At 44.5% G+C, this 425,314-nt stretch overlaps 2 protein-coding genes across 8 annotated transcripts; both read right to left on the reverse strand.

Annotated features, from left to right (window-relative positions):
- Nucleotides 1-14,273: 14,273 nt before the first annotated feature.
- On the reverse strand, nt 14,274-105,190 carry TWSG1 (twisted gastrulation BMP signaling modulator 1). Of its 3 annotated transcripts, XM_029590999.1 has the most exons (6): nt 105,030-105,190; nt 104,376-104,456; nt 85,724-85,883; nt 49,289-49,388; nt 40,879-41,151; nt 14,274-21,723 (listed from the first exon to the last, which is right to left on the reverse strand). In XM_029590999.1, exons 3-6 carry the CDS (start codon nt 85,841-85,843, stop codon nt 21,542-21,544), a joined length of 675 nt encoding a protein of 224 aa, XP_029446859.1. In that variant the 5' UTR covers nt 85,844-85,883; nt 104,376-104,456; nt 105,030-105,190; the 3' UTR covers nt 14,274-21,541. The 3 variants fall into 3 exon arrangements, with proteins under 3 accessions (XP_029446859.1, XP_029446858.1, XP_029446860.1); XM_029590998.1 differs by lacking the exon at nt 104,376-104,456 and having other exon boundaries at nt 105,030-105,189; XM_029591000.1 differs by lacking the exons at nt 104,376-104,456; nt 105,030-105,190 and adding an exon at nt 66,645-66,708 and having other exon boundaries at nt 85,724-85,880.
- A 17,954-nt stretch (nt 105,191-123,144) lies between these two features.
- On the reverse strand, nt 123,145-395,295 carry ANKRD12 (ankyrin repeat domain 12). Of its 5 annotated transcripts, none has more exons than XM_029591003.1 (13): nt 394,990-395,295; nt 362,884-363,021; nt 330,389-330,536; nt 288,377-288,445; nt 285,173-285,313; nt 237,901-238,101; nt 219,989-220,131; nt 211,399-211,546; nt 201,381-206,023; nt 164,663-164,761; nt 161,920-162,063; nt 140,793-140,888; nt 123,145-124,541 (listed from the first exon to the last, which is right to left on the reverse strand). In XM_029591003.1, the coding sequence occupies exons 2-13, from the start codon at nt 362,968-362,970 to the stop codon at nt 124,356-124,358; spliced, it is 6,105 nt and encodes a 2,034-aa protein (XP_029446863.1). In that variant the 5' UTR covers nt 362,971-363,021; nt 394,990-395,295; the 3' UTR covers nt 123,145-124,355. The 5 variants fall into 5 exon arrangements, with proteins under 5 accessions (XP_029446863.1, XP_029446862.1, XP_029446864.1 ...); XM_029591002.1 differs by having other exon boundaries at nt 123,147-124,541; nt 285,167-285,313; nt 394,990-395,293; XM_029591004.1 differs by lacking the exon at nt 288,377-288,445 and having other exon boundaries at nt 123,147-124,541; nt 285,167-285,313; nt 394,990-395,293.
- Between the last annotated feature and the right edge of the window lie 30,019 nt (nt 395,296-425,314).

Below are 425,314 nucleotides of genomic sequence, written 5' to 3' on the forward strand. Positions count from 1 at the left end.
AGCTTTCCAAATGGCGACATGTGTCTTACACACTGCTGCAGTCTGCTATGAGATTTTTTGGGCAGGAGAACATTGGAGGCTGGACGCACAGATGGAGGCAGAGAACTGTCCCATCCATAAATGGATATTGGGACACCTTGGTGGATGTCCCTGGTGCAGGGGTTCCCAAAATATGGCCCAAGGGCCAGATGTAGCCCTTGACTGAATTTCATGTGACCGCCAGCAGCAATGGCAATAGGAGCTTGATCCAGCCTATAGCAGCAACAATAGGAGCTTGTGTGGCCTGCAGTGATGGCAAGAGCACATTCTGCACCACTGCCAGCAGCTCAGATACTTTAAGTCAGGAGTACAAGTAGTAGTACGTCAGAGCGGCATGGGTGGGATATGCCATTGCAAGGCTACCAGTGATTAGCTGTGCTATGTATTGTTGGCATTCATGCTGCTTAGGCAGGTGAAGCCAAAAACAGGAGAGAGGCTGCAGCACAGCCATAAGGAGCTTTCAGCCACTGTGGAGGGTGGTGTAGGCCACAGGCAGAAAGGCAATGGCTGTCCTAAGCTGTGGGTTTTGCAGGGCAGTGAAGGCAAACCAGATAAGAATGATGGTTCCTGGAGCTCCCAACTAGACTGCCATCTTTTCGTAGCTGTGAGGGACAGGCAAGGCTGGTGGTTGTGAGGACTAGGGATGTGAATCGTTTTTTGACGATTTAAAACAATCGTCAGATATATTTTAAATCGTCAAAAATCATTAGAGCTGCGATACCATAACAATTCCCCCGATTTATCATCAAAAAATCATAAGTCGGGGGAGGGCGGGAAAACAACCCTAAAACCCACCCCGAACCTTTAAAACAAATCCCCCCCAAAATGTTTTAAATTACCTGGGGTCCAGTGGGGGAGGGGGGGTCCCGGCGCGATCTCCCGCTCTCTGGCCACGGCTGCGTTAAGAGAAATGGCGCCGGTGGCCCTTTGCCCTTATGTGACAGGGCAAAGGTAGCACCGGCACATTTTGGTTCCTGGCTCCCGACGTCACGCGTGCAGATCGCCCCCGGACCCCCAGGGACTTTTGGCCAGCTTGGGGGGGCCTCCTGACCCCCACAAGACTGGGGTGGCCAGAGAGCGGGAGATCACGCCGGGACCCCCCCCCCCACTGGTCCCCAGGTAATTTAAAACATTTTGGGGGGGTTCGGGAGGGTGGGGGATTTGTTTTAAAGGTTCAGGGTGGGTTTTAGGGTTTTTTTGGTGTGCCGGTTTTCCCACCCTCCCCCGATTTTTAACGATTTAAAAAACAAAACACGACAATCAGATTTCCCTCCCCCCCCAGCCAAAATCGATCGTTAAGACGATCGATCACACAATTCACACCCCTAGAGAGGATTGCCTGGTAACTTGCCTGCCTTGGTCAAAGGTGGCAGAGCTCTCGTGGCACCTAGATAGGATTAAAGACAGTGCTGGGGAGGAGCCGGCTGTCATGGTACATATGGGCACCAATGACTGGAAAATGTGGGAGAGAGGTTCTGGAAGCCAAATTTAGGATTTTAGGTACAAAGCTGAAATCCAGAATCTCCAGGATGGCATTCTCTGAAATCTTCCCTGTTCCACACACAGGACCCCAGAGGCAGGTAGAGCTCTGAAGACTGAATGGGTGGACGAGACAATGGTGCAGGGAAGAGGGATTCAGTTTTGTAAGGAACTGGGGAATCTTTTGGAGAAGGGTGAAACTTTTCCCCAAAAGGACAGGCTCCACCTTAACCAGAGTGGAATCAGGCTGCTAGCGCTAACTTTTAAAAAGGAAACAGAGCAGCTTTTAAACTAGAACAAAGGGGAGAGGCAACAGTCACTCAGCAGTGCATGGTTCGGAGGAATGTATCTTTAAAGGATACTAATGAAACAGGAGAGTTAGGGCATCCAAACAGAGAGGTTCCAATAAAAGCAAACACTGTGTAAATTGTATATAATTCCTACCATGTAGGCAATTACTCTCTGCTTACATGCACTGCTCTCCAGTTAGAATTTGTTAATCTATCCCTTTTTTTCTAACAGCCTTGTTCCACATTCCCTGTTGTAATGTAACTTTCGCTTTCAGTGTTAACTGGTTTACCCCCTAGTTTATTGTAAACCGGTACGATAAGACCTGGTCTTGAGCATCGGAATATTAAAAGAATTTAAATAAATAAATAGTCCATGTACCTCTAAGAAAAGAATCACCTGAGCTAAAGAATTCCAAATTATCCCTATCAACTGAAAAACAAGTTGTTAATACAAACAAAAAATGCACTTTGAAATTTCTGTATGCCAATGTTGATGTCTAAGAAGTAAGATGGGAGCGTTAGAATGTATAGCAGTAAATGAGATATGCATAATTGGCATCTCAGAGACCTGGTGAAAGGAGGATAACCAATGGGACAGTGCTATATCAGAGTACAAATTATATCGCAATGATAGGAGGTTCAACTTGGTGGGTGTGTGGCACTTTATGTCCAGGAGGGTATAGAGTCCAACAGGATAAAGATTATACAAGAGACTAAATGCTCAATAGAATCCATATGGGTAGAAATCCCACGTATGTTGGGTAAGAGTATAGTAATAGGAGTATACTATCGTCCACCTGGCCAAAATGGTCAGACAGATGAGGAAATGCTGGAGAGATCAGGGAAGCTAACCAATTTGGCAGTGCAGTAATGGGAGATTTCAATTGCCAAATAGAGAAGAAGCAAACCCTTGCACATCCGCAAGTAACAAATAAGCACTGGTGCAAGCTAAAACTTATCACCACCAAGAGTTTCAAGTAATGTCCTTTTATTATTCCAAACACGTTAGAAGTAACAGGAAACTTAAAATGGCAACTCCGTATGTCATAACAACAATTCTCAGTAGTCCCCCGACACGGTCCCGTGTTACGCTAGGCTGCATCGGGAGGGACCAAAAATGGAGTTTTTCTGAAATTACAAAGCATGTATACATAAATAAATAGATGGAGAAATTAGGCTACATACCCTCTAAGCATATTTTAACATATCATTCACATACCTGTAACAACGTTACCCGGAGCGCGAGCGCCCTCACAGGTGACAGATATTTAAAGGAGGAAAAAAGGCGCGAACATGGGTAGTCTCGCGAGATCTGTCAAAGATCCGATCAGCTGGCAATCAACAAATACAGTCACTCAGTCAAACAAGAACCATTCAATGTCCTTATTCAAACCTTTAGGGGAAACAGTATTCAAAGTAAAAATCCATCTCTGTTCCCTCCTCCCGAGTATCTCGGGGAAATCACCACCCCGAGATGGGCAATGAACCACCTCTATTACCGTGAAGGAAAGATCAGAGATGGCATGGCCGTGGTGGGACCAGTGAGCCACCAGGGGCTCGTCCATCCTCGAGGAACGAATATTAGAACAATGTTCTATTATTCTCCCTCCCGATGCAGCCTAGCGAAACACGGGACCGTGTCGGGGGACTACTGAGAATTGTTGTATGACATACGGAGTTGCCATTTTAAGTTTCCTGTTACTTCTAACGTGTTTGGAATAATAAAAGGACATTACTTGAAACTCTTGGTGGTGATACGTTTTAGCTTGCACCAGATTTCAATTGCCCCAATATTGACTAGGTAAGTGTAACATCAGGCCATGTTAGAAACAAAGTTCCTGGATGGAATAAATGACTGCTTCATGGAGCAATTGGTTCAGGAACCAATGAAAGAGGGAGCTATTTTAGATTTAATTCTTAGTGGAACGCAGGATCTGGTGAGAGAGGTAACAGTGGTGGCGCCACTTGACAATAGTGATCATAACATGATCAAACTGGAACTAATGACTGGGAGGGGAACAAGATGCAAATCTACAGCTCTAGCACTAAATTTTCAAAAGGGAAACTTTGATAAAATGAGGAAAATAGAAAAAAAAACCTGAAAGGTGCAGCTGTTAAGGTTAAAAGTGTACAACAGGCATGGATACAGCTTAAAAATACAAAATTTAGTTGTACAGTCCATCAGTTCAATATACTGTTAATAAACATTCACACAAAAAAAATACAAAATTAGAAGCGCAATCCAGATGTATTCCATGCATTAAGAAAGGTGGACGGAAGGCAAAATGATTACCAGCATGGTTAAAAGGTGAGGTGAAAGAGGCTATTTTAGCCAAAAAAAAACATCCTTCAAAAATTTGAAGGATCCATCGGAAGAAAATAGGAAAAAGCATAAGCATTGTCAATTTAAGTGTAAAACATTGATAAGAGAGGCTAGGAGAGAATTTGAAATGAAGATGGCCACAGAGGCAAAGACTCATAATAAAAACTTTAAAAAATATATCCGAAGCAAGAAATCTGTGAGGGAGTCATCTGGACCTTTAGATGACTGAGGGGTTAAAGAGACTGTTAGGGAAGATAAGGCCATTGCAGAAAGACTAAATTAATTCTTTGCTTCTATGTTACTAATGAGGATGTTGGAGAGATATTGGTTCTGGAGATGTTTTCAAGGGTAATAAGTCAGATGAACTGAACCAAATGACTGTAAACCTGGAAGATGAAGTAGGCCAGACTGACTAACTAAAAAGTAGCAAAGCACCCGGACCGATGGTATGCAACCCAGGATTCTGAAGAAACTAAAAAATGAAATTTTAGATGAATTAGTTTAAATTTGTAACCTATCATTAAAATCATCCATTGTACCTGAAGACTGGAGGGTGGCCAATGTAACACCAATATTTAGAAAGGGTTCTAGTGAACCTGGCTTCAGTGGTGGGAAAAATAGTGGAACTATTCTAAAGATCAAAATCACAGAGCATATAGAAAGACATGGTTTAATGGAACACTGCATGGATTTATTTATTTATTTATGAACTTTTATACACTGACATTCGTAGGAAACATCAAGCCGGTTTATTTATTTATTTATTTGTGGTTTTTTATATACCGAAGTATAGCGTTTTGCCTTCACTCCGGTTTACAGGATAACAACGTAATACATACAAATAACTTAACTGTATTTAACATTCATATAGTATAACTTTATTTAACATATTAGAAGAGAAATTTATATGAAAGAGGTAATCGACACGAGGAGTAAATATATGATATTCATTAATTATTATGTGGAACGAATAGCAATCTTTTACAATTAATTATAAATTACAATTTATTATTTACAATTACAATTTACAATTAATTATAAATTAATTTATAATTTATAAATTATATTATAAATTATAATTTATAGTTTATAAGGTTTACAATTAATTATAAAGAATGGAAAATTACAATGAACGGGGGTAGGAGAAGGGGAGCAGGCTAGAAAGGAGGAGGAAGGAAGGGCAGAAAGAAAGGAAAGACTAAGGGAGAAAAAAGGAGCAAAATTATGGAGAAAGACGGAGAACCCATATTAAGTAACTAAAATCACATCACCGGGTGTGTACATACTATAACTTGAGAAACCATATACAAATATGCAAAGATACAATGCAGAATTCTAAAAGGAATAGAGGGGGAGGCAGGGCTGCACTGAGGGGTATGGGAAAGGCATGGAGGCATGGCTAGGGGGCAGGCGTGGATGTTCAAACTTGAGAAATCTGGCTAAGTTTGGTTTAATTCAGGGTAGGCCTGCATGAAAAGCCACATCTTGAATCCTTTTTTGAAATTGTATAGGGATTGCTCTAGACGGAGATAGGTAGGTAGGGAATTCCAGAGGGAGGGGCCAGCAATAGAGAAGGCTCTTTCTCTAGTAAGGGCATGGTGTGCGGTTTTGAGGGACGGGGTGTGGATGGTGCCCGCAAGGGAGGTTCTAGTGGGGCGGTTAGAGGATCGGAAACGTGGCATTTCCTCAAGCCAGGAGAGGTTTTGTTTGTAAAGCGTGTTGTGTAGGATGGTAAGGGTTTTGTATTGAATGCGGAAGGGGATGGGCAGCCAGTGCAGATCCTTTAGAACAGGGGTAATGAGGTCCCTTTTATGGGTATTGGTTATGATCCTAGCCATGGCGTTCTGCAGAATTTGGAGGGGTTTAATGGTGGAGAATGGGAGGCCCAGAAGAAGGGAGTTGCAGTAGTCCAGTTTAGATAGAATGGTCTGCAGTACTATACGGAGATCCTGAGCGTGGAGGAGGGGTTTGAGTTTTTTGAGAATGTGGAGTTTGAAGAAACCCCCCTTTAGAAAAGACTTGATGTGGGGTTTGAAATTTAGGTGTTGATCTAGGGAGACATCTAGGTCTCTTACAGAGTACAGTGGAGTGTAGGCTTGAGGTGTGTTATGAGAAGTGGGATGGGATATACGGTCCGGTTGATTAGAGATAATGAGGATTTCCGTTTTTGATGCAATTAGCACAAGGTGGAGGTTAGATAGTAGGGAGTTGATAGAAGCAAGACATGATTCCCAGAAATGCATGGATTCGTGGAGGGATTTTTGAATGGGGATGAGGATTTGCACATCATCTGCATATAAGAAAAACTTTAGGCCTAAGTCAGAGAGGAGGCGGCAGAGTGGCAAAAGATAAATATTGAAGAGGGTGGAGGATAGGGAGGATCCTTGGGGGAAACCTTGAGTGAGGGGAATGGGTGAGGATTCAGACTTATCAATTTTTACTAAGTACTCTCTATGGTTGAGATAGGAGGAGAACCATGAAAGGGCCGTGTCAGAGATACCTATCTCTGCTAAAATGGGAAATTAGGATTTGGTGGTTGACAGTATCAAAGGCTGCCGAGATGTCTAGGAAGGCAAGTAAATATGATTTTCCATGGTCCATGCCTTTGAGGATGGTGTCAGTGATTGCTAGTAAGAGGTTTTCGGTGTTACGAGCTTTACGGAAACAGAATTGTGATGGGTGTAGGATACTGTGGTCCTCTAAGAAGTCAGTAAGTTGTTTGTTAACTACCTTTTCAAGGATTTTGGAAATGAAGAGCAGGTTGGAGATGGGCCAGTAGTTTGCTGGGTCGATGGGGTCGAGGGTGGTTTTTTTTAAGAAGGGGTTTGACAACAGCAAGTTTGAGTAGATCTGGGACTTTTCCGAAAGTAAGGGAGCAATTAATTAAGTCAGCTAGTAGTTTTGCAATGGCGGAGGGGATAGAGAGGAGTGCTTTTGAGGGGATTGTGTCTGAAATGTGTGTAGCTGGTTTCATCTTTTTTAGAATGAATTCAATCTCCATGGTTGTCGTGAGTTCGAGGGATCCAAGGTTGACCCTGTTGTCATTAGGGAATGGAGAGGTGGGGGAAGGCTTGGTGGGGAAGCAAAGGAGAATATTGGCGATTTTATTTTTGAAGTACATCACTAGTTCTTCACATTTACCACTGGCATTTTCTTCATTGGAGGCGGGGGGGGGGGGGGGGGGGGGGGGGGGGGGGGGGGGGGGGGGGGGAGGAGGTGGAGTTTGTAAGCTCTGTAACATATGAGAATAAGGCATTTGCATTAAATTGATAGTCATGAATTTTTGAGGAGTAGAAATCACGTTAAGCTTGGAGTGGTTTGTCGGTAAGTGTGCAGTGTGTTTTTGTAAGCTGCTTTGTGTGTGGGGGATGGTTGTTTACGCCATGTACATTCTTTGGATCTAAGATCCTGTTTTATCTTTTTTAATTCAGCAGTGTACCAAGGTTTTCTAACTATCTCTGTAAGGGGTATTACTTTGTGGACAATGGGGCAGGTTTCATTGGCTACTATGGTGGTAAGATTATTCCAAGAAAGTAGGGCAGAGTCTGGGTTGGTGAGGTTGAGGTTCTTGGCTACTTTATCAAACGCAAGAGTAAGGTCCTCTGAGGAACAAGGTTTGCGGAAAGAGATTGTCTTACTATGTGTATGTGAAGCAGGAAGGGGGGGGGTGTTGGTAGTGAGGTGGACGTTAATGAAGAAGTGGTCAGACCATGGGACTGGGGTAGCTACAGGTGTGTTTGGTGATATTATGTGGGAGTTAACGAAGAGGAGGTCAAGGGTATGACCTGCTTTATGTGTTGGGGCAGAGATAAGCTGTCTAAAACCCAGGGCTTTGAAGGTGTCAAGTAAGATCTCGCAGGCAGGTGTGGCAGGGCGGATATCCACATGGAGATTGAAGTCTCCTAGTATAACTGCAGGGATGTCTGACAATGTTGTCACAATGTATTCAATGATGGGGGAAGGGTCATGTTCGAGTAGGCCTGGGGGGGCATAAATGAGGCAGACCTGCAGCGTTCTGGATTTAAACAGCCCAATTTCTAGTCTAGAAAGGGGGTGGGTGGTATGGAGTTTGAGGTTAAGATGTTTTTTGGCAGCCAGGAGTAGTCCACCACCTCTTTTTTTAGGTCTTGGGATGGAAAATCATAGGTCTGTAGAGGGAGCTGGTTAATAAAGACCTGATCTGTGTTCTTTAGCCAGGACTCAGTGATGGCACAAATATCTGGATTGGAGTCCGCGAGCAGATCATGGAGGTTGGGGGCTTTTTTTTTTTTTAGGATGGAGTGTGCATTGAATAGGGAGATGGCTAGCATGCTTAGGCCCAAAAATTGTGTGAGGGGTGATATCATAATGGGCACTAAAGATTTGCGATGGTTGGAGGGGTATGGGTGAACTGGGAGAGTCTTATGCAGGGAGGGACGGTGTAAACTAGGTATGGCAAAGAGACACATATTGGTTGAAAAGGAGCTGATTGGGGGGGGGGGGGGGGGGGGGGAGGCGAGAAATATACTGGATATGCGAGGCTAAGGTTAGATAAGCAGCTAACAGAGGGGCGCACAGAAGGTGCTGTGGATAGAACTCTCAGTCAATGATGTATGCAGTGTCTTGCTTGCTGTAATATAGCTGTAGTGTCAAATGTAGGCCGAGGCAGGTAGACAGGGCATTGTGTGGAGAGAGTTCGAAGGCAGTAGGTTGACTGCCTGGATGGCAAGGTGGCTAGCGAGTTATGAGGCAGAAGTTCTGGTCACAGAAAGGGCGCACTAAGGGGCCTGGCCCCTTAGTTGCACTCCTTCGGTGTGCGGCGCCGGAGGAGAGGGTTGGGACTTTAAAGGAGCCTACCCAGCTCTGCAGATGATGTCGTGGTTGGAGGTGGGCCTCAGGGCGTCCTGGATTTGGCAGTCCTGAGTTTCTCGGGGTGACCCAGCGGAGGGCGGTCTGGTCCAGCAATGAGGGCAGGCGCAGACAGCCGCATGAAGCAGGAAATTCACTCCAGCCCCAGCCCACCAAACATGCAGACTGTCCAACCACCTCCTCTTTTTTGGGACAGCCACCAGGAAGTCTTGCCTCACAAATCTGCTTCATTTTTTGAAGGGGTTAATAAACGTGGGTAAAGGTGTACTGGTAGATACCTTCTGAAAATCCAAATCCAAATTCATTGCATTTGACAAAGTCCCTCATGAGAGTCTTCTAAGAAAACTAAAATGTCATGGGATAGGAGGCAATGTCCTTTTGTGGATTACAAATTGGTTAAAAGACAGGAAACAGAGAGTAGGATTAAATGGTCAATTTTCTCAGTGGAAAATGGTAAACAGTGGAGTGCCTCAGCGATCTGTACTTGGGCTGGTGCTTTTCAATATATTTATAAATGATCTGGAAAGGAAGACAGAGTGAGGTAATCAAATTTGCAGTTGATACAAAGTTATTCAGAGTAGTTAAATCACACTCAAAAATGAAAATGCAGATCTGTTACTGGTAATTTGTAACATATCGTTGGGATCATCCACGTGCCTGAAGGCTGGCCAATGTAATCCCAATCTTTAAAAAAGGCTCAAGTGGTGATCTGGGAAACTATAGACTGGGGAGTCTGACCTTAGTACCAGGCAAAATCATGGAAGTTATTCTAAAGGAGCAAAATTTCAAAAATTTAAAGACCTCGCTTAATGGGACATATCCAGGAAAGAAATCTCACTGGATCAAACTGAATCCTTCATCTGACAGACTGACAATTTGTAGAAAGAGACTTCTGTGCAAATGATGGATTGAAGTCCATACCTACAAAAGAGGCAACTTATCAACTTGTTAAAGAGAACACAGTCAATACTAGCCGAAGCCAATTCTTTGCCCGAATTTTGGTACCACAACAGCTAAGTATTATTGTAGTTTGGATCCCCTGCAGCAGTCCCAGTAGGAAACATCAGCTGGTGCTGGCAATTTCACATTTATTTTCTGAACTATGTTGTGTGCTTTCTTGTTTAACAATTGACACATTTATAAAATTATTGAGCCTGTGAAAACAACTGCCATTTTGAACTTGGCCTCTGAGAATGCTATGGTTCCAGACAGCCGTTGAATTAATACATAGTGTCATGGATTTTATGTGCAATTTGGAAAACTGAAAAATATTTTACAAGTAATGTATAATTGGGTGAATGATTGAGAAGACAGATGTTCTAGAATGCTTTTGCACTGTGGCTGGCTTGCTGACACCCTTAATAAAAGACTAACAGACTTGTTGGTGCACGCCAATGTGTGTTATCTTTGTGCTTTACTTTTGTGAGTTTTATTTCTCGTTTATTTTTTCTTGGTTATGAGACAGCTTTTTCGCTCTTTATAATTTGACTTGTCAATGAAACAAGAGAACATTGTGGATATCAGCCATGATGGCAATGGGCTCTTTTCTGAAACAAATTAACTCCCAAAAGATTGTTGGCAAGTCAAGCCCAGTGAGGAACACATTGTCCAGAGAGCACACGAGACAAATGTAGCTCTGATGGAACTTGGTTGCTGAGGATGGTATACACCAAAAGTACAGAGATACCACCATTCTTTACCTTTCTTCAGATGCGGGACTGTCTCTACAGGACTATTATTGAATATTTCTCTCATAAAGGTCACAAAGTGGTCCCTTGTCTCTAGCTTCCTTTCTAGGCTCCAACATAGTGAGGGCCTATTCTTTGTTGTTGAGAAGTGGAGGTTGGGTGTTCAGCATTGGAGGGTACCCATCCAATTGACTGACTCATCATCTTCAGAAACTCCTGGTCTTCCATAGAGCGGGCAAGTTTCCATTCACTGATTAATTGAACAAGCTCTCCTCCAGCTCCATCTCCCCATTTTCTAATTTTATAAAGTAATAAAACAACATCACTGAACTCCAGTGACCAGTAAAGGAAAAAAGTGGGTGGGTACTGGAAGAAACAGAGGGGCTTTTGTACCTTTGTCTACCATAGATGAAATACCAAGGAAGATGACAACAAAAACAAAAACTAACCTGCATGAGGATTTATTTATTCAATTTAATATAACACCTGATATTAGAAATTTCCAAGCAGTTTACAATAATAAAATCAATATAATACAATCCTAATAATATCTTGCAGGCGTTTGCACACCGTGGCTAGCAGTTGGGGTGTACCCTTAGTAGTATGGACAGAATAGCTGGGCAAACTGGATGGGCCAATTTGTTGGTCTTTTGTCTGCCATTATCTACCATGATATTGTGTTCTTGCTTTTTCATCCTGTTTTCCATGTCTGCCATGTTTTTACAGGCCTTCAACCTTACTAGTGAAAACTTGCTCAGATTACTTGCAAATCTTTGCTGGCTGCAAATATTCCAGACAAGAGTTCAATCAGAATCTCATCTCATCCCACTGCCATTGGACCCAGGCATATCAGACTGCTATCTCAGTTAACATAGTAAATGATGGCACAATGACCAAAATGGCCCATTTAGTCTGCTCAGTTTAGATCCTGCCCTTTGACTAAAAAGACACACAAGTTCCTACATGCAACCCAACATACTCTCTCACCACATTTTACCTGACCTGCCAATCCTTTTCTTACCACTCCATATCCTCCCCAAAAACTCCCAAAATCTTTTACAGTGAAGGCCTCTGTTAGTAGGCCATTTTGGATCTTGCCATCTTCAACTTAAATATTGATTTTGTAGAAGCCAAGTTTGCATCCAGCTGCCCCATGCTCACTGAAGTTGAGTTTAACCATGGTCCTTTCACGCAGGTTTCTCAGCTTTCTTGGAAGCCCACTGCAATTATACAACTGTTTAGGATTATAATCACTGCTTTATGCAAGTTACTCCACTACCTTCTAAGAAGCACAATGCAATGCCAATGCTGTTTTTGCACAGTTGTGTATTTGATATAAGAATTTCAACATAGGCCTAGGTTACAAGGGTGAAGCCTTCAGATGGGAAGGCTCTCATCTTGCCATTTCTTTCTCCCAACAAAAAAATTGGTCAGATTAGCAAATCCAGAAGTTTAAAAACAGTACAGTTTGGAGAAACATTTCAGTATCCAAATGTGAGACCATCTTATTTAATAAATCCTAATAACTACCTTTTTGAAAGTAAACTTTCATAATGGAATTAAGCACAGGGTTATAACCTGTTAGTACATCTATCATTCTTGGTGTACAAAGTGTTAGAACAAGCATAGACACAGGGGCACATCTAGTATCACGGCTGGCCAGCACAATTTTGAATAGAGAGAATATCAGGCCTGGAGCCTAGGAGGCACTCTAGGCCCCACTAGCCCACTACGTGTGGCAGGAGGGGGGGGGGGGCATTTGGATCGGGGGGAGTGATTTATTGGAAATGAGGGATGTGGATGGGGTATTCACAGCATGACACATTTTTTCTTTTGCTCCCGAGAGCCACCTCTGGAGACTGGGCCTTTCAGGCCATGGTGGCCTTTTAAGAACATGGTGGTCCTGAGCAAAGGGACTACTGTTGTTCATCTTTTGGGGACTACACCACAATATTTTTCCCTGTGGCATTTTATCACTGGGGAAAATAGCATATGGTTTCTAAAGCTGTGGTACAGAGTACTACAGCTTTGAAAGACCCCCTCCCACAAGTATTTTTTTGCTCTGGGTAAGATTACCCCAGGTAGGTAAATGGCCCCCTACGTTTGTACCTGAGGCAATGAAGGGTGAAATGACTTGCCCAAGTCACAAGTAGCAGCAGTGGGATTTGAACCCTGGCTCTTAGCCTGCTGCTCAACCCTATCCTCAGGGCACACCTAGCTAGTCAGATTTTCAGGATATCCACAATGAAGATGCATGAGATAGATTTGTATACAATAGAGGCATGCATCTTCATTGTGGATATCAAGAAAACAAGGTCTGTTTGTGGCTTTCGAGGACAGAGTTTGCCATCCTGGGTTGAGAACTATTGCACTAGGCTATTCATCCATCTAGTACAGAAGTGGGCAAAACGTTTAAACCATGGCTTCCCTCAAATTCATGCAATTGATTAGTACCCCCCCCTAAGTTGGGTCACTAGTCATATATATGTATGTGTGGTGGCTAATAGCTGTGATCTCTCACCTGTGTAGGGACCCAGCAGCAACAGGGCCTCCTCCTGGCCTGAGGGTGGCAGCTCTTCCTGGGTTTTGGAACATTGCAGTGGATGTTCCCATGTTGTCCAGTTCTTCTGCAGAGTAAGCAGCTCCTCTTCTTGGCTCACCAAAAGAAACACATGGCTAAGCCGTGACATGCTCACAATAATGTTGCTATGTTCTAGCAGCAGCCTCCTTCCTGAGTTGGCACAGAGACTCGACAGTGTAGCCATTTTTTTTCTTCCCTAATTGGGCAGCCAGTGTGCCCCCCTTTCAGGACTGTTCATGCTCCCCAGTTTATTCACCCCCGATCTAGTAAATGATAACATTGGTGCAGATGAATTTACAGATAATATACAACATAGCTTAGATATAGTCAGTTATAATGTAGGCATTGCTATTAACATTCAATTTATAGGCTAGGCCAGGGTTTCCCAAATTTGTGCTGGGGATCCCACAGCCAGTCATGTTTTCAGGATATTCACAACAAATATGGCTGTGGGGTCCCCAGGACAGGTTTAGGAAGTCCTAGGCTAGGCACATAATAAGATAGGCAGTGGTAGGTGGATGCGAGGTATAATTAGTTGCATTTACCATTAAATACTCGGCTGAAACCTAGGTTTTCACTTGCTTCCTGAAAGAGGTAGTTTTCATTTTGGTGTAGCATTTCAGATAGTGAATTCCATAGGGAGGAGGTTATTCATGAGAAGGCCAATGTGAATTGTTTGAACCCTTTATTTTCTTTGGTGAGAATGTAAGTATGGAAGTTCCTTGCAATAACCTTAGAGGTCTCGGAGTATAGATAAGTCTTTTGTTATTCGGGAATTTTGGGACTTTTCCCTTTCAAGCTTTGAAAGGTAGGCATAGATTTTTATAACTTTTTACTTTAACCGGGCACATACATATAATATCAACGTGTATCTACAGATCTAGGTGATTTACAACAATGGTAAAATAAAAACAAAATTTAAAATAAAAGCACATAAGAATGTATCTAATAGATCCAATTAATCATGAGTGGTATTTAAATGTTATAATTGCTAAGCCTGTGTAAATAAATAGGCGTGTAGCATCTTCTTAAAATCAATTAAGACTTTTTTTTTTTTTTTTTTTAAAGTATTTAGTTAATGCATTCCACAATTTTAGTCCCTGAATACAAAAAAAAGAATCCCTAGACTCTTCTAGACGAACATTTAAAAGAAGGAACATCTAGGATCAATTGGGATCCTGGCAGGAGTGTTCTTCTGTTTGGGCATTTTAAGAGCAGTATTCATACGATGAGGTGCAATGCCTTTCACTCCTTTCTATACTATCGTTAAAACTCTACATTTAATCCTCCAGGCCACAGGAAGTCAAGGATGTTTAGATATGGAGTAATGTGAATATATAATGGAATTTGCTCTATTATTCTCATAGCAAAATTTTGTGCACATTGTAAAGCTCAAATGGCATTTTTTGGAATACCCAAATAATCAATGGTGGTTAAGGCTATTGAGTAAATCCCCATTTTAAGTCAGAAACATCCAAAAACGGTCAAATTCTTCTAAGTATCCATAGTTTACAGTATGAGGTTTGTACTACCTTTTTTTTTTTTAAATATTGGATGACGAAGTGATAGCTTGCTATCCATTATAAAACCCTGATTTTTTACTTTACCTCTAATAGTAATTGCAAGGTACCAAATTTCTGTTTTTGATATATTCAAGACAAGTTTGTTATTTGTCAACCACTGATTCAAATACTTAAGCAAACAGAAATTTTCTGCAGCGTTTCGTCTTTAGTCCCACTCATGGGTACAAAGAACCTTATGTCGTCAGCGAAAATTCAATACCCAACCTCCAGCTCAACAAGGGCATGACCAATAGGGGTTAGAATTGCTGACAAAGAGGATCCTTGAGGAACACCTGTTTTCAATTTGAAAGAACTAGAGATTTCACCTGAAGATACCACCCTATTGCTGCAATCTTCAAGAAAAGACAAACCATTTTAAAACTATATCACCTACTCCAATTTCTCAAACATTGTAACAATTTTATGATCAATTGTCTCAAATGCTGCTGATAAATCAAGGAGGACCAGAAAAAAATTCAGTGCCTGAATTTAAATCCACATCTGAAGACAAATGACGACAATGAAAGGTTTCTGTGCTATAGCCTACTCTGAAACCAAATTGTTGAGAATCTAAACATGTGTAAATCTAAAAACAGTTGTTTTAAGACAATTTTTTTTCGAGAATCTTAGTTATAAAAAGGTGGATTTGAGATGGGTCAATAGTTAAAATTATCAGGGGGAGCTTTGGTTTCTTTAGAACTGGCTTAACATATGCCATTCTTAGGTTGGCAGGGATGTTTCCTTCATGTAGAGAAAAATTCACTAGTTCTAATAAAACGGTGGCAATTCTTTCTTCAGACATTTAAATGATAAGTTAGAGCTTCCACTTAAGGGGCAATAACTGGAATTTAGTTTCCCCAATAACAGAACAAATTTCATTAGAATTAGTTTCCTCAAATGATACCCATAACCCTGGTAAAGATTTAGTATTTTCAATTATTTCATCATTAACCGCTGGTAGTTGTGCAATTGCCCTATTTAGTAGAGGTATATAAAGGAGGCACTCACTACTTTAGCAATGTGAGGTTCCATCATGAGATTAGATTAGGATCAAGTTGAACCCCTAGACTTTGTACAGGGTCTTTGGGCTGGAGAGTAGGTCCTGATTGGGATGGTATGGACCTCGGAGGCTTTTGCCAGAGTTCAGATTTGGTGGGGTTAAGTTTGAGTTTATAGTTGCTGAGCCATTCGGCTACTGCCATCAGAGTTATTGGAATGATGATGGGAGAGGCTTGGTCGGATCAAGGTTTAATACAAAGTTGGACGTCATCTGCAAACGGGTGACATTCAATGTTCACAGCTAGAATCAAATTACAGATAGGACATATGGAGATGTTGAAGAGAATTGGGGAAAGATCACAGCCGACAAATGAGATTTTTTTGGCCTGAATTATTAATTGGTTTAAATCTTTTCTGTCATATGGGCCATCTAGGAGCAATACCTTCAATGCATTTAGGCACTGAATCAAGAGACCACTCAACTGTATCAAAGGCTTCAAAAAGATCTAATAAGATTAAGATAGAGTCATCCCTTTGATCTGCATGTAAATGAATACCATTACTAATGTCCAACAGATCAGATTCAGTGCCATGGCTTTTCCTGAAGCCAGATTTGGTGGGGTGCAAGATGTTTCTCTTTTGGAAGAAGTAGAGGAGCTAGAAGTAGACTACCTTTTCCATTAGTATGGATAAAAAGAGGATGCTACAGCCTGGGCAGTAGTTAATTATTTTGGAGGTCAGAGCAAGTTTCTTCAGGATAGGTTTGATTATCACTTTAAGTGTGTCAAAGAAAGCCTTGAGATAAGATGGCATTGACTATATTGGAAAGCTATGGGGCTAGATCTTGCTTGCTTTGTGGATGAACTTCGGAGGAATTTGGTCTAGGGGGCTAAGGGATTAGCTAATTCTTTGGAGGATATTTTCCACTTTTTGATGGTGTCTGGGAAGAGTTGGGATGTTCCTGCAAATAAGGGTAAAGCTATTAAGAGGTGCAAAGGAGGGAGAATTGTCAAAGGAAGAATGCAGTGCTAGGACGTTATTCATTAAGAATTTAGTGATATCTGCAGGTGTGTGGGCTCCTGTGGAAGTAGAGATGATTTGAGAAAGATTTGAAGAGCTTCTGTACTACTTTGAACAGTTTATTCTGATGGTTCATAAAGCATTGAAGTTAGAGACATAGTTTTGTTTTGTTTTTTTATGTACCAAACAGCTGCTTTATATTTCTTTGCATATTCCTTGCAGTTATGGAGGTTTGTACCCATTTTATGTTTCTGCCAAACTTGTTCAAGTTGATGGGATTGCTGCTTCAGGAGGAGAAGATCCTCTTGGAACCATGGAGAGTTCCTAGGCCTTCTAGTTGGCCTGGGTTTTAATAGAGCTAGAGAGTGTTAATTACTGAAGTGAATTACTTGTTCTACTGCTGATTAGGGCTTCTGATGGGTCAGAGGGGATTAAAGTTTCCAATATGTTGAGAAGTTGTTTTATACTTTCACTTGTGATGGAGGAAATGTGCCTAGATGGGGGTTTCAGTAGGGAGGGCAAAATGGGTTTGTTTTGGGATAGGAATGGTGGCTCAGACCAGGTCGTAGTCTGACCATGAGATTGGGTCCAAATTAAAGTTTGCAGTATAAAAGAATGAAGGGCGTGACATACTTGTGAGTGGGGGGCCTTGTTTAACTGAGTAAGACCAATATTTTCCATGTTGCTTCGGCTGGAAAGTAGCAGTGATGGCACTGGGGGGGATTCTCTGTGCGATAGTTAAAGTCTCCTAGAATGATCATGTTGCAGAGAAATTCTGAGGGTTTAAGAAAGGAGTCAAGGTGAGCATCTGGTGGGTTGTATATCAGGACAAGTTTGGATCCTTTGTTGCCTTGAAATTTTATGACTAGGCAGTCAGATTTGCCTATTTGTTGGGAAGCAATTAGATAGAGAGCCGAGGAGTGCCTAAAGATGGTAGCCACACCCATAAGACAAGATGTGTGATGTATAAGATAGGTGGGCACAGCTGAGCTAGTGTGTTATTTTCACCCTCTCCAATCCAGGTCTCTGACAGACAGAGGATGAGAAGATTGTTGATGCTGCCTGTCCAAGTGTTACCCTTGTGTTGCGCTGACCTGTGCAACATCGAGCCTTAACTGATGGAAAGCAGGTCAGAGTTTGACTTTATTTAATTATGCACTAGCAACGTTCCCACCACTGCCCTTAGAATCCCACCAACACATCACTACAACTCCCCTGTCAGCACGGAGAGGCCCCAAGTGATGGCGCATTCGCAAGGTAAGGCCCTGCACTGCCATGGATCTGGTAGGGACCTGCCCACAGTCTTCCATCATCCAGACCACAGGTGCATGACAACTTCCTGGGGAAGAGAGGTGAGTTATATGGGTTCTTAGTAAAAGGGAAGAGGTCTGAGTAAGGGAATGAAAGGGGGGGGGGTTGTGAGTAAGGCCTGAGAAGGGGGAGTGAAGGAAGAGAAGGGGTTGAGGATTGTGAGTGACTGACGGAAGGGAATGAGTGGGAAGGAGAGAAAGGAGTGGAATAAATTAGGTGGGAGTGAGGGAGGGAGTAAGAATGAGGAAACAAGAGGGTGACAGAGGAAAGGGAAGGGGATTGAGTAGGAGGATGAGTGGTAGAAGGGAAGGAAGGAAGTGATGTAAGAGTGACAGAAGGAAGGGATTGAATGGAAGAGGGTGTGAATGATACAGAGGGAAGGGAATAGGGTAAGTGGGAATGAGTAACAAAGGGAAGGAAAGAGTTGGGGGCTTAGTGACAGAGGGAAGAGGGTGTCTAGTGACAAGGAGGAGATGAGGGAGAGGGAAGGGGATGAATGATTGAAAGGAGAGTGAGAAGGAAGGAAATAAGTAGAAGAGTGAAAAAGAGAAGACAGAATGGTGCAAGTGTGGGTGTGTGTGTACGCGCGAGTGTGAGAAAGAAAGGAGGAAGTTTGTGTTCCCTCCTCTCTTGCCTTCCCCCGCTAATCCATTACAATCTCAGGGTGACTGTAAATCAAAAGTTTCCAGATATGGAAAGGGGGGATTGCTTTTTATTTTTATGTATTGGGTGGTGTTTGATATGTCTGCTGTTTTGAAATATTTAATTGAATTTTAGGAAATGTTTAGAAGGTTCTCTTTTAGCCTTATTCTTAATTTTTAGATGTTTTATTCGTGATTTGTTTTGAAATTTTGTTTTTATTAATATGGTTTACTATTATGATTGATTTGTATTTATTTTGTTTTATGAGCAAATTGCCTTGTTGTACTACATATGAATTTGGCTTGTAGGGGTTTCCAGTTCAGTTTTTTGTCTGCACTTTTCTATTTATACTTTATGGTCTTTTTATTCTTATTTGGTGACGGATTATCTTTGTCAGCATTTGTGCTCAGGTGAGGCAGTCTGCTAGCCACGAAAATGCTTTCTACTTTTGCCTTAAAATGTATCCCTGTCGGATTTTGGTAGAGATTGGGATGCATGATTGCAGGGCTCATGTGCTAAAACTGGCGGTGCTTAATTAAGCCTGTTGGATATTGAAATGTCTGCAGCAAGTGCCGGGGGTTTGATCATCATGCAGAGGAGCTTCAAGGGGGCCCCCATGTTGCAGTCGATACCTTGTAATGTGGCCTCTGCACAAAAATGTTTGCCCACCCCTGCTTTAGCTGGAGTGGGAGGTGGTCCAACAGAGGAGCTAGCCAGGTTGTAGAGTTTTAGATGCTATGTTATATGAATCAGACTGAGCTGGTCATATGTTTTAATGCATTTTGCAATTGCATCCAAAACAGAAGCAATTGGGTTTTTATCTAGATGTTCTATATCATAAGACTCTTATCTTATCATTTTTAGGGTGTTAGACAAGTATTGCACTATTTGAAACTGATGAGCTGTAATTCTTGATTGCAACCTTGGCAATTGAAACTTTTTTTTTTAAACTAGTAATATTTAACAGACTCTTAGGTGAAACATTAGAAAAACATTTTTTTTTGCTTTTTGCACAGCTAATTATACTATTAAAGAGTCATGCGGAAGCTGGACCCTGTATTTCAAGTAAATAGTCTTTGCCACTAAAGGAATAGAAAAAGGAGTTTTCCATAGCTTTGATTGTGGTCCTCCAATTGTTTCTGCACTGGAACTAAACTTTGGTTGTTTTCGTGGTTGAATAAACTGCAGCACACTTTGATGCTTCTCCGGCTTTTGATAGTCTTCATCCAACTTAAGAGACTGATACAAATGATTTTCAGATGAATGTGGGCTATGCCATGTCTTCAAGCAGAGTGGAGCTTCTAGATGGTTGTGGAGACAGATCAGTAATTCTGGAGATTTGTCAATGGAGTATGGGAATAAGAATAAAATAAATAAAATAAAAAAAAAAATAGAATCTGCCTGAGTCAGTATTTCTGAATGGAGAATCCTACCAAAAAGACTTCTTTAGGAGATAAAGTAACAGGTTGTAATCAAACTTTCTGATACAGTGAAACAGAAGCTTGAGAATGAAGTTGCTTAGAGTACTTTTCCAAAGCAGGTTCTGTGATGGGACCTGGCGCAGAAGTAGTAGTTGGTTTAGACATAGGACTTAAAATCTGTTCATAGCTTCTGCACAATGAATGGCACACAGGAATAAGTGGAAAAGGAAGCAGAGGTTGAGCCTTCATGGAGGATGAACCTGACTATGGAACTAGCACTGCACAAGAACTTCTATGCTTAGATGAAGTACTGAAGCATCAGTGCCAAGTCAGCGTATCAGCATCAATAGGCTTTGGTACCACATTAGTCTAATCTGGCACCATGACAACCACGCTGAGGTTGACAGCATCATTTCTTCTGCACCAATCAATGGCACTGTATCTCCTTTTTGTGCCAAAAGTTTTTTGGTATGATGTTTGCCAGCCTTCAGTGCCGAAGGGGAAATTCCCCTCTCCCTTTTACACATGGAGGGGTACAAAGGGGGGGGGGGGTGTGGAATCTGTGTCAACCCCTTCAAGATTCTGTCCCCTTGGGCACTGGGCCTCTGAGGACGAATCCACTTTTGCTGAAGAGGACAACAAATACTTTTCACGTCCCATTAAATTATTGCTTGCATCACAAGAGGTAACCGTACCACCTGCCTCACAGCAGGGAGGAAGTAGGAATAGACTTAAGGAAAGTGAAGAGATGAAGCTGTTAATGCAGTAACTTCTACGGTTCTCAGTATTGAGCACCCTGCTCTGATAAATACCAATTGCAAACCAAGGGCCTGATTCATCAAGGTATTTTCCCATAGACAAAAAGAGAAGAACACCTTAATGAATCAAACAAATGGTGCAGTGGCAGATTCTGGTTAAGACTGAAAAAGTACAATGGAGACTTTCAAAAAAATTACTAGAAGAAATAAGAAATTACATTTACTGGCAATATAAAAGCAGAGTAACAGAGTGATTGTGAGGCCATTGTAGTAACTGGCTTTCTAAAAGAAAAGGATTCACTATATTTAAAATCTGTATCTACATTTGCTCATGTACATGTTCTTAAAAAAAAAAAAAAGCAATTACAAATCCAATGGACAATATGCAATTGCAAACAGTAAAAATCATAAAAATACACTTCTCTCAAACTTTATACATTTTTTTCCAGACAGATGGCATCAAATTTGCAACAATACCAGGTATTCACCAAAGACGTCTAATCCCCTTTTTTTTAATTTAAAAAAGAAATAAGACTTTTGGCACGGTCCATCATCATCAACAAAGACCTTTTGGATTGTTTCAAAACATACAGTTCTTGCATTTTACAGTCTTGCTGCCATAGTCGATGCACTCTGGTCCAATACACTCACAGCATGCATTGTGAAACCATCGATACTTAGACGCTCCCATGGATTCGCAAGAAACCTTGCACTGATGGATCGACATGCAGTCTTTAAAATAGGCCACAGTGCACATGTGTTCTAAAGAGAAAAAAAACACACAGTCAGCATTAGCAGATAATTTGAACAAGTGTGTTTTTTTTTGTTTTTTTGTTTTTTTTTTTAATATAAATGAACATGGTAACGTGTTTTCATCATTCAAATTTGCCAGAGTTGTACAAAGACAGCTACAATACATAAAATGCCAAATGCCTTGTCAAAAGATCCCATAAACACAAAAATCTTTCTGCTGGGGGGACTCCTTTCAAAAGGCATTGACTTGAGGCGTATTCCAAGGGAAACTAAATAAGTCAAATGCCACACAGGATCCCTGGTTAGTAAGAATACAAACCAGAAGAAAGAATGAATTCTGAAACTGATGTCATGGCCCATTTGAAGACTAATGATCTGGTTAGAACCAGTCAGTGTGATGCAGGAAAAGTAAAAAAAAAAAAAAAAAAAAAAAAAAAAGGGCGAGAGAGAGATAGGACAGGGTCTTGGGAACTTTGAGGCATTGCCTGATCATGGCAAGGGAAAGAAATTGGTAATAGAACATACGAGGGAAGGGACAGATACTGGACCTAGTATTTCTGAATGGCGAAAGCATTTGATTTCCAGGTAGGCACTCACCTGAGCATCAGTGATCCTCAGGTGGTCTGCTTTAATATAAGAACCAAAGCAAAGAAGGGTCACAGAAAGGACAAAGTCTGTGGTTTTAAAAATACCAATATTAACAAAAAGGGGAAGTATCTTAAGGAAGCACTGACAGGACAAGTGAAGTGGAAGAAGAGTGGGCCAAACTAAAATTAATTATAGAAAAGAATCATCCACTTTGAAGTGCCTGAAAAGCAGAATATAAATAAAGTAAATAAAAGTAAACAAACATTGGCTATAAAAAAAAGCAAGAAAGAGAAAGATATGGTTATCAGAAACAGGTGGGTTAAGAAAGGGCATGCAAATTAGCATTCAAAACATAACAGATCTAAAAAAAAAAAAAGCAAGGGAGAAGAATATCTGCTAAAGCTGAAAGAGGTAAAGTGAAGTGACAAGACTTTCAGTCAAGTCAGTAAAAGAATGAAGGGCAGAGGCGGAATTGTAAAACAGAGAAGGAGGAGAAGAAATTGTGGCAGGGGACAAGTTAAAAGTAGAGATGCTAAACACCTTTGCTGGTGCGGATTAGAAGAATGTCTGTATTATGGCGTATGAACAGGATAGTTAGAGATAAGGAGGAAAACTTAATTACTGAATAGATATCTGGTTCTGATTTTGTTTTTAGGTTAGCAGGTAGCCGATAGTGGTAAGGGGGAATTAACTGATCCTAAATTTATATGGAAGTGGGGGTCATGCAATGTTGTCTTGCAAGCAGAAGCTGAAGCGCTTGAGTTCCTGTGAGCTATTACTTCATTTTTCCTTACATCGGTGCGCACCTTTTATGCTCACAATGTCCAAAACCCTCTGCAAGGACAACGGCAACACTTCCCTGCCAGCTTTATCGTCAGAGTAAGTCAAGAAAAGGTTGGAAAAAAATAAAGCAGCAAGTTAGACTGAGGCAAAGGCTCTGAACCTAACATGGCAGCTGACGAGACAGATTTCTTCAAGTACACTTCCCAATGAGATGACCTCAGAAATGAAAGAGGTTCCCCCCCCCCCCCAACAGCTTTCCGCCCAAATACACACTAGCCTGGACTCCTGACTTGGCATTGTGGTAGACAAGGTGGCTCAGTTAGTGTCTACAGTTAACAAGGCCACCACCTGTACAGACGAGGTGGGGGAAGAGGTGGATGAAATGGAATCACCACTCATATTGGCTTCCAAAAAAAAAAAACAAACCAAAACTGGAGAGGTTCTACGAATTTTTGGTGGAAGACAGGATGGTTTTGAGAATAAGAGCTGATGCAATAATATCAGGGTCATTGGTTTACCCAATCCAGAGAAGTTCTTTTCTCTGACTGGTTGCTAAGTTGCTGCACTTTACTCCTGCTACAGGGTGCCTCAAGGTCGACTGCATGCACAAGGCCTTGGGTCCTGCATCCAAAGAAGGCAACAGGCCTAGGTAGTGGCGTACTAAGGGGGGGTGTGGGTGTGGCAGTGCAGTCCACCCCCGGTGACACAGCCAGGAGGAGGGTGCCATCGAGAGGAAGGTGGGCGGGGCCCATCCCGCTCACAGCAAAGGAGGAAGGCCACCGGGCCACAAGTGGAGCCCATTCTGCTCGCAGGAGCAGAAGAGGGAAGCCATAGGGCCACGAGTGATGAAAGACAGTGAAGAGAATGGCTGGATAGCCACAGGCCACTGAAGAGTGAGAGGGCCAGAATGACCACACATGAACCTGTGTGTTTCAGAGAGGAAGGGGTGCGTGAGCGTGTGTATGTATGTGAGTAAGAGATTGGGAGCTTGCATGTGTATGTGGGAGTGCATGTATGTTTATGTAAGTAAGAGATTAGGAGCATGTGTATATATGTATGTATGGGAGTGAGGGTGCGTGTTTGTGTGTGAGAGAGGGAGCCTGTGTGAAGGGGTGTATGTGTGTGAGGGAGAGCCTGGGTGTAGGCATGTGACAGGGTGACAGAGAAGTGAACCTTTTATTTATAGCTTTTCTATACCGGCATTCATGATACAATCATATCATGCTGGTTTACAGGTAACAGGGGGTGCGATAACCTTGAACATTTAACAAGTGTAGAGGAAACAAAAGTTACAATAAAACAGGGTTGCAAGAACTGGGGGAGGAAGGAGACAAGAGTAAGAGTAGCTTTAAAGTAGAAGTTATTTATATTGTGCTGAAAGGTCTCTTAATAGTTGTTTTGGTGCATCAATTAGACTCGGGGAAGGCTTGTTTGAATAACCAAGTCTTAAGCCTTTTTCTGAATGTTAATAAACATGGTTCCTGTCTGAGATCAGGGGGTAGGGTGTTCCATAGAGAAGGTCCCGCTGTAGAAAAGGGCCGACCTCTAAAAGCTAGATGGTGCATAGATTTGGTTGGTGGAACAAGCAGGGAGCCTCTGTAGGCTTCTCTGATGGGTCTGAATGAAGTGTGTAGTCTGAGGGGGATTTGGAGGTTAAGAGGGGCTTGGGAATGGATGGTTTTATGGATGATGGTGATGGATTTGTGTAGAATTCTGAAGTGTATTGGTAGCCAGTGTAAATTTTTGAGAATGGGTGAGATGTGGTCTCTTCTTCTGGAGTTTGTCAGGATTCTGGCTGCCGCATTCTGAAGCACCTGAAGAGGTTTGATGGATGAGGAAGGGAGACCTAGCAAGATAGAGTTACAATAATCTATCTTGGAGAATATTACGGGAACCTTGGGGAGGGGGTGCCAAATACTTTAGATACATCTGTCTAAATTGAAGGTCAAAGTAGGAGGTAAAAACAGAATCTGTGCCTCTGACTGGGAGGTGGAGATGTTTCTGCATTCTACTAATACTTTGGAAGACATCTATGCTAATGACAGACAGTGTGAAGGAAGTATTTATCTAGCGTAATGGCATCGCACAAGTCAGAGGCCCGCGGGAGTGAGGTGCAGCCGGCGAAGCTGCAGAAATGGTTTAGTTTTGCTGTTGACCCTTGATATGATCTTTAATGCATAGTGCCAGCAACACTTGACTTTGTCTATCTTTAAGTTGCTGGCCTTTCATGGCCAGAGGTGTAACAGTATCCCTTTCATTTACCTTTAGTCTCACATTCAGGCCAATGCAATACCATGCACGCAGACTAGTGGTTGGACACACGTTTTGGATGCATGTCTATAACCCCTTGTGCAGTAAGGGGATTAACGCATCCAAACTAGCGTGTAAATTCAAGTTGATGAGACTATTAGCTATTACAATTTATGTAAATAATAAATGTGCGCCCAATGCCCACATTTTCACTCTCAAAAATTAACGCCTGCCCCAAAGCAGGTGTTAACTTTAGGGGCTCCTCAAGACTCAGCAGAAAAGCAGAAAATATGTATTTTCTATAGTTCCTCCAACTTAATATCGTGGTGATATTAAATCAGAGGAACCGAAAAAAGGAGTAAGGTTAAAAAAAAAAAAAAAAGTCTTGCTGGCGGTCAGGTTAGGAAAATGGACGCTCGTTAATTAAGCATCTGTTTTCCTAACCCATGCACAGCCTCTTCTCCTGGGCGCCCACTGCCAAGGAGGTGCTAGGGACGTAAATTTCCCCTAGTACCTCCTTTTTAATGCAGCAGCTCATTTGCCTACTGTATCACACGCCCGGGAGAGGTGGATGGGAGCATGTTAGGAAAGCGGGCGCCAGTTTTTCGTGTGCTGATATTGCATTGGCCTGATTATTGGAGGACCTTCCCTTGGGAAATTTCACTAAAAAACAGAGGGCTGCCGGGCAAGATCTCTGACTTTTTTTTCTCTCAATTCGTGCAGGGAAGCTCTGTCATTGTTTCTGGATCGAGGGCTCTGTTTTTAGCTCAAGCTGTTTGGGCCTTGATAAATCAGGAGTGGGTCCAGCCCTATTTACAGGATGATTTTTATATCCTGCAGAACACCTTGGAACAATGCAGCTATTTGCTATTAATTCTTTCCTCATCTTATGCATTTGTAAGCGAGGGTTACTGCAATGTTTAATAGGTTTAATCCATCATACTCCACTATGTGTTGGCGATCCTGTGGACAAAGTGGTTCACATTTACACGTGGTGGACATGCCCTAGAGTACAGAAATTCTGACTGAAGTCATTGAGGTGATCTTAATTGGAGGTATACTGGTGTTTAGGGCCTGGTTTAAATATTTGTAGTGTTGCCTTTTTATAAGATAGGGTTGTTCCATTTGAGTGCATGCCATAATGTAGGTGTAAATTCGTGCGGATTTGTTTGTGTATTATTGCAGATCCTGGTACTATGTTAGGTGCTATATTTCTGTTTCCATTTCTCCAGTTTTGTACTGCATGCAGAGTGGCTTTTTTGTGGTTCCATTCCAGTTTCTGTCTCCATATTTGTAATTTGTGGTCTTTCTGTATTTGGTGAAGATAGATTTTGTGTGTGTGACCGAGGTGTGAGGTATTTAACTAGCATGTAGGTAGTAAAATACCTCATTTTATTTGTTGTTTTTTCTCAATTGGACATGTATTGGTGGTGAACTGATGTCTTTTTATAAGTAGGGCTATTGAGTCTGGTAGTAGAGGATGTTTGTGTTGCTGTTATTGAGATAACACCAGAATATCATTTTTGTATGGTGAGTTGTACGGGTAATGTTCTAGTTCTGCTTTATACCCATTGCTGAGGGGTAGGGGTGGGGTTTCTGCATATGCAGTGTACCTTTATATTTAGCCTTAATAGTCATATATGTGAGAACATTTCTATCAGGTGTGTCCCAACAGAAGAAAGGTTGAGAACCACTGATCTATTATATTACTGTATACCCACTATTGATGTACATCTGTTTTAATAAATGCAAAAGTCACACAACCAATTAGCTCTAGAAAAATGCTCTGTCACATGTGTAGTGCTTTGATTGTTAGAAGACACTAATACTGTGTCATCTATACAGTGATTATAGCACATTTATGTAGCAATTAAAGATAAGAGAGAAAGATAAAATACAAAGGCAGATAAGGACCATACTAGTCTGCCCAATTTCATTCCTGGTGCCCTGCCATAAATCTCAGTTCATCTTAACATCTGGTGCTCGTACTCTCTAACTTGAAGAATAAAGCTAGGATGATCATGTCAGGCTCTGAAACATGTTTAGACAGCTGTGGCAGACTTTGGAAAGCAAAGCTATCATTCCTACTCAAACCATCACTCCCGCTACCCCAGATTTTTCTTTTCATGAGAATGTTCCCTTAGAATACTGACAGATTCATTTACTATACATACAACAATAATCATCTGAAATAAGAATTTAATATTTCAGACATGTACCTGCAGTCACTCTTGGGTTGGATGGCCTGGCAGAACATTTTTGGTATGAGAAAAACCACCTGGATAAACTGGTTAATCAAATGACTGCTATGTGTACCGAGTATTCAATAAAGACTAGTAGCCTCAGTCTTAAAAAATAACTTGAAACTGGACTTGAACCAGACTCCAAAACTTTTGTTGAAAAAAATCTTTAAAAAACTGATTTTAATTTGATATGATACTCTATTAATCCCATGGAATACACCCCCCGCCCCCTACACACAATGAATGAAACAATTCTTCAAGAAATAACACCAAATATGCATATCACATTTCAAAATAAAAATAAATTGGCCAACACAGCCCTATTTTAAACATTGTCTTTATCAAGGGCAAAAGTTTTAAAATACATATATTACAAAAGACTACTCCTTATGGCCCGACCGGCTCTAAATCAGTGTGTTGCAGTGCTCAACAGCATCTCATTTATCTTATGCAGAAAAGCTTCCCAGTGAAATTTTACCAACAAAAGGTTTTGTGAATATTTATCAAGTCCACTTTCAAATTCTTTTCTAAGACTGACACCACTGATCTTTATTGGATATGAAGTACATTTCTGCTACCTAGACTCACTGAAATCTTCCAAATGAAAGAGAGAGAGAGAGGAGGCGGCGTTAAAACCACCACCCAAGATGGCAGGGTAAGCCTTCAAAGGACTGTGCAGCACATGACAACTGCACACATTACTAACAGATCTCTATGCAACTCCAGCTGTGAGCTAAAACCATACTAGCTCAAGCTCCTGGATGTTGGCTTACTTAACTAATGTCCAGTAGACAGATAATGGAGGGAGCTGTCAACACTTTCAAATTTACAGATAAAGACTCTGATTCAAGGATGATACTCTCCTGCCCAGGAAGGCAGCTGGAGATGAATGCAGTCTAATACACCAGCTGAGTCCAAATATAGAAACAAAAGTCCCTTTCAAGTACAATTAGACAATCCTTGTTTTAAGGCCAAAGAACTCCTTTAATTTGATCTTATAGTTGCCAAAGTAGAGGCTGCTGGCATGAACTTGGCAGATGGACTTCCAATTAAAAAAACCCCCAAAAAAACAAAAATCACACACACACACACACACCCCAATGCAAAAAATTGGAAAATTTCATATGAAAAATACTTGAGAAAATGCAGCAAATCTAGAGTCTATAAAATCTGCAGATTTGTCCCTTTCTCTCTTTGAATATATTAGCAAACAGCACAAGAACTATTTCCCTCGGGTCATTTAGGATGGCAATAGTCAAAAGTAAAACTCAGTTTGAATTCTTCCCCCTCCTTCTTACTGTGGGCAAAAAGCTGTTTCAAAAAGTGGGCAAGATTAGGTCCGGGGAAAAGCAGGATGCCCGCCAGCCCAGATTTTCAATAGGAAACTCTGGAGAGTTTCCCTTTAAAACTGAGCTTCAGTTCTGTTTGCAGTTTGCTTGGTGCCCTCCGTTTAATTCATGTTTTCATTTCCAAGATTTTATTTGCGAGCCATTTACTTCAGTTTTGTACGTTTTCATAAGCACAGTATTCCTTATAACGGGTACAAGGTTTTCAACAGGAACAAGTTCAGGGCAGTTGGTGTTTGAACAATTCAGGTTACATTAGAAAATTAGCACAACTGCCTGCTAAAAAACAAAAACAAAACACAAAACAGTCCATTAAATTTCCATATGGGTTGGCCTTAGCAAGGTGGTGCAGAAAGCCTAATTTCTTGTTAGACGGGGCCAACAGGTTCTGACACTCAAGCACCAGGGGACGGAAGGTAGGAGGCTGCCTATAGCACAGGGATCACTATCAGTGCAGGAACAGCACCCAGGAAAAATCTCTCAACTGCTCAGCCACTGCTGTCTGGGGCATGCTGTTTAGTGAGGGGGAAGCAGCCTTCTTACACAGCCAACATATGTTGGTTGGGTATCTGTTTTGTTGAAATGCTAGTGTGAAAAATGGATCTGTTAATACCAATCACCCTTGTAATGAACTGCAGAATAATTCTCACAGTTTAACTGCAATAGTTTCAAGTTAATTCCTTGATGTTAATAAAGTCAAATATAAAAACAATGTATACTGGAGGGGGGGGGGGGGTTTCTTGTGTTCTATACAAGATCATAATTAATAAACATACATTTGGTAAATGTGAATTTCTAGGACCAAGACTCCATTAAAATTAACACAGAAGCCTACTGGAAGCCAGAAAAAAAAAAAAAGATTAAAAATGAATATTGTGCTCAATTTCACTACGAGTAAACATGTCCCACTGTCAATATTTATTTTGAAATCAAAGAGATTAAAGTATTAAAATTTAAATTAAAAAAGCAGGATAATGAATTTTGTAAAAACAAAGACTGGCACTGATAGGGACCAACGCATCAGCAAATGTGTGGTACGTTAGAAACATTTTTCATGTGCCAGACTCTTAACCTTGGCCCAGGCAGCTGGGCAAACTGGTTTTTACACTTACAAAAATCAAACAAAAACAAAAAGCCACATTGCCATTTGTCATATGTTTTGACCGTTGTATCATCTAAGGGAGGCCAACAGACATTCTGTTTCTGTACTTTCACTTTTCAAATCTATAGTTTAAAGGATTATTTTGACAAGAATGCAAAAGAGAAGAAAATTGTACAAGGAATCATATAACAAAAACCAAAAACAGATTAACCACAAACTCAAAAGCATAGTAAAATCAGGCCCTTATCCAGAAGAAAAATTTCCAGAGGCAAGGGAGGATCAACTGAACTTCTGTCACACTGATTAATTAAGTTCAGTTTCTTCGCTTTCTTTAAAATATATATATATTTTGTTCATTTTTTGTCTTTTTTTTTGCATGTGTTTCAATTTTTGATTGTCCCTCGAGTTTGTGTTTTATCCAATACAGTATCTGTCTTTTTATTTGGTATCTCTCCTGCCTCCTGTCTCTCTTCCATGGGGGCAGACAGCAGCCGCAGAGTACAGCAGCTCTCCCTGGACCCATCCCAGTGGCAGTAGTTCCTCTTGGGCCCAGGCCAGCAACAAGTAATGATTCTTTTTTTTTTTTAATGTCTGGGAATTTTGCAGTAAAACCTGAAAATGCTGATATTAAAGGAAAGCTTGGTTTCTCAGTCCAATAATAGTTAAAAAAAAAAAAAAAAAAAAAAGGCCATCCAACTAATTTTAGAAAAAAGTCATCTAAAAGGTTGCGCATGCTACCAACCAAATATTCTGGGATAATTACAGGTTAGACTGATGCAGTGAGAATCCACTCAGCACTGTTTTTAAAGAAGTCTCAACTCTAGTATCCAAGTTGGACCACAGCGATAGCATAATAAAGGGAAACGTTTTCAACTACATCACATTAAAAATAAACTGTTTTCATCATGTGTAACTATGCAAAAATACTCTTATATAATCTAGTTTTTAATAATTTGGCTCAAAAGATATCAGCATGAAGTAGTAATACTGGGAAACTTTCTATGGACTAACCAATGTACTCTGGGATGCTCATTACAGCCTTCAGTTACAGAAAGCAACATGCTTTAACAGTTGGCCAAGCTGTAAATGTAAAACACGTGAAAATGACTGAGGTTTAAGTAGGGCAACTTAGCTAGTCATGTGTACATTTGTTTTCTTCACTTTTGAAATTAAGTCATAGATCATCACTGGGCTCTAAGTGATGTGAATCATAGGGGTGTGCATTCGTTTTGAACTTAAATGTAAAACACAACTTTTTTTTTTTTTAACTTAAAAAAGTGATGAGGCGAAAATGATCGGATTTCCAACGTATTCAACATAGCTATGTTGAATACGTTGGAAATCGCGATTGTTGATCCTAAATAAAAATTTAAACCCCTCACCCTCCTTAATCCCCCCACCCAAGACTTACCACAACTCCCTGGTGATCCAGCGGGGAGTCAGGGCGCCATTTCTGAACTCCTTTGCGAGGAGCACGTGACGTCGGCGCCACGTCGGAGTGACGCGGCATCACGTGATTCCCCGCGAGTTCGCTCCGGGACCCTCGTTGGGCCCAAAAGGAACTTTTGGCCAGCTTGGGGGGGTCAGGAGGCCCCCCAAGCTGGCCAAAAGTTCCTTTTGGGCCCAACGAGGGTCCCGGAGAGAACCCGCGGGGAATCACGTGACGCCGCGTCACTCCGACGTGGCGCCGACGTCACGTGCTCCTCGCAAAGGAGTTCAGAAATGGCGTCCTGACTCCCCGCTGGATCACCAGGGAGTTTAAATTTTTATTTGCACGTATGGACATAGACTCAACTTATGGAATTCTCCATATGTCCATATTGACCGCAAATGGGACCCCCTTTCGACTTATGGACTTATGAACATAAACGTGTGCTCTGCACATCCCTAGTGAATCATGCCTCGCTGAAATACAGGAGACAAATACAAACTGACATTTTTAGACAAGCCATCTTTAACTGAAACCCGTTCCAGTCCCACATAACACCACACATTAACAGGGAAGTAAAAGCTGAGTGAGCCATCACATGTTTGAGCCTGGCTTGAGCTAACTATCTGTGCAACATCAGAATGCTTTCTGGTTGCGCTTGTCGCCCCATCACTATAAACCCTGATGCAATCTGTTCTGCTGACTCCCGCTGATGTCACAAAATGACCTCACACTTTGAAAACACCACTTAACCGCTGTCGTCTTGAGCTTTTTGTAAAATAAAGAGCCTTTATTTCCTTATCCAAACACAGGATAGTAAGTAGGTCATTTTTGAGATGTCTGTTTATTCACCAAAATTGCACAAGAGCCAACTTTTCATGATGACTGGGGGTACTAAACTCAATAGAAATTACCACTCCCCGCTCAATATTGGGTGTGCTCAAGCACTCACTGCACCCACAGACCTGGCAACTGTGCCAAAATTATATACATTACAGGAAAATCAGGATCACACATCTATGCACTTCCTTGCCAGTGTCATTAGATATTGGAATATTTTCCAGCTTTCTGCTCTCCAAATATTTCCCTTACAATTTGAATGACACATGGCATTTTGTCTACTCAACTACAGGCAAAATATTTGTCTCAGTAATTTTCTGTACCAACCACCAAGTAGGATGAACATGCTTGCTTCTCCCCCCCCCCACCCCCCTCATCAGCAGCAGTTGTGCATTTCATTATTGCTTTAGTACTGAGCAGTTGCTTAGACTCTCACTCAAAAAGTGAATACTGCTTGCACTTATACATTTCATGCTTGGTAATTTCATCTCTCTGTAATTTGAAGGGTTTCAGAAATTCATAGCATCATACTTTTGCACAAATTACACACTGCAGTTGAGGTATAACACTACTTTCAGTACAAATAAAACCGGAATTCAAGTAGCGGTCTTCATATTTCTTCAGTTTGGCAGGATAAACAGTGGGCTTTTTTTTTTTTTTTAAACTCACATCCTCCACCCATCTGTCTTCAGCCCTTTTGGTTCAACTAAATTAAGGAAATTCTTTATCATCACTCTGTGGGATTTGCCTTGAAGCTGATCTTTAAAGTAAAAATGTATCCATCTCTGGTTTGCATATTGCTGTGCATTTCCAACAATATTTCCTGCCCTTTATATTTTTTTTTTAGCTTGTTACTGATGAAATAGCTGTACTAGAATGCAGATTATGTAACACACACACACACTCTCCAACCCAAGAATATTTTCACCTCTGCCAGTAGCGGTTGATGTTGAGATGGGCCAATATATCCCACCATTCTAAAGAACTGGCTCAGAATCACAGTTTATGTTGAGTTCTGACATGCACAGAAACTCAAAGAGCAACTAGCATTCAACTTTAGCTGATCAATTCACACCATGTGTATCCAAGTGTTTTTCACCATGAATTTTTTTTTTTTTTTACTTTTTGTGCGTTTTATGACTTTGAACTGAAGAGTTCTACACTGTTTTCAGCTTAGTAACATCTAATTTTCCTCTGGAAAAGGAGAGCATAGCTCTAGGCATAGAAAAGTTATAGCTGCTATTTCAGGATCTGCTTTTTAATTCTGTTTCTTTGCCAGCTAGAATTACTGAATGAAGAGTGTTTCTAAAACTATAGCATGACTCCTTTATTTTATTTAACTCGATACCATATTATACAGCAGACAATAGAAGATACGTCTAACCAAGATACAACTAACCAAGCATACAAAAGTTGATGTGTGAAAATACAATAAAGCCCAGATCTTTTATGGACTCCCAATATCTATAAACAGACCTAGTCACTATAGTAAAAGTCGAGGCAGACAACCATTCACCCCCATTCATGCCTATAATTTTACTCACAGGTAGTCTTGCTTGTTTATCAAAACTACCCAATAAACAGAGTATCCCCTTCTTGCAATCTAATTGTCACTGGCAATAAAACTTAAAAAAAAACAATTTCCAAGCTTGCATGCACTTGTTACTCTCCTTGTAGTACAGATTATATCAAGGCGCTCAGCCTGCATCCAAGTCACTATATGCTGATGCTTTAACACAGCTGAAGGCATTCTTTAATTCATATTGCAATTTGTGCAAACTTTTGTAACCTGTAGCTAAACCAGTCACCAAGATAGATCCCAACAACAGCCACTTGCCACAAAGGAAGCTTGACTGAAATGATTTGTTCTAATACTTTAAATATTGCTTCCCAAAAATAAAATTTTAGGACATAATATAAACTTAGCAAAGATCCATTAACCATATTACATTTAAGAAAAACAGATGACGCAATACTCATTTTGCATGCTTTGATTTTAGATAAGAATGGTAACATATTAAATTGCATTTCTCTGAGGACAAGCAGGATGATAAGTCCTCACACATGGGTGACATCAGATTGAGCCCCGACAGAAACCCATGTCAAAGTTTCTAGAACTTTGACTTGGTCACGCTGAGCATGCCCAGCACCACATGGGGGTCCCTCTTTACTCTCTTCCACAGAGCTGCAGCATTACAGTTGGTGAGCCTCATATTTTTGGGCCATCTGGCCTATTTTTGGAAAAATGTTCGACACTCCCACCCCCGCTGTCTTCAGTTGTTGCTGTGTCAGCAATGCCAGGTCACTCTAGGGCCTCCCTCTAGCATCTTAGGGTTTTGATATTTTTGGTAAGCTTCCTTTTGTGTTGTTACCCCCGGGGCAGCGGTGCGGTTGGTCCCCGTCAGTCAGCGATTGCCATCGAGTTTGATCTAGTGTACGTCTTCTTTCGTCCTCTCATGGCTGCATCCAGGTTTAAGCAATGCCCTTAGTGCTCAAGGACTATGTCCATCAAAGACCCCCCCCCCCCCCCCGCCATGATAACTGTGTCCTCTGCATGGGGGCACCATATGATGTCTAGGGTTGCCATAAATGTGCCTAGATGTCCCCAAAAGGACGTCTGCTTTGACTCGGTAAGAAGGAGCGCATCTTCGGGTCGACATCTGAGCCATCATCATCTGCATCAGAGGCACTGGCAAAGGAGGATCTTGGAGCCACAACGATCAGCACCAAGTCATCGACATTGGCAGGCCATCTGTTCTGTCGGTGCCGTCAGCTCAAAGCAGTGCAGGAGGCTGACCATCATCGAGCTCCAGGCAGAGGACATCACCAGGGAAGGACAGTGTCTAGCATTAAGGGAAGCCAAAGAATCATTGGCATAAGTCCCCATCTATGCTTGGTATCAGATGCGAGGGATGCACCAGCTCATGGTGTGATGCCTCTGCAGCGACCCCGCAGTGAGGATAGTCAGTCCTCCACCGATGCCAGTGGTGTGTCATGGACTCCAGCAGTCCCAGTGCCAGCCACCAATCCTCCTCTTGGTTCTGAAGAGGATCTGGGTCGTGCCTCCTCCCTCCCAGTCAGTTTTGGCATCTGCAGTGTTCGAGGAGGAACTTGAGATGCACGTGCAGCTAAGCTGTCGACCTTGGAGCTGCTGCTGGAATCTCTACACTTGCTCTTCAGCACGTTACCAATCCAGCCAGTGTCCATTCTCAGGATGGTGCCAATATCCATTGGGGCACCACAGCCTCCCCCTGCCAATACAGTGGTCGAGCAGGTTCCTTGGAGGAGGAAGCTTCCCCAGGCTGGCCGAGCCTCTGAGGCCTGAAGCCCCTCCATCCAATGCTGTCAGTGCCTGCACCGCTGAACGAAGGCAGAAGCACCCAGGGCCCAATTTCCAGTTGATGAAGAGGCTTATGATCCCTGGGGGGGATGACTCTGAGGTCTCAGATGATCTCCCTTCAGGCCCATCTCCTCCGGAGCAGCAAAGGTGGTCCATGCCCAGGGACCTTACCTTCACAGGGTTTGGCTGGTTGATTGTGGAGGCCATCCCCTTTCACAGTGTTAACTGAAGAGGATGCCAGGCCCAAAATGCTTGAGATCCTCCAGTTTGTAAAGCCTCCTAAGGGAGTCAGGGTGGTGCCGGTACACAACATCCTTAAGGAGTTGCTGTTGAGGATCTGAGAACTCCCCCTCACAGTGCCTCCTGTAAACAAGGCAGCAAACGCTGTTTATCACGTCCAGAAGGTTGCTGGATTAGACTAGTATCAGCTGCCCCACCAAATCAGCTCTCAAGAGAGCCAAGCGTTCTAGGATCGATTCCTCAGCACTCCTGGGGAAGGATCAGAGCGATGGATGCTCTTTTGAAAAAGGTCTTTCAGGGAACTATGCTCATTGCCTGCATAGCTTCCTACCAGCTCTATGTGAGCCAGGGCTTGCGGGACATCTGGAAGCAGGTACAGGAGGTGGCCAAGCAGCTGCCTCAATAGCAGCAGGACACCTTTATGTCACTGGTGCATAAGAGCTTGAAGTGGAATCAGTGCCCGCAGAATGGCATGGCTACAGGCTTTGGATCTCCAACTGGAAGTACAGAAAAAAAACAACTCACTGACGTGCCATGTGCTGGAGAGATAAGGTGAGAGTCCTAATGCTCTGGCTCCAGCTCTGGGTCCTGAGTCAAGCATCCTCCCAGGAGTTTATCTGGTTTAGTGCAGATCCTAAACACATTCAGTTTAAAAGGCACATACAAATATTGTGCTTTAAAATGAAATGTTTTTTCTAGGTTCTAAGAACATGAGTACCATGCTGAGTCAGACCAAAGGTCCTTAAGCTCAGCATCTCATCTATAACAGCGGCCAATCCAGGTTATAAGCAACCGGCTGCTGACTTCCGAGGGAAAAGCTGTGGTTTTCCCCCAAAGTCTACCTGGCTAATAATGGTTTATGGACTTATCCAAACCCCTTTTAAACTCCAGTACTAGATGCCTAGAACATGTCCTCTAACAGATTCCACAGCCTGATTGTTATTTTTTTTCACTCGCAGCACAAACACAGCTTTCCCCCCCCAATATGCTTTAAATCTGCTACATGTTAGTTTCTCGGTACCATTTGAAAGGTAAATAAGTGAACAAGTTATCCGGGTAAAGTCAGCCAGATAACTTATCCTGTATATTCAGCAAGATAAACGTCCTGCAAAATATACTTGCTTAAAGTTATCAGCTACATGTAACTGGATACTTAAATGGATATCTTTAAAAGATATCCAGTTAATTATAGAGTAACTGGCCACACTAGGCTAGATAACTTTAGACCTGCTCCGAAGCAGGTCTAAAAGTTATCTGGCTTACCTAGGCAGATATACCCAAAATTTGGCTAGGTTAGCAGGATCTCTCAGCCCCTCCCTGGAACTCCTCTTTTGTATACAGCTAAATTATAGCCGGAGAAGTAGTTATCCGGCTATAATTTTGCCAGAAAAGTGACTGAATATGCCATATTAGCTATTTACATGGATAACTTGTGAATTCGCCAAAATGGCTTTTGAATTTTTACTCCTACCTGTCCCCTATTTACCCTTTTATAAGCTAATATCATAACCTCTCAAGTCTTCCCCTTGTGTCCCTCACATGTGTCTGATATAGCTTAAAATACAAAAACTGGAGGGAACAAGGAAGAGAGATCGTTTAAACAATCTAGGATGTTATCGCACCAAACACTTTTCACAAATCCATGTGGTTGGCTTCTCAACTAGGATCATCTGTTTTCCCACGTGTGAGCTGAAACAAGTACACAAAGAAAGGAATAGCTTTAAAAAAAAAAAACCATAGAAGCTATTTGCTTTGTTATAAATTAAATTTTTCACAAAGGCATGACTCATCCTTTTTGTGACTGAACATGAAACAGCTGCAGCAGTTCTCTCTCTCTCTCTCTCTGCATCGACAAGTCTAGTTGCAAATTAAAGTCTCATCCAGTACATCAAGCTCTGCAAGCCTGGTCACATTTACATGTGTTCTACATAAGATAAAATACAGATGAAATAAGCTTGTGGAGCAGCATTCCTCTTATGACCGCTGCTTTAATGGTGTGCATCCCTGAAAGCAATGGTAACTTAACTGTGCAATCAAATTAAAATAGTTTCCCATCTTTCAACTCTGTTAAATCCAGGTAACAGAACCAGTTTAAGTCCTGTCATCTATAACACACTATGAATCTTATGTAAACAGAACCCCCCACCCCCTTCCCTCATTCTATGTGTAAAAAAAAATCTGTACTGAAAGGTGGCTGCGTTCCTGGTTGAACCCCAAGAGGAATAAAAACTAGGAAGGTAGTGTCAGGAGTCACAGGCCCTGCCGCTGATTATTCTTCCAAGCGTTGCTTGGATTTTCTGCCCATTATGCCACATTAGCCAAACATGGGTAGACTTCTGCAGAGACGTTCTGTCCTTTGGATGTCAGAGGACCACAGTTTCTTTCTGGGGAGTTCGAGCCCCAGTTGGTTTTTCAGTTGATATGTAACAGAGAAAACTGTGCAGTCTTCATCCAAGAGTCCTTTCCTTGTTTATATCTCTAGACATTTTCCTGTATCCAGGAGGTTCTAGACCTATTGTTGTCAGGGTTTCCTGATCCAAAACCCTGCCTGTAATGTTTTCCGTGATGCAGAGTGTTTCTTGCTGGCATTCGCATCCCTCCCCTGCCATGCATCGGGATCTTGTATCTCAGTCTTTATGGTTTTCTTTTTGTAGAACCCAACACTTTCCCACATAGACCCATTTGTGGGTCAGCTGCCTCACAGGCAAAAGGGAGAGAGAGATGAAGCAGGACAAAGCTGTTTCCCGCTTTGTCCTGCTGTGTGAGGACTACCTTCCTGTTTGTCCTCTGAGAAAGCAGAGTTGCTTACCTGTAACAGGTATTCTCTGAGGAGAGCAGGATGTTAGTCCTCATGAAACCCACCCACCTCCCCTGGGAGTTGGTTTCTCCATGTATTAGCTATATCATGGACTGAGGGACTCTGCCTAGGGGGGGCAGGGTGATGACTACAGCTGCACATGCTCAGTAGGACATGTTTGAAAGTTGTAGATTCTTCCAGAACCATAGATTGAGTCGGAGCATCTGGCAGTTCTCCATTAAATGATCAGTTCAGGAAATTAGCTTGTCCTGTAATTCCTGATCGACAACCTCCAGCCAGAGACGTGACAAACTTCTGCAAACTTTCATAGGAAGGATTTCAGCGACACCATCTACAGCTAAATACACCACAGCGGGAACCTGAGAACTTCACAAGCAAGCACCTAGCCATGTGAGATTTTTTTTTTTATATTTAGCACTCTTAAGTTGCATGAAAATCTTGGTTTTCTTGACACAGCATCTAAGAAAATTATTCACTTTCATAGGTTCCTTTTCTTTCACTTGAGACATTGACTAAAATTGGATAAACAAGTAAATTCAGCAAAAGTGCTTTAAGTTAGTCAAGAAAGTATCATCTACATCTTGTTTGATAACCTTTATTTCTATGTATATATGTGAACTAGCATGGCAACCACACTATTTTATTAAAACAGAACAAAGCCAAAACTAGCTTAACATTATTTTGGTGCACTACAAAACCTGAGGTTAATTACAGCAGAATGTCAGAGAAATAGCTCAGGGCCTCTTGCTTCTTGGTTTCTATCATTTCATAGTGGCTTATAGATTGCTAAGATTTTGTTTTTTCAAAAACTTCAGTTTTCAGCAACTGAAACTTCAAAAAGCCTGCAATTTCAACAAGATGTCTGCGTAGGGCAGGAGAAGGAAGAATTGGAAGGACAAGTTAGAAAGACTTTTTTTTTTGGTTCCTTTGGAAGCCTTAACAGTTTGCTGGTTTTCATTCATTGTCAGGACTGCATTTAGGCATAGGTAACATTGGCAACTGCCTAGGGCGACACATTTTAAGGCTCCAAATACCTGCGCTAAAGAGGATCCTGCTCTCACTTTCTTTAGGGGGTATGGTACTCCCTCTCTCACTCTCCAGTCTAGGTGCCAAAAATCTTAAATCCGGCCCGGTGCATCATTTTTATTTTATTTTTTTTTTACATAAAGTTGAACATGCTACTGATTAAGCAAGCTATTCTAACAGAGCAAATATTTCCTAAGAGAGCGTTATGATCTACATATGTTTTGACCATCTGCTAGCTCAAATCTGGAATTGGTTTTCTGAAGTGGTTTAACAAAGGAAATGATTAAAAAAAAAAAACAAAAACCCAAGAACCTTCATTCTTAGCACATGATCCATCTACTGAACGGTTAAGGGCAGGTCCCATAAAAAGGCAGTAGACGCTGTGGGGGCAGCCAGTTTCACACAGATTTATTCACATTTTCTCCCTTTCCAATTTAGAGATGGGCATGAAATGGGCCAAAAAGCCTGTGAACAGTTACTGCCGAGGGAATTCTGTGCAATGCTGACATTTTTCCTCTGGTGCCAAGTCTTTAAAAAACTTCCACACCATTCTGCAGGCTGCTGCACCCTGTTGCAGTGCCCAAGAAGAAACAGAGTGTGTGTGTGTGTGTGTGGCAATGGTAGCAGCTTCAGCTGGTATGTGGCTGCGAGATGCGAGGAGACAGCACTTGCAGACGGGGGATAAGGCGGAACAGCCTGCAAGGAAGCAGCAGCGGCATCTTTAGAGATGGAAATGAGCTAGGGAAGAGATGTTAGTGGAGTCACTGGAGGGATGGTGAAGGAGGGACTGAATGTGATGGGATCAAGTTGAAGGGGCATGAGGTAATGCGGTAGCGGGTTGTTTTTTTTTTTGGGGGGGGGGGGGGGGGGCGGTCTTACTGCCTTTGGTAAATAAGCAGAATTTTGACAAATTTTAAATATTTTGACACAAACTTCCTCCAGGATTAAATGGTCCTAGGTTTTGGCATATCAGCAATGACCATTTATGAGATATCTGCATACCTTCAGCCTCAGAAAAGGTTTATTTGCATATACTGGTCACCCTAAAAACTAGACAGGTTCATGTGCCTGGAGGACCAGTCATCCCTGAATGTATAACTCAATCATGTATTCCACCCTCTTCCCACCATCCCGTTCCCCCCCCCCCCCCCCCCATTACCTTTTTCGGTGCTGTGGGACGAATGGATGCTGTTGTTCGGAACAGAGATATTCTGATGCTGCGGCTGGTTTATGGTTTCTAAAAACGAGACCAGATTTTCGTGATGGGACAGTTCTTCAACAATGGGAAAAGTAGAGATAATCCAGTTCTGTTGGGTACTAATTTCATCTTCCGTGAGAGCTCTGAAGAGAGAAGGGATGGGCTCATGCAGCTCTTCCACGGTGCTCTTTGAAGTTGGGGGTGTATCACTATAATTCCTTGGATTGCACATTCCTGCAGAGTCAGTGACAGAGAAACAGTGTATTACTTTCACAGGTAGATCAGCATCCCCTCCAACATTCAGCTAGAACCTTCAGGCATACATTTATGTAGCTGGAAGCTCCAGCAGTTCCCACCACCTCCCTGTAGTCCTGGAGTCGCCTTTATTTTTAGCAGCAGAGAATCCAGGTAAATATATCCGAAATGCCAGCAAAAAAAAAAAAAAAAAAAAGATTCTGCAGATTGCCAGCTGAGAAGCCTGAAAAGACTCCGTTATAGGTCTGGCTCCCACGACATATTCAGGAACTGCAATGCTGCTTTGGTTAAGGACTAAATATCTTTGCATCAGAAGCTGGATGCCTTGGATAAATCAGTGAAGATATTTGAGCCTACGGTTCCTTAACTAGGTTATCTGGTTAACTTTGGAGGTATATTCAATAGCGCAGCCTCTCTACGGGGCCGATGCGATAAAGTTGCGTAGAAAGCGGGCGCTGAACAGTCAGCGCCCGCTCTCTTAATGCACCCCAGGCGCCCCCAAGGGGGGCTCCATGCAATATTTAAATTAGGGGGTCACGTTAGCAAAAGGAGGCGCGACCCTAGCGCATCCTTGCTAATGCGAACCCAATCTATTTTGGTGAATCGGCGGACAACTGTCACGAAAACAGATGCCAAGTTTTATCGGCGTCTATTTTCTTTACCAGCAGACAGCAGTCAGGAACATTGATGCTGGGTTTATCGGCGTCTGTTTTCATGGCTGTCCGCGGTAAAGAAAACAGACATCGAGGGTTCAGGAAGCGAATACTTGTCAGTCAAGCGCCATTTCCTGAACCAGACTGTCTTTTTTTTTTTTTTTTCCATCCTACTTATTTTTTTTTTTTATGTGCTCAGCTATTAGCGCCTGCTCCAGGCAAGCGGTAAAAGATGACAGTTAAATGTGTGTCCAAGACGCACATTTTTTTTTTGCATCAGGAGTGAATGCCTAATAGCCTCATTCACATGCACTTGCACGTGAATGAGGCTATTAAGCATTCACTCCGAGTTGGATGCGCGTTGAATATGCGCTAATCCCTTATTGCATTAGGGGATTGATTAGCGCCTATTCTACCCGTGTCCGACTGCAGCGGCTGAATGCACCATACTGCATTGGCCCCTATAAATTTAGTCAACTAACTTTAGGACAACTCTTTGGCCCAACCAGACATCCAGGTCTATCCTGTAAAGTGCGGCCGCGTTTACCCTGTTCCTAAGCCGCGTTCTACTCACTTTCCGGCCGCGTTATCCCTTCCTGCGATCACGAATCCCTTTAACCTACTCCTACCGCGTCCTAAAATCCCCGGCCAACCCCTTCCGCACGCGGCATGTATATTGCATGTAAACGATCAAATTAGCTATTCCCTAGCATCCCGTAACCCGCGCCCTGACTATCGCTATCTTTCCCTGCCGTTTTGTCGCGCGTTTAACCTGCTAACTTACTGCCTACCCCTACCCCTGCGGTAGAGGCAGGGGTAAGGGTAGGCGGCAAGCTTTCCCCCAGCCCCCGCTCACCTGCCCCCGCCGCGATCGTGGGTGCCGGGTCTCCGGGGCAGCCCCAGTCCTCTCCCCTCCTCCCGAAGCAAAAAAAAAAAAAAAAAGCGAAAAAAACGTTGCTGCAAAAAGTAAGTCACTTCGCCGCTTCGTACTGCCAGCCCCTTCTTCCCTCCTCCCGGAGCAAGGCTGCTTTTCGCGCCCTGCTTCGGGAGGAGGGAAGAAGAGACACTGACAGTATGAAGCGGCGAAGCAACTTACTTTTTGCAGCCCCCATCGGACCTCTCCTGCCTCCCGCTGCGCGACTTACTTTTTTTTGCAGCCCTCCGGCAATCAGCAGGAACGGATCGTGGCTCCCCTGCCTCCCGGCGAAGATGGACGCCTGCACGGGGGAAAGCGGCCCCTGTGCGTGCAATTGGCCGCTCAAGATGTGACGTCACATGCCGCGACGCCAAACGTCTCTTCGGGAGGAAGCAGGGCGCGAAAAGCAGCCTTGCTCCGGGAGGAGGGAAGAAGAGACACTGACAGTGTGAAGCGGCGAAGCGACTTACTTTTTGTAGGCGTCCATCTTCGCGAGCAGCTGGAGGCAGGAGAGGTCGTCCGATGTCCGGAGGGGGGTGCAAAAAGTAAGTCGCTTCGCCGCTTCGTACTGCCAGTCCCTTCTCCCCTCCTCCTGGAGCAAGGCTGCTTTTCGCGCTCAGCTTCGGGAGGAGGGGAGGGGGGACTGGCAGTCCCGACTTCCTGGTATCTGTCATTTCAAATGACATTTGAAATGACAGATACCAGCGTGGCGTGAAGCGTTAGACCCGCGCACCCAGGATACTGTATAGACGCTCTATCCAGTAAAATGGGTTGCGCGGGCCTAACGCTTCACGGATCCTTCTTAGACGCGGTTTACATTTGCATGAAATTATAGTTCAGGATCGAGCGGTAGGTGTGCTGCACTGTGCGTGCGGCAACCACGGGTGCGCCGGGCACTAACGCAGCTCTTCCTACCGCTCAGTACTGGATAGACCTGTTAGCCAGCTAACACTGAATATCAGAGTTAGCCAGATAACTTAAGACAGCTAATGTAACTCCTCCCTGAAATGTCCCCAAATACCATTAAGTTAATCCAGCTAAATTCTAGTCAGTTAATAAGATAGCCGGCTAAAATATAGCTGGCGAAATACACAAATATTAATTTAGTCTGACTTCTGAGATATATGTCTAAATGCTTCTGAATATGGACCTTATGGATTTTATTTATCATCCTGATTTAATAATCTATTATGTATTTCTACTGTATTTTTGTTGTTGTAATCCACTTTGAGCTGTATGGAAAAGTAGAACAGAAATGTAAAATACATTTTAAAAGTAGTATTTAAAAAAATGCTATAGGGATGGGTGGGGGAAAGGCTGCTCTCAGGAAATGCAATACCAATTTAACAATGGGGAAAGACATTCATTTTGAAATTAGTACAATGATCAAGAGCTAAAAACTCAAACAAATCCTTCTATGAGGAGTATGCTGATAGCCAATAAAGCTACCACACTTCTTCAAAACCAAAATATCAGTATAGAACACCTAGCACAATATGCAATAAAAAACACACACACACACCCCCACACACTTTTTGTGATAAAGTCTTCCACAGGAGGCCTTCTCTCAAAAAGGGTAGGCTAAAGTGATCCAGGGAATATGGGGACTGCACCAAAAGACATACGAGACTAAAAATGTGTGCCCTAGAGTAGATGACAGATACCTGAAAAACATAACACAACTGGGAAGGAAGCTGTAGAAGTAGGGGGTCTCAGTTTAAAGCTACAAGGAGAGGCTCCGGAACATCATAAATTATGCTTTCACAGAAAGGGTGGTGGATGCATAAAATGACCCTCTTTCCCCCGCCACCCAAAGGAGCAGCCCAGAGAAAGACACTAGCAGAATTCAGTAAAGTGTGGGATAAACATAGAGGATCCCTTATTGGCACTAAGATAGAAACAAAACACTGGGATAATATATAAAGGAGAACTGAGTGGTTCAATTCAAAAACTATATTGAAATGACTGTACTACACTTCCAAGAAAGGTACAAGGTAACCTGCATGAAGTGGCAGTGACAACCCTAAAGACCTTGCAGGATAGAATGGATAGGCTATTTTGGTCTTTTTCTGCTGTCATTTACTATGTTCAGTACACTACGCTATCATCATAAGGAGGGTAATTTTTAACATCACAGGTAACGTGGTAGCTATGCACATAACCTATACCAACTTCCAAAGTTTGCTTTGAAAATGTATGCTAAAGTATGCACAGAAACCCATCTGCACAAAATTCATACCTACTCTTTGTAACAACTTTTGAAAAAAAATAATGCATATAAATCCAAACTCTACCCCACCTCTGCCCCCCAAACATCTTTTTTTGTGTGCATAAAAGTGCACAAAATCAGATATCACACATACTTTTACATGCACAAACCCTGGTCAATTTTATAACATACCATTTACATGCATAAATGCCTTTGAAAATTCATCCCAAAATGACATCAGCATATGATAGCTTTCTGAAAAACTGGACATATATTTATTTATAGTGGTTAGAGCAGTGGGCTGTCGCTTCCTTGTGACCTTGGGCAAGTCACTTTACCCTCCATTGCCTCAGGTACAAAAACAGATTGTAAGGCCCTCTGGGGATAGAGAAATACCTACAGTACCTGAATGTAAACCTGTGTGATATCTCAATTGAGATCGAATGTCGGTATATAAAAATAATAAATAAATAAATCTTCAGGCTGACCTCAAAGAGATCTGACATTTATTCTATAATATCCTTAAATATGTGGACATACAGCAGACAATATTGCATTACATTTATGTTCATGACAAACAAGAAATGTAAAACTCAAAAGATATTCCTGATCAGATAAGAAATATGGCGATGGAAAATCTTTAAAAAAAAATTGCAGCTATTAGATGTGGGTGGTAGGAATGTGCATTCGTGAGCCTATTCATTTCCCTGGATCTTCACTATTTGTTGGAGAATATTGCCAATATGAGCACCCTTCGTACCATGAACTTCTAGGAACTCATCCAGATTGATTCTAGCCACTAGGGATGTACATTTGTGCGCCTATTCATTTCATTCATTTCGCTGCTAAGCACGTATCTTAACAAATGAATGTACAAAACAAATGGTACGCACATACCATTAGTTTTAGGCATCCATTCATTTGCATAAAAAATAAGGGAGACAAATCAAGGAAAAAAAAACAAAACACAGTTTGAGATAACTGTTTGCAATAAATTTGTGATAGACTTAAAACCCCTTCATGAAAATCCATTAAACCAAGACAAACAGGAAGAGTTTCATTCTGAAAGACTATGATATAAAACATAAGCTTAAACAGTTTATGATTTATGTAGTTCTGCCTACACCATTTCCTCCTTAGGTTTCATGAATTAGAAAATGTCCAACATTTTATCCCTGGTTTCATCCTCTGTCAAAGGAAGAAGAATACCCTCCTCCATAAAAGGAAGATCCTCTGGAAGGGACTTTTTTCTCTCTGGTGGAGGGGAGGGGTCAGAGGGGAGACCTGTTGATCCTTCTTCAGAGACATCGCCAGATCTGTAGTCGTACGTTCAGGAGTACTCTGGGTCAGATCCTCACTGACACTCCAGTAGTGAAGACCCAGAAAACAGATAAGGCCTTAGAGGGAAGCACTTGTCTGTTTGGAGTCTGGCACCCAAGGAGCTCTTGTGTCTCAGGAAAGCCTCCTCCTCTGATGGCTGGAGATCATCAGGGCAGCTGCAATTGACAACAATTCCCCTTCATGAACCAGCACTGGCACTGGGACTGAGCTGCTGGATGGACTTGAGACTTCAGTTTGCATCTATCTCAATGCCGGGGCACCAAAACTTGGCATCGCCTTCTCCAAGCCCTGATGGATCTTACTATCTAGTTCCTCATTGAAAATTGCTGATGCTAGCATCAACTGCAAGGCAGGGGTGGCCATGTCTTCATGAGAAAACAGAGGAGTATTGATGGCTGATAACTGAATCCTCAAAGACTGGTGCAGTTCATGGGACTACTTCAAGGATGAGCTTTGCTCTCCATGGGACCACTTTGAACGGTCCACAGCTGCAGCCAGAATATCCCCATTCCTGGTACATTGCACAGATGGAGACAGATTCCTGACATCAGAACTCCCCAATGCCAGAATCAAAGATGCAGAATAAGTCGCCTTCTTCAAAGGAAACGGGCGATAGTCTGTTTCCCTAGTCCTTATGATGCCCCTTCAGTTTCAAAGGATCACCAGCATTCAGTGCAGCTTACAGTTCCATCGAGGTCTATGGTTCTGATGAAATGGGCTTCTCTATCAGCTCCAGATGTTACTGTTGTCCTTTTGGTGTCAGTCTCGCACAGGCGACACCCCCTGATGTCAGGTGATACCCCTAGGAACAGGATCCATCTATCATGGGAATCCATGATACACATAACCCTGGAACACTAGGGGCATTACTGGAAGCCACCGGTTTGCTTATCCATGACTAGATGAAAAATAAGGAAAGTGAAGTTGAATTCATTTGACCATGAGTGGTTAGTGCTTATCATTGCACCTATCAGCTGGTGTACCACCACATGCAACAGAAAAAACTTAGAAAAATGACCACAAAATCTATGACACTAAGAGGGAAAGAAACAAGATCATAGGGCCTTGTGATTAATAAACCTGCCAACTTTGCTGAAAAATAAAAACAGCTGAAGCAGGAAGAGTGAGAAACTGTGACAGGTGGGTTCTGCGGAAAAGAAGAGAAAAGGCCCTGTATGGACATGTGGCATAATGGCATGCCCATTGAATGATCTCACCCATTACTGGGGTTCCATTCTGCTCGTCCTCTGAGGCAAGCAGAATGGACAAAAATCACAGGATTTAAAAATCCCACTACACTGATGGCAACTGGAAAAACTTACTAGAATAAATCTGAGGCATTCCAAGACAGAGCTAACTTATCTGGATAGCTTAGTCAGCGTTACCTGGGTAAACCTGGTCATGACAGACTAGTCCTAAAAACTTATATAGATAACTTGGTTTTAAAATCAGGTATATTCATTAATGCAATTTTGTTACTGAATATCCAGTTTTCGTTATGTGGATAATATAGCCAGATAGCCTTGGCTGAATATTGACCCCTAGAAGTTTTGGGGTTTTTTCTGTTTGTTTGTTTTTTTAAAGACTGATCCTAACAAATAACATGGGCCTTATTCCATCATCAACTCCAACCCTTGAAAGTCACAAATGGGCTGGGTTTCAGAATATCTACAATGAACATTCATCAGGTATATCTGCATTTGCTTGTTCCAACAATTGAGATAGTTTGCATATTCTGATTACTCTTATAAACTGGCTTGCAGCCTTCAAGAACCAGAGTTTAGAACCACTGAACTTGCTGATTCTATGAACATGTTAAATGTCAATTCAAAATTCTAAAATCATATTTCATAGATAGCTGTACTTTGTCCGATTTGGACTCTTTTGCTGCTACCCACCCACATTGCCCCTATCATGTGATAGGGACAAAGGCCAGCCGCCACCATTCTGGAAGAGGGCATCGACCAGCCTAGAGCTAGGGGGTGCTCCGGGCTGCCACTAGACCACCAGGCTACCTTTTACAGGTATGGAGAGGTCCAGGAGTGGGTTAGGGTATGTGTGGGAGGCCACTAGACACCAGGAACTTTCTAATGGTGGAGGTGGGTAGGTGGAAGGATGCCAGGAGGGCAGGATGCCCTGTGGAGGGGTGGGGTTGAAGTATTTCTTTAAAGGGGGTAAGATTTTAGAAAGGGGTCACAGCATAGAATGTTTTTCTTTTTACACTGCAGGGCTGACAGGCAGCAGGGGTCTAAACAGACTCTCAGGGTGGATTTTTGCACTTTGAGAGGGGCCTTTTTCAGGCCACATGGCCCTTTAAATTTGAGCACAGGAGCATTAGGACATAGATTAGTGTATCGAAGGTCACACAGGAAAATATCTAGAACTTTTGAGTTTTAGATAAAATAATGCAGCTGTTTTTCAATTATTAGACTTATCGTGGCTTAGTAAATCTCCCTAGATGTTTGTAACTGAGGCAATGGAGCGTGAAGTGACTTGCCCACGGTCACAAGGAGTGACAAGTTCACAACCTGCTGCTCTAAATCACTAGACTACTCCTCCACTCCACTTTTTGATGTTCATTTTTCACAGCCCTTAAGGGGGCCATTTTAATATAAAGTATTAAAAAAAAAAAGTCAGCAAATATGCATAAATGTTACACCAATTTGAAAAGTGGTTTTACACGCCCAAGTCTGCTTTGAAAATGATCCCAACAAATCTACCCACATATGTTGCATGTACTAAAATGTCAGCACAATTGTTTTGTGAAAATTTACATTCATACTTTAAAATTCAAGAAGTATGCACATAATCTCCTCAAATCTGACCCAAGGAATGCTTCTCCTCAGGCTGGGTAAGTATGCATATGATCACCACACATGCATGCAAATTTACCCATAGAAGTCCCTTTGAAAATTATCCTCTAAATAAACTTACAACACTCTAAATGTAGAGTATTAAATGAAATGAAAAGAAAAGGTAGTAACAATATTAACTTACCAACACAGTCACAGCATTCATCCCACAGTGTGCCCAGGCAGAGCATGCACTCCTTACAACATGAACAGTTTCCATCAGATGGTCGACACTGACACAGCTCCTAGTGAAACAACAGATTATTTGAGAAAACAGTTTGCTTACAGTAAATGAGGTTCTTTGTAGACAGCAAGATGAATAAGCAAGGTGATATTATCCAACGGCATTGAATTGACCCTTCTCTCCTATCTCAAAGAGCTTTTGCTCTGAGCATATGTTGACTCCCTCATGAGCCCCTCAGTTGATTGCAGAGCTTAGCTTTAGCTAGGTAGTCAGTCAATTCTCCAGGGAGACAGGCGGATATTAAGCATGGCTATTTCATTCTGTCTGTGGAGAACCCCATTTGCAGTAAGCAAATTTGCTTTCTCTGTCAACATGCAGAGCTGAAGTAGCCATGACACATGAAAAGTCCCATGCAGAGGGTTACAGCGGGGTACCTCTTGAAAAACACTACCCGGACCCCTGTTAAGAGTGGACTACAGGGTGAATAGGCTACACAGATCTACTTGCCTAAAGTTCCTGTGACTTCTTGATAGGTTGTCTAAGACTGTAATAGGATGAGGTATTGTGAACCAACGCCCAAGTTGCAACTTTGCAATTGTTTTCAATAGGCATGGCTTGATAAGCCACCAAGATAGCCAGGGCTCTTACTTAATGAGCCTTGATAGAGTGATCTGGAAGCCAACCAGAGCATAGCAATGCACAATATAGTCTGCCAGCCACTCGGACAATGTGCGCTTGGCAACTGCTATTCCCAGTCTGATAGGATTCTAAGAAACAAAAAGTTGAGAAGTCTGACTAAGGGATTGAGTTCTCTTTAAATAAATATGCCAAGACTCTTTTGCAATCTAGTGAATGGAGGGGCCTTCTCCCCTTCATATGCATGAGGTCTTGAAAAGAATGTGGGCAACACAATGGTTTGATTCAGATGAAAAGCCAAAACTATTTTGGGCAGAAATTTGGAATGAGCGCAAAGCACCACTCTGTTTTGGAAAAACTGTATGCATGACAAGTAATGAACCAATGCCTAAAGCTCACTGGACCTAATGGGGACTAGAAACACTTCTTTCCAGGTGAGGAATTTTAAAGAAGTCAACTAATAGCTCATAAAGTTTCATAAGTTGTATCAATATAACATTGAGATCCCATGGTCTCCTACACCACAAGTCTTTCATGAAATTCTGCACTAAAAAAATGCATGGACATTGGTTTGTCATTTACTTGAACATAAGCCACAATAGCACAGATATGCACCTTGACCAATAATGTAATGACACCAGAGAAGGAGAGGGAAAATAAGTACCATAGCAACTCCTTTAGCTTGCAGACAAACGGATCCAGGGAGCTTGACACCAAGATGAAAATCTTTTCCATTTAAAAAACTGTAAGCTCTTCTAGTAGAAAGCTTTCTGATAAGAGATTACAATGCCCTCAACTTCCTTGGACAATGAAAGTGATGAGACTAGCGAGCACTCAACATCAATGTCAAGTTGGAAGAAGGAAGGTTCAAATGACAGACACTCCTCTTGCAAAGTCATATCAGATCCCAGAGGGATCGTAGGACTGATAGACAAACTGATGAAGTAAGAGAACTACATTTGTCTTAGCCACAATGGAGCAATGAGGATCAAGTGCACACTGTCTAAGTGCCTTCTGTACTGTTTTCACCACCAATGGAATTGGTGGAAAAGTAAACAGAAGATCTGCATCCCACTTGAGCAGAAAAGCATCTGGAGCAGATCTGAAATTGCTTTAAAGAATGGAGTAGAATGTTTCTACTTTCCTGTTGTACTTTGATGTGAGCAAAATCAATCAACGGGTGACTGCAGAGACTGAACAATCTGTCTGCTACTGTTTGATCTACAGACCACTCATGTGAACAAGACACTCTGCTGAGGCAATCTGCCAACATGTCTGAGAACCCGAGAAGGAAAGATGCTTGTAGAAAGGCTTTGTGTCTACAAGCCCATTCCCAAATTCTTAGAAATTCCTGCCAGAAGATCCACAACCCTGTGCTGCCTTGCTTGTTGATTTGGATCAGAATTCTCTTTCTCCAAAGATGAAACACCCCCCCCCCCCCCCCACACACACACTTTCAATGTCAGATTGCTCATAGTTCAAGGAGATTCATCTGAAACAGACAGACATTCTGCTGATGACCAGACTTCTTGGTTTTGGAAAGAGCTCTTGTGCACGTCCCATATCCTGGTGAATGCATCCATTGCCGGTTTTGCTTGATGAAACAGAAGCTTAACAGGAGCTCCTATCTCCAGAATGTTTGGGCCTAACTACTACTGGAGAGAGTCTTTCATATCTGTAGTGACCCTTACTAGGAATGACAAGAGACAAAAGCAACTGATTCAACTGAGTGTGGAAGCCACACTGGAGAATCCACATGTTAAGGTGGATCATGAGAACCACATGCACTGCTGCTGCTGTGTGTCCCAGGACAACCAAAACTTCAGGCCAGGATTTGATTCCACTGTACTAGGCTCTGGAGCAAAGCTTAAAGGCAGAATGCTTACTCTCTCCTCCAGGAAACCGATCCATGCTTTGATGAATTTGATTCTTTGGTCAGAACAAGGTTCAACTTAGTGAAGTTGATAATGAAAGCCCAGCGACTGAAGGAACTGGATCATTTTCTGCAGGAAATCCAATACCCCTGCTTAGGAAGGCCCCACTTACTAGTTGCACCACTGCTACTGCTCTGTGGCTCCAAAAGGTCATGAAGACCTTTGGAGCTGCAGAGAGCCCAAAAGGGAGGCCCTGTATTGGTAGCGAGAGGAGAGGAATCTATGAAAACAGAGGTATTCCATTCCTAATGGCTGCAATGGAGGATATATGAGCATACACATCTTTCAGATTCAAGGCGCACATCCAGTCTCCTGCTTGAATGAAGGGCAGGAGGGTGTGGGAAGAGTTTATTTTGAACTTCTCCCTTAACAGGCTCTTGATCAGTCTTCATAAATCCAGAATGGGTCTCAGCCCCCTGACTTCTTGCAATAAAGGAAACAGTGGGAATAGAATCCCTTTCATGGTATCTATCGCCCACTCATTGAACAGAGGATGATGCTCCCCCCTCCTCCGCATACAGAAAAGCCTGCTGATAATCTACCTATTTTCTGTCCAGAGACTACAGAGGGCTTCAGCTTGCCAGTACAATCATATAAGTATTGCACCATGCAGAATTGGTGGACGGTGTTGTCAGCATCAAGCTCTGAAAGACTTTCTTTCCAAAATTATGCAATAGTCTAGAGTCCTTCTCCAGTAGGTGCTGAAGACAATCCTGGTCTTAGCCTGCTTTAGCGCAGACTCCACTATCTCTGACTGCTGTGGTAGCTGGCCACCCCAAACCTAGGGGGTTAGATGAACTCTATATTTGAGATCCAGTTTCCTGGCTACTGGGGCACAAGTATGCTGGATTCTCCCATATTCTTGTTGTAAATCCAGAAGACTGAGTGAATTGGGATTGATGCACATGCAGTTTCCAGAATCTGGAGAAGCCCCAACACTTCAGTGCGCAAGTCCTTCTCCTTGCAGACTGACTCCCAATGCCTTACCCAGTCTGTCCAAGAATTTGAGTACAAAAGGTGTTCCTGTGGTGAAGAATACTCCGTCTGATCAGGTAGTAGGTCAGAGAGAATTCCCACAGACCCATCCTCAGAACAAAGAGGTGAAGGGATGCTACCATATAATCCAAACAGTAGCATCGCCACAGGTGGCCCTGCCCACCCACTTAGTGTTGCCCTGTAGCCTGAGAAAAGGTTCTGTGGCAGGGCCCCCATGAACAGGCCCGGCACTGCAAGTGTGCACACCCAGCACAGCAGCAGCCGAAGAAGGGAGGCAATGCATAAGATCAGCATAGAGAAAGGGTAGCTGCAAAAATGTTTTGAATAGCACAGGAGCAACAGCAGAATGGGCTTCCTCTTCAGCTCCCAATGGGGAGACTGCCTGGATTTTGCATTTGTGGGAGTAAATGGCAGCTTACCTGGGGGGGTGGGGGGAGTGTTGGCGTGAATGGGAGCCTGCCTAGTGGGGTGTTATGAGAAAAACATGGATTGGAGAAGGTGTGTGTGTAAGAAAGCATGTGGAAGTAAGACCATGTGTGTGTGTGCAAGGGGGCATAAGTGTGAAGAAATGGAAACCTACGTGTGAGAGAGCATGAGAGTGGGAGCAGAAGCCTGCTTGTGAGAGGGAGAGTCTGATGTGTGTGTGAGCGAGAATGTAGCATGAGCGCTTGTATGTCAGAGGGAATGGGAACCTTGTGAGACACAGCATGTGAGAGTGAGATCCCTCTCTGCCATCTACTCTCAAACCTTAAGCTCACCTAATACCTATATGCAGACGACATACAAATCCTCCTTCCGATTACAGAATCCCTTCAAAAAACCATCACTTACTGGAACGAATGCCTACAGCCCATCAAAAACCTACTCTCAAGCCTCATCTTAGTAGTGAATGCTAATAAAACCGAAATGCTCATTGTCTCCCAGGATCCACGCACAATCTCTTCCAGCCTTTCTCTACCAAACACAAACAACTCATTCTCATCTGACATCAGAGACCTTGGAGCATGGCTTGATAATCATCTAAACCTAAAAAAGTTCGTAAACAATACCACAAAGGACTGCTTTTACAAACTGCAAGTCCTCAAAAAACTTAAACCCCTCCTTCACTTCTCCGACTTCAGGCTAGTACTACAATCCATCATTCTTTCTAAGCTAGACTATTGCAATTCCCTGCTACTTGGTATACCCGCCAACACCATCAAACCATTACAGATGGTTCAGAATTCAGCGGCTAGAATTCTAACTAGCACTAACAAAAAAGATCATATCACCCCAATCCTCCGGAACTTACATTGGCTACCCATTAAACAAAGGATACTCTATAAGGTACTCACTATCATCCATAAAGCGACAAACAAACTAGCTCCCATCACATTAAGCTCGCAACTACAACTACACACTTCCTCCAGACCAATCAGAAGCGCATACAGAGGAACACTGCTTGCTCCACAAATAAAATCATCATTGAGCAAACGAGCGCTATCTTCAGCAGGCCCACACCTATGGAACACGCTTCCCCCAGATCTTAGACTAGAACCCAGTCATCAAGAATTCAAAAAAAGACTGAAGACTTTTCTCTTCCAACAAGCTTTCCCAGACGCTTAAGTGACAGAGACTCCCTAATTACTAAGTATCCTAATTACCCTAATTATGGTCACTGTATCCAGTACTAATTCTAAAATATCTACAACTGGACAATTATCTTTGAGATCAAAAATTTACTTTATTTCATATATATATTTGGCATTGCTTATATTTATATTTATTGCTACGTTAAATAGTTATACTGCTTATATAATATATTATATTTCTTTACTTATTACTATTTATTACCAGTTAAACTATTATTTCTTTATTTAGCTCTATGTTAAATTGTCAACCAGTTATACTGTTCCATATGTTCTACTGTTCCATGTAAAGCTCAGCTCTCTGTTGAGCAGTTCTTCGTTTTATGTAAACCGGAGTGATTTGTAGTCCCTACAAGAACTTCGGTATATAAAAATTAAAAATAAATAAATAAATAAATAAATAAATGTGTGTGTGCAAGGGGGCATAAGTGTGAAGAAATGGAAACCTACGTGTGAGAGAGCATGAGAGTGGGAGCAGAAGCCTGCTTGTGAGAGGGAGAGTCTGATGTGTGTGTGAGCGAGAATGTAGCATGAGCGCTTGTATGTCTGAGAGGGAATGGGAACCTTGTGAAACACAGCATGTGAGAGTGAGAGCCTGTGTATGTGTGTGTGTGTGTGTGTGGGGGGGGGGGGGGAAGAGTGGGAACCTGCATGTCAATGAGCATGTGAGAGCCTGAATGAGAGAAAGCATGTGTGTGAGAACGTGCATGTGAGCAAGAGTGTGTATTTTTTATGAAGGAGGAAGGAAAGAAGACAAGAGGAGAGAGAAGAAAAAGAATAAAAACGAATTAGGAAAAGAGACAAGGGGAACAAAGACTGGGACCGATTAGAAAAATAAGATCAGATAAAGATTTAAAAAAAAGAGCCTTATTTTGACTTTCAGTGATTGAAATATGCCATCTTTGGGAATGTGCATTTCTTATATATTTGATTTTACTGTTTCTTCAGTAATCCAGTGTTCACAGAGTCTGGTTTCTCAGGTTTTCCATTTCGGTTTTGTTTGCATGTGTGTTTCTAATTTGTAGTCCCTTATTCTATATTGGGTAAGGGTCTGTCTGTGTTGCACACGTGTGACAGAAGTGCAGTATTTTGGCTAGTAAGTGGTTTCTCTGTAGGGATTTAGAAACATAGAAACAATGATGGCAGAAAAGGACCGATCGGTCCATCCAGTCTGCCCGGCAAGCTTATGTTAGCATCTGCCACGTCATACAGGTCACCCCCATATTTAGTTTCCCAAACTGTCAAAGTCAGGGCCCTTATTGGTTGCTGTCTGAGTCCAATATTTCCCATTCCCCCTTGCTGTTGAAGCAGAGAGCAATGTTGGAGTTGCATCAGAAATATCAGGCTTATTGGTTAAGGGTAGTAACCACCACACCAGCAAGTTACCCCCATGCACTCTTTTCTTCAATTTCCATCCTCAAATCTTTAGGGATCCACAGCATTTATCCTATGCACCTTTGAAATTGTTCACTGATTTAGTCTTCACCACCTCCTCAGGAAGGGCATTCCAAGCATCCACCACCCTCTCCGTGAAGAAATATTTCCTGACATTGGTTCTAAGTCGTCCTCCCTGGAGTTTCGTTACGTGACCCCTAGCTCTACTGATTTCTTTCCAAATGGAAAAGGTTTGTCAATTGTGCATCATTAAAACCTTTCAGGTATCTGAAGGTCTGTATTGCATCCCACCCTACACCTCCTCTCCTCCAGGGTATACATATTTAAGATCTTCAATCTCTCTTCAGAATTCAATTGATGGAGACCCCCCCCACCACCATTTTTTCACCCTTCTCTGGAAAGCCTTCATCCTGTTTCTGTCCCTTTTGAGATACAGCTTTTTTGGATTACCACACCTCAGATTCATGACTCTGTACTTCTTGGCACTGAATCCCAGCTGCCATATCTTCGACCAAGTTTCCTTAAATCGCATCTCTTTGTCTCTACTCCTTCCGGAGCATCCACTCTGTTGCAGATCTTAGTATCATCCGCAAATAGACAAAAAACTTTACCTTCTATCCCTTGCTTGAAAAGATATTGAACAGGGCCGGTCCCAACACTGATCCTTGTGGCACTCCACTTAACACCATTTTCTCTTCACAGTAGGTTCCATTTATCATCACGCTGTCTTCTATCCGTCAGTTTGTAATCCATGTCACTACCTTGGCGCTCACTTCCAAGCTTCTCATTTTATTCATAAGCCTCCTATGCGGGATCGTATCATAAGCTTTGCTGAAATCCAAGTAGATCACACAGCGCTCTTCCTCAATCCAATTCTTTAGTCACCCAATCAAAAAAAAATAAAAAAATATCAGGTTTGACAGTTCCTTCCCCTGGTGAATCCATGCTGCTTTGGGTCCATCAATCCTCCTGACTGTAGATAGTTTACTATCCTTTCCTTCAGCAGAATTTCCATTAATTATCCCACCACCGAGGTGAGGCTAACTGGCCTGTAGTTTCCAGCCTCCTCTCTGCTCCCACTCTTGTAAGCGGGACTACTACCCCTCTTCTCCAATCACTCAGCACCACTCCCATTTCCAGGGATCTATTGAACAGGTCATGCAGCATACCCTGCCAGCACATTTCTAAGTTCCCTCAGTATCCTGGGATGAACCTCATCAGGCCCCATGGCTTTGTCTACTTTCTCCAACAATCAACACTTCTTCCTTCTTTTCCACCTTTTGGATGTCTTCGACCAGATCTCCGTCTAGTTCCTCCATTTGAGTCGGAGGCCTGTAAACCTCACCAGTAAAAATGGATGCCCCTTTTTTTTTTTTTAGGTCAGCCCATAATGCTTTTTCTCTACCCCACATTCCTTGCAGTTCAGTTGCTTGGATATTGTTTTTGACATAAAAGTGCTATTCCTCCCCCTTTTCTGTCCTCTCTGTCCTTCCTTAACAAGTTATAGCCCGATATGGCTGTATCCCAATCATGAGAATCCGTGAACCATGTCTCCGTGACAGCAACAATGTCCAAGTCCACCTCCATTAGGATCTGCAGGTCTGGGATTTTATTGCCCAAACTATGAGCATTTGTAGTTCTAGCTTTCCAATTTTTCTCCCTTGATTTGTTGCACTTCCTAGGCACCTTTTCTCATTTGTAGCAATTCAGCTTGTTTTGGTTTGCCCACTAGGTGGTGTATTAGTGTTTTGGGGCTTGGTGTAATGTTCACCTTTGCTGCCTTTTGTAGATAAGGTTGCTGCTGTTTGAGACCAGAGAGTTACTGCTATTATGGTATGGCAAGTTTCTAGGTGTATTTTTTATTTTTAGGGATCTATCTTATTTCACAAACTGTTATTGGAGGGAGTTTGTTTTGCCATCACTGAAGTGACACCGGAATTTGATCTTTTTTTTTTTTTTTTTGCACGTCCTAATTCTGTTCTGCACCTGTTGCAAATCTTATATTCTTATGATTATTGCTATTTTTGTAGTTATGATATTCTCTGCATTTTGGAAAGAAGATTCATAAAAGAATACAATAATATTTGTTTTATTACATGATCGGATCTGATGTTTCTGTTAAGTGTACTTTGTTTAGTTTATACATGCGTATTTAGAAACTGCAATAAATATAAAATAAATTAATACAGATTAATAAGGTATTTTTAATGCTGGTAAGTGCTTGAAATAATAATTAAAATATTGTAAAGGGCACTCATGATTAAACTACTTAGAGTGCACCTGACTATGGATTTCTAAGGCATTATTTATTGATAAGAAAACTAGTAGGGCCTAGACCTATTATGTCAACTGCCCACCCATGTTAACCTTGGGGCCCCCCAAAAATTCATTTCTGGCTATGCCACTGGACTCCAATAATGACGAAGTGATTGGGCCAGGATATTTGGTCATCTCGGAAGGAAACATTCCTGAGGCATGCTCCAGATGGAGGTGTCCCATGCTCCCTCAGACTAGCTAGAATTCTCCTTAGAAAGAGATGGTTGGGGGCTAGATCGCATCACTGGGACTTCTGATGTGAGTTCCTGAGTCATGGCAGCAAGAGAGATTTCTCCTTGAGGGAACAGATCCATCACTCTGGACAGCAGAGATTAAAAGGGTACCCTCCTTGTCACTAGCTGCCAGTGGGCAAAGAAAGTGTTCACCATTTCTGTTACCTGGTCTATGGGCTACTGTGTTCTCTGACTAGGAGTTGGGGAAGAAATAACCTGTTGAGAAGATCTTAATAGACTCTAGGAGGGAGCCCCTTCCTGGGACAAAAGAATTGGTGGATGCATAGAGACCAGAGACACCACGGAGCATAATGGATCTAGCGTCTCCAGAAGGAACTCCTTGCTTGAGGAGACAGGACAGAAATAAGGACATTGAGATGAAGGGAGATAAATGTGTATCATTTTCAGGGCCTCTTGATGGTTGTTTCCACCACCAACTGAACCAGGGACTACTGCTCCAATTGCGCCAGGGCACGGAATGTTGATGGATCCTATGCTGAATGTGTCGATGGAGCGAACAGCTGCATCAGTTAAGGAGGCCAAATGCACTAAAATGGGGACGTAGGGTCCGAAGTCCAATGCTGATAGTGCCAGGACTTGGTGCATTGATGGCAGCAGGTACATCAATGGGACAGATCCTGACCTCATCTTCAGTGGCTTTCTTTTTTCTTATGCATCAATGAGGCCTGCACATGACTCACAGTCCCTTGTTCATGACATTTATGCACTTCACTCGACCCCAGTGGAGCAACAGATCGAGACACCGGCACCGCAGAAGGAAAGCTTTGCTCAAGGAGCTCTTGCTCAACTTGGCACACAGGGAGCTCAAGGAGGCCTCTACTGAGCAGGAACTGTCTTTTATGTTTTTGTACAGTGCTGCGTATGTGGAGCAGCACTACAGAAGTGATAAATATTAGTAATAGTACTTTTCACCAACCTGTGAAGTTCTTCCATTTTTCACACACTGGTCCTATGGGACTTCAGTAATATCCGGCCACAGTCATAGCAATTAGTTGCACTGTGGTCTGCCCCAGACTTTTATAACAAATATCATGTGATAAAAATCTTCCAGCAACACACATAGTCCCTTGAAGCTGGATATGTTAATTAAAAAAAAAAAAAAAAAATTAAGTAGCACTGAAAAATGCTGTTGAGGGGCTGCTAAGACAGCAAGGTATCTCAACATGAGTCAACTTATAAAAATGAAACCACAAAAGTACCAAACAATTTAGAGAGAGGGTACCTGTCCATGCAGAAGCTCAAACAAATAAAAAGCTTGAGGGACTCGCGAGGCAGCATATGCACAGAACTCCTGCATATGCTCAGTAGAGCAAAAGCTCTAAGCTAGGAGAGAAGGGTCAGTTTGGTGCCATCAGATGACATCAATCTCAAGTCATAGATAATTCAGCCCTGCTTGACAGAGAACTCACAAAGTAAAACAAAACCAATATCAATTTATGGTGATGAGAAGTCAGGAATTGCTCAATACTTTACATTTCTGTAGTGCTCGTTTTGCCAAAGTAAAATAGCAAAAACATGTCTAAAATCTGACCAACTGCAACTTGTTAGTACCAAATAAAAAAATTACACCATTCTGTATGAGAGATGTAGCAGAGTTGCTTACCTGTAACAGATGTTCTCCGAGGACAGTAGAATCAGTGACATCAGATGGAGCTCAGCAAGGAAAAAAAAAAACTTATGTCAGTTTCTAGAGGTGTGCATTCGTTTTTCCCATATTAGGCAATTTCAACGAAATTGTCCAATTTGGCATGGCTCAGGGGAACCAAAAAACGAATGGAATTTTTCTGAAATTTCGGAAAAATTCATTTTTCTGGTTAGCACTCACTAACAGGACCCATTTGGCCAGTTAGTGTGCGCTAACCCGAAAATCAGGGGCCCCTGAAAAAAAAACACAAAACAAAACTGAACCGCGGGAAAACCAAAATTTCCCGCAGGGGCCCCGAAAATGAAGCCCAAAACGATTTAAAAAAACGATGCACATCTCTATCAGTTTCTAGAACTTTGAGCCTCACTGAGCAAGCTCAGCATGATTTATACCAGCGATTTTCAACTGGGGTGTCGCGTGCTACCCGCTGCCGGCGGTGCCAAAGACCCAAAGATAGGTGTCGCTGGCTGCTGCCATCCAAGACCGGGCTGGCGAGGCTGAAGATGAGCTGTTCAGCTGGGGGCCGGTGTGTGTGTGAGAGACAGGGAGGGTGCTTGAGAGTGTGTGCTGAAGAAGTCAGGAATCGACCACAAAGAAGTAAACGAAAGTAGCAACTTTATCTACTATGTCGAGGAGGCACAGACTACGAAGGGGGACCAGACAATGGAAAATGGGAATCAACACTTTTTGCCAAAAAGAACAGAGAAAAAAAAGTGGAGCTCCACGAACCACGAGGCAACTGCACCACGGGGGGGGGGGGGGGGGGGGGGGGGGGGGGTGGGAAGAGACTGAAGGGGACCTCGTGTGGAAGGGTGGATAGCGGCATGCTCAGTGTTCTGGTCAAAGCTTCTAGAAACTGAAATGTTTTGTGTGCTGGGCTCCATCGGATATCATCACCCATATGTGAGGAGTACCATCCTGCTTGTACTAGGAGAAAAATATAAATTTTTTCACTCAATGCATAATTAAGCTCTGGAATTCATTGCCAGAGGATGTGATGAAAGATGGGTTTCAAAAATATTTGGACAAGTTCCTGGAGGAAAAGTCCAAAAACCATTAAAGTGGACTTGGGGAAGTCTATTTACCTTTTGGGATCCAACCAGGTACTTATGACCTGGATTGGCCCCTGCTGGAAACAGGATACTCTGCCTGATGGACCTTTGGTCTGACTCAGTATGGTAATCTTATGTTCTAAATACTCGTTGTCCTCCCTATACAAAATATCTTCATTCTATACCTGCATATACGATACTTCCTGCACTGGTGTCAAACTGGAACTGTCTACAGATATCACAGAGGATGATATTTTGTTGAGTATTACATTGCTTAATAAACGTACTGAAAGGGTTTTGCTAAAAGAATTACAGATTAAAATCATATATAGAGTTTTCTCCCTGTATCTAGCATTTAGAGCTGGATTAATGAACACAGCTTGTTGTCTAAACTGTCATGGGAGCAATGCAACTGTAGTACGTTGTTTTTGGGAGTGTGGGTTAATTCAAATGTTTTGAGGCTTGATCTGGAAGATTCTTATTGGGAAATTCTGTGTTACAGTCATCCTACCGATTAATACTCAAGTGTTGCCTGGTGGCTAAGAGATGTCTTTTGTCCAGATTATTAGATACATTGCCACCTGACTCTGCTCAGTGGAAATCTGAAATGTTGGAATATAATGTTTGGAGTTTAAGTCTTATTGTAGTAAACCACCCAAGATACATAGAAAGTTTATACAGATATGGGGTACATAATGTGGACTTTTCGTTGAGAATTTTGTTAATTGTAAATGAGGTGGCAGGGAGAGGGTTTCAGATTGATATGGAGTCTCAAATGTTTTATATGGACAATATGGCATGAAAAAATGAATAAAGATATTTAAAAAAAACAAAAACAAAACATTGAGGAATAAAGAAAGGTGCAACAATGCAGCACAGATTACCGAGAGAAAAGATAAGCAAAAAAAACCAAAACACACTATAGGAGACTGAAATGGACAGTGAAAAGTGCTTTAAAAGTATGGATAAGATACAAGCCATAATCAACTTGCAATCTCCAAACAGTTTTGGAATCTTTGACGGGTTCCTATAAAGATCATGAAAAACTGAAAGCAAGAACAAGAAAAACTCCTGAATGCTTATCAGGCAATCTATTAGAACCAGTATGCTGAGATTGTACATCCAGAGAACTGAAGGGGGTAATGGGTCTTATAGATATAGATTAGACATACAGACCTACCATCAGAGGTGTTCAGTCATACTTAACAGCATCAACAGACCCAAATACTCATAAACTGCCAAGGTATGAAAGCAAACAACCACAAATCTGTCTCCATCCTTTAATTCAGACAAAAGTTCTTTCACAGAGAGGAAAAAAGTGATAATCCACTAGCACACATGGAGAAAGTAGCGATAGAATTTGCAAAACGGGAGGAGGCCACTATAAAGAGCTGGACCACGAAACAAGGAAAAAATTGGCATAAGCTCAAATACAGCAGGAAATAAAGTTATTTCAGCAATCACGTACAGATCAAAACCTGACATAGGAATGGCTAAGGAGAGGTGAATTTAAAGATGTGAGATTGATAATTTCAGCACAGGGCAGTGAGCTAGACAAGATAATTCACAGCCAGTTTAGAAAAAAAATTACATCTCATCACTAGCTGATGGCACAAAACCAGTGAACAGGGAGGCACAATAATGTGGCATAGTTCATCTACTGGAAATGGTGTAAATATTATATCACTACGATACTAGAAAAACACAGAGACTGACCCTAACAGTTACCAAGAACAAAGAAGTTATGATCACCTGGGACAGAAAAAGTCTGATGCAAGAAAACTGGACGTAGTGGTAAGAAAGAAAAACACACAACAGCATTGATTATTGTGCATTGCATATGGAAAGAGACCAAGAAAACATGGCAGAAAGATTCAGAAATAAATCACAATTGTATTGGATGACACCAGCCTAAGTAAAAAAAAACAACTTCCAAGCACACCTTGATATGTTGCTTATACATATTACATCTTATGAACGCCAGGAGGAGGATCTCTTTGGAACAATGCAAAAAGTATGAAAAATAGTATTAGCAGTAAATCTGAGCGCTCAAGATTATTTATTTATTTTGGTTTTTTGTATACCGGTCTTCTTACATTAGATGCAAATCAAATCGGTTTACATTGAACAATTAAAACTTGCTTGAAAAAGCATTACATGTAACAAAGAACATCAAAAAACATGAAAACCTGTTGGAACAATAATAAAACAGAGTTTAAATTGTTCATCTTTACCAGATGCCTTACAGGAAAACAAAAAATGGATTAAAAATTAAACATATGGAAGTATCGAGAGAAAATAGAGCATGGGAGCACTGAGTGAAAATTATGAGAGAGGAAGAGGAGAGGAGAGGTAAGGGGAAAAAGAACAGAGGGACCAGAAAGGTGGTTAAAAAAGGAAGGATTAGAGGGAGGAAATTGTAAAAAGAAGCAAACAAATCGAATTTGCCATGGTAAATCTACAGTAAGAAATCAGGGAAATGCTAGATTAAATAGATAAATTTTCAGTTTTTTCTTGAAGGATTGATGGCAGGGATCCTGTCTAAGGTCTGGTGGAAGTGAGTTCCAATGAGAGGGACCTGCCGTGGAAAAAGCTCTGTTACTTAGTGGAGATTTGGCTTGAGGGATAAAAAGGGAGCCTTGATAAGCTTTTCTTATTGGTCTCTTTGATTTGTTGGTGCGAAACTGAAAAGTAAGATCAATTGGGGCTAAGTTGTTTAAGGATTTATGTATGATGGTCATGGCTTTGTAGAGTACTCTGTATTTAATCGGAAGCCAGTGAAGCTTGAAGAGTATGGGTGTAATGTGGTCTCTCTTATTTGCGTTGGTCAGGATCCTGGCTGCTGAGTTCAGTAACAACTGTAGAGGCTTGATGGAGTTGGCTGGAAGACCAAGTAGCAAAGCGTTACAATAATCCACTTTGGAGAGTATGATTGATTGAATGACAAGGCGGAAATCGTGTGAATGCAAAAGGGGTTTTAGCCTTTTCAGAACTTGTAATTTGAAAAAGCATTCTTTAGTTGTGTTATTTACAAAACTTTTGAGGTTCAGGTGAGTATCCAAAAGCACGCCTAGATCTCTTACGTGGGAAGTGTTTTTGATGTTGTCCAGGATAGTTGCAGGAGGATTAGGATTAGAGGTCATGTCTTTTTGTGTTTGATCAATTATAAAGTTAGATATCTCTCTAGGAATGAAGTTGTCATCCTGGGAGATGAGGTATTCCGTTTTTTGCTTGTTGATGACCAGGTTAAGTTTGGTAAGGAGCGAGCTGATTTCCTGAAAGCAATATTCCCAGAAAATTAAAGTGTTTTGAAGGGACTTCTTTATAGGGATGAGAATTTGTATGTCGTCTGCATATACAAAATGTTTGATTTTCAGTTTAGATAGCAGGAAGCAGAGGGGTAGAAGATAAATGTTGAAAAGGGTTGGGGAGAGGGAGGAACCTTGTGGAATTCCCAGATTTGAACTAATTGGCTTAGATTCTTTGTTATTAATTTTTACCTTGAATGATCTGTTGCTGAGAAATGAGTGAAACCAATCTAGGGCAGTGCCTGAAATACCAATGTCGGCTAGTCGGTCTAGAAGGATTAAATGATTAACCGTATCGAAGGCCGCCGAGAGGTCGAGGAGAATGAGTAGGTGAGGTTGTCTTTTTTCTGAACTAAGGAAGACTGAATCCAAGAGAGATCAGAAGGGATTCTGTGTTAAGAGATTTCCGAAAACCATATTGAGATGGAGCCAGGATCTTAAAATCTTCCAAGTAGTCTGTAAGTTGTTTATTAACTACTTTCTCCATGATCTTAGCAATGAAGGGTAGGTTAGCAATGGGGCGAAAATTAGCAGGTTCATCTGTTGAAAGATTAGGTTTTTTTAGGAGAGGTTTCAAGATGGCTTGCTTGAGAGAATCTGGAACTTTACCTTGAGTTAATGAACAGTTAATGATTTTTGCGATCGGTTTCGCAATGATGTTTGGTATTGACATGAGAAGGTTTGAAGGGATGGTATCTAAAGGATGTGAAGAGGGTTTGAGTTTTTTTAGAATATTCATAATTTCAAGTGATGAGGTGGTTTCGAAAGATTCGAATGATGAGGTGGTCACGAAGGATTCTAACCTGGCGTTTTGATGCTGTGGTCTGTGAGAGTTGGGTGATAGGAGTAGAGGTGTGAAAAAGATTAGTGAGCTTGATAATTTTATTCAACAACATGCCTCGACTTACTCAGCAGGTTCATTCTTTTCATGTTATACGCAAATGGAGTCACTAAACTAATTTTCTCCAACCTCCTTTTATTTTCTGAAAATAACGGAAGACAATAAGGTATTTTGTCTATCACCCCTGTTATCATGAAGCTACCTTCATGCCCTTGGCTATAAATCCCCCCCTCTCTCCACAACCTCAAATGCAGCAGAACAACCAGACCAGAGGTACTCTCGCACAGTACACTGCACTGTTACCAGAGAAGCTGAAAGAGCATTGCTTTCAGTTGTGTCCTGGGACAGTAGTAGGACACATGGAATATAATCAAAATGAAATTCCAGTATTATAAATGTTTGGATTTGCTATCTATAAAATATGCTTGGTTAACTGCTAGTGATGTAGGAGAAGAAGAGAAAGGTCTAAGGGTTGAATTTGGACAGGTTAAGTGGAAGTCCATTCCCAAAAACACCAGACATCCGTTTCTGTCCTGACATCTTCTGAAATTTCACTAAAATTTGTGCCAGCGTATACTTTAGCATGAGAATCAAAAGGATAAAGCTAGTGTACATGCTCCATGCATAACGTATGCTGTGTTTCTTTTAGAACATTTGGATCTATCCAGCTTCCTTGTAAAAGGGAGTTATAAAAAGGACATTTTGGTTTCAAAATCCAAATCCACCCCCCCCCTCCTCCCTCCTCCCAAAATACACACTTATTCTACTTTTCATCAATGAAGCACTTATTACCCCAACAAGTTAGGACTGGGCACAAGGCAGTCCTTGAGCAAACCACCAATTATGACAAGCAACAGACAGGTAATTGCAAACGAGAACATCAGCATTTCACTTTACAAAGAACCTCTCATCTGCAACTCACACCATAAATACGTTAGACCTGGCCTTCAAAATAAAGAATTTGGCAGATGCCAAAAAAAAAAAAAAAAAAGTGAAATGTTAATGGACCAGTGAAAGTCGATCTAAAAGTGCAAGTCATAACAGACATGAAAAAAGTAAAAGCCAAGAGACACCTACTGCTACAGAAAAAATACTTTTAAGTGTCTCACAAGGTTTCTGTGAAATCTCTATACATAGTAAATGTTACAAATGTTTTACTGAATTTACTACAGAGATGAAATCACTTAATAAAATTGTTTGCAAGTGTATATATTTTCCAAAATGAGTACTGAGAGAATTCGAACACAGAGTATGAAGGTACGGTAACTTAGCTGAAGAGAGAGAAAATGTGCTAAGAAGCAACAGTTGTTACCCAAATGGCCTGTTTGAGCAATCTGGGACAAGTAAAGTAGTACCACACCTCAGTAATTGGTAACCTAAAAGCAAAAGAAATGCAGAAGAAGTTACAATGAAGGAAAAAAATCCCAAGCCCTTGGACAGCATTATGTAAAGGGACTCTAAATCTTAGTGAAAATATATAAATTTTAAAAAGCCATCATAAATACACAAACATGATCCTCTGCTGTTCATAAATGCTGTGAGATTAAACAGATTTATAGTTTCAACACTTGAAATAAGTTTCATTTCTATTACTGTTAACACTAATCAAAAATGTCTCGTTAGAATACAGAACAGGAGTCTGCTTGAGGTCTAATATGAAGATACTTAGCCATGGAAACACAGAATATATACTGGATAAAGACCAGCAGACCCATCTAGTCTGCCCAGTTTCCCAGTTGCAGAGTAATGATTAATCATAAGGTTATCATCTCAGGAGTTTTCTGGTCCTCTAGACCAGTGCTTCTCAACCCAGCCCTCGCTCCTTGGGGTGCACCTAGCCAGTCAGGTTTTCAGGATATCCACAATGAATATACACTAAATAGATTTGCATACAATGCAAACCATGCATGTAAATTTCTCTTATGCATATTCACTGTGCCCTGAGGACTGGGTTGAGAAGCACTGCCCTAGACCAGGAGTGGCCATCTCCGATTTCAGGGTATCCACAATGAACATACATGAGCTATTAGAAAACAATGGAGGCAGTAAACCAAATGCTTTTATGTAGGAACAAAGATGGATTTTTGAGTTAGGGACACTTTGCCCTAATAGGCTAAATAGTAAAACTGGATTGAGTGTGTTCTTGTGAAGCAGGAGAGTCCTTTTCAGTGACAAGCTATATAAAAGGGATACGATTAGGAAGCAGTGCTCATGTGACTGGTTAATACAGCAGGTTGAGTCCTTTAAACTTATATGCAGAATAAAAGGAGAACTATTGAGGGATGATCATAGTGAAGACATAGGAAAATGCAGGAGAGAAGTTCTGGAAACCAAATTTAGGATTTTAGGTAGAAAGTTGAAAACCAGAACCTCCGGGGTAGCATTCTCAGAAATGCTGACCTTAGAGGCAGGCAGAGCTCTAGAGTCTCAAAGCGTGGATGAGAGAATTGTGCAGGGAAGAGAGGGTTTTAGGTTTGCTAGGAACTAGGCATCATTTTGGGGACAGGAGGGGCCTTGTCCAGAAGGTTAAGCTCCATCTTAATCAGAGTGGAACCAGGTTACTGGCACTAACCTTTAAAAAAAAAAAAAAAAAAGATAGGTAATAGGAGGTGTTTTAGTGTTTAGGGCCTGGTTTAATATTTGTAGTGTTGCCTTTTCATAGATAGGGTTGTTACTGTTGAGTGCGTTCCATAATACAGGTGTAACTTTGTGTGGATTAGTTTTGTGTGCATTATTGCAGATCCTGGGACTATGTTAATTGCTATAATTCTCTTTCCATTTCTCCAGGTTTTTGCTGCATGCAGAGTGGCTTTTTTGGTTTTCCATTCCTCTGTATTTGGAGGTGGTCAGTTCTGGGTGTGTGACTGAGGTGATGTATTTTACTAGCATGAAGGCATTTGTACCAGTCATTTGTTGTGTTTTCTCAATAGGACATGCATTAGTGGTAAATTACTGTCTTTTCATAAGGAGGGTATTGTGCCTGCAGTAAAAGGAGGTTTTTTTTTTGTTTTTTTTTACTTTTACTGAGATGTCATTAGAACCAGAATATCTTTTTTGTATAGTGAGTTGTATGTGTAATACCCTAGTTCTGCTCTGCAGCCATTGTTGGGGGTCGAGAGGGTGCCTGAGGATGCAGAATGTATGTTTACATTTAGCCCCATGATTGTCACATATTCAGTGTGTCACGCATGTGAGAACCATCTGTCAGGTGTGTTACATGATCAAATCTGATTTAATAACTGGAGAGAGGACACTAAAGAAATCTACCATGACAGCATTTAATTTAAAAAAAGGTAACTACGATAAAATGAGGAAAATGGTTTGCAACAGCTCCTTTCAGTTTTTCCTAAGATTAAGAGTTTACATCAGGCATGGAGGTTGTTTAAAAATACCATCTTGGAAGCCCAGACCAGATGTATTCTATACCTTAGAAAAGGTGGAAGGAAGGCTAAACAACTACCAGCAAGTTAAAAGGTGAGGTGAGAGGTTTATAATAGCTAAAAACATCTTTCAAGAAATGGAAAAAGGATCCAAATGAAAAAAAAACTGGAAACAGCATAAGCACCGGAAAGTTAGAAGCAAAACATTGATAAGGAAGGCAAAGAGAGAATTTGAAGAGAAGCTTGCCGTGGAAGCAAAACTCATAAAACCTTTTTCAGGTACATTTGAAGTAAAAAGCCTGCGAGGGAGTCAGTTGGACCATTTGACGATCAAGGGGTAAGAGAGGCACTTAGGGATGACAAAGACATAGCAGAGAGACTAAATTAATTCTTTGCTTCAGTCTTCACTGAGGAAAATGTAGTAGGAGAGATACCCATTCCTGAAATACTGAACATATAGATAGGCATAGTTTGAGGAAGTGATGTCACCTGAGCAAGATGGCCGCCTGAAGCATGTGCTCAGCAGTTTTCAAACTTGCTGGTCTTTAGTTTCCTGGATCATCCCTGGATCCCTTTTTAAAAATTGATGTTATACTGGGAACCCTCAAGTCTGCAGGTACCCTAGACTATTTTAAATATAGTTTACAAATTACTAATAGCAGGTGTGCAATTTCATTTTTCAGTTCTTTCAGCACGCTGAGATATATATCATCTGGTCCAGGTGATTTGCTACTCTTTGTCAATTTGCTCTGTTAAAATCTCAATGTATCTGGAGGATGTATTTAATTCTTCTGAATCATCACCTTTGAATATAATTTCAGGAATGGGTATCTCTTTTAGGTGATAAATACTGGATACAAGGGGGTTTTGAGTTGGAGATTGGGCAAATAACTTGGTCTGACCACGCCCCAGTGCATGGCCGATTCCAAATTTTATCAAAGGAGGGGGGCTTGAAATATTGGAGACTGAATGACTCCTTACTTATGGACAAAAGGATTTTGTGAAACGTTTTACTTTAATATGAAAGACTACTTTCAGATTAATGATAATGGGGAGGTCTCCGTTTTTGGTCGACTGTGTTCATATTGTCAGGCACAAGATAGAAATTGTTGCTAAAGTAGAGGTAGGATCAGATATCTTAATTGCCACAAAGGATATTTCTGTAAATTCGGTCTTAAAAAAAGCACAGTAGGTGCGCCTTGCAAAAGACAGTTGTTCCACCATATGCTGCTACTTTGAGCACAGTTTCTCAGAGCTTTTCACTGAATAGGTTATCACCTAGGCAGATAACATCTATCAACTTGTCATGGACATCATCTCGTAGGCTACTAGCTCTTAACAAAGGCATGTGGTATGCTCCAATGGAAGCTGATGAGAAGCAAACCATGGCATCAAAATGCCTCACAGACAAATCAAATAAGATGATGTGACTTAAGAGTGTGCAGCTCTGCCTTCATGGCCAGAAGAAAAAGGCTTTCAGCTTTTATATACAATCGTTTAAGTACTGAACCATGTAGAAATCGGTGAGTTAAGCATGGAGCTTTGGAACACCTTTTTACTAAAACTGTCCAGTAGCCTACGATCCTTCCCAGCAGAGTATGTGAATATCTCCTTGTTTTCCTTGGACTTAAGAGCAAATTCTACCACAACTGATTGGTGGGGAAACTGCACTATTTCCAAAGCCTGAGGTCCAGTTTTCTTGAGACTGGGGCACATAAAATAGGATTTTTCCACATTCTTGTTTGTATTTGTTACAAGATATTGTGATAACTGCTGGTTCTGACAATCTTTCCAAAATTTGGAGGAGACTGAAATCATTGCGCAAGGATCTTTGCCCTTAACACATTAACTCCACGTACTTTTCCTAACTTGTCTAAAAATCTTGAATAAGAAAGAGAGTCCTCTTGTGGAGATAAGTATTCTGGAAGCTCCATAAAACGAGCAGAAGGTATCCCCATCAATCCTGCTTAAGAGCCTAAAGGGAACATTAATCCAGGACCCTAATGGAGAAGGTACAGAGAAGGGTGACCAAAATAATAAATGGAATGGAACAGCTCCCCTATGAGGAAAGACTAAAGAGGTTAGGACTTTTCAGCTTGGAGAAGAGACGGCTGAGGGGGGATAGAAATTATTCAGGAATAAGCAGACACACAGTACTTAGGGTCTGCAGGACTGTGTGGAAGTCTGTGTGAATCAGCAATGGTTTCAGTCTATGTGGTAAGCACAGTTTGGCATATCCTGATTTGATTAAATTTATTTACATGCTTTTCCACTGTTAAGTTCTCACCAATCTGTATACCTAAGTCCCATACTTGGTCTGAGAGTGTAAAGTTGAAGTTGCCCATGTCAAGTGTTTGAGGAGTCACAATAGGTAGATTTCTTCCCAATAGAATGATTTCAGTATTAGTGTTTAGAGTTAGTTTAAATTTGGATAGTTCATGTTGTACAGCTTTCATATGTGTCGCTAGAGTTAATTTGCATGGTAAAAAGAATTGAATGTTGTTGGCATATAGGTAGAAGGCAATTCCTAGATCAGTTAGAAGTTTACAAAGAGGAAGCATGTAGATGATGAATAGAGTTGCCGAGACCGCTGAGCCCTGGGGGGGGGGGGGGACGGACGACACCTGCATCAAATTAGGAAAGTGTCGGACATGTGGTCGCCCAGTTTGACCTTTTTGATAAGAATGAGGAGAACCACTTCATTACATTGCTATCAATTATGATTTTTCTCAACTGCTGGCATAGTAGGGTATGGTCAATGCTGTCAAAAGGAAAGCAACAAAGAAAATATTATAACAATATATACTGCCATAATTAGACCCCAATAAAAAAAAAAGGTGGGGGGAGGAACAGGAAAGAAAACCAAGAGGAATGGCTGTGACACAAATCAAATTACAATAGTACATAGGCTACATAGCAGAACTCAACCTCATCAAGAAATATCCACATTGGCAGAGGAAGGAACCACAACTCCTTGGCTGGCATCCAAAAAGTTCTTCAACTGGCTAGGATCAAAGAAAAGCTTGAAAAATTTAAAATTTAATGTGGACAAGTGCAAGGTGTTGCATATAGGGAAAAATAACCTTTGCTGTAGTTACATGATGTTAGGTTCCATGTTAGGAGCTACCACCCAGGAAAAAGATCTAGGCATCATAGTGGATAATACTTTAAAATCGTTGGCTCAGTGTGCTGCAGCAGTCAAAAAAGCAAACAATGTTAGGAATTATTAGGAAGGGAATGGTTAATAGAACAGAAAATGTCATAATGCCTCTATAATCGCTCCATGGTGAGACCGCACCTTGAATACTGTGTACAATTCTGGTCGCCGCATCTCAAAAAAGATATACCGTATTTTTCGCTCCATAAGACGCACCTGACCATAAGACGCACCTAGGATTCAGAGGGGGAAAATTAAAAAAAAAAAAAATTGTGCTAAACCGGCTCTGCGTCTGGGCGTCTTATGGAGCAAATTAGGGGAGTGCATAGCTTTTTTTTTTTCTCCCCATTTTGTTTTCGGGTCTGGGGAGGGCCATTTCGGTCCACTCCCCAGATCAGAAAACTTTTCTTTCTCTGGGAACCCCCCAAACCCCCCCCCCCCATCCCAACCCTTTAAATTAACAACCTCCACCCCCCTGACCCGCCGAATTAATTTCCTGCAACCACCCACCCTCCTGACCCCCCAAGACCTGCCGAATTAATTTCCTGCAACCCCCCACCCTCCTGACCCCCCCAAGACCTGCCAAACGTCCCTGGTGGTCCAGCGGGGGTCCAGGAGCGGTCCGGGAACGATCTCCTGGGCGTGAGCCGTCGGCTGCCAGTAAACAAAATGGCGCCGACGGCCCTATGCCCTCACTATGTCACTGAGACCGACCAATAGCAGCGGTCGGTCTCAGTGACATAGTGAGGGCATAGGGCCGTCGGCGCCATTTTGTTTACTGGCAGCCGACGGCCCACACCCAGGAGATCGTTCCCGGACCCCCGCTGGACCACCAGGGACGTTTGGCAGGTCTTGGGGGGGTCAGGAGGGTGGGGGGTTGCAGGAAATTAATTTGTCAGGTCTTGCGGGGGGGGGGGGGGTCAGGAGGGTGGGGGGTTGTAGGAAATTAAGTCGGCAGGTCTTGGGGGAGTCGGGGGGGTTTGTTAGATTTTTGTTTGGGTTTTTTTTTATATTCGCTCCATAAGACGCACATACATTTTCCCCCCACCTTTGGGGGGAAAAAAGTGCGTCTTATGGAGCGAAAAATACGGTAGTTGCGATGGAGAAGGTACAGAGAAGGGCAACCAAAATGATAAAGGGGATGGAACAGCTCCCCTATGAGGAAAGCCTGAAGAGGTTAGGGCTGTTCAGCTTGGAGAAGAGATGGCTGAGGGGGGGATATGATAGAGGTCTTTAAGATCATGAGAGGTCTTGAACAAGTAGCTGTGACTCGGTTATTTACACTTTCAAATAATAGGACGACTAGGGGGCATTCCAGGAAGTTAGCAAGTAGCACATTTAAGACTAATCGGAGAAAATTATTTTTCACTCAACGCACAATAAAGCTCTGGAATTTGTTGCCAGAGGATGTGGTTAGTACAGTTAGTGTAGCTGGATTCAAAAAAAGGTTTGAATAAGTTCTTGGAGGAGAAGTCCATTTACAGCTATTAATCGAGTTTACTTAGGGAATAGCCACTGCTATTAATTGCATCAGTAGCATGGGATCTTCTTAGTGTTTGGGTAATTGCCAGGTTCTTGTGGCCTGGTTTGGCCTCTGTTCGAAACAGGATGCTGGGCTTGATGGACCCTTGGTCTGACCCAGCATGGCAGTTTCTTATGTTATGTTCTTAAGAGTTATCACACATTTACAGGGATAACGTATAATACGTATGGCTCCTAAAGAAGAACTGCAGCTTTTATGGCTAAGAATTTCTCTTCGTTCTTGCGTTGCTCTGGATATATCAGGAAACATCTACATTTTTTACCTCTAAACAAAGCATCCTTATTACAAAAATATAAATGAAAGATATTACGGTCTTGCATAAAAACAAAAGTTACGAACAAGGTGGCATGACCTACATTTCCTTCATCAGAATTTTCCAGGAAATCAGTTAAGTTAGTAGGAACTTCCATCAAAGCATTATCTGCTGATCTTCTAGGAGCACGGAGGAAAAAGATCTTCTCTTCAGGGGGGAGAGCATTCTCTGGGATTAACAAAACTTCTTTCAAATAAGAAGCTAAAAGATCAGAAGGTATACTGAGAGGAATCCAGGGAAATTTGAGTATTCTCAGATTCAGAGAACAGAGAGAGTTCTTGATATTCTCAATTCTATGAGAAGTAGAAGACAAGGCTTTGATAGTAATGACCTGAACATCTTGAATCTTCACTAGATAGTTCTTTGGAGAAGAAGGTATCTGATGGAGACAAGTCAGAACTCATGAGATTGAAATTTGTTATGCAAGCCAGTAATCAAGAGAGACTAAAGAGGTAACAGATTTAACTACCATAACAGTCCAAAGACTATCTAGGGTAATAACTGCAGATTTGATAAAAGTAGCAGAATCATGAATAGCCAAAGAAGGAGCCTCAGTAGATGAAACAGGATCCTTCCCAGTCACAGAGGCAAGTTGTGGGACTAATCCCTCTGCACCAACCTGCACATCCAGAGGCTCTCGAGACTCTCCCTCTAAGTTCCGGCACTGAATCTGAATCGGTAAAACAGGAGTAGTAGAGTCAATAGATGAAATGGAGCCATTCAGAGGCCCGATCACGTCAGCAGAAGCGTCAGCAAGAGTGCGACACTAATGGGAAGACGCGGCTTGGAATAGCTGTCAGGGCTAAGGGAAACTTCCGCTGCTGAAAAGCTAGCATCCCCAAGTCCAGCCAAGTCAGCATCGACTGCCAAAACACGGGTAGGTACATATTCCAGCATAGTTGTCTGGCAAAGGGCAACCGACGATTCAGCCATCTTGCCCTGCCTAATAGCTCCTTTCTGCTTCTCCATCTCAGAAAGATTTCAGGTAAAATTTCAAAGAATAAAAAGGAGAATTCTTCCGGAGCTACTCAGGAACACATCTGCTATGCAGCTCCTACCTTAGTTTCCCCTGAAATAAAATCTTGGAGAACACCTGTGACAAGAACGTGACAAGTTAGAGTGCGGGGGGAGGAGAGGGATTCGTTTCAGAAGCTCTCAGCAAACCGATGCCATCTCCTACAGAGAGCTAGCAGCCATCTGCCATACGCTGAACAGGAAGCACCAGAGCCTCTCTGAGGCAGCAAGAATGAGCACTCTATAGCTCATGTTACCACCCACCTCTCCAGGCCTTTGCTGGAAACTTTTCAGCACTTGAGTAAACATCTAAAATGTCCCTGATGTTTCAAGGAAATTCCAAAAATGGTTCTCAGCACAGCTCTGAAGGATCCCGGGAAGGAAAAAAAAAAAAGTCACAGCCCTTCTTTATTAGTATGAATTAACCACTACTGCAAAATCCTTAAATCCTCCTCTAATCCATTATAAATGATGTACAAAAAAAAAACCAACACCACAGCTTCTGGAGTACATTGTATCGTAAATAAAAACTTGACTCCCTCCGATTTGTCCATGCAGTGCTTCATCTCTAAAAACAAAACAAAAAAAAAAACGACACTCACTTAGGGCCAGATGATAGCACCCAAGGCTTCAACTCCAGTACTAATTGCTACAAACTGTATAAAACAAGGCATTTAATGGATTAGCACCTTAGTGATAAACATTATGGTATACCAACCGCTAAATAGCAACAGCTTGCCCTGCGACTTCCCTGTAGCATGCAAAGGAAGACAGGTGAATTCTAATATAAAATTACCAGAAAACAAAGTTTACATTTTAAAAGAGAAAGGAAGGTATTAATTCTCCCATTCACAGCTAAAGGCTAATTTTAAAACTAGCACACATACGCCAATATACACACATCAGCACACAAGCAGAAATATGCTGCTTGTGTGCGCAGGCACTTGAAGGCGTATGTTTTAAAATATACCTCCTACACACAAGTATGCGACTAATCTTAAGAAACTGCTCGAGAAAACTTTTTTCATGTATCTTTTCTAGGACTTTGCCAGCTTTAATGTGCTTGTTTAGGCAGATTTTAAAACATGCTTATTTGAGGGACAACCCAATTTTTCCCAATTAGTCCACCATGTTGCCCAGTTAATATTGAGGTCTTCAAAATGTCTCTGGTTCTTTATCCTACATGCCCCCCCAGTTGACCCAGACCCCTCACCCTATCCTGTAAGCCCAAGAACTCAAGATCTACTGACTTGCTCCTCATCTGGAGCAGCAGTAAAGTTATATAGATAACAAGCCAATGCAAACCGCAGTATCCGGTTTTAAAATACAGAGTTACGCATATAACTGTTGGCTCTGCCTCGGAACGCCCATGCTCTACCCTCGTTTTTGATGCACGCATGGGTCTAAGCACGTACACTTCAGGTTTGTTTTTTTTTTAATACGTGTTGCTTGCGTGCAGCCCACCTAAGCACGTGGGAATTGTTGCATGAGCAACGCTTTTAAAATTGACCTCAACTAAGTCTATTTCTTAGAAAATATTTCTGAAAAAAGTTTTGAAAAGTTGCAATAGCTGTAACAGCAAGTTTGCTTACTGTAAATGATGTTTTCCATACATAGGATGAACTAGACATACTGTCTGGGATGTACACTAGGGGCAGCCTTGACAGAGCTTCTATGTGCCCATGAGTTCGGCTGTTCTAGTTCCATAGTGTGGATAGCCTTAAAGTTTCGAAAAGGAGTGGCGTACTGCCTTGCCCAGGGCGGCACCTGAAGAAGCCTGTTGATCTAGGAAATAATGTGATGTGAAGGTATGCAACCAAGGCCAAGTGGCTGCTCTGCAAATGTGCAGTAGTGAAACCATCCTGAAGATGGGCCACCGAAGCAGCTAATGCCCTCACTTGATGGGCCTTTGAATCCCCCGCGAGGGCCTCTGACTGCAGGGAGTAGCAGAAAACTATACACTGCGATATCCAGTTAGATAAGGTCCATTTGGCTATGGGACAGCCCGGAGTATTCGGGATGAAAGATAGGAATAACTGTGAAACTCTCGTCTGATTGTGTACAATGCTTGTAGTAAGCCAATGTACGTTTGCAGCCTAGAGTGCGGAGCGACTTCTCTCTTTCATTGGCATGTGGCTTTGGGAAAAATGTCGGCAGGGTTATAGTCTGGTTGTGATGGAACAAGAAACCACATCTGGCAAGAACGCGGGATGCATCCTTAGCATCAATTTGTCATGGTGAAACTGCAAGCAGGGGGGAATAGTGAACTAAGGCCTGTAGTTCACTAAGCTGTCTGGCAGAGGTTACTGCCACCAGAAAAAGCACTTTCCATGTAAGGTACTTTAAATGGCAACTTTACAGAGGTTCAAACGGGAGTAGCATAAGTTGTTCCAAGATTAGATTGAGGTCCTACGACGCCGGGGGCTTAGCCATCGGAGGATGCAACCTGAGGAGTCTTCTCATGAAACGTGTGACTAAAGAATGGTGAGAGACTGGTAGGCCGTTGTGCAGGTGATGATAGGCTGCAATTGTGCTTAGATGGACTCACAGGGACGTCATCGCTAGTTCAAATTGAAAAAGCGAGTGCAGATATTGCAATAGCAACTAAAGTGAGTAGCAAACGGGTCAATGTCCTGCCGCCTGCACCAGTCCTGTACCTAGTCCATTTGTTCCGATAGTTTTTCCTGGTAGACTGCTTTCGAGATGACACAAGGACCTCCTGTATTTTCCTTGGGATTTGCCAGTGGCTTAATATCACCCTTTCAATCTCCAGGCAGTGAGGTGCAGGGAGGTCTGCATGGGATGGAGAAGTGATTCATCATTCTGAGTCAGAAGGTCCTCCCTCTCCGGAAGAAGGAGGGGAGGCGTCACGGAGTGTTACACTAGGTATGTGTACCAGGGTTGCCTGGGCCACGCCGCAGTGATGAGAATGAGGTCCGCAATTTCCTCCATGCACTTCTGAATCATTCTTGTCAGTAGAGGAATCGGGGGATAACAGTAAAATAGATCCTCTTTCCACGGAATGAGAAATGCATCTGGAGCAAATCTTTCCCTGCTGGGGAAGACTGAGCAGAAATTGTTCACCCTTCTGTTGACCGTCGCAAAGAGGTCCATGCAGGGCAATCCCCACTCCTGGAATAGACTGTCTGCTACCTCTTGGGAAAGAGCCCATTCGTGGGGGTGGAAAATTCTGCTGAGTTTGTCTGCCCTGGTGTTGGCCACACCAGGTAGGTACATGGCTTGCAGGGAGATTGATTGCTTCTCCACCCATTCCAGGATTGCTTCTCCACCGATTCCAGGATTGCCTGGAGGGTCCTTGTCCTCAAGGAACAGGACCCTCCTTTGTTGATGTAGAACATGGCCACTTGATTGTCCGGGTGGATCATGACTACCTTGCCACAAACTAGGTGATGAAAGGTGTGGCGAGTGTTATCACCTGCAGTTTCAGAAAGTTGATCTGCTGAGACTGCTTCTATGGAAACCAGAGGCCTTGCATCTGTAGGAGGTCCCAGGAATGCTCCCCAACCCTTGGTGAAGGCATCCATGGTTAGAATGAGCTGATGAGACGGAGCGCAGAATGACATCCCTCCCACCAGGGAAGCTAGGGCCAACCACCAGCATAGCTCCTTCTGCATGGATGGGGTGCAGTGCACTGTTCGGGAGAGCGGACGGATGAACTTATCCACTGTTGCTTGAGGCCCCTTTGCAGGCGCCGCATGTGAAGGTGAGTGTGAGGAACCATGTATATGGCCGCTGCCATGTAGCCCAGGAGCGTTATGATTCCACGTGCAGAAGGGATCCTGCATCACATGAGCTGCGCCACTAAGGATTAAGGCATTTCAGCTCAATTGGACGGTAGGAATTCTTTCCCCACTGTCATGTTTATTGATGCCCCAATGAATTGGAGCAGCTGAGAGGGTTTGAGGCTGGACTTTTTAATAGTTTATTACGATCCCCAGGCTCTCCAAGCATTGGATTGTCTAGATCAGGTGACTTTGCAATTGGGTGGCACTCAACATGACTATTAGCCAGTCATCCAAGTATTGGAACAGCTGGATGCCCTGTTTCCTCAAGTGGGCCACCGCTACCACCAGACATTTTATAAACACTCTGGGCACAGACGAAAGTCCAAAGGGAAGGACTTTGTATTGGTAATGACAGGCATTCACCTGGAAACATAGGACCTCGGGTGCATTGGAATGTGGGAGTAAGCATCCATGAGGTCCAGCGAGCACATCCACTCGTTAGGCTGAAGGAAAGGCAGAACAGACTTCAGAGACATAATCTTGAATTTCTCTCTTCGTAAAAATTTGTTGAGGGACCGTAGGTCCAGGATAGGGCGGAGCCCCCCTTTCTTCTTGGGGATGAGGAAGTATTGGGAGTAAAACCCTTTGTTCCACTTGTAAAATGGGCACCTGCTGAATGGAGCGGTGTTGGAGGAGGCACCGAACTTCGTCCTGAAGTAAGGTAGTCTGTGTCTGAACCCCGGCATCAGACCAGGTGTGGAAGGGTGGGTTACCCTTGAAGTTGAGAGAGTAGCTTTCTTTTACAATGTGGAATACCCACTGTCAGAGGTGATCGCCGCCCAAAAGCAGTAGAAAAAGGATATTCTTCCTCCCACTGGTGGCTGTGGCAGCAGCCCCGCTATACTCAAAAACCCTGCTAACTCATGGGTTTGGTGGGCTGAGGCCTGCCCCAGCTAGTAGCCTGCTGGGGCTGTTGTCTACTGAGCTGGTAGATGGGTGGGCGGTAGGTCAGGTACATTCTGAACTGGCACCTGTGTTGATACGGATGTCAGAAACCTGAGGGGTACCGTCTGCTTGCGCTTCGCTAATCTCCCGGAAATGAGAGCGAGAGGACCGCTACATTCTGTTTCTTCAACAGGGAGACCATCTCTGTAGCTTGTCTCCAAACAAGTTGTCCACCTTGCATGGAAGGTCCATGAGCTTGTCGTGGACATCTTCGCATATAGCGCTAGCTCTCAGCCAACCCAGCCATCATGCCGTGATTCCACCTGCTGACATCCGGAGAAACATGTCAAAAGCTTCAAATTGTTCATAGTAGATGTCTCGGGCATTCCTCCAGGTCAGTGAATGGCTGTGGGGATGAGGTGGGGCTTCAAGGACTGCAGGAAATCGTACAGGTACTGGGTGTTATAAAATTGGTGCTGCTGTATATCTTTGTATTCAGCATGCTCACCTGGTATGTCCTCTTCCCAAAGTCGTCCAGATATTTAAAATCTCTACCCGGTGGGGTGTTGGAGTGGAGGAGAGTCTTTTTGGACCGCTTCATTGTGGATTCCACAACCACCAAGGCATGGGGAAGCTGCACCGCTCTGTAAGGTGGCAACTGCTGCATCCTGAACTTCAGGTCGGTTTTCTCGAGGTGGGCCGAGTCGAGAATGGGGAATCTCAAGCCTTTGCCATTACTGCATCCAAAAGCATGGGACAGCAAGGCAGTGGGCTCCACTGAACTTCGAGGATTTTGAGAATACCCATGGCCTCTGCGCAGGGGTCTGGGATCTTTTTCATCTCAACACCCAGCTGAGACCCCACCTTCTCCATGAATTTTGAATAAGAAAGGTCTTCTGGGGAAGAGAAGGATTCCAGCTGCTCCTCAGGTGGGTCCAAAGGGATCCCCATGGAGGAACCTGGAGAGGAAGGGGGGGGATTCCTCTGGTGCAGCATCAGGTTGAGGCGACGTAGGGGGATGTTCGCCATGGTATTCTACTGGAGAGCGTTCCCCAGGAGATGGTGATGGAGAATTACTTGGTTGTGAAGGATGGTCCGATGAAGGACGCGACGGACCCTCAACTGCCTTCTCCCAGGTATGAAACAATTGAGAAAGGATCTGGGAGATCCGAGTCATGGCCTGTGATGCTAATATAGCCTTATTAGACTTCATCTGTTGCCCCCCTGGCTTGGAGGAGACTGTCGCCTGAAGGATGTCCGAAGGCGGCCCACGGACATGGAGTCCTGTGTGTTCTGTCACGGAGACTTGTGCCATTTTTGCAGAGGCTCTTGCAATTGAGGGGAAGCACTCTTGTGTTTGGAGACTGAGGAAAGGTCAGAGAATACGTGCTCAGATGAGCTGGAAGATAAGTGCTCTGAAAGGGGCTCAACATCCGATAGCTCTAACTAGAGGCGCTCTCCTGGTGGGAAGTCCCGGTCTTCCGCTGGACGCCTCTTGTGTTGGTGCTGCTCTGTAGGCTGGGGTGCCAAGTGCTTCAGAGATTGTGTATCGGGCGCCGCCAGCTGTGTAAATTTTTTTTCCCATGTCAAGTGCATCACGGTTTCCCGCGTTCGGCTGGAAGAATGGCGCTAATGCACCACTGCATCAGTAGCGCCTGACTCATCCCTGCGATCGTCCACGGGTTTTGCTACTGATGGATACGCCAGGGACTGCGTCAAACGGCGCTGATCTGGTCATCGTGCTTGGAGCATACGCTCACTTTGAAGTCACAGTCGATGCACTCATGCGTCCATGTGGCGCATCTCCCCACTCATGCCACTTTTCCAGGTGTGGGATCTGTCTCGCGCCTCTGATGGTTTGCCCGCTGTGCCCTTGGGCCTAGGGGGCTGTAGGGAGGACGCTCTTTATCTTGGCTGGATTCTTGCGTAGGTAGGTATAATTTAAGGAAGAGAGAGGTATAATTTGAGGAAGAGAACCTAAAAAGAACTGCAAATTCAAATAAGAGATCTGTGTAGTTCTGGTTTTCAAATTTTGAGTCGTAATAGGTGAACCGAATGCTATCATGTCTAGTAAAGCAAGGTAAACTAAGATTTTACAAGAATGATAAAAGCAGCTAAACTTCTTGCCCATCAATTGAAAATGGTTAATTAGAGGCTCCATACATAAAAAAGCTTCGGATGATCAGGGAAAAAGAATGGAGTCACCTGAAATATGCACTGCTTAGGGACTAATGTCATTTATGTACTTTAAGTTTATGTAGATCCGAGGAAGGATATTAAACTCTAACCTTTATCGTTTATTCAAACTTGGTAAGAACAAAGTCTAGACTGCAGCAGAAATGATGGTAGCCGTTAACGCAATGAAAGTGAGGTCCAGGACAAGATGGATTTCAGTTAGGCTTTTATAAAAACTTTTGATAAATCTTAGTTGCCTTCTAAATTATAAGATATTTTTAATTCTGTTTTTAGAAAACACATTTACAGCAACCTTGCTGAATGCATCAACATCAGTTATTGTAGGTTTATTTCCTTCTTCAACTGGGACTAAACTATTAGCCAAAGTTCTAGCCATGAAACTGGAAATAAATCCTCCATCCATGGTAAACTGAGACAAGGTGAGCTTTGCTAAAGGTAGACAAGGGATGAATAAGTTTAGGCTTCTTCTGATTTGATTCACAGGACAGAGCAGAAAGGGGAGGACACTATCCATTTATCAAATGATGCAGAAAAGCATTTGATAGCGTGAAGTGGAAATTTATGTTGAAGTCCTTCAGAAAGTGGGAATAGGCTTCAGTTTTATGCAATGAATAAAGGACCATGTGTACCAGACCAAGGGTGGTTGTGCAAATGAAACCATTTTAGATTATATCACTCTGGCAAGAGGTATGCAACAAAGATTGCTCCTTGTTACTGTTATTTGTAATAGGGCTGGAGGATTTTTTGCAAAACATTTGGCAGACTAAGGGGCCGATACAGTAAAAGTTGCGGGAGAGCGTGCACAGGCCACTCTTCTGTGCGCACGATTCTGTATTCAAATGAGGGCCCATGGCAAAAAGAGGCGCTAGGGACACTAGCGCGTCCCTAGCGCCTCTTTTAGGACAGGAGCGGCAGCTGTCAGCAGGTTTGAGAACCGATACAGTACAGTGAGCTCCAGTGGAGCGCACTATACTGTATCGGCCTGCTAGGAAATTAAAAAGGTATATGGTGGGAATGTGGGAGGGTCAAATATTAAAATGCTCATGGGCATTTTTGTATATGATGTTTTGTTGTGTTATGGATTCATTAGAATCCATTCCAAAATTGGAAGAGATTAGAAAGCCTGCCAAACTTTCATAGACACAGAGAAATGTTAAAAGCCATTTTTGTGAGTAAAACAATGGTCTAACCTATTTATGGGTAAACATATGTGCAGAAATTCACTTAGGGGTGAAAAATTTCTCAAAATTTTGAAGTGATTAGAGAACATTTCCCCCCCCCCAGAATAAGTGAACAAAGAACATGGAATAAAGTATCACACATGAAAAAGTCAGTAACAGGAGCAGGATGTGCGATGATAAAGTAGCGCTGTTCCATCTCAAAAAGCCTTATCGCATACAAAAGAGGAGAGTTTTCAATATGCTGACTGAACTGATTTATTCATGAATATTCGAAGTCAGTCCAGTTCCCCCATTGTGAAAGCATGCACACACTTAACTGCTATGAGGAGAAAACTTTTCATCTAAAAAGAATCTAGATGGGTAACTAGTAGACTGCCTTTGAATATTTGTGAATAAATCAGCTCAGTCGGTATATGGAAAAAAACAAACCTCTCCTCCTTGTACGAGACAGTTCTTTTTGAGATAGAACAGCATTACTTTATCGTCGCACATCTCACTCCTGCTTTTCCAGAATAAAACAAATTTGGGTAAAAACAAATATATACAATGCTTATTTTAGCATAAAAAAAACTGTTTTCAAGATTAAAAAAAAAAAAAAAAAAAAAAAAAAAAAAGGAGTAGCAGCTATAGTCCGAGAACCAGGGAAGCCAGGGTTCAAATCTCACCGACACTCCTTGTGACCTTGGACAAATCACTTCATCCTCCACTGCCTCGTGTACAAATTCAGGGCCTGATTTACTAAGGCTTTTCTCCCATTCTGTGTCTTTGGAAAAAAATGCTTAGTAAATGAAGGCCTTAGGTTGTAAGTCCTCTGGGAACAGGGAAATACCTATGGGACCTGTAACTTGCCTTGATCTACCAAAGAAGAGGTGTAAACTAAATAAATAAAAACACAAATATGCTTGCAGATATATATTTAAAATGCTTATATTACACCTACAGCAGACCAGCTATGCTAAGTAGATTACATAAATACAAAACAATTAAAACACAAACCACACAACAAATAGCAACCCAAAATGTCTATTGTAACAATGTACATTTATTGACAACTGAACTACAGCCATTATAGCTTAGAGCAGTGGGTCTCAACCTTGTTCCCATCATGACACACCTGACGGACCACGCTCACGTGCGACACACTGCTCATTACAATTCATGGTGGAAATAAAAAATAATATTGGACCTCTATTTTGTTTTGTTAAGAATGACACAAGGGAAAGACAAATATTCTGTCCGAACAGAAACTGCATAAATAATAAACATCCCATACCAAAACACCAAGTTCCAGTACTCAAACAGTAACCACCTTACCTAAGAAAAGGCAACACTGAAAATATTACACCAGGTCTTAAGACACCAATACACCTATTAGGAAAACAGAGCAAGCCAGGCTGCTATATAGAGCCCTACACAGAAACTACACGTCAGCAGAATACCTCACATGTGCAGACCCTCACCTAACAAAGAATAGAGGGACTATAAAGCATAATTAGAAACTTGCAGATAAAAACTGAATTGGAAACCGCAACAAGCCAGAGAGGCTGTATGCACAGTGTAACAAAGGAAAAAGAGAAACGTCACCCATCCTCAAAACATATCAAGAAATATAAAATCAATAGTAGTAAAACCATACTAATAAAAATAAGATTTCCAAATAGCTGATGAATGGAATGTCCAATAATTAAAAAGTCATAAAAAAAATTCTAGATAACAATAAAACATTTCAAAATAGCAGACACAAAGTCCCAATAATGAAAAATAAGGATACAATTTTGCTTTGCTCTGCATGCTTGGGAACATTTCATATCCAGGTGCCCTGAGATTTGTTTTGAATTCGCAGGAGGGGGGATGGTTTGCTTGCAACTTTCTCCTCTCTGTCACACACACATGCTCTCTCTCTCACTTACATAGGCTCTCAATCACACACATAGGTTTTCAATCACTTACTTACATACATGCTGTCACACACACACGATCTCAAACATATGCTTTCTCACTCACTCTCTCCCCCCCCCCCACCAACTAGCAGCAGCAGCCGCCTCCTCCACTTCCAGCTCTCACGGACTCGAAAAAAAAGACTCCCTTCTACCGCAGGGGCTGTCACGCCTCTTTTGGTCCACACCGTGCTGCTCTTCTTCAGGCCGATGCTGCACGCACTAGCATGGTCTCTTCTCCCCGAGAAGAGACCACTGTAGATCACTTCGTCTTCTGGGCTGGGGGGGGGGGGGGGGCCGGGAAGCAGAGATCATACTGGTGCTGCTGACTCCATATCTCCTGATATTGTCAAAGGACTCAAGGAAATGGTCAGCTTTGGCACTTCTAGAAGTCTGGAGTGTGAAAAGATCTGATCACTCACGGATCTGCTCATTTATGTTTGAGCTTACCGTACATTGTATTCCATCTATGGTTTAGCTTCAGGAGGGGTTCCTACTCTCGAAACTAAGTTTAGTATGATGCAAAGTCAGGAGTGAGCCTCAAGCCTCCAGCAGGCTGAATGCACCTTGAGTACTTCTTTCTCAGGCCTGTGTGTTCCTCTATCTTTTGTGCAAGGAAGCAAAAATTCTTCTTGTAAACAGGGGGTCAATGAGAGTTTATCCTGAGGCCCACAAAACTAGTCACTATCAGTTATCCTGAGTGTGGCCAAAGCTCAGGTAACCCCGATTACACCCAGTATGGTATTTCTTATGGTGGCATAAGTCAAGCTGTTTTATTTTTTTTAATTTTTTGCCAGGGGACAATGGGTGGGAGCCAATTTTAATTTTCACAGAGCACCAGTTAACCTAGAGCCAATTGGTCTTTTTCGGCCATTGTTTATTTTTAACTGTGATACTATGTTCAGGTGTTTGAAAACAAACTTTTTGTATACGCTTAAAAGTCATAAAGGGAAGCCAAAATGCAAGCGTTTTATCTTACCTGTATAAGGCACTTGCTGACATCACTGGCACAGAGTGCCTTGTTGCAGCCCCATGTTGGCTGGACCCAGGAAAGGGATAGCAAGGAAGTAAGTGTAAGGATAATGTACTGTGACCTCATGTTCTGTCACCAAGAACAATGGCTTGAATCTCCAGAAGCCCTAAAACAGAGGTAATAAACACAAGGCAGCAAAGAAACATGGAATTATGAAAGCAGATAAGGACTGCAAGCTCATCTAGTTTGCCCAGTTTGCTTCCTGGTGCAATACTATCAATCCTAAGAATGTAAAAACATAACTTTTTAAAACTATTGAACTGTACATGATTGACTGATTAAAATTGTATATATCTAGAAGACATTTCATGTATACACAGTGTATTACAACCCCCACCAAGAGTCACAACTCAAAACTATATATATATATATGGCTTAACGCAATATTACCAAACAATATAAGTGCAAGGATAGAGTAAGTTCCTGGATAAATTTTCAAATCAATTATTTATTAATGTTTCATCACGGCAACTCCTTATTCAAAATGCATTCCTTAGATAAAATCCCCCAACACGGTCCCGTGTTTCGCCTCCCGGCTGCCTTGGGGGGGGAATACATTCAACAATATCTGAAAGCGCAAACATATTGTTGGATATATTAACGCAATATTACACAGCACTCATTACATTACATAATATCGTAGTAATAAATTTATATACATTGTGATTTAGCAAGTTTGCTTACCGTAAACGGTGTTTCCGTAGATAGCAGGATGAATTAGCCATGCTGTCATGGGATCTGTCCGTCAGGTCCAGAAGGCGGAGCTTGATAAAGCAGAGGTTAGACTTTTAGTCCCTCTGCGGCTGCGCGTGGTTTCCCGCGCAGGAATAACAGAATCACCTCAGTCTGTAATTAAGCTGTAATAGTCAAAGACGTAGTGACTGCCAGGGAGGAGGGTGGGTCAGCATGGCTAATTCATCCTGCTATCTACGGAAACACCGTTTACGGTAAGCAAACTTGCTTTTCCCGTCGATAGCAGGGCTGAATTAGCCATGCTGTCATGGGAGTCCAAAGCATGAATCACGTTGGTCATCTGCAGCTGCAGTACGTGATTAGGACGATGTGGCAGTCACTGTAAATTAGGTGACAAAGAGTTCAATACTGCTCGTCCAACCTTAGCATCTTGTGAGGTTTGTTGATCGAGGCAATAGTGCGAAGTAAAGGTATGCAGTGATGTCCATGTGGCCGCTTTGCAAATGTCTGCAGGCTGGACACTACTGAGATGTGCCCAAGAAGTAGACCAAGCTCGTACTTGGTGGGCGGTAGGTGTAGAAGACAAAGGGAATTCATGAGTCTTATAACAATATTGAATACATTGGACAATCCAACTAGAAATGGTTCGCTTGGAAACTGGTAGACCCAGTGCCTTAGGATCGTAGGAAAGGAATAACTGTGAAGGTCTGGAAATGGCCTGAGTCCTAGACAGGTAACACTGCAGCACTCGTCTACAGTCCAAGGTGTGAAGTCGCTTTTCCCTATCACATGAATGGGGTGAGGGAAAAAATGTAGGAAGTTCAATGGTTTGGTTGATATGAAAAGAGGAAACCACCTTCGGTAAAAAAGATGGGTGTGTTCGGAGAACTACCTTTTGAGGAAAAAACTGCAAGTAGGGAAAATAGTGTACTAGTGCTTGCAATTCACTTACTCATCGTGCTGAAGTAACAGCCACTAGAAAAACCACCTTCCAGGTTAAGTATTTGGGGTGGGCCTCGTCCAGCGGTTCGAAGGGAGGTAGCATGAGACGCTCCAAAATGGTGTTGATGTCCCACGGCACTGTCGGTTTAGCGACAGGTGGTCGGATGCGATACAGTCCTTTAATGAAACGAGAAAGGAGTGGATGTGTAGAAATAGTGGCATTGTTATATAGTCCATGGTAAGCTGAGATTGCACTTAGGTGCACGCGAATGGAGGATGCTGCTAATCCAGCGTCAAAAAGTGTACATAAGTAATCAAGTAACTTCTCTGGAGGACAAGTGATTGGTTGCAAACTGTGTTTAGTACACCAAAGAGAATAGCGATGCCATTTATATTGATAGTTTCGTCTGGTGGATAACTTTCTGGATTCTAACAAAATCAATTGAGCACGGTTGGAGATACTATAATCGGTTAAAGTGCTCCGTTCAAGAGCCATGCTGTCAAATGAAGAGATGCATGCATGGGGTGCAGTAATGTCCCTTGATCTTGAATTAAGAGATCTGGACGTCGTGGAAGTGGAATCGGAGGTTCCTGCGACAGGCGGAGGAGAAAACTGTACCATGGTTGACGAGGCCATGCGGGGGCAATGAGGATTAAGGAGGCTTTGTCCTCCATGCATTTCTGTATTGTTCTTGATATGAGAGGAATTGGAGGAAAAGCATATAGTAGATTCCGCGACCAAGACAGTAGGAAAGCATCCTGGGCTTCTCTGTGGAGACTGGGTCGTATGGAGCAGAAATGAGGAAGTTGTGTATTGTTCTCCGTCGCGAAGAGGTCGATTATTGGGGTTCCCCACTGATTGAATACATGTTGGGCGACTTCCCCCTGGAGCGCCCATTCGTGAGGATGGAAAATGCGGCTTAATCTGTCCGCTCTCACATTGTCCACTCCGGGAAGGTAGGTGGCTTGCAGATGAATGCAGTGGAGATGTGCATGCTGGTATATTAACAGGGTTTCCTTGCATAGGGCCCAGGACCCTGTTCCTCCCTGCTTGTTGACATAAAACATGGCCACTTGGTTGTCCGTATAAATCATTACTCTGCGACCTTTTAGATAAGGTTGAAAGGTGAGAAGCGCCTTCCTGATCGCTCTGAGTTCCAATAAATTGATCTGTAGAATTTGTTCGGCAGGACTCCAGAGACCTTGTGTCTCGTAGATGTCCAAATGGGCTCCCCAGCCCTTTCTTGAGGCGTCCGTCGTCAGGACTAAGTCGTGATTCGGACTGCGAAATAGAGCTCCCTTGGAAAGAACAGTGGGGTTCAGCCACCACGAGATGTCTTGCTGCATGGCTGCAGTAATTGTGATCATGTGAGTCAATGGTTGAATATGTTGTTTCCATTGACGTTTTAATCCCCACTGAAGTCGTCTCATATGGAGCCTGGTGTTGGATACTGTAAAATTGGCTGCTGCCATGTGTCCCAAGACTACTAGCAAGTGTCTCGCAGTCGTGGTATGACTTCTGTGAAGATGTTGAAGAAGAGGTTGTAAGAGGAGCTGTCTTTCCGTTGGAAGGTAAGCTCTGCACCGTGTGGTGTCGAGACGGGCTCCTATGAATATCAACTGTTGTGTGGGTTGAAGATGGGATTTCGCGAAATTGATGATCAACCCCAATTCCTGCAGACAGTTGATTATCAGGTGAAGATGGTCTAGCAACATTTCTCTTGATTGAGCTACTATCAACCAGTCGTCGAGATACGGAAAAATTGTCATGCCTTGTTTCCGCAGATGAGCCACCACTACTACCATGCACTTGGTAAAGACTCTGGGGGCCGCAGATAGGCCGAAGGGAAGAACCCGGTACTGGTAATGAATGTTCTGGTATGTGAAGCATAGGTATTTCCAGGAGTTGGAGTGGATTGGTATATGGGTATAGGCATCTTTGAGATCGATGGAGCACATCCAATCGTTGGGTTGTAGTAGAGGGAGAATTGTCTTCAAAGACACCATCTTGAATTTTTCCTTTATTAGGAATTTGTTGAGCTCTCTCAAGTCTAGTATGGGGCGTTGTCCCCCCGTTTTCTTTGGCACAAGGAAGTAAGGGGAATAAAACCCCTTGTTGACTTGGGCTTGCGATAATTTCTGAATGGCTCGTACTTGAAGAAGGGAGGAGATTTCCGATTGTAGCTGATTCTGTGAATTTGTGTACTGGTTTGGGGGAAAAAATGGCAGGTTCGGTTTGTGAAGAAACTGCAACTGATAACCGGTTCGGACTATCTGTAACACCCAGTGGTCGGATGTAATGCATTGCCATTTTGGGAAGCATGCCTGAATCTTTCCTGGTGGAGCATGGAGAGAAAGTGGTGGCTGTGGACTCAAAAAGACTGAGCGGGTTTAGCAGCAGTCGTGGAGAGTTGTTGTTGCGGGCGTTGGGCACGGGCTCTACCTCGACGTGATGATTGAGACTGTTGGGGCTGCTGCTGCGGTCTCTGATAATTAGAATAAGTTGGAGGTCGATATGGTTGATAGGACCGATAAGGTCTTCGACCATAACTCGAACGGCGATTAGCAGGATAACTACGTCTAGGAAACTGAGACGATGTCGATGATTGCAGTGACTGAACTGCCATGGCCTCGTCTTTGAGTTTCCCCACGGTTTCCTGGAGTTTCGTTCCAAAAAGATTGTCTCCAATACAAGGGAGATTAGCCAGCTTATGATGGACATCCTCTCGAATTGAACTCGAACGAAGCCACGCCGTACGTCGGGCTGCGATGGAGACTGCGGATGCTCTTGAGGAATTTTCCATTCCTTCATAAATGGATCGGAGGAGATGTCTTGTGCACTCTTCCATATCATGTAACGTTTGTGGGGGATTTGTAGCCGACGTTGATAAAAGGCCTTTAGTTGCCTGAATGCAATCATAGAGGTATTGAACCATATAGAATTGATGGTTCAAGATTCGGGTTGTTAACATAGAATTTTGAAAAATTTTTCGTCCCACTTCATCCAAATATCGGTTATCCTTATTTGGGGGATATGAAGAATGGGACCTCATTTTCTTAAAGCGCTGCATAGCGGACTCCACCACAATGGATTCATGTGGAAGCTGTGGCAGGGAATAAGGTGCTTCCTTCTTCATCCGAAATTTTAAGTCAGATTTTCGTGAAACAGCCGTGATAGATTGAGGCGTCTCCCACGACTTTAGAAGTACTTGGTGAAGTAGTTCATGCGGTGGAATAGACAGTGGTTCACCTGGCATATCGAAAATACGAAGAAGACCTAGGGTTTCAGCACGTGGGTCCGCTTCTTTTTGTAGTGGTAATTTTAAGATCTGTCCCATTTTCTCTAAGAACCGGGGATATGTAAGATCTTCCGGTGGTGAATATGGTTCCACCGGTTGTTCCATAGGATCCGAAGGAAACCCCGTTGAAGAGGACGGGGAGAGGGATGGCGACGGTGAGTGAGAATCCCGAAAAGTATGCACGCTTAGTGCGGGCGAAACATGATGCGCTGAAGCAGGAGATAGTGGTTGTGTTTGCTGCATAGACCGTAGCTTTGGTAATCTACTACCTGTATCCTGTAGACTATCTTGAGGAGGCATGCTGAAAGTGGACTCCATAGTCTCGAAGAAACCAGACAAGGATTGAGAAAGCTGGAAAAAAGCTTCCTTCGCAGTTTCCGGCATTTGTGGTCGCTGACCAGTCTGGATTGCAAGTTGCGGTGAAGGAGATTGAGGCGCAGGAGTATGGGATCTACTTTTTGAGTATGACCGATGAGAAGGTGATCTGGAACTTGATGTCTTCGTAATCGATTTAGACTGGGAAGACGAGATTGATGATGCGGGTTGCACCCGTCTAGATATTTTAGACGTCGGCGGGCTACCGGAAGAACGATGAGTATGCAAATGTTCTCGTTGGCTATGAGCTCGGGTATGTGAACCATGTCGTCTCTTACGTTTGTGAGATGAGGATTCACAAGTAGGATGGGAGCTAGATGAAGCTGTAGAATGGGAGGAATGATGTTTCCTTTTTCGGTGGACCAACACTGACTGGACACCTTGCACCAACTCCCCCCGATTTGATTTTCCCGAAAGGGAATACCATTCTTTTGGTCGCTGTGTGCTCTCTTGAACTCTCTGTTTAGTAGAAAGAGATTTTGACTGGGACCCCGCAGGCTTTACAATATCCGTGGGTACCGTAGATGTGTCTATATTCACTGGCTCGTGGATAGAAGAGCTCTGAAGAAGTGTCTGCGCAGAAGTAGGGTGCTGCGTCTGCTGCGCAGAAAAAGTATGTTGCGCCGGTTGCGCTAGCTGCGCAGTAGAAAGCACATGTAGGTGCGCCGTCGCTTGTTGAGGCGCCGACTGCGCGGCGGTCTGCGCCGAAGACGATCTTTGCGGCGCCACTGGCGCAGATGAAGTCGGCTGCGCAGAAGGTAGTGCTGTCGACTGCGCGAAGGAATGATGTGTTGCGCCGGTAAGATCCACCATCGGCGCCGGTTGCGCAGAGAAGGGGTGCGCCGTTGAGCGCGCAGCAGAATGCTTGCGCGGTTTTGCCACCTTTTTACGGTGCTGCGCCGACGAAGAGGGCGGAGTGCGTTCCTGCGCCTTAGTATGGCGCGTATAATCATGCACAGACTTACTTGAATGTAAAGTACGCCCTGCGCCGTGCTTGGCATGTTTAGTAGAAGAATGCGGTTCCCGAAGAGGGAACCTACCCCTTTGAAAGTCAGAGCCCTGACTTTTTTCTGAAAGATTTCCACAGGAAGTTGGTCTCTTTTTCTGATGATGTCCCGGTGAAGACTGCACTTCAGAAGGATCCGAAGTGGTTAAAAGTTCCTGAATGCGGTAGGCTCTCTGTTTTTGTGCTCTTGGGGACATCTTGGCACAGAACTCGCATTCTTTTATGTTGTGATGAATTCCGAGGCAGCGATAACAGCGGTCATGACCATCTGTTTTCGCCATAACTCTGCCGCATCGGCAACGTTTAAATCCTGATTTGGACATTTTTTGACGAGAAAAAAGCTCCGCGTGCGTTCTGGCGCGCGGAAAAACAGACTGAGGTGATTCTGTTATTCCTGCGCGGGAAACCACGCGCAGCCGCAGAGGGACTAAAAGTCTAACCTCTGCTTTATCAAGCTCCGCCTTCTGGACCTGACGGACAGATCCCATGACAGCATGGCTAATTCAGCCCTGCTATCGACGGGAAAATCAATGTATCATGCTTTTATTATAACATATCACAGAATGGACCAGACTAGCGGGAAAGATTAACAACTTCCAGAATAAAACATCCACAAATATATATGGCTTTATATATCAAAAATGGTGCTACAGCGTCTGAGACGCTGTAGCGCCATTTTTGAATCCCTAGAGAGACTTTAAATTTCGGTCCGGGGTAATACGGAATATATTGGCCTGATTTGAGAGTTATAATTCCCCTGAAGAAGACTGACACCTCAGTTGAAACATGATTCATGTTGGGATGTTTAAAATTCAACAGCAATGCACTGTAGCTGCTTGATTGAAAATATTTACGGCTAAGTATTCTATTTTCTGAATTTGACATTTAAAGAATGTCTGAATTTGACATTTCTGAATTTGACATTTAAAGAACGTTAGTTTTAAGAAAGGTTGAAAATTGATATGTTGATATAATTAGTTTGAATAAAGGTAACCGGTGGGTGGACAAATGACAATAAATGATTACAAAATAAGAAGCTCTTTAAGCTGATAACAGCCTGCGGCCCATTGCGTGGTGAGAGGCTGCAGATTACACTATTTGAGCAAAAATCTTTATGATATTGTCATTTGTTGGGTAACTAATTTGTTGCACAAAAATTTTTTTGAAAAGTGTATGTTGGAAATATTGAGTGGGTTTAGTCTCCTCTCTCCTTTGTTTTGTGATTAACTTGGAGAGGTAGTTGCTTCGTAAGTGTTTGATTATTTATATATCACCCTACAGAACAACATATGTATTCCCAACATTCACACACATTCATTCAACATACCACATTTAAATCACATAAATAGATCCCACAACAAAATACCCAATGAATATTCAAACCCTCATTAACCCCAACAAGGTCCCTTGTTTCACCCTCCACAGGCTTCTTCAGGGGGTTATAGTGGCTAATTCTTCCTCTCAGCGGATAACATTGGCTAGTTCTTCATCTAACACTTCAATAGCTGTGATTATTTCCATCAGCACCAGCTTGTTCCTCAATGTGTATCACACACTCATCCTCCTAGAAAGTCTGTAGCAAAAATACCAAATAAAATTAAAAAACACTAACACGCCCCGCTCATATATTCAAACATTCATCTGTTACCAAACACACTCACCACCTCAGTACCGATAACACGACCATATTTTGTTCTCCCCGTAACTCATAACCTCCATATCACACCATACTTTTCCACAACGGTTTTTATCTAGAGCCACAAAAAGTACAAAAAACCTTTTAAAACCACATAACAATCATAGGTCACCAATATCATTCACAAATACTTCCCCTTACCTCAAATAGTAACAATCATTGAAACACTCACAGGATATTAATCATCTCCAATCCCACAAACACAAGATAATACCTCTCCCCTACTAAAACACAGACCAATATTTAGTATAAGTACAAAAATTCTATTAACAACGCTTAACCACAAAATGTTTTAAACCACAATTCAAATTCAACACCAACCTTACAAACCAGAAAGATTGAATCCTTTCAATGAAGACACCACACACCGGAGCCACACACAATGTGGGCGATGCCGCCCATGTAAACTGATGCACAGAACATCTTTAAATACCCACTATAGCCAATCAAAGCACACCCCTCAATTTTTGCTGACCAATCTAGTCATAGCTCTCCCATGTCATCCCAATCACCTATCCACATCTAATAAAATGCTTCCCATTCCACATTCCCATTCAAAACCCGAGTGGACGATGTTCTCCACCAATAAATAAACCTTTGTACTTCTTGCCACAGTATCCGGGAAACATCACCTCTATAGTCTTCATTACTCTGTTGAATAACAAAGTACCTAAAGTCATCAACCCGATGATCACATAAATCCCAATGGGCCACTAATGGAGCCACCTCCTTTTTAATACGTATATTGCTCTTATGTTCCACAAATTTTCCGCCAAGCCTTCCCGCAACCTTCTGAAGCACACTAACGGCCCTTAGCCACAATTCACGAACTCTGGAATTAAAAACCCCTAAGCAGCCAAAATATACATATTCTAACCTGTATTGTTATTATGTTCTCAGCTATTTGCCTCCTCCTAGTCTTTTTTCCAGCTACCTATGTTTCCAAGTTTATCCTCTTTGTTGATTGTAACTTTGCTCCTTCTGTTAAATGATTATTTATTATTAAAGTTCCTCCCTGTTCTATGTAAACCGACTTGATATGGTTATTACCATGAAGGTCGGTATAGAAAAATGTTAAATAAATAAATTCTTTAACGTACCATCTGCTTCGTATGGCCGATGTAGATCAAATTACAAATGCATACAATACTTTTTGTGGCTCTAGATAAAAACCACTGTAGAAGAGTATGGTGCGATACGGAGAATATGAGTTACGGGGAGAACACCATATGGTCGCATCATCGGTAATGAGGTGATGTGTTTGGTAACGGATGAACGTTTGAATATATGAGCGGGGCGTGTTAGTGTTTTTTTTTATTTGGTATTTTTGCTACAGACTCTCTCGGAGGATGAGTGTATGATACACATTGAGGAACAAACTGGTGCCGATGGAAATAATCACAGCTATTGAAGAGTGTTGGATGAAGAACTAGCCAATATATCCCCCCCGAGAGGAAGAATTTGCCAATATAACCCTCTGAGGAAGCCCGTGGAGGGTGAAACAAGGGACCTTGTTGGGGGATCTATTTATGTGATTTTAATGTGGTATGTTGGGAATACATAGGTTATTATACTGTAGGGTGATATATAAAGCCATATGTATTTGTGGATGTTTTATTCTGGAAGTTGTTAATCTTTCCCACTTGTCTGGCCCATTCTGTGATATGTTATAACAGCGCTTCTCAACCGGTGTGTCGCCAAACACCGGCAGGTGTGTCGCGTCTCCAGGTGTCCCACTGCCCCATTGTACTTTCTTTCTCCCTTTTTCCAGCTCCCACGGGCCATTTGAAAGCCTCCTTTCTTCCAACCCCCACTGCCCAATGGGAAGCCTCCTTCATTCTGCCTTCCCCCGAGCAGGCCAATTGGAAGCCTCCTCCCTTCTACCTGCCAGTGGGAGTAGGAAGAAGGGAGGAAGCCTTTGATTGGCTGGTGAGGCAGGCATGGCATAGCCCAGGAGTGGGGTGGGAGGAATGGCAATGTAGAACCCCGACGAAGCAAGGCCGCTACGGGAGCCCATCCCCGTAGCGGTGAAGAGGAAAACCCGACCCCTAGCGGCGAAGAGGAAACCTGACCCCTGACCGAGGCGCCTATTCCTGTGGCGCCGAAAAAAGAAGGTCCGCCGAATTAAAGCCGCAGCAGAACTGGAGCCCATCCCTGCAGTGAAGGAAGAAGTTGTTTTTGGTGACAGCTTGTGTCTGTGGGTGTGAATGGAAGCCTGGGTGAGAGCTTGTGTGTGTGGGGGTGTGAATGGGTGCGAGCTTGTGTGTGATTGAGAGCGCCAGACTGGTCAGGAAGGTGACGTGTTTCTGGGTGAGAGCGCCAGACTGGTCAGGAAGATGACTGGTGTGAAAGTGACCGAGATTGGTCGTGGGGCCTAATTGGGGGTGTGTGTGTTGTGAGTGACTGGTTGTGGGTGCTAAGGAAGAAGATTGAGGACAGAGCTTCAGCAGCCCTTGCTGCTTCTGGCAAGTGCCCTGGAAGGGAAAGGAGTAGGAGAGTTGCTCGAGAGGGTAAGTAAAGGGGGCTTTTTAAATTTATTTTTCTTGATTGACTGCCATTTTAATTATTGGGTATTATGCGATGTCTGCTGTTTTGAAATATTTTGATATTTGGACATGTTTTAATAATTTTTATGAGTGTTTAATTGAATATTATTCTGTTCAGCAGCTGTTTTGTTACATTTTTGGTATAACTTTACAATTATTTCTGTGTGGGGCTCTGTAGCAGCTTGGCTTATTCTGTTTTCCCAATAGGAAATGTATTAGTGTTTAGGGCCTGGCTTAATAGTTGTGTTTCTTAGATAGGGTTGTTACTGTTTGCGTGTGTTCCATAATACAGGTGTAACTTTGTGCGGGTTAGTTTGTGTGCATTATTGCAGATCCTGAGATTATGTTAGGTGCTGTATTTCTCTTTCCATTTCTCCAGGTTCGCACTGCATGCAGAGTGGCTTTTTTGGTTTTCCATTCCAATTTCTGTCTCCATATTTATAATTTGTGTTTGTTTTTTTTGTACTTGGTGAAGGTCAGTTCTGGGTGTGTGACCGAGGTGAGGTATTTTACTAGCATGTAGGCATTTGTATCAATCTTATTTGTTGTTTTCTCAATAGGATATGCATTAGTGGTAAATTACTGTCTTTTCATAAGGAAGGCTATTGTGCCTGGTAGTAAAGGGAGTTTGTTTTGCTTTTACTGAGATGTCATCAGAACCAGAATATCTTTTTTGTATGGTGAGTTGTACGGGTAATGCCCTAGATCTGCTCTGCACTCATTGCTGGGGGTTGAGGGGATTCCTGTGGATGCAGAGTGAATGTTTACATTTAGCCCCGTGATGGTCACATGTTCAGTGTGTCACTCATGTGAGAACCATTTGTCAGGTGTGTCCCGACCAAAAAAAAGGTTGAGAACCACTGTGTTATAATATAAATTTATCATGCTTTTATATTTATTTATGTAATTTATCAATGTATTACTACGATATTATGTAATGCAATGAGTGCTGTGTAATATTAGTGACTGGGTAATTGCCAGGTTCATGTGGCCTGGTTTGGCCTGTGTTGGAAACAGGATGCTGGGCTTGATGGACCCTTGGTCTGACCCAGCATGGCAATTTCTTATGTTTTTATTGAGTTAACCCCCACATATATATTTTTGAGATATATCTGGAAGAGCCACCCCAAATATTCCCACATGTTCCTTGAGACTGGCCAACAGCAGTTCTGTCTGCTCCAAAAAAGGAAGCTACAGGATGGGTTAAGCAGATCCCCTAGTTCATGCCAGCTATATTAAATGTTTAAATGACTGAATAGTAAGACTTTACTTGCTGTTTAATCATTTAAATGGTTAAAAGTTCACATCCCTAAATTGACCATTATTGATTGCTGGCTCTCTCTTCATGGACTACAGATCCTCAGTGCTTATGCCAGGTTTTCATGAATTCCATTAGTGTTTTTGCTTCCACAGCCTCCACTGGAAAGCCGCTCTATCCACCACCCTTCCAATGAAGAAATATTTTACCAAAGTTACTCCTAAATCTGCCCCCTTGGGATTATCATCCCGTGAGCTCTAGATTTAGAGCTTCCTTTCCACTGAAAAAGATTTGCTTCTTGTGCCTTATTTACACCTTTGAGGTATTTGAATGCCTGCCATGTTCCTTTTTCCCCCCTCTCCTCCGTGTATGCACATTTAGATCTTTAATTCTCATTTCATAGCAGCTTCCAATTCAATAAATATTAATGTCCTTTATTCTACTTTTGCCATGCTCTTATAACAGGATCAAAGTGAAATCACAAGGAAATTGTATAATGCTCGTTATATAATTAAGACTGGCTGTATCATATGACAGATCATTACTTGGGCTCACATTAGCCAGTGGCAATCAAGGTGGTTTTACAGTGGCAGACATCACAAAATAGTTGTCTTGCTGCACTATAGTGAAACCAAATAGAAACCAAAAAAAATCTTTCCACATTTTAAAAGAGTCTTTTTTTATTTTTACTAAGCATTTTTCTCATAGATGCAAAATGGGAGATATGAATTATTTTAACAATTTTACTTTTAAAAAGCTTCCGCAGGCAAGCCAAGAAATGGGGTTAAAAGTAATATATCTTAAAGATACCATTCAAGCAGAATAAGATTTGTTTGTATGCATATCCAGTAGCTTCACTGACACCAGGCCCGATTTTACTATGCTTTTTTCCCCAAGAGATACACAAAACATGAAAACACCTATAAGCTATGAAAGGGGTTTGTTTTTTTTTAACAAAGTTTTATGTATGATTAGGCAACTCAAAAAAAGATATAGTTGCACTGGAGAAAATACAGAAAAGGGTGAACAAAATGGTAAAAGGCATGGAACAGCTCCTCTATGAGGAAACGCTAAGGCAGTTAGGGCTGTTCAGCTTGGGGAAGAAACAGCTGAGGGGAGATATGATAAAAGGTCTACAAAATCATGAAAGGACTTGAACGAGTAAATGTGAATCAGTTATTTACTCTTTTGGATTATACAAGGACTAGAGGGCACTCCATAAAGTTAGCAAGTAGCACATTTAAAACAAAATCAGAGAAAATTCTCCCATTTAATGCACAATTAAGCTCTGGAATTCATTGCCAGAGAATGTGGTTAAGGCAGTTAGTGTAGCTGGGTTTAAAAAAGGTTTGGATAAGTTCCTCGAAGCCCATAAACTACTATTAACAGTAAATAGCCACTGCTTGTTGCCAGCAAAGGTAGCAGGGGATATGAACATAAGATATGCCATATTGGGCCAATCCAAGGGCTTATCAACCCAGCATTCTGTGTCCAACACTGATCAATTCAAGTCACAAGTACCCAAACATTAAATAGATCCCAAGATACTCTTCCTTACTGAATAATAGTTTATGGAGTTTTCCTCTATGAACTTATCCAAACCCAATTACACTAAATGCCATAACCACATCCTCTGGCAATGAATTCAGGAGCTTAACTACACGTAAAGTTAAATAATTTTCTCTGATTTGTTTTAAATGAGCTAAGTTGCTAATTCATGGATTGTCCCCTAGCCCTTCTATTATCTAAGATAATAAATAACTGATTTATATTAATCTGTTCAAGTCCTTTCATGATTTTATAGACTATCACAATCCCCCTCAACCTTCTCTTCACGCTGAACAGCCCTAACCTCTTTAGCCTTCCTCACAGGGAAGCTGTTCCATGCCCCTTATTTTGGTCACCCTTCTCTGCACTTTCTCCGGTGCACCTATATCTTTTTTGTGATGCAGCAACCAGAATTGGGCACATTATTCAAGGTGATGTCTCAACATGGAGTGATACAGAGGTATGACATCCACCGTTTCGCCATTCCCTTCCTAATAATTCATATTTGCTTTTTTTGACCACCACAGCACACTGCACCGACGATTTCAATGTATTATTCACTATGACACCTAGGTCTCTTTCCTGGTAATAACTTCTTAAAATGGAATCTAACATTGTATAATTACAGCAAAGGTTATTTTTCCCTATATGATCACCTTGCACTTGTTCACATTCAAATTTCAGCTACCATTTGGAAGCTCAATTTTCTAGTCTCACAAGGTCCTCCTGCAATTTATCACAATCCAATTGAGATTTAACTACTCTGCATAATTTTTTGTCATCTGCAAATTTGATCATCTCACTCGTAATACCCCTTTTCCAGATAATTTATAAATATATTAAAAAGCACCGGTCCAAGTACAGATCCCCGAGGCACTCACTATTTACTACGTTTTTCCACTGTGAAAACAGACCATCTGTTTCCTGTCTTTTAACCAACTTGCAATCCACAAAAGGACAGACTCCTATCCTATGACTTAATTTTCTTAGAAGCCTCTCATGCAGGACTGCTGAACACCTTCTGAAAATCCAAATACACCACATCTACCAGTTCACCTTTGTCCACATGTTTATTCACCCCTTCAAAAATAAAAAAAAAAGTAGATTTGTGAGGCAAGACTTCCCTTGGATAAATCCATGCTGACTGAGTCCCATTAAACCATGTTCATCTAAATGTTTTGTGATTTTATTCTTTAACAATTTCTATGATTTTTCCTGGCACTGCAGTCAGGCTCACTGGTCTATAGGTTTCCCGGATCACCCCTGGAGCTGTTTTTAAATATTGAAGTTACACTGGCTACCTTCCAGTCTTCAGGTACAACTGATGATTTTAAATGAGTTATAAATTAATTGTAATATGTCTGAAATTTCATTTTTTAGTTTTTTCAGAATCCTGGGGTATATACCATCCTTTCCAGGTGATTTACTACTCTTCAGTTTGTCAATCTGGCCTACTACATCTTCCAGTTTCACCATTATTTGGTTCAGTTCATCTGAATAGTCACCCTTGAAAACTGTCTCCGGTAGGGGTGTCGCCCCAACATCCTCTTCAGAAAACACCAAAGCAAAGAATGTGTTTAATCTTCCCTTACTGCCCCCTTTAACCCCTCGATCATCTAATGGCCTAACCAACTCCCTCTCAGGCTTTCTGCTTCAGATATATTTTAAAAAAGGTTTTTATTATGAGTTTTTGCCTCAATGGCCAACTTATTTTCAAATTCTCTCTTAGCCTGTCTTACATTTAACTTGCCAATGCTTAATCCTATTTTCTTCTGATGGATCCTTCTTCTAATTTTTGAATGAAGATCTTTTGGCTAAAATACCCTCTTTCACCTCACCTTTTAACCATGCCGGTAATCATTTGGCCTTCCTATTTAATGTTTGGGTACTTGCCAGGTACTTGTGACTTGGATTGGCCACTGTTGGAGACAGGATACTGGGCTTGATGGACCCTTGTTCTGACCCAGTATGGCACATCTCATGTTCTTACTTTCCCCAATATGACACACTTTGAATGAGAGTCTTTAAGAACTGTTTCAACCTAGGTATAACAAATATTTTCTGATTTGAATTATTATAACTTTCTACATACAGATTTAAAAGGAAACAATATCCTCAAAAAAAAAAAAAAAAAAAAGTGGGGTTAATTTTCAGCTACTGATCAGCCTGCAAAGTTAGCCAGAAAACTAACTTTGGCAGGATGTTCAATGGTGCAGTCAGGAATTAATTTGTAGGGGAAACGGCCAGAAGGGCACTTCTTTTCAGGATTAAGAGGCAGAGCAGCAGGGGTGTTCTTCTCAGGCCCTTCCCCTGAAGACAGCTTGGAGGGAAGAGAATGAGAAGGTGTGAGCCTGGAGCACACAGAGAAGAGAAGAGTCACTCTGCTCCCTAATCTAGCCTCCCCCCATCTCTCCTCCTGTACTGCATGGAAGAGGAGGAGGAGAAGGAGGGGTACTGAAGCAGACAGTGCAAAACAAAGAACAGACACAAAGTTTGAATTAGCACAAGCCAAACTTGTGAGCAGTAGTACCAATTGTCAGGACTTCAATCCTGGCCTTGATAGAGGGCACTACTGCTCACAACTTTCAAAACTTGTGCTAATTCTACTCCTTTTTATCACCATTACCGAGGGCTTAATTTCGGGGGGGGGGGGGGGGGGGGGCATTCTGTCAACTTTTTTTTAGGACCCAAGAAAGCAGAGCAGAGCCAGCAGTGTATATCGATTTTGCCTCACCTGAGGAAACAGAACAGAGCCAGTAGTGGCACGAATTATTTATGGCTCCCCAGCCCTTGGAGGAAGCAGAGAAGAACACAGTGCTGGAGCTACTTACCCTGAGACAAGGGCAGCCACATAGCTTTGATTTTTGTGCAGTTTCCCAGTACTATTTGAGGCTGAGAGGGACAATAGCCAAGGTTAAAAAAAAAAAAACGACATGGAGTGAATGCCTGCCAGCCCCACTGCATCCACCACTCCTGAGTGTGCTGGCTTCCTTCTTCTCTTGCCATGATCCCAGGCCCTGCCACCTCTGCTGCTGGTGACCGGAGTGGCGAGGGCGTAAAGGGCCAAGACAATGAATGAGAGGAGGCAGGGGAGTGAGTGAAGGGATTGGAGGGAGGGGGAAGGAGAATGGGTGATGGGATGTGGGATGTCAAGAACACAAGAACAGGGTGTCAGGAAAACCAAGATGCTGTGAGGTGCACGTGAGGGGATCGGAGGGTCTATGAGATGCGACTGAAATGATCAGAGGAGTGGACAAAGGATTAGGTGTGGAAGGGAGGAGGGGAGGGGATGGAGAGAAAAAAAAAAAAGAGACACCATCTAGCGTGGCTTCCTTTTTTCATCCCCAAGGAGGCAAAGATAGGTCTTGCTTTTGAATTCTAAGCCTCACACCCCTCTCCAAGCAGACTGAGAAACCGACTGCTCCCACTCCCCAAGGCAGGGAGGAGTCCGATGATTCTGGCCTGAAGAGGAGGCCTGTACTTTACTGAGCAAGGTCAGAGAGGACGACAGTTGCTGGAGAGGAGGAGCTCAAGGATCACCAAGAACAGTGCATAGACTTAGAGGCTTTAGGACCCCTAGGGCAGGGCTTCCCAAACTTGTCCTGGGGACCCCACAGCCAATCAGCTTTTTAGGATATCCACAACGAATATGCATGAGATAAAGTTACATTCCATGGAGACTGAAAATATGCACATTTATCTCATGCACATTCATTGTGGATATCCTGAAACTCAACCGGCAGGGGAGCCCCCCAGGACAGGCTTGGGAAACCCTGCACTAGGAGGACAGAGGAAACAAGGACCACCGGGGAATTTATGGGGAAGCTGGGGATAGAGGATTAGGATCACAAGAGCAGAGAGGAGGAGAGAGTTAGAGAGAGTCTCATTCTTCCATGTTTTAAAACAAAGCTTGCCAGACCCCAAATTCTCCCCTCAGCAGTGAGCGAAGGAGTGAAAAAAAATTAACATAACATGTTGGGCACTTAATTTATTTACTCCACTTACTGCAGCTTGAACCATTCATTGTCACATGTCAGGGAAAGGACCAATCCCCAGGGATTTGGGGTCTGGCAAGCTTTGTTTTAAGACATGGACCTTCTGAATGCACCATTTCAGGTGGAGGACCCCCAGGTCTGACCTGGACTGCTTGGTCCATCAGGTCAGATCTTGTGGGAGGGCAGCTTTGGTCAAGCCAGTCACATGAAATTTAACAGCTGCCTCTGAACAGGTGTTAAATTTCTCACAGTAGTAGGAGATGCTCTAGGCCAGTAGTCCCCCAACCCCGTCCTGGGGGCCCACCAGCCAGTCAGGTTCATGCAAATTTTCTCTCATGTGTATTCATTGTGGATATCCTGAAAACCCGATTGGCTGGTGGGCCCCCAGGACGGGGTTGGGGACCACTGCTCTAAGCAGTCTCTTGCTTAGTGCGCCTCTGCATTGCAAGGTAATAGCTAATTAGGCTATTGTCCTGCAATTTGCATGTACCCACACTAAGCCTGCCACAGGTTTTTTAGTGCAGGTTTTTCTGGCACTAAAGCCCTTTTTACTTAACAGAGCTACATTAGCACTGAAAAGCCCATGCTAAAACACGAGTAAAAACACACAATAGCTTTTGCACCCCTTATTGCATCGAGCAGTAAGAATGTGAAGAGCATGTTCAGGTATGAGTGTAGGAGAGTGAGAGGGTTCACACACAGTCCTGGTCCCACCCCTGGCCATACCCATCTCACCCCCTTCCACTTCCTTTTTGTCTACAAATTAAGCTCTGGGTGCATCCATATCACTAAATATATCCAACTATCTTAAGAAAGCTGGATAAGTTTATCTAACTTTAGGCCTACTCTATGGCATGTCCAGAATATTGGACTTAGCTGGATAACTGATCAGGTTAAATTAACTCAACCCAGAAACTCCTAAATTTTCTGACAATTTTAGTTCGATAACGAGATACCTAGCTAAAATTTATCCTAACTCACAAGTTATCCAGCTATACAAGCACTGAACATAGACCCCAATATTGACTAACTAGCTATGATAATTTGCTGGTTTCAACCCTTCAATTCCCAACACTTATTTATACATTTAAGAGAGAATTGTCAAAACGGGAGCTACCCACATTAATCGGCACTAACACTGTCCTTCCTCAATACAGCTAGAAGGCTGCACATTCTTCCAAAACACACGGACTGTTAGGAACGAAGAGACATGGGGGGGGGTATTTTCAGCTCCGCATACCTACGCGTCCAACCAGATTCTACCCGCAGAAAAAGCATAAGCCCGGGCACTTTAACAAACCGGACTGCTGTAAACTTCTTTCTGTAAAATACAAGTAGAAGTTACAAATAGCGTGAACGTTCAAGCCGGGAAGTGCTGCTTCCTGCAGACGAAGCACCTTCAAAGGAAACCAGTCAGCGCAGTAAAAACAGCGCGGTTACACCTTGCGGTTACAGGGGCTCTGCTCGGAAGGGGGGGGGGGGGGAGTTGTTTCGCTTTCGAGTCCTCTTCTGAAGGATAAAAGAACAGGAGCAAGTTCTGGCTAAGCAGAGCTAGCCCCGGACTTCCACCGCCAAGCCCGAGGCGGTCCCTCGCTCTCGCGAAGACAAGAAAAAGTTCTAGCGGAAGCGCCAAAGCCCTGCTCAGAAGCAGCACTCCAGGTCCCCCCCCGACCCCGACATTTTAACGCGCCCGAAATACACAAATCCCGGAAGGGGTCGGACCCGCTCGGGTGCGGTATCAAGTGCCCGGCTACTGCTTTTCTTTTTTAAGATATCTGAAACGCTACACGAAGGAGGTAAAAAAAATCCTAACCCCAGGCAGCACTACAATTAAAAGCATCTCAGCAGCTTAGGCCTTCTGGCTGAAAGATTTCCTCCACCGATAAGCACCTACCCGCCAGCAGAAAGCTTCGTTTCAGCGCCGAACCCTGCCGTCTCCCTTTATCCAGGCGCTTAAAGGCCAGGACAATTGCAGAGCTCTGAACGGCGCCGTACTGTCCTCCCCGTCGCAGAGGGGTAACTAACGAGCACTCTCTTCTGAAAGCAAAGGCATAGGTAATGAAACGCGAGATTGCGCCCTCTGCTGGTAAAAACATTAGGTGATAACTTCAGACCGGTCGGGGGGTGGGGGAGACCCACCACTGTTATTACTTCCATAATAGCAGTAGCCTGCTACATATTAGGCAATGAACTTATGAGATTTTATAGATTATAGCTAGAAAACTGCCAGTCAGCTTTCCTGTTGAATATTAGGTGAAGCCAGCAGATATTAACCAACTGTTATTATGCACACCAGCAGCCATCTAAGCTGTGCACAGCCAGAATAGATGAACGCCAGAAACAAGAAGCAGGAGGGGGGTCTAGCACAGAACCTGAACATTCCATACAACTAGAGCCCTCCTGCTGCATATATAACAATTCCCCATGACTTAAAATGCCACGCAGATTCACATGCAGGAAACTTGATTGGTATGACAATGTGTACTTATCCAGTGCTTTTTTCCTAGAAAGAAAGGTGCCAGTATTAACTTGAAGGTCTGTCCTGTTGGAAGGAGGACCATAGGAAATTGGGCAACTGCCCCATGCCCCATTTCCGGCAACTGGCTGCAGGGTTCAGTCACCACATGATCCTTCCTCCTCCTTCCACACAGGCCGACGGAGCGCACTGTTAACCTGCCATTGGACGCACGTTTTCCCTTACCCCTTATTCAGTAAGGGGCGGAAAACGCACGTCCAACCCGCCGAACCTAATAGCGCCCTCAACATGCAAATGCATGTTGATGGCCCTATTAGGTATTCGCACGCGATTCAGAAAGTAAAATGTGCAGCCAAGCCGCACATTTTACTTTCAGAAATTAGTGCCTACGCAAAGGTAGGCGCTAATTTCTTCCGGCACCAGGAAAGTGCACAGAAAAGCAGTAAAAACTGCTTTTCTGTGCACCCTCCGACTTAATATCATGGCGATATTAAGTCGGAGGTCCCGAAGAGTAAAAGAAAGTTTAAAGAAAAAGAAATTGGAAGTTGGCCAGCGGCTGTCGGGTCGAAAACCGGAAGCTCAATTTTGCCGGCATCCAGTTGCCGAGCCCGTGGCTGTCAGCGGGCTCGAGACCCGACGCCGGCAAAATTGAGCATTGGCTGTCAAACCCGCTGACAGCCACCGCTCCTGTCAAAAAGGAGGCGCTAGGGACGCGCTAGTGTCCCTAGCGCCTCCTTTTGCCCGTTTCTACCGCCGGGCCTCATTTAAATACTGTATCGCGCACACAGGCGAGTGGTCTGTGCGCGCGCCAGGAGAGCAGGCATTCACCGGCTCTCCCGTGGACTTTACTGAATCGGCCTGACAGACAGAAGGCATAAGAGAAGGCTGCTGCTTCCTCTGCCACCATTATGGCTTAGGAAAAACAATGCAGTCAGGGGTGGAGGTTGAAAGAGAGAAGGACACACTGCTGCATTTTTCAGATTTAGATTCAGGAAATTTTATTGTCATGACAAAATTTGTATATGCATTGCCAGAATTAACAAAAAGAGAATAAAGAAGACAAAATACATAATAGTGCTAATAACAGTCATTAAAATTACAGGGTACAGAGTGTTTGATAGGATGGACAATTACCAGATTCTGTGCTATTCTGTATTGTCCCTGGTCAGCTATATAGGGACCAGCTTTTTCTGCACCCAGGGCAGATATTCAGAATTACAACCCTCCCCTTTGAATCAGCAGTGGCTACTCCCGCACAGGGCTCTCTCCTTTGTCTTTACTGCCCTGGTGGTGAAAGTTCCAGCAAAGCATCACCCCCAATCCTGCCAGCATCCTCTATTCCTCTTTCTTTTTCCCCACCCCTTGCCCAGCATCCCCCTTTCTCTTCTCAGCCACTCCTTCCCCAGAATCCCTCTCTCCCTAGTCCAGTCAGCGCACTGCAGCCTCCTTTCTCTATCCCCACTCCTTCCCCAGCATCCCCCTGTAACACTTTTATTTGAAGGGACATTATCCTTCAGGGCACACAAACATAATTTATCTCTGTAGGGGCTGTCTTCAATGCCACCGGTCCCCTCCTGCTGATTGTAACCCCCAGGGGTGAGTCCTTTCTGCCATGGGGGGGAAGAGGGGAGAAGCTATAGCTTGTTGTTGAACTCTGGTGGTTTAGTGTGCCCTTGGGCCTCAGCCCGCGCCCAGACCTTCAGGGCCGAGCCGAGGGTTGACGGTGGCTCCACATGGCTGATGGGCTGACCCTCTGCCAGGCCTGCAAGCTCCCAAGGCCAACATCCAAGGATGTTGGAAGTTGAATGGTCCTCCGACCATTCCGAGCCCTTTCGGACCTGCTGCGAGCAGCATGGAGCAGCAGGCCTGGCCTGAGGTTGAGGGCAGAAGGAGGCCTTGACACGTAGACAGGACTATGGTCGATGCGACGGCATCGCTGACAAAACACTTGGTTGATGCGATGGCATCCTTGACGGAGACACTGGGTTGATGCGACGGCATCCATGATGAAGACACTTGGCTGATGCAACGGCATCACTGACAAAACACTTAGTTGATGTGACGGCATCCTTGACGAAGACACTGGGTTGATGCGACGGCATCCATGACGAAGACACTTGGCTGATGCGACGGCATCACGGGCATGACGAGGAACTTGACATCCAAATAGGCAAAACGCAAGGCATGGACATTGGCACTGTCTCTCAGGGCGCCCTACTCAGGCCACCCGCGGGACTGAGTCGCGGACCACCTTGTCCCACTGCGCGCCCTACACAGCCCTAGCAGGCTGGTCACGGACCACGAGGAGAACGGGACAGCGCAGCGAAGATCCAGGCAAAGAGGGACTCAAATGACGAAGCCGGTATCACCCGAAGCTCCCTCTAAGGCTGGCAGGAATGAAGGCTCCGGAGCGCAGGGACACTTCCCACCTGCAAACCACCTCATTCTCGGGCATACACCATCTGAGAGCATCGGCTTATAGGAACAGAAGGCTCAGGAGCACCAGACGAAGACACAGGGAAGAACATCCTGGCAGGAAGACACATCAGGACGTGGAGGAAGACGATCATGACAAGACATCAAACATGGACTGGGACCTCAGGCAGAACACCAAGACATGAAGACGTGGTAGAAGGCAGACGAGACGAGGAGCTCCACGAAGAACAGAAGACCTTACAAGGCTCTGGCAGGCAGGAGCCTCCAGAGGGAAGTCACGACGATGCAAGACGAGGAACAGTCTGACGAAGCAGCCCTTTATAGGGCTAAAGCAGGAAGTCCCATTAAAGGTGGGACCAGCACACTTCCTGTGCCTGGCCCTTTAAATCCAGCAGAGAGGCGCGGGCCGGCACCTAAGAAGCAGCAGGAGCAGGGCTGTGCAGGACCAATCCAAGACACAAGAACTTGGCAAGTACCCAAACATTAATAGATCACAAGCTACTATTGCTTATTAATTACCATCATAGAAGTTTATGAATTTATCCTCTAGGAACTTATACAAACCTTTTTTTAAACCCAGTTCCACTAACTGCTATAACCACATCCTCTGGAAATGAATTCCAGAGCTTAACTATGCACTGAGTGAAAAAGAATTTTCTTTGATTTGTTTTAAATTAGCTACTTGATAACTTCATGGAGTGCCCCCTGGTCCTTCTTATCTGAGAGAGTAAATAACTGATTTACATTAACTTGTTCAAGTCCTTTCATGATTTTGTAGACTTCTACCATATCTCCCCTCAGTTGTTTCTTCTCCAAACTGAACAGCCCTATCTTCTTTAGCCTTTCCTCATAGGGCAGCCTTTCCATACCCCTTATCATTTTGGTCACCCTTCTCTGCACTTTCTCCAGTGCAGTTATATCCTTTTTGAGATGTGGTGATCAGAACTGCACACAGTATTCAAGGTGCGGTCTCACCATGGAATGATACAGAGGCATTATGACATCCTCCGTTTTATTTTCCAGTCTGCCCCTCTCTGGGGGATTGGGTGGCAGGGGTACGATATGCTGACTCATGCTCCCTCACCTCCAGTCAAAACCCCATAGCTGGGGCCTGCTGGGGTCTGGGAGTTCTCTATTAATGCCCCTGGAAACAGTATGGGGCATGCAAGTCCGGGAGGCAGGGGGATAATATTTCTGTTGCCTATACAAAGACCTCCTAGAACTGGGTCGAGAAGATTTCCATATGGAGGACGGCAGGTCCGAAGCACTGGCAGATAGCTGTTGAAGGTTTTCATGGTGATCCTTCAACTGGGCTACCGCATTGCTGACCTTGTCTGAAAAAAGATTCTCTCCTGTATAGAGGAGGTCAGCCAACTTCTCCTGGACCTCTGGCTATAGGTCGGAAGCACGAAGCCAGGCCATCCAATGGGCATCAATGCCCACGGTGACCACCCTGGCAGCAGTCTCGAAGATATCATAGGTGGATCTCACCTCGTGTTTTCCCACTTGGAGACCTTATTGCATGATAGCGGACGACGACGACTCCTGCTGCTGTGCGGGAGATGTTCCGCAAGTTCTTGGACCTGCTTCCATATGTTCTGATTGTACTGGGTCATGTACAATTGATAAGAGGCTATCCGGGCGATAAGCATGGCGCACTGAAAAACCTTCCTACCCAGGGCATCGAGCGCTCTATGCTCGCACCCTGGAGGATGCATGGCATAAAATGTTGGAGGTTCTCCAATTTATTGATGCCTCGAAGGAGATAGTGGCTATTCCCATCCACGATATTTTTAAGGACCTCCTTTTCCAGATGTGGGGACACCCGATATCCATCGCCCAAGTAAATAGGAAGGCGGATGCCACCTATTTGGTGCAACAGGCCTTGGGCTTCGAGAGGTGCCATCTCCCCCACCAGTCTATGGTAGTGGAGTCCGCTCTCAAACAGGCCAAACGCTCCCGCACCCATGCCTCAGCCCCTCCAGGGTGCGAGCATAGAGCGCTCGATGGTTTTTCAGTGCGCCATGCTTATCGCCTGGATAGCCTCTTATCAATTGTACATGACCCAGTACAATTGGAACATATGGAAGCAGGTCCAAGAACTTGCGGAACATCTCCTGCACAGCAGCAGTAGTCGTCGTCCGCTTTCTTTCAGGTGCCTATCTGGGATCAGGTACTCGGTCCTCGAGAGCCTGCTCTCCCTGGCTCGGTGCCTGTATTTAACTACTACTGCCTGCTGGGATCTCCACCTTTACAGCTACCAATTTAGTAAGTAATCTAACATTCTCAGTCTGTCTCATCTATAGCTCTGCTGCACTGGGAACCTGCATCCGGATCTCCCTATACTATCTCTGTGAGACGGGTCCCCTCTGCCGAGGGTCCCTGGACTGCTACCTCTGGATCACCTCACTACTGCCACCTCTGGGGGTATACCTCAGCTGTATAATATAAGTCGAATCTCTGTGTATATTTATTTATTTTTGGTTTTTTTATATACCGGTCTTCTTACATTGTATGCAAATCAAATCGGTTTACAGATAACAAAGTAAACTCTTAAGTAACAGATAAACTTGCTTAGTAGCATTACATATAACTTGCTTAGTAGCATTACATATAACGAAGAAACTCTTAAGTAACAGATAAACAGATAACAATGTGAGAAAAACATATAATAACAATAAATAAAGGTATTAGAAGATATTCCTGATGATACAGCTGCCTTGTAAGAGGCTGATGAAGAAACCTTGAAAAATAATTAACTTACATGTGGATGAATCGAACGAAATTGAGCTGGTTGAAGGGAAGATGGGAGAGGGGGGAGGAGAGGAAAAACAGATGGTCAGGAAGATGGTGAGATTATTGGGGAGGGAGGATATTGGAACTCTGGGGGGTAGAGAATGAGGGGGGAGAGAGGGGGGTGGAGTTATACTAATTAGAGCGTGTTTGCGTGTCTCGGGTCTAGCCTGGTACTGTGGTTCCTCACGGGGCTCCTCCCTGTGGGTGTGGTCATCTCCACAGTACCCAAGAATCCACTCAAACACCTCAAAACCATAACAGATTGCTAACTCCATGGATTCAGCTCAGCTCAACACATTGCAGGCCATTCCAGGCCTGGCCCAGCGAATCTCTGAACAACAGAACTCGCTGGATAACTTGACTGCTGCATTTAACCAGTTGCACGCACAGATGAATACACCGACCACCACAGGTAAAGAAGTTACACTGCCAGAAGTGACGGTCAAGAAAATTGTACCTCTATCTGCTCCAACATGCTTCTCAGGGGAAGTTTGGAAATGTAGAGGATTTATCAATCAATGTTGCATGCACTTTTCCCTCCAACCTAATCATTTTCCTATAGCCTATGCCAAGACCACCTACATCTTGTCTTATCTGGACGGAAGAGCATTGGCTTGGGCCTCTCCGCTGTGGGAGCACGATGATCATATCCTGCATGATTTTGCTGGGTTTCTTGAACTGTTCAGATCAGTATTCGTTGAACCTACCTAGTACACGACTGCAGGATCTACGTTGGTTCACCTGAAGCAAGGTAATAAACCTTTACCAGACTTTGCCATAGAGTTCAAGACGTTGGCATCAGAATTACATTGGGACCCTAAATGCCTGAAGACCCTCTTTTTTGAAGGACTGAACTCCCGGTTGAAAGATGAGCTGGCGGCTCATGAGATGCCTGAGACCTTGGCTGAACTAATGAATTTGGCAACAAGGATAGATCGCCGACTTCGTGACAAGGTTCAAGAGACCAAGACTCCCAGAAGACCCCTTCAGGGAGAAACTTGAGTTAAGTCTACACCCAGGCCTGTTTCCTCAGGTCCATAAGAACATAAGAAAATGCCATACTGGGGGGGTATCGGTGGCCACTGGGGAACCGAGGGTCCCTCGGGTACTGGTTGCGTTGGGAGGGCTCCAAGCAGGACATCCAGATGCTCGAGCAAGGGCGCAAAGATGGATGGTGTGGGCTCCGACATCAGTATGGGGGCGGTTCAATGCTTCATAAGGCTCGGAGTACCACACACTGCACCCTGTGGTCCAACTCTTCCTGGAAGTCCTCTGAGGACAGGACTGATGGAGGGGGACGAGGCGTCACTGGCACTTCCTCAGAGCTCTGAGGAAGCATGGTTCCCGGCACCGGTATCTGTGGAGAATGCCTGGGACTCCTGGGCCTGTCAGAGGGTGGGGCTCCTTGCCATGGGGTTGCTTTGGTGGTGGGACGGCATCTGCAAGTGCCGCACTGGGACTGGTGCCATGTGTTGATGGCGACTGGTGTCAGTGTTTCTGGGATCTCCCATGATGCTCGGCCCAGTCTTTCCCCGGCATCGAGGAAGTTGAGGATCCCAATGATCTGGAAAGTGGAGAGACCATGGGAGGGCAATCACTGTCTCCACAGTCCTTTGACGATGTAGTCAGGGTGTAGAGAGGGGAAGCATATTGAGTGGTTCCCCTTGACTCTGGGGCATCGATGATTTTGCTGCAGGCGTGTATGGAGCAGACATTTTATCCAGATGCGCATGACGGACCTTGGGGTCATCTAGTCGCACAGCTGAGACCCTCAGATGTCATGTGATGCCCCCAGTAGAGGATACAAAACTCATGCAGATCTGTGATGGACATGGTCTGCCAGCACTGGGGGTACTGGCAAAAACCGGTTGCCATGAAAAGAACAACTGGTGGGCCACCGAGAAGCAACGCACTGGAATCGACCACAGAGAAGGTATACAAATTAAACTTACTGCGTTTAGAAGGAGGAGAACTGTGGAAAACGAGACAATTACTCTTAAGAGCTGAGCTCCAAAAACTGCAAGGCGAAAGCACCATAGAAAAAAGGAGACTGAAGGGGCACCTCGCGTGTACGTACAGATAGTGGCATGCTCAGTGTGCCAGATAAAGCTTCTAGAAACTTTGACAAAGGTTTTCTGTGCTGGACTCCATCTGATGATGTCACCCATCTGTGAGGACTACCATCCTGCTTATTGTAGGAGACATATAAATCAATCAGAATAGTAAAACCATTCTAAAAACTATACATTTCAAAACAGCTGAAATAATTAGAAGCACCTGTACAAATTAGAAGCTCCTGTACAAATTTTAAAAAATGTCCTAAACATTGATAAAATATTTCAAAACAGCAGACATCAAATAACACCCAGTAATTAAAACTAATAAGGATTTAAAAAATCCCCAACTCTCCATTCCTGTCACACTGAGATTGTCGTGAACTGGGGGTACACACACACACACACACACACACCCACCCACCCCCAGAGACACAAACAAAATATGCTCCTTCTGTCTCTCACACATATACACGCTTGGTGAGAGACAGAGGGAGCTTGAGTGTGTGTGTATGTGTGAGAGACAGACACACATTTCCTCCATCTCTCACACATACACGCTTCCTCTGTATCTCTCACACACGTTTCCTCGCTCACCCCCACTTCCACCTCTGCACAACAGGCACCCTCTCAAACATTTGCACCCACAGGCACACACACACTCACTCTTCTATACACTCACCGTTTCATACACACACACCCCTTCATACACACACCCCCCCTCACACACACACACCCACATCCTCTCATACACTGGCACTTACTCTCACAGGGCCAGTCTCTCCCTTCAGCCGGCGGCGGCAGTGCATGGCCTCTTTTGCCTCCGGCTTCTGGAGCACAGGTGGCAACACTGGGTCTGTTTTTCTGCTGCTGGCCCCCAGAGCACCGGCAGCAACATTGGGCCTGTATTTTGTCACCACGCCAGCTCCAGGAAATGCTGGTGGCACCGCTGGCCTCTGCCACTGCAGCTCCTTGCTTTTCCTGGTGGGGTTTCACCTGTCAGGTCACAGTTGTGTGCCGCCGCAGGACCTTCCTGTTGCCACCCGGGGTGGATCACCCCTCTTGCCCCGCCTTAGTACGCCTCTGCAGAAAGGTATTCATGATCATGCCTGCCTGATCCTCAAAGCACTAGCGGTGCCCAGACAAATTTGGTATGCATATCTTGTCAAACTTTCCAGCAATCTTCCCGTACCTTTGGGGTCAGACCCTGCTCTTATAACTTAAGACAGGATGCTCTTTCATCCTAGTTTTTCAGCCCTCAACCTCATACCTTGGATGATGCTCAGTGATTGCAGATGTCTATTTACCATTGGATATTGAAGACATATTGGTTTCATCTATAAAGCCTTCAACAAGAAAAAACTATGCCTTCAAATGGAAAAGATTCTCCATTGGGTGCCTGCAGCATGACTCTGATCCCTTTTCATGTGACCTTCCAGAACTTTTACAATACTTGCTTTACCTCTCTTATTCAGGCCTCACCTCAGCCTCAATGAGAGTGTATCTGAGCACCACTGCAGCATTCCACACCTTGGACAACAAACCAATCTCCATGCATCCACTCATGTCTCATTAATGAAAGGACTCTGGCATGTCAAACCTCCAATACAGAAGCCTTCTGTTCCATGGGATCTTATGGTTTCTCAATTGATGAAGCCTCCTTTCAAACCATTGGAATCTGATCCTTTAAAGTTCTTAACTTGGAAAGTGATATGTCTCTTTGCAGCCACTTCAGTAAGAAGAATTAGTGAACTCCAAGCTCTCATCCATTACCCACCTTATCTGTAGTTATATCACAACAGGGTCGTTCTTTGAACCCTCCCAAACTTTCTATTGAAAATAGTCTCAGCTTTCATATGAATCAATCTGTTGTACTACCTACGTTTTTCCCTTCGCATGAAGAGAAACTCTCAATACTCTGGACTGCAAACGGGCCTTGGCATATTACAAAAAAGTACTCAGCCTCTTCATCAAACTAACCAGCTTTTCTTCTTGATTGATCCTAACCGCCTTGGAATAGCGGTCGCCAAACAAATTTTATCTAATTGGAAAGCTGACTGCATTCATTTCTGCCACGCTTTAGGAGGACTTTAACTTATAGACTTAGTCAAGGCTCATCAACTATGGTTTCCTCTGTTGCTCATCTCCGAGAATTACCCATTGAAGATTATCTGCAAAGCTGCAATGTGGTCTTTAGTTCACACATTCATGTCCCATTAGTGTTTTAATAACATTTCAAAGGAGGCCCAGCCGATTTGAGGCAGGGGGCCTCATAACTGGGCAGGCGTGCTGAAGCCAGCTTGAAGGCGGGGAACTTGCGGCCAACGGGGCTCCCTGGCTGATTTAAATCCAAACCAGGAGCCAATGAGAAAGGGAGGGGTAGCAGGGCTCAGGAACAATATAGGGTGGGAGAGGGAGAGGTTGCATATTAGCCGACAGGGGACCAGAGAGCATGCAACTCACCTCCTCATACAGCTTCCAGCAGCGAACAACTCACCTTCCACGTGAGGCTTCCAGCACTCTTGGGTAGAAGAAGCAAGCCAGAAGACACAGCCACTGGGTTTGCTGTGCTTCCTCTCTGGAGTTGCGGGCACGTATGGATCTGAAGTTTACTCCGTTTTCCCCTTTTAATTGACTATCCCCGGAGCCTCTCCTTTGCCTCCCAGGTAAGCCTCCATCCCCCTTACCTTTTCTTTCAGTTGATTCTCCCCCTGCCTTAATAAAAACTTTTTGTTGTTTCGTGCTGTTTTTCCTTCAGCTAGTTCTTTTCTAGCTTAGCTATTTCCTTTTATTTTATTTATTTATCAGGTTTTATATACTGTCATTCGGCTTCATTATAAAGCCATCATAAGGTTTACAAACATAGGCAGGTTACAAACATGTTAATATGAATGTTAGCACTACGGATTGCATGAAGGGGTGCACAAAGGGGAGTGCCCCTTTGGTGCGCCCCTTTGGCGTGCGACACACGGTGCGCAACACCTGGTGGTCTGGCGCTGTTTAATGGTCCTGAGCTGTCATCAGTGATGTCGGGGGGGGGGGGGGTCTTCCGATCAGGGATCTCATGTCGCCCTTCCCTTCCCAGTTCCAGATGAAGTCTTTTCATTCTTTCTTTTCTTTTCTCATGGCTGTGAGGTGTTGCAGGGTGCCCGGTGGTGGTGGTGGGTGGCCTCCCTGTGCACGGGCGCCCATTGGTCTGGCGCCGTTTTACTAGGCCAGCTTTTTTTATTTCTCTGGGGTTGTCCCTCCCCCTCCACGTGCTCCTTTGTTGTATTTTATCTGGCGCATGCTTTCTCTTGCAACTCCCCCTACCCCCCTTTCTGTTCCCCCCCCCAGTTTTGCTATTTCTTGCTACATCACAGCATAAGAATTGTTAATTGTTAGTTGCTCCACATCCTTTCTGCTCTGTCTGGTTCTTGTTGCAATTACCAGTTTTTTCCCCTCCCCCCTCTCCTGTTCATTGTATTTTCCATCTGTCAGTTCTAATGTAAACCGGTATGATATTGCACACTAATGTCGGTATATAAAAGTCTCAAATAAAATTAAAATAAAATATCACCTTTCTCAAATTATTCCCCATTGTGGCAGCCATACACATGTGGATGCCCCAATTCTGGAATAAGAGAATGGTCTTCTGGACCGATAATATGGCAGTTGTGCAGGCCATCAATTCACTCACAACTCGCTCTCCCAGGGCAGAGGCTTTTGCGGGAGCTCGTATTGCTCTGCCTGCGCATTAACCTGGTCTTCAAGGCTAAACATGTACCTGGGGCTGAGAACAGCATTGCTGATGCACTTTCGCGTTTTCAGTGGTCTCGTTTCAGCTTCCTGGCCCCGGAGGCAGAGGCGCAGCCATTGCGGATCCCACCTTGGATCTGGGAATTGGGGTGCCCGGAGTTGCCTCCATGTTGAGACTAGCACTGGCAGAGAGTACATGGAGAGTCTATTCGAAGGGATGGACTTTATTCCAAAGTTTTAGTCGATCAGAGGGCATCTCCTATCCGAAGCAAATTACGGAAAGAACAGTGACTGGGTTCTTAATTCACCTCAGGTACTCTGCCGTCTCCAGATCACAGGCGTGGTAGCACCTGCAGTTATTGGATTTGTGGCTAAATTGTGGGGCATCAACTGCATCAGCAGCTCCTTTCTGATTAAAAAGTTGATGGAGGGTTGGCGGAGGCAAAAGCCTGCTAAGGCTGAAAACAGAAGGCCTATTTCACCTCCGGTTTTACAGGCTTTAGTGGCTGAGCTCTCCTGGCTGGTTTGGGATGCTTTTGAGGTCAAGCTGTGGTCACTTGCCTTTTCGTTGATGTTTTTTGGGGCCTTTAGGTTAAGTGAGCTGATCGCCCGTGCAAAAGTGACCACCAGGGCTTCCGAAGGGAGCCTTGCAATAGAGAATACACAGGTTTGTCCAGATACAGTATACATTTTCATCAGAAGATCAAAAACAACCAGGGAGTGGCAGGTAGATGGGTTACATTGTATCCTGTTTTGCGAGCGTAGCAGTGGACTCTTGGGCCGGCCTGATGGAGCGATGGGAAGAAGAAGGTGAATGCTCCGCTGAGAAGAGACAGGCCAGGAGGCGGATGCAAGCTGGACGTAGCGCCGAAGTCTTCGCCCTGGAAGCCTGAGATCCCCCCAGTAGAAGCCTGTGAGGATCCGAGCCGCTGGGACTTACGTGACCAGAAGCGATGACGAGAAGAAGATGACTTCACTCTGGAAGTCCGAGATCCCCCCGGGAGGAGCCCGTGAGGACCTGGACCGCTGGGACTTAGGCGGAGGCTGAAGTGAAGACAGACTGTGGTCAAGGCAAGCGACAGGCACGAGGAGTCGGAAGCAGGCGAGAATCAAAACCCTGGGAGGCAATTGAGAGACCTCCGGAACGGAAGCGCAGGATCCGGAGCTGGAGCGAGACCAGGAGCTGAAGCAAGGGTCCGGAGCTGGAGCTGGAGCTGAAGCGAGACCAGGAGCTGAAACAAGGGTCCAGAGTTGGAGCTGGAGCAAGACGGAACCTGGAACAGGAATCAAGAAGAGAATACAAACACAGAGACAGCCAGAGCAACTAATACCCAGCAGGGAACCTCGTTGCAAGGCGATTTGGATTAATCAGACGCCGGCTTAAGAACCTGCTGGCGTCTGACGTCAGAGATGTGGGCGGCCCGTGGTTTGGCAGGAAAAGCCCTTTAAATTGGGTCTCTTCGCACGCGCGCCTAGGAGGGGAGAAGCCTGGTATCGGAGTTCGGCGGCGTCTCCCTCCCTCGTGGAGACGCCGCCGCGAGAAGGCCTGAACAGGCCCAACAAGCTGCGCATCCCTGTGCCGACCGACCGGGGGGAGAGAGCAGTCCCCGGCGCACAGAAAGCTCAGATGCTGAGGCCCTGAAGCTGGAGGTAAGGACTTGCGACCGGGACCGCAACATCCTGCTCACAGGGAGACTATATGCCCAGTTAGGACTGCGCAGGAGTATTTAGGGGTGCGCCCGCCTGGGAAAGGCCCTTTGTTAAAACATCGGGATGGATCTGCATTGTTACATTACCAGTTCATTACTATCTTCCACAGAAGGTTAGCAATGAGAGGGGAGGAGCCACACAAACTGGCGTGGCATCTTTTGCAAGCAGCAGTAGGCTAAGCGAGGCACAGATCAAAACCGTAGGGTGCTGGCAGCCTGGTAGATACAAATCATACATCCAGCCCATAAAACAGTCCTCCTTAGAATTGGCGTAGGCATAATGGAAGGTTTGCTTATCCTGCTCACCCTAACCTCACTGTTTTTATCTGTCATAGACTCTTCACCTGTGGTCACTAAAGTGCTATGAATACTGGATCACTCATACATATTGGACACACTTTAGAGCCAAGGCAAAGAGTGCCGGTGAACAGATGGGCTTACCATGGAGCAAAGCCAACATTTTTTGGCTAGGCAACCGAGGGATGAGGTGGATCCAAGTAATACCATCCATCCTCTAATATGCTATGGAGCTTCCGTGGCAGGACATTATCATCTTGCATTTAGGTGGTAATGATTTGGTCTCAGTCAAAAACATTGACCTCATCATTGGCATCAAAATGGATTTGACATTCATCAAGGCACTCTGGCCAGCTGTGGTGTTGGTTTGGTCCCACATTAGCCCTCGCTTGGTGTGGAGAGCAGCAAAATCCTACAAAAGCATCGAAAAGTGCAGGCACAAATGAAATAAAGAAGTGGGATCTTGGGTACGGGCCACAGGGGACATATCATTATACATGACGATATCTCAGATAGTTGAGTGGGCTTGTATAGGCCAGATGGGTTTCACCTGAGGTGGGCATAGATCTCTTTATCCTCTCCTTTCAAATGGCCACAGAAATGCTAGTGGGTTTAGGTGGGGGGGGGTAGGGACCAAGTAAGGGGTTACTGTTCCCTACCCTGGCAGAGCCCTCACCAGTGCACAGGGGGGGATGCTTTGATGTTTTGGGAAGGGGGAGGGTCTGGGCATCAAAGACTACACATAGGGGGAAGCATGTTGGGGGCACATGAAGCGGGGTGCTATTAGCCTATTAATTGGCAAAGGGTGATGGATATATGCAATACATGGCGCAGACTGAGATGGTGGCTGGTCTGGGGGTGGCCAAATGGAGGCCTGGCATAAATAAATGTGGCCTGCAAGGACGGCCAGGGGAGAGGTAAGGTGGCAGCACACTGCACGGAGCAGCAATGGCTACAGCAGCATTCATGGAGCAAGAGGCCAATGGGTACCACCTTCACGGAGTGGAAGGTTGGAGGACTGCCACCTCACTGGGACAGCAGCTGCAAGCGGTGGGGGCATAGGCCATTTTCATAGAAGGTGAATGTTAAGCTTGCTTAAAGTATTTCTGGATGTTGATGTTTAAGTTCATGCTTGTAGGCTGTGGCCGTTTCATCCACTCAATAAAAGAGCATTATGGTCTTTGTAGTGCATCATTGTTGGCAAGGGGGCAGGGTCGTGGCGGGGGTGGGATGTCCGGAAGCTACAGCATGCCCAAGTTAAGATGACAGTAGATATGGACAGGCAGTTTTGCAAAATCTGTTCCTGCTATATTCCACTCTCCATGGTGGAGTCCAGGTTGCTTACTAAGTAATCACTCTGCTGCAACCTTCATTTTGGGACTCCCACATGTAATGGCTAATTCAGCCTACTTATTGATGGAAAAAGCATGTTTGCTTACCGTAACCAGAGTTTTCCATAGATAGCAGGATGAATTAGCCAAGCAATACCCACCTATCTCCCTGGAGAGTTGACTACAGAGCTAAAATAAACTCTATTACTGACTGAGGAGGTTCAGGAGTTCCTGAGTGGGAACTCCTGCATATGCTTAGTACAGCTCACAATTCTAAGGCTTGGAGAGAACTCCACTCAGTGCCACCAGATAACATTACCCACATGTAATGAGTAATTCATCCTGCCGTCTACAGAAAACACCATTTACAGTAAGTAAACATGGTTTCCCCGGCCTAGACATGTCTCTGGGAATGCCTCCTCAAAGTCCAGTTAAAAGCAGGTGTTATAGAAGATCATGCATACTTTCAGACAGCATGAAGGAAGGCAATTTTCAGACAGTTTACCATGGTAAATTGCTATTTCACTGTGTAAATGGTTTGAAAATTGCCCATCTATCAACCAATATCACTGTTTTAGTGTGCTTAAAGGTTCTGATCTTCCATTACATATCCCCATTGGTGGACAGTATCCTTAGCATGGTTCAAGCAGGATTCTGTAAGGGCTGCAGCACATGTGACCAAGTACTGGTGCTTACCAACAACACATAAAATGAATGTTTCCCTGCCTCTCCATGCCCAGAGAGGAGGGGAAAAGGTAAGCATAACCAAAGTGATTCATCCTTTGTATTCCTTTCACCCACCTATTGGGGCAGATTTTAAAACCTGCGCACACAAATGTAAGCCCAATTTTATAACATGCACGTGTAGCCGCATGCATGTTACAAAATCCGGGGTCAGCGTGCGCAAGGGGTGCACACTATCGCACCTTGCGCGCGCCGAGCCCAAGGGGAGCCCCGATGGCTTTCTCCATTCCCTCTGAGGCTGCTCCAAAATCGGAGAGGCCTCGGAGGGAAATTTCCTTCAGCCTCCCACACCATTTTCCCTCCCTTCCCCTATCTAACCCATCCCCCCCCACCTTACCTTTATTTTGGAAGTTACGCCTGCCTCTGGCAGGCATAACTTGCACATACCAGCCAGCTGCCAGTGCGCGATCCCCCGGCACAGCAGCAAATGGCCGCTGTGCCGGAGGCCTCTGTCTCGCCCCCGCCCCTTTCACAAAGCCTTGGGACATGCGTGCCGCCGGGCCTTTTGAAAATAGGCCCGGCGCGCAGAAATCCTCCTGGATTTACGTGCATATGGCTTTGAAAATCTGTCCCATTGTATAGCTTCCAGAACAGCATGGGTTTCTGCATCGAAATTCTAACATTTTTCTTTAAGGTGAGCAAAGTAGATTTAAATCTAACTTGCCTGTGTAGCATTTGTCACCTTACAAATATCTTAGCTGTTACTGTCTCCCACTGCATACTAAAAACAATGGCTTAGTCTTCTACCGTTGGTATTTTACTCCAGAAAAATTGCATAAGCTGAATCCTGTGGTCTCGGATAGGTGTTGGAAGGGTTGTAACAGCTTGGGTTCTTTCTTTCACTTCTGGTGGTCATGCCCTCTTGTACAGGCATTCTGGCAAGAGATTAGGGGTGAATTCAGATCATTTTCCAATGTACCTTTACGTTATCACCAGCTCAAGTGTTATTGAATGCCCCAATTGCCTATGGAGACAAATACCAGAGGAAATTGGCAAAGTTTATACTTATCCTTCCTCGCTGTGAGATTGCCTGTTTAGGGGGTGACCCTGTTTTACCAAACATGCAGACCTTCCAGTTTAGGGTATCCAAACTCCATCGTCTATGTAAAACACCAGCACATAGACAACAAAACCTTACTCATTTATTAAGGTTTGGTCATCATTTATTTCTCAGAGGGATACCTTGTGGACTGCCAAATAGGCGATTTACCTAAATAGCCAGTGTTGATAACAGCTGACTGTAAAGGGTTTCTATCTGTGCGACTGCTAGCAGCTCATTTCATTTCTTGTTCTTTATTATTTAGTACTCTCTGTTTGATCTGAGTGAGAAGCTGGGCTTAATGGTATCAGTACCTCAGGGAATGGGGGGAGGTTAGGGTTGAGGGGAGGATATTGGGAGAAAGAGGCTAAATCCTAAGAAAGAACCAAAAGAATTACTGAGAGATGCTAATGCATCAATTTTAAGGATATTTCTTGCTGATACACTATAAATACATATGGAGGCAAAGCTTAGATTTTCATGATGCTGTTCTGCAGTATTAGTTTCATGCCCTATTTGCATATGTTGCATTGTTAAATGTAGCGGAGATTTCTTCAAAAATATTGTATTTTTATTTATGTGTTGCTAGTCTATATGTTCACTATATTGGTTCTCAATAAAAACTTAATTATAAAAAACAAAACAAAACAATGGCTTAAGGGGAAGTAATCAAGGTAATATTGAACGTGGCAGTATTTTTCCTACAGCGTATACTTTGTTCATTCTATCAATTCTTTATGAAGGCTACTGTGCTCTGATCATTCTGACAGGCACACTTTATCTGCACTGACCCAAAATCTAACAAGGTGGCCATGTGGTGACAGTAGAATGTTAAAATCAAAGAACTATTACAACCCAGGAAAGAAATTCAAAGACAGTTCTCTGAAAATTATTGCAAACGTAACAGAATAACTATTATACAAAGGACACTTTAAAAATACTACTTGAATCATGCTAAGGATACTGTCCAATTAAAACTGTTTACAGCAATTAAGGGAAAGCATTAGTGGCTGATCACTTTCACAAATAAGGGTGCTTATACAGTGCAGCAGGCTATGGATCTTTGGAGCATGAAGGCCCACTAGTGATCTCATTCCGATGCCTTTGACAGTTTTCCTTTTTCTTGAGTTTCCCTCTCTCAAACAAAAATAAAAATCATTCTTTTGACTAGTTTTTCTTCAGGACGTGCAAAATTTCAATATTTCTTCTTGGGAATGTGTGTTTGTGGCAAGGAGGGAAATTTAAGCAGATTTGAAACCTAGAAAACCTTTAAGACAATCAGTTTTTATCATTTGGCCCCATATTTTGAAAATGTGTCTTTCACAAGTCAGTCACATTATACAATGCTTATTTTCAAACTTTAGAACTCTTTATTTAGTAGCACGAAAGCACATTTACTTCAAAAAAAATATATATTAATTTTACTGCTGAAAAAGTCCTCTGTTAACATGGCCAATAAAATTTATTAAACATATTTACAGGTATGTACAAATTTTTATAGGTAAATATTAAAATAGATAATTTAAATTTTAGAATTTTCATTCAAAGCTATTTTTGTTAAAAAGAAAAAATAGGCTTTACAACAAGTTCAACATCTAAGATCAAATTTTTTTTCTTTTTTAAAGTTTAAAAAAAAAAATCTCAAGCAATAGTAAATCATAGGATAGCATGTGCACGACTATGAAACTTGGTTCTTGTAACTGGTAAAATGGTTTGAGTACGATGTTCCGAGTAACAGAGCGGAGCTGAATGGAGCATGCAGAACAATTCTGTTACAAACCTTTACAGTCATGGTGATGAAACAGACAGATAAAAAACACATGCCTTAATAAAATTTAACTTTGCTAACCAGAACACACACCACTGAAAAACGACAACTTTGGTCCATTAAAACATCAGACAAAACAGTTTTACAGTTAAAATAGTCATTTCTTTTGTACAAGCTTTGAACAATAATTACAAGACTATGTACATACAATATGTAGAAAATAAATTATTTAAAAAATGAAGACAATATTGCATCTGTTCCAAAAAAAAGCTGTACAATCCATTTACACATTACAATGAGTTGATGTGAAGCATTTTTAAAAAATGTGAGTTCTCATCCATGGAGCTCTTTAGAGCTTTTCTGTGGAGTTTCCACAATGAAAGTACGACAGTTATAGCCCTAGGTGAATATATTTAATTCAGTGGCTGCCTTACATTTTGCTACCAGCTTCCAGCGCTGTTAGCTGCAGATCAGCACCTTTTGCTGAATGCCCAAAATATGCTGAGACTACACGCAAGTTGCAAATAATCTTTAATTAACATAAATAATGATCTTTAAGCAAGAAAGGGGTGTTCAGAGCTGGTATCCCAAGCCTGGTCACTACATGATAAATAACATATAGAGTTCTGTTTACCATCCTACACAAGACAAACTCCAAGTCTTCCTTCTCTCGCACCACCTCCTCCTGCCAAAGAAAAGATGACCAATGTCTTGGAGAAGGCAGTATTCAGCTGTATTCTGCAGCATTAAGTGCTTTAGTAAGAGATGTACCTCTGCTCATTATGCTCAAACTCTCTCTCTAGAAATCCCAGAAAAGTGCAGGTGGCAGCTGTCATATAGGTGTCAATTCAAAGTCATCATTGACATCAACCAGGGGAACAGAAAATTCTTGAATTTCATAAATACTAATAGATTTGTATGCAGCAGGATCAAGTTCCTGTAGTTTAAGCTGCCATTCTAGTCTCTGAACAGCATTTAAAGCTGCTGCTTCATGCTGCTGCCGCATCAAAAGGCATGTCTGTGAAAAGAACAAGAGGAGATTAACATTCATAAAGACAAAATAAATACTTATATCAAAGGACAGTGGAACACAAATACACTACTCTGCCATGATTATTTCTTTAAAGTTTGAGGCAAAAACTATAAGGGTAGATTTTAAAAGAAGCGCGCGTGGTACCCGGCGCGCGCACATATACGCCCAATTTTATAACATGCGTGTGCAGGCTTCCTCCCTTCCCCATAGCCTGACCTTCCCATCCCTTCTTCTAACCTTCCCCCCCCCCAGATCTTTATTTTACCTTTTGCGCCTGCCTCCAGGCACACGATCTCAGACACAGCGGCAAATGGCTGCTGTGCCAGGAGCCGCTGACCCCACCCCCGCCCAGCCCCGGGACTTACACATGTCCTGGGGCTTTATGCCGGCGCGCGTAGGTCTTTGAAAATCTGCCCCATATAGTATAAATTATATATATATTTTTTTCACATTTTACTTATAGGTTTTCCAGTTAGACATATGTGACAATTTGCTCACTAAAAACACTTGTGTGAATTACACAAGTTAAAGGAAAAAAAAATATATATATAATCCATGGTATATCCTAGATTCCAGTTTCAGGCAAGTCTACTCAATTTACATTATTGTATTCTAACAATATGCATAATTCAGGGTAAGGGCCATTTCACAAACTCACTCAACTTCGTGTCCTTAACACAGGTGAGACAGAGATTACAACAGAAATGAGACCAGCCATGTGGTTTCTAGTGTCCTGGAATCCATCTTTTGGCATATGTATTCAAGAGAAAAAATCAATACATTTCTATTGAAATAACTTAAGGCTTGTCGAATGCTATAAACTTTTACTATGTAAAACAAACTGACCGATGCACCAATATTCTAAGTTACACAGTGTGTAGCTGTGCACAACTTCAATCCTTTTCACACATAACTTTTGTATCTCCATGCAGGTTGGAGCTTGGCTACATTTCAATTCCACTTTCTTGTTGCCTGCAGCCAATCTTCTGACATGTGAGAGTCATCCTGCTTCCTCCTGCAGTTCGGGGGAGGGAGCAGTGTCAGAACTTTCTCCTCTTCCTGGCCGCTTTCTACTTCTTGCTCCTTGCCTGTGGCCAATCACCTCAATTCTCACTCCTGTGGCCTGCCTCAAGGTGGGGATAGGGAGCTTGATGCTCAAATGTGATCTCAGTATCTCGTCTACAAATAAGGGAGGCAGGAGGTTGGGAACTGCATCAGTCCAAGTACTAAGAGGAAAGGGGAATATATAATGGAGAAAGGAGAGAGAAGAAGCATGAGGGGACAGATAGTGGGAAAGGGGAAGAAAAAGCAGGGAAGGGCAGATGCTGAGGAAGGAAAAGAAAGGCAGAGGTAGCGAAATACTGGGGAAAAGGAAGGAATGAGGCTGAAGCAGAGGAACAAGGCAAGGGAGCAGATGCGGAGGAAGAGGTAAAAAGAGGCAGGGGACCAAATGCTGGGGAAAAGAGAAAAAAGGTAGAGGGTAGTGATGGCAAAAAGAAGAAAAATGGAGGATTAGTGTAAGAAATGCAGAGGGCTAGGAAAGGAGGCATTATAAGAATGAGGAATAATGTGAAGATGGAAGAATAGAAGAATATTGTGGTTTGGAGATAAATGCAATGAAAATGTGGGAGAGGGAAATGGAGTTGGAGGGGTAGGTGAGGAAGCTAAAAGATGAGAAAAAAAACTAAGGAGCAATGAAAAGAAATTGTTGTGTATCGGTGGTTTAGTGTGCCCTTGGGCCTCAGCCCGACCCAGACCTTCCAGGTCGAGCCAAGGGTTGACGGTAGCACCGCATGCCTGACAGTCTACCCTACGCCAGGCCGGCAAGCTCCCATGGCCAAACATCCGAAGATGTTGGAAGGTGAATGGTCCTCCGACCATTCCGGGCCCTTTCGGACCTGCTGCGAGCAGCATGGAGCAGCAGGCCAGGCCTGAGGTTGAGGGCAGACGGGCCTTGACACGAAGACACTGAGGTTGATGCAACGGCATCACATGGCACGAAGACACTTGGCTGAAGACATGACACCAGGGCTATGAATACGTGACACCAGGATCGATGCAGACGGCATCGCAGACGAGGCACTTGGGATCCACATAGGCAACACAAGGCATGGACATTGGCACTGTCTCTCAGGGCGCCCTACTCAGGCCACCCGCGGGACTGGGTCGCGGACCACCCTGTCCGTTAAGCGCCCTACACAGCCCTTGCAGACTGGTCACAGACCACGACGGGAGCGGGACAGCACGGGAACACACATCAAGACTTGACGGCTCAGGAGCACAGGACAACCGTCCACCGGCAGGCTAGTTCACTCAGGAGTACTGCATCTGAGGGACCACCGGCCAACCAGACCAGAAGGCTCGAGAGCGAAGGCGAGGCATGGCGTAGGGAAGAACATCCAGGAAGGCAGGAACACCAGGACGAAGAGGAACGAAGACACCTGGACATGGATCTCAGGCATGAAGACTTGGACATGGCATGGCAAGCATGACGAGACAAGACGACATCACGGTGAGGAGCTCCACAAGATGAGAAGACCTTACAACGGGCTCTGGCAGGCCGGAGCCTCCAGAGCGAAGACTCGACAACGATGCAAGGCCCTGAAGAACTGACGGAGCAGCCCTTTTTAGGGCTCACGGTGGGGCCCAGACACTTCCTGTGTCTGGCCCTTTAAATATAGAGAGAAGACGCGGCCACGCGCCTAGTAGGCAGGAAGCAGAGGCTGTGCAGGACCATGGCCAGCGGCCTGCACAGCGTCTGTGCGAAGGAGCGTCAGACGAGGCAGGGCTGGCCTGGAACGCAGGCCGAGTGTGAGCAGCAGCTCCAGCCGCTGCCAGAGGCCCTGGGGGCGGCTCCTGCTGCTACTCGAGCCCGGAGCTGCGGCCTGGATGCCGCGAAGAGGCGGATGACGTCGGTGGAGATCCCGGGCCCCAAGGGAGAAGCAGAAAGTCCGCGGCTCTGGCCGCGGTGAAGAGGATGATGCAGGGTGGCCTCCGGGCCGCAAGAGCAGGCAAGACCGCGGCTCCAGCCGCTCGCGAGGCCCGATGGCGGCGTCCTGCCACGTCGGGAGAAAAACAGCAACATGGGTGAGTGGCCTGCTCGCGGGAGAACCCGCGGGCAACTCTGTTCACAACAGAAATGGCAAAGAAAGGAAGAGATGGAAACTGAGAAGGGAAAGATGAAGAGGACAAGGAAGAAAAAGTGAAAGACAGAGTTTGGAATTCTGGTGGTGGTAGCAATAGGGAACAGCACTATGACAAAAAAAGCACACAGTGGAAGCTTGGTGTAGATTAATATAATAACTATCAGTGTTGATGGGATCCACTTGCCAGTGAAGTGCAAAAAGTGCTGACCATGTTTAAGCGATTAAATTTACAAATCGTGTTCTTACAAGAGACACACTCGAATGATATAGAGCATGCCAAAGTAAAGAGAGATTGGGTAGAACAGTATTTATACTCTTTTTGTCTAGTCGACAGAGAGAAGTGGCCATCCTTATCCATACTCAGCTGCTGTTCTAGGTGGAGTGCTAACTACAAGACAACGAAGGTAAGGATATTATCGTTCTTGGTATCTTATACCAACAAAAGCTGGCCCTTTGTAATTTGTATGCCTCAAATACTTTTTTTCAGACATTTTTTTTTAGAGAAATTGTAGCTAAATTATTAACTTTTCCAGATTACAAGTTGATCACAGATGGGGATTTCAACATAGTTGCAGATTGCAGAAAGGATTGTAAACCTGCAACAATTCTTAAACCAGGAGCTGCGGAGGTAGGTGTGAATTTTGTCAGTAAGGAATTGGTTTTTTTGGACATCTGGAGGACTCTTCACCCTGGGGAGCTAGACTTCACATTTTTCTCGAATCCTCACACAGTATACTCATGGTTGGAATACTTCTTAATATCTGAGGGTTTGTTTCTCAAGGTCCGAGGCTCCTCCATTAGTCTGATATCTATCTCAGACTAAGCGCCTGTTTCCTTTGCTCTGGAGTTGGTGGATGAGCCTGGGGTTATCTTTTGATGAATCTTTTTAGGCTTTCTTAAAAGAAAAATGGGCAGAATATTTGGTAACTAATTCTAATAATGAGGTTTCTGTGCCAGTGTTTTGGGAAGCCGAGAAAGCGGTGATGCGAGGACCCATTATAGCATGTGTAGCAAAAGTTAACAGAGCCAGAAATGTGGATATATTGTTAACGACAAGAACACAAAGACGCCCACGCTAGACATCTTACTGACATTTCATAGCAGAATAAGAGAGGTAGATATTACCTGGGAGGATCTGAATCATTTGCTATTTCAGAGAGCACTGCAGTCTCTCTGTTTTTTCCAATACCAACTTTATAGATATGGTATTAAACCTAGTAAACTTTTGGCAAATTTAATACGCATGAAGGATGCTAGATCTTATATTTCAGAAATAAAGGACAGAATGACAACACACATGCAGGCAGCTGAAGACATCAATAGGATTTTAGAATACTACCAAGAACTTTATGCTCATAAAGAGATGAAGTGGGTCAAAATGAGTTTTTTTATTTTAATTGGCCTAAACTATCCCAGAACTAAGTGGATAAATTGAACAGGCCTATAAGTGAGGGGAAATCTTTTGGTTAATCCAAAATCTGCATTTTTTTAATAGCATAGTATTTCAAGGCTCCATATCACCGTAAATGAATCAGTCTATAATTACAGTTTTGCCTAAGAAAGGCAAAGATCCCTTGGAAGTAAGGTCTTATATGTCCATTTCGCTTATAAATGTCAATATGAAAATTTTAGCTATTATTTTAGCAGGCAGAATCAACATGGTACTTCCAGATTTGATATATGAAGACCAAAAAGGGTTTGTAAAAAATCATCATGGTTTTAAAAATGTACATCGACTTATAGTGACTTAAATGATCAGTTACAATCTGATGCTATGATTCTCTGCTTGGACGTGGAGAAAGCACTTGATTCTCTGACATGGGGATTTATGTTTCCGGCTTTATCTCAATATGGTGTTGCAGGTAATATTTTACAGTGGCATCTGGTAATGTATAGCTATCCCAGCACAAGTATTCTCTTAAATGGACAATTGTCCTCTCTGTTTGGTCTCCAGTGTGAGGTGCAGCAGGGGTGTCCGCTCTCTCCTTTTTTATTTATATTAACAGTTGAGCCCTTAGCTATACGAGTGAGGAAAGAGAAAGATTTCCATGGTCTATCGAAGGGTGGGCATAGACTTAAGTTGACCATGTTCGCTGATGACATTTTGTTGTTGAGAGTGTATCTGTGAAAGTGAACTTATTCTCTCAATTTCCTTTGGTTGCTAGGTTAAAAATAAATTTTAGTAAATCAGAGGTGCTTGCACTAAGTCCTAACATCGCTGGGTGTTGGGACAGTTTCTTCCCTTTTCCATGGGTTAGTCAAAAAATGAAATATTTGGGAACACAGAGTCCATGAAATCTAACCTCTCTATATGCTGAAAAATTTAAGGATGTTTTTATAAAAGTCTGGGCACAGTTGCTTTTGTGGAGCTCCCTGCCATTATCCTTTCTGGGGAGATGTGCTCTGGTAAAGATGGTGATCCTCCCAAAAATTCTGTATAAAATGGAGATGCTTCCCAGTTGGCTTCCTGTGCAAGACTTGAAGAGACTATGGTCTTCACTTGTCTCTTTATTTGGAATGAGTGGGGAGCCAGGATTAATTGCTCCAAATTAATGTGCTGTAGAGGTTGGGGGGATTGATTAACCAGATCTCAGATATTACAATGTGAGGCGCCAATTGCGCTTCCTGGGCGAGTGGATCACAGGAAAATATGCATATTGTGCAAAAGGTCTAATTGATAATATGGTTTCTCCTTTGGAATCCTTTGTACCTAATTCATGCCACTGATAAACAGGTACTGAAGTTAGTGAATGCCAATATCTTACTAAAACCCTGTATAATAGCATGGCGTTGGCTTCACAAGACTTGGAGTATGGAAGTGCAACAATCGCTGTTATTACCCCTTCTAGGAAAGAAATACTTTACGCCCGATGTTGAATAAAGCTCTATTTTTCACCAATGGCACACTTGGGGTTTATCCTGAATCTCTGACTTATAAGTGGAAGGAAGATTTACTTGCCTATTTTTTGAAGAAGTGCAGAGAATTTATCAAATTCCCTCTTCTCAATTCTTTACCTTTTTGCAAACCAGTCATTACCTGTCTTTGTTATGTTGACCTGAGGGGTCTTTTGAGTCAGAAACCTCCTTTCTACAGGATGTACAGAACATATTAGCAAAAGGAAATTCTTTATCGGGCTGGCATAACCTTTCTAAGTGTCGTCTCCAGGTGCATCACCTAGAGTCACTAAGCACATGTTGGTCTTCTTTGCTGGGAGTGGAAATTATTTCTGAAATTATTAAATCATGCTTTAAAGTGGTATAACAATATATAAAAGACTCAAACATGAAAGAGATGAAATTTAAACTGTTCTACCATGCATTTGTCGATGATGTTAAGCGTCACAAGGTGAGACTTGCTATATCCCTCATGTGTATTAAATGTCAAGAAGAACAGGGCACTTTGCTACATTGCTTTTTGATGTGTCCCAAGCTGATTACCTTCTGGGATAGAGTGCTCCAAGTGGTTCAGGATGGTATTGGACTTACATTACTATCGGGCCGATACAGTAAAGTCCGCGGGAGAGCAGACGAACGCCCGCTCTCCCAGCGCACGCACCGGCCCTTTGCCGGTGCTCGCGATTCTCTATTTAAATTAGGTGACGCGGTAGATCCGGGTAAAAGGAGGCACTAGGGACACTAGCGCGTCCCTAGCGCCTCCTTTTTGACAGGAGTGGCGGCTGTCAGCGGGATTGACAGCCGATGCTCAATTTTGCTGGCATCAGTTCTCGAGCCCGCCGACAGCCATGGGCTCGGAAACCGGACGCCGGCAAAATTGAGCGTCCGGTTTTCGGCCCTACAGCTGCGGGCCAAATTCAAATTATTTATTTTTTTTTTACTTTTTGGGACCTCCGACTTAATATCGCTATGATATTAAGTCGGAGGGTGCACAGAAAAGCAGTTTTTACTGCTTTTCTGTTCACTTTCCCGGCGCCGGAAGAAATTAGCGCCGACCTTTGGGTCGGTGCTAATTTCTGAAAGTAAAATGTGCGGCTTGGCTGCACATTTTACTTTCTATATCCCGCGCGCATACCTAATAGGGCCCTCAACATGCATTTGCATGTTGAGGGCGCTATTAGGTGCCGCGGGTTGGACGCGCGTTTTCCTCCCCTTACTGAATAAAGGGTAACTGAAAACGCGCGTCCAAGAGCAGGCTAACAGTGCACTCCATCGGAGAGCACTGTACTGTATCGGCCTGTGTGTAACTTAGAATAGTGGTGCATCGGTCAGTTTGTTTTACATAGTAAAAGTTTATAGCATTTGACAAGCCTTAAGTTATTTCGCCTTTACTCATCCCTGGAGTGGAAGGCCTGCTTTCTCATAGCAGAAGTCTATACAATCTGCTAGCCAGTTGGAGAGTTTGTTTGCTCACTGCCATACCTGGTTTGTTTTTGTCAAAAGAAACAAAGAGCTGGGTGGATTTCCTATGGACTCTAGTGCTGTCTAGATAATACACTAGCGCACATTTACAGTCCAATGTGTGTAAAACTCTTTCGCCTTGGTGAGAGTGAGGTCTTGAAAAGAATGTGGGCAAATTTATAGACTGATTCAAGTGGAAATCTGTAACCACCTTGGGAAGGAATTTAGGGTGAGTACGGAGGACCACTCGGTCATGTAGGAACCTGGTATAGGGTGAGTATGTTACAAGTGCTTGTAACTCACTAACTCTTCTGGCAGATGTAATAGCTACTAGGAAGAGAACTTTCCATGTAAGAAATTTAACATCGCATGAATCTATGGGCTCAAAGGGAGAACACATGAGCCTTGCTAGTACTACATTAAGGTCCCATTCTGTGACTGGTGGCCGTAAAGGGGGTTTAAATTGAATTAAACCTCTCATAAATCTACTGACAAGGGGTTGCGCTGATATCAGTGCATCCCCTACTTCTTTGTGGTAAGCTGAGATAGCACTCAGGTGTACCCTTACCGACGAAGTCTGAAGACGAGAGTCGGAAAGGTGCCAGAGATAGTCTAATAAAGATGACGTGGTGCAGGAAAAGAGGTCAATACTTTTCTGTGTGCACCATGTGGTGAATCTTGTCCACTTTCAACGATAGGATTTTTGTGTGGAAGGTTTTCGTGAAGCTACAAGCACTTGAGAGACATTAGTTGAAAGATTGAGTGGTTGCATGATCAAGCTTTCAACATCCAGGCAGTCAGGGATAGGGTTTGAAAATTGGGGTGGCGCAACCTGCCCTGATTCTGAGTTATGAGAGTGCGTGCTGTGCCCAGGGGAATTGATTCCCTGATTGAGAGGTCGAGGAGTATGGGAAACCATACTTGCCGAGGCCAATACCGGGATATGAGTATCACTGATCCCTTTGTCCTGTTGTAGCTTCATTAGAGTTTTGGTTATTAGCGGTATTGGGGGATACGCGTATAGAAGACCTGAGTTCCAGGGGCGAGCAAAGGCATCCTTGGCTAACTGGTTTCTTTGTTTGTGCAGGGAGCAGAATATTTCCACTTTGTGATTCAGCTTGGATGCAAAGAGGTCCATTGTTGGCTGACCCCAACGTTGGAATATCCTGGTCGCCACTAAAGGATGCAGGGACCACTCATGGGGTTGGAACTGACGACTGAGGTGGTCTGCAACTATGTTGTGTATACCTGCTAGATAAGTGGCCCGGAGAAATATGGAAAGTGTCAGGGCCCAGTCCCAAATTTGTGCGGCTTCTTGGCAAAGGAGATAGGAACCCGTACCTCCTTGTTTGTTCAGGTACCACATGGCAACTGTGTTGTCTGTTTGTATTAGCACAATCTTGTGTGAAAGGCAGTCCTTGAATGCATAGACAGCATAACGTATAGCTCGAAGCTCCAGGAAGTTGATTTGAAATGTTGCTTCGAGGCTCGTCCAAGTACCTTGAGTTTGAAGATTGTTGATATGTGCTCCCCAACCTAAAATGGATGCATCTGTAGTCAAGGTTACTTAAGGAACTGGTTGCTGGAAAAGTAGGCCAGTGAGCAAATTGTTTGTGTTTGTCCACCAGAGGAGAGATGAACGCAACTGGTGAGTTATTTGAATCGGAGATGATAGTGCTTGGATCCACTGTGATCTCAATGTCCATTGCATTATTCTCATGGCTAATCTGGCCATAGGAGTGACGTGGACTGTGGAAGCCATGTGGCCTAACAGAGTAAGGAACTGATGAGCTGTAGGTGTTTGCTTTGCGCGCAGAGATTTCGCTAACTTGGAGAGCGTGTCTGCGCGATCTTTTGGTAGGAAAGCTTTTGACACGGTGGTGTTCAATTCTGCTCCGATGAATTGTAGAAGATGAGATGGTAGGAAGTGGGATTTTTGGTAGTTGGGAAGAAATCCCAGCGAGTGAAGCAGCTTGATTGTGAGCTTGAGAGAAGTGAGAGCTCCTTGTCTTGATTGGCTTTTGATGAGCCAGTCATCCAGATAAGGAAAAACATGTATACTTTCCTTGTGTAAATGGGCCGCTGCCACCGCCAGGCACTTTGTGAATACTCGGGGTGCCGAGACAAGTCCTAACGGCAGGACTCTGTATTAAAAGTGTTGACGACCCACCAGGAAGCGCAGGAACTTGCGATGAGGAGGAAATATTGGGATGTGAGCATAAGTTTCTTGAAGATCCAGAGTACAGAGCCAATCTCCTGCTTGAAGAAGGGGAAGCATGGTGCCTAAGGATGCCATCCTGAATTTTTCTTTCTGTAGAAAGTTGTTGAGATTTCAGAGGTCTAAGATGGGATGTAGGCCTCCTGTTTTCTTTGGAATGAGAAAATAGCGGGAGTAGAATCCTCTGCCCTGCTGAGGTCGGGGAACTGGTTCCACGGCCCTGGCTCTCAGTAGGGTGGATAATTCTGTTTGTAGAAGAGTGGTATGATCTCTGTGTACCCAAAGAGACTTTGGTGGAGAGTCTTTTGGCTGTGTGAGAAAATCAAGATGGTAACCGTGTGCTATAATGGACAGAACACATTGATCTGTGGTTATGGCTGACCAGTTGGGTAGAAAATAGGAAACCTGGCTTCCGACTGGCAAGTCTGGATTCGGGTTCTTGGAGAGGCTGCTGTTCCCTGGGATCACTTCAAAAACCAGATGCTTGGCCTGTCTAAGGAGGTCTGGATTGACCTCTTTGTGATGGTCTTGATGTTCTACCACGAGAAGGTTGTGGATAATATCTGCGTGGTCTGTAGAAAGGTTTCCTTGTATCCTTTCTGGAGGGTCACCTTGCAGAAGATGAAGTTTCCACCGGTATCATGGAGAGTTGGCGTAAAGTTTCGCAATTGCCGCTTGCACCCTATCACCAAACAGGTTTTCACCTGTGCAGGGTAGATCTGCCAATTTTTCCTGAACATGAGGCCTGAGGTCACAAGCTTTGAGCCATGCCCATCTACAAGCACTGATACCAGTTGCTGCCATTCTAGATGAAGTTTCAAACGAGTCATAGGCTACACGGACTTCATGTTTTCCAGCTTCTAGACCCTTATGAATGTTGGAGTTAAGAGTCCTGATGCTGTTGTGGAAGAGTTTCTGAAAAGTCCAGCATTTGTTTCCATAAATTCCACTGGTATTGTGTCATATATAATTGATATGAGGCAATACGGGATAATAAAAGAGAACCTTGGAATATTTTACGACCTAAGGTATCTAAGAATTTTTGTTCCTTTCCAGGAGGTGTGGAAGAGTGTCCTCTTCTGTAGCCAGTTGGAAAGGAATCATATCAGACATCTCCTTCACAAAGTTAGAGAAGGAGAGATCTTCAGGAGGTGATTTTCTCCTTTCTTTCGGTGGTGACGGGTCCAACAAGATGTCCTCAGTGGAGGAATCGGAGTCCACATCCTCCCAGGTGTCTGAGAACGTGTGTGGACGTGGACTAGCAGGAGGAATAGAGAATGGCATCGATGATGACTTGATTTTTGTGGTTCCATCGTTGATTTTTGTTTCTTTTTACCTGGCATCGATGGTAATGGAATTGGCATAAATGGAATTGGTGCTAGAATCGGGCGGCTCGATCCCGGTATTGGCTGATCAGAATTGGTGGAGTCAGCATCCGAAGAGTCCAGAATTGGCACTGGTGGATCTGGATGCTTAATCGGTGTCTTCGGCCTTGATGACATCGGTTGAGTTGGCAAGGCACCGATCAAGGAATCGAGCCGGGACAGTAACGGCTGAAGCATTGATGCCTCTAGAGTCGGTGGAGGTATGGGAACCGACACCGGTGGATGGAGGTCACGGAGGGCATCGACTACTGCCTGGTGGATAAATCCATCCAGTTCCTCCCTGATAGCTGATGCGGACAGAGCAGCTATAGGGGTTGACAGAAGAGTCAAAACTGGCTGCACCACAGGTCCCTGTGGGGGCTCAGTAACCGGCACCGATGTCAGTGGGGATTGCCTTGGTTCTGGAATCGCTTTTTAGCGGGTGGGTTGATAGGAATTGAACTCACCCCCAGATCGGAATCGGCACCGGGTGGTTCCGGTCGATGCTGATGACTGTGTTTTTCATGGTGCTCTCTTTTTTCAAGCACCAATGCTGACTTCGTCGATGCCTTCGATGGAGTTGGGGATAGTGGGTCCCTATTACCCCCATGCACCCGGCGGGTTTTTAGGATTACCTTTTTTGTAACTCCTGCCAGTGACGACTGCGTCGATGACAATGGAATGAGCTGGATATTGAAAAGATGCTCCATTTTATCTAGATGGGCCCGTCAAACCTTTGAAGTCACATTGGGGACATGAGGAAACATTATGTCCGGAGCCGAGGCACAAAACATGCTCGATGTGTGGATCAGTAATAGACATGGTACGGGGGCAATTAGGGAATTTTTTGAAGCCGGTTGCCATTGTGAAAAGCCGGACAGCCGGCTTTTCACAATGGCAACCGGAATTGACCGCAAATATTAGATTAGTCACCGATCGAGAAAAAAATTGATCAGAGACTGGGAGACCCCAATGAGGGGATTTTTTTCTGAGGATAATAGTAATTTTTCCGTGAGGAAAAGTTGTGTGAAAACACACAGGGCTCCTTAACTGCGAGGCTAACTGCAGCGTGGAAAAAAGAAGACTGAAGGGAGACCCCTGTGGCTCGAGGGATAATGGCATGCTCAGTGGGCTCAGTGTGCCAGTCAAAAGTTTCTAGAAACTTTGACAAAGTTTTCCGTGATAGGTCTCCGTCCAGTGACGTCACCCATATGTGAGGACTATCATCCTGCTTGTCCTGGGATAATAGGGTGGACTACACCCTACACCACTTGTTACTTTAACAATGTTATAAAGTAACAAGTGGTGTATTCCTTTGTATAGACCAAATTTAACATCAATGAAGTTAGGGTTTATTTAGTCCAATCAGGGTCAGATTGAGGATAGGTATAGGAGAGGACAGAGGGTCATAACTGATAGGTCTAAAAGTGGATTTTAGCACATTTAAAATATTTAATGTTTTGCAATTCAATTTTTCACTTAAATTATTAATATATTTGTTAAAGCAGTCAATAAAAGATTTATATTTCTAAGAAATATCACATATTTGAATTGATTTATTCAATATAACAAATAGTGCTTATGGTCTCCGACGGTTGCACGTTGGAGGTTTTTTGTATATAAGTCTTGGCACTAATAGAAGTAGAATTGCCAAAAAATTTTTTGCTAGCTATATATATATATATATATATATATATATTTCTAATGTACTTGAAGTGTCATGGTGCTGATTTTTCAAGTATGGAATGACATACTGGGCTTACTGTGTAGTTAAAGGCAGCTTATTGAAGGATGGATATTCCAACGCCCAGATGCTCCTTTTTGTTTATACCTTCTGCTTTTACCTTATACAATTTTAGTTTTTAGCAGATGTTGTGGTTGCATTTTTATGCATACCCATTACAGTTTTCTGTGTTCATTTTAATGAGGTACTATGTTCTTCATATCAACTGTATACATGCTACTTTAATAAAAAATATTTTGCTAAAAACAAAAAAGAAAAAGAACCTCCTCTGCCCCATCGTTGGATAATTCCTGGAGGAGGGCAGGTCAGGAGTGGCAGTGGCGAGTTGCTGCAGTGTTGCACAGTGTTTACGAATCTGTGCCACCACTGCCTTTACTTTATCCCCAAAGAGATTCTTTCCAGAACACGGCACATCTGAAAGTCATTCCTGGATCTTTGGTTGGAAGTTTGAAGTCCATAGCCAGGCAAGTCTGCGAGACCAAACCCCATGGCAGACACTCTCAATGCTGTTTTAAAAATATCAAAGGTCGCGTAGATCGTGTCTTTTTTGCACTCCATTCCCCTGGCCACCAATACTGGAGGGCATCTTGCTTTTGAGGAAGCTGCTCAGCTACCTGCATCTACTTCAGCAAGTCTCACTTATAGGAGGCTATGTGGGCATTTGGCATAGCTCCCTGACAAACTTCCCCCTAAGATTTTCCAGGGTTCCAGACTCCTTCCCTGGGGGTACCAATGAATGAGACCTTTGCCTTCTGGCCCTATTGAGAACAAATTCAGTCTACCACTTAACGCTGTGGTAACAGCCTCTCTTCGAATCCAGGGTCCTTCTGGATGAGATAGATTATGCTCACCTTCTTTTTCACAGGAGCCACAGAGGGGGTTCTCTTCCACATCCTCATTTGTACCTCATGAAGTATCTCATGAACTGGGACTGCCTCAACATTCTCAGGGGGCTCCAACATTCTCAGGGGCTCCACAAACTGGAAGATGTCCAACATCTTGGTACTGGTCTAATCCTCTGTTAACAAAGTAAATGGAATGGCCATCACCATTCTTCTAATAAACCCAGTGAAGGGTACATCTTTGGAAGGGGACGTCCTTTTCTCTGAGGGAGGAGAGGGGTTGGAGGGGAGATCCACTGATACCACCTTTTTAGAGACATCATCTGATCTATTCACATATCTCCAGGAGAGTTCAGACTCAGGCCCAACTGGTAGGCCAGTGGTGAAGACACTGACTGTGCCCAACCCACAGACAAGATCTCAGAGTAGGTCACTTGAAAGATGTGGCCTGGATTCCAAGGAAATCTGCCACCTTGGGGAAGCTTCCTCTTATGATGGTTGGAGATCATCATGGGGGTGGCTGACATCAATCTGGATTCCCCATCTGGAACTGGCAACAGTGTACATGCTTGTGTCCGTGTAAAGCTGCTGGACAGCTGGAGGGATGTGAGCAACTACTCAACCGTGGCCTACATCAGTCCCGATACCCTTGATGTTGGAGCACTGAGGTCTTGCAGTGTGTTGTCCATGGCCTACTGAATATTTTTGTCCAACTTCTCCTCGAAGATAGCCAATGCCAACACCAAATGGGAAGGAGTGGTGGCCATATCTTCCTGGGAACCAAGAGATATATTGGTGGTGAACACTTGAACCCTTGGAGACTAGTGTAGTTCATAGGCCACTGTAAGAATGAGCTCTCCTTGCCATAAGATCACTTTGTGGGAGTTCTCAGCTGCTGCTGGACCATCTCTGCTCCTGGCACTGCGCACCGATGCCTGGCATCAGAACTCTGTGATGCCGTGTCAAAGAGGCAGAACTCCTAGCCTTCTTCAATCAGAATCAGGTGAGGGGCTGTACCTCGGAGCTCTATTGAGGTTTGACGCTGAGGGAGCAGATAGCTCCCCCAATGCACCCTTCTCAACCAGTGCAGCTCCAGGGTCCTTCAATGTCTCCGATGCAAATGCCAATGGATCAGACTGCCAGTACCCGAGGTGCTTCTCCATCAATTCCAGTCGAGATCATCATCTCTTTGAGGTCATGATCGCACAAAGGTGACACCTCCGGATGCCATGGAATTTCCCCAGGCACAGGATACATCTAGCAAGAGAATCAGTGATACACATAACCATGGTGCACTGTGAGGACATCACTGGAACCTGCTAGACATGGTTGACCGGAAAACAAGTGAGGCAAGTCGAACTCAATGGTGGCAAGTGAATCAACACCTGTTGGGCACTGAAAGTGCACTAATCTTGCACAGAGATGCAACAAAAACTTATGAAAATGACTAAAATCTAGCTAAATAAACTACCGGAAGATGGAATAAGACTGCAAGGCCCTGTGATGAATAATCCTGTGGTCAAAAAAGCCGAAAAACACAGGCCTAGGAGCAGGAGAATGAGGAACTGTGATCAGTGGGTTCCACAAAAAAGAAGAGACTGTGCCTCACTGGCCACGCTCAGTGAGGCACAGTCAAAGTTATAGAAAATGTACATAAACATTCCATGTCGGGTTCTATCATATGATGTCGCTCACTTGTGAGGACTGACATCCTGCTGGTCCTTGGAGAAAAGTTGAAACCATGAAATGGATAAGACTATCTGCTCAGAAAGGAATAGTCCACAAAAAAAAGAAATATTGTCATATTTGCACAACATTCTCTACAACTGCTGTCAACAAAACTCCATTTCATCATACAGAGTTAGTCCAGTACTGCTTTACAAGCTCTTATCTCACTATAGTCTGGTACTAACTGTCCTGCAGGATGCACTGTGATGAATGTTAGAAAAATAGGACTGGATCATAATAATAAAGATGACATGAGGTTTGGTTGGCAATACTGCAAATTCCTCATTCACTATGATCTCATTAAAAAGAGTCCATTACCAACAATGCTCTTGGGAAATGAGTTTTTCCTGAGATATAGTGAAACCGTTCTGATCAAAATAAAGAAAAAAATTCCAACAAAAATTGATTAATTTTACAGAAGATATATAAAACAGAAGAAAAAATTACCGGTAATTGAGATACTCCCCCTTTAATAAAGATTTGTTCTAATAGATATATAGATACACATGTAGTGTTCTGCTAGGACCAATCCACAGAGGCATGATTTAGGAGACAAGAATATGAGTAATTTTTTGTTGCATTATGTAAACAGTGCTTAAATATATGTGCATTTATCTGAGCTATACAGGAAATCTTATAACAAAATCCAATGTTTACAATTAGGTAATCTAATGATCAGAAAAGCAATCTACTTATCTTGGCAGTTCTATCTATAATGCCTGCTACTTTGCTGCTTAAATGGCACGATGTGGTGACAATTCATAACCATGTCCACCTTTTAATTTGCAAGGAAAGTACACTTCCTTATTGGGTTCAGAAGGCAAATTTAGATACATACCTTTAATTTGTCAAATTTATCATCTACATCTTGTAACCAAGACATGAACTGCCTTGCATTGAATCGATCCCTAACTGATGTTTTACCATCATCCACCTACAAAAGACATGAAAAAAATCATTATGCATATTTACTGGTTGTATCAATTAGTACTTTATTGCAATCTAAAACGAGGTACAGGTTTGTACCTATATATCTGAGTCTTTAGCAGACAGAGCTTACAATTTTGTGGGCTAGCAGAGTTGCTTACCTGTAACAAGTGTTCTCTGAGGACAGCAGGATGTTAGTCCTCACACATGGGTGACATCATCAGATGGAGCCCCGGTCTGGAACATTGATCTTAAAGATTCTAGAATTTCAAACATGCCCTACTAAGCATGGGCAGCTGTAGTTATCACCCTGCCCCCTAGGCAGAGTCCATCAGTCCATCATATAGCTCATACAAAGAGAAACCAACTCCCAGGGGAGGCGGGTGGGTTTCATGAGGACTAAAATCCTGCTTCCTCAGAGAACACATGTTACAGGTAAGCAACTCTGTTTTCTCCAAGGACAAGCAGGATGTAGCCCTTCATACATGGGTGATTCCCAAGCTATAGGCTGTCTGAGCAGGACAAAGTGGGAAACTACACAGTGCTGAAAGCACATCTCTCCCGTTTGCCTGCGACGCAGCCGACCCATAAAGGGGTTTAGGCAGGAAAAGAGTTGGGTTCTACAAAGAGAAAACCATAGAAAAGACCGAGACACAAAACCCCAATGCTTAGCAGAGGGGAATGATGCGAGTGCAGCAAGAAACATACTCTGCATCATGGAAAACATTACAAGCAGGGTTTTGAATCAGTAAACCCTGACATAACAGTAGGTCTAGAACCTCCTGGATACAGGAAAATGTCTAGAGATGTAAACAAGAAGAGAAGGACTCTTAGATGAAGACCACAGTTTTCTTCGGTGTTACAAGATAACCGAAAACCCAACCGGGGTCTGAGAGCTCCCCAGAAAGAAACTGTGGTTCACCGGCATTTGAAGGACAGAATGCATCTGCAGAAGTGCGCATATGTTTGGCTGATAAGCACAACGGGCAGAAAAACCCAAGCAAAGCTTAGAAGAATAATCAGCAAGAACAGCAGGGTCTGTGACAGAACTTATATGCTAAAGTACCAGACATAGCTGACAATGCAGGGCAGCATCAAGAGTTTCAGGAGATAAAAGGCAATCCCTGAATGGGATCGCTAGCTCAAACCCCAGCAGAGAGATAAGTTAGGCCTGAAGCTCACCCACACTGCACCTTGTCAAAGGCAGGGCTATCCATCCTGTCTACAGGATAGTTCAGGTGAGCAGGAAGGCACTTTGGACAACTTAGTGAAGTGAGAAAAGCTAAAGGACGTACTGGCTAGAACTTGGTGAAAATATAGGGAAAAATTGGTGTATCTTTCCCTGCAGGCATTCACTAAGATATACCACGAATGCCCTAGCTTTTCTTCCCCTTCCCTCAACATTCCAACTAGAAGTCGGAAGAAGCAAAGAACACAAGGAGGCAGACCAAATAGCTGAAACTGAGGGTGAATCCCCCAGGGAAGAAATCCAGAAATACTCCACCAAGAGACAGGAAGCTGGGGTGTCGCAAGTGCAAACCCCTGTCAAACAGGATTTCTTCACCGGCCTGGAAACCCTAAGGGTACCAGGGCAGCGTCAGTGTGGTATTAATACCTAAGCCAGCGTCATGGACAGTTGATGGCATCAATGGCATTGAAGGCTCCAAGTCATCGATGGTAGCTCTGATGGCAATCCTGGTTCCCGACACTAGAGGTCAGTGCTGCTACTCCGCCACATCGAGGTCCAAGTTGCTCAATGATTTTTGTGCATGGATGCCATAGATGCCTATGGCACAGAAGGCTCTTATGGCATCAAAGATGGTCACCCACCTTGTCGACGTCAAGGGTGATTATGGTGCTCCTGGTTCTCGACGTGGTCCTGATATCAATGTGTCAGTTCATCAGTGCACTGGTCACTTCTGCTGGGCATGGCACCAAAGGTGCAGCAGCAAGCTATTTGCCCAGGCTTCTGCTCACCTCTCTCACAAGGATGATATTGTGTTTGCAGGTGAAACAACTCTTTCCTTGAGAATGCACTGCTATCACAAGCAAGAGGGGAGGCTATGTTGTCCAGGGCTCCTGCCTGTGGAGATGAGTTCCTTTGAATGTGGGGAGGATGTGTCCTCCCCATCACAGGAACGGTGTAGCCCTCAATCTCTTCCCTGATGAACCTCCGTCGATGCCCGTGTAGGCCACTGAGGCAAGTCCCTAGGTTCAGTGGCCTACACGGATCATCCATAGACTGCATTCTGTCAGTCCTGCCAGCACTTGACAAAGGTATAAAAAAACAGATAGAGCAAGGAGAGGACACAGATATCAAACTGCAGGTGCAGTATTTATTTAATAAGGGATAGTATTAGACTGCCAGGCTGCACAGCGACTAAGGCCCGCCATGTGGCTGGAAGACAGTGGAAAGAAGAGGAAAAAGAAAAAAAAAAAAAAAAGGAAAACTACCGTAAGGTAAGGAGAAGAAAAACAGCTACAGCTCTAGAAATAAAATTGCTAACAAAAACTGTGAGGAGAAAGCAAAGCTGAATACCATGACACACAGCTCCTCCAAAAAAAATAAAAGAAACTGAGGGACTGTCTAGGGGGCAGGGTGATAATTGCAGCTGCACATGCCAGAGCATGTGCAGCTGCAATTATCTATATGGGTAGAAATCCCATGTGTGTTGGGTAAGAGTATAGTGATAGGAGTATACTACCGTCCACCTGAACAAAATGGTCAGACAGATGATGAAATGCTAAGAGAAATCAGGGAAGCAAACCAATTTGGCAGTGCAATAATAATGGGAGATTTCAATTACCAAATACAAAACTCTCTTAATAGAAAATCCCACGATTTGAAATGAACTATATGAAAACACGTGGTATTTAGAAATTTTTGAAAAATAACAACGCTGTAGAATTTTTTCATATAAGTTTAAGGACCATCATACCACCCCCAGTGCTCACAAGTTAGACTTGCATTTCATGCACTTTCTCAGGGTCACATTTAATCAATTGGTCCAAGTAGCTAGCATCAAAGTTCAATTTTTTGTATTTTTTTACTGTATATTTAAAAAGAGTCGACTTCCCTTATTTCTAGGTTGTCGGGGTTGCTCATCCCGTAGCTGTCGGAGTCACTTGTCCGACGCGCGCGTTTCGCCACACAAGCTGCTTCAGAGACATCCGTTTCAAGCTCTCCTGATCCAGCACTTCCCCTTGTTTTAGCGGGGATATAAAGCAGATCTTTAAACAATGTTAATTCATGCAAGATGCTGCGGGTCCGTCAATTTTTCGAATGCCGACGCCGTCTCCCTGCTTAGAGATTTCAGCCACTTGGCAACAGTGATCATAACATGATCAAATTTAAGCTAATAACTGGAAAGGGGACAATAACTAAATCTGCAGCTCTAACACTAAACTTTCAAAAGGGAAACTTTGATAAAATGAGGAAAATAGTTAGAAAAAAACTGAAAGGTGCAGCTGCAAAGGTTAAAAGTGTTCAACAGGCTTGGACATTGTTTAAAAATACAATCCTAGAGGCGCAGTCCATATGTATTCCACGCATTAAGAAAGGTGAAAGGAAGGCTAAATGATTACCGTCATGGTTAAAAGGTGAAGTGAAAGAGGATATTTTTATTTTTAAAAAAAATATCTTTTTTTTCCATACCGTCGTTAAGCTAGTAGCCAAAAAAAATCCTTCAAAAATTGGAAGAAGGATACATCTGAAGAAAATAGGATAAAAAATAAGCATTGTCAAGGTAAGTGTAAAACATTGATAAGACAGGTGAAGAGAGAATTTGAAATGAAGTTGGCCATAGAGGCAAAAACTCATAATAAAAACTTTTTAAAATATATCCAAAGCAAGAAACCTGTGAGGGAGTCAATTGGACCATTAGATGACCAAGGGGTTAAAGGGGCTCTTAGGGAAGATAAGGCCATTGCAGAAAGACTAAATGAATTCTTTGCTTCCGTGTTTATTAATGGGGATGTTGGGGAGATACCAGTTCCGGAGATGGTTTTCAGGGGTGATGAGTCATACGAACTGAATGAAATCACTGGGGCGGATTTTAAGAGCCCTGCTCGCGTAAATCCGCCCGGATTTACGCGAGCAGGGCTTGCGCGCCGGTGCGCCTATTTTACATAGGCCTGCCGGCTCGCGCAGAGCCCCGGGACTCGCGTAAGTCCCGGGGTTTTCCGAGGGGGGCGTGTCGGGGGCGGGGCCGAGCGGCGCGCCATTTTCGGGGTGGGACGCGGCGTTTCGGGGGCGGGCCCGGGGGCGTGGTTTCGGCCTGGGGTGGTCCGGGGGCGTGGCCGCGCCCTCCGGAACCGCCCCTGGATTGCGTCTAGGCGCGCCAGCGGGCTGCTGGCGCGCGGGGATTTACTTCTCCCTCTGGGAGGCGTAAATCCCCCAACAAAGGTAGGGGGGGTTTAGACAGGGCCGGGGGGGTGGGTTAGGTAGAGGAAGGGAGGGGAAGGTGAGGGGAGGGCGTTAGCGAATTCCCTCCGAGGCCGCTCCGATTTCAGAGCGGCCTCGGAGGGAACGGAGGTAGGCTGCGCGGCTTGGTGCGCGCCGGCTACACGAAATCGGTAGCCTTGCGCGCGCCGATCCAGGATTTTAGCGGCTACGCGCGTATCTATTAAAATCCAGCGTACTTTTGTTTGCGCCTGATGCGCCTACAAAAGTACGCGAGGGCGCCCTTTTTGAAAATCTACCCCACTGTGAACCTGGAAGATATAGTAGGCCAGATTGACAAACTAAAGAGTAGCAAATCACCTGGACCGGACACCATCCTAGGGTACTGAAGGAACTCAGTCCTAGGGTACTGAAGGAACACCATCCTAGGGTACTGAAGGAACTCAGAAATGAAATTTCTGATCTATTAGTTAAAATTTATAACCTATCATTAAAATCATCCATTGTACCTGAAGACTGGAGGGTGGCCAATTTAACCCCAATATTTAAAAAAGGCTCCAGGGGCGATCTGGGTAACTATAGACCAGTGAGCCTAACTTCAGTGCCGGGAAAAATAGTGGAAACTATTCTCAAGATCAAAATCGTAGAGCATATAGAAAGACATGATTTAATGGAACACAGTCAACACGGATTTACCCAAGGGAAGTCTTGCCTAACAAATCTGCTTCATTTTTTTGAAGGGGTTAATAAAAATGTGGATAAAGGTGAACCGGTAGATGTAGTGTATTTGGATTTTCAGAAGGCATTTGACAAAGTCCCTCATGAGAGGCTTCTACGAAAACTAAAAAGTCATGGGATAGGAGGCGATGTCCTTTCGTGGATTACAAACTGGTTAAAAGATAGGAAACAGAGAGTAGGATTAAATGGCCAATTTTCTCAGTGGAAAAGGTAAACAGTGGAGTGCCTCAGGGATCTGTACTTGGACCGCTGCTTTTCAATATATATATAAATGATCTGGAAAGGAATACGACAAGTGAGGTTATCAAATTTGCGGATGATACAAAATTATTCAGAGTAGTTAAATCACAAGCAGACTGTGATACATTACAGGAGGACCTTGCAAGACTGGAAGATTGGGCATCCAAATGGCAGATGAAATTTAATGTGGACAAGTGCAAGGTTTTGTATATAGGGAAAAATAACCCTTGCTGTAGTTACATGATGTTAGGTTCCATATTAGGAGCTACCACACAGGAAAAAGATCTAGGCATCATAGTGGATAATACTTTAAAATCGTCAGCTCAGTGTGCTGCGGCAGTCAAAAAAGCAAACAGAATGTTGGGAATTATTAGGAAGCGAATGGTTAATAGAACGAAAAATGTCATAATGCCTCTATATCGCTCCATGGTGAGACCGCACCTTGAATACTATGTACAATTCTGGTCGCCGCATCTCAAAAAAGATATAGTTGCGATGGAGAAGGTACAGAGAAGGGCAACCAAAATGATAAAGGGGATGGAACAGCTCCCCTATGAGGAAAGGCTGAAGAGGTTAGGGCTGTTCAGCCTGGAGAAGAGACGGCTGAGGGGGGATATGATGGAGGTCTTTAACGAGTAGATGTGACTCGGTTATTTACACTTTTGAATAATAGAAGGACTAGGGGAATTCCATGAAGTTAACAAGTAGCACATTTAAGACTAATCAGAGAAAATTCTTTTTCACTCAACGCATAATACAGCTCTGGAATTTGTTGCCAGAGGATGTGGTTAGTGCAGTTAGTGTAGCTGGGTTCAAAAAAGGTTTGGATAAGTTCTTGGAGGAGAAGTCCATTAATGGCTATTAATCAAGTTTACTTAGTGAATAGCCACTGCTATTAACTGCATCAGTAGCATGGGATCTTCTTAGTGTTTGGGTAATTGCCAGGTTCTTGTGGCCTGGTTTGGCCTCTGTTGGAAACAGGATGCTGGGCTTGATGGACCCTTGGTCTGACCCAGCATGGCAATTTCTTATGTTCTTATGTTCTTAAAAGGCAAGAGATCAGACCACATCACACCCATCCTTAAAGACCTACACTGGCTTGTAATCCCTCAGAGAATACAGTACAAAACCCTAACCATCATTCACAAAATCCTCCACAACAACAAAACCAACTGGCTGCCCTCCCCCCTTCTCCTCCATACCCCCACATGGAATCTTCGCTCCTCAAACTCTGGACTCCTACAAACACCGCCCCCCAAAGCCACTCAATGGTAATCTACAAGGGATCGAACATTTACAATTGCCAGCCCCATCCTTTGGAACAAACTCCCCATGGAACTAAGAACAGATCCATCCACCCAATCGTTCAAGAAAAATCTTAAGACATGGCTATTCCGCAAAGCTTACCCAACTACACACGTGAACCAACCCAAAAACAGGCCCCAACCCTACAGTCAGGGTTACACCGCCCTCCACCACCTCACCAACAAATGTATCCATCCACACAATAGACACCAAGCTTCCTTCAACACATTTTCCTCTCCATCACGATCCATCCAACATAAGTCCCTCTTCACCGTCTTTGATACTATAAATATCTAAGGTCTCATTACTATCTCTGATACAACATATATCTAATGTTATTTATTGTTATTCTAATGTGAATTATTGTTATTCTATTTTTACTCATGCTGTCTTCTCCTCATCCAATATTAATTACTGTTATTCTAATGGTACTCTTTTGTTAATTATTGTTAATCTATTTTAATTATGCTGTCCATCCATTCCCCTATCAATACTGATTACTGCCAATACTAGCACTTTTGTTACTCATGTTACCACTATGACCTCATATTACTTCTCTTTTCTGTTTTTTTATACCTGGCAAAAGGAAATACCTTTCCTCTTGCACCTTCAAGCTACATGTAAACCAATGTGATGTGTAAATCAAACACCGGTATATAAAAACAAACATACAAACAAATACATACATAAAATGTTTGAACGTTCTAGAATCTTTGAGATCAAAGTTCCAAACCGGGGCACCATTTGATGATGTCACCGATGTGTGAGCACTACCATCCTGCTTGTCATCGGACAAATTTATTTTGCAAGGCTCAGAGCCCAATAAGGAGTTTCAGCTGTCAGCAGGGACTTACCTTCTACTGCTGGTAGTTTGAGCAACATTGTGGTTTCCACAGTTTTCAGATCAGTTTTTCAAAATAAAAATCTCTGAAAATCATAAATTCTTTCAGAGTGCTGATATATTTGCACATTTATTTCTTTTCTTTGCTAGAGTTTCTATAGTACAGTTAATACAAACTATGAGGGAAAATTTTCTTTTTTGTGAAATATAAATCATGATTGAAATAACAAAAAATGTATTTGCACATCACAATATTCATGCACAGTTTAGAGAAATGCCAAAAATGTTCAATCAAAGTTAGTTTCTGGTTTTTAGTTTGTCTCTGTTGCTTCAGTTTATAATTTCCTTCAGTTACAAATGACCAAATCACAAAAGTCAGTGTTAATGGTGCTTTACAGGTAAAGTATGAGATGACATTGCTGCTTCATTTTATTCATAGAAGTATTACACATACATAACATAATTCCATAGTCTAAGGAGGTCATTAATAATTAGTACTGGTGCCATAACACCTAAAAATGATGGATATCTGAGAGTTGAATACAAGTGAACTTTCTGAAGGGTGTTTGTTGCGTCCGTCGGTCCTAGACTGCTTCGCCCCGTTTGCCTCACCTTATTCACGGCTCCTCCTGCTTACCTGGGAAAGATGGCTATTGCTGTGTCTACAAGCCGACTTCTCTGGCGTCCCCGGAACGGCTATGGTGCAGCCTCCCGCCATTGCTCCTCCCAGGTATCTACTAGGGTGCGCGCGTGTGCGCAACCCACGTCTTTGTACCACCCTTGGCGCGAACCTCGAGGGCGTTCCCCCATGCTGACGTCACACCATCAGGATATATTACCTTCACTAATTTGCTAGCTCGAGAGTTAGCAAGGACTCAAATCCGTTCGTGTCTACGCTACTCTGCCGCTTCCGTGCTGCCGCAGGAAGCTCTCTCTCTGCCCTTCGGGGTAACTGCTAACCTGGGTACCCGCTCCTCGGGGGCCCTCTGCTTATTTCAGGTGCCTTACAGGGAACAGGTTCTCGCTCCTTGAGGGCCTGCTCTCCCTGTCTCGGTGCCTGTACCTTCTACAACATACCTGGTGGAATCGCATACCAACAGCAAACACCTAGTGAGTACTCTTAACTCTCAGTCTCTCACATCCACAGTATCTCCTTGTGGAGACCTGCTGCGGAACCTCCTAGGATCATCAAGGAGAGAAGGGCTCCCTCTGCCGAGGTCCCTGAGACTGCAACTACAGACTGCCTCACTACTGCCACCTCTGGTGGCTCACTTCAAGCTGTCTAATAAAGAACTATCTTGTGTTTTGAGTAGTACGAGTCTAGCCCAGTGCTGTGGCTCTTCATGGGGCTCCTCCCCGTGGGCATGGTCATCTCCACAGCACCTAAGGATCCACCAAAACATACGTAACCACAACAGTTTGCTAACTCCATGGATCCGGCTCAGCTTACTGCGTTGCAGGCCATTCCAGGCCTGGCCCAGCGGATCTCCGAACAGCAGACTGCACTGGAGGGACTGACCGCTGCATTTAATCTACTGCACACACAGATGAACTGGCCTTCCACCTCAGGTAAAGAAGCTAAACCGTCTGAGGTGACGGTCAAGACTACTGTGCCTCTAGCAGTTCCCACCCGCTTCTCGGGAGAAGTTTGGAGATGCAAAGACTTCATTAACCAGTGCTGCATACACTTTGCACTACAACCTGGCCACTTTCCCACAGCCTATGCAAGACTACCTATATCCTGTCATATCTAGACGGACGAGCATTGTCTTGGGCCTCTTCGCTGTGGGAGTGCGAGGATCCAATTCTTCATGACTTTGAAGGATTTCTCGAACTGTTTAAGTCAGTTTTCGATGATCCTGCCCGGTATACCACTGCATTCACCATTGGTTCACCTGAAGCAAGGGAACAAACCACTAGCTGACTTCGCTATCGAATTCAAGACACTGGCATCTGAATTATCCTGGGACTCGAGATGCCTGAAGACCCTCTTCTTTGAAGAACTGAACTCCTGTCTGAAAGACGAACTCGCCGCTCATGAGATGCCTGAGACCTTGGCTGAACTAGTGAAATTGGCAACAAGGATCGATCGCCGACTTCGCGACAAGGTTCAAGAGACCAAGACTCCCAGGAGACCCTTTCTGAGTGAAGTTCGAGTCCAGGCCTGTTCCTTCGGTCCCAGCAGCCAGCGAAGAAGAACCTATGCAATTAGGCCGCAGCCATCTGACTTCAAAAGAGAGAAGAACGCGGAAGAAATTGAGGCTGTGTATGTACTGTGGACAAGCTGGTCATGCTGTCCAGACTTGCCCTATATGTCCGGGAAAACTGGGAGACCTAAGTCCTGCGGGAGGACTCTTCTTAGGTCTCACCACTCCTTCTCCTCCGCTCTCTCTTCCTGTATCCTTGATCTGCGGACCCTTAGAGTACCAGACTCTTGCCCTAGTGGACTCCAGGGCAGGAGGCAATTTCATTCTACAATTATTAGTGGAGCACCTATGGATCCCCACTTCCATTATGAAGTCTCCACTACTTCTTTCGTCCATCCATGGAGAGCCCTTACCGGGTGAAGTAACACTACGCACCGAGCCAGTGTCTATGGACAGGTGCCCTCCATTCTGAGACCATCTCCTTCTTTGTTTTAGAGAAGGCCATGCACCCTATAGTACTGGGATTATCTTGGCTGCAGCAGCATATGCCTCAATTCAATTGGGCTACACTGGAACTGTCAAGATGGGGTCCAGACTGCCATGATAAATGCCTGATGGAGGTAGCTCCATTACCCTGTATGCCTACTACCCCAGTGATGCCAGGGTTGCTGCCTCAATATGCATCTTTCCAAGATGTCTTTTCAAAAGAAGTTGCAGATGTACTTCCGCCTCACAGATCTTATGACTGCGCTATTAATCTGAAGCCTAATACGGAGCCACCCAAGGGTAGGGTGTACCCCCTATCCGTGGAAGAAAATAAAGCCATGTCCAAATATATTCAGGAAAATCTCCAAAAAAGGCTTCATAAGACCATCCAAGTCCCCTGCTGGCGCAGGCTTTTTCTTTGTGGGCAAAAACGATGGCACATTACGTCCATGTATAGATTACAGGGGCCTCAACAAAATAACAAAAAAGGATAGTTACCCCCTGCCTCTGATTTCAGAGTTATTCGACAGACTACAAGGAGCTCAAATCTTTTCCAAACTGGATCTGAAAGGAGTCTACAATTTACTTCGCATTTGAGCTGGCGATGAGTGGAAGACAGCCTTCAACACTCGGGATGGTCACTTTGAATATCTAGTGATGCCCTTCGGCCTGTGCAATGCCCCGGCTGTCTTTAAAAATTTAATGAACGACATTTTCCGGGATCTCCTCTATAAGTGTGTTGTTATTTACTTGGACGACATATTGATATTCTCGCAAGACATGACCACTCATCTGGAGGATGTTAAGAGAGTACTACAGAGACTCAGAGAGAACCATCTCTACGCCAAGCTATCTAAATGTGAATTTCACAAGGAGTCAGTGCCTTTCTTAGGCTACTTAGTTTTCAATCAAGGCTTCCAAATGTACCCACAGAAGCTGGAGAGTATCAAGAAATGGGCGCAACCCACCGGGTTAAAAGCTCTCAGACGCTTCTTAGGTTTCACCAATTATTACAGGATCTTCATCAAGAATTACTCTTCATTTACAGTGCCGCTTACAGCTATGACGAAGAAAGGTGCCAATGTTGCTAATTGGTCTCCAGAGGCTATAGCTGCATTCCAGAAACTAAAAGATGCCTTTTCCAGCAAGCCGTGTCTTTGACACCCAGATCCCTCCAGGCCTTTCATCGTGGAGTTAATGCCTCAGATGTTGGCGTAGGGGCCGTATTAAGCCAGGCTGGTGATTCAAAGGTTCCACAACCATGCTCATTCTTCTCCCGTCGCTTCTCTCCTGCAGAGAAAAATTACAGAATAGGAGATAAGGAGCTTCTGGCTATAAAGATGGCATTTGAAGAATGGTGCCCTTGGCTTGAAGGAGCGCAACATCAAGTAACGGTCTTTACCGACCATAAGAATCTGGAGTACCTCTGCTACGCACAGTGCCTGAATCATAGACAAGCGAGATGGTCTCTGTTTTTCAACAGATTCAACTTTGTGCTCAAGTACTGCCCTGGAGATAAGAATATCAGAGCTGATGCTCTATCTCGCTCATTCCTCTCAGAGGACATTCCTGAAGAACCGCAACACATCATTGACCCAGAGAAGGTCATATTGGCAGCTACCCACTCAGTACCTGCAGGGAAGACCATCGTACCCAAGAACCTCAGAAAAAAGTTATTGGCTTGGGCCCACGACTCTAAACTTTCAGGACATCCTGGTCAACGTAGAACCCTGTCTAAGCTTCAAACCTATTATTGGTGGCCCACCATGAAGGAAGACACATTCTCCTATGTCGCTTCCTGCGCAAACTGCCCTAAACAGAAGACACCGTTGGGTCGTCCATGGGGTCTACTCCAACCCTTGCCAGTGCCAGAAGAACCATCTCACCTACAGTCTGAAGCTACCACCTACTTTAAAGATCCACAATGCATTCCACGTCTCACTATTGAAGCCATTGATCCTTTGAGTTCTCCAACAAAATACCTGAAGCTACACCTATAGATGCAGAAGACATCGAATACAAAGTAGACGCAGTTCTCGATGTGAGAAGACGAGGCAGAGTATGGGAATACCTCCTGTCATGGCAAGGATATGGCCCTGAAGAAAACTCTTGGACACCAATGTCTAATATCCTGGATAAAGAGATGCTACAGGACTTCCATCAATTGCATCCGCAAAAACCAAGACCTGGTAGGAAACAGCGTGGACGCCCTTTGAAGGGGGGTACTGTTGCGCCCGTCGGTCCTAGACGGCTTCGCCCCGTTTGCCTCACCATATTCATGGCTCCTCCCGCTTACCTGGGAAAGATGGCTACCGCCGCGTCTACAAGCTGACCTCTCTGGCGTCCCTGGAATAAGTATGGTGCAGCCTCCTGCCATTGCTCCTCCCAGGTACCTACTAGGGTGCGTGCGCGCGCGCGCGCAACCCACGTCTTTGTACCACCCTTGGCGCGAACCTCGAGGGTGTTCCCTCATGCTGATGTCACGCCATCCGGGTATATTACCTTCACTAATTTGCTAGCTCGAGAGTTAGCAAGGACTCGAATCCGTTCATGTCTACGCTACTCTGTCGCTTCCGTGCTGTCGCAGGAAGCTCTCTCTCTGCCCTTTGGGGTAACTGCTAACCTGGGTATCCACTCCTCGGGGGCCCTCTGCTTATTTCAGGTGCCTTACAGGGAACAGGTACTCGCTCCTCGAGGGCCTACTCTCCCTGCCTGTACCTTCTACAAAGCAAAATTGCTTACCTTGTAATAGGTGTTATCCCAGGACAGCAGGATGTAGTCCTCACATATGGGTGACGTCAGTAACGAAGCCCTAGTGCGGGAAAACTTCTGTCAAAGTTTCTAGAAACTTTTGACTAGCCCTGTGAGGCCACTGAGCATGCCCAGCATGCTATGATATTCTCTGCCACAGGTGTCTCACTTCAGTCTCGTAGGTAGCAATAAGCTTTAGCAAAAATAAAATAATAAAAGAAATGTGACCCAACTCCGCGGGGTGGCGGGTGGGTTTCGTGAGGACTACATCCTGCTGTCCTGGGATAACACCTATTACAAGGTAAGCAATTTTGCTTTATCCCAGGACAAGCAGGATGCTAGTCCTCACATATGGGTGATTAGCAAGCTAGAGGCTGAGTCATTTTGTATTGAGGCAATAGTTATGTATTGTAGTTGAAATGAATCAGCCGAAGATCACAGTAGGTTGGTTGTAGAAGGAGTTGGGTTTAAACTGGAAACAAGTTCTTTAAGACAGATTGTCCATAGGTTGAATCTTGTCGTCCTTCTTTGTCCAAACAGTAATGAGCTGCAAAGGTGTGGAGAGAACTCCATGTTGCTGCTTTACAGATGTCCAGAATTGGCACTGAACGATAGTGTGCAACTGAGGTTGACATTGCTCTTACTGAATGAGCCTTTACTCGCCGTTGGAGAGGAAGGCCTGCTTTTTCATAGCAAAACTGTATGCAATCTGCTAGCCAATTGGATAGAGTCTGCCCACTGCTTTACCTGGTTTGTTTGTATCATAAGAAACAAATAGCTGATTGGACTTCCTGTGGACTGCAGTGCGGTTTAGATAGAAGGATAGAGCACGTTTACAGTCTAAGGTATGTAGAGCTGCTTCTCCTGGATGGGAGTGAGGCCTTGGAAAGAATGTGGGTAAAACTATGGATTGGTTCAAGTGGAATTCCGTAACTACCTTAGGAAGGAATTTTGGATGAGTACGGAGAACTGCTTTGTCATGAAGAAGCTTTGTATAAGGTGGATACGTGACTAGCGCTTGCAATTCACTCACTCTTCTAGCGGAAGTAATGGCTATGAGGAAAATGGTTTTCCATGTGAGGAATTTTAGATCACAGGAGTCTATGGGTTCGAAAGGAGAACGCATAAGTCTTGTTAATACCAGATTCAAGTCCCATTCTGTAGCTGGAGGACGAATGGGTGGTTTGAGTTGAGTTAAACCTCTCATAAACCTGCTGACGAGAGGTTGTGTGGAAATTGGTGCATCTCCCATTTTGTTATGGTAAGCGGATATTGCACTTAAATGTACTCTTACGGACAAAGTCTGGAGACCAGAGTCTGAAAGATGGTATAAGTAGTCTAGGAGAGAAGTAGTAGTGCAAGTAAAAGGATCTAGTTTGTTTTGTTTGCACCAGAAGACGAATATCTTCCATTTAGACGCGTAGTTCTTTCTTGTGGAAGGTTTACGTGAAGCTATGAGTACTTGAGATATATGGGTGGAAAGATTGAGTGGTTGTAAGATCAAGCTTTCAACATCCATGCTGTCAGGGAGAGGGATTGAAGGTTGGGATGGCGCAACCGACCCAGATCCTGAGTTATGAGAGTAGGAGCTACTCCCAGATGAATTGGATCCCTGACTGATAGGTCTAGAAGTGTGGGAAACCATACTTGTCGAGGCCAATATGGGGCTATGAGTATCATGGACCCCTTGTCTTGTTGAAGCTTCATTAGAGTTTTGGTTATGAGCGGTATTGGAGGATACTCATATAGGAGTCCTGAGTTCCAAGGTTGAGCAAAGGCGTCCTTGGCTGGTTTGTTGTTCTGTTTGTGCAGGGAGCAGAACTTGTCCACTTTGAGATTCAGATAGGATGCAAAGAGGTCTATTGTTGGTTGACCCCAACGTTGAAATATCCTGGTTGCTACTGCAGGATCCAGGGACTATTCGTGTGGTTGGAATTGACGACTGAGTCGATCCGCCACTACATTGTGTATGCCTGCTAGATAAGTGGCTCGTAGGAACATTGAGTGTTTCAGGGCTCAGTCCCAAATTTGTGCTGCTTCTTGGCACAGGAGGTATGAGCCCATGCCTCCTTGTTTGTTGATGTACCACATGGCTACTGTGTTGTCCGTCTGGATAAGGATAGTCTTGTGTGAAAGGCAGTCCTTGAACGCATGCAGTGCATAACGTATAGCTCGAAGTTCCAGAAAATTGATTTGATATGTTGCTTCGAGTGGTGTCCAAGTACCTTGGGTTTGGAGAGTGTCTATATGAGCTCCCCAGCCCAAGGTGGATGCATCTGTAGTTAATGTTATCTGTGGAACTGATTGTTGGAATGGTAGGCCCTTGCGTAAATTGTCTTTGTTCATCCACCATAGTAGGGATGAACGTAGTTGGTGAGTCACTTGAATTGAAGAATGGAGTGGCTGAATGGCTTGGATCCATTGTGAGCGAAATGTCCATTGTGTTACTCTCATGGCAAGCCTTGCCATTGGAGTGACATGTACTGTGGAGGCTATGTGGCCTAGTAAGGTGAGAAACTGATGAGCTGTTGCTTGTGTCTTTGAGTGGATCGAGTATGCTATCAAGTATAGTGTTTCTGCTCGATCTTCGGGTAGAAAGGCTTTTGCAAGTGTGATGTCCAGATCTGCTCCTATGAATTGGAGCAGAGGAGATGGTGTGAGATGGGATTTTTGATACTTGATGAGAAATCCCGTGGAGTGAAGTAGAGCAATTGTTTGGTTGAGAGAAATTATTGCTCCATGTTGAGTTTGGCTTCTGATGAGCCAGTCGTCTAGATATGGGAAGACATGGACACCTTGCTTGTGTAAGTGTGCTGATATTACTGCTAGACATTTTGTGAATACTCTGGGAGCAGAGGCGAGTCTGAATGGCAGCACTCTGTATTGGAAGTGTTGATGACCCACCGTGAAGCGCAGATATTTTCGGTGAGGAGGAAATATTGGGATGTGATCATAAGCGTCTTGAAGATCCAGAGAACAGAGCCAATCTTGTTTTTGGAGAAGTGGAAGCATGGTGCCTAGAGAGACCATCCTGAACTTTTCTTTTTTGAGAAATTTGTTGAGATTTCTGAAGTCTAAGATGGGACGTAAGCCTCCTGTTTTCTTTGGAATGAGGAAATAACGGGAGTAGAATCCTCTGCCCTTCTGAGGCCTGGGCACAGGTTCTATGGCCCTGGATTTCAGAAGGGTGGATAATTCTATTTGAAGTTGAGAAATGTGATTTTTGTTGGGATGAATTTGACTTGGTAGAAAATCTGCTGGAATTGAAAGGAAGTTGAGTTGATATCCTCGAGATATTATGGACAGAACCCACTGATCCGTTGTTAATGTTATCCAAGTGTTGTAAAATTTGGATAATCTGCCTCCTACAGGGAGTTCTGGTCGAGGATTTTGTGATTGGCTGAGTTCCCTGGAAATACCTTCAAAAGCCCGCCGCAGGACCTGTTTGAGTGGCTGGTTGGGGCCTGGGCGGTCTTTGCTGTCGAGGTTGAGATCTGTGCTGAGGCCTTGTTTGTCGAGGCCTACTCGCAGGAGGATAGAATCGCTTTTGGCGGTAATAGGGTTTCCTTATATCTCTTCGCTGGGTTCTACGAACAGCATGGGAAGTAGATTCATGAGGTAGGGAGGAGAGCTGTCTTAAGGTCTCATTATGTTCTTTCAGTTGGGAGACTGCTTCTTGGACCTTTGTGCCAAATAAATTGTCTCCCGCGCATGGAAGGTCCACCAATTTCTCTTGGACCTCTGGTCTTAGGTCTGATGCCTTAAGCCAGGCCATCGTCTAGCACTTATCCCTGAAGCTGCAATTCTGGATGATGTCTCAAAAGAATCGTATGCAGCTCGTACCTCATGTTTCCCAGCTTCAAAAGCCTTGTGGATGAGGTTTTGTGCTGATTCTCTGTATTCTTGGGGGAGAGATGGGATGAAATCCTCCATCTGCTTCCAAAGGTTTCATTGGTATTGGGTGATATATAACTGATAAGCTGCTATTCTCGAATTCAGCATAGCACCCTGAAAAACCTTACGGCCTAAACTGTCCAGAAACTTATTGTCCTTTCCAGGAGGATTAGAGGAATGTACCCTTGTTCTCTTTGCTTTCTTCTGAGCGGATTCAACCACTACTGAGGTATGTGGTAATTGAGATTTTTGATATCCTGGTGCAGATTGGACTAAGTATGTTGAGTCCATTCTTTTATTGATGGGAGGAATTGTACATGGATGTTCCCACATTCGATGTTGAAGTTAAAGAGAACATCATGTATAGGTATTGCCATGATTTGTTTAGGAGGATCCACAAATTGTAACACCTCAAGTGTCTGATGACGTAGATCCTGTTCAGACTCTAATTTAAAAGGGATAGAGTCAGCCATATCCTGGACAAAGGCAGAAAAAGTAAGGTCCTCTGGTGGGGACTGTTTTCTTGGGTGTGGTGGAGAGGGGTCAGACATAAAAGTTTCAGATGTATCTAAGAACATAAGAACATAAGAAAATGCCACACTGGGTCAGACCAAGGGTCCATCAAGCCCAGCATCCTGTTTCCAACAGTGGCCAATCCAGGCCATAAGAACCTGGCAAGTACCCAAAAACTAAGTCTATTCCATGTAACCATTGCTAATGGCAGTGGCTATTCTCTAAGTGAACTTAATAGCAGGTAATGGACTTCTCCTCCAAGAACTTATCCAATCCTTTTTTAAACACAGCTATACTAACTGCACGAACCACATTCTCTGGCAACAAATTCCAGAGTTTAATTGTGCGTTGAGTAAAAAAGAACTTTCTCCGATTAGTTTTAAATGTGCCCCATGCTAACTTCATGGAGTATCCCCTAGTCTTTCTACTATCTGAAAGAGTAAATAACCGATTCACATCTACCCGTTCTAGACCTCTCATGATTTTAAACACCTCTATCATATCCCCCCTCAGTCGTCTCTTCTCCAAGCTGAAAAGTCCTAACCTCTTTAGTCTTTCCTCATAGGGGAGTTGTTCCATTCCCCTTATCATTTTGGTAGCCCTTCTCTGTACCTTCTCCATCGCAATTATATCTTTTTTGAGATGCGGCGACCAGAATTGTACACAGTATTCAAGGTGCGGTCTCACCATGGAGCGATACAGAGGCATTATGACATTTTCCGTTTTATTCATCATTCCTTTTCTAATAATTCCCAACATTCTGTTTGCTTTTTTGACTGCCGCAGCACACTGAACCGACGATTTCAATGTGTTATCCACTATGACACCTAGATCTCTTTCTTGGGTTGTAGCACCTAATATGGAACCCAACATCGTGTAATTATAGCATGGGTTATTTTTCCCTATATGCATCACCTTGCACTTATCCACATTAAATTTCATCTGCCATTTGGATGCCCAATTTTCTAGTCTCACAAGGTCTTCCTGCAATTTATCACAATCTGCTTGTGATTTAACTACTCTGAACAATTTTGTGTCATCTGCAAATTTGATTATCTCACTCGTCGTATTTCTTTCCAGATCACTCCATGTATCGTAATCTGGAGTGTGAGGTCGTGTTTTCTGAGGAGCAGAAGGAGGAACTGCACCAGATGGTCCTGGAATAGGTTCTGGAGGAGAAGAGTCTTCTTCTACTGGATTCATCGGTAAAGAATCTAGTAGATCCTGATACCTCTTATGGATTGCTGAATATAAGGCTGATTCAGCCGATACTGCATCTCCAGAAGGACCTGGCATCGACAATGCTGCATGTGGCACCGATGACATCGTTGAAGTTGGTTGAGGAATCGATGGCATCGAAGAAATTCCGATACGCATCATCGAGGTTGTAGTCTGAATTGAGGGTACAAAAGAAGCCATACTTGAAAAATTGGGAGGCTTCGATGTAGACATCGATGAGAAAGCTGTTGTTCTACTCTGCATCGATATATCCCTCGGTATCAGAGAGGATCCAGGCTTCAGAAAAGAATCCGTCGAGGTGAAGTGGACGGTGGATGGCATCGGAAAGGAGATCGGCATCGAGACCGTGGGCGGCACCGAGACTGTGACCGGCATCGAGACGGTGGTCGGCCTCAGAACGGTATCTGTCGTTGATACCGTGACCGGCATTGGGACGGTGCCCGGCATCGGGAGTGTTCCCGGCATCGGGACGGTGCCTGGCATCGGGAGATTTCCCGGAATCGATGTCGATGGTATCTCAGTCATCGGCACTAGTTGTGCTGGCATCGGTGACATCTTAGACAGGGCAGATGTCACCGGCATCGGCGGAGTTGCCAGCATCGGTGAATGCACTGGTAAACTGTCTTTTATAGCCTGTAGGACTGCTTCCTTTATGAACGAGGTTAAGTCCTGCGGTATCGGTGCAGACAACGGTGTTGACGGAGACGATGCTGTTTGTGTCGTATCTGTCTTAGCAGGCCTCTCGGGCATCGAAGTGTCGGTACGTTTAGGCTGCTTTTCGATCGGTTCCTCCCGGATAGGTGTCGAAGGTGAGGCCGAGGCATGTCGATGGCGATGTTTGTGTTTAGGCCTTACCTCTACCGCTGAGTGGATCGATGATGTCTATGGCGTCAGCGAGGATTTTCCTTCCGAAGTCTGTAATCGGCGCTTTTTTAACAACACTTTTTGAGGAGCACCTGCCGGTGAAGACTTTTTGGAAGTCGATGGCGAGGGGATTAACTGCAAACTGAAGAGTTGCTGGATCTTCTCTTGGCGTAGTTTTCGTCCCTTTGGCGTCATTTCTTGGCATTTTTCACACGATGAAATATCGTGTTGATCGCCTAAACATCGAACGCACTCTAAGTGCGGATCGGTAACCGACATTGTTCGGTTGCACGTCGGGCATTTTTTAAACCCAGACGCCATGTTGTCATCGACGGCCGTCGATGACTGGAAAAATAGATAGCATATATCTAAAAAAATTTTCCCTAAGTTACTTCACCAGCCGGTGAAGTGATACAAAGTGAGATCCCGTGAGGGAGAATTTATGAAAAATTATTATGTTCTTAAGAAAAACTGAGAGAACTCTCAGGGGGCTCCGGTCCGTGCTGCTAGCCAGCGGCGCGGAAAAACGAAGACTGAAGTGAGACACCTGTGGCAGAGAATATCATAGCATGCTGGGCATGCTCAGTGGCCTCACAGGGCCAGTCAAAAGTTTCTAGAAACTTTGACAGAAGTTTTTCCGCACTAGGGCTCCGTTACTGACGTCACCCATATGTGAGGACTAGCATCCTGCTTGTCCTGGGATAACATACCTGGTTGAATCGCATACCAAGAGCAAACACCTAGTGAGTACTCTAACTCTCAGTCTATCTCATCCACAGTATCTCCTCGCTGGGAGACGTGCTGCGGAACCTCCTGATGTCATCAAGGAGAGAAGGGCTCCCTCTGCTGAGGTCCCTGAGACTGCAACTACAGACTGCCTCACTACTGCCACCTCTGGTGGCACTCTTTAAGCTATCTAATAAAGAACTATCTTGTGTAGTACGAGTCTAGCCCAGTGCTGTGGCTCCTCATGGGGCTCCTCCCCGTGAGCGTGGTCATCTCCACAGCACCCAAGAATCCACCAAAACACACGTAACCACAACACTCACCTAAGCTTAATGTTCCAAACACCAACCCCCTACTTCCATACTCCATTTCATGCTACTCATCTAACCTTTCCACACTTAGAACCTAGGCAGCAGTCCTGTATCTTTCCTACTTTCTCTACATTTCTGGTCCTTTCTGGAGTCTGATATCCTCCTCCTCACACCTCACCTTCGCTACACTCCCTGCCACTGCTACACTCTCTATCCCCCCCTGCATACTTTCATTTATCCATACCCACCTTGGCATGCTACGACCTGTACTTCCTCCTACCTCTACCATACTCACCCCCTTCTTTTCCATCCACATAGATCTCAGCTCAGCTACAACTTTTACTAGCTCTCAGTCCTACACATTCATTTAAACTGCCTTTATCCACACACACTCCCAAGAATCTGGGCTTCTCTACATCCTCTTCTTAGTAACATATTTTACATTTCCCCAAAGGGCAGTACATTTGATTATGTTCTTGAACTTTATGTCAAACAAAAAACAATATTTTACACAACCTTTTTTATCTGAACTGAAACTATGCAAAACTCAAATGTGTCATGCCTACTTTCTACTTGTTTACCTGAGACTCTTGTGGCACATTATATACTTCTGCATCGAGCAATACAGTGCAGGCACTGAATGGTAGGGCCTGATTAGCTAACGTTCTTGCTGCTCGGTAATGGACACGCAGGACTTCTTGTTCATTAGACACAATGAGCTTTTCCTAATTAAACAAAACAATAATAGTTATTCTTTATAAATTACAATTATCTGAATTTACCACAGAACAAAGGGAATATGTGTTAACGTACCAAAACTTTATTTACAGAAAAATTAGAGTATGCACTTTTAGTTTGCTCAAAACATACAAATGCTGATTTACCAAACTTCATGTCATGCTCTCTCACAAGTAGCTTATTTCTGTGCTCTTATTTCCTCCTCAGCATAACAGTTAATTTAGCCTAGTAATATCACTATACCACTAAATTACCTTGTCATTAAATTTGTTTCTTTCTGCTCCTTTGGGCTTTCAGCTTAATCAGAAATGGCCTCTCCTACCGTAGAACTATAGCGCCAAGAACCTTTAATCTCAACTGCCTGGGATTTTTTTTTCCCTTCCCTCCTCCCATCCAACCCAGTCCATGCAATAACAGTCCATGGCAAAGGACTATAGACATTGGCTCCTTCAGAACCTGGCACATGTGCATCCCAAGCCTGTCTACTAGGTATTACCACTGTGTGCTGACAGACTCCTTCCTCCAAGTGGATGTGAACGCTGCTTATGCAGCATCTTTAGTCCTGGCTGTCTTAAGCAGAAGTTGAGGCTCAGGAAACAAACCCATATCTATAGATTTGTAACTCACAGCACTGCCACTGAGCAATTGGGAAAGCCCATCACTAAATCTTAATGTGAAAAGGTTCAGTATATAGTTCCCTGCTCTATATGCACTTCTTATGGATCTGCTTCTCTTTGCAGAAAGTTCAAAGAATAAAATGGGTGAAAAGAGAACCTGTTTAAATTAAGTAAAGTAGTTTCCCCTTATGTTGGGCAAAATGCACTTTATTTTCTTTGACAGCACTATTCACATCTATTGTATACCCGAAAATGGAAATCTCCTGTTTTTGTATTTTGAGTTTCATTAAAAAAGAAAAAGCCCACTTTCCTTTCATGTACAAATATGTCAGCACAAGGGTCTCTGCAAGAGGTACCCATTTGCTGGATGAATTTAAAATATTTTAGTTAGCTTTCCAGAGTTAAAAGTTGCATTTCCTCTATCATCCCAAAACTTGCCGACTTTAGTCCTGTTAAAAATACTGTATATGTAGAAGTCAGTTTGCATGAGTTAGAGGTAATACTGTTTTTGCCAAATCTTAAATCTTTACATTGCCACAGCAAAATAATTTCTGTTTTAACAAATACCATTCTTTGATCATATATTAAGGGGCACTCTTTCACACTGCAGCCATGGCCAATAGTTAAGTCAGAGCCAATTTAATTCTAGCTGAACAATAAATGGCAAATTCAAATCTTTCAACAAGGATTGCCATCTGTACATCATGACACTATTGTTTTCTAAGTAGTTAAGCCAGGAGGTCAGTAATAGACAATTTAGATATATGGTAAGAATATTTACAAACCATGGTATTATTTTTTTCTGATGCTGGGAGTAACGTGCTTAGACTTCAGAGCCAAAAACCTCAGTGATGAATTTCAGAGTAGTTGTTAGGTAATGCTTTTACTTTTAAATTAAAATATAATTGGCATCTGCTACTATTCTAATGAAACCTTACTAAAAAATTAATCAGTTGCCTCTACTGGCCTATAAATGACATCTATTTAGTAAAGTGTGGAAAATGGAGTTGGGGGAGAAAGAGGATGGGGGATCGAGACTGATAGCAGTAACAGTTTACATTTTCTTTTTTTTTTTTTTAAGCACAGTAGCAGCAACGACACCATATTATACTAAACATAAAAGGCACTGGAAAGGCCAGCACAGATGTGGGGGAAGTGTAATTTATAATTTTGTTGGACTTGGACTAAATTCTTATTATTGACTACAATATCCAGATTATTTCAAAAGCAAACAAAGCATTAACGATGTACTATTTCATAATATAACTACACATAAAATATACTTAGAGGCCAATATTCAATCACTATCTGTCTGAACAAGTTAGCTGGACAAACTTATCTGGCTAACTTGCCACGCCGCTGAATGTATTCAGCTATCTTATAATTAGCCGAATAAGTTTACCTGGCTAACTGCAGGATAGTCAAACAGCTGTCCTAGATTTATATGACTAATTAAGCTCAATAAGGCTGAATCTCAGCACTTACTTGGCTAAGTTAGCCAGGTAAGTAGCTCCACCATGGAATGTTTCCACCCCGGCGCTCACTTATCCGGCTAACTGTTTAGCCAGATAAACAGTTGATTAAGTGGCAGTTGCTAAGTACAGCTGAATATTCAGACAGCGCCACTTATCTGGCTAAGCTGAAATATAACCAGTTAAGTGGTGCTGAATATAAACCTTATAGTAACCTACATTTTCTTCATAAAATCTCTAGAAATCAATTCTCCTAGTGATATTACACAATACATGGACAAATCATACAAATGTTAGACCAGCAATTAAATGACCTATACTTGTTAATGTAACTCTGGGAGTAGACAGCATAAATCCTTGATGCTGAAATTTCTGTAAGTAATCTCAGATTACAGGTTACAAGAAATGTTTAATTGAAAAGTAAATAACTACTTATGAGAGACAGTCAATGAAAAGTGCTGTCTGGAAAACCAAGAGAGTGTAAAAATAATTCTTACCCTTTCAATGCTGTGTTGCAAACGTAGTTTCATTCTTACAATCTCTTGCTGTCTAAAAAGTTCTTTTAGTGGCTCAGACAGGGAAGGAGGTGGTGTAATCTGGGAGAGAGTACATAAGTATATTATTTGTCAAACTTGTAAAAACATACAGATATATAAATACATAAAAGTTATCCTGCAAAGTGGACATAAAAGAACAGCATAGCACAGCTAACTGGCTGACAAGAAAATTCCTCTCCTTTACAGAAAACGAAACATCTCTGCCAGTTTATGAAGCACATTATTTGTCCCATCTACTTCGCAAAAAAACCTCACTATATTCATTTTCTATGCTGTATCACAAAGTTTTCCAAGCGGGCAAGTAGTTGAACTGAAATATTTGATTTGGAGGGGAAAGAAGGGAAGAGAGAAATCAATAAAGACACTTAATGTGGTTTAAATGTTATACTAAAATGAAATTCAAAGCTTTATGTTTAAAATATAAATACAATACACAACAGCATGTTCTTCTTACATTGTTTAAATTTAAGAAAAAACTGAAGGCACTAAAAATGGGCATTAAGTTTTAGTACATCCAAAGAAGTGTACAGATATGCTTGAACTAGCCACTTATTTACTTCAGTGGCATTTCTTTCTTCTACTGAAGACATTGCATCACTATCATCAACAGTTCCTATCTGCGGAATCATTGACACTATTTATTCAAAACCAGACTGAGGCAAATCTAAACTATTTGAATGATATTCTCTTTCACTACATAAAGGTTTACTAGTGAGTCTATGAGAAAAGGCAATATTATACTGCAGTTTCTTCACTTATTGCACTTCTGACCAATTCTCCAGAAGCAAGAGATTCTGAGAAACAGAAACTTCGCAATGCGTTCATTTCTTAATATACTCGTTTTTTGTCTTGAATGAGCCAAAAGCTTTCTGGTGGGATGCTTAGGATCTTTTGAGCAATCCTGGACAACAGTCACAAGAACATAAGAAATGCTATGTTGTATCAAATCGAGGTCCATAAAGCCCAGCATCCTGTCTCCAACAGTGGCCAGTCTGAGTTGCAAGTACCTGACAGATACCATAAAGCAGATTTATTTCCTGTTACTCACTCTCAAGGAAAGCAATAGCTTTCTTTAGTTTCCCTGGCTAATAATGTTTAATGGACTTCTCCTTCAGGAACTTGTCCAAACCTCTTTTAAACCCCACTATACTAATCGCCTTTATCACATCCTTGGAAAACATTCCACAACTTGATTGTGCACTGAATGAAAAAGTACTTCTTATGATTTGTTTTAAATATTCTGGCTGTTAGTTTCATGGAATGTTCCTTTGTTTTAGTATTAATTGAAAGGGTAAATTGTCCTTTATTTACTCGTTCCACCTCACTCATGATTTTAAGGTTAAACATTTTTTACTGGCATAATTCAACCAAATGATAAAGGAACCACCACCACAAAGCAATTGATTTTACAATTTTCCCCACACACAATCTCTAGCCAATCAAAATCAAAATCCCAAACAAGAGATCAAGCCAGTACACTTTCACAACTAGATATATGTCCTGTTTTCCCATAAGTCTCAAAATACCCATCTAACCCTCTATGCAAAATCTCTAAGATTTAAACAGGCTCTTCAAATCTTCTGGAAGCTTGTCAATGAATGGTGACCATATCTGTCAGGAAATGGCATAGTCCTTTGATGATCTAAGAAAGGCCATCTGCTGTTCTAAGCTGACTGCGTCTACCATACGATTATATCACTCAGTAAAGGAAAGTGGTGTATCCATTAACCAGTTATGCAGATACATTTCTTGGCCAACAAAAAGGCCTTGGCAGTAAGCAACTTATATCGACCCAAAAATACATGCTGATCTACAAAATTCAATATACAGAAAGCGGGAGAGAAGCTTACAATTTTACCAGTATACTTGGACAGATAGTGTTCAATACTGTTCCAAAAACTCTATATGGGAGCATTCCCATAAGCAATGAAATAGGGTATCTAGCATTAAACATTAACAGCCAAACTTTAAATTGACCACATGCGTAATAGACGGGGGTTATGTGTGTGGCTGGGCCTTGTGCATGCTGTGCGCATTTTCAAAGGGGCCCAGCCACACGCGTAAACCCTGTTACGTGCAGAAGTGCCAGGCCCAGAGAAAGGGGTGGTCTGGGGGGGGCGGGGAATGGGTGGGGCTGGAGGTGGCCGGTACAGCAGCCATTTGCCGCTGTGCCAGGAAAGCTTGTGCCAGCAGACTGCCGGGCACATGCAACTTGCTACTGCTCCTGAAGGGAGCAAAAGGTAAAATAAAAAATTGGAGGTTAGCTAGGATAGGGGGCGGGGATGAGAGGAGAAGAGGAAGGGTGGTCAGTTAGGTAGGTTGTAAAGTTCCTTCCAAGTCTGCTCCTTAACTGGCATGGACTGGGAGGGAACTGGGAGAGGCCCAATTTCGTCGCCACGTGTACTTTTATAAAATTAGGCCCCCTTGCAAATGCCGCCCACACATGCACGCATGGATTATAAAATCCGGCGCGCACGGCCCATGGATTTTATAACATGCGCAAGCTGGCACTCATATGTTATAAAATTGGTGCGTTCATGTGTGCGCGCCAGGAAGCATGCACCGTTTAAAATCTACCCCTTTAGCATACATCAGAATCAATAAGTTTCATTTGCTTAGTCCTGATAGGTGCAACTATAAGCCTATGAAGAATGCGATACTATAGGTTAGAAGCCAGTCACTTGAATCAAGGATGTGCATATTTGAACATGAGCCTGCAGCCATGCATGCAGCTTCGAGGTCTCACTGACTTTTCTGAAGTCTGTGCAGAAACAGATGCTGCTTGCTGGTTTAGGGACCAGCAACTATTGGACTCTTATTATGCAGAATTGGAGCATCTCTTCCATCTCAACCTCTACCATATGATATTTGGCTTTTGGAATCCAGTATGGCCACTGTCAAACTACTATTCCCAAAGGTGTAATAATATGTCAAGCGAGGTGAGTTTGCCCTGGAACATTGGAAAATATATCTTTATTCTAGCTTACCAACTGGTCTCAACCTGCTTTTTGTGGGATGGAGAATTGATCCTGAAAAGGGACTTTTAGAGGTCCAGGGTTTGCCAAGATGTCTGGGCCAAAGTCCTCTCCCTGGATAAGGCCACAAGTTGGTGCAACCCACATCTTTAGGAGGTTCAAATGGAAGATCTGGACCTTCTTCCTTTTGTGTGATTGGGCCATTATATAGCCCATGGAACCTGCCTTCTCTGTTATCTCATAAGGGCCTTGTCACCAAGACAGTTTATTTTCTGAAGATGGTAACAATATGAGGACACGATCTCCGGGTTGAAAGACCCGTTGAATAGTGGACCAAATATACTCAGAGGTTTAAATAGCTTTGGCCTTCTCCAGACATAAGCGTGCAGCTTTTCCCACCTTTCTTAATTGTTCCTGCATCTGGATTATGTTGTTGACCTGGTTCTCCTCCCAAGTCTCCTGGATTACATTTAGGATCCCCCTTGGTCTTCTCCCATAAAGTAATTCAAACGGAGAAAAAACTGTTGAGCTTTGGGGAAATTCTTGGATTGCACTGGACTCTGGCCAGCTGAGTCGTTCTTTCAAACTTCCTCAAGAAAGAGACTGGGTCTTCTCCTGAAGTCATTTTCAATATTACATGAAACAAGAGAAGACAGCTGGGCTGTAGCACTTTGCTCAGCTTGTGCTACATGAGTCAGTGACTGTTGTTAAGAACATAAGAAGTTTCCATACTTGGTGAGACCGAGGATCCATTAAGTAATAAGCAGTGGCTATTCCCTAAGTCAATTTGATTAGTTTATAGACGTCTCCAGGAACTGGTCTAAAACCTTTTTTTTTAAACCCAGTTATACTAACTGCCTTAACATCCTCCTCCAGCAATGAATTCCAGAGCTTAATTGTGCAGTGAGTGAAAAAGAACTTTCTCTGGTTTGTTTTAAATGTGCTACTTGCTAACTTCATGGTGTTTCCCCTATACCTTGTATTATCTGAAAGAGTAAATAAAGCAGAATTGCTTACCTGTAACAGATGTTCTCTTAGGACAGCAAGATGTTAGTTCTCACAGATGGGTGACATCATCAGATGGAGCTTTTTGTCAAAGTTTCTAGAACTTTGACTGACACACTGAACATGCCCGGCATGCCACTATCTGCGCATCCACGTGGGGTCCCTCTTAGTCTTGAAACATAGAATTCACAAGCAAAAAATAAATAAATAATAAAACGTAGGCGAACCCAACTCTGCAGGGTGGCAGGTGGGTTTCCTGAGGACTAACATCCTGCTGTTCTAGGAGAACACCTGTTACAGGTAAGTAACTCTGCTTTCTCCTAGGACAAGCAGGATGGTAGTCCTCATAGATGGGTGAATACCAAGCTACAGGCTGCTCCCAGCAACAACCATGACCAGACACCAAGCCGGGTGCCAATAAGCACAAAACTAACTGCGGTGTTGTTGGTAATATAGGGAGACAACCTGAGCCCGAACCATGGGTCCTAGATAGAGAGAGCTGGGTTTAAGCATGGAAGAGGTTGCAAAGGACAGATTGGCCGAAGCTACTGTCATGTTGACTATCCATGTCCAAGCAGTAGTGGGCAGTGAACGTGTGTAGGGAACTCCACATTGCAGCCTTGCAGATTTCGGCAATGAGAATTGCCCGCAAATGGGCAACTGATGTCACCATGGCTCTCACAGAGTGAGCATTCATGCATCCTCCAAGCTGAAGGCCCGCCTGCGCATAGCAGGAGATACAATCCACTAACCAGTTGGACAGAGTTTGCTTGCCCACCACATTGCTCAGCCTGTTCCTTTCAAAGGATATAAATAATTTTGAGGACTGCCTGTTGCCTGTGCGTTTGAGATACAAAGCTAGTGCCCTCTTGCAGTCCAAACTTTGCAGAGCCCGTTCGCCCTGGAGAAAATGAGGTCTCAGAAAAAAGGTAGGCAGAATGATGGACTGATTAAGATGAAAATCAGTCACCACCTTAGGCAGGAACTTAGGGTGCGTATGCAGGACCACCTTATGAAGGAAATTCGTGTAGGGTGGATACGTAACCAATGCCTGAAGCTCACTAACCCTCCACGCTGAAGTGACTGCCACCAGGAACAACGTTCCAAGTGAGGAACTTAAGATCGCAGGAGCGCAAAGGCTCAAAAGGGTCATGCATGAGCCGCACCAAAACTATGTTGAGGTCCAAGGAAACAAAAGGAGGCCGTAGGGGAGGCTTCAGCTGAAGCAAGCCCTACAGAAACCGCCCCACAATGGTTTGCGCAGAGATGGGCGTACCACCCACACCCTGTTGGTAAGTGCTGACGGCACTCAGGTGTACTCTGACCAAGTTGGTCTTCAACTCAGCCTCTGAGAGGTGCCACAGATAGTCAAGCAACTTCAGAGTGGGGCAGGCGAAGGGATCCAAGCCATGACCCTCGCACCAGACAGAGAGCCTCCTCCACTTCAGCTGATAAGACTTCTTGGTGGAAGGCTTTCTGGAAGCTACCAACACCTGAGGCACGATGTCAGAGAGGTCAGGGGCTGCAGGACTAGGTGTTCAATATCCAGACCATCAAAGCTAATGTTCGGAGGTTTGGATGGCACAGTCTGCCCCCGATCCTGTATGTTAGGATTGGGAGAGGTCCCCAGAGGAATGGGTTCTCTGACTGATAGGTCCTGAAGGAGCGGAAACCAGACCTATCTGGGCCAATAAGGGGCCACAAGAATCATGGTCCCCTGGTCCTGCTGGAGCTTTAAGAATCTTCATGACGAGCGGAAGAGGAGGATATGCATACCGGAGACCTGTGTCACAATGTCAGGCAAAGATGTCCGAGTCTGGGAGTCTGTCCATCCTGAACAGGGAGCAGAATTTGCTCACCTTGCAGTTGTAGGGGGAGGCAAAGAGATCCACATCTAGAGTTCCTCACTGGTGGAAGATCGGGGTCGCCACTGCTGGATCCAGTGACCACTCGGTGGCCGGAACACACGACTCAGACAGTCCTCCACCATGTTTTCTGTTCTGGCTAGGTACATTGCTCTCAGGAGCATGTGCTGCGATAGAGCCCAGGACCAAATCTGTACTGCCTCGTGACAGAGGAGGAATAACTCTGTGCCTCCCTGCTTGTTGATGTACCACATTGCTTCCTGATTGTCTGTCAGGATCAGGACTGCCTTGTGGGACAAACGGTCTCGAAACATAATTGCAAGAAGCTCCAGGCAGTCGATCTGACAGATTCCTGAACCATCCACCGACCTTGCTTATGGAGGTCATCCATATGCACCCCCCGACCCAGGGGGGAGGCATTGGTGGTAAGCACCACCTGAGGTGGGGAAACCTGAAAAGGGACTACCTGCTCCAGGTTGGATAGATCCTCCCACCAGGACTGGGAGACCTGGAGAAGCGGCGTGACAGACACACCCCCAAGATCCAGGAATGTATGCTGCCACTGTGCCCGCAAGGTCCACTGAGCCCTGCGCATGCACAGGCAGGCCAAGGGGGTGACATGGATAGACGCAGCCATGTGACCCAAAAGACAAAGCTGCAGACTAGCAGAAACCTGTTGAAGGTTGTGGATTAAGCTCGCCAGTGCCGACAGGGCAAGTGCCCGATTGCGGGGCAGAAATGCTTTGGCTTGAACAGTGTCCAGCCTGGCCCAATGAAGCCCTGGTGTGGCAATGGGCTGAGGTGGGACCTGAGGTAATTGATGTCAAACCCCAGAGATTGCAGCACCTGGATGGTCAGACGCAAGGAGTGACGCGCCCTCTGCTGAGTGGTGCTTTTGACCAGCCAGTCGTCCAGGTAGGGGAACACATGCACCCCCTGACGCCAGAGGTGTGTCCCCACCACCGCCAGACACTTGGTGAAGACCCTGTGGGCTGACGCAAGGCCGAATGACAACACCTGATACTGGAAGTGATCCTTTCCCACCACAAAGCAAAGATACTTCCAGTGACCAGGAAGGTTGCAATGTGGGCGCAGGCATCTTTCATGTCAAGGGATAAGATCCAGTCTCCTTTTCTTAGGTGCAGGAGTAATGTGCCCAAAAAGACTATCTAGAACCTTTCTCTGAAGGAATTTGTTCAAGGCTCCCAGGTAGAGAATAGGGCATAGGCCCCCAGTTCTCTTTGGTATCAGGAAATACAGAGAGTAGGACCTTCTGCCCCACTGCTGGAGGGGGATGGGTTCCACCACTCTGGCCATTAGAAGGGAGGAGAGCTCTGTCAGAAGTATTTCCTGAGGAGCTGATGAAGCCCATGATGGACAAGGGGGAGAGTCTGCAGGGACATTCCTGAAGTTCAGCCAGTACCCTCGGCGAACGATTGTGAGAATCCACTGGTCCGACGTAACAAGGGGCCAGTGGTACACAAAATGATACAACCTGCCTCCAACCTGTAATCTGACTCATGCTCCCTCGCTCCCAGTCAAAACCCCGTAGCTGGGCTCTGCTGGGGGGCTGGCTGAGGCCTTGGGGTCCGCTGCTGACAGGAACGACTTCTGAACCAGTGTGGGATGTGCGGGCCTGCGAGGCAGGAGGATAGTATTTCCTCTTGCGAGAGAAGGATGTTCTTGAGCTTTGCCTTGAGGACCTTCTGACAGAGGATGGTGGCTCGGAAGCACTAGCTGACAGGTGTTGAAGGGTCTCATGGTGGTCCTTCAATTGAGCCACCGCATTCCTGACTTTATCTCTGAAGAGATTTTCACCTCTACAGAGTAGATCTGCCAGCTTTTCCTGGACCTCCAGCCAAAGGTATGAGGCGTGGTGCCAGGCCATCCTGCGGGTGCCGATACCCACTGCAGCCACTATCGCAGCTGTTTCTAAAACATCATACGTGAATCTCACCTCATGTTTTCCTGCCTCCAGACCCTGCTGTACTACTGCTGAGAATGCATCTTGTTGCTGTTGAGGCAAGCATTCTAACAGCTCCTGGACCTGCTTCCACAGGTTCCGGCTGGGTCACATATAGTTGGGTAGGAGTGATACAGGGGATGAGCATAGTGCCCTGATACACCTTCCTACCCAGGGAATCCAATGCCTTGTGCTCTCTCCCTGGAGGGGCAGAGGCGTGGGTGTGAGAGCGCTTGGCCTTTTTAAGGGCAGACTCCACCACAACTGATTAGTGTGGGAGATGGCGCCTCTCAAAATCCAATGCTTGTTGGATCAGGTGGCATCGGCGGCTCTGTTCTCTAGCACATCGGTGAAACAGGACGTAAGAACGTCCGTGGAGGATTTATTTATTTATTTAAAATTTTTTCTATACCGTCGTTTAGTAATATACCAACACAACGGTTTACATTTCGGCACGAAATAGGTTGGTTAGGTTTCTAGGTTATCCATGGTGTGCCAGTATTTTACGGTTACATAGTTCAGTAATATACTCTAAATGAGAGATGGGTTGGGGTTACCATTTATATGATTTTGGGATAATCATATATGTGTATACTGTTTCAATTTAATATTTAATAATGGGTAACAAATAATAAAATTGTCAAATTTTCCGTTTGTTGGTGGCTCAGCTGTATGTATTGTTAGTCATCGCTCTCATTGTGAAATGCTTTTTTGAAAAGCCAAGTTTTTGTAGTTTTTGAATCAGAGAGCCCTTTAAATTATTAGGAGTGTTAGTTTTCAATTACGTCAGTGGAGGAGGACGCAAGAACGTTCGCGGTTAGATGGGGGTTTTTGATTGGTCATGGCCGGAATTAAAATGGGTGTTTGAGAGCCCTTTAAATTGCTACGCTTTTAGAAAACAGCTGTGCGAGAACGTTGAGTGCTCGGAAAAGTTGAGTTTTGAGCGTCATTGATGGTGAGTTATTTCGGGTGATTTTCCCTTCTCAAAACATTTTGTAGCTATTTTTGAGATATGATGGTTGTGGTTTTTTTTTTTTTATTGTGGCTACATTTCTTTGATTTTTAGTAAGGAAGCCAACAGTTAAGGTATTTTGAAGATGTGGACTCTCTGGAAAATGGGAGTGTCGTTGTGAGCGCTTTGATGGTGAGTTTTTTGTATAAGGAAGTTTTTTTGAAGAGTTTTTTGTAAAAATTGGTGTGATCTATTTTTGAAAAGCTATGGGTATTTTTAAGGGGTCTGTGGGTTTTAGATGGTTTTTCTGTGTTTTTTTCAGATTATAAAAGAGATAAAGGTGAAACTGTGGAGACAATATATTTGGTTTGTCTGTATGCGGTAAGAGTAAGATACTGTGAAAATTGAGGTTAGTAAATTGGTGCCGATTGAATATTGAGTGCACCTTTGTAATTAAAAGAAATTTTGTCTTTCAAGAATTTGTGAAAATTATGATAAATTGTTATTGGAATATATTTTGTAGTGTGGATACATTTGGGTGATTTCGTGGAGGAAAATTTTGAAGATCTGTGTATTATGCTCCCCTGAAGAAGCCGATTGCACGGCGAAACATGTTGGGAGTATGAATTTGTGAAATTGAACTATGGAAGAAATACAATGTTGTAAAGAAGGAGTGGAACAACTGTATTATATAGATTTTCTAAAAGAACATTTTTTTTAATAGTATGATTGAGTGTATGAATGTGTTTTTATGGTGAACATTTGTTATTTACTCTATGTATCCAACGATGAATAGAAATTAAATGTTTTTTGAAGATTTTTGATAGAATGTTTTGTATACAACAATAAAAAATTTTTTTCAAATGAACTTATATGTCACTATATATGATATGTTGTGCTAGAGTGTGTGATATACCTTTTATATAATTGCCATTTTTGTAATCAGTGGTGGCACAGCAGCCGCCGATGCCACATTGGTTCTGGGGCCATGCATAGACGGTGACCGGTGATGGTGTTTGCGGTGGTGCTCGGCCCAGTCTTTCCCCGGCACCAAGGAAGCTGAAGATCCTGACGTCTTGGAAAACAAATGATTGATCAAGAATTCTGAGTTAATTCTGAGTTCTAACAATATTCAAATAAATACGTCTGTCATTGAAGCTCTAATGCCTTCAAATTTATACCACCTGTAGAGAGTATGACCTTTTTTAATGTAATATTTATTACACAAACAACCAAATACAGAAAATAGCTTTGATAACAAATTAATTATAATAATAATATAATCCAGATCAGTACAACATTTTCAAGTCCCCCAATCCTTTTGTTGTCATATATAAGTTTCCAAAACATCCGTCAAACCTCAAGGTGTTCTAACTTCACTTTAGATATACCTACTCTGCTCTGTGTACCCATCAAACTTTACCTATAAGCCAATTTTTGTATGGTTCCCAAAGAGACAAATATTTTAAGTGTATTATGTCTCAACACTGTTAACTGGGACACATAAAATACATTCCCCAATTGTTTTTCCAGAGAATGGAGTGTGGGAATGCTCACTTTTCTCCCATATGCTTCTATCTCACATCTGGCTGCTTAAAAGACTCACACCACCAATTTCATTTCTTAACGGGCACATTGACTGAAAAAATGGAGAGTAGAAATACTTTAGGATCATGCAGTAAAGTAAATCCCACAAAAATCGATAGTATAGTGCTATGAAAGTTCATGGAACCTTTTCTTAGATAACTCAATAACTGAAACTTGAAAAAAAAGATTAAATCAACATATCCTTCATTTATTAACAGTTGTATGTAGAAATATGTCTCGGTCCCCCGACACGGACTGTGTTTTGCCACATGGGCTGCGTTGGGAGGGACGGAAGCCCAAAAATTAAACTATGGAAAGAAAAGAGTCAAAACATTGCTATAGTAAGGAAACACAAAAACAAGGACACCAACAACACAAAAAACATTCATAATACATATAAATGTGACATAAAAAATGGGATAACTAACAATTATAAATAAATAATAGTAAAAATTATAATTGAAAGGGGGGGAAGGGGAAGAGGATGTTCATCACATCCAGACCACAGGTCTCACTGGTACCGTGTCTTGTTCCCTGTTATATACGCTTTCATCAGGTCTAACTTTGAAGTTGATTTAGGTTTCCCTCTCTTTCTTTTTCTTCCCCTTCTTTTCCCTCCCGTCCCCACCCTTCCCCTCCTTTCCCTCCCCTTTCCCCTTCCCGTTTCATCCCTTCCTTATTTCTCCTTTATTTTCTGAATATCCGGCATTATATCAAATCATTCTTCTGTTTGTGATTACATTTGTTTAATTATTATCATTTACAATTAAGTTAGTAATTTCATTTATATGGTTTATGAATGTTTTATGTTCATCTTATGTTTTCAATTATAATTTTTACTATTATTTATTTATAATTATGTTAGTTATCCCATTTTTTATGTCACATTTATATGTATTATGAATGTTTTTTGTGTTGTTGGTGTCCTTGTTGTTTTTGTGGTTCCTTACTATAGCAATGATTTCACTCTTTTCTTATCATAGTTTAATTTTTGGGCATCCATCCCTCCCGATGCAATCCCATGTGGCGAAACACGGTCCGTGTCGGGGGACCGAGACATATTTCTACAAGCAACTGTTAATAAATGATGGATATGTTGATTTAATCTTTTTTTTTCAAATTTCAATTATTGAGTTATCTAAGAAAAGGTTCCATGAACTTTCATAGCACTATACTATCGATTTTTGTGGCTTATACTAATTTGTATACTGCTCATTGTCTCCACTTCTTATTAGGTAAAGTAAATCCCAACATGTTTGCTATAACCCCATTTCCCAAAAGGATTGTATCTGATCACAACTCCAACAAACATGCCAGTAAGTGTCTACATTTCCACAATTATGCCAGCACAAATCAGAAATCACTGAATATATTTTACGTAGTTTATAAGGAGTCAGATACCAACGATAAAGGGTTTTATATCCATTTTCCATGATTAGAGCTGAAATGGAACTTTTTGCCACCCAATCAAAACGCAAGTCCCACTGCAAATCCTCCAATTCTTCCCCCAAATCTGTTTCCCATGCACTGACATGCTTGGGTTTAACTCTTAGAACCAGATGTTAATTTATAGATATTATAAATAAGTCCCCTTTCTATCTTTCGTGTAGAGCAGAGTGATTCAAATGAGGTTAAGAGCCTCATTACACCCTGCAAAATCAATTTATTTGAAAGAAAGTGCTTAACCTGCAATCTGTCTGTCTGTCTCACAGGCCATATTGCCTTACAAGCTCTTCAAAGGGAATAACATTATTTTGACATAGCTGCCCCATTTGCTTTAATTCCTTTTGTGCCCATATCGTCCCTTGAGGAAATGAAGCCTCTCCTAGTCTAACACATTTGCTCACCCCAATGGGTGTAAATGATGAGAGCACCATTTTTCCAATCAACCCTGCTTGATACCTTTCCTACATCTGACAAATATTGGATATATTTATTTTATTTATTTAATGATTTTATATACTGTCATTCACGAAACATCACTACGGTTTACATAATTTGTAAGCACAGAATAAAGAGGAAATAATCAACCTAATAATTGAAGGTTGACCGACGTGCCGCAAATGCGCAGTAGAGACCAGCTCTACCGCGCATGTGCGGGCGAGCACGTCGGTCTCAGCCAGCGTCAGAAAAAAAAAACATGGTGGCGTCGAGTGGCAGCGGCGTTGGGTGGCAGCGGCGTCGTCGTTGGGTGGCAGTGGCGGCGGCGGCGTCGGGTGGCAGCGGCGGCGGCAGCCAGTATCGAGGGAGGGAGGAGAGAGAGAGAGGGAGGGACGGAGTGACTGAGTGAGAGGGAGGGACTGAGTGAGAGGGAGGGAGGGATTGAGTGAGGGGGAGGACTGAGTGGGAGGGAGGGACTGAGTAAGGGACTGAGGGAGGGACTGAGTGAGAGGGAGGGAGGAGTAGGTGAGTGTGTGGGAGGGAGGTAGGGGGTGGGGAAGAGTGAGGGGAGAGGGAGAATGAGGGAGAGGTGAGAGACAGGGATGTGAGTAAGTGGAAGGGGGAGAGGGAGAATGAGGGAGAGGTGAGAGACAGGGATGTGAGTAAGTGGAAGGGTAAGAAGTTGTGGAGCAGAGAAAAAGGGAGTGGAGGAGGGCTGAGGGGGAGGGGATGGGATTGAGAGGGTGGGGAGTGACTTAGGGAAGGGGAGAGAGGTGGGAGTGACTGAGGGAAGGGGAGGGAGGTGAGAGTGAGGGGAAGGAGGCAGTGGGAGACAGGGTGAGTAAGACTGAGTGGAGGAAAGGGAAGGAGTGAACGAGGGGAAGGGGGAGAGAGGGAGAAAAAGTGTAGAAGGGTGCTGTGTTAGAAAATGGACTGAAAAAAAAATGTAATGTAGCCCGTTTTAACGGGCTTAACGGCTTGTACAATATAATCTACTAGATAAATGAGGCTTCACCGACGTGCCGCAAATGCGCAGTAGAGAGCAGCTCTACTGCGCATGTGCGGGCAAGCACGTTGGTCAGAGCAGAGCGTCAGCTCTTTGAAAATATGGCGGCGTCAGCGAGGAGCAGTAGCGGTGTCGGCGAAGAGCAGTAGTGGCCGCGAGCAATAGCGGCGTCGGCGAGGAGCAGTGAACCTGGTGGTGAGGGAGGGAGGGAGGAAGAGTGAGGGAGGTAGGAGGTGAGAGTGAGGGGGGAGGGAGGGGAGGTGAGGGTGAGAGGGAGGGGAGAGGGGAGGGAGGGGAGGTAGCAGGGGAGAGTGAGGGTGAGCGTGAGGGGGAGGGAGGGTGAGAGTGTGGGGAGGTGAGAGGGGGAGAATGAGAGACAGAGGGATGTGAGTAAGTGGAAGGGTAATAAGTTGTAAAGCAGAGAAAAAGAGGGAGTGGGGGAGGGCTGAGGGAGAGGGAAGGGGTTGTGGATGAGCTGAGAGGGGATTGGCGGGGATGAGAGTGAGGGTGGGGAGAGTAAGGGGAGGGAGGCAGTGGGAGACAGAGCGTGAGTAAGACTGAGGGGAGGGAAGGGGGTGAGTGACCGAGGGGAAGGGGGAATGAGGGAGAAAAAGCATAGAAGGGTGCTGTGTTCGAAAATGGACTGAAAAAAAAATTAATGTAGCCCATTGTTATAGGCTTAACGGCTAGTAAATATATAAAAGAATAAAAGACGAAACTAAAACACAGCAAAAGCCTAAAATTGAAACTAACAATAAAAGTAACAATATAAGTAAATCTAAATAAAATCTAGAATGTGAATAAAACTGACATAGCTAGAAAGTCATCGATTCTGAATTATAATTAAAAGAAAGATTAAATCAAAGGAATGAAAAGTTATGTTGCATCCTGATAGGCCTTCAGAAATAACCATGTTTTTATCTCCTTTCTAAAATTTTTAGATCTGGTTGGAGATGTAACTCTGTGGGTAAGGAATTCCAAATTTTGGGGCCTGCCAAAGATAGTGCACGTTCTCTTACTTGACATAGGTGAGCTGATTGTACAGAAGGAATATACAGAAGACCTTTATTGGCTGAGCGAAGATTGCGTTGTGGAGTGTGAAGTCGGATTGTTGCATTGAGCTAGTCAGTTCGTTCGCCATATATAATTTTGTGTAGGATGCATAAAAGTTTATATTGTATTTGACACTTAACCGGTAACCAATGCAGAGATATTTATTTATTTATTTATAGTTTTTTATATACCGCCGCTCATCAGAGATATCACGTCGGTGTACAGTGAACAGGAACTTATGCCGGAGCGTTATACATTTAACAAGGGTTAATATATAGGTATTTGAACATAAAACAAGTAGAAGCAATTAAAAACAAAACAATCATTTAGGTGTAACTTAACTGAACTGAGTTAAACTGAGATATAAAGATTGGAGTGATATGGTCATGCTTTTTGGTGCCTGTCAGGATTCTAGCTGCAGTGATTTATAGGATTTGTAATGGACGAATAGCTGAGGTAGGTAAACCAAGTAAGAGTGAGTTACAGTACTACTGGCAAAGATGAGAAGTTGCAAAACCATTCTGAAATCGGATTGGCTTAGGATCAGTTTTAATTTTTTTAAGGTTTGGATTTTATGATAGCCTGGGTATCTGTCTTCTCCAGTTGTTTGGATGTTCTGCCCAGGATACATTTTGAAAAGAGCATTTATCTAAAATCGTTTATTCTAGGATATTCCACAACTTCACTTCCCCCAACTGTTGCCATACCCATAATGTTTTTAATTAGGCCGCATCATAAAGCTAACCCCCCTTGTTTCTTACTTTGATACAACACATTCTGATTCACTCTGGGTGGATGTCTCTTCCAAATGAAACCAAATATTCACTGCTGCAGCAATTTTAAAAATTTATCACAGAGAGCAATCGGCAGTGTTTGAAAAAGATAACTCCATCCCGGCAAAAGTGTCATTTTAATTGCTGCTATTCTCCCCATCCACGACAAAGTATGTTGGGACCACAATTCTACATATCTCATTTTGTCCACCAATGGTACACAGTTATCCTTAAACAAGTTTCTCCAGCCTGGCCTATATGGACCCCTAGGTATCGAATAGTTTCCTTTCCCACTGAAATGAAAAAGCCAGCTTTAGGCATTCAACTTGATCCACTAGGAGATTTACATTCAGAACCTCCTACTTTGCCATATTTACTCTTATGCCAGAGACTTTACTAAATGTTTCCAGCTCCCTCATCAATACTGGCAATGTAATAAATTGGTTTGTAACAGGAGGTGAGGAGAGAGAGAGGCTCAAGTGTGGGAAGCTGCCCGAGTCCAGTTTTTGCCTGTTTGAGGCAATTTGAGAAAGAAAAGAGCTTTTCCTGGGCTCGGAGTGGGAAGGCCCGGATTGAGTGGGCGGACCCGGAGTGACATCATCAGCAGGAGCCCCGGGACAGCATAAAATCAGGGCCCTGCCGCGTTTGAACCGAGGTGAGGAGAAAGAGAGGCTCAAGTGTGGGAAGCTGCCCGAGTCCAGTTTTTGCCTGTTTGAGGCAATTTGAGAAAGAAAAGAGCTTTTCCTGGGCTCGGAGTGGGGAGGCCCGGATCGAGTGGGCGGACCCGGAGTGACATCATCAGCAGGAGCCCCGGAACAGCATAAAATCAGGGCCCTGCCGCGTTTGAACCGAGGTGAGGAGAGAGAGAGGCTCAAGTGTGGGAAGCTGCCCGAGTCCAGTTTTTGCCTGTTTGAGGCAATTTGAGAAAGAAAAGAGCTTTTCCTGGGCTCGGAGTGGGGAGGCCCGGATCGAGTGGGCGGACCCGGAGTGACATCATCAGCAGGAGCCCCGGGACAGCATAAAATCAGGGCCCTGCCGCGTTTGAACCGAGCTGAGGAGAGAGAGAGGCTCAATTGTGGGAAGCTGCCAGAGTCCAGTTTTTGCCTGTTTGAGGCAATTTGAGAAAGAAAAGAGCTTTTCCTGGGCTCGGAGTGGGGAGGCCCGGATCGAGTGGGCGGACCCGGAGTGACATCATCAGCAGGAGCCCCGGGACAGCATAAAATCAGGGCCCTGCGGCGCGCAGCCAAAGGGGCGCGCCCCTAGGTAAGAAACTTATGGGCAAGAAAAGAAAAAGTAAAAACTATACCTCCTCTCCAATAGCTCCTTTGTCTAGAAAAATTGGACCGAAGGACTCACACATAGTTCATATGTTAGAGTCCACCGATAGGGGGAACACTGAGGGAAATTCCAATTTGGAAGTAACCCTCAGCCCTAGGTCCAGACAACCACCTTTACAGCCAGTATTGGAATGTATACAAATGGTTGATGTAGTGAGAGAACCTTCTGGGAGTAATATCCCCAAGTCTAAACAGAATGGGGATACTCCAGAAGAGAATACACGTTTCGATTTAATATCATCGGGTAGCGAGGCTGCTGCTAGTAGAATTAATGTCCAGTTACCATCATTAATTCCTGATGTTGGAAATGGAGAAGAGGAGTATAATGAAGAGCCTGAAAATGTAACATTATTAGATGTTTGGAAACTGTCTGTAAAAATAGACAAGAAAATGTCTAGATCCATATCTAATATACATGCCTTCTCTGTAGAAACAAGAGCAAAATTAGAGGACTTAGATAATAGGACTGATAGATTAGAACAAGCAGTAGCAAATTTGAGCCCTTTAGTAAATAATCTTCAGGCCATCAATATATCATCCATTAAAGATAAGTTGATACTGCATAATAGAATTGAGTTAATGGAGAATGAATTTAGATCCCTTAATCTTAGGTTATTGAATTTTCCTCTTAATGTCAGCTGAGGAATTATATAAAAAATATGCAGTTGAAATATTGAGTTTTGAAATGGAGAAAATCCCTATAATTTCTAAAATGTATTATTTACCTAGGAGTAAAACGATCCAAGTACAAGAAGGGGGAGTGGATATTTTGCAAAGTCCAGGAGTCTCCACTTTTTTGGAAGACTCCTTGGATAGAATTGAGTCTAGAGCAACTTTATTAATTACTTTTTCCTTAAAAAGAGAGAAAGACTTGTTCTTTATAAAATATTTTCAAAATAAGGATTACAGTTTTTGTGGACAAAAGATACAAGTTTTCCAGATGTTTCCCGAGCTACACAAGCTCGAAGGAAACAATTTTTGTCTTTGAAGAAACAGGCCCTGGATACAGGGGCCAGTTTCTTCTTAAAATTTCCCTGTAAATGTCAAATAATGTTTCAAAATAATAAATTTGTTTTTCTGGACCCAGCACACTTGGAACGTTTTCTCAGGGATAAATCTTAATCTTAATTTGGCTGTAAGGGAAAAGGTTGTAAAAGAAAGAAAGACACACTGTGAGCAATATTTCTCTTCATCTCCTAGACGTGGACTGTAATTATTGAAAAATTATGTAAAGGAATAATTCTTGATATATTACTTGTATTCTTGTTTTATATCATTTTCTTCTGTTAATGTTATAACTCAATAAATATTAAATTTAAAAAAAAAAATTGGTTTGTAACCGTAAAAATGATATCATCAACAAAAAGGGATATTTTAAGGGAATGTTGACCTCCTGTTATTCCCCTTATATCCTCAACCTTCCTTATTGTTGCTACTAAAAGCTTCATCACTATCGCAAATAAAAGGGGAGAAAGGATACATCCTTGACGCATGCCACGTCCCAGTCTAAATACTTTCAAATATCTCCCCTTCACTCTAATACTAGCCAGAGGGTTAGTATACATTCCTCTCAACCAGTTAAAAAAATGAATCCCTAACCCATTGTCTCTAGCATTTTAAACATGAAGTCCCAGTGCATGCTGTTGAAGGCTTTTTCAGCATCTATGGACAATAGCATTATAGGCTTCTGATTTTTCTGGGCACACCAAATTTATGATTTTACATATATTATCCGCAGCCTACCTCCCATGTATAAACTCAGCTTGTTCCTTGGCCACCAAAGATGGGATCACCCACCCCAAATGGGTTGCTAAAATTTTTGCCATGACCTTGAGATCAATATTCAATAGAGAGATGGGTCTATAAGAGCTACATAATGTAGTATCCTTGTCTGGCTTAGGTAGTACTGTAATTCCAGCAAGGCTTATGGACTCCGGTAGTTGGGGAGAATGCAGTAAAGCATTATATAATTTCAACAATATGGGTACCAAAATATCTTTGAAAGTTTTATAAAACTTTGCTGAGTATCCATCTAAGTCTGGAGCTTTATTTAGTTTAAGAGATGAAATGGCCACCAAAATCTATTGCCCTGTAATCTCATGATTTCATTTAACAGCTAATTCAGAAGGTAACTTAGGTAGTTCAACATTGTTTAAGTACAGCTCCATATCAGCCTCTTGAATATCATCTTCTGAATTATACAAGTCGGTATAAAACCTTGCAAACTGCTCTCGAATGGATGTACTCGAATAAATCCCTTTTCATCTTTCACCTTCACATCAGAGATCATATCTGTTCAATCTCCCAACCCACTACCACTGATCAAAAAATAATCCAATTGAAAATATGAACCATGCAGTTTGGAAAAAAAAGTGTAATCCTGTTTAGAGAGGTTATGTACTCTCCAAACATCAGAAAGCCATGATGAAAGAAGAAATGTTGGTTTCCTCTAGTGTGCTTCTTGGCTCTGACTCATCCTTCCAAGATGAATCTAGAAATGGGAACATAGTCAAATTAAAATCTTTCCCCACTATGACACTTCCCTCAAGAAAATCAACTCAGGCATTTCCCAAATTTTATAAAGAACCTTCCCCTCCCCCCCCCAGTTCAGTGTTTGGGGCATAAACACTTATAAATGTCAGAATTTGGAGACAAAATTTCACTTTGACTGCTAAAAATCTTATCTCTTCTGACATCTAGAATGCCTACACACCAATTTTTAGTAATCAAAATAGCCACATTTCCATATGTCAGGTGGATAGTATTAGATGCAAAAAAAAAATACATACTGAACTATCTTATTTTGCAGCAACTGCTCATTCTTTTCAAGTGAGTTTCCTGCACCTTGAAAAGAGATACATTTGAGGACTTCATTTCTTTAAACAAAAGTTGCCGTTTCATAGGCAAATTAAGCCCGTTAATGATTAAGAATATCACTTTTATGCTAGTCATGATTTATTATCAAAAAGAAAAACAAGCAAAAACCAGATATCTCAATAGGATTACTCCAAGTATATGAAACACCTTTCAATAACCCCATGACATCCCTTATCTCATTCCCCCTCCCCTTCCCCTCAAAATGCCCTTCAATGTAGTATGCATCCCTCCAGCTCACCTCTCTCCAGAGGAATGATACCCCCCCCCTCCCATTAGCCTTTTCATCAAGTTGTTTCAAATACCCAATATTAGGAAATTATATCAATGTGAAAGAACTCAAAAGTGAATTATGTTTGATAACTCAATTTACTATGCCCATGGCCCTGAAACCCTGTAAATACCCAATTTAGGAGCATCTATCTTTATCTGTCCTAATCACAGCTGTTGCCAATAGTAGAATCCATCCTCTCTGGAATTTAAGCTCAGCGGAACCCTCCGGTAGATGCCTCTCGAGGTGGGATATCGCCGGAATTCCTCCTTAACCTTCTGCCCCTTCTTTCTTCCCTCTGCCACCTTGAAGTTTCCTGACATGGTTGTGGTCTGGGTGCTGGAGCTAGTTGTCAAATGGTGATATCTGCCACTTTCAAGATGGAGATTGCTTTATCTGTTGTGTGAACTTGTGAGGTCTTCCCGAATGTGTAAAGCCAACGAAATCTATTTCCAACCTGCAGAGCTTCAGTAACTGGTTTCACTTCCTTTCTCTTCTGCAATGTCATCAGGGAGAGATCACTGAAGATGGCAATTTCTTTGCCTCTCCATATGATAGAGCCCATAATTCTTACTTTTTTCATTACCACATCTTTAACTGAGAAATAGCATAGGCACACTATTACATCTCTCAGTCTGTTAGGTTGTGCTGGGCCCAGCGAACAATGAGCTTGACCCACCATTACAGTATGTTCCCCACCTCCCAGATCGCCAGTAGCTAAAATAGTTTCGCACAAATTTCATCACTTCATTACAATCAGTATATTTTTCAGTATCAGGGATTCCTCTAATCCTGATATTGCATGTCTAGAACAATTTCAATGTCCTCTATTTTGTTAGCCAAGTCACTTTTTTCTGGAATCTAAGTTTTTATATCCATTTGCATCTGTGCCAAATCATAGGCCTGCTCTTAATTCTGTTGTTCTGCATCATTCATTTGTTGTCCTATTTCAGTGATTTCCCACTTTTAGCTCACTCACTGGACAATATCAGTTTTGACCGCCGCAATATCCACCTTCAGTTCTTTAAACCTGATCACAAATTCGGCCCGTGTCAATCCACCTGCTCCAGCATTCTCTGCATCAGACCCTTCAACTGCCCCAGTTTTCTCCCTAGTTGCCACCATGTTATTGTTGTGGCCATCCTTACAACTAGCAGTGCTCCCAGTATAGGAAACTCTTGGAAATCCATCACTTTCTTTCGACGCGCCATGTTTCACGAGTCTTGAGGTAAACGCTTATCTTTATACCACTGTTGTGCGTTTATAGCTTTAGCCGGCTAACTTTACTAGCCGCTCCAAAGCTGAATATAGACCTCAATAGTTCCACGATATTGTTTATAGAACTTAGTATTTATTGAGCACCTTTTTATTGCCAAGCTGAAATGTTTAATTGCTGTTACTTTAAATTATTTAGACTATCTATTGTAAAGCTGAAAATGGTCTTTTTCTAATTGTTACGGTACTGGCCGTACCCCGGTCCCTCCATTCACCTCGGGGCCGGCCCCGCCCGCTGTTGCTCCGTTCCGGCCGGCAGAGCCCGTTGGGGTCTCTCCTGCGGTGCTCCCTCCTCAAGGGAGACACCGTCGATCCATTGCGGCTGGCCCCACCCCCTAGGTGCACGGGAACAGGCAGGACGGCCCCAGATGACGTCAGACGCTGCAGGGGTATTTAAGCCTTGCAACAAAGTTCACTCTCTTTGAGAGCTACTAGTTGCTACCTTCGTCTTCTGGCTATCGACCCCAGCTTCTGACCTCGGCTTGGAGTACTGGCTTCTGTCTTCGGCTTCTGACTACTGGCTTCTGATTCCAGCTTCCGACTTCTGTCTTCAGCTTCTGACTACTGGCTTCTGACCTTGGCTTGAACTACTGGCTTCTGATTCCGGCTTCTGACCTCGGCTTGTCCACGGCTTCTGATTCCGGCTTCACTCCACTGGTTCCTGACCGGCTCTCATCCAGGAGGCCCCTCCTAAGTCCAAGCGGCTCGGGTCCTCACAGGCTCCTCGGGCTTCGACATCCACAGTGGGCCTCCCCATGGTGAGTCTTCATCTGTCTCAGCCGGCTCAAGGGTCCACGAATCCAACACTAATGCACTGTAAACCATTTTGGGTGAAGTTTGTATTCAAAAAGGCAAGTAATAAATCAAATTAAATAGTTTATTTACATTGTAAAGATAATTAAAGACTTTCAAAAGGGTTTATTCTGTCCAGATAAGATCAGCAGAGCTCTTCTGCAGTCTAGAGCAGTGGTTCTCAACAGGTATGTTGGGACACACTGATGTGTCGCGAGGTCCTTGGAGGTGTGTCGCAGGGCTAGCAGATGGCTGCCTCCTTAGCCCAGGTGGGAGTTGGTTGACTTCTTCCATTGGGCCTGATGGGAGGTTACTCTCACTTCCTTCTCTTCTTTCTGGCCCACTGGGAGGCTGTTTTCTCCTCCACCCAGATCAGAGCGAGACATTGCCAGCTCCTGCTGTTTTGGGCCTGATCGGACACAAACTATCTTCCCCTGCTGAGTCTGGGAGTGATGCTATTGATGATCTCTTCACCCTGTGGAGGGTGTGAGAAAAGAAGCTGGGAATGCTGGGAAAATCAAGGTGGAACGGAGTGAGAGTGTGGGGGCTGCTGAGCAGGTGGGGCTGGGAAACAGGGGGTTGGGGTGGCTGGGCAGGCAAGGAGATGGGATTAAGGGGGGCAGAGTCAAGCAGGGAAGAGGGAGCATAGGGAAGAGAATATGGGTGGGTCAGGAATGCTGGGGGAGGGATATGAGTGTGAGTGGATGATTAAAAGGGAGTAATAAGGAAAAGTAATGGATGATGGAGGCATGGAAGAGGAATGACAGGGTGCAAAAGCCATATGATGTCAGTTTTGGGAATGGGCATTTCTTTTATCTTTGTACTTTGCTTAGTATAGGGCAGTGATTCTCAACCAGTGTGTCGCCAAGAACGCACAGGTGTGTCACCATACTTCCCGGTCCCCCGCTGACCCAGCTGCTCCGCCTCCCGAGCAACATAGGTCCTCCGCCCGGGCTTAAAATGCTGATAGCCTGGGCGGAATGCAGCAGGACAGCTGGAGTCAGCGGCACTGGCATGATCTCTTCTTCCCGCCGCCCCCCCCCCCCCCCGCAGCCCGGAAGAGGAAGTGATGAGCAGTGGTGCGTGCGCGGGAAGAAGAGTCCATTCTAGTGCAGGTAGCGTAGGTCCGAAGAAAAGAAGAGAGGCGCAGCCTGAGGAATGAGCAGCGCGGCATGGAGAAAAACAAAGAACGTTGTCAACCCCTGCGGCCAATGGGACTCCTTTCTCCGCGAGGGCTGAAAATGAAGTAGGTTGCTGCTGCCTTTAGAGTTAGACGTGGAGGAGGCTGCTGCTGCCACTAGTTCGGGGGAGTGGGGGGGGAGAGTGAGTGAATGAGCAAGCATATGTGTTTGAGATCCTGTGTGTGTGTGAGTGAGAGAGCATGTATGTGAATGATTGAGAGCTTGCACATGTGAAAGAGAGTATGTGTGTGATTGAGAGCTGGTTTAGGTGAGGGAGCATGTGAGTATGTGATTGAGAGCCAGTGTGTAAATGAGAGAAAGAGAGAGAGCATGTTTGTAAGCATGAGAATGAGAGTCTGTGTGAGAGAAAAAGACAGCATGTATGTGTGTGATTGAAAGCCTGTGTGTGTAAGCCTGAAAAGATAGATAGCATGTGTGTAAATGTGTAATTAAGAGCCTATGCAAGTGAGAGAGAAAAAGCACGTGTATATGTGAGCGATTGAGAGTCAGTGTGAGAGAGAGAGGAGAAAGTTGCAAGTAAACCATCCCTCCTCCTACTAAATCAAAACAATCTCAGGGCACCTGGATATCAAACGTTCCCAGGTATGCAGAGCAAAAAATTGTTTGTATCCTTATTATTTTTCATTACTGGGTCTTTGTATCTGTTATTTTGAAATATTTTATTGGTATCTAGAAATTTTTTATATGAGTTTTTAATTATTGGATATTCCATTCATCCGCTGTTTTGAAATAATTTGTTCTTTTTGTTAGTATGGTTTTACTGCTACTGTACTGATTTTATATTTCTTGATTTGTTTTATAAGGATGGGTGATGTTTCTTTTTTTCCTTTGTTGCACTGCATACAGAGACTCTGGCTTGTTGTTGTTTTCAACTCAGTTTTTGTCTGCATTTATCTAGTTATGCGTTTTGGTCTCTTTATTCTTTGTTAGGTGAGGGTCAGCACATGTGATTCAGGTGAGGTTTTCTGCTGGTGTGTAGTTTCTGTGTAGAGCTCTATAGCAGCCTGACTTGGTCCGTTTTCCTAATAGGAGATGTATTGGTGTCTTAAGGCCTGGTATAATATTTTCAGTGTTGCCTTTTCTTAGGTAAGGTGGTTACTGTTAAGTGCTGGAAATTGGTGCTGTTTTGGTGTGGGATGTTTACTGTTTATGCAATTTCTGTTCAGACAGAATATGTATCTTTTTCTTGTATCATTCTTAACAATAAAAATAATATTGGATCTTTATTTTTTATTTCCGTCGTAAATTGTAATGAGCAGTGTATCACACATGTGAGCATGGTCTGTCAGGTGTGTCATGATGGGAAAAAGGTTGAGAACCACTGGTATAGGGGGACATGCATTTCTGTTTCTAGCTCTCCAGTTTTGCACTACATGCAGAGTGGCTTTCTGAGTCATTACTGGACGGAGTGGCAGTAGCCACAGAGGCATTCACGGAGTGGGATGCCAGTGGCCAGTGGTTGGTGTTCCACCTTCACGGAGTGGAAGGATGGAGGGCTGCCATCTCCTAATTAAAAAAAGAAAAACAAACAAACAAAAAAAAACAAAACAGGGATGGGTTCATGGGCTATAGGTATATCCAATTATTAGGCTTATTCAATTACCAATTATTAGGCTTTTCAATATTTGATGATAGTTAATGTGACTTTCAAGGCATATCCAGCATAGCTCCCTGCTTCAACGGCAGGGGAGAAGAAAAACTAATACTTCACGCATATCCAGCATTGCTCTCTGCTTCAACGGCAGAGAGCTATGCTGCTGCTTATCCAACTAATCAAACTTAATATTTCACTTGGAAGCAGCTCCATCACTGCTCTCTACATTAATAGTGGGGGTGAAAGGGAAATAGAACCTAAGGTTACTAAGAGCCAAGAGAAACAGATAAGTATGAGAAAAAAGAAGTGTGAAGCTTGCTGGGCAGACTGGATGGACTGATTGGTCTTCTTCTGCCGTCATTTCATTTCTATGTTTCTGAGGTTTCCATTCCAGTTTTTGCCTTCACATTTGTAATTTGTGGTCTTTTATTCTGTACTTGGTAAAGATCGGATCTATATGTGTGACTGAAGTGAGGTATTTTACTAGTAGGTAGGGATTTATATCAATCTTCTTTGTTGCGTTTTCTCATTCTCAATAGGACATGCATTGGTGCTGCACTGCTGCCTTTTCATAGGAAGGGCTATTGCTGTTATAAGTTCTTGAAATTAGTGTTGCAATGGTATGGAAGATTTCCTACATATGTGCTGAGTGTTGTTTTTTCAAGTTTTGTATTTTAGAATGTACCTGGGAGTAAGACAGCCAAATAGACATAAGCACTGATTTATCGATATTAAGACCTGGCCGTAAGACTTCAAGTCCTTCAACAACGTTTGCAATGAATTCATAGGATTACTTAGGGTGAAGAGAATGTCTGTTGCGTCCGGTCTTAGACAGCTTCGACCTCTGAGCCTCACCTTTCTTTCTGCTCTCCCCGCTAGCCTTGGGAAGATGGCTACCGCCACGTCTGCATGCTGCTCTCTCCGGCAATGGCAAGGCTATCTGCCATGTTTCTCCTGAGGGCCTCCTAGGGTGCGCGCGCACACGCTACCCAGGTCTTTATCCATGTCATGGCGGGAACCTCGGGGCCGTCCTCCTCGAGTGACGTCACGCCGTCTGGGTATTTAGCCTGCCCTTCATTTGCTAACAAATCAAGTTAGCAAGGATTGGATATGCCTCCGGTCTGAGCTACTCTGCCACTTTCGTGCTGCTGCTGGAAGCTCTCTCTGCCCTTTGGGGTATTTCATCTAACCTGGGTACCCACTCCTCGGGGGCCCTTTGCTTTCAGGTGCCTATCTGGGATACCAGGTACTCGCTCCTCGAGGGCCTGCTCTCCCTGCCTTGGTGCCTGTAATCCAACTACTTCTGCCTGCTGGGATCTACATCTATACCGCTACCAATTTAATGAGTAATCTAACCTTTATCAGTCTGTCTCATCTACAACTCAGCACTGGGAACCTGCAACCGGAACTCCCTATACCACTGTGTGCTAACATCTACCATTGTGAGATGGGTCTCCTCTGCCAAGGGTTCCTGGACTGCTACTACTGGATCACCTCACTACTGCCACCTCTGCTGGTATCATCCAGCTGTATAATAAAAGACAAATCTCTGTGTTTACGTATCTCGAGTCTAGCCTAGTACTGCAGTTCCTCACGGAGCTCTTCCCCTTGGGAGTGGCCATCACCTCAGTACCCAAGAATCCACTCCAACACCTCAAAACCTTAATAGATTGCTAACTCACTCCATGGATTCGGCTCAGCTCACCGCATTGCAGGCCATTCCAGGCCTGGCCCAGCAAATCTCTGAACAACAGAACTCGCTGCATAACTTGACTACTGCCTTTAAACAGTTGCACGCACAGATGAATACACCAACTACCGTAGGTAAAGAAGTTACACTGCCAGAAGTAACGGTCAAGACTACTGTACCTCTATCTGCTCCAACACGCTTCTCAGGTGAAGTTTGGAAATGTAGAGGATTTATCAATCAATGTTGCAGGCACTTTTCTCTGCAACCTAGCCTAGTGGTTAGAGCAGTGGACTATGAACCAGGAGACCAAGGTACAAGCCCTGCTGTCGCTCCTTGTGACCTTGGGCAAGTCACTTTACCCTACATTGCCTCAGGTTCAAAAACTTAGATTGTAAGCCCTCTGGGGATAGAGAAATACCTACAGTACCCTGCATGTAAACCGGTGTGATATCTCAATTGAGATCGAATGTCGGTATATAAAAATAAATAAATAAATAAATAACATTTCCTACAGCTTATGCCAAGACCACTTATATCCTGTCTTATCTGGCGGAAGAGCGTTGGCCTGGGCCTCTCCGCTGTGGGAGCGCAATGACCCTCTCCTGAATGATCTTGCTGGGTTCCTTGAACTGTTCAGATCAGTATTCGATGACATGACAGCAGGATCTATGTTGGTTCATCTAAAACAAGGTAATAAACCTTTACCAGACTTTGCCATAGAATTCAAGACGTTGGCGTCAGAATTACATTGGGACCCTAGATGCCTGAAGACCCTCTTCTTTGAAGGCCTGAACTCCTGGCTAAAAGATGAGCTGGCGGCTCGAAAGATGCCTGAGACCTTAGCTGAACTAATGAAGTTGGCAATAAGGATTGATCACTAACTTCGTGACAAGGTTCAAGAGGCTAAGAGTTCCAGAAGACCACCTCAGGAAGAGACTCGAGTCAAGTCTATACCAAGCCTAAACCCTCAGGTCCTGTTGCTGGTGAAGAAGAACCAATGCAATTAGGCCGAAGTCATTTAACTTCTAAAGAGAGAAGAACGCAAAAGAGGTTGGGACTATGCATGTATTGTGGACAAGCTGGTCATGCTGTACAAACATGCCCTATATGTCCGGGAAACTGGCAGGCCTAAGTTCTGTGGGAGGACTCTTCTTAGGTCTAACTGCACCCTCTCCTTCACTCTCACTTCCTGTATCCTTAATCTGCGGACCTCTAGAATATCAGACCCTTGCCTTAGTGGATTCTGGGGCAGGGGGAAATTTCATTTTGAAACATCTAGTGGAACATTTGCGGATCCCCACCACTACCATGACGTCTCCGCTACTTTTGTCTTCTATCCATGGGGAGCCCTTACCGGGTAAAGTAACCCTGCTCACAGAACTAGTGAGTTTACGTACCGGTGCTCTTCATACAGAGACTATTTTCTTCTTTGTGCTAGAGAAGGCCATACACCCCTTAGTACTTGGGCTACCGTGGCTGCAGAAACATATGCCACAATTCAACTGGACCACTTTGGAGCTTTCACGTTGGGGTCCAGATTGCCATGGCAAGTGCCTGATGGAAGTTTCTCCAATACCCTGCATGCCAACTACCCCGTTGCTGCCTGGGTTGCCGCCTCAATATGCATCTTTTCAAGATGTATTTTCCAAAGAAGCTGCTGATGTATTGCCTCCACACAGATCAAACGACTGCGCCATCAATTTGAAGCCTAACACAGAACCACCCAAAGGAAGGGTTTACCCTCTCTCCGTAGTAGAAAATAAAGCGATGTCAGAGTACATCCAGGAGAATCTTCAAAAAGGCGTCATAAGACCCTCCAAGTCTCCTGCCGGCGCAGGCTTCTTCTTTGGGGAAGAAGGATGGAACATTACGTCCATGTATTGACTATAGAGGTCTAAACGAGATCACTGTAAAGGATCACTATCCCTTACCACTCATTTCGGAGCTATTCGATAGACTACAGGGAGCCAAGATAGTCTCCAAGCTTGATCTCAAAAGTTATGTAGCATACAGCAAGCTAGAAAAATCTCACACACTTTAGGGGGACTGTAAAGAAGGCACCTCCAGATCTTTCTAGACAGCGGAAGTGTGACTTCAGTAAGCCAAATGTTCTATGACAGCCCTGGTCCTACGGTGTGCCCTGTTGTAGCAAGCTTCAGCGGCAGTTGCGGAGGAGGCAAAGGGGATCATGAGCTATGTTTTTAGTGGATAGCCTCTGTTACCTGTAGGAGAAGACACAGAACATCAGGGTTACATATTCCTTCTGTTTCATTCTGGCACAGCTCACAGGCCAAGTAAACAGGAGCCCTGCTGTGGAGCATACATGTAAGGCTGACAAAAAGATAGCTGGGAACTATGTATGTTAGAAGTTTTGGTTAGCTTACTACCTAGGAGCCATCCCCCAGTGATGTGTCCTTGCTGGAAGTGGTCATGAATTCTGGATTGTGATACATTGTAGGCGTCGTGAGTGAATCCAGGAAAGCGGGGCACCACATTTGTGATGATGCCCTTGGCGTTGCAGACCATTTGTATGTTTAGGGAGTGGAATCCCTTGCGGTTGCAGTAGGTGGCCTTATCTCCTCCTGGTGCACTTAGGGCCACATGGTTGCAATCAATAGCTCCCAAGACTGAGGGGATGCATGCAATTTGATAAAACTCTGTCATTATTTCTTGTTGATCCTGTCTTCTGAAGGGGAAGGAGATAAAGTGTTGTGTTTTCCGGAGAAAAGCAGTCAGGACCTCCTCTAGACACCTTGAGGTGGTAGACTGAGTGATTCCAGATGTCACTCCTAGCGGTGTTTGGAAGGTGCTGGTAACAAAAAAGGCCAGGGCCATAGTCACCTTGAGGTGTACTGGCAAAGCATGGCCTCTTTGGGTGATAGGTTGCAGGTCAGACTCTAACATTTGGCAGAGGTACAGTATGGTTTCCTTATTAAATCTGAACCTGCGCATTACTTCCTCCTCAGACAGATCCAGAAATTGTGAGCGAATCCTGTAAACTCTATGTAAAGGGTACCTCCTCAGTCTCAGCATTCTTCTTCTCCTCTCTCTTTCTCTTCTGAGCCATATAGAGCGTAGACCCATGCAGCTATTATAAACATATGTAGAAACAGGAATGCCCAAGGAGAATTGATGTTCCTTCTGTTTATCATCTCCTGAGGCAGTCCCTTATCATTACACACAAACGAACAGTGCCTAGGAAAAGAGGTGTTTCCCAGTTACCATCAGTAAGCCCCACAAGCTCTTCCTTCCACCTTTCTTAGTAATGGAGGGTCCCTGAGCAATGAAGTCAAGAAATCGCGGACACTTTAGAAGTCCCTTGTGCCCACAGGCAGGCAGTAGTAAATATACGCGTGTGAGATACACTGAATGCGCCGGGGGATTTGTGCGCGTCCCTTATAAAATACGTCATACGCGTGTAAGTCATGTGTACGCCCCTGACATGCCTCCAAAACGCCCCTTTTTTATTCACACACTGGGCCATTTACGCGCACAAAGACCGCTATGCAAAATTCGGGTTGTGCACGCCCTGGGCATTTACGCATGTAAGTACCCTTTTTTGCGCGCATAGGGCTTTGAAAATCTGGCCCTTAGAGAATAGCCACTGCTTATTACTGGCATTAGTAGATTGGGATTTATTTATTGTTCGAGTATTTGCCAAGTACTTGTATCCTGGATTGGCCATTGCTGGAAACAAGATTCTAGGCTTGATGGACCCTCGATCTGACCCAGTCTGGCAACTTATGTTCTTGTGTACTTTGTCCTGCAACAATATTCAAAGTAAATTTACATCCATAGCTTTGCTTTATTGGCACAAACCCTGCAGGTTTCACACATCCCTTAAACTATTCCAACTCAGGTCCAGCCCTTATAGGCCCAGCACTTTTCCCCAGCCCTTACAGTCCCATTCCCAGAAATCTTCCCACCTATACCTGTAGCTCTTATAGTCCGAGTCCTCTTTCCCTCACAGCCCCTACTCTAACACCCACTTACAATTAAAAACTGCAGTCCCCCCCCCCCCTTTCCCTTCTCAAGGTAAGATCTGTGGTTCCCTCAGCTTCAGGAAAGATCTGCTATCTCATCAACCTCACTCTGGCCCCAGATGACACAGCCATTCTTACTGATATGATCAACAGTTCTTCACGGTGACAGCAGAAACAAGTTTCTTTTCGCAGCAGGCTAGGAGCTACACCTCCAATTGCTGCACTCTGTAAAATACTTGTTGGGTTAACAGGAGCTGTAAATGGCTGCCCCATTGAGCCTCATTAAACTGTGGGTAATTTTGTGAGACTTTGAACTTCAGGTAACATATATTTTATAGGAGAGCAGCATCATAGTTCCAGCTGCTAGTATAAGATAATGGTCTCTTCTTTTGCCAGGGTTGGGAGGGAAGGACTTACAAAGAGCTGGAGCCTCAAGTTGTAGATATCTGAACTATACATAATGTTCATCCTTATTAAATACAGAACAACCCAACAGGTGTTTTTGTTAATTTAGTCACTACTTAGAAAAGTTATTTCTTTTCATTTATAAACATTTTATTGATTGCAGCAGAGAAGAAATAAAAAGTTTTTGAAATTTTCCTCTTACTTACTGCCACCTCTATAGATTTACATAAAACAGGAAGCTGCAGCACTTTCTATCATCATAGAGAAACTTGTACTAGCTTCAACCAAATACATGTTTACTATGAAGATAAACAGAGATGTCATAAGCAGAGGTTTGTAAAAGCAGGCATGTGCTTTATTTAAAAAAATAGAAAAACAATCTCTCAAAGGAAACTGAACTCTCTCTGTCATTATCACCAAGAAAGAGAATGCAACCTTGAAACAAGCAAATTATATTCTCAAGACCACATATTTCTGCTTACATGTTTATTTTAGGCCATTTTGCTGGAAATTTTGGAATTAATCCATAATATTAAACAGAATAATCTGAAAAAAATAAAAGAAAACCTGCAAAAACTGTCCTGGATCTGAAATCAACCTTAGAGAAAGGCACAGTATCAAACAAATCTCAAAGAAGCAATGAATGTAAACCCCAATACACTAACAAGTAAATTTTTAAAATCCAGTGCGCAAAAATCCCGGGACATATGCACGTGGCCAGGCCGAGCACATTTTCAAAACGGCCTGGCCATATGCACATCATCCAGTACACGTGGAGGAGCCAGTATTTTGAAAAGGGGCGGGGTTTGGGCAGGGGCCAGCTGGCCGGCGCACGGAACTTCAGATGAAGTAAAGTCCAAAACAAAAAAAAAAAAAAAAAAGGTTAGTTAGGGTGGGTTTAGGGGTCGGGGTGGAGAGGGGAAAAGGGAGGAAGGTTAGATAGGGGGATAGGAAACTGGGCAAAGGCCCATCGTGTCGCTGCACATGTTTTAACTCCCCTACCCCGCAAGCCCGTGCAGCATCGGATTTTATAACATGCACGAGGTGATGTGCGCATGTTATAAAATCGGCGCGTCCATGTGCGTGCGCCAGGAACCGTGCGAACATGGATGCCTGCGCAGCCCTTTAAAAATTTATTCCAGAGGTCACGTGATGCAGTGAGCGCAGGCAGATATTTTCTGGCTTGCTCTGGGGCCCCACTCTCTGCATTGCAGCCCATCATCCTCTTTCCAGATCTGGACTTAGTTGGCTAACACCAGTTTTGCTTGCCTATTCCTCCCCTCCTTATTGTGCTCTGTGGCGCCCAGGAAAATTCAGCTAATGGCAACAAAACCACCACGGAAGGACAGGCTGAAGACAGCTGCGGGCTCCAACATGGCAGCCCCGCCCAGCCCTCAAGCGCTAGCATCTGAGCCTCTGAGGGAACACGCTCACTCGCAGCAACAATACTCACTGCGATGGACGAAAAATTGAGCAAACTGCATTCGCGTTTTGATGACCTGCAATCCTTGGCTGACGGACCACACGAGATGGCTGGCTGAGGCGAAGACGAGAATCGGTGCCATGGAGGATTGCTGCAGGCCTTGGAGACTGAGTTACACATGGAGCAATCCATTTTAGCCAAGTATGAAAGTAAGTTGGAGAACTTGGAGAATCGCTCCCATCGGAGCTATCTCCGAATCATTGGCTTCCCCGAGTTGCTCTCGGAAAGAGATTTGCGCTCCTTCTTTGAAACCTGGCTGCTGCAGGTCTTTGACTCCCCGCCCACTCTTGCAGACCTTTGCATGGAGCGGGTGCATCGGGTGGGAAATCGGCCCACAGATCCCAACAGGCCGCGCCCAATATTGGCCAAAATCATGGACTACCAACATAAAGAGGAGATTTTACGTCTGTTTAAGCAGCATCGTGCTATAGACTATGAAGGCTGGAAGATTCTGTTTTTCTCAGACTATTTTCCAGTGATTTCCATTAAAAGACGGGCTTTTACAACACTATGCTCTGCCTTAGTGCGCCATCAGATCCTCTTCACCCTGCAATACCTGGCATGACTTTGGGTAGTCTATGATAATCAAGCTCACTTTTTTGAGTCTGCATCTGAAGCCCAGATCGTCTTTCAATCTAAACTGCAGAACTTAGAGGCCCAGCCTTTACCTGCTGTTATGGTTATTGATATCTGGGTGGATCCTTGGACACTGTGGCAGCTGACCACGCCCACAGGGGACAGATCCGTGAGGGACCACGGTGTCAGGCTAGATTCTGGACACACAAACACAGATTAAATCTTTATTTAAACAGTTTTGAAAACCACCAGAGTTGGCAGTAGTGAGTAGTAGGTGTTGAGCCCGGCTGGGCGAGTATCCCAAAGGACACTGGAACAGTGAATCCTCTGCTTGGCTGTACTGTAGTGGAAAGAGACAGAGTAATGAGTACATAGTGAGAAACATACAGAGTCACAGGTAGAATAGGAGAAGCTCCGAGATAGGGAGGGCAGGCCCTTGAGGAGCGAGTACCTGATCCCTTAGAGCAGGGAGACTCAGTGATATTGTACTCACACAGCGATTCCACTAGACGAAGAGGTCTGGCACTGGAACAGAGGGCAGGCCCTCGAGGAGCGAGTACCTGGTTCCAGGGAAGCAGTACTGTGGAATAGATGGTAGTTGTACTCACAAATGGAAACCGTTAGTGAAGTCTTCCAAGTAGAAAGGGTAGTAGATGCAGGCAGCGACTCAGGGAACATGGGCCCTTGAGGATCGAGTACCGGTTTCCTAATAGCACCTGAAAGAAGCAGAAGAGGCCCCCGAGGAGCGGGTACCCCATTAGCAGTAAGAGTTCCAGATAATGCTGGAGTGGCAGAGTAGCTTCGGTACGGAGAGCGAATCCCATCCGTAATAATCCGCGAGAGTTGCTAACTCGATTAGCTAGCAAAAGTGGTAGGCTTAAATATCCGAGCAGCGTGACGTCATCTCAGGAGGGATGCCCCTGAGGTTCGCGCCGAGGAAATAAAGATGAGGGCAGCGTGCGCGCATGCCCCCTATGGTACCTTGGAGGAGTATGGCGGGAAGCAGCACCAAAGCCGGTTTGGGGATGCCGGAGAGGTCAGCAGACAGATGCTGCGGCAGCTAGTAGTCCGAGGTGAGCAGGAGGAGCCGCAAGAAGAGTAAGGTAGGCGGGGCGAAGCCGTCGCAGACTGATGGTCGCAACACCTGCCTCTTAACTGTTCACTACGAACTAGGTCAGTGGTTAAGTGACTGCCTAAGAGCACAGTCATGGACTTTCACCGAACTGCCTTTGGTGAAGGCATATTATTATTATTTTCTGATTGATGTATGGGGAGTGGGGACCCAGTGCATCTTTTTGGTGACCTCCTGGGCGCACTCTGTTGCGTTCCCTAGTTGTTTATAAGTTGTACTCGGGATGTGGGTTATAGGGGATAGGAGGGGGGTAGGGTAGGGAGGATATAGGCCTATCGAAGGAACAAAATTTAAATCGGAGAGTTTTATCCTTAAGGTTCTGGCTGGGCAGTGTCATTTTTGTTGGGTGGGGGACCGGGCCTAGGCTGGGGGGTCCTGTCCCAAAGCATGTCTGGTACTATTGTCTTTTATCAGTTACTACCCTCAGGCCTGTTTCTCGATGACCCCTCCCATATGTTGTGTTACTTGGAATGTATGTGGTCTTGGGTGTGTCACTAAATGCTTTAAAGTGTTACAAGCTCTACAATGCTGGCAAGCACACATCATGATGCTTCAAGAGAAGCACGTCTCAACCTGAACATCAGAAGTTGTGTCGTCAATGGGTAGGTAAGGTTTTTGCTGCCCATGCCATGTCTGGGAAAGTGGGGGTGGCAATCTTAATAGGGAAATCTGTTCCCTTTCAGGATACGCACATGATTGCTAATTCAGAAGGCCGCTATGTGTTAGTAGAGGGAATCTTGGGAGGAAAACCGCTGTTGCTTTGTAATATCTATGCTCCGAATCAGTACTCATATGTGCTTTTTCACCAGCTTACCAAACTGCTAGCGCCACATCTTCAAACCCCTCTAATTCTGGGAGGTGATTTTAATTGTATTGAGGTGCCAGTTTGGATAGATCACGACCCCCTTTGCTGCCCTAGCCGAATTCTCATAAAAGGGTTGCCCTATATATGCGCCACTTTGGATTTGATAGATAGCTGGGGGGCACTGCACCCTCTTGATAAGGAATACACCCATATTTTGCGTGCACATGCCACACAGTCCCATCTTGATTATTTATTAGTGGATAGGGGAACATTCACTAAGGTGCAAGGCTCCCAGATCGGTCCCATTCTCATTTCTGACCATGTACCAGTCTGGATCGACTTGGAAGGTCTCCACCCTGTTCCTTCTCAGCACCTATGGCACTTCCCAAGATTCCTTTATAAGGATCAGCAGTTTTGCGCCTATCTAAAAAAGAAGTGGCAGGACTATGCTTCCTTCAATGCTGCACACGTAGACTCCCCAGTTCTTTTCTGAGAGGCGGCGAAAGCAGTGTTAAGGGGGGACATCATCTCATATGTGGCCAAAAGAAACAAAGCGCTAAAGTCAGACATCCTTACTTTAGAAAAACAGCTCTACATGGCTAAGCGGCGGTATGACTCTAACCCCACAGCAGCCAAGCAAAAAGCTTTCTTTGATATTCAAACTACCCTAAATACCCTACTGCACCAACAAGCAAAGAAGGGACTGAGGTACTATAAAGGGCGTTGTTTCTTATAAGGCAACAAAATGGGCAGAACAATGGCCAATTTAACACGCCGAGAGAAAGGCACACCTTTGTTGACCACCCTGTGCTCGGCTCTGGGCCAACTGGTCAATTCAGGCCCGGATATATGTCAGATTTTTCGAGAGTTCTATCAACAATTATATACAACTGTCCCCAGCCCTGCAGGTGATATTCAATCTTATTTAGACACAGTGGACCTGTCTTGTTTGTCTGAAACCCAGCTGCAACAACTCAATCGTCCCATTCAATACCAAGAAATACTAAATGAAATTAAGTCGGCTAAACTTCTGAAAGCTCTGAGGCCGGATGGCCTGCCCACTGAATTTTACAAACTCTTGGCCCAAGACTTAGTAGGCCCAGTCGGCGAAATGCTTCACTCTTTAAAAGATTAGGGGACATTCCCACTCTCTCCCAACTCTGCTATGATCATTGTCCTTCCTAAGGGGAGTCAGGACCCTACTATTCCAGCTTCCTATCGGCCCATTTCTCTCCTTAATTTTGATACTAAACTTCTTGCAAAGATTATGGCCATTCCTATCAGCTATGGTGAAGAGAGAAATTATATACAGGGAGGCAGTAAAAAGCGATCAAAATATTCACACAATGGCATGTAAAGGGGATGAAATATGAAAAGTTAAAATAACATTTCATGAAATATCTCTCTACTGATTTTAAGCTCGCTATGTAAACGTTATGATTCAGTGAGCTACAATGAAATGTGCTGTCATACATGTATAATTTTAGTCAACCAGACAACTGTTTTCAACAACTGACATTTTCCTTTTTTTTTCTTTGAGGCATTGTATGATGTCAATAAAGGCTTGAGGATCCTCAAGGAATATCAACTCTAAAATGAAAACTTCAAGACTGAGAAAACTCTACAAAAGTTTAGAATACACCATGCAAGTTTTCAACTTTTTAATAAGCGTTTCTACTAATTCTGTAATCCAGAGATAAAGCCAGAATTTATACCACAAGATATGTAAACTGTCATTACAGACATCAAATTTCCACAAAGCAAAAAATTTAAGCAATTTAAAGGGAGGTGCTCTGCATATATCCAGTATTTGTGATTATAACAAAGGTACTGAAATATTTTTGGACTTTTCTAGGGAAAGAAAACAGGTTTAGAACATGAGGAAAGATCTAACCAGAAATGTGTAGGACTTGCATAGAAATAGAATTAAAACCACCCTTCCGCAATGGGCTTTTAAATTTGATTATTTTTGCTTGTTTGTGCCAAGTCCCTGCTCACACCAAAACACTGAATGCTAAGGTACATAACTGGAGTAGATACAAATGATACTTCTAATAAAAAGAAACATACTGCATTAATCATGCATAAAGCAAATGGAGAGATTCAATGTATTAACATATTTTGCTATATTGCATCAATAACTGAATCATACTGCATAAAGTAGAACATTGTTACTTACAGTTGGAATGCAAAGCTTGCTTAGAGGGTTTCCATCCAGAAGATAGGATCCATTGAAAGTCACATATTCATCATAATACTGAGGTGCTTGGGGAATGACACTGCATAATAATTTTCGTCTCTCTTCTATTTTTTTCCTTATGTGTAAGTACTCAAAATATGGATTTGCTCTTTCAGACTGATAAGGCTGAATGTCTTCCAGTTTGAGAGAATCTACAACGGCAGCAAGAGACTGCTGTGTCTTTTCCTTAGCTTGCAGTAATGAAGGGCTTACAAGTACGGGCTGAGGCACACGAGTTATCTTTCTTTTCCGTGGGTGGTGTACTTGACCATCTTCTTCCTCTGTTAACCTTATCCTTCCTCTGAGAGATGCTGCTAATTCAATAGCATCTCTGTCAGAGACTTGTGAACAGCCTGTGAGGATCTGCTTATTTTGGCTGGCCAAAATACTTGCTCTGTTCCTTGTAATTCTTTGAGGAATTTCTTGTTGCCCTGTTTTATCTTCAGCATTGTCTTCTATGTCTAGTTTAACTGGCTGACTGAATTTTTGAAAGTGTTCTTGAACAGGCTGTTGTGAATGATTTTCCAAATGAGATGGAATGTACATTGGGTTTTCAACTTCTCTTGATACATCTGTGTCATAATTTTGCTGGGTTGATTTGTTTCTATTTGCTTTCGGTCCCCCTCCTGTTTCATTTATGTCTGATGAATCAGAATCAAATTTATTAAGAAGGCAGACTGAAACTGAACATTCATGCTTGTGTCCTTTTCCATTTGGGATGCCCTGAGTGTCAGCTGGCTCTCCATCAACTTGAGATGTCCGAAGTTCAAATTTGTTAAATGCACCAGAATTTCCATATAGTTGCAAAGAATCATCACTTGCAGTAATGTTCTTTTCGGATAGCAATGTGGATGATAATGCAGTAATTCTCTCAGAATCCTGTAGATTACTCTGATTGGGGCTTTCAGTATGCACAACAGGACCTATGTCTGTCATTTGTTTATCTGCTGGCAATACAAGAGTTTCAGTTTCTTTTATACAAGAACTGGTAATCAAAACAGAACTGGTAGTCTGGACAAGATTTTGTTCCTGTAACATGACTGGTTCCTGATTAACAGTACCTGTTACATGTATGTTTTTTGACATACTCCGTGTATCTGTAACTGACTGTGTACATACTAGTAGAGAGAGGGGTGAATGAGAAGACAAAACTGTAGGAGATTCTGGTGGTTTAGTTGTTATTCCCAAGTCAATGAGTTCTTGAGGTGGAAATCCAGACATATTCTGTTCCTTCAATTTTTTGATTTCCGAGTCTTGTTCACTGGTGTTTATTGAATCAGTTGGCATAACCAAAGCTTTATTTTGCTGATTAAGACCAATCTGGTTATATAACTCTGGGTGCAAAGAGTTCATTTCTATTGGGCTGATTTGAAAAGCATTGCTAACTTTTGCATCAGACAAAACATACTTGCTGCTGAGAGATCTAATTGGAGAAGATGAAAATGTGGAATGTAAGTTAGAAATGTTATGAAAGTCCCTTTCAGTCGTTTCACATGAAGATAATTCTGGCTTTGACATTGCTAGCAAAACACTCTGACCATTTTCGTGCATACTACTTTCTGATACTGCTTGAGTTTGCTTAGTTTGTTCCAAAGTAAGAGTTGGCATACTGCACCGTCTCATTTCTACCACTGGTTGGCACTCATTTAGAACCAATTTAACATCTTCATTAGAAGCTGATCGGAGATAGGGTAGTGGGAGTTTGCTACCGATAGGTGACTTAATTCGGTCAGGCAATTCAGCTATGCAATCAGATTCTTTTTCAAGAATAGCAGGAGATTTGGCACTTGATAAAAATGGTGATTGTGAAAAGGACATTTGGGAATCAGAACCTTCTAAAGCAAAATCAGAATCATACTCAATTAAAGGTCTGGGAGTTGTCATGGTTGTATGACAAGAGTCCTCTGAACTAGCAACCGAAACCATAGACACTGACCTAGAGCTTAAACCTGTTTTTTCATTTTCAGACCTAGGAGATCTAGTCAGACTATTATCCAAAACTATCAAAGACTTTGTCAAAGAATTTGTCAAATTCTTCATGTCCATAGACTGTGATCTGCTACTTGTAGCATCTTTCAACTGCTTCTCCTTTGTGTAAGTGTCTGACAACTCAGAGCTTTTAGAACGAATCAGCTCTTTGTTTTTTGATTCAGTTAGCAACTGTTTTGGTTTATCTTTATCTTTTACTTTATTTAACTCTAAACAAGATCGATGCCTTAATCTCTCTTTTTCTTTTTGTTTTATTTTTTCCTTATGTTTCCTATGCCACTGTTCTATTTCCAAATCTTTAAGACTTAACATTCTTTCAAAGCTTGTTTGCATCAAATCATCATTCACTAGTCTTTTCTCTTTAGGTCGAGCATCTTTTGGAGTTGGTGACAATTTAGATTTAAGTTTGTCAGTTTCAGAAGTTTTTAATTTCAGTACAGTTAGCTGTATTTTATCTTTGTGTTTGTCTCTTTCTTTATATCTATCTATATCTTTATCCTTTCTATCTCTCTCTTTCCCTTCTGGTGTTTTTAATATTTCATCTCTTGGCTTCTCTTTTATAGACAATTTTTCATGGCTTACCCTACTACTTTCTGGCATACTAAGTCGTCTTTCTTCTTGTAAATGCTTTACATTTACTATCATTAAACTGTCTCTCTCTCTGGATTTTTCCTTTTTCTTATGCTCCTTTTCTTTCAATTTACTTTTATCAATTCTACTATAATCATAATCTTTTTCTAATAATTTAACTTTTTTCTCTATACAGTGCTTCTCCTTATTTTCCCCTGTGTGTCGTTCCCTATCACCCTTTTCTTTATCATGTTTTTTATCAAGCTTGTCTTTGCTTCTCTCTTTGTCATCATTTTTTTTAGTACCAGAAACATTCTTTATCTTATCAATTTCTTTATGGGATTTTTCTGTTGACTGCAAACTTGTTTTTTCTCTTAATTTTTCTGTACATTCATATGCTTCAGGTTTTTCTTTATCTAGTTTATGATCATGTTTTATCTTCTTTTCTTTCTCCATAATTTTTCTGTCAAGTTTTTCAGTTTCCCTTTCTTTATCTGGTGATTTCTTTTCAGTCTTTTCTTTATTTTCCTTTATGCTTGTTTCTTCCATTCCATTATCCATTTCTTTCTCTAAATGCCTGTCAATAGGCTCCTCCTTAAGTTCTACATTCAAAGAAAAGAGTTCTGACTCTCTGTCTGTAAACATGTTCTCTTTCATATCTTTCCCCTTTTCATCCTTAAACTTCTCATGCTCCTTCTTTGTTTTTTCTCGTTCATCTTTTATAATTTTTTCTTTTTGGATGTGGCTTTCTTTTGTTGATTTTTCTTCTTTTATTAGCGGTTTATCTAAATTATTCTTTTTTTCTGATGGCAAAGTCGCTGATTCTGCATTTAACAACTCATCTTCAATTTCATCACTTTTAAAGAAATTTTCTTTCCAAAATTCTCTGTCAAACTCTATGCTCCTTTCCACATCTTTCATAGTATTCCTATGCTTTGGCTTTTCTTTTTCCATATCTTGATCTTTTTTATGTTTGTCTTTTTCCTTTTCTTTATGTTTCAGTTTATGTTTTTTAAATATTTTACCCTCTTTATCCATTTTCTTCAATACACATTCTGAATTTTCAAATATAGGGCTAATCTCATCATCTTTACATTTGGGACTAGACTTCTCGCCAAATTCTAAAAGCATTTCTTTCTGATGTTTACTTTTTTCTTTGTGCTTGCAAGATTTGCTGCTACAACTTTCCAGTGTATATTCAGAATCTAAATTGTGCTCATACCGCTCTAGTTCAGACTGCAATGAAACATCAGTACCTCCTGTTAGCAAACATGTCTTAATGTTTTCTTGCTTTAGTGATGTTGATAACTTTTCACTTAATCCATAAGGATGCTTTGAAGATTTGCCAGCTGTGATATGAAACAAATGCAATGAGGGTTCATCTTTTGAACATAAAGACTTCCTAAAATTCTCCTCTTCTCTGATTTTATCTAAACAATCTAATCCTGAGTTGAGTGTTAAGTTTGATACCCTATTTTCTTTTCTGTCTCTTTCTTGTTTTAGCTCTTGATTCTCTTTATTTTTGCTCTGATTCTTCAGTTTCTTTTTAACCTTTCCTTTTTCTTTCTGTTCATTTGAAAGGCCATGTTCCTTTTTAGTTCTTAAATCAGAATTGCAACCTTCAGTGACAGAACAGGGAGGAGAGAGGACCGTTTTGTCTTGAATAATTTCTTCATCTGAACTTTCTGAACTTGAAAACAAAACTCTAGAAGGTTTCTGTTTTCTAGTTTTGTACACCTTTGGGAAATCTACTCTTTCTTGTTTCATGAAAAGGGCATCGTTTTCCATTTCAGAATCACTTTCCTTTCTGATATCTCTTCGGAGAACATGTTTATCATCAATCAGTTGACTAATGTCACTTTCATCTTCATCATCATCTTTAAACTCATATTCATCAAGAGCAGATGATCGGGAGGCTTTTCCAGGAATGTGTTTACATTCATTGTTCAAAGATTCTTTTTCACCTTCAGAATCTAAATTTTCATCTACACTGGAAGGATTTACAGATGGAGGTTCTTCTGAATCTGAATTAAGAAAAGAAGAAAACTAAGCAAGAAAATGTAGAAGTTCACAATAAAGCAATGAACATTGTATAGCCTTGTATAACAGTCCCACATAGATTAAAAATTGCTCATCCGCATATCAAACTATCATAAGCAAAGTCATAAGATGCAGACATGCAAGTGTCATCTTTTTATTCTAAATTATTTCACTAATAATTAGTGAAACTAATTATTGGTGAAACTAGCTCAACAGGTTTGCCACAAAGTTACTACTTCATAGGCTCAATGCAATTTAGGTACCATAGCAGTCGAGAGCTGTACATGCTGCTTTTTGAATAAAATGTAGTTGCTTACCTGCATCAGGTGATCTCCATAGACAGCAGGACAAAATCAGCCATGCAAATGGGCAATATCATCTGACTGCACAGAGACAGAAACTGCTCTCTCAGAGAAGGTCTTTCTGAGTATGCACAAGGGTTCCTGCGTAGCCCCCACGCGAGTCTCTTCAGTCTTTATCGCAAGTGAACTCTATATGGAGGAGGGAGGCTGATTTGTCTAGCTGTCAAAGGAGAATACTTGTTGCAGGTAAGCAATTTCGTTTTCTGTGTGGACAAGCAGGACATAACCAGCTAAACAAGTGAGAACTCCTAAGCTGCGGCTGCATGAATTTGTTAGATTTTTATATTAGCCATTGGATATACGTACTCCAAAAGAAGACAGTTGAAGGAATTCATTAAATAAACTTTTGAGAACTGCTTGGCCAAAGCTGCTATCTTGAAATGAACTTTCCTAGAAATAATGAGCAGTGAAAGTATGGACAGAAGACTAGGTGGCAGCTTTGCAGATTTTCTTTTTAATGGAAGCAGAGCAAAGATGGGCTAAGGAAACTGCAGTAGCTTTAACAAGATGTGCTTTTACTTTATTTTGAAGTTGCTAACCAGACTGAGCATAGCAGTAAGACACGCAACTAGATATCCATATGGAAACAATTGGTTTTGCAATGGAAGTCCTTATTTTAGTGGGTTGAAAGAGATGAATAGTTGAGATGATCTTCTATAAATCTTTGTTCTTTCCAAATGCAACAAGAACACTCTTCTGCAGTAGAAGGTATGAAGGGCCTGCTTGTCTTTACTGGCATGAAGCCTAGTCGAAAATGTTGGTAAAAAAATGGACTGATTCAAACAAAAACTGACAAGCTACTTTAGATAGACATTTTGGATGAGTTTTTAACTACCCTTTTTCATAAATTTGTGTATACAGAGAATATTAGGCTAGACTATTAACTAATTCCATGTACAGAGGTAACTGCTATCAAAAATAAAATTTAAGAAAGAAATTTCAGTTCTGCTTTGGGCCTAGAGGCTCAAATGGTATTTCATGAGCTGAACATAGACTATGTTCAGATCCCATGGAGCATGAGGATCCCTAATTGGAGGACAAAGATGATTTAGGATTTTCATGAATCTAGCAATTGTAAGTTGTTAAAAAATAGAATTCCTTCTGAATGCTGATTATATGCTGCTACAGAACTCAGGGGAACTCTGACCAAATTAGTCTTTAATCCTCATTCAGAAAGACTTAATAGGGATCAAAGGAGAAATGAGATAGGACTCCTTTGTGTGTCCTGATTTTGATAATTTAAAATTGTAACATTTTCCAGTGGAATATTATCTTTATGCAAAGATGGTCTTGCTTATTTCTGAATGCAATTGCACTGAAGCCACTAGTTGACTTAATGTCCAGGCAGGCTGAGCTAAAGATTGAAGTTTGGAATGGAGAAGACTTCCTGTAAAGGAGTGTATATCAGGATCCCCTTAAAAGACAAGGACCTGGGTCTTCCTTAAGACAGCCCAGAAGGGAATTCTAGTCCAAGGGCATTTCCCTAAGCTAGAGAATAGGCCCAGTAAGGAACAGGAGACCCTGAGGATAAGGAAAAGGCAGCCTCTTCTACAAAACTGGCCTATTGCTGTAACCTTTTGATTTAGCACTGCTGAATAAGCAGACCTTTTCTGCCTATTTTTCTGTTATATTGTAAATAAAGTTAATTCTATTGAGATAACGCCCGAGTCCAGACTACTCTGTCCTCCAACAAGCCAAAGACTGCTTGTATGTTATCATGTGTGATAGCAGCAGTGGGATGTCTGTTCTAAGCACCAGCACAGTGCAGAGGTGTGTGCTAAAGAATTTTTTTTTTTCTTTCCAGGGGCCTAGCGGCAGCCCTAAACATATGTACAAGTGGGCCAAGGGGGCAAAATCTGTCCAGATAGTGAGAGAGTGAGTGAGTCAGAGCAGACAGGCTAGGTTGTTTTTTTTCCTTTTTCCATGAAAAAAGAAAAGAAAAAGCAGAGCTTTTTGTGTTATGTTCTTGAGTAGAGCAATGGTCCTCTGGAAGCTGAAAAGCCTTGACTACAGCAGAGCACCTACTACACAAATAATGGAAGTTTTACTATGGGCCTTCGTAGAGGGACAGCAGCAGCTACAGCCTATGATACAGAACCAGTACACCCAGCAGTGAGCACTGTAAGAATAATTTAACCAGCAACAGCTGTCGCTGACTCAGATAGCACAAGCAGTGCAAGCTGGTATAGTCTGGCATATCCCTCTTACTCCTATGATACCTAAGATGGGTGTAGGAAATCTAGAGGAAGAGGTTAAGGGAATGATACAAGACACTGCAAGTCAGACCAAGAGAGGTGTATTGTAAATGATAAACAAGATAGAAAAATCTGTACATAGAGGAGTCAGAAGATCCAGAGAAAAAGAACTACAGGACTTAGACTCACAGGCATGACTCTATTGTGGAGAGAGAAGCCACTTTACCAAAGAAGTCCCAGGACTGAAGAAGAAACCATGAGTGCTATCCTAACAATAGCCCACAGCCATAGCTTTGTAGATACTTCTCACCTTGACCTTGATGTTTTTGTGGTCCCAGTTGAGCCAGACGGGGGTCCCTGCACTCTGGCAATGGAAAACCTCTCATTGAGAGAGAGCAATCTAAGCGAGTCTACAGTGATTATAAACCTCCAGTGACTTTAGCCTATGCTGAAGGAGAAAGGAAGGATGCACATAGGGCACCACTTGAGATGAGTGTTCAGATGATGGATCGATATGAGCACTGTGTGTTTATTAACCAATGTTCTAAATTCAGTGGAACCTCCTCATAGATGTGGGCAAAGGCACCCTGCACAGCAAAAGCAGAGGGTCCTGCTTGACCAGAATCCCGGTGGCAGAATGTTCAGTACAAGTGATTATTTTTATCAGCAAGATGGGTATAATGTACGATGTTTGCCTTGCTTGGAGATGTACATGAATGGAGCTAGAGTGGTGCAAAGAAAGCAACTGATGAAAATCTCTCCAATTATAGTAAGCAACACAAATACCAAGCCCTGGGAAATGAAGCTGTATGTAGAAATGGCCAAAGAAAAAGACTACAGGGTGCAATTCCATGAGCTAGACACAAAGGTGAAGCTTGATGCTGGGGAACTGGAAAAGGAAGAATTGACCCTTGAGATTATTATTTATTTATTTATTTAAACATTTTTATATACCTATGGACATCACATCGGTTTACATAAAACGAAAGTGAAGAGGAGGAAATGAAACTGGAGTAAGGAAGTTACATTATAACGAATAACTGAAAAATAAAGGAGGAGTAGAGAAAAGGATAGAGTGCAAAGAAGGGGGAGAGAGGTTATGTTATCAAACATTTCTACAAAAATGTGAAGAAAGGACTGGAACTTGGATATTTTTTGTGGCTTGTAGGAGACATTGATCCTTATATAGGTGGCTATTATGTTTTATATTTCTTGATTATGTTGTTTTTCATAAGGAATAATGTTTGTTTTTCCATTGTTGCACTTTATACAGTATATGGCTTCTTACAATTTCCATTTCAGCTTTTATCCAGATGTTTCTGTTTATACATTGTAGTCTCTTTATTCAATACTGGTGAGAGTCTGTCTTTGTTCTGCATGAGTGACTGAAGTGAGAGATTCTGCTAATGTACAGTTTCTGTGTACAAGCATTCTGGCTTGTTCTGTTTTCCTAATAGGAAGTTTATTGGTATTTTAGGGCCTGGTGTAATATTTGCAGTGTTGCCTTTTCAAAGGAAAGGTTATTATTGTTTGCATGCCAGCAGTTAGTGTTGTTTTGGTATGGTAAGTTTACAACACTGTAACTGTAATTCAGTTGACTCATGGCTATCTGAGGGCCAACATGTTAAAATAGTCCTAACACACTTTTGCTGCATTTTCTGGTTGGCGCCAGTCATGCATTTAAATATAATATACATGCTGTAAGTAATATTTTTACCTCAGAAGACTGTACTTTGAATCTCCTTTTCCATATAAAATCTTTTATAAATGTATAATTTGTAATTGTGTGCTTGGCAGGGAGCACAAGCCTGTAAGGTATGTCTAGGGCACCTAATACTATTGCACTAGTGCTGTTAGAGCATGTTGGGATCCTGTTTGATTTAAAGGTACAAATGCTAATTACAATAAAATTTTAGTTATATAAGAAATATTCAATGGTTCCAAATGTTGAAGCCAATTAAAAAATAATTTACCACAAAACAAAATAATGTATAGTAAATCAGAGAGAACAAAAAAGAAAAGATCTCAGAATCCACATGACACTCTCCAGCCAAGTGGAAGCGCCCCCTTATACAGACAATACATTTTTAACTTAAAAGGATTAGACATCATCCCACAGTGAAAAGGGTACCATACTGCTGGTATCCAAACATGAGAAACAGAGGACTTTCTGATGTCATGGACGGATGTATCACAGTACAAAATAGAAGTTCTTATTCTTAGATGTTTTGGTCCACAATGAATTAGCCCTCCTTCTGGCCATTTAATAAGTGGATGTTAATTTTCAGTAAGAAATATTCTTCATAGAATACCAGTTTTCTCCTGCTCCTTTGGGCTTCCAGCTCAATCAGAACCAAGTTTGGGATCCTGGCACCATGAGCCTTCCCCTTCACAAGTACCCAGAGTTTTTTTTTCTTCTATTTTATATTCAACCCTCCCCCAACATTCTAGTCTGGTCATTGCAGCGATGCACCTGAGCCAGGGTCCATATACCAGGGCTCCTTCCAGAACCCTGCAATCATGAGCCCTGAATCTAGTTATTAGGTACTGCTCAGGAGAAATACCACAACTCCCTTCCCCTTGGAGGCTATGAATGCTGCATCTAAAGCATCCACAGTCCCAGCTGCCCTAGGAAGAGGAAGATTTGACTCAGAGACTGAATTGGGAACCTTCTGCCTGGCAGTGTACAACATTATTTCTGAATCACTGGGCCGGCCCCAGTTAAAATGTTTGGGAAATAAAATCAGGCAGATATTTGTAATGCAATTTGCTGCAACAGTACAATAAAATTTCTTCTTTAACCTGTATAGCTATCTTCATCATCAGAGATTGGCACCTCCTTTTTTAGTAGCTGTTCCAATTCTTCTGTCTCAGCTACGTCAACTGGTCGCTCCCCATGTTTGTTAGCTTGAAATGCATTCCCACCATGTCGAAGAAGTAGTTTGACAATCTGCAAAGTTAGGCAAAATACAAGCAAGTTGTTTTGGCTCAGCAATTTCCTTCTGCTTATTTGGGATTCCAACTCAATATGAACTGGGCTCCTGTGCCATGTTGCTTTATTCACAACTACCTGGAAATTTTCCAGTTTTCATATTCCCCTCACAATACAGCCCAGCCATGACAGTGATAGTCCTCAGGCAAGAGCTACAAATCATGGTTCCCTCTGGAATCTGGCTCGAGTGGACCTTATATATGGCCACTAGGTATTACCATTGACCAACAGCAGAGACTTCCTCCTTCCAATAAGATGTGAATGCTGCCTTCACAACATTCCCACTCCCAACTGGCCCAGAGAGCAGAAGCTTGGCTTGGGAACTTAAATTTGGTCTTCCAAATGGCAGTGCACAATAGCTTCCACTAAGCTATTAGGTCAATCCACACACTTTTGTGTCATAATGGTTTTCCTAAAAGTTTAACATTTTTCCAGTTTATGCACACAAACACTATATTTTAAATTCACAAATTAGGATAACAGGCGAATGCTTCCAGCGATACTTCAGTGTATAGAAGTCATACTAAATTCACATCAATTACTAACAAGCCATACATCAACAAACATGGCCACATTTACAGCAGTTAAACATGTCAATAGTAACATAGTAAATGATGCCAGAAAGAAACTGAAATGGCCCTTCAGTCTGCCCAGCAAGGTGTTATAATCATTATCCTCCATGCCTTCTGTTTAGGATTGATCTGTGGCTCCATACAGGTCACCCCATGCTTTTCCTGGAAGAACAATACAATAATTTCAATGTGGTTTTGGGATGAATCACTGCTCCATGCATATAGCCCCAGTATCTTCTTGGCAATAAAGAATCCTCTGTGTTTATCCCACGTTTTCTGAATTCTGCTAGTCTTTGCCTTCACTATCTCCTCCAGAAAGGCATTCCATGCATCCACTATCCTTTCAGCAGTCTCTGATGTTGTTCTGGAATCTGCCTCCTTGCAGCTTCAGAATTTGACCCCTAGTTTTACAGTTTCCTTTCCACTGGAAAAGGCTTAATTGTACATTAATATCTATATCACATACCCGTTTCTCCTTTCCTCTAGGGTATATATGTTCAGGTCTTGAAATCTCATCTCACATGCTTTTTTGTGCAGTTCCTACACCATTTGGTTGCCATTCTCTATACATTTTGAGATACAGCCTCCAGAACTGAACACAGTACTCCAAGATGAGACCTCACCAATGACTGTACAGAAGCATCATCACTAATTTTTCTACTGGTCATTCCTCTCTCTATGCAGACTAGCAGCCCTCTGGCTCTATCCACTGCCTTATCACACTGTTTTGCCATCTTGAGATCAGACATCATCATCATGAGGTCTCTCCTGATCAGTGAATATCAGCAACTCCACCCTACCCCCACATACAGCTCCTTTGGATTTTTGCATCCCAAATGCATGATCCTGCACTTTCTTTGCACTGAATTTTAGCTGCCAAGTATTTGACCATTCTTCAAGCATTTTTAGGTCACTTCACATTCTATATAGTCCCTCAGTTGCATCCACTGTACTGCATATTTTTGTGTCATCTGTGAAAAGATAAACTTTGCCTTCTAAGCCTTCTGCAATATCGCTCACAAAGATTTTGAAAAGAATCAGCCCTAGGACTAATCCTTGAGGCACTCTACTAATCACCTCTCTCTCCCCTGAACAAATTCCGTTTAACACCACCCTCTGCCATTGATCACTCAGTCAATTTCTAATCCAGTAGTACCCCCTTGGAATTCATCCCCAAGATGCACAGTTTATTCATGAGCCTCCAATGTGGGAGATATCAAAACAACCTCTCTCCAGTTAGATTAAATTCTGTAGCTCGCCTAAACATTATCAGCCACAAATCCCACATCTTCAGCCAACTACCTTTGACCTTATCTCCTAGGAAAAATCCAAGGTTTTACCTTTTTCCTAAAGGTTAGGTAATTAGCTCTAAACTGATATCAACTGGTAGATTATTCCACAGTAGGGTAGAGAAATGCAAAAAGCCCTCTCTCTAAAATAGGCTTTTTTCTTTCCGCGCTGATGAAATGCACAAATGAACTCCCTGGCTAAATTTAAGCTCTTACATAGAAATGATGACAGAAAAGGACTAGATGGTACATCCAGCCTGTCCAGAAAGCTTCTTAAGATAGTAAATGCCATTCTGCATGTTATACCCATGTTTCTTTTAAGGGTAGTAAATGCCGCTCTGTGCAGTTATCCTCAAGCCTTATGATAACCCATAAAAATTGCAGCTAGCAACATGTTTTTACTGGGTGATGAACTTTCTTGAAAATTCAAACAGAGCTGCTTGACATGTTTTGCTTATGGACTTGGCCATAGAAGCAGTGCTGTGCTTTTTTCCTTATGTCTGCATATCAGTACTCCAGTCTATAGAAGCTGGTGCCCTCTTGGTTGTTTTCTGAATCCAATTCCCCTTTTCCCCCTGCTGTCAAAGTGGGGAGCAATGTTGCAGTTGCATTAAAAGCATCAAGGCTTATTGATTAAGCTTAGTACTCTCCATGCCTTCTGCTAAAGGTAGTAACTGCTGTAGCAGCAAGTTACCGCCATGCACACTTTCTTCATTTCCTTTACGACTTGGCTGTAGAAGCAGTCCTGTGCTTTTTCTCTTATGTCTGTGTATCAATATCCCAGCTGTAGAAGTTGGGCCCTCGGTTGTCATCTGAATTCAATTCCTCTTTTCACCCCTGCCATCTAAGTAGGGAGCAATGTAGCATCAAGGCTTATTGGTTAAAGGTAGTAATCTCCACGTCTTCTGCTACAGGTAGTAGCCATCATACCAGAAAGTTACCTTGCCCACATACTTTTCTTCATTTCCGTCCTTTAGCTGTCTAAGCAGAGAGCAATGTTGCAGTTGCACGAAAAGCATCAAGGCTTATTGGTAAACATCATGCCTTCTGCTAAGGGTAGTAACCGCTACACCAGCACGATACTCCCTTGCATGCTTTTCTCATTTCTGTCCTCTAGCCTTTAGAGATCCACAGGGGTAGATTTTCAAACCGCGCGAATTGGCGTACTTTTGCTGGCGCATCAGGCGCAAGCAAAAGTACGCGGGATTTTAGTAGATACGCGCGTAGCCGTATTCCACAGTAGGGTATTTTAGCGGATACGCGCGTAGCCGCGCGTATCCGCTAAAATCCTGGATTGGCGCGCGCAAGGCTATCGATTCCGTATAGCCGGCGCGCGCCGAGCCGCGCAGCCTACCCCCATTCCCTCCAAGGCCGCTCCGAAATCGGAGCGGCCTCGGAGGGAACTTTCTTTTGCCCTCCCCTCCCCTTCCCCTACCTAACCCACCCGCCCGGCCCTGTCTAAACCCCCCCCTTACCTTTGTCGGGGGATTTATGCCTCCCGGAGGGAGACGTAAATCCCCGCGCGCCAGCGGGCCGCTTGCGCGCTGGGACGCGACCTGGGGGCGGGTACGGATGGCGCGGCCAAGCCCCCGGGCCGTAACCACGCCCCCGGGCCCACCCCCAAAACGCTGCAGACACGCCCCCAAAACGCCGCGCCGATCGGGCCCGCCCCCGACACGCCCCCCCTCGCCAAACCCCGGGACATACGCGAGTCCCGGGGCTCTGCGCGCGCCAGTAGGCTTATGTAAAATAGGCGCACCGGTGCGCAGGGCCCTGCTCGCCTAAATCCGCCTGGATTTAGGCGAGCAGGGCTCTTAAAATCCGCCCCACAGTGTATTTGTTTTCACCACCTTCTCTAGAAGAGAAGGTGGTGAAATATTTCCTGACATTGGTTCTGAGTCATCCCCCTGGAATTTCATTTCCTGACCCCTAGGTTGTATTGTTTTCTTTCCAACAGAAAAGGTTTGAAGTTCACGTATCATTAAAATCTTTTAGGAATCTGAAGGTCTGTATCATATCTATCCTGCACCTCCTCTCTTCCAGGGTATACATATTCAGATCCTTCAGTCTCTCCCTCATAGGTCTTCCAATGCAGACCCCACTTCACTTTGGTTGTCCTTCTCTGGACAGCCTCTTTCCTGTCTCTATCCTTTTTGAGATTCGGGCTCCAGAACTGAACACTGTACTACAGAGGTGAGGCCTATCCAAGGACCTGTGCAAGGGAATTAACACCTTATTCCTCTCTCTATGCATCCCAGCATTTTTCTGGCTTTAGTTACTGCTTTGTCACATCGCTTCGCCATCTTCAGACCACCAGACACTATTACCCCAAGATACCTCTCTTGGTCTGTGCATATCAATCTTTCACCCCCATCACATACAGCTCTTATGGATCACCGCATCCCAGATGCATGACTCTGCATTTCTTGGCACTGAATCCCAGCTGCCAAATCTTCGACCACTCTTAAAGTTTTCATAAATCGCTTTTCATGCTTTTCTCTTTCAAGCATATCCACTCTGTTGTAGATCTTAGTATCATCCACAAATAGACAAATTTTACCTTCTATCACTTCCGCAATATCACTCACAAAAATATTGAACAGAACTGGTCCCAACACCAATCCCTGTGGCACTCCACTTAACACCAATCTCTTTTCAGAGTAGGTTCCATTTACCATTACATGTTGTCTGCTATCAGTCAACTAATTTGTAATCCATGCCTTCAACTTTGGTCTCATTCCCAAGTTTCTCATTTTACTCATATGCCTCCTGTGTGGGACTGTATCAAAAGCTTTGCTGAAATCTAAGTAGATCACATTGAGAGCTCTTCATTGATCCAATTCTCTAGTCACCCAATAAAAAAAAAAAAAAAAAAATCAATTTGTCTGACAGGACCTTCCCCTGGTGAATCCATGATGCCTCGGGTCCAGGAACCCTCAGATTTGTATAGTTCACTATCTTTTCCTTTAGCAGAGACTCCATTCATTTTTTCACCACAGGGGTGAAGCTAACTAGCCAGTAATTTCTAGCCTCCTCTCTGTTACCACTTATATGAAGCAGAACCACCATCGCTCTTCTCCAATCCCATAAACATCACTCCCATTTATAGGGATTTATTGAACAAGTCCTTCAGCGGACCTGCCAGCACATCTCTGAGCTCCCTCAGTATCCTGGGATGTATCTCATCCAGCCACAGGGCTTGTCCACTTTCAGTTTGCCTAGTTCCTCCCAAAAGTTCTCTTTTGTAAAGGGAGTTTAGTCTATCCCATTCCTATCTATGGTCTTGTCAACTAGCAACAGTCCTTCTACAGGGTCTTCTTTAGTGAACACCCAACTGACATATTTGTTTAATATTTCTTCCATTTCTTTGTTTCTCTCCATACATTGCTCATCACCTTTCACTTTCACTATACTATATAACCATGACGTACACTGGCTCAACGACTCCCTACAATTCCATACCTCCAATAGACCCACCAGATCCACATACAATGGTTCTTTACACATACCCCTCACTAACCCCCCCCCCCGCCTTACTGCCACAAAAGAAAGAGCACTATCCATAGCAGGTCCCTCAAACTGGAATGATATGCCACCTGACCTACAACTGGAACCCTGCTCCCACAAATTAAAAAAACAAACTAAAAACCTGGCTCTTCAAACAAGCCTTCTCATAATCCTCCTCCCCTGCTCTTTGCCCCTGCCAATCACCAAGCTGTATTTATTGACACTGTAAATTCCAAGTTTATAATGTTATAATGTTTTATATCTTTTTGCTCCTTATCCAGTTCTACCTTGTTATTTTGCCTTATGTTTACCATTTTTTATGTAATGTTTCTCCTCCTGTTACATGTAAACCTATGTGATGTCCTTCGAACATCGGTATAAACAAGCCATAAATAAATAAATAAAAATAAATATACCACATCTGGCCTCCCTTCTTTCTCTGAATTATCTGAAAAATGTTTTGCCACCTCACTTAGCAGAACCTCTTACCTGTAAAAGGTGTTCTCCAAGGATAACTGTTGCGGGAGCACTAGGGAGTGCTCCTGATTCCGGAGAGATGTATGCCCTTGGACCATGGCACGACTGCAGAGAGGGGCTCCGGTGGAAGCGCCGCAGCAGGCAAGACGTGTCCCAAGGGAAAAGCAGACTGACCACCGCCCTAACCTCCGCCGAACCTGCACGCACCGGTAGAGACCCAGCAACGCAATGCTGGTCTCTGGGGTAGCCTTCCAGCCAGTAGATAATCCTTTCGGACCTGCCACTAGGAAGTGGCAGATGCGGCAGGATGGACAGAGGTCGAAGACAGAAGATGGTACTGGTGCTTGGAACTTGAAACTTAGACGAACTCGGACAAAGGCTTGGAACTTGGGAGAGTTCAAATGAGGACTTGGAAACTTGGAAAGGCTCAGACGAGGACTTGGAACTTGGAAAGGCTCAGACGAAGACTTGGAACTTGGAAAGGCTCAGACGAAGACTTGGAACTTGGAAAGGCTCAGACGAAGACTTGGAACTTGGAAAGGCTCAGATGAGGACTTGGGGTAGCTTGGAACTCAGATGAGATGAGGACATGAGGTAACTTGGAACTCAGATGTAAGACGCTCAGACATAGATGAAAATCAGAGGTGGATTCTAGAGAGTCAGGTGAGGATCCGGGTACTCCGATGAGGACTTGGAACTTGGGAAGACTCAGGCAAGGATAAGGACTCAGGATACTTGGAGGAAGACAGAGGTTCAGGATTGGGGAAGAATCCGGGCAGTGCTCTAAGACAAATCCTGCCGGAAGAGGGCTCCAGCCACCAGAAAACGGACATTGGATAGGACGGATTTACTCCCAGGAAAGGTCAGCTGAAGACTAGGTCCGGGCAAGCAGGCTGAATTCGGAGCTAGGGACTGACAACACTTCAGGAACAGAACTGGACAAAGGACATCAGGATCGGGACTCAGAACCTGGAACTTGTAACATGAAGAGCTTGGAACTCGGAACTTGGGACATCAGGACTGGAATGTAGGACATCGGATACGAAGGAACACCGGTACCTCGGGACATCAGGGACCTCAAGAGATGGGGGCACTGGCTCTCCTCACCACAGGGGCATCACAACAGATGCTGGTGCATTCCCATACCCAGCATTGTGCATCAACAGGGACCGATGCAGATGCTTTCTCGACTTCCCCGGTGCTGAGGACCTCTTCGACCTGGAAGAGCCTGACGATGGCCAGTCTTCAGCATCCCTCTTAGCTGGCAACCTCAATGGAACAGATGGCCCCACTAATGTCGATGGATCTAAGTCCATCAGTGCAGTTCCGAGGTCCCTCAATGCCAATGGATTGGTCTTCTCCGGCCCGAAGAGGCACTCCATATTATCGAGCCAGATCTTACGTCCCTTCGGGGTCATCCTGGCACACTTGCTGCAACCCTGGATGTTATGCGATACTACAACGCAGAGGACACATCTATCATGGGGGTCCATGATAGAAATGCTCCTCTTACACCTGGAGCACTGCTTAAAACCCAAAGTAGAAATGTCTTCACAAAATAAGAGATGAGAGATTGATATCGATAGTGATGGCCATTAATGGCTGGCAGGAAACGAGCGCACCACCACCCCAGGGGTATCGACAAAAATAAGCTTACAGATACACACTGAAAAACCTGTCTGGGATGCTAACAGGAGAACCGACGGGGTGCCCCCACGTCAACCACAGAAGGCAGTGAAAAAGAAATAGTGAAAAAAAAGTAAAGTAGGCCAAAAATTTGGCAAAAGTTAGGCTCTCACCCGACCACAAGACAACAGGCTCCGCATAAAAAGAAGAGACTGAAGAGGTCCCCGCGTGACATGATAAAATGAATGCCTCAACATGCTCAATGAGGCTCAGTCAAAGGTCTAGAAGCTCTGACATGTTTTCCATGCCAGGCTCCATCTGATGATGTCACCCACGTTTAAGGACTGCCATCCTGCTTGTCCTTGGAGAATACCTTGCTCCGGCACATACCATTTCAACCTGTGTAATATGTAGGTGTGTCCATTGCTCCTCATGGCCCAAAGTATCAGGATAAGAAGATTAAATCTTGCTTGTTCTACAATGGGGAGTCAGTGCAAGCTATCAAGTAGAGGTGACGTACTTGTCCTACAGGGACACCCCAATACCAATCTGGCTGAAATATATATGATTACCTGCAGTCCGTGTATGAGTTTTGCAGGGAGCCCTACATTTAGATTGTTACAGCAATCCAATTGGGAAATAACTATTGTTTGCATCATGGTTTTAAAAGTGTTAACATCCAGGAAAGGATGTATCTCTCTCACTAGCATCAGTTTTTAAAAGGCATTCTGGACTATAAGGCCCTCATGAAGAAATGTCTTTTTTGAAGTCTGTTATTGTTAGCTTCTCTCACCTGCTTCAGGAGGGCATTTCACAAGTCTAAGACAATTGAAAAAACAACACAATTTCAAAATAAAGTTTTTATTAAAAATATGAGATATAATTGTCTTTTAGAGATAAAGTTTTTTACCATGTAAGGCCACACTTACATCTCTATGCCCACTGCTTGCCGCATCATGCAGTGGAGTATCATCATCTAATCCTTGGGTATTCACATCTGCTCCTGCCGCTATTAAAACCTTGGCAACATCATAGTAACCCATGTTACAAGCTTCATGAAGTGGTGTCCAACCTAAAAGAATAAATTATGGAATAAAAAAGTATATCTTCTCTTATACAATTTTTTGTTGACAATGCAATAAAGAAATGTTCAAAAAAATACACAGTTTATAGGTTACTTCAAGTCATTAAAAAAAATAAAAAGGCTTTTTTCCTACAAATAATGTTGTTACACCAAGACCAATGTTATTATTTTTCAAAACTAAATGAATAGTACATAAAATGTTCTCCAATTTATAAATATAACTGAACAGACAACTCTGTTATATGGTAAACGGCTTGACTTTAAGCTTACCACCTTTATGTCTATTAGTTTAAACACGTCAAACATGAATGGTGCATATAATTCTGGAGACCATACATTTTAAAGGATATAAACCTATCACAAGATGGCAACTACTAAAATGGTCAACAGTCTTCATCAATAAAACATATGGGGTCAAAGAATTCAAAGGGGCATGGGATAAGCACTGTGATCTCTAAAGGCTAGATAGAGGATGAAAATGAGATAAACGTGCAGGGGATTAACTTGCTGGTACAGCAGTTACCCTTAGCAGAAGGCATGGAATTGCTTTGATGATTTTAATGCAACTGCAACATTGCTCCTCGCTTAGATGGCAGGGGGATAAGAGGAACTGGATTCAGATGACAACCGAGTGCCCCAACTTCCATGGACTGGGATACTCTTACGTGGTCAAAACGGAAAAAGCACAGGACTGCTTCAATGGCCAAGTCCTAAAGGAAACAAAGAAAGTATGCATGGGGGTTTACTTGCTGGTGTGGTGGTTACTACCCTTAACCAATAAGCCTTGATACTTTTGATGCAACTCAAACACTGCTCTCTGCTTCAACAGCAGGAGAAAAGGGGAACTGGATTTAGACAGCAACCAATGAGGGGCCCCGACATTTACGGTCTGCGGAACTGATGAGCATGGGGGTAACCAGCACAGAGCAGCAGTTACTACCCTTAACCAACAAGTCTTGATGCTTTTGATGCGACTGCAACATTGCTCTCTGCTTTGAAAGAGGGGTGTAGGGGCTGAAAGGAAAGAGACATTTGGATTCAGAGACAATTAACACGAGCCATGACTTTTTATTTTTTTTTACAGTCTGGGAAACTGATGCTCAGACATTAATAAAAAAACACAGGACTGCTTCTTCAGCCAAGTCCATAAGCAAAGCACGTCAAGTAAAACTGATACATGGGGTTAACCTGCACGGTGTGGCAGATAGTACCATGTGAAACTTGCTGGACAGATTGGATGGACCATTGGTCCTTTTCTGCCATCATTTCTATGTTTCTAAGCCTTGATACTTTGATGCAACTCCAACAATGTTCTCTGCTTTCATGGCAATGGTTAAGGGAAATTGAATTAAAACAGTATCCGAGGGCCCTGACTTTTACGGTCTGGTAAACTGATAAACATGGGGGTAACCTACACAGTACAGCAGATAGTGGCATAAGCTTGCTGGGCAGACTGTCACTGGGTGAATCATTTGGTCCTTTTCTGCTGTCATTTCTATGTTTCTATGTCAGCATTCAAGATTTAAATACATATACCCTGGAGAAAAGGGGAAATATGATAGAGACTTAAATACCTCCAAGGAATAAAGGCACATGAGGCAGGCTGCTTTCGACAGAAAGGAAGTACTAGAATGATGGGGTCATGGGATGAGAGTGAAAGGGGGTAGACTCAGGAGTAGGCTCAGGTCTAATCTAAGGAAATATATGTTTTTCTGTTTATTCACTGTTGTCCTGCTTTCACAGCAGCCTGTTTCGGTTTGAGAATGCTGTTTTTCATGTTTTACTCTGCATAGTTTCTTGTTTACTATTATACTGCCAATTGATTGTCAGCCTGCAGATTTACTGCTATACTTGGTGCACTTAGCTCTAAATAACCTCTGACGAAGCAGGGGTTTCTGGATGTTATTCCACATGTCTTTTCAGTCAGGTCTGGCCAGCTCTGTCTAGCCTATGTGATTCAGCAGCTAATCTGGCAAGTCCTGCAGAATAATCCTGATTTTAACTGACTATTCCTGTGGTCCAGATTACTCTGGTCGCTGTTATCTCCAGTTTATGCACAGTAAGCCTTTAGTTGTTTAACCTGTTAATAAAGTTTGAAGCTTTCATATGAAAATAATTTCTCATTTCTAGCGGGGCTGAGTATATTTCTTGTCTGGGTTTTGTAAAAAATGTGTACCTTTGTGGGGGGGATTTATTTTTACTTGTGAGCTTAAGGCATAAAGTGTGCGTTTTATGTTGGAAAAGCACTTCCTTCTGGCTGAGACAGCTACAAGCTATCTGAGAAAAAAAGAGAAACAATTTTCTTGCAAGTAATCTCAACTGTTCCCTCCCCTCCCTACCACTCTATTCAACCACCCGAGTTTACCTTTTTAATATAGTCTTCCCTGGACTCCTAAATAATTAGCTTCAAATACTTCATCTCCCATTACATAGTAGTTCCTTACTGCTCAGATAATAGTAACTTAAACTGTCATATTGCTTGTAAAAATTGGTTTTCATATTATACTTATTAATCTTTGCTGCCAAACGGATACATTGTTTTATTTCAAATACCTGTTAAAAATCTTTGCTAGAGCCTAAATTTAACCTTACCTTATCTATATGATTTTAAGGAATCAGTGATAAATAACAAAATGTCTTTCATTCAATGCAGCAACTGTGGTACTTATGTCTCAAAGCCTATCATTAGGAGATTCAAAGGTTGTCCCTTTTGCCTTCAGCTGTCTGCAATTAAAATGGAGCCGATTCAAAGGGAGGAATTGTCCAGGTTTCTTTCTTTTTTGATTTTTTTACAAAATCATTTTTTTATTAAGGCATTGAGGCGATGGCACAAACCATAACAAATCCCAAAAATTTTCAACATTTGAACAAACAGAAAAAATTACCCACCAAGCAATAGCTCAATATCTCCCATGGCCCCAGTCCATCATCCCCAAGCCTGTTTTTTATTGTTACCCTTACAATCGTAATAACAATTACGGTTGCTAATTATCCCCCCTAAGAACCACACTCAGTCATACAAGCAATCACACACTCACACCTTCACACAACTTATACTCCCCCCTCCCCTTCCCCAGATGCACCTCATTGAGTTACAGCTCCCTGCAAAACCCTCTTTGGGCCCGCCTCCTGCCAATTCACTGAATATCCTAGTTCTTTCAAACTCAGTTGAGTCTGAGTGGGCAAATTGTCATAAAAATATGCCAGATATTGAGATAATCTTGTGGGACCTTCCGATATAGCAGGAAGACATATCGTTCCATCTGCATGAAAGAGGTCATATATTCTGTCCAGCGACCTATGCAGGGGAATTCTCAGACATGCAGTCCACCAAAATACATTTATGAGCCAGCAATAGGGCCAATGACACAAAAAGATATTGGCTCTTTGTGATGGAAGGTATGGCCGAACAGAGGATGCTCAACCCTCCAAGCAACAGCACATCACCCCTAAAGGGCAAAATGGTATGGAAGCACTTCTGGACGGCCAAAATGACCTCCCTTCAAAAGTCAGCAAGTTACAAAAAGATATGTGTAAGACCCCAATGCTACGTGACACCTATGACACTCCTCTGAATCCACCATTCCCATTTTACACAAACGTATTCTATCCATGTGTGAGTGATGTACAATTCCAAATTGCATTTCTTTCAGAGTCATTTCAACAGGGAGACTGTTCAACTCTTAGGATTTCGACAGTTACCGTATTTTCTCTCCCCTTCTTCCAGTATTCTGTTAAATTGTGAAGTCCCACCCCTTGCAGGGGTGTTTTACAAATCTTATACCATCCTGATATAGAGTTTTTACCCCCCATTACCCTGGCTGAGGTGCGTACCAGGTCTGAAGTCGCATCCGTGAGGAAGGATATCGCCAGTTCTAATGTTTGGGCGGAGGTGGTTGCGTCTCTGGAGAGAAGCAAGCAGGCATGTGTCACCACGGCGCAGCAGGAGGCGATCTGCAGGGTCATTGCTGCAACATCAAATGACTGTTTAAGGATGGATTCCTGACGTCTGCCCTGGAGATCCTTGAGTGCAGCACCTCCTTCGACTGGGATGGTCGTGCGCTTTGAGATTGCGCAGACCATGGCGTCCACTTTTGGGAACCGTAGGAGTTCTTTGGCTGTAGGTTCTAGAGTCCGTCCTTCTTTGAAGCTGGCTTCCGGAGCATTCCATTCCAGGTCAATCAGTTATTGTATGGCCTGCAGCATTGGGAAATAGCATGAGGCCTGACAGAGACCGACCAAAACTGGGTTCGTCTTTGGCTCCGCTGTGGTACTCGTGGCTGGAATGGCCAGCGTCTTCAGGGTCAGAGACACGAGAGCTGGTAGCTCATCTTTGGAGAAGAATCGCATCATGGTTCGGTATGGTTCCATCCCTGGAGGGATTTCCCCTTCCTCCGGGGAGTCCGACTCTTCTCCCAAGGTGTCCGTGTCCCCTAAGGGGAGGCTTTTGCCTGGATGGGCGCGTCTGGGTAGGTACGAGAGGCGCTTGGAAGGTCTTGTGCTTCTAGTGGAGACTGGGTCTGTGTCACAGGCGGTACCGATTGTGCCTGGACAAAGGTTTGCAGCCCATTGAAGAATTCCACCCAGGAAAAGGTCCCTGGGTCCATATTGAATCCAGTGGAGGCCCCCGAGATGCCCCCCCGAGTAGGCGCTGAGTCGGACATACAGAGGTCCGGGGAACTATCATTGCTGTATCCGGATCCCTCTACTGGCTGTGGGGGGCCTTGCTTAGGTTCCCCCTGAGCCTCTTCGCACTGCAGGCATAGGGCGGAGGCCACTTCAGGTTGCACAGCTCTCAGGTGGCAGGCTGGGCAGAGGGCTTGTCCCTTGGCCGGTGATACCATGATTTGTGCGTGTGGAGTGGATTAAAATCATCTGTGCGCATAGGTGTGCGTGCTGGGGGGGCTTAGTTGTGCATTCTGTTGCGCCGGCGATGTGCGTGCGGGTTGCATGCACAGGCTACCACTTTGTGCGTGCCGCTGTGTGCACGGACCCATTTATGCGCTCGGGCTGTTTATGCGGGCTGCTATGCGCCCGGCACCGTTGTGCGCGTTGCTTGCTACTCTGCATACGGCTCAGTTGTGCAAATAATACAGCAATCAAGGGGGGGAAATGGCGCCACGACCACGCGGGCAAGATGGCGACCCCCTCCCGGAGAGTCTCCACCTGTGTGGACCCTCGCATCGGATCGGGGTCTAGCCCGGATGTGGCTGCTGAACCCGATTTTACAGATGCTGGAAGGGACGATCTGTGCGGCAATTCGAGCCTCGGAGACTTCGAAAATGTTTTCTACCTTACCTGGTCTCGGCGTTTCCCGGTCTCATGCCGGGCGGTCTCCGGCTGTGGGGGGGGGGGAGAGGGAATTACCTTCACCGCCACGCTCGATTCAACACCTGCTGCCTCTAAGCCACCCTAGGGGCTAAGTGCATGCCGGGAGCCAGCTACCGGACCGAGGCTTACCTCTGAGGGATCTCAGAAATCACCTCAGGAATTCTTGACTGGGGGAGGGACCCTTAGGTATCACCGCAGGAGAGCGGGGCTAGTCTTCTTGAGGTAAATTTTCTTTCTTCTTTGTTTTAGAATTGCTAACACTGTTCTAGGGTATGGATGTGTCCCTATCTGCTTAGGAGATGGAGAAATACTGAAGAGCTAAGCTTCCTGCATGGGTATATGTAGGCTGACGTCAGCATTGAAATCTGACTCCGTCTCCCATCTGCTATCAGGAGTACACTATACCCATTGGTCCTGAGTCTATCTGCTACACGATAGGAAAATAAAGTTTTTACCCCCCACTATCCAATCTACCTCAGCTGCCCATTTGAGCTCTGTATTGATTTGATCTCCTGTCATCCCCAAGGACTGAAAATAATGCTTGACTTGTAGATAACCATAAAAATGTATGGTCGGGATATGGTAGGTTTCTTGTAACTGGGCGAAACTTACAAAGAGGCCCGAGTCTGCGTCCACCAAATCCGCAAATAAACTATACCCCTTGTCCTCCAATCGGCAAAAAGCAATGATTTTAGGCCTGGTGGAAAGGAGGGATTTTGCAATAAGGGAAGAAATAAAGAAACATTCCAAGGCCCTCCTATACATCGGCGCAGAACTTTCCACGCCTCCGCAATTGAGCACAAAAAGATATTTCCTTTGACCCCCTTTTGGCCAAGTCACCTTAGGCATATGAATTAAACCCATAGGAGAGCATGGGCTACACATTTCTTCCAATAAATGGAAAGCATCATAAGCAAATTTATCTCCCCAAAACTTCCCCACAAAAAGTGACTGACATGCAAGTGCTTATATCTGGAAATCCAGGGCTTCTATCCCTCCCTTCGCCCTACCTCTCATTAATTGATTATAGCCTATTCTGGGCCGGCGTCCCCTCCACAAAAAGTTGTAAGTCATAGACCTAAGGCGTTTAGTATCCTGAAATGATAATACACATGGCAACATCTGCAGCCTATACAACAGTTTAGGTAAAATGACCATCTTAAGCAAAGCATTCCTACCCAATAGTGATAAGGAGAGGTCTTTCCACCCTTGAAGCTGTGTTTCCAACCCATCGAGTAAGTTTCTAAAGTTGGCCGCATATAGTTGTGATAGGTCCCTGGGAATCCAGACCCCTAGGTACTAAAGCTGGGAGGGAGCCCAGTGAAAGGGGAAACTCCCTTGCCAGTTGTGCAGTAGGATTTGGCTAAGAGGAAGGGATTCGGACTTGTCAAAGTTAATTTTTAACCCCACAAAAGTTTGGTATACAGATAAACAATGCACAATCAATGATATAGCGTTATGGGCGTCCGTGAGAAACAATAATATGTCATCTGTGAAGAGACACAGTTTAATTTCTTGAGAGCCAATAATAAACCCTTTATCTCCCTAGTATGCCTCAGTCGTAAAGCTAATGGTTCTAGAGTGAGAATAAATAATAGAGGGAACAAGGGGCATCCCTGCCTTGTACCTCCTTGGAGAAGGAGATGTTCTGATAGTGCCCCATTGACTAGAATACGGGCAGAGGGGTCCGAGTATAATGTTCTAACCCAATCCAAAAAGGGTCCCGTAATCCCATATCTCTCTAATACCCAAAACATGAATTCCCAAATGACATTGTTGAAGGCCTTTTCTGTGTCTAGACTCAAAATTAAACCTTCCGCAGATTTTTCAGGAAAACTCTGCAACACGGCTAATAGCTTCCGTATATTGTTTACTCTATGACATCCCATAACAAATCCTGTTTGGTCTATTTTGGTCTATTCCCACTAAGAATGGTACCACCTTTGCTAACCTGGCTGCCAAAATGGCAGCAAGTATTTTTGCGTCCACATTTAGCAGGGAGATGGGGGCGATAAGAAGCCGGCGAGCTCAAGTTTCTCCTCTTCTTAGGCAGTACTACTACTATCACCTGATTCATAGCACTTGAGTAAAAACCATGCAGCATGGCGCAGTTCAGCATTTTCACCATAGGGGTCAAAAGTTGGAATTTTAGAATCTTATAAAACTCTGGCCCCAGGCCATCATTTACAGCAGCTTTGCCTGTTTTTAACTTTGAAATGACCCTGAAGACCTCCTCCTCGCTAATGGGTTCGTTTAACTTTTCCAAGGTCTCTGAGGTGACCTTTGGAAGAGGCAAACCTTCAAAAAAGAGATCACGCTGTGCTGCATCACATGGTCGTGCGTTATATAGGTTTTGGTAAAAAGAACGAAAAATATCCAAAACCTTGGTGGTTTCAACAGTCAGATTGCCATCTTTGGATTTTAGCCCTGTGATGTATGCTTTTTGATGTGGGCCTCTCGTAAGGTTTGCCAGGAGCTTGCCTGCTTTATTTCCAAATTTATGTATGTGAAATTTAAGAAACTGTAATGATCATAGTGCTTTCAAATGGAACAAATGGTTCAGATTAGTTTTGATTTCCATAAGAGATTTCCTAGAATCTGTTGACATGGTACAAATGTGCTCTCTTTTCCTATCCCTCAGTAAATTAGTAAGATGCAATATTTCAGCCTTCTTTCTTTTTCCGCTGTTTCGCTTTACCCACCTCCCATATTAATCTGGGAGAGGAATCCCCTGCAGAATTTAAGCTGTAATAGACATCCCCCATTGACTTCTCAGATATTGTCTGAATTCCTCATCCTTAAGTAATCATCCAGGCATTCTCCAACTGAAGGACTCCTTACAAGGACTGCCCAAACTCAGCTGTAAAAACACCGGTGCATGAACAGAAAGGGTGATTATATCAATATGGGAACCAAGAACTTTTGAAAACAATTTTTTAGCGATTAGCATGTAATCCAGTTTGGAATAACTACCATGAGGATGAGAGTAAAAGGTATAATTCTTCTCCCCTGGATATAACAATCTCCAAATGTCTAACACTCCCAGGGTGTTGATCAAATAATTTACTCCCTTTCCAGAGTCTGAATCTTTACAGGGCTCGGGTGGTCTACAATCTAATGTACTATCTGTTACCATTTTGAAATCACCTCCCATAACCAGAGAGTGTTCAGGGAAGGCAAGGACCATCTTTATTAGTGAGATGAAGAATGCCTCTGAATAGACATTGGGGGCATAAATAGATCCCCGTAAATATTGTTTACCACACCTCGCTGCATCTTAGAATATGAAGCAAAAAAGCAGCTTCCCACCCAATCCCTTCTCAACTTTAAGTGTTCTGTGTCAGATAAGTGAGTGTCCTGCAGACAGGCTATGTGTACCTTCTGCCTTTTCAACATGGACAGTAACCTTGTGCGCTTCACTGGGGAGTGTATTCCATCCACATTAAGAGTGAAATGTTATTTCACCCTGGTTCATAATACACCCGCATAAATCTAACCAGTGCAAGATGTACAATGGTATCACAAACTGCAATTCCCCACCCCCCCCAGCCTAGGCGTGGAGTACAAGATTGTAGCCTACTCCAGGACAACATCTTTCCAGTATCACTGTTCAAGCCCATATGACATACATTCTTCAAATAGAGCTGTATCCCCATTGACCACAAACCGCAAACTATGCCCAACCCCTTATTACCCTCCCCATATCCCCCTAATGCAACGCTCCCACACACACACACACAACCATTCATACACAGACATCCATATCCACACGTACCATTGTAATAGAACCCCCCTCCTAGCTCCAAGGGACCGCCACTCTCCCTGAGACATTCCCCCTGTAATGCTCTGGGAGAATGTGCCCATTATAGATCCTCCTCAAGATCACCAATACAAACTCCCAACTATAAATCCAGGACAGCAGAACATTGTCCCGAGAAAAACACTTGCTCATCCGTGGGACGTGACTTAATCAAGCAGCTGCAGTTCACTGCATAGCAATGTCGAAACTTCTGTGATCGAGCTTCCTCTCCAGTTAAGGCATCAGGCACATAGAACAGAGCAGACAAGTTGGAGAGCAAACAGAAAGAACAACAGTTTCTCTATCCAGCAGTGCCTTCCATTAGAGCCTCCCTTCTGGATACATCGCTTGACATGGCATTATTAAACATGGTAAACCAACCCTTCAGAAGGGGGTGATGGTCAGTCCAAATCAGTCCAGGTCCTTGAAATGAGACATTGACAGAAGAAAGAAAAACCAATATGGCGTTTTCGCGATAATACTCCGCCCCACCACGGTGCAAGTTTTTAACTGTTCAAAGTAGAAGTAATACCATGATCTTGTAATCTCCATATAGAATGAACTTGTATTGCAAAGTATTCATGAAATTTAAATCTGTTCCTTCGTAGTTAGGAAAAGGGTTTTCCCCCTCCCCCAAGAACAATCCTCAGCTTAGCGGGATACAAAACTGCAAAGTGAATCCCTCACCGCTGAAGTTCAGCGCAGGTTGGGAAGAGTTCTCTCCTCTGGGCCATGACCCTGGCTGAATAATCATTAAACAATAAGAGCTTGGAGCCCTCATGTTCGAGTCCTCCCTTAGCCTGATACGCTCACAGCACTCTGATTTTGTCAGCCCAGTTTAATATTCTGGCTATTACCGGGCACAGCTTGGTAAAGTTCTCCTTAAATGCACCTACCAGTGAACTCGCTGTTGTCCAGACCCAGCTCGGCTGGCAGCCATTTTTCAATCAATTCTGGTAGACCTTTCTCTGAAACAGTTTCAAGACTGATAATCCATATGTTGTTCCTGCGGCTTCTGTTTTCCTGATCTTCTATGCGGTCCACTAGTTTGGCATTTTCTTTTTGCAGAGCCAAAAGCTGAGTATCTACCTGAGCCGCGTGATCTTCTTGTGCCGACATGTGCCTTTCTTCTTCTTGCAGATGCTGTATTTGACTTTCTAAGCCATCTTTAATTTCTTCTATCGTCGACTGTATTTCTGAAAGTCTTTCCTCTAAGGCAGCTGACACGCTTATAGATATGGTATGAGCTACATCCTCTGAAACCATTGCTACCACTCTGTCATTGTCCATTTTCGGGGAGGGTGCCATTTTGTGCTCCAAAAGACGACTTCTCCCATGTGGTGAGTGCCAGTTTACTGTTCATACCACGTTGTTTTTTTAATGACAAAAGAGTCCATTCGCTGACCCGCAGCCTTCTATCCATGCCAGTGCAATTAATATGGGGGGAACCCGTCTCCGAAGCGAAAAAGAGAGGGGGTCCATGGAGCTTCCACCTTTAGCGTCTGCTCAGGCTTCCGCCATAACCAGAAGTCCGGAATTGTCCAGGTTTCAATTAATCTTGAACCATCCAGTACCTCTCGCCCATCTCCCACAGAGGTTTCTGAAATCCAGGAAAAAATGGTTTACAGTGGGCTCTGGTAGAACAAGATATGTGACAGACACCCACCTTCCCCACCTTTAACAGCATCCTGTGCATCAACCCCCACTCCCACAGAGCTGTCAGACATCCAAGATTCAAAAACTCAGGAACAATTGGATAGCAGTGGGCTCTGGAAGAACAAGGCCTGTGATGAAGAGACACCCACTCTCCCCACTGTTACCCCTACATAATGCTTTTTCTGCATTAGAGAATGAGGAAACCTGAGCAATAGATTTTGAAGTGATTTCTAAAAATGAAGTCACCCAATGCACCCAGAAGCCCTTCAACAGAATCAAATGTCATAAAAGAAAGCTGCTTCTGTTAGGAGGCTCAGTCAGAGGAACCAAATTGGGAGCACTTTTTGATGGTGACACAACAGTTAAATGTTTTCCAGGATCCTCAGCAAGTAGAAATGCAAACCAGATATTTCAAGTCATTGAAAAAGAAAGTAGGAACTTTGATATCAGTGTTATCATCCATCTGGGGACCAAGGACCTCAACAGAAATGGTATCCATGAAGTACAGAAAGATTTCCTAAATCTAGGAAAGATAAGACACACACTGCAAAGACTATTGCCTTTTTAAGTATTACCTGTTCATAGAAAGAGAAATGAGAAGCCATGCCATATAGATAATTTCAATTCCTGGCTCAAAACCTGGTATACAGAAAGTGATTTTGGATACATTGGAGGCTGGGGTCGTGTACGGAGCAGTTAAAGACTCTATGGTAAGGTTGGCCTACATTTGTCTGTAGTAGGAAGGAGGATGCTAAGTGAGAAATTCAGATCATGTAGTAACACGTATTTAAACTAGAGAATGGGGGTAGCAGGAGATGGCCAATAAAATTGACATCTCACCCCAAAACAATACAGGTAGTGAGAGTAGAAATTAACAAAATCAATTAGCTCAAAATAGCAGAAAAGGAGTCTAGAAAGTACAATAAATCAAGAGAGAAAAATAGAAAAGTTATGACTACAAATGATCATAGTTTGGGCAATAAAATCCCAGACCAGCAAGCCCTAATGGTGGAGGCGGACTTGGACATTGCTGCTGTTATGGAGACACTGTTCACGGATTCTCATGATTGGGATATGGCCATACCAGGCTACAATTTGTTAAGGAAGGACAGAGAGGACAGAAAAGGGGAGGAGTAGCTCTTTAAGTCAAAAACAATATCCAAGCAACTTTATTGCAAGGAATGTGGGGTAGAGAAGCGCTGTGTTGTCCTAAAAAAAAAAAGAAAAGAAAAAGATGATGGTGCATTCATTTTTACTGGAGTGGTTTACAGGCCTCCAACTCAAATGGAAGAAATAGACAGGAATCTGGTTGAAGACATTCAAAAGGTGGGAAAGAAGGGAGAAGTGTTGATTGTTGGAGATTTTAACTTGTCGGATGTAGACTGGAGTACCCCCTTCTGTGGAAACTACCAGAAGAAGATAGTGTATGCCCTGGAAGGGGCTCTGTTCAAACAAATGGTAGTGGAACCCATGAGGGAGGGAGTTATACTCGATCTAGTGCTCATTAGCATGGATAATGTCTCTAATTTCCGGGTGTGTCCCCACCTCAGCACCGGTGATCATCAAACGGTATGGTTTGATACTGCAAATAGGGTACCATGAAGTCACATGAAGACCGAGTTTTGAATTTCAAAAATATGGACCTTGTCAAAATAGGGATGTATCTGGAGATAGAATTAGAAGACTGGGAGAAAATGAGAGAGATAGAACAACAGTGAGTCGAACTAAAAGGAGCAATTACAAGAACAACAAATCTATATATTAGAAAACTAAACAAAAGTAGGAGAAATAAGAAACCGATCTGGTTCTCAAAGGAGGTGGCTGATAAAATAAAAGCAAAAAGAACAGCATTCAAGAAATATAAAAGATCCCAAAAAGAGGAACACAGGTGAAACTGAAGGAGAAGAGAAAAGAAATCAAGAAAGCAAAAAGACAGGCAGAAAAGGTGATTGCCAAAGTAGTAAAGTGACGTGTCAAAACATTCTTCAGATATATCAGAGAAGGGAGAAAGGTCTGAAGTGGCATGGTAAAACTGAAAGGTGATAAAGATCAATGGGTGGAGAGTGATGAAGAAATGGCTGAAATATTAAACAAATACTTCAGTTCAGTGTTCACTAAAGAAGACCCTGGAGAAGGACTGCAGTTAGTTGACAAGGCTGTGGATGGGGGTGGAGTAGAAGAAACTCCAATACCAGAAGAGAATGTATGGGAAGAGCTAGGAAAACTGAAAGTGGACAAGACCATGTGGCCGGATGAGGTACATCCCAGGATAATGAAGGAGCTCAGAGATGTGCTGGCAAGTCCACTGAAAGCAGAGTTGCTTACCAGTAACAGGTGTTCTCCCAGGACAGCAGGATGTTAGTCCTCACATGTGGGTGACATCATCAGGATGGAGCCCAATCACGGAACATTTTTGTCAAAGTTTCTAGAACTTTGACTGGCACACTTAGCATGCCCAGCATGCCACTAACCCTGCATCCAGTAGGGGTCCCCCTTCGGTCTCGTTTGTAGCAAACGTACGAACGAAAAATAAAATAATAAAACATAAGTGAACCCAACTCCGCGGGGTGGCGGGCGGGTTTCGTGAGGACTAACATCCTGCTTTCCTGGGAGAAAACCTGTTACAGGTAAGCAACTCTGCTTTCTCCCAGGACAAGCAGGATGGTAGTCCTCACATGTGGGTGAATAGTGAGCTACAGGATGCCCTAATAGAATGAACCAGAAACACCCAACGACGTGCAATAGGCACAATAACTGGGGTGGTTTTGATAGGAGGGCAGCCCGAGTTTCCCAGTGGGTTGTAGGAAGGAAGTTGGGTTATTAAACTGGAAACAAATTACGCAGGACCGACTGGCCGAAGATGGAATCCTGCCTGCCAGCCTTGTCGAGACAATAATGAGCTGCAAATGGGTGAAGAGAGCTCCATGTGGCAGCTTTGCAGATGTGAGCAAGAGGTACAGAACGGAGGTGCACTACTGACGTTGCCATAGCCCTTACTGAATGCGCTTTTACGCGTTCCCGTAATGGAAGTCCTGCTTGCTGGTAACATAAAGAAATGCAGTCCGCCAACCAGGTGGACAGGGTCTGCTTGCCCACCGGAACTCCTAATTTGTTTTTATCGAAGGAGACAAACAGTTGGGTGGAATTCCTATGGGCTGCAGTGCAGTCTAAATAAAAGGCCAGCGCAAGTTTACAGTCCAAGGAATGCAGAGGCCGCTCACCTGGTTGTGAGTGAGGCCTTGGAAAAAAGGTAGGGAGTATTATGGACTGATTTAAGTGGAAATTAGAGACTACCTTTGGTAGGAATTTAGGGTGAGTGCAGAGTACCACACGATCGTGAAGAAATTTAGTATACGGTGGGTATGTTACCAGCGCATGCAGTTCACTGACTCTGCGAGCTGATGTTATGGCAACTAGAAAGATTACTTTCCAAGTGAGATGTCGAAGCTCACAAGAGTGCAGGGGTTCGAATGGATGTTTCATGCAACGTGGTAGGACAAGATTAAGGTCCCATGCCGGAACCGGAGAACGGAGTGGAGGCTTCAGTTGTAGTAAGCCTCTCATAAAGCGCCCTACAAAGGGTTGCGCCGAGATCGGGGTATTTCCTATACCTTTGTGGTAAGCGGTTATGGCGCTGACATGTACTCGGATGGAGGAAGTTTGTAGGCCAGCCTCCGAGAGGTGCCAGAGATAGTCTAAGAACCTTGATGTGGGGCAGGAAAAAGGATCTATTTCTTTTGTGGTGCACCATGAGGAGAATCTTTTCCATTTGGAACAATAAGATCTTCTAGTAGAAGGCTTTCATGAAGCTACGAGGACCTGGGACACACTGTCAGAGAGATTAAGGGTTTGTAGTATTAACCTTTCAACATCCAAGCTGTCAGAGACAGGGAGTGAAGGTTCGGATGACGCAACAGTCCGTTGTTCTGCTTTATCAGAGTTGGATCTGTGCCTAGGCGAATTGGTTTTTGGACTGAGAGGTCGCATAGGATGGGAAACCAAGCCTGACGGGGCCAGTGAGGGGCTATGATGATCATTGTGCCCCTGTCCTGCCGTAACTTCACAAGAGTCTTGCTGATGAGTGGGAGGGTAGGCATATAGAAGACCTGTTGTCCACGAGTGGGCGAAGGCGTCTCTCGGCAGTGTGTCGTTGCTGCGATGTAGAGAACAAAAGTTGTCCACTTTGCTGTTGTGAATTGACGAAAAGAGGTCTACGTGTGGGCGGCCCCATTGGTGAAAATGTTTTTTCGCTACAGCGGGATCTAGGGACCATTCGTGGGGATGAAAGGTCCCAGCTGAGGTTGTCCATGCCTGCCAGGTAGGTCGCTCTCAGTAGCATGGAGTGGGAGAGAGCCCAGGCCCAGATCTGTGCCGCTTCCTGGCATAGTAGATAAGAGCCTGTGCCCCCTTGCTTGTTGAGGTACCACACTGCTACCTGGTTTTCCGTTTGAATTAGGATTACCATGTTGGAGAGGCAATCCTGAAAAGTGAAGAGGGCATATCGGATTGCCTGGAGCTCCAGAAAATTTATCTGGTGCCTTGTTACCGCTATGGTCCATGATCCCTGGGTTTGGAGGTTGTTGACATGGGCCCCTCAACCCAGGTTGGATGCATCTGTTGTCAGAGTAATTTGAGGTTGTGGAGGTTGGAAGGATAGTCCTATCTGAAGATTGGACTCTTGTATCCACCAAGCTAGTGAGAGACGAAGCTGGTTGGTGATGTGGACAACATGGGACATGTGTTGATTTGACTGGGACCACTGGGACTTTAAAGCCCATTGTGTTACGTTAATGGATAGCCGAGCCATTGGGGTTACATGAACCGTGGACACCATGTGACCTAACAAGGTTAGTAGATGACGAGCTGTAGTGGTTTGGCGAGTCTGCACTGCTTTGGCCAGGGTTGATAACTAGCGTGCTCGGTCCTTTGGGAGAAACGCTTTGGCTTGGGCAGTGTTTAGATCTGCTCCTATAAACGAGAGGGTGTGTGATGGAATCAGATGTGACTTGGGATAGTTTATTAGAAACCCCAAGGATTGCAGTAGGTTGATGGTGAAATGGAGGGAGTGGAGCACTTCCTCTTGGGATGGACCTCTGAGGAGCCAATCGTCTAGATACGGATAGACGTGGATGTTTTGTCGCAGGTGAGCTGCGACTACTGCCAGGCATTTCGTGAATACATGGGGTGCTGATGCTAGGCCAAATGGCAGCACTAGCTATTGGAAATGATTGTGGCCTACTACAAACCTGAGGTATTTTTGATGAGCTGGGTGTATGGCAATGTGGGCCATAAGCCTCCTGAAGATATAGAGAGCAGAGCCAATCTCCCCGCTGCAGTAGAGGGAGCATGGTGCCCAAGGTTACCATTCTGAACTTTTCTTTGCGGAGATGTTTGTTTAGGGCACATAGGTCCAAAATAGGATGAATGCCGCCTGACTTCTTTGGAATTAGAAAATACCGAGAGTAGAACCCTTGACCCCACTGCAGCCGAGGTACTGGTTCGATGGCATTGGACTGCAGGAGGGTTGAGAGCTCTGTCTCGAGAAGTGAAGTGTGTTTGGTTAGACCCCATGCTGGACATGATGAAAGGTTCGGTGGGAGCTTGAGGAAGTTCAGATGGTAAACGTGGCTGACCACAGAGAGGACCCATTGGTCTGTTGTAACTGTGTGCCATTTGTTGGCAAAGTGGCACAAGCGGCCTCCTACTGGAATGGATGTGATAGGGAGGGGTTGATTTCTGCCCTCTAGTAAGGAGTCAAAACCCTGATGCTGGACCAGTCTGCGGGGCTGGTTGGGGTTTTGGGGCCCTGGGTTATCGAGGCTGGCCTCTTTGGGAAGGTCATGGTTGTCAAGTATGGGATGGAGGTGGGTAATACCTACGTGGCTTATAGGATAGCCTCCTAGGATCCTGTCGAAAAGACCTCTTGGTAGATGGGAAGTCCGAGGGGAGAGTGGACAGCCGACGCAAGGTGTCATGATGATCTTTTTAGTTGCGCCACTGTTTCCTGAATTTTGTCGCCAAATAAACTGTACATGAAAGGTCTGGCAACCTTTCTTGGACTTCCTGGTGTAGGTCAGAAGACTTGAGCCATGCCCAGCGTCTGGCGCTTATGCCTGCTGCTGATACTTTTGAGGCAGTTTCAAAGATGTTATATGCTGCCCTCACTTCATGCTTTCCAGCATAGAGTCCTTTCTGAAGGATTCTGGTAAGTCCTTCCTGATATTCATCTGGTAGGGTTTCAGAGAATTCTTGGACTTTCTTCCAAAGATTCCTTGAGTAGTGAGTCATGTATAGCTGATAAGCTGCTATACGTGCCATCAGCATAGAACCGTGGAAGACTCTCCGTCCGAAGGCGTCCAAGGATTTCTGTTCCTTACCTGGAGGGGCAGAAGAATGAGGCCGGGATCTCTTGGCTTTCTTCTGTGCAGACTCAACGACCACAGATTGATGGGGCAGTTGGCTTTTTTGAAACCCCGGAGCAGACTGGACCAGATAGGTGGCATCAGTCTTTCTGTTTACTGGTGGAACTGTGCCAGGGTGCTCCCAGGTGCGTTGTAACAAATCAAGGAGCACTTCATGTACTGGAACTGCCATCACTTCCTTAGGGGCATCAACAAATTGTAGTACCTCAAGCATCTTATGCCTGGCATCGTCCTCCATTTGTAGTTTAAAAGGAATGGTTTCAGAACTCTCTTTTATGAAGTTGGCAAATGTGAGGTCTTCAGGAGGGGAGCGGTGGCTGTTTGGACACAGTATGAACACTACAAATAGTTAGAGCCATTAGGGATTTTTCCACATCGTTCAAATAATTTTTCTGGAAAGAAAAGAATGGAGCAAATGCTGGGTGTGGGTGATTACTACATAAAAAATGTATTTCAGACGGTAAATAACTTTTGTGATCAAAAATCTTAAGTACAAAGAAATAAACCCCCTGCAGTATAGTGACATAATTCACTGCAGTATCACCTTACCTGCAAAATCTTTCACGTTCACATTTGCACCTAGCCCAATCAATTCTTTTACTTGTGTGACATCTCCACGAATGGCTGCCATATGTAAAGGAGTTTCCCCTCGTTCATTTCTTTTGTTAACCTTGTCTTTTTGCCGCGTGGATGAACTTGGAGTTCTCTTCTGTGATGGTGTTGACTGCAAAGGGTGATTTGGGGTAGAATCTGCAAACATAAAAAGCAAGGTTAGTGAACTATTTACTTGTTTAGCTCTTTAGCTTTCAGGCATAACAGTTTAAAGTATGTGCCTCCTCTAATGGCTCCCTCTATTTGTCTTGGAGGGAATATGAAAAAAAAATAAATAAATAAAAAAAAAATAAAATATATATATATATATATATATAAATACACACACTCACTAATACATATATTATTTTTAACGTTTCTAACTGTCTATGCCAAATATGTGGAAAGTTGGCAGTGTGCTACACTAAATTATATACCTCAGCATATGATGGTAATCTGTCACCTATTAAAGGGGTGGCCAACTCCATTCCTTAAGAGCCACCAATAGGTCAAGTTTTCAGGATATTCACAATCAATATGCATGAGATAGATTTGCATGCACTGCAAACTATAAATATTACATATATATTTTGAAACCCCCTACAAACCAAAGCTGTTATTCAATTGCTGAATGCCAAAAAGACCTATGAAAGGGTCAAAGGAGTCTACCTGAGAACTGTGATAAAGCTTATGGACTTTAGAGACATTTATTTTTTTAAACTGTATAGAAATTCCCTGTAAATGAATTCTGAGGTTAAAATGAACAGGGTATTTCCTCAAGCTTTGAAACTATGTAGACAGGCTTGCCCTCTATCTGCCTTGCTATTTACAATAGCAATGGAGCCAGTGGCAAAAAATATCAGAAACTCTACAGATAATAATGGAATTTATTGAGTTGAAGAGAAAGAACATAAAATTGTTTTATTTGCAGATAACGTTTTCATGTACCTTTGGGACCCAGTAACTTTTTCCATTCCTTAAGGGAAGTATTGAAAGTATATGGTAAGATCTCAGGATACAAGGTGAATAAACTGCAAAAACTCAAGGAAGCAAACCAGTATAGGGGATGAAATCCTCCTAAGCATGAAAGAGTGGGATCTGGGGGTGATCACATAAGATGATATTAAGGAAATTAGCTGACAGCAAAAGCCAGAAAAGCACAGGAAGAGGAATGGCCAGCAGAAAAAAGGAGGTAAAATTCTGTCTCTCCAGAGGGTGGCTATTAAAATGGTCAATGGTCTTCATTGTAAAGCATATGGGACAAACTTAAAAGATTGTAACATGTTTACCCTAGAAGAAAGGCAGAAAAGGGGAGATATGACAGACAAATTTAAATATTTCCAAGATTTCCAAGCATAGGGGGTGGTCCTCTTTCAACAGAAAGAAGTTCTAGAACAAGGGGTCATGGGATGAGGACGAAAGAGGGTAGACTCAGGTGTAATCTATGGAAATATTTCTTTACATAGTCGATAGTGGATGTATGGAACAGCTTGTCTGTGGAGGTAGTAAAGACAAGGACAATACCTGAATTCAAGAAGGTATGAGACAAGCACAGAGGATCTCTGAGGGAGTGATAGAGATCATAAAAATGAACAGCTTATGGATGGGCAGATTAGATAGACTGTATGATTTTTTTCTGCCATAATGTTTCTAAGCATAAATCAAATTTATTATCTTTCAATTAGGAAACTGTATCAAGAACATAAAAACTGCCATACAGGGTCAGACCCAGGGTCCATCAAGTCTGTTTCCAACAGTGGCCAATTCAGGTCACAAGTACCTGGCAAGATCCCAATCTGCTATCATGCAGTGATAAGTAATGGTTATTCCCCAAGTCTACTTGGTTAATAACAGTTTATGGATTTCTCCTCCAGGAACTTGACCAAATCTTTATTTTATTTTATTTTTTTTAATTCTTTATTTATTAAATTTTCATTTACAAAGTTTGTTACAGAAATCCATGGATAAACACAATCATTCTCAACAAATCACATCATCTAGGCATAATATCTAATCCACTTCCCAGCAAAATACAACAAGAAATAGGGAGAGATAGATGCAATTTAAAGGAAGAATCATTAAAGAAAAAAGTAAAACAAGAAAAAGACATAGCACAGTCATCCAGTGTTATCTATTTTCATGTGCTTAACAGGGAAGAAGTAGCAGGTTTCTTTGACACCATAGTTTTAAATGATCAGGGGAAAAAAAATTAATAAAGCACTCATTCCCTTTTCTAATTACGCATTTACAAGCAAATCGAAGTAAAAAGGAAAAACCTAATGCTATAATATCTTGACGGAGGGTTAAAAACCCTCTTCGTCGTATTTGAGTAATTGAAGCTAAATCTGGAAATATTTTTACAGGGGAGTCAAAATAACTAATCGGATACTTCCTGAAATAATTTTTTATTACCAGATTTAAATCACCAGAAGTAATGAAAGAAACTAATAGAGTTCCTCTATCTATAACTTCCATTGCTGAATTTTCTAAAAAGTTAGATAAATCATTTTGAACATTTATACCCATTCTAGAAGTTCTAGATTTGGGGAAGAAAAACAAGTATTTATAGAAGGTAAATTTCTTTAAAGTTGTAAACGGGATTTCTCCAATCACTCTAGGAAAATTGAGAAAATGCAAGTTGAGATGTCTCGCGGGAATGACGGCTACTACCTGGAGATAATACCCTTATTCAATAAACATACACATGATTAATGTGACTCCAACATTGCTCTACGCTTCAACGGCAAGAGGAAATGTAGAAAAAGGATTTGCATTTCACAAAAAAGCGGGGAGTAGCTTGCTTGTTACGGCGGTTACTAACCCAAACAAAATAAGCCTGATAGTTCACTTTCAATGCATATCAAGCATAGCTCTCTGCTTCAATGGCAGGGGAGAAAGACTGATACTTCACACATATCCAGCATAGCTCTCTGCTTCAACGGCAGAGGAGAAAGACTGATACTTCACTTTCAATGCATATCCAGTGTAGCTCTCTACTTCAACGGCAGGGGGGAATGAAGAAAAGGGGATCTATATACAGACAACAACCAAGGACTGAATTACATAGTCTGGGTAAACAAATAAGCATGGGTGTAGCTTGCTTATTGCGGCGGTTAATACCCCTAACTAATTAAGCTATTCACTTAAATGCAGTTCCAACACTGCTCTCTACATTAATGGCGGGGGTGGAAGGGAAATAGAACCAAAAGGTTACTAAGGGTCAAGAGTAACAGATAAGTATAAGGAAAAAAAAAAGTGCGAAAGCTTGCTGGGCAGACTGGATGGGTCGTTTGTCTTCTTCTGCCGTCATTTCTATGTTTCTATCCTTAACTGTTGCAGCTTTAAATTCTTGCGTTTTCTTTTTCTTCTATGCTGGTTACTTTAGCTGATAATAGATTAACCTGCGATTGAATTTCCAAAGAATTTTGTAGACATTTGGAGGTAGAGTGATCTAATTTGATATTTAAAGTGTATAATGTTGTCACAAAACCAGCCACAAAATCCCATATAGCTCCTAAAGTCACCACCTCAGGGTGAGTGGGAATCTTAAAAGGCTCAATGCCGGGGAAGTCCCCCAATATGGTCAACGATATCCCCACATTAAGGTTTTCATTCGACACCCTGGTGTCTAAAACGGTACTTGATGGTCTTGTACCGGTCAATCCAGCCGGGGAAACCGTCAAGGGTGAAGCCAGCTCTGGCATTAAAGGGATCTGCGATGTTCCGTCTACACTAAGCCCGGAAGTGAAGTCATCTCCCGGCGCTCCAGAGGTGTTCACCACGCTTGTCCTCTGCACGGTGGTTGTCTAAATTCTGGGCTCAGAGACACCTCCCTCTGCCGACATGGGCGACTCTCCCAAACTGCCCCACACATCAGGCTCCTCAGCTCTCGTTGGGACGCTGGCGTGGCCATGAAACGAGTAATTTCCAGCTGGTGAATCGGAGAGGGGCAGAAGGATATACCCACACCTTCCCCTTACGCATGGGAAGCATTTCGCAGGAAAACATTTTCAATTTCCGAAAGCCAAGCTGGAGCTACTCATACTCACGACCTCACTGTGCAGCCATCTTGACTCCTCCCTCAGGTGACCAAATCTTTTTTAAATCTAGCTATGCTAAATACCTTAACCACATCATCTGGCAATGAATTCCAGAGCTAAACTGTGCATTGATTGAAAAAGAAGGTTCTCTGATTTGTTTTGAATGTACATTAACTTAATGGCATGTCCTCTAGTCTTTGTATTTTGTTGAAAAATAGTAAATAACCGATTTACATTTATCTGTTCTATTTCACTCATGATTTTATAGATTAAGGAGTACAATAAATGCAGACTGCCCTTTTAAGTGGTGACCAACACGGTATGTAATTACACAAAGGGTATATTGAATACAACTCTCTATGAACTTGTCATAAAATTACACAAATTTAGAGAGCCAAATTATATATAGTAAACATACAAAATTTATTTAAATTCACCCACAACCTATGTAGACAATAAAAACTAAGCTAGCACACTCACACATTCATACCAACACATTAAAAAATATGTTCATTGAGATATCACATACAAAATGTAGTCTCTTGCCACGAATATATTACACATATGTATTTTCTTTACAAACAATCAACAATGTAAATCTTATCTATTGCCATAAATTTCTTAAACTAAGATGTATAATTCCTGATGTCCACAAGATCTCTTCGTTTCACTCCTCACATGAGGGGCTTCCTCAGGGACCAATGTAATTCACATATATTGCATATGCAGACGCGCTTGAGAATATCCAAGTGTTTTACTTCATTAAGTTCTTATACACGCCATCCTTCACAATGTTTTCGATACCTCTAGGGCCATCAATCCAAACACTTCCTTGTTTCACAGCATGTCACGCGGTGTTCCCGCTAATTGTTACAAACTGATACTGACTTCAATCCTTTTCATGAATCTTATAAGACACACCAACCCGTGCTCTCAAAGAACATATCGTTCAGACCGGAGGTGACGTACCACGTCGTCACTCACTGATGAATCATCAGTGAGTGACGACGTGGTACGTCACCTCCGGTCTGAACGATATGTTCTTTGAGAGCACGGGTTGGTGTGTCTTATAAGATTCATGAAAAGGATTGAAGTCAGTATCAGTTTGTAACAATTAGCGGGAACACCGCGTGACATGCTGTGAAACAAGGAAGTGTTTGGATTGATGGCCCTAGAGGTATCGAAAACATTGTGAAGGATGGCGTTTATAAGAACTTAATGAAGTAAAACACTTGGATATTCTCAAGCGCGTCTGCATATGCAATATATGTGAATTACATTGGTCCCTGAGGAAGCCCCTCATGTGAGGAGTGAAACGAAGAGATCTTGTGGACATCAGGAATTATACATCTTAGTTTAAGAAATTTATGGCAATAGATAAGATTTACATTGTTGATTGTTTGTAAAGAAAATACATATGTGTAATATATTCGTGGCAAGAGACTACATTTTGTATGTGATATCTCAATGAACATATTTTTTAATGTGTTGGTATGAATGTGTGAGTGTGCTAGCTTAGTTTTTATTGTCTACATAGGTTGTGGGTGAATTTAAATAAATTTTGTATGTTTACTATATATAATTTGGCTCTCTAAATTTGTGTAATTTTATGACTTTTAAGTGGTGAGACAGGTCCCTGAAATATCTGGGGGATATATTTGACACAATCTAGTGAGTTTATATTCATTAAATTATATGCCTCTCTCTTGAGAATAAAGCAGAACCTAAGGGTGTTAACTCTGCAGAATTTCTGGTTGGAAAGGATTGCAAGAAAGATGAATATTCTACATAGAATGAATTTATTATTCATGAGGTGTCATATTTAGCATTCACAAGGGTTTCCTTAGGTAACTTAATATAAGCTTTAGTAATTTAATCAGTAATGGAAAGAAATGCAGGATAACAAGAAAGCACAGTTGCTTACCTGTAACAGGTGTTTCTCCTAGGACAGCAGGTTGTTAGTCCTTACATGTGGGTGACATCATCTGATGGATCCCGGCATGAAAAACATTTGTCAAAATTTCTAGAAGCTTTGATTAGCATACTGAGCATGCTCAGCCTCTTGCTATCCGCGCGCCCCTTCAGTCTTGTAACATAGATAAAAATATGAGCAACAAAATAAAACAACAAACTGGGAGAACCAAACTCCAAGGGGAGGCAGGCAGGATTCCTGAGGACTAACATCCTGCTATCCTAGGAGAACACCTATTACAGGTAAGCAACTGCGCTTTCTCCTAGGACAAGCAGGATGGTAGTCCTCACATGTGAGTGAGTACCAAGCTCCAGATGGTCCTCGTTAACAGAAGAGAACAACAGTGATCGAACAAAGTGCCAACAGGCACAACTGCGATGCTGTAGGTTGGCAGAGGACTGTCTGGTTCCCACAGAAGCACGAAAGGAAGAGTTGGGTTCAGGTTTGGAACAGATTGTGCAGAATGGACTGACCGAAGGCACTGCCCTGACACCTGTCCTTGTCCAAACAGTAATGAGCTGCAAACGTGTGAAGGGAACTCCAGGTTCCGGCTCGGTAAATTTCAACAATGGGGACTGCATGCAAATGAGCCACTGACGTCGCTATAGTCCTCACAGAGTGAAGCTTTACTCTGTCAGCTAGTGGAAGGCCTGCCTACGCATAGCAAAAGGCAATGCAATCCGCCAGTCTATTTGACAAGGTCTGTTTACCCACCACCACTCCCAGTCTGTTGGAATCAAAGTACCCAAAGAGCTGGGTGGACTGCCTGTGGCCGGCTGTGTGGTCTAAATAGAAAGCCAAGGCCCTTTTGCAGTCCAAGGTATGAAGGGCTCATTCCTCCGAGTGGGAATGAGGCCGTGGAAAGAAGGTGGGTAAAATGATGGCCTGAGGTAGAAATCAGTCACCACCTTGGGCAGAAACTTTGGATGTGTATGCAGGACTACATGATCGTGGAAGGACCTTGTGTATGGTGGGTATATAACAAGAGCCTGAAGTTCGCTGAATTTACAAACCGAACTAATCACCACCAGGAATATGACTTTCCAGGTGAGGAACTTCAGATCGCAGGACTGTAGTGGCTCAAAAGGAGGGCGCATAAGCTGTGCCAGGACAATGTTGAGATTCCAGGATGCTACAGGAGGCCGAAGGGCTGGGGGGGGGGGGGGGGGGGGAATTCAACTGGAGAAGGCCCTGCATGAAGTGGCCTACTAAAGGTTGCACCAAAATGGGTGTGCCAGTGACACCGCGATGGTATGCACTGGCAGCACTAAGGTGGACCCTGACTGAGCTGGTTTGAAACCCAGACTTGGAGAGGTGCCACAGGTAGTCTAACAGCTAAGGGAGGGGACATGAGAAGGGATCCAAGTCATGCCCCGCAACCAGATGGTTGTGAGGGGAGCAAAAAGGTCCACATTCGGCGTACTCCACTGGCGAAACAGTCCGGCTGCTACCTCTGGGTTGAGGGACCACTTATGAGGCTGGAAGGAGTGGCTTAAACGGTCTGCCAGTACATTCAGATGCCCCGGCAGGTAAATGGCACGCAGGGACATCCCCTATGACAGGGCCCAGGTCCACACTTGCACTGCCTCCAGACAGAGCAGGAACGAGCCTGTCCCACCCTGTTTGTTGATATTCCACATTGCTACTTGCTTGTCAGTCTGAATCAGGACTTCCTTGTATGACAACTGGTCTTGGAATGCCCACAAGGCGTAAAAGATCACCTGAACTCCAGGACGTTTATTTGTCAGTGGGTTTTGGAGGTGGTCCAGAGACCCTGCATGTGGATACCTTTCACATGGGCTCCCCAGCCCTGAGGAGAGGCATCAGTGGTGAGGATCACCTGAGGTGGAGCAGCTTGGAAGGAAAGTCCCCTTTCCAAGTTGGAGAAATCTTCCCACCAGGAAAGAGACACTCACAGACGATCCGTGACTTTGACATGAGTCTCGGGGTTTTGGGAGGTCTGTCGCCATTGGGATTGCAAGGTCCACTGAGCCCTCCACATGCACAGGAGGGCGAGAGGGGTCACATGGACAGAAGCTTAGCAGGCCAGAAGGCAAGCAGATACCTGCTGACTGATCTGGAGAAGACTGGCCCGTGAGGCGAGGGTGAGAGTCTGGTCTCTGGGTAAAAATGCTTTTGCCTGCGCTGTCTACAGTTTGGCTCCTATGATGTCCAGTTGGGGAGATGGACAGAGATGAGATTTGGGGTAGATGATAACAAACCTTCACTGTCAGGGCCAGAGCACTCAAGGCCCCTGCGCAAGAATTGCTCTTAACCAACCAGTCGTCTAGGTACAGGAAGACATGCACTGACGACACCTGAGATAGGCGGCCACGACCACTAGGCATTTGGTGAAAACGCGGGGGGTTGAGGCCAGCCCGAAGGGCAGCACCCTGTACTGGTAATGGGCCATCCTCACCACAAAGCGGAGGCACTTTCTGTGGCTGGGGAAGATGGCTATGTGAGCATACGCTTCTTTGAGATTGAGGGAGCAGAGCCAGTCTCCTCTTCTGAGGAGGGGAATCAGAGTACCCAGAGAGACCATCTTGAACTTTTCTCTTGCGAGAAACCTGTTCACCGCCCTGTGGTCTAGGATGGGGCGCAAGCCGCCATTCCTTTATGGAATGAGGAAATACCTTGAATAGAACCCTTGGCCCTGCTGATGCAATGAACCGGTTCTTATTGCGCCTGCTACAAGGAGGGTGGAGAGTTCCATCTGAAGCAGACAAACCCCATGATGGACATGGGGAAGAGGCCTCTGGGAGCAGACTGAAGTTTAAATGGTACACCTGATGGATGAAAGTAAGGACCCAGCAGTCCAACGTGATCTCTTCCCAGTGATCGGCGAAGCCAAGTAGCCTGCTTCCTACTGAGGGATCCGGTGCAGGGGTACGGTCAACTGACTTCTGCTCCCTCGCCGCCAGTCAAAAGCCCGTGGCCAGGGCGTGCTGGCTGGGGCCTAGCCGCTTACTAGAGGGTGGCCCCTGCTGCTGGTGCGAGGCCTGGAGGCCAGAGGATAATATTTCCTCTGCCTGTAAAAGGGCTTTCAGGATCCCGGGTCTGGAGGACTTCCTGGCGGAGGACAGGGCGTCAGAGGCACTAGTGGAAAGCAGTTGAAGGTTGTCATGGTGGTCCTTCAATTGCACTATTGCATCCCCGACTTTATTCCCAAAGAGGTTTTCACCTGTGCAGGAGAGGTCGGCTAACCTTTCTTGGACCTCCGGGTGGAGGTCAGAGGCTCTGAGCCATACCATTCTCCGGGCACCGATGCCCACCACGGCTACACGGGCCGCTGTTTCGAAGACATCACAGGTGGAACGCACCTCATGTTTGCCAGCCTCTAGACCCAGTAAAACAATGGCCAAGAGTGCCTCTTGCTGTTGTTGAGTCAGGCTCTCTGCAAAGTCCTGGACCCGTTTCTAGAGGTTCTGGTTGTACTGGGTCATGTACAGCTGTTAGGCGGTAATGCGGGCAATCAGCATAGTGCCTTGCAAGACCTTCCTGCCCAAGGCATCAAGCTCCCTGTGCTCTTGTCCCGGTGGGGTGGTGGGGGTGGAGGCATGTGTGTGGGAGCGCTGGGCCTTCTTTAGGGCGGACTCCATGACCACCGACTGGTGAGGGAGGTGCTGTTTCTCAAACCCCATGGCTTGTTGCACCAAATAGGTGGCATCAGCCATTCTGTTGACGGGGGAGATGAAAATGGGGGGTGCTCCCACATTCGGAGGAGGAGGTCCTTGAAGATTTCATGGATCATAACCGCCATGATCTCCTTAAGAGAGTCGACGAACTGCAGTACTTCCAGCATCTTATGTCACGCGAACTCCTCCGTAAGCAGCTGAAAGGGGATGGCCTTAGCTATGGCCCTGACAAACCCCGCAAAAGACAGGTCCTCGGGGTGACAGACATAGTTCCTCCAGCAGGAAGGGCTCTGAGAGGGGGGGTCATCTGAATACTCGGAGGACGACTCCGTGGAGTCATCATCTCAAGGATCCTCACTGGGACCAACGTGCTATGGGCGAGGTCCGTGAGGGTTATCGATCCTGAGCTCCGACAGCTTTGAAGGCCTTGAGGGCGCCGCGGGAAAGCAGAGCTGCTTACCTGTTACAGGTGTTCTCCCAGGACAGCAGGATGTTAGTCCTCACAGATGGGTGACATTATCAGATGGAGCCCTGTCACGGAACACTTTTGTCGAACATTGACTGGCACACTGCGCATGCCCAGCATGCCACCAACCCCGAGGCCACATGGTGTCCCCCTTCAGTTTCGTTTCAAAGCAGAAAAATTACGAGTGAAAAATAAAACAACAAAACGTAGGTGAACCCAACTCCTCAGGGTGGTGTATGGGTTTCGTGTGGACTAACATCTTGCTGCCTGGGAGAACACATGTTACAGGTAAGCAACTCTGCTTTCTCCCAGGACAAGCAGGATGGGTGAATACCAAGTTTTAGGCTGCCCTCAGAACACCCTAGTCCAACAAGTACCCAATAACTCAACAGGCACAACAACAGGGGTGCTATTGGCAACAACGGGGGCAGCCTGAACCTCATACTGGGCCCTAGGTAGGGAGAGTTGGGTTTTCACACTGGAAATAGGTTACGGAGGACAGACTGGCCAAAGATGCTGTCCCGTTGACCGTCTTTGTCCAGACAGTAATGGGCTGTGAAGGTGTGGAGTGAACTCCAAGTCGCTGCCTTACATATGTTGGCAATGGGGGCTGCCCAGAAGTGTGCCACTTACATTGCCAAGGCCCTTACTGAGTGTACTTTCACTCGGCCCGAGCGGAAGGCCTGCTTGCTAATAGAAGAAAGCAATACAATCCACCAACCAATTGCTTGTCCACCGCAACTCCAAGTCTATTTTTGTCAAAGGAGACAGTGTTGGGTGGACTGCCTATGGGCTGCGGTGCTCTCTAAATAAAAGGAGAGAGCACGTTTACAGTCCAAGGTATGCAGAGCCCGCTCACCCAGATGAGAGTGTGGCCTCAGGGAAAAAGGTGGGCAAGATGATGGACTGATTCAGGTGAAAGTCAGTCACCACCTTAGGCAGGAATTTAAAGTGCGCAGCACCACCCTGTCATGGAGGAACCTCGTGTAAGGCGGATAGGTCACTAGGGCCTGCAGCTCACTGACTCTGCGAGCAGAAGTAACCGCAACTAGGAAGACGACCTTCCAGGTGAGGTGCTTCAACTCGCAGGAGCGCAGGGGCTCAAATGGAGGCCGCATGAGCCACGCCAGCACAATGTTGAGGTCCCAGGCGACAACAGGGGGACATAGTGGAGGCTTCAGTTGAAGTAAGCCTCTAAGGAATTGCCACACTAAGGGCTGCACCGAGACCGGAGTGTCACCCACTCCGCGGTAGTATGCGCTGATGACACTCAGGTGCACCCGGATTGAGGTAGTCTGAAGTCCGGACTCTGAAAGGCACCAGAGGTAGTCCAAAAGCCTAGGCGTGCGGCAAATGAAAGGATCAAGACACTCTTCCACGCACCAGGATGAGAATCTCCTCCACTTTGCTTGATAGGACTTCCGCGTGGAAGGCTTATGCGAAGCTACGAGGACTTGCGAGACATTGTCTGAAAGGTGAAGGGACTGCAGTACTAGTCTTTCAATATCCAGGCCATGAGAGCCAACAACCGGAGGTTTGGGTGGCATAGCTTGCCCTGATCCTGCGTGATGAGGTCGGACGAGGTGCTGTTTTGAAGAGTACTCAGAAGGCATCATAGAGAGCTGTCTTAGGGTCTCATGATGGTCCTTGAGTTCTGCCACTGTTCGCCAAACAGATTATCTCCTACACAAGGCAGGTCGATAATCTGTCTTGTACTTCAGGGCGAAGGTCGGAAGACTTGAGCCAGGTCCATCATCTTGCCGAGTTAGCAGCTGCAGATATCCTGGTAGCAGTGTCAAAGATATCGTAAATTTATTTATTTATTTATTTATTTAAAATTTTTATATACCGACATTCATCCAGGATATCACATCGGTTTACAGTGTAACACAAACAAACGCCAAGCATGGCACTTTACATTGAACAAATAAAACAAGTTAACAAATGAATAAATGAGGGTGTGAACAAGGGGAAAATTGCATTAAATACTCAACTAGGTTTGTAATTATATATATATATATATATATATATATATATATATACATATACATATAAATGATCTGATCTCATGCTTGCCTGCCTCAAACCCCTTGTTTACTAGGGTTTGGAGTTGATCTTGAAATTGCTGAGGCAGGGAGTCTGTCAAGTCTTGTATCTGCTTAAATAAGACCCTATTATATTGGGTCATATAGAGCTGATAAGCTGCAATTCTGGAGATGAGAATTGATCCCTGAAAGACACGACAACCAATGGCATCTAGAAATGTCTGTTCCTTGCCTGAGGGAAAGGAAGTGTGAGGTTTTGATCTCCTTGTCTTTTCTGGGCAGATTCTACAACCACAGATTGGTGATCCAATTGAGGTTTGTGAAATCCTGGAGCTGACTGAACAAGATAAGCCTTCCTGTGGACTGGAGCAACAGAGCCAGGATCTTCCCAGTTCTTTTTGAATAGATCCAGAAGAACCTGGTGGATAGGGATGGAGGTTATTTCCTTGGGAGCATCCAGGAATTGTAGCAACTCCATCATTTGATGCCTATCGTCCTGTTCCATCTGTAATTGGAAGGGAACCAATTCAGACATCTCCTTCACAAAATTTATAAAGGAAAGGTCCCCTGGAGGAGAACGCTTTCTACTTTCAGTAGGTGAAGGTGGTGAAGGCAAGTCATCGGTGTCTGGTGAACAATCATCAGTCCAGGTAACGTAGGGATCAGCACCTGCTCCTCTAGGGGCTAGAGGAGGATGGGGCGGTGGGATCCCTGAAGGTCCTGGTCTAGGCTCCTAAGGACTCGAAGGAATAACTGGAGGCACCAATGAAGGCATCGAAGGCACCAGTGCAGGCATCGAGGGCATCGACGGATGGCTCGGTGGGGCCGATGGACGTATCGGCACTGATGGGTGCATCGGTGGCATCGACGGATGTGTTGGCATCGATGGCTGAGGCATCGGCAAAACTCCCAATGGAGGGATGCGGACGGTGTTTCTCCTACCGATGACATAGCAAGCGGGGAGGGCACCAGAGCCATCGGTGACCTGAGGTCCATTGGTGGAAAAGCAGCTATGAGCGCTTCCATCCTGGAAAGCAGCGGTGCCAACGCTGTTGGAATCGGGTCGGTGGTCAGTTCCGCAATCTGTACCGGTGTCGGTGGAACCTGGAATCGATGCATCGCCTTGTCGATGGCCTCCTGAACCATCCGGTCCAGTTCTTCTCGGAGACCTGGAGCAAGCAGCCCTGGCTCCGGAACAGAAGAAGGAGGCAGAGGCATAGCCGGAGGGACCATCGTTAAAGGCGGAGTCGCGGCTCCCGATACCCTGTTGGGTGAGGGTTGCCTCGGTGACCCGGTCACCGAAAAGGTTGGTGCCTTTTCTGGACGGGGTTTCTTCGACGGCGGCTCGGATGATGGCGAGGTCGATGATTTCGCTCCCTCGATGGTCTGAGACTTTCAATGCTGGTGGCGATGTTTATCTCTATGATCCCCACGATCCTGAGGGGGAGTAGAGGGTGTTAAAGGTCGAGAAGACGTCGATGCCGGACAGTCCCTGGCCGGAGGTCGATGCTGGAGCGAAGATGATGGTGCCGGTTCTGATGTCGTCGATGCAATAGACGGCGTCAGGGTTTGAGCGCGGAAGAGACATTCCATCTTCTCTGTTCTAGCCTTGCGATCTTTTGGTGTCATTAGGGCACATTTGGTGCAGGTTAGGACATCGTGCTCACATCCTAGACACATTACACAGACTTTGTGTGGGTCGGTAATGGACATGGTGCGATTACAGTCCAGGCACCAGCGGAACCCCGATGCCATGGTCATAAAAAAATTGAGCCGCGGTACAGTCGACGGCCAGTAGGCTGTGAGGGCCAAACTAGATGGAAATTGACGGAAAACGGGTAAAAAACTTACCGGAGTACCGCAGCTTGAGAAAGTTGAAGGAGGGACCCCTGTGGGGTAAATTAAATTTTAGTAATTCCGTGAGGAAAATTCCTGTCAGGAATCTCTACAGAGCTCCTCAACCGTGTGGCTACTGCTGCGCGGAAAAAAGAAGACTGAAGGAGGACCCCTGCTGGCTGCAGGGTTAGTGCCATGCTGGGCATGCCCAGTGGGGGCCAGTCAAAGTTCTGGAAACTTTGACAGAAGTATTCCGTGATTGGGCTCCATCCTGTGATGTCACCCATATGTGAGGACTACCATCCTGCTTGTCCTATGAGAAATTCAGAGCTTATTCACCAAAAGTCTAGGCAGATAACAAGATAGATGGCTACAATTTAGCTGGATAAGTTGGGGTGTTCCAGGCATGGGCAGAAGGCATTCTCGGTAGGAGCAGAATTAGCCGGATAAGTTAACAGACTAACTTCGATATTTGGAGTTAGCCAGTTAACTGACTGGGCCATAGGGCTGTCCTAAAGTTAGCAAGTTATACATAATTGGCTTTAAAATAGCTGGGTATATTCAGCAAGCAGTGTGACCGCACCATTGATAATACCGCTAGTTAGCCAGATACGTTTATCTGGCTAACTAACTGAGCTGCTCAGTGGCTGAATATTGACCCCTTAAATTCTAAGAATCCCCCAACAGAATCTGAATCACAATAATTGCTTAAGGTTGGGAGAGAACTAAAGTATAGGTGAACCATATGAATGGCTTATCAGATTTCTAAAAAGCAGCATTAAACATATAACTGGTACATACTTGTTGGCATAGGTCGAACTAAAATGCAAGTCACTCCTTTTATGTCAGTAATAATAAACCAGTAACACAGATGAGGTACGGATCATATAACATCTAAGGCACGATGCAATAGCCATGATTTTAAACTTTGACAGAATAATAAAAGAAAAACCTCTAGCCTGAGCTCTTTTGGTTGGGATTTCCAAAGCTATGGGGCAACTGCTGAGAATGCCCAATTCTGGGTACTTGACAACATAGGGGCCTATTTACTAAAGGTTTTTCCCCATTCTTTGTCTATGCGAAAAATGTTTAGTAAATTACTCCCATAACTTGTAAAACTGATGGAACTGACAAGAGACCTTCCTGAGATATCTTAATAAACAACCTGGGTCAACTAGTACTCAATGATTTTGCAAATACTCAGAACCAAACCCATTCTTGATTTTAAATGTCACACTAACTTATTTTAAATTGACAGCAGACTGCATCTACTAAGTGATGATCTCACTACTTTGCATTAGTACAAATATAGCTGCTGCATTCTGGACTTGCTATAGACACAGCAATTTTCTTTGGGGAAGGTCCACATATTCAGCATTGCAATAATCTATCTTTGATATTACAAGTGCTTGCAGTAAAGTGATTAAATTAGTTGGCTAAAACAAATGATAAATTTATTTCAACAGTCATAACTGCCCAATTGCTCTTTCTGCTGCCCTTCAAATTTGCTTATCCCATATTCAGTCAAAACTCCGAGTCCGGAATTAGGTAACTAGAAGAGTAGCCCTCATCTATAATTAGGTAGAAATCTTGCATTGTACCTCTCCCAAGAGAGAACACCTCAGATTTACTTGCATTTAAGTTTCATTCTATTACCACATAGCCAGATTGAGGCTGCTCTCAAACACTGGTTGACTCTCCCTCTATAACTGTCATTGTCCTAGGGAAAAACAATTGAATATCACCACAAATTGTTGAATAACTTTGCACAGAGGCCTAATATAATAACTTACAATGCGGGGCAGAAATTCCACAAGATAATAAGCATGGCTCTGATATATTTTTACCTATAGGCACCCTTTGTTCTCAATCAGCAAAGTCAGACCAGAGAATCCAAATCATTGGAGCAATAACTGGTAGCTCACTATGACAGATTAAGGAGAATTACTCCTGCCTTGCTATCCTTGCCTACCTCTCAGCACAGCCAGCATAGAGACTTTAGTTTTCAGTTTTTATTTTATTTTTCCTGAGAATTTTAATAGTGTTTATTACAGCAAATGCAAAAATATCAATCTCTAAGAATTACGAGTCATTTTTCCCACTTTCTCCAATTTTTATTCTTATCGTAATAAACACTGCTAAATTAATGGGGAAAATAAAATTAAAAGTGAAAACAAAGGTCCTTACCAATAAAGCAACTAGAAGTGTCTTTGGCACTTCATAGCCAAATGCCTAATTGATAGGGAGCCAAGTAATTTCCTATTTAAAAAAAAATCCACCAACTGATTATACACAACTTACTCACTCTTACCAAGATACTTAAGTTTGACACTGGCATGTTTTATCTCTTTTCTGGTTTACGGGACTGTTTCTTATATCAATTTTACTAGAGTTTTCTTCAGAGGGTTTAGCTAAGGATGCATTAGTCACCACTTGAATGCATGATGTTTTTCCCTAAGGCTTTTATCATCCACAAAGGACAGTTTTTTCTTTCTTTTTTTTTTTTTAACTAAAGATTCTATCTGGACCAAAGCAAAAGGGGTAAATTGATCCCAAACATTTATGCCTCCTTTCAAGATCTGTGCAGTCTTATCATGTGCTGAGCAACTGCCTTTGCTGTTTGCTTCCAAAATTCTTCTTGATGAGTGCTGAGCCAAAACATTGACTGGGCTTCACAGGAAGCCTGACCCCCCCTCCTATGGAGCATCTTGAGGGGTGATGAAAACTTAAAAATGGACTTCTGATGACTTATACAGCAACTGCCCAGGGCAAGAGGAAGAACATTCCTCCCATCCCCTAAATGGCTGCATCTGGAGAGCAGACTCTATTATCTCAATGCTCTTGGATCACTGACTCAGATCAGCATCAATGGTCCTTGTCCCTTAATGGGCCCTCAGCACAGATTTTCAACTCCTGTCTGGGCTTGACTGAGCAAAGGGTAGTACTGGGGAGACATTTTCATAAACCTTGCTTCCAAGAAACCATTTCAGGTCAAGTTAAAGCTGGTGGTTGAAAAGATGTTACACAGCAGTCTAAATATGGGAGTGGCAGAGGAACTGACATCAACAGACCTAATGGCAGCTTGACGGAGCAGCTCCCGAACCCAAACATAATCCCCCTATTATCTTACCATCAAAGCTTCATAGCTGTTGATCGGTAGCTGGATTGCTGTTGGAAGCAACCGGGATGGCAACAAAGAAAAAATCTGTAGACTTGAAGCACTTTTCTTTTGCTAACACGGCGGCAGCATTATAGGGCGAGAGTGGAGCTGAAATGGAGGCAGGTCACGAGCCCTGAATGTTCAAACGGAGGGTGGCGGCTGAGACAATAAAAAATTCAGGTTACACTTTGCCAACCCGTGAAGAGTTCTGATCCTGGTTTAGCAATCTCCATAAGGATATGAGGGCCATGAAATCGGAACTTGCTGAAATGGTGGCAGAGCTCCAAGAGGAGCTGTTGGATATTGGTTGCAGAATGGATGAAGCTGAAAACCAGCTCGATGCACATAGGGGCGGATTTTAAAAGGAGCGTGAATAGCCTACTTTTGTTTGCGCTCCAGGCGCAAACAAAAGTACGCTGGATTTTAGTAGATATGCGCGGAGCCGCGCGTATCCACTAAAATCCGGGATTGGTGCGCGCAAGGCTATGGATTTTGTATAGCCGGCGCGCGCCGAGCCGCGCAGCCTACCCCCGTTCCCTCCAAGGCCGCTCCGAAATCAGAGCGGCCTCGGAGGGAACTTTCCTTTGCCCTCCCCTCACCTTCCCCTCCCTTCCCCTACCTAACCCACCCGCCCGGCCCTGTCTAAACCCCCCCCTTATCTTTGTCGGGGGATTTACGCCTCCCAGAGGGAGGCGTAAATCCCCGCGCGCCAGCGGGCCTCCTGCGCGCCGGGCCGCGACCTGGGGGCGGGTACGGAGGGCGCGGCCACGCCCCCGGACCGCCCCGGGCCGTAGCCATGCCCCCGTACCCGCCCCCAAAACGCTGCCGACACGCCCCCGAAACGCCGCGACGACCGGGCCCGCCCCCGACACGCCCCTGACACGCCCCCCTCGGAGAACCCCGGGACTTACGCGAGTCCCGGGGCTCTGCGCGCGCCGGGAGGCCTATGTAAAATAGGCTTCCCGGCGCGCAGGGCCCTGCTCGCGTAAATCCGCCCGGTTTTGGGCGGATTTACGCGAGCAGGGCTCTGAAAATCCGCCCCATACTGAGCAAATTGAACATCTTCAGGGCTCAGTACAAGAATGTCACAATGAACAGCAGGCAATATTAGATAAAGGTCCCATCGATGCAACCTCTAATTCAGAGTCTTCTGAGTATGCAGATTGTAACTCTGTGGTTACTGCTCTCAGTAAAATTATCCTTGCTGAAGTTGGCCCCTTGGGGACTGAGATGGAGATAAGACTGGAGTATGCGTATACAGCACTGGGTCCCCAAACTGCTAATAGATCTCGAGATATAGTGGTCTGCTATCACAGTTTTGCGCTGAAGGAAAAAATATTCTCTCTGGCCAGGAAAAAGATGTCTTGGGAATGGCAGGGTCATGCGATTTCTATCTTTGTGAATTCTACTTCGCAGAAGACAGGATTTACGGGAAGTCACCAAAGTTATGCAGTAGGAGAACATAAGAAAATTATTCCTTATCTGCTAATTTTCGTTCCTGTAATACCATGGATCATTCCAGACGGTGGGTTATGTTCCATGTCCAGCAGATGGAGTCAGAACACAAAATTCCCAGGGGAGGACCCATATAACCACGCCTCCCCTGTAACAGCTCTCAGTAACTAGACTAACAAAGCCCAAAAGAGAGAGACTAAAAACAGAGGGATCAAGTAATCAAAGAAGGAATTGAAATAACCACTGTCCAAATAAACAGCAACTAAATTCTGAACAGTGAACTTGCGAACAGCAGTGCGTGAACAAAAAAGACGCGCAGTATTCGAAATACAGAGTAAAAGATTGTTAAGACAGGTAGGCAGGGATGTCCCACAAGCAAACCCCCAAACCAAGGGAGGGTGTCTGGAATGATCCATGGTATTACAGGAACGAAAATTAGCAGGTAAGGAATAATTTTCTTTTCCCTGTACATACCAGGATCATTCCAGACGGTGGGATGTACCAAAGCTTTCCCATCACCGGTGGGCCGCAGACAGCCCTGCTCGTATTACCTTGTCTCCAAGCTGACCGCCCGACGGAGCACCGACGTCCAGGCGATAATGTCTCGCAAAAGTATGGATCGACTTCCAGGTGGCCGCCCTACAAATCTCCTGAGTGGAGACGGAGGAGCTCTTCGCCCAAGAGGTCGCCTGGGCTTGAAGAGAATGAGCCTTGACAACCAGCGGAGGGGACTTACCTACGCCAAGGTACGCCACTATGATCGCTCCCTTCAACCACCGCGCTATAGATTGTTTGGAGGCCATGCAACCCTTCCGGGGTCCGAACCAGAGGATAAACAGATGATCGGAGAGCCGAAAATCATTAGTCACCTCCAGATAGCGTATCAGAGACCGCCGTACATCCAGTCTACGCAGGTCTCCAGACTCAGAAGAGGCAAAAGATGGTAATTCCACCGATTGGTTGAGGTGGAATGCCGAAACCACTTTAGGGCGTGAAACGAAGGTATGGTTCACGACAGGATAGGGCCTGCAGCTCGGAAATACGTCTTGCTGAACTGATTGCCACGAGAAAAATGGTCTTGAGAGTGACGTCCTTGATGGTAGCCAAGCTTAGAGGTTCGAACGGCAAACCACAGAGGACTCTGAGCACCAGATTCAGATTCCACGACAGACAAGGTGGGCGAATCGGAGGCTTCAAGTGTTTCACTCCTTTAAGGAAACGGGAGACGTCCGGATGCGAGGACAGAAACTCCTTATTTCCACTGCGAAGAAAAGCAACCAAGGCTGCCACCTGAACCCGAAGAGAATTGTAAGCAAGACCCAAATCCAAACCTGCCTGCAAGAAGGAAAGGATTTGTGGCACTGAGGTCTGCATGGGAAGAATGTCATTCGCTCCACACCAATCCTCAAAGACCTTCCAGACTCGAACATAGGTAACAGAGGTGGACATCTTACGTGCTTTCAGTAGCGTTGAAATAACCGGCTCCGGATAACCGCGCCTCCTCAACTGACGCCTCTCAAAAGCCAGGCCGCAAGACAGAAGTGATCTGCCTCCTTGAAAAATATTGGTCCCTGGCGTAGAAGACGTGACAGCTGACCGAGACGAAGGGGACCCTCCACCGTCAAATTGCGCAGATCCGCGAACCACGGTCGTCGGGGCCATTCTGGCGCCACAAGGATCACCGGCCTTTGGTGTGCCTCTATCCTGCGGATGACCTTGCCCACGAGGGGCCACGGTGGGAAAACATATAGGAGACAGTGGCGCGGCCAGGGTAGGACCAGCGCGTCCACGCCCTCGGCACCGCACTCCCGCCTGCGGCTGAAGAAGCGGGCGGCCTTTGCATTTCCGGCAGTTGCCATTAGGTCTACGTGCGGTGTCCCCCATCACCGTACTATTATCCGCATCGCCTGCTGCGAGAGCTCCCACTCTCCGGGATCCAAGTTTTGTCGGCTGAGAAAGTCTGCCTGTACATTGTCCACTCCCGCTATATGCGAGGCCACTAGTCGTTGGAGGTGAAGCTCTGCCCACTCCATCAATTTGTCGGTTTCCAGAGAGACCAACCGACTTCTTGTGCCTCCCTGGCGATTGATGTACGCCACTGTAGTCGCATTGTCCGATAGCACCCTGACTGCTTGATGGCATACTATGGGGAAGAAACCCTGTAACGCCAGACGGACCGCCCTGGTCTCCAAGCGGTTGATGGGCCACTTCGACTGTTCCTCCATCCATCGACCCTGGATTGAGCTGTCCCGACAGACCGCTCCCCAGCCTGTGAGGCTGGCGTCCGTGGTGATAATCACCCAATCCGGGTCCTCCAGCGACACCCCGTGAGCTAGGTGCCGCGGTTCCAGCCACCAATGGAGACTGATGAAGGTTCCTCTCGGAATCAGAAGGATTGCCTGAAAATCTCTCGACACCGGCTGCCACCAGGAGAGTAGGGATCTCTGCAGAGGCCTCAGATGCGCAAATGCCCAAGGAACCAGATCGATGGTCGAGGCCATGGTCCCCAGTACCTGCAGGTATTCCAAGGCAGTGGGCGTCTCAAGCGCCATAAATCCTTGAATCTGCTGATGCAGAGAATGAGCTCTGTCCGGATGCAGAAAAAACCTTGGCATTCTTGGTGTCGAAGTGAGCTCCCAGAAAATCCAACAACTGGGACGGGACCAGGCTGCTCTTGGTGAAGTTGACAATCCATCCCAGAGATTGGAGAAGTTGTACCACTCTGTCGACTGCAAGGATACACTGCGCTCGTGACTTTGCACGGATGAGCCAATCGTCTAGGTAAGGATGCCTTCTTTGCGCAAGGTTGCCGCCACTACCACCATGATCTTCGTGAAAACCCATGGAGCTGTGGCCAGGCCAAAGGGAAGAGTGCGAAATTGGAAGTGTTGACCCAAAATTTTGAAGCGTAGGTAACGCTGATGAGCTTGACAAATTGGTATGTGGAGATACGCCTCCGTGAGGTCCAACGAAGCCAAGAATTCTCCCGGATGAACTGCCGCTAACACTGAACGGAGTGTCTCCATGCGGAAACGAGGAACTCTGAGGGACCGGTTGACCTGCTTGAGGTCCAGGATAGGACGAAAAGTACCTTCCTTCTTGGGAACCACAAAGTAGATTGAATAATGCCCCCGGCCCAGTTCGGCAGCTGGCACCGGCACTATGGCCCCCAATTGAAGGAGACGATCGAGGGTCTGCCGCACGGCTCCCTGTTTGATTAAGGACCTGCAAGGGGAAAACAGGAACCGGGCCCGAGGAGCACAAACAAAATCCAAAGCGTAACCACGTCTTAGAATATCCAGAACCCATTGATCCGACGTGATTTGGACCCACTCTTCGTAGAAGAGAGCAAGGCGACCCCCCAGTCGAGGGATCACCTCGTGGGTCCGTCTGGCATCATTGGGTAGATTTTAGCGGATGTACCAGCACCCTGTGCTTCCTTATCCTGGCGGCGCCCACGAAAGGGCCGGTTCCAGGAGTGCGAACGAGAAGAGGGAGCCCGAGGTGGCTGTTGCCTCTGAGGACGCGCTCTCCGCTGGTTACGATAACGGTTTCTGGAGTAATTATATGATCTTGACGAACGGGGTCGATCTTCGGGCAACTTGTGCACCGCGTTCTCATTAAGGGACTTGATGATCTGATCCAAGTCTTCACCAAAAAGATACCTACCCTTAAAAGGAAGGGACCCCAAACGTGTCTTGGAAGAGGCATCAGCCGACCAATTGCGAAGCCAAAGGAGCCGACGTGCTGAGACCGCCGCCACCATGGTTCGGGCTAGGACCCTTAAAAGATCATATAAAGCATCCGCTCCATAGGCAACCACGGCTTCCAGTCTGTCCGCCTGGTGAGCCTCAGCGTCTGGTAAGGACTGGGAGGTGAGAAGCTGCTGCACCCACCGAAGACCCGCTCGCTGTGCGAGGGAACTGCAGATAGCCGCCCGCATCCCTAAGGCCGAGACCTCAAAGATACGCTTGAGGGAAACCTCCAGCTTCCGATCCTGCATATCCTTCAACGCCGTCCCTCCAGTGACAGGAATAGTGGTATGCTTTGTGACCGCTGATACCGCAGAATCTACGGCGGGAACTTTGAGAATTTCCAAAAAATCGGCCGGCAGAGAATACAATTTTTCCATGGCTCTACCGACCCTAAGGTTGGCCTCCGGGGAATCCCATTCCCGAGTGATCAACTGCAAGATCTTGTGATGAGTGGGAAAAGACTTGGCTAGAGGCCGCAGTCCTGCTAGGAGGGGGTCCCCCTTCTTGAGAGCCGGGTCAGGCCCCACCGGTTCCGGAGGGGGATCAATATCCATTTCCTGGAGGATGTAGGGAATGAGGTCATCTAACTCCGCCGCTTGGAAGATGCGGAGGACCCTAGGGTTGTCGCCCTCCACCTGGGCCGCCAAGGTGGGGTCGACCACGTCAGGGTCCTGGGATTGTCCTTCCCCCGACGAAGTCTGTATTATCGATGGTGTCCCGGTAGGGCCACGAGATGTCCCCGCTCCCCCGCCTACTAAAGGGGGGCGAGCCTGAGGGAGGGGGAGAGGGTCCCCAGGTCCCTTAGGTCGTGTCTCTGCTCTGAAGAAAAGCCCTGTGCATCAGGTCTATGAATTCAGGGGAAAAGGCCTGGCATCCTGAGGGGTCACCCACCGGGGGATCCCCCCTCTGCCTACCAGAATTAGACTCGGAGTAAGGGTCCAAAACGGGCCTAGAAGTGGGGAACGGATTATCCGTGTGCTCCTCAGAAAGCGCAGCATCAGAATCTTGCAACAAAATGGCTGCCGTTCCCGCATTGAGAGGGAACGGGGCCTGGCGCTTCCTTCCCACGCGGTCTGCAGCTCGAATGTCCTTGTTAGTAGCTGGCGCACATTCCCCCCCTCAGGGAAACAGCCTGAGCACAGACCCTCTTCAGAAAATAATCCGGCCCTGTCGGAGCCCTCACAAGGCGCCGCGGACTGCATAGCCGCAGGGAGAGAGAGAGGGGGGGAAGGCTCTACAGGTGGCTCGCGCCTAAAATGAGTGCTGACCCGGCAATGGACGCTTGCCGCGGTCCCCCACCGACCTGAAGAAGAACTGACGGGGAATTACCCTCCCGACAGCAGGCGGCCCCGGGGAATGGTGCTTCGCGGGGCCGCAGGTCAGGACGTCGGTCGCTCCCCAAAAGGGAGGGGGGAAAACCTGGGTCAGGAGGGAGAGGCCGGCGCTACCGACTTTCACCTCAGAGAGCCGAATGGAGTCCAAAAAATTGCAGTCTTCTGCTGAAAAAGAAGATGAAAAAAATACACTTACCCCAACTGAGCCCTCAGTGAGGAAAATGAGAAAAGAAAGAAAGAAAACAGGCAACAGCCTGTCAGCAAGTCACCAGGCTAGAGAGCGATGAGGCAGCACCAGCGGAGAGCTCTCCCCCTGCTGTAAGAGGAGCCTTAGCAAAGTGACCTAAACTGTAAATTTAAAACTTCCTATTTTTTTTTTTTTTAAACTTGATCCCCCTGAGGAGGTAGCCCTAAGCTAACAAGCTGGGGACCACAAGTCCCCTGCTCACATCTGCTGGAGTCAGAACGTTACTGAGAGCTGTTACAGGGGAGGCGTGGTTATATGGGTCCTCCCCTGGGAATTTTGTGTTCTGACTCCATCTGCTGGACATGGAACATAACCCACCGTCTGGAATGATCCTGGTATGTACAGGGAACCGTTATTAGTGGCTGTTCCCATTTGGAATTGTGTTCTCTGTCAATTGCGTTACTAATAGGGCGGGATCTTGTGCTGAGGCAGCACTTAAGGAAGCAGGTTTCTCGATTTCAGAAAGATTGCTAAAGCTGACACTGGCCAAACAGCCTGCCAGCAGCACTCATTTGAAATGGCAAAGAACTGGCAAGGGGGGGGGGGGAGAGAAACAGCTGTTTAGACAATCTGGTAGTCCCAGATCCCCTACTGGGCACAGTGGTTAATGTTTGAAATTTCAGCTTTCTGGAAAACTCATAGCTTATTAGATTATAGCTACGTAATTTTTTCCTAATGTAAAATATATACCGTATCTGTTTAGGAGATATCTATATATTTAGATATTTTCTATGTCTACTACTCATTGCATGATGTTTTATTTACTCAGATTAAATTGATAAGATTCAGGGGAGCAGTTTTTAAGCTCTCAAATTTTTCAAGTTTTCACCTATTATATCGAATGATTGGTATATTGGACTGATTTTTCATGTTTATTTGATGTTATCTTATGGTTTTGACGGGGTATCGAGGAAAAGAATGTCTTCCTCGGGGGGAGGGGGGGCATTTAGAACTGTGAATGGAGTATCATAGGCAGAACACTGTTCAGAGTGAGAGGTCGAAGGTAGGTGGGCTGGGAAGGGGAAGAGGAGGCTAGGAGGAAGGGCAGGACAGTTGGGAAAGTTCTATGGTGATGGGGAGGCTGGGATGATTAAGGGTTTTAGGAATTGCTTTGAAGTTTTTGTTTGGGGGGGGGGGGGGGGAGTGGGCTGGGATCTGAGGCTATGAATGGACCTTAAGGGTAGCTGTTTTTGCTGACCACTGCACAGCCTGCGACATCGAGATTTACAACGGACAAAGATGGCACAATTTAGAATTGTTTATTTAAATGTGAAGGGGGTGAATTCTCCACAGAAGCCTAAAATTCTATTCCAAGAAGCCTATCGGATACAAGTGGCAATAGTCCTCGTCCAGAGACCCACTTGAGGAAGCGCTTCAAGAGTCTAATGATGTCAGCACAGTATCCCAAGATATTTTTTGCTGCAAGTACAGGCCAGGAGAAATATGCTGGTGTGGGTTTTTGTTTTCCAAAACATTCCAATGTGAAATTAACTCTGTTTTTCGAGATCATGGGGGCAGATATATTATAATGAACCTTTCAGTTGGAAAAGATAACTAAAACTGTACTATAGTTAACTGGTATGCCCCTAACAAAGACCAGGGGGTATTCTTTGATCCTCTATCTGAATCCTTATTAACTAGGTTGAAGGGGGGTTGATTACGGGTGGAGATTTTAATTTCTCACAGAACCCAAAACTAGATTGTTCTTCAGGGAAACAAACTGTGCCCAATTTAGTACAACCAAGTTTAAAAACTTGACTGACCACTGGAATTTACTAGATGTGTGGCAATTTCAACACCCCATGGGCAGGGATTATTCTTTCTATTCTCAAACCCATGCATCACACTCATGAATTGATGTTCTTTTGATGGGAAATTTTTTTTCGCAGTAATTAGTGCAGAAATAGATATTACCTGGTCTGTTCATATATGGTTAGATTTTCAAATTGGAGTCCGAGAAAGGGGGAACAGACTGAGGTCTTAATGACAGTCTATTGGAATTGGCAATCTGGGACAATCTTTCCTTTAATGACGTGGAAGGAATTTCCCCAATGGTCCTATGGGACTGTTTAAAGGCGGTTAGAGGTAGACTGATTGCGAGAGTGTCAAGAAAAAAAGAGAAAAAGGAGCAATGCAGACTCTCCTTACTCAAAGAAATCGCTGAACTAGAAGCATTGCTTAAAAAATTCTCTATCACTGAAGATCTATAAGAAGTTATTGGCCACTCGTTAGACTTTGCATTCCCTGGAATTAGAAGATATTGCCCACCAATTAGACTTTTCTAGTCAAATGTTTTTTGAGTTTGAGAATAAAGCCAGTAAGCTATTAGCCAGGCACCTTAAGACTCAGTTTTCACAGCCCCAGGTTGTGAAAATTAAGGCTCAATCTGGGGTACCTCTTTTCTCTAATGTGGATATAAGGAATTGTTTTAGACAGTTCTATAAGCATTTGTATAGCTCTGAAATCTTGATTGATAATAGTTCCATTAACACCTATTTAGCAGAAGTAGAATTGCCAAAGCTTTCGTCAGAACAACAGACTTAGTTGGACAAGGAGATAGAGCCAGTTAAGATGTTTCAAGTGATAAAAAGTCTAAAAGTGGGAAAATCCCATAGTCTAGATGGCTTTTCTGCAAAGTTTTATAAATGTTTAGTCTCCAGTTTAGTATTTAAGATCAGAGGGACATCTTTCCCAAGATGCTAACACAGCAGGGGTAACTGTGATTGCTAAACCAGGGAGGGACCTGTAATTATGATGGCTGATGTGCATGGAGCAGGAGAGAGACCTTGGGGTGATAGTGTCTAACGCCCTGAAGTCTGCGAAACAATGTGACAAGGCGATAGCTAAAGCCAGAAGAATGCTAGGCTGCATATAGAGAGGAATATCGAGTAAGAAAAGGGAAGTGATTATCCCCTTGTACAGGTCCTTGGTGAGGCCTCACCTGCAGTACTGTGCTCAGTTCTGGAGACCGTATCTCCAAAGGGACAGAGACAGGATGGAGGCGGTCCAGAGAAGGGCGACCAAAAAGGTGGATGGCCTTTATCGAATGACTTAGGAGAGATTGAATAATCTAAATATGTATACCCTGGAGGAAAGGAGGAGCAGGAGTGATATGATACAGACATTCAGATACTAGAAAAGGTTTTAATGATCGAAAGTCAACGACAAACCTTTTCCGTTGGAAAAAAAAAATCAGCAGAACCAGGGGGTCACAATTTAAAACTCCAGGGAGGAAGACTCAGAACCAATGTCAGGAAATATTTCTTCACGGAGAGGGTGGTGGATGCCTGGAATGCCCTTCTGGAGGAAGTGTGACGACCAAAACTGTGAAGGATTTCAAAGGGGCGTGGGATAAACACTGTGGATCCATTATTTATTATTTATTTTATTTAAATTCTTTTAATATACCGATGCTCAAGACCAGGTCTTATCGTACCGGTTTACAGTGTAACTGGGGGAAATCAATTAACAACTATACAGAAGGTAAAGTTACATTAAACAGGGAGCAAGAACAAGGGAGTTGGAAGACAGGAAAGATATATAAACGAACACAACTGGAGAGTATTAAAAAAACAGTTAAATAAAACAAAAGAGTAGCGAGTCATATAAAGGTAGCTGAGATCGGCTGTAGATATATCATAGGCAATTATTAACATATTATTTCCTGAGGAAGCAGGGATCAAGGGGAGGTAAGCATGGGGGGGTGAAGGGAGGGTAGAGGGTAGGAAGGTGAGAGTCAATGTTAGTTGATCGAGGTTCCTTCAGCGGTAAGCTTGTGCAAACAGCCAGGTTTTCAGTTTCTTTCTGAAGGTGAGATGGGATTGTTCCTGGCGTATATCTGGTGGAAGCGAATTCCAATGTAGCGGGCCCGCTGTCGAAAGTGCTCGCTTATGGATGGAGTTGTGGACCGAGGATTTGTTGGGGGGGGGCCTGGAGAGAACCTTTGTAGGCAGATCTGATCGGCCTTGCTGAAGTATGTAATTCAAGAGGGATGGCTAGTTGGAGTGTGGTTTGCTGGAAGACAGATTTGTGGATGATGGTGAGTGTCTTGAAGATAATTCTATATTGTTAAGGTAGCCAGTGTAGGATTTTTAGGATTGGTGTGATATGGTCCTTACGACGTGTGTTTGTAAGGATCCTGGCCGCTGCGTTTTGCAGCATCTGTAGGGGTTTAGTAGAAGAGGCGGGGAGACCGAGTAGTAGTGCGTTGCAATAGTCAATCTTTGAAAACAGGATGGCTTGAAGGACTGAACGGAAATCCTGGAAGTGTAGAAGTGGTCTTAGCTGCTTCAGGACCTGTAGCTTAAAGAAGCATTCTTTAGTTGTTGTGTTAATGAACTTTTTGAAGTTTAATCTATAGTCTAGGGTGGCTCCAAGGTCTCTAACCTGGCTTGCTAGTGGAGTAGTTGCGTTGTTGGCGAAGGGGTTGTTATCGCTGGGGGAGATAACCATGAGTTCTGTTTTGGATGTATTAAGGACCAGGTTGAGACTCGAGAGAAGGAGGTTGATGGAGTGTAAGCAGCTGTTCCAAAAATTTAGAGTAGTGGAGATGTGGTCCGAGATGGGGATTAGGATCTGCACATCGTCCGCATATATAAAATGGGTGAGGTTGAGGCTATTGAGCAGCTGGCATAAAGGGAGTAGATAGATATTAAACAGGGTAGAGGATAGAGAAGAACCCTGTGGTACTCCTTGGGATTCTTTGTCATTTATTTTAACTTTGTAGTGCCTGTTGTTCAGAAAGGATTTGAACCATAGCAGTGCAGAGCCAGATCCATAAAACCTAGAGGTTGGGAATGAAGAGAAGAGGCATTGGGGGTGGCTTGCGGGATTGAAGGCTACAACCTGGTGATTAATACTCTTATTCAATAAATGTTTACACGGTTAATGCGACTCCAACATTGCTCTATGCTTCAATGGCAAGAGGAAATGTGGAAAAAAGGATTTGCATTCAGGCAACAACCAACAAGGCTACACAGTCTGGGTAAACAAATAAGTGTGGGAGTAGCATATCCAGTGTTGATCTCTGCTTCAATGGCAGGGGGAATGAAGAAAAGATGATTTATATTCAGACAACAACCAACAAGGACTGAATTGTACAGTCTGGGTAAACAAATAAGCGTGGGAGTAGCTTGCTTATTGCGGCGGTTACTACCCCATATCAATTAAACCGGATACTTCACTTTGAATGCATATCCAGCACAACTCACTGTTTCAACGGCAGGGGGGATTGAAGAAATAGGATTTACATTCAGACCACAACCAACACGGACTGAATTGCACAGTCTGATTAAACAAATAAACGTGGGAGTAGCTTGCTTGTTGAGGCGGTTACTACCCTAAACCATTCAAGCCTGATACTTCGCTTTGAATGCATATCCAACATGGCTCTCTGCTTCAGAGGCAGGAGAGGAATGAGGAAAAGAGGATTTACATCCAGACAACATCTAACAAGGCATTGATCTGCACAGTATGAGTATACAAACATAGGGGTAACTTCTTGTTACGAAATTTACTACCCTCAAACATTAAGCCTTATACTTCACTTTGATGCAGCTCCAACACTGCTCTCTGCATCAATGGCTGGGGTGGAAGGAAATTGGAATAAAAAAGTTACCAATAAGGGCCCTGAACTCAGCGGTCGGGGTAACAGAAAGGTATGGGAAAATAAGTGTGAGAGCTTGCTGGGCAGACTGGATGGGCCTGTTGGTCTTCTTCTGCCGTCATTTCTATGTTTCTATCATCCGATTTCCCTTATCAACACTGATTTGAAAATATTAGCTAAAGTCTTAGCAGACAGCTTCAACAATGTGATCAACTCTTTAATCCATACTGATCAGGCAGGTTTTATCCAAGGCAGCATGATCGCAGATAATGTTCGAAAATTGCATGATTTAATTTGGTGGGTGCAGAGACAGAACTCCTGACAATGCTCCTTTCAATTGATGCTGAGAAGGCTTTCGATATGGTGCATTGGTCCTTTCTCTTTAAATATTAGGGAAAATGCAGTTTGGGAGCCAAATTTTGAATTGGATTTGTAAACTATTTTACAATCCTTTGGCAAGTGTTAAAGTGAATGGGAGCTATTCAGGAAGCTTTAGAGTGCACACGTCAGGGTTGCCCATTGTCTCCTCTCTTTTTTGCAATCTTCCTCGAACCATTTGCAACCAGGATTCGCTCGGGTGCCAATATACCTGGGATTTCAGTGGGGAATGAGAACTATAAGATGCCCATGTTTGCAGATGACATATTTATGCTTACAGACCCAAGGGGAGTCACAACTGAAATGACTAAATTTAGTAGTGTGTTAGGATTTAAAGTCAATGAGAAAAAGTCAGAAATTCTAGATATATCTTTACCGAGAAAGCAGAGTTACTTACCTGTAACAGGTGTTCTCACAGGACAGCAGGATGTTAGTTGTCACATATGGGTGACATCATCAGGATGGAGCCCAATCACGGAACACTTTTGTCAAAGTTTCTAGAACTTTGACTGGCACCTACTGGGCATGCCCAGCAATGCACTGACCCTGCATCCAGCAGGGGTCCCCCTTCAGTCTCGTGTTATAGTAAAAGTACGTGCGAAAAATAAAATAAGAAAATGTAAACGAACCCAACTCTGCGGGGTGGTGGGCGCGTTTCGTGAGGACTAACATCCTGCTGTCCTGTGAGAACACCTGTTACATATGGGTGAGTACCGAGCTGAGGATGCCCAAGCAAAGCACCAAATGCACCCAAAGACGTGCAAACCGGCACAACAACAGGGGTGGAAATTTGGTTAGGAGGGCATCCTTAACCCTAAATGGGTCAGTGGAAGGATGTTGGGAAGTTAAACTGAAAACAAGTTGCGTAGAATGAATTGGCCAAAGATGGAATCCTGTGTGCCAGCCTTATCTAAGCAATAATGGGCTGTGAAAGTATGAAGAGAACTCCAGATAGCAGCCTTACAAATATCAGCAAGCAGCACCGAACGGAGGTGTGCTACCGATGTCACCATGGCCCTGACCGAGTGAGCGTTACACTGTCTTATAGCGGAATGCCTGCTTGCTGGTAGCAAAAAGAAATGCATTCCGCCAACCAGGAGGATAGGGTTTGCTTTCCCACAGGATTTCCCAATTTGATGGTAGCAAAAGAAAAACAATTGAGTGGATTTCCTGTGGGCGGACGTGCAGTCCAAATAGAAGGCTAAAGCATGTTTACAGCCCAAGGAATGCAAAGCCTGTTCTCCTGGGTTTGAATGGGGCCTGGGAAAAAAGGTAGGTAGGATAATAGCTTGGTTAAAGCAAATGTTGCTTACCTGATGTAACAGGTGTTCTCACAGGACAGCAGGATGTTAGTCCTCACAAATGGGTGACATCGAGGATGGAGCCCACCACGGAAAACTTCTGTCAAAGTTTAAAACAGAACTTTGACTGGCCCCTACTGGGCATGCCCAGCAAGGCACTGACCCTGCAGCCAGCAGGGGTCTCCCTTCAGTCTGATGTTCAAAGCTACAGGCAGTGCCTAGAAAGTAAAAACAAAACAAACCCAACACCGCGGGGTGGTGGGCGGGTTTCGTGAGGACTAACATCCTGCTGTCCTGTGAGAACACCTGTTACATCAGGTAAGCAACATTTGCTTTCTCACAGGACAAGCAGGATGGTTGTCCTCACAAATGGGTGAGTACCGAGCTGAGGATGTCCTGACTTGCACCAAATGCACCCAACGACGTGCAACAGGCACTACAACTGGGGTGGAATTTGGTAAAGGGCATCCGCACCCTACTGGGAAGGTGGAAGGGTGTTGGTACATCACGTTGGAAAAAGGTTACGCAAGACAGATTGGCCGAAGATGGAGTCCTGTCTTCCAGCTTTGTCCAAACAATAGTGGGCTGCAAAGGTATGGAGAGAACTCCAGGTTGCAGCCCTGCAGATGTCAGGAAGCGGCACCGATCGAAGGTGTGCCACTGACGTCGCCATGGCCCTCACAGAGTGTGCTTTCACACGGTCTTGAAAGGGAATGCCAGCTTGCTGATAGCAAAAAGAAATGCAGTCCGCCAACCAGGAGGAAAGAGCCTGCTTACCCACAGGATGTCCTAACTTGTTAGGATGAAAAGAGACAAATAATTGAGTGCTCTTCCTGTGAGCAACTGTACGGTCTAGATAAAAAGCTAGAGCTCGTTTGCAGTCTAGGGTATGCAGAGTCTGTTCCCCGGAGTTGGAGTGGGGCCTGGGAAAAAAGATAGGTAGTATGATGGATTGATTAATATGAAACTCAGAAACTACCTTAGGTAAAAATTTAGGGTGAGTGCGGAGTACCGCCCGGTCCTGCAGGAGCTTAGTGTAAGGCGGATAGGTAACTAGGGCCTGCAATTCACTAACCCTGCGAGCTGAAGTGATAGCCAAGAGGAATAACACTTTCCATGTGAGATACTTTAACTCACAGGAGTGCAGAGGTTCGAAAGGAGGTTTCATTAGACGACCAAGAACCAGGTTAAGGTCCCAAGATGGGGCCGGAGGACGTAAGGGTGGCTTCAGATGGAGCAAGCCTTTAAGAAAACGGGTTACTAGGGGTTGTACTGAAATAGGGACACCCTGTACACCTTTATGGAAGGCGGCTACCGCACTGACATGCATTCTGATAGAAGAGGTTTTAAGACCTGATTCAGAGAGATGCCATAAATAGTCCAAGAATTTGGAGATTGGACAGGAAAGGGGATCAAGGGACTGAGAAGTGCACCATGATGTGTACCTTTTCCATTTGTATGAGTAAGACTTTCTTGTGGAAGGCTTTCGTGAAGCTATCAGGACCCGAGAAACGGAATCTGAAAGGTTGAAAGGCTGAAGGACTAACCTTTCAACATCCATGCCGTCAGGGACAAGGCTTGGTGGTTGGGATGGAGGAGGCATCCGTCGTTTTGAGTGAGCAGATGCAGGTCCTTTCCCAGAGGAATGTGCCTGCGGATGGAGAGATCCTGGAGTATTGGAAACCATACTTAGCGTGGCCAGTAGGGTGCTATCAGGATCATGGTTCCCCCGTCGTGGCGTAGCTTCACGAGAGTCTTTGACACAAGAGGAAGTGGAGGGAATGCATAGAGCAGACCGGTTGTCCACTTGAGGGAGAATGCATCCCTCGGCCGAGAGTGCTGGCTCCGAATGAGAGAGCAGTAATCGTCCACTTTGTGGTTCTGAGGGGACGCAAAGAGGTCTATGCGGGGAGAACCCCACTTGTGAAACAGAGAGGTCGTTACCAGAGGATCGAGTGACCACTCGTGTGGTTGGAAGACACGGCTCAGCTGGTCTGCCAATACATTGTCTACTCCCGGCAGGTAAGTGGCCCTGAGGTACATGGAGTGGGAGAGGGCTTCCGCCCAGATCTGCGCAGCTTCCTGACACAGAAGGAAGGAGCCTGTGCCTCCCTGCTTGTTTATGTACCACATGGCCACTTGGTTGTCCGTCTGGATTAAGATTATCTGATGAAAGAGATGATCTTTGAAAGTGCGGAGCGCATAGCGGATTGCTCGAAGTTTCCAGGAAATTGATCTGGTGTTCGGCTTCCTCTTTGGACCATAACCCTTGGGTTTGAAAGTCGTCCACATGGGCTCCCCAACCGATGTGAGAAGCGTCGGTGGTTAGGATTACTTGCGGTTCCGGTGGAAGAAAGGGTAAGCCCTGAAGGAGGTTGACCTGAGTCGTCCACCAGGTTAAGGATAGGCGCAGCGCTTGTGTGACTGTGACTATGGAGGACAGAGGCTGAAAAGCTTGAATCCATTGGTGTCGTAGAGTCCATTGTGTTACTCTCATGGCTAGTCGGGTCATGGGAGTGACTTGAACCGAGGATGCCATGTGCCCTAGGAGAATGAGGAACTGGCGAGCCGTGGCAGTGTTCTGAGACTGGAGCTGGCGAGCCAGGGACATTAGGGTGTGGACCCTCTGAAGAGGAAGGTAAGCCTTTGCCTGTAAGGTGTCCAAGTCTGCCCCAATGAAGGATAAGGTTTGAGACGGGACTAAGCAAGATTTCTCGTAATTGACGAGAAACCCTAAGGAAAGGAGTGTTTGAATTGTCAATTTTAGGGAGGATTGAGCTATCTGCTGGGTGGAGGCCCTGATTAGCCAATCGTCCAGGTATGGGTAGACGTGGACACCTTCCTTCCTTAGGAATGCTGCTACCACTACGAGACATTTGGTAAAGACTCGTGGGGCAGAAGCTAGACCGAAAGGTAGGACACGGTATTGATAATGGTCGTGGCCTACTAGAAACCGCAGATATTTGCGATGGGATTGTGTGATCGCAATGTGGGTATAAGCGTCCTTGAGGTCGAGAGAGCACAGCCAATCCCCTCTTTGTAGCAGAGGGAGCAGCGCGCCTAGGGTTACCATTTTGAACTTCTCTTTTTGAAGGTATTTGTTGAGGGCTCGAAGGTCCAAAATGGGACGTAGTCCCCCTGATTTCTTTGGTATTAGGAAGTATCTGGAATAGAATCCCGTGCCTCGTTGAGAGGGAGGAACGGGTTCTATAGCATTTGATTGCAGAAGAAGGGATACTTCCTGTTGTAATTGAGCCAAATGGGTGGATAGACTCCACGCTTGAAGAGGCGGGGAGTCTGCCGGAAGAGATATGAAGTTGAGGTGGTAACCCTGTGCGATAATTGTTAGCACCCACTGATCTGAGGTGATCTGCAACCAAGGTTGTAAAAAATGGTACAGTCGACCTCCTACAGGGATGTCCGGAAGAGGGGTTTGGCATGTGTTCCCTACAGGGGAGTCAAAGGCCAGCCGCAGGCCCAGGAGGAGGGGCTACAGTAGGCCTTTGTTTCCTAGGCTGACGCGGCTGAGGCCTAGTAGAGGATCGAGCTGGACGAGGCCTGGCCGATGGAGGATAATAACGGCGTGGTCGAAAGAATGACTTCTTAGAGTCTTTCTTTTGCGGTTGCTTGGAGGTCAGCTCAGGTGGGACAGAGGAGAGTTGTTTCAACGTCTCATGGTGGTCTTTCAACTCCGCCACAATCTGCTGAATTTGCTCTCCAAACAAATTATCGCCTAAGCAGGGTAAATCAGCAAGACGATCCTGAACCTCTGGGCGAAGGTTGGATGATTTTAACCAAGCCCAACGTCTGGCTGAGATGGCTGTGGCTGAAACTTTTGTGGAAGCATCGAATATGTCGTAGGCAGTCCTAATCTCGTGCTTCCCTGCCTCAAATCCCTTGTGAAGAAGGGCTTGAAGCTGCGGTTGGTATTGGTCTGGTAACGTGTCAGCATAGTCTTGCATCTGCTTAAGGATGGCTCTGTTGTACTGAGTCATATAAAGTTGATATGAAGCTATGCGTGAAATCAACATAGCTCCATGATAGACTTTCCGTCCAACACTATCTAGGAACTTGTTGTCCCTGGTAGGCGGGGTAGAAGAGTGTGGTTTAAGACGCTTGGCCTTCTTCTGCGCGGACTCAACCACAACAGAGCGATGATCCAGTTGAGGTTTTTGGAAACCTGGTGCTGACTGGACAAGGTAGGTGGAGTCAGCTTTTTTGTTAACTGGGGACACTGATGAAGGAGATTCCCAGTTTTTCTTGAGCAGATCCAAAAACACCTGGTGTATAGGGATGGAAGCGATGATTTTTGGAGCATCCAGAAATTGAAGGAGTTCCATCATCTGGTGTCTGTCATCAGCTTCAGATTGTAGTTGAAAAGGTACAACTTCTGACATCTCTTTCACAAAATTAATGAAAGATAGATCCTCAGGAGGAGATCTTTTTCTACTCTCTGTAGGAGATGGAGGCGAAGGCAAATCCATGTCAGAAGATGTATCATCATCATCACCCCAGGTATCGTAGGGATCAAGTGGGGTTTGTAACCCTGATGGACCTGGCTGAGGCTCTAAAGGCATCGATGGAAACCGAGGTGGAATCGGTGCCGTAGGTGGAACCAGAAATGGCATCGATGGCTTCGGTGCTGTCGATGGAATCGGTGCCTGGCATGGAATGGATGGAACCAAAGGATATATCGGTGGAGATATACCAGAAGGCACCGATGGAACCACCCCGGAAGGAGGAATCCGGAACGGTGTTTCTCCTGCCGATTGAAAATCCAGTCGGAGACGGTGGTGTTGTCGATGGCACTGGAATCACCGATGGAAGGGCCGTCATGAGCGTCTCCATGCGGCTCAGTAGCGGTGCTAGCGCTTGTATCAACGGCTCGGTGGTCGGTTCCCTCCTCGGTGGCGAAGCCGGTGCCGGTGTCGGTGCCGGGGGCGGCACTGGAACCGGTGCCGGAGACGGTGCCGATGGAGGTTGCAATTTCTTCATCGCTTTCTCGATGGCCTCCTGGACCAGCCGGTCCAGTTCTGCCCGGAGACCAGGGGTAACCATACCCGGCTCGACGGGAGAGGGAGGCTGAGGCAGGGCCGGAGGGACCACCGTAACCGGCGGGATCACGGCCCCCGCACCCCGGGAGGGTGAGGGTTCCTCGATGCCTGCGAACGAGACGTGGAGGGGTGTCCGGTCTGTTCGCGGCTTCTTTGTCGGTGGCTCGGCTTTGAGCAGAGGTCGATGGCTGTGGATCCTCGACAGGCCGAGATTTGTGCCGTCGATAGCGGTGCTTTTCCTTCCGATCCCCTCGCCCATCCGGGGAAGGGACGGGAGTCGACGGCCGAGAAGCGATCGATGGCGGACGGTCACCGGAGGGTTGACGATGATGGTACAACTTCGACGGTGCCGGTTCCGATGACGTCGATGCTATCGATGGCGTTGGGGTGGGTGCATGGAAGAGGAGCCCCATCTTCTCCATCCTGGCTTTGCGACCCTTGGGTGTCATTAAGGCACATGTGGTGCAAGTCAGGACATCATGCTCACTACCCAAACACATCACACAAACCCTGTGGGGGTCTGTGATGGACATAGTCCGGGTACAATCCGGACAACGGCGGAACCCCGTTGCCATGGCCTGAAGCCAAAATTTAGGCTGGGGATCGGTAAGTGCCAACAGGCCTCAAGGGCCAAATTCGACGGTAGTCGATGGAAAAAGGCAAAAAAACTTACCGGGTTCCGTAAGATGACTAAAAATTTGTCGAAGGGAGAACCCTGAGGGGCAAATTTTCTTAGGAAATTAATTTCCAAATTCCTGTCAGGAACGTGGTTAGAGAGCTCCTTTCACCGCGTGGCAACTGCTGCGCGGAAAAAAAAAGACTGAAGGGAGACCCCTGCTGGCTGCAGGGTCAGTGCCTTGCTGGGCATGCCCAGTAGGGGCCAGTCAAAGTTCTGTTTAAACTTTGACAGAAGTTTTCCGTGGTGGGCTCCATCCTCGATGTCACCCATTTGTGAGGACAACCATCCTGCTTGTCCTGTGAGAATATGAAATTCTGACACTACCTTCAGCAAGAATTTAAGGTGAGTATGGAGCCCTACACTGTCATGCAGAATTTTAGTGTAAGGCGAGTAGGTAACTAATGCCTGTAATTCACTAACTCTGCGAGTGGACGTGATAGCAAGTAGAAAAACTACCTTCCAAGTGAGATAGCGGAGATCACAGGAGTGGAGAGGCTCAAACGGAGGTTTCATGAGCCGTCCCAAAATCACATTAAGGTCCCAAGCAGGGGCAGGAGGGCACAGTGGAGGTTTTAAATGGAGCAAGCCTCTCATGAAACGTGATACTAAGGGTTGCGTTGAAATGGAGACATTTCCTATACCCTTATGGTATGCAGACACTGCACTAACATGCACCCTGATAGAGGAAGTTTTTAGGCCTAACTCTGACAGATGCCAGAGGTAGTCCAGGAAACTTGCAGTGGAACAAGTGACGGGGTCTATGGACATGGAAGTACACCAGACCATAAACCTCTTCCACTCAGAGCGATAAGACCTTTTCGTTGAAGGCTTTCGTGAAGCCACAAGGACTTGGGATACCAACTCTGAAAGGTTAAAAGGGTGGAGTATTAACCTTTCAACATCCAGGCCATCAGAGACAGAGCTTGGAGGTTGGGGTGACGCAGATACCCTTCGTTCTGAGTGATTAGAAAGGGATTATTCCCTACAGGAATGTGTCGTCATATTGATAAGTCCTGGAAGATTGGAAACCAAACCTGGCGTGGCCAGTGGGGAGCTATCAGAATCATTAACCCCTTGTCCTGCCGGAGCTTCACAAGCGTCTTTGAAATGAGAGGAAGTGGAGGGTACGCATAAAGGAGACCGCTGGCCCAGAAGAGGGCGAAGGCATCTCTTGGTTGCGAGTGGTGACTGCGAATGAGAGAGCAGAAGTTGTCTACTTTGTGGTTGCGGACAGACACAAAGAGGTCTATTCGAGGGGTAACCCCAAAGTTGGAATATCGTGTCCGCAACTGTGGGATTGAGAAACCACTCGTGCGGATGGAAAGTGCGACTCAGCTTGTCTGCCAACACATTGTCCACTCCCGGCAAGTAGGTTGCTTTGAGGCACATCGAGCGGGAAAGGGCCCATGCCCATATCTGTGCAGCTTCCTGACACAGGAGGTAGGAGCCCGTTCCCCCTTGTTTGTTGATGTACCACATCGCAACCTGATTGTTGGTTTGAATCAGGGTGGCTTTGTTTGATAGGCAATCCTGAAAGGCCTTGAGGGCATACCTGATCGCCCATAGATCCAGGAAATTTTATCTGGTGTTTGGCTTCCTCTGGAGACCAGGTTCCCTACATGTGCACCCCACCTGAGGTTGGATGCGTCTGTTAAGATAATTTGAGGATCTGGAGCCTGAAATGGAAGGCCTTGAATGAGATTGGAGTGGTGCACCCACCAAGCTAGTGACAGATGGAGCTGTTTGGTAACCTGGATAATGCTGGACATTGGCTGAGAAGCTTGAATCCACTGGCATTTTAAGGTCCACTGCATTACTCTCATGGCTAGGCGAGCTACTGGAGTGACATGCACCGAGGACGCCATGTGACCCAACAGTATGAGGAAGTGACGAGCAGTTGAAGATACTCGAGACTGCAGTTGATGCGCCAGAGATGTTATGGTGAAAGCGCGATCCTGGGGGAGGAAGGCTTTCACCTGTATAGTGTTTAGGTCGGCCCCTATAAAGGATAGGGTTTGGAATGGAACTATCTTGGATTTTGGATAGTTGATTAGAAACCCTAAGGAGATCAGGGTGCTGATAGTGAGACGCAGGGAGGTTAACGCACCCTGCTGAGTCGGAGCCCTTTATCAACCAATCGTCGAGATAAGGGTAGACATGTACACCCAGATTCTTGAGGAAGGCTGCGATCACCACCATGCACTTGGTGAATACTTGTGGAGCGGACGCGAGGCCAAATGGTAGTACACGGTACTGGAAATGACGAGGGCTGACCAGGAATTGCAAGTACTTGCGATGAGATGGAGTAATTGAGACGTGTGTGTAAGCATCTTGGAGATCTAAAGAGCATAGCCAATCTCCTCTTTGTAGAAGAGGAATTAGAGAGCCCAAGGTTACCATTTTGAATTTTTCTCTCTGCAAAACTTTGTTTAGTGCGCGGAGGTCCAGTATCGGGCGTACGCCACCTGACATTTTTGGTATTAGAAAATACCGGGAATAAAACCCCTTCCCCTGCTGGGGGAGGGGCACTGGTTCTATTGCTTGGGATTTGAGGAGGGATGAGACCTCCTGTTCGAGCAAGGGAGAGTGGTCGGATGTTCTCCATGTCAGCCGAGGTGGAGAGTCCGCTGGAACAGTCAGGAAATTTAGGTTGTAACCCTGAGTGACTACTGCAAGTACCCACTGGTCTGTGGTGACTTGATGCCAAGCGCTGTTGAAGTGGCAGAGCCGACTATTGACCGGTATGGATGGAAGAGGAGGTTGGCTTACACTCTCTAGGAAAGAGTCAAAACCCTGACGCTGGTCCAGGCTGAGAAGCTGGCTCAGACTTTTGAGGCAGAGTCTGCCTGGATTGACCTTGCTGGATGCAGGGTCAGTGCATTGCTGGGCATGTCCAGTAGGTGCCAGTCAAAGTTCTAGAAACTTTGACAAAAGTGTTCCTTGATTGGGCTCCATCCTGATGATGTCACCCATATGTGAGGACTACCATCCTATTTGTCCTGTGAGAAAGCACATCGCATTATTAAAAAGTAATTTTACTTTCAAATGGGCTAAATCAAGGATAAATTACCTTTGGATTTACATAGGGAAGGTTAATGCAACTCCATACCAACTGAATTATCTTTCCTTGTTGGAAGCTGTTGGAAAGGACCTGGATATATGAGATAGTTATGACCTGTCCTGGTTTACCAGAATTGCTTCCTTTAAAATGAATATTCTTCTCTGATTCTGCTCTTTATTTTATACACTGCCAATTCATGTCTCCAGTTAACTACTTAAACGATAGCAAAAGTGTATTTTTAGAGTTTCCAGAGCATAAGGTACCAACTGAGAACCAGAGGTGGGTTAGGTGTCCCAAATCTTAGCTGGTATTATGCAACAGCTCAGTTGAAGGATATCATTGATTGGCATCAACAGCAAGAGAAGAGGCACTGGGTGGTTTTGGAACAGTTCTTTATTGGGATGATGCCACTGTGGGTGCTACCTTGGCAGCCTAGGTGAACATTGAGACCTATTACAGATTGCTCTCCTTGTACGTTAAATACGCTTCGAGTTTGGAAACAATGGCGATTTCAATTAGTAGGCAACATAAAAATTTTTTTTTTTACCTCTTCCTGCTGTATAATCAGGAATTTCCTCCAAGTTTTGAATGGGGCCAGACAGGCAGACCAAGACATATAGGTTTATATAGATTGTAGCAAATTTGGGACAGAGGAGGACCTATGCCGTTTGATTGTTTTTGTGATAGATATGATAGGTCCCCACAAGGCAACTGGGACTACAGTTGGGGAAAACACTTTTTGAGAATTTCTGCGCCCATGTAGATAAAGTGAAAGGGTGCAGCTTTAAAATATATGCATTGTTAAATCAGGAAATGGCCTCTAAGCTAAAACATTTTCTAGCATGGGGAGGTGACCTTGGCATTACTTTTTCGGATTCTGAGTGGGATCTGGCCTTTATGAATATAGGTAAAGGAATTATTTCAGCCCACCTACTTGAAAAAGGGTATAAAGTGTTAAGATGGTACTTGATGCCAGTCAGAATCCATAAATGTTTTCCTGCTTGCACAGATTTCTGCTGGTGGGAGTGTGGGGAAAAAGGCTCCTTTTTCCACATATGGGGAGCTGTCCCATAATTGCCCGCTTTTGGAAAGATCTGTTTATACTGATCAGAGCAATCTTGGGTTCAAAAGAGGTTTGGATAAGTTCTTGGAGGAGAAGTCCATTAACTACTATTAATCAAGTTTACTTAGGGAATAGCCACTACTATTAATTGCATCAGTAGCATGGGATCTTCTTGGTGTTTGGGTACTTGCCAGGTTCTTGTGGCCTGATTTGGCCTCTGTTGGAAACAGGATGCTGGGCTTGATGGACCCTTGTCTGACCCAGCATGACAATTTCTTATGTTTTTATGTTCTTATTGATGGGGTCAGAGATGGGTGCCTTGTTGACTCCATAATGATTGATGGGCCCTTGTCACTGGGTCCCACATCTGCTTCTGTTGGAGTCTATGGACCCCACCTCACCCTTGTACTTGAAATGATGAAGGGTGCTGGCAGTATACCAATAGCTACTAGTCCTTATCAGGAGTTACACCTGACTAATCTGGTTTTTCTGATTTTCTGTCTAATGATCTGAAGTCGGCGAAACAATGCGACAAGGCGATAGCTAAAGCCAGAAGAATGTTGGGCTGCATAGAGAGAGGAATATCGAGTAAGAAAAGGGAAGTGATTATTCCCTTGTACAGGTCCTTGGTGAGGCCTCACCTGGAGTACTGTGTTCAGTTCTGGAGACCGTATCTTCAAAAAGACAAAGACAAGATGGAGGCGGTACAGAGAAGGGCGACCGGGAAGGTGGAGGATCTTCATCGGATGACGTACGAGGAGAGATTGAAGAATCTAAATATGTACACCCTGGAGGAAAGGAGGAGCAGAGGTGATATGATACAGACTTTCAGATACTTGAAAGGTGTTAATGATCAAAAGACAACGACAAACCTTTTCCATAGGAAAAAAATCAGCAGAACCAGGGGTCACGATTTGAAGCTCCAGGGAGGAAGATTCAGAACCAATGTCAGGAAGTATTTCTTCACGGAGAGGGTGGTGGATGCCTGGAATGCCCTTCCGGAGGATGTGGTGAAGACCAGAACTGTGAAGGACTTCAAAGGGGCGTGGGATAAACACTGTGGATCCATAAAGTCAAGATGCTACCAATGAAGAGTGGGTGACTCGCCAGAATGATGGCTACTGCCTAGAGTCAATACCCTTATTAAATAAACATACACATGCTTACTGTGACTCCAACATCGCTCTAAGCTTCAACAACAAGAGGAAATGTGGAAAAAAGGATTTGCACTCACAAAGAGGGGAGTAGCTGGCTTGTTACGGCGGTTACTACCCCAAATCAAAAAAGCCTGATACTTCACTTTCAATGCATATACAGCATAGTTCTCTGATTCAACGACAGGGGAGAAGAAAAACTGATACTTCACACATCCAGCAGAGCTCTCTGCTTCAACGGCAGGGGAGAAGAAAAGAGGGTTCGCACTCACAAAGCGGGGAGTAGCTGGCTTGTTACGGTGGTTACTACCCCAAACCAAATGTGCCTGATACTTCACTTTCGATGCACATCCAGCATGGCTCTCTGCTTCAACAGCATGGGAGAAGACTGATACTTCACGCATATCCAGCATAGCTCCCTGCTTCAACGGCAGGGGAGAAGAAAAACAACCAATAAGGGCTGTATAACATAGTCTGGGTAAAACATATAAGCATGGGTGTAGCTTGCTTATTGCGGCGGCTACTACCCCTAACGAATCAAGCTAGATATTTCACTTGGATGCAGCTCCATCACTGCTCTCTACATTAAAGGTGGGGGTGGAAGGGAAATAGAACCAAGAGTTAAGAGAAACAGATAAGTATGAGAGAAAAAAATGTGTGAAGCTTGCTGGGCAGACTGGATGGGCCATTTGGTCTTCTTCTGCCGTCATTTCTATGTTTCTATGAAAGTCTTTTTAATATTCTTCTCAAGACCTACTCCTTCAGGCTTTAGATACAAGGAAAGGCAAACCAAATATCCTGGCCTATCTTGTCCTACGTTTACGGCCACCAACTCGTAAACCTTCAGTACCATGGGATATCAACAGTTTTGGAACAGCTCATGCTACCACCCTTCGAACCGTTGGACACTTGTCATCCCAGGTACCTTTCCTGGAAGGTGCTCTTCTTAGTCACCCTCACCTCTGCAAGGCGCATCTTAGTGGAACGCAGGATTTGGTGAGAGGTAACGGTAGTGGGGTCACTTGGCAATAGTGATCATAACGTGATCAAATCTGAACTAACGAGTGGAAGGGGGACAATAAGTAAACCTACAGTTCTAACACAATTTTCAAAAGGGAAACTGATAAAATGAGGACAATAGTTAGAAAAAAATTAAAGTTGCAGCTGCAAAGGTTAAAAGTGTACATAGGCATGGACACTGTTTAAAAATACCATCTTAGAAGCTCAGTCTAGATGTATTTCACACATTAAGAAAGGTGAAAGGAAGGCAAAACTATTACCGGCATGGTTAAAAGATGAGGTGAAAGAGGGTAATTTAACCTAAAAAACATCCTTCAAAAATTGGAAGAAGGATCCATCTGAAGTAAATAGGATAAAGCATAAGCATTGTCAAGTTAAGTGTAAAACATTGATAAGACAGGCTAAGAGAGAATTTGACATGAATTTAGCCATAGAGACAAAAACTCATAATAAAAACATATCCGAAGCAGGAAACCTGCAAGGGAGTCAGTTGCACAGTTAGATGACCAAGGGGTCAAAGGGGCTCTTAGGGAAGATAATGCCATTGCATAATGATTAAATGAATTCTTTGCTTCTGTGTTTACTAATGAGGATGTTGGGGAGATACCTGTTCTGGAGATGGTTTTCAAGGGTGATGAGTCAGATGAACTGAACCAAATCACTGTGAACCTGGAAGATGTAATAGGCCAGATTGACTAACTAGCAAATCACCTGGACCGGTTGGTATGCACCCCAGGGTTTTGAAGGAAATAAAAAATGAAATTTCAAATCTATTAGTCAAAATTTGTAATCTATCATTAAAATCATCCATTGTACCTGAAGACTCAAGGGTGTCCAATGTAACCCTAATATTTAAAAAGGGCTTCAGAAATAATCCGGAAAACTATAAAACGGTCAGCCTGACTTCAGTGCTGGGAAAAGTAGTGGAAATTATTCTCTAAAGATCAAAATCACAAAGCATATAAAAAGACTTGGTTTAATAGAACAAAGTCAGCATGGATTTACCTAAGGGACATCTTGCCTCACAAATCTGCTTCATTTTTTTGAAGGGGTTAATAAACATGTAGATAAAGGTAAACCAGTAGATGCAGTGTATTTGGATTTTCAGAAGGTGTTTGACAAAGTCCCTCATGAGAGGCTTCTAAGAAAAGTAAAAAGTCATGGGATAGGAAGCAATGTCCTTTCGTGCATTACCAACTGGTTAAAAGACAGGAAACAGAGTAAGATTAAATGGTCAATTTTCACAGTGGAAGAAGGTAAACAGTGGAGTGCCTCAGGGATCTGTACTTGGACCGGTGTTTTTCAATATATTTATAAATTATCTGGAAAAGAATACAAGTGAGGTTATCAAATTTGCAGATGATACAAAGTTATTCAGAGTAGTTAAATCACATGCGGATTGTGATAAATTGCAGGAGGACCTTGTGAGACTAGAAGATTGGGCATCCAAATGGCAGATGAAATTTAATGTTGGCAAGTGCAAGGTGATGCATATAGGGAAAAAGAACCCTTGCTGTAGTTACGCAATGTTAAGTTCCATATTAGGAGCTACCACCCAGGAAAAAGATCTAGGCGTTATAGTGGATAATACATTGAAATCTACGGTTCATTGAGCTGCTGCAATCAAAAAAGCAAACAGAATGTTAGGCATTATTAGGAAGGAAATGGTGAATAAAATGTCTTAATGCCTCTGTATTGCTGCATGATGAGACCGCACCTTAAGTACATATACAATTCTGGTTGCCGCATCTCACTGGAGAAGGTACAGAAAAGGATGACAAAAATGATAAAGAGGATGGAATGGCTCCTCTATGAGGAAAGGCTAAAGAGGTTAGGGCTGTTCAGCTTGGAGAAGAGATGGCTGAGGGAGGACATCATAGAGGTCTACAAAATCATGAGAGGTCTAGAATGGGTAAATGTAAATCGGTTATTTACACTTTTGGCTAATAGAAGAACTAGGGGGCACTCCATGAAGTTAGCATGTGGCACATTTAAAATTAATCGGAGAAAATTCCTTTTCACTTAATGCACAATTAAGCTATGGAATTTGTTGCCAGAGGATATGGTTAGAGCAGTTAGTGTAGTTGGGTTTAAAAAAGGTTTGGATAAGTTCTTGGAGAAGAAGTCCATTAACTGCTATTAATCAAGCTAAATTAGGGAATAACCACTGCTATTAGTAGCATGGGATCTACTTAATGTTTTGGATACTTGCCAGGTACTTGTAACCTGGATTGGCCACTGTTGGAAACAGGTTGCTGGACTTTTTTTTTTTAAATGTTTACAGGCAATCACCGATAGGGAAATGTATGTCCACCATCTGCTGGAGGCGGATAATACTAGCGGGCTGATGTAGGGGCAGAGCTATGTATATCCGTGATGTCAGCTTTTGCTCCATCTCCATCTGCTGGTAGAGATGCATAACCCACTTGTGGGGAATTGGCTTGCCTGAGTGCAGAGGAATCCAGTCTTAAAAATTAGCCCTTTTTATATCTGTAAAATGGGACTGCAACAGTTTGCTCCATAGGCTTACACCTAAAGCTTTACAATGTATAAGAAATGTCCACTTGCTAGTCCTGGGGGAATTCTGCACTACTGCCCCCTGCGTAGAAAATGGCAGAGGAGACCCTGGCATGCCACGGAATGCGCGAAGATGAAGGCCCCGGTGCGCCATTCGTGGCAAAGATGAAGGCCCCCCGTGTACCATGGGATGTGCTCTGCCCACGGCGATGATGAAGACCCTCGTGTGCTCCACTCGCGGCGAAGATGAAGGCCCCGGTGAGAGTGAATGTGTGTGTGTGAGGAGAGGGAGAGGGGTGTGAAAAAGGGGAGGGGGGTGTGAGAGAGGAGAGGGGAGGGTGAGAGAGAGAGCAGGGGGGCTGAGAGAGCATGGGAGGTGAGGGGGGGATGCTTGTGTGTGGATGCCAGAGAGAGGGAGCCTATATGAGGAGATTGTGAAGGAGTGTGTATGTGTGTGACAGATTGGGAGCTCGTGTATATGAAAAAGGGATCGTGTGTATGTGAGGGTGCTAGCCTGTGTGAAGGGATTGTGTATGTATGAGACAGAGCCTGTGTGAAGGGGTGCATGAGAGAGAGACATAGGTAGCCTGTGTGAGGATGTATGTGTGAGAGAGAACGGGAGCTTGTGTGGGTGTGTATGCAAGAAAGAGGGACCCTGTATGAGGGGATGTGTGTGTGCGAGAGAGTGAGGGAGCCTGTATGAGAGTGTGTGTATGTGTACTAGAGAACGGGAGCACGTGTGTGAAAGAAAGAGGGACAGAGGGAGCCTGTGTGAGGGGCAGTACTGAGAACGGGGTCAAACTCTGGGACTGGCGATAGAGTGAAAGGGGTTGAGCCTAAGAGAGGAGGGGAGAGATACTGGCAGGTGAGGAGCTGGGGCCTGAGAGGGCAAAGTGGCCAGGGGAGTAGGGAGAGCAAGTGGAAGGGACACACTTACAGTGAATTTCTAGGGAAATTCTGCTCAAAATATTAAAATGTAATTACTTAAAGTCAGTCATATAAATTGTTATTTTGACCAATATAAAGTTTGCAGAATTTAACATTTTTTTGTGTAGAATTCCCCCAGGAGTAACTTGCATGTATATATGTAACTGCATTCCTACAGGGACATTTTGGAGTCAAGTTCCCACAGTACCAAGTCAAAAAAAACACAAATGGAGTGATATTTAAAACATATGACATTTACAAAATCAATTTTCTAAGATAACTGATTATAGTTTTCATTAACTTAAAAGCTCTGTGGTTCCCACCTTCTTCTGAAATTGCATTAGTCCTTTCTAAGTATGCTTTTTCACATGGCAGTAAGTACTGTTCAGAGCCTTAGCTAATAACCGCATGATGGAAATAAGTATCTAGGAAAGTTGTAGATTGTGAAATTACAGATTTCACTGGGAAGTCTGTAAAGATGAATGGTTAAAATTAACTCAATGATGGTTGGTATCACCTGGACTGTTGTCTCTTGCTGTCATCTGCATAAGAAGAGCCATCTGCTTGCGCTCAGATAAAGGATAACCAAACAGGATGCTGACTGGTGTGGACTTCTTATTTCCTGCTTCCTTTTTCATCTTCTTCTTCTCTGGGCCTTCTCTCTCTGGAAAGATTGCATTGTAAGGTTCTGAATAATACTCAGGAATCATAAAGAGAACTAATGGGTATTTATTTGCATAGTGCAAGTATATCAGTCAAAAAACGTTACAGACTTCTGAAAAATGAATTCCATTCACTTATTTCACTTGTACAAAAAAAGTTCTGAAACAAGTGCAGACAAAACCTTTCCAGGGCACTTGCAAACATTTGACCTGTTTGAAAGATCAGCCCAGCTATTTACAGCAGTGCTGAATGTTTTGGAGGTCAGAGAATTTCAGGAAGCATAGAATATAGGATTAAATAATAAAATGGTAATGGCTGTGAGGCAAGCTGTTGTCTAATGGTTGAACAAAGTTTACCACACCCATAAAACATATGGAATTTAGGTGGAGTTATTATCTCACACACACATAGCCTCTCTTCACTTATCAGAATTAGCGTCTCTGTCAAATGAAAGATATCTACAGAGAACCACTATAAATTACCCTTTTCAGCAAAGATAGCAAATTGCAAAATAGCCACATTCATTTAATAAACCAGGTTACAAGAAATTGTTGAAAATAAATTTGCAAACACAAAATGTTAAATAACTCAAGAGTGTCAAACTTATTAGTACAAACTTGCTGTTTTTCTCTCTTCCTACATGAAACCTTCAGAAATTTATACAAAAGCTTCCAAGATACAAGAAATGTCCACTTGAAATAAAAAAAAAAAAAAAAAAAAAAAAAAAAAAGACTACCCTCTTTCTCCCAACACATCAAGCAATGCATTTGCCTTTTGTGTAGACAATTGCACAACTGGATATATGGCTTTCCAAATTATTTGGCATTTTCTTAATTGAACCATGGTGTCAATAAATACAACTCACTCTAAAAGAAAGCTCTCTGCATTTTGCATATTTTCAAAATTATACAGTTAGCAGTAATACTCACCCTTTAATATTTAAAAAATGTACTACTGAGTCATTTTTAATTATTTAAGCTGTTCCAGGCTATTCCACAGAATTCCTGGAAAAAACTCCATTTGGAATAGTAGTGGGTGTGTGATATCATTTGCAATTCATATGAACCAGTCAGTAGTAGTGACCAAAATACTATTTCCTTAAATCATCTTTTTCATTGCAATTTTTATCAATGAAGTTCTCATTAAAGGAACTGGATTAGCATTACTAGAAACTGAAGTCCTCTGTGCATTCATAGGACAAGCACAATAGGCAATGCACACTGCTAGGCTAACATACTGAGACACACACAACTGTGATGGTGGATTTATAGTGATGTATTTGAAGACTATATAGCTACATGATCAAAGAAATGGGTTTATCCAGTCTGTTTTATTCCATTAAATTGATAAAGATGTAAGTTTTCGTTCCTTAGGTATATTTAAATTCACATACACATCATTAGGGTAACTCAGCTGAAAATACCAACTCATTTCACAAACACACTGAACAACTTTCAGATGGCAATCACTTCAACCATTACCTGAGCCATAACTGAAATGCTAGACTACAGGTGAAAAGTTCAGAATCCCTGTGCCAAACTAATAAATGCTAATTTTCGCTGACAGAGATGCTCCTATAGGTTCAGGAAAACTGTGATAGAACCACTTAAGGATCTCAAATGATTTATCAGTAAAAATGTATAGGGCAATTTTCAATTTGACTATGGCGCTTGCAAGCTACAAATTCATTTTCATCTGGCCAAGCGGGGCCTGCGAATGCATATGCATGTGAGGAGTCTGCAGGTGCAATGCCCCACTGAGAAGTACACATAGAAAGTTAAAAAAATAAACTCTCACTTGCATAATTTTCCAGAATGATCCTGGGGTGCTTTCCTGACCCTGTGACTTTTCCCCACAGGGAAAAGTCTGTTTCCTCTAAACTGAAAGAGGAGAGGAATGTCAATTTTTGGAAGGTTTGTTTTACCCACAGAAAACCTTGTTTAAAATTAAATACATGCACACATTACAACTTACCTTGCACGTGTGAAATACTACAAGGTACACAGAGGAAACACCTTTCTTTAATAAAAAAAAATAGCTTTCATGGAGCAGTTGATGCTGGGAATACTGCAGAGACAATATGCAAAGTCTCTACGTGGAGGCAGTTTCCACCATCACACAGTGACATCTTGTGGCCAGACTTGTGGCATGTGTACTGGGTTCCTGATGAAGCCACTGGCTGTGGACCCTGGCTAAGGATTATTGCCACAATGGATAGGCTAGTAAAGGGAAAGAAGGCATTTTTACAAAACGGGGAACCCTCCAGTTAGTTGTGAGTGAAGGCTCATGGTGTCATTGCCCAGTGAAGGAACATTCCATCTGAACTGGAAGCCCAAAAGCAGCAAAAGAAAAGACTGTGTATGTTGAAATTTTTGTGAGCTGGAGTGGATAGTACGGCATATAATTTTAAAAAATAAAATAGAAGCACTTGTGACCTACCGTGGACTCTTCTTTTTACATCTTAAAGACTAAGCATTTCTATCATATTTTCTTAAGAAATATAAAAGCCTTAGCATACAAAATGAAAGCTACAATATACAGAAATTTGTTCTAACCAAAAATAATACAGTAGCAGAGGGAAGTGGGGTGTGTATGTACTTGAGTAACAGGTTTTAGATTTCAAATTTCTCTTTCCAAAAAAACTGGAATCAATCCCCATAGGGAGATGCATGTCCACCATCTGCTGGAGATGGAGAATACTGGCAGGCTGGGGTCACTGCAGGCATATATATATACTGTGACATCAGCTTGCTTTGTCTCCATCTGCTGTCAGGGGAGCATAAACCCATTGGGTCCTGAGTCCATCTGTCTACATGCTAGGAAACAGTCACTGAAAAAAGGCAAAGCAATCAGGATATTGTGGCAATCTGAAGGCTGGTGTGGAAGCAAATGGAAATCGTGCTGCAAGGATGCATCACTATTTAGGAATTTTTCTGTAAAACATACTTTTTGAAAAAAAGGTAGATGAAAGGCTTAATGGAGTTTATTAACTGCAAATGAAAAATAATACATTGTATGTTAGCAGCATCACTAGGCTAGCAGCAGTATCTGTGGCCCATTTTACCTGAAAATGTTCTGTAAGGAGGAAGTAATCTTTCTCCCCAGTTTTCACTTGTGTGTCCTGGATCTGAATCTATAGGACAGAAGAGATGGGAAGAAGGAAAAGAGAAAGAGAAGGAAGTAAAGTATACAGAATAGTTAACAGGGCTAACAGAAGAGAAATCAGTTGAGAATCTGACAACACAAGTTAAGAAAGGCTGAAAGCTGAGATGAAGACTAAATGGTTTTGTAAACTTCTAAAATGATAGCTCTTGATCAAGAAAAACGGGTACACATTTATTTACCTGATAATTTAAATTTTCACCTTTTGTTGCCTTATAGCCTGAAAGTAAAATGCATTAAACCAGTGTTTGCTCCATGATTCCAAACATCCTACACCACAACTGCTGAGTGAAATATGTATTTCAGAATTCCTTAGAAAATAAAAATATGGAATAACTTGGTTTGATAACTATCCACCCACATTATACTTTTGTAGTTATTCTCAATACTGAAAGCATTCGTGTAACTAATCGCCTTCAAAAATACACATCGAGTGAATTGGCCACACCTGTGTTAAACTGTACCAGTTCACATGATGATAAATTAGCAAGTCTGCCTACCTGTAAAGCAGAGTTGCTTACCTGTAACAGGTGTTCTCCCAGGACAGCAGGATGCAGTCCTCACATATGGGTGACGTCACTGGATGGAGCCCTATCACGGAAAACTTTCTGTCAAAGTTTCTAGAACTTTTGACTGGCACACTGAGCATGCCCAGTATGCATGCTCAGTGAGTTACATCTTGGTGAGGTTCTCCCTTTAGTCTCGTTTGTAGCAAAAGGTGTGAGCAAAAAAATAAAATAATAAAATGTTTCGGACCCAACTCTGCGGGGTGGTGGGTGGGTTTCGTGAAGACTACATCCTGCTGTCCTGGGAGAACACCTGTTACAGGTAAGCAACTCTGCTTTCTCCCAGGACAAGCAGGATGGTAGTCCTCACATATGGGTGATTAGCAAGCTACAGACTGACTCATATTTAATTGGACCAACAGCACAGAACCTGTGCAACAAGCACAACAACTGGTGTGCTGTTGGGAAAAAAATGAGGCAGCCTGAAATCACAGCAGGTGGATGTGGAAGGAGTTGGGATTACACTGGAAATACATTTTTACAAGGCAGATTGGCCAAAGGTGGAGTGCTGACATCTTTCCTTGTCTAGATAGTAATGTGCTGCAAATATGTGGAGTGAGCTCCATGTTGCAGCTTTGCAGATTTCAGCAATTGGTACTGAACTGTAGTGTGCTACTGAAGTTACCATTGCTCTTACTGAGTGTCCTTTACTCGCCCCCGGAGAGGAAGACCTGCTTTGTCATAGCAGAATTCGATACAATCTGCTAGCCAGTTTGAGAGAGTCTGCCCACTGGATGTCCCAGTTTGGTTTTGTCAAAAGAGAGTTGGGTGGATTTCCTATGAACTGGAGTGCGGTCAAGGTAAAATCCAAGCGCCCGCTTACAGTCCAAGGTGTGCTAAATCTTTTCAACTTGGTGAGAATGAGGCCTTGGGAAAAAAGTGAGCAAGACTATAGACTGATTCAAGTGGAAGTCAGTAACCACCTTGGGAAGGAATGTAGGGTGAGTACGCAGGACCACTCGGTCATGTAGGAACCTTGATTAGGGTGAGTATGTGACAAGTGCTTGTAACTCACTAACCCTTCGAGCAGATGTAATGGCTACTAGGAAGAGAACTTTCCATGTAAGAAATTTAACATCGCAGGACCATATAGGTTCAAACGGGGAGCGCATGAACCTTGCAAGCACTACATTCAGGTCCCATTCGGTAACTGGTGGCCGTAGAGGGGGCTTAAGCTGTAATAGTCCCCTCAAACTTACTCACAAGGGATTATGCTGTTACTGGGGCATCCCCTATTCCCTTGTGGAACGCTGAGATGGCACTCAGGTGTACCCTCACCAAGGAAGTCTTGAGAACGAGTCTGAAAGGTGCCAGAGATAATCTAAAAGAGATGGAGTGGGGCAGAAAAAAGGAGCGATATCTTTTTGTGTGCACCATATGGTAAATCTATTCCACTTAGAATGGTAGGATTTTCATGTGGAAGGATTTCGAGAAGCTACAAGCACTTGAGAGACATCAGTTGAAAGATTGAGTGGTTGCAGGATCAAGCTTTCAACATCCAGGCTGTGAGGGATAGGGTCTGAAGGTTCGGATGGTGTAACATGCCTTGGTTCTGAGTTATGAGAGTGGGCGCTGTGCCCAGGTGAATGGGTTCTTGGATCGAGAGGTCGAGAAGCATGGGAAACCATACTTGTCGAGGCCAATATGGGGCTATGAGTATCATTGACCCTTTGTCCTGTTGTAGCTTCACTAGAGTTTTGGCTATCAGCGGTATCGGGGGATACGCGTATAAGAGGACTGTGTTCCAGGGGCAAGAGAAGGCGTCCCTAGCCAACTTGTTTGGTTGTCTGTGCAGGAAGCAGAATCTGTCCACTTTGTGATTCAGTGGGGATGCAAAGAGGTCCATTGTTGTTTGACCCCAGCGTTGGAAGATTCTGGTCGTCACCACAGGATCCAGAGACCACTCGTGGGGATAGAACTGTCAGCTGAGGCGATCTGCTATTATGTTCTGTATGCCTGCCAGATAAGTGGCCCGGAGATACATGGAGTGTGTAAAGGCCCAGTCTCAGATCTGCGCGGCTTCTTGGCAGAGGAGATAAGAGCCTGTGCTGCCCTGCTTGTTCAAATACCACATTGCAACTGTGTTGTCTGTATGAGAACAGTCTTGTGTGAAAGTCAGTCCTTGAACGCATAGAGAGCATAACATGTAGCTCGAAGCTCTAGGAAGTTGATCTGAAAAGTTGCTTCGAGTTATGTTCAAGTACCATGAGTTTGAAGATTGTTCACATGAGCTCCCCAATCTAAGCTTGATGCATCTGTTGTCAAAGTTACTTGTGGAACTGATTGCTGGAAGGGTAGACCTGTTAGCAAGTTGTTTTTGTTTGTCCACCAGAGAAGAGATAAACCTAACTAGTGGGTTATTTGGATTTGAGATGACCATGGTTGAATGGCTTGGAGCCATTGAGATTTTAAAGTCCATTGAATTATTCTCATGGCCAGCCTGGCCATAGGAGTGACGTGGACTGTGGCAGCCATATGTCCCAGCAACATTAAGAATTGATGGGCTGAGGCTGTTGTTTGTGCGCAGAGACAAAGCTAGGTTTGAGAGAGTGACTGCGCGATCGTTGGGCAGGAAGGCTCTTGCCACTGTGGTGTCTAAATCTGCTCCGATTAAACTCAGGAGGTGAGATGGAGTTATGTGGGATTTTTGTTAGTTGATGAGAAATCCCAACAAGTGCAGTAGATTGATAGTGATCTTGAGAGCGTCGAGAGCTCCTTGCTTGGATTGGCTCTTTATGAGCCAGTCGTCCAGGTAAGGAAAGATGTGCATGCTTTGCTTTCTTAGGTGGGCCACAGTTACTGCTAGGCACTTTATAAATACCTAGGGTGCTGAGGCCAGTCCGAAAGGTAGGACCCGGTACTAAAAGTGTTGATGTCCCACTAGGAATCGCAGGTACTTGTGGTGAGGTGGGAAGATTGGAATATGAGCATAAGTGTCTTGAAGATCCAGAGAGCAGAGCCAATCTCCTGTTTGCAGGAGGGGAAGCATGGTGCCCCGGGAAACCATCCTGAATTTTTCTTTTTGTAGAAATTTGTTGAGATTGCGGAGGTCTAAGATGGGGTGGAGGCTTCCTGTTTTCTTTGGAATGAGAAAATAGCGGGAGTAGAATCCTCTGCCCTGCTGAGGTCGGAGAACCGGTTCCACGGCCCTGGCGCTCAGAAGGGTGGATAGTTCTGACACTAGAAGAGTTGTGTGATCTTTGTGCATCCACAGTGGACTGGGTGGTGAATCCTGGGGTACCGTGAGAAAGTTTAGGTGGTATCCCTGGTTTATGAAGGAAATAACCCATTAGTCTGTGGTGATGTTGAGCCAATCTACCTTATAAATAGGCTCTGACCGACGGCCCGCAAATGCGCAGTAGAGAGCAGCTCTACCGCGCATGTGCGGGCGAGCACGTCGGTCAGAGCCATGCGTGCCCGAAAAAAAAAAATGGCGGTGGGGCCGCAGGAGCGGCGGCGGCCGCGAAGCAGGAGTGGGAGGAGCAGTAGCGGCGGCAGCAGCGACGAAAAAATGGCGGTGGGGCCGCAGAAGCGGCGGTGAAAAGCAGGAGCGGCGGCGGCCGCGAAGCAGGAGTGGGAGGAGCAGGAGCGGCGGCAGCCGCGATGACGAGCAGGAGCGGGAGGAGAAGCAGCGGCGCCGCGCGCGGGAGTGACAGCCCCCCGAGATCTGCCGGCAGGAGCGGGAGGAGAACTAGCGGCGCCGCGCGCGGGAGTGACAGCCCCCCGAGATCTGCCGGCAGGAGCGGGAGGAGAAGTAGCGGCGCCGCGCGCGCGGGAGGGACATCCCCCCGAGATCTGCCGGCAGGAGCGGGAGGAGAAGTAGCGGCGCCGCGGGTGCGCGCGGGAGGGACATACCCCCCCCCCGAGATCTGCCGGTTGTGGATGATCTTAAAGGGGAGGGGATTGAGAGAGGGAGTGACTGAGGAGAGGGAGGGGAAGGTGAGAGAGAGGGAGGGAGGTGAGAGGGAGGGAAGGTGAGAGAGAGAGGGGGAGGGAGGTGTGAGAGAGGGAGGTGAGAGAGGGGGAGGGAGGTGAGAGAGAGAGGGGGGGAGGGAGGTGAGAGAGAGAGAGGGAGGGATGGGGGTGAGGGTGGAGAGAGGGAGGGAGGGGGTGAGGGTGGTGAGGGGGAGAGAGGGAGGGGGTGAGGGGGAGGGAGGAGAGGAGAGGGAGGAGAGGAGAGGGAGGGGGAAGGTGAGAGAGAGGGAAGTGAGAGGGAGGGGGGAGAGAGTGAAGGAGGAGGGAGAATGAGGGGGAGGGAGTGGGAAGGAAACGGACCGAGCCCGTTGTTACGGGCTTAACGGCTAGTTGGTTATAAAGTGATGAATTCAACCTCCTACTGGCAAATCTGATTTTGGATTTGTGGAGTGGCTGCTGTTCTCTGGAAAGGTTTCAAAATCCAGATGCTTGGCCTATTTGTGGAGGAGGCTGAGGTCTGGATGCTTTAGGCTGTCAAGGAAGCCCTCTCTGAGATGGTCTAATTGTCCGCCCACGAGATGCAGGTGGGTAATACCTGCGTGGGCGATAAAATGGCTTTTTAGGGTCTCTTCTGGTTGATCATCTGGCAGGAGAAGGGGCCTCAGTAATGACCATTGATAATTGGCACAGGGTCTCATTGGGGTCCTTCAGTTGAGTCACTGCGTCTTGTATTTTATCACTGAATAGATTTTCACCGGTGCAAGGCAAATCGGCCAGTCTATCCTGGACTTCAGGTCTCAGGTCTGAGGCTTTTTAAAAATTGTTTTATTTATTGAATTTTACAATTATAAACAAGATCACTCTTGACAGAAAACAAGTATTGCTTTACACAAACGTATTCATAAGAAATTACATTATAAAATTATTACTTCCAAAGTCAATACCATTCCAGTCCTCAATAAAGGAGAAGAGACAAGAGCTCAATTCAAAGAAATTAGTAATAAACTAAGAAGAAAGGCTACATGACAGTTAGGTAGCAGTAGCAATACAACATCTAAGGAACTTTTCGTGAGTATTTACGGCTAGGGGTTATCAGACGAGTTGACACATGGAATTTCCCAATCAAGAACTGTGACAACTGGGGGGGGGGATGTCAAAAAATACAAATGAATTATTTTGATATTTCACCATGCATTTGCAGGGAAATAAGAAAAAAACTCACACCCAATCTGTTGCACTCGAGACCTCATCAATAAGAACTGTTTACGCCTTTTCTGTGTTTGTCGAGAAACATCTGGAAATATATTTACTCTAAACTGCATAAACGTTTCTAATCTATGTCTGAAAAACAATTTCAGCAACCAGTCTCTACCAGGTTCAAGAACCAGTATAACAATAAGTGTAGCAGGAACTGCCATGTCAGAGTCCGATGTTTCAATTAAAGCTGATAAATCCATTGGTGGTACTTAAACAGATGGTAGCATTTCCATTCCTTCCATCTCCCTTTTATATGGTGGTAAATAAAATATTTTTGATGTTGGAGGAATAGCATTTCCTGGTATTTTTAGTATTTCCATCAGGTATTTTTTAAACATATCCCTCGGGGAGATTAGTGGCACTTCAGGGAAATTTATAATTCTTAATTTTTTATTCCTAATAATATTTTCTAAATTTTCTACCTTTAGTGCTAAATTTGCATTGTCTTTAGCCAACACATGTTGAGGCTGTTGCATAGAATTTGTTGGCACTCTAATGGTAGATATCTATTGGCTAATATCTGTAGTAGTATTTCCCAATACCAAAACATTTTGTTCCAACTCATTATATTTGTTAACTATAGGCGACAACTGTTGTACTATAGAACTTCGGAGCTCAGCAATAGAATCCCATATTCAGGTCGATCCAGTAAAGTGTGCTCCGTCGGAGCGCACTGTCACCCTGCTCTGGACGCGTGTTTTCCCTAACCCCTTATTCAGTAAGGGGAGGAAAACACGCGGCCCACCCGCGGCACCAAATAGCGCCCTCAACATGCAAATGCATGTTGATGGCCCTATTAGGTATTCCCGAGCGATCCAGTAAGTAAAATGTGCAGCCAAGCCGCACATTTTACTCTAAGAAATTAGCGCCGCCCAAAGGTCGGCGCTAATTTCTTCCGGCGCCAGGGAAGTGCACAGAAAAGCAGTAAAAACTGCTTTTCTGTGCACCCTCCGACTTAATATCATAGCAATATTAAGTCGGAGGTCCCCAAAAGTAAAAAAAAAAATAAAAATAAATTTGAATTCGGCCCGCGGCTGTCGGGCCGAAAACCGGACGCTCAATTTTGCCGGCGTCCGGTTTCCGAGCCCGTGGCTGTCAGCGGGCTCGAGAACCGACGCCGGCAAAATTGAGCGTCGGCTGTCAAACCCGCTGACAGCCGCCGCTCCAGGCCAAAAGGAGGCGCTAGGGACGCGCTGGTGTCCCTAGCGCCTCCTTTTCCTCATTTGCACCGCGTCGCCTAATTTAAATACTGGATCGCTCGCACCGGCGAGGGGCCGGTGCGCGCGCCGGGAGAGCGGGCGTTAGTCCGCTCTCCCACGGACTTTACTGGATCGGGCTGATTGTTAGAAGAGATACTTCACCAGGTCTTTGAATTGGAAGCAGCGCTGGAACTGTCAGTTCAACCACGGATAGTTCCCAGTCTCCTCTCTCTTGACTTCCTCCTTCTCTGTCTCGCAAATTCCTCCTGTCCGGTTGTCCTTGCATGGTTGACGGACCTGCAGCCACTTCAACTGCCCTGCTGCTCCCCGCTGGGCTCACCACAATAACCTCTCAGTTCAGTGGCGTCTCAACAGCCGTTGGGGAGGTCCTTGCGGCTGCCAGGTTTCCGGGCGGCATTCTTCGAATTGGGTTCAGTGGTGACAATGAGCCTGGGAGAGAGGGGAGCTCAAATTCCTGGTATAGGGCTTCTGTGGACGACATGGGCATCCATCGGGCCCGACAAAGACTGCCCTGAGGAAGTCGCAGGGAAAGATGCCATCCTGGGTTTTCTCTTCCGCCCCATCAAGAGAAATTTCAAAAAGTAAAGCTCCGCCAAGTCGCTATTCTCACAGACCTGGGAGAGCAAACTCCGTAGCAAGAGGGAGCATCCACACCAGTCACCTAACGGTCAGCCATCTTGAATCTTCCCCCAATAGTTTTAGTTCAGGTCTGAGGCTTTTAACCAGGCCCATCTCCTGGCACTAATTCCTGTTGCTGACATACAAGAAGCTGTTTCGAAGGAATCATAAGCAGCATGCACTTCGTGTTTACCAGCGTCCAGGCCTTTATGTAATATGGCATTGAGAATGGTATGCTGCTATTGAGGAAGAGTGTCACAGCTACTTCCTGAACCTATTTTCAAAGGTTCCTCTGGTATTGTGTCATGTAGAGTTGGTATGCAGTGATTCTTGACACCAGCATAGAGCCTTGGAACATTTTACAACCTAAAATGTCCAGGAATCTTGGATCTTTGCCAGGAGGTGTTGATGAATGTGGACAAAGTATTCTTGATTTCTTTTGTGCTGACTTCACAACCACTGACTGATGTGGCAGTTGTGGTTTTTGGAATCCAGGTATGTGCTGAACAAGATAAGTTGTATCTGTTCTTCTATTCACTGGAGGAACAGTGCAGGGATGTTCCCAGAGACGATGCTGTAGATCTACTAGTACTTCGTGCAGTGGGATAGCTACGACTTCCTTTGGAGCATCAACAAATTGGAGAACTTCCAATGTCTTGTGCCTTGTATCTTCTTCCTCTGTAATGAGATCAAAGGGAATTGTCTCTGACATCTCCCTAACAAAATTGGCAAAGGAGAGATCTTCTGGGGGAGATTTTCTCCTTTCCTCCAGTGGAGATGGTTCTGACAAAACATCCTCCATGGATGTGTCGGTGTCCACATCTTCCCATGTATCAGAGAAGGTTTCTGGTCAAGATCCTGAATGAGGGAAGAAAGCTGGTGGTGTAGGACGTACGGGCACCGATGGATCCTTTGGTGGCCTCGATGGATGTTGCGGTGGTACCGGGAGCATCGATGGAAACCGCGGGTGTCTCGGTCCCGAAAGCCCTGATGGACCAGGCATTGGTTGAGGCATCGGTGAAATTGGACTTGAATCGGTGCCCTCGTTGTCTGAAGACCTGGGAATGGGAATCGGGTCTTTCGGAGGCTGCACTGGTTGCTTTGGCATCAGTGGACCAGGCTGTGTTGGCAGGGAACCGATCAGTGTATCCAGCCTGGTTAGCAACAGTGCGAGCATTGATGGCTCCAGTGTCTGTGCCGGTACCGGTGGATGTAGTTCACTGAGGGCATCGAGCACTGCCTGGCAGATAAAACCATCCAGTTCCTCCCTGAAAGCTGGTGTTGAAATCACAGCTACAGGGGGTGGCAGGCTAGGCGCTTCTTTCTCCTCCACAGGGATCTGTGGGGGTTCAGTACCCGGCACCGATATCAGTGGGGATCGCCTTGGTCGTTCCGAGTCCTCTTCGCAAGCGGCTCGATAGCCATTGAAGTCGATGCGGTGTCAGTGCCGGCACCGGGAGTGGACTCACATCGGTGCTGATGTCGGTGTTTCCCCTCGGTGCTCGGCCTGATCTTTCCCCTGCGCTCGGCCTGATCTTTCCCCAGTGCTAAGGTAGATGTTGTCGATGACTTGGATGGAGTCGGTGACGGATGGTCACTGCTACCTTGATCTTCCTGGTGGGGTTTTATGATCAATTTTTTCGATGCCCCTGCCAGTGACAATTGGGTGGACATCGATGGAATCAGTTGTATTTTAAACAGGGTTTACATCTTGTCAAGGCGAGCCCGCCTACCCTTAGGAGTCATCTGGGCACACTTTGGGCAAGTAGAGACGTCGTGTGATGAACCGAGGCACAACACACAAACATCATGTGGGTCGGTAATCGATATGGTTCGGGGGCATTCCGAACATTTTCTGAAACCTTTTGCCATAATGACAAAGGTTGAGGCCCAAAAGCAGTCGATGGCCCGCAGACACCGAAAAAAACGGTGGGAGCGGTACCGATTGGGAACAATGATTTCTACTCACCAGAAGATGGAAAAAATATATCCCGAAGGGAGACCCCTATGAGGGAATATTTTTCTGAATGGAAATTTTAAGATTTTTCCGTGAGGAAAGTTGTGTGAGAATACTCACAGAGCTCCTAACCGCGAGGCAAACTGCCGCGCGGCAAAAAAGAGACTGAAGGGAGACCCCTATGGCTCAAGGGATCATTGCATGCTGGTCATGCTCAGTGTGCTAGTCAAAGTTCTAGAAACTTTGACAGAAAGTTTTCCGTGATAGGGCTCAGTCCAGTGACATCACCCATATGTGAGGACTACCATCCTGCTTGTCCTGGGAGAAAGCAAATGTTGCTTACCTGATGTAACAGGTGTTCTCACAGGACAGCAGGATGTTAGTCCTCACAAATGGGTGACATCGAGGATGGAGCCCACCACGGAAAACTTCTGTCAAAGTTTAATAGAACTTTGACTGGCCCCTACTGGGCATGCCCAGCAAGGCACTGACCCTGCAGCCAGCAGGGGTCTCCCTTCAGTCTGATTTTCAAAGCTACAGGCAGTGCCTAAAAAAAGTAAAAACTAAAACGAACCCAACACCGCGGGGTGGCGGGCGGGTTTCGTGAGGACTAACATCCTGCTGTCCTGTGAGAACACCTGTTACATCAGGTATGCAACATTTGCTTTCTCACAGGACAAGCAGGATGGTTGTCCTCACAAATGGGTGAGTACCGAGCTGAGGATGTCCTGGCTTGCACCAAATGCACCCAAGGACGTGCAACAGGCACAACAACTGGGGTGGAATTTGGGAAAGGGCATCCGCACCCTACTGGGAAGGTGGAAGGGTGTTGGTACATCATGTTGGAAAAAGGTTACGCAAGACAGATTGGCCGAAGATGGAGTCCTGTCTTCCAGCTTTGTCCAAACAATAGTGGGCTGCAAAGGTATGGAGAGAACTCCAGGTTGCAGCCCTGCAGATGTCAGGAAGCGGCACCGATCGAAGGTGTGCTACTGAAGTCGCCATGGCCCTCACAGAGTGTGCTTTTACACGGTCTTGAAAAGGAATGCCAGCTTGCTGATAGCAAAAAGAAATGCAGTCCGCCAACCAGGAGGAAAGAGCCTGCTTACCCACAGGTTGTCCCAACTTGTTAGAATGGAAGGAGACAAACAATTGAGTGCTCTTCCTGTGAGCAACTGTACGGTCTAGATAAAACGCTAGAGCTCGTTTACAGTCTAGGGTATGCAGAGTCTGTTCCCCAGAGTTGGAATGGGGCCTGGGAAAAAAGATAGGTAGTATGATGGATTGATTGATATGAAACTCCGAAACTACCTCAGGTAAAAATTTAGGGTGAGTGCGGAGCACCGCCCTGTCTTGCAGGAGTTTAGTGTAAGGCGGATAGGTGACTAAGGCCTGTAACTCACTAACCCTGCGAGCTGAAGTGATAGCCAATAGGAATAATACTTTCCATGTGAGATACTTCAATTCACAGGAGTGCAGAGGTTCGAAAGGTGGTTTCATTAGATGACCAAGAACCAGATTAAGGTCCCAAGATGGGGCCGGAGGACGTAAGGGTGGCTTCAGATGGAGCAAGCCTTTAAGAAAGCGTGTCACCAGGGGTTGTACTGAAATAGGGACACCTGCTATACCTTTATGGAAGGTGGCTACCGCACTGACATGCATCCTAATGGAAGAGGTCTTTAGACCGGATTCTGATAGGTGCCATAAATAGTCCAAGAACTTAGAGATTGGACAGGAAAGGGGATCAAGGGACTGAGAAGTGCACCATGATGTGTACCTTTTCCATTTATATGAATAGGATCTTCTGGTGGAGGGCTTTCGTGAAGCTATCAGGACACGAGAAACCGAATCCGAAAGGTTAAAAGGCTGAAGGACTAACCTTTCAACATCCATGCCGTCAGGGACAAGGCTTGGAGGTTGGGATGGAGGAGGCATCCGTCGTTTTGAGTGAGCAGATGCGGATCCGTTCCCAGAGGGATGTGCCTGCGGATGGAGAGATCCTGGAGTATGGGAAACCACACTTGGCGTGGCCAGTGGGGAGCTATCAGGATCATGGTTCCCCTGTCCTGGCGTAGCTTCACGAGAGTCCTTGACAGAAGAGGAAGTGGAGGGAATGCATAAAGCAGACCTGTCGTCCACTTGAGGGAGAAGGCATCCCTCGGCTGAGAGTGTTGGCTCCGAATGAGAGAGCAATAATTGTCCACTTTGTGGTTCTGAGGGGACGCAAAGAGGTCTATGCGGGGAAAACCCCACTTGTGAAACAGAGAGGTCACTACCAGAGGATCGAGTGACCACTCGTGTGGCTTGAAGACACGGCTCAGCTGGTCTGCCAATACATTGTCTACTCCCGGCAAGTAAGTGGCCTTGAGGTACATGGAATGGGAGAGGGCTTCTGCCCAAATCTGTGCAGCTTCCTGACACAGAAGGAAGGAGCCCGTGCCTCCCTGTTTGTTTATGTACCACATGGCCACTTGGTTGTCTGTCTGGATTAAGATTATCTGATCTGATAGATGATCTTTGAAAGTTCTGAGCGCGTAGCGAATTGCTCGAAGTTCCAAGAAATTTATCTGGTGTTCGGCTTCCTCTGGCGACCACAACCCTTGGGTTTGTAATTCGTCCACATGGGCCCCCCAACCGATGTGGGAAGCATCGGTGGTTAGGATTACCTGTGGATCTGGGAGGAGAAAGGGTAAGCCCTGAAGGAGATTGACTTGAGTCGTCCACCAGGTTAAAGACAGGCGTAGCGCTTGTGTAACTGTGACGATGTAGGACAGAGGCTGGAAAGCTTGAAGCCATTGGTGTCGCAGAGTCCATTGCGTTACTCTCATGGCTAGTCGGGTCAAGGGAGTAACTTGAACCGAGGATGCCATGTGTCCTAGGAGGATGAGGAATTGGCGAGCTGTGGCAGTGTGTTGAGACTGGAGCTGGCGAGCTAGAGACATGAGAGTTTGGACTCGTTGAAGTGGAAGGTAGGCTTTTGCCTGTAAGGTGTCCAAGTCTGCTCCAATGAAGGATAAGGTCTGAGATGGGACCAAGCAAGATTTCTCGTAATTGACAAGAAACCCTAAGGAGAGGAGTGTGTGAATTGTCAACTTTAGGGAGGATTGCGCAATTTGAGGGGTGGAGGCCCTGATTAGCCAATCGTCCAGATAGGGGTAGACGTGGACACCTTCCTTCCTGAGAAATGCTGCTACTACTACGAGGCATTTGGTAAAGACTCGTGGAGCAGATGCCAGCCCGAAAGGTAGTACCCGGTATTGATAATGGTCGTGGCCTATCAGAAAACGCAGATACTTGCGATGAGATTGTGTTATCTCAATGTGGGTATAAGCGTCCTTGAGGTCGAGAGAGCACAGCCAATCCCCCTTTTGCAACAGAGGGAGCAAGGCGCCCAGGGTTACCATCTTGAACTTCTCTTTTTGCAGATACTTGTTGAGGGCCCGAAGGTCCAGAATTGGACGTAACCCCCCTGATTTCTTTGGTATTAGGAAGTATCTGGAATAGAATCCTTTCCCTTGTTGACAAGGAGGGACGGGTTCTATAGCATTTGATTGTAGAAGAAGGGATACTTCTTGATGTAATTGAGTCAAATGGCTGGTTAGACTCCATGCCTGAAGGGGCGGGGAGTCTGGCGGAAGTGTTATGAAGTTGAGGTGGTAACCCTGTGCGATAATTGCTAGCACCCACTGATCTGAGGTAATCTGTTTCCAACGGGGTAAGAAGTGGTACAGCCGACCTCCCACAGGGATGTGTGGAAGAGGGAGTTGGCATGTGCTCAATACAGGGAAGTCAAAGGCCCGCCGCAGGCCCAGGAGGTGGGGCTACAGTAGGTCTTTGCTTTCTCGGCTGACGAGGCTGAGGCCTGTTAGAGGACCGTGCAGGACGAGCCCTAGTTGACGGAGGGTAGTAGCCGCGTGGTCGAAAGAACGACTTCTTAGAGTCCTTCTTTTGCGGTTGCTTGGAGGTCACCTCAGGTGGGACAGATGAGAGTTGTTTCAACGTCTCATGGTGGTCTTTTAACTCCGCCACAATCTGTTGAATTTGCTCTCCAAACAAATTGTCGCCTAAGCAGGGCAAATCAGCAAGACGATCTTGGACCTCTGGGCGAAGGTTGGATGACTTTAACCAAGCCCAACGTCTGGCTGAGATGGCTGTGGCTGAAACCTTCGTGGAAGCATCGAAAATGTCGTAGGCAGTCCTAATCTCGTGCTTCCCTGCCTCAAATCCCTTGTGAAGAAGGGCTTGAAGCTGCGGTTGGTATTGGTCCGGCAACGTGTCAGCATAGTCTTGCATCTGCTTAAGGATGGCTCTGTTGTATTGAGTCATGTAAAGTTGATATGAAGCTATGCGTGAAATCAACATAGCTCCATGATACACGTTCCGTCCCACACTATCTAGGAATTTGTTGTCCCTGGTAGGTGGGGTAGAAGAGTGCGGCTTAAGACGCTTGGCCTTCTTCTGCGCGGACTCAACCACAACAGAGCGATGATCCAGTTGAGGTTTTTGGAAACCTGGTGCTGACTGGACAAGGTATGTGGAGTCAGCTTTCTTGTTAACTGGTGACACCGATGAAGGAGATTCCCAGTTTTTCTTGAGCAGATCCAAAAACACCTGGTGTATAGGGATGGAAGCGATGATTTTTGGAGCATCCAGAAATTGAAGTAGTTCCATCATCTGGTGTCTGTCATCAGCTTCAGATTGTAGTTGAAAAGGTACAACTTCTGACATCTCTTTCACAAAATTAATGAAGATAGATCCTCAGGAGGAGATCTTTTTCTACTCTCTGTAGGAGATGGTGGCGAAGGCAAATCTGTGTCAGAAGAGGTATCATCATCATCACCCCAGGTATCGTAGGGATCATGTGGGGCTTGTAGCCCTGATGGACCTGGCTGAGGCTCTGAAGGCATCGATGGAAACCGAGGTGGAATCGGTGCGGTAGGTGGAACCAGAAATGGCATCGATGGCTTCGGTGCTGCCGATGGAATCGGTGCCTGGCGCGGAATCGATGGAGCCGAAGGATAAATCGGTGGAGATATACCAGAAGGTACCGATGGAACTACCCCGGAAGGGGGAATTCGAAACGGTGTTTCTCCTGCCGATGAGAAACCAGTCGGAGACGGTGGTGTTGTCGATGGCACTGGAATCACCGATGGAAGGGCCGTCATGAGTGCCTCCATGCGGCTCAGTAGTGGTGCTAGCGCTTGTATCAACGGCTCGGTGGCCGGTTCTCTCCTCGGTGGCGAAGCCGGTGCCGGCGTCGGGGGCGGCACTGGAACCGGTGCCGGAGACGGTACCGATGGAGGTTGTAATTTCTTCATCGCTTTCTCGATGGCCTCCTGGACCAGCCGGTCCAGTTCTGCCCGGAGACCAGGGGTAACCATACCCGGCTCGACGGGAGAGGGAGGCTGAGGCAGGGCCGGAGGGACCACCGTAACCGGTGGGATCACGGCCCCCACACCCCGAGAGGGTGAGGGTTTCCTCGATGCCGGCGAACGAGACGTGGAGGGCGTCCGGTCTGTTCGCGGCTTCTTCGTCGGTGGCTCGGCTTGAGCAGAGGTCGATGGCTGTGGATCCTCGACAGGCCGAGACTTGTGCCGTCGATGGCGGTGCTTTTCCTTCCGATCCCCTCGCCCATCCGGGGAAGGGACGGGAGTCGACGGCCGAGAAGCGATCGATGGCGGACGGTCACCGGAGGGTTGACGATGATGGTACAACTTCGACGGTGCCGGTTCCGATGACGTCGATGCTATCGATGGCGTTGGGGTGGGTGCATGGAAGAGGAGCCCCATCTTCTCCATCCTGGCTTTGCGACCCTTGGGTGTCATTAAGGCACACTTGGTGCAAGTCAGGACATCATGCTCACTACCCAAACACATTACACAAACCCTGTGGGGGTCTGTGATGGACATAGTCCGGGTACAATCCGGACAACGACGGAACCCCGTTGCCATGGCTGGAAGCCAAAATTTAGGCTGGGGATCGGTAAGTGCCAACAGGCCTCGAGGGCCAAATTCGACGGCAGTCGATGGAAGAAGGCAAAAAACTTACCGGGTTCCGTAAGATGACTAAAAAATTTGTCGAAGGGAGACCCCTGAGGGGCAAATTTTCTTAGGAAATTAATTTCCAAATTCCTGTCAGGAACGTGGTTAGAGAGCTCCTTTCACCGCGTGGCAACTGCTGCGCGGAAAAAAAGAAGACTGAAGGGAGACCCCTGCTGGCTGCAGGGTCAGTGCCTTGCTGGGCATGCCCAGTAGGGGCCAGTCAAAGTTCTATTAAACTTTGACAGAAGTTTTCCGTGGTGGGCTCCATCCTCGATGTCACCCATTTGTGAGGACAACCATCCTGCTTGTCCTGTGAGAAAGAGGGTTCTCAGTAGACAGCAGGATAAATAAGCCATTACACAGGGTTCCATCATCCAATGGCACTCTCAGAGCTCAATAAATATCTAAGCATGCGTGGGAGTTCCTGAGTGTGTGCGCACACTGTCTCTTGAGCCCCTTGGACTCTGCAACAGCTTAAGTTTTAGCAAGGTTATCAACAGTTCAGGGAGGTGGATGGGTGTTAAGAATGGCTGATTCTTCCTGCTGTCTACAGACAGCCCTGTTTATAGGTAAGTAAACTTGCTTCCTCTGTTAAGCAGGCATGAATTAGCTATTACAGATAGATAGTCCCAAGCAATTGCTGAAACAGACAACCCAATCACACCAGGTGGAAAATGAACTACTGGGAGAACAGGCTGGGCAGAACTGCTTGTCCAAAGTTATTACCTCCTTAGGACATGCTATGAAGCCGGACTCTTTAAATCACCTCACCTACAAATATGCCTAATATACACTCCTCCTGGCATCTTAGACTCTGACTTATCACCCATCATTGAATGCTTAGCATCAAACATAACCAATGATATACCCGCCATTGTACTCGGAGACTTTAACCTCCACATTGACTCCCTTCCCCTCTCACACAGTTGTGAATCCCTATTAACCTCCCTCCTAGCAATGGATCTCCATCAAATCATCTCCAAACCCACCCACAAAGCTGGACATTCACTAGAACTTATTTTCATGAACTCCCTCCTCCTTCCTAACCCTCCAACTTACACGCCAGTACCCTGGTCCGACCACTATCTCATCAAAGCCACCTGCTCCTTAAAAAACCTCCCACAATGCCCCAACAGCAAAACTACCATACAATTCAGAAAAACATGTCCCAGAGACGAACTCATAGACACCCTTACAGATAACCTCAAAAAATTAGACCTCAAGGACTCTGAAACCGCAGTCACCTCATGGAGCCACATCACTAGTGACACAGCCAACAAGCTATGCCCCCTAATAACAAAAGAAATCCCCGCCGATGCTAAATCTAGACAACCCTGGTACACTCCTGAATTAAAGCTACTAAAGCACAAATTGAGAAGCCTAGAAAAAACATGGCGCAAAGACCCATCCACCTCCAATCTCAACAAATATAAATCCTTGCTACACACATACAGATCAAACACGCTCAAAACTAAACGAGACTTCTACGCTACCAGAATACACAACTATCAGATCAATCCTAAAGCCCTATTCTCCTTCGTCGCAGGCCTAACAAAAACGTCACCTAACTCCACTCCAGACGAAGAAAACGACAACAAATGCAACGAGCTCGCAAAATACTTCCACAACAAAATAGCTAACATCGCTTCACGCTTTACCACCCCTCCCTCACCCACCAAAACCTCTCTGAAAGCCCCTAATCACCAAATGGATGCCTTCAAGACCACATCCACATCTGAATTCAGATCTATACTAAGTAAAATGAAACCCTCCTCCCGCCCCTCAGACTCAATACCCACCAAAGCACTTTTATCTATACCAGATTGCATCGCACAACCCCTAGCTGACCTCATTAACACATCCCTGGCCTCCGGCAACATTCCCAACCAACTTAAACTAGCCATCGTAAAACCCATTTTAAAAAAGCCCAAACTAGATCCTACTGACCCAACCAACTTTCGCCCCATTTCCAATCTCCCGTTTCTTGCGAAAGTCCTTGAAAAAACTGTTAACACGCAATTATCCAATTATTTAGACCAGCATCAAATCCTCCTACCTTCACAGCACGGCTTTCGCAAACAATTTAGTACCGAAACCCTCCTGACGTCACTCTCGGACTACATCATCAGAGGACTAGACATGGGTCACACATACATCTTAGCCCTACTAGACATATCAGCAGCCTTCGACACCATCAATCACTCCATACTAATCGACAGGCTGACTGAAATTGGAATCTCAGGAATCCCCCTCCTATGGTTCAAATCCTTCATTAATGACAGACACTTCAAAGTCAAAATCGGAAAGCATGAATCCAAACCCATCAATATCACGTGCGGAGTACCCCAAGGCTCTTCCTTATCTTCAACCCTATTTAACATATACCTCCTACCCCTCTGCCACCTCCTTCTGAAACTTGGTCTCCCACATTTTGTCTACGCCGACGATGTACAAGTCCTCATTCCCATCACAGACTCACTACCCAATGCCCTCCTAAAATGGGAAAGTGCCCTCTCTGCCATCAACAGCCTTCTCACACAACTCAACCTAGCGCTAAACACTAATAAAACTGAACTAATGATCATCGCCCCCCAACAACTCAACCCCTCACCCACCAATGTCAGCTCTCAGCACCCCCTCCCAGACTTCGCTCAACATGTAAGAGACCTTGGTGTAATTCTTGACACCCAATTCAGCCTGCAAAAATTCATCAACACCACCCTTAAGGAATGCTATTTCAAACTACACACACTCAAAAAACTAAAACCACTTCTGCATCCCAGCGACTTCAGAACTGTGCTTCAGGCACTCATCCTATCCAAAATAGATTTCGCAAACGCCATCCTACTAGGCCTTCCCAAAAATGCCACAACCCCCTTGCAGCTCCTTCTAAATGCAGCTGCTCGCATACTAACAGGCACACGCAGAAACGACCACATCACGCCCATTCTTAAACAACTACATTGGCTCCCCATATCCTCAAGAATCATCTTTAAGACTCTAACCCTCATACACAAAGCCATCCACAACCCAAACATGCATTGGTTCTCTGACACCCTCCACCTTCGTACGACATCAAGACCAACCAGATCACCATACCTTGCAACAATACCCACTTCTACACCCAAACTATCCCACCTCGCTTCCACCAAACAACGCTCCATCTCCTTAGCTGGTCCCAAGCTATGGAACTCAATGCCCACCAGTCTATGCCTTGAGATCTGTCCAAAGAAATTTAGACAGAAACTTAAAACATGGCTTTTCACGCACGCCTACTCTTAATCTGCCATCCCAGTTCCATTCCTCCCCCCCCTCACCCCTCCTCTAATCCATCCAACCTCACACCCAGACTCTTTCCTCCCCCTCCACCCCCCACCCCCTTCCTCACCCCCCCCAACCTGCCATCCCTCTCTAACCTAGCCCCCCCCTCCACTCCCTCACCTTGTATATTGAATGTACATAATAGAATGTTTAAAGAATGTACATAACCCCTTTTTGTAAATAAACCCCCTTATTCCCTCCTCTGTTCCCAGCATACTCATATAGTTCCAAGTTACTGCCCTGCCCCTTCCCTCCCGTCCCCCCTTGTTATAATATCAGTTACAATGTAAAGCCCTGTTGGCTGAATTTGCTGTTGTCTGGAAACCGATGTGATGTCTCATGCGAATGTCGGTATAGAAAAATGTTAAATAAAATAAATAAATAAATAAATGCTTCCAGACAAAAATGTGATGGTGTGCACAGACAACCAAGTAATAACTTTGCAAATGTCTTCAATAGAAGTGGCCCTGAAATGAGCCACTAAAACATCATGGCTCGTACTTGATGAGCCTTGATAGAATTTGTAAGCCAGCCAGCATGTTAACAGTGCACCACACAGTCCGCTAACCAACTGGACAAAGTTTGTTTGGCAACAACCCTTCCCAATCTTTTGGGATTCTAAGGACATGAATAACTGAGAAGCTTGATGGTGAGGTTGAGTCCTCTTTATATAACAGGGCTCTCTTTACAGTCCAAGGAGTAAAGAGCCTGTTCTCCTTTGTGCGCATGTGGTCTTCGAAAAAACATAGGTAGAACAATAGCCTGAGTAATGTGGAACACAGATACAATTCAGAGTGAGTATGTAGGATCACACTGCTGTGAAAAAAATGAGGTTTGATGAATACAAAATCAGAGTCTACAGCTCACTTACATTTTGTGCTGAAGTGACTAACATGAGAAACATTTTCCAGGTGTGAGACTTCAAGTCCACAAACTTGAACAATTCAAAAGGAGGTCCATAAGTTGATGTAGGACTACACTGATGTCCCAAGGCACTGAGGGGTAGATATTCAAAGCGTGTTCAGTGCTATTTAGCCAGATAAATGAGATTTATGTGGCTATTAGTGGCCTCTGAATATGCGCCTACGTTCAGCAGCTGCCGCTCAGTCATATGAGTCCCTTATATGGCTAAAAGGTACATGCATAAAAAGTGGGCAAGTACTGGGCAGATCGGGGTGGAACGAATTAACCATATAAGTTATACGACTAACTATTGAAATTCAGAGTTAGCCAGATAAGTTTATGTCTAAGTTTAGACACCCCATAGGGCAGATCTAAACTTAGCCGGGTAGACTTATCCAGCAAAGTGTGCACATATATGTGTATATTTAGCAGTTTTGCCATGCCGCTGAATAGACATTGTAGCTTAGCCATGTTAGTTCCAACCGGCTAAGGGCCTGATTCAACAAGGCATTTTCCCATAGAAACAGAATGGGAGAAATGCCTTAGGCCCTAAATTACTTACACGACCAGCTTTGAACATCTACCCCTGAATGTTTACTGAATGGAGGTCTAGAATGCCTTAATCCTGTCATCAATTTGGATACTAAAGAGTAGATAGTGATCAAAGCCCCTTCCATCTGCTGGTGATAAGCTGTAGAAGCACAGAAATAAACCTTAACTGACGAGGCACTAAGGACTGAGTATGAGGAAAAGCAGACACTGAAGCAAGAAGTCAGGCCACAGGAGAAGGGATCCAGATGGCTGGTCTCACATCAAGCTAAGAACTTCTTCCACTTGAAACTGCAGGAGCTTCAGGTTGAGGGTTTTCTAGCCAAAATCAGAACATCCTCCTGCTCCTTCGGAAGAAGGAAGGAGGTGACTATTTTACATTTAACATCCACACCATGATGACCAGAAATGTAATTCGTTCCTGTGCTCCTGAGCAGTCATGTCCTCGCTGTGTTGAGCATTAAGTATTGGAAAAAATAACCCTGCGCACCCGCAAGAACTCCTGAAAAGAGGATCCTCCACCAAGTAATAAGGATAACGCCAATGCAAAACTGAAGGCGCCGTGGGAAGCAACGCCAGATCCAGCCAAATAGGGGCATGATCTGAAAGAACAATGTCCCCAATCCCGGCGTCAGAAACCTTAGAACAAGAATGTGTGCTCACCAAAAAATAATCAACCCGAGAATGCGTCACATGTGCTCGAGAGAGATGAGTAAAGTCCCTTTCAAAGGGATGCAGTGTATGCCAGGAATCTGCGAGATGTAATGCCCCTTCCAACAAACCAATCCCCTTACCAAATACCCCAGTTCTATGAGCAGAAGAGGACCTATCCCATTCTGGATGCCGGGTCTCATTAAAGTCTCCCCCTACTACCACCATTTGCTCAAAATATTGCTCAAAATATGGCAATAGTAATTTATGTATGGTCTGAAAGAATGAGGTCGGCAGAGATCGGAGCATAAATATTACATAGTACCAAAGGCACATTATTGAACTCAGCCACCAATATTATGTAGCAACCCTGCGGGTCCTTGATTTCTGTGTGGATCCGCAGGGGGAGGTTATTGCGGATTAGTATCTCCACCCCTGCCGATTTAGTGCTGGCGGACGCAAAATGAACCGCCCCCACCCAACTTTGGCACAGCTTCCTGTGTTCGGAATCAGACAAGTGGGTTTCTTGAAGGAAGGCCATATCCACCGCATTCCGTTTTGTTGCCTGAAGAATCTTGGACTGTTTAACCGGGGAATTTATGCCGCAGACATTCCAAGACAACAGTCTAGTTCCCCGACTAGCCATCTACTCCTGCCAAGCTATCTATACTACCAACATAATTCCAATTCGTGGAGAGGAGGGGCCATCCCAGCATTGACCCCCCCCCTTCGCATCCCGTGACTCGAACAGCTCTCATTATGAGAAGACCAACCATGGTAAAAAAGGACCTGGGCCAAAACCCTGCCCACCCCACCCCCTCCCCCTCATCCTCCCTACCACCCCCCTCCCCCCCAATCCACTACCCAACCGTCCCCATCCCCTTCCCCTCCAGACCCCAAATACACTTAATCCCATCTAGGAGATCACTAAGACGCTTATGCCTCCCCCCCTCCAACCCCATTCCCTCCCGCGAGCTAATCAGGAAGCATAGTAGCATGCCTTAACAAAGTAGGGTATTAAGAAGAGAATGACACCAAATAGAACTGCACATAGTGAAACAACCCCACCCTGCCTTTGTAAACCCTGAGAGAGAAACATCAATATACACTGCAGCCCATCCATATATCTTAATGAACTGTTCTTATACAATTAGGTAAAGCTATAAACCAGCCAACCCGCCAAAAGACAGATCAGCTGAACAATGTGAACAGATCTTAAGAAAAGCCACTGCGGCTCAGGCAAGACAGTCAGACCCGCCGCGGTTATATCAGGATCTCAGGCCACCCGGCTTCAGTAAACTCTCACCCAGGTCGCGTCTCACTGCTACAAGGCAGAGCCGACCGCCACATGAATCAGCAATGACCTTAGTTCACGGCCCTCCCCGCGGGCTCGTCGGCACCTGGGCGAGCGTTGCGATATACTCACGGAGGCCCCCCGCATCAGAGAACCAGCGGGTGCCGCCGGGTGTGGAGACTAACTTTCGCCGGGTAAACGATCACGGCGCATTGACCCAAATTGTGCAGTTGGGCACATAATGGGGAGAGAGCACGTCGCTGCTCGGACAGAGCATTTGAAAAGTCTTGAAAGACTAAAATCTTCTGTCCGTCAAATTGAAAAGCTGTCCCAAAACGTATGGCTTGCAAGATTTCGGTTTTGTGCATGAAGTTCAAAATTTTTGTGATCACCCTTGGCTTCTCCTGGTGCGCTCGCTTCTGGCTGAGGCGATGGGCACGCTCGATATGCATTGGTCCTCGGTCAGTGGAGATGGATAGCGCTCGAGTTAGCCAGGATTCAAAGATCTTGGGCAGATCACGCCCCTCTAACAATTCCGGCAGGCCAATGAAGCGCAAGTTGGAGCGCCGGGACCTATTCTCCAAGTCCTCCAAGCACTCAGTGTGTTGCGCTACTGCGGCCTGAAGTGCCTCCATATCAGACCTCGTGGTCTGGAGACCATCTTCAGCATCTGAAACACGCTGTTCCAACTCAGAAAATGCGCGTCGTAACCGGCTATGAAGGAGGTAAGATCTGCGATCTGATTAGACAATTTTTTAAATTCGGGCTCTAGAGCCTTTACTATAGCTGCCTGTACATCCGCTCAATTTGCTGGCACCTGAGACTCCACGGCCCCGATGTCCTCATCCGATACCGCGTCGGCAGGCCTCATCCGTTCCTTGATCGTTTCTCTCCTTCCTTGCCGTTCTGGTCGACATTTTCAGCTGCTCTCCTTTACCCAAGGTATTGGCTGCTTAATAGTACTTGCAGAGCCCCTGCCCAGACCAAAATGTGTTGGATGGGTAGGCCGAAGGCCAGCGAGGGCAAGCTACATCTGCTTCCCTTCACAGCGTCACATGATCTCCTTCCACAACCTTTTAGTTTTCTTAGAAGCCTCTTATGAGGGACTTTAACCCTTCGATCTAATAGTCCAACCGACTCCCTTGCAAGCTTTCTGCTTCGGATATATTAAAAAAGCTTTCATTATGAGATTTTGCCTCTATGGCCAACTTTGTTTCAAATTCTCTCTTAGCCAGTCTTATCAATGTCTTACATTTAACTTGCCAATGCTTACGCTTTTTCCTGTTTTCCTCTGATGGATCCTTCCATTTTTTGAATGAAGATCTTTTGGCTAAAATAGCCTCTTTCACTTCACTTAATAACCATGCTGGCAATTGTTTGGCCTTCCTTCCATCTTTCTTAATGCGTGGAATACATCTGGACTGCGCGTCTAAGATGGTATTTTTAAACAACGTCCACCCCTGTTGCACACGCTTTACCTTTGTAGCTGCACCTTTCAGTTTTGTTTTTTGTGGGTTTTTTTCTTTTTAACTATTTTCCTCATTTTGTCCAAGTTTCCCTTTTGAAAGTTTAGTGCTAGAGCCATGAATTTACTTACTGTCCTCCTTCCTGTCATTAATTCAAATTTGATCATATTATGATCACTATTGCCAAGTGACCCCACCATTGTTACCTCTCTCATCAGATCCTGGTCTCCACTGAGAATTAAGATCTAAAATTGCTCCTTCTCTTGTCAGTTCCTGAACCAATTGATCCATAAAACTGTCATTTATTCCAATCCAGGAACTTTAATTTCTAGTATGTCCTGATATTACATTTACCCAATCAATACTGGGGTACTTGAAATCTCCAATTATTACTGCACTATCAATTTGGTCAGCTACCCTAATTTCCCTTACCATTTCACTGTCCATCTCATCCTTTTGGTCACGGGATGGTAGTATACTCCTATCGCTATATTCTTCCCCAACACACAAGGGATTTCTACCCATAAAGATTTGATTGTGCATTTAGTCTCTTATTACATTACTCTCATCAGATGGCTTCACAACAGCTTTTCATGATAAACTGCTAACAATGCAATATCATTTTCACCCAGACTCACTCCCCTACCGACCCTCATGCTCTTGTTGAACATATCTCACCATCAGATGAGAACACAGCATTGGCCAGCAGATTCTCTCTTTTCAACAAAGTCTCTGTAGCTAGCCTGCAGCTAATTTTGAAACAAATGAAAGCATCTTCTTCCTTAGGTCCACGCCCCTTCAAATATATACAAAATTCAGATCTCGCCTTACTTTATTTGGCCGACATCATTAACTCTAGCTTAGACCAAGGTAGTTTACTGATTCTCTCAAAATAGCCAGAATATGTCCAATTTAAAAAAAAAAAAAAAAAAAAAGAATTTAGATTCCAACTCTTATGATAACTACAGACCTATATCTAACTTCTTTGTCTTATCAAAAATGATAGAAAAGGCTGTCCATGTATAACTTAGCTCTTTCCTTGAGAAAATCTTGGTCTTGTATCCAAAACAATCTGGTTTTAGAAAAGGTCATAGCATGGAGACTGAATTAGCTTCTTTAACTAAGATCTGCAACAGAGTGGACACGCCGGAAGGAGTGGAGAGAATGAGACGGGATTTAAGGAAGATGGAAGAGTGGTCGAAGACATGGCAGCTGACATTCAATGCCAAGAAGTGCAAAGTCATGCATATGGGGAGTGGAAATCCGAATGAACTGTATTCGATGGGGGGAGAAAGGCTGATGTGCACTGAGCAGGAGAGAGACCTTGGGGTGATGGTGTCTAATGATCTGAAGTCGGCGAAACAATGTGACAAGGCGATAGCTAAAGCCAGAAGAATGCTGGGCTGCATAGAGAGAGGAATATCGAGTAAGAAAAGGGAAGTGATTATCCCCTTGTACAGGTCCTCGGTGAGACCTCACCTGGAGTATTGTGTTCAGTTCTGGAGACCGTATCTCCGAAGAGACAGACAAGATGGAGGCGGTCCAGAGAAGGGTGACCAAAAAGGTGGAAGGTCTTCATCAAATGACTTATGAGGAGAGATTGAAGAATCTAAATATGTACACCCTGGAGGAAAGGAGGAGCAGAGGTGATATGATACAGACTTTCAGATACTTGAAAGGTTTTAATGATCCAAAGACAATGACAAACCTTTTCCGTAGGAAAAAAATCAGCAGAACCAGGGGTCACGATTTGAAGCTCCAGGGAGGAAGATTCAGAACCAAAGTCAGGAAGTATTTCTTCACGGAGAGGGTGGTGGATGCCTGGAATGCCCTTCCGAAGGAAGTGGTGAAGACCAGAACTGTGAAGGACTTCAAAGGGGCGTGGGATAAACACTGTGGATCCATAAAATCAAGAGGCCGTCAATAAAGAGTGGGTGGCTCGCCAGAATGACGGCTACTGCCTGGAGATAATACCCTTATTCAATAAACATACACATGGTTACTGTGACTCCAACATCGCTCTAAGCTACAACAGCAAGAGGAAATGTGGAAAAAAGGATTCGCACTCACAAAGTGGGGAGTAGCTGGCTTGTTACGGCGGTTACTACCCCAAACCAAATAAGCCTGATACTTCACTTTTAATGCATATCCTGCTTCAACGGCAGGGGAGAAGAAAAACTGATACTTCACGCATATCCAGCATAGCTCTCTGCTTCAACGGCAGGGGAGAAGAAAAACTGATACTTCACGCATATCCAGCATAGCTCTCTGCTTCAACGACAGGGGAGAAGAAAAACTGATACTTCACGCATATCCAGCATAGCTCCCTGCTTCAACGGCAGGGGAGAAGAAAAACAACCAATAAGGGCTGAATAACACAGTCTGGGTAAAACAAATAAGCATGGGTGTAGCTTGCTTATTGCGGCGGTTACTTCCCCTACTACCCATAACTAATCAAGCTTGATATTTCACTTGGTTGCAGCTCCATCACTGCTCTCTACATTAATGGTGGGGGTGGAAGGGAAATAGAACCAAAGAGCTAAGAGAAACAGATAAGTATGAGAAAAAAAATGTGAAGCTTGCTGGGCAGACTGGATGGGCCGTTTGGTCTTCTTCTGCCGTCATTTCTATGTTTCTATATATTAGTACTGTGTTGGATGGTGGCAAACCTGTACTCAGTCTTATTAGACATGAGTGCAGTCCTTGCATCAACTATGAGTTGCTGCGCTTGTTTGATATTGTACTTAGAAGTTTGACATTAACATAGTTTGTTTCATTTTTCTCCAATAGATTATATTATGTAGACGGGAACTCATCTTCACAGTCCTATAGTACTCCCCTGTGGGGTTCCACAGGGTTCCATTCTTTCCCCCATGCTGCTTAACTTTTACTTGGCCCCCTCTTGGCAATACTTATCCAGAATCTCGGCTTACTTATTATCTGCATGCTGATGACATACAGATAATTGCTTCTATAGATCTTATGCTGGTGATAGCTTATCTAAGTTTAATCATTGTCTTTCTGAAGTTGCTAACTGGCTCTATGCTGCCAATCAAACTGAATCCCAAAAAGTCTGAAGTTATCTGGTATATTAACAAATCCAAAATGTCTGATCTCCTAGCTCCTTCTATTACTGCAATTCCTAGTCAACTAAGAAGTGCTGTATTAAATCTGATTCCCAACTTAATTTTTGAAGCACACATAGCTAAATTAGCCCAATCCTCTTACTTTTTCTAGTGTCGTATTTGATGACTAAGACCTTTCTTAAGCACTGGGGATCTAAAGTTAGTAACTTATTCCTTTGTGATGAACAGATTAGGCTACTGCAACACACAACATCACTGCATTTCCTCATGTGCTAGGTACTGTCTTCAAATTCAAAACACAGCTGCCAGACATTTTTGGGAAGTGAAAATATGATCATGTGACCATTTCTGCAAAGTCTGCACTGGCTTCCTGTCAGTTTGCAAATCCAATTTAAAATAAGTTGTCTTGCTTTTAAAAGCTTTCTGCTTTAGCTGCCCTTATTTAGCTAAACTGCTAATCCCTTGCTCACTAGTTCCTTATCTCTGCTCCTCCCAACAGAAGCTTTTAAAAGTTCCAAGTTTTAAGAAAACTAGATTAGAAAAAACTAGGGAAACTGTTTTCATCCTTCTGGAATTCCTTCTCTATTACATTGCATCTTGAAGATTAGGGCAAATTCAGCCAGGGTTTAAAACAAATACTCTTCTGTAAGGCCTTTGAAATATACAAGGTGGCCCATGGAAAAGTAGCCTGTCTCCAATAACTGGTATTGGAGGCGGGCTACTTTTCCATGGGCCACCCTCTAGCATTTGGTTTTATTTTTTTTGTTTTTAGATTGGTCCACTTTAGATTTTATTCTGGTTTATTTTTATCTTTTTATTTACTGTATTTTTGTGTAGTTATTTTATTTTAAATTTGCCTTTGTTTCAAATTATATAGCTATGTAGTTTTGTTTTACTCTAAATTTTTATTGTACATCACCTTGGTTCTTAATGGGAAGAAAGGCAGTTTTATCAAGTGAAATTAACTAATTGATATGTGGCAGCAAGTTTGAAAGGGGATCAGATGGAATTCCTATGGAGTCCACCTCATCTCCTAACCATAGGGGAAACACTAAGCTATGACCTCCATTGGTGAAGAAGTCAACTGAGGTGGAGATCTCTTCTGGCCCAGGGGGGAATCATCCGGAAAAAACTCAGACTGGATATAGCCCATTTCTTCACCCTTTGATCCGTGAAGGGACTCCCTTGGAGGAAGAAAATCCAGCACTTCCTGGTGAGAAATTACACCCAGTGCCAGCAATTGCTGCAGTGAAGTATGCACTGGTATAGGACTTGAAGCAGCTCCACTCTACAAAAAAATGGCCTCCATATAGGACAGCAAAGGCTGTAAACCCCCTCTCCTGTCTTCAGATGTCAGGGAGGGGAAACATAAGAAATGCCTTGCCAGGTCAGACCAAGGTCCATCTCCAACAGAAGCCAGGCCAGGTTGCAAGTACCTGGCAGATCCCATAAAGGAGATCTATTTCCTATTACTAACTTCCAGAGACAGCAATAGCTTTCTTTAGTCTATTTGGCTAATAATGTTTTATGGCAGGGGTGGCCAACTGTGGTTCAAGAGCCACAAACAGGCCTATTTTTCTCTGTGAATATCCTGAGAACCAGACCTGTTTGTGGCCCCTTGAGGACCAGAGTTGGCCACCCTTGTTTTATGACTTTTCCTTCAGGAACTTGTATCAATCTCTTTTAAACCTCACTATGCTAGCTGCCTTGACCACATTCTTGGGCAACAGATTCCACAGTTTGATTATGCACTGGGATTATAACTTTCAAACAGACATGCGGGTACACATATACGCATGTGTATCAGAATGTGCTCAGATGCACAACAATTTTATAACATGCGCACACATATGTGCACCTTAAACAATAGCCTAGGCATGTGCATCTATGCACCTAATTTTACACTTGTGTGTGCCTAGCAGCGTAAGTCGGTTTAAGGATGCACCACTGCCTGTATTTTATAACTGACTAGCATCCAGCTGAGGACCAGTTTCACCAGTTCATCCACCAGTTTTGCTCAGTGCTCTGCTAGGTCCTTCCAACCCCCTGGTTCTTTAGCCTGCACTCCCCCCAGTTACCCCAGACCCTTCAAAACCCCTCATAAATATCTGTAAGTGTTTCTTTTAAAACTTATACCTCCTATATAGCAGAAGTAAAGTTATCTGGCACTGGACCTAGGCGCATGCTCAGGCACATAAGTCCTTGTGCACACATCTCTTGGTCCCACCCTGGAACACCTACGCTTTTCCACCACGCCCTTTTGTCCGATGGGAGATATTCATACATTAGCACTTGGGTGCGCATCAGGCCTGCCTTATAAAACCGGGTGGACATGCATGAGTGCCAGATGTGCACCCATCTCCTACTTTTGGTATGTCCAACTTTTAAAATTCACCTTTAAGTGAAAAAGTACTTTCTATGATTTGTTCTAAATCTGTTGGTTGTTAGTTCATGAAGTGACCATTTGTTTTAGTATTATTTGAGAAGGTAAATAACAGTCCTTTATTTACCCATTCCACTCCACTCATCATTATCTAAACTTATATCATGTCCCCTCTCAGTCACTTCTTTTCTCCATTTCCTCATTCTATCACAGACCTATAAATGCTGTTAAATAAATAAATAACTCTCCCTTTTCAGAGTTATATGCTAGTGCAGTAGTTTTACTTAATATCCTCACTTCAGTGTTTATCTCAAATTTCATTGCATTATGATCGTTATTGCTTAACGGCCCCCACCATAGTAACCTCTTGCATCAAGTCGTACATTACACTGAGGATTATATCTAACCAACTGCCCTTCTCATCTGTTCCAGAACCAGCGGCTCCATGAAGTAGTCATTTATGGCATCTAAAATTTTCACCATTCTAATATTTCTTAGTGAAACACTGACCCGATCAATACTGTGGTAATTGAAATCTCCCATTATTATTGTGTTGCCAAATTTATTTGCCCTTCCAGTTTTAGCCAGTATTTCACATTCTGTTTCTTCATCTTGGCCAGGAAGATGGAGGTATGCACTCAGTGCTTTATGTTTACCCATCACACATGGAATTGCTTTTTAGAAGGATTCCACAGTTCTTTTTGTTTCCTGCAGGATTTTTATCCTGTTTGCCTCTATGCCATCTTTTTTATAAAATGCCATCCCCCCAATAATTTGATCTGCCCTATCATATCAATATAATTTATATCCTGGTATCAAAATCCCATTAGTTATCCTCCCTCTGCCAAGTCCCTGAAATTCTCGTATAATGCCATATATTCTAATCTATTCGGACTTCTGGACTTCTCGTATAATGCCATATATTCTAATCTATTCGGACTTCTGGCATTCGCATACAGACATTTTAAATGTATGTTTTTTATATTCTGTTTGTATTCACAACCTGGTTATTAGCAGATGATACAAGCAGTGCAGAGTCACACACATCTATGTGCTCTTTACATCCCTTTGGGCTGCTTCAGTCTTAACCACATCATCTCTACTGGTATATCTAAACTTCCCTTTTTTGCTAGCATCCTTGGAAGATGCCTTCCTCCAAACCATGTGCTTCTGCTTTCACCCATGGTCTAATTTAAAAGTTGCTCTTTTTAAATGTAAAAGCCAGCTGCCAGGTTCTACCCTGATTAAGGTCATTGGAATAGGCTCCACCCCTTACCAAGAATGTTCCCCAGTTCCTACCAAATTTTAATTTATCTTCCCTGCACCACTGTCTTATCCATGCATTGAGACTCCGGAGATCAGTCTGCTTCTGGGGTCCTGTGTGCAACGTGGTCAGCATTTCTGAAAATGTAACCTTGAAGGTTCTGGATTTCAATTTCTATTTAAAAGCCTAAATTTAGCATCCAGAATCTCCTCTTATGTTATTGGTACCCAAAAATACCATGACAGCCGGTTTCTCCCCAGCACTTTAAAATCAACTAGGTGGCAAATGAAGTCCTCTAACTTTGCACTAGGGAGACAAGTTATCAAGCATGCCCACAAGCCACACAGCTATCTACTTTCCCAATAATAGAATCGCCAACAATAGCAGTCCTAATCTATTCCTCCTGGGCACAAGCTCCTAGAAATATATCCTTGCAGTGAGAGGATAAGGGATGACCTGAAAGCAGGTCCTAGCTGCATGATCACTTTCTGCCACACCAAGGCAATGGTCTTCTGCCAGGTGACCTTGTTCCTTCAAAGAACTACAAAAGGCTGCTAGAATTGGGACCACTCTATGACCCTCATGGTCTCCTTTATATTCCTCTGTATGTCTCAGCAACTCAAAGACATGTTCTGAGGCGTTTTTCCACTCTTAAACTTAGACACCACTTATTGACACCACCACTACGTTTTTCCACTCTTAAAATTATTGACACCACCACTACGAGAAAAACAATCCTTCAATTTGAAAGTGCATCACAAATACTTGCAATTTATTAAAAACTAATCATTCTTCAACTGGTGTCCTATGATTCCACCAGAGGTTTCCACATTTTGCACACATTTATGCAAATACTGCACCAGGTACAACAGATGAGCTGCAATCCAAGTGCTAAGCATGGATTCCTGAAAGACCCTTTCTCTCAAAAGCATCCGTTTTTCAATCCGTCCCAGAAGGCAAATTAGCACTTCAGTGCTAATGCCACCACCAGAGTGGTGCCATAGTTGGAATGCTCCACAGCTTGGGGAGGCCTAGGCCCTATATTTATTTATTTATAAACTTTTCTATACCGTCGCTAAGTTATGTACCATCGCAACGGTTTACAAAAAGGCACAAATAGGTATATATAGGTATGTATCGTACATTCTAACAGGTGCCAACTAAAAACGGTTACAATATCATTAATAAAGTTAAATTTTTGGGTAGTGATGGATTAGTCTGGTAAAGTTTGAGGTACTTTATTTCGGTCTACTTCTCTACCGTATTATGTATTTATAATATTGTGATGCCATTTATTCTTAGCTGCGTTTTCTGTATTTCTCGTTCTCTCTCCCTCTCTACCCCACTGTTTCTTTTGGAAAGGCTTGCTTAAAGAGCCATGTCTTTAAGGTTTTCTTAAAGGATTTGATGTCACTCTGTAATCTGAGTTCAGTGGGCATTGTGTTCTATAGAAAAGGTCCAGCCAGTGATAAGGCCCTTTCTCTTACTTGGGTTAGTTTTGCTGATTTTACTGTAGGGATTGTTAGTAGTGCTTTGTTAGCCGACCGAAGGTTCCTTTGTGGGACATGGACTCTTAGAGCTGTGTTTAGCCAGTCTGCTTCTTTATCATATATTAGTTTGTGTATTGTGCATAAGGCTTTGTACTTGATCCTGTATTCAATTGGTAGCCAATGTAGTTCTGCTAAAGTTTCTGTTATATGGTCCCTTCTTTTTTTTCCTGTTAGAATTCTGGCTGCAGTATTTTGAAGTATTTGCAGTGGTCTGATTGTTGAGCTGGGGAGTCCTAGTAAGAGTGCATTGCAGTAGTCAGTACTGGCGAAAACAAGTGTTTGTAGGATTGTTCTGAAGTGGGCAGGTGTGAGTAATGGCTTCAATCTTTTAAGGAGCATGAGTTTTGCGTAACCCTCCCTTACTTTTAAGGATATGTGTTGTTTTAAATTAATTTCTGGATCCATTATTACTCCCAGATTTCTAACTTTTTCGGCTATACTGCAGGTCAAGCTTTCTAGCCACTGGAAGACATTATGTAATGGTCTATCACATAGTCACTTGCAGGTTCTTGAGGAGCTAATGCACTGGAATGGATGCATAATCTGCTGGAGGTTGAAGAAACTGAAAAAGCCCAAAGACATAGGTTTTCGTGTCTAGCTCCTTCCCGACACCGATACACATTGCCTTTGCTAGCTCATCCAAAAAAAGGAGAGCAGCAGAGATCTTCCAGAGGAAAGTTATTCTGAGGCACGTGTGATAGGGGATCTGAAAGAATCCATGGGCTCTTTCAGATCAGCAAGAAGTTACAGGGAATTGGCAAGGAGTTACAGGGAATTAGATTCAGATAGTAACCAATGAGGACCCTGACTTTTACGGTTTGGGAAACTGATAAGCATAGAGTTAACCTGCGCCGAAGATACTACCATAAGCCTCCTGGGCAGACTGGATGGACCATTTAGTCCTTTTCTGTTGTCATTTCTATGTTGGAATCTTCTCCCCCGACTACAAAGGTACGCTGATCCAGTACCCTGATGATGATGAGGAAGACAGAAGAGGAGACCTCCGTTTGTCTGAGGGGGAAACATTTCAAAGGAAAACAAGTTTGCTTATCTATAAATAGGGTTCTCCATAGACAGCAGAATGAATTGGCCTTTTGTGGGCGATGTCATCTGATGGCACTGAACAGACCCATCTCTCAGAGCTCAGCAAATGTTTTGCTAAGCACGCACTGTAGTTACCACATTTGAGTTGCTTCATGGGCTCTTCAGTCTATTGCAGAGCTTAACTTTAGCAAGTTAGTCAACTCTCCAAGGTGGCAGGTGGGAAATAAGCATGGCTAATTCATCCTACCACCTAAGGAGAACCCCATTTACAGGTAAACAAACTTGCTTTCTCCATTGACAAACAGGGCTGAATTAGCTATGACATGAGGAGTCCGAAGCAGGGATTGCATAGCAGAGCACTTACTGAGTCAAGAATTATTAGGAAGGGAAGGGAATGGTTAATAAAACGGAAAATGTCATAATGCCTCTATATCGCTCCATGGTGAGACCACACCTTGAATACTGTGTACAATTCTGGTCGCCGTATCTCAAAAAAGATATAGTTGCAATGGAGAAGGTACAGAGAAGGGCAACCAAAATGATAAAGGGGATGGAACAGCTCCCCTATGAGGAAAGGCTGAAGAGGTTAGGGCTGTTCAGCTTGGAGAAGAGACGGCTGAGGGGGGATATCATAGAGGTCTTTAAGATCATGAGAGGTCTTGAACGAGTAGATGTGACTCGGTTATTTACACTTTCGAATAATAGAAGGACTAGGGGGCATTCCATGAAGTTAGCAAGTAGCACATTTAAGACTAATCGGAGAAAATTCTTTTTCACTCAACGCACAATAAATCTCTGGAATTTGTTGCCAGAGGATGTGGTTAGTGCAGTTAGTGTAGCTGGGTTCAAAAAAGGTTTGGATAAGTTCTTGGAAGAGAAGTCCATTAACTGCTATTAATCAAGTTTACTTAGGGAATAGTCACTGCTATTAATTGCATCAGTAGCATGGGATCTTCTAGGTGTTTGGGTAATTGCCAGGTTCTTGTGGCCTGGTTTGGCCTCTGTTGGAAACAGGATGCTGGGCTTGATGGACCCTTGGTTTGACCCAGCATGGCAATTTCTTATGTTCTTATGTTCTTAAGACAATATTAAGCTCCCAAGGCACTGGGAGGCTTACTGATAGATTGTATAGAATACCACAGATCTTTTATGAATTTGGACTCCAAAGATTGGAGAGACTACCACTCTCTCCACCTGCTTCTAGAATACCACAATGAAGTAGAGATGTACTTTCGCTGAGGATGTACAGAGACCTGAAGTAGAGAGGCAAGGCAGGTACTGGAGCAAATCCTTTGGACTACAGATGAAAGGGTCCAGAGATCTGTCCTGACACCAAGACAAACTTTTTCCACTTCAAGCTATAGCACCTCCTAGTCCTAAACCTAAGATGTAATGGTTGAAATATGTCCTCCACATTCTTCAGAAGAAGCAGAAATACAAACATGCATGCAATATCCACACTACGAGGGCCAGAAGGGACAGATTTGGATGGCAGAAGCTGCTCTCTTTTTGTGAGATGAGGGAAGGAGAATTCCCTAAGGAGATCTGAGGTCATACTGACAACTGTACAAGGTACGGATACCATACCTTTCTAAGCCACTCCAGGGCAATGAGAATAGACTTTGCTGGATCCTGAAGCACCTTCTGGATTCTTCTAGTAATCAATGAAATTCATGTACGTGTGCAGAGAAGGCAGACATCCTAGTGAAGCAGAAAACCATCTAGAGCCAATCTTAACCTACTTGGAAGCATGGGGCAGGACCTTTCGACTTTTCTGTTGCTTTATGATGCAAAAAAAATAACCAAGGATCACTCATGCATCAGAAGAATCCTGCTGAGATGATCTGACAATGTGTTCTGAACGCATGGAAAATAGGTCACTTGCAGGTGAGCCCTGTGACTGAGTATCTACAACCAAATCCAGACATAACAATTTTTTGAACACCCTGTTAAACATCGATCCTTTGCAAACCGTTGTGATGGCGAAACCGAACGACAGTATATAAAACTTGATAAATAAATAAATATCCCTGACAAGGGGAAAATCAGTGGAGAGAGTCACTTGAAGTAAGGTCTGAAGAGGAAGGCTCATCTTCAGAACTGATGAATTTAAACACCATCTCAAGACAGCCTTCATTTTTACCATAACAGCTATTTGATGGGTTAATGGTGGACTCAGCTGGTCCCACTAGCATCTTAGACCCCAGTGTAGACCTCTACTGTTCAACTGAGTCATTAGGACTATGTGCAGTGCAGCTACCATATGACAGATGATGACTAAGACTGATTTTGCTGGAGTCCAGTCCTGCTGCAGGAGCATCTGCACCACGGCCATAAGCATTGTGGCCCTTCCAGCAGAAAGAAACGTTCAGTCAACCGTGGTCTATTAATCATCCAGGTACAGGAAATGCAGACCCTCAGCCAACACAGATGTGTTGCTACTACTGCTAAGCAGTTCATGAACACACTTGGCACCATCAAGATGACGAAAGGAAGAACCTTGTACTGGTAATGAACATTTTATTTAAAAAGTTCCTATTAACCACTTCCCCAAATTAACCACAAATCTGAGGAATTTCCTGTGAGATGGATGAACGGGAATACGAGCATATATGTCTGAGGTCCCAAATGCACATCTAATCTCCGGGCTGAATAAATGCTAACACTGTGTGGAGGGAGTTCAATTTGAAATACTCCTGATCTAACAGCTTGTTCAGTCTTTGTAAATCCAGGATCAGTCTTAATCCCCCCTTTTTCCTGCAGATTAGAAAGTATTGGGAATAAAATCCCTGACCACTTTCCTGAGAAGGCACTGGTTCCATTGCCCTCTGCTTCCAGAAACAGTTGTACAAACAGATGGATCAGATTTGAAGACTAAAGAACGCAGAGTTAATGGTAGGCGAGAGAAACTCAGGCAGTAGCTACACTCCATAATTTTCAAGATCCATAGGTCTGGTGATTTTCAACCATTCTGGAAAAACTGGCTCCTTCTCCCTCCCGCTCTCCACTCCAGAGCTCGTGGGGATTTGGGCTTGAGCTAGATCGCAAACTAGGTCCAGGTTTTGCCTGTGGCTATCACAATACATTTGGTTTACACCTTTGCCTTGGGTGCCCTTTTGCAGAAAGCTATTGCTGTTGCAGAAGAGGCATGACACACTAATATTGATACGAATGAAAGGGACCTCTCATGAAAAATGCTAGTCTTTAAGGGAAGCATTGACAGCTTTGGACTAGAGATTGATTGTGTGCTGACAAGGATTGAAGCATAACTTGATACTCTGAGTCGGGTTACAGTCTCTTTGACTTTCTCCTCGAAAAGATTGTCTACAAGCTTGAGATGCACGTCCTCAGTTAGGCCACTGGCTCACAACTGTGCCATCCAACATATTCCAAAAGCCAATGCCAAAGCCCTGGCAGCTCTACTGAAGGCCTTATAAATAGAATGTATCAAGTGCTTCTCACACTCATCTGTGTTCTGCATGACCCTCCTGAGATCCTCTTGTTTCTTTTCCAGCAACTCCAACAAGATCTGCGGATTCTTGATACATTTGTGCAGGTACCATGCCATGTACAGCTGGTGCACTGCAATATGAGCATTTAGCCTATATCCCTGGAACAATTCCTTGCCAAAGGAATCCAGAAAAACTTTGGGTACTTTCTCAGTGGCACATTAGAAATCTTCTGGGCCATCTTGGCCCACTTGAGGGCTGACTCAACCACCAAGTGGCAAGGGGGCTGGAAAACACCAAACCTAGGGGCAGCGTGAACCCTGTGCTTCAAGTTTATCTTAGTTTATTTGATTTAATCACCTTTCCATGACAGGCAACCAAAGTGATGTTCAATAAAGATAAATAAAACAAAATGTGGTGGTATTAATAAAAAATAAACAAACAAAATACAGTAGCAGCAACTGAAGGCAGAAAATGGTATTTTACCACATTATGGACTGGAGATCCTGAAGCACCTTGTATACTGGAATCCCTGTAAAGTCCGCTGTAGACTGTAAGAACCTCAGATGTCCAAAAACCTCTGTCCTCGGGTCTATTACCTAACGTCAATGTCCAGAGACTTTGCCAACCTATCTAGAAACTATAAGTAGCACATGTCCTCTAGAGATAAGAAATGCTAAAGCAAGTTAGGTAAGAGATCTGATGGTATTCTGAAAAGGGCAGAACACCGATCCATTATACCAATGAAGATGGAAATGAGGTAGAGACCTCTGTCATCCTGGAAGGGATATTCACAGGAAGGAGGCTGAACCAGCTGGAGCTCTCTTCTCATCCTCCGACTCATGCAGAGAGCCCATCACTGGAGAGAATTTTCTGAACTGCTAGGGGTGGACTCCTAACGTTGGCAACTTGATGTAGGTTCTGCACTGGTGTAGAACTCAGCAGACCTCCACTCTCTGGGAAGATCTTATCTATCTTAACAAGAAGTAGCTCCAAGCCTTCTCTCCTATCCTCAGGCATCAAGGAGGTAAAGTCTTCACTAACACACGGGCCAATACAGTAAAGTCTGCGGGAGAACGCCCGCTTTGCCGGTGCGCGCGATGCAGTATTTAAATTAGGTCCGGCGGTAGATCCGGGCAAAAGGAGGTGCTAGGGACACTAGCGCGTCCCTAGCGCCTCCTTTTTGACAGGAGCGGCGGCTGTCAACGGGTTTGACAGCAGATGCTCAATTTTGCCGGCGTCGGTTCTCGAGCCCGTTGACAGCCATGGCTTGGAAACCGGACGCCGGCAAAATTGAGCGTCCAGTTTTCGGCCCGACAGTTGCGGGCCGAATTCAAATTTTTTTTTTTTTTTTTTTTACTCTTCTGGACCTCCGACTTAATATCGCTATGATATTAAGTCGGAGGGTGCACAGAAAAGCAGTTTTTACTGCTTTTCTGTGCACTTTCCCGGTGCCGGAAGAAATTAGCGCCGACCTTTGGGTCGGCACTAATTTCTAAAAGTAAAATGTGCGGCTTGGCTGCACATTTTACTTTCTGTATCCCACGCGCATACCTAATAGGGCCATCAACATGCATTTGCATGTTGAGGGCGCTATTAAGTGCCGCGGGTTGGACGCGCGTTTTCCTCCCCTTACTGAATAAGGGGTAAGGGAAAATGCGCATCCAATAGCAGGCCTGTACTGTATCGGCCTGACAGTGAGTTGGTCCACAGGCTGCTGTGCACTTTAGGACCGAGCTGGAGAACCACCTTCAGAAGACTCATATGGGCTCCTCCTCTTTTTGTTGTACAAGTACAGAAGAACTTGGCCCCAGAAAAGGAGAGATCCCCAGCTCCAAAGTGCTCCATGCCATTTGGACACTTTGCCAAGTCCCTGGCCTTTTGCTCTAAATGGCCCTGATCTCACGCCTCTTTCACTGAAGCTCTGAGAGTGCCATAGAGTGAGTGCTCCACAATGAAACAAAAAGGTGGAGGGTCTTCATTGGATGTCATACGAAGAGAGATTGAAGAATCTAAATATGTACACCCTGGAGGAAAGGAGGAACAGGGGTGATATGATTCAGACCTTCAGATACTTGAAAAACTTTAACGATCCAAAGACAACGACAAACCTTTTCCGTCAGAAAAAAATCAGCAGAACCAGAGGTCACGAGCTGAGGCTCCAGGGAGGAAGACTAAGAACCAATGTCAGGAAATATTTCTTCACGGAGAGAGTGGTGGATGCCTGGAATGCACTTCTGGAGGAAGTGGTGAAGTCCAAAACTGTGAAGGACTTCAAAGGGGCGTGGGATAAACACTGTGGATCCATCAGGTCTAGAGGAAGTGTATAAAGAGGAGGCAGCAAAACACTGCACGGAGCGGCAGTAGCCACAAAGGCATTCACGGAGCAGGATGCCAGTGGTTGGTGTTCCACCTTCACGGAGCGGAAGGATGGAGGCCTGCCATCTCCATATTTAAAAAAAACAAAAAAAAACCAGGGGTGGGCAAGAGTATGTATAATTAACGAAGAGTTCATAAGCTATAGGTACTACCAATTATTAGGCTTATTCAATATTTGTTGATAATGTGGCTTTCAATGCCTACTTCACTTTCAATACATATCCAACATGGCTCTCTGCTTCAGCAGCAGGGGAGAAGAAAAACTAATACTTCACGCATATCCATCATTGCTCTCTGCTTCAACGGCAGGGGAGAAGTAAAACTAATAGTACACGCATATCCAGCATAGCTCTCTGCTACAATGGCAGGGGAGAAGAAAAACGACCAATAGGGGCTGAATAGCATAGTCTGGGTAAAACAAATGGGCATGGGTGTAGCTTGCTTATTGCGGCGGTTACTACCCCTAACTAATCAAGCTTGATATTTCGCTTGGATGCAGCTCCATCAGTGCTCTCTGCATTGATGGTGGGTGTGAAAGAAAAATAGAACCAAAGGTTGCTGGGAGCCAGGAGAAACAGATAAGTGTGAGAAAGGAAGGGGTGTGGGGCTTGCTGGGCAGACTGGATGGGCCGATTGGTCTTCTTCTGCCGTCATTTCTATGTTTCTATGTTTCTATGAAAGCTTAGAGTCCAAGAAGAACAGTTGGATCAGTGCCATGGAATTTTTCTGTGACATGAAAGAACTTGTGGGACTATTGCCATTGTCAGACCTGCTGCAGAGCCCTGGCTGTGGCCTGGCCATGCCTTCTTTGGCTTCAATAGGGCCCGCCCAGGAACAGGCCCCACTTTAGCAGCTTCATCAGCATCTCCTCCAGAGTCAAGCATTTCTCCACTTTGCTCAACCCGAGGTGGATCTGTAAACCAGTGCCATGGGACAGGAAGCCTCAGCAGCATAGCGATGGGGAGAGAAGCCCTGATCCTTCTAGGCAAAAGCCTGTGAATCTTCTGCTCCAGGAAGACGAATGGCTGCAGTGTTCTAACTTATGCCAGTGCTTACCGTTCAGCACTCTTCTGAGGTCCCGCATCTTCTAGGTTCATAATTGCTGCACCCTAGAGGACATATAGCTGCAACTATAGTAGTTAGCCATATTGTAACTGAGCTGATGGGTGGGCAGGCAGGCATTTGTAGCAGACCTGATGGAATCCATGATGGACATTCTGGATACAGGTCTTGAAACTGCTGATGGATGGCCTTTTCCAAGGCATTTCTGCAGACTTCAGAAAAGAACAGTTTTGCTTTTTGGACTTGCAGGAAAGAGGGGGAGAAGAATTCAGCTTTGATTTCTTGTGCTGTGAGTCCATCGACATGTCACTCCGAAAAAAGGAGTGGCTCCGCAAACCATCTTCATGCAGTGCTTCTGTAGGGTTTCCATTTTCCAGGTGTGGTACTGTTGCACACTCAGGGACATTCTACCACTACTGTAACAGGCAGAGGCATCTTAATCTGGGCTCCAGGCAGCAAAAGAAGATAGAATGTGTATCTGTAATGGACATTCAGTGCTCACAAATGCAGGTCTTAAAACTAGTGACCACAGTCTTCTTGTCCTTTTTTTTTTAAGGGGTTGCCGAGGCAGCAACAAAAACAACGAAGATGCATTAAGGCAGAATTAAGCCAAGAAATAAGTTCAAAACAAAATCTTAGAGAGAGATTGGGAACATATCCACACAGCAGCTTGGATGAAGAAAGACTGAGTGGCTCACAAGGTAGCATGTGTGCCGGGGAACTCCTGCACATGGTAGATAAAGACTTTTACGGAGAGCTGAGCCCATGTCAACACCATCAGATGATATCAAGCATTCCGTATGGCTAAATCATGCCTGCTTATCAATAGAGAACATATGCTGAAAACCTGCCATACAATAACAGCACTAACATCCAGGACACAAATGCAGCACCCCAACATATACAAAGACAGCACTGCAAATATTCCACCAGGCCTTAGAAGATCAATATGCCTGCTAGTGGGAAAGGAAAACAAGCTGGATTGCTGTCAATCCCTACACACAAACTACTCACTAGCAGAATACCTTTTCTCTGTCACACATTCAGAATATAGACAGACCCTCAGCAAATACAGAATAAGTAACCACAAATTAAAAACAGAAATGTATAGACAAATCCCCATAAAACACCCTCATAATCCCCAAACACACAAACTACTCCCATGCCACACCCCATTACATCCGTTCTACATAAACTCCCCCATACATTTACATTCACAACCCTATACACCCACATTCCCAAATATTTCCACCACCCACACCAACCCTTTCATCCATGAATACGACATCCCTACAACACACAACCGCACCCAATCCCACATATACCCACACTCTCCATTCAAGCCAAAACACATACCACGCCATACCTATATCTTCTACAAATCTATAATGGAAAGCATTCCAGAAGCCATGCCTTTACATGCATTTCATACTCGTTTATATTGAATATTTTGAAGTCACTTTTTTCCCTCTTATTTATCTTATGGTATTTTACTAATAAGGAAGACTAACAAGTTGGAAGACCAGCTATACTCAAAAGTTGTTAACACAATAGTTTAAATGCAAGAGTTTTCATGCTATGCTTTGTGTTAAACAGTCAGGGTCTTATTTGCCTACACATTTCTGGAAAATCTAATTAAAAACAGGAAAATGGGATGGGGTGTAAAAATAAAACAAAAAAACCCCAAAACATCCATCATCTTCCCTGTGAAATCAGTTCAGGGAAATATAAATGCCTTGAAGGCGTACTAAGCCATATCATCCTCCTTACCAACCTTCAGAAGCCACTTCATCTTCCCATTTAGCTACATTATTATTTATTTGACATTCTATATGAAGAAAATACACATCAGAAATCTTCCTAACAATAGCAATCAAAAGCTGTTCTAGAAACAATACACTTATTGCTACAGAATTAAGTAAAAGAAAAAGGTTCCTACCCGTGTCTGAATCATGTTCTTCATTTCTGGATGGGCTAATAGTAAAAGGAAGTTTACGTTTCATGGAAGACTTTTCTTTCATCACTTTCCTTGCATCATTCCTATCCAGTTTTGGAGTTCGGTTAAAGGATGAAATCTTGTCCTTGTTCTGATAAGCCCAAAAAAAAAATTGTTTTAATAAAGTTTGTACTATAAAAATAATTTAACACACTCAAACAGCAAAATTGCTTACCTTGTAATAGGTGTTATCCCAGGACAGCAGGATGTAGTCCTCACATATGGGTGACATCACTGATGGAGCCCTATCACGGGAAATTTTCTGTCAAAGTTTCTAGAAACTTTTGACTGGCACACTGAGCCCACTAAGCATGCCCAGCATGCCATGATCCCTCGAGCCACAGGGGTCTCCCTTCAGTCTCGTGTATAGCAATAAGCGTTAGCAAAAATAAAATAATAAAACGTATCGGACCCAACTCCGCGGGGTGGCGGGTGGGTTTCTTGAGGACTACATCCTGCTGTCCTGGGATAACACCTATTACAAGGTAAGCAATTTTGCTTTATCCCAGAACAAGCAGGATGCTAGTCCTCACATATGGGTGATTAGCAAGCTTTAGGCTGAGTCATTTTGTAGTGGACCAACACTGTAGTTCCGGTGGGAAAAATTGAGGCAGCCTAAAATCACAGCAAGTTGGATGTAGAAGGAGTTGGGATTATGGTGGAAACAAGTTCTTTAAAAAACAGATTGTCCGTAGGCTGAATCTTGTCGTCCTTCTTTGTCCAAACAGTAATGAGCTGCAAAGGTGTGAAGAGAACTCCATGTTGCAGCTTTAATTATGTCAGCCATTGGCACTGAACGATAGTGTGCTACTGAGGTTGACATTGCTCTTACTGAGTGTGCCTTTACTCGCCCTTCGAGAGGAAGGCCTGCTTTTTCATAGCAGAACTCTATACAATCTGCAAGCCAGTTGGAGAGTTTGCTTGCCCACTGCTTTACTCAGTTTGTTTGGATCAAAAGAAACAAAGAGTTGAGTGGATTTTCTATGAACTGCAGTGCGATCTAGGTAATAAGCAAGTGCATGTTTACAGTCCAAGGTGTGCAAAACCTTCTCTCCTTGTTGAGAGTGAGGTCTTGGGAAGAATGTGGGCAAGACTATGGACTGATTCAAGTGGAATTCCATAACTACCTTGGGAAGGAATTTAGGATGAGTACGGAGTACTATTCGGTCATGTAGGAATTTTGTATAGGGTGAGTATGTAACAAGTGCTTGTAACTCACTAACCCTTCTAGCAGATGTAATGGCTACTAGGAAGAGAGACTTCAATGTAAGAAATTTAATATCACAGGAAACCATGGGTTCGAAAGGAGAATGCATGAGTCTTGTTAGTACTACATTAAGGTCCCATTCTGTGTCTGGTGGCCGTAATGGGGGTTTAAGGTGAATTAAACCTCTCATAAATCTACTGACAAGGGGTTGCACTGAAATTGGTGCATTCCCTATTGTATGATGGTAAGCTGAGATAGCACTTACATGTACCCTTACTGAGGAAGGTCTGGAGTCCCGAGACTGAAAGGTGCCAGAGATAGTCTAACAAAGATGTAGTGGGGCAAGAAAAGGAGTCAATACTTTTCTGTGCACACCATGTTGTGAATCTTTTCCACTTCGAACTATAGTTTTTTCGTGTGGAAGGCTTACGAGAAGCTACAAGTACTTGAAAGACATTAGTTGAAAGATTGAGTGGTTGTAAGATTAAGCTTTCAACATCCAGGATGTTAGAGTTAGGGATTGAAGGTTGGGATGGCGCAACCGATCAGGGAACCGATCAGGGGAACCGATCAGGGAAAAAGCCTGTACCCAGGCGAATCGGTTCCCTGATCGAGAGGTTCAGAAGTATGGGGAAACACATTTGTCGAGGCCAATACGGGGCTATGAGTATCATGGACCCATTGTCCTGTTGTAGCTTTACTAGAGTCTTGGTTATTAGCGGTATCGGGGGATAAGCGTATAGAAGACCTGAAATCCAGGGGCGAGCAAAGGCGTCCCTGACCAATTGATTTCTGTGTTTGTGCAGGGAGCACAAGTTGTCCACTTTGTGATTCAGTTGGGATGCAAAGAGGTCTATTGCTGGTTGACCCCCAACATTGAAATATCCTGGTCGCTACTAAGGGATCCAGGGACCACTCATGAGGTTGGAATTGCCGACTGAGACGGTCTGCCACTACGTTGTAAATGCCTGCCAGATAAGTGGCCCGGAGAAACATGGAATGTGTCAGGGCCCAGTCCCAAATCTGTGCGGCTTCTTGACAAAGGAGATACGAGCCCGTACCTCCCTGTTTGTTCAGGTACCACATGGCAACTATGTTGTCTGTTTATATCAGAACAGTCTTGTGTGAAAGGCAGTCCTTGAACGCATGTAGAACATAACATATAGATCGAAGCTCCAGGAAATTGATTTAAAAGGTTGCTTCGAGTTTTGTCCAAGTACCTTGAGTTTGGAGATTGTCTATGTGAGCTCCCCATCTGTAGTTAAAGTTACTTGCGGAACCGGTTGTTGGAAAGGTAGGCCTTTGCGCAAGTTGTTCTTGTTCGTCCACCAGAGGAGAGAAGAACGTAGTTGGTGGGTTATGTGAACTGGAGACGACAGTGGTTGAATGGCTTGTATCCACTGTGATCTTAAAGTCCATTGGGTTATTCTCATGGCCAATCTGGCCATAGGAGTGACATGAACTGTGGAGGCCATGTGGCCAAGCAGAGTTAGAAACTGATGTGCTGTCGCCTGTTTCTTTAAGCGCAGAGAGTTGGCTAATGAAGAGAGTGTCTCCGCCTGTTGGCTGGGAGGATGGCTCTTGATATTATGGTGTTCAATTCTGCTCCGATGAACTGTAGTAGACAAGATGGGAGGAGGTGGGATTTTTGGTAGTTGATTAGAAATCCCAACAAGTGTAGCAGATTGATTGTGCGCCTGAGAGAAGCGAGAGCTCCTTGCTTAGACTGGCTTCTGATGAGCCAGTCGTCCAGGTGAGGAAAAACGTGTACACTTTTCCTTGTGCAAATGAGCCGCTGCTACTGCTAGGCACTTTGTGAAAACTCAGGGTGCTGAGGCAAGTCCGAATGGCAGAACCCAGTATTGGTAGTGCTGATGACCCACCAGGAAACACAGAAACTTGCGATGATTAGGGAATATTGAAATGTGAGCGTAAGAGTCTTGCAGATCCAGAGAACAGAGCCAGTCTCCTGCTTGAAGAAGGGGAAGCATAATGCCTAAAGAGACCATTCTGAACTTCTCTTTTCATAGAAATTTGTTGAGATTTTGGAGGTCTAGGATGGGACGTAGGCCTCCTGTTTTCTTTGGAATGAGAAAATAGCGAGAGTAGAATCCTCTGCCCTGCTGAGGTCGGGGAACTGGTTCCATGGCCCTGGCTCTCAGAAGGGTAGATAATTCTGCTTGCAGAAGAGTGATATGATCCTTGTGTATCCAAAGAGACTGTGGTGGGGAGTCTTTTCATACTGTGAGAAAATTCAGTTGGTAACCTTGTGCTATAATTGATAGTACCCATTGATCTGTTGTGATATTTGACCAATGGGTGTGAAAGAGAGAGACTCGACCTCCCACTGGTATGGTTGGTTTTGGGTTGGTGGAGTGGCTGCTGTCCTTCAAAAGCCTGATGCTGGGCCTGTTTAGGGGGGAGGTTGAGGCCTAGAAGCCCTGGGTTGTCTAGGCTGGGATCTTTGCAGTGGTCTTGATGGTCTACCACGGGGTGCTGGTGGATAGTACCTACTTGGCCTATACTAGGGTTTTCTGGTATCCTTTCGTGCCGTGCAGCGTGAGGCAGATGAAGTATCTTTTGGGATTACAGATATTTGACGTAAAGTTTCAGAGTGTTCTTTAAGTTGGGTTACTGCGACTTGAACTCTTGTTCCAAAAAGGTTATCACCCACACAAGGTAAATCTACCAGCTTTTCTTGAACTTCAGGCCTGAGGTCTGAAACCTTGAGCCAGGCCCAACGATGTGCACGGATACCAGTTGCTGCTAGTTGTGAAGAGGTTTCAAAACTGTCATAGGCAGCATGGACCTCATGCTTGCCTGTTTCCAAACCTTTGTTGATAATGTCATTAGCTGAGTCCTGATACTGTTGAGGCAGAGTCTCAGCTAATTGCTGCATCTATTTCCAGAGATTACGCTGATATTGCGTCATATAAAGTTGATATGACGCTATTTTGGAAGTAAGCATCAAGCCTTGAAAGACTTTCCTGCCCAGAGTGTCCAAGAACTTTTGTTCTTTTCCTGGTGGAGTCAATTAATGAGGCCGTACTCTCTGATTTTTTCTGAGCAGATTCTACCACCACAGATTGATGTGGAAGCTGGGCCCTCTGATAGTTGGGGATGTGTTGCACCAGATAGGTGGTATCCATTTACCGGTGGAACTGAGCATGGGTGTTCCCATAATCTGTGCTGTAGTTCTACCAGGACCTCATGTATCGGAATAGCTAATACTTTCTTAGGAGGGTCTACAAACTGAAGGACCTCTAAGGTCTGTTGTCTGGTATCCTCTTCAGACACTAGTTTAAATGGAATAGTGTCAGCCATTTCTTTTACAATAGTGGTAAAAGACAGGTCCTCTGGGGGTGACTTTTTTCTGTCTTCAGGAGGGGACGGTTCAGACATGAAGTCCTCTGAAGATGTATCGGTGTCTATCTTCCCAAGAGTCCGATGGAGTATGCTTTGGAGGAAAAACATGAGGAGGGCTCGATGGCATCGATGGTTTTTGTGGTGAAAAGAATGGCATCGACGGAGAGGCTGGAATCCTTGGTCGGGAGGGTCCAGAGGGTCCCGGCTGAGGTTCGGACGGTAGAGAAGTACCGGAAGCATCATCGTTACCAACTGGAATAGGAGTGATGGGCTGCACTGGAAGAGCTCCGATGAGGGCATCGAGCGTCGACATCAGTGGCTGGAATATTGACAAATCCGGTATCGGCATCAGAGCCGGCATCAGTGATGGCACCGGTACAGGCATCGGCTCCAGAGGTGTCGATGGACGAAGGTCTCAGAGCTTTTCTCACTGCCTGGCGGATAAAACCGTCCAGTTCCTCCCTTATAGCTGGTGAAGTCAGAGCAGCTATAGGTGGTGGCAGAGAAGGCGTCATCGGCTCTTCCACAGGGCTCTGTGGTGGCTCGATGCCCAGCACCTTTGGAGATGGGGAATGCCTCGGAGTAGTAGACCTCGTTAGTTCTTGTAGACGAGGCCTTTTTGGTGATGGTTCTCTTGGCCATAGCAAGGCCTCTGGTGTCGAAGTACGTCGATGTCAAAGACTATGTTTTGTCGATATTCGGTGGCTTTTTCAAGCCCGGATGTCGATTTTACCGATGCCTCAGACGGAGTCAGGGATAGTCGGTCTCTGGAGCCATCCGTGCGATGTTTATGAATAACTAATTGTTTTGACGCTCCAGCCGGAGACGATAGGGTCAACGTCGAAGGTATAAGTTGTATATGGAAAAGATGTTCCATTTTTTCCTGTCGGGCCTTTCTGCCCTTGGCGGTCTTCTCTGCACATTGCGGGCAGGAAGAAACATCATGCAATTGCCCTAGGCACAAAACACACTCGGCATGCGGGTTGGTGGTCAACATTGTGCGAGTGCAGTTCTGGCATTTTTTGAAGCCCGTGGCCATAATGAAAGCCAGACAGCCGTCAATGGCCTTCTGACCAAGACATTAAGTTACTCGAATCGAGTGGGAAACATTTTTTACTCACCGGCCAATGGTCGGAGGGAGATGAAATTTGAGAAAGAATTTAACTTTTTTTTTATTCATAAGTTTGTGTGAAGAGATTCAGACAGGGCTCCTTCACCGTGATACTAACTGCAGCGTGGAAAACGAAGACTGAAGGGAGACCCCTGTGGCTCGAGGGATCATGGCATGCTGGGCATGCTCAGTGGGCTCAGTGTGCCAGTCAAAAGTTTCTAGAAACTTTGACAGAAAGTTTTTCGTGATAGGGCTCCGTCAGTGATGTCACTCATATGTGAGGACTAGCATCCTGCTTGTCCTCGGATAAACTTATTTTCAAAAAGTTCTTATGCTTTAAATGTATTAGTCATTTTCTGTGACTTTACACCATAATCGTAAATACTCAGAAAAGCAAGTTTGCTTGCCGAAAACTGTTTTCCATAGATAGCAGAATGATTTAGCCATGCTTTTCGGATGAGGTCATCCGATGGGTGGAGGCATCTCTCCAAGCTTTCAGAGTTTTGCTCTATTGAGCATGTATGGCTGTTCCTACGTACTTCTCTGGTTCTCCTTAGTTTATATTAAAGCGATTTCTATGTGTTAGTTATTGAACGCTGTCTAGGGAGGAGGGTAGCTTCGCACGGCTAAATCATCCTGTCTACGGAAAACACCATTTATGGCAAGCAAACTTGCTTTTTTTCTGTCAACAAGTAGGCTAAATTAGCCATGCTTTATGGGAGTCCCAAGTTTAGGGTTGCTGTGAAGTCATATGCTTCTAGTTGACATTTTTTCCTTTTTTTGCAACCCGGACTCCGCCCTTTAACTGTCAAGAGATTTAGGACTGCTGTGCCCACTGAAGCATCGTAGGCTGATAGATGGTGCAGACAATAATGGGGCATGAAGGTGTGAACAGACGACCACGTTGCTGCTTTGCAAATGTCGACTGGAACCTCAAGGAGATGAGCAATTGAAGAAGCTGTTTCTCGCACTTGATATGCTCTTATTAGTCCTGTAAGTAGTGAAGAGTTAACTTTATAGCAAAACTAAATACACTAAGTTTTCCAATTAGATAAAGTTCTTTTTGTTACTGCTGTATCCAAGGCATTTGGATTATACTAGACAAACAGTTGGGGGGGGGGGGGGGGGCTATCTGTGAGATTGGGTTTGGCGTAATACGCTAAGGTCCATTTGCAGACCAATGTATGCAGCATCTTTTCCCTTTCATTTTTGTGTGGTTTGGGGGAAAAAGGTTGGTAGGGAGATAGTATATGCTTTCCAACTAAATCAATCTATCTTTGGTAAAAATTTTGGATGGATAGGGAAGTACAACCTGTTATGAAAACATTTTAAATAAGGTGGAAAAAATGCACTAAGGCTTGAAGTTCACCAATTCTTATAGTTGAGGTCACTGCCACCAGAAGTAGAACTTTCCATGTGAAACTTCAAAGAAGAGGAATTCATTGGTTCAAAAGGGGAAGACAGAAGTCTTTCCAAGAATATATTAACTTCCCAAGGTCCTGTGTTTTTGTTTTTTGGTTTTTTTTTTAAATGGGAGGTTTTATTCGTAGGAGACCTTTTATGAAGTAGGAAACAAATGGATGTATGGAAATGGATGGTCCGTTACCCACACTGTGATATGCTGCAATAATACTAAAGTGCACTCTTATGGAAAAAATGGCTAAACCAGACTGTGATAATATGTGAAGATATGTTAACAAGTTTTCAGGAGTATAGGAGAAAAGGTCAATGGTGTTAGCAGTACACCATGTGGAATATCTATGCCATCTGAATGTGTAGTTTCTGTGGGTAGAATGTTTTCTGGCAGAAACAAGTAGATTTTCAATAGAACGTGGTAAATTACATTTTTCTAGTATACTTTCCGTTTGACATCCACTCTGTCAGATTGAGAGAAGAATGCAGTGGATGCAAGAGAGTTCCATCCTCCTGTGTTAGTAAATCCATGGTGTTCCCTAGGAATAGTGGGGCCTGAGCTGAAAGTTGTAATAGATAGGCATACCAAGGTTGTCTCGGCCATGCTGGTGCGATTAGGATCATCCTCGCCTTGTTGTGTATGCACTTCAGGATTGTTCTTGCAATCAGAAAAATTGGGGGATAAGTATCGTATTTGCCGGCTTATAGGACGCACTTTTTCCCCCTCATAATAGGGGAAAGATATGGAGTGCGTCCTATGTGCCGGTAATCAAAATTAACAGCGTCCTGTGGGGGGGGGGGGGGGGGGGAAGTGACGCGGTGAGGAACAATCCGGTTGCTTATTTTCCTAAGTGGCTTTCTAAACGGCCTATTAAAATTGATCATGCTCATAGAGCCCAAGCACCAGCGCAGGGTAATCGCCCATGCGACGTGATTATTCAGCCACACAATTTTACTGATTATACTAACAGCGTCCGGTGGGGGGGGGGGGGAAGTGACATGGTGGCATTGGGGAGCGAGGGCGCACCGCTCGATTGGCCAGTGCTGGGCAAGCCCCCTTTGCACCGGCCAATCGGGCAACTGCCCGATTGGCCTGATTGCCTGAGAAAGCGGAGAGGAACAATCCCCTTTTGCCCAGCACCGGAGAATGATGCACAAGGTAGGGAATCAAGGCCGGTGCTGGGCAAAAGGGGCTTTCCGAAGTGTGGCAAGCCCCTTTTGCCCAGCACCGGAGAATGATGCACAAGACAGGGAATTTTGATTGTCCACACAATTTTAAGGAAAAAATAATTTTTTTTTTAACTTGGCTGGTGCTGGGCAAAAGGGGCTTGCACCGGCTAAGTTAGAAAATTATTTTTTCCCCCTAAAAATATGTAGACAAAAGGGGGTCCGTCTTATACGCCACTGTGTCCTATATGCTGGCAAATACGGAATATACCAGGCCTCTGGACCAAGAGAGAAGGAATGAGTCATGAGCTTCCCTGAATGGGTTTGAATGAATGAAACAGAATTTGTTCACCTTCTTGTTGTGCTCAGCTGCAAATAGATCTATCCAAGGTAGGCCCCATTTGAGAAACAATGTCTGCCATCTGCTGATTGAAGGACCATTCGTGAGAATGGACAATTCTGCAGAGTCTGTCGGCTTCTGTGTTCACTATCCCCAGAAGGTAGGTTGCTTGAAGTATGATAGAGTGTGTCTCTGCCCATTCTAAGATGTTTAGTGCCTCCTTGCATAACATCCAGGAACCAGACCCTCCTTGCTTCTTTACGTAAAACATGGCTACCTGATTGTCGGGGTGGATCATTATACACTTTCCCTGTAGTATATGGTGAAAAGTATTAAAAGCGTTCTTTATTGCTCTAAGCTGCACTAGATTGATCTGGAAGTTTTTTTCTTTCGGTGACCACAGTCCTTATGTTTCATAACAGAGAAGGAGGCACTCTTGGACTTTACTGATGGAGTTGGCCACCATGCTATTGTTGCGTCCATCGGTCCTCGATGGCTTCACCCCGTTTGCCTCACCTTATTCACGGCTTCTCCTGCTTACCTGGGAAAGATGGCTACCGTAGCATCGACTAGCCGACCTCTCTAGCGTCCCCAGAATGGCTATGGTGCAGCCTCCAGCCATTGCTCCTCCCAGGTACCTACTAGAGTGTGCGCGTGCGCGCAATCCACATCTTTGTACCATCCTTGGCGTGAACCTTGAGGGTGTTCCCTCATGCTGACGTTATGCCATCCGGGTATATTACCTTCACAGATTTGCTAGCTCCTTGAGTTAGCAAGGACTCGAATCCATTCCTGTCTATGCTACTCTGCTGCTTCTGTGCTGCCGCAGGAAGCTCTCTCTCTGCCCTTCGGGGTAACTGCTAACCTGGGTAGCAGTTACCCCTGCAAGCAATCATATTCTCAAAAATTGATTACTGCAATTCTCTTTTACTTGGTCTCCCAGCTATCTCCCTAAAACCTCTCCAAATGCTACAAAATGCCACTGCTAGGATTCTAACAAAAGCAAAAAAAAGGGACCACATTACTCTAATTTTAAAGAATCTCCATTGGCTCCCTATAAAATATAGAATCCTCTACAAAACTCTCTCAACCATCCACAAATCTATCTACAAAACCTCACACCTCGACCTCAGGATCCCATTGCAACTGCATTCATCCTCACGTCCATTGAGATCTGCACAAAAAGGCTCTCTAAACCCCCCCCCCCCCAATCAAAATACCTTCTAACAAAAGAGCCTTCTCCACAGCGGGCCCTAACCAATGGAACTCTCTCCCTTCAGACCTTAGGCTCGAACAATGCCCAATCACCTTCAAAAAAAGACTCAAGACCTGGCTTTTCACCCAAGCCTACGCCTGAGTTGCTCTTTACTAACACTCTCCCACCCTGGACAATTCATTATGTCTCCCACTGCTTAATAATCCTAGAAACAATTACAATTTCCTCTTGCCAACGATTGACCACTGGTCACATGATTGATCCTAATCTCTAGTATGTTAGATTTCTGTTATTTAAAATGATGTATTTCATAATGTGTTATGTAATTTAATTATTTCCCAGTTCCTCATTTCCTTGTTCTCTGTAAGACACACGTGTTAAGTCATTTCAATGTTATATGTAAACCGAAGTGATTAGTAACATTGTTACCAGAACCTCGGTATATAAAAATGTTAAATAAATAAAATAAATAAATGATGAAAGTTGGAAATATTTCCAATGGAACTGGAGACTGATCTAACAGATGGAGGAGATATGCTATGAGGATTATCCTTGCCTTGTCCTAAAGAACCTTCTGGACAATCCTGAAGATTAGAAGCATCAATGAGTATGTATAGTCTAGACTGATGCACCAGTCTAGCACAAACACAATGGAAGCTCATCTGTGGCTGCTAGGATGAAAAGCAAAACACTTCTCAACCTTTCTTTTTTCCTTCTGAGGCAAAAGCTCATCTGAATATCTTACCTAGCAGCCCCAGAAGAGGACTTCAGAGGTCACTGCAAGCTATCCATGATTCAGACTTCACAGCCTCAGCTTGCAGAGGCCCCATACTCTGCAGCAGAAGTGGAATAAAACGCACATGCCTCAAACCCCTTACTATAAATTTACTACAGATTTGATACAGAAGGAATTATTCAAAATAAAGAGTCAATAAGTGTAGTGTTTTGAGGGTCATTGATAGACAAATATAAATAAAATCAATAGACTAAAAGAACTTTAGATTAGCATTACATCCTCTCACTTAGATATTTTAACTCAATAAATCAACAAAATTAAGATTCAGATAGAAGTCCAGCAGTGAGAAGAAGGTTATCCAGTCTTTTGCACTGAGTACCACATGTACGATTATCTCCAATTGCCGAGAGGTTGTACGTATGCATAAAGTGCAAAGAGCTCCTAGCTCTCAGAGAATGAGTCTGATCTCTGGAGGCTAAAGTGGCAGACCTGGAGGAGCTAAGGTAAACTCAGAAGAATACTTGGACAGCCCCTCTCCTGCCTTGGAGGAGAGCATGACATTGGTGAGACAGGAAGCAATCCCGTAGCTAGGACCTGCCCTCAAGGTGATGTAGTATTCTCTCACACCAAGGAGGAAAGGGTTAGGATGGTTATTGTAGGTGGTGATTCGATTATTAGGAATGTAGATAGCTGGATGTCTGATGGATGTAAGAATCATTTGGTAACTTGCCTGCCTGGTGCAAAGGTGGCGAAGTTCATGTCACACAGACAGGATTTTAGATAGTGCTGAGGATGAGTTGGTTAGCTTGGCATATGTGGGTACAAATGTCATAGGAAAGTGCAGGAGAGAGGCTCTGGAAACCAAATTTAGGATTTTAGGTAGAAAGTTGAAATCCAGAACCTCCAGGATAACATTCTCAAAACTGCTCCCCATTCCAAATGAAGGACCCCGAGAGGCAGGCAAACCTCCAGAGTCTTAATGCATGGATGAGACAATAGTGCAGATAAGAGGGTTTTAGCTTTGTTAGGAGCTGGGCATTGTTTAGTGGAAGGGGGGCTCTTTTATAAAAGGTTGGGCTCCTCCTTAAACAAAGTGGAACCAGGCTGCTGGCACAAACCTTTAAAAATGAGATAGTGCATCTTTTAAACTAGATAATGGGGAAAGCCAATGGTCACTCAGAAGCGCATGGTTCAGAATGATGCATCTTTTAAGGTTACTAACAGAACATGGAATTCAGGGAATCCCAGTAGAGAGGTTTCAATAAATGCTAAAGTGGACCAGGTGCCTTTAAGTAAAGAGCAGATAGAGCAGAAAGATTCCAAAATTACCAGTCAACTGATAAGCAACTTGTTAATACAAACAAAAAAACATACTTTGAAATGACTGTATACAAATGCTATAAGTCTAAACAATAAGATGGGAGATTCAGAGTGTATAGCACTGAATGAAGAAGTAGATATAATTGGTATTTCACATACTGGGTGGAAGGGGGATAACCACTGGGACTTTATGATATAGAAATGATAGAATAGATCAAATTAGTCGGGGAGGGGGTGTGGCACTATATATATTAAAGAGAGCATTGAGTCAAACAGGATAAATGTTCTGCAGGAAACAAAATGCAATGTTGAATCTTTATGGATAGTAATTACAAATGAAAACGGGAATAAAACAACAGTGGAAGGTAATATACCCCCACAGTCTGGCTACTAAAGCATTGCTTATTACTGGCTTTAGTAGCATGGGATCTATTCAATGTGTAGATTCTTGGCAGGTACTTGTAACCTGAATTGGCCACTGTTAGAAATAAGATGCTAGGCTTGATGACCCTTAGACTGACCCAGTATAGCAACTTCTTATGTTCTTAATGAACTGACAGACAATGAAATGGTAAAAGAAATTAGGGAAACTAACAAAATCAGCAGCATAGTAATAATGGATGATTTCAATTATCTCATTATTGACTGGGAGAATGTCACATCAGAAAATGCTAGAGAGAATAAGTTGGTAGATGAAATAAATGACTGCTTCATGGAGTAGTTGGTAAAAGAACAAACAAGAAGGGAAACTATTTTAGCCCTAGTCCTTAGTGAAACACAGTATTTAGAGCAAGAGGTAACAATGTTGGAACCACTTGACAACAGTGATCTCAACATGATCAAATTTATTTTATTTATTTTTTATATATTTTTTGACTTATTTATATTCTGCTTTTCAGTACTTCAAAGCAGATTTCAATACCTCAAAGCAGGTACTGTAAGTATTTCCCTATCCCCAGAGGGCTTACAATCTAATTTGTACCTGAGGCAATGGAGGGTAAAGTAACATGCCCATGGTCACAAGGAGCGGTAGTGGGATTTGAACCCTGGTTTGTAGCCTGCTGCTCTAACTACTGCTCTACTCCTCCACTCTGACTTAATAACTGGAGGGAGGACACTAAAGAAATCTACTGTGACAGCATTACATTTTCAAAAGGGTGACTAGATAAAATGAAGAAAATGGTTAGAAAAAAAAAACAATGGAGCAGCTGCAAAGGTTAAGAGTTTATATCAGGCATTAGATATTGTTTAAAAATAGCATCTTGGAAGCCCAGACCACATGTAATCCATACATTAGAAAAAGTAGAAATAAGGCTAAACAACTACCAGTATGGTTAAAAGGTGATATGAGAGGATATAATAGCTAAAAAAAAAAATCTTTCAAGAAATAGAAAAAGATACAAATGAAGAAAACATAAAACAGCATAAACACTAGCAAGTTAGATACAAAGCATTGATACGGAAGGAAAAGAGAATTTGAAAAGGATCTTGCCATGCAAGCAAAAATGCATGATAAAAAAAGTTTTCAGGTACATTTGAAGTAAAAAGTCTGCAAGGGAGTCAGTTGGACCTGGGGTAAAAGGGGAATTTAGGGATGAGAAGGCCAGAGCAGAGAGACTAAATTAATTTTTTGCTTTAGTCTTCACCGAGGAAGATGTGAGATACACATGCCAGAAATCTTATTCAAAGGTGATGATTCAGGGGAACTGAAACAAATCTGTGTCCCTTGAAGATGTAATAGGGCAAATTGACAAACTAAAGAGTAGATGGTATACATATCAGAGTTCTAAAAGAACTGAAATTGAAATTGCGGACCTATTATTAGTAATTTGTAAACTATCATCAAAATCATCTATGGAATCTGAAGACTGGAGGGTTGCCAAAATAACACCAATTTTTAAAAAGGGATCCAGGGGTGATCCAGAAAACTACAGACAGTGAGTCTGACATCTGTGCCAGGCAAAATGGTAGAAGCTTATCATAAAGAAAAAAATTTACTGAACAAATAGATAGGCATAGTTTAAAGGGACAAAGCCAACATGGATTTAGCTAAGGTAAGCCTTGCCTTACTAATCTGCTACTTCTTTTGAGGGGATAAATAAACATGTATCAGGATTTCCAGAAAACATCTCACAAAGACCCTCATTAGAGACCTCTAGGAAATTAAAACAATTCTGGGATGAGTCAGTGTCTTATTGTAGACTGGGAACTAGTTAAAAGATAGAAAACAGAATAGGGCTAAATGGTAAATTATCTCAATGGAGAAAGATAAATAGTGGAGTGCCCCAAGGATCTATTCTGGGACCACTGCATTTTTTTTTAATTAAAGAATTTTAGTGATCGTCATACAGTATATAATAACAATAACATGCATATAATTTGACGTTCAGTTTTAAAGCATTTCCTCCCAACTCCTGTCCTCCCCCTTCCTTCCATGAGCTCATAAACAAGAAGGTATGAGGACTACCCAGGTCCAACAGATTGACAAAAGGGGTTCCATAATATAAAGAGACATTAGTGCAAATCCAGCATGGTTAAACATGAGTAGCTTTCTCCCATTGTAAATAAGGATCCCATATATCATAAAATGTAGACGTCCCATCATAGACAGCAGCTGAGATGGCTGCCATTCTGCAATAGAAATGTACTTTTTGTTGTGCCAGTTGAAGTGTTGGAATGTTTGCCGATTTCCAATTTCTTGCAATTGCTGTCCTTGCCACAATAAACACTTGTTGACAAAACAGTTTATGTAATTTCTTCAGCATCTGGTTGGGAACATTTAGCAGTACAAAACCTGCATCCAGTAAGTTACTCAAGCCCAATAACAGTTCCACCCAATGGATTATCACCTCCCAAAATCTATATATCTTTTCACAACCCCACCAAATATGAAAGTGAGTTCCTACATGCCCGCAGTTCCTCCAGCACAAATTGCTGACTGTTGGATATCTGTGGTGTAAGGTATACGGAGTAAGATACCACCTTGTAAGTATCTTATAGCAGTTTTCTTGCAAGGCTGTGGATATCTAACATTTGCATGCTGCTTCATAGATTTGATCCCACACCTCCGGGGTGAAGGGGTGTCCCAGATCAGTTGCCCATGCTGTGATATGAGGGTAAGGTTGTTTCTCAGAACTAAGGAGGATTGCATATAATTTGGAAACCATGCCCCATTTCTTATCTATATCCTCACAATAATGCTCAAATAAGGTTTTCCCTTGACTAATAGATGGGGCCATAATCAGAGATCTTAAAAAGTGTGATACTTGGTAACCAGCCAGGTAATCACTATCAGGTAATTGGTAAGTAGTTTGTATTTCATCCCACTTCATGAGAGCCTCCCTTCAAGAGATGTTCCACCCTAATAACTCCCCGCGCTCGTCATGCCCTGAAGGAGGTATTAGTACTCCCTGGCAAAAAAAGCTTATTAAAGAAAAGATGTGTAGAGTGGTTGTAATCTCTATTACCCTCCATGCGAAGGAGATGGGCAGGTCTCCACTAACAATCCAAGTTTCTCTAGGTTGCCATGGCATAGCTCTCAGGGGCATACCTCCCACTATTTGTTCTTCGAAAGTCACCCATTGTTTAGCAGTGGTGTTTCTATGCACGTCGGGAATTGCTGTAAGCTGAGCCGCTGCACAGTACCACTCTAAACTGGGTACTCCTAATCCACCTCGAACCCGGGGTTGGTACAATAATCGTCGCGAGATCCTTGGTGGTCACTTCCGCCAGATAAAATCAAATATTTTTTTTTGCCAAGCTCGCAGTATGGCAGAGCTAATAAATACTGGCAGTGTGATAAATAGATACAGTAGTCTGGGTAATACATTCATTTTCATTACAGCAATGAGTCCCATCCAGGAGAGCTGCTCTCTCTCCCATTTGTTTAAATCCTTTTCTATTGTACAAATCAGAGGGGTATAATTGAGCTGAAATAGGTCTTTCACATTGGGCCCAATATGTACTCCCAAATATTTAATAGATGTTGATACCCATTTGAAGGGATATTGGTGTCTGAGTTCTGTTATCATTTGATGGTCTCCGGAAACATTTAAAATTTCAGATTTATCTAGGTTTATTTTAAAACCAGAGACTGCGCTGAAAGCTTGTAATTCGGCAGCAAAACCTGAAGGGATTGTACAGGATTGGTTAAAGTCAGCAGAATATAAACTGCAAAAAGAGAGATTTTCAAATTTAAATTTCCCTTCTGTATCCCCTCAATTCCTGCTGATTCTCTCATTTTCGCAGGAAGCAGTTCAAGAAAGAGTGCAAACAACAATGGAGATAGCAGACATCCCTGGCGTGTCCCTCTTTGTACTGGAAATGGATCACCATATCCTCCATTTACCTTGATTCTAGCTAATGGGTCTCTATATAATTGTTTCACCCAGGTCGTGAAAAAAAGAGCCAAAGCGCATTTTATCCAAGGCTGTGAATAAGAAGTCCCAATGGACCATGTCAAACGCTTTTTCAGCGTCTACGGACAATAATATGAGGGGTATGTGCTCCTTTTTGGCCCACCATAATATGTCTGTGACCTTGCAAACATTATCCGCCGCCATCCTTTGAGGGATAAATCCCACCTGATCTCTATGAACTAATTGAGTAAGGATCATGTTTAGGTGTCCCGCTAACACTTTAGCTAAAATGTTTAGATTTATATTAATTAGAGATATTGGATGGTAGGACCCACACTGCATTGGGTCTCTCCCTGGCTTTATGATAATGGTTATGCCAGCCACATTAGAATAGGCGGGTAAAGAGGCGTCCTCCCGTATGCTGTTGAAAAAGCAAATGTTGCTTACCTGTAACAGGTGTTCTCACAGGACAGCAGGATGTTAGTCCTCACATATGGGTGACATCACAGGATGGAGCCCAATCACGGAACACTTTTGTCAAAGTTTTTAGAACTTTGACTGGCACCTACTGGGCATGCCCAGCATGGCACTAACCCTGCAGCCAGCAGGGGTCCCCCTTCAGTCTTGTTTAAAGCTACAGGAAATGCTGAAAAATAAAATAAAAAAACGTAACGAACCCAAAACCGCGGGGCGGCGAGCAGGTTTCGTGAGGACTAACATCCTGCTGTCCTGTGAGAACATCTGTTACAGGTAAGCAACATTTGCTTTCTCACAGGACAAGCAGGATGGTAGTCCTCACATATGGATGAGTACTGAGCTGAGGATGTCCGAGAAACTCACCAAATGTACCCAGATGTGCAATGGGCACTAGGACTGGGATGAAATTTGGTAGAGGGCAGCCTGAACCCTAACGGGCAGGTGGAAGGGTGTTGGTACGTCAAGTTGCGAAAAGGTTGCGCAAAACAGACTGGCCGAAGATGGAATCTTGTCTTCCGCCCTTGTCTAAGCAATAATGAGCTGTAAAGATATGGAGAGAACTCCAGGTAGCAGCCATGCAAATTTCAGGAAGCGGCACCGAGCATAGGTGTGCTACTGAAGTCACCATGGCCCTCACAGAGTGTGCTTTAACATGATAGCAAGAAAATATGCAGTCCGCTAACCAAGAAAAGAGAGTCTGCCCCAATTTGATGGAATGGAAAGAGACAAACAATTGAGTGCTTTTCCTGTGGGCAGCTGTACGGTCTAGAAGAACGCTAGAGCCCGTTTACAGTCAAGGGTAATCACAGCCTGTTCTCCTGGATTGGCGTGGGGCCTGGGAAAGAAGGTAGGTAGTATAATGGATTGATTAATGTGAAACTCCAATACTACCTTAGGTAAGAACTTAGGGTGAGTGCAGAGTGCTGCCCGGTCCTGCAGAAGTTTAGTGTAAGGTGGATAGGTAACTAGGGCCTGTAGCTCAGTAACTCTGCCAGCAGATGTTATTGCCAAAAGAAAAATCACTTTCCATGTGAGATAGTGAAGATCACTGGATTGGAGAGGCTCGAATGGTGGTTTCATGAGCCGACCCAAAACCAGATAGAGGTCCCAAGAAGGGGCCGGAGGACGCAGTGAGGCTTGAGGTGAAGCAAGCCTGTCAGAAAACATGTTACGAGGGGTTGTACCGAAATAGGTACATCCCCGACACCTTTATGGAAGGTGGCTACCGCACTGACATGCTTTCTGATGGAGGAGGTTTTTAGACCTGATACTGACAAGTGCCAGAAATAGTCTAGAAACTTCGTGGTGGAACAGGTAAAGGGATCAAGGGATTGAGAAGAACACCATGACTTAAACCTGTTCCATTTGTAGAGGTAAGACTTTCTCATGGAAGGCTTCCGTGAAGCAATCAGGACATGGGAAACTGGCTCCGAAAGGTTAAGTGGCTGAAGAATTAACCTTTCAACATCCAGGCCGTCAGGGACAAAGCTTGAAGATTGGGGTGGCGTAGGCACCCGTCGTTCTGAGTGATCAGAAGTGGGTCCTTTCCCAAGGGAATGTGCCTGCGAATGGAGAGATCCTGAAGTATTGGAAACCACACTTGGCGAGGCCAGTGAGGTGCTATCAGAATAATAATTCCCTTGTCCTGACATAACTTCACGAGAGTCTTTGAGAGAAGTGGAAGTGGAGGGAATGCATATAGGAGACCGGTTGCCCATGAGAGGGAGAACGCATCTCTTGGCTGAGAGTGTTGGCTGCGAGTGAGAGAGCAAAAGTTCTCTACTTTGCGGTTTTGAGGTGACGCAAAGAGGTCTATGCGAGGATAACCCCAACGTTGGAATATTAAGTCTGCTACTGTGGGGTTGAGGGACCACTCGTGCGGATGGAAAGCGCGACTTAGCTTGTCCGCCAACACATTGTCCACTCCCAGCAAGTAGGTGGCCTTGGAGGTATATCGAATGGGAGAGGGCCTCAACCCATATCTGTGCAGCTTCCTGACACAGTAGGTAGGGGCCCGTCCCTCCCTGTTTGTTGATGTACCACATGGCCACTTGGTTGTCAGTCTGAATCAGGATGACCTGATTGGAAAGGTGATCTTGAAAAACCCTGAGAGCATATCTGATTGCTTGCAGCTCCAGGAAATTGATTTGGTGTTTGGCTTCCTCTGGAGACCAAGTTCCTTGTGTCTGCAAATCGGCGACATGGGCTCCCCAGCAGCGGTTGGAAGCATGAGAATTATTTGAGTGTCTGGAGCCTGGAAGGGCAGGCCTTGGAGGAGATTGATCTGATTTTTCCACCAGGCTAGAGACTGACGAAGTGAGTCGGTGATGTGGACAAAGGTCGATAAAGGTTGGACAGACTGAGTCCATTGCATGACTCTCATGGCCAAGCGGGCCATTGGGGTAACCTGTACTGAGGACTCCATGTGTCCCAGCAGGATGAGGAAGTGGCGTGCAGTCGTGCGGTGCTGAGACTGTAGCTGGTGTGCGAGAGAGATGAGAGTAAGAGCTCACTGTCGAGGCAGAAATGCCTTTGCCTGCAAGGTGTCCAAGTTTGCCCCTATGAATGATAACGTTTGAGATGGGACTAAGCAGGATTTCGCATAGTTGACGAGAAATCCTAGCGAAATCAGAGTGTGTAAAGTAAGACGTAGGGACGACAGAGCAGCTTGCTGAGTGGGAGCCCTAAGCAACCAATCATCTAGATAGGGGTAGACATGAACACCTTGAGTCCTGAGGAAGGCTACTACTACTACGAGGCACTTGGTGAAGACTTGTGGTGCAGATGCCAGGCCGAATGGTAGCACTCAGTACTGATAGTGCTTGGGGCCTACCAGAAATCTCAGGAACCTGAGATGAGATGGGGTTATCGCAATGTGTGTGTATGCGTCTTGGAGATCGAGAGAGCAGAGTCAGTCTCCTTTTTGCAAAAGAGGAAGGAGGGAACCCAAGGTTACCATCTTGAACTTTTCTCGGTGGAGGTACTTTTTGAGGGCACGTAGGTCCAGAATTGGACGAATGCCGCCTGACTTTTTGGGGATTAGAAAGTACCGGGAATAGAATCCTAGGCCTTGTTGCGAGTAGGGCACTGGCTCTATTGCTCTGGACTGGAGGAGGAGGGAGACCTCCTGCTCCAGGAGTAGTGGGTGGTCAGATGTTCTCCACGTCGGTAGAGGTGGGGAGTCCGGAGGTATGGAGAGAAAGTTCAGGTGATAACCCTGAGAGATTATGGCAAGCACCCACTGGTCTGAGGTGATTGTGTGCCAACTGTCATTGAAATGGCACAATCGACCTCCCACTGGTATTCTGAGGCAGTGGAAACTGGTTGCTGCTCTCTATGCAGGAGTCAGAAGCTGGAAGCAGGGTCCGGCTGAGGAGCTGCCTGCGGCTTTCGTTTCTGCGGTTGATGAGACTGGGCTTTTTGGAAAGGTCTCGTGGAACGAGTTCTAGACGGTGGTGGATAGGACTTCTTTGGACGGAAGAATGACTTTTTAGTATCCTTTCTGAATGCTGTTTGGAGGAATACTCAGAGGGCATCGGAGAGATCTGGCGAAGGGTCTCATGATGCTCCTTGAGTTCCGCCACCATCCGCTAAATCTGTTCGCCAAACAGATTGTCTCCTATGCAGGGTAGATCAGATAATCTGTCTTGTGCTTCAGGGCGCAAGTCCGAAGACTTAAGCCAGGCCCATCTTCTTGCTGAAATAGCAGTTGCAGATACCCTGGAAGAGGTGTCAAAGGTATCATAAGAGGATCTTATTTCATGCTTCCCTGCCTCAAAACCCTTGTGTTACAGGGTTTGAAGCTGTTCCTGGAATTGCAGAGGCAGGGACTCTGCAAAGTCCTGTATCTGCTTGAATAAGACCCTTTTGTACTGGGTCATATACAGCTGGTAAGAGGCTATCCGAGAGATGAGCATTGATCCCTGGAAGACACGCTGGCCAATGGCATCCAGGAATTTCTGTTCCTTACCTGGGGGAAAGGAAGAGTGGGGTTTTGATCTTTATGCCCTCTTTTGGGCAGATTCTACAACCACAGATTGGTGATCCAGCTGAGGTTTCTGGAATCCTGGGGCTGACTGGACCAAATAAGTGGTATCAGCTTTTCTGTTGACTGGAGAAACAGAACCAGGGTGTTCCCAGTTCTTTTTGAGGAGATCCAAAAGAACCTGGTGAATAGGGATGGAGGTTATTTCTTTGGGAGCATCCAGGAATTGTAACAGCGCCATCATTTGATGCCTGTCATCTTGTTCAGTCTGCAATTGGAAGGGAACCAATTCAGACATTTCCTTCACAAAATTTATGAAAGATAGGTCCTCTGGAGGAGAACACTTCCTGCTTTCAGTAGGAGAAGGTGGCGATGGCAAATCATCAGTGTCTAGAGATGAATCGTCAGTCCAGGTATCACAGGGATCAGCACCTGTCCCCCTAGGAGCCTGATAAGGACGGGACGATGGAATTCCTGAAGGTCCTGGTCTAGGCTCTGAAGGCATCGAGGGAAGAACTGGAGGCACCGATGAAGGCATCGAGGGCATCGATGGATGGATCGTTGGCGCCGATGGTTGAGGCATCGGCAAAACTCCCAATGGAGGAATGTGGAATGGTGTTTCTCCACCCAATGACAGGGTAAGCAGGGAAGGCACTGGAGCCATCGGTGACCTAGAATCCATCGGTGGAAAAGCGGCTATAAGTGCGTCCATCTTCGAGAGCAGCGGTGCCAATGCTGCCGGAATGGGATCGATGGTCGGTTCCGCGGCCGGCACAGATATCGGCGCGGGAGAACTTGGATTCTGTGCATCGCCTTATCGATGGCCTCCTGGACTATCCAGTCCAGTTCTTCACAGAGACCTGGTGCAAGCAGCCCCGGCTCTGGAAGGGAAGGAGGCATAGCCGGAGGGACCACCGTTAAAGGCGGAGTCGCAGCTCCCGATACCCATCCAAGTGAGGGTTGCCTCGGTGACCCGGTCGCAGAAAGGGACGATGCCTTTTCCAGACGGGGTTTTTTCGATGGCGGCTCGGAAGATGGCGAGGTCGATGATTTTCCTTCCTCGATGGTCCAAGACTTCTGGTGTCGATGCCGATGTTTCTCTCTACAATCCCCTCGGTCCTTAGGGGGGGTAGAGGTAGTCGAAGGCCGAGAAGTCGTCGACACCGATCGGTCACCGGCCGGTGGCCGATACTGGCGCAAAGTGGACAGTGCCGGTTCAGACAACGTCGATGCAATAGACGGCATCGGGGTTTGAGAACGGAAGAGAAGTTCCATTTTCTCCATTCTGGCCTTGCGACCTTTTGGTGTCATTAAGGCACATTTGGTGCAGGTCAAGACATCATGCTCACACCCAAGACACATTACACAGACTTTATGAGGGTCTGTTATGGACATGGTGCGAGTATAGTCCGGGTACCGACGGAACCCTGACGCCATCGCCTTTGAAAAAATTGAGCCGCGGTACAGTCAATGGCCAGTAGGCCGCGAGGGCCAAACTCGACGGGAATCGACTGAAAACAGGTAAAAAACTTACCGGAGTACCGCAGAGTCAAAAATTCAGAGGGACCCCTGTGGGGTATGAAAGTTTTTAGTAATTCCGTGACGAAAATTCCTGTCAGGAATCTCTGTGGAGCTCCTTAACCCGCATGGCTACTGCTGCGCGGAAAAAAAGAAGACTGAAGGGGGACCCCTGCTGGCTGCAGGTTTAGTGCCATGCTGGGCATGCCCAGTAGGTGCCAGTCAAAGTTCTAGAAACTTTGACAAAAGTGTTCCGTGATTGGGCTCCATCCTCTGATGTCACCCATATGTGAGGACTACCATCCTGCTTGTCCTGTGAGAAAATCTGTTACAGGACCCACTAACCAAGGGTAACACTTTTTATAAAAGTAGCTTGTAAAGCCATCTAGACCTGGTGACTTTCCTGACTTAAGAGATTTAATGGCTGCTATGACTTCGATGGTGCTAATAGGTTCATCTAGAAGCTGTTTTTGTGATTCTGTTAAAGTGGGCAGGGAGACCGATTGTAAGTAATTGGCTATTGAGTCTGTTATAGACCTGACCTTACTATATAATAGGGAATAGAATTTAGTAAAGCAGTCCCTTATATCATGTGTAGAGGTTAAGATATGACCCTGAGTATTTTTAGTTTTAACTATGTTATTTTGTAGGGACACCTGCTTTAGCTTCCTAGCCAAAATCTTTCCTGCTTTATTGTTTCCCTCAAAAAACCTTTGTTTCATGCGTTCCATTGCCTGTGCAATCTGGGAAGATTCTATAATGTTTAGTTCATTGCGTGCAGCACGTAGTTTCTGGAGTGTGGTATTATCCAATGTTGCTGCATGGCATTGTGATAGATAGCCTATCTCTCGTAAGACTTGGTTTTATGCCTTTTTTTTTTTTAGAGCTGTAGCTTGTGCGATAAGACAGCCCCGCATGATTGCCTTAGAGCATTCCCAGAGGATTCCCGCTGACTCCACCGTACCAGTATACACCCTGAGGTAATCTGTCAGAACATCAGTCACCAATTTGCAATGAGCATCTTCCCGCAATAACCCATCATTCATCCTCCAATATCTCATTCCATGATCTGGACATAACTGCTGCAATGTGACCCAGACAGGAGCATGGTCAGACCATGTAATGTCTCCAATCCCCACATCCATTGCCCTATTTTGTAAAGTTTTGTCTACAAAGATAAATTCAAATCTTGAGTATGTACTGTGTGGGTTAGAATAAAAAGTATAGGTTCTGGAGGTTGGAAAACGCTGCCTCCAAATATCTACTAGCACCCATTTGGACATGAGTGAAGTTAATTCAAATTTAGCTTTCTAGCTCATTGCCAGTCTATGATTGGATGTGTCCAATCTTGGATTTCTTGCTAAGTTATTACCTCCCCCCCCCCCCCCCAATATTAATTGCCCCTCCGCATATTGTTCTACTACCCCATCTAACAATCTCAAGAATTGGGCTTGATCCTTATTTGGTGCATAAAGTTATTAGCAAAGTTAGTACCTCCTTTCCAATTTTCAGTAATATATACCGCCCTTGAGGATCTGGTTCATGAGATATACATTCATATGTAACTTGCTGGGAAATGAGTATACCTACACCTACATATTTAGAGCCTTGGGTGCTGGTGGCTAGATATTGATTAGACTAACCCTGCACTTGGAGTACTCTTTCATGTCTTTGTCCTGGGAGAATGTCTTTTGCTTAAGTGTGTTTCTTTAACTAGTGCTATTGACACTTTCTGCCTAATTCAATCCCGTTGCAATAACTGTCATTTTTTATGGGAATTCAAACCCTTAACATTAAGGGACCAAACCTTCAATGCAGCCATCTCTTTATATAATAGGAATATAAATGGAACATATTTATCCCCCCAAACATTTGACCTCAAAATGTGTTTAGAACAAACATAATAACAATAGTTCCCAGTGAGTTCATGGATGATCCCCCCTCCCAATCCCACCCCTTTCTTTTTTTTTTTTTTTAACTGTATCCACCTCTTGGATACCTCCCTTCATCGGGGGTATGTCACACCAAAAAGTGGGCCGCTTCCCCGTTGGCTCTGTCCGGCTCTCGTGTACAGGCGAAGTATCTAGCCTTTCCCAGGTAGTTACCGCCGCTGATGTCCGCTTGTATATGAAAAAGCAAATGATTGTGAATATCAGTCTTGTAGTGCGCTTCTTAAAACATCCAGGTGTTTTTAGCCATCAAAAATCTCCATCAGACATCGCCTTCTTGATCCTTCAGTTGGCTGACTGGTGGATTTAGGAGTCCCACTTTGTCGTTCCAATCTTTTATGATAACCCGCCCTCTGCCATCGTGGGGTCGCTGCTGCTTTATACAACATGTCCTCTGTACGTTTTGCCTCGAAGGTGATCAGCAGGTTTGCTTGAGTAAAGGCCTCTATCGCCTCAACTAGAGTTTTGATCTGGTTGGATTTACCATTCGCTGTGAAAAATAGACTGAAAGGAAATGTCCAACGGTATCGCATATTATTCTCCTGTAGCATTGTTGTTACTGCTCTAAGTTCATATCATTTTCGCAGTGTTACCATGGCTAGATCATTAAAAATAAAAATGTTATGTCCTTCCCAGGTCCAGTCCTGCTGCTTCCGTGATATTTCATAAAGTTGTTCCTTTTCTGTATAAGCATGAAGGCATATCATTATATCTCTCGGGTGTTCTGCTGTTTTTGCCCCCTGAGTGCGATGTGCTCTCTCTATTTTGAACTCCAGAACCAGCTCTTGATCTTCTGACCGCTCCGATGATGGTGAAGTCAGCAAAAATCTAAAAATGTTTAATGCCACTGCGCGACAGTCTACATACTCTTGTGTCTCCGGAACTCCCCAGATCCTGAGATCGTTCCGCCTCGCTCGATTCTCCAAGTCTTCCAATTTCTCTGCGAGGGCCTCCTGGTCAGCCCTTAATTTTTACTGTAGGTCTCTCATTTTCTGCGTCAAGTCCTCCTGCCGTTCCATCCATGTATCAAGCTCGTCAACCCTCGATCCCATGGCGGCCAGGTCCTCTCTTACCTCAGAGATCGACAGGAGTAAATCTTGTTTATATTAATTTAAATCAAAACGTAATTCTATAAACCATTCTCTAAGTTCATTTCTGGAAGGTAGTTCTGATAAATCAGAAGGTATAGCGTGTTTGGGTGTTGGCTCACAGGCCTCTACTGACACCTGGTCGCGCTTGTGCTCCGTTTTTAATCCCTCCAGTTTGGAATAGGAGAATTGTTGAAGATCTGGATTTTTCCATTTCGCTGCCATGGCAGATTACCATCTTCTAGGTCCTTGATGTTTTGTACCAAAATTGAAGACAGATGATGTTGATTCAAGCAGATTTAATTAGTCTTGCCGGGAGCTCTCGGTTTAGGCAGCCATCCCCGCTGGAGACGTCAGCACGCCCCCCAGGACCACTGCTTCTTAACATATTTATAAATGACCTGGAAATGGAAACTTGTGAGGTGATCAAATTTGCCAACGACACTAAATTACTCACAGTTGTTAAACCACAAGAGGATTGTCGGACATTGCAAGAGGACCTTGCAAAACTGGGAGACTAGGTATGCAAATGGAAATTGAAATTTAATATGGACAAGTGCAACGTGATGCACTTAGGGAAGAGTAACCCAAATAAGAGCTATACAATGCAAGGTTCCATATTAGGAGTCACCATTCAGGAAAAGGATCTAGGGGTCATCATGAATAACACATTGAGATCTGCTCAGTGTGCAGTAGCAGCCAAGAAAGCAAATAGAATGCTAGGAATAATTAGGAAAGGAATGGAGGGAAAAAAAATAACAGATGATCATAATGTCTCTTTATCGCTCCATGGTGCAACTTTATCATGTGTTTTGTGTGCAGTTCAGGTCACCACATCTCACAAAAGATATAGCAGAATTAGAAAAGGTACAGAGAAGGACGATCAAAATGATAAAGGAGATGGAACGATTCTCCAAAGAGGAAAGGCTAAAGAGGTTAGCACTCTACATCTTGGAGAAGAGACAGCTGAGAGAGGATGTGATAGAGGTCTATAAAATAATTAGTGGAGAAGAACAAGTTCATGTTAATCGGTTTACTCTTTCAAAAAGTACAGAGACTAGGGAACATCCATTGAAGTTACTAAGTTGTACATTTAAAAATGAGAGAAAATATTTTTTTACTCAACGCATAATTAAGCTCTGGAATTCATTGCTAGAGGATGTGGTGAAAGCTGTTAGTGTAGATGCATTTTAAAAAGGTCTGGACAAGTTCCTGGAAGAAAGTTTATTAATCATTATTAAGGATGAGTTGCAAAAATCCACTGCTTATCCCTGGGATCTAGCCAGGTACTTGTGACCTGGACTGGCCACTGTTGAAAACAGGATACTGGGTTTGATAAACCTTTAGTCTTTCCCAGTATGATAAATCTTATGTTATCTTCTTAAGATCACTAGTATGCCCCAGAACTGAAAAAGTTGTCCACAATTACTCAATCCAGAGACTGCTCATATAGTTGTAACTCTGTTGAGGTGGTCTACCAACATGTTCTGGATTCCCAGAAGCTAGGTTGTCTGGAGATGGACAATGTGATGTCCTGCACATGACCAGATATAGAGACCATTCTTAAAAGGCTTTGGAACCTGTACCTTCCTGTTTACATAGATTCTTTTCCTGAAAAGTAAGCGGGAGTCTTTAGAGCATAGAGGATGTCTCGCAGCCCAAGGTGGTTGATCGTTGATTTACCACTGGTGACCACAAATCATGGGTCCACACTGCACCAATTTGCACCCTCCCCCCATCCTCTTGTATAAACAACTGTAGACAGAATCTCTTAATGCTGTGGAATGCGCCAAAAAAAAAAAAACAAAACATACATTTAGAACTCCCAGATTCATCAACCACTGAAGCTTTAATCCCTGGTGGGGGTGGGTCATTCAGATTTGTTGATACAACAGCTGATAAAGAGTTGATCATGCATAAAGAAGTCAGAGGAACCCATGCACAGCAGCAGCCATGTGGCCAAGAAGGGCTAGGATCAACATTGATGATGATTGGCCCCGTCAGAGGAAAAATATTGCCAGGCCTATCAGTAATATAGCTCTTGATGGGGTGAATTGCTTTATCGTGAAGCGTATATATATCCAGGCTCTATGAACTCAGTTCTCTGAGCCTGAACCAGAGTTGTTTTTTTAATTTATTTAATTTATATATATATATTTTTCCTCCTTATATTTGTGTTTTGATGCTGTCTTGTGAAGAATTATTTATTATTTTATTATTTGGAGGTGATGAATTCAATTTATTTTATGTATGTTTTATTGTAAATTGCTTAGACCTTTTCTGCATTAAGCGATTAATAAATTTTAATAAATGAAAAAAAAAAAGGAAAAGAAAATGCTTTTCACACTTTTTTCAGCGCTTCAAAGTGGATTACATCCAGGTACTGTAGGTATTTACCTATCTCCAGAAGTTTGTACCTGAGGCAATGGAGGGTAAAGTGACTTGCCCAAGGTCACAAGAAGCAACAGCAAGACTCAAACCCTGGTCTCCTGGTTCATAGCCCATGGCTCTAACCACTAGGTTACTCCTCCACTCCTTAACCAAGAAACCCAGGGGCTGGAGGAGCCATATGGTCTTCTTGCAGGACTCTAGAACTCCTGATGTTGATGGCCCCACCACCAACCAATCATATAGGTTTGGAAAAACAGACTCTCTGCAGACAAACACTACCACAATCACAAGGCAGTGAACACTCTCAGGTCTGCAGAGGTCAAAAGAAAAGTATCATGTGTTGGTAGTATGCATCTTTCACCTCAAACCTGAGAATTTCTAAGTGTTGTGGTTAATAGGGATGAGAGTATAAGCATCTTAAAGATCCAAAGCACACATCCAATCCTTCAGTTGAATGAAAGGGAGTATCATCTGGAAAGATTTCATCTGGAACGTCTTCTGCACCAACAAATTTAGTTTGCACAAAACCAGTATAGGTCTTAATCCCCCTGACTTCTTATGAAATCCCTGGCCACAATCCCTAGCAGAGGTGTGACCACCTTCTGCTGAAGGAGCAACTCCACTTTCAGTTGCAACTGAGTGGACCGAGAAGAGTCAGAGCTGAAAACTGAAGTCTGTTGGATTTAAGGAGGGTGAGGAAAAGTGTGCGCAGTAGCCATAACGCTACAATTTTCAGGACCCAGTAATCTTTGATAATACAGAGCCATTCTGGGAGGAAGGACTGAACTATTTCCTCCACTGGTGGTATGGAGGAAACATGCCTTGAAGACACAAATTGGTTTCCAGTTTAGGCTGCTTTTGCAGCTGAGACTCTGGTTGACACCCTTCCCTCTGTCGACCTTGGGGAAGGGGTGGCAGCTGTTGCTGCTTAAGAATGGGAGAAGCTTGTTTAATGTTTAAAGTTTAAATATATTTGATATATCACCATAGAATCTAAGCTGTTGACAATAAAATATTACAATCAAGTAACATACATCACAGTAAAATCATAATATTAAATCCCTTACAATTCCACTACCCTCTCCAAAAACACTAAGAGCAAACCCCCAAATAATAATTTTAAAAAAAACCAAAACAAACTTCCTCCTTTCCTCCCTCCTCTTTCTTTCCCCTTTCTCACTGAAGAAGGCATAAGGAGAATCTTTGGAAGAATGAACGCACAGTGGAAATCTTCCTGCTCTGGGCCTGTCGAATCCATTAGAGGCTTTAGCTTTTGCACGCATTCCTGTAGATACTGAACATGTAGAGCTGGTGAGCTGCAATCTTAAGCATGTAGAATGGACCCCTGAAATTCCTTTTTCCACCAAACATTTACAATGCTTTGGATTCTACACAGGAGGTGTGTTAAGAGTGATCATGAGTGTACTTTTGCAAGTTTTAACACGGGCTCCACCACTACTGAGTGGTGTGGTGGTTGGACGACCCCAAAACCTGGGGAAGCTTGGATCCCCTATTTTAAATCCAGTTTCTGGGCCACCAGCAGGCACAATGTCAGTCTCTGCCATATCTTCTTCTGGAGATCCTTAAGGAGCTTCAAAACTGAAATAGCAGTAGAATTTGCTGGAGGTTGAAGAAACTGAAAAAGCCCAAAAGATATCTATTTTGGAGTCCATTTCCTTCCAGAAACTGATGGACAACATCTTTGCCTGCTTATCTAAGTACCTGGAATAGCACAGATCCTCTTCTTCCAAAAGAGAAGTATGCTGAGGCAAGTCTGGTAGAAGATCTGAAAGAATCCCTATAGAATGTCACGATTCAGGGTGTGTGGATCATTGGGGCCGCTATTGGATTGACGCAGCCTAACCAGCCTACAGCACTGCTTACGCTCCAATAGACAGCAGCTGACTGGCGGGAAGTGACTAGTCTGGAATAGTCAGCAGGCAGTAGCAAGGCATGGCTGGAACACGACCGAAGAATCAGGACCCACAATAGCACAGTATCAAGGATCAGGACCTATTGCTCAGACACTCACCAAGGGAATTCAGCCTCCTTTATTTTAGTATAGCAATGATGTCATCAGTTCATACCACAGGAATTCCTGGAGGCTGGGCCTATAAATCCAGTGAACTCTATGTGTCCTTAGTCTAGGTCACAGGATGTAGGTGCAAAGCAAGATGCCAGAAATCATGCCGGCACATGACACCATGCTGGGCCCGGGGTCATAAATTATATGACGCTGAATAAGTTACAGCAGCATGGGGGTGGCAGTATGTTACAAGAATCTTCCTCCTCTCCTGACCATGGGGGAAACTAAGCCATGTCCCCAAAATGGATGAAGGCAACTGAGGAGGAGACATCTGCTAAACAGAGGGTGAAATATTTGGTAAGAATTCAGAATGTACAGAATCCACTTCTCCTTTTGACTCATGAGGGGAATCCCCTGGATGAGAAAAATCCATCACTTTATGGTGAAAACTTACTCCCAACTCCAGAAGCTCTTGAGGAGAGACATTGGTCAGGGATTCTGGGTGGCCCCACTATGTGGGAAAATTTCCTCCATCTTGGACAAGAGAGATTCTAATTTCCTTCTCTATACTCCAACGGGCGGATTTTAAAAGCTCTGCTCGCGTAAATCTGCCCGGATTTGCGCGAGCAGGGCCTTGTGCGCCGGCGCACCTATTTTGCATAGGCTGCCGGCGCGCGCAGAGCCCCGGGACGCGCGTAGGTCCCGGGGTTTTTCGAAGGGGGCGTGGCGCCGGCCCGGGGGCGTGGTCCAGGCCTCCGGACCAGCCCCCGGGTCGGAAGACGGCACGCCAGCAGTCCGCTGGCGCGCGTAGATTTACGTCTGCTTCTCGCAGGCGTAAATCTAGGGACAAAGGTAAGGGGGGGGTTTAGATAGGGCCGGGGGGGTGGGTTAGGTAGGGGAAAGGAGGGGAAGGTGAGGGGAGGGCGAAAGGAAGTTCCCTCCGATAGCACTGGCTGCACTTCCTGCAACAGCCTAGCAGCAGCAGCAGGACTCCTGGGCTTGTGTGTCAAACTGATCCATTCCAACACGACAAATTGTGCCTTGGTATGCCACGCCGAGTGGGTTGACAGCACCTTAGACTGCGAATTCCACACCAAGGACATAGACAGCATCCTGGTTGGCCTCAGGTCTAGGTAAAACAAATTAATCTGTGCCGTGGAAATCGTCTGTGTCACAAAGGATAACAGAACCTGTACCAGTGAGGCTGTCTCCCATGTCAGCATGTAATCTATATAGATTCTCGTCATTTGATGAGTCACTGTTGTTTATTTAATATTTATTCTCATGTTCTGAAACTCCGTTTATTGTAACGCCTCACCGCGATTGTTTTGTTTTATGTAAACCGACCTGATTTGATATTTGTATCGAGAACGTCGGTATATAAAAATGCTAAATAAATAAATAAATAAATAAATAAATAAATAATCTTTTCTTCACCTATGAAGGGGATGCCCTCAAAGGCCTGCATCATTTGGGCACTCTTTTCCACACCTCTTCTGGCGCTGCAGACTTCAGTGCCATGCTCAGTCATTGACCTGAGGTGGATCTGGAAACCAGCCCCATGGGGTTGAAGGGAATGGAGGAAGAGCTTTCCCATCATTATGAGTTGGAGATAGAGAAGAATCATGTCTCTGCTTCCTGTGTCAAGAGTCTGGACAGCACCTGGCTCCTAAACAAGGAGTGGCTCCACTGTGCAGCCTCAAGTCGAGACTTCATGCACTTACTTGCCAGCGCCTTCCTTAGGGCCTCTATCTTCTGAGCATGGTACTACAGAGCCCTAAGAGACAGCTGTAGCAGCTGGAGGAGTCATTGTCCAGACCCAAGCAGCAGTAGAATATGGCATGTATATACATGATGGACATCCAGTGCCCACAGATGCAGGCCTTGAAATTGCTGGTTGCAGGCTTCTTTGCCTTGGATTTTTCCATGCTCATCTTCCTTTTCTTTTTTTTTTTTGTTAAAATTTAAAACATCAGTTTGAGGGACTGCTAAGGCAGTCGCAAAAATATTGAAGAAACAACAAGGCAGTAAAAAGGCACATGGCCAAAGAGCTGAAAACATTTTGATGTGTCCCAGTCCCAGGAGCAGTATGCATGAGCAGGAATTCCTGTGCAAACTCAGTCAAGTGTTTACAGAGCTCTAAGAGCTGGATCCATATCAACGCTGTTGTCAGAAGATATCACCCACCAGTTGTGGCTAATTCATGATTGTTGACAAAGAATAGAGGAGACTGGCAGGAAATTTCACAGCAACTATTTGCCTCGATTTTTGCCATGTAATACCAGAAAATTTGTACCTCGCTAGAACTTGATTTTTTTTTTTTTTTTTTAAAGTACTCGGGTTTAATGGCTGTTACAAACCCTTGACAATGCTTAACAATTAGGCATACTTATGAACTGTACAAGATACAATTTCCTTTTCTTTCACCCTTATCTACCCTGAAGCAATTACTTTCTCTTTCTTAATGCATCCTGCCATGCCAATTTGGATCACTGCCACACAATCTATCTAAGGTAGTTTTGCAGGACAATTTTACTCCTACTCATACTATCTTTGATGGGAGCACAGATCCCTAAGAAAGCCTACATTTTCTTTAAAAATAAAAAAAATCTGTGTGTGTTGTGTGTTAATTGCTCTAGAATGCAAAGATGATTTATCAGGCATTGACTGTGTAAAGGATTTTCATGCAGAAACAATGTTATCCAACCATTTATAATGTTTAACTTTATACCAAACATTTCATAATGATATTTATTGTACTTTATATTACCTTTCTTCCAGAGGGTTTTTCGACCATGTTGCAATCACTGTCAGAAGTTTCAGTCTGAATTGCTTTTGTGGAGCCAGATTTGGGCATTTTACAGCTGTTCAGCTGGCTGAACCCTGTATCAGCCTATTCATCATGTGTCTGGGAAAAAAAAAAAAAAAAAAAAAAAGATGTAAAATAAATTATATATATATCTGAACAGAGACTCCATAAATGACGGGAACATTTTAAATCAAGCAAGTCAGACATATACTTTAGATTTAAATTTTTAAAACACTTTTTGTAAATGCTAACGCAGAAGCCCAACATATTTTGCATTTGCAGTAACTACTGTACCAGTTAGCTCAAGGCATTTAATAATGCTGATGAAGATTATAGAAACAAGAACATGTCCTCTGTATATAAAAAAGCTATACTGAGGCCATGTTAAAAAAATAAATAAAACAAGTTTGTTTACCATGAACAGGTTTTTCTATAGCTAATAGGATGATAGCCATTACATGTGTGTCACATCATCTGGTAGCAACAAATGGATCTCTCTCTCTCTCTCTCAGCTCGAACAGTTTATGCTTGGGCATTACCTCATGAGCCCCCTCAGTCAATTTTAGAGTTAATTCTAACTAGGTAGTCAACTCTCCAGGGAGGCAGGGGTTAAATTATTTAGTAGAGCTATTGCATTCTGCTCTCTACAGAAAACACCATTTACAATAAGCAAACGTGTTCTTTCCATTGATAAGCAGGGCTGAATTAGCCATTACATGTGGAAAGTCCCAAGTTGAGAAATGCAGCAAAGTAGTTACTGAAGAAAACACGAATCCCACCATGGAAAGTGAACTATGGGGTAAACAGGCTACACAAAACTGCTTGTCCAAATTTACTGTCACTCCTTAAGAGGCTGTCTGGACAGCAAAGGGATGCAAAGGTGTATATTAACTGCCAAGTTGTAGCTTTGCAGAGGACTTCAAGTTGGATGGCTTACAGATAAGCTACTGATACAGCCATGGTTCTAACTTGATGAGCCTTGATGGATTGTAATTTGTAGGCCTATTAGCATTAGCAGTTTGCTATGTAGTCTGCTAGTCAACTGGACAATGTACATTTGGCCATTGCTACACCCAGTGCATTAGATGAGGCCAAGTTCTTCTCTTCTACTAAGCCAAGGCCCTTTTACAGCCTAAGGCAGGGGTGGCCAATCTTTCACACACCAAGAACCAATAATCAGGATGTACAATACCAAAGAGCCTCACATTTTCAAAAGATGAAGTGTGGGGGAAGGGAGGCCCCCTATCTAACAGCATCTCTCTCAATCTACTCACCCTGTTCCGCACAGTCTCTGTCAGTTCCATTCCGTTCCCAGTAGTTTCTCTCAAAGCCCTCAACGGTCTCCTTCTCAATCCCCCAACCCTACCCCCATAAGTCTCTGTCTCAATTTCATTCTATTCCCATTAGTCTTTCTTATTCCTTCCACAAGAGTTTTGCAAACTCTCTATCCTGTCCCCCAAATCTTTCAATCCTCTCATCCTGTTCCCACCAGTTTCTCTCTCAATTAACCCACCCATCTTTCTGTCATTCACATCCTGTCCCCAATTTCTCATTCACACCAAGCTCTCTCTCAATGCTCCTACCCTGCCCAGTATCTCTTCCTTTCTCTCCTCCTAAGCTCTGCCTAATTTCTATTTGTCTCTCTCTCTTTCTTATTCTCATCATTCTTTCTCTCAATCAGCCCTGGTATAATATACCACAAGAAAAATAACAGAGGCTCAGTGGCTCCAACATTAACACCTCTCTCCCACCCCTCATGACCTTCCGTCTACCTCCAGAATTTTCCCTGTCCCCACTCTCTCTTTTCCTCCGACTCCTCCCCTCCAGTGCATTTTCTGACTCTCCCGCATACACCCTCCACCATTACCCTTTCTGGCTTTCAACACCCATCTCTTCTCCCCCAAAATCACCTCTTTTCAAATCACTCTCCTAGAAGCATTCAACCCCTTTTGCACTGAACCCCTCCATGTGTCTCTGAAATCCTTCCCCCTCCAATCTCCATTCCAAGCTCCGTGTATCACTTCCTGTTCCGGGTCACGGGAGGGGGGGTGCAGGCGCGGGAAGAAGAAAAGGCCAGCCGCGGGTACCACAGCTTCTTCTAACACCGCTGCCGTTAGACCGGTGGTTGGGGACCCCTGAAGACCACGAAAGGCTTGCCCAGCACCGGCCAATCGGACAGCGTGCCTTCGCTCGAGTCACTCCCTCCCCCCCCACCGGACGCTGTAAAAAAATACAGTTCATTCTCCGCTCCCTCGCTTCCCGATTGGCCGGCCAATCGGAGAGCGAGGGAGCGGAGAATGAACTGCTGCCTTCCCTCTGAAAGGGAAGGCAACGTGCCTCATTCTCCGTCTGCTCTCAGCAGTGGGCGGGCTGGTCACAGACCGTAGGCGGGTCGGATTCAGCCCGCGGGCCGCCCCTTGCCCAGGTCTGATCTAGACCCTTCTGAGCCAGGGCATTGAGTTGATACTGAAGCTGGTTAGGTAAAGACTCAGAAATCGTGGATCTTCTTAAATAGGTCTCTGTTATACTGGGTCATGTATAACTGGTAGGAAGCAATGCGAGAAATAAGCATTGAGCCATGGAAAATACGACGGCCAAATTCATCCAGGGACCTCTGTTCTTTCCCTGGAGGTATGGAAGAATGAAGCTTAGAACTTCGTGCCTTTTTCTGGGCTGACTCTACAACCACAGAATGGTGATCCAGCTGTGGTTTTTGGAAACCAGGGGCTGTTTGTACCAGGTAGGTGGCATCTGTTTTTCAATTCACCGGTGGTACAGAGCCTGGATACTCCCAATTCCTCTTCAGCAAGTCCAGGAGGACTTCATGAAGAGGTATGGACATGATCTCCTTGGGTGCATCTACGAATTGGAGCACTTCCAGCATCTTGTGCCTGAAGTTGGAATGGTATGTCTTCAGACATTTCCTTTATAAAATTAATTAAAGGACAGGTCCTCTGGAGGAGAATGTCTTCTCTCCTCAGGGGGAGATGGCTCTGAAGGTAGATCATCAGTACCCTGGGAAGAATCATCGGTCCAAGGATCGTAAGGTTGATCACTGGCTCCCATAGGATCTCCAAAGGGAAGTAATGGTGCTATTCCTGAAGGATCAAGCCTAGGCACCGACGAATTCGGAGGAGGCACCGACGGCATCTATGGTGGCACAGACTGAGGACGATGTGGTATCAATGGCAGGATAGGTACCGATGGAATCGGTGACATCGATGGGCGAGTCAGTGGCAAGATCCCAGATGGCCCGGGCATAGGTTACGGCCTTGGTGTTGCCTCGTCCTCTGATTATAAAGGAATCGGGGTGGAAGGCATTGGACATAGTGGTATCCTCTGTTCCACTGGAAGGGCACCGATCAACGCATCCAGCCTGCCGAGTAGCGGTGCGAGCGCCGTGGGAATCGGGTCGGTGACTGGGGCTGGCATCGATGGAGGTTTTAAGCCCTGCAGTGCCTTTCCGATGGCCTCTTGGATCATCCGATCCAATTCCTCGCAGAAGCCTGGGGCGTGCAACCCCAGCTCCGGAGTAGGAGGCAGCACTGGCATAGCTGGAGGGTCCACCGGTGAAAGTGGAGTCGCGGCTCCTGGCACCAATGAAGGTGGGGAATGCCTCGGTGACCCAGTTGCAGAGGAGGATGGGGCCTTCTCTGGATGGGATTTCTTTGTCGGTGGCTCTGTTGACGCCGATGCCGAGGGCTTACCTGGATCAGCGGACTGAGCCTTCCGATGACGGTGTCGGCGCTTTTCACGATGTTCTCCTTGGTCCTTCTCCGGTGCCGAAGAGGAGGAAGTCGACTCCTTCGGAGTAGTTGGTGCTGAGTGGGCAGCACCGGTGTCCCACTGCTGGCGAGAGGTCGATGTCGAAGCGCTTGATGGAGTCTGTGGCTTTGCCTGAAAAAGAAACTCCATCTTCTCTGAGCGGGCCTTACGGCCCTTTGGTGTCATTTGGGCACATTTGATGCAAGTTAAAATGTCATGGTCCGACCCCAAACACAACACACAAACCCTATGTGGGTCTGTGATGGACATTGTCCGAGGACAAATGGGGCACCGAAGAAAACCCGACGCCATGGCTTCGACAAAAATTTAGCAATGGTGCGGTCAATGGCCGGTAGGCCCCGAAGGGAAAACTCAATGGGAATCGACCGCAAATGAGGGTAAAGCCTTACCTTACGACCGTGGACTACGGAATCGATAGGGGGACCCCTATGGGATAGAAGTTTTTGAAATTTTGGAAAGAAGTTCCGTGAGGAAAAATTCCTGTCAGGAATCTCTAGAGAGCTCCTTAACCCGCAAGGCTACTGCTGCGCGAAAAAAAAAAAAAAAAGAGACTGAAGGGGGACCCCTGCTGGATGCAGGGTTGGTGCCATGCTGGGCATGCCCAGTAGGTGCCAGTCAAAGTTCTAGAAACTTTGACAAAAATGTTCTGTGATTGGGCTCCATCTTGATGATGTCCCCCATATGTGAGGACTACCATCCTGCTTGTCCTGTGAGAATATGTATGAACGCACTGGCTCCGGCACTCTACATCCACACCTTGCTCAACCCCAAAGCTGCAGCATATCAGGAGTCTGGCACCGTAGGTGGGGGAACCTTACTTGAGGAGCTTTTCCTCAACCTGCCAGAGGGAACCCAAGGAGATCCCACTCCAGGACGAAGTCTGGGCCCACCATTCCACTGATCTGTAGAGCTCTGACATTTTCCATGTCCAGTTCCGCTGGCTTCTAAGAGACATCTGAAAACAATCATAGCAATTTGAAGAGTTGTGATCAGACTCCAGCACCTAACAGGTTCCATGGCTGTCTGTGATGGACATCTTGTGGCCACATACACAATCCTTGAAACAGGACATCTCTTGAATTAAACTTTTTTTTTTTTTTTAGCACTGGAAAGTGCTGTTTGAGGGGCTGCTGAGGCAAGAGATAAAAACAGCAAGATACTGTCAAAAAGTAGAAATGAAAATGTAGGAAGAGAAAAAAAGATAACATCCATGGGAAGCTCAGGAAAAAAAAATGACTGAGTGGCTCAAGAGGCAGAGCATAGGCAGGAACTCCTGTACATGTTCAGTAGTAAAACTTTGAGCTAGAGAGATGGGTTATTCACTGCCTTTGGATGACATCACCCACGTCATGGCTAATTCAGCCCTGCATGTTGACTGAGAAAAATTCAGGAGCACCATCACTGATCTTTCTAAAAAGATTTTTAATTCTGTATCTATATAAAATTGATTCTTCAAAATATTTGCACTGGAACCAATTGTTTAATGAAGAATCACTACATTACATGAGGCACTATGCCTGAATAACTCGCAACACTGTATTTAGTTACACAATGCATACAACTCAGATATTCCAAAACACACACAGATGTTATGTGCCTTCAATCCTCTAATAAATTGTATCCCACAAATGTGATTTAACAGCTTGGAATTCTCATTGTAAAAACCAAACCACAACAACCCCCTACAAACCAGGAATACCACTTACGTGCTTTTTCAACTGTTTTACAGCAATCTTATGTCTATGACAACTCTTTTTATGCCTCAAGACGACATTCTTACAGCTTTACATTCTTCTGGGTATTTTAGTAAGGCCCACTCCACATTTTAAAAATCTCAAGGTCAAACATTTCTCATTTATTCAAATACCAAAATGTACTAGTTGTATGCTAGCATACCTTCCTGGATGACAGTTATCCCCACAGCACCTCTATTTATACAAGTCTACAATAGTGATTGTGGTTTACTAGAAAGAACTTTCTAAAGCTGCAAATATTTATTTACTTCACAATAAAATTAAGATCTGACAGAAAAAGAATACACCATGAATATTTTATTCTAAATGCTCATGTATTTTCCCATTTTATGGGCTTAAAAGAAACAAAAAAAACACAAAGATAATTTCAAAAAAAGTACAGTATTTGGATTTTAGCAATGTAGAAATTGTATAGGGTCATTTCTAATTAACAATTTCCCAGTAACTCCCTCAAATTAAAACCATTTTCTATTGCAGAAGACTGCTTCTCAACCTGGTCCTCAGGGACCACATGGTCAGTCTGGTTTTCAGAACAGCCTCAAAGAATATTGCTCCTGGAGGAATTGTGCACTACTGCGGAGCACAGAATTCCCCTCCTGTGCAGAATTTCCATTTTTTGTGCAGACTTTGGAGCAGGCCCCACCCAGCGTGCTGCGGTGAAGATGGAGCAGAGCGAGAGAGAGAAAGAAAGAGATAATGTGTGCATGCCAGAGAAAAGGATACAGGTGCGCAAGTGAGAGCGAGGAAGCCTGTATGAGGGGGCGTGTGTGCGCGCGAGAGAGAGCAAGGAAGCCTGTATGAGGGGGCGTGTGTGCGCATGAGAGAGAGCGAGGAAGCCTGTATGAGGGGGCGTGTGTGCGCACGAGAGAGAGCGAGAAAGCCTGTATGAGGGGGCGTGTGTGCGCGTGAGAGAGGGAGGGAGCAGTACTGAGAGAGGGGTCAAACTCTGGGAGTAGAGATAGAATGGATGGGGTTGAGCCTAGAGGAGAAAGAGAGACAGTGGAGGGTGGAGGAGTCAGGGGCCCGAGAAAGCAAAGTGAAAGAAGACTGGCCAGGAGAGTAGGGAGAGAGGGTGGAAGGGACACCCTAATAATGTATTTCTAGGGAAATTCTGCTCAAAATATTTAAAACTTTGCATTTTTAAGTAATAATTTAAAATGTAATACAAAAAAAAAGTTAATTACTTAAAGACTATCATGTATATTGTGTTATTTTGACCAATATAAAGTATGCAGAATTTTCAATTTATGTAAGCAGAATTCCCCCAGGAATAGAATATGCATGAAAATATGTGCACCCATTGTAAGCAAATTTATCTCATTTCTATTCGTTTTGGCTATTCTGAAAATTAGACGAGTCACCTGATCCTTGATGGAATGGGGATGGAACAGCTTCCCTATGAGGAAAGGCTGAAGAGATTAGGGCTGTTCAGCTTGGAGAAGGGGGGATATGATAGAGGTCTTTAAGATCATGAGAGGTCTTGAACGAGTAGATGTGACTCGGTTATTTTCACTTTCGAATAATAGAAGGACTAAGGGGCATTCCATGAAGTTAGCAAGTAGCACATTTAAGACTAATCGGAGAAAATTCTTTTTCACTCAACGCACAATAAAGCTCTGGAATTTGTTGCCAGAGGATGTGGTTAGTGCAGTTAGTGTAGCTGGGTTCAAAAAAGGTTTGGATAAGTTCTTGGAGGAGAAGTCCATTAATGGCTATTAATCAATTTTACTTAGGGAATAGCCACTGCTATTAATTGCATCAGTAGCATGGGATCTTCTTAGTGTTTGGGTAATTGCCAGGTTCTTGTGGCCTGGTTTTGGCCTCTGTTGGAAACAGGATGCTGGGCTTGATGGACCCTTGGTCTGACCCAGCATGGCAATTTCTTATGTTCTTATGTTCATATAACATCTGAATTAAGAAACAGTGGCACGAAAGTACACAGCTGTGAATATTCAATGAAATGAAAAAAAAAAATTGCTCATGCATGCAAGTACAATAAAAATATATATATATTTAAAGAAGGAATAAAATCCAATTATTGCTCCCAAAGTCTGCCAGGCCAAGTATGTTCACAACCCCCAGTGAAAGGAGGTTCCAGCCCAGTAGGGACACTCAGGGTGTGTGAATACCAGGTTTTGGAGAGAGCTGTACTCTATGGCTTCCGAGCAGGGTCTTTCTACCATGGCTGGACCAGACAAGAGAACTAAACGTTAAAGGAAAAACATCCAGGTAAGTGCAAAAGCAAAACAATATTACTTGTTCTCTGACGACAGCAGCACAACGAGTCACATGCATGGGACATGAGACTGTCATGCTAGTGCATAAATCCTTCCAGGAAAGATTTCACAAGACCAATCCCACAACTGCTCAATTTATTGGTGGCCCATTCACAAGAAGAGGTGTACCGAACTCCACAAAAGGAGGAAGGTGTATTGGGTGGCTCATTACAGTGCTGTCAGACAACACTTCAGACAAGCAATTTCACTTCCTTTGAAGACAAGCAATGTAACAGAGCCATACACATGGAACTCCTCTCGCACCCCCCAGTCAAGGGTTGTCTTCCAAAAAAAAACCCACACCCCAAGAAAAGAAGATGGCAAAACAGAAAACATTTACTGAAAGAAAGATAACCAAAATCCTGAGGAACTCCAGCAGCCTGGAGAAGTCCCCCACTCTCCCTTGCTCAATGGGCTGGAGATCACCAGCAGGGCAGCAGGCATCAACCTTGATTCCTCTTCAGGAACCAGCATTAGCCCCAACACCAGCATGGCTGCCGGGCAGCTGAAGGGACTTGAGCAACAGCTTGAAGATGGACGGTGCCATTCGCATGCACTCAATGCTGAAACACCTAAGCCTCGCAGAGCCTTCTTTAAGGTTTTCTAGATCTTATTGTCCAACTCCTCCTCAAAGATAGCAGATGCCAAAACCAATTGGGAGTCAGGATAGATGACCAAGTCTTCCTTGGAACCGAGAGGTTTATCGGTGACTGACACCTGGACTTTTGGAGACTGGCGTGGATCCCAGGCCTTGTATGAGTGTGGGGTCTCTTATCCATAGAATAGCTTAGGGTGAGTTCTCGGCAGCCACTGGACCATACCCGCTCCCAGCATCACACAATGATGATACCAACGCTTCTTCGGCTTCCCTTAATGACAGTGTCAAAGAGGTGGAACCCATTGCCTTCTCTAAACGGAAGAATCAGATGGTCTGTCCTTGGGGTTCCTACTGATGATCGGCATCAGAGGAGCTGATCATTCCCCCAATGCAGATGCCTCTACCTCCACTGGGATAGCTCTGAGGACCCTCAATGCCAATGCCTCTAATGCCGATGTATCAGACTTCCTCTGCCCAAAGTGCTTCTCCATGAGTTGCAAAACGGGACAGTCATCTTTTTGGAGTCATGGGCCACACATTTGCAATGCTCCTGAATAACATGGATAGCCCTGGCACAGGCTATATCTATCGTGAGGATCCGTGATAGACCTGACCCTGGTGCACCAAGGGCACTGCTGGACCCCAGTAGACAAACGATCAAAAAGAAGAGAGAAGCAAAACATAACTTGATTTTGGTGGCAATCAATGTCCGCTGGGCCCACCGACCTGGCACCATGAAAGAACAAAAATTTAAGGAAACGAATGAAAGAGCTACCTAGAGAAACTAATGGGACAGAAGGCATAAAATACTGGAGAGTCAGACGAATGATTTTGCTTAAATAAAAAAAAAAAAAAAAAAAAGAGGCCTACAGCAGGAGCAGTGAGGAACCATGATCAGAGGCTCCATGAAAATAGAGACTGAAGAGGTCCCTGCATGGATGCAGGGTATGTTGGTATACTAGGCATGCTCAGGGAGGCACAATCATAGTCAAAGTTCTAGAAACTTTGACATAAAATTTACACGCTGGACTTTATTAGATGATGTCGCTCACTTTTGAGGGCTGCCATCCTGCTTGTCCTCTGAGAAATATCTCTTTACAGAAGGGGTGAAGGATGCATTAACCAGCTTCCCAGAGGAGGTGGTACAGACAAGAACAGTATCTAATTCAAAAAAGCATAGGACAAGCACAGGGAGTGGAAGGGATTATAGAGTTGAGCAATTGGTGTAGAGGGGCAGACTATATATGCCATATGGTCATTTTCTGCAGTCAATTTTTTTTCTAGTCCCTTCGTCTCTCTCAGATATCATATATGCTTGTTCCATCTTTTCTTGAATTCTGACACTCTCCTTGTCTCCAACTTCAAGGGAGGTTGCTCAATGTTTAGATTATGCCCAATTCTACCCCTTTTCACCCTCATCTTATGACTCTATGTTCCAGAGTCTCCTTTTCGTTGAAAGAGACCTGCCTCCTGTACATTTAGTCCTTGGATGTATTTAAATGTCTTTATCATACTGCCCCTTTCCTTCCTTTCCTCCAGGATATACGTTTAGATCTTTAAATCTGTCCCCCTTTTTGCTTTAAGATGAAGAATGCTGATCATTTTAGTAGCTGCCCTCTGGACCAATTATTTGGTTTATATCATTTTGAAAGTGTGGTCCCCAGAACTGTATACAGTATTCCAAATGAAGTCTTGCCAGAGACATATCATTTCTTTTTTTCCTACTGGCTGTTCTCCCTATGCACCCAAGTATCCTTCTGGTTTTTGCTGTCCCTTTATTTACCTGTTGTTGCGACCGTCGCTGCCCGACGTCTCCACTCCGCCCACCTTACCTCTTTTGCGACTCCCTCTTTGGTTGATGGACGTTTGGCTGCCGTGGCGTCATCTTGCCAACCTCCTCGGACTGGCTAGACGCTGCCTTCCGCCATGTTCTCCTGAAGCCTACGGTGCGCAGCGCGGCCCCGACTCAAGTACCAGCTGTGGCGCGAACCTCAGGGGCGTCCCCCTGAGATGACATCATCCTCACCGGATACTTAAGGTCTTTCGTTTTTGCTAGCTATTCGAGTTAGTAAGGGCTTCCTCCAGGTATCGCTGCGGATGGGATTCGCTCTCTTCATACCTTGCTACTCTGCCTCCTCGGACTTTATCAGGGTTACCCACTCCTCGGGGGCCTCACTCTCTCTCTTGCTTTTCAGGTCGCAGTCTGGAACCAGTACTCGCTCTTTGAGGGCCCAAATTCCTAGACCTGCTACCGAATACTACTTCTGCCAGGAAGTCTCCGCTGCCTACAACACCAGTGAGTTACCATCTCTCTCAGAGCTTTCCCTGGAACCAGGTACTCGCTCCTCGAGAGCCTACTTCATTCCAGCCTCTGGGTTGCTTCAAGAGACTATTGTGTGAGTGTTACTATCAAGGTTCTGTTCCTGAACTCTGCATACTCTGCCTACTCACTATATTCAGTTTCTCTAAAGCTCAGCCATCCTGGGATCGCTGTTCCAGTGCCTGAAGGACTACAGCCCAGCCGGGCTCTTCCAGTTCACTACTGCCACCTCTGGTGGTTCACTATACGGTTTAATAAAAGATCTAGTGTGTGTCTGTCTCCCAACTCTGAGCCTGACCAGTGGCCCCTCTCGGGATCTTCCCCCGGGGGCATTGTCATCTGCCACCGGCCCAAAGATCCACCCACAATTATCACAAATAATAACACCTGTTTGGCCACCTTAAGATTAGATATGATCATCCCCAAATTCCCACTCTTCTGCCCAGAACTCCACCCTCTATACAAGGGACTCCCATTCTATGGCCCATGGAGCAACTTAATTTCAGCCCATGATCATTTCACTTATATCCCCTAGTTTTATAAAAGTGCCAAGGAAGTCTGAGGACCTTACTAAGAAATCCCATTTGCCCCTCTCTGATATGATTAGGGGCACAAGGGAGTCAAACTGAGCAGGTACAAAAGGAGAAGTGGCTGTTGCTTGGACCTGCAAAAAATAAAATAAAATAACTGAGCCATGCCTTCTGTATGGACACATGGGAACTATTGCCAAAGAGCAATAAGAAGGTGCAGGAAATATTAAGGAAGCCCAGAGGTATGCTGGCTACTCCCCTTGAGTTGGCTCCTCTTACTGTGCTGCTGCACCGGTGTGGGCTTGAATGGGCCCTGTTGAAAGACGCTGCACTGCTGCCAGGAAGAGCTGGCACCTGAATGAATTGCACAGCAGTAAGAACCTGAAGAGCTGCACATGCAGGGCAGATAAGGTTACCAGTGTCTGAAGGCAGTCATCATGACCAAAAAAGAAAACTTGAGCCGCATTGCTGTTTTGATGCTGCTCTTATTCTCACCATTTCCATAGATGACATAACGAGAAGCAGCGGCAGCACAACCGGCCCCCCACCATGAAAAAAACAAAACAAAAAAACTAGGTGTTTTTTTGGTTGGAAGAGAAGGAGAGGAGAATTCTGGCAAAGTGATCTACAGGTAAGGGAAAGGGGTGAGGGAGAAGAGAGGAGATAGAAGGGAAGGAAATATGAGAGAAGGGATATGAGAAGAAGCAAAGGCAGTGTGACAGAGGAGAAGGGGGGGGGGGGTGAAAGGAGAAATAGAGGAAGCAAGAGTGAATTGAGGTGTGAGTGGGAGAGTGTGCCATGAACACATCACCCTGCCATCCACCTGGCCCCCAAGGGACAGATTCAGATAGTGAGGATGGGGAAAGGCAGATGGTAGGGTTCTCAGGGATATAGATGAGTTTCCAACTTTCTATAAATATTACTGACACTCTGCCTGTCATACCTCTGTGAGAACCCTATCCGTTACCTCCTTCTTTAAGCATCATTTCAAATCACTTTAAGAGCCAGTCTTCTCTCACTCATCAAAATTCCAAATGGGGAACGCCCAACCCCACCCTCTCGGAGATTTCATAAGTTATGTGCAGTCCTTTGCGTAAAAAGTTTGGGGACTCTTGCCCTATACCATGTTGCTCTCTTAGGTTTTTGCAACTCAAATGTGTAACTGCATTTTTAGCACTAAATCTTAGCTGTCACTCCTCAGGAATCACAAGATCTCTCATCATGTTTTCCCACACCTTTCAGGGTGTCAGTCACACATTTTGGTATGAATCACAAAAAGCCTTTCCCAATAGACATTCTGCAATACTGCGTAAACATTTGGCCAGCCATGGGAAGGCCATACAACTGGCCACATTTATCCCTGAGTGCCTCTGATGCCAATGCAGCTGGAACGCTGCCATATCACTCCTGCCCTGGGCCTCCTTAAGTGCGCAAGGCGCACCAAATCTTAAAGGTGCCCACTGACAACATCATGCGGCTGGGTACTTAAACCCCGGCCACGTTACAAGCATATGCCTCAGCAATAGGTTCTCCTGCTCTTGCAGTACGTGTTGCTTGATGTCTCCATGCCTTGCCTAGTTCATTCCTGTTGTGTCTTGGGTCTCTTGTGCCCAGGTCCTTGTCTTGTCTATTCGCCTCTGCCTGACTTCTGGTTCTAAACCTGGCCTTGAGACTCTAACTATGCTTCTGGATCGCAACCTGCCCCAACCTCGGTGCCGCTTACTCTGCCTGCCCTGATCTTGACCTGCTACTCAACTTCATCTGACTGCTCCTTATAGGACCCTCACCTAAGCCCTACTAGCCCCTGGAACCCAAGGGCTCAAACTGCGGGGAACAGGGCTGGTATAGGTGAAGCCCTACATCTAGTTCTTGTAAGACTGGGTCGACCTGCTGTCGGCGTGGGCTTATGCTTAAGACATTTGGAGCACACAGCATGATGATCCATGATTAACATCTTTTGCAAGCTCTTGAAGCACCTGCCTTACTTTTTTGACACAATAATGGACTATGTAAAATCAAATTAAAAGGAAATTCCTAGTGAAAAGATATTTTAAGAGTAGTTTTAAAAGACATTTCCGCAAGTAAAGCGATGTTTTACCCTTAGAAATGTCCTTTTCTAAAATAGCCTGCCTAATATATAGGTAAAAGCATACCCATAAAGCAAGTTTTCTTACTGTAAACCATGTTTTCTGTAGATAACAGAATAAATTAACCATGACATGTGGTAATGTCAATCGAACAGACTCATCTCTTCAAGCTAGTAGATTTTGTGTGGGAGTTCCCACACAGGTGTTACTTAGTGAGACTCCTCAGTCCATACCAGTGCTAATCTAGCTATGTAGTCGACTCTCCAGGAAGGCAGGTGGGTATTCCATGGCTAATTAATTTTATCTACAGAAAACAATTTACAGTAAGCAAACTTGCTTTTTCCCCCATCAATAAGCAGGCTGAATTAGCCATTACATGTGGGGAGTCCCAAGCTGAGGGATGCAGGGAAGCATTTACTTAGTAAGCAATCCAGCCCTCATTGTGGAGAGTGGACTACTGCAAGACCAGACTGTCCAAATTTGCTGTCTGTCTTTGAGATGTTATAAAGACAATAGTGGGACATAAAGATATAAAAATGAAGACCAAGTTGTAACTTTGCAGATATCTTCAGCAGGCACTTCTCGAAGATGTGCAAAAGCAGCAGCCATAGCTCTCATTTGACAATCCTTCACAAAGTTTGTGATCTGCAGTCCTACTAAGGTGTAGCAGTGATGACTACACTCAGCCAATCAATTAGCCAAAATACGCTTGGTAATTGCTAAGCCTAGTCAGTTGGGATTTATTTTTATTTATTTTAATTTTTATATACCGGAAGTTCCTGTATACAATACATATCACTCCGGTTCACAATTAACAGAGTTAACTATTGCCGGGTAGGCGATTTACATGGAACATATTGAATAAAATGAACGGATAATCTATAATAAGGTACAATCTATTATAAAACAACTAGGATCAACTTAGGAAACAACTGGGAAAATAAAACTGAAGCAATATAGACACTATATTATAGACATTGTAACCGAAGCAACATAGACACTGCAAATAGACACTACATTGTTGTTGAAAGACAATAAGTGTGGATTGATTTTTTCTTGCTTTTAGCTCTCTGGGAAAGCTTGACGGAAGAGCCAAGTCTTGAGTTTCACTTTAAAAGTGGTGTGGCACGGCTCAAGGCGGAGGTCCGGTGGTAGGGAGTTCCAGAGGGACGGGCCCGCTGTGGATAGAGCACGTTTCCTCAGGGTAGATTTTGCAGGTTGTGTGATCATTCTGTTCTGATAAGCCCTTCTCGTTGGTTTGTTAGAAGAGTGTAGTTGAAGCTGGAAGGTTAGGTTGAGTGGAGAGATGTTATGTAGGGCCTTGTGAATCAACATGCAGGTTTTGAACTGGATCCTGTATTTGATGGGAAGCCAATGGAGATGCTGGAGGATCGGGGTGATATGGTCCCTTTTTTGGCATTGGTAAGGATCCTTGCAGTGGCATTTAGTACCATCTGCAGTGGTTTGGTGGTGCAGGCCGGAAGGCCCTGCAGGAGTGAATTGCAGTAATCCACTTTAGGGAGAATGATGGCCTGGACTACTGTGCGGAAATCCCTATAGAGTAGAAGGGGCTTTAATTTTTTTTAGCACTTGGAGCTTAAAGAAGCATTCTTTTGTGGTGTTGTTTATGAATTTATTGAGGCTGAGTCTGTTGTCTAGTATTACTCCCAGATCTCTGACTTGAGGTGCGGTGGCATATCCTGAGGTGTCTGGAGAGTTGACGGATGTTGGTGGGGCAGATTGATCCGGTGCAATTATGAGGATTTCCGTTTTGTTGGTGTTTAGAACCAGATTGAGGCTGGTTAGGAGATCGTTGATGGATGAGAGGCATTTTTTCCAGTAAGCCATGGTTTTGTGTATGGTCTCCGTGATGGGGATGAGAATTTGTATATCATCCGCGTATAAGAAATGGGTAAGCTTGAGGTTAGTAAGTAAGTTTCAGAGTGGGAGAAGGTAGATGTTGAAGAGGGTGGGGGGAGAGTGATGATCCTTGTGGTACTCCCATCTTGGATTGGATGGGGTGAGATTCCTTGTTGTTTATCTTAACTTTGTATGTCCTATTCTCTAGGAAAGACTTAAACCAGTTGAACGCTGCTCCTGTGATGCCGATGTCTGTTAGTCGAAGTAGTAGGCTAGAGTGGTTCACGGTGTCGAACGCTGAGGAGAGATCCAGTAGTGCGAGTAGACAAGGTTGAACCTTTTTCAAGATTGAAGAGAATGGTGTCTGTTTAGTGTGGCCCAGTAAAGATTCGGTGCTCTTTTCCTCCGGAATCCATATTGGTTAGAGGTGAGGATATTGTTGTCGTCAAGGAATTCTGAAAGTTGTCTGTTGACAATTTTCTCCATAATTTTAGCTAACATAGGGAGGTTAGCTATAGGTCTGTAGTTAGCCGGATCTGTAGTGGGTAGGTTGGGTTTTTTGAGGAGAGGTTTGAGAAGTGCAGACTTGAGTTGGTCAGGAACTTGGCCTTGGGCGAGGGAGCAGTTGATGATATCTGCAACTGGCTTGGCAATGGTGTCTTGGATTGAACTCAGCAGGTTTGATGGTATATGGTCTACGGGGTGAGAGGACGGTTTTATCTTCTTAAGGATGTTCGCTATTTCTAAGGTGGACGTGGGTTCCAGAGTTTCGAGCACAGCTGTGTGAGTGTTGGGTTGAAGAGCGGTTGCTGTGGCAGGTTGTGGGCTGTAGATGCTTGCGTGGCTTGTGTGCGGCGTTGGTCCTTTGAGGGGGGCTACGAGTGCTGTGATTTTGTTGTTGAAAAAGTCGGCCAATTCACTGGCTTTTTTTAGGGCTTGGTCATCTGGGATGTTTGGTCCAGGTGGTTTAGTGAGGGCTGAGACATAAGAGAAGAGGGCTCTTGAGTCAAATGAGAAGTGGTGTATCTTTTTGGAGATAAATTCTCTTTTTGTTTTGTTGATTTCATTTCTGTAAGAGTTGAGGCATGATTTGTAGTTGAGGAGGGTAGTAGTAGATGGGTTTTTACGCCATTGGTTTTCCTTGCTTCTAAACTCGTGTTTACGAGACTTCAGCTCTGTGGTGAACCAAGGTTTCCTATTGTCTTTGTCTGGGTTGATAGACTTAGTTGTCATGGGACACGCTTGATCTGCAACCTTGTTGGTGATGTTGATCCATGATGAGGTTGCTGAGTTGGCGTCGGTGAGGTCCAGATTGATTAGTTCTTTGGCTAGGTGTTTGCTTAGGTGCTCTCCTGAGCATTGTTTCCTGACTGTGACGGTGATTGTTTGGGTTGTTTGTGGAAGCGGCTCTAGGATCTTTAACATTGAAGAGATGATTCGGTGATCAGACCAAGGAACCGCAAGGCAGGTTGGTGTGGAGTGGGATGCCAGACCATCGTTTATAAAGATCAGGTCTAAAGTATGGCCAGCTTTATGGGTCGGTTCTGTTACAATTTGTCTGAAACCCATATGGCTGAGGGATGAGAGAAGGGTTTTGCAGTTTGGGGAAAGCGGTTGGACATCCAAGTGGAGGTTGAAGTCTCCCATCAAGATGGCCGGTTTTCCTGAATTTAAGTGTTTAGCTGATAATTCTATGATAGGGGAAGGGTCTGATTCCAAAAGACCTGGTGGAGCGTAGATAAGGGCGATAGTCAGATGTTTAGAGTTGAGTAAAGCGAATTCCATATTGGCTATAGTATTGGATGTCTGCAGTGTCAGACCTAGTGATTTTTTAGATGCTAAGAGGCGGCCTCCTCCTCTTTTTTTGCATCTGGGTATGGACAGTATGTCGTAGGTCTGGATAGGAAGCTGGTTGATTAGGGTTGTGTCGGTTGGTTTTAACCAGGTTTCTGTGATGGCACAGATATCTGGTTTAGAGTCGGATAGGAGGTCGTTGAGAATGTGCGTTTTCTTGGATATAGATTGCGCGTTAAACAGCGTGATTGAAAGAAGAGCCAAGCCTAGGCATTGGGTGATGGGTGTCAGCATGATGGGCCTGAGTCTCTGTTGGCGGTTGTGGTGGAGTGGAGTGGTAGGGGGCTTAGGTACTCTCCACCTTTGGTTGTGGATGATGTGGATGGTTAGGAGGTGCATGATGGGAAAATAGTTTTGAGAGTTGGTTGAGTGCTGAAAGCAGGGAAAATGTTGTCGTCTGGTGCTGGTTCTCTGATGTTGGTTGACTGCTGTATGATGTGAGGATGTTGTCTGGTGTTGGTTGAGTGCTGCGAAGGGATGTAGTTCGTTACTGGTTGGCTGCAGAGATGGAAGCTGGTTGTTAAGGAATTGTTTGGTGAGACATTGGGTGAGTGCCGACGGTCCTGTATGAATGCAGATTAAGGGAGATTGAGGGATATTCTTTAAGCCTGGTGAAAGGTATTAGCCACTAATGGGGTCTAGCGCGCTCTGGAGCACACGAAGGGGCGCACAAAGGGGCAGTTTGGAGATTTTCCAGTGTGGCAGAGTTCATTCCTTGTAATACTGTAAGGCCCTTTTGCAGCCCAGAGTATGCAGGGATTTTTTGCCCTCATGAGCATGGAGCCTAGGCAAAAAAAATAAGTAATACAATGAAATAATTGATAGGAAAAGCCGAGACAACTTGTGGAAGAAATTTCAGGCGCATACAGAGAACCACCTGTTGTGGAAGAACTGGATGTATAGAGGATATCAGACGAGTGCTTGGAGTTTGTTGGCTCTCCTAGCTGAAGTCACTGCAATGCGGAACACAACCTTTTTATGTCAAGTATTTTAGAGAAGTGGACTCCAACGGTTTTGAGTTAGCAGGATGAGTGGGTAAAAATTGTTAAAGCAGAGAAAAGGAGGTTGGGAGGTGTGTGATTATATGTTGTATGTAATGTGTATATGCAGATTGTATTAACTGGTTCCTGTATTTTAATATTTTGTGATATTGCTTATTATGTATTAGAAACTGCTCTGGTGGCTTTGGCTGATTTGTGCGGCATAAAAACAAACAAGCAAACAAACAAATTGTTATGCCCGTCGGTAGCAGACGGCTGCGACCACACCTACTTACATCTTGCACCGTTCTCCAGCCCTGGGTCTGCTTGCGCACAGGCCAATCTCTACCGCCACGTTCCCCATGGCTCCTCGTGGAGGCCGAGACGCTGCCGCCATCTACATCGTCTCTGGGCCTTCCTGGCCCTCCTTTGAAGCCTCTTTGGCGGGAACATCGGGGGCGTCCATGTTTGATGATGTCATTGGATCAAGGTACTTAAGCTCCAGCTTCGCCCTCAGCTAGCCGACTTGGCAACAAGTTCCGTACATCTCTACTAGCTCCTGCTCCGTGTTCCTGTGGCTACGCTATTGGACTCCATTGGACTTTGGACTCTGTCTGGTACCTGCTCCTCAGGGGCCGGTGGGTGCCCTCTATGGTGACATTGTCTCCTGGCCTCCCCCGCTCCTCAGGTTGGCCCTGCAATTCCTGAAGTCCTACTCTGCAAGGCTCCCTGCTCCTCGGGGCTGCCCCCTAGAACACCTTTACCACTCGGGAGTTTACTCTAGTGCTTCCCTGCTCCTCGGGGTTGTGTCTATGAGCTGTGTTGGACTGTCAGCACTTCCCTGCTCCTTGGGGCTGCATCCTCGTACTTTATAAGAGACTCTTAGCACCATTCCACTCCTCGGGGCAGTGTCCTTGTGCTTCACTGTGACTGTCCGCACCTCACTGCTCCTCGGGGTCATGCTTACGTGCTACTAGACTGCCAGCACTTCCCCGCTCCTCTGGCTGTGCTTTTCTATCATACAGATACTGTCTATGCTCCCCGCTCTTCGGGTTTCTACCTACGTCATCATCGGAGACCTGACTCGGGCTTCCCTACTTCACGGGTTGGCCTACGTCATCTCTCCGGTATATCTCCTACACACCAGTCTCAAGCCTTCCCACTCTGCAGCCTGCCTGGCGCTTTCCCCCTCGGGGGGTCTCAGTCCAGGTATTATCTTCAGCCTGTTTGCCTACTGGGGAATTAATCCTGACTCCTCGGGACCTCTCCACAGTCTCACCCAGAGCTCCCTGCTGTGCCAGACCTCGCCTCCCGATGGTGTGGGCCTGTGGGGCTCCTCCCCACAGCTGGTAACAACTCATACTTCGGGCCAAGGGTCCACATACCCACAAACCATAACACAAATTAATTAATAAATGGAGGCTTCATTAGTTGGGAAAGGACATTCAGGTCCCACAGAGCAGGTAGTTTTTATACCTTGGGTTTAGTGTACCACAGGTCTATTATGAAGCAAGAAATCATTAGATGAGTACAGATTGGTTTACTGTCCTCTTAAGTATAATAAGCTGCTACAGCGCTGAGGTGCACCCATACACAAGAGGTGGTGAGACCTGAGTCAGAAAGGTAGAACAAATATTTCAGCAGATACTTAGGCTCGCAGGAAAATAGGTCCAAGTGTTTTGTTGACACCATTTGGAGTACTTGCGTCATGTGAAGGCATAATTCCTTCTAGTGCAATTCTAAAGGAGACGAATATGTCCACAGTTTCTGTAGGTTGGTGAAGATCCATGATCACTGAATGCTCAAATTCCAAGCTGTGAGACTGAGGCCTGAAAGGTTGGGATGGTGCAATGCCCCATCTTCCTGCAGCAATATTGCAGGGTCTATTCCCAGAATTGTGAGAGGACTGCTGGAAAATTCTACGAGATAGACATACCAGGATTAGGCAAGCAAGATACTGAACAACATTCTGCACTGTTTAGGTGAAAAGCAATAATAGTAGAAAAGCATACATGAGGTTTTGGCTCCAGTTGAAGGGGAAAGTATCTTGAGCCAACCTGTGATCACTTGATAGAACTGAGCAAAATTAATTTAATTTTGTGTTTTGCTGTGAGATGAACAGGTCCACCAATGGGTGACTCCATAAGCTGAAGACTTCATCAGCCACTGACTGCTGTAGAGACCACTTGTGTGGTTGAAACACTCTGTAGGGTCAATCTGCCAGTGTGTTGGAGATGCCTGATAAGTGACCTGAAGAGTAGTTCGATTTGTCTCCACCCAATGGCAGATATTTAGGGCATCTTGACAGAGGCCATGATCCCGTTCCTCCTTACTTGTTGAGATAAAACATGGCAACCTGGTTGTCGATTTGAATCAGGATGCTCTTTCCCTAAAGAAAATGCGTAAAAGTTGATAAGAGCATATTTGATTGCTCTCAGTTCTAGTAGATTCATCTGATAGTAGTTCTCGTGAAGGGTACACAGGCCTTGTGTTCAAAGGATTCTGGTATGCACGCCAAACTCATTGGTGGTGACGTCTTTCGCCAGAACTACTTTGTAGGGGAGTGATCGAAGAAGGGCTCCTCTTTTGAGAACTCGAGGATGTAACCACCACTGCAACTCTCTTTCATAGTCATTGTAATCTGCACTGGAGAGAACAATGGTTGAGTTCATTGATCCCACTGGGAATGTAGAATCCACTGGAAATAGTAGATGTGAAGATGGGTGAGGGAACCACATGGATAGCTGCTTCCATATGCCCAGGAACTAGCAAGAGTCACCTTGCAGAAGAGTGAGGAGAAGAGAGCATGTTGCAGAGAAGCAATATCATTGTGTTTGCTCGATTGGGAAGCAGGAACGCTCTTTCCTTTATCAGAGTTTATGCAAACCAAACTAATTTGAGACAGAGTGGGCTCCATACAGGACATCTCGCAGTTAATCAGAAAACTTTTCAATATATTTATAAATTATCTGGAAAGAAATATGACGAGTGAGGTAATCAAATTTGCAGATGATACAAAATTGTTCAGAGTAGTTAAATCACAAGCAGATAGTGATAAATTGCAGGAAGACCATGTGAGGCTGGAAAATTGGGCATCCAAATGGCAGATGAAATTTTATGTGGACAAGTGCAAGGTGATGCATAAAGGGAAAAATAACCCATGCTATAGTTACACACTGTTAGGTTCCATATTAGGTGCTACTACCCAAGAAAGAGATCTAGGCGTCATAGTGGATAACACATTGAAATCATCAGTTCAGTGTGCTGCGGCAGTCAAAAAAGCAAACAGAATGTTGGAAATTATTAGAAAGGGAATGGTGAATACAACGGAAAATGTCATAATGCCTCTGTATCGCTCCACGGTGAGACCGCACCTTGAATACTGTGTACAATTCTGGTTGCCGCATCTCAAAAAAGATATAATTGCGATGGAGAAAGTACAGAGAAGGGCAACCAAAATGATAAAGGGAATGGAACAGCTCCCCTATGAGGAAAGACAAAGAGGTTAGAACTTTTCAGCTTGGAGAAGAGACGGCTGAGGGGGGATATGATAGAGGTGTTTAAAATCATGAGAGGTCTAGAACGGGTAGATGTGAATCGGTTTTTTACTCTTTCAGATAATAGAAAGACTAGGGGGCACTCCATGAAGTTAGCATGTGGCACATTTAAAACTAATTGGAGAAAGTTCTTTTTCACTCAACACACAATTAAACTCTGGAATTTGTTGCCTGAAGATGTGGTTAGTGCAGTTAGTATAGCTGTGTTTAAAAAAGGATTGGGTAAGTTCTTGGAGGAGAAGTCCATTACCTGCTATTAATTAAGTTGACTTCGATAATAACCACCGCTATTACTAGCAACGGTAACATGGAATAGACTTAGTTTTTGGGTACTTGCCAGGTTCTTATGGCCTGGATTGGCCACTGTTGGAAACAGGATGCTGGGCTTGATGGACCCTTGGTCTGACCCATTATGGCATGTTCTTATGTTCTTAACCTAAGCATTGTTCGACGTGAGTAGTATTATACAGATCACTGGGTCTGCAGTCTCCAGCCGAAGTCCTTCAGCCACTAGACTAGGCAGGGTAAGTACCTTGGTTATTGGCGGCAGCAGGGAAACCTAACGCCGATCATATAGGCCGATGCAATATGTGTGTAATAAACATGTCCAAAGTGAACACACATTTTTAGAATACACGCACATCCACCTCTTCTGGGCACTGAATGCAATATACGAATGAGCTGCTGCACTAAAAAGGACATGCAATGGATAATTTGTACATCCCTAGCACACTGCATTGGGCACCCAGGAAAAGTGGCTGTGCGTTCACAATAGTCTGGCCAGAGCTCCCTCCCCACTCTGGGCTTGGCTGTACCTGATTGGTTATTTTCACTGACAAGTATACGTGAAAGGACCAATCCCCTTTCAGGACAACCTTCTGAAAGAGAAATGGTACTGTCACTAACATGTGACAGTGAATGGAACAATCGGCAGTAACTGAAGCAGTGAATAAATTAATTTTAAGTGCTCTACTCAATTTATGAGCTTCTGTTTTATCACACAGCAGCTAATTTACTGGCACAATACGCATACACAATATACATGGCCCTGAGCCATGTATATTGTGGGAGTATACTGTGCGCCCCAAAATGTATTTATTACGTCAAGACTTTTTTTTGCACAATGCTGCTTTCTGAGGTTCTTCTTTCTTAGTATTGCATCGATATTAAGTAGGAGAAACCACAGAAAAGCCATTTGTTTTGTCAAGTTTAGCCCTTGACGCACGGGAAGATTTTATGCCTGCTCCAGGCAGGTATAAAATTTAACAGGTTAAAAAGTGTGCCTCGGGCGCATGGGGAATTTTTGCATTGCGAGGTAATAGCCTTCATCATGTGTAAATTCCATGTAGATGAGGCTATTGGCTATTATCTAAGCATGTTTTGGACGCACTGATCCCCTTATTGCATCGGGTGTTATGGACGCACGTCCAAGCACTCGTTAACCTATGCGTTAGGCTCAGTGCATGATATTGCATCGGCCTGTAAGATGGGCTGTATAGAGCTGTGTTGGCAAACCAGTTTGATAAATTGAATTCTGAGGTGGATGCATCAATGGCTTGGATGAGGCAGAATGTTTGACACCTTGGATGTGCTGGCATGCTTCAGTCTTTGTGATAACAGTGCAGGTTGACGATATTACGTCGGCTGCATCAGAGCTGCGCTGTGATTTCTTACACTGTGCATCGCAGGATCATATATAGAGGCTGCAGGCTTGTATGGCATCAGAGTATCAAGTGTTGCGTGCATCAGCGCACAGTGCACCACTGTCATCGGTGGAAGCTGTGTCAGGCAAGTTGATACATCATGCGCTGCTGATGCTGTTGGTACTGACGGCGCTGATGACAGCCATGTCGATTGCACTGATGCATCACTTTAAATTTGTATTTATTTATTTTTTTCACATGGATTGCAATGGTTCCAGTGATTGATGCCGCTTCTCCTTCAATGCAGAGCAGCTGGCGGAACTTGACTTCAACCTGAGCAGATGGGGTGAGTTTTTAAGGAGCCCCCACTCAATTCCTTTCCTGGTGAGGCTGCACTGCATGACAAGGACTTACTGTGACTCTGCAGTTCCTCCAATCCAAGTGCCTTGGACCTCTGCAAGTGCAGGGACATCCATCTGCAGGCATAAAAGTTCTGGTCGTCATCTGGCTTAGATAATTAATGTGTACGTACTGTACTTCAACCAGCTCTCATACTGAACAATTCTTTACATGGCTTTATTACTTATTTTATTGCATCTTTGGAGATTTTCATGCCTTTCATTTATTAATATTATGATGATATAATGGAAATTAGTAAATGGTAACATGTCTGCAGATATTGTTATATTGATTAACTAAATGAAAATTTATAAGTGATGCTCATTTATTTGTGATTGTAAAATGGATATTTGTAATTCTATTATATTACTATTATATTCTTACTGTTTTATATATCCAAATTTCTTATGTAAAACTACATTGTTTCACATGAGTTTAGAGTAAACAAGAAGCAAGTAAATGAAGTGAGAATGTTAGATTTGGTTATGCAGGAGGCAATCAATGTCGGACCAAGTGCTTTAAAAACATGAGTGTTGTGACCTACAGCAACGAATGCAGCAATGGCTCTTTAAAAACAGTTTTACCATAAGTGCAACCAATTTGGTTTTGACAAAGGATTATTAGCTTTTCCCTCTCATGGCATATGATTAAAGTAAAGTTGCATGACTTATTTCAGCTACATGTCATATTTTTCGCCGTGGCAAAACTGCTCCCATAGACCTTAAAGGGAGCTGCATAACAGAGGTCAAAGACCTTCAAGAGATACTCCTGTGGTATATGTATGTTTTGTACATGAGAAGCTAAAGTATGAGTTTTCCCCATGTACAAAACAATGTCAGAATTTGGAAGCAAGAGAAGTGTGTATCAAAATTTCAATACCTAAATAAGTATTTTTTCCATGCTCCTCATGAAATTCACTATAAGAACATAAGAAATGCCATATTGGGTGAGACCAAGAGTCCATCATCCCAGTATCCTCTTTCCAACAGTGGCCAATCCAGGTCACAAGTATCTGGCAGGATCCCAAATAGATAGATTTCATGCTGCTTATGCCCAAGGATAAGCAGTGGCTTTCCCCAAGTCTATCAAGTTAATAACAGTTTATGGACTGTTCCTCCAGGAACTTGTCCAAATTTTTTTTAAATACAGCTACACCAACTTCCTTTAAGCTCTGAAATTCATGGCTGGAAGATATGGTAATTTGGCTTTCTGGAAAAAGCTTTGGCTATGCTATCTGTAATTGATTTTACCAACACCAACCAGGGAGCACACATCACCCCCATTCTCCGAAACCTGCACTGGCTACCAATAAAATACAGAATCTTGAACAAGGCACTCACCACTATCCACAAAACCATCCACAATCAGCTACCACTAGACCTTCACACAGCGGGCCCTACCATCTGGAACAACTTACTGCCTGACCTCAGATTAGAACCCTGCCTTCTAACCTTTCGAAAAAAACTCAAGACTTGGCTTTTCCTCCAAGCCTTCCCTTAATTTCTAAAATTTCAACATACCGCTCAACCACACTTTGCTCAACGGACTAGACGCTCTACCTGGTCTCAGTATATATATATTTTTTTTTTCCTCTAGTTATGCTGTCCTCTACTTCCCGGCTACTCTAGCCCCCACCCCAAGTTCAATCTCCTTGTTATATGTAACTTTGCCTTCTGCCTTCTTGTTATATGAACATAAGAACATAAGAAATTGCCATGCTGGGTCAGACCAAGGGTCCATCAAGCCCAGCATCCTGTTTCCAACAGAGGCCAAACCAGGCCACAAGAACCTGGCAATTACCCAAACACCTAGAAGGTCCCATGCTACTGATGCAATTAATAGCAGTGGCTATTCCCTAAGTAAACTTGATTAATAGCAGTTAATGGACTTCTCTTCCAAGAACTTATCCAAACCTGTTTTGAACCCAGCTACCCAAATGCACTAACCACATCCTCTGGCAACAAATTCCAGAGCTTTATTGTGCGTTGAGTGAAAAAGAATTTTCTCCGATTAGTCTTAAATGTGCTACTTGCTAACTTCATGGAATGCCCCCTAGTCCTTGAGTTCCATGTAAACCGATTTGATATGAATCTTTCTTTCACGAAGGTCGGTATAGAAAAGTGTTAAATAAGTAAATAAATAAATATTTATTTATTTATTTTCCATTGTAAACCACTTAGAAACATCTTGGGAAAAGCAGACAAATGTATAAATAATTGTGCATTGAGTGAAAAAATTATTTTCTCCGATTTCTTTTAAATATCCTACTTAGTAATTTCATGCAGTGTCCCCAAGTCTTAATATTTTTTGAAAGAATAAAGCTTATTCACATTTACCTGTTCCATTCCACTCATGATTTTATAGACCTGTATATCTTCCCTCAGTCACCTCTTCTCCAAGCTAAATGTTGAGCTTGGAGGTGGACCCTTGTCCTGGTGCAGTGGAGAACGGCTCCCTGGTAGGGACCAGGAAGCATCTGCCCCCAGGGGGTGGAGCACAGGAGGAGACAGAGGCTTGGATGAGCTTCACCACTCGAAGCCCGAGGTCCCCCCGGGTGGAGCCCGTAGGGACCCGGGATGCTTGGACTTAGGTGGGCTTCGCAGGGTCTCCCAGAGAGGTAGTAGAGAGGCATGCCCACGATCAGCAAGGGAGTGCGGTCGGACTTCACGCTGTTGACTGGAGAGGCGATGACAAGGCAAGGGACAAAGTCAGAATCAGGAGTCGTAGGCAATGGTAGCCAAGGTCAGAATCCGAGGATCAATCAGAGTAGTAGTCAACAAGGCAGAGGTCAGGTTCCGGAGGTCAGACGAGGTCACAAGGCAGGCAGAGGTCAGGATGCAGGCAGCAGTCAGGAAGGTCAAGGAACAGGCAGAGGTCAGTACCAGAGAGACAGTCCAAGGGTACTAACTGGGAAGACGAACAGACAGACACAGGAACAGGAGGATGCTGGAACAAGGCTGAAACAGTAGGATCCTGGAACAAGACTGTGAACACGGAGGCAACCTAGCACACAATACAATGCCGACCCGATTGCCAAGGCAAGGAAGTGCAGGCAGGGACTTCCTGGTATAGTTCCATCAATCAGGGTGCGCCGCAGAGCTAGGACCCGCCCCTAGCCCTACAAGAGGCCAGGCGGTCCGCACGCGCGTAGGGGTGTGGCCAACGCTACTGGAGACCGGCAACCGCCACTGCGGGACACCGAGGCCTAGCGGAGCTCATGGCTGCCGCTGGGGAGGCCGACCTGTGACATGCAGAGGAGTTAGCAAGGTGAGCAGGCCCGTGCGTGGACCGGGTGCGGACGGGGCGCACAACACTAAAGAGCTTTAACCTCTTTAGCTTTTCCTCATGGGGAGCGGTTCCATCTCCTTTATCATTTTGGTCACCCTTCTCTGTATCTTTTCTAATTCCGCTATATATATTTTTGAGATGCAACAACCAGAACTGCACACCATACTCTAGCTGCAGTTGCCCCATGGAGTGATACAGAGATAGTATGATATTCTCCATTTTATTCTCTATTCCTTTAATAATAATTCCCAACACTGTTTGCTTTTTTGACCACCACCACACACTAAGCTGAGGATTTCAACATTATTATCCACAATGACACCTAGCTCCCTTTCTAAGGTGCTGAAGCCAAATAAGGAACCTATTATCATGCAACTCCAGTTTGGATTATTTTTCCCCTATGTCCATCACGTTGCACTTGTCCACATTAATTTTTATTTACTATTTGGATGCCCAGTATCCCAAGGTCCTCCTGCAATTTCTCATAATCCACTTGTGATTTAATAACTTGGAATAATTTGGTGTCAACCACAAATTTGATCACTTTACTTGTTCCATTTTCAAGATCATTCAAGATCATTTATAAATAAGTTAAAAAGCACAGTCCCATTATAGATCCCTGGGGCATTCCACTATTTTTCTTCCTCCATTAAGAAAATGGATCACTGAATCCTACTCTGTTTTCTACCTTTCAACCAGTTCCCAACCACAAAAGGACATTTTCTCCTATCCCATGATTTTAGTTTCCTGGTGTCTCTTATGATGGACTTTGCCAAACCCCTTCTGAATATTCAGATATAATATACATTAGTCCTGGGAGAATTCTGCGCTACTGCGGAGCGCAGAATTTGTGCAGAATTCCTCCTGCGCAGAATTGCTAAATTCTGCGCAGAAAATAGCAGAGGAGATCCCGGCATGCCATGAATGGAGCGCGCAAAGATGAAGGCCCAGGCGCTCCACTCACGGTGAAGATGATGGCCCACGTGTGCCGTGAACAGAGTGTGCACAGTTTGCAGCGAAGATGAAGGCCCCCCCATGTGCTGAGGGACACGCTCCGCTCACAGTGAAGATGAAGTCCCCAGAGTGCTGTGAACAGAGCGTGCACCGTTTACAGCGAAGATGAAGGCTCCCTCGTGCTTCTGGACACGTTCTGCTTGCGGCGAAGATGAAGGCCCCTGTGAGAGTGAGTGAGTGTGAGTGTGTGAGTGAGTGTGTGTGGTGAGCTGGAGGGTGGTAGAGAGAGCGGGGGGGGAGGGGGGGATGCTTGAAGGAGAGTGCCAGAGAGAGGAGATTGTGAAGGAATGTGTTTGTGTGTATGAAAAAGGGATCATGTGTATGTGAGGGTGCTAGCCTATGTGAAGGGATTGTGTATGTGTTGAGACAGAGCCTGTGTGAAGGGGTGCATGAAATAAAGACATAGGTAGCCTGTGTGAGGATGTATGCATTGAGAGAGAAAGGGAACTTGTATGGGTTTGTATGCAAGAGAGAGGAAACCCTATATGAGGGGATGTTTGTGTGTGAGAGAGTGAGGAAGCCTGTATGAGGGTGTGTGTATGTGTACTAGAGAGAGGGAGCATGTGTGTGAGAGGGAGGGACAGAGAGAGCCTGTGTGAGGGGCAGTACTGAGAATGGGGTCAAACTCTGGGACTGTTGATAGAGTGGAAGGGGCTGAATCTAGTGGTGGAGGGGAGAGATCCTGGCAGGTGGAGGAGTTAGGGCCTGAGAGGGCAAAGTGGCCAGGGGACTAGGGAGAGAGTGTGGAAGGGACACACTTACAGTGAATTTCTAGGAAAATTCTGCATCTCTAAGTAATTACTTTTTTCTGTAGTAATTTAAAATGTAATTACTTAAAGACTGTCATGTAAACTGTGTTATTTTGACCAATATAAAGTTTGCAGAATTTTAAGTTTTTGTGCGCAGAATTCCCCCAGGAGTAATATATTTACCAGCTCACTTTTTTTAACCGCTTGAAAAAAAATGTAGCACATTGGTGAGGCAAGGTCTTTCTTAGGTAAATCCAAGTTGACCGTGTCCTATTAAACCATGTTTTTCTATATGCTATGAAATTGTATTCTTTAGAATAGTTTCTACGATTTTTCTCAGCACTGACGTTAGGCTCACTGGTCCACAGTTTCTCAGATCACCATTGGAGCCTTTTAAAGATTGGTGTTACACAGGCCACCCGCCAATCTTCAGATACAACAGATTATTTTAATGATAAGTTACAAATTACTAGTAATAGGTCTGCAATTTCAGTTTTGAGTTCTTTCAAAACTCTGGGTTGTATACCATCTGGTTCAGGTGATTTGTTTCTCTATAACGGCCTCATTTTCTAAAGTATCGCAGGCCTGCGATACTTTAGAAAAATGCGGTAATGAGGGGCGGGGGGCCGAAACGGGTGGGGGGTGGTCCTGTGCTAGCCTGCAGCGATCGCTGCTGGCATCGCGCCCAATAACTCCACCATAGAAGGTATAGTTATTGGGCGCGAAATAGGCAGCGAAAAGGCCCTTACCTTTTCGCTGTCTGCGCCGTCATCGCAGAGTCGGCCCCGGTGACGCCCCGACTCCTCCTCTTCCGGGGCCGACTCCGCCCCGATGTAGGTAGCGCAGGCGTGTGCTACCTTCGCTAGCTATCGCAGGCTTGCGATTCACCAGATTTGTTTCAGTTTCTCTAAATCATCACCATTAAATACCATTTCCATCATGGGTATCTCCCTAACATCCTCCTCAGTAAAACACTAAAGGAAATAATTAATCTAATCTTTCCATTCTAGCCTTGTCTTAAGTGCCCCACTAACATCTCAATCATCTAAATGTCCAACCAAATATCTCACAGGCTTTCTGCTTCTGACGTATTTGAAAACATTTTTTAGTTTTTGCCTCTCTAGCAAGCTTCTTTTCACATTCTTTTATGCCTGTCTTATACTATACTTTACTAAATTATAAGAGTTATTCATTTGCTGTCTTAGCTTCCAGAATTATTCACATATATGGAACTAGATAACTAAGACTGCATGCTACTTATGTTAAGAATTCTATGAACACCTCATCTCATGAGGACAGTGGTCTCTAAGATGCATGCGACATGGCATTTTTGATAGTGGAGAGTAAAGAAAAACAAAATATTCTGAAAATAGGTAAGGATTTATAATATTCATTTTGACAAAAATCAGTGTTATGCACAGGATACAGTTAATTGATGCTTTTATCATAAAATATTATAACTGTACTGAAAAATCCATAAAATTTATGACAGGGAAACTGTAAATGAAGTCTACACTTATCTAAGGATGGTAAGAAAAGCATTAATAATGAACTGTGTTCTAAAAAAAAAAAGAAAAAAAGCCTGATCACATTTACTAACTGCAGAACCTGAAATGTCAATACTAATAGAGAAAATTCCGCTAAATAATAAAGGCTCTTATTGTATGTAAAGAGTGACCATCATACAGCACCCTTGCAACTGGAAGCTTATGTTGAGAAAGCTTTTATGAGCGCTGGGGCTTTATAATCATGTCAGCATAACATGTATTATCCATTCATGTACAACTTGTACAATATCTGCAAGACACATACATAGTGAAATTTAGTACTAATATCAAATCAGACAAATTAAAACCAATTCTTGTACTGCACTGCATAGTTTTTCATTTACAACAAATTATTTTCTGGCTTTATGGCTACAGCTTCCACGGACACACCCACTTACAAACATCACCTCTGCAGACATCCCCACAGAAGAGCTAAGACAATAGTGACACTCATTTGCTACAATAGAAGCCTAAATAATCATCCTCACGTGTTCCACATATATCTTATTTATATCTAGAAACATGCTAGTCAAATCGAATATCGCCTTATGCAATTAACTCGGTACCCATAAAAGAGCAAATTATGCTTTTGCTGATGAGCTCAGCTAGCTTCACAGTTGTCCTTCTCAAAAATTTCTGGACACAAGAATCAAGGGGAACTATGGTTAAAATTATGAAAATGGTATGGCAAGAGTACTATGAGAACATGATGCAATTGTATAAATAACTAGTAAATTTACTGACAAAAGATATCATGGATTTTTAGTCATTTGCACACTTTATAACCTACACAACAACAAAACAATGTGGATAAATGTTAACATCATATGCCTATGGAAGTAGGTTACCCAACGGTTTACAGAGCAAACGTTTAAACATAAAAGTATAAAGGATTTTTTTTTTTAACATATGGAGTATAATTTGCATAAACAATTTTCACTTGGCCAGCTACTAGGCTGATATAGCTTTTGACGTAATCACCTATAAATATGTATGTTGCTGTAAAAAACAATATAGAAATTCATAGTGGAAGTAGAGCATATAGTAGCTGCATTTCCTCTTTGATGTTCAGTCCCCCTCCCCTTCTACGTAACAGAAAAAAAAACCGTGTCCTTTTAACCGTTTCCATGATAGTCTATCGCTGGTATTTAAACAAAAATGTATCAAATCAGGCATTCAAATAACATTTAATATTGTCACTTTGTTAACTTTGCACGTTTCTAAAAAGACTCCGAGGAGCAGTTTCTTGCTGACCAGCCGGGGGGGGGGGGGGGGGGCAAAGAATAAGACGAGAGACGATGCAGCATCCTGAGCTGTCACAAGATAAAGGCACCCTTCACATATAGTCCCCCCACCCCTCTGCACAGTCTGTCCGTACAAAAGAGATGGGGGAAGAGAACCTGACATGGGTCACTCACACACGGGCTAATCCCTGAACCGGAGTGGGATAAGGAGGGTGTGTGTGTGTGTGTGCGCGAGGCAGCATGGATCCCGTATCCGGAGAGAACACACTTCCCCCGCCCGCGCAAGGAAGCTCCAGAAGAGACAGCGGCGCTACGGCAAGGACCGGCCCAGCCGCGGTCCCTCTTTTCTCTTCAGCTGAACAGGCCACCCATCTGACAGAGAAAGGGGAAGAAAGGCGCTGCCGCAGCTGACAGCACGTCCCGCCCGCTCACACCACTGCACCCTGTCACGGCGGGACTCGCCCTCTACTCCCAGGGGAGCCCGCTCTTGCGCCACGGAATTACCCCGGGCAGTCTCCACCCGCGCTGGACACGCACACATGTACACGCTCCCTCCCTTCTCGCCTGGCGCCCACTCTTACCTGCGGCTGTGCACGGCTTGGGGCGGGGAGCGGTACCCCCCACGCCTCGCTGATGAAGGTTACCTCACGCTGCCAGCCTGCAGCTGCCCGTCGCTGTCACACGGTCGGGTTTGAAAACATTCCCTCTCCGTCTCTAACCAGAAATTCCTCTCCCGAGAACAAGAGGAAGCCTGATTGGCCTCCACGCTCCCGCGTGACCGGGCAGCTCGCGACAGACGTAACGGCCCCGTTTATTGGTCCGATTCGGAACGTTAACGCTTCTGCCCGGGGATAGGTTCTGTGCTTGCTCGCTATTTCTATCGGTTTGTTTTTTTTATTTCCTTTGAAACCATATATAAATTAATTGCTTTTTCTTCTGTAGTTCAGTTGTCGGCTTCCGTAACTATGCGGGCTCCTCCAAACAAAAAACATATATATATATATAATATATATATATATAATATATAAATACGCTTTGGTAAATTATTATAATGTACTTTTTTTTCCGCGAGCGTTCGACAGTATAAAAAGGGGAGTGACGCGCATAGCTACGTAAGCAGCCTGGCTTCCTGTGTGTTCGTGCGCTGCGACTGGAAAGTTCTGGAAAGTGGGGATGAGCCGGAGCGACTGCAGTACGGGAAACAGTAATGCTGAAGCGGCAGCATCCGTTTATGAACAGTCACTAGTTCGTGGGGTAAGGGAAAGAACTGTGAGAGGGGACAGTTGTGTAAAGAAGGAAGATGAGTCGTTTTGTGGGTTTGTTTCGTTCCTTTTCGTGTGGTGATGGATTGTGTGTTTTTTTAATAGGTGATTGCGCAGTGGGTTTTAGACTAGTGGCTAGGGCGCATGCGTATGGGGCGGGAGGGCGTTTCGCTGCAGGTCAAGAATAGGCGACTCCTGGGGGTGGGGAATGTTGCGCAGGGGCCACTACGATGTTGGCGGGGCGGGGGTGAACTCCTTCACAGGGGAACATGTACTACCCAATCTGATCGGAGCGAAACCCATATTAATGAGGGGAACGTGTAGGGCGAGCTGTTTGATCAGAAATGGGCAGCGTTTCAGTGAAAGATTAGGTGTTGGGTGGAGATGGTGTTTGGTTAAAGAGAACAGGATTAGTGGCGGTACTGGAGCTAATAGTCGGGGAAAAGTTGCAGGAATATGGGTGTGCTTGTGACCGATGTTTTATAAGAAATTGCCATGCTCGATCAGACCAAGGGTCCATCAAGCCCAGCATCCTGTTTCCAACAGAGGCGAAACCAGGCCATAAGAAGCTGGCAAGTACCCAAACACCAAGAAGATCTTTATACTTTTGATGCCAGTAATAGAGGCCATTCCATAAGTCAACTTGATTAATAGTTAATGGACTTCTCCAAGAACTTATCCAAACCTTTTTTTAAACCCAGCTACAGTAACTGCACTAACCACATCCTCTGGCAACAAATTCCAGAGCTTGTGTGTTGAGTGAAAGAATTTTCTCGAATTAGTCTTAAATGTGCTACTTGCTAACTTCAGTTTTTTTTAGTTTCCTGCTTTCATTAGGTATAAAGAAACACCTGTCTTTATCGTTTACTTCATATTGTTTATAGCTTTTTATTGAGGAATGACTATTAGGGACTGATGATAGGGAGGAAATAAGCATCCCAGACGACCAGTGTTACGACTGGGAAGAGAAACCCGTTGGAGAAGATTACGTATTTCACAGGAATCTGTTCTTGTTTCAACGCAGAATACTATCTTCCTGTGGTTGTAAATGTGGGTCAGTCATTCTGGTTTATTTTTTATTTATTTAAAGTTTTTGTATACCGACATTCGTTAACAAAACATCACATCGGTTTCCATACAACATGAAAATAGCCAACAGGGCTTTACAGTGTAACTGATAATAGAACTGGGGGGAGGGTAACCAGGGACACTTGCTGTACATTCAGTTTAAAAGATGCTTAGACTTAACATGCTAAATGTTAAGTATGTCACATTAATCTGCAGTCATCCATATAAAAGGCACCCTGAACCTCATAGGGTTCTGGTTGCATGGGACAGAATTTGTTCATCAGAGTATGCTGTAGCTGTATTTGAGCAGCACTAAGCATGCCTTGCTTCTCTTACAAGCATATGTATATAATGGCAACTATGCTTGCATTTCTGGTTTTTCCAAACGTTTTATTTGACCTACACCTGCCCAGAGTGAGGGAGATATTTAACTAATATGTCCTATTGGATAATGGTGATAAGAGAAGGGTGTCATAAGAGGGTTCTTATCTTTAACAGCAGTACTGTTTCTATGCCAACTTCATAGTATGGCTGCTTGGGCGAAGGGAGGCTTGCACAGCATGTGCCTAAGAATGCAAAGGGTTCAGTTAGCGCATAATTTGCAACCTGTGAGCAGTAACACCAGTCCAGGCTTCAAACTGGGCTGCTGTGTATCTTCATAAGAAAATCTATTAAAAGGGAAGAGTATCTCACCTTTTGATCAAAAATGCCAGAGCCTTCAACCCAAATTATGGGGTTGATGCAATATCATGAGCACAAAAAGTGTCTCTAACTTGGACGCATGTTTGTTTGTTTGTTTTTTTTAATACCCACATATCCCCTCTTTTGGGTGCTGGATCTAATAGTCTAAAGAGCTGGCGCACTAAAAGGGACACCATGGATAATTTGCGTGTCCATGCCATTAAGCGCCCAGGAGAAATGGTTGTGTGCAGGTAAGGAAAATGGATGCTCAGAAAATTGAGCATCCGTTTACCTAACCAGCACACAGCTGCAGGTTAGGAAAATGAATGCTTTATTTATCGAGTTTTATATACCGTCCTTTGTTTTTTTGCCATCATAACTGTTTACAATTTTAGATGCAAAAAGTTAATGTATACATTACGATCAGAGGTACTGTTATCGTAGAAATTTATTTAACACTTTTATATACCGACGTTCATGAATAAAATTCATATCAGATCTGTTTACATGTAACAAGGGGTATAACTTAATCAACCATTTAACCATAGGCGGAAGTTACATATAACAAGGAAGTATTAACTTGGGGGCTAGGATAGCTGGAGGCAAAGGACAGCATGAGAGAATAAACTAAATAGTGCAATGTAACAAAGAAACAGAGGAATACATAAAATGCCTAAATTTGGCGGGGCGCTTAGTCAGGTAGGCAGAGTCCTGTTTGATGGGGAATTGTTGGTTTTGAAAAAGTTGGAGGAAGAGCCAGGTCTTAAGTTTTTTTTCGGAAGATTAGAGGACAAGGTTCTAGTCTGAGGTCTGTGGGCATATTATTCCAAATGGCTGGACCCGCTGTAGAGAATGCTCGTTCTTTGGTGGATGATAGATGTGTGGATTTCATTGGGGGGACTCGCAGGGTACCTTTATATGCTTCTCTGATAGGTCTTGAAGATGAGTATAATTTGAGTGGAATCTGGAGGTCTAGTTGTTGCTGATTATGAACGGTTTTGTGAATTGTGGTAAGGGCCTTGTGCAAAATTCTGGATTTTGTTGGCAGCCAGTGAAGGTTCCGTAGTATTGGAGTGATGTGTGCTCCTCTGTTGGTGTTGGTTAGGATTCTAGCCGCAGCATTTTGGAGCATCTGTAGTGGTTTGGAAGAGATGGGGAGCCCAAGAAGGAGAGCATTGCAGTAATCTGTTTTGGAGAAGAGTGTGGTTTGGAGTACAATCCTGAAAATGAAGGAGAGGTTTGAGCCTTTTCATAACTTGTAGTTTATAAAAATAATCCTTGGTAGTGTTGATGGATTTCTTTAGATTCAGATGGCTATCGAGGATTACTCCTAGGTCCCTTACTTGTGTGATCTGAGTGTTGAGTTGTCGGATGGATTAGGGCCGAGTGGTCTGAGTAGATGAGAAGGAGTTCTGTCTTGGATGCATTGAGAACCAGGTTCAAACTGGTGAGTAGGTTGTTAATAGATTGGAGGCAGTTTTCCCAGTAAGTGAGAGTTTTAGGGAGAGATTCTGTTATGGGGATCAGTATCTGCACGTCGCCTGCATACAGGTAGTGTATTAATTTTAGGTTTGTAAGCAACTGACAGAGGGGCAGGAGATATATATTTGAAGAGGGTGGGTCACAGGGAAGAGCCTTGTGGTACACCTAATGTAGATTTGACGTCTGGAGTTCCCTGTACGTACCAGGATCAGTCCAGACAGTGGGTTATGTTCCCCGTCCAGCAGATGGAGTCAGAATAAAAAACTCGAGAGGGGGCACTATATAAGCCCCTCCCCTTTCCTCAATCTTCAGTATTCTTCTGACTCCAGTAGATGTGAGCAGGGGACTCTGCGGTCCCCAGTGCAGGAGATTAGGTTTTCTGTTTTCTTTTGCTTTTTTCTCATAAAGGGATCAAGTAAATAAGTAAAAGGTATAATTTTGAAACAATTTAGTTTTCTGAGGAGACTCAGCAGGTTTCTGCCTTTTGAGTTGAGGTGCTTGCTGCCAAGTCTGTACCTCGTTTCTTTTATTCTACCCCCCCCCCTCCGTTTTTTCAGGGCACCAATCTTTGGGTATTGGGGGAGTGTTGGGGAATTTTCTTGTGTTAATTTTTTTTTTTTCCTCAGGTTTTCTTGTTGTACTCTCTGTATTCGGGCCGGACCCGGGGTGCATACTAGAGGTGCTAGTCACTCCCCCTCCCTCCCCCGTTATTTTAAATTAGTTTCAGCCGCTACCGACCCACGGTTCGCGAATCCTTCTCCCGGGACTGTCGGACGCCGGGAGGTTTAGTCCTTAGGCGCTCTCTCTGGGTCGGTGGGGAGGGGTGGTCTGTGTGCCCGCGGCGTTTCTGCAGTGCGAATCGTGCGCTCTTTTTCCTGTCAGTCCTTTCAAAAAAAAAAGCCGAACAGACCATGCCACGCTCCTCTGAGTGTTCTGCCTGCGGCAGGCAGAGGCTGGTCTGCTCTCACGGGAGGGCCTCTGTGACTCCTGCATTTTTGAGGGTGAAGTCACCGAAGGACAGGACGACGAGTCTGCGGGTCCCCGCTGTGAGGACTGCGCGTCTCGAAAGCGGCAGGCCCCGTTCCCTCTGAGCGCGGGAATGGCAGCCATTTTATTTTCAGAAGGGGAGGAAGATACTGAAGGCCCGACTCCGGTGTTGCCCTCTGGCTCTGCGCCACTCCCTGGCCCGGAACCTGACGGTCGTGGAGGGGAGCACCAGGATAGTTTTCCTCAGGGACCTCTGGAGTTTTCGCCCGAGTTCGTGCTTCTTATGCACCGGGCTTTCTTACAGTGCAAGTCTCAGCCCTTGGAGACTCCTGGGGGACTCCCTCCTCCCAAACGGGCGCATCTGGGATCGTCCCTGGAGGGGTCTTCTTCCCAGGATAGGGCGTTACCTCACGCAGGAGACCCGGGACCCTCCCGGGTCCCACAGGCCCCATTGGGTGGCCCCAGCAACCCCCCGACAGGGGACCCGCTCCCGGATGCAGAGGATGACCCCACGTTCACTTCTCAGGTGGAAGGGGATGACCCAAGGGTCCTATGAATTTTTCAGTATGATGAGCTGGATGATCTAATTCCTCATATTCTCCAGGAAATGGATATTGATGCTCCCCCAGAACCGGTAGCAGCCTCTTGTCAGGGCAGAAAGGGGGACCCTTTGCTGGCAGGCCTTCGTCCTCTGTCTAAGGCATTTCCAACACATCTCACCTTTTTGCAACTGATCGCTAGAGAATGGGATTCACTGGAGGCCTCTCTCAAGGTCAGTAGAGCAATGAACAAACTTTATCCTCTGCCAGAAGATTTTTTTGGAGCTCCTCAAAGTTCCTGCTGTGGATTCCGCAGTTTCGGCCGTAACTAAGAGCACTACCATCCCGGTCACGGGCGGTACAGCGCTCAAGGATCTCTAGGACAGGAAGTTGGAGGTTTATCTCAAAAGAATCTGTGAGGTTTCAGCATTGGGCCTCCGAGCGACCATCTGCAGTTCTCTTGCACAAAGAGCGGGTCTCCGATGGGTTCAACAATTGCTCACCTCCCAGGTTCTTCCGGATGCTGAAGCTCAGCAGGCAGATCGTTTAGAATCCGTGCTCGCCTATGGAGCAGATGCCTTGTATGACCTCCTTCGGGTCCAGGCCCGATCGATGGTCGCTGCGGTCTCGGCCCGTCTGCTTCTGTGGTTGCGAAACTGGTCAGCGGATGCCTCTTCCAAAATACGCTTAGGCTTGCTTCCTTTTAAAGGTAAGTTTCTCTTTGGAGAGGACTTGGACGAGATCAAGTCCCTCAACGAGAATGCGATTTACAAGCTTCCGGAGGACAGGCCGTGGACATCTAGCTCCTTCAGCTCCACCAGGTATCGCTCCCATACTCAACGACGATACCGTCCTCCCAGACAGCAGCAACAGCAGCATCAACAGTCTCTGACTTCTCCTTTTCGTTCGCGGACCTGGAACTGGTCCTTTCGGGGCCACAGGCCCGGCAAGGGAGGACAGCCCCAGAGTTCTTCCTCAAAACTCCAATGATGCCAGGCTGACCTGCGATCCGATTCCCAGTCTGGGGGGTCGCATTGCCCGCTTCTACGGGGAATGGGCCCGAATCACGTCGGATCAGTGGGTCCTCGATATCTTAAGACACGGCTACGCCTTGGATTTTGTCTGCCCGCCCAGAGACAGGTTTCTTTTCTCCCCCTGCAGCTCTTTTCTCAAACTCTCGACCGTCTTCTCTTTGGGGGCAATTACCCCAGTATCTGCTGCCGAACTGGGTCATTATTCCATTTATTTTGTGGTGCCCAAGAAAGAGGGCAATTGTCGGCCCATCCTAGACCTCAAGACTGTCAACCAGTACCTCCGGTTCCCATGTTTCCGTATGGAAACTCTACGATCAGTGCTCGCGGCGGTCCACCCAGGGGAATTCCTCGCATTCTTGGATATAACGGAAGCTTATCTGCATATCCCGATTCACAGGGCGCACCACCGCTATCTTAGTTTCAAAATTCAAGGACAGCATTTTCAGTTTCAAGCACTCCTGTTCGGTTTGGCGACAGCTCCACGGGTTTTTACAAAGATTATGGTGGTTGTGGTCGCAGCCCTGCACCGAGATGGGGTTCTGGTGCACCCTTACCTGGACGACTGGCTTATCCGGGCAAAATCTCGAACCGAGGGGGTCCAAGTGGTCAGCAAGGTGGTGCGATTACTTCGGTCCCTAGGGTGGATCATCAACTTTCCCAAGAGCAGTCTCTCTCCATCCCAGTCATTGAATTTTCTGGGTGCTCGCTTCGATACCAATCTGGGACAGGTGTTTCTAAGCGAGGACCGGGCACATGCCTTGAGCGAACAGATCCTCCAGTTCCAATCTCTCCAGGCACCCACAGCATGGAACTACCTACAGGTACTGGGGTCCATGGCCTCCACCATAGACCTAGTCCCGTGGGCGTTTGCGCATCTGCGTCCTCTTCAGTGGGTCTTGTTATCCCGTTGGAAGCCAGTGTCGCAGGAATTTCAGGAGGTTCTCCCAATACAGACTGTTGCAAGGCTCAATCTCCGCTGGTGGCTGGTTCCTCGCCACCTAGCACGAGGGGTCTCCCTGGAGGTCCCAGACTGGGTGGTCGTCACCACGGACGCAAGTCTGACCTGCTGGGGAGCGGTCTGCGGGGCGGATTCCATTCAGGGCACTTGGACAGCGGAACAGTCCCGGTGGCCCATCAACCATCTGGAAACAAGAGCGGTGCGCCTGGCGTTGGAGTTTCTTCCCTTGGTCCGCCATTGGGCAGTCAGGGTCCTATCAGACAACGTGACCACGGTATCGTACATCAACCGTCAGGGGGGCACAAGGAGCCGTCACGTCTCGCTGGAAGCGGACAGACTGATGCAGTGGGCGGAGGTCAATTTGAGTCGCCTGGCAGCCTCTCACATTGCGGGCGTGGACAATATACAGGCAGACTTCTTAAGCCGACAGCGCTTAGATCCCAGAGAATGGGAGCTTTCCGAGGAAGCGATGAGTCTAATAACCTCCCGCTGGGGGACTCCTCACATGGACCTCATGGCCACGGCCACAAACGCAAAGGCCCCTCGATTCTTCTTCAGCCGACGAAGAGAATACGGGGCGGAAGGAGTCAATGCCTTGGTTCTACTGTGGCTTCGGAAGATCTTACTGTATGTCTTCCCTCCGTGGCCCCTGGTGGCGAAGGTTCTCTGTCGCATAGAGAGCCATCCGGGTCCAGTCATTCTAGTGGCACCGGAATGGCCCCGACGGCCCTGGTTTGTGGACCTTCTTCATCTAGCGGCAGAGGGACCCCTGCGGCTCAATCATCTCTTCCACCTACTGCGACAGGGCCCTATATTTTTCGAGCAGGCAGATCGCTTCTGTTTTGCGGCTTGGCTTTTGAGAGGCGCAAGTTGAGACGCCGTGGATACTCAGAGGGAGTGATTTCCACTCTCTTAAGGGCACGCAAGACGTCTACCTCTGTCACTTATGTGCGCGTCTGGAAAGTCTTTGAGGTATGGTGCCAGGAGCGTTCTATTCGTCCAGTCTCTGCTTCGGTGACGCAAGTCCTTTCCTTCTTGCAGGCCGGTCTGGATTTGGGGTTAGCCTATAATTCACTTAGGGTACAAGTTGCGGCGTTAGGGGCTTTCCTGCACAATGGGCAGGACTCAAGGCTGTCGGCTCACCCATATATTGTACGTTTTCTGCAAGGTGCTAGACACCTGAAGCCACCCTTGAGGCCGCCTTGTCCGTCTTGGAATCTTAACTTAGTACTTCGTATACTGAGCGGGCCGCCTTTCGAGCCTCTTAGGTCGGCTTCTATCAAGGATCTCACCCTCAAGACAATATTTCTGGTGGCTATCTGTTCGGCCCGTCGTATTTCGGAGCTTCAGGCATTGTCTTGTCGGGAGCCATATCTTCACTTTACTGACGAAGGAGTCTCTTTACACACGGTCCCGTCGTTCTTACCAAAGGTAGTCTCAGCTTTCCATATTAACCAATCTGTCGATTTGCCTTCCTTCGCTTCGACGGAACCCAGGGAACTCCGCAAGCTTGATGTCAGAAGGTGTCTCCTTCAATATCTATCGTTCACTAACGAGTTTAGTCTCTCGGACCACTTATTCGTACTCTGGTCGGGTCCTCTGAAGGGTCATCTGGCCTCCAAAGCAACTGTTGCCAGTTGGTTCAAAGGGGCGATCTCAGCTGCATATCTTGGGGCCGGGAAAATCCCTCCAATTTCTGTTCGGGCACATTCACTTCGGTCCCAGGCGACTTCCTGGGCGGAAAGTTCTTCGGTATCTCCCCAGGAGATCTGCAGGGCGGCCACGTGGACGTCCCTCCACACCTTCACGCGCCACTATCGTTTAGATGTCCGGGCGCCAGGTTTGGATTCTTTTGGGGATAGAGTCCGAGCGGGGCTGTCTGTGGCCCACCCATAGTAAGGGAAGCTTTGGTACATCCCACCGTCTGGACTGATCCTGGTACGTACAGGGAAAAGAAAATTATTCCTCACCTGCTAATTTTCGTTCCTGTAGTACCATGGATCAGTCCAGACGCCCTCCCTGTATTTTACGGGGTTTTTCTTTTCTCAGTTGGGATTGTTGACTCCGCTCAAAGGTCAGTCTTTCTGTTATTTCTCTCTGTTTCCTGGGATTTTTTCCAGTGTTAGTTATGGTTCACGTTCTGTTGGCAAGTTCCCTCTGGGGTAATGTTTAGTCAGATTTCACTTTTTTGGCCTTGTTTTCGGGCTTCTCTTTACTTGATCCCTCTATCTCCTCTCTTGTTGGCTTTGCTAGTCTAGTTTACTGAAGATTGAGGAAAGGGGAGGGGCTTATATAGTGCCTCCTCGAGTTTTTTATTCTGACTCAATCTGCTGGACGGGGAACATAACCCACTGTCTGGACTGATCCATGGTACTACAGGAACGAAAATTAGCAGGTGAGGAATAATTTTCTTATTCTTCATTAATTTTTACTTTGAAGCTTCTGTTGCTGAGGAAGGAATTGAACCATCTGTGGGCAGATCCTGATAATTAGATTTCTGCAAGGCGACTTAGATGGCGTGGTTCACAGTGTCAAAGGCTGCCGAGGTGTCTAGAAGGACTAGGATGAAAGAGAGCCCTTTGTCAAGGCCCATGAGGATGTGGTCAGATAGGGAGATGATAAGGGTTTCCGTACTTGATTTACGAAAGCCGTACTGGGATGGGTAGAGGATATTGTGTTCTTCCAGATAATCTGAGAGTTGTGTATTTACCAATTTCTCCATGATTTTAGCCAGAAAAGGGAGATTGGAGGGTTCTCTTGTGCAAGGTTGGGTTTCTTCAGAAGGGGGTTTGAGTGAGGCAGTTTTTAGCCTGTCGGGGTAGATTCCTTGGAAAAGTGAGCAGTTTATGATGTTGGCCAAAGGTCTAGAGAGAGACCTTTGGGATGAAGAGCAGGAGTTTCATCGGAATGTGGTCTGATGGGTGGTTAGATGGTTTCAGCTTCCTAAGTTATGGATTCGATCTCCAGTGGGGTTGTGGGTTCGAGGGAGTCTAGGATGGCTGCATTGTGAAGTGTGGTATTGGAGATAAGGCGGGGGGGGGGTGCGTTGGTGGGGAGGCGCGCTAGTGTGTCTGTAGTTTTTTTTTTTTTTTCTGAAAGAAGAGTGCTAGTTCATTTGCTTTGGATTGAGCCTGGTCGTCTGGTATGGCGGGGGTAGAAGATTTTGTGAGTTAGGAAACTTATGAGAACAGGGTCCTGGCATCGAATTGAAGATCGTGAATTCTGCTGGCATAGAAGTCTCTTTGTCTGTAAGATGGAGTTCTTGTAAAGATGGAGGGTGCGTTTGTAGTCTGACAAAGTTGTGGAGTTGGGGGGCCTTACGCCATTTGCTTTCTTTGTGTCTGAGGTTTTGTTTCATCTGCTTAAGTTCAGGGGAGAACCGAGGTTGTTTCTTTTTATGCATAGAGTTGATTATTTTCACCGCTTTAGGGCATAATTTATCTGCTATTGACTCTGTGATATTGTACCAGGAGAGAAGGGCTGTGTTGGGGTTGGTTGTGTCCAGGTTGGAAAGTTCTTTGGATAAATGATCACTGAGCGTGTCTGATGTACAAGTTTTCCTGAAATGGATGGTGGAGCTATGAGGTTAGCTATATATTTATGCATTTACATAGTTATACAGTTTCTAATGGTTGCTAAGGTCGATAAGGATAGGGTTCATCTGGAAGAGTGGTAAGTTACTGGGTTCGTGTGTAAGGGGCATACACGGAGGGTCCAGTGTCTTGGTAATTGGTGGAAGTTATGTGTGGTATTCAGTTGTTGTGCTTGTAAATTGTGTCCCTTTTTCTTAACCAGACTCCTGTCAAGAATTTATTTATTTATTTTTTTTTTTTGCTGCTTTATGTGGTTTCTCTTGCTTAGTATCGCAAAAATATTAAGTAGGAAGAACCACAAAAAACTATTTCTTGCTCTTCTGAGCATGGCTTGGGATGCCTCAAAACTTAACACCAGCTCTGAGCTGGCATTACGTTTTTAATGGTAAAATGTGCGCACCGGCTGCACACTTTTTTTTTTTTTTTTTTTTTTTTTTTTTTTTTTTAATTTGGGGTACTAGCTAGTAGCCTCATCAACATGGCATTTGCATGTGATGAGCACTCTTACCTACTTGCCGGTATGGACAAGTTTTGGATGTACTAATCCCAATATTGCAGTCGGTGTATGTCTAGTAGGGATGTGCATCGGGTGCCCAATCGTTTGCTCTTTCGGGTTCATGTGGCTGCGGGAAAATCTTGTTTTCCTGCGGATAGGCTTTTTTTTTTTTTTTTAAAGTAAAAAATCGTTTTTCGGCTTAGTGGGCACACTACAAAAAATAAAAGTAACAAAAAATAACAAACTGTTTTTTGTTAGTTTTTCGGGTTAGTGTGTGCTATTTTCACAAATTTGGGGGGAAAAGTGTTCGTTTCACGTTTTAGCCGATATATAACGAATTAAGAAATATTGTATGATATTTTAATTAGTTATAAAAACTATTCACATTTCTAATGTCTAGTGCATCCAATTGTGCATTTACTGGTGCGCTGAGCTCAGTGCCCAATATTACATCGGCCCCCAAGTTTGCTTAGGAAATTTTAAATGGTAGGGGAATGGGCTTATGGGTTGGATGTCTTGGTCCAGGAAGAGAAGGGGGCTGGGAGAGAAGCATACTCTTTTTAACAGGTAATGGTTTTGTAGCATGGATGGTATACTGTGACCCAGCCCAACCAACTTCTAAGAGCATAGTAAATCTGCTTTGAAGTGTCTGAAAGGCAGAATATAAATCAAGTCTCATAGCTCCAGTTTCATCTCTTTCCTGCCTGGCACAGTGACAGCAAAGAATGAGGGATAGAGATGCAGCTGTCTCCACCCACAACTATCATATCTGGTGACAGCCCTAAGATCTGGCAGCCCAAAGGTTGTGGCCAGTAAAGAGTGAGGATTTTTTTCTGCTGGCTTGGGATCTAGGAGTTGGGGGTTAATGTGAGAGATTCTGGGCAGGGAGTTGAAGGGGAGAGCAGGATGGAACAATTTCCCTCTGAAGAAAGGCTCAAGAGGTTAGGACTCTTCAGCTTGTAGTAGACATCTGAGTGGAGGTATGAGAGGTTTATAAAATGAGTAAAAGTTAATCAGTTTTACACTCAAAGTAAAAAGAACAGACACACAAAGTTACTAAACAATATATTTAAAACTAAGAAAGCATTTTTTTTTTTACTTGATGCATAATTAAGCTCTGGCATTCATTGCCAGAGAATATATGGTGAAAGCTATTATTGTAGCTATGTTTAAAAACAGTTTGGACAAGTTTGTGGTGGAAAAGTTCATTGACCATTAAGGTAGAGTTGCAGAAAGCCACTGCTTGTTCTTGGGATAAGCAGCTTGGGATCTTGCCAGGTACTTGTGACCTGTTTTGCCTACTGTTGGGAGTTGGAAACAAGATACTGAGGTTGATGGACCTTTGGTCTGACCCAGTATGGCAAGTCTTATGACAGGCAGAGGGACTAGAAGCGATGAAACTTGATTTGCTTTGTTTTGGGATTACTACACTAATCAAAATGCTCTGCTTCACCTGAATTGTAGTGTTATATAAGCTTCTTCAGAAGGGGACTAGCTGGTGTCCTCCTCTGATATTTACTGCTTAGGAGGAAATGTTCTCAAGCTAAACCCTTCACTGTAGTCACACTAGCAGCCTACTCACATGGTCAGGTTTTCCAGAGCTGCTTGTAAAATTTTGGAGATTGCCCAGTACATGCAATGATGTGCCATTCTCCACCTACTTTACGTACTTTATACCATCCTGGGTCAGCCCAAGGGTCCATCAAGCCCATTATCCCAGGACAAGCAGGATGCTAGTCCTCACATATGGGTGACGTCACTGAACGGAGACCTATCGCGGGAAAACTTCTGTCAAAGTTTCTAGAAACTTTTGACTGGCAGCCTGGGGCTACTGAGCATGCCCAGCATGCCATGATATTCTCTGCCACAGGGGTCTCACTCCAGTCTTTGTTTTCCGCGCTGCCATTAGCATCGCGGTTACTGGAGCCCTTTTATTATTTTTTAACATTTTTTATATACAGATGGCCGTTTGCACATCGTATCGGTGTACATTTAACTCAGAACTAACAGGCGGTGCCTTTACATGGAACAGAAACTAAAAATTAAAACGTTAAACCGGTATCACAACAGATAAAGTAATCAAATTAATAATAATTGAGAAATAATGTACAATATATTTACAAGAGAGACAGTGCTATGGACAAATGGTTTTCATACATCAAGTGGAGGGAGCCCTGTGAGACTTCTCACTTTTTGACTGAATTAAGTCATCAAATACTTTCCATTTCCTCCCACATCGGGTCTCATTTCCATTTGCCACCAGACAGTGACACAACTTTTTATATAATTCTCATTCTTATTGCCAATTTTTCTCAGAGAATTTCATCGGCCGTCGATGTAAACATGGCCTCCGGTTTCAAGAAGTGCCCTTCTTGTAACTGCACCATGTCGGTAACCGATCCGCATTTAGAATGCGTAAGATGTCTTGGGGAAAAGCATGAGATAGCTTCATGCTCCCAGTGTCAGGAAATGACCCCAAAGGGTCGAAAGCTTAGACGCGAAAAAATGGCCTCTCTATTTCGGTTACAACTACTTGCATCGACAAAGTCTTCTCCAATAGGCGGTACCAAGAAATTAGTGATCAAAAAGAAACGCCTCGAGGGTTCTGGAGACGCTACTTCACCAACCGCGTCATGTCATCGAGGTCAGTGATAGAACCAGGGGTAAAACAAACATCGACACAGTCTACCTTTGTCGTCCCCGTCTATTCCGTCCTAGAGTGAACCGTCCGCAAAGCACCAAAAACCTTCCGATGCTGCATCAACACCTTCGTTACCAGCATCCACGACGCCGGACCTAAAATCCCTGATTCAGAAAATAGTGATGGAAGCTTTGCAAAAGCAAGTTCGGCACCATTGCCAATGCCGGCAACGTCCACCATGCCATCGGATCCGCTGATATCTATGACATCGTGCTGGCCAGCAGTTCCACCGATACCGACGACATCGTCTATGCCGGCGGTGGCACCGATGACAGTACCATCAATCGAGCCTGTAATGACAGCAATCTCGATGCCTACCTCGATGCAAACATCGAGACCAATTTCCTCGATGCCCAACTCTGTTTTCCTTTTTAACATCGGACATTCCCTCAACATCAGGAATAATGTCCATCTATACTACAGCGCCCACCGTATCGCCATTGAAGAAATCAAAACTCAAGTCATCAAAACATAGATCATCGATGACCAGCCAGCTTCCAACCTCAGCTGAAACTGCACTACATGATATATTAACAAAAGTATCATGATTTGTTATCTTCATTACTATCTTGCCAGAATTGGAACAAGACCAGGAAACTCCACTGGAAGAACCAATTCCGGGACCCTCCGGTATTCCACCTCCACCCAAAGTTCTGCCTCCTCAACAGATGACTCACTATGACACTTGGTCTGACACTAACACTTCTTCAGAGGACTTCATGTCAGACCCCTCTCCACCTGCTGCAACAAAACAGTCTCCTCCAGAGGACCTTTCCTTTCCAATTTTCATTCAGGAAATGGCGGAGTCTATCCCCTTCCAAATACATACAGAACAAGATGCAAGGCAGCAGACTTTAGAGATCCTCCAATTTGTGGATCCCCCAAAGCACACTATGGCTATTCCTGTCCACGACATTCTTTTACAACTGCAGCAAAGATTATGGGAACACCCATGTACAATCCCTGCAATCAATAGGAGGATAGAATCAACTTACCTCGTGCAACCTACAGCTGGATACCAGAAAACTCAACTACCCCACCATTCTGTGGTGGTAGAATCCGCACAAAAGAAATCCAGAAGATTAAAAACTCATTCCTCAATGCCTCCAGGGAAAGATAACAGATTTCTCAACCAATTGGGGCGCAAGGTTTTCAAAGGGTCAATGCTGAACTCTAAGATCTCAGCATATCATTTATATATGACCCAGTACCAGAGGAACCTCTGGAAACAAATGGAGGAATTTATACTACATCTTCCCACACAGTACCAGGAACCTGCACAATCTGTTATAAAGGTTTGGATGCAGGAAAGCACGAGGTTAGAGCAGCCTATGACAGCTATGATACTGCCTCTAGAGTAGCTGCATCTGGTATCGCCGCCAGACGCTGGGCCTGGCTAAAGGCCTCTGAATTACGACCTGAAGTACAGGACAAACTTGTCGATCTACCCTGCCAAGGAGATAATCTATTTGGCTCTAAAGTGCAGGAAGCAGTTTCACTGTTGAAAGATCACACTGAAACTTTACGACAATTGTCCTCACTTTTACATGACTCTACTGCACATACCACCAGGCGGCCTCCACGTAGAGACTATAGACGTCCTTTTTATAGACAACGAAAATACTATACCACCACTAGGCCACGACAGCCTAGGTCTCAACAGAGACCACAACAAAGGATAACACGGCCTCCGCCAGCTCCACAAACTGGCCCAGCAACTGGTTTTTGAAACTCTATCCAGAGAACAAAGCCTCTACATCAATCCCCACTCAGAAATACCAGTGGGAGGCAGACTGTCCAACTTTTACACCAACTGGACATCAATCACATCGGACCAATGGGTCCTCGCCATAATACATCAAGGATACCAGCTCATTTTCAATTCAATCCCTCCAGATTTTCCACCGAAACACTCATCTCAGCGAAGATCCACTCTTCAACTTCAACTAGAATTATCCACCCTTCTGAGGACCAGGGCTGTTAAGCAAGTGCCCCGGGCTCAGCAGGGCAGAGGTTTCTATTCCCGTTATTTCCTCATTCCAAAGAAAACTAGAGGCCTACGTCCCATCCTAGACCTCAGAAATCTCAACAAATTTCTCAACAAAGAAAAATTCAGAATGGTATCCCTAGGAACCATGCTTCCACTTCTTCAAAAAGGGGATTGGCTTTGTTTTCTGGATCTCCAAGATGCTTATGCTCACATCCCCATATTCCCTCCTCATCGCAAGTATCTGCGCTTTATGGTGGGTCATCAACATTTCCAATACAGAGTTCTGCCTTTCGGCCTCGCCTCTGCTCCCAGTGTGTTCACCAAATGTCTGGCAGTAATAGCAGCACACTTGCACAAACAAAGTGTTCATGTCTTTCCATATCTAGACGACTGGCTCATCAGAAGTCAGTCTCAAGAAGGAGTTCTAACGTCTTTAAAACTCACCATTACACTCCTTCACAACATGGGATTTCTTATCAATTATCCAAAGTCCCATCTTCTTCCTTCTCAGTGCCTTCAATTCATAGGAGCAGAATTGAACACCATCCTCGCAAAAGCCTTTCTTCCCGATGATCGGGCACAAACTCTTTCTCTGTTAACAAAATTCATCTACTGAAAGGGAACTGCCACAGCTCATCAACTTCTAACGTTGCTGGGTCACATGGCATCCACAGTACAAGTAACTCCTATGGCAAGGCGCCATGCGAATAACTCAGTGGACTTTAAAATCACAATGGATCCAAGCCATTCAACCACTACGTTTTCCAGTTCAAATCACACACCAACTACACTCATCTCTACATTGGTGGCTCAACAAAGACAATTTGCGCAAGGGCCTATCCTTCCAGCAACCAGTCCCACAAACAACATTAACTACAGATGCATCCACCTTGGGTTGGGGAGCTCACACAGACACTCTCCAAACTCAGGGGACTTGGACAAAACTCGAAGCAACATTTCAGATCAATTTCCTGGAGCTTCGAGCTATATGTTATGCATTGCATGCGTTCAAGGACTGCCTTTCACACAAGACTATTCTAATCCAAACGGACAACACAGTTGCCATGTGGTACATCAACAAACAGGGAGGTACGGGCTCGTATCTCCTTTGTCAAGAGGCCGCTCAAATTTGGGATTGGGCCCTGAACCACTCAATGTTCCTCCGGGCCACTTATCTGGCAGGCATTCACAACGTAGTGGCGGATCGACTCAGTCGTCACTTCCAACCACACGAATGGTCCCTGGATCCCTCAGTAACGACCAGGATATTCCAACGTTGGGGACAACCAACAATAGACCTCTTTGCATCACATCTGAACCACAAAGTGGACACATTCTGTTCTCTATACAAACGGAAGAACCAGCCAGCCAAGGACGCCTTTGCTCGCCCTTGGAACTCAGGCCTACTATACGCGTATCCTCAGATACCACTCATAACCAAAACTCTAGTGAAGCTACAGTAAGACAAGGGGTCCATGATACTTATAGCCCCGTATTGGCCTCAACAAGTATGGTTTCCCACACTTTTAGACCTCTGTCAGGGATCCCATTCGCTTGGGAGTAGCTCCCACTCTCATAACTCAGGATCAGGGTCAGTTGCGCCATCCCAACCTTCAATCCCTATCGCTGACAGCATGGATGTAAGCTTGATTATAAAACAACTCAATCTTTCCAATGACGTATCTCAGGTATTTCTAGCTTCACGTAAACTTTCCACTAGAAAAAATTATTCCTCTAAATGGAAGAGATTTACTCTGTGGTGCAGGGAAAAGAGCATAGATCCTTTCACATGCCCCACCACTTCTCTACTAGACTACTTATACCATCTTTCAGACTCTGGTCTCCAGACCTCATCTGTGAGAGTACATTTAAGTGCAATTTCTGCACCAATCTCCACACAACCTCTCCTCACAAGGTTCATGAGAGGTTTAACTCACCTTAAACCACCACTTCGGCCACCAGTCACAGCATGGGACCTGAACTTGGCTTTAACAAGACTAATGTGTTCCCCTTTCGAACCCATAGATTCTTGTGATCTTAAATTCCTCACATGGAAGACTATCTTCCTCATAGCCATTACATCAGCTAGAAGGGTCAGTGAACTACAAGCACTCGTCACGTACGAACCCTATACAAAATTCCTCCATGACAGAGTAGTTCTGCGAACACATCCAAAATTCCTCCCCAAAATAGTTACGGAATTCCACTTAATACAATCCATAGTTTTACCCACATTCTTCCCAAGGCCTCATTCTCACCAAGGAGAACAGGCTTTACATACCTTGGACTGTAAACGTGCTCTATCCTTTTATTTAAACCGCACTGCAGTGCACAGGAAATCCAATCAGCTCTTTGTATCTTATGATCCAGGCAAACCAGTGGGTAAACATACTCTATCCAATTGGCTAGCAGATTGCATATAGTTCTGTTATGAAAAAACAGGCCTTCCTCTCCAAAGGCGAGTAAAAGCACACTCAGTAAGAGCAATGTCAACCTCAGTAGCACACTATTGTTCAGTGCCAATCATTGACATATGTAAAGCAGCAACATGGTATTTGTTGCCAGAGGATGAGGTTAGTGTAGCTGGGTTCAAAAAAGGTTTGGATAAGTTCTTGGAGAAGTCCATTAACGGCTATTAATCAATTTTACTTAGGGAATAGCCACTGCTATTAATTGCATCAGTAGCGTGGGATCTTCTTGGTGTTTGGGTATTTGCCAGGTTCTTGTTGCCTGGTTTAGCCTCTGTTGGAAACAGGATGCTGGGCTTGATGGACCCTTGGTCTGACTCAGCATGGCAATTTCTTATGTTCTTCACACCTTTGCAGCTCATTACTGTCTGGACAAACAAGGACGACAAGATTCAGCCTATGGATAATCTGTCTTAAAGAACTTGTTTCCAGTGTAAACCCAACTCCTTCTTCAACCAACCTGCTAACATCTTCGGCTGACCCATTTCAACAGCAGCACTACTATGTTGCATCAATACAAAATGACTCAGCCTCTAGCTTGCTAATCACCCATATGTGAGGACTAGCATCCTGCTTGTCCTGGGATAAAGCAAAATTGCTTACCTTGTAATAGGTGTTATCCCAGGACAGCAGGATGTAGTCCTCACGAAACCCACCCACCACCCCGCAGAGTTGGGTCTCAGATTCCTATTTCTTTTATTTTTGCTAAAGCTTATTGCTATATACGAGACTGGAGTGAGACCCCTGTGGCAGAGAATATCATGGCACACTGGGCATGCTCAGTAGCTCCAGGCTGCCTGTCAAAAGTTTCTAGAAACTTTGACAAGTTTTCCCGCAATAGGGCTCCGTTCAGTGACGTCACCCATATGTGAGGACTACATCCTGCTGTCCTGGGATAACACCTATTACAAGGTAAGCAATTTTGCTGTATCCTATTTCCAACAGTGGCTCATACAAGTTGCAAGTATACAAACATTAGCAATAATAGCATTTGTTCTCACAGGACAAGCAGGATGGTAGTTCTCGCGTATGGGGGGACATCATCAGGATGGAGCCCATTCACGGAACACTTTTGTCAAAGTTTCTAGAACGTTGACTGGCACCACTGAGCATGCCTAGCATGCCACTAACCCTACAACCAGCAGGGGTCCTCCTTCAGTTTTTTGTTTTTTTTCCCACACAGCTTTGGCCACATGGAGTGAGGAGTGCTCTCACAGTTTTTCCTGACAGGAATTTTCTTCAGGAAATAATTTAAAACTTTGCAAAAGTTTTCACCCCGGCTAGGATCCCTCTTGTATACCGTCAATACCCGCGACTGTTTGAGTTTTTACTAACCTCTGGTTACAGACAGTTCCCGCTCTTAGGTCAGACGGTCACCGATGGCGACTGGTTTTCGTAGGTGCCCGGACTGTCCTCTGACAATGTCCATTGCGACCTTCACCAGGTTTGTGTGCTTTGTCTGGGCCCTACCCATGATGTAGATACATGTACCAATTGTGCCCAAATGATCCCCAAGGGGCATAGGGCTCATTTGGAAAAGATGGCTTTATTGTTTCATACCAAGCAGCTTCCTTCAGTTAAGGCTGTCACGTCATCAATGCTGTCGTTCGCCAAGTCTTGCCATCGTTCGGACACCGATGACTCCCGATCGTCATCTAAGGCTTCGGCTTCTTCAGTGCCGGACACGAGCAAGGGTGAGCATCAAGACACACATCGTCATCAAAAAACCTTGCCATCTGATCCAGGTGCACCGGTGGCTTCTACCTCAGCTTTGACCGAGCCACTGAGAAGGCCTGTGCTGAGGCGCCCCCATCCCCCCTCCGGGCTGGGTACACTGAGGCATTCCCCGCCTTCGGTGAGAATGGCGGCCGAGACTCCACGTATACCTGTGGACACTCCAGCGACGCCCATCCAGCCTCCCACTCCGGACCTGGTCTTAACAACACCAGTGTTCCATGAGGAATTGAACCAGATGGTTCAAGAGACAGTTGTGCAGGCCCTCTAGGATCATCTGGTTCCCTCTGCACCGATGCCGGATCCCACACCACCGATGCTAGCACCGCTAGTTGACAGACTGGACGCACTCATCGGTGCTCTACCTTCGGTACCGATAAAAACACAGATTCCTTCTACTCCATCGACGCCCATCCATCTCTCCTCCTCAGAGGAGGAGGATGCAACAATGCCAGATCTGATCCCGGGGCCTTCTGGAGTATTACCACCAAGGTCACAGAGTCCTTCAGTACCCCGTCTCCCTCCAATGCCACATCGACCTTTACCGATGCTACCGGTGCCTGCACAGATTCTTTCGGTGCCTCAACCTCTTTTCTAGCATCTGGAGGCCCATTGGATGCTGGAGACCAACCCTACCAGCCCTGGTCAGATGATTCTTCAGATTCCCAGGATACAGGAGATATCCCATCTGAACCTTCACCTTCAGAGAAAAGGCGGAGGTCCCCGCCAGAAGACCTCCTCATAAATTTTATCAAGGCGATGGCAGAGACCATCCCATTTACCCTCAGACTGAAGAAGATGCTGGAAGGCCTTCAGTTTTATGCACCTAAGGAGGTAGTGTCCATACCTGTCTATGCGGGCGTCCTAGACCACCTTCAGCGCAACTGGGAGCATCCAGGAACAGTCCCACCTGTTAATCGCAAGACTGATGCTACTTATTTGGTCCAGTTAGCACCTGGCTTCCAGAAAACTCAACTGCCCCACCATTCAGTGGTGGTAGAATCCGCCCAGAAGGAGGTCAGAAGACAACAGCCTCATTCTTCCGCACCTCCAGGGAAGGAGCAGAAATTCCTCTATGCTTTTGGTCGTTGAGTCTTTCATGGGACCATGCTAATCTCTCGTATTGCAGCTTACCAACTCTACATCTCGCAATACAACAGGAACCTATTTATTTAAGCAGCTTCAGGAACTTTTGATTCCCTCCCTGACCAATTCCAGGATCAGCTCAATTCTGTTCTTAAAGGCCTTGATGCTGGAAAGCATGAGGTGCGCTCTGCTTATGCTATCTTTGATATGGCTTCCAGCGTCTCAGCAGCTGCTATAAGTGCCAGGAGGTGGGCATGGCTGAAATCCTGAGATCTGCGTCCAGAGGTTCAGGAGAGGTTGGCAGACCTCCCCTGTATAGGGGACAACCTCTTTGGCGAGAAGATTCAGGAGACAGTCACTCAGCTCAAAGATCATAATGAGACATTGCGTCAACTCTTTGCTGGGCACACAGAGTTCTCCACTTCTTCTAAATACCCATTCAGAAGGAAGGCTAAAGATCCACCCTCAAAGCACGCAGATACTGTCCTCCTCCGGCTTGGTCTCTATCCAGACCATATCAGAAAGCTCAACCTCACTAACAGAGGCCTCAGACACAGCCACCTCCACAACCTGGTCCTTCTTTGGAATTTTGACTCCCCCACTAGAGAGCAATTGTCTGCTCCCGTCTCTGCCACTTTACCAACACGTGGCAACGATCACCAAGGATCAGTGGGTCCTCTGTTATAGCTCAAAGTTACCATCTAAATTTCCTCTCCATACTGTCGGACTCTCCACCTCATCCAGGGTAGCTAATGCCATCGAACAAGTTTCCCCTCTACAAAGAGGAAAGGGTTTCTACTCCCGATAATTTCCTAATCCCAAAAAGGTTGGGAGGCGTTCTGCCAATATTAGATCTTCGTGCCCTGAACAAGCATCTACGAAAGGAAAAGTTCAGGATGGTAACCTTAGGCTCTCTACACCAGAAGGGAGAATGGCTTTGCGCTCTAGATCTAAAAGATGCATGCATGCACATAGCAATTACCCCATCTCACACAAAATTCCTTCGGTTCCTCGTCGGCAACCAGCACTTCCAGTACAGAGTGCTGCCGTTCAGTCTGGCATCGGCACCTCGTGTCTTCACAAAATGCCTGGCAGTAGTAGCAGCACACTTAAGACGACTGGGCACACACATCTACCCTTATCTAGATGACTGGTTACTAAGCGCCCAGTCTGTGGAGGCGTTTCTTCAATCCCTCTGACTCACTTTGCGGCAGCTACTATCATTGGGATTTCTAGTCAATTATTAAAAGTCCAATCTGTCTCAGTCTCAGCTCCTTTCCTTCATCAGAGCGGATCTCAACACTATCCAAGCAAAAGCTTTTCTTCCCAGGGACCGCGCTCGCACACACTATGCAGACTCACTGGACCACATCTGCTCGTCATGTTCTCATTTTGTTGGGACACATGGTGTCCTCAGTCCATGTTACACCGATGGCTCAACTCGCCATGGAGCCAAACACATGGACCTTAAAGTCCCAGTGGTCTCAGGCCCACCATCCGATGTCCAACATTGTCCATGTCACCAGGCGACTTAGTCTCTCGCTAGCTTGGTGGATACAAGAGTCCAACCTGCTCAACGGTCTTCCTTTCCAGGCTTCAGACCCTCAGATAATTCTGACAACAGATGCATCCACTCTAGGTGGGGGAGTCCATGTCCACAATCTGCAGTCACAAGGAACCTGGTCTGCAGCAGAGTCACAACATCAGATAAATTTTCTGGAGCTTAGAGCAATCAGATATGCCCTTCTAGCTTTCAAGGATTGTCTATCCAACAAGACAATCCTAATCCAAACAGACAACCAGGTAGCTGTGTGGTACATAAACAAGCAAGGAGGAACCACCTCTTACCTACTGTCAGGAAGTAGCTCAAATCTGGGCATCAGCTCTCTTTCATTCCATGCTACTGAGAGCAACCTACCTGGCGGGAGTAGACCATGTACTAGCAGACAAACTCAGTCTCACGTTTCATCCCCACAAGTGGTCCTTGAATCCTACAGTGGCAGAAACCATATTCCAGAAGTGGGGGTATCAGAGTATAGACCTCTTTGTGTTGATTCACAACTGCAAAGTGGAGAACTTCTGCTCACTACATCGCAGTCGCAACAGACCACCAAGAGATGCCTTCGCCCTCTCATGGGCAATGGGTCTCTTGTATGCCTATCCCCCACTTCCACCCATAAGCAAGACTCGCATGAAGCTACGTCGGGACAGGGGATGCATCATCCTCATAGCCCCTTACTGGCTGCGCCAAGTGTGGTTTCCCATTCTTCGCGACATCTGTTCATCCACAAATTCGCCTAGGCACAGATCTGTCCCTAATTTCACAGAACCACAGATAGCTGCGTCATCCGAACCTCCAGGCTTGGTCGCTGACAGCCTGGATGTTGAAAGGCTAATATTACAACCACTTAATCTCTCGGACCCGGTCTCCCATGTCCTGCTAGCTTCACGGAAGCCTTCTACAAGGAAATCTTACCATTACAAATGGAAAAGGTTTTTTTTATGGTGCACATCAGAGGAAATTGATCCCTCTACGTGCCCCACTACAAAGTTCTATCTCTGAGTCTGGTCTCCAAATTTCCTCCATTAGAGTTCACGTCAGTGCGGTAGCCGCTGTCTATAAAGGTATAAGATGTCTCCATCTCAATGCAACCCTTGGTGGCTTACTTTGAGGGGTTTGCTACACCTACAACCCCACTACGTCCTCCAGCCCTGAGTTGGGACCTCAATGTAGTTTTAGCACGGCTGATGAAACCTCCGTTTGAGCCTCTGCACTCCTGCAAGCTGCGTTCTCACGTGGAAAGAGCTCTTTCTTCTTGCTATAACATCTGCTCGCAGGGTCAGTGAGCTACAGGCACTGGTAACATACCCACCTTACACGAAATGTCTTCATGATCGTGTGGTGCTTCACGCTCATCTGAAATTCTTGCCGAAGGTAGGCTGTGTTTTTTATTTAAATCAATCCATTATCCTACCTACTTTCTTTTCCAGACCCCACTCACATCCAGGTGAGAGCTCTGCATTCCTTGGATTGCAAGCGTGCACTAGCCTTTTATTTGGAACGCACTGCAGTCCATAGACAGTCCCACCAGGCTGTTCATCTCATTTGATAAAACTAAGCTAGGAGCTCCAGTGGGTAAACAGACCCTGTCCTCCTGGTTGGCGGACTGTATTTTTTTCTGCTTACCACCAAGCAGGTCTTCCGCTCCAGGGGCACGTGAAAGCACATTCTATTCGAGCAATGGCAACATTAGTAGCACACCTTCATTCGGTACCTCTTGCTGACATTTGCAGGGCTGATTATTGCCTGATGATTATTGGCAGCTCATTATTGCCTGGACAAGGCTGGCAGACAGGATTCCATCTTTGGCCAGTCTGTTCTGTGCAATTTGTTCTCAGCTTAGTACCCAACTTCCTTCCAACTGCCCACTGGTAATTTCAGGCTGCCCTCTTAACCAGACCCACCCCCTGTTGTTGTGCCTGTTGCATGTCTTTGGGTGCTTTTGGTACGTGCTCTGGCATCCTCAGCTCGTTAACGATATGTGAGGACTAACATCCTAACATTGTGAGAGAGAAGAGTTGCTTACCTGTAACAGGTGTTCTCACAAGACAGCAGGATGTTAGTCCTCACGAAACCCACCTGCCACCCTGAGGAGTTGGGTTAGCTTAAGATTTATTTTTACGTTAAAACAATTTTTGTTTCCAACAGCATATAAACAATACTGTGTATAAACACAGTGGGGGGTTACTGACAAATTCTCTGCCACCATATCACAGAAACAGGTATTATATCATCTCCCCCCCTGTAGTTAAGACAATGAGTTCGTAATGTGTTCCAACAACCATCCATGCTCCGTCAACCAAACTGTGGGACCGATGAGTTTGTAAATAAGTCCCAGACCTTTAAAAACTGTTTCCAGTGTCACGGTGACTCTCGACTGTATGGCTTCCATATACATGATTCGATGGAGCACTTCAAAGTCCAACAGGAAGGAGGGGTCTCCTCCCGCCACTTCAATAAAATGACCTTCTTGGCCACAAAACAGGCTTCACGAATAAACATTCTACCACCAGCCTCTCAAACCCACAACAGAGAAATGCAACCAAACAACATCCACAGGGGAGAAAATGGAATGCGCACATCAAGCAAGGTCACCAAATACCCTATCACCTACCCCAGAATTGCTGAATATTGGAGCAAGCCTAAAATGCATGGGATATGCTACCTCTGGTAGCATGACAGCGCCCACATTCGTCAGAGGCTAGGAGTTTACAGTAAAACGCACCATGGGCTGATACATAAGAACATGCCATACTGGGTCAGACCAAGGGTCCATCAAGCCCAGCATACTGTTTCCAACAGTGGCCAATCCAGGCCATAAGAACCTGGCAAGTACCCAAAAACTAAGTCTATTCCATGTTACCGTTGCTAGTAATAGCAGTGGCTATTTTCTAAGTCAACTTAATTACTAGCAGGTAATGGACTTCTCTTCCAAGAACTTATCCAATCCTTTTTTAAACACAGCTATATTAACTGCACTAACCACATCCTCTGGCAACAAATTCCAGAGTTTAATTGTGCATTGAGCGAAAAAAAACTTTCTTCGATTAGTTGTAAATGTGCCACATGCTAACTTCATGGAGTGCCCCCTAGTCTTTCTGTTATCCAAAAGAGTAAATAACCGATTCACATCTACCCGTTCTAGACCTCTCATGATTTTAAACACCTCTATCATATCCCCCCTCAGCCGTCTCTTCTCCAAGCTGAAAAGTCCTAACCTCTTTAGTCTTTTCTCATAGGGGAGCTGTTCCATTCCCTTTATCATTTTGGTAGCCCTTCTCCGTCGCAATTATATCTTTTTTGAGATGCGGCGACCAGAATTGTACACAGTATTCAAGGTGCTGTCTCACCATGGAGCGATAGAGGCATTATGACACATTTTCCATTTTATTCACCATTCCCTTTCTAATAATTCCCAGCAGTCTGTTTTCTTTTTTGACTGCTCTGTAGGGGCATTATGACATCCACATACGCTCTACGGAAAAATTTGAATTGCATTTCCCTGTAATACATGTTCCCTGAAACCTGAGAGATTAGTTTAAAACACTTTTGTATGATGGGCACTGTGAGCATGAAAATGCTGTCCCTTTTCCAGCGCTCAACAAGAAGAGAACATATCAACACCCACTAAGCGATGAAGGCTTTTATGACAGGCAGACAAAGAAGGCCCCTTAGAGTGTTCAAAGGAGAAAATAGTCTAGGGATGTGAATGCAGAAACTTGCTTGGTTGCTGGCACTAAGGATCCAATATAATGCTGCAATTGCAGGGATGGTAACACCTCCCCCCCCCCCCCCCCCCCCCCCCCCGAAAACTCAGAGCTCCTGAAGCTCAGAGAAAGCCAAGATCCGACCGCCGGGCGATAGCACATGGCCAAATTGTGTGACTCCTTCAGTAGCCCATAGTCGGAAAGTCATGGTATGAGTTCCCGGGACAAAGTTAAGGTTCCTGTGAATGGGAAGCAAATAGAACACAATCTATCCAATTTTAGGATACGGGTCAGATTACGCCAGGAGGAACGCAAGGATTTGACAACATTTTGCACTAAAAACGTGGGGGGGGTTTAGCGGCTTCTGCCTGTATTACAAACTTAAGTTCTAGGGAAGAGACTAAGGCTTTATCTGCCCTCACATCCGCATAGTTGGAGGACCTCCAAAAGGCAGTCACGTATTACCCGAAGATTACTAGCCAAGTTATACAATGTCAGATCTGGGAGTCCCAGGCCCCCCCTGTCCCCACCACTCTCACAACCAGGGCAAGGGGATTCTGCCTTTCCGAGCTTGCCATAAAAACCCTTGCTGCGCCTTGTCGAGTTTAACTAACTCTACCCTCCGCAAACATATGGGCACTGTTTGAAATAAGTAAAGCTACTTAGGCAATATGAGCATTTTGAAAAGGTTAACTCTACCACCCAATGATTAAGGGGAGCTTCTGCCATGCTATCAATTTAGCCAAGGTAAAGTTAAGCAGTGATTGGACATTAGTGGTATAAAGCTGTGTCAAATTGCGTGGGATAGTAATCCCCAGGTAAGAAAAGGAGTCCCCTGCCCATTTTAGTGGGAAATCATCTCCCCAAGTGGTCCGCAAATCCTCGGGATAGGCCAAATCGGTTGGTTGATTCATATTTAATTTCAAGCCCAAATTAAACTAAGGAGAGGGGACAAAGACTTGCGTGGATCGGTAATAAAAACTAACATGTCATCCGCGAACGTGGTATATTTAAAGGTAACTGTGTGAAACCGCATGCCTTTATCTCTAGCACCTTGGATGGATTGAAGCAAGGGTTCTAGCTACAAAATAAAAAGTAAGGGAGATAATGGACTCCTTATCTGGTGCCTCGAGCAAGAAGGAATACTTGGGATTCGGAACCATTAGCAACTATAGTCTCAGGTTCGTTGTATAAAAGGCGAACTGCATTATAAAATTGCCTGTCAAAACCCATCAGGTGCAATATATGAAAAAGATACTGCCATTCCACCCGGTCAAAGGCTTTTCGGCATCAAAACTAATGGCTAGAAAGGGGGCCCCCATTTGTTGACACATGGTCATGGCTGCTAGCACCTTACGAACATTAGTGAGGGTGTACCGCTTATTGATGAAACAAACCTGATTTTCCCCTACAAGGGATGGGAGGATATCCACTAGCCTGTCTGTCACAATTTTAGGCAGAATCTTGTGCTCAAAGTTCAAAAGGGATATCAGCTGCTACGACTCTGGTAGAATCTGATCCTTCCCCGGTTTCGGAATAAGGGCAATATGGGCCAAGTTCGCGTGTGGTGGAAAGGAGCCCTGCTCTAAGAGGTCAGTGTGTATACCTGCTCAAGGGGACCCCAACTAAATTCTCCATGGATTTATAAAACTCAGCATTATACCCATTAGGACAAAGGGCCTTAAAAGGTTTAGCATAGCAAATTACATACAAAACCTCCTCTAAAGTAATTCCCCCCCCCCCCCCCCCCCCCCCCCGAGGAATACAAGGTGCTATAAAACTCCCAGAACTGCTGCAGAATAGCCCCTGACTCCGTAAGAATCGTGCCGGATGCCGAACACAGCACCGGGATACGGCAAGGCCTGCACCAAATTGGCCATTAATTTCCCAGCCTTGTTGCTGTGTTGGTCCAGCTGGTACTGGTAGTACATAAAACTCTTGCGGGCTCTTTGGTGTATTAAGTTCGCCCTGGACTGTTAAGAACTGTGTCCTGTTCAAAGTAGCTCACACTCTATTTAACTGAGCAGTCAGACAAAAGTCGGCGGTCCAATGTATTCCGCCTATGGGCCATATAGGAGATGATATCCCCCCTCAGAACTGCCTTAGCCATATACCAGAACAATACAGGAGTGGTAACATGTTGAGCATTCGACTCGGCATATTTTGCCCATTTATCCCTCAAGCACTCTTGAAATTTAGGGTTCTTAGTTAAGAAGTATGGATAGCGCCAGGAACGCATGGCCTTGCTAGTATTCCAGAACTTCATCTCCAGCCACACTGGGGCATGGTCTGAAATGAGGATCTCTTCAATGTGCGCTGCTGCTACCTTAGAAAAGGTCCGGGCACTGATTAAGAAATAATCCAGCCTGGAAAGAGTGGCATGTGCCAGAGAAATATGAGTTAAAGCTTTCTGTCCAGGGTGTAAGGTGCGCCAGACATCGATGAGGTGTAAAGAAGGGGCCCTAACCATAGCCCACATCATGGCCCGGGGGTCCCTTATGGTATTGAAGTCACCGCCAATTATATCACCTAAATGGGATATTAAAGATTGATATATTTCCCTTAAAAAAAACAAAAACGGGATTGTGAGTATTGGGAGCGTACGGGTTACAAAGAATGACCTTGACCCGATGTAGTTCCGCTACCAAAATAATATACCGTGCCAAGGGATCTTTAAGTTCAGCATGTATTTTAAGCGGCAGGCTCTTAGCCACCAAGATGGCTACCCCCGCTGAATGAATAGTAGCCGAGGCATAGCATACATCCCTCGCCACAATAACTATGCAATTTTTCATGTTCCCCATCATTTAGATGAATTTCCTGGAGAAACACTAAGCCCACTTTCTTTCTGTTTCAAGAACGACAGAACCTGATCTCTTAATTGACAAATTAATCCCCCATACATTCCAAGTGATTAAACCCGTACTGGCCATGAAGACCAGAACAACCGTCAATGAGAAGATAATGTAGGCACTGCAGTGAGAGCCCTCCCAGCGTAGGCTCCCACTCACTTAACCAGAGGCCCCTTGAAATGACCACACTCTAACAGCAAAGAATAGAATGGAATACAGAACATTCACATGCCCTTCCCCTCCCATCTCATACCAATTGATAACACTGCCATCTAGACCCCATCTGCACCACCATAACACCTTGCCAGGAACAAATATCAAAGTTAGGTAATACAATCCTATTATCAGCCACATGTAGCTTCCCAGCCCACACCAGTAAACATTGGGAACAGGTAGGTAAACTGTGCAATGCGCCCAGCACCCAGGGCAATATAAACAATCATACTGCAGCCCATTAGCTATAGCCAGCCATACCAAAAAAACCATGACTGACTAAGCGTCAGGACTCTCAGTAACAACTAGCCATATACCAAAACCATGATTGGCTACGCTGCAAGGCTGGTGGCACGCAGCAGCCCTAGAGCAAAAACCAGGGCTGCAAAGGCTCAGAAGCTAATAGCGGCCGAGAGAGAAGCAAGGAGAAAGGGGAAAAAAACAAAACAAATGGGCCTTAGGCTCTGAGAAAAAAACCCCAGGTCTACTCCACA

The sequence above is a fragment of the Rhinatrema bivittatum genome, chromosome 2 (assembly GCF_901001135.1).
Source record: "Rhinatrema bivittatum chromosome 2, aRhiBiv1.1, whole genome shotgun sequence".
Taxonomy (NCBI): Eukaryota; Metazoa; Chordata; class Amphibia; order Gymnophiona; family Rhinatrematidae; genus Rhinatrema; species Rhinatrema bivittatum.

What these genes read in the sequence shown, in the direction of transcription:
- ANKRD12 (XM_029591002.1), bottom strand. Translation starts at nt 362,970, where the DNA reads ATGCCCAAATCTGGCTCCACAAAAGCAATTCAGACTGAAACTTCTGAC. An exon ending in AAAAACCCTCTGGAAGAAAG is followed by an intron (nt 330,537 to 362,883) that starts GTAATATAAAGT and finishes TGGGCTTATCAG; the next exon opens with AACAAGGACAAGATTTCATC. An exon ending in AGCAAGAGACAACAGTCCAG is followed by an intron (nt 238,102 to 285,166) that starts GTGATACCAACC and finishes TTATGTTTGCAG; the next exon opens with ATTCTACCCCAAATCACCCT.
- TWSG1 (XM_029590999.1), bottom strand. Translation starts at nt 85,843, where the DNA reads ATGAGGTCACAGTACATTATCCTTACACTTACTTCCTTGCTATCCCTT. An exon ending in TCAGCAAGTGCCTTATACAG is followed by an intron (nt 49,389 to 85,723) that starts GTAAGATAAAAC and finishes TTGTTTCACTAG; the next exon opens with GAGCTGTGTCAGTGTCGACC. An exon ending in TGAATGCTGTGACTGTGTTG is followed by an intron (nt 41,152 to 49,288) that starts GTAAGTTAATAT and finishes CTGACTCTGCAG; the next exon opens with GAATGTGCAATCCAAGGAAT.